This window comes from Perca flavescens, chromosome 2 (assembly GCF_004354835.1).
Source record: "Perca flavescens isolate YP-PL-M2 chromosome 2, PFLA_1.0, whole genome shotgun sequence".
In the NCBI taxonomy this organism is placed as follows: Eukaryota; Metazoa; Chordata; class Actinopteri; order Perciformes; family Percidae; genus Perca; species Perca flavescens.
The window spans coordinates 12,390,465-12,967,180 of NC_041332.1; the positions used below are offsets into that span (position 1 = coordinate 12,390,465).

General features: G+C 40.7%; 30 protein-coding genes across 60 annotated transcripts in view; 19 read left to right on the forward strand and 11 right to left on the reverse strand.

Annotated features, from left to right (window-relative positions):
* Nucleotides 1–4,090: 4,090 nt before the first annotated feature.
* On the forward strand, nt 4,091–27,984 carry LOC114569422 (noelin-2). Its single transcript, XM_028599234.1, has 8 exons — nt 4,091–4,629; nt 9,705–9,854; nt 12,360–12,515; nt 17,331–17,550; nt 18,281–18,387; nt 23,526–23,702; nt 23,797–23,970; nt 27,129–27,984. The coding sequence occupies exons 1-8, from the start codon at nt 4,486–4,488 to the stop codon at nt 27,447–27,449; spliced, it is 1,449 nt and encodes a 482-aa protein (XP_028455035.1). The 5' UTR covers nt 4,091–4,485; the 3' UTR covers nt 27,450–27,984.
* A 15,046-nt stretch (nt 27,985–43,030) lies between these two features.
* LOC114547358 (P2Y purinoceptor 14-like) lies at nt 43,031–48,047 on the reverse strand. Of its 2 annotated transcripts, none has more exons than XM_028566693.1 (3): nt 47,959–48,047; nt 47,001–47,257; nt 43,031–43,700 (listed from the first exon to the last, which is right to left on the reverse strand). In XM_028566693.1, exons 1-3 carry the CDS (start codon nt 47,971–47,973, stop codon nt 43,115–43,117), a joined length of 858 nt encoding a protein of 285 aa, XP_028422494.1. In that variant the 5' UTR covers nt 47,974–48,047; the 3' UTR covers nt 43,031–43,114. The 2 variants fall into 2 exon arrangements, with proteins under 2 accessions (XP_028422494.1, XP_028422503.1); XM_028566702.1 differs by lacking the exon at nt 47,959–48,047 and adding an exon at nt 47,375–47,577.
* A 129-nt stretch (nt 48,048–48,176) lies between these two features.
* On the forward strand, nt 48,177–51,638 carry LOC114547974 (uncharacterized). The gene is made up of 5 exons (XM_028567562.1): nt 48,177–48,193; nt 50,581–50,643; nt 50,774–50,806; nt 50,981–51,140; nt 51,239–51,638. Exons 2-5 carry the CDS (start codon nt 50,581–50,583, stop codon nt 51,583–51,585), a joined length of 603 nt encoding a protein of 200 aa, XP_028423363.1. The 5' UTR covers nt 48,177–48,193; the 3' UTR covers nt 51,586–51,638.
* Nucleotides 51,639–57,346: 5,708 nt separating this feature from the next.
* LOC114547496 (microfibril-associated glycoprotein 4) lies at nt 57,347–64,541 on the forward strand. The gene is made up of 5 exons (XM_028566852.1): nt 57,347–57,357; nt 59,928–60,125; nt 61,339–61,435; nt 61,663–61,830; nt 64,093–64,541. The coding sequence occupies exons 1-5, from the start codon at nt 57,349–57,351 to the stop codon at nt 64,362–64,364; spliced, it is 744 nt and encodes a 247-aa protein (XP_028422653.1). The 5' UTR covers nt 57,347–57,348; the 3' UTR covers nt 64,365–64,541.
* Nucleotides 64,542–67,039: 2,498 nt separating this feature from the next.
* On the forward strand, nt 67,040–85,464 carry trip10b (thyroid hormone receptor interactor 10b). The gene is made up of 14 exons (XM_028604013.1): nt 67,040–67,347; nt 72,049–72,164; nt 72,304–72,357; nt 74,281–74,428; nt 74,557–74,619; nt 75,039–75,143; nt 75,391–75,519; nt 75,731–75,877; nt 77,528–77,689; nt 80,766–80,875; nt 81,254–81,386; nt 81,910–81,977; nt 82,991–83,097; nt 83,183–85,464. Exons 1-14 carry the CDS (start codon nt 67,324–67,326, stop codon nt 83,326–83,328), a joined length of 1,512 nt encoding a protein of 503 aa, XP_028459814.1. The 5' UTR covers nt 67,040–67,323; the 3' UTR covers nt 83,329–85,464.
* Nucleotides 85,465–85,793: 329 nt separating this feature from the next.
* On the reverse strand, nt 85,794–97,761 carry sh2d3a (SH2 domain containing 3A). The gene is made up of 15 exons (XM_028593773.1): nt 97,648–97,761; nt 95,481–95,520; nt 95,228–95,344; nt 94,324–94,467; nt 93,657–93,967; nt 93,448–93,533; nt 92,803–92,922; nt 91,707–91,864; nt 91,394–91,585; nt 90,049–90,210; nt 88,781–88,896; nt 88,102–88,273; nt 87,881–87,992; nt 87,108–87,293; nt 85,794–86,291 (listed from the first exon to the last, which is right to left on the reverse strand). The coding sequence occupies exons 3-15, from the start codon at nt 95,321–95,323 to the stop codon at nt 86,098–86,100; spliced, it is 2,049 nt and encodes a 682-aa protein (XP_028449574.1). The 5' UTR covers nt 95,324–95,344; nt 95,481–95,520; nt 97,648–97,761; the 3' UTR covers nt 85,794–86,097.
* A 130-nt stretch (nt 97,762–97,891) lies between these two features.
* vav1 (vav guanine nucleotide exchange factor 1) lies at nt 97,892–130,599 on the forward strand. 6 transcript variants are annotated; one of them, XM_028593738.1, is made up of 30 exons: nt 97,892–97,950; nt 109,140–109,339; nt 109,823–109,917; nt 110,031–110,147; nt 112,774–112,890; nt 114,809–114,867; nt 115,792–115,857; nt 116,726–116,834; nt 119,960–120,055; nt 120,215–120,283; nt 120,393–120,496; nt 120,611–120,710; nt 121,198–121,293; nt 122,413–122,481; nt 122,793–122,879; nt 122,965–123,050; nt 123,141–123,276; nt 123,378–123,487; nt 124,623–124,724; nt 124,836–124,930; nt 125,056–125,078; nt 125,280–125,313; nt 125,526–125,662; nt 127,114–127,179; nt 127,464–127,495; nt 128,600–128,710; nt 129,490–129,577; nt 129,746–129,878; nt 130,134–130,285; nt 130,372–130,599. In XM_028593738.1, the coding sequence occupies exons 3-30, from the start codon at nt 109,831–109,833 to the stop codon at nt 130,423–130,425; spliced, it is 2,535 nt and encodes an 844-aa protein (XP_028449539.1). In that variant the 5' UTR covers nt 97,892–97,950; nt 109,140–109,339; nt 109,823–109,830; the 3' UTR covers nt 130,426–130,599. The 6 variants fall into 6 exon arrangements, with proteins under 6 accessions (XP_028449539.1, XP_028449549.1, XP_028449531.1 ...); XM_028593748.1 differs by lacking the exon at nt 97,892–97,950 and adding an exon at nt 99,904–99,921; XM_028593730.1 differs by lacking the exon at nt 97,892–97,950 and adding an exon at nt 105,348–105,374.
* Nucleotides 130,600–131,861: 1,262 nt separating this feature from the next.
* Nucleotides 131,862–135,112, reverse strand: ubl5 (ubiquitin like 5). 2 transcript variants are annotated; one of them, XM_028565878.1, is made up of 5 exons: nt 135,025–135,112; nt 134,630–134,694; nt 133,013–133,096; nt 132,896–132,933; nt 131,862–132,241 (listed from the first exon to the last, which is right to left on the reverse strand). In XM_028565878.1, exons 2-5 carry the CDS (start codon nt 134,683–134,685, stop codon nt 132,198–132,200), a joined length of 222 nt encoding a protein of 73 aa, XP_028421679.1. In that variant the 5' UTR covers nt 134,686–134,694; nt 135,025–135,112; the 3' UTR covers nt 131,862–132,197. The 2 variants fall into 2 exon arrangements, with proteins under 2 accessions (XP_028421679.1, XP_028421669.1); XM_028565868.1 differs by having other exon boundaries at nt 134,990–135,099.
* An 80-nt stretch (nt 135,113–135,192) lies between these two features.
* pin1 (peptidylprolyl cis/trans isomerase, NIMA-interacting 1) lies at nt 135,193–140,302 on the forward strand. Its single transcript, XM_028565857.1, has 5 exons — nt 135,193–135,358; nt 137,558–137,640; nt 138,386–138,494; nt 138,585–138,695; nt 140,061–140,302. Exons 1-5 carry the CDS (start codon nt 135,301–135,303, stop codon nt 140,168–140,170), a joined length of 471 nt encoding a protein of 156 aa, XP_028421658.1. The 5' UTR covers nt 135,193–135,300; the 3' UTR covers nt 140,171–140,302.
* A 1,268-nt stretch (nt 140,303–141,570) lies between these two features.
* Nucleotides 141,571–149,626, forward strand: LOC114562238 (perforin-1). The gene is made up of 10 exons (XM_028588580.1): nt 141,571–141,586; nt 145,406–145,692; nt 145,780–145,859; nt 146,432–146,477; nt 146,796–146,938; nt 147,034–147,172; nt 147,298–147,378; nt 147,537–148,001; nt 148,100–148,193; nt 148,915–149,626. The coding sequence occupies exons 1-8, from the start codon at nt 141,571–141,573 to the stop codon at nt 147,996–147,998; spliced, it is 1,254 nt and encodes a 417-aa protein (XP_028444381.1). The 3' UTR covers nt 147,999–148,001; nt 148,100–148,193; nt 148,915–149,626.
* A 3,980-nt stretch (nt 149,627–153,606) lies between these two features.
* Nucleotides 153,607–206,726, forward strand: LOC114547295 (perforin-1). 7 transcript variants are annotated; one of them, XM_028566585.1, is made up of 11 exons: nt 154,146–154,421; nt 160,259–160,289; nt 160,720–161,006; nt 161,102–161,181; nt 162,396–162,441; nt 162,714–162,856; nt 162,951–163,086; nt 163,201–163,281; nt 166,104–166,597; nt 166,694–166,787; nt 206,386–206,726. In XM_028566585.1, exons 3-11 carry the CDS (start codon nt 160,737–160,739, stop codon nt 206,605–206,607), a joined length of 1,566 nt encoding a protein of 521 aa, XP_028422386.1. In that variant the 5' UTR covers nt 154,146–154,421; nt 160,259–160,289; nt 160,720–160,736; the 3' UTR covers nt 206,608–206,726. The 7 variants fall into 7 exon arrangements, 6 of the variants coding, with proteins under 6 accessions (XP_028422412.1, XP_028422420.1, XP_028422386.1 ...); XM_028566627.1 differs by lacking the exon at nt 206,386–206,726 and adding an exon at nt 168,831–169,796; XM_028566611.1 differs by lacking the exons at nt 154,146–154,421; nt 160,259–160,289 and adding an exon at nt 153,607–153,750.
* LOC114547326 (uncharacterized) lies at nt 197,639–200,426 on the reverse strand. 3 transcript variants are annotated; one of them, XM_028566644.1, is made up of 5 exons: nt 200,277–200,426; nt 199,849–199,998; nt 199,659–199,738; nt 199,040–199,489; nt 197,639–198,947 (listed from the first exon to the last, which is right to left on the reverse strand). In XM_028566644.1, exons 1-5 carry the CDS (start codon nt 200,400–200,402, stop codon nt 198,527–198,529), a joined length of 1,227 nt encoding a protein of 408 aa, XP_028422445.1. In that variant the 5' UTR covers nt 200,403–200,426; the 3' UTR covers nt 197,639–198,526. The 3 variants fall into 3 exon arrangements, with proteins under 3 accessions (XP_028422445.1, XP_028422460.1, XP_028422453.1); XM_028566659.1 differs by having other exon boundaries at nt 199,849–200,043; nt 200,259–200,426; XM_028566652.1 differs by having other exon boundaries at nt 199,849–200,043; nt 200,277–200,334.
* Nucleotides 206,727–211,399: 4,673 nt separating the features above from the next.
* On the forward strand, nt 211,400–223,340 carry si:ch211-14k19.8 (flocculation protein FLO11). The gene is made up of 11 exons (XM_028565824.1): nt 211,400–211,925; nt 212,660–213,046; nt 213,440–215,485; nt 215,567–215,655; nt 215,815–215,873; nt 216,367–216,530; nt 218,313–218,478; nt 219,018–219,209; nt 220,696–220,917; nt 222,694–222,853; nt 222,961–223,340. The coding sequence occupies exons 1-11, from the start codon at nt 211,883–211,885 to the stop codon at nt 223,033–223,035; spliced, it is 3,603 nt and encodes a 1,200-aa protein (XP_028421625.1). The 5' UTR covers nt 211,400–211,882; the 3' UTR covers nt 223,036–223,340.
* Nucleotides 223,341–226,388: 3,048 nt separating this feature from the next.
* Nucleotides 226,389–230,431, forward strand: LOC114564303 (actin, cytoplasmic 2). Its single transcript, XM_028591565.1, has 7 exons — nt 226,389–226,495; nt 227,612–227,737; nt 227,861–228,100; nt 228,645–228,891; nt 228,997–229,188; nt 229,354–229,535; nt 229,780–230,431. The coding sequence occupies exons 2-7, from the start codon at nt 227,615–227,617 to the stop codon at nt 229,921–229,923; spliced, it is 1,128 nt and encodes a 375-aa protein (XP_028447366.1). The 5' UTR covers nt 226,389–226,495; nt 227,612–227,614; the 3' UTR covers nt 229,924–230,431.
* A 1,153-nt stretch (nt 230,432–231,584) lies between these two features.
* On the reverse strand, nt 231,585–235,065 carry LOC114564075 (actin, cytoplasmic 2). 2 transcript variants are annotated; one of them, XM_028591243.1, is made up of 6 exons: nt 234,826–235,065; nt 234,035–234,281; nt 233,735–233,926; nt 233,386–233,567; nt 233,043–233,140; nt 231,585–231,615 (listed from the first exon to the last, which is right to left on the reverse strand). In XM_028591243.1, exons 1-6 carry the CDS (start codon nt 235,057–235,059, stop codon nt 231,600–231,602), a joined length of 969 nt encoding a protein of 322 aa, XP_028447044.1. In that variant the 5' UTR covers nt 235,060–235,065; the 3' UTR covers nt 231,585–231,599. The 2 variants fall into 2 exon arrangements, with proteins under 2 accessions (XP_028447044.1, XP_028447036.1); XM_028591235.1 differs by lacking the exon at nt 231,585–231,615 and having other exon boundaries at nt 232,982–233,140.
* Nucleotides 235,066–236,492: 1,427 nt separating this feature from the next.
* Nucleotides 236,493–242,947, forward strand: fbxl18 (F-box and leucine-rich repeat protein 18). The gene is made up of 7 exons (XM_028591210.1): nt 236,493–236,724; nt 238,309–238,506; nt 238,714–239,063; nt 240,239–240,374; nt 240,469–241,547; nt 242,053–242,271; nt 242,362–242,947. Exons 1-7 carry the CDS (start codon nt 236,671–236,673, stop codon nt 242,516–242,518), a joined length of 2,193 nt encoding a protein of 730 aa, XP_028447011.1. The 5' UTR covers nt 236,493–236,670; the 3' UTR covers nt 242,519–242,947.
* Nucleotides 242,948–244,135: 1,188 nt separating this feature from the next.
* ptcd1 (pentatricopeptide repeat domain 1) lies at nt 244,136–250,183 on the forward strand. The gene is made up of 8 exons (XM_028591223.1): nt 244,136–244,952; nt 245,032–245,172; nt 246,469–246,687; nt 246,781–246,882; nt 247,081–247,752; nt 248,176–248,292; nt 248,700–248,882; nt 249,715–250,183. Exons 1-8 carry the CDS (start codon nt 244,476–244,478, stop codon nt 249,958–249,960), a joined length of 2,157 nt encoding a protein of 718 aa, XP_028447024.1. The 5' UTR covers nt 244,136–244,475; the 3' UTR covers nt 249,961–250,183.
* Nucleotides 250,184–251,120: 937 nt separating this feature from the next.
* Nucleotides 251,121–264,920, forward strand: zgc:112980 (uncharacterized). 6 transcript variants are annotated; one of them, XM_028592372.1, is made up of 21 exons: nt 251,121–251,229; nt 251,740–251,932; nt 253,302–253,410; nt 253,503–253,596; nt 254,614–254,764; nt 254,888–254,996; nt 255,104–255,229; nt 255,376–255,438; nt 255,537–255,659; nt 255,755–255,910; nt 256,031–256,084; nt 257,572–257,798; nt 257,899–257,978; nt 258,933–259,010; nt 259,119–259,196; nt 259,836–259,940; nt 260,033–260,138; nt 261,933–262,005; nt 262,192–262,199; nt 262,291–262,351; nt 264,549–264,638. In XM_028592372.1, the coding sequence occupies exons 2-20, from the start codon at nt 251,749–251,751 to the stop codon at nt 262,338–262,340; spliced, it is 1,974 nt and encodes a 657-aa protein (XP_028448173.1). In that variant the 5' UTR covers nt 251,121–251,229; nt 251,740–251,748; the 3' UTR covers nt 262,341–262,351; nt 264,549–264,638. The 6 variants fall into 6 exon arrangements, with proteins under 6 accessions (XP_028448173.1, XP_028448163.1, XP_028448182.1 ...); XM_028592362.1 differs by lacking the exon at nt 262,192–262,199 and having other exon boundaries at nt 264,549–264,920; XM_028592381.1 differs by lacking the exon at nt 262,192–262,199 and having other exon boundaries at nt 262,295–262,351.
* Nucleotides 264,921–265,032: 112 nt separating this feature from the next.
* On the reverse strand, nt 265,033–276,093 carry smcr8b (Smith-Magenis syndrome chromosome region, candidate 8b). The gene is made up of 6 exons (XM_028592349.1): nt 275,374–276,093; nt 273,730–274,142; nt 271,445–272,193; nt 269,878–270,345; nt 267,820–268,324; nt 265,033–266,817 (listed from the first exon to the last, which is right to left on the reverse strand). Exons 1-6 carry the CDS (start codon nt 275,548–275,550, stop codon nt 266,370–266,372), a joined length of 2,760 nt encoding a protein of 919 aa, XP_028448150.1. The 5' UTR covers nt 275,551–276,093; the 3' UTR covers nt 265,033–266,369.
* Nucleotides 276,094–278,576: 2,483 nt separating this feature from the next.
* On the reverse strand, nt 278,577–288,033 carry mief2 (mitochondrial elongation factor 2). Its single transcript, XM_028592413.1, has 8 exons — nt 287,836–288,033; nt 285,285–285,444; nt 283,661–283,826; nt 283,057–283,148; nt 281,735–281,911; nt 281,443–281,606; nt 279,638–279,790; nt 278,577–279,156 (listed from the first exon to the last, which is right to left on the reverse strand). Exons 2-8 carry the CDS (start codon nt 285,420–285,422, stop codon nt 278,652–278,654), a joined length of 1,395 nt encoding a protein of 464 aa, XP_028448214.1. The 5' UTR covers nt 285,423–285,444; nt 287,836–288,033; the 3' UTR covers nt 278,577–278,651.
* A 2,174-nt stretch (nt 288,034–290,207) lies between these two features.
* On the reverse strand, nt 290,208–294,804 carry alkbh5 (alkB homolog 5, RNA demethylase). The gene is made up of 4 exons (XM_028596644.1): nt 293,390–294,804; nt 293,221–293,301; nt 292,998–293,123; nt 290,208–291,135 (listed from the first exon to the last, which is right to left on the reverse strand). The coding sequence occupies exons 1-4, from the start codon at nt 294,109–294,111 to the stop codon at nt 290,976–290,978; spliced, it is 1,089 nt and encodes a 362-aa protein (XP_028452445.1). The 5' UTR covers nt 294,112–294,804; the 3' UTR covers nt 290,208–290,975.
* Nucleotides 294,805–296,905: 2,101 nt separating this feature from the next.
* myo15ab (myosin XVAb) lies at nt 296,906–347,601 on the reverse strand. Of its 2 annotated transcripts, XM_028602033.1 has the most exons (74): nt 345,213–347,601; nt 341,306–343,759; nt 341,081–341,200; nt 340,652–340,969; nt 340,183–340,380; nt 339,721–339,962; nt 338,544–338,937; nt 338,159–338,241; nt 337,599–337,662; nt 337,362–337,471; nt 336,508–336,582; nt 336,195–336,285; nt 336,054–336,059; nt 335,854–335,957; nt 335,235–335,298; nt 334,801–334,914; nt 333,079–333,240; nt 332,825–332,938; nt 332,650–332,708; nt 332,224–332,347; nt 332,016–332,111; nt 331,188–331,319; nt 330,580–330,705; nt 329,733–329,810; nt 329,183–329,322; nt 328,434–328,479; nt 328,204–328,328; nt 327,002–327,119; nt 326,712–326,887; nt 325,533–325,617; nt 325,405–325,437; nt 325,199–325,280; nt 324,884–325,014; nt 324,560–324,655; nt 324,014–324,142; nt 323,785–323,891; nt 323,429–323,607; nt 322,663–322,735; nt 321,896–322,087; nt 321,160–321,233; nt 320,993–321,066; nt 316,856–316,964; nt 316,366–316,434; nt 316,203–316,264; nt 315,725–316,117; nt 314,501–314,582; nt 314,186–314,281; nt 313,587–313,647; nt 312,993–313,086; nt 312,761–312,875; nt 310,864–310,979; nt 310,695–310,754; nt 310,426–310,501; nt 310,203–310,318; nt 309,937–310,055; nt 308,501–308,642; nt 307,813–307,924; nt 307,651–307,725; nt 304,826–305,031; nt 304,626–304,744; nt 303,972–304,041; nt 303,794–303,866; nt 303,468–303,541; nt 303,206–303,288; nt 302,958–303,088; nt 302,765–302,859; nt 301,766–301,843; nt 301,386–301,482; nt 300,270–300,430; nt 300,029–300,162; nt 298,721–298,854; nt 298,105–298,238; nt 297,358–297,498; nt 296,906–297,252 (listed from the first exon to the last, which is right to left on the reverse strand). In XM_028602033.1, exons 1-74 carry the CDS (start codon nt 347,190–347,192, stop codon nt 297,151–297,153), a joined length of 12,897 nt encoding a protein of 4,298 aa, XP_028457834.1. In that variant the 5' UTR covers nt 347,193–347,601; the 3' UTR covers nt 296,906–297,150. The 2 variants fall into 2 exon arrangements, with proteins under 2 accessions (XP_028457834.1, XP_028457841.1); XM_028602040.1 differs by lacking the exons at nt 296,906–297,252; nt 297,358–297,498; nt 298,105–298,238; ... (4 more) ...; nt 301,766–301,843; nt 302,765–302,859 and having other exon boundaries at nt 303,055–303,130.
* A 22,500-nt stretch (nt 347,602–370,101) lies between these two features.
* grin2ab (glutamate receptor, ionotropic, N-methyl D-aspartate 2A, b) lies at nt 370,102–475,433 on the forward strand. The gene is made up of 20 exons (XM_028588581.1): nt 370,102–370,218; nt 371,113–371,319; nt 397,353–397,577; nt 397,762–397,920; nt 446,810–446,976; nt 447,156–447,290; nt 447,394–447,493; nt 448,742–448,947; nt 452,551–452,665; nt 452,777–452,979; nt 459,426–459,594; nt 461,159–461,312; nt 462,759–462,884; nt 464,460–464,689; nt 465,395–465,555; nt 467,602–467,789; nt 468,560–468,798; nt 471,714–471,897; nt 472,300–473,098; nt 473,216–475,433. Exons 1-20 carry the CDS (start codon nt 370,201–370,203, stop codon nt 474,216–474,218), a joined length of 4,788 nt encoding a protein of 1,595 aa, XP_028444382.1. The 5' UTR covers nt 370,102–370,200; the 3' UTR covers nt 474,219–475,433.
* A 36,284-nt stretch (nt 475,434–511,717) lies between these two features.
* On the reverse strand, nt 511,718–516,763 carry hapstr1b (HUWE1 associated protein modifying stress responses b). The gene is made up of 4 exons (XM_028596864.1): nt 516,268–516,763; nt 514,274–514,354; nt 513,621–513,896; nt 511,718–513,512 (listed from the first exon to the last, which is right to left on the reverse strand). Exons 1-4 carry the CDS (start codon nt 516,461–516,463, stop codon nt 513,274–513,276), a joined length of 792 nt encoding a protein of 263 aa, XP_028452665.1. The 5' UTR covers nt 516,464–516,763; the 3' UTR covers nt 511,718–513,273.
* A 1,685-nt stretch (nt 516,764–518,448) lies between these two features.
* abcg2b (ATP-binding cassette, sub-family G (WHITE), member 2b) lies at nt 518,449–527,584 on the forward strand. The gene is made up of 15 exons (XM_028588589.1): nt 518,449–518,600; nt 519,709–519,768; nt 519,871–519,988; nt 520,084–520,239; nt 521,356–521,513; nt 521,740–521,891; nt 522,230–522,322; nt 522,941–523,092; nt 523,407–523,558; nt 524,120–524,209; nt 525,782–525,906; nt 526,413–526,567; nt 526,696–526,785; nt 527,288–527,340; nt 527,437–527,584. Exons 1-15 carry the CDS (start codon nt 518,449–518,451, stop codon nt 527,582–527,584), a joined length of 1,854 nt encoding a protein of 617 aa, XP_028444390.1.
* Nucleotides 527,585–528,504: 920 nt separating this feature from the next.
* Nucleotides 528,505–531,745, reverse strand: LOC114572903 (cell death-inducing p53-target protein 1). Of its 2 annotated transcripts, XM_028604686.1 has the most exons (5): nt 531,508–531,745; nt 531,301–531,426; nt 530,667–530,841; nt 529,972–530,561; nt 528,505–529,883 (listed from the first exon to the last, which is right to left on the reverse strand). In XM_028604686.1, exon 5 carries the CDS (start codon nt 529,619–529,621, stop codon nt 528,650–528,652), a length of 972 nt encoding a protein of 323 aa, XP_028460487.1. In that variant the 5' UTR covers nt 529,622–529,883; nt 529,972–530,561; nt 530,667–530,841; nt 531,301–531,426; nt 531,508–531,745; the 3' UTR covers nt 528,505–528,649. The 2 variants fall into 2 exon arrangements, with proteins under 2 accessions (XP_028460487.1, XP_028460494.1); XM_028604693.1 differs by lacking the exon at nt 528,505–529,883 and having other exon boundaries at nt 530,179–530,561; nt 531,508–531,701.
* A 557-nt stretch (nt 531,746–532,302) lies between these two features.
* arpc1a (actin related protein 2/3 complex, subunit 1A) lies at nt 532,303–539,352 on the forward strand. Of its 5 annotated transcripts, none has more exons than XM_028603190.1 (11): nt 532,303–532,402; nt 533,541–533,634; nt 533,958–534,062; nt 534,259–534,481; nt 535,093–535,200; nt 535,372–535,475; nt 535,575–535,683; nt 536,584–536,659; nt 536,760–536,953; nt 538,293–538,383; nt 538,477–539,352. In XM_028603190.1, the coding sequence occupies exons 2-11, from the start codon at nt 533,571–533,573 to the stop codon at nt 538,513–538,515; spliced, it is 1,113 nt and encodes a 370-aa protein (XP_028458991.1). In that variant the 5' UTR covers nt 532,303–532,402; nt 533,541–533,570; the 3' UTR covers nt 538,516–539,352. The 5 variants fall into 5 exon arrangements, with proteins under 5 accessions (XP_028458991.1, XP_028458982.1, XP_028458958.1 ...); XM_028603181.1 differs by having other exon boundaries at nt 532,397–532,480; XM_028603157.1 differs by lacking the exon at nt 532,303–532,402 and adding an exon at nt 532,490–532,854.
* A 2,416-nt stretch (nt 539,353–541,768) lies between these two features.
* arpc1b (actin related protein 2/3 complex, subunit 1B) lies at nt 541,769–548,166 on the forward strand. Its single transcript, XM_028565604.1, has 10 exons — nt 541,769–542,176; nt 542,766–542,908; nt 543,727–543,831; nt 544,547–544,769; nt 544,883–544,990; nt 546,461–546,697; nt 546,788–546,863; nt 547,151–547,350; nt 547,496–547,586; nt 547,765–548,166. Exons 2-10 carry the CDS (start codon nt 542,845–542,847, stop codon nt 547,801–547,803), a joined length of 1,143 nt encoding a protein of 380 aa, XP_028421405.1. The 5' UTR covers nt 541,769–542,176; nt 542,766–542,844; the 3' UTR covers nt 547,804–548,166.
* Nucleotides 548,167–548,891: 725 nt separating this feature from the next.
* On the forward strand, nt 548,892–560,184 carry LOC114572928 (monocyte to macrophage differentiation factor 2). The gene is made up of 7 exons (XM_028604718.1): nt 548,892–549,292; nt 554,688–554,769; nt 554,984–555,144; nt 555,406–555,480; nt 555,565–555,666; nt 557,897–557,966; nt 558,071–560,184. Exons 1-7 carry the CDS (start codon nt 549,279–549,281, stop codon nt 558,272–558,274), a joined length of 708 nt encoding a protein of 235 aa, XP_028460519.1. The 5' UTR covers nt 548,892–549,278; the 3' UTR covers nt 558,275–560,184.
* Nucleotides 560,185–563,683: 3,499 nt separating this feature from the next.
* The window catches only part of radil (Ras association and DIL domains), a 32,118-nt gene continuing 19,085 nt past the window's right edge, over nt 563,684–576,716 (forward strand). For 2 of the 4 annotated variants that reach the window (XM_028591161.1, XM_028591187.1), the window contains exons 1-9: nt 563,684–564,080; nt 566,217–566,332; nt 566,418–566,436; nt 566,605–566,719; nt 567,854–568,358; nt 573,621–573,736; nt 573,840–574,022; nt 574,103–574,796; nt 575,529–575,659. In XM_028591161.1, the coding sequence (XP_028446962.1) occupies nt 566,426–566,436; nt 566,605–566,719; nt 567,854–568,358; nt 573,621–573,736; nt 573,840–574,022; nt 574,103–574,796; nt 575,529–575,659 (1,755 nt within the window). In that variant the 5' untranslated portion in view covers nt 563,684–564,080; nt 566,217–566,332; nt 566,418–566,425. Of the gene's footprint in view, nt 564,081–564,266; nt 564,500–566,216; nt 566,333–566,417; nt 566,437–566,604; nt 566,720–567,853; nt 568,359–573,620; nt 573,737–573,839; nt 574,023–574,102; nt 574,797–575,528; nt 575,660–576,716 lie in introns of those variants that run through there. The other 2 variants (XM_028591170.1, XM_028591178.1) reach the window with 2 other exon arrangements.

Consider the following 576,716-nt stretch of genomic DNA (forward strand, 5'->3'; position numbering starts at 1 on the left):
TAAAAGTTAACGTTTTATCTTCTTATTTGTTTCAAACCACTAAAGTTAATAGTTAAGTTAGCGGTGTGTGGCTATGATAATCCGTCCATCCCAAGATGTATCCTTTTTTTGCTTGGTCCAAAATGTTATTAGTTTTATCGCTACAGCTATTGGATTGGATCAAAGCGTGGCTCAGACATTTATGGTCCTTAAGGATAAAATAATAATTTTGACGATTCTCTGACTGATTTGAACCAGGCGCCAACAGTGCCTCAAAGTGTCATGCTAACATGTAACGTTAAAAGCTAAATGTTCCATAATGTTCAATGCTAAAAATGTGCGCGTAAACTAGCTAACTGTAAGAATGCTAGCATTAACCTAGCGGAACTATTTAGGCCTATACTCTTAATACATCCATGGGCCTATATTGACCGTAATGTTACATCATTTTCTCCCATTTTTTATTAAATGTTGTAAACTAGCTGCTCAAATTAATATTCTGTGTAATAATGTCTTATTATGCTTAAAATGACAGACAGTTCTTGATTAAAAACATAATTTTGCTAGTTTTTATTAACTTTAATGTTAGATAAAGTTTAAGTTAACATTTGAAAAATGCATCTTATGTAAAATAGGAACAAGTGTGGTTTTGTAGAAAAAGCATGCTTATAATCCCCAAGGAATTGAAAAAACGATTTTTAGATTACAATTAATTTCTGCCAGTCGACTCGTCAAACTATCAACTACTAATTGTTTCACCTTTTAATAAGACATTTTCCAATGATACCCAGCCGTATCTAATGGTACAACATTGCACAGCACACAAACAAAAGTGGTATTATTTTTCACACTAGTTCTGCAACGTAACTTCATGAGGCCAAAACCAACAGTGTTACATGCAGTCTGTCACATCCATTAACTGTATATCCACTGCCTGTGTTGACGTAACAGATAATCATCCTTTTCTTCAACTCCTCCTCCCCTACACCCCTCTTTCACCTTCTTCTTCCAGTTGGTGCCTGAGTGCCTCTCTTCAGCATGCAGCCAACACCAGGATTTAGTCTTCTTCCACAGCCAGAGGGGATTCACTCACTTCCAGTCCAGCCACAGCAGCCCATAACCCCGAGGCTAACTAAGGTGTACAGTCCCCTCTGGTACCTTAAGTAGATGCTGGAGTCTTTCCTAAGTGCTCTGCAGGGTCACAGTGTGTTTTTTGTTTTTTATGCCTGCGGTGAGCCAAACCTGGGTCAAGACTCAGGAGACCTGAAGGAGAGAAAATGAAGGGGATGGGTCCACCTGAAGCCTTTCGGGTGCTGCAGCTGCTGTTAACTGTCTGCTTGTGTAAGGTAAGAAGATGCCCCCACTCCAACTCTTAATCTCCGTGAAGGGAACATCACAATCCAAAATGATTGCATTTGTCCAACTTTACATCAGATGTCCAGGGATAAAGTCGATGGAGGCTAATGTATAATCTTGTCATATTGAAGGATAAATTGTCTTTTTTGTCATTAGATCATTTTTAACTCTGACAATTTGTCCTGCACTTCAAAATATAGAAAAAGTTCAGGGTAGTTATACACACTTTGGCAAAGCACTTTTTTGTTGCTTCTTTCAATTTCCATATTTAAAGCATGCATTTGTTTGCATGGGGAATGTATTTATATCTCAAATAGCACATTTCCCATTTGCGTTCACCCTGGGTCTTTCTGAGCCTTTTTCTATACTGTGTCCAAAGAAATGAAATGCTTTATGCATTGACAGCATAAAAAGGAGATAAACATAATATTTGCTTCCGGAGGAGTTCTTGCCAGCATCTTCAGAGTCCTCCTTCCAGTTACACCTAAAATCACATTAATGTGAATGTATTTTCCTCGGTTTTACTACTCCAAGAAATCACAATCATCTTTATCTTCTATCCATCTATCTTTTCTAGTTTGGGTTCTGTGATGTATCTTGCAGCCTTGCTTTGCGCTTTTGCTTTATGAAAAACACATTATTATATTATTATTTTATATTTGTTTCACAGTGCTCAGTTGTCATTTCGGCTCTATTGTGGCCCTTCATCTCTTGACAACTGTGTTAGCCCTAAGTGCCGCTGATTGAAATATTCATGGTAGTTCAGCGTATTCGCCAAAGGGCTTTTTATGTATAATCCATGTGTGTCCTGGGGGTTATTTACTCAGACAAGGAAGCAGGAGCATGTAACTGCTGATTAGAACAAAGGCACAATAAAACATTTAATGTTGGTTAGTTAAATTGTCGACACATAATCGCTCCAGGTGTGCACCACAGAGCAGCCGTGTTCTTTTTGTAGTTGAGTTGCAGATATAGTAGTCTTGTTATAGTACCATGAGAAGCGCTCTCACATATCAGCTATTAACACTAATGTTCTGAAGGGGGTCATGGACGCTACAAACCCTCCTCAACACATATTTAACAACTTGGAAAACATACTTAACATTGTGTCATGAGCTTGGTACTTCATGACATTTCCTTTTAAGAGCAATGCTACAGAAATAATGCATTACTTCTATTTGGTAGCTGTAACACATGGTTAAATACAATGATTTTATGCAGCACCACCTCTTTAAAAATCCCCAATAAGTCTGTTTCAATTAGGGCTGGGTGATATGGAGAAAATCTCATATATAAATAAATATCATGATATTTTTGACCAAATACTTTGATATCGATATTGTGGCGATATTGTAGGGTTGACAGTTGCTGCTTTCTCAAAATATTTACACAATGAGAAAGTAAGTAATGTGGATATAATGATTAAATGGGTAAAGGCAAATAATAGAACAGCTGGAACAGTCTGGTAGGTTCAGAAAATGACTTCTCACTCATCACTTTACTGAAATGCAGCCTTTAAAACCAGGAAAAGACAACACTCATGCCATATTAGGATATTACAGTATCCCAAATCTGGGACAATATCTAGTATACAATATCTAATATTGATTGCCCAGCCTTAATTTCAATTTCTGTTATTGCAATTTTATTAGAGTTTTTATATAAGAGAGGTCTCTGGGGTCTACTTGATACTTAACATAAGTAACATCACTATGTACTGTATATTTCTCTGTTCTTTGTGAATTATTTTTTAGCAGATAAAAGGAATATATGCATTATTTTTTTTTTATGCATAGCCCATATCAAGCATATACAGCTATTTATATTTCCTTATTTGGTGTATTAACCATTGGTATTAACCATGCTTTAAGTACATTTCCATATTTTGTGGAACTGGGCCATACTTCAGCAGATTTTCAAGCTCCTTTTGATCTGCAGTCCCTGGGGAGGTCGGTATAAACGCTACAAAATACTCACACGTTGGCTGGGTTTTATTTTGGGAGTTTGTTGCATCCATGGAAACGCTGCCAACACTGATCAAATAAAACATCCTCTGAACATCTTGTAGATCATCTTAGTACATCCAAACCTCTCAAGGTTTGATCAAATCTACAGTGAAGCATACTAGGTCTGAGCTTGGGACACATGGTGGCAGTGTTGCATCAGTTTGCAATTCAAATGAAGCACAAATGCAAACACTCAATGACACACACACACACACACACACACACACACACACACACACACACACACACACACACACACACACACACACACACACACACACACACACACACAGACCGGGACAGTTCAATTTAGAGCATTGTTCTTTCATGTTGGTGTTTGCATTGAATCAATATACCTATAAAATAAGGGGAATTGGACAGAGAAGAAAAGAAAGCATTTTTTCACTGCAGTAAATATGAAGATGAAAAAATAGAGGACAGGAAAATAAGGAGAACGTGAGTATGGGTAGAAAAGGAGACTACAAGGAGGAGGATAAATGTGTAGCCGTGTTTTTGTTACCTTACTTAATATATATTATCCGCTTGTTCGTTTAGGAGATATTGTTCAAGAAGAGAATGTGCTCATTTGATGAAGAAGTTCAGAAAATAGATGGGAGCATGAGTGAGAGCCGGGAGAGATGAAGGAGTGTGTCTGAGGGAGGGAAAGAGAGAGCGAGGGTGGAGGGAGGGAGGGAGGGAGGGAGAGGCAGAGAGTTAACGGATAAATGAGAGAGCAACGCTGGCTCAGCCACAGTGTCTTACTGCCAGGCAAAGGAAGGAGTCCAGGAAACACAGCCACAGATCAGTAGGACCTGACCAGCTGCTTCCAGGAGCATCTCTTGCAGCCTGAGCCGAGCGTTGGATGTTTGCACTTGATGCATCTTCACATCTGGAGGCATCTGGAGCGGCTTGTGATCCAGGATTTATTCCCTAACCCGTGGCAGTGTAGGAACGGAGACTTCTGCAGTGGGACAATCCCGGCAGGGTTTTTTGGTGGATTCTAGAGCGTGTAAACAACGTTTTACCTGTAGCATCATGTTGTGTACCCGCTGTTTTTAGCATGACTGCTGTTAACAGTTTGGACTGTGTGTGAGAGCCAGCCAGGTTCTGTTTGCGTGTGGTGCGTGAATGTGTGTGTGTCAGAATGAGTGTCCCCATGTTGAAGATTGGCGCGGTGCTCAGCACCATGGCTATGGTAACTAACTGGATGTCCCAGACTCTGCCGTCGCTTGTCGGACTCAATGGAACCGTCATTTCCTCTGAGGGCACACATGAGCGGATCGTCAGTGTATGTATTCTGTATACACACACACAACACAAACACACACACACACACACACACACACACACACACACACTGTATGAATAGTTATTTTTCCAAAGAGAAAAATCTATTTTTTTGGTCACCAGAAGTTCATGTTTCGCTTTCTCTAAAATATGTAGGACTCAGCCAGTCTGACAGTACAGATTTTTCAGTGGACCAGCAGCTGAAGTTATCTTTAGTTCTTTCAGTGTACACTCACATGCTTCAATCAGCTGTTATGAACACATCACCCACTCTCTGTACATATAATTGCATAAGCTCTCTAATGTGACATTCTTTGTATTTCATTAGTGAAATTGCTGCTTTTGAATTGCATCTAAACACCCAGATAATTGGAAAACGAGTCAAATTTAGGGATTAACACATTTAGGAACATTTAGCCTACGTGCAGCAAATATTTGATCTGTTCAGTGGTGCAGAGAAAAGAGGAAAAAGAACCCAAAAAAACGATGCTTAGAGAAACAGATTTAGAACAAACATTTGAAAATAAAAAGAGCACAGCGTGTTGATAATATGAAGAATAAATAGCACTAATAAATAAATAATATTTTCTGTTGGAATCATAAAGAACCCATGTTCAGTATCCACCCACTGCTACACACACACGCACACACACACACACACACACACACACACACACACACAAGGAAGGCTATTAGAATGACTCTCTCTGGGGTGATATGTCTCCTGGGAAAGGGTGGGACAGCCAGCGATTTGTTGCCCTAGCAACGTCCTGGCAAGCCTAGATACCTAGATGCTGGACCACTGCACATGCAGGACTGTGTGTGTGTGTGTGTGTGTGTGTGTGTGTGTGTGTGTGTGTGTGTGTGTGTGTGTGTGTGTTTGGGCTTTGCATGATTTAGCTTTCTGGCTGGAAAGGCCCCTCACAGCTGCCATGTGGCTTTACTTTGCAAGTTCAGCAAAGTGCATGCCGTCTCATGCAAGTAGGCACCCACACACAAAAGAACTGGCTGAGAACAGATGGTACTTACTACTCAGAAAAAATCTTAAGCTGTTGTGTTACTGTAAATCAGTTTGACGAGTGTGAATATATATATATATATATATATATATATATATATATATATATATATATATATACACACACACACACACATATGCTGTATTATATACAATAAATTGTGAGCTTGATCAGTAGTTCCGTACCTTTTTTTGTCTGATGTCACCTCACAGCTGTATCAGAGGAGCTTAAAGGTGCTCTAAGCGATGTTGGGTCACGTTACTTCTTGTTGAGGTTCAAAGTATTTTCAAACAAAACGGAGACTAGCTCGCTCCTCCTCATCCCGTCTCCTACCCCCACCCGACAATTAAACTGTCTATTAAGGTTGGTTTGGCCAAGTTTATTTATTACTTCTAGCTATTTTAACGGTTTGTCCATTACTGGTAGCTAACTACTTTAGGTAAATATTTTTTCATTTATTCATTACTTTAAGCTATTTAACGATTAATTCATACTTTAGTCGATCTATTTCGACGTTTATTTGTTTTAAGTTTACTCTCTACTTTGACCATTTATCCATTACTTTCAGTGAACTGACTTCTGTGCTTGCTAACTTTTTGCGCACTCTCATTCGCAATACGTAGTGTTCAGGTGTTGCAGATATGTAGATGCTGTATAGATAATTAAATCTGTTGAACTACTTCACAATCTTGACACGTACCCCCTGGCAGAAGTACCCCCTTGGGTTCAAGTACCCTTGGTTGATGACAACAGGTAGACATTTCGACTTTTATGTGTAAAATAAGCTGTTACACTTTGAAGTATTGTATGTTGTACTACCTCTGTCTCAATCTGTCGAATTCTTGCAGGGTTGTAGCTCTGTTAGCTCTCTACTCTTTCTCTCTGTATTTGCACTGATCACAATCAGCTGAGCTGCCTGAGTAGATTTTTATCATTTTTCCCTTGTGTGAAATGAGCCCTGAGGTGCCGTATGTCCTGCTCTATTTAATTACATCGAGCAGTAGGCACAAACAATGCTTATATTCTCATCCCATCCACGTCCTCCTCCCATCCAGCTCCATTGTAAAATGGGACTTCAAGGTTAGCTCACCAAACCCATCTGATTGATTTATCAGATGTTTCCCTCCAGGCCTCCCCCTCCCCCTCCCATACCTCCACTCGTGTCTCCATCCTCCCAGCTTCCTCCTCTGTCATTATTCTTTTTTAGGGTTTGTAGGGCAGCTTCTCAGCCAGATTACTGTGACAGGCTGGTGTATGTAAGGTTGAGCTCAGCCGTGCCTTTACATTTTTCTTAAATGTTAATACTGCTGAAAGTAGGTCAAACTGAAGACCTAGTTACATCTAACCAAAAGGATGATTTCAATGTAATGTGTTGTGAATTGGGTCCAATGTTTAGACCTCAGGGAGCAATTGCTGTCACCTCAGCACTACCTAATGAGGTCCCAAATAACCCAAAAACAATTTAAAAAAAGAAACGCGTCATTATGTAACTTTTTTGAGAACTAAAGCCTGTTGTGACCATAAAAAAATATGTGCACTATTCTTGCAACTGAATACTTAATTGTGAAATTCAAATACCACTGCATTTACAAAATTAAGTCAAATATTCACTCTCGTTATTGGTTTATATCAACTCTATCAACTTGTTAGCTTATTTACACATCCTCCAGATGCGGAACAACATTGGCATTCAATTGGAGTTGTACCTGATGAATGAGTCAAATATTCATTCTCTCTTTAAGCTCAGTTATGGTTTCTATCAACTCCTCAGGAAAATGTATGGCTCTACAACTGCTAATGCTCCACTATGTTCACCAGTTCTGGTTGCTCACTGTCTGTCTGCTGTTTGGTGCTGGGCAGGTAGTGTACAGTGGTGTTTTAAAGCTTTTTTAGAGCCATATTGCTAAAAACAGTGGGCCAAATTCTCTGGGCGGGCAAAGCAGAGAAAGGGGAGGTAACCTTGCTCCTTATGACCTCATAAGGAGAAGATTCCAGATCGGCCCATCTGAGCTTTCATTTTCTCAAAGGCAGAGCAGGATACCCAGGGCTCGGTTTACACCTATCACCATTTCTAGCCACTGGGGGACCATAGGCAGGCTGGGGGAACGCATATTAATGTTAAAATACCTCATAAAGTGACATTTTCATGCCATGGGACCTTTAAGTTGTTTTTGTGTGTGTGTGTTTTTTTAGGTTCATAAATCCAGATTAAAGTGTCAATTTTTTAAGTTGCCCAAATTCAGATCTTTCAAACAGATAAGCACAGAAGAAGTTAAGTCCAAACTAGTTTAATGAAAGCCAGACAGAGAGGATGGAGGAATGATGGGAATGAGATGGCGGCATTTGAAAAGATGTCACATAAAAGGTTTGCCAGATTGGATGTCTACACTAGAAAATGGGGAAATTACCTGAGCTTTCTGCAGGGCTCCTAGTAAGCTTTGTGCTGGGGAAAAACATGTATGATTTATGGTGTTGTCATTTATACATATGTTCATTTGGTTTATGGTTTGTCTATTTTGATTTTTGTCTGGGTGGGTGGTGATGAAGAAGAGGGGGTAGGGTGTGTGTGTGTGTGTGTGTGTGTGTGTGTGTGTGTGTGTGTGTGTGTGTGGGGGGGGTATGTTGATGTTGCAAATTGGATGTTTTGTATTAAAATTAAAATTGTTAATCTTAAAAAAGTTGCCCATATTCAGTTGTCACAAGATAACATACAATAGCCTATGTCGATGAAATGTGCATTTCATATGTGAATGAAACGGTACCAGAAAAATTAGAAGCAAAGTTGTGCATTGGACTGTGATTAGGGTAGAAATAATTTTTTTGTTGAGCTCTGGGGAGACAGTGCCTTTCTGCCAGAGAGAACAGCAGCTCCGGCTGTGGATGCAGAGGGTGGAAACTGTCCAGTTCTGCTGCTAGCTTTCCTGGACACAGGCATGTGGGAGACGTCACAGCTGATTTTAGCTGCAAACGCGAAATATCTAATTTAGACACTGCTGTCTGTGATGCACCCAGTACAATGAAGTGCAAAGAGCATGCACTCTTCTTTTTAACATTAGTGGATACTTGAATCACAGTATATTTCCATTCAAGAGCTCCTGAAATCCTGCTGAGATTTACCAGCAAGATAGAATTAGACAGAAACATTTTTAAAGGAAAATATTTGTCCACACTTCTAAAAACAGCCTGACCTGAATAACGTGGAGATGCTGAACAAATGTGTGTTAGAAAATGCACAAAAGAAACTGCTTCAGTAGTATGACTCATTGGGTCCCTTTGAAAAACACTTTTGCACAGAAACAATTGTACATAGTCGCCTTCATATTAAAATAAAGACATTTATAAAATGATTCCTGCACGTCTCCTATATACTGTACTCCTATACTGAGACTGTATGTGCTTTTTGAAAACATACTAATTTATATGTGAGTTGTCATAACACCCTTTGCCAGTGCTCATGGAGCTTGTAGTATTTGCACATGGTAAATTCACATTGGATGAATGTATATATAATATCTGGGTGCATTGTCTTATTTTGGGGGGAAATTAGATTACGGAAAGTGTTCACCAGTGGAAATTACAACCTTGGCAATCATATTACACAAGGTATATTTTAAACAAGTAATGGAGCCAGTGGCATATTTCTATTTTTGCTTGACGAATGACTTAAATGATGATTTGCTCATCAACATTGTTAACTATTTTCCCAGATCTATTCATTGACTTATTGTTTTAGCACTATAACAGAAAATCTTACAAGAAAATGCGTAAGTGGTTACTGACGGAATTGTAGATGAGTTTCAAGAAGGTTGCCTTATAATTTAAAACTTAAATCAAGGTAGAATGTAAAACTCTGACCGAAATGCATTTACAACAGTTTATTTTTTTTTTATTCAATAGAAAATAACTCTGATGTCTATTTAACACCGACTGACAATAAAACAAAACAATTAAATCCCGTAATTTAAATTGAGTTTCTTGACCTTCTCCTCTGTTGAATGTATGGCTGCCGTGGTGTTCCTGCAGTGACCCTATTAATGTGGAGCTTGTTTGTGTGCAGGGTTTGTACCCGGGCTCAGAGGAGGGCTGGCAGGTGTACAGCACGGCTTCAGATCCTGACGGCAGGTGTGTTTGCACAGTGGTCGCTCCGGCCAGAAACCTCTGCAAACGAGACCCTCGGAGTCGACAACTGCGCCTGCTGACTGAACAGGTGTGTATGTGTCTATGTGTGTGTGTGTGTGTGTGTGTGTGTGTGTGTGTGTGTGTGTGTGTGCGTGTTTTTGTTTGTGTTTGTCTGTTGACTTTGAGTGCCTCCCTGCCATGGTTCAGTGGTCAGCATTGCGATGCAGAACAGGGCAAAGGCAGCGTACTGGAATGAAATATTCACTGGACTGTCTCTTTGTTTTGACACTTGCAGAAACACACATGAACAGACACACACTCAGGTTTCACTGACAGATGTATCCCTGATACATCAGTAGCTGTATCCTCTACAGACTCCCAGTCATTCATGATGCCGAAAGAGATTAAACTCAGAGGCAAACACTGACAGATTGGTGTAAAAGAAACGCTGTTCTATATTGCAGGGTGTAGCTCTTGAGTATTTGTAGGCATGAATGTGTATGTTCATAGATATGTGTGTTTTTATGTGAGGATATGCATCTGGCTGCGTAAGCGTATTTCTCTCAATGTATATGTGCTTCCTGAGAGAGAAATAAAAGTGATTTGTGATATAAGTTGATGAATTATTGAACACCTCAGGCCAGAAAACATTTCCCAAAGCATGCACTACTGCAAGGCTCACACATCAGGATATATATATGTCCCGCGTTCTCGGCAGAGTAAAAGTGAACCACAGCACGCTAAGGATAGGAGGATTATTTTCATTCACTGCTGGTGTTGCATCCTGTACTCCCCTCACACACAAAAAAAAGGAAGAAAGACTATCTGAAATAACTTTGCCTCCTGACTCCATTCCTGTTAGGAGGCTTCTGTATTTATGAATCTTAATTAGCCCAGTGTGTGTCTGGAAGTCACACCTAGATCCTGCTGGGAGTGTGAATATGTGTGTGTGTATGCATGTGTGTGTTTACGCATGTTTTGCTGAAATGTTTCCGCTTGTCTCCAGCCTTCTTAGCTAGATGTGTGGGTGGGTTTTTGTAAGTGTTTGTTTGTTTGTTTGTTTGCATATCACTTCTGGATATGTGGGTCATTTTTTTTTTTAAATGGATTTCCTTTTTTATGCTTGTTGTGCCATTCAATATAAAAAGACATTTGAACTATCTGATATCATTTCAGGATGGTTAATGAGAAGAAGTGTGGTGTGTTTGTTTCTTTAGAGCTGAACGGACTCTATGTGAGAATAGCCTGTATTAAATGGATCTAACGAGAAGCTTCTTCAAAGAGATATGTGATCTGTGTGACTTTGCATCATGTTGATGAGCCAAGGTGGTTGGAATATTAAAGTGTCGGTTCAACCCAAACAGACTGCACGAAAATACATTTTCTCACTCTTTTTTTTGGTTTTATTTTTCATTTATGAGTCATCTGTCCCTGATATTTCCTCCCCTATCGCCTCCCCTTTGAAATTAAGATGGGAGGAATTTTGCATGTGGCGCTCACAGCTTTACAAAATGTCATCATAATTTAGGACACTGTGTCTTTCCGCGATCAGATTACCCTGACATTTTGAAGAGACATTTGTGTTCCCCAGAGGATGAACCCTAATGATTTTGGTAATACCTTAACTTTTCTTCTTTCCTCAATAGGTTGCCATAGATACATATTTTGACAACTGGTGGATGGATTGCTGTGAAATTTGCAACAAAGATTCATGGTCTCTTCAATTTTCACCCAGCCAAAAAAAGTAATTTGTAGAATACTTTGGTTTATGACCAAATAGCTGCAAAACTGATGACATTCCCATCAGCCTCAGCTGTACTTTGTGTTTAGTGCTAATTAGCAAATGTTTGCATGCAACAGGCTAAACTCAGATGGTGAACATTGTTACCACTGGACCTGCTAAATATCAGCATGTTAGCAGCTCAAAGCACTGCTGTAATGAAGTACAGCCTCACAGAGCCGCTAGGTAGGCTGCAGACTCTTACTGTAATCTTGTTGATTAAATAATTAAGTCAATATTGTCACAGTAATCAAACTCACTTACAGCGTGTCAAACAGCACTTCTTAGATGCACACACACACACACACACACACACACAGAATGTTAGAAATGATCTAAAACTGAAACGAAATATCTGAAGAAAAAGTCCCGCTGTGATCTGTGGATTACAGTAACTAGAGAAACTGGGACAATGTTTCTGGGTAGACACAACGTTTCTAAATAGTTAGTAGCACTCATGAATTTCCATTTTCATCTCTATTGTAATGGGGCAGAAGCAGAAATCTCACAGATGGGTGCCTCCTGGGCAGATAATACAATCTGCACGACTTGATGCCATGAGAGATACATAAGAAAATGTCTTTTTGCAATTTGGGTGGAGCCACCCTTTAAATATTCCATTACATGAACAGACAGCCATATTGAACAACAACAGGTGTATGGAAACAAATAACAGGTGGCAGAAATCAAACAACAGCCAAAACCAATTATAAGCTTTTTTTTTTGGTGATGCAGGATACAAACAATAATCAATCATCATGTGTGTGTATGTGTGTGTGTGTGTGTGTGTGTGTGTGTGTGTGCGTGCGTCAGGTTCAGAATGTGAGTCAGTCCATGGAAGTGGTAGACCTGCGGACATCCAGAGACCTGCAGTATGTCCGAGACTCTGAGCCGCTGCTTAGAGGCGTGGATGGACGTTTACACACTTACGTCGCCAACCCCCGCACTCTGACGGCTAAGGGCCTGCAGGTAAACACACACACACACACACACACACACACACACACACACACACACACACACGGTCAGACACCCAGACACACACGGTGTAAGACGGCCGCTGTAGGGAACACATAACCTTTGGTGTGAAAACATTGATTTCACGCATGCCAAGCTGAAGTTTCCTGCCTGCACTCAGACATGCAAGCATCTTTCATGAAGGGGCCAAAATTTGTCTTGAAGCTGTCAATCCACTGGCTTCATGTCCGCTGTGTAAAAGTGTCACACAGCTTTGTACAGAAGGTGCAAGCAAAACTGCAGCCTCACTGCACACGTTAAGACTTCGAGCTGTCCAAAAAAGATGAGAAAGAATCTGTCTGGAATGAGTCTCACATTTTAATATTAATGCAAAAATTTACATAAGGGACTTCATGTACAACGTACAGTTTTTTCAGTTTGGTGTCTGTGTTTTAAATTTGCAGGAGAGAAGATAACCTGGCTGGTTCAGTATTGTCTTTTAATTAGGGAAATCTAAATGTATTGCGTCTCTAAAATTAGGAGTACTAATCTCAGGGTTTTCTGCCACAATGCCGCTGTGCCAACAACAAACCAGCAGGCAAGTCACTGGCAGCTCAGGACTCCTTATGATGCTGTACTGGCACTGCAGCTGTTAAAGCTTTAGTGCGTAACTTTTTGATATTAATGAACGTCCGTTACATTCAAGCCGTTGCCAAATGAGTTGCTACAAAGCTAATTAAGACTATCAGCTCCACACAACTCTCTCTGTATTTCATATCACTATGTTCAGAAGATTGTGGCGTCCGGTGACCTTCCCGCGCAGAAACTCGAGTGACGATAATGACCTCTTCTGAAGAGTCCATCGTGTTTTTATAATCCTCAAGAAGCAAGATAGCGAGTAAGCGTATTTCTCAAAATGTCAAACTATTCCAACAACATACCAAGCAGCAAACATAATAGATTTATTTAAAAAAACATTCTATAACATTCTATAACATTATAGAATATATCCAATATGAACTGGTGAGAGGCTCCATAGGAGGTCCACAAACACACTCAATGACACACACACACACACACACACACACACACACACACACACACACACACACACACACACCCCCTTACTTCCTTCGGAGAGAGAGCATTTTCACCTCCCCATAAATCCATTCGGCCTTTCATCTTTTGCCGAGCATCTTATTAACAACATCACAAGGCTCTGGGGTCTGTTATTAAGTTTTTATGTGTGTGTGTGTGTGTGTGTGTGTATGTGTGTGTGTGTGTATGTGTGTGCATGCGCGCTTGTTGCTCCTTAAGGGTTTTCTCAGTCATAAGCTTTTGCCTTTTTTACTCAGAGGCAGAACTGGTAAATATTTATGTGAGCAGCTACAGTAATTTAATCAATAACTAAACAGTATTTTTATCCCTTGGGGGGGAAAGGAACAAGGTAGATGGAGAAAGGGAGGTCAAACAGAGAGATTAAGACGGACTGATAGATGGAGGGCTTGAGAGAGATGAAGCAGGAAATAGAAGGAGAACGGTGGCTTATTGCATATTACCATTTTCCCCTGTGGGAGGGAGGGATGAGAGGAATGAGCAAAGTTAAGTAAGAGGGGGAGGCAAAGGTTAGGCAGAGAGAGGGGTAGAGATAAAAGAGTGAAACAGGAAGGGGAGAGATTAGAGAGAATTTAAGAAGAAGGAAGACAAATGGCAGGGGAGGAATTAGCCAGGTATATATATATATTTATCTAACAGGCCATAACATTTTCAGAATTTTTTCAAGATTGATTTTAGGGCAAATTAATGAACTTACAATTATATGCAAATAATGATGCCAATATCAATCAGTGAGGATGAAGCGGCAAAATTTAGGGTCAACCCAAGCAATCACAGAATGTTCACACTATTCTATTATGACATGGAAAAAATTGATACCAAAAAAGCTTCGGAAAATGTTATGAAGTGATGTCGGGAAAGTATTTAGGTCCTCATTTGAAGAAAGCAGCGGAGGGATTAGACACATCAAGTGTTTGACTGACTGCCAAGCCTGTTTCCTGGATGTGTTGTTGTGTTTGTGTGCGGGGGTGTGAGATGTTCTGACGTGACGATAAGGCTTTTGTCTTCACTTTTGACACTTCTCTTAATCCTTCTCTTTTTTTTCCCCCCATATCAAATCAAACTAACTCCTCTTGAAACACAGCAAACTGTTTTTTTTGGGGGCGGGTTGAGGTTGAAAAGTGTTGAGAATAAAATCAGAGAAATAAAAGGGGTGTATTAGGAAGAAAACATTTGTCCCCCTGCTGCCACTGTCAGGTTTACATGGACTTTTCTGTTGGTTTTCATGGACTTTCAAGGTTTTCATGGACTTTCAGGCCTAGTCCACACGGACACGGGTATTTTTATAACCGGAGTTTTTTCTCCTCCGTTTAAAAAAAAAAAAAACCCGTCCACACATGCTCGGTTTAAAATAAATCTCCGTCCACATGAAAACGCAAAAACACGCTGTCAAGAATCATCAACAAAGCAGTTAGCGGCGCACAATATGACGTCAAACACAGCGGATAACGGCGCACACTCTGACGTCGCAAGGCAAAAAACCCGGTTATACTGTCCACACGTCAACACTGTAACCGGCGTTCCTGAAAATGCTCACCCTGGCCGGAGTTTTCAAAAATGTTCGGTTACAGGGCCCTGAAACTGCGTTTTCGTGTGGACGGAAGGCCGAACCGCGTAAAAAAAAGTCACGGTTATAAAAATACCCGTGTCCGTGTGGACTAGGCCTCAGTTTGTGTTTCCCATTCACATTCCCCAGCACTCACTCCTCTCAGCCGTTCACTACTGATTACACGCACCTGCACTGCATTACGCCAGATCATCAGTTCACCACCTGCATCTCATCAGTGACCATCCTTCATAAGCAGCACAGACACACTCACTCTTTGTCGAGTCTTACGTTTGTTTCATGTTCATGACACTCTGACTTGCGCTTGCATTCCTACTTTATTTCAAGTACTTACTTACCTATTGTTTAGCATCCTGTTGTCTGCTGCTGCTCTGAGCATTACCTTGTCTCCTGCCGGTATCCTGCCTGTTCATACTACTCTCTGTTGGATCTTTGTGAATAAAGCTCACTGCACTTACTCCAATCTGACTCCTGCTCCTTCTGTGCGTGACAGCCACACACAGTCATGTGTCACACACAGTCTTGTACTGTATAAGGTACTGGGAAGATAATGAACTTTATTGTGGCTTCCTTATGGCAAAGCATAATATTCAGGGTTTCCACACCTTCTTAAACATCATATTCAAAGTCTGACCTCAACAAAGAGAAAAACAGAAACAGAATTCCAAGTTTTTGTTCACTCCAACGTACGAAAACATTTCTTGTAAGTAACACGTAACGTGTTGTTGAGGGGAAATGTAGTGGAGTAAAAGTATACATTTTATTTAGGAAAAGTACTGGAGTAAAAGTGAAAGTTTTCAATAATTTAAATAACGACGTAAAGTACAGATACGTGAAGATTCTACTTAAGTACGGTAGCTAAGTATTTGTACTTTGTTACGTAACAACACTGGTCATACATATAAAGCATGAGCTAAATATTGGTCTTCCCTCAAGCTGATTGCATTAAAGTCCTGTTTTTGCTAGCAACGCAGGCTCAAAGATTTGCCAGAACATTTTCTGTAATAGAAAAAGCTGTCTTCAGCTTCAGCTCAGAGTCCAAAATGCAATAAAAAGAGTCATCGCTCCATTTTCTATCTGGGTCTCCTCCAGCCAAATCTTCTATCTCCTCCTGTGGGATTGCAAAGGCGTTCCCAGGCCAGATGGGATGTGTCGTCTCTCCGGCATTTTCTTGGGGCGCTTTCCATTTGGCTAACATGGCTCCTCGCTTCCCTCCCCTTCCCTCCCCTTCCCTCCCCTTCCCTCCCCTTCCCTCCCCCATAACACCAATTAGCTTGTGAAACGTCTCTAAAAGACCACAGCTACAATAAGTCTGGTATGACAATAATTACTGTGACAGTGCGGCTGTAACAGACTGTATGACTATCTTTTTTTCCTGAATGAGCCAAAATACTCTTTAAACGGAAAAGTGGAGGAAAATAAAATGAACCGATGAAGAAAAAGGAGCTAAAGGATTAAGAAGTTGCAACATTTTTTTTTTTATGATTCATTTATCATTCAGATTATACACACTAATCTAAACTAATCTTTTTTATTGCATGAATAATGAATATCATTAGAGCTGCCGTTGGTGGCAAATGCCTCGTCATTGTAACTAACTGTGGCATTAAATCTTTTCTGATCCTGAAACCTTTTTCCGATTCAGGTGCCTTTATTCCTGTTTCCACAAGTGGTTCGTCCAATCTACTGTATTTAAAGGATGCAGTCACATCCATTTTAGAGTAATGCTGTTTCCACAACAGACCAAATGTTCCTCTTACTGTCCCCTGTCAGATAAGACCTAGGCTACTGAACAGATTCACATTGAAGGGGTGTTGCTTTCTGGTAAAAAAATAAAATGTCTGCATAAAATACACCTGTGGTTCCTGTGGAAGCCTCTTATCTCCTCACTAGATAGATTGCCGGGTCACAGGCTGCAGGATGTAGGAGCGAGAACAGGACGAGACATAATTAGCTGAATGAAAAGCACCAGGAATTTATTCTGGGGTCTTTTCATCCGCAGGGAAGAAGTCGCACTCAGAGGGCGTCCTAACCATAAGCTACCTCAGCAAAAAAGAGAGAGAAAACTAGATCCTGTGTCAGATTTACCCACAGTAGTGTGGACCCCATCTTCTCTCGAGCTTATTTCCCGTCCTGTCTTTCAGGAGTTAAAGGGCCAGATGTCTCAGCTCCGGCCCCTTCTGTCAGTGGTGGAGCAGTACAGATTGGACCTGCAGACGCTGGCCACCCTGCGACAGGAGCTCCTCAACCTATCAATCACCCTGACAGCCATTCAGGAAGAGATAGGAGCGTACGACTACGAGGAGCTTCAGCAGAGGGTTTTACTGCTGGAGACCAGGCTGCACAGCTGCATGAACAAACTCGGTACGTGTAATACAGTAATACTCAGTAATGCACACAAACTATTACTTAGGCTGCCTTCAAAATAACTCATTAGGGTTATATAGGAAAGTCAACTACGTGAAATGTCTGGCGTTGAAGTGGTTTGAAGGGGGCACGCCACAGAAAATATGAGTTTATTTTCACGAGGAGTACTCAGCCTGTAAAAATAGTTGTACGTATAATCCATTTTGTAGCTCTGGAGGGAGCTTGAGGGTTATTTTCTCAGATTGGACTTTCAGCCTCGAAATTGTTAATAGAAAACCAGGGTTATAAACGAGGGCAGTGCTGTTTGTAATGTGTGGACATTTACCAGGCAGGATGTTTTTGTCCTCTGCTATACCAATTTTGACCGTTCCTTTTTAAACGTGTTTCTTGAAAGTTGCCCTTTTACTAAAAATTTCACCTCTCTCCATTCATGTCTTTTCTACATTAGGATTTTGTGTTAAGGGAACACATTTCTTTCACAGTTCATGCGACACAAACATATTTTATTTGAATAGACTTCATAAAATGTTGGTAAACATGAATAGAGACTGGTGGCAGCCAATGGTTGATAATAAACAACAAACGCACTCCAAACTGAGAAAATACCAACACTTATTGTTACTTTGCTTCCATAATCTTTGCTTTTTGCTTATTGCAAATATAAAACTCACTATTTTTTTTATCTTAATTTCAGTTTAAACATGTTATGTAAATCTGTTGTTAACAGGTTGTGGTCGTCTGACTGCAGTTAGTAGCCCGATCACCGTGAGAGCCTCGGGGTCCCGCTTTGGCTCCTGGATGACTGATGCTATGATTCCCAGCTCCGACAGCAGGGTAGGTGTACTGTGTGTGTGTGTGTGTGTGTGTGTGTGTGTGTGTGTGTGTGTGTGTGTGTGTGTCTGTCTGTGCGCGCGTGTGTGTACATGACAAGTAAAGCAGGTGTTGTTAATGTGGTCATAGCTAATCTCTATATTTTTCTTTCTGCCTTATTTCCGACATGACTCCTGTGTGCACTTTGTCTTCACTCACAACAAGATTCACCCATTTCACACACACACACACACACACACACAGTCCAGCGAGCGCATAATAAGATAGTTGTCAAGGCTACTGCCTCTCAGTTGCCAGGTGTGATTTATATCTCCATGGTGACCCTTGCCTGTTCCCTATTAAAGCTTCTCCCTTGCGATGAGAAGGAGCTATACACAGCAGCACTATCCCAGTTATTGCCTTCCGCTTCCCAGCTACCAGTGTGACTGTAACAGTTATGTGTCGCGGCTCCTTCCTGGTCCCAGTGTCTGTTTGCATATCTGTCCCAAGAATAGGAAGCTTTTTCTGTCTCTGTCTATTAATGTTGTATGCTAGGCAAATACAGTAAACACTCTTTCTGGATTTGTATTATAAATGAGCAAGTGAAACTATAAAAAGCTGTAATCTGCTGAAATCACTTTTATCTAGCTTTTCTTCAAGCTTAAAGGAAGCCTGTGGAGTTCTATGGTAAACAAACCTGTTATGTTAACATTTATTATTTCTTACCAAAATTCAGATATCAGATTCAGATAACATTATTAGTCCCCAAGGGGCAGCCAACTGCCCTGTGCGTTTCCTTGAGGCCAATCAAATGTGTTGGATGCACTTCCTTCCTCATAAAACATTTGCAGAGTTGATTTTTTTAAATATTTTTTCATCAGAAACATCACCTACCAACTGGCAAAAAAAACGTGTTGTATTTTGTTTACAAATTGTATTTATTAAAATAAATATCATATATAATCATATAAATCCATTAGTGAATTTCCACCTGTATTTTATCAGTTAGAGCTGTGTGGAACAGGTGCCACGCACGCACGCACGCACGCACGCACGCACGCACGCACGCACGCACGCACGCACGCACGCCGCACGCACGCTGTGAGTAAAGTCATTCTCATACATCCTTTGGTATCCATGACTACAATGTCTGCACAGGGTCCCAGTTTGGCATTTATGAATTCTTCATTAGCTCATCAGTGTGACACATTGTACTTTACACATTCACTCACGCACGCATGCACGCACGCACGCACGCATGCACGCACGCACACACACACACACACACACACACACACACACACACACACACACACACACACACACACAGATACACACACACATATGCACACACCTGTCGCTGTATTTGAGAACAGCTGCTAAGGTGTTGATATCCCCTGATCTGCCAAGGAGTGTATGCTGATAGTGTGAGAGGGACAGAGAAGATGAGAGGAACACACAGCATAGAGGAAGGAGAGAGAAAGACAGAGAAAGAAGGAGAGAGAATGGGGCCTGTTGGTGAAGAGGTGTTAAGCAGGGACGGGAGAAAATAAAGTGAAAGGGGGTGGACAGAAAGAGGAAGAAACAAAGAGAGTAAGGGGGGAAGCGGGAGAAGGTTGATCAAAAGAGCAACAGTCGGAACAGACAAGCAGGATGGTATAGGTAGCATGGGAGGCGATGAAAAAGAAAAATCAACAGAGAGGAAGAGGGGAAAAGGAGGTCAAGAAGACATGTTGCAGTAGACTTTAAAGACAGGGTTGGTTTTTTTAAAGGGTCGCTGTAATCATTCCTCTTCTCCGATATATCAGAGAGTGAAAAATAAAGAGTTAAACCAGATGTGTGTTGAGCTTGTGTCCTACTTTGTGTATTTCAGCAGTTCCACATTGTAAAGTGCATAACCTCATAATATAACACTAAAGGGATGCCTCTTTGTCGACCTGATTCTACCTGTGTGTCAGTCAAGATGCAGTCTATTTTGACAGTCTACTGATAACGCTCATTATCATATTTCTTAATGAACTCCAGAGAAGATAAATTAATACATAAGGTTCATTGCTGTACTGCAGGTCCTGCTGTCAGTCATCGGAATTTGATTTCCTACGTTGGTCCATGTAGCTCTGATGATGCAGTACGACCAAAACATGTGAACACAAACTGGACCAGAACTAAAAGGCAACAATGTTTTTTTTTTTTGTCTTTGTTCTGGACCAACTTGTGTGAAAGTGACCTAATGTAAGAGAAAAACAGACAACATAGCACAGACAATTATACACACTTGATTTGTTTAACATGCTGAACTTAAGACTAAATGTTGGCACAGAATGAGAGATTTTGTTCTCTATCTTTTACAGTATGCTTTCACTACGAAAAAAACATATTGTAGTATTGTATGAACACGCAGAAAGAAAAATGGTGCAAAAATCTGTAAAACTAAAGTGTAAGTAAAGAAACAGCACGCACAATTCGTTGTGTAATCAGTGTCTGGGGCTTGTTTGTATAAAGCAAATGGTGCATTCAAATGCGAGACGATTACAGCTGCCAGAAAACAAAGAGACTCCAGTTCCTTTGAAACACAAAGGGAATTAAAACAGAGAAAGCTTCATCAGATGAGCTGGTGAAGCAGGGAGAAAAATAGGTTGGAACGAGAAGTATTTAGAGGAGAGAAGAGAGTGTTGCTGGTAGAGTGAGAGCAATCAGTCCGTTTCCTTGTCTTTGCAAGCCTCAAGTTAAAGACTGTAATTAAAGGCCCTCAGAATCACTGCAATCAGTTGCCTTTGTTGCTATACTTCAATGTAAATTTTAAATATTGCGACTACAAATGAACTGTAATTTAAAAGAAAAAATGGTGCTGTCGTAGGATATTTTTGGGGCATTTTTAGGCCTTCATTGACAGGACAGCTGAAGAAATGAAAGGGGAGAGAGAGGGGGAATGACATGCAGCAAAGGGCCGCAGGTCGGAGTCGAACCCCGGGCCCTCTGCGTCGACGAGCAAACCTCCTATATATATAGAAGGATAGATTTTCTGAAATTATCCTTTTCATCTGCTTCCTCTTTCTGCCCTCTAGTTTCCTTTGTTTGCAGAGGGAATAAATCATCTTTTTCACCAGCAATGCTCTCTCTTGCCAGTGCTCTCTGCTCTTTTCTTTCATCTAGTTCACCTCTCGTCCCTCTTTGGGTAATTAATCCTCCATGCTGTCAATGCTCAATTTTCTTTTTCTCCCCTTTGTCTTCTCTCGTTCTCTGTCCGTTTGTTTCTCTAGGGATCTCTAATGGGTTTCGACTGCAGGAAGTGTTAGCTAATTATTGTTAACTCTGTATGGGCTTGAAAACGGACTTGTTTTAACCCTCCTGTTGTCCTCGGGTTAAGTCCGACCCCTTTTCAAAGTTTTCTATATCAGAAATTTGCGTTTCTTTAAAAAAAATTGTCCAAAAATAACATGGATGGTTCAACGCAGCGCTCTTCGCAAGTACAATTAAAATGTTTACAAAAACGCCAAAGTACGTTGACTAAAATGACAAAAGAGTGACAAAAGCGGCAAAAACACTGAAAAAGGCGACTAAAGGCATTGAAAGCCTTGAAAACAGCAGAATTAAGCTTTGAAAAAAGCGTCAAACAAGGCAATAACAATGTTTTAAAAATGTGTCGAAAAAAATTGTTGATTTTCAGTTTTGACCCGGAGGAGGCATCACACTTTTTGTTATTTCTCCCCGGGAAACTCCCGTAATTTACATGGCCCAAACTCTTTTATAAATAATCGGACCAATATGTTTGTCTAATGTTGACCAGTTGCCAGATCTTGTATGGAACGCATCCTATTCACACAATCCACACACCATATACAATTTTCAACCTGTTTGTCACCTCAACCTGGCAACTTATAACCCAGTTGCGCACTTGATCTCTGCGCCAACTTCGCGGAAAGTTCAGACCCGAAAGCGAGCAGATAAAAATATAGCTGTAAATTTCAACAGTGTTTGGCGCAACAATTTACATGCATGTTACCTAGTCATATCGACAACCTCCATGCTTTTTGTAAGGTGTGTGGCATTGATTTCAATGTAGCGCACGGCAGGAAAAATGACATTACCCTGCACATTAAAACAGCGGCACCATCGCGCAGAAGAAGCACAAAAGGGCACATGGGCGATGTCATCCTTCATCATGAAAGAACAGACAGAGGCAGAAAACGTGAAGCAAGCTGAACTCAAGATGGCTATGTTGGTAGCACAGACTTACTTACTTAGTTAGCCACCTCGTTCTCAAGGGCAAAACACTGCTACGACACCATAGAACTACTTACATGTCCCTCGTCTGCAGGTATTCCACGCAAAGTTGGAAGTGTGCCCTCGTTTAGAAGAAGTCTCCCGGCTAATCCTGCCTTGTACTGACCAAAGTTGGAAAAACAGCTAGCTGATGTGGTATTAGCTAAAATTGTTTGCACACACCAAATGTTTCGGCCAATTTTGACCAGCTCACCCAGAGACTGAAGGCAGGACACATTCAGAAACCGTATCTCACTCAAAACAGCATTGGATGGTTTTTATTCCAAGTTTGTATGTGTGTGGAAGCACCAGAGACACAAAATAACACCCCATATGGGCACTTTAACAAAAATATTTTCAGCTCTGTTTTCTCAGCGTTACGCTGTTATGGTATTTCTAATCCAACATCAAATGTGGTTGTCTAACGGTGGGCTCCATGGTTTTGGAAGTAGCGTTGCAGGTTAGGTTACTTTAATGTCCGAAACATACACTTTTGTTTGTATTTTTGGTTTACAGATAAAAGCGCAACCTTCTAAACTCTTTGTATTTCGAGTAACTCTCATACCTCGCATACCTCTTTTGAATGTGGAGATTTCAGAAGCTTCACAGACCTGCTGCTCCTAGTTAGGGTTGCTAAGCTATGATTAGACAACCGCTGTTCGGTTGATGAGTTTAGCGTACGGTCAGTTAAATGTCTATGGTTTGCTGTCACTGATTTCAATGGCTTAAGGTGTGCAGATTAAGAACCAGCCAATCAAGTTACTGGTGAGCGTGGGAGGTCACTAGTATGGATCTCTCTGTAGATTTAACAGAATTTAATGCTTGGTGTTTGTTCATTCTGCATCCTGCATACAGAAGCTCAAAGGTAAACCTTCTGGTTTTCTTTCTTCCTCCATCAGGTGTGGTCGATGGATGGCTACTATAAGGGCAGGCGTGTGTTGGAGTACAGAACCATGGGGGATTTCACAAAGGGGCAGAACTTTGTGCAGCATCTGTTGCCCCACCCCTGGGCAGGAACCGGCCATGTGGTTTACAACGGCTCACTCTACTACAACAAGCACCAGAGCAACATCCTGGTAGGAGACCGGCTGGAAAAGGAGACATGGGGGAGAAGTAACAGTTTGATAATCAGATGAGCAGAGTGAGAGATTCACGTGTCTGTGTTTCCAGGTTCAGTACCATTTCCGCTCTCGCAGCGTGTTGCTCCTGCGCAGCCTGAGCGGAGCCGGCTACAACAACACCTTCCCCTACAGCTGGGGAGGATCCTCTGACATCGACCTCATGGCTGATGAGATGGGACTCTGGGCCGTCTACACCTCCATCCCAAATGCTGGAAACATTATGGTACAGGCTACGTGTGTTCCCTGCACACTTGCGATTAATTTAACAATATAACAAGCAGAAGAAACCGAAGATATGTTTTCACTCTATCTGAAAAATATACATTGAATGAATGAATGACTAAAAACTAAATCTAAACCCACTGATGTATTTGCTCCAGTCAGAAGTTACTGCTGTCAGCAGGTTCGGTGCTACTTTTCAAAAGTCGTAAACCCCCACGGTTTTTAAAATCCCATTAAAACTGCTGAGACAGATTGCCTCATTGAATAATTAAATTTACTGTAATGAAGAGCAAGTGTATTGCAGTTTTACCTAACGTGATTTTAATATTCAGTATACAGATAATTTTCTCTATTACCCTGCTTATACCTAGCGAACAAGAAAGTGTGTGTGTGGGTGGGGTCCACAAAATCATTCTCCTATTCATTGTCTCTGGAGCAGCTCCAGACTTTATTCTTGATGACATCACAAGTTTGAGACTTCTCTGGTTTCTGGCTTTGTCATGTTCACAAATCATAATTTAACTTTCCTAGGCTGTGGAAATAACATATTGGAATTGTTCATTTAGTGGTGTTCCCCTTTAAGCACATTATGTGATTAAGTACACTTAGTTCCCGTCCATCAATGGAGGCAACAAATAGCTGGACAAACAAAAAGACTCTTCTCATTCAATTCAACAAACAACAAACAAATTCATCAAAATTGTAGTCTTTTACAACAGAAGCTCACCTTTGCAATCAGTTTTTTTTTTTAACTATAGTGAACTGTAGTTTAGTTAGTTTATTAGTTTATTTGTCAATGACCATGCACAGTTCAAGCCCAGTAACAGAGTTAGCTATACAGCTAATTTACATCTGTGGTCCCTGGGCAAGGGAGATAAAAGGACAATATAGACAATATAGACAATACAGACAATACTATCAACACAGATAGAAACTTAACAACAAACAACATATAACAAGCATTACATAACATCCATCCATCCATCCATCTTCGTCCGCTTATCCGGTGTCGGGTCGCGGGGGGAGCAGCTCCAGCAGGGGACCCCAAACTTCCCTTTCCCGAGCAACATTAACCAGCTCCGACTGGGGGATCCCGAGGCGTTCCCAGGCCAGGTTGGAGATATAATCCCTCCACCTAGTCCTGGGTCTTCCCCGAGGCCTCCTCCCAGCTGGACGTGCCTGGAACACCTCCCTAGGGAGGCGCCCAGGGGGCATCCTTACCAGATGCCCGAACCACCTCAACTGGCTCCTTTCGACGCAAAGGAGCAGCGGCTCTACTCCGAGCTCCTCACGGATGACTGAGCTTCTCACCCTATCTCTAAGGGAGACGCCAGCCACCCTCCTGAGGAAACCCATTTCAGCCGCTTGTACCCTGGATCTCGTTCTTTCGGTCATGACCCAGCCTTCATGACCATAGGTGAGGGTAGGAACGAAAACTGACCGGTAGATCGAGAGCTTTGCCTTCTGGCTAAGCTCTCTTTTCGTCCTAACGGTGCGATAGATTGAATGCAATACCGCACCCGCTGCGCCCGATTCTCCGACCAATCTCCCGCTCCATTGTCACCTCACTGCAAAACAAAACCCCAAGGTACTTGAACTCCTTCACTTGGGGTAAGGACTCATTCCCTACCTGGAGAAGGCATTCCATCGGTTTCCTGCTGAGAACCATGGCCTCAGATTTAGAGGTGCTGATCCTCATCCCAACCGCTTCACACTCGGTTGCGAACCGATCCAGTGAGTGCTGAAGGTCGCAGGCTGATTATTCCATCAGGACCACATCATCTGCAAAGAGCAGCGATGAGATCCCCAGCCCACCAAACTGCAACCCCTCCCCACCCCGACTACGCCTCGATATCCTGTCCATAAATATTACAAACAGGATTGGTGACAAAGCGCAGCCCTGGCGGAGGCCAACCCTCACCTGAAACGAGTCCGACTTACTACCGAGAACCCGGACACAGCTCTCACTTTGGTCATACAGAGATTGGATGGCCCTGAGTAGAGACCCCCTCACCCCATACTCCCGCAGCACCTCCCACAGTATCTCCCGGGGGACCCGGTCATACGCCTTCTCCAAATCCACAAAACACATGTAGACCGGTTGGGCATACTCCCAGGCTCCCTCCAGGATCCTTGCGAGAGTGAAGAGCTGGTCCGTTGATCCACGACCAGGACGGAATCCGCATTGTTCCTCCTCAACCCGAGGTTCGACTATCGGCCGAACCCTCCTTTCCAGCACCTTGGAGTAGACTTTACCAGGGAGGCTGAGAAGTGTGATACCCCTGTAATTGGCACACACCCTCTGGTCCCCCTTTTTAAAAAGGGGAACCACCACCCCAGTCTGCCACTCCTTTGGCACCGTCCCAGACTTCCACGCAATGTTGAAGAGGCGTGTCAACCAGGACAGCCCCTCCACACCCAGAGCCTTGAGCATTTCTGGACGGATCTCATCAATCCCCGGGGCTTTGCCACTGTGTAGTTGTTTGACTACATCAGTGACTTCTGCCTGGGAAATCGACGACAATCCCCCATTATCCTCCAGCTCTGCCTCTAACATAGAGGGCGTATTAGTCGGATTCAGGAGTTCCTCAAAGTGCTCCTTCCACCGCCCTATTACCTCCTCAGTTGAGGTCAACAGTGTCCCATCCTTACTGTACACAGCTTGGATGGTTCCCCGCTTCCCCCTCCTGAGGTGGCGAACAGTTTTCCAGAAGCACTTTGGTGCCGACCGAAAGTCCTTCTCCATGTCTTCTCCAAACTTCTCCCACACCCGCTGCTTTGCCTCTTTCACGGCAGAGGCTGCAGCCCATCGGGCCCTTCGGGCCCTTCGGTACCCTGCAACTGCCTCCGGAGTCCTCCGGGATAACATATCCCGGAAAGACTCCTTCTTCAGTCGGACGGCTTCCCTGACCATATACATAACATATAAACCAGAATACAAAAATGTATAAATTCCATGTTATAGAAAGATCAATGATCACATAGTTGATTCGCCTTCAGCCAAGTCTTTAAGGACATTTTAAAACTGCTGAGACTTGCACAATCTCTAATGTGAAGCGGCATCAAGTTCCACTTTTCGACTGCTTTAAATGAAAAAGCTGACTGACCAAACGTAGTCTTCCTAAATTGAGTGTAACAGTCTTACCTCCCTGTACGCAGGTGAGTCGTCTGGACTCTCGCTCGCTGGAAGTCCTCCGGAGCTGGGACACAGGGTTTCCCAAGCGCAGCGCAGGGGAGGCCTTCATGATCTGCGGCACCCTGTATGTCACCAACTCCCACCTGGCCGGGGCCAAGGTACACTTTGCCTACCACACCAACTCCTCCACGTACGAGTACACCGACATCCCCTTCCACAACCAGTACTCCCACATCAGCATGATGGACTACAACCCCAGGGAGAGAGCGCTGTACACTTGGAACAATGGACACCAGGTGCTCTACAACGTCACACTGTTTCACGTCATCAGGAGTGACGGATAGATCGACATGTAGGAAATGGTGAAGAAAAAAAAAAAGAGAGGGAAATGTAGAGTTGGAGGTGATGGGTCTTTTAGGACACACACATACACATGCACTCACAAACATAATGGCCATTTACAGTCAGTTGGAAAACGAGTACTGCCTGTGTCTCTGAATCTGAATGACTTTTAGAGTGCGAGAGCTCACTGAGCTAATAACTAGACACAAAACACAGCTGTCGAACACATGCATAAAGGTCACAGACGAGTCATTCATCACGGCGAAGAAGAAAATTAACTGCTCCTGCTACAGGGACGCTGATAGAAAGACGTCAGACACTTTGAGCTCATCTATATTCTGTTGCGTTTCATTACTCTTGTGTCTCAAAGAAGTTATTTTGGATGTTGAGGTTGAATTGTCGGCAAAAATAAAATATGGCTTTAAACCTCGAGCTCTGGCGACCGGACCTTATGGAGACATTCTGGGTTTGTGATGTGATCGTGGACGTGTTCAGTCAGCATGGTTGTTCATTCAATAAACATTACTGTCAAACTTTGCCAAGACTTTTGTCGTATCTGTTTTGGAGCAGAGAGAGTATAGGGGCAAAATCTGTTTTTACCTCATTTTTAATTCAAACCTGATTGTCTGAACAAAATGTCGGTTTGATTCTCTTTTTTTTACGACCAAACAGAAAGACCATAACATGTAAGAGACAGTAACTTTAAATCACACAAAGGGAATCACATTAAATCACTTTTTTTTCCTCATTTATTTTTACAATATCTCTTACTAAAAGGCAGGTAAAGTGTATTCAATATAGGCTCTATCTACCTACACAAATATACTATGAACGGTGCTTATCTTTGACCTCAACCTCAAAATAGGAAGGTGAAATCCACCAGGCCAACTACACAGAAGGCCTTCCAAAACAATATAAAGCTTTCCTAACTGAAACAAAACCCCAAAACAGGACTACAGGTGACCTCCAACCCAAATAAGTAAAATAACCCGAACATAACAAAATTGTGCTGGCGGGGATATGCTCTCTCTCTCTCTCTCTCTCTCTCTCTCTCTCTCTCTCTCTCTCTCTCTCTCTCTCTCTCTCTTTCTCTCTCTATCCACTCTGCCATCTGTACTTAATAAGCTCAGGTGCTCCTCTTTGCCTCTCAGGGTCTCAATAACATTGTGCAGGTGCTGCATTGCTCATTCCAAAAGCTCAACTTGACAATTATATTGTGCACACCTCGTGCCCAGACACGGCAGGCAGAACTGTGATAACCAAATGCTGAAAAGTAGCAGCTGTGTTTCGCATGCCAAACGGCTGCAAAAAAAGCATCAATAACCCTTCAGTAAATTTAGTTTTGTCACATGTAGCATTGCTGACACCCAGTCACGTTACATGAAAGCTAGCTTTGCTGTGGCTGGAGCTCTCTTTCTACATACTGTAGATAAGATCAGTGTTAATTATGAGTTCTCTTTGTCAAATGATGTTTTTCATTGGTTCTCAAGGATACAATCAGTGTTATGGAGGATCAGATTTAGGGGAGAACATTGTTTTGATTTTGGAGCAGCTGCAACGGTTAACCTACTCTAAGTGGCATTATTATCTAAGTGGCTATTATGAAATGAAAATGGATGTTAACATCCCCAGAGATTAGTCAATACTGTTGGTTGAGACCAGCAAACTCACACACAAAAAAACACAAACCCACACTGACACACATGCACATACACACACACACACACACACACACACACACACACACACACACACACACACACACGTAATAGATACACACAGCACATATTGTACATACACAAAAGACATATAGACACAAAGAAGAAGAGGCGGGTGTGGCAGTCTCTGATGATGATGATGATATGAAATGCTGGATCGATACAAAGCGATGGAGGATGATAAAGGAGCTGGCTATATGTGGATTTAATTGTGGAAACATCACAGTTGCCATGGTGACTGTAATGATGTTATGCCTAACTGCCTCCAGTTAAGGTCACTGCTTCAAAACCACATATGACTCCACATCCTCCACTGGGTTTTCTCTGTACCTCTGTTTTTTTTTTTTTTTAAATTAAAGATATTTAATGAAACAAATGATGAAAGTATTCCTTCTAATTTTACCCAAAAATTAATTAATGAGAACTTCTTCATACAGACACATTAGTAATCCATCCATATACCTTGGGGGGGAATCCAATCTCATTTGTCAATAAACTGTTTGACAATTCTTTTCTCCTCAGCCTGCTTCGGTGACTTCTTCTTCAGAGTGTGTTTTCCTGAACAGCCCTGAGAGAGAACAGATGTGAACCTGCTGCACCTGCTCATTTCCTTTCCATCAACAATAATTAGCTGATTATAACCACAACGAAGCAACACTCATATAATTACAGCGCTTATATAAATGCCTTAGCTTTTGTCTTTCTTGCGTTAAGGTCATACTGTAAGGAGCTGGGTTGCTTAACAATCGTGTGCACCAAGTGGCCCTCAAATTAGACTTCTGCTTTACTAAATTGCCCCTCTCTCAGCCCTGAAAAAAAGATGTAAAGGTTTCAATCTTAATAAATAAATATATAATAATAGCAGTAATGCAGGTTGTAGTCTGGTTTACTGTATATTGTATGGTTTTGTATTGTTATATTGTGCAAAAATAGATGATTCACCACTAGAATATTGATTTCTACATTTCCAAACACATTACACTATAGGCCTACATACTACACATTTGAGTTGATGCAGCAAAAGTGTTAGCAAACCGTTTCCTACACATCCAGCTGACACGGAGCAACATTAGCATTCATTTAGAATCGTGTTTCTGTCCACCTGATACCTTATAGTCCAACAACAACAAAATTGGCCCAAAATGCAGCGCACATCTGATTTTTTTTTTTTTTACACAAAATTAACGATTCTTATTTCAGCTGTCTTCTTTCTCATTGCAGCCTATTGCACACAGTAAATCATGCCCATGTGTAGTATTGCAGTTTGTGACAGACGTGTTGCCTAACAAGTTTGCACACATTTTAACTCTGCTTTCTGACTCAAGTGAGCATACTGCTGGATTCACTTTGCACTGACAGACTGTATGGACTCCCTCGAGAATTTAGTTTGATTTTCCTCCATCCCTTTGCACTTCTCCACCTTTATTTCTCTCTCCCTCTCTCTCTTTCTCTCTCTCTTCTTGATTTGCCCACCTCCCTGCTGTCTTTGGCGAGGCCCCAGTCGCGTTGGCACTGTCCCTGCTGCAAGGTTCCCTTCTCTCCATCTATCACCATCATTGGCTCCGATTTTCTGCATCGTGGAAGTGATTCTCCGTAAGACCCACCAGAATTCCACACAGGGATAAGCAGTCACACACACACACACACACACACACACACACACACGGTGCATGTACAAACACACACATCCTTTGACAAAACGCTGCCTGATGTATCATTTTTACCTTTTTATTTATTCATCTCTATCTGTCCATCATCCATCCATTGGCTTTAGTCTCCTGGGCGGATATCAGCCTGATGAATAATTTACTGCTGTTAAAGGAGACTACCTGAGGGGGATAGAGAGAAGGAAATGGAATGAGGAAAGGTGAAGTGAAGGAAAAAATGAGAGTAGAACCTTTAGTTGAGAAATACAATCCTTATATAGGGAACAGAGCGCAGCTGAAACGCAGAGCCGAGTGCAGGGAAAGACACATGGCCTGTGATCATGTTTAAATAATGATGGAGGGATCAGCCTATTGAACAAGGACACAGGCTGAAAGACTAGCCTAGGAGGGAAACACAAACGGCTGGGAGGAGGTCAGAGAGGTTGCAGATAGTAGGCTCTCCTTCGTTGAATGTAAAAAAAACTAAAAAAACAGGGGTTGTAGACGAGCAGAGAGGATGTGGGGGTCTGAGAGAGAAAAGAGGTTCATCAGGTTCCACCCATGCTGCCGTTCTATTAATAGAAGATTGAGCACATTGGGGAAGGGAAAACAGCCAATTAGAATCAAGCTGCACTACCAATGGTAAACCCTTACTCGGTCACACATGCACTCACAAGCCTGTTAGACTTGCTGTTGTCACTTATTGTCACCCGGATCATCTCTTCAGGGACCTCTGTGAGAAGCTGTGGGTGTCGTTATCCGACCCACACCGCTAATAACGACTCCTGCCGATGTTTAGTCGGTCGGCCGTGTTGTGTGCAGGAACGGTGCAGCAAGAGTTGAAATATCCTCACCTGGCCCTGAGGGGCTGTGATGCACTTGGGAATTATCTGTGGTAGCGATGATGTAAATCAGCAATGTAGCAGCAGTTAAGTAACAAATTGGTAGGCAAGGTTTAAATCTGGTTTAAATGCTTCTTGTTTAACCGCGGTTATGCAGAGACAACATATTTTGATCTGTCATCTTTGAGTAAAAACATGCAGATTACGCTTGTTTTTTGGACCAATGAGTCCAGGCCCACTTCATACACCATATATACAGTTCAATAAGGAGACACTTACAGTAGTGAAAGACTACGACATCTACATCTACCACAGGTGCCATTAGTTTCTAGTATGATGTTTATTTTGCCTGGCCTGGCTCTTTGTCATCGTCCCCAAGTCGCTATTCTCTGGACTCGTGACTCGACTTGGATTCACGCACTGATGAGTTGGGCTTGGACTCGAGGATTCATGAAATAGGACACGGAAGTTGGATGAAGTTTCTGATGACTTTTATGTGTAATAGGCACTGATGGAATACTCGAGTCCTGGACTCGGACTCGAGTCCGACTTGAGTCGCTATTCTCTGGACTCGTGAATCAACTCGGACTTGAACTCAGGTAATGGTGACGAAGGTGGAAGCTGCCTGGGTTAAATAAAATATTTCAATAAACACAAACCCTCAAACCATTATTGGATTTTGTCAAGGTTTTCTCAGGATCAGATTTTGTTGTGCCATTCTGTTACAATGAAATTAACCTAATCAATCAGTCAGTCAAAAAAAATGTCACCTTCAACAGTCTATATGATGCCTTATTGGGGCGTTTTAGCTGGGATGAAAGTTAAAGGGGCGCTATGCAGTTTTGGCAATTTCTTCGCTGTTTGCTCGCAGGTTTCTCTATGGAGTTCCCCCTACAGCTTCAGAACATATATTTGGCAACACTGTCGTAAAAACTTGTTGGCGACTCTTCCCCCCCTTCCATCTTCTCCCTCTTGTCATGTGCATTTGTTTTCATAGAACGCACAGAGCCATTTCCACTGAGGTAGACAGCTAGTAAGCTAGCTAGTAAGCTAGCTAGTAAGCCAGCTAGTAAGCCCGTAACAGACAGCGATCATAATAAAAACCTTTACAGACAATAGCAAACATCCTGAGGTCACAATAACAAGAAATACAAAGATTAAACAGAGTTTATCCCAAAGATACTTACAAGTGCAACAGCAAGAACGCCAAGTCAGCATCTGATTTGCAGGCTTCTGTTTGTCTCAGTTTTCACCATTCTGAAAACGCAGGTCCGATGTTTACTCGTGTCTGTCTCCTCGCTCGGTCAGTCTGCTGTTTCCTCTTTCTCTGTTCCTCCGACAATGCTTTCCTAGCTTTCTGCTTCTTTTTTTCCGACTCAGCCATGATGATAGAGTGAAATACTCCATCGCTACCTTGTTCTTATAGCTAGCCGGTACCTGGATGGGGGCGTGTATGTGTGCAGTGCCGTGAAGCAATTTGTTACATCGCGAGACCTGATATCGCGCAATACTTCCTGACGCTGAGGCCAGCCCAAAGTTGCAAGGGTGGTTTTTCCGCTCACAGGCGCTAGGGGGAAGCGAGACGACCACCATTCAACCCGAAAAAAAGTCATATAACCATTCCAGTGACTCCGAAGCTGTTCAGTTAAAGTAAATTAAGCTAAAAAAAACCAAACTGCATAGTTCCCCTTTAACTGCTGTATCAGCAAACTTTAAAAGCATTAAAACCTCAACGACGATGTAAATGTCTGCATACATAAAACACACACAGACTGCACTGCAGAATCACTTGGGAAACATAAACTTAATGTAGACAGCAGCATTCTCCGCTCAGATGACTGATGATGATGAAGGTTTTATTATTGTGTCTCGCATACAAATATGTTCAGCCTGCAGATACCACAAATTAATATAAAGCAGCTCCAGACTGCAGTGCATATATTTTTTCATGACGTTATTAAAAAAAATTCCGGATTTTGTCATTTCATGAAATATTGACACTCAGTAGTTTGTGCAACACAGAACAAGAGGGGACTCCACTTCTATTTGTTTAATCTATTTTCCATGTGAATATCTTGTAATCTAACCTGACTCCGCCAGATGGATTGCTTCGCATTTGCTCGGCATATCCATCTGGGAACTTTCCGTTGGAGAACTTTTGGGAAGGGGCGGAAATACTGGTTAGCTGATTGGATGAACCATCTGTCTATCACCTATGTTGGTGATAGACGGGCCAAATCAACCAATCAGATCCACGAAGTGTATGAAAATACAACCACAAGCCCGCCCCTGCTGCTGCAGGCAAAGCATAGCTCGTTAGCTCAGTATGCAAGTAACATGTCGGTAAAGGAGATTTGCCGTTTGTGTAACGAGAATTTAGGAATAAAAGGCACCATTTCAGGTTCCCGGACCATATTCCAAAAGAAGGATCCAAGAGAAAAAAAGCATTAGCGAGCGGCTAACAGAATTAGGGCTACCGCTGTCTGAAAATACTGGTTAGCTGATTGGATAAGCCATCTGTCTATCACCACCTAACCCACCTCAAAACCAACGCTGATTGGCCCGGTCGTTTGGCTCAGGGCTCCAAATTTTCTCTGCCTCAAGATGCCAGACTGATCTGCAAGTGGAAAACTGGAGCTCGCGAGATCAGGACGGTCTCATGAGGCTACTTCTAATCTGCCAGCATTAATAACTACATGAGGAATACAAGATCTCAGTTTTGCAACTAAAGATATTTGGAAGTGATTTTGTTTTTAAAGGACGAGTTTTGAGAAATACGCTTATTCGCTTCCTTGACGAGAGTTTGATTAAAAGTTAGATGAAATTGATACTACTCTTATATTTGTCCACTAACCATGACACTACAGCCTGCAGCAGGTTAGCTTAGCTTATGATAAAGGCTTGGAACAGGGACACAACTAGCCTGGCTCTGTCCAAAGATTTCAAAAGAAATCAACCAACCAGCATGCCCAAAGCGCACTAATTAACATGTAATATCATCATGTAATATAACTCTTATTTAATACACACAAAAGTGGTCAGACAGAAAGCATTAACACAAATTTGACCGTTGCACCATTTGTGCTGTCCATGTAAAATATTCGCCCCAAACAGCCAATGGATCAACTGTACAGACATTAGCTTTAAGCAACCACGCAACAGACACATTGTCCATCTGTGGTAGTGCATGTGTGTCTGTGTTCAGCTCAGCCTCCTCCTGAACTCAACAGAAACACTTCTTTCTGTTATTTAAAAGCTCTGTTATTTTCCTCCTGTCTGCCCCCCCCTTCTCTCTGTATGTTTATGAAGCAGATTCGCTTACATATTTCACACAAGTTGACATGTTTTCAAGGCCAACAGAACTGTTGTCCTGTTAACATGCGCTGTCCTAGGCGCTAATCCTGTAGGCCATTTCTATTGACTTTGAAAAAAAATTGCTTCACATTTTGTCTGACCACAGAGTAAAAACGACATTTTGTATGTTTATCCGGGGGTTATGTGTAAGACTATTTCTTGGCCGGGGGCAGTTTCCAGTCTTAAACTAAGCTGCTGGCTGTGACTTCATGTTTAGTTGACAAATATTAGAGTGATTTTTCTCTGCAAGGAAAAAACAAACAAATATTAATTAATAAATAGTTTTTTTTTTCTCAAACAAACTATTCCCTTTATTCTTGGCTTTGTAATGTTGCTTTTCAAAACATCACTCTGGTCCCTCTGAATTGACTCCTTTTATATTTTTTTCACACAGCCTACATTTTGGGTAATTCTTCAACTATGGTACTCTTTGAGCTAGACGGTGTCAGAAAATAAAAACATTTCTACAAACAGTTTTTTAGTCTCAGGTGGTTTCTCAATATGTCTAGAAACCTTCCCTGAAGTTGGCTGTGATGATTTGTATTGAATAATATATATTTATTACCATTTTTATCTGACAGTCCAAGAAAACGGTCATTTCCATCACATACCAAAACATGTGTTTTTAAGAGTAAATAATTAAATATCTTCTGTTATAAATATATTTGATTAAATAGCACACACATCTCTATTCAAATTTGTAATTTATTTATTTTTTCGAAATTTAACTGTAAGGATTTTACAATGTTTACACTAAAAAACACCTAATACTAGGTCACTGGAACATTTCATTTACTTATCATAGCTCAAAATCATGTATTTCTCAAAGTGTATACACATATGTTACCCCTAACTGCACAATTGTCAACACCACTGAATATAGTTGGTTTGATTGTATGTTTTTTATATGTTTTACTTTAAAATATGTGCTGTGGTGGAAATGACATGGCGTGGCGGAAGAGACAGTGTGTGGCGGAAATGACATAGATAGGCAACTTCCAATTAAAAACTATTTTTCTACTACTCTATGTGGTGAACCAAAGCAAATCAATAAGTAACAGCATTAGTGAACAAAAACATATCACCAATATTTTTAAATTAAAAGCAATCAAAAAAATAAAAAAACATGAATTTGTGTTAAAAATCAGCAAATAATTTCTTCACTATTTTCTACATGCTGAACTCAGAAAACTAAGTACGAGCTAGTGCACACTAGAGCAAACCCTTTGTCATCATTACCTTAATATAAGTTTAATATAAACAGTTGAATATAATGTTGAATAACAGATAAAATAGGCAATATATTTTGAAATTGCAAACTTATATGCTATATGCCTACGCTGACCCAGAGCAAACACACTGTACTTAAAGGGGTGATAGAATGCAAACCCGATTTTACCTTGTCATAGTTAAAAAACGACAGTTTGGTGGGTAAAATAGGACATACATAGAACCGCAAAATCCCATTGACACCTCGTTCCTCTGCAAATCTCACAATTTGAAACTGCTGCTGAAAACGGGTGAATCTCAACAAAGCTCATAGTTGACATCAACTGCTATTTAATTACTAAATTCACTTCTGAGACTTTTTTATGCTAGAAATCAACTATGTAGAGGTCCAATATTTGCCGTTTCACGAAAATTGATGGCTAATTGCAAATGTTATCTGACTGTGTTGGAGTTGAGCAGGAGTTCAGCAGGAGCTCAGCAGGAGCTCAGCTGGCTAACGTGACAGCGGCCAGTGCTGCCCTGCCGCCCGGCGTGTCCTCCTTCACAGCTCCATACCGTTTCTGGGTTACTGGACTACCAAATGCCGAGGCCCTGACGGAGCTCCAGGGTCTGCAGCTAGTCACGATCTTTACCCATAGGATTGTAGGGACACTTGCAGCTAACAAAACCCCTCAAATTCACAAAAAAAAGCATTAAATTGAAATGGGACACAAGCGTTAGCTTTGTAAGTCCTTAGGGTATCTGTGATATACATGCCGTGACCAAATTCAAAATGTAAATATACAATAGTTATTCCGGCAGCCAGCCAGCTCCGCAGAGCTCTGCGGAGCCCCGAGCCCCGTTAGTCCAGTAACCCACAAACGGTGACTTCCCCTGGGTATGAAGACTGTGTGGAGCTCCTGAAGTCAGACACGTCTTACCAAATTTGCAATTATCCATACACTTTTGTAAAACGGCCCATGTTTGTGCTTTATATAGTTGATTTCTCGCATAAAAAAACTCTGAAGTGAATTTAATATCGAAATAGCAGACAATGTATAAAGTTGCAGTGTCTGACATGCTGTCTCATCTCGAATGTATGTGTATGTGGTTCCTCAACCAATCAGCGAGCAACTTATCTAAATATTCAGGAGCATACCATATAACTGTCTTTTCGAATAGAGACATTCCACAGGGATGCATAAGGGCCCAAAGAATAGCACCTGGGACATTTTCAGTCCAACCAATGTTACATACCCTATTAAGAGACCTGAAAGGAATACACCACATTTGTTGAAATAGGGCTTATCACGGTCTACCCTGGCTGTAGATAGGTAGGCCAACACATTTTTTGTCTCAGTGCAAGTAATTAGGTTGTTTTTTTGTCTTTTGTTGGCTCACTTTTACTCACACCATGCTAACCGGCAACATAGGATTCCATTCACTACGCTAAGCTAACTAGCAGCGGCGCTGCCGGTGTTGCACCGGACTAAAACAATGCATACACAAAAAATGTGTTGGCCCACCTATCTACAGCTAGGGGAGACCGTGATAAGCCCTATTTCAACAAATGGTGGCGTATCCCTTTAAGGAACAGTGTAAAATAGGCCTACTCTATATAATCACTCTATCACCTCTTTAAACGTTACTTTCATGTGTGTTATGTCATAAATCCATGTATTGTCAAACGTAATGATGTGGAATAACAAGTTGAATCTGACTAAATAGACATTGTATTTGCTAAATACTGTATATGTCAAACTTGCATATGGGCCAGAAGTTCAGTTATGTTTTATTTAACTGTTTTTGAATTTAAATGTTTTTTTACATTAAAGTTTTAGTATTATAGCCCAAATAATTTGCTGTTTAGCACAAACAATGTCATTTCCACCACAACCTGTCTTTACCACCACAATGAACACCGTGGTGGAAATGACTGTGGTGGAAATGACTTTTCCCCACTTTCCCTCTAAAATCTCATGCTATGTTAGCCTGCTAGTAGTAGTTTTAGAGTTAGCATTAAATATACACAAATTACACATTATTAAATTCAATTTATCTGTTTTTTACGTCCATGTGAAATAGGAGCTGTTTGGAAATGACGACCAATAAACATACTCTCAGTTTTACTCATATTTACCTTGATTTTTCTTCTTTTCATTAACCCCTGTACACAACACGATTTCATCCAGCCATGTGTTCCACTGTGGAGTTTCTGTTGCTATGGTTACTAAGTACACAAACCTTAAACAATGATCCTAGGATTCTATTTTGTACAGCGTGGTGGAAATGACAGTGACCCCAAGGGACAAGGGTTCTACTTATGAAAAATATAAGAAAATATGAATAAATATCACAATATATATTATGTATAATGGAAATAGACACTATTTTATCATTTGTACTTGAAATCTACATTATTTAAGTATTTAATTTAAAATTAAGCGAGGTTGAAGATGCAAAGTCTGGCTTAAGGACAGAGGGAAAACAGTAAAAACCATGCATAAAAGGCCTCATATTATATAATAAAAAGAATAATTGAGCCATGATACATTTTTTATAAGTTACCCTTAGGGTGAGGTAAGTGTGACAAAAACAAAAAAGAAGAAATGTTTTTTAGTTTTTATTATTTTACCCAGGGACATGAAAAGTACCATAGTTAAAGAATCACCCGGTTATTGATCTGCTGGAGTAAACCCTAACAGAAGAGATCACCTGCTTCTCACTGTTAAGTACTTGGGACAGACATGAGAATGAATAATTGATTGTGATTATGCATTTGAGTGAAGTTTAAGTGAGCAGAAACATGTCTGCAGCTGAGTCGAGATGATCTACTTATCTGGGAACGTTTACCCCAGGATGCCGAGGTTTCCTTTTCAACCCACATTATTGATTCTGTGTTACCTCATCCTCGCTACCTTCCCTTCTCGTTCTCTTTCATCCTCTAATTTAATCTCTCTCCCTCCCTCAGAGCCCCTCTTCATTGAGATGCCATCCCCCTCCCTACATCCATCAGAGCATCGCCTCCCTCTCCCACTCCTCTTATCTCATTACTCTCTCTAATTAGCCCCAAACGAGCCCGTAGGAACCAATAACACGCCTTCACTCATGCATATCAATGAGATTTTTACACACACACACACACACACACACACACACACACACACACACACACACACACACACACACACACACACACACACACACACACATCTGTAAAGTCATGTTTAATTTGTGTGTATGTGTTGGCATGTGTGTGTATGTTCCCATTAGTCTTTTTGATATTTGCATTTGTTGATACTGCCATGAGTTTTGGCAGACTTAACTTCGGTTGATTATGCAATAGAGAAATGAAGAAGGGACGTGTGTGTGTGTGTGTGTGTGTGTGTGTGTGTGTGTGTGTGTGTGTGTGTGTGTGTGTGTGTGTGTGTGTGTGTGTGTGTGTGTGTGTGTGTGTGTGTGTGTTTGCTTGTATGGCCAGCTTGGATCTCAGTTGGACATAGGAAATGGGTGTTTGGTCAGGGAACAGATGATTGTGAGGCACACTGTCCCAGGCAGAACTCTGTTCCAGGAGGTGGCCAGTAAACACCCACACACAAATTTATCTCTCTCTCTCTCTCTCTCTCTCTCTCTCTCTCTCTCTCTCTCTCTCTCTCTCTCTCTCTGTTCACTGGCAAAAAAAACCTGCACAAACAAACAAGTGCAAGTCCATTTATGCGAATAACAGTGCCACACCAAACAAAAAAGTTTATATTTTTATACATTTACCAAATGTCATGTTTCTGAATGGATTGTTTGGACATAATATATGGTAAATATAGCGACATTTAGACAGTTCTAATTGGAGTTGGAGTCCAGTGGTGTGTTCAAAGTGGTGAGAGGGTTTATTAGTCAGCTGTGTGTGACTGAGATGGGAAGTAACCCAGGCACACAGCTGCAAGTGCAGCTAAACAAACACTCATACATAAAAGATGAGTTCCTCTCCACCTCCTTCACTCACACACACACACACACACACACACACACACACACACACACACACACACACACACACACACACAGGCATACACACCACTATATCTATAAGTGTTTACCTGAGTTTATTGACTAATCTTCTTTTTGTAGGATTTCATTTACCACCCTGGAACTGGACAAACAAGTGACCTCAGTTCCACTTATTTTATACCTGTATGGATCTGTGTACCTGTGTTTATTTCCACCTCTCCTCTCCTCTCTCCAGACACAAAAATACCTCTCAGTGTTTTTATCATCGCCACTCAGCTACAAATCTGTGTCCGTGTGTGAAATGGGTTGCTGTTTCTCCCTGAGCCTCAGCTTAGCCGGTTTGGCGTTGTGTAATGAAAACAGCTTTACATATTATAACTGTGTGCAAGCAGGTCATGGTAAATCAATAGTATCTGTGGTATGAAATAAAACTAAATCTCTCATCTTTGTCTCACAGCTGTGTCTTTCTTTTTCTTTCCAATATTTCGGTATGCCTGTCTTATCTGTCCACCCTCCACCCCTTCTTTCTCTCTCATTTTCCCTTATATGCCCAGAAGCAATGAGTGACTTGAAGGGCAGAGGGTGAAAACACAAATTAACCACAGGGAGCGAGTGAGTGACAGAGGCAGAGAGGAGAGGGAAATGGAGGAATAGACCATGTAAAAGAGATGGGAGAAAGAGATTGTCTCCGATATCGATCTGGTAATCCTCCTTGTGCTCTCTGGCGATATTAATCTTCCTCCGACACAAGATGCGGAGACGAAGGGAAAGGGCGAGAGAGAAATAGAGGGAGGGAGGGAGTAGTGGAGTGAGAAACGAGAGAGGGGGAGCAGTGCCATCAAGTGGTGCAGGAAAATGCTGCAGCCCTGAGGGGTTTCTCTTATTGTTTCATTGATAAACATCTGTTAATGTGTGCTCATCTGTGTTGGTATGTGTGTTTACAAAGATAGCTGCTGATCCATAACTACACGAGCCAAAGGCACAGCATGTTGGCTCCTTTCAGCCCTCGTTTTTGGCACAGAAGAAGCAGAGTTAAAACCAGGGAACATATGGTTTCTGTGACACGCTCTGACCTTGAGCCTGCTATTTTGGGACTGCAACACACACAAATACACATTTAGACACATTGTGACACAAACTTGCACAAAACAGAACTCCCTTAATAAATAACGTGCACATATGATTATTCTTTATTTTGATAAGAAAAAAAAGAAATATAAAAAACAACAACCAATAATACATTAATAATATAATACACTATAAAGTATGGCCAAAATTGGATATACATTTGGTCTGGGGCTGTTTTTTTCCTCGGCCAGAGAAATTTAAATCTGCTATAATCAATATTTTTACATTAACAACATGACTTTGTATGTAAAAGGTATTGCTCATAGTGATGAACCCACAGTTACTCTCAGCTCTACGGAGCTCTCACTTTTAGCTCATTGTTTAAGGTTTATGGCCCCCAAATTCCCTGTAATTTGGTTCAATCTCATGGCTCACATCGTTCCTGTTTTCAGTGAAAAAGCTCTGATATTCTCCTAAAAATATATATATTTATTAATATTTTGTAAGTGCTAGATTAATTTACCTGTAACAAAAAAATAATGTATGTTAAATTACATATTTGTTCCAAAAACATGTGGAAAGCCATCCTAAAAGAGTAGAGTTTTAGCAGCATAATAGTGCTTGTGGTTTTGGACAGAGATCACATATGATTAAGTGTCCACATACTTTTGCCCACATAGCATATCAGCATACACCCTGTTCAAAGCTCTCTGTGTCAATGTGTGTGCAGGCATTGTACTTCACACACACACACACACACACACACACACACACACACACACACACACACAGACCTGTTTTATGCCTGCCGATATATCACTCCTGTTTTCCCTATGGCTACATTGTGATAGCCTCAAAAGCCATTTATTAACATGGATTATTTGTCGACAGGAACAAAAGCTGGCAGAAAATCAACACAAATCTACAAAAGCTACATCTCTCTCTCTCTCTCTCTCTCTCTCTCTCTCTCTCTCTCTCTCTCTCTCCCCAATGCACCCTCTCTCTCAACCAATGCACTATCTGCAGAGATTGAGAGAAATAAGAAAGATGGAGAGAGAGAAAAGACAGAGACATATGAGAACAGAAGAAAGATTGACCATAATTGGCCTTTTCTTGGTTCATCATCCAGAAGGCCCTGGTTTTGAGTTCCCTCTCTGTGTTCGAGATGAGCCATCAATAACGGTGCTGTTAAAGTCAAGCAGTTTATCTGGTAGGGAGATCTGAGGAGATGGAAAAGGAGAGGACAGGTAACTCTGTACCTGTCTAGGCTGGTTTATAATAGTACGTAGCAGAGCCTACGCCGTAGCCTATAGTGGCCTACGCTGTTGTGAGGATTTATACTTGTGCGCTCGTGTGTCTGCGTCGTTCATAGCTGAATACATGGTTAAAAGTAATTTGCTCTTACCAGCGTATTGCTATTTGTACTTTGTGCACAGCAATCCTGTCAATCAGTCCTAAAATGTCCCAGTTAGATAAACATATTCTTTCTTCTAGAAATGTTCTTCAAAACTTGCCATTTTCAGCGTGTGGCTTGCTATTTTGAAGATTGTTGGAGTTTCACGTATCGAAGGAATTTTGAGAACAGCAACATACAGAGGGCGGAAGGTGCAGCGGGATGTCCCACACCACGTTTTGTATATTACATTATGAACAGTTAATTTGTTTAACATTATTTGTTTTTATTAAAATCTTTCATCTTTTCATTCAGTTATTCAGGTCTTATTACATTGTCTGTTACTTTTACATTTTGTTTATAACTTTATTTGCAGTTATTACATTTAGTTTATTACATTATTGGCAGTTAAAATGTTATGAGCGGGTATTATCAGTTTCCACGCACCACTCCCAGCCTAAGCTGGGTTCTGAACCCCTTGCAGAGGATGAAGTAGATGACTGGGTCCAAGCAGACGTTGAGAACAGACATTACGACGGTAAGCTCCATCCCATAGTAGAAAACCTTGCTCCATGAACAATGCCTCCACAGGAAAGCTTTGGGAAGGCGAATCAGATGGTAGGGGACGAAGCAAAAGCAGAAGACACTGACCAGCACTAACATATTCCTGCGCGACTTTGCAAGCTTCATGGAGTTGGAGGACGCCGGCTGCCTCTGCTGCGCCAGCGACACCCTGCGAGAGGTGCTGTAGTAAAAGAAGACCAGAGAGACCAGGACACACAGGAACAAGGCGGTGGAGGAGACATGTATGATCCTAAAGAGCAAGGTGTGCTGGCCACTGTGAAAGCCTTGACAGCTCACTGGGACAGAGGAAAAAGGTTCCTGGGTGTGGAACGACAGGATGATGTAGCTGCATGTCACAGTCAGGAAGAAAACCCAGGTTACCGTGGAGATGATGTGAGCGACCCGCGCTGACTGAAGGATGTGAGTTCCTAAAGGTTGGACTACCTTCAGATACCTGGAGAGGAGAGGCAGGCGTCAATAAATAACTTCATTGGAAAGCCGGAGTCTGTGCATAAGTTTGGGTTACTTTGTGGCTGAGCATTTTAATAAAGTAGGCCTACATAACAGCAATCCAGACAGCCTTACGGTTGAAGGCCTAGAAACCATCAAAAAGAACATTTAGGGTTATGATCGACAAAATTATTATTGCAGAGAGAAACTTTTTATATACACCAAATGCAGACCACAGCTTACCCAGGAGTAAATGAAGAAATTGATTACAGTCATTTATTCTGATATACACTACCGGTCAAAAGTTTGGGGTCACTTAGAAATTTCCATTCCAGACAGAATACCAGCAGAGATCAGTTGCATTGTTTTTTTTAATCAGGTCAGCAGTTTTCAGATTACATTATGTGCTTACATAATTGCAAAATGGTTCTCGACTGTTGTAGACAGAAGTGGCTGAAGAAACGCTTGAAATTCCATGCTTTTTGGTCTAAACGTCATACCCAAATTAAAAGTGGTACAGCTCCCATATACTTTGACACTTAGGGGTGTGCCTGATATCATTGGAAAGGAAACACTCAAGTTGTGTCAGGGTGATTCTAGGCCTTACTGACACAGAGTTACAGAGGCTAGAATGGAGATTTTTTATTTCTGTCCAAGTTATAAATCTGTAAAATTATTAAAATACACTGCTGTAAACACATCTGACAGGTGACAGACAACACAGCATTAGCCATGTCTCAGCTTACTACAGAAAAAAATTCAGAAGCTAAAAGACTCAAAAATGGATTTTATATGAATTCTTTTCTACAAATATGTCTGTGCGTTTTTTTTATTTCTATTTGAAAAGTGCAAATAAAAAAAAAAAAACTACAAAATACAACACTTCTCAAATACACAAACAAACCCACATCAATCACCTTTCCAATGATATCAGGCACACCCCTGAGTGTCAAAGTATATGGGAGCTGTACCACTTTTAACTTAGGTATGACGTTTAGACCAAAAAGCATGAATTTCAAGTGTTTCTTCAGCCACTTCTTTCTACAACAGTCGAGAACCCTTTTGCAATTATGTAAGCAAATAATGTAATCTGAAAATTGCTGCCCTGGTTAAAAAAAACAATACAACTGATCTCAGCAGGTATTGTGTCTGGAATGGAGTGGAATGGAAATTTCTAAGTGACCCCAAACTTTTGACCGGTAGTTTAGGCTATGTGATATGGTGTGGTTGCCAAAAATGCTTCAAAATGGTTATGTATTGATATTCAATTTTCTTTTCTGTTTGCACATCCATGTTTCTCTTATCTTGTTTTTCACTATATTTTTTTCTTATTATTCTTTTCTTTCTTCTATATATCTTGTAGAGCTTTCGAGTGTTCAAACTTTGCATTTATAACCTGTGAGTTCACAGGCTTGTTGCTCAGGTGTTGGCAAATGTTTGCAATCCTCTTGTATCTTGTTTAAAGGTTAAACTGTGTGCAGAGGGTTACACTCTTATTCAGATGTATGTATTAGTAATTTCAATTTCACCTAATGCTGCAAATGTTTGCGGGAATCTGAGTACATGATATGCATTAATTAATTAAACTACAAAAAGAACACTACTTTGTATGCAGTAGTTTTGTGTTTTTTGTATGTTGACATAACGGAAGTGGTGTATTTTTCTTTGTATTGATTCAATTCAATTAAATGTTATTTATCATAACAAGAGTTATCCCAAAACACTCGTACAGCTAGAGTAGGTCTAGACCACACTATAATTTACAAAGACCCAACAATTCCCCCAAGAGCAAGCATTTAGTGCAACAGTAGCCAGGAAAAACTTCCTTTTAGACAGAAACCTTGAGTGGTTAGGAAAAACTTGTAGGGTGTAGCTATACACCCACCCCCACTGGTCTAGGTAACCGCTTTAACTCATTACTCACTAATTAATTAGCTTTATCAAAAAGGAGAGTTTTAAGTTTACTTTAAATGTGGAGACGGTGTCTGCTTCCCAAACCCAGACTGGGAGCTGGTTCCACAGGAGAGGATCCTGATAGCTGGCTCCCATTCTACTTTTAGAGACTCTAGGAACTAGTAACTCTGCATTCTCGGAGCACAGTGCTCTAGTGGGACAATAAGGTACTAGGAGCTCTTTAAGATATGATGGTGCCTGACCATTAAGAGCTTTGTAGGTCAGGAGAAGGAATCTTAAATTCAATCCTGGATTTTACAGGAAGCCAATGCAGATAAGTTCTCTTTTCTTAGATCTTGTCAGTACACGCGCTGCAACATTCTGGATCAGCTGGAGAGTCTTAAGGGACGTGTTTGAGCAGCCTGATAATAAGGAATTACAATAGTCCAGCCTTGAAAAAACAAATGCATGGACTAGTTTTTCTGCATTGTTTTGAGACAGGATGTGTCTAATTTTGGCAATGTTAGCTATATGGTAGCTATATCTTTAAATAATAAGCTTCAGAGGTGTTTAAGGCCTAGCACAATAACCTCAGTTTTGTCTGAGTTTCACATCAGGAAATTGTAGAACATCCAAGATTTTATGTCCTTAATGCATGCTTGAAGTTTAACTAACTGACTGGTTTCATCTGGCTTGATTGATAGGTATAATTGGGTATCATCTGCATTACAGTGAAAGTTAAAGGTCCCATGGCATGAATATTTCACTTTACGAGTTTTTTTTAACATTAATATGAGTTTCCCTAGCCTGCCTATGGTTTCCCAGTGGCTAGAAATGGCGATAGGTGTAAACCGAACCCTAGCTGTCCTGCTCCACCTTTGATAAAAAGTAATCTGGAATCTTCCCTATATGTTGTCATAAGGGGAAAGGTTACCTCCCCTTTCTCTGCTTTAACCATGGCAAGCTGGTCAAGGCCACACCCCCACCCTCCACCTTGCCTCGCTTCTCTCCTCCTCATTAGCATTTAAAGCTACAGACACAAAAATGGCACATACTAAGGAAAGCTCATTGTGGGACTGTCTCGTAGTGGCTGTAATTCTGCACCAAGACTGAATTTCCGGAAAGAGACTTCAGATAGAGTATTAGGGGAACACTAAGGCCTATATAAAAGCATCCAAAAAGCAGCATTTCATAGGACCTTTAATAAGGTGGTTCCTAATAATATTGGCTAGAGTAAGCATAAAGATGAATAGAATTGGTCCAAGCACTGAGCCTTGTGGAACCCCATGGCTAACTTTAGCGTGCCTGAAGGATTCATCGTTAACATTAACAAACTGAGATTGATCTGATTAAATTGTGAATACTGTTTTAGGCAACATGAGATTCAAAATGGCTTACTGGCTTGGTCTACCTGTTAGTGGCTATGTAGCCCATGAAGATGATGCTGGCGTACATGTTGAGCAAGAGGACTGAGGCGCCCAAGTTGCAGTTGACTTGGTGGATGGTGGCAGAGCTGGTGGCGTAGTTGGCGATGCGGATTGGGAGACTGAGACAGAGCAGGAAGTCAGCGACCGTCAAGTTCTTCAGGTAGATCATCATGCTGCTGGACGGCTTCTGCTGAGCTCGGCAGAAGTAAAACATCGTGAAGCCATTAAGGAGGAGACCCACCTATAAAGAGAAGTGAACAGAGTGAGGATGAAGCTTTACAAATACCAGTCAGTCAAAATAATTTTGAGCTGACCAAAGGATTTGACCTGATAGACAGAAGATAATAATTTACTATACCTAATAGCATAGCTTTTTAACAAAAGTCAGTTAGAAAAAGGTGAAGATACATTTAGCTGTCACCACACTTGTATGTGCCCAACCAAAAAACAACAATGATACTATCTTTGTCTGGGCTGCCTCAGAGTCTTTAAAGGTTGTGCCATCTTGGGTTATCGTTGAGATTTTCTGCAGAGGTCTGGTTACATGCAAAGGGCCACTGACATCAGTCAGGGTATGAGATCGAGCAGAGGTGTCAAGTAACGAAGTACAAATACTTCGTTACCTTACTTATGTAGAATTTTTTGGTACTTTACTGGAGTAATTATTTTACAGCAGACTTTTTACTTCTACTCCTCACATTTTCACGCAATTATCAGTATTTTCTACTCCTTACATTTTAAAAATATTAAATATTAATATCCTATTTCAGTTCGGCTTGTTTTCATTCCGGCTTGTCATCGTTCAAAAAAACACCAATAGTTCAGTGTCTGTTGCTAGCTAACCAATTAGCATTAGCAGGTTTGTTTATCAGTACCATAGCAACGCTAACTTCCGGTGGAATTGTCGGATAGGAACCGTCCGTAGCCTTACGCAAGAGTTACATTTTTTGAATGCATCCGGATGACCAACTGGCACGATTTCTTTCCGCACCGCACTCTTTCGGAACCGGTTTGGACCCATTTGCATGCGCTCTGCGAATCTCCATAGGAAATGAATGACTTCCGGTTGTTTTGAAGCCGTATCGGAGCTGATTTCAACTGCCAGTGTGAAGGCGGCGTTAGAGGGAACTGAAACATCACCGCAGGGGACACTAGTTAACACTACAGTTGGCAGCAGGTAACGATAGCCTACTGTTAGCTAGTGTTGAGTTAAATAAAGTTGTAACAAGGCTGATTTTAATAACCATGTATGTTTTATGTTTTAAGTAATAAATTGTATGCAGCAACCGGGTTATGAAAATAGGAATTGAATCTAATGACTGCTAAGGTGAAGACAGACCTTGTTATCATAATCCTCACCTTTGTCTCTGTAAAGAATAGGTCAAGACAGACCCTTTCTCTCCCCCTCTCTTCCTGTCTTTTGCAGGTAGATTAGGTTAAAACCAAACTTTTAACATATAGAGAGAAACCTTCAGAGTTTAGGGCATGTCTTTCCTAATTGGAAAGCGAAGAAATCAACAAGATGCGTCCAAACCTGTCACCATGCCAACGAAGAGCCTTAGATGAGGAGGGCTTTTACTCACGAAGGAGAAAAGTAACCGCCCCTGGGATTGGACGAATAAAGGCCGGGACACATTTGGGGGGCTGTCGGTGTTCATTTTGGCCGACCTGACATGTTTGGTCGGCGGCAGGGCCGTCGGGACTCACCCGGAAATGACTAGCAGGATGAGGTGACTACAGTCTCTCAAAATCTGATGAAAATCTTTTAAACTGACCTTTGTTGAGCTGAAATGAAGACAGATTCAGCAACTGCATGGCCTATTTCTCGCTTAAAAATGTTTTCAGAAACATGTTTCAGTGAACTATTTTAATACAATATGAGATCGTATTCTGAACAAGCCGCCATGACAGTCTGGCTTTGAATTTCTGGAGAAAACAAACCCATGTGACACGTTCGTCCAATCAGCTGCTGGTATTCATTTCTTGGGCGACATTGCAAATTAGCACCGCCTGCTGTTATAGAGATGTATTACGTCTCGTCTCCTTTTGTCTTTTTGGTCTGTTCTGTGGCAGTTTTTTGGACCTTGGGGACGCGACTGATCATATCGACGCTGTTTTCTGTCAACGGTTGCCCGTCGGCTATATGTGTCTACACCATAAAGCAGGGAGGGAGCCCCCCCGTGCTGACCAAGTAAAAAGATTATTGATTTATTATGGTTTTACACACGAGCGCCAAAAGCGGAACTAATGTGCGACACAATGTTCTATACAGGTAAATTAGAGCGCCGCACCCAAACATTGTAGCCTAGGGGGTAAGCTTCGCTTCAGAACTCAAACTTCCGATGGCGCCATTTTGTTGCTACAAAGGTATCACCTCCTGTTAGCATTCCACTAACCGCCATTTTTTTTACATTACTTGACTGTGAATAACTTTACATCTGAAGGGTTTAAAGACTCTATTTGTCCGTTGTTTATTTCTAAAGAAACACGACAATGTATAAAAGGCTCCATTACCTTGTACCTCACGTTATGGCTCCGTAGCAGACGCTTTTGTAAAAATAGGATAACGATTGTGTCATAACCAAGTGACTTACTGTCGTACAGTAGAGGAATTACCGTATAGTACAGGAGAAGCTCGCAGGCAGTTTCGACTTACATTAGCTGTTTAGGTTTAATTACTAATGTTAACTAGCATTTTAGTTAGCAATAATTAGCCTGTGCCCATGTTATCTCCTTACATACAGTACAGGCCAAAAGTTTGGACACACTTTCTCATTCAATGCGTTTCCTTTTTTATTTTCATGACTGTTTACATTGTAGATTCTCACTGAAGGCATCAAAACTATGAATGAACACATATGGAATTATGTACTTAACAAAAAGTGTGAAATAACTGAAAACATGTCTTATATTTTAGATTCCTCAAAGTAGCCACCCTTTGCTTTTTTTGATAACTCTGCAAACCCTTGGTGTTCTCTCAATGAGCTTCATGAGGTAGTCACCTGAAATGGTTTTCACTTCACAGGTGTGCTTTGTCAGGGTTAATTACTGGAATTTCTTCCCTTATTAATAAAAAAGCAAAGGGTGGCTACTTTGAAGAATCTAAAATATAAGACATGTTTTCAGTTATTTCACACTTTTTTGTTAAGTACATAATTACATATGTGTTCATTCATAGTTTTGATGCCTTCAGTGAGAATCTACAATGTAAATAGTCATGAAAATAAAGAAATACATTGAATGAGAAGGTGTGTCCAAACTTTTGGCCTGTACTGTATACCTACGCTGTCCGTCTCTGTAAGATTGTAAATGATTGAGATTTCTCTTGTCACAGCTACCAGAAGACTTACAACTTTCAGACACGTTGCTCACGTCACATTTACGTTGTCTCTGTCAGTTGGAGGCTGCGCAGTAAAGCAAGAGATCACCGGAAAAGTGCTTCTAATAGCCTTCACTGGTCTCCGTCCAGAGCAACAGTCTCTTAAGTACAGATGAGCTACATTATTTACACAATTCAAATATTCTTTTTGCAATCAGTACAAATTGTATGGTATTTTATTTCAGATGAATCCGTTCCACAAGAAAAAAAGCATTCCAGGACGGAGCGTGTGTCTGAAAGCCCTGTCCGTAAGTTAACATTTATCCATGCATTTAAGAAATCAGAGTCATATTTCCTATCATGGAACTACTTAAATTCAACCTGGGGCATGTCACGTGACTGTTCTGATGCATTTGTCTATTTCCTGCCCTTTTTCAGGTCAGCAGATGTCACTGCCTCCACCACCTGCATGTAAGATTTTTTATTTTTAGCGATTGTCTAATGTAACAGCATAGGTTCATCTTTTGCAATAGCACGTGCAAGAAACCTACCATAAATGAACTGACCAATATTCATATCCACTTTCTTTTTTTCTCTTACAAAATGAATTGTAATGTGTAATTTGTATTACTATATGTTTTACAGCAACTTTTCCTGACAACCTTTGGAGGTTCGACCGGAGGTACTGCAGTCCGTCGCATGCTACGGCGAGTGACAACCAATGACGTTGTAAAACCGTATAGCCTGCGGGGCAGAAAGACAAAGAAGGCCTTCCAGGACCTGACAATCTGCAGGGTTATAACAGGCAGGTGTTATTTTATTGTTCACATCATTATTATGCTTAGCTTGGCTGATAAGAGGTTTTAATTTTACTTGTAACTTTGCTTCTACTTGCTACTCTAGCGGCCTCCCAGAAAAACTTCCCAGCGCTGACTGCAGCAGACGTGGAGGACCCATCAGTGCCCCCCCTCACAATATCCAACAGCCTAATGTCAAAGGTGGACTCATTCAAGTTTCTGGGCTCCAGCATTTCCCAGGACCTAAAGTGGGAGTCCAACCTCCTTAAAAAGGTTGCAACATTAGGCGAACGTTCTGAGAACGTTCGATGTAACCAAAAAATAACATTCCCTAAACACCAGGAAAACTTTCCTTGGGAACCAAAAACTAACCTTCAGGGAACGTTCCCAGAACATTCTGGGAACCAAAATTTTTTACCTGGGGCACTATTTGGCCCCTGTTGGGCGGTCTAAGCTTTTGTCCTTAATGGCATTTTTTCCCCCTTACATTACTTTTACTTTTATACTTTAAGCCAGTACTTTTACACTTTTACTTGAGTAAAAAGCTTGAGTTTATACTTCAACTTCAACAGAAGTCTTTTCAAACCCTAGTATCTATACTTTTACTTGAGTAATAAATGTGAATACTTTTGACACCTCTGAGTGAGATCACGACTGTGATTGTCATTTCCTCAGGAAATAATTCAGTCGCCCATGAACATACCACACTGTTAAAATAATCTGTTACAAGTAGAATATAATATCATCAGAAACTGGAAACGATCAAAACAATTTTGTCAATAAGTAGACGTGCTGTCAAACTATTAAAATATTTAATTGCAATTAATCGCATTAATGTCATAGTTTACTCAGTAATTAATCGCACATTTTCATCTATTCTAAATGTCCCTTGATTTCTTTTTGTCCCATTATTTTTTCTTATTTTAATGCTCTTATCAACATGGAAAAGTGGATCGGCTTGCTTTGTGCTTTTGTCGCCCGGCTTTGACGAGGGGGCGGAGAATTTGCATCAGCTGTGTGCTTGGCCATCAAGTGGTATTTCAGACTGGACGTGCTGCGATGATAGCTCCATTCACAACGACAAAACACACAGATCAATTTGGTCTTGTCAATGGAACCATTTGGCAACTTTTTAAAAGTAAACTTTCCATTTAGAATTTTTCGGCGTCTTGCGCTCGCCATCCACTCAAAGCGTAACATTAGCCTACTACTCTTTGGCTGGCTCGCGAGCCCAAACAAGTGTGTGCAGCGTGCCTGTTGTTTTGTTTCCGGTCTGGCTAGCGCCGGTGTGGTGTTGTAGTTTTTCTAACGTTAATAGTTGTTGCAACAGCATGTGAAAAAAACTACAACGTTTGCTAGGCCAAAAAGAACGTTAATCTCGCGATAAAAAAAATTACGCCGTTAAAATGGGTTTGCGTTAACGCAGTTAATAACGCGTTTAACTGATAGCACTATCAATAAGTCTTTAATACGCTAACTGGGGTGGCAGTAGCCCAGGCCATAGGGAGTTGGGTTGGGAATCAGAAGGTCACAGGTTGAAGTCCCCGTACGGACCGAAGTACAGAGTGTGGTCTGGTAGCTGGAGAAATGCTAGTTCACCTCCTGGGCCTTTGGACTTTTAGTTTAGTTTATTTTATTTGACCATGTGACAGTTTTTGAGTTGCTTTTCCTGTGATTATCTCATGTGTTATTATTATTATTGCACGTTTGCATGTAAACAGAGACAAACGGAGGTTTAGGCAGCAGATGAGGAAAAGGAAAGAGGAAGTGATTTGTTGCTGTTGTTGCTATTTTTGGGATTCTGATTTGCTAACGTGGGCTTGAGTTTCTCGTTACACTGCCACCTACAGGTTATGCATGCTCTTGACGGCATATATACACACTCTTGTGCTTACAACTGGTGTTTCCTCAGACCTGACAGTTGGGTAGTTTATTTTATAATAAAACATAATATTTTATAAATTACATGTGTTTTGTGTGCAAAAATCTTAATTTGTAAAGTAACTAGTAACTAAAGCTGTCAGATTAATGTAGTGGAGTAAAAACTACAATATTTCTCTGAAATGTAGTGGAGTAGAAGTAGAAAGTGGCATGAAAAGAACCAATTTAAGTAAAAGTACCTTACATTTGTACTTAAGTACAGTAGGCTACTTGAGTAAATGTAGTTACATTCCACCACTGGAATTGTTGAAACTCACCAGGAACACCAGACTGTAGACCACCAGGAAGAAGGGGTGGGCTGAGGTGTCGTTCCATACACAGTTAGTCGAACCGTTGGCTTTGTTCTGGTTTGTGACTGATGACCAGTTGAAGGATGAAGTCACTTCGTTTTCTCCTCCTCGATCGCTCATTTCTTTTCTGGTTGATCTAACGAAGGTGAACAAAAATTACAGATCGCAAAAAACACTAACAAAACTGCTGCCAGAGTCAGCCCAAGAAGACAATAATGTGACCAAAAGATCAATATATATATATATATATATATCACACACAAAGGAACCAGTGGAAAGTTTCATGTATTGACCTGTGTACTGCTTCCTTCTACGCAGCTTTTACAGCGGAAGAAGGGCTGTGGCAAACCACTGATGTGGTTATGACGGTATCACAGTAAGACAGCATTACTTCAAATAACACACATTGTCCCACGGTATGGCATTTTATCTTCTTGTCTAGTTGCTAAGAACAGGCCTGTTGTACATAACATACAATGCCTCATAAAGACATATTAGCCATCCTAGCAGCTCAAGGGATTGCAATCAAGTCTGTAAGATATATTCTCATAACTTTTGTGATCCCACATTTGTGATGGTGCCTGCACTTTTTTCTATTAATCCATTTTCTAGCCAGGTCCTCTCTGAGCCATCAGGCATGGTGGCATATACAAAATAATCCCTCCAGTGTTCTGGGTCTGCAGCAGTGGGTCTTAAAATGTACTCATTTGGCTTTGTGAGTTTGTTTGCTTCATTAATGTATACAGATAAAAAAAAAGAGACTGGAGTGAAAAAACAGAATCAGAGTTTCCGGTGAGTTCAGGCTGAGTTGAACCCAAACTTGGTGTGGTTGAATTTGGTGTGTCTGTTGCTAGCTAGCTTACACCTAACGTGTACAGTAAGTAGATTTGCTTTTTGGGTCAAATAAAAGGCCAAACAGTTAAAGACTTTCAAAATGAGGCTTTCTGGGGAGCTCCTGGGCCTTTGGACTTTTAGTTTAGTTTATTTTATTTGACCATGTGACAGTTTTTGAGTTCCTTTTTCTGTGATTATCTCATGTGTCTCTGTTGTCCGGCCCAGCATGTCTACCCTTGTCAGCCTGTCTTTGTGTTATGCTGTCTATACAGTTTCCCTGTTATTTGTTCATGGTTGTGCGTTACCTGTGTTTCTGTTTTACTTTCTGCCTTGTGTTTTCCCACCTCTGTGATTGTCTGCCCTGCCCTGATCTGTTCCACCTACTCATCAGCCCTCAAGTCACCTGTCTCTCGTTACTACCCTCGTTACCTTTAGTCTCTGTGCTTTCTTTGTCTCTTGTCGGTTCATCGGCGTTCCTTGATCTAACGAAGGTGAACCAAAATTACAGATCGCAATATACACAAAAACACTAACAAGACTGCTGCCACAGTCAGCCCAAGAAGACAATACTGTGACCAAAAGATGAAGATATATATCACATAAAGGAACCAGTGGAAGGTTTCATGTATTAACCTGTGTACTGCTTCCTTCTACGCAGCTTTTACAGCGGAAGAAGATGACATTTTATCTTCCTGTCTAGTTGCTAGGAACAGGCTACAATGACTCATAAGGACACCTATCAGCCATCCTAGCAGCTCAAGGGATTGCAATCAAGTCTGTAAGATATATTCTCATGACTTTTGTGATCCCACATTTGTGATGGTGCCCGCACTTTTTTTCTATTCATCCATTTTCTAGCCAGGTCCTCTCTGAGCCATCAGGCATGGTGGCATATACAAAATAATCCCTCCAGTGTTCTGGGTCTGCAGCGGTGGGGCCCTCTCCAGTTTGACTTGCCTAAGATGTCCAGGAGGTGTCCTTTGTCAGATCCCTGAACCACCTCGGCTGCCCCAAACTGTTGCAAAAAGAGCAGCAGTTCAAGCTTTTCCAGATGTCTGAGTGCTGTCATTCTGCAAAGTAAACGAAATTCATCTATGATTTAATGATTTTGCTCACTATCCAAAGCCAAATTATTTGATTCACCTTTGCAAACCAAATGGTACAATATATTTGAGTTTATATTTAAACAATTGTGTGCCTTTGTGGTCTCATTACTGGGGTTTCCACACAGGACAGGATCTGCTGCGTGGGGCTTTAAATTAAATTTGAAGTTTCCCCAATCTTGCACTGGTGAGAGCCTATTCCTGTTTGTAACTGATTGTTTAAAGACTCTGAAATACAGCATATTGCTTTGCTTTTAAACTTTGCTATAAAATGAGTAACTAGCTTTAATCAGTAACTACATAAAGAAATACTCTCTGGACGTCAAATACTAAGGTCACGAGTAGAGATGGTCCGATACCGATACTGGTGTCGGTATCGGCTACGATACTGCCTAAAACGCTGGTATCGGTATCGGGAAGTACTGGAGTTTATGCACCGATCCGATACCACGTAATAAAGCCCTAAAGAAAATCTACATTAAAGTAGTTTATTTATGTTCTTTTTCCGTTATAACTGACTGTCAAACTGGAGAATAAAAGAAAGTTCTACGACATTCATTGTTTGTGTTTGTTCATGTTTTACAAAGAGTTTAACCTGAGCCAGACAGCAAAGATAGAAATCACATCCATACAGGGATAGTAGTATACAGTTGTTATAACATAATAAAATATATGACACACTGGTATTGGATCGGTACTCGGTATCGGCCGATACGCAACTTCAGGTATCGGAATCGGTATCGGGAAGCAAAAAATGGTATCGGGCCATCTCTAGTCACAAGTGTCAATTCCACCAGTGCAACTACCTGTTTTAACGTTTTTAGAATTTTCTTTTTATATTACTTATATTACTTTCATTGTCATTAAAAGGTGTTATCACCTTATTTTTGGTGCTGACAAATGTATTACATTTAAAGGCATTAAATATATTAAAAACACAATGGCTTTGGGGATTTGTGTGTAATTGCAGAATAACTGGTTTGTAAACCCACCACATTCCCAGAAACAAAGCAACCTCAGCTTCTATGAATCCTTGCATAATATTGATAAACTGTATGACACTGTAAATAAATCTTGTCAGTGTCACATGCTTCCACAGACACTCCCTCCGCAGGCGGTTTAACCCTTGTATGGTGTTCGGGTCTGTGGGACCTGTTTTCAATGTTTGCTAAAAGAAAAATAATACTATTTATTTTAGTTTCTTCTAACTCAAACTCATTGGCCTTGGCTCATTTTTCTGTGAAGAACACAAAAAATAACTTATTTTCAACAACTGCACACGGTACACCCCCTCCACACACATAACTATTACATATGAGGTGTTCAGGTCTACTGGGCCCGAGTGTAGGCCTAATAATTGTGTAATAACTGTAGGTGATATGAAACTTAACTGTGTCCTTATCCTAACTGGGCCTTGTGTGTGTGTGTGTGTGTGTGTGTGTGTGTGTGTGTGTGTGTGTGTGTGTGTGTGTGTGTGTGTGTGTGTGTGTGTGTGTGTATGTGCGTGTGTGTGTGTATCTGTATGTGTTCGTGTCGGAGCGTAGGTGTCTGTGTGTGGGAATGTTGTCTTTCTGCACCTGCTATTCCCACATAAAGTTACAAAATTGTTACATTTCAAAAACGTTCACCTCTTCTGATTAAGTTCTAAGAAATAAGCACCAATAATGATCAAAAATCTTGTTTCTATTTTTTTTTACCTTTTTTATAATTGAATTTCCTTGTTTTGTCACAAAAAAGAAAATTATCATATGATCATAAATGTGATCTCACAGGGGGTAAATGGCAAATATGAACCATAAATGATGTATATATCATTGGTAATTGAGCTAAAGTGAACATCTGTTTAGTATTGTACATGAATTGTTATGGTTGTATTGATTTAAAAGCCTATTAATGTGGTGGGTCCACCAGACCCGGGAACACTGGCTGTGCAACAAAAATATGAACACCACACAAGGGTTAAATGTTTCCCACCAAGTTTTATTTCCACATGACCCTGACAGAGTCCAACCCAGCTCTAAACCTTCCTCTCCATGATGACGACGATGATGATGCAGGTAAGCGCTGCGGAATTCACAGAAAACACTTCCAAACTTGAAACCAAATTATCTTATTCATATTTTATTCATTTGACGAACAAATGCTGCTCCCATTTTCTTTGATGCCTACAAATGTTTTCATGAAGTTTAACATTTTTAGTTCTGTGTGGTGGAAAAAAAATAAAGAATCTAAAGACTTGTTCTTGATTAGCGTGTTAGTAAGGTTATTAGTAGTAATAGTAGTACTAGAGGCAAAACTTGTCTACTGTCAGAGTTAGTTTTTTTAATAGCTGACCTAAACATTTAACCATTTAATTGTGCTATTGTATCTTAAACTAATCAATAAAATTCATAATTATTTAGCCTAATTAATAAAATATGGCATTAATAATCAATTTAGCTTTGTTATTATAATGCATATTTGTTGGTGTTGTTGATTAATGTTGAGGATTTTATTGTTGACTTTATAGTCTTAGTTAGTTATTATTAGTTACATATTAACAGGCACTCAGCCCCAGTGAACATTATCTGTTTCCATACTTCAGACCGAAACAAACAGCAAGAGTGAATTTATGTAAAATATTTACATATATCATCAAACCTGATAACCTTGCTCCAGAGAGGCTTAGACTAATAATAAACACAGCACTGCTGTAATGCAAACATTGTGGGACGTGTTCAGACTCACTCAGCAGGAAAATCCCAAATGTTGTAGCTGTTGAATGCTCCCAGTGATGTAACTGGGTAGTTTTCTATACACAGTGAACCAAAATATGCAAACAATACAAATCATGTGACTTATAAAGCAGCAGAAAGTAAAGGAGGTGGATGGGCTTAATAATATCTTAGTATCATTACATTACATTGCATTACATTACATTACATGTCATTTAGCTGACGCTTCTATGCAAAGCGACTTCCAATTAAGTGCTTTCAACCATGAATGTACAAACTCTGGACAGCAAGAAGTAAGTGCAAGTACATTAGCTTTAAATAAGCCAAACTACAAAGAGCCATATGAAAGTGCAAATGTAAGTTTTTAGTTTTTTTTCAGTCTCACACACAAATATATTTGTATGGATACAAGCGTCAAAGGATCAATACTAAAAACAATGGAACTGCCTCACATTTGACTCCCCTCTGAACACATGGACACTCTTCTTCTTCTCTGCTGCTGTTGTGTGCATGCCTCTCAGTTAAGAGAATATATCCCACACAATGAACACATTGAATAACATTAAATGCTGTCCTGTGTGTTAACATGCGACAAAGCTATTGAATACATCAGATGTTTGGAGAACTCAGATGTAATGAAAATGTATTCAGAGGTTGCCCATCGATGAATTATCCTCATTAGGCATGGCAAAATGAGGCAAATAATGATTCCCAGATTACATTTTCTTTCAATATAATGAGGAAACGTTAATCTGCAGAGTCGCAAAATGGTTAACAAAACCTCAAAGGGTCAGAACACTCAAACTACCTGTACTATGAACTAGAAGCAGATAGGGATTTCCGGCACAACTTTCTTCCAAGTTGCATGGAGAAAGGAAAAAGTCTGAAGAGGTAAACTCCAGCAACACTTGTCATATGGATGACCCCCGATGAGGCCACAAGCCAAATCACATTGGTCCAACAATAAAGTTGTTCTGCAAGTGTTGCTGGAGTTTTAACTCTTCACGTATTTGGGAATTAAATATTTGCATGTAAATACAAAATAACTCATTTTGACAGCGAGGTCAGTGGATTTTCTTTTGTTTGTACATATTAAATGAAGCATCCATAATTAAATGATCTGGGCCCAGTTTTCCAAAAACTTTATCTGGATCAAATTGATCCGGATTTGGAAATCCCATGCTTTGCTATCCAGGATCACTTGATGTGATCATTCACTTAAAAAAAAAAACAATCTCTGATTTTATTTGGTTCGAAAAATCACAACTGAATCTACCCTTCTGATGGGATCAGAATAATCCCGTTTTTTGGATCAAATAGATCTCAAACCGAGTTCAAAGTTTTGAAAAACCTAAAGGGCAGGTTTGATCCAGTTCAAATGTAAAATCGGATTACATCGTCTGATTTTAGTTTGGAATCCCTCTTTTGCTGTTGAAAAACCCATTTCCAAGAGTTAATCCAATCCGTGATCCGAAATCCCACTGGATTACTTTTGAAAAACTAGGCCCTGGATATCACGAGAGGTGTGTAAGGAAATATGCTTTTAAGGTATTGTATTTAGGAGGAACTGGAACTTAAACTCAGCTTTTGGCTGCAGAAAGAAACAAATACACATTATTTTAATACTTGCTTTTGTATGTGTGAAACAGAATTTGCAAATTAGGATGACTGATCGTAACACGAGCTGTTGATTTAATTATTGTGCCACAAATTATAAATTAATTCTTTTTTTGTCTTTTAAAAATTGCAGTAATTGTTGTATGTGCCATTTTTTGACTATAAATGTCACAAAAGACCTTTTTCTTTTCACCTAACATTTGTTATTTAATTTGTGTTGGTATGATATCTGTCAATGAGTGAATCATTGTGAAAGGTGCTGTAGATATTATAAATCTCTTTTCTTTTGTATCCAGGGGACATTATCTGTAGCTCTGCTGGTTCTTGCGACCTCAGTTCACTCCGACTCCCAGTTTTATCTGCCCATTGACTGTGAAGACATCCATCGCCATGACGACACCAGCTCCAGCGGGGTGTACACCATCTACCCAGGAGGTCCCACCACGCCTCTGCATGTCTACTGTGACATGGACACTGACGGGGGCAGATGGACTGTCAGTACACCTCAGATTTTATCATCATAAACAAATAAGACCGTGTGCCTCATTTAAACATTTTTAAACCTGTTTGTAGAACATAAAAGCACAAGCAGAGCTGTTGACTTAAGAGGCTTGAGAGTTGGATTTAAGTCAGACTTGAGTTATAACAAAAGATATAGGCTATATATATATATGTGTGTCTTATCTTTGGACAAAGCCAGTCTAGCTCTTTCCCCATTCAATATGCTACGCTAAGCTAACTGCTGCCTGTAGCTTCATATTTAGCACACAAACTTGAGAGTGGTGTGAAGCCTAAAATATCATAGTATTCCTTTCACACTGGGTCAAATGTGTAACTCTGAGTGATAAATTATCACCTCAGTAGTAACTTTTAATCATAGCTCCAAGAAACCTTTTAGTCCCTTTTAGCTTATTGTTTTATCTGATGTTTAAAATCTCACCCACCTCATTTCCAGATTATTAAGACTCTGATAAACCCACCAAATACTATATACAGCACAAAACGACAGACAAAGAGCCAAATAGTTCCTTCAGGAGTTGGTGGAGACCAAAAACAGAAGTAATAGTAGAGTAAATATTTTACTCTCATCGGGTGGCCAGAAACCCCAGATTGATGCTAAAGATGCTCCTGGTTTGCTGGATGTGTAAAAATGCAGCACACCATAACAATTTTGTAAGGTGATAAAATCCCAGATGCTGTGCTTTCAGCTCGTTCTGCTGCCACCAAGTGGCTAAAAATGAATGCAGCTTGAAATGTATATGTCTCCATGTTTGGTGGGTGTAACATGTGCCATACATATCACATTACCTGTGGGTTTAACCTGGTCTTCATTCTTCTTTTTCTTCTGTGTAAATACGTTACTGCAGAAGTAAGGTCAAAAGTTTAGTGTGTGCTACGCCCGTTGGCCAAATAGGATTACCTGTGTTTGCTTCATGTTTTTTTAGTTTGTTTTAGTAATGTATTTATTAATTTTTCAAATACAAGTTATACTATTTACACATTAAGAAAAATATTTTTTATAAATAAACCAAAGCAATTGGGGGTGCTAAGAGGGTGCTATGGGAATAGCTACAGCACCCCCAAGCTCCTCCCTGGTGCCGCCAATGAACCTGGTAACAGTTGGTCTTGGTAATTGAATGCATAATATTTCATGTAAGTAACTTTTTTTTTTCTCTCTCTCTCTCTTCCTCCCGTTCTCCCTTTCAGGTATTTCAGAGAAGGATCGATGGGACTGAAAACTTCTACAGGCCCTGGAGGCACTATAAGACTGGATTTGGGAATGTGGCAGGAGAATATTGGCTTGGTGAGTTATTGAGGGAGAAATACATTAAACACAGAGGGGCCTGTGCTGCTTTCCATCTTAATTTGGTGTTTGAGACGAAGTATGATTTTAAACTAGATGAGGGGTTGAGAGACGTCTGAGTGGGAAAGAAATAGCTAAAGAAATGGTTAAGAAATGCAGAGTAATGATAGCATATAGGGCCTTGGTGCAGGAGGTGAAATGAAACAGATCTTTGTGCACCTTCTCAGGCCTGGAAAACATCTTCCTGCTAACTAGGAGGAAGAAGAATGAGCTGCGGGTCGACATGGAGGGCTGGGAAGGAGAGAAGGCATCAGCTCAATACTCCTCCTTCTCAATCGATTCTGAGAACGCCGGTTATCAGCTTCACATAGGCAACTTCACTGACGGAGCGGCAGGTGAGGATTACAGTGTGCATATTACTTTGGGGAGTCTAGGTTTAAATGTCAAGATATGGATTAATGTAATTACTGTGAACTGTGATATAGGATGTTTTTTAATGAAAAATGTTCCTTTCTCCTTTGTTTTTGTTTTTTTAATCAAGACTCGTATAAAAATGGGTGCTTAAATCATTAATTTTCCAGGTTAAGTTTTGTAGTGTCCTTACAAAGCTAGATGTAATACTGTGGACTAACAGGCTAATGACAGCTTACATTGATTTTTGTGATGCCAGTGAAATGTGGCTCTCCAGAGTCTGTTTTCAGATTCGTGAAAAATGAAACATAAATGCCCTTTCAATCTGAAAAAGGGTTCCAAGATAATAGGTTCATTTTTTTTAAATAGTACGCCTGCGTGGCCCATTTACTTGGAGTCTGTGAAGGTGAGAGAGTGTTCAGCTGCCAAGAAACTGTGCAGAAAATCTGAATTATGAATCTTATATTCCATTTTGTAAAAAACTAAGACATTAACCCTAAAACCAGTGGCAGCTGGTGATTATTTACCTGGGCGGGGCTACTGCTTACACACTAATAATGTCTAGCTCTACTTCAAGTATAGCCTACTTAACAGACTGAATCCATTATTATATTATTATTTAAGGCCAGGAGCAAAGAAGAATGACAACATTTTACTTAAGTAGAACAGACAGTACAGAAGTATTATTCACTAATGTACTTCACAAATTTTCATTCTTCTTTTGGACTTTTCTCAAATCTGTGTTTTTTTGTGAAATATTGGATAATTTTACCTTTTCGAGCCTCAAACAGTTATTTTAATGAAACCACGTTAGCGGTTTAGAGGGGATATGTGGCAACAGCTTACAGTATTTTATAAGCTTATCACATGTTTTTTAATGTAAAATTTAAGCTGAAAAGTAATGTTAAATAAATGTATTTGAGTAAAAGTATAAATAAGCATAAAAAAGAAAACTCAAATGTACAAGTACCTCAAAATGTGTACCTAAATTGTACATGAGTAAAGGTACTTTGTTACATTCCACAACTATATTTAAGGCACATTCATGAACCGTAATTAAAGGTGCCCTGCCATGCGTATTTCATTACTTTGTGGTAACGTCTGAAGTTCTACCATGGACTCTGTAACATCAAGCCATTCTAGCGTGGTATAGAAAGCCTACAGGAAGCCTCAGCTTGATTTCTGCCAGTTCTCATTAATATTCAACAAGCTAAGCTGTTTGAATCTGATTGGCTAACAGCTAGCCAATGAGAGCCTGGCTGTCAGAATCCTTTACCCAGCCCAACTGGGTGAGCTCATGAATAGTAATGAGCTCAGGCAAAATGATGTCAGACTGACTAGCTTTTGTAATTGGCCTGATTTCTCCGCTTATTTTTTTTCAGTGGCTAGAGCTGACAAAGGAGGTAACAGTTCATTTTCACATTCACCACATAACACAAACACATATGGACCTAACATATTTCAAAAAATACAAGTAAAAACGGTTTTGTATGGCAGGGCACCTTTAACTTAGCCTCATGAGACCGTCCTGATCTCGCGAGCTCCAGTTTTCCACTCGCAGATCAGTCTGGCATCTTGAGAGTCTGGCAAATTTGGAGCCGTTCGCCAAACGACCGGGCCAATCAGCGTTGGTTTTGAGGTGGGTTAGGTGGTGATAGACAGATGGTTTATCCAATCAGCTAACCAGTATTTTCAGACAGCGGTAGCCCTAATTCTGTTAGCCACTCGCTAATGCTTTTTTCTCTTGGATCCTTCTTTTGGAATATGGTCCAGGAACCTAAAATGGTGCCTTTCATTCCTAAATTCTCGTTACACAAACGGCAAATATCCTTTACTGACATGTTGCTTGCTTGCAGGAGCTAACGAGCTATGCTTTGCCTGCAGCAGCAGGGGTTTGTGGTTTTATTTTCATATGCTTCGTGGATCTGATTGGTTGATTTGGCCCTTCTAGCACCAACATAGGTGATAGACAGATGGTTCATCCAATCAGCTAACCAGTATTTTCGCCCCTTCCCAAAAGTTCTCCAACGGAAAGTTCCCAGATGGATATGCCGAGCAAATGCGAAGCAATCCATCTGGCGGAGTCAGGTTACCTTTAACTGTACATTCAAAACTTTTCAAAGCAAAAAAAGGTCACTAAAATCATTCACTGGCAAAATAACAACACAGTAGCAGTAGACGAAGTGCCTCTGAGTTTTAAACATCAGATATATTTCAGCTAACATTGTTTTTGTCTTTATGTCTAGGGGACAGTTTGAAAGGCCAGAACAACATGAAGTTCACAACATTTGACAAAGATCAGGACCAGTCGGATAAAAACTGTGCTCAGCATTTTCTAGGTGGATTCTGGTACAACGCCTGCCATACAGCTAATCCCACCGGCATGTACGCACCTCATGGTGCCATCGGATTTGAAAACACCCATGTCATTTGGCAAACGTGGAAGGGCTGGAACTACTCCCTGAAGACTGTTGCCATGAAGATCAGATCAGTCACTACATGTGAATGCACACATTAATTAGCATATTACCTGTGAATTATTAGGACAGATTATGGTGATATATCACCCTCAATCCGGTGAGGAGAGTTTTGATATGGGGAAGCATCATCAACTGTGTCGTTCCTACTTAATTCAATACCAACAATATGTATAAAACAATCAATACGAAATGTCAGTGTTCTTTATTCATTTATTTATCAGTCACAATATTTTAGGGGTAAACAGTCTGAATGCATCTGCTACATATGTTCTTATCTGATGTTAATTTTTACAGTTTCTTCAATCTTAGTCTTTTTAATGTTGCATTGTATAAGTGATGATGGGTGGTGAAGGCACAGTGGATATGACGCATGCCTATGGTGTGGGAGAGCTGGGTTCAATTCCCACTGCGATACATCAACCAATGTGTCCCTGAGCAAGACACTTAACCCCTAGTTGCTCCAGAGGTGTGTGGCCTCTGACATCTGTAGCAACTGTAGGTTGCTTTGGATAAAAACGTCAGCTAAATGACATGTAATGTAATAAGACTTATATAAATACATGTTATTGTTGTGCTGTATATTGCTGTTGTTGTTTAGTGGTGGACGAAGTACTCAGATCCTTTACTTAAATAAACGTAATACCCCACTGTAAAAATACTGTTAAAAGCCCTGCATAAAAATGTACTTAAATAAAAGTATGTAGCCTAATTAAAATCAGGTAAATGACTTAAGGTATTAAAAGGACTTAATGCAAAAAAAATCCTGACTGTTATACTATTATACATTATGTCATTAGATTATTATTATTATTAGAGTCCAAAGTTACACATTCACAATGTTGTGTGACACAACAATCCAAACCATAAAATTGTTAAATTATATATTTTAAAATACATAAATTAAAAATTAAAAAGCAAAGCTGGAACCATGCAATGTTAAGCATCTTAAAACAATATAAATGTTCTGTCAACCGGCCATTGATGAATCGACTAATCATGTCAGCTGTACTTGTATAGGCCTGTACTGTTTGGTAATGAAATTCAGAACAAAGCATCATATTATATGTTTTGTATGCAAACATCTTCATTTGTAAAGTAACTAAAGATGTCAAATATATGAAGTGAAGTGACAATTACAATATTTCTACCTAAAATGTAGTGGAGAAGAAGTAAAAAGTGACAATTAAAAAATATAACTGAAAAAATAGGCTTTTTTTGTTCATATTTTACCATTTGGAGGTTAATGGAAAAGTAGTTTATTGCCTATCCACGACGTTCCACTTCTGGGATTGCTCTGGTGCCACCGGAAATTCCACCGGATAACGCTCTTTTTGCCTGGATATCCGTTACCTTCTGCTTTCTTTGTGTTGGAATTTTAAGCTCCGGGGGATTTATGAGGACTATGGTTAACTGCTCCTCAGATCTCTGCAGGGTAAATCCAGACAGCTAGCTAGAATATCTGTCCAATCAGAGTTTTCTGTTGCATGACTAAAACAACTTTTGAACGTACAAATGTTCCACCAAAACAAGTTCCTTCCCGAGGCTATTTTGCAGCGGCCGTGGTTCTGTCGATTGTGATTGGTTTAAAGAAATGGCAATAAACCAGAGCACATTTTTCTCCCATCCAGGAATGCTGTGTGGACTAGCCAGACCCTCCTTCTTTGAGCTGTGGATTAAGGTCTGGCAATGCCAGACTAATGGAAAAGTAGAAAAGGCTTTTGTTTATTTTTTTCATGTGTTCTGTTATGTCTTGACTTTGACTGATAAATAGGCCTACATGTTGTCCTCTTCCACACGCACCATGCACTTTAAACATTAAAACTTAAAAAAAGCCTGTTTGAACCAAGAACCATTTCTCAGGTTTTCAGTTATCAACAGACAGGACGTATGATAACTAAACACGCGGTGTCGCCATTGTGTTGCCCACTGCCTTTAATGGGAGAGAAAGGTGTGGTCTCACAGGTAGGCTACGTCATCTCACATGCACAAATAATTCCAAACATGGAGTGATGAACTGATGAACTGACTAAGATATTACCATATCTATATATATATATGCTATATATACCAGTAGCGTCGCAGCAGAAACGTGACCAGAAAAACAGAATAAAAAGTTGTCATATCAGACCTGAATTATTTAATCCCAATTAGCCTACTCCATGCTGAAATAATTAAGTTTGTGGTTCGACATCATTGTAAATCCCCCCTTGCCCTCGCTGAAATTGTAGGCTATACATTTACACCAAAATTAAACATTTTAATAGACTAATACAATCTTGACCTGCTGGTGGCGATTGATGAAAAATAAGATTTATCCTTAATGTCGAAATGCATGGCTATCAATCCGATATAGTTATTGAAACATATCAGCAGTAAAATGATTTAACAAGGCGTTGATTTATTCAGTCCAATATAATATTTTTAGGTCCAACTGGACCTAAACAAATAAAGGCTATATGGCCTATTTATTAAAACTGAAGTGTATTCGTGTCTTACTGCCGGACAAAGTGTGTTTATTTAAAGGTTCCGGCTTTCAGACGCATTTATGATGAAAATAATATCAAGCTGCTTCTTTAAGATAAAACAGAGACGCCGCTGGTAGCTAGGTTTTCCCACCGCTCCCCTCTCTCTCTCTCTCTCTCTCTCTCTCTCTCTCTCTCTCTCTCTCTCTCTCTCTCTCTCTCTCTCTCTCTCTCTCTCTCAGGGACCCAAACTTGTTTCAGGAAAAGCGCCTGAACATATTTTCTCTCTCGCTAGCTGAACGAGACAGGACGGCCGCGTCAGTGCCAAGGAGAAGGCGTAGACTTCCTCCAAACATTTCCTCCGCCATCTCCGCTCTCGAGACTCAACGTTTGGTGGAATCTTTGTCACGAGAGGAAAGAGGGTTTTATTATTTTTTTTTTACCTGCTATTTCTTTCACCAAAAACCACCTGGTTGTGCCTTTCCTTGAGAGGGATTCCAGCTTTTCCTCAAACATCTGAACTTGTTTTGCAGACATGGACTGGGGAACAGATCTTTGGGTAAGTTGACAGCTGACGCAAGAAGAGTCCTCTGGGATAAATCATTACAAAAGAAAATACCTTCAACGTCCCTTAAGAATGGGCTGTCCCGCTGTTGTTTTCGTCGACACAAAATATGTAGCCTACACGGGACTGTTGTTTTTCCACGGCAGACCCGGGTTAAGTAATCTTGAAACAGGAGTCTTGAAACAGGAGTCTACATATAAATCTGTAAATCCTGCAGCCAGAGGATTTCGCAACTCCTGCTGCCTGCATACCGTTTAATAAACAGAGGGGAAAGACGAGAGGTTTATTACTCTCTCTCTCTCTCTCTCTCCACCTTATCTACACACTGTAGGCTTAAGGTGTACACCACCACCTTTTCTCTCCTGCTGCATGCATGCCCGAACTTGAGCTTTGCTTTGTGACATCACCTCTCAGGAAGTGTTGAAGGCTCATTTTTGGGACTTGTGTCACTGCATCTGGTCAGTGTCTCTCTCAGCTGTGAATCAGCAGTGACAGTCATCAGGTCAGACAGCCTCCTCATCATCACTCACACCATCCGTGGCCTCGGGATCACAGTAAAGGGAAGGGAAGGGACTGGAGTGGCCGCTGATCTAGGGATGCAAGTTACAAAGTTATTTGGATTAGTTTAGATTTAGATAGACTTTATTGATCCCAAATTCCAGTGCTACAGCAGCAAATATAAGACACACAGCACGCATACAGACTATACAAGAAATAACTAGGATAGAATTTGCCTTCTTGATTAGTTTCCTGATTCAATTCAATCAATCATTTGGTCTATAAAACAGTCAGACATGAGAAACACATTACAAAATTAGACAAGATAGTGTCTTCAAATCGCTTGTTGTGTCCGACCAGCAGTCCAGGACCCAAAGACGTCCTGTTTATACGATACACAGAAAGGCAGGAAATCCTCACATTACATAAGAAGCTGTAACTAGAGAATGTTTGGTATTTTTGCTTCATAACCGGTTGATCAATTGTTCCTGAATCCGAATCATCTCCGCTCTACACTGATCACAGACAGACAGATGTGGAAGAGGACCTCAAGAAAATGCATGTTATGTACAGAACGGGTTTTGGCTCAAACATCCTGACTGTTTGTGATGGTTGGTTCAATGGCTGGCGGTTAAGAGCAACCACGACTAATTTAATTCAAACTGTGATTGTGTTCAGAGTCTCATTACATGCCTCTGAGATTATTCCACAGTTAAACACAGACTGGGTGAGGCTCTGTTTGTTGAGTTGAAGTTCAAAATAGTCCAGCTGCTGCTGCTTGTGTTTTGTTTGCTGGGTTTTGATAAACTTCATGTGGGTAAACCAAAACATATCATAACTGGAGCTGAAACTATTGGCCAACTAATCAATTAAGTCAGTTGCCAGAAGATTCTATGTTTATTTACTATATATATTATATATTGGAATTCTAAAGTTTTGACCAATTTGTTGCTGCGTTTAAAAGGTTTACCCTTGAAAATCACTTACACACAGTGAGGCATACAGTTTATTAATTAAACACTAGTATCGGATTAGTATACTAATGGATATCGGCACCATCAGGACTGAAAAAGTCTAATCAGCTGTGGCCGGGTAAGCTCAGTTGGTAGAGCAGGCGCACATATATAGAGGTTTACTCCTCGACGCAGCGGCCGCGGGTTCGACTCCGACCTGCAGCCCTTTGCTGCATGTCATTCCCCCTCTCTCTAGATGGCATGTACACACATATAGAGTACAAGTATATATAAAGTACAAATAAAACTCATTTTTGGAAGGTATGATGTAGAATGTGATGCTGCAGTCACTTCCTGTTTGCATAGTACAAGTATATATAAAGTACATATAAAACTCACTTTTGGAAGTTATGGTATAGGATGTGATGCTGCAGTCACTTCCTGTTTGCATAGTTTATTGCTTTCGATAGGACAGGGCTACAAGTGTCTCCTAGCAACTGACTTACACATTACTGAAGTCTTTACTTGTTAACACAATTGAGTTTTGATGGTGCAACCTAATTCAGTAAATTACTAGTTTGAAAGAGTAGTAAATAAGAGCTTTGCATAAACTTTGGTGCAACCAGTTAGGTAGCTTAGATTATAATTGAGGTGAGCTTGATTCTGACCTCAGATCAGTCTGGATCAGGAAACAACTTAATGCTGTGTGTCGTCACAATGAGGGGTGGGACTAGTCCGACTGGTTCCAGGGTTTGTAGAGACCCCTGGGACTGTCATTCACAGGGCGGCGGTTCCAACTGAGCTAATGATTATCTCATGCCTAAAGCCTCTCTGCCTCACTATCAGTATTTCCTCCTCTCACACAAACATGCAGATGTTTTACAATAGAGTAATGGGGCGTAGTAACAGAAGTGGTAATTACATGCAGGAATACATCTCAAAGATTCTTCACAAGCTCTTCAATCTCTTCATCCCAGTTTGTCGTCTATCTGAGTCCCTAGGTTGCCCAAAACGTGTATTTCACTTCATCGTCCTCCTTATCTTTTCTAATCCTGTTCCTTCCTCCTTTCCTGCCCTTTCATATCCAGGACATTGCTAATTGCTCCATTTAGCATCCCTCTCCGCTGAGGACTCAATATCTGTGTTTCTGGCTCCATAAGACCCTGCAGCCTCTACACACACACACACACACACACACACATACACATTCAGTGAGCCCTTTACTATATGTCATGACACTGTGTAGATATAAGCCACTGGAGACAGAGAGAACAAATGTTACCTGTCTGACAGGTTTGTGTGTGTGTTTGTGTGTCTGTGTGTGTGATTGTGTTTTGAAGGCATGAGTGTGTGTGTAAAGAGAGAGAGGAATGTTGAAAGGAGGGTTTGCTCTTAATACCTACTACACTGTTGTATTTTTTTGTGTAAGAGAAAATTGAAAGAAGGGAGGATACTGTGTGTGTGTGTGCGTGTGTGTTTGCGTGTGTGTGTGTGTGTGTGTGTGTGTGTGTGTGTGTGTGTTTTGTGTGTCTGTGTGTCTGGTTATTCTTAGAATTCCTGTTTCCATTTGTGTGAGATCCACAGCCTGATGAAATGATGTTGTGGTTGAAATGCTTAGTCGATCGACCATTAAAATAGATTCACTGTTTTAATAATATTATAATATAATAATTAATTGTTTACTAATGGCAAAAACCCACCGGCTCCACCAATGTGTATATTATCTAGTTTTCTTACTCGTCTGTGACAGTTAACTGAAAATCTTTGAGTTTTGGATTGTTGGTCGGACAAATAAAAGACATTTCACACATCACCTTGGGCTCAGGGGACTTAAAAAATCGTTATTTGCAGCCATAAATCCAATTCAGGACTGTTCTCAGTATCTGAAGATGTCAGACAGTGCATTAATAATGCAATTATACATTAATCGTTTACGTCACTGCATTTCAAGCAAAAATGTCAAATAGTAGCTAATTTTAGCTTCTCAGGATTTGCTACTGATGTCCGCTGAACTTTGTAGAGTTTTTGACTGATTGTCAAGTAAAACAAGCAATTTAATGACATCAGCTTGGGCTTTAGAATAGAGGGATAAGTGATACGTAACTTTTCTGACATTTTATATAATAATGTAAATAATCAGCAGATTAATTGATAATTAAAATAATTATGAGTTTCAACCCTATAGCATGTCTCAGTGCCACGGGTTTATTTGGCCAAAGTTGCCATCTTTATCTCAACAGTTTGCTACTTTACTTCCTCTTATTCTCTGTCTCTCACTAAGTAGTAAACATCATAGAGTGGAATAAATCTGGAATGGTGGAAGCAGCTATGCATCTATATTGACAGTTAACAATTGAAAGTAGTGTGACTGATTGACCTGACACAAAACCAGAAATTTCAAGAAAATAATGAATAGTAAAACAATGAAGGAATTGTGGCCCTTTTTGTATACTGTAGTCCTCCAGTTTAAGGAACCAAAATTTATTGGACGAATTAAAAATAAACTTTCCTGGCAGTGCCTGTCTGAAGTAAGGCTGCAGCTAAAGAAAATTTAATAGTTATTAATCTGCAGATTGTTGTTTTGGTTAATCATTTGGTCAATAAAATATCAGAAATTATAGTAAAGAAATTCCCCATCAAAATATCCTGCAAACCCAAGGTGATGTCTTCCAACAGTCCAAAAGGACAAAGGAAAGCAACACTCACATTTGAGAAGCTACAGAACTAGACAATGTTTGAACAATAAGTTACTCAAAACATTTTCTATCAATCAGCTAATTGATTATTCAACAAAGTTGTAGTCTCACTGACATTAACAGACGCTTATTATGTTCCCAGTCAGAACTCTATTGCAACCAGCTTCACTTCTTGTTTCGGGGATTTTTGCTTTCAGTCTAGCTAAGACTAAGGCCATGTGACTGACTTGGCCAGACCAGAACGTTTCACTGTTTGACCTTTTTAAAAGAAAAAAAACTCCTCCTATGCATTGTGCACACGTTTTGGGGTAAATACCTGTTGTATTGTCTAACATTTTGTATATGCATGAAAATGGCTGCAAGTCCTACACTGATGTAACCACCCTCAGCTTTAACTTTATTCAGAGCCAAAACAATAAAAAATGTGTCACTTTCCAAAAACCTTTTAGACTGCACTGTGTCAGCTTTGTTTCTCAACAGATGCCTCCAGTGTTTGTGTGCATACATGTATGATGAAAATGTGTTACTCTGTGCTCTTCCTTTCTTAGGACCAGTACGATCACATCGAAAAGCATACGCAGTGTGGTCACGACCTCGTGGATCGTTACATTAAGTTTGTGAGGGAACGGACAGAAATAGAGCAGAACTATGCCAAACAACTCAGGTGTGCCTTTTGGTTTTGATGATCATATTTCTGAATGTGTATTCATATTTACATATTTGTTAACTTAAATGTATTTGTGCATTTATGCATGTGTGTGTGTAATAGAGGTTCACGCTGCTTCTTTTACACTGTCTAACAGGAGTCTATCAAGGAAATATGCCAAACGAGGGAGCAAGGAAGAGCAAGACTGCAAGTGAGGAAACGATAAAATGTCCAGTTTCCTGTCCTTATTTTGCATGTATAAAAATTACAATTAATTGTTCGCTAAACAACCTTAGTTATTCTTGTACCACACAGTAGAAATTGTAACTTTGGCGGATTTACCACTCAAAATACGGCACGCAGTACATTTAAAAACTATAGATCTTTGATTTCACACAGAAGTAAAAAAAAAAAACAAGCTTCTCATTTCTAGTTGACAACTGTGGATTTGTCGGCTGAAATGATAAGTGTAGCTAGCTAGCGTAAGGGAATGGTAACCATAGACTGAATACCGTCTATGATGGTAACGCTACCATTACTCATTGTATGTGAATTGTTTGAAAACTCCAGATGACTTTTGGACGTTTTGTGCTGACTCGTTTAAAATGAAAATCCTGTAAAGTGTCTTGGATATGCACATGATGGCTACATGATATAATACCAAAAGACCGATGCTAAAGCTACATGTCTCAGGCTGATAGAAAACATATGGAAATACTAGTTTATTCTAATATTAAAGTGCAGTATTGTAAGTAAAAATGTAATTTATTTGTTCCAACATGGTTTGGATGCTTAGACCGAAAACACACCAAACAGCTGCAATAATTTCCTTTTTTTTCTTTGGCTGAGTGTTTCAGGCGGGAAGAAATTCTTTGTAATATGGGTCAACATGTCACAGGAATCACAGGACACTGTTTACTGATTGTCTGCGGGTGTTATCTGACGGCACTTCAGCGCAAAAAGTTAAACTATCCCTAACTTTCAGTTTCACTTTGCTGCAGAATCAAATGGCCGCAGCTCTAAGAGGCCGATGCAGTCTTCTAGACATTGCATGGCAGCTCGCCGCAGGCCGCACTTCACCACTGCTTGGTGTGTTTTTGGCGGTACTGTGGGAAAACAATCTTAGACAAGCAACACAGTGGTTCAATTTATGCTTTAACGTAGAGCTGGGCAATACATCGATATCATATTGATATCGAGATATGAGAGTAGTCATCGTCTTAGATTTTGGATATGGTAATATCGTGACATGGCATAAGTGGTGTCTTTTCCTGGTTTTAAAGGCTGCATTATAGTAAAGTTATGTTATTTTCTGAACTTACCAGACTGTTCTAGCTGTTCTATTATTTGCCTTTAGGCCTACCCACTTAGTCATTAGATCCACATTACTGATGAGTATTTATCTAAAATCTCTTTGTGTAAATATTTTGTGAAAGCACCGATAGTCAACACTACAATATCGTTGCGGTATCGATATCAAAATATTTGGTCAAAAATATCGTGATATTTGATTTTCTCCATATCGCCCAGCCCTACTTTAACGTTCTTATTTTCAAAGAGTATGTGTTAGGCTAATTATAAAAGAGAAAAAATATGAGAAGAGGAATAACCGATGAGTTTAGAAAATTAAAAGTTTCTACGGTTTAAATTTCCCCAAACCAAAGAAAGGGCAGGACAGAGCCGCCACGGTTAAACTGAACCCTGATATAGTAGCCTCTTGGCTCCCACAGGATGCATGTTCCACCCCTGGAAATAATGTTTCTGAAAGAAAACCTGTTGCCCAACTGAATAAAGTAGTTATCTTGAAAAAAATGCCAGGTTTCTACTGTAGTTAGTAAATTAGTTAGCAGAACATGCTAATGTTTGTAACTACCGCAGATGAACAGTTTAATCCATCCCATTCACTTTTGCTCATGTGTTTTAAACCTACCATCATACTTATTAAAGCACCATGCTCAATGCTTCGGCCTGTGGAGAAATCCAAAGCTTGACAGGATGGTCGTGCAGGCCTTAGTTACAGTCGCTAAGCCATTAGTGGACAATTTCTGTTCAGGGGAGGGTTTAGCGATTGCTCAGTTAAATGTTGGTCTCTCCAGCTGTTATGATTTTCCAAATTGTCTCCCTGCTGCTGCAGATTCAGCAATCACGCATCACTTCAGGAGATCCTGAACGAGCTGAACGATTACGCCGGCCAACGGGAGCTCATAGCTGAAAACATGATGACCGGCATCTGTGTGGAACTCACCAAGTACCTTCAAGATCTAAAACTGGAACGCAAAACAGTAAGAGAGAGAGGGGGAAGTCACATGGGGGAGGAAGGGAGCGAACAGGGAAGTTTGGCAAATTGCAGATTGACGTGGTACACTGTCTTAACCTGCAACACAGTAACTGAAACCTCTTTCTACTGCAGCACCTGTCTGATGCCAAGAAGGCCCAGCAGAATTTAGAGCTCAGCTTAAAAAACCTAGAAAGTGTAAGTCACGTATTGTTGTTCCATCACATTATTGTTATTTAAAGGATTTGTTCACCTAAATTAGGAAAGAAAATTCTCACTTGCCTCTTGTGGTGTCTCGACATGCAGATTGTTTTTGTGGCTTTATTTTACAGGTCCGACTTTTCCTATAACTTCCCAACAATATCTTGAAAGTTTCCTAGATAGAACTGTTTAATTAGGTACTTATTATTATTATTATTATTATTATTATTATTATTATTATTATTATTATTATTATTATTAATATAGGGGAAATTCAACCAAAGTTCTAAGACCTTTATTTTTAGTTAGCTTAGCTAATTATGTTGAGTTTATATCAGTTTATTCAATGAAAGGTGCCTCTGAGTACCTTTTTTGTTGTGCTTTACTTATACAATGTATTATCATTATGTCTGCAGAGTAAGAAGCGCTTTGCCAAGGAGTGGGCGGAGGCTGAAAAAGCCACACAACAAGCAGATAAAATAGAGAACGACCTTAATGCCACCAGGCTTGATGTAGATAAAGTATGACCCACACACACACACTTGCATCAATAACTGAGTGCAGATTTTTTTTCACCTTTGGTTTTTGTGATATTTTTAGTCAAAGAAAAATCTCTCCTTGTGTCTCCTCCCTCCACTTCCTCCCTGCATCTGTTCCCACATTTCTCCCACTTTGCATTTTGTTTTGCATAATTTCTTCCTTTTCCTGCATGCTTTCATGTTCCCCTCCCTTTCACTTCTGTGGTTCCACTTATCTTTTACTCTGAAGGCCAAGCAACATGCCCATGCCCGGACACACGCAGCGGAGGAGTGCAGGAACGACTATGCCGCACAGCTCCAGAAATACAACAAGGAACAAAACTTCTTCTACTACTCAGAGATACCGCAGATCTTCAACGTGAGACTAAGACACACATTCACAATGCAGTACAACTGAGCAGAGCTTACACACCTGCTTAAGTGATGTTATAGATCCCAAACACACCCTTTCAAAATGTAATCCTTCTCCAGTGTTTTCATATTCATTTGAATATACAATTCATAAACACAGACAATGTGAATATGATATGAAATTTAAGGAGGCAGGTGTATGTCTATGTGTTGAACAGAAAATGCAGGACATGGATGAGCGGAGGATTCGGCGGCTGGCGGAGGGATACTGCCAGTTTGCAGACATCGAGAAAAAGGTGCTGCCCATCATCACCAAGTGTTTAGACGGAATTTCTACGGCAGGGAAGAAAATTAATGAGAAACAGGTAAACGTTTGATGTTTGTTAGACTACAGTCTATATGCTTGACGTTCCACTTCCGGGATTGCTCCGGTGCCGCAGGAAATTCCGCCAGATGCATGTATCTTCCATTTCATTACGCTTTCTTTGTGTTGGAATCTAAAATTCGGTGGATTCATGAGGACTATTGTTGACTGCTCCTCAGATCTCTGCAGGGTAAATTGAGACAGCTAGCCAGGCTATCTGTCCAATCTGAGTTTTCTCTCGCACAACTTTTTTGCACAGGGACCGTGCAGAGCTTAGCTGAAGAAGATTGTGATTGGTTTAAAGAAATGCCAACAAACCAGAGCACGTTTTTCTCCCATCCCGCAATGCTATGTGGAGTAGCCAGACCCTCCTCCACTTCGCAGCATGTGGATGGACTGGCAAAGCGAGACTAGTTAGACTATACATGTGTCTGTGTATGTTGTGTTCGTACGGCCATTTTTATGTATTGTCTATCGCCCACATGAAAAATAAGGGGAATGTTAATTGGCTGTGTCTGTCTATCCAGTGTCCTATCAAAGACACCTCTGATCTCATTGTCGTGAAACTTGGAGGGATGTTGTTCCGTGTTCTGGTGTTTAAATTTCCTTATTTGCATTCCATGCTGAGAGTTGGATGAGAAGATTGATATCACTGTCACATCTGCTGGTTAAATATGAAGCTACAAGCAGCAGCCAGTTAGCTTAGCACAATGACTGGAAGCAGAGGGAAAACCACTAGCCTGACTCTGTCCAAAGGTAACAACCACGCCTCTAAAGGCCCTGACACACCAACCCGATAATCGTCCATCAGACAGTCAGGCGAGGTCGGTGACTCGAGTCTGTTTGGTGTGTTCCGGGCCGTCGTCCGTCGGAGGGGCCGCCGGCCTTCATTTTGGCCGACCTGACTTGCTGCCGTCGGGTTGGTGTGTCAGGGCCTTTAAGCTCCCTAATTAATGGTAAAAGCTGTGGTACTGTAGGCAGTATATTGTTGGCGTCGTTGGGCAAAAACTCCATAATAATCTTTCATCATATCGTAATTCAACTGGCCTGGAAAATCTCCTTTTGGCTGTGTTTTCAGGCTCTAAAATATCTAACCTCTGATGGGAGACTTTAGCCCATTACAGGTCATTTCAGAGAAAGAGAGAATTCTTATTGGCTGTTGTGCGCATGCCAGACAGACAGAGGAGAGGAGAGGGAAAGCTGCGGAAATTCAGGCTTTTTTTTGTTTTGCTCGCTACCTACTGCAGCTTTAATAAGTGTTGTCGTCACTCTGAGGCAACCAGCGGAGACTCCAGGAAGTCACTGCGAAAAAAAGTCCCACACATAACCCCTGATATTGTATCTTTGGTCAGAGCCAGGCTAGCTGTTTTCACCTGTTTCTAGTCTTTATGCTAAGCTAATCATCTGCTGGTTGCAGCTTAATGTTTTTTTGCCATACATCTTTATTAGTATTAATCTTCTAATCTAACTGTTGACAAGATAAGCTTGTAATGGATTTGTTTCCCTGCTATTCCATATATATAATTTAAGTTTGTGTTTGAGCTATAAAATGTCTTGCTCAGTAAACTTTGTTAGTGATTGTGTGTTATATCAGCTAATATGGTTACCAACCTCAAAAATCCAGTATCCGTGTCTATTTGTCTGCCTGCAGGACTCGATACTGTTCATAGAGCAGCACAAGTCTGGTTTTGAGCGACCTGCAGATGTTGAGTTTGAAGACTACATCCAAGGAATCAAACCAGCAACCTCTGACTCCAGTCTCAACCCACCTAAAGCTCGTGCCAAGCTCTGGCCTTTCAGCAAGAAGACCAAGGTGAATTTGCTCTCTGTTCACATGAGATTTGCCTGCTTTGAGTTTGCATAAAAAGTGCAGCATCTCAAGGAGAAGATACTGACTGCCTTTGCCCTCTCTGCTCAGCCTGCTTCTGCATTTGGCAACCTAAAAACACCTTTTAGTTGATCTCTTTGCTCATAATATCCAAAACAAATTCTTTTTTATATGCATGTTATGTTGCTTTATATTTTCTCATCTAAAGGTAATAGGTAAGTGTTGAAATTAAATGACTCCAGCAGGTTGTGATGGTTTTTAAAAGGATAAGGCTAGTGTTTATGTTTCTTAATGTCAAAAAATCCCACGAAAAGACCAAAATCAACAAAGTGTTAGTCCAGCTCTAAATACCTTCAGACATTTAACCTTTAGCATAAAGTTAATCTTTAAAAAAACGGCTTCCAAATACATAGTTAAATCTAAAAAAAGGCTCAGTCATTATAACAAAACAACTGGGCACTGTAGTTTTTAGCAAACATTACTCCAAAAGGTGTTACACTAATAATGCTTCTGTTGGGGACTATGTTCAGCCATTGTATATACACATTTGGGATGCAAGTTTTTTTTTGCAGTGACCATGTTATGCAAGAAAGAAATATGTCACCCAGTGCAAAGGTGTGTCTCACTGATGTGTTTGTAATAGTTTTCAGACAACAGTGGAGCTCTATGGCAGAGAAGAACACTACTGTAGATCAGGCTTTTTTAGTAGGATCAATTAATTGTTGGTTTTGACTTTTAATGGGATCTGTTGACATAATAAAAAATATAGATCACCAGACTTCTCCTTTTAATAACCAACATGTTTTCATTTAAATAATTATTACATCAACATTTCTCAATACACCAAGAAAAGGTGTCGTGTTACTAACTGTGAATAAACCTGTAGTTTTGGTTTGACGACTTGTTGCAGACACATTTTAAGACAGCTTTGAACTTAATAATCAACCAAATCCATACAATCTTATCCTGCTCTTGTTGACCATTGTTGAAGTGCAAATTGACACTCCCATGTTCTCATAACAATGCATTAACACACACACACACACCCCCACACACCCCCATAAGAAGGAAACTCAACACACATTCCACTCATGTCTTACCGCACCACCCTGTTGCCTTCAGGAGCCAATTCTAATTCCAGTCTGCCGCACAGACTTGCCCCAAAAACACAGCTCTTTGTCCATTTTATTACTAAAACCTCTGCATCTGTTTTACTCTCCTTTCTTCTTCTCTTCTTTTCCCGTCTTTACCAGTGTAATTTTCTTCCTCCTTTGCTCCTCTTCCTCTGCTCCGTTGTCCACCCCCCCACCTCCCCCTCCTCAGTTTACCCCTCCATCTTTCTCTCCCCCATCCCCTTTCCCACCGGGCAGCGTCCCCCTCTCCCTCCCCCTCTCCAAGCTGCGGCACTCCCCTCTCTCTCTCTGCCTTAGAGAGTTTAATCGCTCTATCAAACCCGGGATTTCCACCATAAAGATATTACACAAACCGCACTTGGTGAGTGACGACATCTGCTCGGGTCCTCTCTGTAAATATCTCCCCCCCCCCCTCATGTACTTTGATGCTACTCATCTAAATAAGCTGTTATACCTGGACACTCGTACAGGTACCATGCTTGTTAGTAAAAGTGTTTTTCCCATGTGGTGTGTTTGTTGTACACCTATCTCATTCGGTGTCCTTGTCTCTCTGCCTAGATATCGCACACTGAAAAAGGCATGTTAACGCTTATTATCATTACATAGAGAGTAGACTTAAAAGGTGTTAAAATGACAGTATTCTGGTGCTGAATTCTTTTCGAGGGGAACTAATATTTAAGAAGTAACTTCACACTGGATCATGCTGCACTGAACTCTGTGTGGAAAAAGCTATAAAGGCATGGTCAAAACAGAAAATGGCGCACTTAAATGAATCCACTCGTTTTTGAGAAAGTTGAAATTCATCCACGCGTCTTTGAGTAGATAGAGGCTACCTACTCGCATTGCAGGGCTAGTCGGAAAAGGCAAAGGTTACCAACACATGTTGAACTTCTTCAACAAATCTTTGTAGCATATACCAGTTCCCTCAAATTAAAAAAAACACTTTTCTTACCTGCCTCCAGTAGTATCTAGCCATGCAAATCGTTTTGGTTTTTAGATATACTGTATGTCTCTGAAATTGCATTTAAAAAATTCAACAGCAACATTTCCTTTCAGAAATAGTGTCACTGCTACTTAGGATAATCCAAACTAACACGCTGTGAACTGTTTTATTAGTCCGTCTCGATAAGAAATAGTCCCAATTTATTGCCGATTTGTTATTCTGGGGATGTCATCTGTAATCTCATATCATTATTTAACTTGTCTCTGTGGAGAGGAAAAAAACTAGGCCTTATCTTTAGACTCAAGACTTTGAGAAAATGAAGTGATTTTATCACATAACAACTTGTTTACCTGCCTCAGTCATTACTCTCATTGTACTCATTATCGTTTTTCCTTGATAACACTTGCAAATTTTCATTATCTTTGATACATTAAATATAAATATTGCAGTTACCTAAATGCACATTGGTATGGCATCACAATAGAAAGAAGCTTGCTAGTTGTGCATACATTGCACAGCTGAAACTCAGTGGTATTCTCAGGGGATACTGAACAGTTCTCCTCACTCTGTCTGTCTGTAATTATGTGTTTTCTCTGTTTTCCCATCATTACTTTCATACCTTGAACAGGGTTGGTTTTCTTTACACAGAATAATTAAGTGGCTCTCTCTCGTTAGGTTTCTCTCTGTGTGTAGATGTGTTAATATCAGCGGCAAAGAGAGATTAAAACAGGAAGGAGTGACATCTGGTGGTGATCATTGATAAGGTTGTCACATGATACAGAATTGTGTGTGTGTGTGTGTGTGTGTGTGTGTGTGTGTGTGTGTGTGTGTGTGTGTGTGTGTGTGTGTGTGTGTGTGTGTGTGTGTGTGTGTGTGTGTGTGTGTGTGTGTGTGTGTGTGTGTGTGTGTGTGTGTGTGTGTGTGTGTGTGTGTGTGTGTGTGTGTGTGTGTGTGTGTGTGTGTGTGTGTGTGTGTGTGCGCGCAGGCACATGCTGCAGAAGATTTCTCTCACCTTCCTCCAGAGCAGAGGAAGAAGAAGCTACAGGCGAAGATTGACGACATCACCAAAGAGCTGCAGAAGACACAGGACCAAAGGTGGTATTCCTCATTTGACCTCATTTTGCCTTAATTTGTCAACAAAAAACACAATCCTGGATATTTTTGGTCTGTTAGGAACCATTTTAACCATTTGTTTCATTGGTGGACACCCAATTAGTTAGTGGAAGAACTTGGATGGTCCACACAGAGCCCTGACCTCCAACACCTTTGGGATGAATTGTAACTGCAAGCCAGGCATCAGTGGCCGGCCTCACTAATGTCATATTAAATAATAGGACAGTTTTCCAACTTCCCAAAAACTTCTGCCCGTCCCTCCTGTTCTTATCAGCAGTGCTGCACAGGAGACCAGCTTCCTTTTAATGTGTGCTCGCATTTCCAAAATGATAACACTTTTCTTCCTCCGTCTGACCTCAGTGACGCACTGGAGAAGATGAAGGGTGTGTACGAGAAGAATCCACAGATGGGAGACCCCTCCAGCCTGGAGCCTCAGATCTCAGAAACTGCCCAGAACATTGGCCGCCTGAGGGGGGAGCTCGCCAAATATGAGGTTATTACTAGATGGTCCGATACCATTTTTTTCTTCCTGATACCGATTCTGATACCTGAACTTGTACCGATCAGATACCAGTGTATCATATATTTGATCATATTTTAACTGCTGTATACTACTATCCCTGTATGGATGTGATATGATTTCTATCATTGTTGTATGGCCTGGCTAAGGTTGAACTCTTTGTAAAACATGAACAAACACAAACAATGAATGACGTTTAACTATCTTTTATTTTCCAGTTTACGGAAAAAGAACATGAAATAAACTACTTTTAAAGTAGATTTTCTACAGGGCATGTGTTATCTGATCGGTGCATAAACTCCAGCACTTGCCGATATCAATACCAGCATTTTAGGCAGGATCGGAGGCTTTTCCGGTACTGGTATCGGAACATCTATAGTTATTACTTCTTTTTACAGTTACATACATACATACACATGTTGCTGATTAATTGTGCGTGGCAGATCAGATTACAGTATTTGTGCAAGCTTTAACATCTATTGCTGGTTCCTTGCAGACATGGCTGGCAGAAGCAGTGGGAAGAGAGGAGACTTCCAATGCCATCAACAACAATTCTCAATATTGGTAAGACCTGTATTTATAGGAGAAGTTTGACATTTTGGGAAATACACTCATTGACTTACCAACTTCTGAGAGGTAAATGAGGAGACTGACACCACTCTCATGTTTGTTCAGTAAATATGAAGTTACGGCCAGCAGCTGATTAGCTTAGTTTAGCATAAAGAGTGGAAGAAGGAATAATCTCTACGGATTGCTAGGCGAGGGTGACCGAGGGTAGTAGAGCTAGGAGAATTAGCATGTTTACTGCTGGCTGTTCAAGCTATTACATTGTCATTAATGGACCACACTGACTGTGGGTTAGACCAGTGGTTCTCAAACTTTTTTTCAATAATGTACCCCCTTTGAAATATTTCTTTTTAGCCAAGTACCTACTGACTAGCGCAAAACATTCTTTTTAAATGGAATCCATTACTAAATGCATTTATTATAATAGTATCATTATTTTAGAATTTTTTTTTATTAACATACACATATTTTTTCTCATACATACCTCTACGGGTACACGTACCCCCATATGAGAAACACCGGGTTAGACAATGTGTTTATTTGAAAAATATGACAATGGACACATTTCAGTAGGAACTGAAGATTTCTTGTCTTTTTACTACAATGGCATTGAGCCGTCTCCTATTTCTTTAGGCCTTGTGAATTCATATTGAATTGATGCTTATATATGGTTTTCAAAATATTAACTAGAAGTTGTTTCCATGATTGTTTATAATGGATAAAATGCAATAATTGGAGGTCATTCAGGTTGTTTGTTTTTTTTTTTTTACATTTTTTCTATTTTGACAAAACTAGAGGTGAAAGATTAAAGAAATGCAGCGTGTTGATTATTAAGCTTGAGATTGTTTCCACAATTTGCTGTATAAAGTTTTACAATTTAAGAAAGCGAATATAAGAATTGTCAAAAAACGTAGAACAATTTCTTTAAATGTGAATGTGTTTAGCATAATACAGTGAGTAAATGGCACGTCTTGATTTGTTTTTTAAATCTTGGATATGTATATTTCCAGTGTTGTAGCAGCTGAACAGCATCCGAACATCTACACAGAGTTCGAGGACGAGTTTGACGACGTAGAAACTCCTGTCGGCCAGTGCACGGCTCTGTACACCTTCGAAGGTACGTTGTAATATTCACGTTGTTCATGCGTATGTCTTATTCAAACCTTTTTATATGGGTCTTAATTGTGTGTGTTTGTGTGCAGGCAACAGTGAGGGCACCGTTTCCATTACGGAGGGAGAGATGTTGACTATAATGGAGGAGGATAAAGGAGATGGATGGATGAGAGTCCTTAGAGCCAGTGGAGAAGAGGGCTATATACCTTCATCCTATGTCAAACTTGCCCCATAACACACACACACACACACACACACACAGAGCTTGTGATGGGAAATAAGTAAAGAGCCAAAGGTTAAAACAAAGTCATCCACGATAACTGGAGCTGTTCTCTACATCTTTTATCTCAGCCAGTGACGTTTATAGTGAGATGAAAGCGAGTGATTAGAAAGCTCCTTATCAATGATTGCAATATCATACAGTCCCTGTCTCTGTGGCAGGAGAGGCTTTCTCTAAACGCAGACTATCTGATCTTTATAGATTTAAGCTTTTAAAAAACTTTTGAATGTATATCTGAACTTTTTTGTCACAGCGTTAAGTGACGACTTGTGTAACATATTCAGCATAATAGTAGCCTAAAAGCTGCATGTCTTTATATCCACTCACTTGACTTTCCCACTGTCATCTCTGATAACCTGCTGAACTTCTTCTTTTTGTAACACCAGCCCTCATCTAAAACTTCTTGCCTGATAGGATAATGTGATTTTTTTTTTCTTCTTGTCATAGTGATGTTATGTTTTTTTGACTTATAACTGGATGAAAACCACTGCTCTATAGGGAGTGCACACATTCCAATATCTCTCAATGGACTGTCATGGTAAAGGGTTCACATTTTTAAATCTTTGAGTAGATCTTACAACAATAGTGAGGTGCCCATATGAATATTGAAATAGGTTTTGCTTGCTGTGACCATTCCTCTTGTTCATACAGGCCCTGAAGAGATCCCTTCCTAATGTGCTTCTAATGTAAGTGATTGGGGGGGGGCACAGTCTGAGTTAGACTAATCAAGTGGGTATCTTCCAAATACAATTTTATACTAAAAAGAGTAACAATGGAAGACTGCCTCATATTGGCTTCAAATAAACATTGGAATTAACAACAAATACACACAAAAACAAGGGCTGTGGATTATCGTCCCTTATCACTTAAATTGGAGGCACTTTAGGAAAGCATGTTTTAACGCCCAGTATGAAGGAAGGAAGAATAGTTACAGCAAGCAAAAACTGCTTCAGTGTATATACTGTATGGGCATGTTTTGTTTCAAGAAGAAAAGAAGAAAAAAAAAGTGAAACTAATCTTTTACCTCCATGTGATATGTTACAGTGTGTCTACTAAAGGGAGACTTGCAAGGATACTTGCTTTGCAATGTTTTTGTAAATGTAAGACATGGTGGGTGAAAAAGCACAGTGGCAATAACGTTCAAAGTTAAAGACAGGATTAATTCCCGGCTTAAATACCAGGTAAACTGCCTGCGTTTATAGGTTGCTGCTTCCGAGATCATCACATAGCACTGACAACAACAAATTAACAATATGTGCAACTCAAAAGTGGATAACGAGCAATAATTAAGTCCTTGTCTTCATTTTTCAACTTTAACTTTGCACAGAAAGTTTTTTCTTTGACGGTTTATTATGTATACTTATATACTGGTTTTACATGGTTTAACCACCTGTTTTCATATTTTGAGCCTCCAGATTATCACTCTTATTGGCCTTCTCAAATTCTCTGAAACAATGGACATGTTAGAAAACGTGTCATTGTTCTGAATTGAAATCCAGATGACCAGTTCAACCAAATTTCAAATGAATTAATGACACCAGGGTCGATTTCTAAGGAAGAAAATAGGCACCTTTAAAATCTGATAGGAGTGTTTAAAGACGCACTCCAGACGTGTTTTATGACATGAAAATACTTTTGCTTTAAGCAATTTGTCTGATATGGTCAATTAACTCTAAAAATATTTAAATTACTTTTACTCCTATCTCTAATCTGTGAATATGAATATTTTTTCATTACAAACGTTGGACACAAGTTTCTTCCTACTTCACTGAAAAGTTCACTTTTTTAGTGACTGTGCATTTGAGGTTTCAAGTTTCCACATCACACTAATTGAACGTTCGTTTGAACACGCTTGGAACTTGCATTGAAGGCGAGTGCAGAGAAACTTTCCTCCTTCAGCAGAAAATCAAACTTCTAGTTTCAAACTGCACAATCATAACTCTTTAAAAATCTAATTCTCATTGAGCCACATACTGTTAACCTATCCTTTTTCTCTACCACTTTAAGGGGTATAATTGTATGATACGTTTTTAAAAAGAAAATGTATGTATTTACGTGTATTGTTTGAGTCATAAAGTGAAATCGTGAAAAGGGAAAACAAATGTCTTTTGTTTCTTTACAGTATCATTTATGAGAAATATTACATGCAAAAATAAACAAATACATCTCCAGTGTGGTCTCTTGCAGCAGCAAGTGATGTACAAAAGGAACTGACTCAGTTTTAATGTTTATGTTGATCCTTAGGAATCTTAGGTATCAAACAAGTGGTGTGGATTGATAAAAAAGTAGTCTTGCATTACCAGACCTTCCTTCACAGTGCTGCGGAGGAGGGTCTGGCTAGTCCACATAGCATCCCAGGATGGGAGAAAATCGTGCTCTGGTTTATTGGCATTTTTTTAAACCAATCACAATCATCTTGGGCAGTGCTAAGCGCCAGACGCAGTGGCCCAGGCTCTCTCTCCCCTTTCCTGTCTTCAGCTGTCCTATCTAATAACGGTCCTTTCCACAGTAAAGGACTACCCATGGTTTTACACATTCAAGATATGATTTATTTCATAAGTTAAGTTGTCGCTTGACAAGCTTGAAAGTGATCTTTTCCTTTTTCAGCCTTAGTTAACGCAATACGCCGAGGCTCGACTAAAAACATTTCACTTTCATTTTTTATTCCTCTTGTGAAGAAAGCTGCTGATTGCACCTCTCACTTAGTGAAACAGACCCTGGGGCTCAGGTTAGAGGGTCAGCTTGTTGTGGGGTGATCTCCGCGGGTTCCAGTTTATCTGAGAGGACACAAAGAATCTTGTCAAACTTCTCATAGCGCTCCTTTCTGTCAGCCACTGCCCCCGACTGACCCCAGAACAGCCGCAGGGCAAACTCAGTCCGGAAAGCCTCCAGCAGCTCAGGGACTGGCTCCCAGTTTCCTGTTGAAGCAATGTGACGGACATCAGATCAGATACCACGCATGATGTCATTTCACATCAATTTCACAATGTACACGTCTTTTTTTTTTTTTTTTAAGTATAATATACGTTTTACTTTTGCTCTTCCTGCCAGTGCACATGTTTACTCTACGTTACAACAGGCCTCATGCAAGACCCACTCATATGAACAGATTTGTTGTATGTTTTCTCATACTTTGAATGTTTTTCTTCGGTACAAACAAAACTCATCAGTTGTACAGAGAGAATGTCTGCCTCTCTCCACTCGTTTGACATAATTACAGTATAATGGCTTAATCTGAATGAATTTCTTACAGAAATCAACTCAAATACAAATAACTATATATACACTGCAGATAGCGACTCAACTAAAATAAATTTGTGTAAATGTAAGACTGCCTTTACCATATCATTGTCTTTGGATTGTCAAATGGAGGTTTGACAAAAACAAATTTTATAATTGGCAATTTCTACAAATCAGTAATTGTTAGGAAAGTCATCTTTTTACTGTTTGAAAAAAAACTTTTTTGTGAATGAAACTTGCCCAAACTGATTATGCAGCATTATGCAGGGCCATGTTTGTGTTAATTATCTAAACTCCCAAACTCACACCTCATGAACAGCCGACATTCAAGATATTTACGACAAGTTTTTCGCAGTTAAGAGAGTTTGGTGAATGTGACTTGGAGCAGACAAAGTAAAAGATTTAGGATAAGAATACAGTAATGTCCTTGCATGATACCCATTGTGTATATTAAAAGAAAAGGACACTAATGTACTGTACGTGCGTGTGCATACCTGTGAGCAGAGTGTGTGCGTGCTGCTGATAATCATGTGCATGCAGCGCGGCACTGCGAGCTGATTGGAGGACATTGTAGAGGAGCTGACAGCCTCGCTCGCTGTTCTCCACCGGGTCGTCCCCCTCCATCACCATCAGCAGAGGAACCAGGTGTGGCACAGCTATGGGACCTTGGACTACAGAGTCTACAGAAAGTCATATGAACACATAAGACTCAATGCAATACATTCACTACTTAAAAAATGGTTCACAGTGCTAATTATAAAGCACTTGTTTAAACCTGTCTAGTGCAACAGTTGGTTTCTTCCCTGGAGCTTCACTCAATTAAAAGTGGATTTTACCCATCAAAGTTTTTTTTATAGGTATTGTGGAGTACTACTGCACACAGTATGTTAAAATGTTGTATAAAGATTTTTGTGGCTCCGGAGGAAGCCTCATGAAGTCTGATAAATTGTCGCAAGTGATGAGAGAAGATCAATTTCACCCGTGACTTTTCTCTCTCTCTGTTTGATTTTATATTGGAGACAAAAAAACTGACTGCAGCTTCCATCGGTTGTTCTGTAATTCAATTTCTTTTACACCTCAACAGCCGATACTAGCACTGAATTTCATCTAATTTCTTCCTTTTTTCTAAAGAAGAAGAAGCCCTAAGCACTTGCACAGTAGCACACCTTTAGCTGTTTATTTGAAAGAATGACATCTGAGTTTAGACAAAAGCATCTGCCAAATGAATGTAATGTAATGCGTCTCTGTCTTAAACACCACCACTCACCGTCTCCCTCGTTTAGCAATTTCATGAAGGGTTTGAGTTTCTTCTCAAATAAAACAGCAGACTCTGTGTTGTTTCTCCTCAGCGCTCGCCACGTCATCTCCAGTCGCGTTATCTGCACATGTGCACGCACAAACAGACCAAGAGTGTTGGAAAACTTCAACCACTTTCCATTTGGCCTTAGTTTGCATATAGCAAGCATACATTTGTCACAATTACACCACCTGAGGCATCTCCAGAGCCTTCATCACGGCTGAGAAGGAGTAGAGGTTGTGGGCGCGTTCTTTAAGGGCCTGAGCCACTAAGATTAATTTATGTAAAACAGTTGCCCTCTGGCTCAGAGTCCCTGTGCAACCCAGGATGTCCACTGCGACCCCCAAAGCTATTAGATGATGCCTACAAAAAAAAGAGAGAGATTAATGGATTAGAGGTTTGAGTTAGCAGAAGACTGAATAAAACAGTAGGTGGGGGACAATTTTCTCACTTCCCATTGGTGTGGTGAGTCCACCCCGAAACAACAAAATGTGAATGGAATTGTGTGGTACTCATAGAATTGAAAAATGACATGTACAAAAAAAGCAGCAACATTTCTGTACACAGCATCACAGTTACTCTGGATAATCCACAATACTACCGTTTACCAAAGAAATAGTCCCCCTTAAAACTGTTAAAAGCATTTTCTGTGTATTATCCATATTGATGGGGGACTGTGAGTAGAAAAATATGTGGCTGTCAAAATAGTTTTCCAATACTTTTGGCACCACAAACAAAATTCCATTCACATTCATTGTTCGTAGTGAAGTCAGCGATCAAAGATACCTGCTGGCTAGATACCACTAGGTATAAGTGTTATATGGGTGAACCAACTATTTAATTTATACTGTATGTGTGAACTGCATGTACCTTTCTAACAAATCCTGTCGTAACTGGCGTCCGTGTGGCAAAGTGACAAGCTCCAGCCCTGATCCAACTCCCATAATCGTCTTCTGCTCATCAGTCACGCCAACGATGCGTGCTACCTGCAGCACAACAATGACAGATCAATGGCCAGGGCCTACATTTATTAAACAACTAAAAGGCAAATTTGGGACTTAAGCTAAAGATACAGTAGAAGTAAAAAATCCTCACTTTTACTCACAAAGCTGTTAATCAAATTTCTAACTAAAAGAAAATACTTAAATACTTAAATGAATGAATATAATAATAATTTATACTTAATTAATCTCGCAAGGGAAATTACAATGTTTTCACTCTGTTGTTAGAACACACATTACACACAGGCCTGAAATACAAAAACACATACCTCAGTACCTGCACAAATGGTGAGATGTCAGAGTGACAGCTTGGCTTGGCAGTGTCCAGGAGGTAAACCAGTTACCAGTCCACCACTGTACTTTGGTCCATATGGGGACTTGAACCAGCAACCCTCCAGTTCCCAAACCAACTCCCTACAGACTGAGCTACTGCTACTCTAAAAGACGGATCCAGATGTCTCTTAAAGGAACACGCCGACTTATTGGGACTTTAGCTTATTCGCCGTAACCCCCAGAGTTAGACAAGTCCATACATAGCCTTCTCATCTCCGTGCGTGCAGTAATGCTCCAGTAATGTTCCTATTTACATGTTGTGATTTGTAGAGTCACAGCGTGTACACAAAACAGCGTAACATGAGACACAGCCATCTTCTAACCGTAAACAAGCCAGGAACTATATTCTCAGCTTGCTGTGAGCATATCACTCCGCCAAAGTACTATATTCTTCCACCTAAGAATATAGTTCCTGGTTTGTTTACAGTTAGAAGACGGCTGTGTCTCATGTTACGTTGTTTTTTCTACACGCTGTGACTCTATAAATCACAACATGTAAATAGGAACATGTTGGCGTTATTTTGTCACTTTTTCGGAGCAGTAGGATTGCTGGAACCATTCACCTGCATGTTCTGTGCTGGCCTGATGCCGCTGGAGCCGTCAGACAGCATTACAGCACGCACGGAGATGAGAAGGGTATGTATCGACTTGTCTAACTCTGGGGGTTACGGTGAATAAGCTAAATTCCCAATAAGTCGGCGTGTTCCTTTAAATTGGCCATATGTGACTGGTGTACGAAACAAAGTTAAGAACACACCCTCTAAGACATATTCTGGATTGAACATAGAGAACATTGAGAGTTACCTGGCAGTCAACACTGAGCATGTGCAGAGCGGTGGTGTCGGGGTTTGAGCGGTTGAAGAGCTCTTTGAGTGCCAGCAGGACGGTGGGCTCAAGAGGTCGGTTGTTCTTCGGCAGGAGCAGCGACTCAAACTGATCCAACTGGAAACACGAAACAGACTCCACCTGGGTTGGAGTAGGAAGGATATTACAACGTTAGTGCACATATTTATTCTGAGGCTGTTATTTCTAAATAATAATAAAGGTTATAAAGCACTTTTCAAACAGACATGGCACAGGTTAAAAACAAGGATAGGATGAGGAATCGGATAGATGCTTAGATTCTCTCAAGAATGTGTCAGCTTTAAAAATGGGGTACATATACATATATATATATATATATATATATATATATATATATATATATATATATATATATATATAACATGACTTTAGGAAAATGCAAAGTTTACTTTGAGGCTGCTGTAGTTCCAGATATAGTGTAGGTCAGATCGCTAGATACACTAATTTGCAAGATTATAATCCTGATCAGATACTCCTAATCACCATCTTTAAAATTGAGGAATATTTTAGGATAAAAACTACATCCCTTTAGTTTACACCTTTTGAGGATCACACAAGTAGCTTTGCATGTTAGAATATTTTACTACAAATCATTTACACTTTATTTTCTGTTTGATAGGAACATTTGCAGACTCTTGAAACTTGCTTGAGTTGTGTAATCAATTAGAATGAATATTAAGTCTGCATTTATCTTTGTCAATGCTAAATTACTGTGAAAAACAAAAAACTATTATATTAAATTATTTGGTCAATAAAATGTTAAAACATGCTGTTTTTGTCTGACCACAAAAGCATTAAAATGTACCATTACAGAAGATGATGACAAACACCAAACCGAAGTTGGAAACACTGGACTTTTGGAATTTTAGGAAAAGATGACTAGTAGCTCAATATCTTTTTGTTGACGACTAAACATTTCAGCTCACGGTAAATCTTTTTAAATTGCAGATTGATCTGAAAATTTGGAACTGCTTTGCACTACAACAATACGCAACTTTTACAAAATTGAATGCAGACCTGTCAGCTGCCATTGATTACACAACTCCAACAAATTTCAAGAGTCTGCTTTTCATATTATGAGGAAATGAATGGAAACCAATTGACAATGGAATTTGAAAAATTAAAACAGTACAGCATGTATTATGTAAAGTATACTGTACATGGTTGGAAATCAAAAGGCTAACGCTATTGTAATCCTTTAAAATGTTGTATTACCTTCATATTTACTTAAAAGTGAAATGCAAATGTGAAAACTTTACACAAAAAATATATAATTTAGACAGACATGTGGCTTTTCAAAATGCCAGTCTTCCACTTCCACTGTCTTCCTCTCCTGCGTCAGCGACAGCTGTGATAATGCTTCTCTCTTCTCTGCCTCCAGAAAGCCAAAGGAAGTCTCAGTGAGGCGGGCGCGGCTCTGCCACTTCTCCTCTGCACGCAGTCGGTCCACATGACCTTTCCGTTGGGACTCTGGCACCTGGACAAAACATGCAGACATAAACTCTCCATAGAGGATTTGCAGACTAATTTCCACAAATAAGAGAGAGATAATAGAAAGAAAAAAAAACATGAAAGCTGAGACGTGATGGGGTCTTTACCCGGATGACCAGCTCATCGTAGAAAGAGGAGGGGTCACCGTCCTGGTCTGTGGGTGGGAGGGGGATGGCATTGCCGAAAAATGCAGAGACCCTGAGAGGTTTAGGAGGAGCTCTCGGGTGCAGCTGTCCATCTGAACCTCGCAAAGTTACACCACCACCTGCCGGGACGGAGGAGGGAGTTATGTGTCTGTGTCATTGTCTGTCTCGATATTCAGAGAAGGGGCTTTTATGGTACTTGAATCCTTTACTTGGCCCTGACCTGTCACTAGCCCACTCTGTGTCAAACATAAAGCCCATAACCAGGATCTTAGAAATGCAAATATATATATATATTTTTTTTTTTTTAATGTACCGACTTTTCAGTATTTCTTATAGTTGAATGCTTAATGATATTTTCTGCTAATTACATTCAAATGGTATAGTTCAGAAAATTGATATTTGCTTATAAACTCAACTCACTAAACTTAAATAACTGTGTCTCTTTTACCTGTAATTAGTACTTAGTAGATTAAAACTTCCATAGAAAAAAGTATATTGAATATACAGACCCTTAAAGAAAGCGTTACCGTTTAATTTCCCAACATGAAGTTCTTAATCCCTCGCCACACTGCCAGGAATAAAATTATGGTGGTTTTATTGTGAAATTAAAAAACTTCCTTCAGGTTGTTTAAACCCACAATTTCCCAGAAAGATAGTGAGGACATGAACTGAGCTACAGCCCTGTCATACATGCTTTATATTGGCAATGCTTCGCTAATATGTCACTCTCAATTCTACAAGTTTTTTGTAAATAACCCCATTTAAATATGCAACAGATGCAGTTTTGCCCACTCTCTTTCTTTTGTGTTTCTCCAAACCCACGTTGTCTTCTACAGTCATCTTCCATTATGTATACTTTTCCGGCATCTAGGTCGCAATTATTGCTCTGCGCACAGGCTATGGTTTCTGACAAATGATTTTTAAATGGGCACATTGCCTTAGTTGCAGCTTTGTATTATGACAGAGCAGAGGGTCAGGACAGAAATGTGTGCTGTTCAATATTTATGTGCCGTTTCTTTTTCAAATCGGACCACAAATAAATGAAAACGTGCGTCACCTGGATAGGAGGGGCGTGTGTGTCGTGGTCGGGGGCTCAGCAGGGGTTCGCTGCCTGTGCGAAACACTGGGGAGATGGGGGCGGGGCCAGAGTCCTCCGACTGAGAGTTTTGTGGAACACCTGGATGAGGAAGAGTGACAGAAGGAATTTAAAAGATAAACAACACAGTGCCGTAGGATTCTGTGTTTTTCTGTGTGTTCTGATGATGGTTTTGCTCCACACTTTAACACCTCCTCAAATCAATTCTGGAGAAACAATATAGGCTGACCACAAATGTCCACTGGATGCGTTTTGCAACAATTCTTCAGAAGCCAAATATCTAAAGATGGTTTGCTGATATTTTTTTACGGCAAAGGAAATCATGAAATATTCATTTCATGTCAACTGCCAGTAAATACTAGCATTTATATACATTTACAAGTGAATTTCATGTTTCAGAGATACGAGCAGCTCTGAATAAAATAGATCTGGTGGGTAAATGAAGAGGATTGGAAAGAAGAGCCCGACATGAAGCGCCAGCAAGTCGTTCTGCTGCATGACAGCACAGTGGCTGGAATGGCTGCGGATTGTCTCCGGCAGCTGTGACAGAGCTGCATCCAGTGGACATTAGCGGGGACAGACACATGTACTGTATGTATAATGTACCAGGTCGTAGGTTGCTGTCAGATTGTGCAGACTGAAGCGAAGGCCTGCATCCAACGTTCTCCATGTTAGCAGGTTGACTTCCACTCCTGTCATGCATAAAATGTAGTTAATGAGAATAGTTTATTTGTATTTGTGTATGCAGTTTGTTTCACCATTATACATGTGTATGTGGACTGCACTCAAACAACTTTCAACAGACTTCCTCCCACCTTAGCAGTTGATTGACCTGCAGTGTGTCGGTGTGTCCTGAGCTGAAACTGCGCCTTATGTTGGCTTCAGTGTGTTTTTCTCTCCCTGCACCTCTACTACTACTGCTGCTGCTGCTGCTCCTGCTGCTGCTTGTGGGCTCTGCCTGACGCTCGCTTATGATACGCAGAGGAAGGGTCCGTGTGATTGGATGAAAGATCACAGCACCTGAGGCCTGGGAGATGGGCCGACGCCCGCCCACATAGAATCGGATAAGAGCGGGAACATTGTCAAAGCGATCCTCCTCAAACTGGAACAGCTTCTTTGAGTAGCCCTGTCACACAGATGGAGGCACACACACACACAATATATCAAGCAGAGCCTTTTAAAGGAATAGTCCAACAAAAATCCATCCAAAACAAGGCACTGAATTACAAATATAAATTTATTTAAAAGATTAAATCATTTTGTTTGTTATTTTTCCGATTGACAAATTGTTCAGTCTAAAATGGTCAGAAAAGAGTCCCCAAAAAATTGTCTGTTCCCAGTGACAGTGATAAAAAACAAAGCACAACATTTTTAAGAAGTTGAGATCGATGAATGTTTGGCATTGTTGCTTAATTCATTATTTTAACAATTAATCAATTATCCCCCACTTTTCGCACACTGACACACATGACATAGACACACCTTTTTGGGTCGAAGCATGACTTGTATGATCTTAAAATGCATGGGCGCATCCTTCCAAAAGCAGCTCAAAACGTAGTCGCCAGGGGCAGAGCTTGAGTCTCGGACCAGAAAGTCTCCATCCCTCTCAAACAGAGACTCTGCAGCCTGGAGACAAGTCGGCAGATTAAGTTGGTCAACATTATAATCTTCATGACCGTAGGATTTATTGCAGGAGTGCGGTATTAGACTGCATTAGTTCCCAGACAGTTAGCTTAGCTTGGAATAAATACTGGATACAAGAGGGAAACAGCTAGCCTGGCTCTGTCCAAAGATAACTAAATCTAAACTAAGTCTAGCCCTGCTGAAGCTCACTAATTAACATGAAAAAACAGCTCAAGGAGAAGGAGGTAATGAGCCGGAATATTTCAGGGTGACAACAAGACTCCAGGAAGTCTTTTTTTTATGCTTTAGTGAACTTTAGAGGTGCTGGTTTCCCCCTGTTTACAGTGCTTATGCTAAGTTAAGCTAAGCTAACCGGCTGCTGGTGTAATAATCAATTGTACAGATGTGAGAGTGGTATTGATCCTCTACTATTTCCAAAGCCAATAAGTGCATTTCCTAACTACTAATCAATCTAATTTGATTAATTAGTGTGTATAGAAATATACTTTGCACATCTACGTGAGACAGGTGCGTGGTCAAAAGTTGCGAAGAAAACTCCTGCACACTGTCTAACTTGCAAAAATGTATATTGTTTAAAAGATTATAAAGATGGTCTAGTACCGAAACATTGCTTACTATCTAACTTTATATATTTTTGCAAGTTAGATAACATGCAGGTGTTTTCTTTGCAGCATAATGTATGCGTATAAAAATGTTTAATTTAAATGTAAATGCAGTGAGAATAGTATGGTCCATTGAGCACCTCTCGGCTCAGCGGCCCGTGGTACCATGCATGGCTTGTCGGGTCGTCAGTACTGAGCTTCAGCTCCTCCTCCAGCTCCTTTTTTATTAAGTCCATGTCTCTCCGACCGCCAAACACCTACAACCAGACCATAGTTACTCTATAGCATGTTTTCTGTGCTCACATTTTGTATATGCAAAGGTATGAGGGAAAAAATGTATAGAAAAAGAGGCGACTAGTGAGAGACAGAGAGGCTGTGTGCTTAACCTCTTACCTTCAGCTGGCTGAAGTATGCGCTGACACTCCTCCTCTTGCTGAAAAACAAGAGAAGAGGTGATATGAAGCTATTAAACTCAACCCCAGGGAGCCACAGATGACGGTGCCATGTTTTCCCTTTGCACATAAACAGTACGAGGATGGAAGGCCGCTGCCAAGGTCTGGATCTGTCATTAACACCACAAAAAATTGAGGGACTTTCAATAGCCTGCCTCTTTTTCCTCCTTCCTTCCTCCTCAAGCTTCCACCTTCCTGCCTCTGTAAACACAAGGCTAACAGATGAACAGGTCAGAAATCTCAAAGCAGGGCTCCCAGCCATCTTATGAACTAATTCCCATTCTAGTAATTCTACATCTATGCCTGCCTCTGTGTGAACATGGCTCAACAATGTGGAACAAATTGTGTGTTCAGGGATTGCTGGAGGGATGAACACAAACAGTGAAGTGATGTTTTCTTGTTTACCCTGCTTTCACACTCAATACAACTATTAACATCTACCGAAGAACATCAGACACTCTCTCTCTCTCTCTCTCTCTCTCTTTGATATTATGATAGTTCAGTCATATATAACACTCCTGCAATACGTCCTACTTTCATGAATGCTATAATGCTTAGCTTGAAATGGTTTCAGAAGGTGTTGATTCAATGATATTTACACCACTTTGATTGGATGTGCCTATGACTCCCATGTGACTCCCTACGACTCCCATGGGACTCAATGACTCTTGTGTGACTATCGACCCCTCAGGTGTCAACACCCACCACAGGTTAAATATCTGGAACCCCCCACTCAGAAGGCTTCTTCAAAACTGAAGAAGCCTTTTGGATGAGAGGCGAAACATCTTCAAGAATTTTTAGCGAATCCATTTGCATTTGCTTATGAGAGAGAGTTTTAAACTGTAGAATGTCCCCCAATGTTGTTAAAAACTACTGTAGCTATTAGCTAATTTCCCTTAGGGCAATAAAGTATTCTCATTCTGCTACAACCCAAGGTTGTGTCTTGAAATACCACTGCACTGTAACTTTTATTATCGTATTTTATCTTCTATTTTTTTATATTTTCAACTGTTTTAACTGCTCTTTAATGTTTATTTCCCGAAAAAAAGGATGTTATCAAATTAGTTGCAAATAAACTAATTTGATAACATTCAAATATGTTCCAAAAAATTCCAAAGAATTACTTTATCGACTAATTGATTAATCGACTTATGTTTCAACTCTACTATTCTGCACTTGTATTGTGTTGCGTTTATTTATTTTTTCAGGTTTTTTTACTGACCTAACTCATCATGTAAAGTGTCTTAAAGTATCTAGAAAGGAACTCTGTAAATTAAATGTACAATTCAACAACGACACAAACTACAGTACCCACAATTACCATAATGTTAAACTAACACGTCTTTAAAACAGTTTCAACAAAAACTCTACATTATAACCTTCATAATGCAGCTTTTAGTGAAGGTATGTTGTTTCAAACTGTATTATGTTTAGCTGGGTAGGCTACTTAATAAAATGACAACTACTCTAGCTGCATATATTCACAATTAAATAATTCATAACACATAAAAACAGAGACATCTAAATAAATGACAGCTTTAAGATTTGTTGGGTATGAGCTAAGAAGGTGCAACATCCTGTTTGTGGGGCGTTGGCCCAGGCAGCACAACAGAAACACCTGTGCAAAGTGCTGCAGAGCCACTATTGAGACATGCAACCTGGTAGCACACTAAGCTATGTTTCATATTGTTTTAATAAGCCTTACCAGCCAAGTGGTATTCCTCTGTGTTACATACCTCAAAGCTAATAGCTAACGTGTAGTCGTAGGCCTATTCTTTTAATTGGTCTCGTTTGCTTTAACTTGGAACATAGAGTCTTCTGAGTGAAGATTGTGCAATAGGTAGCCAGTTGACGTTAACGGCTACAGGTAAGCAAACAAGAAATAACCTAAGTAGCACTGTCGACTTTTTTTTGTCATACGAAACACTAAAAAGACATAAAATTTAATTTGTCAGAACTAGAAATACCTTTTCAGAGGGCACTGCACACCAAAAGTTAAATCAACAAATAACAACTTTGACTAAAACGAAAGTCTTGCGTAAATTATCGTTAACGTAAAGTTCCGTTGTTTAAAACGTTCTCTTGCCAGCGGCCAACAACTGTCCTACCTGTCTGTCCGCTTCACAGCTCGCTCGTCCCAGACATGTTCTGCGGGTTGTGGTCCAAACTAACGCCGCCAAACAACAGCTGTGGAGTTGCAGTCGTTCAAGCCGTCTCCGGTCCCTCCCAGCTCCCCCCCTTCCTTCTCCCCCTCCGTGCGTAGTTTCGGACGAGTTCCCACAAGTTCTTCCGAGCTCTCCTTCTCCCCCCGCCCCAGGCCCCGGTGCTGAAACACCGCTATCTGCCTGGCATTCCTCGGATACCGAAACCAGCCGGGCTAACACATCACCTGGCTGCAGTCAGCACATATGGTAGGTGGCTGTACAGAGTCGTAGTTATATGACCATAAATCCCACATATGGTAGGCTACTGAATTATTCTTTTCAAACGGTGACATGTCGATCTGACTAACTTGTTATAATGATCGCCCCAGCCAATCAGGGCGGAGGACCGAAACTATCTACTTCACTGAGCCTGAGCCAGATGTGCCTGAACTTGACAGCCAGCCTCCATTTACACACTCAAAATAGGCTACTTGTCAGTTGTAAAACTCAATTATGTATGAAAGGAAACAACTTTTACAACAAAAGGGTTGGTTCACCCAAATAACAAAAAAACATTCAGTATTGTTTCACTACCTCTTATGCTAGTAATTAAATCATTCGGGGTTTATTTGCAGTGAAAAATAATACAATTCGACAGCAACATCTGGCACAGGTCTGGAGCCCTACCCCAAGCCTCTGAACATTTCTTGTTGGCAAGTCAAACTGTTCAGTCCAACGTAGGGATCTCTGATCATGTTTTCTGCTGTTGATCACAATAAAATTACTTAGTAGTAATACAGCTGCACAGTGCAGGCTTCAGTAAAAATGTAAATATGTTTGACAGCTGAGTTGCTCTGCTTTAAGAACATATAACTTGTACTGCAGTGTTGTTATATAATTCCTTATATCGTACAGCTGAAAAACTATTTTATTAAATAATCAACAGAAAAATAATTGCCAACTGTTTTGATAATCTATTAATTGTGTACATATTTTTTCAAGCAGAAGTGACAAATATTCCCTTGTTCTATATTTCAATTCTGAGAATTTGCTAATTTTCTTTATCCTACTCCATTATAGTAAACTATAATCTTTAGGTTATGTCGTGTTGCGGACAAAAGAAGCCACTGGAACTGGAACATTGTTTCTGGAAAGACAAGTTGCTGTTGAGGTTTTCAAAAGTGATTTTGTTCAGTGCTTTCAGCACAACAAACCAGATCACATGAAACCAGAAATATATGCATGCTTTAATTGCACGAGGGATAGAGTGAAAATTAACATGTCTTTTTGTAATTTAGGTGAACTGGCCCTGTAATGCTAAAAGTCCGCCCAAATTAAAGTTCTTTTTAAAGGCCGACCTCAACATTAACAACTTCCAAACACACACACTGGCCTTTGTCACTCAGTCCATGACCACTCACTGGAGGGAAGTATGACATACAGTATCAAAGTCCCAAGGTGTGATGTTTATTATGTTAGTCATCAAAAGGCAGCTGTTGGTCAATGGAAGTAAATAAAGTAAAGATTATAATGCTATTTCATATCCTTAAAGGATTCATTCATATTGTCTAGTGCAGTGTTTCTCAAATGTTTTCATGTCAAGGACACCTTAACTGACGCAAAAGAGATCACGGACCCCCATTTGATGCTAAATTGTCCCGGGGTCCCCCACCTGTTAGGACTTTAATCTTTTAGCTGTTTTATTACAGATAGTGTATGAAACCCATGATCCAAATAGTCATACATTCTGTCATTGTGTTACTTATGGATGGAACTGTGGTGAAAATCAATTATTCCTTTTTGTTGGGGACCCCCTGGAACTCCCTCAAGGACTTCTTGCGGTCCTCTGGCCCCTCTTTGAGAACCACTGGTTTAGTGAGTACAACTACTTCACCTTATAAATGCTCACATTTTAAGAGACAGTAGTTAATTATTAGTCATGAACCTGGAGAAAGTGTGTGTCTCACACACACACACACACACACACACACACACACACACACACACACACACATCCATTATGGGCCAGCTTACCTGCGTTTGCTGTCCTGACCGCGCTCCGCCTCACTGATAGTGTTGTCCTCGTTCAGGGGGCGGAGCTGCGAGCAGGAGGCGGAGAGGCGGTTTTTTTTATCAGCTCGCTGCAGGCGGGGCAGGACACTCTGACGAAACAGATCCTTCCTCGGCTTTACCTGAAGGAAATGGAAGAGACCCAAACAGTTTGCGTCCTTGTCACAGGTGATGTCTACTGTTTTTTGATGCTATGTAAGGCCTAGTGCTAACCAACCAACTAAGCCCCCAAACCCGCTATACCACCCATAGTGTCCTATTTATTTATTTACAAATGTACATAGGCCTACTGTAACTTTGCTGTAACTGCTTTCCTAAGGATTATTTATTTTCAGGAGTGGTCCAGATCCCTGCACGGACCTCGGACACACAAATTCAGCCACTTCCACCACTACGTGGGGCTATAGCAGAAAAAAACGCGTTTGGCCCTATAACTCCCAAACCGTGCATCGCACATTAAAAATACTTGTATCCACGCGTTCCCTGAATTCAGCTGAATCTCCTGATATAGGCCACATTTCCGTCTATACTTTTATGCGCGAAAAATCACGATTTATCATAAACCTACTTTTTTGAACTCCTCCTACACAATGTAACCAATCTGCACGAAACTTGGTACGTAGCATCTCCAGACCGACCTGACAAAAAGTTATCAAAAGAATTTTTATAGGATGAAAATTGCGCAATTTACGCACAAACTAGCTAGCTACAAAAACACAAACTTTGCCATATCTCAGCCAAAAGAAATGCTATCAAAGCCAAACTTTAGATTATTGTCTGCCATGACCCTCTGGGGCTCCAAAACAAATTTTACTAGCGGGCGCTACAAGTAAAATAAGTTTATATCTCATGAACGGCTCATCCGATTTTTACAAACTTTTGAGGGTACCATCAAGGGCCACTCACGCGTTTTGGCAAATAACTCAATGCATTTAAATGGGAAATTTACAATGGCAATATCTCTGCAGCAGTAAATGCTATCATCACAAAACTTGGGATTATTGTTCGACATGCCACTCTGTGGCTCTATACCAGATGATCGGCCTTTAGGGGGCGCTATAATTGAAGTAGAAGCATTTTGGCCTTTTACTCAATAAATGGGAAATTTGCTATTGCATTTCACTACAGACTGGCGCTCGCACTTGGTCAAATTTCCTGACTTTTGTCATAACCGCTTGCAGTTCTAGTTTATTCTGTTTTTCTTATAATAATACACTGCATTAATCTATATTGTTTTTTTACTACTATTATAATGTTACTGCTGCTACATTGCACATATCTGTACATGTTGTTCATACATTGTTCATATTACATAGCCATATTTATTCCGCTCTTATAAGGTAACTGCTAATACACTGCACACATTTATATTTAATTTATATTACTCTAAACCACCTTCTGTAAATCAGCTGTACACTACTGTCTACACTGCACTATGTTTCTTGTCCTGTCTAAACTTGAATATCACATTGCACTTTTCTGCTCTTTTTGCACTTCTGGTTGGACGCAAACTGCATTTCGTTGTCTTTGTACTTGAATCTAATCTAATCTAATCTAATCTGACCTAACCTAGTGGTCTCACCAGATCCATAGACGATCCCAGGGAGTACTTTCGGCTCACCCTGCGTTCCACTTGCACACCTGAGAGGACAAAAGGACATTTTAAAGGAATAGTTTGACATTTTGTAAAATATGCATATTTGCTTTCTTGCAGAGTTAAAGAAGAGAAGATCCATACCACTTTTAGGTCTCTCTGTTAAATATGATACTGAAAAAAACAAGATATAACATCTTCATTAGTGAATTTTAGAGATTCTTGTAGTTTTTGTCACCTTTAGCTAGAGGTTTCCACCTGTATCCAGACACAAAGCTAATAAGCAAATTTTCCAAAATGTTGAACTATTCCTTTCAGTGGTGTGCATGGATATTTATATATATACGAAATAACCCTATATGCAAGACATTGTTTAATATGTGACATAATCATTTATATTCTCTAGATTTTCAAATTTAAATTCTTTAAATTACACTAAGGAGGAACAAGCCAGTAAACACCCTAAATAAATAATGCTTTGACTTAATAAACAGGCGTGTACAAAGTGCCAACGCTAAGCATGAATGCTTTCAACAGTTACAGCTCTCCACAAGCTGATTAAAAGATAAGAGTTTATTTGAGGCTTGTTTCATAACACAGAAACACTTGAACATATCAACTATTTGAATAAACTAATATCCAAGATGAGCATGTAAACAGAAGAGCAAATAAAACATACAGTCTGCACTTAAACCTTAAGCATGAGCTATATGCATTATTTGTTTTGCTTTAGTCACAACTTTAAAGGGCTTGGATGCAATACTTTAGAATATGTTTCCCATGATAAACTTTAAATTAGAATATTTAGAATATTGAATTATTGTCCAGCCCTTGTGTGCATGTGGCAAGTGAGTGCAGTGAGTGTCACCAGAGTGTGGATCCAGTCTCTGTCTGTGTCTTGAAAGTTGATTGAGGATGGTTTCTCTGTGTGTTGCATCCTCTATCCCTGAATCCTTCAGCTCTCCATCTGTTACACATAGCAAACCCTGGAGAGGAAAGAAAAAAAACAGGGAGAGTGAGAAAGGAATAAAGAGAAATTAAGAGTTATGAAGATTGAAGCACATAATAAAAGCAAGAAGAGATACTGTATCAACAAGCACATACAGATGCATTTTGCATATTCACATACCTCCAGACCGTAATATTCCCTTTCTAGTGTCTTGGTGTACTGGGGCAGGCCGATCTGTCTCAGCCACCAGGCAATGGAGCGATTATTCATGTCTGAACAGCAGAAGCAGAGGAGATACTTATTACATACCAACACACATGCACACACACATGCTTGTACATGTTTCTTTCTGCACAAGTTTCTCAGTAAACTACTAATAAAATAGTAGTCCGACATCAGCTTACTTTAAGAAACTAGCCAACCAGACACACAACAGAGAGCTCCTGCGTTGTTTGCCTTGCAGCAGCTACAGTATGTAACACCTACCTGTTTGTATGGGTCCACCAAAGCACTCTGGGATATTACTTCTCTCTTTCTCCTTGTAATATTTCTATCTCATAATGCCTCTTTCTTTTCTTACTTTCCCTCTGTTTTCCTTCCTTCTTTGCAGCTGCTCTCATCTGTGTTGTAACCTCTGTCATTAAATCTGTCTCCCACTTTCTCTATGTGCTAACAGTGGAAGCCCACTCCCCCTCAAACCTGCAGGGTCTCTCAAAAAGCCAATCAGATTGTGCAGTGGGCACACGGTATGCAGACACAGACAACAGCAAATCACAGTGCAGGAATTAGCTTGAACTCTTGGGAGGCGGAGAGTGCAGGTTGAGGCATGGCATGAGAAAGAGATAGAGTTCAGTAAAACAAGAAGAGAGAGTGTGAAAAATGTCAGATGTCAACATGTCGAGTCAGAGATAGGCATGCATGCACATTGACGTGTCTGGCAACCTGTCTGTCCAGACAGTACGTTAGGAAATACAGTATCTGCAGGAAAAAAAGGTGATGTGTACAAGGCTGACACCTAGTGTTGAAGTAGAAAGTGACATATGCCTTTTCTCTCAGGATGATTTAAAGGGCCACCTCACCAATTGTATACATAAAGGTCAATTTACTCATTATGAGGACTACCACTCAGCCTCTGTTAAGTTGTAACATGTCTTCTGTGACTGATGACAAACTGTTGGCATTGAATTTGAAAGACGTGGATGTATTACTAAGCAGGAAGTGTCACAAAGAGTAACAAAAGATGCCGTGGAGCATTATGGGTAATGTAGGATAAAGCATTTCTGAAGCTTGATGCATACTATGGACTAAAAGTTAGGATAGCTCATTCTCTGTCGCCATTTTTCCTTTTTTTCTTGTTATGGACGAGCAATACTAAATCAGTTGAGTGCCCCTTTTAAGAGGTTTGTCCTTAATCTGGAATACTACTTTTAAAGCTTCAGAAACCGAACTGTAGCTGTAAAGGTGATGGGTGGAAGCAGAAACACAATTTCTCATATACCAAAGTTTAATGTATTATTATTTTTGCACTGTCACTTATTCTTACGATGATAATGTCAACATGACGGATTTTGGGAAGATGCTGGGAAGGGAAAAAGTTTGTCTTTTGAATCAGGGGCCTCAAAAATAACAAAAGACAGAACTGAACTTGGTGACACAATAATAAAAATCTTGAATATCCACTGTGCAAAAAGTAACTATACAGCATTTAAAACAGTGTACAATATTTCCCTCTTAATTATAGTGTAGTAGAAGTACAATGTTATAAGTAAAGTAAAAGCTTTACTGATCAGTGCCTTCTTTGAAGCTATTTCAGATGCCGCAGCTGAAGTGTCAGGCTGGGGTGCTCGCTTTACCATGTACTGCTTGTTCTGTAGCTTTTTTCTCTATATTTTTGTATGCATTTGATTGGAATTTCTGCAAGCTGTATCTGTTGCTTCACTGCGCTACTTCTGCAGAATATGCAATAACTGCCGAACAAAACTGAAGAATCCATATGCTCACGTGTCTGTCTAAGGGAGACATTTTCTGTTTGACACTTGCTTAAAGCACGGCTTTAAGTTTTCATGATACCCACAATCAGAAGACAATTCATCAGGAATTGATTCTAAAACATATTGCATGCCACCACAATCAAATGTTTGTGTTTGAAGTTTCTTTTTCATATCATGGATAGCAGTAAATGCACTCAGTGGATCAGCCTTAGAAGACAAAGGTATTGTCATTTACTGTCCCCTGGTAACCATGCAGGATGCAGTTTTCCAGAGATGGCTGAGGTGGAGGCTTCTGCTTTGAACAACTCTGGCCAGCTGTCCAGTCTTAATCATTTCGTCGTATTTTTGGCATGTTGACTGGTTTAGATATATTGTCGCATTACACCCATCTGAAAATTAGTTTATTCATTACAACAATGAAATCATGTGTATCTCAATGTATATTTGCACATATACATTGAGATCACATATTTCATTGTTTAGCCTCAAACACAGACAATCTGATGACAACCATCAGAAAATCAGTATATTTATAACAGTGACATATTACACACACACACACACACACACACACACACACACACACACACACACACCATTTCTCTCCCACTCCTGCTCTCACTATCTAGCTACATTTGTCCATAGACAGTATATAATGGACCAAGAGACCCCGTTGCTCTGGACGGAGACCAGTGAAGGCTATTAGAAGCACTTTTCCGGTGATGGCCAGCTTTACTGCGCAGCCTCCAACTGAGAGAATGTGACGTGAGCAACGTGTCTGAAAGTTGTAAGTCTTCTGGTAGCTGTGCCAAGAGAAATCTCAATCATTCCCAATCTTACAGATACGGAGAATGTAGGTGTATGTAAGGAGATAACATGGGCACAGGCTAATTATTGATCACTAACATGCTAGTTAACATTAGTAATTAAACCTAAACATCTCATGTAAGTCAAAACTGCCTGCGAGCTTCTCCTGTACTATACGGTAATTCCTCTACTATGCGACAGTAAGTCACTTGGTTATGACACAATCGTTAGCTTATTTTTATAAAAACGTCTGCTACGGAGCCATAACGTGAGGTACAAGGTAATGGAGCCTTTTATACATTGTCGTGTTTCTTTGGAACTAAACAACGGACAAATAGAGTCTTTAAACGCTTCAGATGTAAAGTTATTTGCAGTCAAGTGACGTAAAAAAAAAATGGCGGTCAGCGGAATGCTAACAGGAGGTGATGGCCAGTTAGCAACAAAATGGCGCCATGATGGCTCGAGTTCTGAAGCGAAGCTTACCCCCTTGGTGAGAACGGGTAAAATTAATGTCCTTGTTTATGTTATGAAGACGAGACTTGAGTGTGAGACTCGAACATCTCACATTTACCAACAAAACGTACAGCGAAAGACCGTACAAAACATTTCAGACCGTCCTGCCAACATGTAGGCCTATAGCCTACATTTTAACATCAATGTATGCTCTAACAATTTTTCACTCTAAAATTGCTGCTGTTTCAATCTTGTCAGCTGTCTGCAGCGGGCGGGGCTGTTACTCCGTTTCCCCCTCGACTGACGCGCACACACACACAAACACACACAATAGGCTCGTTCGAGATGAGCCAGATCTGCGCAGAATCGATCACCGGCGATCGCCGCCCAATGCATGCCGGTTAGATTCTTGTCCGACTTGATCCCGACTTGCTCTGACGTCATGCACACGTGGCCAACGATAACCTCACGAGACCAAGGCGGCCGCAGTTTTGAGACGCAGGTAGCGCAGTTGCTTTTCAACAACTGCAAGAGCCAGGCGGACGCAGGTGGACCCACTGCATGCTGGGAAACGCCGGCCTCTCAGCTGATCGAACAGCTGATTGGTTCAGAATCGACTCAACATGATGACGTTTTATGTAAACTTTTTATTGATTTTGAATCGGAGGGATTTTAACGGCTATTTGTCTGATTTAAAGGCTTATTATGTACAGAACACATGTAGTGAGGCTGATAGTGATGTTTAGAAGTCAGAGAGACTAAATCTGTTCAGATTAGGGATCATCTACAGTGTGTTGTTAATTAAAATCAGCAACAGATCACATGTAGAGCATTTTGACAGCTACTCTGTCATAATAAAAACAACTGGAGACTGTGTAGGAGCTGATATATGGGTCTGATAACATTTTATTAAATTGGAATCGAACCACAGTGTTTGTGTCACTTCCTGTTCATCCTGAAGGCTGCTGGAATCAGCTGGAAAACTGTCCGACTTGAGAGCGGACTTTTGTCACCGCCCCCGGCTGCTGCCGCCTGCTCTCGTCCGCTTTACAGGCGAGGCGCGGTTCATCTCGAACGAGCCTAATCACACACGGTGGATGCAAGTGGATGCAGGAAAAAATGCAGATGAGACGTATAGAATGACCTAAATTGAGGACAGCTACGCTCGTTATTGTAAGTGCAATGATAAGTTAAAGACCAATAAGTACTTTATTAAACCGTATGAATGTGAGTCCTAGACCAAGTTAGGAAATTAACTTACAATGTAAAGATCAACGAGCCACTGACAGATATGTTCATATTTGATTCATTCAATAAATTATTATTTCGTGTCTTAAATCCACCAGCCGTTTTCATATTATACCAACATCATCATCCTGAGCCTTTTTGGTAAGGTTCCTAGGAAATCTCAGCCCAGAGTAATTATTTAATAGTAGGCCTACTAATTATTATTCTCCCCAAAACAAGTTTCCTTTTTATTTTTTTATTTTTAAGAACTATACAAAAAAAGTTGCAACTTTTTTGCAACAACTCATGTGTTATGGTTTGACATTCACCAGTATTTTGTTGTTGTTGTGGTGCGCGTAGGCTACTCCTGATTTTGTCAGTCCTCTCATCTCTTATATGCAGTGGTGTAACGAGCCAACACCGGACCCCTATGCAGTATTATCAAGGCTGGCCCCCCTACTACAGCACGTGCGCAATGTCCATGAGTAGGCTACCATGAATAGGACAGGATAGGATCATAGAGACAAATTCCTGTTTTTCACCTTTATGAGGCAAACAAAAATTTGGCTGCTAAAAAGTCACTTTTTAAAAATCCATCTGCCAAAGTGGCTGGTGGTCAAAAAAGTTAACTTCATGCCTTGACTTCAGGATATGACAGGAAGTGTTAGGGTGTCGGTTGGTTAGTGTATTGGTTGGTTAGTGAGTTTATGTGTGTAACCTTGTTACCATTGTTTTATCTTACACCCTGACCCCAGTCCACCTGGGGGCTTAATATTATTCACTTGTAAGGTAATTCACTTCATATAGTAGGCTATAGCAATAGGCTACATAAGTCAAGTATCAACTCTTTAAAAAAAATATTGTTCATATGCAAAAAATATGCTTAATCCCATATGGAATGGTAATGCTTGAAAGTTCTGTTTTCTCCAATTTGAGGTACAGTGGAGAACTTTGGTTATACCAGCTGTAATCCTCTAGCTAGAAAGTTCATCTTGGACTTATATTGAAGCTTATAAATTTGGGAAGTTTTTCATGTACATTTGAGGCAGTGATATGTATAATAAAATGCTTGAAAACTATCACTTTTGATGACAATTTGTCAGGCGGACAGACATGTTTTTGTCTTTTGGGGTATGTTGAGGGTGATATTTGACAGCAAAAAGGCAGCAATCACTAGAATCTTTTTCTGCTAGTTCCCCCTATGTTTCAGGATACACCATGCAAAATGTTAGGGTTATATGACCATTTATGTAGCTGCAATACCTTAATATTCACAATTACATCATTCCACCAAAAGCTTTTCCCAAAAAGGGTGTTTTTTGGCCCCAGAGACCAAACGGGGCCGTGTTGGGGGTGGTCGTTATCAACTCGTGATGGCCCAAGGTATAAGATAATAGGAAATAATAGTGAAAAAAAGGTAGCAAAAAACATCCTGAGGAGTGGACCTGGCTCCCAGCCGAATGGAAGTTCTCAAAAAAGTATCTCAGTATTGTATTAGGCCTAAATGTACATAGTTTCACAACTGCTATCTTCCTGTGTTGTACATCTGAACTTGATGACTGGAATTGCTGATATCACTAGTTACACTTTTTGTTGATCCAGTGAAACTAAATAAGTGACTCATAGAGTTTTTGTTTGAGATGTTACATGTGAAGGAGTTTTGATTAGAGAGAAACCACCACTGGGTGCTGTCAGTGTCAGAGCAGCTGCTTCATTATTTATAAAGCAGCTCCAGGAGTTTTCTTTTATATTATATCATGACAGCAGTCTGTCTCTCTGCTGCACAGCTCTAGGGCAGGCTTCACAAATTAAATATGAGCTGTTCAATACTGTATACATATATGACTTTACTTAAGTATCCCCCCCCCCCCATACTGTAATACAGTAAACGGGTTAATCTTTTGTTATTGTGATTCTTACAGCATTTTAGAAACTTAAAATTGGATCTTTGTCAAGAAACTTAACTCGATGCCTTTAAATTGTGCATATGGCCTCTGCAAACTTGAATAACATGTATGCATCGGCTGTATACTCAAATAAGGTCATTCTACCACATTAGAGGTTTGTCTGGGGGGCTGTCTAAATGATGTTATGGTTGACCTTGTAACACGTTTACCATTTGATAAAGTGTTCTGTACTGCACACACACACACACACACATGCACACTCACTCCTATCTGATCTCTTTTAAACACATCATACACACCATTTCACACAGAGATCACACTTTGCTTTTATTAACTTGTACTACTCATAGCAGCAGCAGCAGCAGCAGCAGCAGCAGCAGCAGCAGCAGCAGGTTTGTGTGTATGCATAATGTGAGTGTGTGTGTGTGTGTGTGTGTGTTTGTGTGTGCATCTGTAAGTGTGAATGCGACTGTGAGGGTGCGTCAGAGGAAAAAGGAAGTTGCGGGATGAAGTTAAAAGTCTTTGACACAGTGCAGCGCTGCAGAACACCCACTACGGAAGAAAGGCAGAACATGAGCGCTGAAGTCTGACAACGAGATAATGAAAGGAGGAGAAAATTGAGAAAGAAGACAAGAAGAACTGCCAGGAGAAACTGAAGGTGAGAGCTAATTGTAATACTTATTCTACACTGAAAATGAAATGAAGCAGTGGCTTTTTGTTTTGTTTTACTGGCTTTCAAGAAGGCCGCTTCAGTATTTCATTCTGAAAGGACGGAGTGAGAGTGACTGCTCATATTCGCCGTAGGCTGACTTATTTGCTTCTGATTTAGTCTCAGACTGAGTGGATACATCTTCAATAATGTCCATATCCAGGTTTTAGTTGAAGAGAAGTTAAACTGTGACAAAGTGAGATTCAGAGGTACTTTATTTGTGTAATGCAAATATATTCACAATTTGTAAGTGTAAGTGTAAACTTACAAATTATCTTGAAAATTTGGTTCCTGGCTTCTTTTGAGGCCAACTCATCTGTGACTGTCAGAACAGCGTTAATTTGATCTGACTGACTGACCTACTGCTACTGGGTGTTGTAGAGCGATAGTGATCACTGGATACTGAATATTATATATCAATCAATCCATCAGAAATCAAGATGGAGTTGTGGCGGCAGTGTGCGATGTGGTTGATCGACTGTCGAGTTCTTCCTGAGAACCACCGGGTCACATGGGATGGCGCACAGGTAAATCAGCTGGCACATTCAATACACACACCTGCTCATGGACGCTCATCCTGCTAGGTCCCTTAGTCTGATTTGATGTGCATGTGTGTATGTTTGTGTGTGTGCTGTGCCAGGTGTGTGACCTGGCTCAGGCTCTGAGAGATGGCGTGCTGCTCTGTCAGTTGCTCAACAACCTGCTACCTCAGGCTGTCAACCTGAGAGAGATCAACCTGCGGCCACAGATGTCCCAGGTAACACACACACACACACACACACACACAAATCTTTTCCTGATAGATTTCCATAGGTCATTTCCATAGCTACCAGGAGGCAGCATTGAAGCCCCAAGGCTGTCCGATAGGAAAATACTGTCATCTATATCCGTTCATTGGAGCATTAAGGTGTAGAGAGTGACAAAGGACAGACAAAGAGAAACAACTGGAAGGTACTCAGAGAAACTCTATTAGTGAACCTTAAAATTCTTGTTTTCAAAAAAAAAAAAAAAAAAAATAATCTGCTTGTGCAATGAGATTTTGTCAACATGTTTTAACTAGTTTTGCATAAAGACTGGGAATAGGGGACAACAGTTGGCCTGGCTCTGTCAAAATGTGACAACATCTGCCTACCAGCACCCCTGTTATATATCCGGTTATATCTGAACAATTGTTGGCCGTCAGCAGTAGCTGTTCTGTAGCCTGGCAACTGCTCTCAGCCATGAAACAACCAGATACATACATTTAGTTTTTTTATACAGATAAAACAAACAAATTTGAGTGAGATTTTGGAGGTGCTGGTAGGCAGATTATGTTACCTTTGGACAGAATCAAGTTAGCAGTTTCCCCGTTCCCAGTCTTTATGCTAAACGAAGATTACCGGCTGCTGGCTCCAGCATGTTTACTGTACAAATGTAAATGCGGCATCGATCTTCTGGTCCAAGAAATCTTTTCTGAAAATTCCTGGGTTCAACTTGATCAGCATCCACGCTAAAAACTTGGATCCTGGACTGTCTTTCATCAAAAGCTTTTCAGATACCATGCATCTGTAACTAATAAACAAGCACTCAAGCAAAAATGGATAGAAAACATAATCTAGCGAAGTAGAAGTAAGAAGATGTGTCTAAAGAGACGGATAGAATTAGAAGTCGGGGTGTAAGCAAAAAAATGAGATGAATACATGAGAAAGACAGAAAACAAAAGATGACAAAAGAAGAGCTATTTTGTCACGTGGTTGGCCTAAATGTCTCAAGGGAAGTCTGATAGAACTCACCGTGATGTCTTAAAAGTGTGTGTGTGTGTGTGTGTGTGTGTGTGTGTGTGTGTGTGTGTGTGTGTGTGTGTGTGTGTGTGTGTGTGTGTGTGTGTGCGAGAAGGTGTAAATGTGCTTCGACACGTGCATGTGAAACTCTGGGAAATCCTATGAGGTCAGTAGTGGTTGGGAAACATCCGGTGAATAACAGAGGACGGGAGTCCACTCTGACGTGTACAGACATGCACACATATACACACACACACACACACACACACACACACACATATGATGATATTAAACAAGTAGAGGATCTTCCCTGTGCCCTTGCAACACTACACTATGCTGCAGCGATGTATGTATAAATGCCTGTGTGCACTCCTGACAGAGCGATGTGATATGTGTAGCAGTATCAGTAAGAAGTCAACGTTTCCCCTTTTCTCAAATTTGAGTTCCGCATTTCCCACTGCTGAAAGACAGAGACCGAACGACCGAGAGAGAGCAGCTGGTACAGGAAGTTATGTAAAACAACATATGGCTGACCACCATGTCAGTCGTACTGTGCACTGCGCTCTCTGTGGTTTCTTTTGTAGTTATTTTTTAGTAAAAAAGTCCGCTGCTTCTTTTAGTATCAGACATTTCTTTTTGTCGATTCATTGCTCTTTGTGTTACTGTGGCCATGTGGCTGATGTAAAGTGCAACTGTTTATTTGGTATCTATGTCACTTAATGTGGGAAAGTAAAATAATCTGCTCATTAGACAAACAGCAGTGTCAACGTGATATCGAACAATACTTCTTACAGTGTTCAACAATATATTCCAAGTCTGTTTGAAATCTGCATGTTTTATGTAATGTGTAACACTTTGTGTCTGCTTTATATTAATCTTCTATTTGTTTGTAAAGCCACATTATTTTGTCTTTTACATTTTTTTTGTCTAATTTGTAGTTGTCATGGTTGTTATGCTTGTTTATGCTGAATGTTGCATGTTGTACGTTGTTGCCTGCTTTTGGTTTTTTGACTTTTTGTTTTTTTGGCCATGCTAGACAAACATGTCAGCCGGTCTGTTCGTTGATCGGTGGCCACCAATTTTTGTCCAGACTGAAATATCTTTACAACTCTTTGATGGATCACCATGTCACTTTTCCTGTGAAATATCTCAACATCTACTGGACGGATTGGCACAACATTTAGTACAGACATGTATTATTTTCAGTTTTTGAATCCTACTGACTTTGGTGGTGCTTCTGACTTTTTGTCAGCACCATCATCAGATCAAACAAGTAATTTATCCAATCCTTTAGTTTATGACTAGACCTGCAGAATTAATTTTCTGCAAAGAAATGTTTATGCTGATTAGCAATGTTGGAATGCTAACATGCTACGGCATAAGGGTGAACATAACAAATATTATACCTGCTAAACATCCTTGTCATTGTGCTTATGTTATAGCTTAGTAGCAAAGTGCAGCTTCACATAACCTCGAGCGTGGCTGTATAGTCTTGTTCTTTTACAAATGACTTAAACTCGTAATAGATTATCCAAAATTGTAGTTGATAAATGTTCTGTTGATCAACTTATCAACTAATCATTTTAGTAAAAGTAAAGTAAAAACATTTGTGTTTGTTTTTAGTTCCTGTGCCTAAAGAATATCCGGATGTTTCTGGCAGTTTGTCAGGAGAAGTTTCATCTCAGAAAGAGTGAACTGTTTGAGGCCTTTGACCTGTTTGATGTCCGAGACTTCGCAAAGGTACCACCCCACCAAATCTTTATCTATCCATCTATCCATCTATACATCTATCCATCTATCTATCTATCGTAATTATGCCTCCTGCACGAGGGAAACACATTGTGCTCTCATACTCCAGTCATAATGTTAAAAGTCAGAAGTGTGAACAAACTCCTGACTCCTCGCTGCAGCTTGCAGACACCCACACAGCACTAACAGGAAGTAGTTTGGTGATTTTATAATCGAAGCGGCTGTGTGAACGAATGAATTCCGTATTTTTACAGTTGTCTTTCACTTTCGGTGCAGTGCAGCCACAGCACTTTAGCTCGACCGATGGGGGGGGTTATCTGGACAGCATGATTTGCAGTGGTAGTATTTATATAAGCAGAACCACAAATTCTCATAGACCAAAGTTTAATGTATTATTATTTTTGCACTGTCACTTATTCTTACGATGATAATGTCAACATGACAGGTTTTGTGAAGATGCTGGGAAGGGAAAAGGTTTGTCTTTTGAATCTGGGGCATCAAAAATAACAAAAGACAGAACTGAACTTGGTGGTACAATAATACAAATCTTGAATAGCCACTGTGCAAAAAGTAACTATACAGCATTTAAAACAATATTTCCCTCTTAATTATAGCATAGTAGAAGTACAACGTTAGCATGGAATGGAAGTTCACAAAAAAGTATCTCAGTATTTTATTAGGCCTAAATATAGGTAGTTTCCCAACTCCTGGCTTCCTGTGTTGTACATCTGAACTTGATGACTGGAATTGCTGATATCACTAGTTACACTTCTTGTTGATCCAGTGAAACTAAATAAGTTACTCATATAATTTGTGTTTGAGATGTTACATGTGAAAGAGTTTTGATTAGAGAGATTCTCAGCTGTAAATCCGATTGTGTGCCCACATCCCAGCAAGCCTAACAAGTCCATTTTTACAATTCCATTTATGTACAGAATAAAGAAACATATTCTCAGGCTCCTTCCAACAGTGCTCATACAAATATGCATATAAATAAAAATAAGAATTAAATTAAATTTAAAAAATCACAAAAAGTCTAAAATCGAATAAAAGCTCAGACATAAAGACATTAAATAGTGTGGCAGTAGAACAGAACCAGACTAGCTGGTTTCCTCTGTTTACAGTCTTCATATTTAACGGACAAACATGAGAGTGATAATGAACTTCTCATCCAACTCTCCATCAGAAAGCGAATGCATAGTTCCTAAAAAAAAAAAAAAGTAGTCCTAGTCCTTTATAGTCTAGTTATTAGTTGGCAAGATGACTGTAAATCAGTCAAATTGTTTTCTCTAAACTTCTCCATCAGAGTTTCACTTCTCTCTATCTTGATTGAAAGCAGAAATCCGACTATAAATATTTAGCTGTGCTGACTGAGACAAATATTCTTTATTTGGTCAGTATGTTTATTTTCCCAGAAATGTCATGGCAGGCCCACCTTCTTTTTATTTGTCTTTCTGAAAGAAAAGAAACCTATTTTAGGAGGCCGCTTTTGGATTTGCACGTGTTTCTCACTATAATGCTGGAGAAAGTTTCAACTAGGACAGAAGTCTAAGCTGATTCAGTGTATAAGAAGTTATATAGGCCTAACATTAAAACACATAACACCAAGTCCAGATAGGCAAAAAGCTCACTGACAATCAGAAAAAGCAGTCAGTTTCACTTGGGCTGCCGTGTGACTTCTAAGAGATTGTTTCTGATCACATCTCTCATGAAATTGGTTATCTGGGACCACTCATCATGATACCGCAGTTCTCACTTAAACAGTCAGACAGTGTTAGAATAAGACTGAAACCAGGTCAGAGAATTATTCAGCGTCAATGTTTAAAGTGTGAAACAGCTCTTTCTGTTTCTCTAACTGTCTATCTGTTCAGGGAATACTAACTAACTACTATGTCTCTGTTTGTGGCAGGTCATAGACACTTTGTCCATCCTCTCTCATTCATCCATTGCTATACAAGGAAGACTCCAGTAAGTAACTTCCTTCTTGTTATGTAATTGCAGAGCACTTTACGTCAACGTTTTCAGCATTTATAGGCAGTACAAACATTAAATAAATGGTTTGTATCACACTATAATGAAGTTGTACACAGATATCAACTAAATAAACATTCTAAATGTGCCCAAGTTGTTTTCCTGTTGCAGTATATATGAATGACGGCATCACATGACAGGAAGTTAACAAGGTCACAGGCCGTTGCCTAGCCGTTGCCTACCCTTTTAAGTGTTTATTATGTACATTATTTGTCAACAGTTACCTTCTCCTATGAAGACATATTTTATAGTATTACTACTGTAGTTTACTGTATTGCAGTGGTAAAAGAAGTACCAAAGTATAAGCATTAATTTAAAGTGTACTTATCAGTTTAATGTTGCAGCTGGTAAAGGTGGTGCAAATTTGACCTACTTTATATCCCGCCTGGTGGATTTATCCCTAAAAATATGTCATAATTTAATAAGTTGATTTATGTTTTGCATTTAATTTACATTAATATAAAATAGATTTTAATGGAGCAGAAACTGTAGCTTATACTTTCTGTTTTTTCCAAAGTTGGAGTAGCTGGTTGCAGCAGAGCCCTGCTGCCACAAAAGACTTCTTGCTCTCTGTTAAAACTAGACTATACTCTGTTGAAAAGTTTAGGTTTTGTAGATTAAAACCTTGATTTTCTTGGCATTTGATAAAGATTTTCAAGATATAACAGTTTTCATGGCAAAAGCCCTCAAAAAGTGAAATCCTTTACATACATTACAGTGTTAAGTGCCACAGCCATAACAGCATCTTGGCTAATCACTTGATGACGATCTCCCTTGTTATTGTTATGTTATTGTTATTCTCCCTACATTTTTCTTTCTCTACTACCCTCACCTACAAACACACACTTTCCCCACCTCTAGGCCCTTTCCTTTGGAAGGATGCACTCCTGATGATGAGATCTACAGTGGCCTGTCTGACAAGATAGAGTAAGTTCTTTTTCTAATGATTAAAATAAAATCTTGAGGATGAAGAAGGTCGTTTTACAAAGCTCCCTGTTTGCTGTGATTTTCTTTTTTGTGTTGTTTCTTATCTTTATATCTGTACATAGTTACACCAATGGTTCATCCTTCCCAATACAGACAGCGAGAGCCACTTCCAATTTTAGATCATAACTTGTGCAGGAAAGAAACACACATCTGTACATGCAGTATATATGGCATACATATAGTTCATGCCAAATGCAAAAACTACAAATAAATACAAAATAAAAATGCAAAGCAAAATTTCTTCAAATGTGCAAGAAAGCAGTTATTAAACAAAACGAATACTTCAAATTTACCCTGACGTTCCCGAACCATACGGCTATTAGATTAGCCATTGGAGCCAATGAACAATTAGTAGACTGAAGTGTTTTTATTTCGAATGATTGTCTCTTCCCAGAGAAAATTTAATGATGCAAGTTTATACCAATAAAGTATTCTTAAAAGGAAAAACTTTGCTTAAAAAAAAGGCTACAAAAATGGCAGCTGCATTTACAATTATGAAAAGCACCCATCATCCCCAAACCCATCTGTTTTGTACATAAAACCATTAATATAGACCTTGATGGTCCAAACATTGCATCATTAAGATGTATTTTTTTTTCTTTTTTCTTTTCTTTTTTCTATCCATCATGATCCAGTATCATTGAGCAACACATTTAATCTCCACCACCCACACAGATGCTGTTCTGTAGCCGAGTGTGACCTCTGACCCCTTTGTGGAGTGATAATGGGATGTTTTCTGTTGGGATTTTAATGAAGACAAGAGCAATACTGTGATCATAACATTGTGTGCATGTATCATCTGATTCAGTGACACGGTGGATGAGGATGATGACTTGTACGACTGTGTGGAGGACGAGGAGAACGAAGGAGACGAGATCTATGAAGACTTGATGAGGACGGAAGAACAACCTGAAACTGTGAGTGAACCTCAAACAACAGGTTTTTTTTCAGCAACAGCAGCTTTTTACCCCCCTGGTAAACTTCAGTAATTTGCAAGAAAAAAGCAAAGATTAGACAGTCTGCACATTTTTTTGTTGAGCAGAAATATATTCTTCTGCTATCATATCCTGTTTATCATCTCGCCATCCATCAGATTTATTTAATTCAATTCAATTTTCAATTCAATTTTATTTATAGTATCAAATCATAACAAAAGTTATCTCGAGACACTTTACAGACAGAGTAGGTCTAGACCACACTCTATAAATTCCAAAACCCCAACAATTACAGTAATTCCCTCAAGAGCAATCATTAGCAGTGGCTATTGCGACAGTGGCAAGAAAAAACTCCCTTTTAGGAAGAAACCTCGGCAGACCCAGACTCTTGGTAGGCGGTGTCTGACGGGCCGGTTGGGGGCGTGATGAACAGTGGTGATAATAGTCACATTAGAAGTCACAGTGACTTCGAAGGTTATCGTGGAAGTTCATGTCATAGCAGGGCACATCGTGTCATACTGAGTAGTGCAGTCTCCTATACCGGATCCTGACTACTCTGTGCATAGGAACATCACAGCAGGGCGTTGCGGGATGTAACGTGGTGCTGCAGAGCACGGGTGGGTGCGGCGGGTGCAGCAGGACGCAGCAGGAAGCGGCCGGGAAATGCCGAGAATCGCAGAGCTATGCTCTGCGATTCTCGGCATTCTCGGCAAGAAGAAACATAAGGACTCCGGGGAGTAAATTCCCCAGAGCTAGATTAGTAACAAGCAAGCATTTCTTGGACAGGATGCATACAAAAGTAACAAGTAAAGATGAGAGAGCAGCTCAGTATATCTTAGGGAGGAACAGCCTCCCCGGCAGTCTAGAATTGTAATAGCATAACTTAAGAGAGGCAGGTTAAAGAGAGGAGCCTGGTCGGGCTAGAACTCTCCCCAACCGGATCGGGCTGTACTGGCCTGCCTCCCTCTACTCTCGCTAGATTATTAATTATACAGTATATAAACTGATGACTACGAGGAGAAGCAGGTGGGCCGGGTTAGGTGGACGCTGCAACTCCTCACTCCTTAACTATAAGCTTTATCAAAGAGGAGGGTTTTCAGTTTACTCTTAAATGTGGTGACGGTGTCTGCTCCTCGAACCCAGACTGGGAGCTGGTTCCACAATACTGGAGCCTGATAGCTCAAGGCCCTGGCCCCCAGTCTACTTCCAGAGACTCTAGGAACCATAAGTAGCCCCGCATTCTGGGAGCGCAGTGCTCTAGTGGGACAATAAGGTACTATGAGCTCTTCTAAGTATGATGGTGCTTGACCATTTAGAGCTTTGTAAGTCAGGAGGAGGATTTTAAATTCGATCCTATATTTCACTGGAAGCCAATGCAGAGAAGCTAATACAGGAGAAATATGATCTCTTCTCTTAGTTCTCGTCAGAACACGTGCTGCAGCATTCTGGATCAGTTGGAGAGTCTTAAGGGACTTATTTGGGCAACCTGATAATAAGGAATTGCAGTAATCTAGTCTAGAAGTAACGAATGCATGGACAAGTTTTTCAGCATCGTTTTGAGACAGGATATTCCTAATTTTGGCAATGTTACGAAGATGGAAATAGGCTATTCTTGAGGTTTGTTTTAAGTGATCGTTGAAGGATATATCCTGATCAAAAATAACTCCTAGATTTCTGACAGCAGTGCTGGAGGCCAGGGTAATACCATCCAGAGTAACTATATCTTTCGAAAACGAAGTTCGGTGGTGCGTTGGTCCTATCACAATAACTTCAGTTTTGTCTGAGTTTAACATCAGGAAATTGCGGGTCATCCAGGATTTTATATCCTCAATACACGTTTGAAGTCTTGCTAACTGACCACTTTCATCTGGCTTAATTGACAGATATAATTGGGTATCGTCTGCGTAACAGTGATAGTTAATCGAGTGTTTCCTAATAATATTACCTAGAGGAAGCATATATAAGGAGAATAGAATTGGTCCAAGCACTGAGCCTTGAGGAACGCCATGGCTAACTTTAGCGTGCTTGGAGGGTTTATCATTAACATTAACAAATTGGGATCGTTCAGAGAAATAGGACTTAAACCAGCTTAGTGCGATTCCTTTAATGCCAACTAAGTGTTCCAGTCTCTGTAACAGGATTGTATGGTCAATAGTGTCAAATGCAGCACTAAGATCTAATAAAACAAGTATGGAGACAAGTCCTTTGTCTGCAGCAGTTAGAAGGTCGTTAGTAATTTTCACCAGTGCCGTCTCTGTGCTATGATTCTTTCTAAATCCTGATTGAAAATCATCAAATAAATTGTTGCTATGTAGAAAATCACATAACTGATTAGCAACTACTTTCTCAAGGATCTTGGATAGAAAGGGAAGGTTAGATATAGGTCTATAGTTTGCTAAGACCTCAGGATCTAGGGTGGGTTTTTTCAGAAGAGGTTTTATCACAGCAATTTTAAATGACTGCGGTACATAACCTGTTAGTAAGGACATATTGATCATATCTAATAATGAAGTGTTTACCACGGGTAACGCTTCTTTGAGTAGCCTCGTTGGGATGGGGTCTAAGAGACAGGTAGACGGCTTAGCTGAGGATATCTTTAACATTAATTGTTGAAGGTCTATAGGATAAAAGCAGTCCAAGTATATGTCGGGAGTCGTCGTTCTTTCTAGCGGTCCTGCATTTAAAGATGAACTGTTAGAAGTTAAGGGCAAAAGATGATGAATTTTATCTCTAATTGTTATAATTTTATCATTGAAGAAGCTCATGAAGTCATCACTACTCAGAGCTAGAGGAATAGATGGCTCAGTAGAGCTGTGGCTATCTGTCAGCCTGGCTACAGTGCTGAAAAGAAACCTTGGGTTGTTCTTGTGTGGGTGTTATGACCCACAGGTTGGGAACCACTCGTTCAAACCACCCAGATCTTTGCAATGTGTCTCTATTTGCAGATAGGAGCTACTTTAAAAGTTAACTTCAGAAAGATGCCCCAAGCAGGAAATACATTATGTGTGAATGTCACCCAGCTACATAATTTATAATTTTCTTTTTTTTAAATCCTACGGTACGGTCTCTTCATGCTTCATTTGACTTGTTTTTGTGTGTTTCTGCAGCAGCAGAAGGTCGGAGTAGACAAACGTGAGTGCTGCCTGCAGGAGATCAGACAGACGGAAGAGAAATACTCCGATACACTGGAATCTATATTACAGGTGAGCACACGTTTTCAATCTGATGAAAGACAATCCATGCATTAACACACATATAAATCACACATGGGAAAAAGTCACTCACACACAGACACACAAGCAAACAGACATTTATGTGCACATTTAAAGAGAATGACAACCATGCCTTCTTTTTCTGTGCAGCACTTTATGAAGCCTCTTCAAAAGTTTCTCAAGGCTCCAGACATGGAGAGTATCTTTATCAACATAGAGGTAATGGAGGAGATTATCCACACACCTGGTCATATGTAAAGTTCCTATTTACCTTCATGTATTGGCCTTGTTTACATGTTGTTTTTTTTTTTCGTATGCGTATTTGCAGGAATTGGCCGTCACCCATCGTAATATGTTGGAGGAGGTCCGGAGTTCCATCCTAGATTATGGAGCCAAGAACCTGTACCAGGTGTTTCTGAACTACAAGGAAAGGTACACAACACACACACACACACACACACACACACACACACATACACACATTTTCAGTTATACAACAAAACATTTATGTTATAACAATATGTTTTAACATACACTACCCCCCAGGCTCTTACTGTACGGTCATTACTGTAGTCAGGTGGAAACAGCAACAAAACACCTAGACAAGCTTTCAAGTATGAGAGAGGACATCAGAATGAAACTGGAGGTAAGGAAGACACACTCTAAAACAAAAAAGCAGAGGGGATTTGGGATTTTGCACTGATCAGTAATTTGTCGCAGAGCTTGCTAAAGGCATGAAGTTTTGGATAGTTTAAGGTGAACATTTGTGCCGATTCAGTCTGAACTGAAGGTGGAGTCGCTGTACATAATTTCTACGTCTCAATCAGGTTTAAAATTGTATGAAACAGAAACAAAGAGCAATAACTGACCTTGTGTGCCGTTTGATGTGTCCAGTCAGATTTAGCTTACATAAGGAGGGTCTACGTGGGAAATGCTTTCTGGGCCTTAAAGTGATTTTTTTGTTTCAGTATCACATATGGCCCACGAGGGAAAACTGGCGGGAAGGCTAAATCTGCCACACAACATCCTTTTTACCACTGTCTATGGTTTACTTCCTTTTCTTTCGCTCTCTCTCTCTCTCTCTCACTCTCTCTTTCTTTCTCTCGCACGCTCTCTCTCTCTCTCTCTCTCAGGAGTGTTCGAACAGAGCAAATAGTCGACGTTTTTCTCTCAGAGATTTACTCATGGTCCCTATGCAGAGAGTCCTCAAATATCACCTGCTGTTACAGGTATGTTTGTACAGGTGATCATATCTGATAGGACTCACCATGATGTCTTAAAAGTGTGTGTGTGTGTGTGTGTGTGTGTGTGTGTGTGTGTGTGTGTGTGTGTGTGTGTGTGTGTGTGTGTGTGTGCGCAAGTCATATTTCGTGCAATAACAGCTCATGGCAGTGTTTCCTTTAGGATTTCTTTTAGAGTGGGGGTAGGTCTGAACATATAATATATAAAACATATAAAACAGAACTGATACTTTGCTGCAACACAAACTAATATATTTATTCACCTCTACTCACACACACACACACACACACACAATGAGGCATATTTTCAGTTGTGATTGAACTGTATTTTTTGAGTTATGATATAGGCCAACTTTGAGCTTGACATATAGGGTTTATTGTTATTCTGTAGCAAATAACAATAAATCCACTGTTAATTACATTATCTTAATGCTGTCTAACTACTTCAGCATGTAAATAATGCACCTCAAATACAAACGCTCTGCGACATGCACTCTTAACAATGCAGCCCTGTTTCTGATACCGTGGGGGGCAGCCAGAGTCAAATCAACATAGAGGAAACACTACATGGATTTTCTACTTTTCTTTTTAATTATGTGAATTATTTTAGTTTATTTGGAATAGCTTTGACGTTTGGTCACCGTTGTACAAAACAAGCAATGTGATTTGTGACTTTGTGTCGCTTTGGGCTCTGGGTATTTGAGGCAGGCTTTTCTCACTATTTTCAGAAGTGTTACAAACCAAACAATTAATTGATTAATTGAGAGAGAAACATCTGCAAATTATTCCACAAATAAAAATGATCAGTAGTTGCAGTCCTATATAAAATAGCCAAAAATGAGCTCTACCTCAACCAACTATAAGAGTAAAATCCTTCTTCATGAGTAATAATAATCTCATGATATATTCTATAATAATTGATGCATTGAGTAATTACTTTTACGTACATTTTCCTGATTATACTTCCAAACTTTTACTCATGTAACACAAGTACACATACTTAACTAAAGGATGTGAGTATTCTCTCCACCACTGGTGTGTAGCTGCATTACGCTCATGCATGTTCATTTTTCAAGTTTGTCTTTAATTTGTGTGTTGTTCCTGCAGGAGCTGGTGAAGCACACCACTGACAATACAGAGAAAGACGACCTCCGCACAGCTCTTGATGCCATGAGAGTAAGTGTGTATGTCGTATGGTCTCTACAGTCCTGTGTGTCCTTCCTTCATGTCCTAAATTGCTTGTGGATCTTATGTTATTTTTACGTTGATTTTATGTTGACTTTAGAATGTTTTTTTCTGTTACATGTTTGTGGTATAAAGCAACAGATTGTAGCACTATGGCCAAGACACATTTCCACTCAGGGACAATAAAGTGTATTCTATTCTATTTTATGTATACTTTATGTGTGTTTGTGCCTAACATCAACTTAAATTTAGGATATTTAAACATTATTTATTCATTCATTCGTGTGTGTGTGTGTGTGCAGGACTTGGCGCAGTGTGTGAACGAGGTGAAGCGAGACAACGAGATCATCAAACAGATCACCACCTTCCAGTTGTCCATAGAAAACATGGTGAGGTCACAAGATTCACTTTTAATTTCTTTTTGGTCTTTTTTTTCCCCCTTACTGCTCATCCTCACTCTCCTCTGCCTTTTAGACTCAGTCTCTAGCTCTCTACGGTCGCCCCAAGATCGACGGAGAGCTAAAGATCTGCAGCCCGGAGAAAAAGTCCAAACAGGACAGGTGTGTGTTGTTTGTGTCTCAGTGTGTTTTTCACGTGTTAATGCTACGTATCTGACTTGTTGTATCTGTGTGTGTTTGGCTCTTCATCAGGTATGCATTCCTCTTCGATAAGGCCATGTTTATCTGTAAGAGGAAGAGCGGAGAGACGTTTGAGCTTAAGGATATCATTGAACTACAGCACTACCAGATACGAGACGAAACCTCAGGAGAAAAGGACAATAAGAAGGTATTTCTACTATAATGTATCAACAGTTATACAAGACATTGCATGACATGCAGTGCATCTATTAGGCATCCATGAAGCTAACAGTGTGTGTTTGTGAACAGTGGTCCCATTTGTTCCTTCTGCTGGACTGCTATGGGAGGTGTGGATACGATTTATTCTTCAAAACCCGAGAACTGAAGAAGAAATGGCTGGAACAGTTTGAGATGGCTCTGTGAGTTATCCCACATGCACATATACACATTGACATACACCCACTGAATTCTTGCCAAAGATAATAGTAAAGGGATTGATGTAGTAATCTCATGCAGCTACAAAATTGTTAGTAGTAATCTGGTAATTTTCCTGATAAATTATTGCCTTTTATAAAACCTCATAATGATGATAAAGCATCTGATGATGGAATTCTTAAAATGGAGCATTTACCAGCAATATATATACCTTAGGAGTTGGAATAAAACAGAGCTAAAAGAGAGTAAATGCTAGACTTATATTTGTCCTGTGACTTCTTTGTTCAAATCTTGTTTTCGCTGCCTCTGAGTGCCCAAAGATTTGTCCGTTATTTGCAGGTTTAAGTTAATCAACTTCTTTTTTTGTCATAAAATATATACATATTTTTTTAAATGATCCATAGGCAAGGCAAGGCAGCTTTATTTGTATAGCACATTTCAGCAACATGGCAATTCAAAGTGCTTTACATAAAACATTAAAGAGCAGTTAGAAGACGATTAAAAACAATTTAAAAACATTAATAAACAAATTAAAAACATTAAAAGACAAGAATAAAATTGATAGTGCAGTATAAGAATAAAAGTTACAGTGCACTATAAGAAATTAAAGTTAATAAAATAGATTATTTAAAGAAAAGCAACATCAAAAAGATAGGTCTTTAGCTTAGATTTAAAAGAACTGAGAGTTGCAGCGGACCTACAGGTTTCTGGGAGTTTGTTCCAAATATGTGGAGCATAAAAACTGAACTAAATTAAATTAAATTAAACAATGTTAAACATATTGGAAGCGAAACAAGTGAAACCGTTTAGCTTGCTGCTGACAGACACTGACCAGGAGAGGTTTAGCTGCAGCCACTTGTCATGGTTTCATGTTGCAGTTTTGCTGATTGCTCAACCCTCTAGGAAATGAACATGATTTGTTGATTATGGTATTTGCAGACTGCACTGTGTTGTTGCTGCTGTTGGTTTCTTCAGTCCCTGGAATACCAAATAGAAGTTTTCTAGGCAGGGGGCAACTTTTTTACTCTCTCCAAAGTCCAACTACCTGCTAGTAAAACCCAGCTCTGTGAATTATTGTTACCCCAGCGTTGTCAAATAATTTTTACTTCATGTTTGCAGGTCAAATATGTGCCCAGATAACTCCACAGCCAACAACCACGACTTCCAGATGCACTGCTTCGAGGAAACCACTTCCTGCAAGGCCTGCTCGATGCTGTTAAGGTACTTTGTCTCAATAGTTGTCCATTTCTTCTCTTACTGTAGCTCCAGTTCTTTTTTTTTTTTTCAAAAGATTTGTCCTTGAGGCTGAATCTCTCCACCTTTCGTCTGCAGGGGGATATTTTTCCAGGGCTATCGCTGCACTCGCTGTAAAATGGCTGCACATAAAGAGTGTTTAGGCAGAGTCCCTGCCTGCGGACGAAACTCAGGTCTGTATATGGGTGTGAAAAGTGTGAGTGTGCGTGCGTGTGTGTGCGTGTGTGCGTGTGTGTGTAAATACTTCTGAATAGTATAATTATCCCTTCTAATACAGATTGTCCTTTTCGAATTACAGATCATGCCGGTACAACGAAGAAGGTAGGACTACATTTATCTTTGACATTGTTGATATGTCTTATATTATTCAGGTCGAGGTGATGAATAAGCCCTTGTTGGACTTTTTTCGTCGCCCCGCACAATATTTTACACGTCAATTTTAATGTCCTTTTTTGTGTGTGTGCAAATAGATCAATCTTGAAGTACACTTTCACCAGTTTTATTGTCTTTTTCCCCCTCCAGAAAGCACAGAGGTCCTCCGGACATTCCAGCATTGGTAAGAAATAACATGTTACAGCACATTTTTTACTTTGAAAAAGTCTTTATTGTAAATATTACAACCTTTCAGTGTTATGGTCATTTTTATTCTCCAAAGCAACCTCCTAAATGTTTAAGAATACATTTAATGGAGTCAAAGTTCTTGCTTTGCCTGTCAGATCTCCTTCCTCATCAACGTCTCCTCTTTCTCCTCCTCGCTCTGGATCTCAGGATTTCCTAAAATGGAGGTGTGTCAAGATTATTATGGCTTGCCGCCGCCCCCTGTGGGCTTCGGCCAACCGCTTCACCTCTCCAAAGGTCACATCATTGAGCTGACCCGGGCCGGTCCTGACCTGGCATGGTGGGAGGTAGCGTTAAAAACCAAATATAAGCGTATTACATGCTACTATTCTGAAGGTGGGGGGGGGTCACATATAATTTTTTAGTGTTTTCAAGCCCTGCTTCCTGTGGTTGATGTGTAGGTGTGAGATGTTTGCGTCTCTTTCAGTCTCTTTTGTCATTTTCCTCCCTGTATCTCGTTCCACTTCCTCCCTCGTGCCTGAGCAGTACACCTCCAGTGTGTGATTCTTTTAAAAAGGTTTTGATTTGGAAAATAACTCAAACCTAATGGCTGAATTCCATTTAGCTGCGTTGATTTTAGGGTCTGGTATTGTTCATGCTGGCTCACTGCCATGGCTTTACTGGGACATTTGAATGGAATTGAGCCATTGTTCAAGTTGGTAGACAACACCCGTGCTTTACCTGCTATGACAAGTCTGCTGTGAAAAAAGACCAGATCTGATACCATTTAACTTGTTGCTGATCATTTTTCTGAAGCATACCGTAGTTTGTAGGTTGATTTGTGCATTGTTATTTATTTTATTGTTGCATGACAAAGCAGCTACGATTTTGTTTACTTGTTAGTGCATTCAAGTGTTTGTGGGAAACTTTAATAGTCAATGTTTGAGATTGGATTCCCAGAAGTGCAGTTCACAACAATAAGCAACATTTTATTTCTCTATTTCTCGCTGTGATGATTAGAAATTTGAATCAAGTTTCTCTGCAAGTTTATTTTAAATTAACACAAATCGAGGGGTAGTAAGTGAGGGGTAGTCCTATTATGCTCATCTTCAGGTTCATAATTGTATTTAGAGGTTATATCTGAATAGGTTTATATGGTTTAATTTAAAAAAAAAAAAAAAAACATCTTTTTGTTGTACTGCACATTGCTGCAGCTCCTCTTTTCACCCTGTGTGTTGAGCTCTCTGTTTTAGCTACAGAGTGAGACATCTCACTTCTGTTCCATCTTTGTTGGGAGTTGTTACCAGTAGCCAGGTAAGGACTACTAGCCGGTCAGAAGCAGAGTATGAGGGAGTGCCACGCTAGCAGCTAGGCGAGCATTATAACGTGTGTTAAAAAGTGACACATGTTCGTCACGGAAGTAAAGGCTGGATTAGAATAGAGCTGTTTGGAGCAGTTGGTGAACAGTGTTTTCTGTTGGAGAGGAAAAAGGAAAGTGAAAAAGCCAAAAACCATAATATGAGTACCTTAAGTAATAATGTTATAAGTAATCTGAAGTCCTTGTGGTAAACCTTGCAAAACACTGGCTTGTGGGTTAATCTGTCATACTGTTTCAAGCTTTGCAAGACTTGTGTGAATTGCCTCAGTTCAATATCAACTGCATATGAGTCATTTGTTTTAGTAGTGGTTTGTTTATAAGTTACTTATTCATGTTGATCTGATGATCATTTATATGTTGCAATGACTACTTGATCCACCCGGTCCGGCCATGTGATTTGTTGTTGTTTATGTCACTCAGGGAAGGAACCTGACTCTTGGTCAAATGGGATGGTTCCCCTGCCAAAAGGTTCAGCCCTATGTCTCTGTGAGTACAATCCAATAGCCAAGACACCCTCCACGAAAACTGAAAATGCCATTAAAAACCTTTAAAAGAAAGCAACGTTTTTCAAATACCTGAGCACAAGAAAAGAAACAAATGACAGATATGTTCAGATAGGTTGTATACAGTATGTCTGCTTGCATATATTGGCTACCATTTAATGTACTGAAACCAACATTAGCAGTATTAGGAAGTAAAGAATAAATACAATACCACCATGACCACCTTTGTTTAACATCTAACCACTGTGTAATCTCACGTGTTCCCAGAAGCAGACTCCTGACCTGTCAGGCTTCAACTGGTGAGTATCAATGAGAACTAGGTTAAATAACTTACTCACCAAAGGCCCCATAGCTTCATTTCTTACTGTATTGCAGTGCACTGCAACAGGGACGATTAACACCACAGAGCTGAGACAGAAAATATCACTAATAGCCACAAAAACAGAACCAGATACTGAAGTATTGAAAGCAGCTTTTGGGGCAAACTGTCTCATTGTGAACATGAGACCATGTTCAAAGTTGATTTTACACTTGAAAAATTGGATTGATTGATTGATTGATTGATTGATTGATTGATTGATTGTAACACTGATGCAATCTAGCACCTCACGTCATTGTTTTCCATTAACAAAATAACCTTTAGTTATTCGTCCCTATCCCATAATAACAATGATGTACTAACTCTATGGGACTCAAAAGCAGTCTTTAAAAAAAACACAGGTATTGTCCTTTAAGTCATCCTGGATAGGATTTGAAAATGATATACATTGGTGCCACCTGGTGGTTAACATTAAGTATGACACTGTGGAATGAAAAAAAACAACAAAGGAACCCACTGACTGAACCAATTTTCACTCACATCATTTTTCTACAAACAAAAAGAACGTACGTCATCAGAGTAATCTGAAACGGCAGTCATGTAAAATAATTTAAAAAAAAACACTTTGGTGGTACTAGTTTTCACGCCCCTATTTAGCATTTATAATCAGTACATAAACACTTAATACATTATTACACACTATAACATTGTTGTAAGCAGATATACGTGTTTTTAATGTATTTTTCAACAACTATAACTTTTCCTATGGGCACCCATAATGGAGGCTGGTATATAAACAGATAAATAACATAGTAAGATGCAGTTGTAACAATATAGTATGTATTTATAGGAGAAGTTATAACTGCTGATAAATACGCAGCTATAAGGCTATTTCAAGTGCTTATTAATGTACAAATAAGCACTTGAAATATCCTTATAGCTGTGTACAACTACATTATAGTGTGTTATAAGCCACTTATTAATGTGTTACTGCAAAACTTCGTAATTTTTTATTGAAACAGACATGTTGGCCTAGTCTTGCTTTAAGCAAATAATAAGGTTTGGATTCTCACTGTGCTTGAAGGTTCGCAGGGAACATGGACCGAACCGCTGCCAAAAACCTGTTATTGTCCCGGTCTGATGGAACTTTCCTCGTGCGTCAGAAAGATGGAGGAGAGTTTGCTATCAGCATCAAGTAAGCCTTCGCAGATTTATCAGTAAAGAGAGTTTGGTCAAGAGGAATGTTTCCTTTTCTGTTTACAGATTGAAGATGGCCTCCCAATAAACTTTTTGATTTGGTCTAGACTAGACTTGGTCTATGGCTAGATGTCTCGGTAAAACCTGGGATAAATTTGGTTAAAACAATGTTTTAGATGTCTCGGTTACATATAATATTGTTTTAAATGCTGTCGAAAAACAACGGTTGCATGTAACTATTCTCTTAAATTGAAGTCTCTTTTTCCAGCTTCTTAACTTTAAAGAGTTGCTGCATGTCTTTGTCTTAAATGAAAGTGAATTAAATAGCTTTCGATTTCAGACTGTTGGTTAGACAAAACAAGCAATTTGAAGACATTGCCTTGGGCTCTGGGAGCATTTTCCACTATTGTCTGACATTTTACGGACCAAAGGATTAATCTTAGAAAATAATGAATGTTTCAGCTATATGTTTCATGTTTAATAATGAAATATATTGTTGGTTGCAGCCCTGTATGTTACCCAGATGTCTGAAGTGAAGTTTTAACCTCACACTCACTGAGCTCAGGTATCACTTCTTCTCAAAAGCAGGAAAATACATTTTCTCAAACAAACATGATCTATAAAAGAATTCTCATATGAACGCCATTCATCTTTGCAGAAGTGGAAAAAGTCAGTTTTCCTTCCTTTGAGAGGAGCCGCGACACCGTTCGGCTATCAGACACACTGAACTCTCCCTTAAATGTTAATAATCACAGAGGACTTGCGCTGCTCTTCCAGGTTCAACATGGACATCCGACACATTAAGATCACGTCCACTGAAGGCCTGTTCCGCATCAACGAGAAGAAAGCCTTCAAGGGTTTAGTCGTAAGTCTAACAAACCTCATCCGGCTAAAATATGACACTGACCTGAAGAAAATACACTGAAACTGCCCTTTACATTGCGAGTAACCTGATTTCCTCCCCTCAAACAACATCCTACATCCATCTCACACTCTTCTTCTCCTTCTGTTACTGTTCTTCTTCCTGTGTTAGGAGATGATTCAGTTTTACCAGCAGAACTCTTTGAAGGAATACTTCAAGGATGTGGACACCACGCTGTGTACGCCTTACAAACAACCAGAACAACAGAGCAACTCGCCTAACAACACGCCAAACCCCACACCAGGTACAGTACATCTCGGCCACTTCACACACCTCATTATTAATATTATGTTAAAGGAATAGTTTGACAATTTGGGAAATACACTTGTTCGTTTTCTTGCCAAGAGTCAAATGAGAAGATTGACACCACAGTGAAGATATAAAAGAGTTATCAACGTTATCATCAAACTCTATGCAAGAAAGCGAATGGTAATTTCCCAAAATGTCCCAACTATTCTTTAAAGCTCATCCATGTTGCAACATTGGCCCTGTCTGACAGGAGGCAGCGTGAATAGTTTCGGCGTAGTGAGGGCCAGGTACGACTTCTCAGCCAGGGACCGTTCGGAGCTGTCGCTGCGGGAAGGAGACACCATCAAGATCCTCTCCAAGAAAGGTCACAGCGGTTGGTGGAAAGGAGAGGTGTACGGCCGGGTGAGGAATTTGCAGACACAAAACAAAACGACAACATTTAGAGTTTGCGGCGTCTCGTCTTACCTGCACTGCTCCTGTGTTTCCAGGTGGGTTTCTTTCCTGCCAACTACGTGGAGGAGGACTACTCTGAATACTGCTGACGTGGCTCCAGAGGAGATGTGTAGACCCATACTTCATGTATGGAGGTCGATGTGATGCCTGGTTTCCATCGATTGCATTAACTCATATACACGAGTGTGGCTGTGTGAGACAGATACTGTTACTTTTGATCCAATGACTTTCTAGTGATGTTAATAAAACTTTTGTTCAGCTGATCTGATGAATGTCTGCTTCATATATGTACAACTTACTTGGACCAAAAGCTAGCACTCAAACTTTACATGTGATTGTTGAACATCTAATTTCAAAACTATAGGCGTTAATCTGCTGCTATAACAACCTCCAGTCAGGGCTCTGAGCAGGACAGTCAAATTCTGCCACACCAATACCAAAAACCATTTCTTTATAGGCCTGGCTTGCTGCACAGTGGAATTGTAATGATTAGCATAAAGACTGGGGCATTGTGATGTTTAAAGGGTCTTCCCCAAACTGTTGCCACAAAGTTGGAATCACACTATTGTATGAAATATCATTTTGTCATTTAACTTAACTGCAACAAAGAGGTGAAAAATTTACCATAACAGACCAATTAGTGGGGGAAGAATATTCAGATAAAGTATTAATACCACAGCGTAAAAAAAAAAAAAAACTATTGCATGTAGAGATTCTGCATTTAAAATGTGACTTAAATAAAAGTAACATTTAACAGTGCTTTATTGTTTAAAACATTGTATTATTGGCACATTAACACATGCAGGATTTTAGTCAGTGGACTTTGACTAGCTACAGCTTTATATAGTGCTGGCTACTTTTAAACAATGTATGTTTTATAAACTGATCAGATCTTTTGCATGACAAAATCTCAACCTGTAAAGTAACATGTAACTCCAGCTGTCAGACAGTTGGGTAACATGTACATTATTTTCCACTCTGAAATGTAGTGTAGAAGTAAAAAATAAATAAATAAATAGCAACATGTATTTTAAATGTACACAACTTACATTAAGTTTGTACTTAAGTACAGTAATTGAGTAAATACATTGATTTACTTTCCACTAATAAGACCAAAAGGCCACAATCATTTAATACTTTTGCCAACAAAGTGTATACTCAGATGTCATTTCTGTGGTTTAAGACAGTTAAAACTATTTTTTGCACACTGGCAATCTTCTTCAAAGCTACAAAGCAAAGACTTAAATTAACACATACAGGGGTGCCTGGGTAGCTCACCTGGTAGAGCATGCACCCCATGTACAGAGGCTTGGTCCCCGCTGCAGCGGCCGCTGGTTCAATTCCTACCTGCGACCCTTTACTGCATGTCATTCCCCCTCTCTCTCCCCTTTCAAGTCTAAGTTGTCCTGTCAAATAAAGACCTAAAAATGCCCCCAAAAAATAATCTGAACATTTTAAACTTATGTGGAGAAGTGGTACACAGTTAAAGTTAAAATTACAGGACAACAATGACCAGCACTCAGCCTTGCAAGTAGGTAAATATCTGCTTTAATTCCAAAATATCAAAACAAAAACGTTAAAACAACATGTCTTTCACACAATTTGAAGGGCAAAAATCATAAGCTAATACGGAGATCAATGTCATGTCTGAGTTTTCTGCTCTGTAGATACTGCGCCATCTCGCCATCAGTTGGGTTGTCTGATCATGGTGGTTTCCTGCAACAGATTACATCTCTCTCTGTCTGTCTGTCTGTCTGTCTGTCTGTCTGTCTGTCTGTCTGTCTGTCTGTCTGTCTGTCTGTCTGTCTGTCTTAAGTAAAAGGGTCATCTGTGTGCAATCAAGTGGTGGTGCTCCTGTAGTCTACTGGTAGTAGAGTTCCAGGTTCATCCCATCATGGATTTCATCTGCAGAGGTCGTGGTTAAGTACAACAGATCAGTATAAAAGGAGTTCTGCACCACTGTATTCTGTGTATTACAAGTTTACGACCAATAATATGATAAACATCAGAAAAATACCTCCTTCTGTTCAAAAAACTGCTTTAGTTATCATTAGTATATAAAGATCATTTGTCACTGCAAACATCACCAATACCACATCAGAACATTGTAATGGATTTTGTAAAACCGTGAACAATGAAGAATGGGTCAGACATGATTAATTGACCTCTGGTAGTTAAAAATTATCCGATGCTTACTTTAAAAGTTTGAAAGAAATGTAGACTTTTGTGAAAATACAAAACAAAAAAAAAAAAAAAAAAAAAAAAAAAAACAAAAAAAAACAGTGCTACAGTATCAGAGCTAGTGGCAGAGCATAGTGATGGTCAAATGAAGCTTCGCGAACCAGTGTCTTTACTTTCTGAGCTCACTAGATGGTGCTTTCGGTTCAACGAAGTGTTTAAAAACCCACTGAATTGCCCTTCATTTCATTTTCTTTGAACAGAGAGCGCCATCTAGTGAGCTCAGAAAATAAAGACACTGGTTAGCGAAGCTTCATTTGACCATCACTAGCAGAGCAGCTAAAAAAAAAAAAAAAAAAAAAAAGATTGTTTAAAGGATACAGTCACCGAGAGACACGTGGTCCTTGAAAATGGTATACCTGTGGGAACAGAGGAGATATATTTAGCTGCCAATAGAATAAATAGAAATATTTATTATAGTAAAAGCAAGCAACTTACCATTTCTTAAGCACAATTTTGTCAAATCGAGTTCCTGTCTGGGCAGCAATGAGCTTCTTTAGATCGCCAATGGTATCCTCAGAGCTGAAACATTTCAGTTAAGGAAGGAGCAAGGTGGTGGCATAGAAGAAATTTAGAGCACATTGAAACGTGATTACATTTATTAAAATGGTCATGATGTAAAAGTTTGTCTTTATGCTTAGTTCAACAAATATTTGTTAAATCTATAATAAATGCTCAATGTTGGAAAATCTTCAGATTAACACTCAAATTAAATCACAACAAAAACTAAGTCGGCAACCTTAAAAGGGGTCTCATTTTTGTCTAAATTTAGAAGTCCGGCATTGACACCTCAGGTATCCAGGAGTTGTTTTATTCCCTCAAATTGGTATGACAAGACCACCACCCCTCACCAGAAAGCCAGGCTGTCAGTAACTATCACAAAAAAAAATGTCTGGTTGGAACTCGAGGATCTGACCACACTGACATAGCAGACCTGTCAGTAAAAACATAAATAATAAGAGTGTTGTTCTTTCACATAACTATACTATAAAAGTGTAAAATATAGGCGTCAAAGTATTACAAGGGACATACATGAGGCGGTCCCCAGTATATCTCTATATTGTAAGGGGTCCTTGGCTGAAAAAAAGATTCAGAACCTCTGGTTTAACTAACCCAGGTCAACATGATGTTAGTCTTTGTAACTTTGTTTTGGATGCAAATGGAGGATTTATTTGTTGATCTTGGAGGAAGTTGTCTTGAATAAGTGTGCTCTTATTTTGAAATAAAAGACACGAAGAATGCACTCATCATTAGTTGGTGAGTTGAAGTCAATATTAAACTATCCCTTTTCTCCACACTATGCCTTATGGAAAAGCATAGAGCGGAGAAAAGTAACTAAAAAGTGGCAACAGTGTTGGAACAGCGCAATAAAACACTCACTCCAAAAAGGAGTAGGTATGTTAAGAAGTATGGGAACTAAATGGAAAGAGCAAGTCACAATAAGCAAGCTGAGAATTGAACACAGCAACCTAAACAACATACTGGAGTATAGGGAAAGTGGACAAGGCAGAAGATGCTTAATCAGTCTCCTAATGAGAACAGTACTGATGATGAAAATCTGACATATTGGACACTGTAGGAGTTAACTTACTTCAGAAGATTGCAGTAGTGCAATATTACGGATGCAAGCAGCCCTTAAAACCCGAAGAGGAGGGTTGGTTGCCATGGTACTGTGGATACTGACATGCACTTATACAGGACTTATTGAGAAGCTGGAACATTCTCTGGTTCAACCTTTTCAAATATTAGGATTTGCTGCTTTTGTCTGTCTGATCATAGTAAACTGGGTTCAAATATTGGTCAGATAAAACAATCGATTTTAATCGATAATTAAATAAAATTAATTTAAAAAAAAAAACAGCACTTGTGGCTTTAAACCTACACTTGCACTTCATGCTTAAAATTAAAGTCTTGAGGCTCTGACAAATACCAAGAAGTGAACAATCTAACCTTAGGTTACGTTAGCCGTACGTTACAGCCCATGGCGTGGGCCCAAGTATTGCACATGTGGACGGACGCATCATCATTATTATTATCTCCAGTTTCAGAGGATACTTGCACTTGACCCGGACTTTCTTGCCCAGGCGATCGTTGCAAACCACCTCGATCATCTTCAGTTCCTGTCAGCCAAAGGAAATGTTAGCATAACATGTGGGAGTGTTGAGTCGATTTAAAGCCATTCCTCATATATACCTTATGCCAAAAATACATTACGTATCTAGTTAGAGGCGATAGCTAATGCTAACATCAGCTAGCTAGCTAGAGCTCACAACATTGCTAGCTTGCTAATGTTACATATTTTACAGACCAATGTGCGCAGTTACAAAGCACACACGTAAACCCACATTCTGTTTAAAAAATGTCGAGCATTGTGTTACATATATAATAACGGTGTGTTATCTGTGACATTCCTACCTGGAAATTCACAGCAGTATTACAAATATTCCCACCTCGACGATATTCTCTGGACCGCTCTCCGTCCTGTTTACCGTAAAGCTGATTCAGTTTGTGTGTTGCTTCTCAACCAATCAAATGGGCACAACGAAGATTGACAGCCCTCATTAACCTATGACAGGACAGAGAAACCCGTCAAAGGCGGACCTTAATCTGAAAACAACTCGTATCGTAAACACGTTGCTAACTGTCGTACTTTGCCTAACTGCAGTCCGACCACTCACACGGCAGCTACCGGAGTAACATTTGAAAACGCTGCTGCAGAAAAAACAATGGCAGACGACGAAAAGTTACCGGGTGGATGGGAGAAAAGAATGAGCCGCAATTCAGGTAACGTTAATGATACCGAAGCCACAAGAAGCTAAACATGCTAGCTAGCTAAATGGCAATATGTTAGTAAACTTAGCTAGCTAGCTTACGAGCTAGCAGCAGCAGCATCATGGTTTACTGTTTAAACGAGGCATATGGGACTTAAACTATAGTAGAGATATGCTGAAACCAGTGATGTGTAACTTGGTCTTATAGGTGTGTTTTGTTAAATGTGGTGTTGTTTCACGATCGCGCCAGATCTGATCCATTCAAGCTGGCCACTGCAGGGCCCCTGTATGACGTCATTCTGAACGAGCCTCAGCCTATACTGTACCAGCAGGGTTTACATATTTATGTTGGAAGGCCAAAAAGCTTAGTAGAGTCGTATTCCATTAAAACATAAATCTTTTATAGTTTACTTTTCTCCCATTCAGCTGGGACCTTTAGCTGAACGGCTGCAGCACAACAGTGGTGCAAGTATTAACAGCAAAACTAAAAGTATTGTGCTGTAAAAGTTTCCCTGTCTTTTACTATTATATATGATATTTTTGGATTGATATTACTGCTGCATTAATGTGTATATTGCATCTTACTGCTGTAGATGTTTAAGGTTGTGTTCATTTTAACTTCTTATATACTGTTGGGTAGTTAAATCTACAGCAGTGCATCGCAATCTATAAGATCATATGTTTGTAGTGTCGCTGTCCTGTGAGAACCACGTATCTCTAAAAAGTCAACTTTTCATGAGCTCAGAAAAACAGCCCGGTTTTCAGCTTTGTGACAATGCATTTTCCAGCTGATCCAAGGGGGCTTTTAAATTGTTTATTTAGTTTAAGAAGTAGGGGCATTTTCTCAACGCTTTAAGGAACACTTCATCTTTCAGTTTATCAGAAACATTCAACATCAAGACATCATCTGGACCAACATGGTTTTCACTGGACAGGAAGGGTATGAAAAATTGTAAATTGTAGCAAGTTGAATCAAATGGAAATATTCAATACAAGTACCTCAAATTTGTACTTGAGCACAGTTCTAGAGTAAATGTCCATACACCAGTGCAGCACAATGTGGTTTATGTCCAAATATGTTTTTCAATACCTTTTTTAAACTGCACTAATCAGTGTTTTCTTAATATTGAAATTGAATGGCATGATGGTGTGTAATGTAAAAGGGATTGCTCCTGGTGACAAACTGACTATGCAGTTCCCTTTAGCTTTATGAAATTGTTGTTTAGTCTGTTTTGGATCATTGTTTTGGTCTACAACTCTGTCCTCATCATTTGTTTTCAGCCACAGCAGGCAGCTGTCTTCAGCAACGACAAAAAGACATTGATAAACTCACTGGCAGACAGGCAAAGTTAGTGACTAGCTGGTTATAAATGTGGAACATCAATCAGTAAAGTAAATAACTACATATTTCCCTCAGGAGTTGGTGTGTACACCAATACCCAGCTAAAAGGGGGGTGAAATTTTACCTTAACTCAGGCTCAACCAAATAATAGAGCTGTCCTTTCCCCACATTTCAAATGTGTACATCTCAATGTGTAGAACTCACTGGATTCATGCTTATGTGAAGTATTATGAGGTGCTGTGTAGAACAGGGCAAATATCCAATATTTTTTTTATCAAATACATCAATGTTGATATTGCGGCGATTTTGTAGGGTTGACTATTGGTGCTTTCACAAAATATTAACACAGAGTTTTGCTAAATAATCACCAATAATGTGGATACAATGACTAACTGGGTAAAAGCAAATAATAAAACAGCTAGTAAGTTCAGAAAATTACATCTCTTTACTGTAATGGAGGCCTTTAAAAGCAGGAATAGACATACTACGCCTCCTATATTGATGTTGATTTAATATCGATATATTGCCCAGCCCTAGTGCTGTGTCACTTATATTGAGTTGGGCAACACACTGTGACAAAATGAATGCAACTGGTTGCAGAAAACATGTATTTTATGATGATGATAGGACAATATTGACAAAGAAACTGCGTGTAATGTGGATTGGTCACTTCAGAACTGATACCGTTAGATCCGCTAGATAAGGTTAGCATTGCCAATGATGCTGATCTGGGGTATTGGATTGGTGCATCCCTAAACATAATGTGTCAGTGTTGTTTTCAATTTGTTCATCTGCTTCCATTTGTTTAAAAAAATAAATAAATAAAATCAATGAGCAGCTTTTACAACTCTCTCTCTTTTTGCCCTCCAGGTAAAGTGTACTACTTTAACCACATCACCAATGCCAGCCAGTGGGAACGTCCGGTGGGAGATGGCCGTGGAGAGCCGGATAAGGTTATTATGTGTAATAATTTAAATGTATTTATTATTATAACAACAATAAACTTTTTTTATAGAGCAAAATGAAAGTTATAAAGTGTTTAGTTTACAACATGACATAAAAACAAGACTGAACTAGTTTAGTGATGTAATGATTAAAATAGGTGATAGGTGAACGAGGCCTTTTGAGACTTTGGGGGGGGGGGGACTGTAAAGCTTCGGAGAAACTGTGGCAATTGGTGGTCTGCATAAAGTATAGCAGCCCTTTAGACTGAAGCCAAAGCACTGCAACACCCCGCTCATTTCCTACAGCAGTTGCAGTCCCGTGTGTGTAGTAAAAAGGCTGCATTTCGTTTGTTAATCTGTATTGTTTTTGTTCAGAAGTGCTGCAGTATACACACACATTTGCACAATATCCTAAAATACAATAATCAAAAAAAATCATAAAATAATGAAATCATTTATAAATGTGTTGTCCAAATAGCCTACATATAAAATATTGTTGTCTTATTGGTATTTGCTTTTCCTTCATGGTCAGCATTTAGGCTCTGACAAACAAGCTTTGGTGCCTATGTATCATTCAAACATGCCAAGTCAAAATTTAAAATGAGGTCAAATGTTACTACAAGATGTTCTAACTACAGGTTTAATGTTTTTTTTTTTTTTAAGGTTTTAATATTTTCACAGTAGTAGTCATAGTTGTATTAATTCTGTTGGGATTTGACACTAATCAGTTTTTTTTTTTCTTTCACTCACTCAGGTACGCTGCTCTCACCTCCTGGTGAAGCATAATCAGTCACGTCGTCCATCTTCTTGGCGGGAACAAAATATAACCCGAACTAAAGACGAGGCTCTGGATCTCATTCAGAGTACGTAAGGCATCGGTGGAGGGGGAAGGGTGCTTCCATCAAGTCTGACTAACAGGTTTCATTTCTTCTTTATTTCTATGTTCTGCGCAGAGTACATAGAAGAGATCAAATCTGGAGAGGAGATGTTTGAGTCACTGGCTTCTCAGTTCAGCGACTGCAGCTCAGCTAAGAACGGCGGAGACCTGGGATTATTTGGCAAAGGTAAGACTCCGACACACCAACCCGACAGCCGACCGTAAGCAGAAAAGGCAGTCGGACTGGTCAGTCAGCTCCCCGAGGCCAAAAAAGCGACGCCGACTTGAGCGTACGTTCTGCGCGTGCACGAGACGTAATATGTCTCCATAACAGCAGGCTGCGCTAATCTGTATCGTCACCAAAAACATGAACACCGGAAATGACGGAACATCTCTCTAGGCCTGGTAAACGCCGAGCACGCTGTCGTCAGTCATGGTTTTCATCAGAGAGTTGTGATAGTAGTCAAGAAGGATCGTTGTTGTCATTACTCGCTGAACGGAAGAAAATACGATGGCTAGTAATAAGAAGATACTGGCGTTGTCAGCTCCAGTTTTCTCATGCACTGATTCGCTAGTCAAGGGCTAGCACTCCACCAATCAGATTGGTCATGGAGTCCGACTGCCCATTGGCCGATTCAACAAGTCAAACGGGCCAAAACGAAGGCTGACTGCTCCTCCGGCTGACGACGGCACCGAACACACCGAACAGACTCGAGTCACCGACCTCGCCAGGCTGTCCGACGGCCAATAATCGGGTCGGTGTGTCAGCGCCGTTACACACACACACACACACACACACACACACACACACACACACACACACACACACACACACACACACACACACACACACACACACACACACACACACACACACACGATACAGCAGTTACCTATTCATGAATACACAAATCCACAAGAGTTATGCATATACTGCATGTCATAGGTTTCTTTTTGTGTAGTTTATATACCAGGATGATACAGATAAATATTGTTGCATAAGGGAAATGGATGCAAAAGATGTAATGATGGATGTTAATAATTACAGTTAACCAACAATAAGATTTGACTGATACCAGTTATTGTCAAAAACATGCGTCGGGGTTGTGGTTGTCTGCCAGAATAAATAATAAATTGATTTCTTATCCAGTTCTAAGCCAATACATTTCATTGTCGTTTCTGTCATCGTTGCTGTGGTGACAAACTCAACTCATAGCTTTTTACTGGCCGTGCCAATGTGACACTCCCACAGCTAACTTAAACCTATTGAACTTTAACAAGGAGATACTTGTATGTAATTACCCTAAGTAGGTTATTGTAAAAGGTAATAAACAAATATTATTTTAAGCAAAAGCATATAAACATTACTGTTTAAATTGTTTATGTATGCACTAAGTGTTACTTTCTTGGGAATGATTCCTTTTTTTGATTCTGAATTTATGTACAGACCGGTCACGGATGATAATGTACAACATATTCTATGTGTGAATATTTATTTGGATCTGGATAATTGTATTACTTTTAATATAAAATATCCTTTTTTATGTTTTAGGTCAAATGCAGAAGCCTTTTGAAGATGCCTCCTTTGCTCTAAAAGTTGGAGACATGAGCGGTCCTGTTTTTACTGACTCTGGAGTCCACATCATCCTACGCACTGGTTGAAAGGAAGAAGCCACATACTGTACTTCCTCTTATATCTTCTCACACACACAGTCCGACCCATCCAGACCTAATTTAATTTAATGACACACACACACCACCCAATAAACAAAGTGTATGGTCTGAATCGCATTATTTCAAGCGGGATCATTTTGTTCCAAGCACTATGTTGTATGAAAAATGTAATCATACTGAACATCAAGGAGTATTGCAGATTATTCCTTTGAGACCTCAAGCTTTTATTAACCATGGCAATGCCATTATATAAAACATGAGTGCCTGTGACTCTGTTGAAGTGAGTGCATGTCTTTAAAAAGGACCATTTATCATACGTTGTCCTGTAACCTTTTCCATTCCTACTGTATGTGTGCCAAAGCAGTTCCTCGATCTTGTTTTGGAAAATGGATTCATGAGATGTTTAAAATACTTTCTAGTTATTGCAAAAACCCCTGCAGTTTGAGAAAGCATTGTTATTCTGAGTTCTCTACATTTGGCATTGCTGTAAATGTATTTTCCTTTGCAGATATCCAGGAACAGAATCATTTGTTTCCATTAAAAAGTGCATGTCTCCTCCCCCTTAGGATATGCAAAGATGGAACGGATGAAAACTTCCAGGTTTTAACAATCAGCTCCGCAGCTTTTAAAAGATCAACGTTTAGATTAATATTACACTGTTGTCATTAATTGAAGTTTTTCTTTCAATAAAAGTTTTTTTTTTGTAAGTATCTCGTTTTGGGGTTTATTTAGAACAGAATTGTGATAATGCTGCTATCGTGTCTGCAATCCTGTAGCTTTTTTTTGTGATCAACTTTTTTTTTTTTTTTTTTTTTTTTTTTGGCACCTTCAGACATACAAAACAAATTCCAGCCTAGTCACTCCCCTCTAGTTTTTGTGATAATGAGGTCATTATGTCTGATATTTGTGCTGCTGTGCTTTCCCATAGGCTGATAGTTGACTATTTGGCCTCGTTAATCCTTGCTGTAGAGAGCTCAAGCATAACTATGTGACTGACAGACAGACAGACAGACAGACAGACACACATTTTTTTTTCTTTTTAATTATGATGATTATAATTGACAACTAATGAAAATCCCAAATTCAGTATCTCCGAAAATTAGATTACTTAAGACCAATACAAAATGTTGGCCAACTAAAAAGTTGGAACATGAAAAGTATGAGCATGTACAGCACTCGATACTTAGTTGGGGCTCCTTTTGCCTGAATTACTGCAGCAATGCGGCGTGGCATGGTGTTATGAGAGACCAGGTTGCTCTGATAGTGGTCTTCAGCTCTTCTGCATTGTTGGGTCTCGCATATCGCATCTTCCTCTTCACAATACCCCATAGACTTTCTATAGGGTTAAGGTCAGGAGAGTTTGCTGGCCAATTAAGAACAGGGATACCATGGTCCTTAAACCAGGTACTGGTAGCTTTGGCACTGTGTGTGCAGGTGCCAAGTCCTGTTGGAAAATGAAATCTGCATCTCCATAAAGTTGGTCAGCAGCAGGAAGCATGAAGTGCTCTAAAACTTCCTGGTAGATGCGTTTACCTTGGACCTCAGAAAACACAGTGGACCAACACCAGCAGGTGACAGGGCACCCCAAACCATCACTGACTGTGGAAACTTTACACTGGACTTAAAGCACCGTGGATTCTGTGCCTCTCCTCTCTTCCTCCAGACACACATACATACATACATACATACATACATACATACATACATATATATAGGGGTAGGGGAAAAAATTTAATATTAATAAAATCAGAATATTTTAGCAAGAGTTTGCATTCATTCCAAACTCAATTTGTCTTTTTTTTAAACTAATGATTTATGCTGTTTTTAGCATATTTCTTTTGACACATTCTTCAAAGCATGTTTATCTTTTGTTTTGTTTTCACATCCCAGAAACTCCAAGGTTATTTCCTTCAACCTGGACGTACTGTAAAATTTAAGGGCCATTGTTTGATTTAACTATCCTTATCTCCTCTGATTTTCTACTCCTTTTATTCCCTTTATTTCCTCATACTCTCCATTGAGATAGAAGATAAAAAGCTCCATCCTCCGTTCATGTCTGATCACAAAGACTTTCTCTAGCTGGTTGAGATTTCGGTGACTGGAAGAGGAGCAGCCACATCAGCTTTTTGCACATTTGGAACAGGTATAGAAAACTTTTTAAAATGTTACAGGAAAATACCCACAACAGTCTATAATAGATCAGGTTAAGAATTCATTTTAAAATGAAATCAGTTATCAGTAACATGCATGATACAGTAGACAGATTTGAGCTCTGATCCTGAGAACTTTTTCAATGAAACAGGACCAAAAAACAAAATCTTATAGATAAGCAGGAGACTTAAACAGACTTGTTCTTCTGAGTTTGTAGTTATATTATGTTGGTAAGTGGTTGGATTCAGACCTACTTCTGCTCCCAACAGAAGCAGATGCAGTTCAAGGTTTTGAATGTTTAACTGTATCAACGCTAAGGAATGCAGTGCTAAAAACACACCTTTTACAGATCAAGAATGTATTGATTTTTTCCAATTCTTTTTTGATTCCGTGGATCAGATGTTCTGATCTGAGGCTTTTACAACCGTTTTAGCATTGAACAGGCGCACCAGAGTACAATCGCAGTTTGCATGTCATTTGAGTGAATTCTTCTAGTTGAGCCTCTCTCCTTCTTATAGAGGATCATGCAGATAACAGATCCTTATGTTAATTGAGTGTGATTTTGTTTTCAGTTGGATTTACTAACAACAAACTCATAAATAAACGTCTGTAACTTACTCTGAGGCTGTCTGGTTCAAACCAAATGAATCAAAGACGGAATGACACCGTCTTTTATGAACATTAACGCGGCAAAAAAAAAAAAGAAATGCTGATCGACTTTAGGAAGAATCCCCCCACCCTCTCTCCTACCCTTATTAACAATCAAGCTATAGTGGTGAAGCAATACAAATATCTTGGTATTATAATAGATGACAAACTCACCTTTGAGTTGACAAGTTAAAGCTGTCTGTAAAAAATCACACTAACGCATGTTTTTTCATCGTAAACTTTGCAATTTCAATGTCGATAAGACCTTTATGAGGATGTTTTATTGAAACTATTCTTTCTTTTGCCTTTGTGAGCTGGTTCGGGTCCCTCACTCTTAAAAACAAAAACAGGCTGCAATACATAACTAAAGTGTGTGGCAAAATTTCCCACAACTCTCTGACTGACTTTAAATCTCTATACGAGACAAGGACCCTGAAGAAGGCCCAGTCAGTCCTGGCTGATATAAGCCACCCTCTGAACAGCTACTTTATGTTGTTGCCGTCTGGCCGCAGATTCTGTCTGCCTAAATGCAGGACAAACAGACACAAAAACTCTTTTGTTCCTGCTGCTATAGGCTTTGTTAATAACTCAATGTGAGATGTGGACTTCTGTGTAATATGTATTTTTTTGTCCTCTATTGATGCTGTCTGTTGCTTGTATAGCCCATGTGTTGTTTATGTTGCTTTCTATTGCTGCACAACGAATTGCCCCTCGGGGATAATAAAGTCTTTGACCTTGACCTTAGCCTACAATTATCTTGGATTACATGGTTCTAAAGAAATTACCATAAGAAATAAAGAATTAAAAATGAATTGTGATATATGTTCAATCATATTAAAGTGATCATAATTTGACCACAATTGGGTAAGAATGTGTTACAGCCCATATAGGTGCTACGATTATCTCCACTGCTGCGGTAGCTTTAAAGCAAAGGATGCGATCCATATATCTAGATACTCTGTAATTCACACAGTGCCAATACTAGAAGAATTCAAAGATATAGTTGATAAGGTATAGATGATGTTGATAGATAGTAAAAGGTATGCCAGGAACAGGCATATTACATTGTGCAGAAATAGCAATAAAACTGCGACACTACAGAGGAAAATTGTGCCGTTGGCAATATATCGTTATTGCTCGCAATCCAATTCTTTATCTAGGCAAATGTTATTGTATACAATGAAACTGCTCATAAAATGAACATCAATGCAAGATAAAACTGTGAAAAAAACATTAACAAGCAGTAGGTGTTAGTCTCTGAACCACACAATAGCAAGGATGAATAGAGGATTATAAACACACTACTCATAATTAGCTCTCTGCACACAACAAAAACTGCAGTTTTAAGGGTAAAGGTGGCATTATTTTATATGTTTCTCACTGTCAGCAAAGTTCCAACAAAAGACCAAAATCAATGTGTTGTCTGTCTTAAATACTTTCCATTTTGTGCATATCTCAGGGAAACAGTTTCCCATAAATCTTCAAATTGTTATTTGTGCTGGGCTTTTTATTTCTTTTCTTTTTTTACTAGCCTGTCTTAATTGTATTGCTATCCCTCCTTTTTGCTGTAGACTCGACAGTCACACTGCATCTTGGGCTGGCCTGGCACACTCATCTCCAAAAGATATAAACATTGCAGACGTATGCGAGAAACCCTGCTGAAGAGGTAATCTGTTTTTGAAAAATAAACTAAAAAAATGAATATTTAAAGAAAAAATACAGAACATTTATTCCAATGGTATGTATTCATGCAAATAATATAGTTTTGACAAAATAATCTTGTCTTAAAGGTAAAGTGTGTAGGATTTAGTGGTATCTAGCAGTAGGCCTACCCTCACCCCTGTCTTTCCAAGCGTGTATAGAACCTACAGTGGCCTTCAGGTAATGTAATAACCATAGACTGTAGGTAAAAACGCCCTCTCAGGGTTTGGTTTTTCTGTTCAGGTCTACATAGTCCCTATGTAGATATCAAAGATTCATTCCAAGCTAACAAAAACACGATTTTTAGTTTCAGGTGATTATACACTAATGAAAACATAGTTATGAATATTATATTCCATTTCTGCCAGTATAGATCCCCCTAAATCCTACACACTGGTTATTTAACTCACTTTTTCTGAGCTTTCAATCACATCTCATCATGAAGATAGTGTGTTTATGTAAATGTTTTAATGCTTATGTATATTGATACCGACACCTGACTCAAACATCATCTAGTATCCGTCAGGCTACACTTATACTTGGGTAACAGGGAACTGACATTTTACATCCCACAACCTGGTGATGAAACAATTGGAAAGAAAAATGAAGCCTGTTTGCAAACATTTGCAGCTCTTGTTAATTTCATCGATAATCATCTACAACTAAAATGATGCTCACTTGTGTCCTTATCCACTCTCTTTCTCTTTCTCTGAATTATTTCAGTCTCTTTGACTGCAGCCATGCTCACCTTTAAAACCCCATCCCTTCTCTACCTGAGTCTCCTGCTCTTTCTGTCGCACCACTCGCCTGTTCTCTCCTGTCGGATTGGGAACTCCAGCCAGTGTCAGTCCGCTCCCTTTGTACCAGGCCACAACCTGGTGGGGGAGGGCTTTGATGTGGTCACCTTGCGCCGTAAAGCATCCTACATGGTTGACGTGAAGACTTTCCTCACCCCAGCTGGCACCTGTACTCTCTGCAGCAACCCTCTTCAAGGCAACAGCCTGCAGAAAGTAATTCATAAATGAAGTATACGATAATTCTGCAGCAACTTTAACATTTGTGCATGTTAAACATGGTGTATCCACCTTCATTTTCAGCTGCCAGTCTCTGCAGTGGACTGGCGCTCATTCAGCCGCTGCAATGCCGACCTCTACAGCAGCGCACACACCTCTGTTAGGTATTGTATTAATATCTGCTATTTATTTTTTATATTTCAATGTCACTCCAGTGCTTCAAGACAGGTCAGCTCATTCTTTGAATATGTACCAGTTTTACTGGCCACCCCCCCCCTCTCCCCCCTCCCCCTCTCCTCCTCAATAGCTACAGACACAGAAATGGCACATACTAAAGAAAGCTCATTGTGGGACTGGCTCTAGTGGCTGTAATTCTGCACCAAGGCTGAATTTCGGGAAAGAGACTTCAGATACAGTATTAGGGGACCACTGAGGTCTATATAAAAGCCTCCAAAGAGCACCATGTCATGGAAGCTAAAAGCAAGAGAACCTAGCCTTTTGTGATATCTCCTCTGATCTTTTCTAATATCTCCAAAGCTCAAGTCAGTACAGTATATTTTGGCTCCTTTAATTCAGCTCCCCATTTAATGTCTACAGATCAGATGTTATCTCAGAGTAACATCACCGGTCCAAAGGTTTTCTGCCTCAATCATATCTTAACAGACTGTAAAAAAAAGATAAACTTTGAATTTAAAGAGTTTTAATGGTTATTCTTTCCTGTAAATTGTGTCCACAGCTCACTGATTAACACTTACACATCCCAGGACAGTGACGACTGGAAGGTGGGAAACTTCTCACAGTAATTGTTGATATAAAATCATAATTTCTGATGAATATAACCGATAGATATGTAGATTATTTCACTTATTTTACTACTAGAGGGGCATCTTTTTGTTGAACAACATAATATAAAATAAAAACCTGAGATATTGGGAGCACCTTTAGGCCTGAATAAAGCATAGTACATACAAGAGTTTTAAAAGTATGTTTTTTTTTTTTAATAAATAAATGGTTGTATTTAATACACTACATTGCAGTATGTTGATTACAGGTGAACATTAAGCAGTTTGTGAGCTTTTATTTCTGATTTATTTTATCAGATTGGCCTAAATGTAGATAAGTTTGTGAGTGCCGGCCTGGAGGTCGGAGGAACACGCTCCACTGCGTATGCCTTTGCTACAGCGAGGACCAGAGAGGACCGCTACTCCTTCAGCACTCACAGGGTCACCTGCAGCCATTATAGGTAGGGTGTGAAAACCATGGATCACGGCAGAAGTTTGGATTCTTCAGTTGTTTTAAGTGTTGAGATCATTTAATATTCGGTCTCTTTGTGTCTAGTTACCGTGTGTCCCAGAGACCGCCCCTCAGCTCCGAGTTCAGTAAGGATTTGGCCAGACTGCCGAGTTTCTACAACTCCTCCACCAGGGCTCAGTACAATGAGCTCATACAAACCTATGGCACACACTACATCCGCCAGGTTAAGACAGACAGACAGAGACACACACACACACACACACACACACACACACACACACTTTTAATTTCCATTAACAATTTCCTTAATTCACAAATAAAAAATTACATTGTCTCAACAACATTCAGGTTTCCCTAGGGGGCCGACTCAGGCGAGTCACAGCTGTACGTACCTGTTTGTCCTCACTGAATGGGCTCTCCACAAACGAGGTACATGTAGCACACATACCTTTTACAGTGTACGCAGTAACCTTGTCTTCACTGCTATTGGATTATGAATATCTGTGTGAGTGTGAGGCATTTTAACACACTGTTCACCGCTCCTGGCAGTCCATTACTATAAATCTTATTTCCCTCCTGTCCTCTAGGTCCACTCCTGCCTATCACTGGGTGTTTCTGTAGGCCTGGGGAAGGTGAAATTATCCGCTAGCCATCAATCTTGCTCCAAGGTCTTACAGAACCAGGACGTCTCCACCTCGTACAGCTCTGGTCTCCACCAACACTACACAGAGGTGTCAGGAGGCACTGGTTGGTCGGGGGAGTTTTCACTCGCTCGTAATGACTCCCTTGGCTACAGGAATTGGCTGAAAACCCTTAAGGACCACCCGGATGTTCTTTTGTACTCACTTAGACCAATGTATGAGCTGATGCCAAATGAGACACAGAAGGCAGGGATGAAGGCGGCCATAGAGCAGTACTTACAAGACAACGCTGTGAAGAAGTCAACCAGAGAACCAGCTCCCAACAGCTGTCCTCAAAACGCCTGGAACACTGGTGGTGACCATCGTCCGAGCCTGGGATCTGAAAGGAGATTTAACTGGCAACACTGAAAGGCGAGTAGAGTGAGGTCAGGAATTTAGATCTGAAGTTGTTATATCATTCAACAATATGAATTCACCTGTTGCTTTTCCTTGTTTTCTCCTATTCACAGCTACGCTAAGATGTGGTACGGATCCTTCTATCGCAGGACTCATATGATCCGGTCAAACTACCCCAGGTGGAACGCTCGTTATTATCTGGGCAGGGTCAGTAAATCTTCTCTCTACAGATCAGACAAACGACAACAAGGAAAGACAACCATCACAGTTTCTGGGTCAGAGTTCTCATGAGAAAAAATATAAGTCACCATGTTCACTAGAATCAAGGGTGTAACTTTGGTTTGAGAAGTGGGGACACAAAGCAGGGGGTTAGCCACATTACAAATGTTTTCCATTTTAATTCCATTTCCTGCATTTCTACATACATTTAGGGACTATTGTGATATAAAATCCAGGATAATAATGATAAATTCTGCCAGAAATAAACGTTCTAAACTATGTATAAGAAAAAGATGTCTTACTTTCTTTATTGTTTAAAATAGGGGCCGATCGCCAAGACTTATAAAATAAAATAATATCAAATGAATTTGAAAGTGGACACAAACAGGATTTTAAGAAGTGTGGGGGGGACATGTCCCCCCTGTCCCCAGTGGAAATTACACCCTAGGCTAGAAAACAATGGCCATTTTGTTATTACAAAAAACATTGCGTGGACAAGTAGCATCAAGACTTCCTGTAGAGATTAAAAACACTGTAAGACAATTAACAATAATAACATTAAAAATAATAGAAATATTGAAGAATTAAAAAAAAGGGCCATAAGTCATAAGTAAGTAAAAACATGCTGGAAATGTAAGGAAAGGAATAGATAGGAATAGAAATTGTTTTTTAAATGTTATTTCAAAGATATTCTTTTTTTATTATTAAGGTGGACACACACTTGGGTTTGAGGATGGAGGTCTGGGACGAGGACTTGAAACACGATGACCGTCTGGGTTCATGTGTGACGTACCCGAGCCAGGGGACACACACGTTCACCTGTCCGGCCAAGAGAGGCGGCTTTGAGGTCCAGTATACTCTGACCTGCGACCCACATCTGACTGGAGACAGGTGTAATCGTTACAAACCATCTCCACAGTGAGAAATGCATTTTTTGGGTCACACAATTCACAAATTTAAGCTGGACTCAAGTGCGATATCAGATCTGTTGATTACTTGCTTTAAGTCAATGAACCAGTCATGTATTAAGTGAAATGACTGAGGACCTCATCCATTTATTTTCTTACCATTAAGACACCACAATATTAGGTTTTCTTATTGTGGTAAAGCCTTAAAAACATTTAGTTTTGATCACATAAATTACAGTTAAATTCACATACTGACTTATATTTACTTTTAAATAAAAATTTGCTATAAACTATAATTTAAAATATAGGCCTGTGAGCACAAATATTCTGATGTAAACATTAATAACATCAGCTCCTGTGTTCTCTCACCAACTTGTGAGTGGTGAATTTTGGTGGTGCAGCATTTTACATTCGGACTGCAGACTGTGTAGCTGGTGATTTTCAAATTTCATTTGTCTCTAATCTGTCAAATTCTTTTGTCATCTTATCATGTTAATAAATACTGTCAAAACATTTGCTTCATGTGCTTGAAATGGTGTGTGACATGTGATGTACTCTGCACTCAAGAACATGTAAATGCTGCAAACAATGTCAAGGCCTCCCACAACAACAAATGGATGGATATTGCAATGTTCAGTGGAATGTTGTGGATATAGACTAGGGATGCACAAACTGGGAATTGGGAAAGGGCCAAGGTAGGCTTCTCTACATTCAGCACAACAAATTGATGGGTTAGGTTGTTGTGACACTCTTGTGCACTACATGGATTAACTTAATTGAACTCAATAACCCAATGTATAAATATTTCACTGTGTGTGTGTGTGTGTGTGTGTGTGTGTGTGTGTGTGTGTGTGTGTGTGTGTGTGTGTGTGTGTGTGTGGTGTATTAGACATTAGACATCAAACATTTCTATCTGACACTCATCCTTACATTTCTAAAGGTTATTTAGCCTACAACACAAAGCAAACAAAACTAGCTGAAACGCGTTTGTTTTTGCAAACTCATTAGAACCCTATCCTGGGCTAGTTATCTAAGAGTGCCAGCGAGTTGTTTTCTTAGAATCCTAGGCTAGGCTACTTACAGAAGGCAATATTTTACAGTGGATCGAAATATTTCCTCTGCGACTGGTAACCAGGTAACTGCCTCGAGCTGTCTGTTTGGCAGCTTGTTTTGGAGTATCTAACTCTGCCCCAATGTGGCAAAAAAACAATTAATACAACTCTATTGCTTATCTGTTAGTAGGCCTGTTACGTCCCTAATCTGTCTAGGGGTGTGGGACGCAAACAATTTAAAATAATAAACCGGGGAGGTCTGAACAAAGGAAAGATAATTTATTATACAAAATAAACACAAGACAATCTTCAAAAGGAGGACAATTTCTGGCTCTCAGTAGTGGTGGGCAGATCAAGGCTTCGTGAAGAAATGAAACAGTTGAAGCAAATGTGCCATATTGTGTCGAGGCTTCGAAACAATCTGACACCCGTCTCAACGATGACACCTAGTGGTCACTTGCAGGTGTTGATCTGAAACAACCTTGGCAACGAGCCATTAAAAAAAAAAATTATGATTGTATTTTTGTAATATGTGAAGCTTGTAAGGCTTGTTAATTTGGTCATGAAAAATGAATATTAATAAAAAATCAAGCCACAATGTCTCACTTTTTTATAGATTTTTATTCCAAAATATGAATTTCTCTGCTGTGGAAGGACTTCTTTTTTTACCCATAATTTCTCCAGCCTTTGAAAATATCCTCTCACATGTTGCTGGCATGCAAAGATATTTTTTAGCAAGGACATACAAATGAGGAAAGATTACTGCTCTCTCCAGTAAGTTAGGGGATCATGAGTTCTGGGAAGAAACGCAGAGTGGAGGTATTTTTTCACTTCCATTGTGGCATCAGCTGTAGCATTGTGTATCATCTTGGTTTCACGGATACTATCATCAAAACTTTCCCATAAACTGTCCTGTGTTTCTACTGGTGTTGATATTGATTATGATGGGCCTGATGTTGACATTTGTGGCTCTGAATGAAAATGAAAACGGAGCTTCCATTTTTATCTATCTATCTATCTATCTATCTATCTATCTATCTATCTATCTATCTATCTATTAATATGTCACTGTATGTATACTCTGTCTGTCTCTAGCCTATTAGTCAATGTGTAAATTTAAATGTAAGCCTAAATATAACTAAACAAATCGCACTATAAATGTCACTATTTCACCAAAAAATACACTATCTCAAAATCAAACTGCTGTCACAAAAACCCAAGAGGTCAAGATGTATTGACTTCACTTTATACAGATGTGCGATTGTGTGGTTTGTTCCAGACCCTGTCAATCAAACGCTGATTCGGCGGACCATGCCACATGTCGAAACACTTGTGAAACACTCCGAAGCTTCATTTAGCCGTAGTCACATGACATGGGTGTTTTGAATCACGCTTTCGGATCAGTGTTTCGAAACTCTGCGCTTCTGGATCTCGACAAAGCTTCGGAACGTCAGTTTCGCGTCAGTCATCCCTAGCTCTCAGTCACTGGCTCGATTGAGCTTCTCACAGCAGCACTCCTCTGCTCACTCACAGCTGGCTGTAATTATTACATCATATTACATCAGTTCCACGTCACCATACAGACCCACCAGTCTAACCAGAATCTCACTTATGTTTCTCAAACTTATCTCACCCACGGGACAGCGCGTCAGCCACAATGTTGTTGGCTCCCTTCTTGTGTTTAATGCAGAGGTTGTAACCCTGGGCCAGGAGTGCCCAGCGCATCAAGCGCTGATTGCTGTTGTACATTTGGGCTAAAAAGACAAGTGGGTTATGGTCAGTGTATACAGTAACTGGAAATGAACTGCATCCTACATACACTTCAAAGTGCTGTACAGTACAGGCCAAAAGTTTGGACACACCTTCTCATTCAATGTGTTTCTTTATTTTCATGACCATTTACATTGTAGATTCTCACTGAAGGCATCAAAACTATGAATGAACACATATGGAATTATGTACTTAACAAAAAAGTGTGAAATAACTGAAAACATGTCTTATATTTTAGATTCTTCAAAGTAGCCACCCTTTGCTTTTTTTGATAACTCTGCAAACCCTTGGTGTTCTCTCAATGAGCTTCATGAGGTAGTCACTTGAAATGGTTTTCACTTCACAGGTGTGCTTTGTCAGGGTTAATTACTGGAATTTCTTCCCTTATTAATAAAAAAAGCAAAGTGTGGCTACTTTGAAGAATCTAAAATGTAATCTTTGACATGTTTTCAGTTATTTCACACTATTTTGTTAAGTACATAATTCCATATGTGTTCATTCATAGTTTTGATGCCTTCAGTGAGAATCTAGAATGTAAATAGTCATGAAAATAAAAAGGAAATGCATTGAATGAGAAGGTGTGTCCAAACTTTTGGCCTGTACTGTAGGTCAAGGAGCATTGCTAGGGTCTCTTCTCAATGGTGGAGTAGTTCAGCTGATGACGTTTGAACTTGGTGGAAAAGAAACAAACAGGATGACACACATCCCCATCACCGTCCTGCAACAACACCGCACCAGCTCCAGTGGCACTGGCACTGGCATCCACCTCAAACTGGAAAGGTTGAGCAATGTCAGGCGCAGCCAGCACAGGAGCACTACAGATGAGAGATTTAGCAGTGTTAAAAGCATGGTCGCACTCATCATTCCACACAAAAGGAACCACAGGACTACACAACCTGACAACACCCAGACTTGGCTGTGGGCAATGGACCCACACAGTCGACCAGAACGTGCTCAAAGGGCTCACCAGCTGCGGGGACAGGCCGCAGCGGAGCAGGGGGCACAGGCTGATTAGGCTTACCTACCATCTGGCAAGTACTGCAAGTTTTACAAAAATGCACTACATCTGCCTTCATTCCTGGCCAAAAGAACTGCTTGAGAACACAATCATAGGTTTTGCTGATGCCCAAGTGACCTGATCTTAAGTGCTCATGCGCCAGTGCCAAGACATGCTGCCGACAGCCAACAGGGATCACTACCTGCATAACTACCCCCCAATCCTCCTCTGAATCGGTCGCCACCCAAACTGACTGTGAGACCCACCTACGCATCAACACACCATTTTCCACAAAGAATGGCAGTTTTCCATTACACTTTAAAAACATTTTTGATTACATAAATTACGGTTAAATTCACATACTGACTAATATTTATGACTTAAATTTGCATTGTGTTTGGTTTTTAACCAATTATAATTTAAAATATAGGCCTGTGAGCAGAAATATTCTGATGTAAACATTAATAACATCAGCTCCTGTGTACTCTCACCAACTTGAGCGGTGAATTTTGGTGGTGCAGCATTTTACATTCGGACTGCAGACTGTGTAGCTGGTGATTTTCAAATTTAATTTGTGTCAAATCTGTCAAATTCTTTTTTCATCTTATCATGTTAATAAATACTGTCAAAACATTTGCTTCATGTCCTTCAGATGGAAGCTACTGTATACACATGTGATGTAGGCTACTCTGCACTCAAGAACAAATGTTGCAAACAGCGTCATGGCCTCTGTTAGTGGTTTCTGATTGTGCATGTGTTATGAGTATGACGGCTTTTGAATTATAGGTAGGCTACGTTTGTGTATGAGCCCACTTTGGGTAAGTTTGATAAATGGCATGAGATCGCGGAATATTATGGTATTTGTGTGTCAGTTTCCCTCCGAAAAGCTGAGCTAAAGGCTTTTGTGTTTACTGGTCTGGTTAGTCAGGGAGTTTTCTCTGCACCCGTGAGCGGCCCTGATCCAGAGGTGAGTGCACATGATGTGACAGATCAGGCCGTTAATGTTACTCCGGTATTTCGACATGAGGGAGCCGAACGACAGCACGACACAGCACAGTCACTTTGCCGCTGTTTGAACCAATGTCTGTTGATTCATCTCCGGGGTCTAAGTTGGATGCCAGGTTAAAGGTGCGGTTAATTCGCCTTTAGGTAGAGAGCGAGGAGAAAGAGAGAGATTTCCAGCTGCGCAGAGGAGAGTTGAAGAAGTTGGAGGTGGAGGAGGAGACTGCTTTAAAGATGCGTCAGATGGAAATACAGGCGGGTTTGGGAGTTAACCTTAATATTACCACTGCTGGTGCGCATTATGCCAATTCTGCTGTCACCACATTTCGCTGGTGCCTGTTTTCCGTGAGTCAGAGGTAGAAGTTTACTTTGGTCCATTTGGGCGTATTGCTGCTGCTTTACAGTGGCGTAAGGACGTGTAGGCATTGTGAAAAGCCTGTTTTACAGTTCTGCGGAGGCTCCACGCAGAGCTTTCGCCGTAGCTTACGTAAGTGGCCTGATGTTTATACTTGTGCGCTGGTGTTTGCGTCGAGCCCGTGTGTGTGTGTGTGTGTGTGTGTGTGTGTGGGGGGGGAGTGGGTGATAGAGCAAGGGAGAAGTGAGAGAGTGACGGGAGCTTTGGAGCGACCAACTCTAGAGTCATAGTCTCCTGTGTTTTCTGACCAAGGTGGGAAATCTGTAGCAGGAAAAGTTAACCCTCTCCTTGATTTCATGTTGTTTATGGAGAAGGAGAAGCAGGAAATGAGTCATGGGGAATGCAACACAGTAGGTAGGATTGTGAAGATCCAGGACTTAGCCAAAAAAAAAAAAACTTAGGTAGGTAGCTACAGACATGCATCACTGTGACTTGTAGTTACATTTTTCAAGAGGTGCACATCAGGCTAGCCGTAGGTATGCCGTCGATTTTACGCATGACTATAAAATGTCCTTAAGTTAGTGGGTAAAGCTCAAGAGGCCTGCTCCTCTTTGTCTGTGCAGTACGGACTCACTCATGATAAAGTTAAAGGTGCCATTTTGCAGGTGTATGAGTTATAGTGCCTGAAGCCTACAGACAGCGTTTCTGCGGTCTAAAGGCCCGGACACATAGAGCCGATAATCGGCCGTTGGACAGTCTGGCGAGGTCAGTGACTCGAGTCTGTTCGGTGTGTTCCGTGCCGTCGTCCGTCCGAGGGGCCGTCGGCCTTCATTTTGGCCAATTTGACATGTATAATCGGCGGGGCCGGCACTGCCGGCAGTCAGACTCAAATTACCCATCTGATTGGTAGAGTACTAATCCGGAAATGGGGAGCGGAATGAGTGTGACTAGAGTCTCTCAAAGTCTGACAAAAATCTTTTAAACTGACTTTTGTTGAGCTGAAATGAAGACAGATTCAGCAACTGCACGGCCTATTTCTCGCTTAAAATGTTTTCAGAAACACGTTTCAGTGAACTATTTTAGTACAATATGAGATCGTATTCTGAACGGCCGCCATGACAGTCTGTCTTTGAACTTCCGGAGAAAAAAGCCCCATGTGACATGTTCGTCCAATCAGCTGCAAACATTTTTGGGCAACAATACAGATTAGCGCCGCTTGCATTTATGGAGACGTATTACATCTCGTCTCTTCAGTGTGTTCTGAGGCATTTTTTTGACCAACTCGGCGAGACTGATCAGTCCAACTGCCTTTTCTGCCGACAGTTGGCTGTCTGGTTGGTGTGTAGGCTACATTCATATATTTACTTTGCGCGGGAGAAAGGGATCCTTTTTGACAGGTGGTGTGCAGCGTGTAAGGCTGCCAATCTGTCTTCTTCGCGTGACCTGATGTTGTTGGACCTGAGCGTACTGTGTATTTAAACGAGCAGTTTACACTCACACATAAGGCCGTTTTTAATAAACGTGATACTTCTCCACGGGAAGCTACCCAAAAATCAGATCTTCCGGTGCGTTACGACAGCGCTCCCTTACGTCCTAGGTCTGATAAACTATGCTTCTTCTGCCGTAAGTCCGGTCACTTGGTGGCTAACTGTGACGCTTGGAGGCGGAAGCAGCAGGGGTCGTTTCAGAAACCGCCTAAGGGTGTGGGATTGATTAAAACTTCTCCCAGAAGGACTTGCCTCCATACTTGTCTTATTAGATCTAAGTGCTGCTTTCAACACTATTGACCATACCATCCTGTTACAGAGATTAGAACATTTAGTTGGCATTAAAGGAAGCGCACTAAGCTGGTTTAAGTCCTATTTCTCTGACCGATCTCAATTTGTTAATGTTAATAATAAATCCTCCAGGTACGTTAAAGTTAGCCATGGCGTTCCACAAGGCTCAGTGCTTAGACCAATTCTATTCTCCTTATATATGCTTCCTCTAGGCAATGTTATTAGGAAACACTTAATTAACTTTCACTGTTATGCGGATGACACCCAATTATACCTGTCAATCAAGCCAGACGAAACCAGTCAGTTAGCTAAACTTCAAGCAAGCATTAAAGATATAAATCCTGGATGATCTACAATTTTCTGATGTTAAACTGAAACAAAACTGAAGTTATTGTGCTGGGCGCCAAACACATCCGGACTTCATTATCTAAAGATATAGCTACTCTGGATGGCATCTCTTTAAAGGTGCAGTAGGTAAGACTTATAAAACTAAATTTCTGTCATATTTGCTGAAACTGACCCTATGTTCCAGTAGAACTACATGAAGCAGGTAATAAAAAAAAAGAAATCTGGCTCTTCTGGCACCACCCACCACCGCACCTGTAGTGCGATTTGCTATAATCCACCGCTCCCTGTTCAGATGCACCAATCAGGGCCGGGGGGTGTCTAACTGCGTGTCAATCACTGCTCATGCACACGCATTCGTTCTCCCTTGTGGGGGGGAGGGGCTTAGGAGACCGTTTTGGGCTTTAGCAGAAAGGAGGGAGGGACTGAGAAGTTGTTGATGTTCAAATTTTTTGGCTAAGTCCTGGATCTTGACAATCCTACCTACAGCACCTTTAACCTGTCTCTCTTAGTTATGCTGTTATAGTTCTAGACTGCCGGGGGACTTCCTTCCTTCCTTTGACACACTGAGCTGCTCTCTCCTCTCTCTTTCCATTTGTTTCCATTTGTGTGCATCCTTGTCCCAGAAGTGCTTGTTACTAACTTAGCTCTGGGGAGTTTACTCCCCGGAGTCCTTATGTTTTTTTTTTCGGCCAGCATATTTCCTTGGATTAGGATGGCACCAAGATCTTGGTTGCAGCTGTCGCCGTGGTCCTGCTGTACTCCCTGCTACGCCCTGCTACGCTCTGCGGTGCCCTGCAGTGTCCCGCTGCGTCCTGCTGAACCCTGCTGAGTCCTGCTACGTCCAGCTATGCTCTGCCGTGCCACGCTACATCCTGTAACGCCCTGCAGTGCCCTGCTATGACATGAACTACTACGACTACCATTTGTAGAAACTGTTCCATTATCTTTATTGTGACTATTACGCCATTATTCATCACACCCCCAACCGGCACTGTCAGACACCGCCTACCAAGAGTCTGGGTCTGCCGAAGTTTCTTCCTAAAAGGGAGTTTTTCCTCGCCACTGTCGCACTAAATGCTTGCTCTTGGGGGAATTACTAGAATTGTTCGGGCTTTGTAAACTATAGAGTGTGGTCTAGACTGTAAAGCAGTGAACGTCAACTGGCGGCCCGCGGGCCACATGCGGCCCGCCAAAGCTTTTAGTCTGGCCCGCAGAATAATCATGAATTCACAAAATGTAAAGAGAAAAAAATGCTTCTTCTGTTATTTATCATTTCAAGCATTTAGAGCAAAACCCAGCCCCCTGTATTTGCATCTCTATTCACGTGCCGGGATTCTGTACAGCGATGCCCGAGCTCCACACACACGGCTGAGCCGGGACGTGTGTGCGTTAAAACACACACACAGCTGAGCTGGGATGTGTGTGCGTTAAAACACGTAGCACCTGACTGGGAACGATACAGAGAGAGTTACCAACGCCCCTGGGGCAGATGAACTCACGCTAGTCTCTTTTCTGTAAATAGGCTACAATTTAAACCTTTGTGAGTAAAAAGTCACTACTTATCAATGCAATCACCTGGGTAGACCAGCATAAACATGTAGAAAGCGATATATCAATCTGCTCTGTCTGCTCAGTCCACTCTTGTCCACCGCGCTGTTTTACGCAAACATAGCTATACTCTGCAAATAGCGAATTTTGACAAACAAGTTAAAACAAAAGCTGTCGGTGTTTAGTCTAACTGGTTATCTTAGTTTGCCTGGAATCTGGAAATTTGGACAAATTCTTGTGAACCTCACTGCTGGCTGAACAAACCAAACTCCGCTGGAGCGGTAAATCTATGGAGGTATTATAAGTGGCTACTTAATATGCACGTGAATGACGCAATCGTTATGTTCGAGTTCTTCATTCTTGATGATGATGATTCTGGTTGTATTATTTTGCAACAGCATCTTTCATTGCAAATGAGGCATACATGACGAGTACATAGCCTGCTTATCAGTCATTCATCATTAAAACTTTTCCCTTCAGCCTCTTTGACAGTGACATGTTTACCTGACAACAGCCGTTTCTTTCTGCAAGCATTTTCCACCAATCAGGACGCTGCATACTTTCCATAATCACAGACTTTAACCATCACTCCTCAGTGAACTGCCTCCTAGTCTGAGATAATTTTCTAGTTAAAGAGCCAGTTATTATGGAGTTTCCATGTTTTATAGGAGTTTGCTTACACTAATACATGTAAAAAATATAGCATTAATTCAGTAAGAAAGTGAACATTTCAAACAAGAATAGGCTTATTAGGTATAAATTAATTTTATTTCAAAGTCCGGCCCCCTGAGTGTCTGCTTAGAAAAATTCTGGCCCTTGAAAAAATGTAGTTGATGACCCCTGCTGTAAAGTGTCTCGAGATAACTCTTGTTATGATTTGATACTATAAATAAAATTGAATAGAATTTCAAAGCTTGATCTACTCAAAGGATACTGGCAGGTTCCTTTGACACAGCGAGCTTCTGAAATATCTTCTTTGTCACGCCTGATGCGTTTATGCAGTACACCGTGAACGCGCCTGCCACTTTTCAGTTCCTAATGCAGCGTGTATTAGGAGATGTACCTAACTGCAGTGTGTATCTTGACGATGTGGTGGTCTACTCCAGTGAGTGGGGGGAGTCACATGTCCAGTCTGGAAACTGTATTCCGGCGGCTGGCCGATGCCTCTCTTACCCTTAACTTGGCCATGTGTGAGTTTGGTAGGCGACTGTTACCTACCTTGGTAAGCAGGTTGGCCTGGGATCAATGCAATGCATCAGTGCAATCAGCGCTTGATGCGCTGGGCACTCCTGGCCCAGGGTTACAACCTCTGCATTAAACACAAGAAGGGAGCCAACAACATTGTGGCTGACGCGCTGCCCCATGGGTGAGACTAGTTTGAGGAACTACGTGAGATTCTGGTTAGACTGGTGGGTCAGTAATAATGATGTGGAACGGATGAACCTTGTTAGTGATGTAATAATTTGTGATGACGTGCGTATAGAGGAGGGGTTTCCTCTTATGGGAGGGGGTGTTACACGCTGTGTTTTGTTTTGTTTTGCTGTGTTGTCTGCCTGTGTGTGTGATTCTCTTCAGGTGTGTGTGCTGGTGATGTCAGGGAAGGTGTTAACTGGTTGTGCCAAGCCAGAGTGAAAGTGAAGCTTCAGTGGAACATAAACTTTATGTTTGAGTCAGATGAGCTTTTAATAACATAAACCAACAAAACTACAGAGCAACACCATGTTTAACCAACATGTAACCAAATGCAAAGTCTGTTTATGCAAAATCCACAAAGGGCAGACACCTTTACCAGAGTCCCAGATCACATGGTTAAAAAGTGGGCGAGACAGCAAAAGAAATGTGAGGCGAAGAGTCAATGACGCCAAACATTTCTTGTTGCAAATTAGTCAGAGTATTTTTCCGCAGCACAGCCCTCTGGACCAATTAGATGTGAATGCGAAGATGAGGAAGTTGGTTGATCCAAAGCTGGCAGGGAGACAGGCTGAAGAAAGAACGTAGCTGTGCATTACAAGATAGAGTGTCATCATTGCTGCACAACAAACTCATAAGGCTGGAACTGATTTGGGACAAGTTTAGACATTTTGCAGAATCAACTAGAAAGACAAATGATCATATTGTATCAGCCACTATAGAATAAGACTGAGGAGGTTGAGGTTAACTGGCTCTATCAATGTGACCACAGTTACACCCACAATAGTAACACGCTTTGACAAAGGTTCACAAGTTTTTACTCATTTACCTTCTGTCAAAAGAGTAGCTCCTCTGCCAACCAGCAGAACTATTTTGTTCTTTTTGATCACAACATTGGTCATTGGATTGTGCCTTGGTAAGTTTGACTATTACATTTTAGTGGCTTGCATCACAGAGTAGTACTGTTTTCCTGTACAGACCTCTATGTATGCTCTATTTTGATTTCCGAATTGGTCGGACATCGTATGAGGAGGGGTTTGATGTGATTTGACGTGTAATAATTGCTGTTGACTCTACCATCGCTAGCCCGTTGCACCTCATTTACAACATTTATCCTTTTGTGTGTGGTGGTTTGCGGCCTGATTAAACAAGGTTGTTTATTAGACTACTTCTGTCGTGCCCCTCCCTAAATGGAGCCATTGTTAGAAGTATTTTTTTCCTTTTGTCTGCAAATCAATATGACTGAAGTTAGAGATAGTTGCTATATGCCAATATATTGCTTTATAAGCTCCCAAATATGTATTTGTCCTTATCCACTCTCTTTGTTTTTCTCTGAATTATTTCAGTCTCTTTGACTGCAGCCATGCTCACCTTTTCAACCCCATCCCTTCTCTACCTGAGTCTCCTGCTCTTTCTGTCGCACCACTCGCCTGTTCTCTCCTGTTGGATTGAGAACTCCAGCCGGTGTCAGTCCGCTCCCTTTGTACCAGGCCACAGCCTGGTGGGGGAGGGCTTTGATGTGGTCACCCTGCGCCGTAAAGCATCCTACGTGGTTGACGTGAAGACTTTCCTCACCCCAGCTGGCACCTGTACTCTCTGCAGGAACCCTCTTCAAGACAATCGCCTGCAGAAAGTAATTAATTAATTAATTAATTAAGTAAACAATACATCTACAGCAACTTTAACATGTGTGCATGTTAAACATTGTGTACCCACCTTCATTTTCAGCTTCCAGTCTCTGCAGTGGATTGGCGCTCATTCAGCCGATGCAATTTTCATCTTTACGACAGTATGCACAACTCTGTTAGGTATTATACCGCATTATATTACTGAATGCATCATATACACCATGAGAGGTCAGTCAATTCCTGTGAAATATGCACCAGACTTTACTAAAGCTAAAAAGCAAAATAACTTACTTCTCTGTTCTTTCGTAATATCTTGAACGTCACAGACTTAGACACCAATTATCTCTTCCATTTGGGGTCTCTCCATAAAGTCTGACATAGATGTTAGGTTTAAGGTTGCTTTTACACCTAGGCCTACCTCGTTTGGTCCAAACCCTTGAGCGTTTGGTCGGATAGTCCGGTTAGTTTGTGGCGGTGTGAAAGCTCATCTGAACTTTGGTGCGGATCAAACAAACAATCTCTGGTCCACCTAAAAGCGGGGGTCTCGGTTCGCTTCCAAGTGAACTAGAGTTCGGTTTACTTTAGGTAAGAACGCAATCCGACCCAAATACAGGAAGTGAACCAAGAACAGTGCATTTATTAGCCTGCAATTTCAACCTTGCACACAATTTACGGACTTATATATGATTTAAGGGATGATAAGTTTTGGATCCATAAGCTGTTCTGACCACACATCGCTGGTCGTCTGTGTGACATCATCAGTCTGTTTGACATCATCTTCTCTCTTTCTCTCCTTCACCTGCTATCTGTCAGCTGCTCACATTGTTCACCTTCTTTTAAAATTTTAGAAACACTGAAGCAGAACCAGAAAACCCAAGACTTTGTTATAAATTTGGTGTCGCTCCATTATTTGTGAGACCAGGAAGCGTCGGCGAGTTTCTGAGATTCTGTCCAATAACAAAGCGAACATTTCGACAATAGATATGGTTTTGACCATGTGACGTGTGTTTGGTGCATTTGACAAAGTGCAGTGTGAAAGCAAACCGAACCAAATAAAAAAAATGCAACAATGTTGCAATTTCACCCCTGAATCGCAGTCCACCAAACTATAGGTGTGAAAGCCTCCTAAATGTTATTTTGTACCTGTTAGTCATGCAAGAACATATGATTTCAGTATGATGTGACAGCTCAAATCTGTTTTTTTGTTCACAAGTCACATCACAGGTCCAAAAGTTATCTGTCTCATTCGTAGCTTGTCTGTGAAGTGTAGGAACCCACACAATATTCTAAAACTGGGTGTCTATACCCTTAATAACATTTGAGACTTAAAAAAAAAAAAGCTACAAAATGAAAAAGCTTTAATGATTATTCTTTCCTGTAAATTGTGTCCACAGCTCACTGATTAATGCTTACACATCCCAGGACAGTAACAACTGGAAGGTGGGAAACTTCTCACAGCTAATTGTTGACATTAAATTATCATTTCTGAATAGTATTATTATAACTAATAAATGTGTACTACAGAAGAGGATTAGGGTCACATGAAAAAATCTCAGAATTCTGACTTTAAACTCAGAACTCAAATACATTTTTCACGTGGCCCTAATCCTCTTCCGTATGTGTAGACATATGATTCTTTTTTTATTTTACCTCCTTTTTGGTGATTATGGGTAAACATCAAGCAATCCATGAGCTTTTATTTTTTTTATCAGGATGGCCTAAATATGGATTTGTTTGTGAGTGCCGGCCTGGAGGTTGGAGGAACGCACTCCACTGCGCGTGCCTTTGCTAGAGCGAGGACCAGAGAGGACCGCTACTCCTTCAGCACTCACATGGTCACCTGCAGCCATTATAGGTAGGGTGTGAAAACCATGCATCCCCACTGAAGTTTGGATTCTTCAGTTGTTTTAAGTTTTAGGATAATTTATTATTTGTCTCTTTGTGTCTAGTTACCGTGTGTCCCGCAAACCGCCCCTCAGCTCCGAGTTCAGTAAGGATTTGGCCAGGCTGCCGGAGTTCTTCATCGTGTCCTTTCAACAGTACACTGAGCTCATACAAACCTATGGCACACACTACATCGACAAGGTTAAAATTCATACACACAAACCATTTTAATTTCCATTAATAATGTCCTTAATTCACGAATTTAAAAAAAAATGCCATATTTCTTTGTCTTAACAACATTGTACTTCATTTCAGGTTTACCTAGGGGGCCGACTCAGGCGAGTCACAGCTGTACGTACCTGTTTGTCCTCACTGAATGGGCTCTCCTCAGACGAGGTACATGTAGCACACATACCTTTTACAGTGTACGCAGTAAGCAAAATGGATAGTTGTACAGACACTGCACATGCACACAAACACAAAGGTTTTTACACTGCCTTGAAAGACTCTCAGAAAAAAACATATTTTTGATTTATGCAACAATTATCATACAGTAATGTCAATCAATTGTATGCTAAATTCATAAATGTCACTGGGTTGAGGCGAAAAGGGAAGGACCCAAATACAGACAGTTCAGGCAGACAGGAAGAGTTCAGGGATTAGAAAATGTGTAGATAAGTCTCATTAGCATGAATAGAGTCCAAATAGAAGTAAGTGAGAGTCCACAGGTAAACAGAAAAAAGGTGCAGCGAGACAGTCAGGCAGGCAGGAAGGTAGTGATAGATACTGGTACAGGTTCCAAGTTCTAGGTTAAAGGATTATTAGAGGGTTGAATGCATAGGTGCAAAGCAACAATGGCAATCAGGCGACTGACTGTAAAAAGGGGCTCAGAGGGAACCTAAGAGATGGTCTGGTCGGGTGGCCTGGATGATGGAGCGTGGCGGAGCAGGGAACCTCAGGCAGATGGCCAATTGATGTTCTGGCAGGGCTTTGGTAGAGATGGCCAGCTAAAAAAGCAGAGAAAGCAAATGGCCTTGTGTGCCGTAATGACCACTCCTTCTTGGGGTTCCAACACAGGGATGGAAAAAGGCAAGGTGAGTCCCAATTAATTATGGCTGCTGAACCTGATGTTCACATAGTCCATTGAAGGCTCATATGGTCCAGGAAATACAGGATTTGGGCAGGCTAGATGCCGAGTCTAGCCGACTGAGAGGCAGGCCAACACTAGTAGACAGAGGGGCTGGAGTGTTAAAAGTAAAATGATCTGCCAGTCCAGGTAGACATTTCATCAACAAAGATTTATGAGATACTGCCCAGAGGGCCAGTAACAGAGCTGCATCTTTTTGCTTAATACTGAAGGTGTTCACTGCAGTAGTTCCGAAGGCAATGAATGTGAGTGGTGTGAGTCACCCTATTAAGTTCATCCACAAAAAATGATTAATCTTCTGGGTCCATTTTTGCCCACATTGTTCTGTCACTGGGGCAAGTGCAAGGTGACAAGGGAAGCACCCATATGCAGACAATCCAGGAAGACAGCAAGAGTTCATGGATTTATTGAAGAGGTGTAGATACAAAGACTTACTGGCAGTACTGGCTGGTTGTGAGAGTCAGGTGACTGGGACAGGTGGAAAAGTCTAAGGGCACCTGGCTAAAGAATGGCAATGAAGGGCCTGGGGAGTGGAAATGTGGCTGGAGGGAGGGACAGAGAGGGAGAATGTGACAATTGTTACAAGGCTAAGCTAACCTGAGGCCTGTACTAGGAAGCAGGATTTGGCGTTAGCGAGCTAACTTCAGGTTCAACCCAGGATTTTCTGTATCACAAAGGTGGATCGCTTATCGGTTCAATCGGCGTGGTAATTTATGCTGAACGCCTAACCTGGTCGGGAGCAGGTTAAGTTGGAGATCAGAGATCAACCTGTGTTAAAGCACCGCCTACTGACAAATCAATACTCGATCGATAACGGCATCACCATTCTTAGAAGATCAGGCGGAGCTCGGTGCAGAGAGAGAGAGAGAGAGGGGGGGGGGGGGGCGCTCATAAAAGTTAAAACATTTAGAGACCGACAACCCCGTTAACATTCCCTGATGGGTATTTTTATGAAGTATATATATTTTAATGGGAGGGAATTACATATCGGCTTCTTGAGCCGTGTGTCGCCAATGCGCACATCGGTTTGAAATATGTTTTTATATTTTTTATTTGCTCTCCCACTGTCAGGGTTGCAACTGAAATAATAGGCTAAAGCAACGACGCACAAGTGTAATTATGCTCAGATCTTGGTCCTGACTGATGAGGAAGTGATAAGCGTTGTGATTTAAACATCTACAGCATCGGCTATTTTGTTTTTGCCAGCTTTCCTTCCTGTTTTAGGAAACAGCGACTGTATTGCGTTTTCCCTGTAAAACCGAGTCTGTATTCTTCATATTTATGTAGAATTATAATTTGCTCTTATAACATGCGGCTCTGGTAGATGTTTGCGATTGGTCGTGCTGTGCAAACACCGCCTCTTTTATGTGAACGTGCGTGCTGCTGGATTGGGAAACCCTGAGTTGACTGAACTGGTTGATAACCAGCATCGTGATACAGCTTATGCGGGACCGCGGTTGTTAGGTTAGGTGAAGCCAGATAACTGAAAGAGATCCAGGGCATGTTGATCTTGCTTCGTAGTACAGGCCTCTGGGCTCGTTGAACAACGAAACATACGGCTAACCTAGCTTGTAACATTAAAAATATTGTCTCTCCCTGAGTGTGTGCATTTAATGCAAGAGTCAGACCTAAGCTGGCCTGGATGAATATAAATAGTATAGTAACCAGTATTCAGTGTTGGGAAGTAATGGAATACATGTAACGGCGTTACGTATTCAGAATACAAATTATGAGTAAAACTGTATTCCGTTACAGTTACAATTTAAATAGTTGGTATTTAGAATACAGTTACATTGTTAAAATCAATGGATTACATGACGATACTTCTCTGTTTCACGAGTTTATTCACTCTGAATAAATTAAGGCAACTTAATGCATTTTCCAGAAGCCCCGATGAAATAAAAAAAAAATAGCTATTTGCGTGATCAGTCACAACGGAGTCGGAACCGGCACGATTACGGAATACGTTACAAATTACATTTGTGGTCATGTATTCTGTATTCTGTAACGAAATACGTTTTGAAAGTATCCTTCCCAACACTGCCAGTATTGTTTCCCTCCTGTCCTCTAGGTCCATTCCTGCCTATCGCAGGGTATTCGTGTAGGCCTGGGGAATGCGAAATTATCAGGTAACCAACAGTCTTGCACCAAGGTCCTACAGAACTGGGACGTCTCCACCTCGTACAGCTCTGGTCTCCACCAACACTACACAGAGGTGTCAGGAGGCACTGTTTGGTCGGGGGAGTTTTCTCTTACTCACGATGACTCCCTTGGCTACAGGAATTGGCTGAAAACCCTTAAGGACATCCCGGATGTTGTTTCGTACTCCCTCAAGCCAATGTACGAGCTGATGCCAACTGAGGAACATAAGACAGGGATGAAGTTGGCCATACAGGTGTACTTAGAAGCCAACGGCATAAGCAGCTCACATAGCAAACCAAGTTGCTGGTACACTCCTAACCTGGCGTCCAACTGCTGTCCTCTAGAAACCAGTAAAGGAACAGTGGTGGTGACCATTATCCGAGCATGGGATCTGTATGGAGATTATGCTGGTGAAACTGATAGGTGAATAAAATCAGGTCCGGAATTAAGATCTGAAGGTGGTATATCAAACAACATTAATTCAAGAGTTGCTTTTTCCTTGTTGCCTCCTATTCACAGCTATGCTACGATACAGTACGGATCCTTGTATCGCAGGACTGACATGATCCAGTCAAACAATCCCTGGTGGAACGCTCGTTACGATCTGGGCAAGGTCAGTAAATCTTCTCATTACAGATCAACTCAGTAGGTCTGATGTACTTTTAGATGAACTGTAGACTAGAGTTACTATTTCTATCATCTGTGTGAGCCTAGCATTGTAAAAAGAAAAGTGTGTTACAAGTTACACTAGAAATATACCTGTTCAGGGCAGGAACTGCATGAGTGACATTATTGGGCCTGTCCTGTTAGCTGATCAAATTAGATAGCTGCAGCCAACAAAATGCATAGTAAACTAGAAATGAGAAGTCTGCTTTTGTTTACATCTGTTTAAAATTGAAAACCCATTTTCAAAAAAATACCATTATCATTGTAAACTGCATATGTGCAATGCGACCTTGAGAGGTGTAGCAACATTAACATAAGGGGGGTGGTTTAACAAAGAGTAAGTTGCAAATCATCTGACCAAAACCCCAGGGACAGCAGTGGGCTATGAGATGATTTTTGCATAGTGGCCACACATTTCAACTTCCTTCCTCATATGATGCACACTAACCCATTTTTGGACAACAATCCGTCTATCATGTCCACCATTATTGTTTTGAACAAACAGTTGCGGCCGGTGCCAGTAGCTCCTCACCGAACACTGAGTGGCTCGGTGAGCTGGTAGTTCAGACACAAACACATCAGGCTCGTTTGAGATGAACTGCGCCTCGCCTGTAAAGTGGACGAGAGCAGGCAGCAGCAGCCGGGGGTGGTGACCAAAAGCTGCGGTCAAGTCGGACAGTTTACAGCCGTTTCCAGCAGCCTTCAGTCTGAACAGAAAGTCACAGAAACACTCACATCCTGTTAGGACCGATTCCAATTTAATAAATGTTATCAGACCCATATATCAGCTTGTACACAGTCTCCAGTTGTTGTTATTATGACAGAGCAGCTGTTAAAATGCTCTAGGCTACATGCGATCTGTTGCTGATGTTAATAAACAACAGACTGTAGAATATCCCTAATCTGAACGGATTTAGTCTCTCTGACTTCTAAACGTCACTATTAGCTACACAACATGTGTTCTGTACAGAATAAGCCTTTAAATCAGACAAAAACAATAAAAAGTTTCTGCCTCCCAAAACTGAGGTTATCGTTGCCAACGTGTTCATGACGTCAGAGCAATTCGGGATCAAGTCGGACACAAATCTAACAGACATGCATTGGGCGGTGATCACCGGTGATCGATTCTACGCAGGCCTGGCTCATCTCGAATGTTTAGATTTTCGCGTGATATGTGATCCTGCGATACTCGCGAGAATCCAGCTGCCCTGCACAGTAAAGTAACGAGAACAATGGGCCTAATTCATTAAATGTTTGTACGCACAGATATGATCTTGTTCATTTTTTTCGGATCATTAATACATTTGTATCGGTTAATGCATTGTTTCTGAAAAGCAGTGGACCAAGCAAATCAACGTTTTGTTAGGAGCTACTGGCCAGCTACGGGTGTGGTTTTGGTGTATGTAGTCTATATCCTTGACGTTCCACTTCTGAGATTGCGCCGGTGCCGCAGGAAATTCTGCCAGATACATGTATTTTCACAGATTTCCGTTTCATTCTGCTTACTTTTTTGTTTGAATTTTAAACTCCGGTGTATTTATAAGGGACTATGGTTAACTGCTACTCAGATCTCTGCAAGGTAAATTGAGACAGCAAGCTAGACTATCTTTCCAATCTGAGTTTTCTCTCGCACAACTATTTTGCAGCGGCTCTGTCCGGCGCTTAGCACCGCCCATGACAATTGTGATTTGTTTAAAGAAATGCCCATGAACCAGAGCATGTTTTTCTCCCATCCCGTAATGCTGTGTGGACTAGCCAGACAGTTCTCCACTCCGCAGAGTGTGGATGATCTGGCAAAGCGAGACTATGGTGTGTGTGGCGGTAACAGTTTGTTCAAAACAACAATGGCGGACGTGATAGACAGACGGTTCATCCAATCACCTGCCATGTATTGTTTAAAAGTGCCTGCCCTTTTCCAAACAGTTTCCAGTGACAACTTCTCAGATGGTTCTGTTTTACTAGTTAATCAGGATGAGTTTTTTTTATGAAGGTGTACACATACCATAAATTGAAGTTGGAGGTCTGGGACGAGGACTTGGATTTCGATGACCGTCTGATAGCATGTCATACGGGCCTGAAAGAGGGAACATACAGAGGAACCTGTAAAAACCAGTGGGGCGGCTTTGAGTTCAAGTATACTCTGACCTGTGACCCTCATCTGACTGGAGACTTGTGTAACCGTTACAAACCATCCCCACAGTAAAAAAGATGCCTTTACTGCTGCTCGCTTTTCTAGTTCAACTGAAATCACATGTAGGGTTGAACGAGGTACAGTTGAAAAGCCCAAAACAGCTAAAACTATATTACTGCTTTTGAAATGTATTAACCCAAAACAGCTAAAACTATATTACTGCTTTTAAAATGTATTAACCCCAAAACAGCTGAAACTATATTACTGCTTTTGAAATGTATTAACCCAAAAACAGCTGAAACTATATGATTGCTTAAAAATATAATCAAGCTAAACGTTGTGTTACTGATATTACTATAGACATAATTAGAGACATGTTAGTGTGAATTGCTTTGTGTGACTGTCTGTTTGAGCATGAAAACTGCAGCTGTAAAGAGGAAACGTTTGTGGAGGCCCTGAGTGCTTATAGGAGAGAGACAGATAGCTGCATTGACCTGGTGATGAACTGGGTTGATAGATTGTATGTTAGATAGTGAAATTCATAGAGTGGAAACATCGTCACATTCAGTGTTTCCTATACGTATGCTCTGCCTCTTATTTGCATTAAAGATTGTATTACCCTGTAAGGTCATATAAAGTGGTAAAACACACCTCGCTGTGCCGGGGGGTGTAAACCTCATGAAATGTACATACACTCACCTAAAGGATTATTAGGAACACCCTACTATGACCGTGATTGACTCCCTTTCGCTTTCAGAACTGCCTTAATTCTTCCTGGCATTGATTCAACAAGGTGCTGGAAGCATTCTTTAGAAATGTTGGCCCATATTGATAGGATAGCATCTTGCAGTTGATGGAGATTTGTGGGATGCACATCCAGGGTACGAAGCTCCCGTTCCACCACATCCCAAAGATGTTCTATTGGGTTGAGATCTGGTGACTGTGGGGGCCATTTTAGTACAGTGAACTCATTGTCATGTTCAAGAAACCAATTTGTAATGATTATAGCTTTGTGACATGGTGCATTATCCTGCTGGAAGTAGCCATCAGAGGATGGGTACATGGTGGTCATAAAGGGATGGACATGGTCAGAAACAATGCTCAGGTAGGCTGTGGCATTTAAACAATGCCCAATTGGTACTAAGGGGCCTAAAGTGTGCCAAGAAAACATTTCCCACACCATTACACCACTACCAGCAGCCTGCCCAGTGGTAACAAGGCATGACGGATCCATGTTCTTATTCTGTTTACGCCAAATTCTGACTCTACCATCTGAATGTCTCAACAGAAATCAAGACTCATCAGACCAGACAACATTTTTACAGTCTTCAACTGTCCAATTTTGGTGAGCTCGTGCAAATTGTGATTTTCCTATTTTTAGTGGAGATGAATGGTACCCAGTGGGGTCTTCTGCTGGTGTAGCCCATCCGCCTCAAGGTTGTGCGTGTTGTGGCTTCACAAATGCATTGGTGCATACCTCGGTTGTAACGAGTGGTTATTTGAGTCAAAGTTGATCTTCTATCAGCTTGAATCAGTCGGCCCATTCTCCTCTGACCTCTAGCATCAAAAAGGCATTTTCACCCCACAGGACTGCCGCATACTGGCTGTTTTTACTTTTTCAGACCATTCTTTGTAAACCCTAGAAATGGTTGTGTGTGAAAATCCCAGTAGCTGAGCAGATTGGGAAATACTCAAACCAGCCCGTCTGGCACCAACAACAATGTCACGCTCAACGTTGGTTAGATCACCTTTCTTTTCCATTCTGACATTCATTTTGGAGTTCAGGAGATTGTCTAGACCAGGACGACACGCCTAAATGCATTGAAGCAGCTGCCATGGGATTGTTTGATTAGATAATTTCATTAACGAGAAATCTCACAGGTGTTCCTAATAATCTTTAAGGAGAGTGTATATATGAGTGCTTTGCTAACAGGAAGCTCTATCTTGCTATTTAGGGCATCTTGGGCTTATGAGCATTTTGAGTGACTGACTTAGTTAAGGACTAAGTTCATTTTATTTCTATTTAGCTTATTTGCTATTTAACTTTTTGCTTCAACTAAAATAAAAATACCTGTGTTCTTGTTGAACAAGGGAACCAAAAAGCCTTGCAAATCTTTTGTGCCTTTTTTAGAAGACTTTTTTCCCCTTTTTCCTCCACTCCGGCCGTGCGAGCGGGGGACACCCCTACGGGGGCAGTTTGGCCTCCTCTTTAACAGCTTGTGGTTAGTTGCAACCCGCGGAGACTGATCTTGACAAGCAGACTTCCTTTGACCTTCCAACGGAGAGGAACCTTCTGAGACCCTGGCAGAAGTGGCCGGCAATTGTGAGTAATCGATTAACATCATTTGGTTGTAAGATCCCCAGTGTTTTTCACATACAGGGGATGTCTAGGATGTCAATCAAAGCCTCTTGTCTCGCCTCCGGGTTTCCTACCGAGGCAAGGGCCCTTTAATACGGGTGTGTGTGTCTCTCTAAAACAAACTAAAATATAGGGAAGTATCTGAAATAACTCCTTTTAATATAGGCTAAACCATCCGCTCCACTGACAGTAACTGGCGTTGCTGTACGGCAGAAGAGGGCATAACGGGCGAGGGTTATCGAGGGAAAGGCATAAGGGAGTTGGCTTTAAAAGAAAAAGTGATACGAAGCCTGATGCTAGGATCGGAATTAAAGTTACAAATAGCCGGACAAAGAATACAACAAGTAGAAAAGGCTAAACTGTTAGGTTTGGTTATTGATAGTAGTCTCTCATGGACAGAACACATAAATACGATTGTTAACAGAATAGGATGTGGCATTGCAATAACAAAAAAATGTTGTCAATATGTAAATCAAGAAACTTTAAAAATAGTAACAGAGTTATGTCATTTGTCATATTGCACCGAGGTGTGGTCCTCTGCAACTAAAAAGGACTTAACTAAAATTCAGGTCGCGCAAAATAAAGCAGCAAGACTTGTACTGGGCTGGTCAATTAAAACAAGTAGAGATCAGATGTATTCCACTCTTTCATGGCTCACTTTACACCAAAGAATAACAGTTACTTTAGGTACTATGATATATAACACATTGACAATGAAAATGCCGATTACTCAGTTTAATCAATTAGTGTATTGCAACTCTGTGCATAATCATAACACTAGAAAGGCAAATACTGGTCATATAATAATCCCTTATCCAAAAACTAATTTTATGATGAAAACTGTCCTGTACAGAGCTATTGTCATCTGGAATAACATTCCTATTGAAGTGCGTCAGCTTTGTAATAAGCAGTCATTTAAAAGAAATCTTAGATGTTTTGTGTTGATGTAGGTTTTTATGTTTTTATTAAAATACTTATATTAATATTGTATTAATATTTAGTCCTACTATGAATGGAAACTAGATTGTATATATATATAAGTGTTTGTGTATGTATGTATGTATGTATAGATATGAAATGTGTATATGCGATTTTGTTATGACTGAAATGTGTATATTGTTGTTGTAATGTAATTTTTTTTTTTTTTTTTTAGAATGGACCCCAGGGAGACTAGCTGATTGCATAGACTTTCAGCTAATGGGATCCTCAATAAAAAAAATAAAAAATAAAAAAAATAAATAAAAAATAATCACATCGGTCTTCAGTAGTCAAAATTGTCAACGTGTTTGTTGTTAACTTTCTTAAAAGGGGAACACAGGGAAAGGTATGTACAAAGCAAATATGTATGCTGTAGCAAACCAAAAAAGCATCTTGGTTTCAGTTGGACTCACTCAAGTGTGATATCAGATCTGTTAATTACTTGCTTTAAGTGCAATGAACCAGTAATGTAATAGGTGAAATGACTAAGGACCTTTTTTTTCCTATTAAGACACCACAATATTCAGTTTTCTTTGTTAAAGCTTTAAACAAAACATATTTTGACCACTTAAATTATGGTTAAATTCACATACTTACTTATATTCACTATAAAATGGAAAATAATCATTTTGTCTGGTTTCAGCTGATTATAATTAAGAATATAGGCCTGTGAGCACAGGTATTTTAGCACTTAGCCTATGTAGCTGTTTATTTTCAAATTTCACTTGCATAAAATCTGTCATATCCTTACTTTTTTGTGTCACCTTCTCATGCAAATAACGACCCAAGTCAAACATGTGCCTCATGTCCTTAAAATGACTAAGAATAGTTTTTTTCTTCAAAGTTACATAGTTACACATGGGGCCTTGCTCCCAAATTTGTATCTCCTTGACTCCTCTCTCCTCGAGTCTCTTCCTCGACTCCTCGGCTCGGATCTCCTTTGGGCGGGTGGAATCGAGGATGCACTAGTCTCGCATTGCCAGACCTTCCTTAACAGCGCTGCAAAGGAGGGTCTGGCTAGTCCACACAGCATTCTGGGATGGGAGAAAAATGTGCTCTGGTTTATTGGCATTTCTTTAAAACAATCACAATCGTCATGGGAGGCGCTAAGCTCCGCACGCAAGCAGCTGCTGCAAAAATAGCCTCGGGAAGGAACTTGTTTTGGTGGAACGTGTACGGTCAAAATTTGTTTTAGTCGTGCGAGAGAAAACTCCGGTTGGACAGATAGTCTAGCTAGCTGTCTTACCCTGCAGAGATCTGAGGAGCAGGTAACATTAGTCCTCATAAACTGACCAGAGTTTAAAATTCCAACACAAACAGTGCTTGAAATGGGAAAGAAAAGGTGCCTGTACTCTCTTGCATTATGACATTTGAGATTTCAACAGTGACAAACAAATCTTGGAGATATTGCTGATACAACAACAATTTGTTATTTATTAACAACATAAATGTATGTATTTATTTAAACAAGTCGCGTGTGTGTGTGTGTGTGTGTGTGTGTGTGTGTGTGTATTAGAGAGACATTTCTATCTGACACTCATCCTTACATTTCTAAAGGTTATTTAGCCTACAACACAAAGAAAACAAAATTAGCTGAAACGCGTTTGTTTTAGACAACTCATCAGAACCCTATCCTAGGCCTACTTATCTAATAGTGCCAGTGTTTGGTTTTCTTCGAATTCTTTCAATGCAAGACTTTTACACAGGCCTATAGCCTACTACAGAAGGCAATGTTTTACAGTGGATCGAAATATTTCCTGTGCGACTGGTACCAGACAACTGCCTCAGAGCTGTCGGTTTGGCAGCTTGTTTTGGAGTAGCGCAATTCCGCCCCAGTGTGGCCAAAAAACAATTAGCAATAGAGTTGTAGGCTAGTAATTCAATTACTAGCCTACAACTCTATTGCTTATCTGTTAGAAGCCCATGTGTGTAGGGATGGCTGACGCGAAACTGACGTTCCGAAGCTTTGTCGAGATCCCGAAGCGCAGAGTTTCGAAACACTGATCCGAAGCGTGATTCAAAACACCCATGTCATGTGACTACGGCTAAATGAAGCTTCGGAGTGTTTCACAAGTGTTTCGACAGGTGGCATGGTCCGCCGAATCAGCGTTTGATTGACAGGGTCTGGAACAAACCACACAATCGCACATCTGTATAAAAGTGAAGTCAATACATCTTGACCTCTTGGGTTTTTGTGACAGGAGTTTGATTTTGAGATAGCGGATTTTTGGTGATATAGTGACATTTATAGTGCGATTTGTTTAGTTATATTTAGGCTTACATTTAAATTTACACATTGACTGATAGGCTAGAGACAGACAGAGTATACATACAGTGACACATTAATAGATAGATAGATAGATAGATAGATAGATAGATAGATAGATAGATAGATAGATAAAAAAAAATGGAAGCTCTGTTTTCATTTTCATTCAGAGCCACAAATGTCAACATCAGGCCCATCATAATCAATATCAACACCAGTAGAAACACAGGACAGTTTATGGGAAAGTTTTGATGATAGTATCCGTGAAACAGTGAGGAGCCTACAAGCTTCACATATTACAAAAACATTTTTTTTTTAATGGCTCGTTGTCAAGGTTGTTTCAGATCAACACCTGCAAGTGACCACTAGGTGTCATCGTTGAGACGGGTGTTGGATTGTTTCGAAGCCTCGACACAATATGGCACATTTGCTTCAACTGTTTCATCGTTTCACGAAGCCTCGATCTGCCCACCACTACATGTGTGATGATGAGGGATATTGAAGCAAAACCCAAACGAGCCATTCTGTTCGGGTAGCTTACCGGATTGTGGTTTCCAACACTCTCTATCTGTCAGACAAACAGACTGAACGCCTATAAAAAGTAGGAGGTCTGACACACAGCAGGGTGTAAATGTAAAAGCGCAAATGAACTGGCCCGCCCTGTTATGTCTTCATGCCTCCTGTGGTAAAGGTTTCCTGTGTTGAGTTTAAGCATGTGTGTAAAAAGCAGCCCCTGCCGCGACCGCTGGATTCCTTCCTCTCATCTTTGGAAATGCCAAACGGAACAGCCTGGAGGCGGTGTAAGAGCCTCTCTCCCTGCTGTCCCTCTGTCCATCCCACATTACAGGACATACCGTCCGACACACGTGTATCTCATTTAGGTGACTGTGCGGCGCTGAGAGCCCCGGACAGCACAGCGGTTTCCGTTAGAAGGAAGTTTCTGACCTGACGCCTCTCCGTTTTCGTTGGGACTGTAGCTTACGCAGGAAAACTGGAGATCATTTTTCGCTTTGCGCTGTTCGGTCGTAGCCTAGGCTACTGCTCATAACGCACAGATAATTGTAAATCTGAACAATCTGTATGGATTTGGGATTAATAGGATCTCCGACACTGAAATGTCTCAGGATTGGAAATGCAGCTCCACGTCTGCCTGTTGCTTTTTATTATCACAACAGGTAAGGAAATCTGCTAGTGCCTGGAAACTGTTATATATCCTGTTGTTTACACTATTATACTATATCCTTTTGTTATCATAGGGCTTTGTAGCAACTGGACACACATTTGTCTTATTACTAAAACTGATGTTTCAGTTTAGTTTAAATTCAGTCACAATAGTGCATGCTCTGTTGTCAATATGATATAAATTGGTAGGTTTCTGTATAATAGAGCCAGATCCAATTCTAAGGGGCCAATAGATGAATGTATGGATAAGAAAAGAGGAAAAGATCTGTGATCTGTTGCTGCAAAATTAAGTTTCGTTTTCACAAATGTTCTCATATTTTTGCTTTTACTTTTTCCTTTAAAAAAAAAAAAGAGATTATCTGAGAATGAATAGCCCTTTGGTTAAACTGCCCACAATTTATACTCTGACACTGACATCTCTCCACTAGTGTCGATAGCATGTAAAGGTGTGTGTGTGTGTGTGTGTGTGTGTGTGTGTGTGTGTGTGTGTGTGTGTGTGTGTGTGTGTGTGTGTGTGTGTGTGTGTGTGTGTGTGTGTGCAACTGTACACTAACTAAATGTAATTTCCCCTCATGGGATAAATAAAGGCATGTCTTCTTCTTCTTCTTCTTCTTCTTCTTCTTCTTCTTCTTCTTCTATCCAAAATGAACTAGCTTTCACTGCAACATCACACAAAGGTTAGGAGAAATATGCCAGAGTTCACCAACATCTTTATTTCTTTCCTCAGATAAAACATTGGCCTTGTCACCCAACCACTGTGGTGGAAATGTCAGCCTGGACCAAAAGCCTGCTGGTCTCATCAATCTCACTTTACCTGGACTTTTTACTGACACCAACAACAGACCCAACCCATTGAACCACCAGTCTGACAAAACCATAAGTGTTTCAACTTGCACTTGGACGATAGGTATTCCTTTGGGTCAGACGGTACTTTTAAAGTCAGTATGGTTGGAAAGTGGTTTGAGCGTATCAGTGCGCTGTGTTTTGAACGAGGAAGATCAGGTCCTGGAGAGTGGGGGGACGGCTCTGCTCTCCGGCTGTGATGGGAACAAAGCCACCTTCAGTTGGACAGGACCAGGACGCTCCTCGAATGAAATTCAGCTGTTCTATTATGGTGAGAAACCATAACTCAATTATCTAGTTTAATTTATTGAGTCAGGACGGCCCACTTTCCTTCACCCTGATCACGAGAGTTTGATCTAATTGTTGTAATAACATTTGGATTTGTTTTTGAGCTTCCCTTTTAGCTTTTTTATTTTTTTTTATTTTGTTGTGTCAAAGAATACATGAAAAGCATTTTTTGGTTACAGTAGAAGTAAAGTATGGTTACCTCAGCTGTACGATGTGTAACTGTGGAAACATTCTGTGGAAATGTATTGTTCAAACTGTCCTGTGAGCTGTAAATCTGTCGGAAAGTTCTTATCACATGTCGTGTTGTTGTGATTTCCACTCCGTCTCTCCTCACCCTCTCCCTCTCTGTTTTTGTGTTTGTTCCTGGTTATCCAGTCCAGGAAGATGAGAGGAATTCCTCAGAGGACCACACCAGCCCACATTCAGACCAAGACCTCTTGCGATTGTAGATCATTTGGTGCAATAAGAATACTTGTTTGCACTGTATTTAATAATACAGTATAAACAAAAGTCGACCAACTCTGAATGTAAACAGTTACTAAATTACGCCATACGGACTTCAAAACATATATATTTATTGTTTTATTTGTTAATTTTCTGGCACACATGCCCCGCTATCTGCAAGGTGTTTTAGCTATTGTTTTAACATTGACAAGGACATTTAAAGGATAATGCTGGTAATATTTTATATTTGGTACAGTCAACAAACCCCTTGGGGGGGGAAAAAGTATCCTACTAACAAGTATTGTCTGTGTAGCCAATGCCTGATATATCTTATTCCTTTGTGCCATAGAGCGACATTGTTATCCAGAAACTATTTATTTTTTTAAACCATAAATAAGTGTCACTGTTGCACTGGCCGGCATGTACTGTCAATATGATGAACATGGCCACTGCTGTTTAGTTTAAGTCAATTCCAAACACATCATCCTTCTGCTGTGAATACTCAGCACTGCACCAAATGTGTATTAATCCGCAGTGTAAAATAGTTCCCAACAAATGCACTATTTACTATAATCCTCCTCAATAGCTACAGACGCAGAAATGGCACATACTAAGGAAAGCTCATTATGGGACTGGCTCTAGTGGCTGTAATTCTGCACCAAGGCTGAATTTCAGGTAAGAGACTTCAGATACAGTATTAGGGGACCACTGAGGCCTATATAAAAGCATCCAAAGAGCATGGAATATATATGAAACATATTTGTGACCCATTTTTAAAGATTGAGCTGGTTTGGGATGAACTGGACAGAAAAGTGAAAGCAAAGCAAGCTACAAGTGCCACACATTTATGGGAACTTCTGCAACAGAGTTTGAAGAACTTTCTGAAGAATATTTGATTTCCATTGTAGAAAGAATGCCACAAGTGTGTTCAGCTGTTATATCTGCCAAAGGGGGCTACTTTGATGAGTCAAAAATGTTGAATACATTTTAGTTTTTAAATTGATTCCATGATTTCTTTTTTAACTTAGATTGTTCATTTGTTCTATTCTTTCATTTCAGAGTAAAATAAGACATTAAACTGCATGAATTTCAATAAAAACCTGGAAAAATTGGGGTATTCTAAAACTTTTGACTGGTAGTGTATATATACATAAATAAAAAGGGGTTGGGGGGAATATTAGTCAATAGCTGTTTTTAGCATATTTCTTTTGACACATTCTTCAAGGCATGTTTATACCAGGATGATACAGATAAATATTGCTGCATAAGGGAATTAAATGCAAAAGATGTAATGATGGATGTTAATAATTACAGTTAACCAAGAATAAGATTTTTGACTGATTATCAGTTATTGTCAAAAACATGCATCGGGGTTGTGGTTGTCTGCGAGAAAAACATATAAATTGACTTCTTATCCAGTTCTAAGCCAATACATTTCATTGTCATTTCTGTCATTGTTGCTGTGGGGACAAACAATCAACTCATAACTATTACTGGCCGTGCCAATGTGACACTCCCACAGTTAACTTAAACTTATTAAACTTTAACAAGTTTTTTTTTGTAAGTATCTCGTTTTGGGGTTTATTTAGAACAGAATTGTGATAATAGTGCTGCAGTCGTGTCAGCAATCCTGTAGCTTAAAGTGCTTCACAGAGAAACACTTTATACCCCTTTAACACCTAATAGAATAAGAAGAAAACAGTCTATAGTTAATTCAGCTGGACATACAATACATACACACACATATACAGTATATATATGGGGTTGGGGGAAAAAATAGTCACTCATAATAATATTTTAGCAAGAGTTTGCATTCATTCCATTAAACTATTAACTTATGCCGTTTTTAGCATATTTCTTTTGACACATTCTTCAAGGCATGTTTATCTTTTGTGTTGTTTTCATACCCCAGAAACTTACTCCAAGGTTATTTCCTTCAACCTGGACGTACTGTAAAATTTAAGGGCCATTGTTTGATTTAACTATCCTTATCTCCTCTGATTTGCTACTCCTTTTATTCCCTTTATTTCCTCATACTCTCCATTGAGATAGAAGATAAAAAGCTCCATCCTCCGTTCATGTCTGATCACAAAGACTTTCTTTAGCTGGTTGAGATTTCGGTGACTGGAAGAGGAGCAGCCACATCAGCTTTTTGCACATTTGGAACAGGTATAGAAAACTTTTAAAAATGTTACAGGAAAATACCCAGTCTATAATAGATCAGGTTGAGAATTAATTTTAAAATGAAATCAGTTATCAGTAACACCTGCATGATACAGTAGACAGATTTGAGCTCTGCTCCTGAGAACTTTTTCAATGAAACAGGACCAAAAAACAAAATCTTATAGATTAGCAGGAGACTTAAACAGACTGCTTCTTCTGAGTTTGTAGTTATATTATGTTGGTAAGGGGTTGGATTCTGACCTACTTCTGCTCCCAACAGCAGCATATGCAGTTCAAGCTTTTAATGCTCCAAGGTTTTGAATGTTTAACTGTATCAGCGCTAAGCAATGCAGTGCTAAAAACACACCTTTTACAGATCCAAAATGTATCGATCGGTATCAATTCTTTTTTGATTCCATGGATCAGACGTTCTGATCTAAGGCTTTTACAACCGTTTTAGTATTGAACAGGTGCACCAGAGTAATTTGAGTGAATTCTTCAAGTTGAGCCTCTCTCCTTCTTATAGAGGATCATGCAGATAACAGATTTGTATGTTAATTGAGTATGATTTTGTTTTCAGGTGGATTTACTAACAACAAACTCATTAACGTCTGTAACTTGCTGCTGCCTCGCGGCGAAAGCTTCTGAGGGAAGCGGTAGTCAGACGGTCTGGGGGCCGACGCTGCCTGGACCGGCCAAATGACAACGTTCCTCAAAAACAATCTCCCCAACCGAATGGTAAGCAATATTCCTCTTCTTTTCCTTGTCCATCTGAAACCAATACTGTTTTGTTCCCGTCACCGGCCATCCACCCCCCCCCCAGTCCTCGTCCGCTCTTCCCTGTAACCACAATAATTATTGGTGACCCCATCACCAGGGATTTAAGGTTTCTTAATGCTGTCACACACTGCTTTCCTGGAGCCAAAGTTGCAGACATCCTGGCTAAAGTTGTGGACCTGATACCCTCACTCCTGACCTCTATTGAACGCATCATGGTCCATTGTGTAAATAATGACATGTCCTATCAGGGACGGACTGGGGCTAAAAAACAGCCCTGGACTTTCTCCCAAATAGGCCCATCATCCAGCCCTTCGCCCCTAGCCATGCGCAACAGACACTAGCCAGGATGTCCTGATACTATGCCACAATACTGTAGCCTATCAGACAAGGTATTCACAGCAAGTAACATCTCAAAACCATTGATGATAATTGGGGTTGTGTTTATTAGCCATTTGCGGTTGGTACCATCTTTACAACTAAACACTCTCTGTAGAGACAGGTGTTTAGGCTTTTGCTGAGGGTGGTAAGCAAATAATTGTTCCAGGCTGTGACTATCTGACTTGGGCTGTGTGAAATATTGTGATGTAGAGCATCCTGGGACATCCTGGCACTTCCCTGCACTCTCCCTGTCATCTTTTATGCTGCAACTATCTTCAACCTGAATAAACAAATGATTTTAAGGACAGGTTATTAGCTATTATTGATATAATATGTGTTGCTTTGTGTTAAAGAATTAGCATTGAATAACCTATTTAATATTTTGTTAATTAGATATTATACTTTTGATTCATATTAAGGCTGTGAAATTATGAAAATGACTAGCCCTATCAATTTGGTCTGTTTCTCTTTCACAAACAACCACCAGGTCTTTGCCAGTTCCACAATAGTAAACGCAAATATGACAGACAAGGAAAAACTGCACTCTGATGGAAGACAGACAGAAAGTGCAAGCTAGGATTTTTTTGGTTAAACTTTTGGTTACATTTGGTGAATTATTTCGCCCCCTTTCCTGTTTGTTAGCACGTTTAGAGTGGTACCAATGCATGCCTGATGTTTTCCCGTTTAATTCAATACCATAGTCTTCATCCTAGCAGCAAAAGTGAGCTCACTACAACCTCTCATATGCAAACAAGTGAAATCGCGGTCAACCCGCGTTATGTTTCAAATTAACCTAACAGAAATTATTAAACATGTTAAGTTCGACAGCACTAAATGGCACAACAATTTTCATAATCATGATGCACACCCATGTTGATAGCTGACAATGCAATTCGCTAAGATAGGGATAAAGGCAGCCTATTATAAAGTGCCCTGCTCCTGGCACTTACCAGTACCTCTTGCTGATGTGAATAACTCATGACATGACCAGGCTGTGGATTGGTGATAGCAGAGAATTTCTAATAAGGGAAGAAGTTCCACTCCCTCGCTACTTCCGGCTTCTGAACTGGTTGCAGTTCCACCAGAGTTCCATATAGGGGGCGCTCACAGGCCAGTGCAGAATGAATGGGACTCTATGCTATACCCTTCAAAATCCACTTTTCTCAGGATATAATTTTTTGTCTAGTAATTTGAATGTTGCATTCGAAAGGGGAGGCAAAGAAAATAGACACTGCTGGGTGTTAGATTTTTTTAAAGTCGCTTTTTTGTTCTAAAAAGCCATTTAAAATGTCAATGACGTCATACACATATACTGCCAGAGATACTGCTTTACAGCAAGCTCTGAGTCACTTCCTTTGTTCTCTTGATGCATTGACACCACAGCTGACAGGCTAGTCTCTCCCTGTCAACACACGTGCAAGAAAGAGGTTTGCTAATGTTTTAAAGACCATGCCGAAATATTCACTCTGACATTCTGGTTCTGCTTCGGATGCCGTCAAGCGGGATCTCTGGTCGTAATCAGTCCTTCACTGACCTATCAGCATTCATTAGCAGAATGCTAGCGTGTTATGGGCAACAACGACTCAACCTGTAAGAAATCGAAAGGACATAAGTACTCGGTCATTCAACTTTCCAGCTATAATCCATGTTGAACTTGCAAAAACTACAATCAAATATGAGGTTTCTCAATGACGATCGGGCGAAAGAGCCAAATTTAGCCGTCTAGCTCCATAGAGTCCGATTAATTTTGCACTGGACCACGATCACCCCCAGTGGAACTCTGGTGGAACTTCAAACAAATTCGGTACAACGGGGCTGAATAGGGAGTGGAACGGCTTTCTATAGACCGGCTTTGGTGATAGCCAGACTAGTTGGCCTTGTCTTCTTCCTCAGTTTCTTTTATATACAGTAAGTGATCGTATTAGCCCCCTGCTGTTGGCTGTTAATATCGCTTTATTAGATTGTTTTTGTGCTGACGGCCGTCATCAGTTGGATGAGAAGGGTCCAGGTGCGGCTTGCAGCCGCTCACGCCACGTCAGACTTATCGTGCGTTCTTTTTGTCCACCGAAGTTGATCTATGAGTCAAACTGTGAAATATATTTGTGTAATATGTCAATAACTGGGTGAATATAATCCTAAATGTTACTAAAAATGTTACAAAAATCCATCTTTTCTCCGACTCGTAGTATTGTGTGACAAAAAGAATAACCCGCGGTTATTCGTTTTTCGACATGGATGTGACGTCACACTCGAGCTACTAGTCGCGATTACAAGACAAAAAGAACGCACCATTACAGCTTCATCTTGCCAGTGAGTACCAGGTAAGCTACTGATAGTTATTTAGCCCATTACGGTTTGTGTAAAATTAATATTAGGCTACTATCTACAGCTATTGATTTCAGGTTGATGAAAGCTTATAGTTAACAGGGAGTAAGTAAAAGTTAAAAGTATGCTAACGCTAGCTTAAGTTAGCTGTGTGTCAGCAAATGTATTCTAATGTTAGTTTAGCCTGTCAGAGTTTTTAAGCTAACTCTGACAGTTTGTGTGTGTGTGTGTGTGTGTGTGTGTGTGTGTGTGTGTGTGTGTGTGTGTGTGTGTGTGTGTGTGTGTGTGTGTGTGTGTTGGAGTGAGGTACTTTGGATGATGATAATTTTTCATTAAATGAAATGAGTTTCAGAAACACTACAAAGTGACATAAGCCCTATTCACACGGGATAAGTATTATCTAGGGACCTCGTGTGAATTATAAATTACCCACCCACGTCTGATTTTCATCTGGCGCATTCGAACGGGATAAGCGAAGCCTGTGATTTTACTCTAATTTACTGACCTTAAGCAACAGTAGAAACATGGGTGTGGGTAGCTCTGCTACGTGTGTTTGTGTGTGGTCAGATCTCGAGGACACACACGCACACAATCTCAACCGGGTAGTCAGTCATCGTCCGAACTGCGACCTCTCCTTTTTCTTTCTCTCACTTTTTTCTCCGGGTGGTGTCAAGCAGGGTCTGGTTAGATGGATAAAACAAACATTTTACCAGGTTAAAATCTATTAGGTCAAGCTTTACGCTTGATTTATTTGTAACATTAACCTCTAATTATGAAGTGAGCCCCCTCGCTTGATTGTGCATTATTTTTGATAAGCTATTGCTTCTTTTCGTTATCTCTAGATGTATGATACAAACATAATAAATATACTTACAGCATGCTGCTATACATGTCATCCATCGCCATCTAATCATTCTTTTTGTCTTCGCACTTGTGATGGTTTTCATCTTTCTCTTTCTGCAAATTGTATATGATGTATAGCGACATGACCCAGCACCCAAAACACTGTCAAAACACTCCAACGCACCCTCCATTCTTCACGAAAGATGGATAAAAAGGTGCAAAAGAAGGAAATAGGTACCTTGAAAAAACAAAAAAGCCCCGCCAAATCCTGGACAAATCAGAGATGCCGATTTGCACGGAACTAATATTATCACAGGACCTCCGTTTTGGCAAAATATGGTAGGTCATTTGCGGGGGAATTATTACTTTACAAATTACAGACATGACCGATTCGCACGGGATTAAGATCACAGATAACCTCCGCAATTATTACAAATGACTGGAGGTCACCAGGTAATACTTATCCCGTGCGAATAGGGCTATAGTCACTTTAATGTAAGCCTAATTTGAGTTATTGGCTACATTTGTAAGTTAAAGCTTCTTTTACTAACATTGTGTTGCATATATCATTTCTTCCTCTTCTTTACAGGGCCACAAGCAGAACACAGTTCAACATGCAGGTATTTTTTTTGGAAAACACAAAATGTGATATTAAATATCTCATGTTTTATTGAAATAACTGACTATAAACATGTGTTGGTATCGCCTCATGACTGTGGTGAACAATGAATTAAATTTAAGATCTTCACAATAAAGTACAGCAAAATGCAGTGTCACAATATTAGTTGTAAAGTTAATAAATGTATTCAAATTGAATAAAAGCAACACAGAATAATAATAATGCGGTCTGGCATATCTGGCTTCATTATTATTGCTACATGACATTTCACAACATCATTATTGCATTGATGTATTTTAAACACCAGAAGAAACAGAACTGATTACTTTGTATGTATACCCTGACACATGGTCCCCAGGACATTTACTTTGTCATTGAACTTTTGACAAATACCTCTGAGCATCTGAAAAAGGAAAATTTGTTTTATGTAACAAATAAATAATACAATTGCTATTCTTTTTATGTAACAAAGGGGCGTGAAAAAATAATTGAATATGTACTTGCTGCATTTATTTTCTCTTTTAGTGCTTCGACCTAGAGAGTGCCTTCTACTCAAATGTGCTCTATTGTGACCAGCCCAGGAAAAGGAGAACACACACAGACAGTAGTGGCATTACCAATACTCACCCACCCACAAACACAGCTGCTGTCACCCACCTTTTTGTGTCCTCCAATAAGCTGGGACCAGTGTTGCCAAGTCCGTTTATTATAAGCGACTTTGGGCTTGTTTTTCTGTAAAGTCGCTTACAAATATTGTCGCGGGTCGCTTTTTTTTTGGGCTTGTTTCTAAAGTGTAGTTGCTTATTTGGGCTTGTTCCCAGCCCCATAATAAGTTGTCAAGCAGATATTTTCTATATGTTATTTAAACGTAGGAGTTTGTCTTGCCTGTTCCTTCTGTCCCTCCCCTTTCCCCATACACACAGGAGACAGCAGAGTTTTTTCCCACCCACATCCTGCTTCTAATTGGTTCTGATCCAGATGACAACGAGTACTAGCCAATCAGAGGCAGAGCAGGGGCAATCGTTTTTTTTCTGTTTAGGAAAACGTCAGTGAGTGATGAGAAAGATAATGGTGGTGTTATTCTTCATATATATGAGGCTAAAGTGTTTTACACCAAGCCTCATCCTCAACTGTTCAAATGGTTTTGACTGGAATGGTTTTTAAACCAGTTTAATTTATTTAAGTCTTTTCTAACTCACTCATTTGTTTATCAGAGCAGGAGCCACTTTATTGCTGCACACTAAGATTATCAATAATTTCTCCTGTTTTTGGGTTATAGTTATTTAAAAATGAGATCTTCTGCAGTTCCTGCAATAATAAATAACAAATTTGTGAATTCAGGATGATATGTATTTGTGTGCAAATGTTAATTATCAGAGGTTTACTGTGTATATAATGTACTTGGTACATCAGTCTATATTTGATATCCATCAGTTTTCTAATGTTAAATAATGTTAAAAGGTGGTTTAACTAACTCTTGTGATCATTTTCCTGAAGCTCAGGGGGGAGAAAAATAAATAAACTACCGTGTGTACAGTTTTGCAAAACTGCGCACAGTTTACCAATCTGTCCACATAGAAAACCTTGCACACAGTTTATTTATTTTTCTCTTCCCGGAACCTAGGGGGCTCCGTAGAAAAAGTTGCTTGTTTTGGGCTTGTTTTCACAGGCCTGGTTGCTTAGTTGTTTCGCAAGATCTGGCAACACTTGTGCATAAACACCAGAAGAAACAGAACTGATTACTTTGTATGTATACCCTGACACATGGTCCCCAGGACATTTACTTTGTCATTGAACTTTTGACAAATACCTCTGAGCATCTGAAAAAGGAAAATTTAGGGGGCTCCATAGAAAAAGTTGCTTGTTTTGGGCTTGTTTTCACAGGCCTGGTTCCTTAGTTGTTTCGCAAGATCTGGCAACACTGGCTGTGACTTTGCTGTGACCCTAGAGACACCCTGAGCTACGTGTGCATCAAACGTTGTGTCAATCCATTCAGTAGATTTTGAAATATTTGGATAAGTGAAAACTTTGATCTGTTGACAGGGCTAAATAAAAAGTCAGGGGATCACCAAAGTCATTAGAATACATCTTCTGGGAACCATACCACATTACATTTAGTAGCTGTTGAGCTATGTCAGTTTGGACAATTTACAGAACTAACTAAATGTCACTGCCATCCACAGCAACACAGTCTCACTCCCTACTTGTCAAATGTATGACGCCACTCTGCATTCAGTTTTTTGAATATGGTGAAATAATTCCCTAACTCTCCAAGTGTAACACTTGGTTAAAACAAGTTAGGGTGGGACGAGCCAAACACTACAATATTTCTACCTTCCAGACAAAAGCCCAAGAAATAAAAGTGGACACACTACCTGGCCTACGTATGTTTATATCATTTATATGTCAACCCAACCAATGGGGTTAAGTCATTAAAGAGAGTGTCATATAGTTAAATCACAAAATTGTTTATTAAAAATGGAACAGACGGAGGTGGGTTTTTTTTATTTAGTTTTTCGTCTGCTGCCATTGAATAAGGTACATTTTTACACACAAGAAAACGCGCTTCTTGGTTTAGACTTGCCAGAGGCGAGCTCTTAGTCTTTGTAAATACAGCGGAATATATAGGCCTAATTAGGCGCACTTTACGTGTATCCTCCCACTTTTTGGGTGGAACTCACACTTTCCCCATGACCCTCCCACGAACGTATATTGATAGCGCAACTTGTCTCTTCTCGCTCATGTGGCAGGCAATCTGCGATTTTACCCAAGCGGCCCTGATCCAGAGGTGAGTGCACATGATGTGACAGATCAGGCCGTTAATGTTACTCCGGTTGTTCGACATGAGGGAGCCGAACGACAGCCGGTCACTTTGCCGCAGTTTGAACCAATGTCTGTTGATTCATCTCCGGGGTCTAAGCTGGATGCCAGGTTAAAGGTGCGGTTAATTCGCCTTTAGGTAGAGAGCGAGGAGAAAGAGAGAGATTTCCAGCTGCGCAGTTAGAGTTGAAGAAGTTGGAGGTGGAGGAGGAGACTGCTTTAAAGATGCGTCAGATGGAAATGCAGGCGGGTTTGGGAGTTAACCTTAATATTACCACTGCTGGTGCGCATTATGCCAATTCTGCTGTCACCACATTTTGCCATTTGAGCGTATTGCTGCTGCTTTACAGTGGCCTAAGGACGTGTGGGCATTGTGAAAAGCCTGTTTTACAGTTCTGCGGAGGCTCCACGCAGAGCTTTCGCCGTAGCGCCGCTGGTGTGTGCATTAAGCCCATATGCGTGTGTGTGTGTGTGTGTGTGTGTGTGTGTGTGTGTGTTTAATGTAAGCCTAATTTGAATTATTGGCTAAATATCTCATGTTTTATTAAAATAACTGACCAACAAATATGTGTTGGTATTGCCTCATGACTGAACAATAAATGTAATGTATCTGGCTTCATTATTATTGCTACATGACATTTCACAACATCATTACTGCATTGATGTATTTTAAACACCAGAAGAAACAGAACTGATTACTTTGTATGTATACCCTGACACATGGTCCCCAGGACATTTACTTTGTCATTGAACTTTTGACAAATACCTCTGAGCATCTGAAAAAGGAAAATTAGTTTTATGTACCAACTAAATAATACAATTGCTATTCTTTTTATGTAACAAAGGGGCGTGAAAAAATAATTGAATATGTACTTGCTGCATTTATTTTCTCTTTTAGTGCTTCTACCTAGAGAGTGCCTTCTACTCAAATGTGCTCTATTGTGACCAGCCCAGGAAAAGGAGAACACACACAGACAGTAGTGGCATTACCAATACTCACCCACGCACAAACACAGCTGCTGTCACCCACCTTTTTGTGTCCTCCAATAAGCTGGGACTTTGCTGTGACCCTACAGCAGGGGTCGGCAACTTTAGGCACGCGTGCCACCATGGGCACGCGGGACCTTAACCAATGGCACGCTGGCAATATGTGTGCAAGAGAGTTATTGATGTGTTGAAATCATGGTTGAAATGCTGAAGCACTCTCTCATCCGCATGCCAAATTACAACGTTCACAGTTGCCGACCTCATAGATGCCGATACCGTGGGTGCTCCGGAGCTTGAGCACCCACGAAAAATACTGAGCACCCACGTGTGCCAGACTGCCAGTTCATTTTTATATTAATTTCATATTAAACATTGCAGGTGGTGCTAAGTGGAGCGTCTGTCATAGTGTGATTGGTCATGTCGGTGGCATTGATTTATAATTTCCCCCGAAGCTGATTAAACTTCTCATCCCCAATCCTATCTGTGAGAAGTGGCGCTGTCCTGAGTTGAAAGAGAGCTTACTTTACGGCGTGTGTGTTCGTGTCGGCCGCTGTCCATTTCCTAAGGTTCTGAAATGCAAACATTGTTGACTACTTTTTTTTTTAAACTGTGTGCGCGTGTGAACACCCACGGAGGAAAACATAAATCGGCGCCTGTGCGCGACCTGTTATTTACGGTAGTTTGATTGACTCATATCTCTGACTGGGAACAACACAAAGAGGATTACCAACGGCCGCTGGGGCAGATGAACTAACGCTAGTCTCGTTACTGTAAGGCGGCTACAATTAAACCTTCGTTAGTTAAAAGTCAATACTTATCAGTGCACTCACCTGTGTAGACCGGCATCAACATGTAGAAAGCGATATTTCAATCTGCTCTGTCTGCTCAGTCCACTCTTGTCCACTGCACTGTTTTACGCAAACACAGCTCTACACTGCAAATAGCGAATTTTTACAAAACAAGCTAAAAGAAAAGCTGTCGGTTTGTAGTCTATTTTCTTAGTTTGCGGGGAATCTTGAAATTTGGACAAATTCTTATAAACTTAAGCTGTCTGAAGAAACCATCCTCTCCGCTGGAGCGGTAAATATGGATGCATTATTAGACCAAAACAAATACATGTGGCTACTTAATATGCACGTGAATGACGCAATCGTTATGGTCGTGTTCTTCATTCTTGATAATGATGCTGGTTGTGTTATTATTATTTTGCCACAGCATCGTTTCATTGAAAATGAGGCATACAGGACCTGCTTATCAGTCCATTCGTCATTAAAGCTGGGCTTTTCCACAACTTTTCGCTTCAGGCTCTTTGACAGTGATATTTTTGTCAGCCCATTTTCCACCAATCAGGACTGCATACTAAAACCATGTTTCCATAATAATAATATACAATAATAATAATAATTACAAGGTCCTGATTATTACAGATTCCCTGGATATTACATTCTGATGTGATGTCATAAAAAAAATTAATGTTAACATGGCACACTAATAAACAAGAAATTTTGAAAAGGGCACTTCATATCAAAAAGGTTGCCGACCCCTGCCCGAGAGACTACGTGCGCTACGTGTGCACCACAACTTTGTGTCAATCCATCCAGTAGATTTTGAAATATTTGGATAAGTGAAAACTTTGACCTGTTGACAGGGCTAAATAAAAAGTCAGGGGATCACCAAAGTCATTAGAATTCATCTTCTGGGAACCATACCACATTACATTTAGTAGCTGTTGAGCTCTGTCAGTTTGGACAGTTTACAGAACTAACTAAATGTCACTGCCATCCACAGCAACACAGTTTCACTCCCTACTCGTCAAATGTATGACGCCACTCTGCATTCAGTTTTTTGAATATGGTGAAATATGGTGTGTGGCGGTTTTGGATCTAGACCTGGTCTAATTTGGTCTATATGTTTCACAAATATAATAAAGCTTTCACAAATCTGAAACTGTGTTTTTAAGACTCCTTAGACTCTCTGGGATAATTTAGTCTAGATTTGACAAGTCTAGGTATTGTGGTTTTGGATCTAGACCCGGTCCAATGTGGTCTACATATTGTGTTCTCATAAAGACAATAAAGCTTTCACAAATCTAAACGTGTGTGTTTAGACATAATTAATAATTTACCTTAATGACTAACACTCTTTCAATACAGTAAGAGGTTAAAAAAACGGAGAATGATCTGAATCGGACAGTTTTAAGTTCCCCTTACATTTCCCCTTAACTGCTGAATCAGAAGCTGCGAATCGGATGCCAACTTCAGCGTTGTGAGAGAAACAAAGTGTTTCCCCTGTGTTTTTAAGGTGGGAAATAATGTCAAACCAGTCAGTTAGCTAAACTTCATCCATCCATCCATCCATCTTCATCCGCTTATCCGGTGTCGGGTCGCGGGGGGAGCAGCTCCAGCAGGGGACCCCAAACTTCCCTTTCCCGAGCAACATTAACCAGCTCCGACTGGGGGATCCCGAGGCGTTCCCAGGCCAGGTTGGAGATATAATCCCTCCACCTAGTCCTGGGTCTTCCCCTAGGCCTCCTCCCAGCTGGATGTGCCTGGAACACCTCCCTAGGGAGGCGCCCAGGGGGCATCCTTACCAGATGCCCGAACCACCTCAACTGGCTCCTTTCGACGCTGAAGGAGCAGCGGCTCTCTCGAGCTCCTCACGGATGACTGAGCTTCTCACCCTATCTCTAAGGGAGACGCCAGCCACCCTCCTGAGGAAACCCATTTCGCCGCTTGTACCCTGGATCTCGTTCTTTCGGTCATGACCCAGCCTTCATGACCATAGGTGAGGGTAGGAACGAAAACTGACCGGTAGATCAAGAGCTTTGCCTTCTGGCTCAGCTCTCTTTTAAATCTACAACGTGCGATAGATTGAATGTAATACCGCACCTGCTGCGCCCGATTCTCCGACCAATCTCCCGCTCCATTGTCCCTCACTCATGAACAAAACCCCAAGGTTCTTGAACTCCTTCACTTGGGGTAAGGACTCATTCCCTACCTGGAGTAGGCACTCCATCGGTTTCCTGCTGAGAACCATGGCCTCCGATTTAGAGGTGCTGATCCTCATCCCAACCGCTTCACACTCGGTTGCGAACCGATCCAGTGAGTGCTGAAGGTCACAGGCCGATGATGCCATCAGGACCATATCATCTGCAAAGAGCAGCGATGAGATCCCCAGCCCACCAAACTGCAACCCCTCCCCACCCCGACCACACCTCGATATCCTGTCCATAAATATTACAAACAGGATTGGTGACAAAGCGCAGCCCTGGCGGAGGCCAACCCTCACCTGAAACGAGTCCGACTTACTGCCGAGAACCCGGACACAGCTCTCACTTTGGTCGTACAGGATGGCCCTGAGTAGAGACCCCCTCACCCCATACTCCCGCAGCACCTCCCACAGTATCTCCCGGGGGACCCGGTCATACACCTTCTCCAAATCCACAAAACACATGTAGACCGGTTGGGCATACTCCCAGGCTCCCTCCAGGATCCTTGCGAGAGTGAAGAGCTGGTCCGTTGTTCCACGACCAGGACGGAATCCGCATTGTTCCTCCTCAACCCGAGGTTCGACTATTGGCCGAACCCTCCTTTCCAGCACCTTGGAGTAGACTTTACCAGGGAGGCTGAGAAGTGTGATACCCCTGTAATTGGCACACACCCTCTGGTCCCCCTTTTTAAAAAGGGGAACCACCACCCCAGTCTGCCACTCCTTTGGCACCGTCCCGGACTTCCACGCAATGCTGAAGAGGCGTGTCAACCAGGACAGCCCCTCCACACCCAGAGCCTTGAGCATTTCTGGACTTCAAGCATGCATTAAACATATAAAATCCTGAATGACTTACAATTTTCTGGTGAAGTTATTGTGCTGGGCCCCAAACACATCCGAACTTTATTATCTAAAGATATAGCTACCCTGGATGGCATTGCCCTGTCCTTCAGCACTACTGTCAGAAATCTAGGAGTTATTTTTGATCAGGATATATCCTTTAACTCCCATCTAAAAAAAATTAATCTTCGTAACATTGCCAAAATTAGGAACATCCTGTCTCAAAAAGATGCTGAAAAACCAGTTCATGCATTCGTTACTTCCAGGCTGGACTACTGTAATTCCTTACTATCAGGTTGCCCAAATAAGTCCCTTAAGACTCTCCAGCTGATCCAGAAAGCTGCAGCACATGTTCTGACAAGAACTAAGAAAAGAGATCACATTAGGATTGTGCCGATGGACGATATCATCGTGAAGCGTGATTGCTCTACCTGATAGTAACGTTGGACACAGCGGTCTTGAGTGAGAGAGAAAAAAGCGTTAAAAGTGGAACGCTATCACACTTTCCTTTCTCCCCTCATTGGACTAAGTTTGTCGACACTACTTTGTGCGTGCATCAATAAGTAAGTCTGATGTCCTGTAGGTATGGGACGATGTTATGCAGGATTTATGAATGTACATTAGCAACAGTAGGCTAATTCACAAGGGTGCTATTTTATGTGTGATCTAATATTGCGCATCTGTTCATGTGTGCTCCAAGAGTTATGTTTCTGTTTATTGAATGCGTTATTCAGTGCAAACATATGCAAACAATGTAGTTTAAACTCAGTAATGATGGTATGTTAGGTTATTACTGTCGCTCTGTTGAAGGCAGACGTCCCACTGTACTGTCGTTACGCAGATCACGGACATCTGATTGATTTTACTGCACCGTACTTAAGTGAAAGTAGGTCAAGTTGTAAAACCTACCAGCAGGGCACCATTTACAGAGGGCATCTAAATGTATGTCTAATCGTTTCTATGTTAACTGTTGGCCCATAGTAGAAAAAAATATTTATGTAAAGAGATATGAGCTACCCTACTGCTGAGGTTTCTTCCTAAAAGGGAGTTTTTCCTCGCCACTGTCGCACTAAATGCTTGCTCTTGGGGGAACTAATAGAATTGTTGGGGCTTTGTAAACTATAGAGTGTGGTCTTGACCTACTCTATCTGTGAAGTGTCTCAAGATAACTCTTGTTATGATTCGATACTATAAATAAAATGTAATGTAATTGTATTTCAAAGCTTGATCTACTCAAAGGATACTGGCAGGTTCCTTTCACACAGCGAGCTTCTGAAATATCAGCCTTTGTCACGCCTGATGCGTTTATGCAGTACACCGTGATGGCTTTCGGTATGAAGAACGCACCTGCCACTTTTCAGTTCCTAATGCAGCGTGTATTAGGAGATGTACCTAACTGCAGTGTGTATCTTGACGATGTGGTGGTCTACTCCAGTGAGTGGGGGAGTCACATGTCCAGTCTGGAAACTGTTCCGGCGGCTGGCCGACGCCTCTCTTACCCTTAACTTGGCCATGTGTGAGTTTGGTAGGCTACTGTTACCTACCTTGGTAAGCAGGTTGGCCAGGGGCAGATCTGGCCAGTGGACGCTAAGGTGGCTGCTGTTGTGTCGAGGTGGATGCCAGTGCCACTGGAGCTGGTGCGGTGTTGTTACAGGACGACGATAGGGATGTGTGTCATCCTGTTTAAGTTCAAACGTCATCAGCTGAACTACTCCACTATTGAGAAGAGACCCTAGCAATGCTCCTTGACCTACAGCACTTTGAAGTGTATGTAGGATGCAGTTCATTTCCAGTTACTGTATACACTGACCATAACCCGCTTGTCTTTTTAGCCCAAATGTACATCAGCAATCAGCGCTTGATGCGCTGGGCACTCCTGGCCCAGGGTTACAACCTCTGCATTAAACACAAGAAGGGAGCCTGAACCTTGTTAGTGATGTAATAATTGTGGCTGATGCGCTGTCCCACGGGTGAGACTAGTTTGAGGAACTACGTGAGATTCTGGTTAGACTGGTGGGTCAGTAATAATGATGTGGAACTGATGAACCTTGTAAGTGATGTAATAATTTTTGATGACGTGCGTATAGAGGAGGGGTTTCCTCTTATGGGAGGGGGTGTTACGTGCCGTGTTTTGTTTTGCTGTGTTGTCTGCCTGTGTGTGTGATTCTCTTCAGGTGTGTGTGCTGGTGATGTCAGGGAAGGTGTTAACTGGTTGTTCCAAGCCAGAGTGAAAGTGAAGCTTCAGTGGAACATAAACTTTATGTTTGAGTCAGATGAGCTTTTAATAACATAAACCAATAAAACTACAGAGCAACACCATGTTCAACCAACATGTAACTAAATGCAAAGTTTGTTTATGCAAAATCCACAAAGGGCAGACACCTTTACCAGAGTCCCAGATCACATGGTTAAAAAGTGGGCGAGACAGCAAAAGAAATGTGAGGCGAAGAGTCATTCTTTGCCGCAGCACACCCCTCTGGACCAAGTAGATGTGAATGGGTGAAGATGAGGAAATTGGTTGATCCAAAGCAGGCAGGGAAGAAAGAACGTAGCTGTGCATTACAAGATAAAGTGTCATTGTAGCGGCAATCCTTCTCAATGCAGTTTACCACCACTATTAAGCAGTCCTCTTGGCTTTTAAGTTTGACACACAAGAATCTTCGGAGGCAGTAACTTCTGTTCTCGAAAAAACTTTACTAAAAAAGTAAAAACAAAGTTACAAGATTCTTCTCTATTGTATGGTCAAAAAACTGTGTAGCTCCGTGGGCTGCTTAACCTAGTCTGCCTAGGGGACGGTGATGTCATCACCTGTATCCTTAAAGGAGCATCACAAAATGTTTTAAAAGGAAAACTACTAAAACTTATAAGTATCAATATGGCTCTTACAGTCATCATTGCTGCACAACAAACGTATAAGGCTGGAACTGATTTGGGCCAAGTTTAGACATTTTGCAGAATCAACTAGAAAGACAAATGATCATATTGTATCAGCCACTATAGAATAAGACTGAGGAGGTTGAGAAACTGGCTCTATCAATGGGACCACAATAGTAACACGCTTTGACCAAGGTTCACAAGTTTTTACTTGTTTACCTTCTGTCGAAAGAGTAACTTCTCTGCCAACCAGCAGAACTATTTTCAGATTTTTGCAGATCACAACATTGGTCATTGGATCGTGCCTTGGTGAGTTTGACAATTACATTTTAGTGGCTTGAATCACAGAGTAGTACTGTTTTCCTGTACAGTACAATAGGCTTTATGCACGGAAGGCTCTTTAGAACTTCCGCATTAATGTAAGCCAGCTCATTCACTTCCGGTGGATTGTCAGCACAGCAACAGCCACCAACCACAGCATCTTTATAGGACATTTATGAGGTAGAAAACAACCAGGACAGGACAGTAAATATATATTATAGTAGCGAAGTATAGTAGCAAAGTATAGTTATATAGTTATTTCTTAGCAGTAGGCCTAATACATAAGTGATGGAGAGATGAGAAAGTCGTATAAATTTCAGCGTCGTGAGGGAACGACAGCTGAGCACTGCTGTGTCCCTCTGTGTTCATCGTCAGCAAAATTTAATTCGTTTTTGAGCTTCCATACTTTCCCCTCCGACCATCAACAACGTCAAAAATGGATTGTGAAGATCAGAAGAGAAAAGTTTGTTATATCTCACCACACTCGAGTGTGCAGTAGACATTTTGTATCAGAGGACGTCGTCGAGCCGGTGGCTGAAGGGGGTAGAAGGAGGCTAAAGCCAGGCGCCGTTCCTGTCTTGTTTCCCTGGAATAACTTCTCTCTCGGAAAAGTAAGACTTGGGGTACAGGAGAGGATCAGAGCCAGACCAGAGAGGATGGAGACCGACAAAGTTGCTGGCACTCTTTGTGCCAACGATCATGATTATTGTTCAAGGCCGGACCCTGCGTTTGTGGACTTGGTGGTCTCTGAGAATGAGAGTCTTCGGGATGAAGTTGCCCAGCTGAGGCAGCAGCTGGAGCAGCTGTCACTCACCAACGTTTCGGGTTACAGCGATTTGGTGGCTCGGACACAAACATTCGTTTTTACACAAGGTATGTAAAGCTTTTTTCGTAATTTAATAGGCTATACTATTATAATACCTGCTAAACTATTCAGGGCTCGACATAGGCGGGATTCTGAACAGCGATACCCGCGCTACACACACACACACACACACACACACACACACACACACACACACACACACACACACACACAGCAGAGCAGAGGTGTGTGCGTTACTTAACGCAGCACATGTAACTGACTGGAAACCGTACCGATGATTATTTACAGCTACTGGCGCAGATGAACAAACGCTACACTCGTTACTGTAATTAGCCTATAATAAACCCTCCATAATTAAAAATTAACCTACATACTTACTTACTTGGTACAATAATAATAACTAGTAGATTTAATAAAAGTTTCCTATTTTCACTAGACCTACTTTTGTTTTTTACAGATTTTCATCTTATGACCACCTGATGCGGTTTTGGCAGGTCATCGAACCATCGCTGCAGTACATGGTTCGGGGGACCAGAACAAGAACTGCAGATGGTGACTCAGCAAGGCAAAGTACAGCCATGGTAAAGGCACAGTCTATACAGCCAGTAGATGAACTGTTCCTCTTCCTGAACTACCTTGCCCTTGGACTGAAGCAGAAGGACCTGGCTGACCGATATGGGGTACACCAGTCTACGGTTAGCAGGATCATTCACCTGGAGTAATTTTTTGTTTTGTGTTCTCGGCTCACAGCGAATTTGGATACCCCAAAACAAAATCAGTGAGCACTTGCCAGCAGAGTTCAAAGATTACCCAGACACTACAGTTATCCTGGACTGCACAGAGCTCAGATGCCAAACACCTTCCTCTCCTTTACTCCAGAGTGAAGTTTATTCCAGTTACAAGTCCCATTGTACACTAAAGGGGATGATTGGCATGGCCCCTCATGGTGCTGTAACCTTTGTTTCTCCCCTCTTTGCTGGCTCAGTCAGTGACAAGCAGATCCTTGTGGAGTCAGGACTATGTAAACTGCTCAGGCCGGATATGGCAATCATGGTGGACAGAGGCTTCCTGGTGGATGACTGTGTGCCTTGTAAAGTGTACAGGCCTGCATTCCTAGCCGGAAGACCTCAAATGCCAGCAAACGAGGTCAGGGAGACCCAGTCTATTGCACGCCTTAGGGTGCATGTTGAGCGGCTAATTCGTCGGTTGAAGGAGCACGAATTCTTTGACACAGTTATCCCCCTAAACATGTTTGGAAATATTAACCAGCTGTATGTAGTCGCATGCCTCCTATTAAATTACCAGAATGGTCCACTTGTAAAAGCCTGGTCTAAGTAGAGGTGTCAATATTTTTGTGGCGTGGTACTGTGGAGGGCAGAACATTCAAAGAATATAGTTATTGTTGTTGTTATAGTTGTTGATGTTATTGTTTGTTAAAACCGTTACTGTATATGAAACACAGTTGATGGCCGTTCCACATATAATTTTGCTTCAGTAAAATTAAAAATAAAATGATACCACAGCCTTTTAGGGATCTCACAAAACGTGTATTTTACTGTGGTCATTACAAGCAGCACTTACACAATACTGTGTTTAGATACAAATAAATAATCTCAGAACAAATGAACATAAGAAAATATGTAATTGAAGGTGACATGTTCTACAGTCAACAATTTAAATACATTTCAGTCAGTGGAAAAAAATATGTCCATCATTTCAGACAGCATGTACAAACATCAGATACTGTACAACATCATACAACAGAGTGTACAATGGTCCTAATGGTGTATAAAACCAAACATTGTGTCATGCAATGCATCAGTTAAACATTACTTAAAATAAATAAATTAAAAAAGAGAGTTCACAAGTACAACAATTACAAATCTCCATCGTCATGGACTACTCTGGACTGGAGTGATACTGATACTCTCTTGCACTACGTTACCATTGCACCTTTCTGCTTTTTTTGCACACCGCTCATTTAAACATTCTACAATCTAATTTTACTGAGAGGGCACAGTATAGATATCTTCCTTTGTATTTCTGTAATATGTATGTGTACGTGGATGTCATATGTCTGTGTGCCTATGTGTATGTATGTGTATTTGTATAAGATATTAGACACCTTAATTTCCTTCGGGATTAATAAAGCATCTCTATCTATGCAGGCCTGATCTTCATTTTACTTATGGCTATTTAGGAGTTTAATAGACACTGGGATAAATGAGTTTTTGAAATGGATGATCAAATTAACACTAAAACCTAATATAAATACTAACTGATTAAAACTGATTGAAACAAGTACTGTCAATGGCATGATTTTTTTCAAGCCAAAAGCATAGGTAGATAAAAGTAAAAATAGAAGAAATCAACCTTTTCTTTCATTGTTTTCATGATTCTGCCATCCCTATATATTCTTTGAATGAACATGTCATCTTCTGCATAGACAACAAAATCTCACCATTCCAGACCAGTAATGAGCAGTTGTCCCTGTACCTGCCAGTAGTACGTGTAAGATGGTTTTTAGCTGTAGCACTCCATCAGAGACCCTAAGGTACGTACAGTCTACATAGCTTCTCACATTAGGACACTTCACCTTCAGCAGTCCAAACGCAGGCTCAGCATTCGGGTTGTATACCAACCCATCTGGTGATGACCCGAGCCATGGTGCATCTGGGTGGATGATGAAACCGCAAGGATAGTGGTTTACATCCTTAACAAGGCAGTACTCTTCTACAGCCTTGGGCTCCATCTGAAGACCCCTCTTCAGTTCTGCGGTCTGATAACCTGGGCGTAAAATCCTGAGTGCCAGGTTCTCCGCTGAGGACTGTCCTCTCACATGGCAAACCTCTCTAGAAATGCATGAACACACACAACTTGGTCTAAGTATTTAAACAACATCTTAAACAATGTAATGACTATCAATAAAAAAGATTATACATACCTGAATCTAGAGGAAGTCACTCGTGGCTTTCTTAGAAGGTGCCATTCCTTCAGTGTGCTCTGTTGTCTTGTGCTTTCCTCAAGTTGGTGCGCCATGATCTCTGATGTTTCAAGAGATTTCATGTGCAGCTGCTGATGGTAGTTAAGCACAAAACAACACTCCGAGGGCCCCAAAGAGTAACCATCAAGAGGTAAGGATGGTCGTGGTGGTGCAGTCACATGTAGATGTGTCATTGATGGAGTCCATGCTGGAAGATGGTAGGAGAGAACGCTACCTTCTTGGACTTTTCCAAAGGCACTGTCTACTAATGGTACACCCCCTGCTATTCCCATGGTTGTTATTAGTGGAGCAGTTTCCCTTGGCATGCCTTGGGAGATGTCATTCAACCGAAGGACTGACATGTCTGGAAGGTCACAGCTCAGGTTACAGGCTCCTTTGTATAAGTTACTCCTGAAAACATACAACATAACTGATCAGTTAAACAGGTAGTAATGTTATTATTATCAGAAATGAAGGAACACATCTGTGTTCTGTAGCTTTACGCTAAGTGCGTGTGTGTGTGTGGACAGACACAGCAGACACAGAATGTAGCAGAAATATTCAGTTTAACTAATGTTACCGGATTCCTTCAGCCACTCTTCTCTCCTTGGGCCGAGCTGACAACACTACCATCTCATTTGTTGGACCAGGCTTGAAACCCTGTAAGCAAATGTACAATAACTTATTTAAGGATGATGTAGCCTATGTGCGAACCTGTTGAGAGTTGATTGAAATATTTTAATTGTGGAAGTGTTGTAAACAAAAAATACCTGGGTCCTGGGTTTGTGCCATTGTTGCTCAGACCCTGTACAGCTGTGAGTAGGGGGGACAGCTATTGCTCCCTGTTGGCTGTAATTTGAGGTTTGGTACAGCAATGCTGCAATGTGATTGCATAGCACAAGCCCTGCCACACATGAGCACTGGCATGCCAGCAGTTCAACAGGCTTAGAATCTTTGAGAACAAACTGTAAAATAAATGTATACAAGTTGGTAAAGTAACCTATGTGTTTTTGATGTTCAGGTATGTTAGTGTATAATATAACTAAATACTGTACATGTATTAACCTACTGGAATTTAGTCACTGGTGTGTTTAAGCCCACTTGGTGTGTGCGGGTGAACTAATATCTTGATACTGCAAATACCATTCATTCCTAAAATGCATTTTTTACAACACTGAACCTGCTCTCATTTCCCTACACTTAAGTTGTGTGGTCTCTCGCTTTTCCTCATTGACCTGAAGCAGCTTGCCCTCACAGACACCTCTCCTGATTCGTTCTTGTCAGAAACCGAGAAACAGAAACATATCAGCGAGCGTAACGGCATAAAGTTGGCTTACGCCAGCATAACAACATAGCTTTAATACACAATTTTTATGACTGCCAACCTGTTTATCTCAAAGAGCAGGAGCTCACATACATTTCACTGCTAATATGTGATTCAGCATGATTACATTATATTGTTCGATGTTACATTATAAACGTTAACGTCATTGCCATGTAACGCTACTCTCGCAGAACTTCAGTTAACGTTAGGTTAACGGTAACATTGTACACTTACCTTCATAGTCATGAATATAGCTGGTTATGTACAGCTTAAATCCTTTTTCTTTTTTGCTTGATGCCGTGGTTGAGTAGGCCTTAATAAGACGGTGTACATCATTGATAGTGACACGGGGTAAGTCTTGAAGGCAACGAGTGTAGAAAGTCATTGTTTTGGTTTTGCCGGCTCTGACAGAATGCTCACCTGACGACAGACGACCGGAAGTGATTGGGCTGGCTTGTCCGTAACCAGGAAGTAACTGTGCATATAGCCTATTGCTGTTGACTCTACAATCACTAGCCCATTGCCCCGTTGCACCTCATTTACAACATTTATCCTTTTGTCTCCGTGTGCGGTGGTTTGCGGCCTGATTAAACAAGGTTGTTTATTAGACTGCTTTTGTCGTGCCCCTCCCTAAATGGAGGCATTGTTAGAAAGTTAGAAGTTGTTGACTGAAGTTAGAGATAGTTGCTATATGCCAATATATTGCTTTATAAGCTCCCAAATATGTATTTGTCCTTATCCACTCTCTTTGTCTTTCTCTGAATTATTTCAGTCTCTTTGACTGCAGCCATGCTCACCTTTTCAACCCCATCCCTTCTCTACCTGAGTCTCCTGCTCTTTCTGTCGCACCACTCGCCTGTTCTCTCCTGTTGGATTGGGAACTCCAGCCGGTGTCAGTCCGCTCCCTTTGTACCAGGCCACGACCTGGTGGGGGAGGGCTTTGATGTGGTCACCCTGCGCCGTAAAGGATCCTACATAGTTGACGTGAAGACTTTCCTCACCCCAGCTGGCTGTACTCTCTGCAGGAACCCTCTTCAATGCAACAGGCTGCAGAAAGTAATTAATTAATTGATTAATTAATTAATTAATTAAGTAAACAATACATCTACAGCAACTTTAACATTTATGCATGTTAAACATTGTGTACCCACCTTAATTTTCAGCTTCCAGTCTCTGCATTGGATTGGCACTCATTCAGCCGCTGCAGTTTTCATCTCAACAACAGTGTGCACAACTCTGTTAGGTATTATACCGCATTATATTACTGAATGCATCATATACACCATGAAAGGTCAGTCAATTCCTGTGAAATATGCACCAGACTTTACTAAAGCTAAAAGCAAAATAACTTACTTCTCTGTTCTTTCGTAATATCTTGAACGTCACAGACTTGGACACCAATTATCTCTTCCATTTGGGGTCTCTCCATAAAGTCTGACATAGATGTTAGGTTTAAGGTTGCTTTTACACCTAGGCCTACCTCGTTTGGTCCAAACCCTTGAGCGTTTGGTCGGATAGTCCGGTTAGTTTGTGGCGGTGTGAAAGCTTATCTGAACTCTGGTGCGGATCAAACAAACAATCTCTGGTCCACCTAAAAGCGGGGGTCTCGGTTCGCTTCCAAGTAAACTAGAGTTCGGTTTACTTTAGGTAAGAACGCAATCCGACCCAAGTACAGGAAGTTAACCAAGAACAGCGCATATACTAGCCTGCAATTTCAACTTGCACACAATTTACGGACTTATATATGATTTAAGGGATGATAAGTTTCGGATCCATAAGCTGTTCTGACCACACATCGCTGGTCGTCTGTGTGACATCATCAGTCTGTGTGACATCATCTTCTCTCTCTCTCTCCTTCACCTGCTATCTGTCAGCTGCTCACATTGTTCACCTTCTTTTAAAATTTTAGAAACACTGAAGCAGAACCAGAAAACCCAAGACTTTGTTATAAATTTGGTGTTGCTCCATTATTTGTGAGACCAGGAAGAGTCGGCGAGTTTCAGAGATTCTGTCCGATAAAAAAGTGACCGTTTCGACCATAGATATGATTTGGAATGTGTGACGTGTGTTTACAGTGTTTGGTGCATTTGACAAAGTGCAGTGTGAAAGCAAACCAAACCAAATAAAAAAAATGCAACAGTGGTGCAACTTCACCCCCGAATTGCAGTCCACCAAACTATAGGTGTGAAAGCCTCCTAAAGGTTGTTTTGTACCCGTTAGTCATGCAAGAACATATGATTTCAGTATGATGTGACAGCTCAAATCTGTTTTTTTGTTCACGAGTCACATCACAGGTCCAAAAGTCTCATTCGTAGCTTGTCTGTGAAGTAGGAACACACACAATATTCTAAAACTGGGTGTCTATACCCTTAATAACATTTGAAAAATGCTACAAAATGAAAAAGCTTTAATGGTTATTCTTTCCTGTAAATTGTGTCCACAGCTCACTGATTAACACTTTGACATCCCAGGACAGTCACAACTGGAAGGTGGGAAACTTCTCACAGCTATTGACATTAAATTATAATAATGTTATATGAATAGTATTATTATAACTGATAGATGTGTATTACGGAAGAGGATTAGGGCCACATGTGAAAAAATCTCAGAATTCTGACTTTAAACTCAGAACTCAAAAACATTTTCCACGGATGGCCCTATTCCTCTTCCGTATGTGTAGACATATGATTCTCTTATTATTTTACCAATGGATTGCCTCCTTTTTGGTGATTATGGGTAAACATCAATCAGTTCATGAGCTTTTATTTTTTTTATCAGGATGGCCTAAATATAGATAAGTTTGTGAGTGACGGCCTGGAGGTCGGAGGAACACGCTCCACTGCGCGTGCCTTTGCTACAGCGAGGACCAGAGAGGACCGCTACTCCTTCAGCACTCACATGGTCACCTGCAGCCATTATAGGTAGGGTGTGAAAACCATGCATCCCCACTGAAGTTTGGATTCTTCAGTTGTTTTAAGTTTTAGGATAATTTATTATTTGTCTCTTTGTGTCTAGTTACCGTGTGTCCCTCAAACCGCCCCTCAGCTCCGAGTTCAGTAAGGATTTGGCCAGGCTGCCGAGTTTCTACGTCTTCTCCACCAGGGCTCAGTACAATGAGCTCATACAAACCTATGGCACACACTACATCCACCAGGTGAAAATTCATACACACAGACCATTTTAATTTCCATTAATAATGTCCTTAATTCACCAATTAAAAAAACCCGCCATATTTCTTTTTCTTAACAACATTGTACTTAATTTCAGGTTTCCCTAGGGGGCCGACTCAGGCGAGTCACAGCTGTACGTACCTGTTTGTCCTCACTGAATGGGCTCTCCACAAACGAGGTACATGTAGCACACGTACCTTTTACAGTGTACGCAGTAAGCAAAGTGGATATTTGTACACACACTGCACATGCACACAGGCACAAAGGTTTTTACACTGCCTTGAAAGACTGTCAGAAAAAACATATTTTTGATTTATGCAAAAATTATTATACAGTAATGTAAATCAATTGTATGCTAAATTCATAAATGTCGAATGGCAAAAGGGAAGGACCCAAATACAGACAGTTCAGGCAGACAGGAAGAGTTCAGGGATTATAAAATGTGTAGATAAGTCTCATTGGCATGAATAGATACCAAATAGAAGTAAGTGAGAGTCCACAGGTAAACAGAAAAAAGGTGCAGCGAGACATTCAGGCAGGTAGGTACAGGTTCCAAGTTCTAGGTTAAAGGGTTATTAGAGAGTCGGCCTCTAGCTCACTAAGTAGATTTTGACCTTGTGTTCGCCCCATGTTGGCTGAGTCCTGCAGCGGCGCGGGTTCGAATCCAACCTGCTGCCCTATGCTGCGTGTCATCCCCCATCTCTTTCCTGTCTATCCACTGTCACTAATAAAGGGAAACAGTCCCAAAAAAAAGAAATCTTGAAAAAAAAGGATTATTAGAAGCAATCAGGCAACTGACAACTAACTGCCGTAGCAAGTAGAATGTGACAATTGTTACAAGGCTAAGCTAACCTGGGCTCGTTGAACAACAAAACATAAGGTTAACCTAGCTTGTAACATTAAAAATATTGTCTCTCCCTGAGTGTGTGCATTTAATGCGAGAATAAGACCTGTGCTGGCCTGGATGAATATAAATAGTATAGTAAACGGTATTGTTTCCCTCCTATCCTCTAGGTCCACTCCTGCCTATCACAGGGTATTTCTCTAGGCCTGGGGAAAGAGAAATTACCCGGTAACCAACCGTCTTGCACCAAGGTCTTACAGAACCAAGATGTCTCCACCTCGTACAGCTCTGGTCTCCACCAACACAACACAGAGTTGTCAGGAGGCACTGGTTGGTCGGGGGAGTTTTCACTTGCTCGTAATGACTCCCTTGGCTACGGGAATTGGCTGAAAACCCTTAAGGACAACCCGGATGTTGTTTTGTACTCCCTCAGGCCAATGTATGAGCTGATGCCAACTGAGACACAGAAGGCAGGGATGAAGGCAGCCATAGAGCAGTACTTAGAAGACAATGCCATGAGCAGCTTGCATAGCAAACCAAAATGCTCTCCTGACCTTGCTCACAACTGCTGTCCTCGAGAAACCCGGAGAGGAACAGTGGAGGTGACCATCATCCGAGCATGGGATCTGTATGGAGATACTAATAGCCAGACTGACAGGTGAATAAAATGAGGTCAGGAATTAAGATCTGAAGGTGGTATACCAAACAACATTAATTCAAGAGTTGCTTTTTCCTTGTTTCCTCCTATTCACAGCTATGCTGAGATGCGGTACGGATCCTTGTCGCAGGACTGACATGATCCAGTCAAACAATCCCTGGTGGAATGCTCGTTACGATCTGGGCAAGGTCAGTAAATCTTCTCATTACAGATCAGCTCAGTAGATCTGAAGTACTTTTAGATGAACTGTAGACTAGAGTTACTATTTCTATCATCTGTCTGAGCCTAGCATTGTAAAAAGATAAGTGTGTTACAAGTTACACTAGAAATATACCTGTTCAGGGCTGGAATTGCATGAGTGGCAATATTGGTCCTGTCCTGTTAGCTGATCAAATTAGCCAGCTGCAGCCAACAAAATGCATAGTCAACTAGAAATGAGAAGTCTGCTTTTGTTTACATCTGTTTAAAATTGAAGACCCATTTAAAAAAAATATCGTACACTGCATATGCATATGAGAGGTGTAGCAACATTAACATAAGGGGGGTGGTGTTTAACAAAGAGTCACTTGCAAACCATCTGACCAACACCCCAGGGACAGCAGTGGGCTATGAGATGATTTTTGCATAGTGGCCACACATTTCAACTTACTGGATACTCACATGATACACACTAACCCATTTTTGGATGAACAATCCATCTATCATGTCCACCATTATTGTTTTGAACAAACAGTTGCGGCCGGTGCCAGTAGCTCCTCACCGAACGCTGATTGGCTCGGTGAGCTGGTAGTTCAGACACAAACACACTAGGCTCGTTCGAGATGAACTGCGCCTCGCCTGTAAAATGCTACTCCGATCTCTGCAAAGTAAATTGAGATTTTGCAGCTGCTCCATCTGGCGCTTACCACCGCCCAAGACGATTGTGATTGGTTTAAAGAAATGCCCATGAACCAGAACACGTTTTTCTCCCATGCCGTAATGCTGTGTGGAATAGTAGTAATAATAATAATAATAATAATACATTTAATTTACTTTACATTACTTTACTTTTCATCAGAGATCTCAAAGTGCCAGTAGCCAGATCCTCCTCCGCTCCGCAGCGTGTGGATGGTTTGGCAAAGCGAGACTATGGTGTTTGTGACAGTAACAGTTTGTTCAAAACAACAATGGCGGACATGATAGACAGACGGTTCATCCAATCACCTGCCATGTATTGTTTAAAAGTGCCTGCCCTTTTCCAAACAGTTTCCAATGACAACTTCTTAGATGGTTCTGTGTTACTAGTTAATCAGGATGAGTTTTTTTATGAAGGTGTCCACAAACCATCAATTGAAGATGGAGGTCTGGGACGAGGACTGGCAATTCCATGACCTTCTGGGATCATGTGAGACGTTCCTGAAAGAGGGAACACACAGAGTCACCTGTCTGGCTGAGCCTGGCGGCTTTGAGTTCCAGTATACTCTGACCTGCGACCCTCATCTGACTGGAGACAGGTGTGACCGTTACAAACCATCCCACAGTACAATGCTGTAACAAACCAAAGAAGCAGCTTTTTCGCTTTGACAATGATTAAAAAAAAAAAAGATTTGACAACTTAAATTATGGTTAAATTCACATAGTGACTTATATTTACTATAAAATGGAAAATAATCATTTTGTCTGGTTTCAGCTGATTATAATTAAGAATATAGTATTAGTATATTAGTATAGTATTTTGATGTAATCATTAGTAACAATTAGCTGTTGAATTTTGGTGGGGGAGCGGTTTACATTAGCACTTATGTACCCGTTTATTTTCAAATTTCACTTAAAAAATCTGTCATATCCTTACTTTTTTTTGTGTCACCTTCTCTTACAAATAAAGACTGTGGTGGCAAATTTTATTTTAACCATTATTGATTAATGATTTTAACCATTTGCTTAAAGATTGTTTAAAACCTCCATAGAATGCTGTTCCTTCCTCTTAGACTCTTAAAGACTAGAGAGGGACAGCTGAAGCCATGAACTCTTAGCCTATAGAAGCTTTATTTTGAAGAGAGACTAGCCTCTCATTTGTTTAACTTTTTAGCAGACAAAGTCGAGAAGGCCACAAAACCATGTTTCCTTCTGCCTCCTGAGATAAACTGTTGTCTGGGCTAATGAAAAGAACAGGAGCAGAGGGGAAGGTGAGGATGGTTTGACTTTTCATGATGTCCTCTTTTCAACTCTGGCCAGGCCATAAAATAAAGTGAGAGGGGTGGCTTAAGAGAGGTTTTGACTATATGATGATGTGATGTTTAGATTTTAGTTTAGAAATGCTCATTCAGTTGTACCTGTGAATCTGTATTCTCATATTTTGCAAAATATAATAAATGCTCAAAGACCAGATTTTGGTTTATTTCTCAAACAGTCTTTATTCGTATTCATTTTTATCATTGATATTTATTAAATTCTGCTGCTGCAAGAAATTTCCATCACAAGACCCAAGTCAAACATGTGCTTCATGTCCTTAAAATGACAGGAAATATGACTGAGAATAGTTTTTTGTTTTTTCCTTGGCTCGGATCTCCTTTGGGCGGGTGGAATCAAGGATGCACTAATCTCGCATTGCCAGACCTTCCTTATCAGCGCTGCAAAGGAGGGTCTGGCTAGTCCACACAGCATTCTGGGATGGGAGAAAAATGTGCTCTAGTTTATTGGCATTTCTTTAAACCAATCACAATCGTCATGGACGACGCTAAGCTCCACACGGAGCCATTGCAAAATAGCCTCGGGAAGGAACTTGTTTAGGTAAAACGTGTACGGTCAAAAGGTGTTTTAGTCATCTGAGAGAAAACTCAGATTGGACAGGTAGTCTAGCTAGCTGTCTCGATTTACCCTGCAGACACAATGAAAGCGGAAGGAAACGGACATCGGCGAAAAGACATGCATTCGGCGGAATTTCCTGCGGCAACAGAGCAATTCCAGAAGTGGAATGTCGTGGATATAGACTAAGGATGCACAAACTGGGAATTGGGAAAGGGCCATGGGGGTCTTCTCCACATTCAGCACTGCAAATTGATGGGTTAGGTTGTTGTGGCACTCTTGTGCACTACATGGATTAACTTTATTGAACACAATAACCCAAATTAATATTTCACTGTGTGTTAGGGATGGGCGTTTCGATCCTGTGGTATCGATATATCAATATACTCACGCTACTCATTTGGCATTGATTTCCTTAAAAAAGTATCGATATAAACTAAAAAATAATAATTGGAGGTGTATGCATCACTTTCAGCTGTATTACTTACTTAAATGACTATGTGCCGTGACACCCCTGTACCTGGCGGCGTATTGAGCTGGCCCATGTCACGTGACAGGAGACGAGCGAATGAGCGTCAACGTGCGACCCAATGCGTGCGACACAGCCAAGTTCATTTTCTCAGGGAACAACTGTCATTCTTATGCAGGTTTATAGGATAAGGAAATCCTAGTTTATTCTGATCTTTATGACCTCTTGTTTTTGCTTCAGTGAAGTGTTACATGTTTACTTCTACAAAGAGGTTAGAAACATAACTGTTATGATGTATTACTTTTTTTTTCCTTTTAGCTTTTTCTACCAAGATTGGTATTTTTTCTTTTTTTGAGAAATAAGAAAAGTGAAAATGTGTATGTTTTTGTTCATATTTAATTTATTTCATTCATATTTATGTTATTTATTTTAATTTTAATTTTATTATGTATTGACCATAATACATTTTGTATAAATGGTCCGTATTTGTCTTGTGATTTGTCTTAAATGTAATAATATTTTTACTGACAAAAATTGCCAATAAGAAATTAATGGTATCGGTATTAGTATCGATGAAAATGCAAGAAAAAGTATCGGTATTGTATCGAATCCTAAAAGTGTGGTATCGCCCATCCCTACTGTGTGTGTGTGTGTGTGTGTGTGTGTGTGTGTGTGTGTGTGTGTGTGTGTGTGTGTGTGTGTGTGTGTGTGGTGTATTAGAGAGACATTTCTATCTGACACTCATCCTTACATTTCTAAAGGTTATTTAGCCTACAACACAAAGAAAACAAAACTAGCTGAAACGCGTTTGTTTTAGACAGCTCATTAGAAGCCTACTTATCTAAGAGTGCCAGTGTTTGGTTTTCTTCGAATCCTTTCAATGCAAGACTTTTACACAGGCCTATAGCCTACTACAGAAGGCAATGTTTTACAGTGGATCGAAATATTTCCTGTGCGACTGGTACCAGGCAACTGCCTCAGAGCTGTCTGTTTGGCAGCTTGTTTTGGAGTAGCGCAATTCCGCCCCAGTGTGGCCAAAAAACAATTAGCAATAGAGTTGTAGGCATAGGGTTGTAGGCAGACATGGGGGACTCGAGTCACATGACTTGACTCGAGTTAGACTCGAGTCGCAAATTTTACGACTTGAGACTTGCTTGATTAACATTCATAAAAGACTCGACTTGACTTTGACTTGATATTCATGACTTGAGACTTAGACTTGAGTCAAATGACTTGAAATGATTGATTTTCTGTTTAATAAATATATTTTTCCCCTCTGATATTGAGGAGGAGTTCATTTTACGATTTTAGTGCTATTGCATGCGCAGGAACCGTTCATATGATGACGCGGCGCGCGGCGGCAGACCGTCAGTAAACAACACTGGCTATGGCTAGTAACTTAACGTCATGGATCCCTCTCATGGGCGCCGATACCGTGGGTGCTCAAGCTCCGGAGCACCCACGGAAAATACTGACCGCCCACGAGTGCCAGACTGCCAGTTCATTTTTACGTGAATCTAAAATTAAACACTGCAGTTGTGGAGCGTCTGTCATAGTGTGATTGGTTATGTCGGTGGCATTGATTCTTAATTTCCCACGAAGCTGATCGCGGTTACGTGCCAGTTAAACTTTTCATCTCCAATCCTGTCTGTATTTGTGAGAAGTGGCGCTGTCCTGGTTTTATTATGGCGTGTGTGTTCGTGTCGGCCGCTGTCCGTTTCCTAAGGTTCTGAAATGCAAACACTTTTTTTGTAAAGGGTGTGCGCGTGTGAGCACCCACGGAGGAAAACATAAATCTGCGCCTATGTCCCTCTGCATAGAAAATAATAAAGTTTGGCTATAATGATTACACATCCGACCAGGCAAAGAGAAAACATATGGCAGTTTGCAAGGTCTGCAGTACTTATTTCCGACGTCGAATTTCATCAGACACTTCAAATCGGGAGAGATTCGGGTTCCAGTCCCCATATTCAGCTGAACCACTATTTGGACATTTGTGATGGACAGAAGTACCTTCAGTTTTGGGCCATGAATAAGCACAAAACCCTCCCTTCTTTGTTGAGCGAATAAAACTAGGCACACATACACAACACAAACTTCTCTCTCTCTCTCTCTCTCTCTCTCTCTCTCTCTCTCTCTCTCTCTCTCTCTCTCTCTCTCACACACACATGCAGACGTATGTGAATAAAGCTAGGCAGACATACAACACACTGCACTCTTACACACACGCACATTCACTCACCAATATTAATAACTTTTCACTCTCTCTTTCTCAAACACGCACACATTCACTCACAAATACACTGTCAAATATCAACATATACTTTCCATTCCATGTGATAAGCAAAGGTGGTGGGATTCAGCTACTCCTAAAGAATATGTTTTGTTCTTTAAGAGAAGGAAAGGTTAAAGGATGTGTTTCTGTCTCATAAAAGTGAGGCATGTTTGAAGAATATTATTTGACTTAGGAACCATTATACTTTAATTGTTTGAAGGAATTTCATGATTTAATGTCATGTTTGAGGCATATTGAACAATGTTGATTTATTGTTGGCCTAATATCAGTTTTAGGCTGTGATTTTTTTTATCTGTGTTAATTTAAACTCTTCAATGTATGTGGACGCAATGTCTTTTGAGTAAAAAATGCAAATAAAACTCCAGCAGTTCATAATCACTGTCTTTAGCTTGTTTAAAAATGGAAACTTTTGTATGACTTGACTTGTGATTTGCTTGACCAAAGTTATGACTTGACTTGACTTGCTTGATTGTCACAAAAAATGACTTGACACTTGAAGGTTAAGACTTGAGACTTGCTTGCGACTTGCCCATGTGTGACTTACTCCCATCTCTGGTTGTAGGCTAGTAATTCAATTACTAGCCTACAACTCTATTGCTTATCTGTTAGAAGCCCATGTGTGATGATGAGGGATATTGAAGCAAAACCCAAACGAGCCATTCTGTTCGGGTAGCTTACCGGATTTTGGTTTCCAACACTCTCTATCTGTCAGACAAACAGACTGTATAAAAAGTAGGAGGTCTGACACACAAATGTAAATGTAAAAGCGCTAATGAACTGGCCCGCCCTGTTATGTCTTCATGCCTCCTGTGGTAAAGGTTTCCTGTGTTGAGTTTAAGCATGTGTGTAAAAAGCAGCCCCTGCCGCGACCGCTGGATTCCTTCCTCTCATCTTTGGAAATGCCAAACGGAACAGCCTGGAGGCGGTGTAAGAGCCTCTCTCCCTGCTGTCCCTCTGTCCATCCCACATTACAGGACATACCGTCCGACACACGTGTATCTCATTTAGGTGACTGTGCGGCGCTGAGAGCCCCGGACAGCACAGCGGTTTCCGTTAGAAGGAAGTTTCTGACCTGACGCCTCTCCGTTTTCGTTGGGACTGTAGCTTACGCAGGAAAACTGGAGATCATTTTTCGCTTTGCGCTGTTCGGTCGTAGCCTAGGCTACTCCTCATAACGCACAGATAATTGTAAATCTGAACAATCTGTATGGATTTGGGATTAATAGGATCTCCGACACTGAAATGTCTCAGGATTGGAAATGCAGCTCCACGTCTGCCTGTTGCTTTTTATTATCACAACAGGTAAGGAAATCTGCTAGTGCCTGGAAACTGTTATATATCCTGTTGTTTACACTATTATACTATATCCTTTTGTTATCATAGGGCTTTGTAGCAACTGGACACACATTTGTCTTATTACTAAAACTGATGTTTCAGTTTAGTTTAAATTCAGTCACAATAGTGCATGCTCTGTTGTCAATATGATATAGGTTGGTAGGTTTCTGTATAATAGAGCCAGATCCAATTCTAAGGGGCCAATAGATGAATATATGGATAAGAAAAGAGGAAAAGATCTGTGATCTGTTGCTGCAAAATTAAGTTTCGTTTTCACAAATGTTCTCTTAGTTTTGCTTTTACTTTTTCCTTTAAAAAAAAAAAAGAAGAGATTATCTGAGAATGAATAGCCCTTTGGTTAAACTGCCCACAATATATACTCTGACACTGACATCTCTCCACTAGTGTCGATAGCGTGTGTGTGTGTGTGTGTGTGTGTGTGTGTGTGTGTGTGTGTGTGTGTGTGTGTGTGTGTGTGTGTGTGTGTGTGTGTGTGTGTGTGTGTGTGTGTGCAACTGTACTAACAGAGTGAAAATGTAATTTCCCCTCATGGGATAAATAAAGGCATGTCTTCTTCTTCTTCTTCTTCTTCTTCTTCTTCTTCTTCTTCTATCCATAATGAACTAGCTTTCACTGCAACATCACACAAAGGTTAGGAGAAATATGCCAGAGTTTACCAACATCTTTATTTCTTTCCTCAGATAAAACATTGGCCTTGTCGCCCAACCACTGTGGTGGAAATGTCAGCCTGGACCAAAAGCCTGCTGGTCTCATCAATCTCACTTTACCTGGACTTTTTACTGACACCAACAACAGACCCAACCCATTGAACCACCAGTCTGACAAAACCATAAGTGTTTCAACTTGCACTTGGACGATAGGTATTCCTTTGGGTCAGACGGTACTTTTAAAGTCAGTATGGTTGGAAAGTGGTTTGAGCGTATCAGTGCGCTGTGTTTTGAACGAGGAAGATCAGGTCCTGGAGAGTGGGGGGACGGCTCTGCTCTCCGGCTGTGATGGGAACAAAGCCACCTTCAGTTGGACAGGACCAGGACGCTCCTCGAATGAAATTCAGCTGTTCTATTATGGTGAGAAACCATAACTCAATTATCTAGTTTAATTTATTGAGTCAGGACGGCCCACTTTCCTTCACCCTGATCACGAGAGTTTGATCTAATTGTTGTAATAACATTTGGATTTGTTTTTGAGCTTCACTTTTAGCTTTTTTATTTTTTTTACATTTTGTTGTGTCAAAGAATACATGAAAAGCATTTTTTGGTTACAGTAGAAGTAAAGTATGGTTACCTCAGCTGTACGATGTGTAACTGTGGAAACATTCTGTGGAAATGTATTGTTCAAACTGTCCTGTGAGCTGTAAATCTGTCGGAAAGTTCTTATCACATGTCGTGTTGTTGTGATTTCCACTCCGTCTCTCCTCACCCTCTCCCTCTCTGTTTTTGTGTTTGTTCCTGGTTATCCAGTCCAGGAAGATGAGAGGAATTCCTCAGAGGACCACACCAGCCCACATTCAGACCAAGACCTCTTGCGTTGGTCTCCGACAGGAACCAGCTTTACAAGCACTGCTCCTGTTGGTCAAGAGGTGGTGAGAGGAACACGAGGGGGCAGAGGTCGCCTTTACGAAGGTCTGGAGTGGAGTTCTGGGCCTCAGTCTGTGTCTAGTCCCTCCTCTCAGGGACAGAGGCTGCTGCCCTCCACCTCCCCCCTGCAGGGACTCACTGTGGCTGGGAGAGCCGATAGGGAAACTCTCCCTCTTCCTGAGGAAGAACCAAACAATGGAGCGGATACATCTGGAGCTGCTCACCTCACTGATGGCAAAATGTCTGCCAGGCAGAGAACACGCCCCTATTTTCTGCAAACACTCAGTACAGATACGCTGTTTCACACATCAGACACCGCATACACAGAGAAACAATCAGGCAACGAGCTCCCTCAAACCCAGATGGCACTGACACATGCAACAGCCAGTAGCTCCAACGCCTTGCGTGGCACAGATATACACAAATATACAGACACTCAGACATCTAAACCATCTATAACTGTACAAGCTCAACCCATCGTGTCCAGCTCCAGCGCCCCACCTCTCACCTCTTCTCCCCATTTGCTACCTTCCAGGACAACCTGGGAGAGTGGTACCATCCTAATCCCACATGGTGGAGCTGTTAGTGGGGCACCTGGAGAAAAACGACTCCATTCCTGGAGGAGCCAGCGAAGCACCGCCAGACTTAACTCTGATCTGACCTCCGCCATCACCTCTGATCCTTTAAAATCACCCACCGAACTTCAGCAGGATGACTCAAGAGGCGCGCACACTGATACTGAACCCACTGCATCATCATCGTCATCCTCACACGGCTCCAGCTGGACTCCTTCGTCCGCCACCCACATCACAGGGCATGACACAACCTTTGATGCTGTCGAGGCTGCTTCATTTCATCCGAACATTAGTCAAACTGACTCATCTCTATCAGCCGCATCAGATGTTAACCGTCAAACTGCTGCGCTTGAGTCTTCTGATAAATTTGATAACACGGAGATGCTTCACACTTTCGCTTCTTCCACGCAGAGTCAAACAAACTCTCCACGAAGCACGGAGAGCCTCACACGCTCGCCACTCCCTGACACGTCCTCCCCATTCACACAGACAAGTAACAAAGAGACACAAACAGCAACACAAAGTACACACAGAAATGTTGTTAATGCATACATGACTACTAACACTATCTCCTACTCGCCTGACATTACCAAAGTTGATGACCGGAGTTCGAGTTTCCCCAGTCCTTCTTCTTCTACACCAAGAGCAGCTCTGACGCTGGGAGATGTAGTCCAGAACTCCGCCCCCACAGGAGCCACTACTGACACTGAAACATACACACTGCATCCCACTTACACAATCTTACGTGACAGCTCGTCTACAGATTCATCGACTCCTGTTCCTCTTTTGTCATCCAGTTCATCCCTACACTCATACACCCCTTCATACACGCTTCAAACACACACTACTTTTCCTGGTAGTTCACATTTAACGCACACACCCCCGCCGTTCCTCTCCACTACCACTGAATCCGCTGGGCACACAGCCCTGAACAGCCATAAAAACACACCTAAACCATCACAAACTTCAACAATCAAATCTGTATCTTTACACACACCTCATACACAGAACCACCTGCCTTTGGCATCTTCTACTGATGTCCCAGTTATGCATGAACAGACCCGCAACTATATTACTACTACACATACTTCTCTGCTCTCACTCATAACTGCAAAATCAGATAATGGAGATAGAGAGGTAGAAGTAGTTAAAGAGGATGAGTCTTGGCAATGGTTTCCCAGCAGCACAACCACACAAACTCCCACCGCTGGATCTCCATTTGGGACAACCCCAGACCCCAGCCAAGAGAACCATTTGGCACTCACATCTTCTGTTTTAACCTCCACTTGGAGCTCCACAACTAGTCAGACACCAAAGTTCTACATTGTGCCAAACCAGCCTACAGCCATCAGAGGTATTTGTTTTATTTGTGTGTAATTAAACCATAGGTTGGGGTGTCCAGGCCTGTTGTAATGGAAGTATTTGTTCTGTCCAGTGGAGTCCATTGAGCTGCTGCTGCAGATCATTGTTGGAGAATCCAGGTCGTCTTTAACTTCAGGTTTGGAGAAAGACACCACTGCCTGGGTAAGAGATTATGTGTACACACACACACACACACACACACACACACACACACACACATACTGGCATGCAAAAAAGCACATATAAGTAATGTTATTGTACAATAGCTTTAGAGTTTGATTTAGTAACTGCTACAAAGTTCTAACTCCCTGTTTCTTTTAGGTGGAGCCGTACCTACAGAAAGCTCCGGGGTTCAGCAGACTGCTGGGAGTCTGGAGCAGGTGAGGTCTTCCAGAGTACAGATATGTTCTGTAGCTACAGTAAGCTCCAGTCAGCTCAAGTTAGTGTCTCTCATATATTACCATTAAATTCAAGTTACAAGTTTTAAACACAACATTGACAATTTAACACACTATAAAGTTGTTTATGCATCCAGCAGACCTATCTATTCATTTGAAGTTGTGTTTTTCCAATTGACAAATGTAAATAAAATGTTCAGTCTCCTTTTTAGCTCTCTTGTGGTCTCCTCTTAACTCCCGAGGAGGGAAATATTTGGCTGTTTAGCTGAATGCTGCACTATGTCCATCAGCTACAGTACTTGCTAACTATCTTCCATTTGAATATACCTTCAGAGAGGCAAATAATTGTTGTTGAATAACCTTATGAGTTTTTCATAAAATCGGATGCCAAGCTCTGTGACTTGAATATAATGGTAATACATGACAGGCACAGACTGGGGTTACGTTTCATAAGTTGAATGTGCTGTTGTCTTAGTGGCAATGCAGTGCAGAGTCTGGTGGAGTTTAAAACCAGTGGGGCTCTGCAGTGGCTCAGCATGACTGGACCCACATCACTGATGGAACGAACAGGACTAGCTCAGGCGGTTTGTGACGGGAGGAGCTTCAGATCATCCAAGATCACCAACATCACACTGGGAGGTAAGGCTAGGTTGAGATGGCCACCTATAAGCTGACCCAAGATTCCTAACTTTTGGGCCACCCTTGTGGCCTAGTGATTTAAGGCGAGTCCGGCCGAGGACCTTTTGTTGCATGTCGTTCTCTTTCTCTCTCCCCTGGTTTCCTGTCATCTCTACTTAGGCACAAAAAATACTTTTAACAGCCAGTGTAGCAGTCAGCCACAGTGGCTACATTTACCTAGGAGGGAACTCCATTCTTAACCTGCTTACTCAATTAATCTGGTTACAGACAGACCCATGTAAACATTATAACTCAGTTAGATTGATTTAATTAAGCTCATAATCCAGTTAATGAGAAATCTCATTAATGCGTCTGGTTTACTCAATGTGTTATTGTGGCATGTAATCATCTTACTGTACTCCTTTTACTTTCGATTGTTGTGCTGTGGCTGCATGTTTGTGAGGGGACAAATTAGGTTAGTGCATTCTGATTGTAGATCATTTGGTGCAATAAGGATACTTGTTTGCACTGTATTAAATAATACAGTATAAACAAAAGTCGACCAACTCTGCATGTAAACAGTCACTAAATTACGCCATACGGACTTCAAAACATATATATTTATTGTTTTATTTGTTAATTTTCTGGCACACATGCCCCGCTATCTGCAAGGTATTTTAGCTATTGTTTTAACATTGACAAGGACATTTAAAGGATAATGCTGGTAATATTCTATATTTGGTACAGTCAACAAACCCCTTGGGGAGTATCCTACTAACAAGTATTCTTTGTGTAGCCAATGCCTGATATATCTTATTCCTTTGTGCCATAGAGCGCCATTGTTATCCAGAAACTTTTTTTTTTTTTAAACCATAAATAAGTCGCACTGTTGCACTGGGCGGCATGTACTGTCAATATGATGAACATGGCCACTGCTGTTTAGTTTAAGTCAATTCCAATGTGCTGCTGTGAATACTCAGCACTGCACCAAATGTGTATTAATCCGCAGCATAAAATAGTTCCCAACAAATGCACTATTTACTCCTGATTGAGTAACGTTTGTTAAAAACTACGGTTCTCAGATGATTTTAGGTCCCATGACATGAAAATTTCACTTTATGAGGTGTTTTAACATTAATATGCGTTCCCCCAGCCTGCCTATGGTCCCCCAGTGGCTCGAAATGGTGATAGGTGTAAACTGATCCCTGAGTATCCTGCTCTGCCTTTGAGAAAATGAAAGCTCAGATGGGCCAATCTGGAATCTTCTCCTTATGAGGTCATAAGGAGCAAGGTTACCTCCACTTTCTCTGCTTTGCCCGCCCAGAGAAGAGAGAGAGACATAATGTCTTTCAAACGAGCAAAGTGGCCGATGGTCAAGGCCACACCACCACCCTCCTCCTTGCCCCCCCCCCCCCTCCTCAATAGCTACAGACACAGAAATGTCACATCCTAAGGAAAGCTCATTGTGGGACTGGCTCTACTGGCAGTAATTCTGCACCAAGGCTGAATTTTGGGAAAGAGACTTCAGATACAGTATTAGGGGACCACTGAGGCCTATATAAAAGCATCCTAAGAGCACCATGTCATGGGACCTTTTAAATAAATGACCCAAACATATTTGTGACCCATTTTTAAAGATTTACCTCTTCAGGAGGGAATGAGCTTGGGAGTGCCAGAGACAGGGTAGGGAAGTACTGAGACTGACTAACACAATGTATTTGTTGTTGTTTTATGGCATTTCTTGATAGTAATAAAACTGTAGAAATAACATCAGCCTCATCCTTCAACACATCTTCCCTCCAGGTCTGCAGGGTGATGTGTGTGACTGGTTACTGCAGTGTCCAGCAGGCTACAAGTGTGTGTTCCAGCCTGGCTCTTCAAACTCCAGCTGTTCTTCTGTCTGCCACTTTGACTACTGCCACCACCATGGCATCTGTACTCACCACCCGGGCCAACGTCCAGTTTGCCAGTAAGAGCACAGAGGCACTAATACACACATTTAGGGCTGGCAAATAATTCAGTATGATAATTTATCATCTTTCAACAGAATCATATTGTGATTAAATCATATTGATTGTCTAAATTGATAATTACAAGCACATACTAACGAAATTTTTTCCAGAAAATCTGTTGTGAAACATGTTGAGGTAATATCCTTTTGAAGAATTGCAGATATGTTTTAACATCACACTATTTTTGTGCATGCATGTAAACATAGTCAGTATATAGCTAGAATTTTATTTTACATTTTTTCTCTATAATTTCACTTAAAACTGTTTACCAAATTATTGATGATTATTTATCTAAAATCTCATTGTAAAAACTATTTTGTGAAAGCACTGATTGTCAACCCTACAATATTGTCGCAATATCAATGTATTTGGTCAAGAATATTGTGATATCTGTTGTTCTCCATATCGCCCATCCCTACATACGCAAATTTTGTATCGCTCTTGTCCATCCAAGGACGTTTTGTGCATCAAAGCATCTTTTTTGTTTGTTTCTCAGCTGCCTTGTTGGAGAGGACTTCTGGTACATGGGTCAGAGGTGTGACATGAGGATGACTCGAGTGCGGCTCGTGGGCGCATGTCTTGCCATCTTACTCCTCATGGTGACAGTGATTGGCGTTTTGGCCTTTGTGGCAGTGCGACGTTACCGAGCCATTCTGATCCAGGCCAAAGTAGATCAGACTCGGAGCAGGTATGCACTGACTCACTGTCACTGATGTACACGTAAAATTACAGCTCACAACATACAACCTGCAACACAAAGATTAATACACACAATTCACAGATATCACACAGATACCCTGTGCATGACATGTTGTGTAAACAATTAGATGTTTCGACGATGATCTAGTTAAAAGAAATATGTTGAAAATAAATGAAATAACAGTGGGTGTTGAACAGTCCTGTGGGCTTCTGGGTGGACCTTAAAATAACAGAGGAAACACACATTAACACACACACACCTTTGGTAAACATAAAAATACAGTTGACTTAACGTGACTCCAAATGACTCAGATTAATGTGACATACGTGGAACACAATGGACACCTTTTGGGGAGATCATGTGTTGTGATCAGGGAAGGGAAAACTCAACACTGAGATGGGCATAACTACACACAAACAGTAATTGTAATTAAAGTAATGTCCACTAGGTGTCACAGTCTGGCTGCCAAACCACAAACTGAAGATGAATGCTGCACTGTAGACTCTTGGAAAATGTTGAGATGGTCAGACTGAATCCAAATGTCCACGGTTTGGACTTGCAGACAATGACATGTTCACTGTCATCACGTTAAGTCTGTTAGGGTGCTGGGCCTCGAGGGGATAAAATGTGTTATAAGACAGGACTTCAGACCTCACTTTCATGTTGATGAATCAAAATTTCTGTTACCCTCATAGGCCTACTGACATTTACAATGTATGCAAGATAAACCTCACATACACCAAATAAGAATATTATGGCTTATAAATGATGTGTAGTTTACAGTATTGGACTGCTTTATTATTACCATCATCATCTTTAATTTCTTGTCACATCCATATTGCTATGAACTATGGGTAATCTTCCAAGCAAAGTCTGGAGAAATCTGTACCCCAAGCAGACTGTCTGGAAGTCTCCTTGAGGGCCTTGTGTGGACATGTTGAATAGTAGTTATATAGGTAAATATAGACTGCCTTCTGTTTTTGAACATTGGGATTCAGCCTCTTAAAGCTGCACTGACCAACATTTTTATGTTAAAACAGTTGTCGTCTGAACCTAAGTCACAGAATGGGAGGGAAGAGTTTTATCCTCTGTAGTTTCATCCTATTGCTGAGACTAACTTCTAATATTGGGTATTGATACAGACAAGTTCAGACAGGAGTCGGAAGTTAAGCCATAAATCACCAGTAGGAAGAGAAGTTCTGTCCAGAGAAAGTTGGGCTCTTAGATCAGAGTTTTACTTTCTCCAGCAGGACCACCCAACAAGCGAGCACAGTTTACTGTACTGAAGTCATTTTTACCTTTCCCCCCCATTGTTTGCTTTTTGCATTTTTATTTTCAGCGAGACTCAAAACTGCCATAAAATGACAAAAAAAAAAAAGATTCTTACTCAAACCCATATCAAATTTGACCACATACAATACATATTGTAACCTGTGAATATTAATTCAAACATTAGGATTTGTTGTGTGTGCAGCTATCGCAGGTTCAACCATTTTGATGAGCTGTCAGGACGGTTCTGGTTGCGTTCGTGGGCAGGATCAGCAGACTCACTAGATAATCCCGCCTTTACACGCTCCGATGAGTTACTGCACCTGCGGGCGCTCGACCGCCCCTGCTGTTACCACGACGACACGCTGTCACTGGCCTCCACCTGCGCCAGCCACGGAACACGCATCAATACAATCTACCCCCACAGGTACACACACACACACACACACACACACACACACACACACCACGTGTCAGTCCAATATTACACATGAATGGTTCATATGCTTAACAGTATGAAAATGTTATTGATCAGGGAGCAAATGTCTGTCCTCAATCTGTCTGTCTAAAATATGAAAAAATGCTACAGTATGCATAAGATATAACCTACATGTGCCTGTACTCTACTATCAAGTTTACACCATGTAAAGCAACATCAGATTTAAGTGGTAACTAAAAACTAAACAAAAAAATGCAGCCATCACTCTAAGGTGGATGAGAATTAGCCTACCCATGGTAACAGAAAAAAGATTTCTTATCTAAACAGGCTGGTTTTAAAAAAAGATCTGTCCAGGAACTGTCTACTTTTGCTTCCAATGAAATGTTAATTTGGGGGTCCAAACAGAAATTAGATCAGATCTACAAACCTGACTTAGACACACACAATCTGCAATAATACATCACAAAGACAAACTGATTATGCTTTTAAAATTGCATGCATTGAAGGTGGCGTCAGCAATTCTGGAGAAAGATTGTTAATTAAGAGCTCTCGCTCCCACTTCATTTCTCTTTATAACCCATAGCCTTTCCTCTTTCTGAGAATTAACAGAATAGTGTTGTGTTCCTCCCTTTACAGAGCCAGGGCTGTGTGTGAACACAAGATTTTCTTTCAGCGCGCAAACAGAATGGACAGCTAGCGAATTGTAAGGAGATATTCGCTGAATTTGACAAAAAGTGTATTGGATTAAAATCACCTTTTAAACCTTTTTCTTTAATAGAGCTCAACAGTCCTGCCCACAGCGGGTTCCGGAAGTAAAAATACAACCCATAAAATCGTAACAGTCGATGGTAGACTTAAAACCAGCTACGACATGACTAAGTGATTGTATATTCTCATATACAGTACAGGCCAAAAGTTTGGACACACCTTCTCATTCAATGCATTTCTTTATTTTCATGACTATTACATTGTAGATTCTCACTGAAGGCATCAAAACTATGAATGAACACATTATGTAATTATATGGAATTATGTACTTAACAAAAAAGTGTGAAATAACTGAAAACATGTCTTATATTTTAGATTCCTCAAAGTAGCCACCCTTAGCTTTTTTGATAGCGCTGCAAACCCTTGGTGTTCCCTCAATGAGCTTCATGAGGTAGTCACCTGAAATGGTTTTCACTTCACAGGTGTGCCTTGTCAGGGTTAATTAGTGGAAGTTCCTTTATTAATGGGGTTGGGACCATCAGTTGTGTTGAAGTCAGGTGCAGAAGTCAGGTTGATACACAGCCGACAGCCCTATTGGACAACGGTTAGAATTCATATTATGGCAAGAATCAATCAGCTGAGTAAAGAGAAACGAGTGGCCATCATTACTTTAACAAATGAATGTCAATCAGTCCGGAAAATTGCGAAAACTTTGAATGTGTCCTCAAGTGCAGTCGCAAAAACCATCAAGCGCAAACTGGCTCACATGAGGACCGCCCCAGGAAAGGAAGACCAAGAGTCACCTCTGCTGCTGAGGATAAATTCATCCGAGTCACCAGCCTCAGAAATCGCAAGTAACAGCAGCTCAGATTAGAGACCAGATGAAGGCCACACAGAGTTCTAGCAGCAGACACATCTCTAGAACAACTGTTAAGAGGAGACTGCGTGAATATATATATATATATATATATATATATATATATATATATATATATATATATAACATATAGACAGTGTCTGTGTAAATAATCCCTAGGCTCTCTGTGTTCCCTGTAGCTCTCAGTATGGTTGGAGGGGAAGCGAGATGAGCATGGGGGATGGTGTGTTGGACTCAGGTAAGGCCAGTGATCTTTCTGTTTGTAGCTGGCCTGTGGAACCCATTCAGTGGACTCCCTTCCCACTTCTGCAGCAACTGGCTTCCCACAGGACACCCGCAGTGAGTATTTGACTGTGTGATTGTGTGTGAGAGACAGAAAACGAGAGAGACCGAGAGAGAGACTTGTATATCTGGTTTCATTATGTGTTGTTTCCCTGTGAAACCAGGTGAGGGTGTCGAGGCCACGGTCCTACTGTGAAGGCATGGAGCTGGTAGACCTGGGGAAGAGCTGGACTGCTTGACACACATAAAGAAGAATCAATCCAATGTTGACACTGGTATTTGCAGCTCATTTGTTCATTGTAGACCTCAAATGTTCTTGTTTTGTTGATAAAAACTTTATTTGTGTATATAAGTGTATATTTTGTTATGTTGTTGCTACGTCATCCAGTTTGAATCTCCAATCTCTTTCTTATATGCTCACTCAGATAAGATGTAGGATATACTGTAAAGTAAGAAAAACAAAGATGCAATCTAAATGTCTGTGGCACCGAATCTTATATAATGCTTTAATAAATAAATCTTACTCAGGGCAAGAATAAATGTATTCTGTTTTTTGCTTTTGGCAGTTAATACATGTTTGTCCTTGTGCATTTAAATATTATTATACATTATGTCATCATTTAGCAAGGAAAGTTTATTTGTAGCATATTACATACAACCGGAAGTTGAATTGTTTTACAAAATGCATTGTAACATTTTACAGAAAGCACATCAACCATTAAAACACAAGTAAGTCATAAAATAAATTAAAAATAAATGGGATTAATTACTTATCCTTTCAAACTACCTTCTGGTTTGTTCCCGGCATGACTGGTTTGCCAGCTGTGCAAGGTAGGTAACTGCTCTGCAGCCCCAAAAGCCCCAAGTTTTTGTTTGTATGTAATGTGATTAATCACAAATTTCTTTTAAGAATTTGCACAGTACAAGTACGCTATCAACTAAGGTGTGTCCCGTACTAGTACTGTGCCTATTCTTGTGGTCCTGTCTGATAGAGGGACCCTGTGTCACTTTATTAGGAATCCTAAAAAAAAGTTTTCTGCCTCTCGGCCCCCTAATCTGGTTCAAGGTCTTTGGTAACTAAATGTTGTTCTCCGTGTTTAGTTTGGACTATGAAAATTGTTAACTGCTTCACAGCAGATTACATAAGAGGAAGAGAGAGGGCTCATATGGGTAAAGACAGTGAGAGGTGTATTTTGGCCTAAAGTAATGTAAAATAGTAGTAAATTTACCTCTATTCAATGACACATTAAACTCCAGTGCAAAGACCTCAGAATTGGTGTGATGTGTTCACTAGACTGGAGTTTTTAGGGGAATTTCTCTTTAAATTAGTATCTTCTAATATTACATTTCAAAGAGTATTTCACATACCTTCTTCCTCTCTCTGTCTTACTTGAGCACACACAAGCCACACCTCTCAATGCTGTGTATGAACCTTAGCTGGAATGTGATGCCATAAATGACTGGGAAAGACTGTTACAGAGTGCAATAGGCTAATATTTACACTGCATTGCACTCCTATAATTGTCCCTGTCCTGGGAAAAGGAATAAGGGAGTGATTGATTCAGAGAGAGGGGAAATGTGGCGAATAAAGGAAGAGCGTGAATGTGTGTTCAAGGGAGAGAGAGAGAGCGCTAGACTCTAGAGATAAGGATGAGTGAAAAGTGGACAAAAGCTACCTGCTAGCTTCTTCCATATACGGTCTTAGAGCCAAGAGCCAGGCCTGTGAACTTCTCTGACTGTGTGAGTGAGCAATGCAGGGAGTGTGTACATATCCGTGCATGTTGTAATGCATGCATCAGTCACGCACGGCACCTAGTAATGAAGTGAGTGTCAAGAAACGTTGAAAAATGTCTATCAGTGAGGAGTTTGTGTACAAAATTTGGTGATACCTCCCTTTCTACATATAATTCTGTGGGTACTAGTGAAGGATACAACATCCACACGCACACATACACACAGAGCACGCACAGCCTTAAAAAGGGAGATTCATTCATTTCCTCAGACTGGTCACATGACATGAGCAATGCATTCTTCCCCCACATGTGACTAGCTCCAACATCTCCTTATATGGACGTCATCCAAAGGAACTCTTAAAGGGATGGTTGTCCTGCCTTGTGTCTGTTTGGTGTGTGTGTGTGTGTGTGTGTGTGTGTGTGTTTTAGTGTCTGTCTAGAGCAGGATAATCCCACTCTGAAAAGCTAATTCCCTGATCAGCTCATTCACCCCCCCTTCTATCCTTAGTGTCTCTGTGTGGTCACTTCCCGTGTGCATCTGCAGAAGTGAAGCACTGTGAAACCTACTTCCTGTCAAGTTTGGTGAGCCAGCTCCCATATATCCTTATTAGGAACACATAGAGCCAGTGAGAATTCCTACTGCAAGTTTATGAGTCTTTGTCTGGTGCCCTTACTGAGTTAAAACAGCACCTCCAACTAAAGTTTATAAAATGAGCTTTGCATAAAGACTTCGAAGTGTGTTATCGGGAAAATAAATAGATTGTCTAAAACAGTATTTCAGGTTGGACCTTAAGCCTTGCGTTACATATTTGTGTGTGTCAATGAGTGTGTGTCAATGAGCAGGTGTGTCTATCATTATCAAAGTGAGTCAGATTACTCAATACTAATTTCACAGTATGCCTCACAGTTCAATTTGACACCAAATATAGGTATGTTCTGGAAATGAGACACCTGTCAAGCAAGGTTAATCTGCCCCCTCCACTCACATAAACATTACAAGTGATGAGAGATAAGAGATTCACTGTCACTCTGCCCTGCGTGTGTGTGTGTGTGTGTGTGTGTGTGTGTGTGTGTGTGTGTGTGTGTGTGTGTGTGTGAGTGAGAGAAACTGGTATGCCAGGGCCGACGTGTTAATCAGGGTTTTCACAGTGCTGTCAGTGACCCTGAGATTGTAACCACCCCATGTCCTGGCACAACTAACCACGAGTATCTGCCTTGACTTTGCAAATGCATTAGCACAGTGCAATTCAGTTCTGTTGTTTTTGTGCTTCACTTTAAATTCATCATGGACCTGTTGTTTTCCTCCTATGCACAAATAAAGAACATAAGACAATTGCATGGGTATGTTAATCAAATGTGATTAAAAGTTTGCGTCATCACTGAGAAAATGGGGGCCCCTTGCCAATGTGGATGATGTCAGGGATTAAAACAATAGGCTGGACTGACTTGCATCAAAATGTGCGCATTAGCTCAATGTAGCAATATTAAAATTAAATAAAAGCCCATAGCCTATTTCAACTTGTTTCGTACTCAATAAGACTGTGATGTGAAGCCAGAGTTCTGAGATTTATTGTGTAGCCCATCACACTTGTGTATCACCCCCATTGCAATCATCATACAGATGATACAGATGATGAATGATCTACAAATGTGTTTAATTGAACACTGAACAACCCCATGTTGATAGTATTGATAGTAGCCTATATAGGTTATTTGTTGTGTTGCCTGTCCCCTCCGACTTGTCAGAGCGCAGGACGGTATCTGCATGCGCCACACCCAGTGGATGCGACTGGACCAATCAGAGGACGCCGTGCAGAAAGTTTTCCTTTTATGGAGAGGGGATGCAGCGCGAGCTGTGATAAAACCCTGCAATTTATTGGCCTCCATTGCAGTCAAGCTCAGACATCCTACCGGAGTGTAGCGTTCAGTCACAGCCCTTCTAAGCCGATAACCCTCCCTCAAACAGGTAAGACAACTGCTGAAAAAAGATGAAAGTTTTTGGGGTTTTTTTTGTCACAGTTTAAATGCATTTCTTTAACAAAATGTGAACGTAATGTTTAGCAACCAAACTGAATGTAGTCGGCATGTTAACGTTAAGTTATGATGTGAGGTTTTCTGTGTGACTTCCATCAGGTTGAAGCAACCTTTTGGAGCTGCTAATTTAAATTCCCTCGATCACGTAACGTTAGCCTGCCATTCATTCCGTTTCTGACTAGCACCGTTACAGTTTAAAGGGCTGCTTCCAGTAACAATAACGTAATAGATGTGTCTCCATGCTGTCATTTATGTTTAACACATGGTGTGAAATAACCACCGTGATCCGTGCTGTCATCACTTCATCACTTTAACAAATCAGACTGCGTTCAAAAAGCTTGACCTTCTCGTTTACATGTAAGCATCTGCTTTGGCTCGGTCCCCGGGTTCGGTGTCTCCGATTTCACAGGCAGATGATTGCAGATTAGACGGATTGAATTTAAAACACTTGGTGTTAACTCAAATTGCAGGTAGGTGGCTGTGACATTAGGCTACAGCTAAGAAGTAATTTGACAACCGTTAACGTTACATCTAACAAATGTCAGGTAACGTTAGAAGTTGGTTTTCACATAGCCTAACCTTGTAACTATGGCTGGTCACGACTCACGACAACGGTACACCTGATGACTGACATGACAGCGGATGGAAGTTCATCCATCTCAACTGTTAAACTGCTGTATTAAAGCTGGTGTTGGAGATGTGTGGATGCTTAATTCAGTTATGACTCCGGTGAAGGGAGTGGCCGGTATCGGTGTCGTTTGAGGTTTAACGACACATTGGGCGGCTTCACGGGCCGGGCTGCCGCCGTCTCCTAAGCTGCTCTCACTTTTGCCTTATATGGCCATGGCCAGACAGTGGGAGAAACCGCCTTTGTTTCTCAGCTCTGGAATTGGACTGGGACCTGCGCCACTGCGACATCCAGCGTCCATTTGTCATAATGACAAGGCTTTAACCTAGTGGATGTTTGCCAGATGTAACGCACAACTGTCACGGAGCATCAGTTTTAAACTGTTCTCCCCCTTTTTCATCCCTCCTCTTCTCTGTCCAGAAAATGGATGACGAAATCGCCGCCCTCGTTGTTGACAACGGATCCGGTATGTGCAAAGCTGGCTTTGCAGGAGATGATGCTCCGCGTGCTGTGTTCCCCTCCATTGTTGGACGTCCAAGACATCAGGTACAGTTTCTTCATAAATTATATAAATTGATAAACTATGAATAACAAAGCTTGTAAAAACTGTCCCACATTTCTGTTCACTTTTGTCTTGATTTTAACTTGTTTTCCTGTTTTCTTTCAAAGGGTGTGATGGTTGGTATGGGCCAGAAAGATAGCTATGTTGGTGATGAGGCACAGAGCAAAAGGGGTATCCTGACCCTGAAGTACCCCATTGAGCATGGTATCGTCACCAACTGGGACGACATGGAGAAGATCTGGCATCACACCTTCTACAACGAGCTGAGAGTTGCGCCCGAGGAGCACCCCGTCCTACTCACAGAGGCTCCCCTGAACCCCAAGGCCAACAGGGAAAAGATGACCCAGGTAACGAGGGCTTGACACACTGACATTTCCTCTCAATCGGGAAACCCACTCCGCTCACCTGTAGGGCTCCGCAACGGGAAAATGTGTTGCCGCTCAGGCATCTCTTCTTCTGCTCAATCTGTCCATTTCCTCCTGCTCCTTCAATCTCCAGGTTTCTTCTATCCTGTGCTGATCTTTTCATCTCTGCGGATGCTTCAGGTGTCTATCTCGCTTCACTGTGATGCATCAGGAATGACTTGTTGCAGCATGGTTACCGCTGAGTTCAAATTAGGCTTGTTTTAGACCGACAAGCATCTAACTTCACTGGTGTTTCTGCATGATGCAACCAATGACGGTAGAGCAGGTAGCTGCACTCATACTGTACAGTCAACGTGACCAAACTATAAAGTATAGGTTATTGTATTGATTGGTTTTTGTATGGTATTAATACTTAAAACAGGACTGTGTGCTGTGCTTTTCTCGATTCTGACTGTACTAACCCGCACTAGCTTACTTCAAGTTACTTTGACTCACTGACTCATCTCTCGTCTTCTCTGTCCTCCAGATCATGTTCGAGACCTTCAACACCCCTGCCATGTATGTGGCCATCCAGGCTGTGCTGTCCCTGTACGCCTCTGGTCGTACCACTGGTATTGTCATGGACTCTGGTGATGGTGTGACCCACACAGTGCCCATCTATGAAGGCTACGCCCTGCCCCATGCCATCCTCAGGTTGGACCTGGCTGGCAGAGACCTCACAGACTACCTCATGAAGATCCTGACTGAGAGGGGTTACAGCTTCACCACCACAGGTTGGCACACAAAAAAAAAACATGCTGATAATTGAAGCAAGGGAAAACTTACAAGGAAAAAAAGAAAAAACTGGATCTGACTATAAAATGTCTTTTGTTTTACAGCTGAGCGTGAGATTGTGCGTGACATTAAGGAGAAGCTGTGTTATGTTGCACTGGACTTTGAGCAAGAAATGGGCACTGCTGCCTCCTCTTCATCCCTGGAGAAGAGCTACGAGCTGCCTGACGGACAGGTCATCACCATTGGAAATGAGAGGTTCCGTTGCCCCGAGGCCCTCTTCCAGCCTTCTTTCCTTGGTAATAAATATATTTCAATCAGTGCACTAGTTGAAATATACTTATGTACTGAGTTTGATAACACACATAGAGGGAGTTAACTGTTAGGAAGCATAGGGTAAGACGGGAGTAGTTTTTAAAGCATGTGGAACACAAACTTACAGTCTACTTTACACCCTCTCACAGGTATGGAGTCTTGCGGTATTCATGAAACTACCTTCAACAGCATCATGAAGTGTGACGTGGACATCCGTAAGGATCTGTACGCCAACACTGTGCTCTCTGGAGGTACCACCATGTACCCTGGCATCGCTGACCGTATGCAGAAGGAAATTACTGCCCTGGCACCCACCACCATGAAGATCAAGGTATATCTCATTCTCATTACTGTGACTCTCATCCTCCCTGGGGCAATGATTCAAAAATGTTTCCAGAAAGCTCTTTACCTCTACTGCCACTCAGTGGCCAAACATGCAATATAGAGGCTCTCTGCTCATCTTTTAGCTTCTCCTACATTTAACTGTAGACTTGAAATATCTGCAGGATTTCAGTGCATTTGCCAATAGATGTTGATTTGACATATTTTAACTCTTATTTGATGTTTTTTTGCAGATCATTGCTCCCCCAGAGAGGAAGTACTCCGTATGGATCGGTGGCTCCATCCTGGCTTCCCTGTCCACCTTCCAGCAGATGTGGATCAGCAAGCAGGAGTACGATGAATCCGGCCCCAGCATTGTCCACAGGAAGTGCTTCTAAAAGACTTGTCAGTCCGCTTCCCCAAAACACACACTGCTACAAACCCAAACGACTGGCTCTGCATACATGCTTACACCAACACACTGGTGTATGTTGAGCCCACAACACTTCCCATTTTCCCTCATCACTATGGCTATAGCACCATGCCCCCTGATGGGGAGAAACTCTGCAGGAAGTACAGAGCGGCCCAGGCGGTGTGAATGTGTGAGGAACATGTCCATTGTCGTGTTTGTGTAGGTCATTTCAGATGTGTTTGTTCACCACCTTATTTGCCTCTATGAAGGTTTATTCTCTGGTTGGGCCCACTGCCCAACAGACGTGTAGTATTGCTTATGTAAATTATGTAATCTTTTGTTTTTGTACTTTCAGCCTTAAATGATACTTGGTCCAGTTTGTTTTTGTCATTATGCAAAAGACAAAGCTTCTACCTTGTATGAAGGTTTGTGCATGGGGCTTCAAGCCTCTGGTGTACACAACAACTTAATAAAGCGCACATGTCTAAAATTCCGGTCTGTCTACTTGGTGTTTATTCAGCTTGGCTCACAAATATTAAAAGAAATTCATATTGATCATCCCAGGATTTGTATTGTATCACACACTTTAATCTTTGGGTTAAAAAGATATTATATTTTTTTTAGGCCTTTATAGACAGCTGAAGAGATTTAATTTGTATGTATGGGTACCTGTTCTACCAGGTGAGCTACCCAGGCACCCTACATAGTGCTCTTTTTCTTTACAGCACTTATGACACTTTACAAAAAAATGCACATACAATAAAGAAGTTGGACACATGTCGCACACAAGATTCAATGTCATACAAATAAATAAAATGAAGGATGGCTGAATTGGCTGCTTCAGTTTCAGGGCCCTGGTATTGTCACACGTCATGGCTCACTAGGACACTTGAGCAGAACAAAGGCATCATTATTAGTGTTAATAAAACCTGTGCTTTTACTACAATAGCAAGTCAAGTCTTCCACACATCAATATGTCTCTTCAGTTAACTGTTGGATGAAAGTCACGCAGGAGTTGATTGAGAAGTTTCTACGGAAATTGAAATACTTTTGGTCCATTGAGAGAACATGAGGAAACAATTATCCCTGTCCACCATCATCCTAGTCCCCCAAAAAACCCTCCATCATAGGATTAAATGACTGCAGGTCTGTCATCATGAAATCCTTTGAAAGACTGGTGTTGAGCCACCTGAAGGACATAACCGGACCCCAGCTGGACTCCCTGCAGTTTGCCTACAGGGCAAACAGGTCGGCAGATGATGCTGTCAATATGGGACTGCAATACATCCTGCACCACCTCAACTCCCCAGGGATGTATGCCAGGATCTTGTTAGTGGACTTCAGCTCAGGGTTCAACACCATCATCCCTGAACTCCTAAAAGTTCACCCAGTTCTCAGCGCCTGCCACCACCTGTCAGTGGATCATCAGTTTCCTCCAGCAGCATGTCCATCAGCACTGGCGCACCACAGGGGTGTGTCCTCTCCCTGCTGCTCTTCTCCCTCTTCACTAATGACTGCACCTCAAAGAACCCGTCTGTAAAACTCCTGAAGTTTGCAGATGATGACACCACCATCATTGGTTTGATCCAGAATGGTGATGAGTCTGCTTACAGACAGGAGTTGGAACAGCTGGTCCAATGGTGCAATCAGAACCACCTGGAGTTAAATCCCAAGAAGACTGTGGAGACGACAGTGGACTTTAGGAGAAGTATATTATATTATAGTATAGTATATTGTATATTTTTGTAAATTTGTAGATTCTATTGTTATACTGTATACTTAACAATATTTTTGTTTAATATTTCTTACTGATTAAGTGACCTGTGAGTGTAAAGATAAGAGTTTAGGTAGAGCATCACTTCATTGTGAAACTTTTTGCCATAGTACCATCCTGTGGACAACTAAATAGGATAAGTAATCATAAATCAGATCTTATCAATGACTTTGTAGAATAGACTACTAAGAAGTCATAACTGCTGCAGGATAATATTTTCACTGTCATTTCCCAGTAATAAATATTCATCACAGGTTTTGTGAAAATTTGACAAGAGCGGGACTTGTTTTGTCACCATCCTTACACACCGTTCTTTGTTTCAAAAGCAGACAACCTTGCTTAACATATGTCCCCACATACTGGCTCCATATTTACTTCCTTTTTTAACAGCGGAATTAACATTTTAATTAAAGGGGCCAATTCACTTTGGATAGTAATCTTGTATAACAGTATTGCAAAACTACAGAACTAGTTTATAGTTTGGTCATGTGTTATATTGAAAAATGAACAAACGAGCATTTAGAAATAAATAAAGCTCTTTGTGTCTGTAAATGCTTGTTGGTTTATTTTTCCGTGAAATTTAAGAACCCAAACAGTAAATATATATCTACAAAATATAACAAAAATATTTGCTAAATTTGATTTTTGCCAAGTTTGGCCAAAAGTATGTATATCTGTTTTTCATAAAGAATCTGAAAAGTATATTAAAACCAGTAGTGAAAGTAGCCAAGTACATTTAATCAAGTACTGTACTTAAGTATAATACAGACACCTGTACTTTACTTTTACTCCACTACATTTCAGAGGCAAATACTGTCATTTGTACTTCACTACATTTATCTGACAGCGACAGTTAGTAGTTAAGTAGTAGGTTCAAGATTCATGTTATACAAAAACAAAATATATGCTGTTTATTAAGTATGATGCATTATAGATTGTTATAGTTTAAACTATCAGTTGGATAAAAAACTGTTAATTAGCTAAATGTATGACCAGATACTACAACATAAAATACTGTTTACACAGTAATGCATACATAATAATAATAATAATAATAATAATAATAATAATAATAATAATCATCCAATAATGTAATATCATTCTGCTGCCTAATGAGTACTTTTACTTTTGAAGCTTTTCACAAATGTAGCTGCTGTAGCAGAAATACTTCTGTATTTCTACATATATACATATTTCTACATTCTAATACTTTTAAGTAAGTAAGTTTCCTTGAGGTCTATCTATAGAGATATATTTATTTTACGCAAGTAAACTTGCAAGTGGTTTAAAAGCACTTTCTACAAACAATGCTGGGGCCGGATTCATCGTACTCCTGCTTGCAGACCCACATCTGCTGGAAGGTGGACAGGGAAGCCAGGATGGAGCCACCGATCCATACAGAGTACTTCCTCTCTGGGGGAGCAATGATCTGCAGAAAAACATAAAATAAACAGTTAAAATATGTCAAATCAACATCTATTGGCAAATGCACTGAAATCCTGCAGATATTTCAAGTCTACAGTTAAATGTAGGAGAAGCTAAAAGATGAGCAGAGAGCCTCTATATTGCATGTTTGGCCACTGAGTGGCAGTAGAGGTAAAGAGCTTTCTGGAAACATTTTTGAATCATTGCCCCAGGGAGGATGGGAGTCACAGTAATGAGAATGAGATATACCTTGATCTTCATGGTGGTGGGTGCCAGGGCAGTAATTTCCTTCTGCATACGGTCAGCGATGCCAGGGTACATGGTGGTACCTCCAGAGAGCACAGTGTTGGCGTACAGATCCTTACGGATGTCCACGTCACACTTCATGATGCTGTTGAAGGTAGTTTCATGAATACCGCAAGACTCCATACCTGTGAGAGGGTGTAAAGTAGACTGTAAGTTTGTGTTCCACATGCTTTAAAAACTACTCCCGTCTTACCCTATGCTTCCTAACAGTTAACTCCCTCTATGTGTTTGTTATCAAACTCAGTACATAAGTATATTTCAACTAGTGCACTGATTGAAATATATTTCTTACCAAGGAAAGAAGGCTGGAAGAGGGCCTCGGGGCAACGGAACCTCTCATTTCCAATGGTGATGACCTGTCCGTCAGGCAGCTCGTAGCTCTTCTCCAGGGATGAAGAGGAGGCAGCAGTGCCCATTTCTTGCTCAAAGTCCAGTGCAACATAACACAGCTTCTCCTTAATGTCACGCACAATCTCACGCTCAGCTGTAAAACAAAAGACATTTTATAGTCAGATCCAGTTTTTTCTTTTTTTCCTTGTAAGTTTTCCCTTGCTTCAATTATCAGCATGTTTTTTTTTTTTTGTGTGCCAACCTGTGGTGGTGAAGCTGTAACCCCTCTCAGTCAGGATCTTCATGAGGTAGTCTGTGAGGACTCTGCCAGCCAGGTCCAACCTGAGGATGGCATGGGGCAGGGCGTAGCCTTCATAGATGGGCACTGTGTGGGTCACACCATCACCAGAGTCCATGACAATACCAGTGGTACGACCAGAGGCGTACAGGGACAGCACAGCCTGGATGGCCACATACATGGCAGGGGTGTTGAAGGTCTCGAACATGATCTGGAGGACAGAGAAGACGAGAGATGAGTCAGTGAGTCAAAGTAACTTGAAGTAAGCTAGTACGGGTTAGTACAGTCAGAAGCGAGAAAAGCACAGCACACAGTCCTGTTTTAAGTATTAATACCATACGAAAACCAATCAATACAATAACCTATACTTTATAGTTTGGTCACGTTGACTGTACAGTATGAGTGCAGCTACCTGCTCTACTGTCATTGGTTGCATCATGCAGAAACACCAGTGAAGTTAGATGCTTGTCGGTCTAAAACAAGCCTAATTTGAACTCAGCGGTAACCATGCTGCAACAAGTCATTCCTGATGCATCACAGTGAAGCGAGATAGACACCTGAAGCATCCGCAGAGATGAAAAGATCAGCACAGGATAGAAGAAACCTGGAGATTGAAGGAGCAGGAGGAAATGGACAGATTGAGCAGAAGAAGAGATGCCTGAGCGGCAACACATTTTCCCGTTGCGGAGCCCTACAGGTGAGCTGAGTGGGTTTCCTGATTGAGAGGAAATGTCAGTGTGTCAAGCCCTCGTTACCTGGGTCATCTTTTCCCTGTTGGCCTTGGGGTTCAGGGGAGCCTCTGTGAGTAGGACGGGGTGCTCCTCGGGCGCAACTCTCAGCTCGTTGTAGAAGGTGTGATGCCAGATCTTCTCCATGTCGTCCCAGTTGGTGACGATACCATGCTCAATGGGGTACTTCAGGGTCAGGATACCCCTTTTGCTCTGTGCCTCATCACCAACATAGCTATCTTTCTGGCCCATACCAACCATCACACCCTTTGAAAGAAAAACAGGAAAACAAGTTAAAATCAAGACAAAAGTGAACAGAAATGTAGGACAGTTTTTATAAGCTTTGTTATTCAACGTTTATCAATTTATATAATTTATGAAGAAACTGTAGCAATCTGTTTTAATAGGTTCCCAGGATACATTATCACATACAGAGCAGATGGGGAAGGTCACTGGCTAACGGTCGTTTTAAAAGTTGAAAGCCACTTTCTCATATTAACAAATGTGTATGGTTACAGAACTATTGCGCAAAACAAACAAATGCTTAATAAGATTACGAATACTATCAAAGCTTAAAGCCCTCCACCCCACAGATTTAACTTCAAACGAACGCTCTTTTTGGTTCACCATACCGGATGCAATTTTCAAGAAGTTGGGAGGTATTAATTTTTTATTGCGATGTGATTATGATTTATGTAAACTGCCAACGAAATTATCAGATTTTCACCAGCAAGTTCTCCTCTATTGGAATTTGATTTTTAAACATAATTTTACTCCCCAGAATACACCCCTATGGAATAACAGATACATTTTATCCAATAGGAAGTCATTGTTTTTAGGTACTTTTATTGCGTGCAAATGTTATATCAGAGATGAGGCCTCTGTGTTGAAGGTGTCAGTTTGAACAGCAAGCAGTTCTCTAACAAATTTGTCAAGAGTGTATTATGTATTAAATATTATCCTTTCCAACTGAAAAGAAAATATGTTCTCCGAGATTACAGTGACAAGGAGGCTAGAAAGATTAGGAAACGATCTCTATCGTATCCTGTCCCACCAAAAGCTAAAGAAGTGACATTTAAAATATTGAATGATATTTATCCTTTAAACCACTTCCTACATGTAAAATTTAATTGGGAGAGTAACTCCTGTGTTTTCTGTGAGAGTGATATTGAGACGGTCGAACATATTTTTTTTCCGTGTGAACCGATTAATGAATTGTGTCTTTTCAATACTGCTTCAATCTAAAGATATACTGCTACACCCATTAAACGAAATGTCAATTAAAGCTGGAATATTTTTAAAGGATAAAAATATATAATTCTTGTTTAATATCTTGATTGAGCACTGTAAACATTTTATCCATAGGTGCAAATATTTAAAAGTCAAACCTCACATTAATGGTTGGAAGAATGATGTTAAGCTTTTTGTTACATCTTTAAAATACATGACAGAGAAAAACGCTGAAAGACTTATATTTGTTGGACTTACATTCCCTTATGGACTAAAAAGACCCCTAGCATCTTATTTTATTTTTATTTTTATTTTCTTTAGTATTATTTGCAATATTTATTTCTCTACCTCAAAGCTGTTGACACGTTTTGGACAAATGTACTATCACTTTGTGCCTTGATTGTTTGTACGATTGTTATATAATAGAGTGAATTAAAAAAAAAAAGAAAAGAAGAATCAAGTGTTGCCCATTGGACCGACAGGAAGTATGTCCGTCACTGACAGACTTCCGACATTGTGCAGCAGCAAACGTGATCCGTCCTGTCAACGGTTTTTACACCGCCTGTGGTTCAATGTAAGCGGGTTGGTCGGAACATGAAGGCTGGATGAACATCTGAAATACAATTTAAAATCCTGCTAATCATGAGTGGGACCATGAGAGGGATTTCAGAGGACATGGACCGACAAATTGTACAGGTGGGTAAACCGAGAAACCTCGACAACGCATTCATAGTTAACGGTAACGCCGTGCAGAGCAACCGAACCAGCTAACGTTAACGTTAACGCTAACTAGGTGAGACCAGGCTTCACCCAAATTTCTGCTAAGTTTTTCTAACAAGTTTGGGTTAATACGCGTGGTAGAAATGCATGTGGTTTGGTGTCTCCTTTTTATTAACCTGCTAAACAACAATAATAATATTTTGTATGTGAGTGGACAGGCAGGCAGAAAGAATTAATAATGTGTTTAAACACGTAGCTATGCACTTTGCTGCAAAGTGTCTTGTATCTTGAAAAAGCTACATCTTTGAAACATTCATATTTTTTACTTCCTAATCGGCCAATGTTACGTAGTAATTGCATTACCTCCTAATAGGAAATATTGCATTGTTAATGCTTAAACTATAGCGTTAGTTAATAATTAAACTGTATCCAGAATAAGACAATACGCAATATGAATGAATGTCATTTTATATTGTAATATTGATATCATTATGTTAAATCTTCTCAAAAATCACTTGAGAAAAAGTGTATGGATACAATAACCAGAAATTAATGTCTGACTTTGGCATATCCAGCAAATTAAATACTGACAGAATACCTGACATTGATGCAAAATTATATAAAAATCCAGTGATGCCATAAAGCAGTCAAGCTGATTGATTTGCAGCATTGCCTTCAGTGGTTTAATAACGTAAGCAGAGACATTAAAGGTCCCATGGCATGAAAATTTCACTTTATGAGGTTTTTTAACATTAATATCTGTTATTGTTAGCTATGGTCCCCCAGTGGCTAGAAATGGTGATAGGTGTAAACCGAGCCCTGGGTATCCTGCTCTGCCAATGAAAGCTCAGATGGGCTGATCTGGAATCTTCTCCTTATGAGGTCATAACAAGCAAGGTTACCTCCCCTTTCTCTGCTTTGCCCGCCCAGAGAATTTGGCCCACCCATGAGAGAGAGACATCATTGCTTTCAAACGAGCAAAGTGGCAGTTGGTCAAGTCAACACCCCCACCCTCCACCTTGCCCCCCCCCTCCCCCCCCCCTCTTTACAGCTACATAGACAGCCCAATTACCCATTTTTCAGAGTTTGAATCTGTCGGCGCTATGTCCCGAGATCAGCCCTCCCTGTATCTAGCAGCAGGAGCAGCGCCGCATCAGACTCGCTTCTGGTGTGTAGGACACAGAAAAATCCACGCAGCTGAGACACAACAGAAATGCCACGCTCGCAAGACGCGTGCAGTGTGTAACCGGCCTTAGGGGACTACTAAGGCCTATATAAAAGCATCTAAAGAGCACAATGTCATGGGACCTTTTAAAAAGAGAGCTACCCCAGTATGAATGATAGATCGTCCATCACCCAGCCATAATCTAGTGTCTTGATGACAGCTTTTCTGTGTTGGTCCTCAATAACAAAATGCCAAGAATAAGTCATTGCTACCAGACATTAAGACAAGATTTGTAGCATCTTGTTATCTTGGTAATTCTTTCCAAAGGTTGACTAAACACACAAAGAGTCTAAACGCACTTGACTGTCTTTGACACTGTTTGTTGTCTGTCTTAGGCTGTATTTGACGAGGACACAATATCATCTACCTCGGTGGGAATGTCGGATTTGTCCGATGAGATCCTGCTGTGCATCCTCCGTCATGTTCCGGTGTGTGACCTGGTGCGGAACGTGGCAAACGTCTGCCACAAGTTACACACACTGTGCCACGATAAGACCCTGCTCACAAACGTCAGCCTGTCTGAGGAGTATCTGGTAAAGCTCTTTTAACGGAAGAGGCATCATGTTTCAAGATTGTTTCAGTGAAGATCTCTATCACAGTTTTCTATTAATCTTTAAGTTCATGCACATGTGTGGAACTTTCTGTAAATTTAAAATACATTTATTTGACACAGTGGAATCCTTGTTGCATTTTAACAGATGGAAACATTTAATACAAATGTATTCTTTTGTTTCCTCCAGGCTGACGATCTACTTGTTCGCCACGTATTAAAGCAGCTAGCCAATCACGTGCAGTCTCTCAGCCTGAATGGTTGCTACTGGCTGTGTGGCTCTACAGTGGAGCTTCTTGCTCGCTGCAGAGGAGTGACGCACCTCGATGTCACCGGCTGTCGCCTCACTTCCCTGCGTCTGTCCCGTCTCCTCTCCTCCCTCTCTCTGCTCAGATCACTTGCTTTTGATGTGACGCCAGGCTTCAACTCTGCTCAGCTCAGTTCAGAGGCGGTGGATTCACTGAGCCGCCTGTCAGAGCTCAGACAGACCCTATTGACACCGAGTTATGGTGTGGTGCCATGCTGTGCCCAACTCCGCAAGTACGATTACTGAGATTTCACATGAGGCTGGAGTCCAGAATCACTCCTTATTTGGCACACAGTACACTATATATTTAATTGTATCCATTTTTATGTGATTAAGCAGATACCAGCATGCACCATGTAGTGTCCATAGGAATGTAAAATTCCCAGAATGGAGCAGAACACTTAAGGCCGGCTACACACTGCCTGGTGGCGTGAGCGTGTCAGCTGCATGGCGTGTCCGTTTTTATTTCGGCTCCCATGTTAACAGGTTAGAGCTTACACACCGCCTGCGTGACACGCAAGTCTCAGGCGCGACTCGAGCCGCGTAAGAGGCGTGCATGCTAGAAATAGAACCGACGCCTATTTTTCACGCAACACGCAAGCGTGTTGGAGGCGTTTCCATTCAAAATAGAATAGGAAAAGATGTTTATATGTCATTTTGACACAAATACATTTCATAAATGACATGTTGATGTTTGAAAGTCTCTGGGTTTTGACATAAATGCAGATATAAATGTAATTTAAAAAAATAATACTAAATCTTGATTTTCCAATATTGCACCTGTCAATACAGAACAAAATATTCTGTAGCCTATTTTGCCGTCAATACTGCCGATGTTGTCTTTGCTGTAATCAAATCAGTATATATTTATGTTTAACATGAAGTATACTACTGCTTGAGTGCAGTTAATCAATGGGAAACATACATGTGTACAGACAAGGCAGCAGCGCTACGTCAGACACGTTTCTGGTGTGCAAAGACCGAAAACGCCACGCAACAGAAACGCCACGCTCACGCCACGCAGGCAGTGTGTGGCTAGCGTAAGACTAACAAGACTAAGAGTCTACAGCCATGCTAAAGGCTCTGTTAGGTTTTACTAGGTAAATACTAACACATCTTAGTTTAGAATGCTAACATTAGCACAAAGTGCAGGTGAGGCAGATGAGAATGTCATTAGTTGGCAGGTATTTGCTCATAAACCAAAGTATTGGACAATGAGTGCTAGAGGAAAAGTAAAGGGCTCATCGACCAACATGTTTACAATCAATCTAATAGCTTTGGAGACATTTCATTAAAAACTACAAAAGGTAGTTTGGTTGAGTTTAGTGATGGAACTTCATGCATTCACATTGTTGTCACTGTTTTACTGCTACAATGTTGAATGTGTGTTTCTGTCTGTGCACTGCAGGCTGATGCTGCAGTTTGACATCTCAGACGTGACCAGAGAGGGTATCGGTGTTTGCTGTCAGTTAATGATGGGTCAGAGCAGTGTGCCACATTACCAACAGCTGGAGGAGTTCACTGCCAGGCTGGCTCCTGGAGAGGTGAGTTTGCTAGTCTGCATGTACATGTAATATACTGTATTCCAATGTATCTGCAGTATACACTGTGCAGTTTGTAATTTGTCTATGTCTCCAGGTAAATCAGACCTTGCTCCTGCTCTACCTGGCAGTGTTCAGCGTTCATGTTCCAAAGGGTCTCAAAGTTTTCCTTGTGTCGATTCCTGGCCCAAACCCTGCCCACTGGGCTGCTGCTCCCTCGCTGGCCCAGAGCTTGGGTCAACGAGGTGACCTGGAGGCCCTCCAGCTTCCTCGGTCCTGGCTAGATTCCTTGTCCCTAAAGCGAGCCCTGGAGGGAAACAGTCCGAAGCACCTGAGCTTCAGCCGCTGCCCAGCGTTGTGGCCACAGGTGTTCCAGTCATTGTTGGAAGGAGGAGTCAAAGACGCCACGCAGCTGACCAGCCTGAACCTCAGTGGGATCAACAAGGTCCTTTACTCAGAGTGCAGGAGTGTGGAAGATCAGCTGGTTCCTGACACAATGAGCCGGTTGGCAGTTGGCTGTTCCAACATTAAACACCTGAACCTGATGCACACACACTATCATCATGAAAACTCACCTGGGCTAGGTGCAGAAACACACCTGTGTGCCAGCTTGGCCAAACTCACACACCTGTGCTCTCTCACTCTGCCTGCCTGCGCTCTGTCAGACGGCTTGAACACACATCAGATCTCCACAAACAACACGTCTCCCTCTCCGTTGTTCCTGGGGCTAAAGAAGACTCCACGTGTGGGGCTCCAGAATTACAAGCCAGATTCAGAGTCTTCTCTGTCAGGGGACAGCACTTCAGGGCTCACTCTGCTCTTAGCTGGCTGCCCTTTTTTGGAGACCTTAGAGCTCATTGGTCCAGGTTTTGTCTCTGCACTGCCTCGGCTTGAGCCCTGCACTCGTGCCAGTGTGGAGCCTCGTGGTATGTGTGCGTGGGCACGAGGAGTTGGCGATGCACACTTGGCGGCACTTGAGGCTTTGCCTCGATTACGCCGCCTGACTCTGGCTGGGCTTCCTGGGGTCCTTAAGGGGACAGGGCTGATACAGCTGACCAGGCAGTGCAAAGATCTTCAGGTATTATCCCTTGCCAACATGGGATCACTAAAAACCATGAACTACACCCCGGCCTTGCTGGACACACTAAAACAGTGCACACAGCTTCAGGAACTCAGGTTAGAAGATGTCTTTGTGTACCCTTCATTTACCTTTAATACTAAACACTAACCATCAGACAGTACAGTCATATTTATTATTGTAGGTCCCTTTTAGTTAACAGATTGTCCCCCTTTCCAATAAAAGCATGTGTTATAAGTTAATTATAATATTTAATGTATTAGTTGAATTAATCAATTGATCCTAGTGTTGTTTTTTGTTGTGGCTTTTTTTTATTTATTTTTTATACAAAGAATTATAAAACCTGTGAAGATTTGGAATTAGCACGTTGTATTTTTTTTCTGATAACTATGGGAACCCCCAAACAGGCAAACCATAGTCAGATTTACAGTGTAGTGTTATGTTGAGTTTTGTTTTTGTTTTTCATGAAACGGGGTGCCTTATATTCACTACAAAAATATAGGGCAATACACCAGGTAGTCTAATTAAATTAAATGGAAGGAGTTTGTTTGCTCATCTTTTTAATTTTTAATTTATCGGACATTGTGTGTCTGTGTGTTTTAGGTTAGAGCAGCCCTATCTGAATGCCAACACATCATTCTTTGAGGCTTTGTCCTGCTGCTCTCGTCTGCAGCGTCTCTGCCTTATCTCACGCAGCGGTACCTTTGACCCATCGGCCGCAGAAACCTTCATGGAGCGATGCAGCCATGTCATCATGTGCCACATGTTCATGGGTGGCACCTTAGTGGCTTGTCGCACACTGCAGAAAGCTCTGCTGGACAGGTCTGTGCTTGTGTGTGTGTGTGAGGACAAACTCATGAAATACTAAATAGCCAAATCAATTCACCTTTTCTTGTGTTTTCTCTCTGTTAGATTTTCAGTCGAGCGCTCTGCCCTGAGTGTGGTCATCTATCCATTACAGCATGAAGACCTGCCTTCAGTCATCAGAGACATCCCACTAACACTGCTGGATAGGATTACTTTGTTCCAGAGCCACGTGGCCCAACCACCACATTCATCACCGTTGTGACATCACAAAAAAAGCTTCAGTGTGATTGGTTCTCAACAGCTGAGGTGCTCGGACCATTTTTATTCTGCAGGAAATAAAATTGACCAATTGAAAGACTAATTTCATCTGCACAATGATTTCTGATTGCGTGATTTGTTACATCAACAACTGTTTCCGGCTGCTCTACAACAACACATCAACTATGATTGTTTTATTTACACTACAGAGTAACGATGGTCTTCAAAGGGAAATTTGCTGGTATGGAGTTTTTCACACTTTTGTGCCATTGGGGCATCTCATAAGCAAAATTAATGTCTGTTACTACACCACTCTGCTACTTTGAAAATAAGTGCCAAAAATATAAATTAAGGGATGTATTTGTTCAGATACTTTGTACTGAAGATCTTAATCAAATTATGTTGTAATAAACTCCATGTAAATTATTTTTAATTCCTGTGTTCTGTGTACCGTTTGTCTGTTCATGTCATTTTTTAAATGCTCTCAACAGATACACACCAATGATCTACTGTTGGTGGTGATACCAATTCCCCACAGTTTTGCCATGTTGAGGAATAGTTCGAACTTTTGGAAATACACATTTGTTTTTTTACATGGGTACGGAAGAGGATTAGGGCCATATGTGAAAATGTTATTTGAGAAGTCAGAATTCTGAGATTAAAATCAGAACTCTGACTTCTCATATAACATTTTAAACTCAGAAGTCAAATAAATTTTATTCACATATGGCCCAAATCCTCCGTACATACAGTAAGTGATTTAAATCACTCATGTATGTATGTATATATATATATATATATATATATATATATATATATATATATATATATATATTGACCAATTGAAAAGAATATAGGTACATCGCCAGTATGTACATATACAAATAGTCAATACCAGAGGTGCATATACAGAGAAAAATATAGGTAGAAAAGTGTAGTACATATTAAGTCAAATGTGTCACCGGTACACGAGAAATTTTTCAAACGCACTTCCAATCTTAATTGCCTTCTTATTTTAAATGTCTCTTATAGTGTTGCCATATTGGTGCAGTTCTTGAAAGAAGTGCTCAAAGCTTGGTTTGGAGTCCGCCCATTTCTTATGGTGAATGTGGAATTTACCCAATAACAAGATTAATTGAACAAAATAAACAATATCATTGTCCATCTCATTGCCTTCAAAACAAATAAAAATATCTTTATCTTTAAATTGAATTGGTTGCCCAGTGTTCTGTCTTATAAGATGTTGAACATCTACCCACATGTTTTAGTATACATACAGTGAGAGAATAAATGACATTGTTTCTTCTTCTAGTTCACAGAAAGTACAAGAATATTCAATATCAAGTTTGAATCTCTTTAATGTCCTTTTTACTGGATATATTTTATGTAAGATTTTAAAAGAAACCTCTTTTACTTTGTTATTAAGACAGAATTTGTCACCAATTAACCAGATTTTTTTGCCAGTTCATTTCTCCAAAGATTGAAGCCCAAAGGAATCTTCCTGAGGGCAGAGTTACCTCTTGTATATATATTCTTATATACTGTCTATGCTTGTATACCTGATGTGTTTGGTTTAAGAACGGGGGAGTGGCGTAGAGATGTGAAGTCAACGGCACAGGCATATGGAAGTACAGGCAGGCATACTAATCTATCACCGATGTAGTCGATCGGAACGGGCCATCCTATCCAGAGAGATTAAGCGTTTCAACAATTAAACCGTTAAACCGTGATATGTTCAAACTTCATTAATGCCCTTGTTAAGTCATTTTAGGGACCACATCACCAGAAATGGTGCTTTGTAACTTTTGTTCGATATCTATTATTCAGGTCTTGTCTAGTTTTTGTGATTGAAACATCGTGGTGCGCACACAACATGACAGAACAGAAGCTACGCAGATGACCTCTTTCACTAGCAAAATAACGAAAAAGTAACGTTAATTAACTATCTTAAATTGCTAAATATGTTGACGTCCGTTGCTCGTTCGTGCGTGCGAAACGGGAGGAAAGTCTCGGTGTCTGTAGCTAACTTGTCCTGGTTTTCAACGGTTAAGAACTCGACAAGAACCCTGAATCTGACAGGGGGACAAGATTTGTCACGACACCGGTCACCAGGGCTCCTCGCACCGACCCCCTGGCAGCTGCTATCCGCCAGATCTGTGTCCCTATCCGCCGCTTCCCATGGGGGTACAGACCCTCTGGCCTCCCCTTCAGCCCCAGCCGAGAGCGACCCACCAGACCGGGAGAGCTTCGGCTCCCTTTCCACCGACATGTCGTCTAGGAGGTCTTTTAGAAAAACAAGCCCGTACATCCAGGATCTGCGGCACCGTGAGGAGGTGGACGAGGATGAAGACCCGGTGAAACCTCGCAGGAGGCCCGGGAGAACAAACACACCGTATTGGTACTTCTTACAGTGCAAAAAGCTGATCAAAGACAACAAGGTGAGTTCATTTGAGCTAATATGTCTGTCTTCTCACCTCCTTCTGTATATAATCCTAAACTTTATGTGTCCTCTTCCAGCTGCAGGAGGCTTTGGATGTGTTCAGCAGAGACATGCTGCAGGGAGAGAGGCTGCAGCCGGTGGAGTACAACTACACTATCCTGATAGGAGGCTGTGGTCGAGCTGGACAACTAAAAAAGGCCTTCAGGCTCTACAATGATGTAGGGATATTTTATTTATTCATTTTTATCGTGTTTGTATGTTCTGTAGCATTTTCATCAACATGTCAAATGTTCCAGATCTTAAAGTGAGTTTTATAGAATTTTTCAAGCCATAACCATATGTGTTATTTTTTTATTATTATTGATTTACTAGCTGAACTAATACAATAATTTGTTAAACCAGTTTAAAGATCCCGTGGCATGAAAATGTCACTTTATGAGGTATTTTAACATTAATATGAGTTTCCCCAGCCTGTCTATGGTCCAGTGGCTAGAAATGGTGATAGGTGTAAACCGAGCCCTGGGTATCCTGCTCTGCCTTTGAGAAAATGAAAGCTCAGATGGGCCGATCTGGAATCTTGCTCCTTATGAGGTCATAAGGAGCAAGGTTACCTCCCCTTTCTCTGCTTTGCCCGCCCAGAGAATTTGGCCCACCCATGAGAGAGAGACATCATGGCTTTCAAACGAGCTAAGTGGCAGATGGTCAAGGCCACACCCCCACCCTCCACCTTGCCCCCCCCTCCCCCCTCAATCTTCCTCAATAGCTACAGACACAGAAATGGCACATCCTAAGGAAAGCTCATTGTTGGACTGGCTCTAGTGGCTGTAATTCTGCACCAAGGCTGAATTTTGGGAAAGAGACTTCAGATACAGTATTAGGGGACCACTAAGGCCTATATAAAAGAGCTTCAGATACAGTATTAGGGGACCACTAAGGCCTATGTATAAGAGACTTCAGATACAGTATTAGGGGACCACTAAGGTCTATATAGAAGAGACTTCAGATACAGTATTAGGGGACCACTAAGGCCTATATATAAGAGACTTCAGATACAGTATTAGGGGACCACTAAGGTCTTTATAAAAGCATCCAAAGAGCACCATGTCATGGGACCTTTAAGAGAAGGAAGCTGTAGTTTGTGGTGATGTTATTATGTTGAATTGTAAAAACATCTTCATATCCCATAGGTTAGTACTTTTAGTTACAATTATATCAGAGTTTTCCTGAAATTGTATTATATTTATTTCAATTCCCAGTCCTAGTTTTAGTTTACATTTCCAAGTTGTACTTTTAGCGTACATTAATTATCTTCACATTTTCATATACACCTTTTTCAGATGTACATTTTTTGACACAAACACACATCTCAAGGTAAGCAATAATGTGTGTGTGTGTGTGTGTGTGTGTGTGTGTGTGTGTGTGTGTGTGTGTGTGTGTGTGTGTGTGTGTGTGTGTGTGTGTGTGTGTGTGTGTGTGTGTGTGTGTGTGTGTGTGTGTGTGTGTGTGTGTTGCAGATGAAAAAGCGAGGTCTAGAGCCTGCAGATGCCACCTACACCGCTCTGTTCAATGCCTGTGCGGAGTCGCCATCCAAACAAGCCGGCCTCCAGCAAGCGTTGAAGTTGGAGCAAGAACTCCGTCGTAAAAACTACCCCCTCAGCACCATCACGTACCACGCCCTTCTCAAGACACACGCCATGACCAACCACCTTCAAGCCTGTATTCACACGCTCAGGGTACAGCATGGGCCGGAATTTGTATATACGTGTTTGGAAGGTTGGTTTACTGAATTGTGTTAGATTTCTAAATGAGTTTGTGTATGTTTGCAGGAGATGCTGCAGAACGGCCATGCTGTAACTCAGGAGACGTTTCACTATCTGCTGATGGGCTGTTTGAAGGACAAACAAACTGGATTCAGACTGGCTCTACAGGTAGATGCATGATTTAAACCCACCTAACCACATTAGTATTGAATATTTTTGATAGTTAAGGCCCCTTTACACTGACCCAGATTGCAGCTGAGACCCCACTCACACAATACAATGAAGTGGTAATATATATAATATAATATATATTGTTATTGCACGGCACAGTCAATAGGTGCCTTACCTCTTTTGTTTCTGTTTCAGGTTTGGCGCCAAATGCTGAGGTCAGGGATTCATCCAGACTCAAAGAACTATAACCTTCTCTTGCGAACCGCTAGGGATTGTGGGATTGGTGATCCTGCCCTGGCCACTGACGTGCTGCTCAGGCCTGACCCGAAGTACGAGAAGGAACGTGTGTCACACGAAAAATCTGGGTCTGGACACAGGGATCTAATAGACATTGACGTCCTGGAGAGGCAGCTGTTTATCCAACCTGATCCACACAGTGACAGTCAGCAGGACGGCAGAGAGGAAGAGACCTACAGCAGACAAGACTCAACCCATTTGGTAGCAGTCAGACAAAGAGAAACTGTTTTGTTGCCTTCAGCTTTAGCTGGTGATTCTACAGCCCCTAACTTACTGGACCTTTTTGAGTGTAAGAGTGGTAGTGTGGTCTCCCTTGGCACCATGGATGGAGCATCAGATAGGCTAGCCCTCATCGGAGGAGCTCAAGGTTTCCTGGAGAAGATGGCAGCTAACCGACTTAGTCCAGACCTCAGAACTCTGACTCTGATGGCCGACACGATGGAGCCGGGTTACAAGTCTCTGCAGATGCTGCTGAAGGTTGCAAAGCAGCATAAAGTGAAGCTTGACGTTGCGTTCTTTAACTCTGTGATGCGCAGAGCAGCCAAAGCTGGTGACCTGGAGGAGGCAAAGGTACAGACACTTACCTTTAGCACTGTCTAGTCATGCGGGTAGTGTTGGTTCCATGTGGCCAGGTTTCTGCCTCCACCCAAATACAAGAAACAGTGACCCCATTAATAATCTGCTGTGAACCGTTTTCATAACAAAGACTTTCTTTTGGAAAAAAATTGTCCTTTTGAAAACTGTTGACAGTGTGTGTCCACCCAGAGCAACAAAAGACACAGTTTCTGGAAATATATTTTTCTGTTGATTGTTTTTATTTTATTTTATTTTTCAATGCTGTGAGCACCAGACACCAAATACAAAACCTGGGCAAATTAAACCTAACCTATACTATCTGCATCACTATAGTGAAAATATGGGTGTTTTTTTTTTCGGGTGAAGCGACCCTTAAAGAGTCTGTGCATATTTGTGATACTTTTCTTCTCTTTCTAGGCTGTGTTGAGTGTGATGCGACAGCGCAACGTAAACGTGGATGTACAGACATTCGGAAGCCTCGCATTAGGCTGTGAGCGACAGCAGGACGGGCTGCAGCTGCTGAAGGACATGGAGGTGATGAAACCCTAAACATATAAAAGTCAGAAGATGTGAAATCTCACGTCTTATTTGTATAATGAAAGACAGAAAAGTCTTCCATGTTGTGTCACCGCTGCTTTGTCTTATGTTGATGTGAACACCGAGAACATGGAAAGTGCTGAGTTTTAGCTGCACTAAGAGATGAAGATGAATTGTAGCATTGTCATAGGAAATACAACTGACTTGACTACTTAATAATAATAATAATAATAATAATAATAAACTTTATTGATTGCATACAGAGAGTGTAGCTCAAAGTGCTTTAACAACAAATTGGAGAGACCACAAAAAAATCCTTTTTATTATAAAACTAAACAATTAAATGAGCATCCAACAACAGACTTGAGAGATCTTTCCTTCATCTTTACACGTGTTTTTCACAGGAGGCGGGACTAAGGCCTAACGTCCACGTGTTTTCTGCTCTAATTGGCCGAGCAACTCAAAGACTGGATTTCGTCTACCTTAAAACAATGCTCAAAAGCATGAGCAGCATGGGGGTGTGGCCTAATGAGGTCATCATCAGGCAGCTGGAGTTTGCCTCACAATATCCTCCCAACTATAACCAGGTAAGAATACGTACAGTATCTACCACCAACTAAACAGTTCATACCTGAGCAAAAAATACCTGTGTGGATAGGTAGGTGCAGATTCCGATCACAACCATAGAACCCCAAAGACTGCTGTAATCTTCATGGCACAACAACTTTAGTGGAAATAAAGGAAATCGGTTTCAATTAAGTAAAAAAAAAAAAAGAACTGCAGAGGTTTCTCATTTCCAAAACTGTATTCTTGCTGTGGCAGTCAAAATGTCTAGATGTGTGTGTGAGCCATGCTTTAACTGAGCTGTTCAGATGCTTTTATTTTGTCCTGGGAATGGTTTGACGCACCGTAGGCTTTATTTGTGTAAATGTCAGTGACAACACCTCTAAACTACAGTCCAAACTGCACTCTCATCAGCTCTGTTTTTAGCCCCAGCAGGCAGTTGTTTTCAGCGGAAAAGCTCTGATAAACCCACTGTACGCCACCAGCACCTAGCACCAAAAATCAGACAAACACTGTTGGCGACAAGCTAGTGAATGTAATGGAGCATTTAGCTGCTTAAGAGACCAAATAAATTCATATCAGACTTGCCAGGTGGCCAGAACTCTAAATGAATGCTCCAAATCCTACTGTGTAAAGAGACAACTCTAATGCATAGACATAATGAATTAAAGGTCATAATTTCTCTGAGGTTTTGATCTTATTCCTTTGCCCCCAAGAGAAAAATCAGCTTTAAAAAACCAACACTACGATTAAAGTCATTCTTTAGATAAATGGTTTCTTGACTTATTCATATTTTTTTATGTTGCCCATCTCCTCCTGCTCCCCCTTGTCTTTCCTCCCTTCCATCAATCCCAGTACAAGTCCAGAAACAACTACCTGGTCCAAATCGATGGTTTCCGTGGTTACTACCAGCAGTGGCTGAGAGACATGCCTGCTCAGAGCACTGACGACGAGCAGGCAGAGCTGCAGTCTAAGACGGACACTGAAGTGCTGAAAACAGAAGCAGCAGATGGACTGACAGAGACCCAAAGAAACCAGAGAGCAGCAGCAAGGAGATATAATTCTCGTAACAAGGACAAGGCGAGCACCGCTGCTCTGTAACAGCACTCCAGAAAATAGCTTTCATTTCTCTCCTTGATCCTTCGTTGGTCTGTTTGCGTTCAGCTGTGTAACCCCGGATGGACTCTGGGTCAAAGGAGCCCATGGACCTTCAGTCAGTTAACTTAATTGCAGATGCATTTTTCTACAAAAATCAATGTTATTGTAAAATATATTGCAATTAAAGTAAAATTCAAGTACATGATGCTTGATGAATTAAACCTCACCTTGGTTGCCTCCTACATTCTATGTGATTTTGAAACCACAATTTAAGGGTCATTTTTCAAAAAGTGTCAGATCAGGTGTATCATTTTTTTTAATCCTTTTTTTCTCAAAACTGACTTTCTTTAAACAAAAATGAATTTAAAGAACGACTATTCATTACTTTACTGTCTATTGTGAAAAGTGTGAATTTGCAGAGTCAACCAGAATCTGATGGTGGTATATAATGACATCTAAAAGTACTGCTTGAAACTGAAATCACAGTGTTGCTTCCTTACAGTTTCATAGACTAAAATGTAACCGGACAAAACTGAAACGTATATGTCAGTAGTGGATTATCTGTGTAACATTTTCCTCAAAAGAAGAGTTAAACGTGATCTTGTTGTGCTTCAACAGAACAGTGGAAAGGATCTCTTCAGAAATAAAATATGGACGTATTATTTGATATTTTAAGAAGAGGCATGAAAATAAGTGTTACGTAATGTGGATGAATAAGATAAGGAAAATGATAACTTTGCCTTTTTAAATAGGAAAGCATCCATCTCTGGGTGATTCATTATTGTAAAATAGATGATGATCCAGTAGAACATGTTATAATCTTAGGATCAAAAATACGTTTTGAAGAAATTAGTCGAAAAATAATTAAATATTAGGGCAGGGTGTTATGTATATTTATACCTGTTCATGCAGTTACTTGAGAGAAACTTAGCTGACATGAAGGTGTTTTTTAATAAAGTTTTTATTATTATTATTACTCCAGCATAGTACTTAGCATTAAAGTGAAACAGTAAGAAGGAGAAAATAAGAAATAACCAGTTAAACAACTACTGAAAGAAACCGGCTTATCAAAAAATATTTATTTTTTGTATTAATTTTCTGAATGTATTCTTCTTCTACTAAGTGGCGGTAATGCACCTATAAACTGGTTTTGCCAACCGCCATTAAACCCGACAAAGAAGAAGTGAAAAGCGTCGTATCCGGTGACGTTGAGACTAGAGAACACCGGCGCCAAAAACAACTTATTTACTTTTATTTGATCGGCCAACAAAGGTGAGATAACTCGCTCATAAAAGATAACAAGTATTTAGACGTGTTTTAATTGGTTTACGCCACTATCCTTTGTAGTTATAAGTAACTGTTGACACAGTTTGACTAACTGTTTTAACACGTATTCGTCCATGTTCTGTTTCTGCCTTGAGTAAAGCTAGCTAACGTTCGCTTCTTAGTAGGAATAAAAACTTATGTGGTCTGTTTATGAAAGTTAATAACAGAATAACACAGCCAAGACACACTTCTAAATTCAATCCAGATGATATGTCGTGTACATTTGATTGATATGAGCCCGGTCTTTTCCCAAAATCCTAACAAACCAGCCTGTAAACTTTCAGTCAGGAACAACCATAGACTGTTAATATTTGCAGTCTATGGGAATAACACATGAAGGGTTTGATGTGTGAGTGATCGCTCACTCAAAGACCATACCAACATTTTACACCTAGTAGTAGCCTATACATATGGGAGTTGATGATTGCCTTTTCTTTCCCGGTTTTTATGTGCTAGACATTTCTGATGTGTACATCGGTGGACGCTGGAGAAGTCATCATCATCCTCAGTGATGATGAAGATGAAATATGCAGTGATCCCTCGCTTCTCATTGTGGAGGTGGAGGACGTGAAGAAGAGTGGTGATGAAGATGAAATATGCAGTGATCCCTCGGTTCTCATTGTGGAGGTGGAGGACGTGAAGAAGAGTGGTAACAACTGTTTACATTACTCACCAGCATCCTGTATGTCAGGGTTGTTTATGTCAGTGGTTCTCAATGTGAGGTCCAGGGACCCCCAAGGGTCCTTGAGGAGGTTCCAGGGGGGTCCCAAGCAAAAAGGGGAAAGAAAGGACTCCACCTTGGCCCTCAAGTGAGTAGATGGCATCTAGGGGCTGAGTCTGGACGCCAGGTTTCGCAGCTGAACACTCGTTCGGTGGCGTTGTGGGCCAATCAGTGAAACATCAGTGAAAGAGGCATGGCCACTTGATAACCCAGAGGATGCCATCTCTTACTTGACCATCCAACAGAGTCTTTTAGCAGTATGTCTCAAGTTTGCAAATAAGAGACATTTACATCTAGTCCTACAAAACAGTAGTCTGGCTATCACCAGACCAAGCTCAATCTTTTAAGATTGAACATTAGTCTGGGGAGTCTGCTCTGTACTTTCTACTGCACAAGAGGCGTGATCAACGGGCATAGTTCAAATGACTCTGTACGCAATTGGATAGTCCTTCAACTAGGGCTGCCCTCTCTTAGTCGACTAATCGGTTGTTTTGGTCTTAGTCAACTTACATGTCTTTAGTCGATTAGTCATGTTTGATGCTTTTTTCATGCTGAATGACTTATTTCCAAGAAACATACGAGCACATCGCTGGTAAACACAAGAATTAAAGTGGTGCTTTTGCATGACTCTTTGCGGAGAAACTCAAATTTACAGATCTGTCGATTAAATCAACTAATCGATTAGTCAATACAATTGAATGAGTGTTAGTCAACTAAGAATTTCTTCAATCGAGCACAGCCCTACCTTCAACTAATCAGACCAGCGATCCGGGTGACGTCGTAAGAGACAGCGGCATCAACGGGTTGCTGCGCTTCAGTGCCCGCCATGTTGAATGTAAACAAAAAGCTGCCTGGTCGCTTCTCTATTGTCATCGTGTTAAACCCGCCAATAGTGCGCCAGGTGGATAAACCAGTTTGTGATTGGTTCCCACAAATTTGTAACGGAAGCAGGATAGATAAACGTACAGGTTTCCAGCCTGAGCTGCAGGGCAAAATCAAATCCCTGGCAGATCGGGCTGGGTTTACCCAGTCTAACAAAACTGATCACTATAATTCCATCCATAAGTAACACAATGACACAATGTATGACTATTTTGATCATGGATTTCATACGCTTTCTGTAATAAAACCTCTAAAAGCAAAAATTCTATCAGATGGTGGACCCTGGGAAAAAAATCTTATCAATTTGGGGGTCGGTGGTCTGATTTGTGTCAGTTTGGGGGTCCTTGGCATGAGAAGTTTAGGAACCTCTGGTTTATGTTATAAGTAGTCACCAGCTGCTCTTCTTCTGTTTCAGACTGTGTTTTATCTCCCACTGCTCTGGATGAAGACCTGGTGGTCACCTTCTCCCGCCGCGCTGAGGTGCTGCCTCATGCGCGCTACGACTGTCCCATACATACTTTTACGTGAGTAAATTGCCGCGCATACTTAGTAAAATATTACTCAGTGCTTGTTGCCCCTCCATCAAAAGTAATCCCTTCTCCTCTGTCCTGCTCAGGGCTACAGATTGTATTATCAACACTCCTGTGGCCGGTAACCAGCTGATGTGCGATCAGTGTTTCTGCTACATCTGCGACAAGCTGGCGTCATCGGTATGTGTTGCCGTGGTCTATAAACTGTATATACGGCCTGATTAGCTTACCAAGGAGAATTATCCACAGTGTAAACACACAAAGGGATTTTACAAGATTGATTGCTTTTGTCAATTGTCGTCTTTAAAGTTAAAGAGGTGAAATGTTATAACTATAACAGTAAAACAAATACAACACAGTGGCTTTTGTACAACTTCTTTTGTTGATGTTGACACTCATGGAGGTTTATACTAACCTTTCAGTCGAGTGATCTCTAAAGGAACATCCTAGTTTATAAGTCAGGTGTTTCCTTCCTTTACTGCAAACATTGTTTGGCTTTAGAACAGCCACTTAGCCAGCTGTCTAAGGCTGGCCACACGCTGCCTGCGTGGCGTGAGCGTGGTGTTTCTGTTGTGTGTCAGCTGCGTGGATTTTTTTCTTTATACACCAAAAACTTGTCTGATGTGGCACTGCTGCTGTTAGCCTTGTCTGGACACATGTATGTTTCCCATTGATTTACTGCACTCAAGCAGTAGTATACTTCATGTTAAACATAAATATATACTGATTTGATTACAGCAAAGATAACGTTGGCAGTATTGACGGCAAAATAGGCTACAGAATATTTCGTTCTGTATTGACAAGTGCAGTATTTGAAAATCAATAATATTTTTTTTAATTACATTTATATCTGCATTTATGTCAAAACCTAGAGACTTTCAAACAACATGTCATTTATTGATACGTATTTGTGTCAAAATGCCACAAACATCTTTTCTTATTCTATTTTGAATGGAAACGCCTCCAACACGCTTGCGTGTCGCGTGAAAAATAGGCGTCGGCATGCTAGCATGCACGTGTTTTCGGCGCGGCTCGAGGATAAAAAATTGATGGAATTGAAAAGAGCATTGTTAGCAGCTGTGCTCTGGACAAAATGAACACATTTATTTATAGATAAAGATAATTTCAAGTTTTGTATTTAAGAGAGGAAAAAAAACTCACAGCTGCATTAATGTTGTCCTGTGTGTGTGTTTTCAGTGTTTAATGTGGAGTCAGACAGGTGTGTGTCACTGCAACAGCCACAAGAAGAGCAACTTCTGGAACCACCTGCGAGACTGCGTGCTGCTGGGAGGACTGAAGACTTTCAATCTCACTCTGTCTGAAATAGATGCCCCCCTTCGACACGCAGGTGCTCGCTCTCTCACGAATAAGTGGACATCGCATTCACGTTTGGAAAACCTCAGACGGAACCACTTGTTTGACTAATTAGATGTTATTTCTCTGCCCTTGGATTTGTCTTTCTCTTGTCCAGAGACGATGCTGCAGTGGTTCAGACAAGGGCTCTCTGACCGGTTCTCTTCCTTCCTGAAGGGAAAGATTGTAGAGTTGGAAAATTCCAGACAGAAAGTCCTCTTATACGAGTGAGCGATGGAGCAGAGTGTCCAGAATGTTAAAACAATACCGTTATCCTTAAAGTCCCTAGTGTTAACATGTGAAAACAATTTAGATTTTCTTTACTTTTTTGCAGTTACCTACCTGTGTACGATTATGTCTCATCGTTCCTGAACGCAGCAGATGAACAGGAGCACAGAGCTGCTGCCATCATGAGACTTGGAGCTGCTGAGGACTTTATTGGACATTTTCAAGTCTCAGGGTACACACACACACACACACACACACACACACACACACAAAACATAGCGTTTTCTCTTCTAGTTGAATGGTTATCTTCACAATTTTTACTATTTTCTTTTTTTTTTTTTTTTTTTTTTTTTTTTTGGCTACCATGATTCTCTACAGGACTGTCCCCCTACAGTCTCCAATGAGTAATGCTGTTAAAGCCAAACTGGTGTTACTACAGAGGTACACACACACACACACACTCACAACCCTGTTGCCTGTCTGTTACAGATTTAATTTGTGTGTTGACCTTCTTCCGTGTGTGTGATGGGGTTTTTCAGGGTAATAGCATCCGTGCAGAGACAGATGGTGATGGCTGATTTTACCCAAGAGTTCATCCACAAGCTGCAGGATTTTTACAAGAGATTGTGTTTCCCTGCTGAGCTGAAGAACATGAAGAACAGGTGTGTGTGTGTGTGTGTGTGTGTGTGTGTGTGTGTGTGTGTGTGTGTGTGTGTGTGTGTGTGTGTGTATATATATAACTTTGTGTGTGCTTCAGCCTGTGTGTTCGTCCTTGGGATGATGTCCTGCTGGTGTCTGTGCTGAAGGGTCAGAACGTGTCGGGCGTTCGCAAAGACAAAGGCAAGAAGGACGTCCTTTCTGAACAGATTTCTGTAGTTCTACTGAGAACAGAACTACTACAGCGACAGCAAAGGTACCAAACGGATACACAAACACACACTTTCACACTTCTATAACCTATAGACGCACGCTCTTTCCTTTTTACAACTGTTAATGAAGCCAAACCTGGCTGTGTTCTAATGTCTTCCTGCAGGTACCGAGAACTGTGTCGCTATATACGAGTCGTCAAGACTGATGATATTGAACTGTGAGTGCTGTGTGTTTTTAAGTTTAATTTCATCCCGTATTTAACAAGGATGGTCTCTTTTGATGGAATTCCTCCAACACGGAATATGAAAATGTTAGCGTGGAGAGAAAAGTGAGGTTTTAAAATGTCAAATTTAATCAATTACTCAACCACTCAGTTAATTGTATGTGGTATAGACCAAATTGCAGTAACTGTGTGGAGATGTTAGTTATGATAATAAGTTACACAAAAGAATGTGTTATCGTTACAAAAAAAACATGCCTGAGCTGGCGCATCATCAAGTTTACCGGCCTTCAGCTCTACTGTTGATATCTAGTAAGGTATCTATTAAATAAATTAGATTGTTTGGCCGGGTTTGCTCAGTTGGTAGAGCAGGTGCACATATGTAGAGGTTTACTCCTCGATGCAGCGGCTGCAGGTTTGACTCCGACCTGCGGCCCCTTGCTGCATGTCATTCCCCCTCTATCTCCCCTTTCATGTCTTCATCTGTCCTGTGAAAATAAAGGCCTAAAAAGGCCCAAAAATAATCTACAAAAAAGAAAAAAACAATTTGATTGCATTTAAAAGCTTGGAGACTATTGGGTCTAAAGCCAGTGATAGACTTAAGCAGAACTTTTATATCGTGAGCGCGATGACAAATAAAGTCACTCAGCATAGAATGTGTTATTTTGTGCAGGTTAAAAAACAATATTATAAATCCGACTGAAAATGGAAAATGTACTGTGAAGCTTCGTAAATATTTGTTTAGAAAGTCTACTGTAGCAGCTCCACTGCTGTAGACCTCTGTTCACAGATAACCACAAACACACAGGGAGGAATATTTGCCAAAGCTCTTTATTTGATGATCGCATCAGCAATAAATTGTCCCACAATCCGTCTGGAGCTCCCTCGCTCCCACTTGGCCTGAGGCTCTCGGTCGCTATGGCAAAACTTGCGCTGTCCAGCCCACCACACGGTGTCCACGTCTCCTCTCTCACAGTCAGCCATCAAGAGCTTGCTCCGGCTCACTACTGCTTTAAAGGGAGAGCATGATTAGACAACTCGCTGCAGCTGTAACAATCAGTCCCTCCCTGCCTGCTCACCTGAGCCACCACCTCCTCCCCACACTCCCTCCACACCTCCACATCTACATTTTTAATAATTTTAAAATGGCTTTCCATAACCAGCCAAGTTTTTATAGAGGGGAGCCTTTTTAACAATATTATGTTACAGTTTTGGTTGACTAATTGGGTTTTCTTTGTTTCAGTGAACTGGTTGACAAAAAATTTAAAAATATAGTTCTTCATACTTCAAAATTACATTTTTTTTATTCCATGTATATTTAAGAACCAAAGCAAAGCACATGAAGGTTCAGAATAAAAGTAGTAGTTATTACAACTTTGACCTTTCAAAATAAAATCTCAGGCATAGATTAACATATTATTTAGATTAAGACATGACTTGTGACAAGTTGTTAACTTGCTGTATGTGTTTTGTTTCTCCGGTAGCCTCCAGCCAGTACAAGACCTCCTCCCTTACTTCATGTGCATGGAGGGGGACTTTACGTCCAGCGTGCACAGTTTGTCCCCCTCAGTGAACGCCCCCGCCTCCCGTTTTACTCCAGATCTCTTCCTCTTTTATCTTCGCATCTTTAAAACAGCAACAGCACCAAAGCTAGCCGTCATGAGGCCAGAAGAGCTCTGCTGTTCTGATGCAGCGTGGGAGCCAATTAAAGGTCCGACCTAGATAAATTATACATTTGTAATTATAACACTTATTTTATTTTATTTTTTATTGAGTTTCTCATAAGAAGTCCAACTTGCTCCTCTCTCTAGATGCTGTGCCACTGACGTCTGCTGCGCTGGTGAAGTTTGCTCTCAGGGTTCAGAGATGCAGCTCTGCCGTCTTCACTGACGTAAGTCTACTTTGTCACTGTTCGGTAACAAATCAACACATGAGAACATCAGCTTTTTATCACTTAGAAAAAAATCTAAATCCGACTTGTGCAGGGTTTTGTAGCCTTAAACAGACTACAGTAATGGCTTTCTCTCTGGTCTTCCCTCTTTAGAAGGCTGTGGAGTTTTAATAAAGAGACTGTTACACCTGACTTAATATCACTGCAAATGTGACTTTTTTTCCACTTGACATTTTCATTTGAAGCAATGTGTGCTTTCATTTAAATTTTATATATTTTTCAATAAATAGCCATAATAGTTCCCCGCTTTGTGTGTTTCCTTCAATTATTTTAAAATAAGCACTTGAATTATAAAAAAATATCTCACCATCAATATTTGAGCCTATTTACAGTACAAACCTTGCCAATGAACTATGAGGACAAAAAAAAATTAATCACACATTTTTTTATTTATCGTTATTGAGGTAAAATGTGCATTGGGATTTTGATTTTAGGTCATATCATGAGACTTGACTCAGACTTTTGAGCATCTCTGCTCCCAGTAAACAGAATTGATGTTAAAGGTTTCTTGTATCTTTTAAGATTTGCTCTATATTTTTTAAAGCACTCAATGTGAATAGTCTTTTACGTACACAGAAGGCGTAGGACATGCTAGGAGCTACGCAGACCTCTCAGGTCATCTGTTCAAAGCCATCTTTATTCACTGGCATGGCATATTGAGGACTTTTTAATAAAACCATTTTCCTTTTCTGTTTTTAATGAGTGTAGTCTTTCCATGCTATTCCTGCCATTGAATAGTGAAGCATTTCCCTGTGTGCTTGTTGTGACAGAGTGATTTGTGAATGCCTTTTTCTTTTCATTCAAACCCATTGAGTCTCTCCCATGTGCATGAATGTGCTATATAAATAAAGGGTTTTGATGTGTGATTGTACGTCTGCTACCTTTCTGATCCAGTCTCACTGCTGGACCGGTTTACTCACAGTCGTCAACACACACACCGCTCTCCCAGAACCGAGCTCAGAGTTTCTACAGGTATGTATTTCTTGTTTATTAACAGCTCGTTAATGTTTTGGTAATTTTTCCATTTATTTTTGGCTGTAGTTGTTTTCGTATTTTCTGACTTTCATGTCTGGACTTCAGGAAGCCAAGCATGTTGTGAATTCGATTCTGCACGATCAGTTCTGCACGAACTTACTGATCCCGGGATTCTTTCAGAAGGTAGGTCTGTTATGATCTCCATATTTACACTCAAATCCATGGATTTTTTGAATGTACATTTCCATACGTGATTTAAAAAAATATACATTTAAATCTTAGTTTGCTAATCCCTTCCTAGACAAAGCAGCTAGACAAAGCTTAGATTTTGACATATATTCGTCACACACACGTTTTAATGAAATGTTTTGTCTACTGAGCTTTTTGTTTGTAGTCATTAAGCCTTAAACACGCTTGTGAAAGTCACCTTCTCTCCCAGTAATCTTCAATGTCAGAGGCCCAGTCATGTTTAAAGGTGGATAATTGGCTTCTTAGAACATGAAACATCAGGGGGTCAGATGTAATGTGATAAAGTAGATGAACAGCCTATATGTGTTTTGCCTAATTTTTTTTTGCACTCTTGCCTAAACTCTAAGTTGTTGTCCATTATCCCATCCTCTTTCAGTCACTCCGTTTTACCGATTTGTACATAAGTAACTTTTAAATAAAAATCAACACATTTCTTTTTTTTTTCTTAGATTATTAACTTCGAATCGTTCTAGAGAGAATCGCAATGCATCTAAGAATTGATTATTTTTCCCACCCCTAGCGCGTGGGTAACGTTATAAACTGTTAATACAGTGTATGTGTTTGTGTTTACAGGTGTACCCAGATCAGGCCTTGTTGCTGTTGGTAACAGGGGCTTTAGGTTTGAGAATTTGTAAAGCTCCTCTGAGTCCGGCCCTCCCCGTGCTCGAGACTTTTAAGGTAGTCTCCTGATGTCACATCCTGTTTGCAGACATTTAGTAGCAAGAGCTGACTGTCACGCAGTTTTATCCAATGACATTTCTGTCTCTCAGGAGAACACTTGGGCGCTCGCGTGGCTGTGGCTCAATTTATCCTCCAACCCAGAACGCCTCAGCTCCTTTTTACAGGAGATCTCTCAGGAGACGGAAAACACAACAGGTGTGTGGGCATCTTGTCTTGATCATGAATCAATGCACTAAACCCTCAACATCAATATTTTGGGGTTGAATTGTACAAAAATAGACAGAATCTATTAGTGATTTATTATTTATTTAAAGTGCTCATATTATGCTCATTTTCAGGTTCATAATTGTATTTAGAGGTTATATCAGAATAGGTTTACATGTTTTAATTTTCAAAAAACACCATATTTTTGTTGTACTGCACATTGCTGCAGCTTCTCCTTTCACCCTGTGTGTTGAGCTCTCTGTTTTAGCTACAGAGTGAGACATCTCACTTCTGTTCCATCTTTGTTGGGAGTCGCACATGTGCAGTAGCTAGGGAAGGACTACTAGCCAGTCAGAAGCAGAGTATGAGGGCGTGCCACGCTAGCAGCTAGGCGAGCATTATAACGTGTGTTACAAAGTGACGCACGTTTGTCTCTGAAGTAAAAGCTGGACTACAATAGAGCTGTTTGGAGCAGTTTGTGAACAGTGTTTTCTGTTGGAGATGGGAAGTCCCTTTGGGGTGGACTTTGGGCTTTTTCACTTTGTAAACCTATAACATGCACAAAAAAGATATATAACACAATAAAGGAAAGGGAAAAAGCCTAAAAGCATAATATGAGCACTTTAATGCAAAAATGTCTTTGGTTCTCCTCAACTGAAATAACTTACAAGTTATTTGCACCATTTAGTCACATCTAGTGGCAACATGTAGGAACTGCAGCGACTTGCAGCCCCTCACGTCTGTGGCACAGCCAGCATCACTGCCCTAAAAGCTTCAGTACTCAATCAAAAGTCTTAGTCAGGTCGTGCAAAAGTGTCCGAGACCGCCAGTACGACGGCAGAATCTGGGACTGAGTCCAATAATTTATAATTTTGACACAATAACAATTCAACTTGTCAGGTTAAAGTTCTCTGTGTAGCCGGAGTCTGTACTCAATTGTCAAATTCATAGTGAGGGAAGTCCCTTCACTGTATAATTGTGAGTGGACTGAGTATTTGTACAACAAATCCAGCAGAATGATGCAGCTGAAAAAAACACAATCCCTACTCAAGCTATTTTTTTTTTTTTATAATTTTCATCTTATATTGAAATAGAGCTAACAATTATTTTCATTATCATTTATTTTCTCAATCGTAATTTTCTCAATGTCCGAGAATAGTGATAACATGGGTCCGAGGTAATGTCTTCAAATGTTTTATCTGGTCAAAAGTCCAAAACCCAAAGATCATTATTATAAGATAATTATAGAAGACTTAAAGTATTCAAATTAGAATCAGAACCAAAGCTGTAGCCATTGAACTTTTGGCATTTGTCTTAATTAAAGAATTTAGTGATTATCAATGATCAAAGGAGTTGATCGGATAATTGTTGGGTCTTTGTGAAATTATTTGAATCTGTAAAGTGTCCTGAGATAACTCCCTTTATGATATGACACGACACTATAGTTAGTTTATTTAGAATGAAATAAAAAGACATATAAAAACAACAAATCATCATCTACAAATCATCTCAGTAAAAGCCTTTTTTTCTCTTCTCCCTGGCTTTCTCAAGATAACTGCTAATTTATGTTTCACAAGTTTCAAACAAAATTGAATTGAATGTGCGTCCTCATGCACGTGCCCATGAAACACAAGATACAAACACAAGGACGCGCTCATCAGTACATTTCTCTCCAGTGCCCATAGTGGTCAGTAACTCATTACTGTATTTGTGAATGAAGATGAAACGGCTCGCCTTGTGGCAGGAACCAAACATGGCTTGTCTTTGTTTCTCTGTCTCCGTCAGATGGGGAACATTGGTTAAGCTTTCTTCGCGCCATTGTTCCCACTCAGTCATCTTCAACAGAGTACTGGGACCAGTGAGTCATATTTAATTAATAACTTGCTACAACAGAATCAAGACAACCCTTTTGAGGCAGTGAAGTTCAGATTAGGTTTTCTCTTGTATACTACTTAAACTGGATGATAACAGTTGGCTAACGGCTGTGGATCTGATCTGTCTGATCTGCCTTGTTTTGCATGTCCTCTCCTGATGTGGTGATCAGCACCTACTGTAAGTTTCTCTGTCTCACGTGGCGATCCTTCATGATGGGTGCTGAATGTTGTGCTGCTGATTTAACTTTCTGTATCTCCTCCTCCTGTAGGCAGGCCAGTGGATGTTCTCCTCAACTCTTCACAAGTGAAGGCCCTGTAACAGTGTCAGCTGTAAGTTGCACAACTCTCATCAGCTGTTCCTCCTGTTTTTGTTTTTTTTGTTTATATCAGAATCCACTTTTACAGGAAAAGTCTGCAGTGTCTTTTTCTTATTAGCGGTGGGTCATATCTATTTTCCTTTTTAAAGGCACCCCACGGAGCTTTCACTTTCGTCCACTTAAACACATCATGTGAATGTGTGTCAAGTGCATTTTTTATTTATTCAACGTGTGCCGTTTACGACAGATAATAGTCGTCTTACTCCCTGCCTTGTATTGCTCAATTTTATGGCCCGTTAGTGCCACCAGCTGTCTATCAGGGGCACAGTGTTAAACCAAGGGGATGCCTGTTTGCTTGCATGCGCTTCACATCTGCTTCACATTGCTCCATAGAAAAACTCCACCGGCTACCTTTAACACCATTGTGCATGAGCCATTTACTGAGCACTGATTACTCCTTTTTATTCTACAGATACCAATTTATTAAACCCGTATTGATGTTATTGGGGGATATGGAGCAGTGAAATAGCTTGTTCATACTCCCAAGATTGTTTGGAATATTTATTTAAATATGGTTCTTGAAGGTTTATGAAACTAGCCTGACCAGCCAGACCCACATCAAGATGTTGGGTCTGGGAACTCACCATTGGCAGGGCTCAATCCGAGGGGCGGGATAAACGGTTGTCTTTCGAATTCCCCCTGCACTCATAGCCAACCAGAGCAACGCTAGTTGATAGATTAAACTTTTGCCGTATCCGGTCGGCAAAACTCCGAACACATTTTCCTTTTTTTAAGAATGACTTCAGTGCCGTTCTTTGTTCTTTTCTCAAAGAAAAGCTGAACTCCAAGTCTTCCAGAGTCGCGGCCAAAGCCGATTTGAAAGGCCGCTGTTCGCCAGCAGCGGCAGCCATCGTCTTTGTTTTCAAGTAGCGGGGAATTCACACGGAACCGTCGCAACTCTGCCGTCATTATGTTAAGTTTGGTTTTTCCAGCTCACAAGCCAACAGAGAGTTGCTAGACTGAACCGGGCTGCAAATTACATTTGCTGCCGCTAGGGTGCGTCTAGATTTCTAGGCTATTATGAAACCACACTGTTGACAAAACAAGACAAGAACAAGAAATAACTAATAAATGTTATTTAATGTGGATCAGTCACATCTGGCCTATAAATTATGTGTTTAATAACTACAGTCTCGGTGCTGATCCTATTGATCGTATTCGATCAGTGCATCGCAAATGTGAGAAGTTAGAACAAATTTGGCTATTTAAAGTGCTCATATTATGCTCATTTTCAGGTTCATAATTGTATTTAGAGGTTATAGCAGAATAGGTTTACATGATTTAATTTTCAAAAAACACCATCTTTTTGTTGTACTGCACATTGCTGCAGATCCTCTTTTCACCCTGTGTGTTGAGCTCTCTGTTTTAGCTACAGAGTGAGACATCTCACTTCTGTTCCATCTTTGTTGGGAGGCGCACATGGGCAGTAGCTAGGTAAGGATCACATCAGCTAGCTGTTTGTTTCTCCAACTTCAGTTAGTACAAGGCAGGATTAGCCGAGAGACTTCTTCGAAACGAGGGCACACTTCCAACTTTGCGTGGAATACCTGCAGAACAGGCACATGGAAGTAGATTATGGTGAAGCATTGTTGTAGTAGTGTTTTGCCATTGAAAACGAGCTAGCATGCTAGCGTTAGCCACCTCGTCTCGGCTACTGAAGTAGAAAGCGGTGCAGATTTTGACCGGCTCACCCGGAGACTGATGGCAGGATACATTCAGAAACTGTATCTCACTCAAAACAGCATGGATGTATTTTTTTTTTTTTTTTTGAGTTTGTATGTGTGTGGAAGCACCAGAGACACAATAATAATAACACCCAAAATCCCAAATTTTTCCATAATATGGGCACTTTAATTTAAATTAATCAATGAATCCTAATTGCTTTCTATTTATATTCCGTGTCAACTAATTGATTGACTAATCCTTTCAGCACTAGTACTAATAGAGTTTAAAATAGTCAGAGGAGATGAGTCATATTTTTGTCTCCCCTCAGGCCTGATCAGTGGTTACAAATACCATTTACACATTTGGTAACATCCAAACTGAACCCAACTGTAGGTTTTACTTCTCAGGTGTACATTAAATCAAACACCTCCTATCAAACAACAGCTGACGTGTTTTTTTTAAATTAATATTTCTTTGTCCTTCAGGTGGTTGCAGCTGGGTCTGGTTCCCCGCTGATGTGCCTGTCAAACACCGAGTTCGCAGCCCCCTCTCCTCCAGACTGAGCCGAGTCGAGAGCAGAGCAGCAGATGAATGTGTGTCTGAATTTTTATTCAGACATCAGAATGAAAGACAAGGGACTTCAAACATATCCTCGTTCTTCAGCATTTACCGTTCTAGAGACACTTTATGTCGCTTAATTTTCTTTAACGACTTCATCAGTTCAGTATGCTGAACTGCATACAAGTTTACTTCTGCACTGTGAGATCTTTCTTTTTTGAGATGAATTCCTGGATTACAAATGTTTATAAGAGGCAATCATGTTATGTTGGTAAATAAATGGAATTTTTGTTATGTAATATTGGTAAACATGGAATTTAATTTTTATGAACCACTTGGCTAAATTATAGAAAAGGAAAATGAAGTGTTGGTTGCTGAATTATTGTTTATATTTAATTTGGAAGCTCAGGGTAAAATATATGGTTTTATTTCCAGAGTTAATATACACACGCTAAACTCGGCTCATATTTGCATCAATAAAATAACAAATGTAAAAGTACAGTGTTAAACACACGGAGGCTGTTGTTCTGGCATCAGCTGCAATTTAGAGTGAACAAATCACTACGTCTAATTAATAGGTTCTATAATGTTCATTAATTACATTACAACAATCCATTTTCTTTTAGGTTGTTTTCAATAAACTACTTCTACCTTCTTGAAAACTCTGCTGCCAGACTTAACAAGCCTTTAGCTGCAATGACTCCAGTTTAGTTTGATTACACTGGCTCCTGCCAGGTCATTTAAGAATCCATTTAAAAATTTGACAAAACTAATCTCAACTCAAGGTACACTCTTTTTCCAGAGCTTTCAACTGCATGTCATGTCTTTAGCAGTGGAGTTAACTCACTTGGCATGAAGTTGTCACAACAGCTGAGCCGTCTCCATGACAAGTGAATAAACTCCATACCCTGATGAAAACGTGTTATGCAGTTGAAAGTTCTGGAATAAGTGTACTTTAAACCTGCAGTACACTTTGTCTGTGTGGTACAACTGCAATTTCTGCAGCTTAGATTGTGAATGTTACAAAACCATCAAATATGGCAAGTATAATATGAGCCGAACATAATGTAACGTGTAGCTCATTTAAAGTCTAGGTTGATTTTTAAAATGATATAGAAGATACTCTTTTCAGACAACTTCAAGGAGAAGTTTGACATTTTAGGGCATTGGCTCCCCCTCCTTTCTATACTGCAGCTAAACTGACAGAGCAACAGACATAGTTACATTCAATGAAGTTTATAAAAGTAAATAATTACCATTCTGTGTAGTTCTGGATCAGTGAGAAACAAAAACTACAAGCAACAATAGCATGCTGGTTTAACATCTCAGTCATCTCAGATCAGTAGCCTGTTTGGATTAAACAGTGTTCATATGTGGCTCAATTCTCTTAAATGACATGTGATTCGGTAATACCTATAACAGTAACATACTCCAATAAAAAAAAAAAAAAAAAAAAAGTACTTCATCTGCTGAGGCTGCCAGCCTGTAAAAGTCTTTGGTGCCAGTGAGGCACTAGTGCATGTGTCCAGTAATCCAGAGATACATCATGGAGTAAAAATCATGCAAACACACATTTAACACTGCAAATAAAAACATAAGTGTGATTCTTCAGTGGCAGATGACGCCAGTCTGCATCAGTCAAAAACGATGACAAACCAGAAACCCTAATGAGAAACCAGTGTTGTTGGTTGGAGGTAATATTACACACTATCTTCATGACTAGTCAACTGTTTTTGTCCATCCAGTGTTTAGGCTGCATATGTATTTCTGTGCAGGTGCATTGAGTTGTAAGAGAATCTTAAAACCGGTGGTCCACGCCCTGTGTGGCGCTGTTTGATGAGGTCGCACAGGAAATGCATCACTCTCAAATCGCACTCACTGCTACAGATCCCTCGCGTGACCAGGAAGTCCGCTCCCTCTGTGCCATTGTTGCCTCCAGCAGCGGTTGGATGTTGTAACGCAGGACTAAACGTGTACAGCAGAGCCTGGTTGGCCAGTGCAGTCAGGCAGCTCTCCAGGTGCAGCAGGTAGGTGATGCCTCTGCTAATGCGGGCGTAAGGGACAGCCAGTCTGCCGATGAGCGAGCCGGAGTATGACGGACAGCGCAGCGTCCTCTGGTCCAGATCCAACAGGGCCAAATAACGACTGTAGCGAGTCAGAGAGTGAAGAATGCTGGCTGAGGAGCTGGAGGACGATCTGGTCAAAAAGGAAAAGGAGAGAATGTAACGGAGCAGAGTTCATTCGTTCTTAACTTTGTCTCAAAACAGATATTTTTCTGCATTATGCATTAGAAGACGCCAAGAGTATCGGACAAGGGGACATTTTTTTTGTGTAGGAAACTTTGTGCTCCATTTGGGCTATGCACAATTAGGTAGAATAATACATTTAGAGCAGCAATAACTGATTTTTTAACCAACACGATGTAAACACTACACTGACATACATCACCTTATAAAGCTGAAATGGTGAACATGTTGGCAAACAGTGTCTTGATATTATGTCTTATTTGTATTTTTGTATATTATGTTGATATGTTCCTAATGTGTATATTGTTGTCTCTATTGTACAGTATGTGTCTATATTACTATTTGTCCACTGAATGTTTACTACTACTTGTTGATCTGTTGAATGTATAGAGAGTTAACAGACTGGGTAAACCCAGCCCGATCTGCCGGCGATTTGATTTCGCCCTGCAGCTTAGCCTGGAAACCTGTACGTTTATCTATCCTGCTTCCGTTACAATTTTGCGGGGACCAATCACAAACGGCGACATTGGCGGGTTTAACACGATGACGATGGAGAAGCGACCAAGCAGCTTCTCGTTTACATTCAACATAGCGGCCACCCGAGCGGAGCAACCCGTTGATGCCGCTGTCGCTGCTACATCACCCGCATCGTTGGTCTGATTGGTTGAAGGACTATCCAATAGCGCCTCTTGTGCAGTAGAAAATACAGAGCAGACTCCCCAGACTAATGGTCAATATTTAAAGATTGAGCTTGGTCTGGTGATAGCCAGACTAGAGTTAACACCTACCAAAGTCAAATTCCTCATGTATGTAAGTATACTTGGCCAATAACACTGATTCTGAAGATGACAGGGCATCTCAACATAAAAACAGTAATGAGGGGATGAAAGGGAGAACACATTAAACAATATAAAATAACTAAATGTTTTCTAACGGTTGCCTGTGACTGTACCGGTGTATTCCTATCAGTCTCCAGGTGAGCAGGTCGGTCAGCTGGAGCGGCGTGGTCAAACACGGCATCACGGCGTTTCCATCAGGACCAGGGGACGGCAGGAAGAGACTCAGAGCGTCCAGCAGCTTTGTGACCAAACTCTCGTCTCCTCCGATGACGACCAGCGGCCGGCCGCTCAGGAGACAAAACACGGCATGCTGGGAGAAGGAGTTCTGCTTGAGGAACCTGAGGGCTCTGAGTCCAGCCTTCCGTCTCCTCCTCGGTTTCGAGCGGCTGTTGCTGTGGACGTTTTGGGTGGGAGAGGGCGGGTCCGAGGAGCCGGTGAAGCTGGTGCAGTCGGACGCCTCGTCGACGCTCGGCAGCCGGAGAGGACCGCAGGGCGGAGACCAGCAGTCAGCCTCCGCCACGGCAACAGGAGGGGCCAAGTGGACATGAAGCTCGGGCACCGGCTGGACTTTCTGACGGACTTCAGACCACTGAGGCGTCGACTCCACTGCTTCTTCAACTAACACAACACAGTCGTATTACATGTTAAAGGATATTTCTAGTAGTTATTTTAGTCGTTGTGTCCCTCATTCCAATCAGTAATAATATTAACTTTGTACCACCGACTAAAGAGAAGTCCAAGGGGGAAAGAAACATGAGCAGTCAGAGGCTCAGACAGGTTTTAAACCACGAGAAAACCAAGGCAAGCAGTAAACTGTTGGTTGTAAACATCCATCAGAGGTTGCAGACCGACTGACAAGACTTCTCTCGATCAACATTATAAATATTTCGGTTTCACCTCCAAATGAAGTGTTTAGATCATTTGACTAGTTCATAACCTGCACCACCAGACTTTGCCGTGTTCCCAGATGTTAGCTATTAATTTGCAGAGTATCTTAACTGCTATAACTGCAAGGTACAGGTTACCAAAACTGCAAGCTTAACAGGTATACATTCTCATTTGCGCCGCTTTCAATCAAATGAATGAATAATATGAGATAAGGTGTGTGTGTGCAATTGGGCATTGTGCAATACAGAAGTTATTGACCACAGCGTGAGTTAACAGGAAATGTGCAATTATTATCAAAATTAAGTGCAATACGAGGTGGAGGATGTGTTGTGGGTTCTCTTCTGTTCTTCTGTGTGGTTTATTAGATGTTCATTGGATGAGATAATGTATGATTAGGTTTCTATGTAGGTTCACTATATGTTTTATTGTGTGTTTATGCTGCGATGTGTCGCCATTTCGTTTCTCTCGAATGCCCAAGACAAATTTCTCCTATAGGAGACAATAAAGGCTTATCTTATCTTAAGTAAAAATAACAAAAACTCAAGTTGTAATAAATTGAGTTAACCTTTGATAAAATATAACTGCAGACATATTACGTATCTGTAATAAAAGAAAAGTAATGAGTAACTTACTGCATGGAATAAATGACGTGTATATTGTTATTGAGCTTCAACCGCCAAGCACTTCTGAAAAAGCATACCGACACCTTAAGATGATAACATTACATTTCAATCTTTCTTCTCCTCCGCTTGTTTAAAACTGAACACTTCAAAACAGAATTTCACTGAAAATGGTCTAACCAGGAGCAGAGTGGACCGGTGGAAACGGCCTTATATTTTCTTAAAACACTGTAAATGAAAGTGTGGACGTAAGGTGTTTTCACATGTAAACAGATTTTCTAAATTAGCTGAATAAGTGTGCACGTAGCCTTAACCCTCCTGTTTTCCTCGGGTCAAATTTGACCCATTTTCAAAAAGCTTCTATAGTAAAATAAATGATCAGTTCACTACTTTCATTGAATTTTTTTTTTTTTTTTTCAATTTTATAGCATTTGAAACAAAAAACTATAAAAGAATGCTGAAAAAAGTGACAAAAAAGTCAAGAAAAGATTCAAAAATGTGAAAAAAAAACGTCAAAAAGTGCAGAATTTTGTTTTTTTTACAAAAAAATTTAAATTTTGACCCAGAAAAACTGAAAGTTTCCTGGTCGACGGGAAGACAACACAAAGGTTATATCTTGTTTAAATGGGGCTTAAGACATGAACATTGTAGCAGATGTTTTACCTTGCAGTAGTTTGGACGTCTTCTCAGGACTGTTGTCATCATGGACTTTACTGCTCTTCAAACATTCAACGATCTGCTCCTCTTTGATTTTAATCTCACCATTAACAGCTGTTTGCTTTAAGGTTTCTTCTCTGTCAACGATACTGCCATCTTCCCCAACAGGCTCTTTGTTTTCATCCTGATTTACTAAAGTAGTTGCATTCGATGTCTTCCTCTCCTTGAGGGCATCGTCAGATTCACTCTCTGTCAGCATCGCCTTCCCATTCTCGACGCCGTTACTCAGCAGTTGGTGCTCTGCTTCTTCCTCTGTGATGGCGGTGAGGTCGTCAGGAAAGATGGACTCGGTGGTACTCAGTACCTCGATGCTGTCCTCGCTGTTGGCTCGTCTGGCGTACGCTCTCACATGCCTGGCGCCTGAATCTCCTGTGGCTCGCCTGCAAGAGGTGTCCGTCATCCCAACGGGAGTTTCTGTTGAAGAGAGTGAACTGTGTCAGCTGGTCCGGTTGTCAGAGAGAGGCACGTCTGAGGGCAATATACTGGAATATGTTTTATTATTATCAATTAGTTAATCGTTGGATCTATAAAATGTCAAAAGAGAGAAAAACTCCCATCACAACTTCCCAGAGTCCAGAGAGACATCTTCAAAGTACAAAAGCAACAGATTTACCAAATTTACACAGAAAAAAAAAGAAAATTGTAAAATTCGAGGAGCTGGAACCAGCAAATGTTCAACATTTCTGCTTGATAAATGACTTAAGTTATTAAAGGTGCCCTGCCACACGTATTTAATTACTTTGTGGTAATGTCTGAAGTTCTACCATGGACTCTGTAACATTCTTTGTGGAAAAATATGCCTTGGTTATCTTGTTTCAAGCCATTCTAGCGTGGTATAGAAAGCCTACAGGAAGACTCAGCTCGATTTCTGCCAGTTCTCATTAATATTCAACAAGCTAAGCTGTTTGAATCTGATTGGCTAACAGCTAGCCAAGGAGAGCCTGGCTGTCAGAATCCTTTACCCAGCCCAACTGGGTGAGCTAATGAATAGTAATGAGCTCAGGCAATATGATGTCAGAGTGACCAGCTTTTGTAATTGGCCTGATTTCTCTGCTTATTTCTTTTCAGTGACTAGAGCTGACAGAGGAGGGAGCAGTTCATCTTCACATTCACCACATAACACAAACACATATGGACAAAACATATTTAAAAAAATGCAAGTACAAAACGGTTTTGTATGGCAGGGCACCTTTAATTGATTACCAAAAATGTAGTTGGATGCTTTTCTGTCAATGTAATAATCAACTAATCGTGTCAGCACTGTGCTGTATTTAGCTAATAAAGACTGACATTACCAGCTCTAACGGTTGATTTCGCTATTTCTGTTTTCAGAAAATGGATGTAATTTATTATTTAAAATGTTAATTTTTTGGGGGGATTAATTGTTAGTGTGTAAAATGTGCAGAAAATGACACCATATCCCAGAGCCTAAGGTGAAAACTCTATAAATTGACACCTTCAGTCCAATAAAACAAAGATATTGAATTTTAATAATCAACTGATTGTTTCATACCTCTGCTGTCAGATCCAGCGACGCCACGCTGCGTCCGATAAGACTTCTCAGTCCCGAGCACTTCAATGCTGTCGCCGCTGCTGATGCTTCCTGTCATCTCCGGGGCAACGTTGGGGTCAGGGGTCACTGTCCCAGCTTCTCCTGCCTCCAGTTGGATGGGAATCTCCTCCACGCAGGAGAAGAAGGACTCCAGGCTCATCGGTTCTGACTGGAACATCTCCAGGCCGCTCTTACTTCCTGCCGTCCTCTGCAGCTCCGCCTCGGCGCTCTGGCTCTCCTCCTCATCTCCGTCCTCTGGGCTCCACAGCTCGAACAGGAAGTTGGTGAGCGTGAGCCTCCTGGACAACGACCGCGTGGCACAAGCTGTCCGCAACGCACTCCTGTCGCCACGCAGGCGGCGCTCTGTGTCAGCGAGCTGCTCCTTGGTCAGCGACAGGAAGTAGTCGTTGCAAAGCTCGTGCAGAGGCTTCAGACGTCGCTCAGACCTGCAGGAGGTGGAGAGGGGGGGGCAGGGCTCGGGAGGTAGTAAGGAGGTCGGATCAGCGAGGGAGTCAGTTGGGTCGTAAGGCAGAAAGTCAGGCTGTTTGAGCTTCCTGTTTGGGTAGGAAGTGACCTGGCGGAGGAGGTCTCTATGAATTAAGATTGAACGCTCTACAGCTTCAAGCTCCCCTGCTGCTTCTCCCTCCTCTGTGAAGCCATTCGTCGGCCTCTGAAGTTCGGTCTCCTGTAGCAGAGTCAAGCGCCTGTACCTGAAACAGAGTCACAGAGAGTTCATTTAGTCGGTTACTTAGAGAGGAACCTGTACCCACACCCCACAGGGGTCCTGGCGTACATCTGTACATCACTGCAGCAAGGGAGAAGTTAAACCCACTGAAGGCCAGGCAAGATTTTCAGGGGGTCTTAAACTTCTGCTCAGAGCAATGTGGGTGTGTACAGAGTAGACTAAACTTGATTTACATAACCATCGCTCACCTGTGAGCTCTGCTGCATCTGTTTGTGTGGGACAAATTACACATTCATCATTCTATTTGGTACATGCAATCAGGTGACCTCACATACTCCCAAAATAGCAAAGTGTTTTCACTTAATCTGGCTAATTAGACCTCTGCTAAAAAGGTACCGGCACATTATGTTTCCATCCTACTGTGTAGGAGAGCTGCATTTTACAGTCTGGTAGTGTGATAATGTACTAAATATTGTGATGAACCAAGCTAAAAACAAATATTTCTACATTTCCAAACAGTGCACAGTCCAGTCAGAACAAATGTGAACTCTGATCTGAGAGTCTGCAGAATAAGCCAGATGTACTGTAGATTGTAGCCTGACAAGCCAGACCCACATCAAGATGTTGGGTCTGGGAACTCACCATACACCATAAACACCTCCATAAACGGTTGTCTTTCAAATTCCTTCTGCACATAATAGGATAGCTCTACAACCAGGCAGAGCAACGAAGAAGGTAGCGAAGCTAGCTGATAGATTAAACTTTTGCCGTATCCGATCGGCAAAACTCCGAACACATCTTCCTTTTTTAAGAATGATTTCAGTGCCGTTCTTTGTTCTTTTCTCAAAGAAAAGCTCAACTCCAAGTCTTCCAGAAGACCACCGTTCCCAGCAGCAGCAGCCATAAGCCCCGCCCACCGACTCTATACACGATGTGATTGGCCTGACCAGAGTTTGGTTTTTCCAGCTCGCAAGCCAATGGAGAGTGCCTAGACCCCCCTGGCTACAAAATAAATTTGCTGCCACTAGGGGGAGTCTAGATTTCTAGGCTAGTAGATTCATATACTGTCTATGAGTAGATTGCACCAAAACAGGAAATGCACGCAAAATTGTCATTTGACTGTACCTTAAGAATGATAAAGTTTGAATTTGTCCGTCGTAAACAGGTAAACAAGTGAGTCTGTACACTACACACCAAGAGTTCTTTGAAGAGGTCTAATCTGTCTAAATAAGTGAAATCATGTGTGTGTATGTGTGTGTGTGTGTGTGTGTGTCATTGGTGTCCACTGCTGTAAATATGTAGTAGAGCCCAACCAATACCAAGGCCAATATCAGAGATGGGGCCCATATATCAATAATGATATATGGGCTAATATTAGTTTAGGCATTTCTGTACTGAAATGTCCTTGTTTCTTATTGAGAACATATAGGCCAATATTGATATATCTGTAATAAGCTAATATTGGCCAAGTAGCCAGGGTTGGCTGCTGATGTATCAGCCAGGCACTAATACATAAACACATGTATATTGGTAATTTCATCAAAGTACATCCTGATCTTACGCAAGCTCCTGTAATTTTCTCTGTAGCTCCATAGAAAATGCTTGTCTGTTTCCCGTCTTGAGGCTGTCGGAGGCCTGAGAGAAGCACGTCGACAGCTCGGAGAAGTTCTCCATCAGCTTCTTCTGGTCCGAACACACGTACGCCATGCAGAAGGGACGCACCATGCCCCGAGCCTCCAGGTCATACAGGGTCATGTGGTGAACGTAGGCAAACGCGTCCTCCGCCGAATCTCCCAGAACCACTTTGGAGTCCTCGTTGAAGTTGAGGCGGGGGCCGGGGGACGCAGGAGGAGTGTTGCTGGGGCCGGACGCCTGGTAGTCCACAGACATGATGCGAACAGAGAAGTGGTTGAGGTCAAATGATCCGATGACTCTGGGGTCGTCCGGTATTGTCAGCACAGGCTTGGGCCCCACCTGGAAATATAATATAAATGGATAGAATTGTAAATTAAAAAAAAACTTATTAAAAATCTTGGGTGCTAGGAACTTTTTCTAAAATTCAATGTAGGCTAGTCTAAAATTATTAATTGATTGATAAAAAAATATATAACATAATATACATTTTATTTTTATCGATATACAGACAGGATGTACTAGACTTGCACTAACCATGTACCAGGCAATATTGTTGTGTATTTTCAAAGTGACCGATTGGTCCTAGTTTTTAGTTTTAGCTCAGTTTCTATAATCTTTAAAGTGGTTTGTTGTGTGATTCATGTGTGACTTGGCTGTTGTAGTGCAACAATTTCACACTGGGAGTAATAAAGTATTCTATCATCTATCATCATTATTTGATTTGTTTGGTTGTCACTGACATCTAGAAGACATCACCATTACTGTACTTTCACAAGTTTAAATGTTCCTAGTACCAATTCTGAACTGGGAAAGAACTGGTTCCAGTGCTATGGCCCTAACTTTGTAGAGACACTCATTCCTCCCAGATACCTAAAGTTTTAGCTGCTAATATTATGATTAGTTTTGTTATTGTTTTAAAGAGTATATGTAGTTTGTTCTCAGGCCTCTCTTGCCTCTTATAATCTCTCACACTCGGACATCTATTCATTAGTGCATGTATAGGGTCCTGTTTGTGTATGTGTGTGGTTTCCGGGCCTGTGTGTAATGTGCAACAACAACAGAGTTATTAAAGTATGTCTTCTTCTTTCTCATAAGAGATCGTAATCTCACTGAGACTTCCTGAATACATTTTCAAGTCACTATTAGTTGCGACACCATTACCGTGACAGAAACTGAGCTGCACTATTACTTTTGTGGAGGAGAATGCAAACAAACAAACAAAAGTAAAGATATAAGTTAATATCAATATTCCGAGCTTCATTTTTTTATGAATTTCAATTATGAAACAGAGTAATTCATATGTGAATGTTGTTTGGCCAAAATAATTAATGTGTATCATCATTGAATCCTAGAAGGCTGCACTACAGAACTATGACACTGCACACCTTATTCTATTGTCCTACATATCCGAATATGAAGCTCTAAATCTTATTTCCACTGTTGTCCTTCCAAGATAACTAGCCTCCATCATAAAACTATAAAACGAGTAAGTCATTTTAATGATTCCCAACACTATAGCCGACCAGTATCACAACAGGTCCAGCTTATTATCCAAACTAAAAACACACACCTGCTCTGAAAATTCCGCCACCAGTATAAAGTCTCTGTGAAACTGGGCTGAGGTGGTCCAGGGGTTGGATGGAGGCGAAAGGGGGACAGAGAGCTCTTCAGGTAGACCCTCGTCCTCCTCTCGTTCCCCAAACCCCTCAGTGGCGGTGAAGGCCAGCAGGTCCGGTGACCCGATCATCTTCAGACCGTGAGCGGTGGACCCATGGAGGATCTACTCAGCGGGGCTGAACCTGGGGATCAAACATAGATCTGTGTCCCGGTGCGACCCGGCCTTCACTCGGTGAGTCAGCTGTTCACACGGGACGCCACAACAACAGCAGCAGCCGATAGTTAAATACTTGTTGCGCAGTTGTCTTTCAACCACAAAGCGAAAGCTGTACTAAATTACAACTTCAAGTATCCTGTGCGCTTCACGACAGTCACGAAAACAAGCGGCGTTTTCAGGAACAGACGCCAGAGAAAACTTAACGGAGAAGCGAAACTTTCCTGCGGGCGGCAGTCACAAGGTTAGGTACCTTTTTTTCCCGGGATTTGTGTTCCTCTTTCTAGTAATTAGAGAGCTAATGTTCGGGCTAAAACGACTTGCATTTCGGTGTCATGTATTTGACCGGCAAACTGAACTCTCTACACCCATATTTAGCCATGTGACAGACGCCGGGGACCGGGGACGTGCCGGTGCCGGTCTACACTGAAGCGGCGCTTCACGTAAAACCAGGCTGAGGTCAAGAGTCAAGTCAAAGACGATGACGAAGACTTCCGGTCACCAGTTTCAAAGTAAAACCTATTCTTTTTTTTTTTAAATCCGCTAAAATTAGTCCTGCATTCAAAAGATACTTCACTGAAATTACAAAAGTACTAGCTAAGCATCATAATATACTTAAAGTACCAAAAGTAGAAGTAGGCTACTCCATTATACAGAACGGCCCATTTTAGAATAATGGTTATTATGTTATTAATAATGTTTGATGCATTAATGTGTACATCACTTTAATATTGCAGCCAGTAAAAGGTGGAGCTAATTTTTTATTTCCAAATAAAAAAAAATAAAAAAAATGTATTACATAATATACTGCTGGGTAGCTTAATAATGTTTTATAATTTGATCACCAATATATTTTGTATTACTAAAGTTATCATATAAATGTAGTAGAGTAAAAAGTACAATAGTTGCCTCCAAAATGTTGTGGCGTAGAAGTATAAATATACTAAGGTAAACTACAAGTAGACCACCTCAAAAATGTAGTTCTTTAATAAATATACTTAGTTACATCCCACTACTGGTTACAAAGTGTTAGTTGAAGTGGATTTAACTGTATGATAATTTTGGAGGATGTAGTTTGTGGTGCTGTTGAACTGTATTCACATATAAACCAGTAAAAGTTAACAGTAAAAAAAAAAAACATGCACCACTAAGGCTAAATGTATGAATTAGGAATGATTTAATGAATCAAAACAGCATAATACAACTACAAAAAGTAGCCTCATATGTCTGATAAGTTTCAGCACATTTAAGGATAAGCTCACAATTTTTTCAGAATGAGGACCGAAGATTTTGTTCCTCATCACTTATTGAAATCTTTAGGAACGGATCTCTTCTCTGCCAGCATGCAGGAGGAATTATTACATTGATCAATAACTAATTTATCCATGTCACATGTTGGCAGCCATCCATTTCTGTTGTTATCAGGCTATCAGTGGATGGTAACAGTTATCAGCTGGCTCTCACATGACATGATTTTAGCATTTGGATTGACATTTGCATGAAATTAGTGCAAAACGTTTACAAAGTTGCATGACTCTCCTCATCGGGCAACACCGCACAGAGGATCATCGGCTGCACCCTCCCCTCCCTGAAGGACCATTCATCCATTCATCCCACTGCCTCAGCAGAGCGAAGGCAATCATCCCAGGCTGCTCCCATCCTACCTGTCTGACCTGCTGCCCTCTGGCAGGCGCTACAGGTCAATCAGGACCAGGACAAATAGACTCAGGAACAGCTGCTTTCCCCCAAGCCATCACCACACTGAACACACACATGCACACACACACATTCACACCTTCACATACGGACCATGTGCAATAACTAGTACTTTTAGTGTGTACATTTCTTTCTATTTTATGATTGTTGTTTTACTATTTATTTCTTGTCTTTTTAGATTCACATTTATGTTACTGGGTGAACTGCTGCTAAAAATTGTTCATTCATTCATTCATTGTTCATTTGTACAATGACAATAAATCTTCTGATTCTGATTCTTGTATAAAAAAGTTTAACATGAAACACCGGGCTGAGACATCTTTGTGACACTCGGTTTTCAAGTTTGAAAACAATCATTTCGAGGCAACTGAGCGAGAATCTAAACAAGTGTTTTAATTGTTATTAGCAGTTTCACTCTTCAATCACAGAAAATCAATTTTTAACTGAAGAAATGGCCACAACATTCATACGGTATTTAAAAGCAACTGCATAAAATGGTTAGGCAAATTTAATCATAATCTAAAGGGTTGTTACCCAAACAACAGACTGAACACTAAACAAGACAAACAAAATACTGCACACTTTAACCTCCAGTATGATAAAATATATACTCGGCTTTAAATAAGTCCAATTCAGAGACGTAATGGTTTAAGAAGTGCATTAAAACCTGTTGGTTTTCAGCAGGTCGTTTTTCTGCATAGTTAGAATATATTAAGAGATTTAAGTAATAATGCAGAGCACACACTATCAGTAGAGGCTAGAAAGAATGAATGCACTTCAGCAATAAACTTTCCTCTGATGTTAATAGATATACTGAATTGTATGTGACCATGCTGACCATCACTGACTCCCTGTGAAAAATAATAATCACGCAAACTTAAATGCACACTTATGTCAGGCACATCCTGAGGCATTGTTTCAAACATCTTGATAAACACTTCCTCAGCTCCTTTCCTTGGCACGTCTCCTTTCCTCGGAGTGATTATTATAGCTTGATTATCACTTTCACATCTGCAGTCTCTCTGTAGCTTCTCCTCCTCCAGTTCAGACATCAGTCCATGGCGCCTGCCATTTTGTCACTCCAACTGTACCCTGTTCCTTTGCATCAAAGCCGGACGGAGGGGCTCACCAAAGAGTATAGACAGTGGGAAGAAGTGTGTGTGTGTGTGTGTGTGTGTGTGTGTGTGTGTGTGTGTGTGTGTGTGTGTGTGTGTGTGTGTGTGTGTGTGTGTGTGTGTGTGTGTGTGTGTGTGTGTGTGTGTGTGTGTGTCAGAGCTTGAGAGATGTGTGTGTGCAGACAGTTATATGAGCAATATTTCAGGCTCTGACACAGCGCAGTAGAGCATGAAGCCCATCTGGTCCACCTGGTCCTCTGACAAGCCGCTCAGCAGATTGACAGCTGGCTTGAAGTAACTGTGTAACGCCTCTTGTTCGAGGTAGCCAATCAGCTCTGTGATGCACTGCTGGAATCGCACATGAAGGCTGATCTCGGACCAGTCGCTCTCACTGTCACTGAGGTGCAGGATGAGATTGGCAAGCGGGGCGGCTTGAAGCGGCCGCAGGGCAGGGTTCAGTCTGCACGCAGCCTTGAGGATTTTAAGTGTGTGTCTGCGGTATCCGTCGTCAGCGGTGTCGAGTTGAGTCAGGCGCTGAGTCTCCCACGGGTAGAGAGACAGGTGCCAGGCGTTGACCCAGGGAGAGGAGAGCTCAGGCTGGGCGGTCAGAACCACGTCCCCCTCCCTCAGCAGAGGCAGCATGGAGATGAACAGGGACTGATCACTGCTCTCGGCCCACTCATTTCCAGGCCTGAAGATTTACAACCAGAGAAAAACACACGCAAACATCACACAGGTGGATTGCATGTTTAAACCTGCATTCAATTATATTTTTTTTTTTACACAGTCTTTTGAGCTATTATTCATATAAACATAAAGTTTTAGAGAGAGAGTTTTTCTTTTAGCATCCTGTGTACCTAGGGGATTTAAAGGGGTTTGGGTAAGGCCTTTACGCATTAGGGACACGATTTAGCAACAGATAAATGGGGTGAATCAACAGCAATGTTGTTTCCAAATGAACAGCAGCTTACCACTAAAATTTAAAGAGTTTTTTAAAATGTTTTGGAAACTGAATTCACCACTTTAGACTCCATTGACTATTAATATTTGTGTCATCACTGCCCTCTAAACTTCAATGTGTAACCTCTAATGGTGCAAAAAACCTACTAAAACCAAGCGCTTCATTTGTAATTGAACCTCAATATTGAAAACAACAAAGAACAGACACACACCGAATCTCCAGTTTTAGCTCTGGTCCTCCCAGTACAGGTCTGACGAGACAGTCCAGAGTGCTGCTGATGGACGGCCAGTTTATAGTTTCCATGACAGCTTTACTAAACATGTTCACAACAGCTTCTGCGGACAGGTAACCACCCACCAGGTACCTACAAGACACGAGAAGAGACTGGTTTTAGTGGATGACTCAATTTTCCTGGAGAACGTGTCCTCACATACCTTTAGCCTATTACTGCAGCTTCAATGTTAGTAAGTTACAAAGGCTGGTGTAAAAGGTAGCATCACCCTTTACACTTACACTGCTGAATACCGCTGCTCGATGATGATTTCAAACTAAAATCAATGAGCTGATTGAGTCTAAACAGCCATGGATCTGCTGAGTTGGATGATATCCGTGGTTTCATCACTGACACCTCTTTTATTACACATTTCAATCTGATTCAATGTGAATATATATTAAAAAAAAGTATTGATTAAGGCTTTTTAAGGATCCCTTCTGTGAATATCTGTAATGTAAACGTAAAATAGTTTTAGTTGGAGCAAAAACAATTAGTCGATTGACAGAAAAACAAATCGGCAAGTATATTGATAATTAGGGCTGTCCTCGACTAAAGAAATTCTTAGTCGACTAACACTTATAGGATTTTGTCGACTAATCGATTAGTTGATTTAATTGACAGAGCTGTGCGCTTTGAGAGGTGGTTAAGACTAGAAAAGCACAATATAAATGTAGTTAATTAACCATCTGTAAAACTGAGTTTCTCCACAATTAATCCTGCAAAAGCACCACTTTAAATCTTGTGTTTACCATAAATGTGCTCAGAAGTTTCTTGGAAATGAGTAATTAAGCATGAATAAGCATAAAAAATGACTAATCGACTAAAGAAATCTTAGTCGACTAAGACCAAAACGACTGATTAGTCGACTAATCGACTAAGAGGTGGCAGCCCTATTGATAATCGATTCATTGTTTCAATAATTTTTCAAGCAGAAATAATGAAAACATTTCCTGATAACAGTCACTCAAATGAGATTTGCAAAGTGATGTGATGGGCCCTGCATAGACTAAACGGTTAATTGAAAAAAAACTAAAAGTCAGCAGATTAAACAAAAATTTAAATGATCGTTAGTTGCAGCCCTAGTGTACAGTACATGCAAGAGATGTTGGTACTTTCATTTTCCTGAGGATCACTTCTGCATTATTTGCAGTAAAAAAAAAATTGTTGCTAATTAGCAGTACAAATTATTAAAACTAGTTACAACAACTGAGCTGATTTATTTATATAGACACAAACACCTAAAAGTCCAGGTTGCCTGACGATTAAAAAATATACAGTACAGGCCAAAAGTTTGGACACATCTTCTCATTCAATGTGTTTCCTTTTTATTTTCATGACTATTTACATTGTAGATTCTCACTGAAGGCATCAAAACTATGAATGAACACATATGGAATTATGTACTTAACAAAAAAGTGTGAAATAACTGAAAACATGTCTTATATTTTAGATTCTTCAAAGTAGCCACCCTTTGCTTTTTTATTAATAAGGGGAAAAAATTAGTTATTTCACACTTTTTTGTTAAGTACATAATTCCATATGTGTCATAGTTTTGATGCCTTCAGTGAGAATTTACAATGTAAATAGTCATGAAAATAAAGAAACACATTGAGTGAGAAGGTGTGTCCAAACTTTTGGCCTGTGTGTGTGTGTGTGTATGTGTGTGTGTGTGTATATGTATATATATATATATATATATATATATATATATTTTTTTTTTTTTTTTATCTGTGTGCCATCACCTGTCCCAGTAGCTGCATCCTCTGGGAAAATATTCCAGATTGACCCGGCGGACCATCCAGTGCAGCGGGTGTGTGAGCAGCGTTTCCTCTCCCGGGATGAGACGCCACAGAGAGGCTTCCAGCTGTAGGGGCACCAGCAGACAGGCATGGTCTGCGCTAACCACCTAAACACACACAGAAATAAACCCAGGTGGTATTTATCTAATACGGTGCCATGCGACGTCACTGAAGGGGAAAACACGTTATGTACAAGTGTATTAGCGGCCAGAAAGAGAATACATTGTGTGTGTACCTGCAGGTCATCCAGTAGAGAACCTCCGAGGCTCATTTCTCCCAGGGGCATGTCAGGAAGACGGCTGTGCAGAAAGCCCTGGATCTCAGTGCAGATGTCCAGAGCTTGAGACTGAGCCCTCTGGACCTCATGTGGAGTTAGTGCTGCCCTCGTGTGATAATACTGCTGCAGGCGCTCCTAAACACATTTTACACAGTTTTCCAGTGATACAGAGCTCAGGCAGGCAGACAGCTACTGTACTATGACCACATATGTGCATCCTTCACGGAGGCACAACTACTGGGTTGCCGAGATAACTCTAAATATTGAAGTTAACAAAACAGTTCTACTGGGAATGCATACAGCTGCCTCTTGCGTAGTGTAATATTCAAAGTCATGTTGTGCCTCTAAGCAGATTTAGGAACTCTGACAGCATGATGCTTTGCCAGTTAAGTTGCTGCGAGGAGGTAAAGTAGTAAAGAGCAAAAAAAAACAGTACTGTGTGTATCCTGTTACTGCTGCTTAAGAAGCATTATCAATCAAACAATACATTTTATTTGTCACATGAAAATCGTACGAGGTATAATTTTAGAGAAATATAATTCCCATCAGCTCCTTCAAATAAAAAGGTGAATAATCTATCATAAAAACAAGTGTGGTTACTGCATTATCAAGTTAAGCCCTACCCTTGGCAAAACACGATTGGACCAAAGAAACATCTGAAACAATGGATACTGCCATAGAGAAATGCATCACCGATTCTATTGTGGTTACTTTACTTAAAAAAGTTATTTAAAATACAAGCATTGGCCAAGAAAAATCTAATTTAATGCTTTTTTTTTTCTCTCAGGTATTTCTACAGTGATGCGGAATAGAAAATGAATATGTGAGATGATAACTATTCATAACAGATACAATTTGCATAAACTTTCTTAAAAGGCAAATCCCATGGTTTCAAATCCCTTCTTATGTCCAGTCATGCATTTGCGGCTGCTCTACTCACGTTTGCTGCCCAAATTGTTTCATGTAGCTCGTCCAGAAAAATCCACAACATTTTTGCTTGTGCGGATGTCCTGCACACCAATTCAAAGCTGTTTTCATGCTTGTTTGACTTCTTCTATACAGCCAGTGCACAAGCACACAGTATTTTGATTATGCAGGGCTCCCGGGGCTCTGTGCAGCCTAACCAGTGCATAACAATGCGTGTCCCCTAAGCACTGCGCTTTACAAAACATGTTACAAACGCATAAATGAATGAGCCAACACTGAGCAAGCTCTTACAGCAGCCGCTAAGACTAAATGCATAATATATGCATTTTAGACCTCAGAGCCAAAATGTGTACCTGCAAACTGAGGACGCACAGCTGGAGCCTCTTGGACTTTGACTCTGGTTTAGACTCCAGAGAGGACATCTGAGGTTGTTGGCACAGGTCAGCTGATTGAGAAAGAGATCAGAGGGCCACAATGATGATTAGAATATACACATCTATGTATTTTAGGGGTGGGGGAAAAAAGAAATCGATACAGCATGGTATCGTAATATTTTCCGTGGCAATACTGTTTCGATACACAGACGGCAAGTATCGATCTATTATTATATATGTGTTGGTCAGTTTGTCTGTTTGACAATCCCATTGTGCAGCAATACAATTGAAGTGAGATTAACAAACAGAGACATGTAGGCTATTTTTTTAGATGAAACAGATGTTGACAACGTTTCCTTTTCGGGACATAATTTGAAATTGGGAAAAATTTGAAGTTGGAAAAAAGGTGATAAATTGCAATATGTCGCAGAATATTGCAATGTGTAAAATCGCAAGAATATGGTGTTGTGACATAAGTCTTGTGATGATATTGTATCGTGAGGTTCCACCCCTAATGTATTTGTGATATTTCTGTGTGTCTCATTTGCCTGAACACTTTTGGTCGCTGAGATGTAGCACATACCTTTCTGCTGTTTGGCTGCCTTGGCAACATGTTTCATCACCACACCCTTTATGCCCTTCTTGATCAGTGTGGGGGAAGCAGAGACCAGACTCAACTCCTCCCAGCTCTCAGCCATCTTCTGCTCCACCTTTTCATCATCGGCTGCACGGCCTGCGCGCTCTATCAGCTTAACACAAACACTCATGGTCACACACGCTGCACTGCATGACTGATAATGCGCTGCCCAAATACAGAGTACATCCACTGCCGTATCCCGCAGGGGGACCAATTTAAAATGAAGAGGCACAAAGATAGCCTCTGCCTCAAGGAAGTCTATTAACTACAGATTACATATTTTACATTACTGCTGCTGACCATATATCCAAATGCATTTTGCCAAATTTCCTGTCGTCCAGGCAACAGTAGATTTAGATTTATTCCACTACCAAACAAAAATCAACTTAAAACGTATTTAATTTATTAAACGTATTTGTCAGCTTGAGTTGATGTTAATGATGTTAATTAGATTCCAAAGTCAGCTGTCAAACAGCAATCATTTTAACAAGCAATACTCTGCCTAAACTCAGGCCATACTTGTGGATTTGACTACTGACCACATAGCTTGGGGATGCAGTAGACCTATTTGTAGTCTTAACAATGAGTAGTTTTGCTATGAAATTCAACAAAACTTGCTACAAGTAATGAAAAAGCTGGAGGATGAACTGCCAATCTATAAGTGGACAACTAAAAATACAACTCAATGCACAATAGTTTTTTTGGGTGCTAGCATAGCACTTGTGCATTAAAGGAACACGCCGACTTATTGGGAATTTAGCTTATTCACCGTAACCCCCAGAGTTAGCCAAGTCGATACATACCCTTCTCATCTCCGTGCGTGCTGTAACGCTGTCTGACGGCTCCAGCGGCATCAGGCCAGCACAGAACATGCAGGTGAATGGTTCCAGCAATCCTACTGCTCCGAATAAGTGACAAAATAACGCCAACATGTTCCTATTTACATGTTGTGATTTATAGAGTCACAGCGTGTACAAAAAACAACGTAACATGAGACACAGCCGTCTTCTAACTGTAAACAAACCAGGAACTATATTCTTAGGCGGAAGAATATAGTACTTGGGCGGAGTGATATGCTCGCAGCAAGCCTGTCTGAGAATATAGTTCCCGGTTTGTTTACTGTTAGAATATGGCTGTGTCTCATGTTACGTTGTTTTTTGTACACGCTGTGACTCTACAAATCACAACATGTAAATAGAAACATGTTGGCGTTATTTTGTCACTTTTGTCACAATTTGGAGCAGTAGGCTAGTTGGAACCAGTTACCTGCAGGATCTGTGCTGGGCTAAGCTAATGCTGGAACCGTCAGACAGCGTTACAGCACGCACGGAGATGAGAAGGGTATGTATCGACTTGTCTTACTCTGGGGGTTACGGTGAATAAGCTAAATTCCCAATAATTGGCGTAAGTCGGCGTGTTCCTTTAAAGATTCATGAAGAATCCAGGGCTTTACATCTCTTTTTTCCCCCAGGTCAGAATTTCTGCAGTAATGAATTTCTCCAAATACAGATGAATGAAGAGTGCATGAACAATGCACTGAGGTGGTACTAACAACCTGAAAAACACTCACCCGTTTCACTGCCAGTGTAGCAATTCCTAGCATGGCAGCCCCACCAACTCCCAGAATCAGCCGGGCATTAGACAGCAGGAAGTCAATCACCATGGCGATGCCATCCTCTCCTCGCCTCCGACTGCCCTGGAAGTTCATTGCTTCCTTTTTTGTGGTTAGCCTTGGGAAAAGAGAAGCAGAAAATAACACAAGACATGACTGTCAGGTAGAGGGAAAACAAACTCTAACTTTATCTCCTGAAATCATGGGATGCAGCTAAACTTCCACATGAATGTTATGAAGTCAGAATAACCAATGAGATGAGATGAGATGACAGGATATGCAGCAGAGTAATATTAAAATATGTACTGACAGCTGACAAATTAAAAGGAGACAGAAAATATGAATGAATGAATGGAGAAACTTAACAAATGCAAATGTCTTCATACCGGCCACGAGGGACACTGGATGGTTTGATGAGTGTTAAAATACTGTAAATACTTGACTGAGTGACCAGATCTCAACCCAAGTCAACATGTATGGACAGGTTGGTTTTGGACCAACGTGTAAGACTGCGTTCTCCATCACCAAAACACCAAATGAGGGAATATCTTTTTTTTTTTAGCTTTCTACCCACTGCAGCTTTAATTGTATTTTTAAAACAGTCACTGATTCACTGTATTACATTTTGCTGTTGACATGAAGAACATTTTTATTTTATTTCATTCTGTATAGATTATAAATCCCCTTGAGGCAACTGTGCGATATTGGGCTCTAGAAAAAAATAATAATCCCCTTGAGGCAACTGTGCGATATTGGGCTCTAGAAAAAAAAAATAATAATAACATCACTCATTAATTAATATAATCTTCCCATCATTTATAACTCTGTTGACAACTTCAGTTTTGTGAAACTAACCGCTCTGCTGCTTTCTCTCACTGGCCTTAAACACAGTGCATTTGGAGTCATATTTTAGACCTTTAACAACCATGACAAATCTTGATTTTAGAAACAGGAAGCTCACAGAATAATCAGACATTATTATTTATTATTACATTTATATAGCGCTTTATCATAGACACTCAAAGCGCATTTGGGGGGAGGGGGGGTGGGGACTGCTCTCTAACACCACTAATGTGTAGCACCCACCTGGGTGATGCACGGCAGCCATACAACGCCTTACGACGCCAGACGCCAGAACGCTCACCACACATCAGCTAGTTAGGGAGGGGGAGGGGAACATATTTTTAGTGGTGGGGGAGAAAACCCACGCAAGCACAGGGAGAACATGCAAACTCCTGTTTGCACGAGACATATTGGGCCTTTTTCGCAGGAGACCTTTTGACTTGTCATAGGAGGAAAATCACAGTTGTAATTAATAACATTTAGCACAGCTGAGACAGTGAGACAAAATGGAATGCATCCATCATTAATGTTATGAATTACACCTGATTTTCTTTCTGTGCAATGTCTTTTGTGACAACGCTGATAGAACAGCTGCCTTTCTAACCTGTTATGAAGGATAGTAGGAAGCTGCAGCGGTGGTGCATGCCTCTTTAAACTAAATCCAATGGTGAGGTTATTAATGCTGGGAAGCAAAATATGAATTTGATCTGAGATCTGTGAACCAATCCTTCAAGCTCGCTCATATATATGTGACCATGACATAAATATAGTCCTATGCTTAGTTTGTACAAAACTTGAACGTGTACACTGGGCTCATCATATTTAGCTCCAGGCACCTGAGATCCAGAAATAGCCACAGGACATCACTGTGAACCATTTCAACCAAGTGCGTGTCGTCTCTTTTTGCCAGAGATACGGGGTCCCAAGAATGGAGACACACTCTATTTATAGACCCAATACATGCCACGAGTCCCACCAGCTGGGTCAAATTTATAACGACCTTCCTAGTCAAGTTACAGCACAACAAATGTCTGCAGCACGATCAGTCCTGCTGGGGCACTTTCAACGTCAGACTTCACTTTTTAATGTTAGTGTACTTTCCATCAGGTCAAACAAAGGACTCATGACGTTCATTAGTAATGCATTATTATTTAGTATTCAATAATGCAATGACAGATTTGTAACATTAGCATCATACACCGAAAGGTTGTTACTGTAAGTGAGGGGACAGGTAGCGTCTCTGCATGGGACAGTAACACGTAATCATATACATAAAAATGCTTTGTTTGTACTGTTTTCTTTTGTGTTTGCTTATCTTGCAGTATTACATGCCACGCTCCTGGCTGTACTGCGGACATGTTTAGCTTAACACATTTACTTTATCATTCACCTGCTGCCATCCTCTCCAGTGTTTCCATAATCTACAGATGTAACACCAACGATTACTGACAAGGCAGTTAGTAACACAACACGATACATGTCCATTTAGCTAACCTACATGACCAATCGGCCAACTAATTATAGCCATTTTAGCAGCATGAAGAACAGCGTCAGTAGTAAAGCTAGCCCATAGATATAAATATATAACGCTATGAAGCTAGCCAGCTGTTTAGCTACATTAGCAGTCACTGACAGCTATCCCTCCACTACTGTTAAATATACTTACCACTCAGTGCGGAGAGAAATATAACAGTCCGACTCCACACCATTAGTGTTTTGATACAAAACGTATTTCGTATTTCTATCGTTAACGGGCAAAAAGTAAATATAGCTAGCTAGTTCAACCAGCTAGCTACAGCCGCTGTATTCTTCTTCGTTCTTTTAATTGCGGTTGGCATTCAACGTTAAGGTGCAGCAGCGCCCCCATGAGAAGGTCCGGAGAAAACCAACTACTACTAGAAGGTCCATTTAGCAGTGATGGAAAGTTCCTAAGTTATGGAAGACTATTTTCAGATACATACTAGTACTCTGTTCGTAAGTATTTCCATTTTATGCTAATTTGTACTTCACTACATTTCGGATATATATATATATATATATATATATATATATATATATATATATATATATATATATATATATATATATATATATATATACAAATCATAATTTGAAAAGTGAAAGGATCCATTGTTACAGCTTAAACAACCAAAAGTACATTCATTAGTAAACACTTAGCTCCACCTAGACCAACAACATTAAAGCACGTCTTAAATATTAATACATCAATTATAGTGATCCAATAATAAAACAGTATAACACTGACAGCAGCCACTAAGGGTACTTGTACTTTTGATAGTTCATTTTGTTCCTAATACTTCTGTACTTTTACTAAACTTACATTTTGAATGCAGGGCTTTTACTTTTCCTTTGAGTGAATTATATTTTAAGGTGTGGTATTGCTATTTTTACTTAAGTAAACGATTTGAATACTTCTTCCACCACTGCCATTTAGTGACTGTTTTAGTGCTTTTGATCATATCATGTAGTCCTCATAAGCAAATTTAGTTTAGTTAAACTCCATCTGCCAATTTCTGGCCAAACTCCAACAGCTTTTTCAAGGTCAAGAATAATCTTTGAACCTCTTATCTCAGAAACTCTTTTCCAAACATGCTGCAGATTGATTTGATTGCCAACCTGTCACTTCTAATCTTTCTTCTTTTGTAGTCAAAACCCATTTATCCAATTATGACAACCCCACAGTTAAAGCAACACATTTATGTATGCATTTGCTACCAAGATTTGATCAAATTAAACTTAAATAAGAAAAAACAAATTGACGTTAAGCTGTCCCCTTTCATTTGTGATCCTTTGAATTTGTTATTTGTTTTAGAATCAGTGTTGCCTTTGATTGTACAATTGGAAATATTTAAAAGCAGATACATTTTTTGTATTTTCTTTATTGAATTATAAATAACTTTCTGGAAATACAGAGGATGCATAATATACAAACTTATATAACAATCAAAGAAATATTAGGGGGGATACAGAAATTGAATGGCAAAAATGAAAATTGACACTTAATATGAAACTTAAATGAACATTAATCAATAAAACTATTCCAAAGCCAAAAAAACATTACATTTTAATGACAGCCCGACTGCTCTACCAACAGTGTACCTTCCTGTTCGGAGGCCTACACGAATGACAACTTATTCAGTAAAGGAGGTCTAAACTGAGGCAACTGGTGTGTGAAATCCCCTCAGGATGAGTTTAGTGAAGACCCTGAGTGATTTAGAGACGATATGGGCCCAAAATAGACAGAAAACCTAGAACGAGCCAGGGTTAATATACTGTATTAGTTTCACAAAGACACTTCCTAGGCACGTCACTGGTTCCCAAATTCCGAGTGAAATTATATTGTAATTGAGAAAAAAAAACAAAAACATATCTCTTGACACTGTGGCCAGTTATTTGCTTGATCGTTTAAAATAGGTCATCTTGAATATGACTCCAGATGGATCTCTAATAACATGAGTATTAAAAACAAACTCCAGTTTGTTGTTCCTTGGCCTGGTGCTTAAACAGCCAGCTTGGTTGAGGGACAACCCTACTTTATTGAATGGCAGACCAACTCTGTGGAGAAAATTTCAGCTTTATTTCAGTCAGCCAGCACCTTTTTAGCTTAAAAACCAAATACCTGTGTCCACAAAGTTAGTGTCCCGTTCTGTTTGGAGAGCTCCAGTATTTGCCTCTTGCAGACTATTACTTTTAACTTTTGCAAACATGTTCACAACTGTAGCTGTTCCGAAAACCATGAACACAACCCATTCTGTTTTTAGAAAGACATTTCTCCTCTGAACAGAGGTTATTTTTGTTCATGTGTAATTATAGACTAACCTAACGGTGAACTAATGCATACCTCTGCCAAATATGGCTGACTGGGAGCTAGAAACAAATGTATCTGTGTTTACACAGCAAATTTCAAGGACAAACACATATGGAAATTGAGTTTCTTCTCAGCCGCGTGTTTAGACACAAGTTAAACAAGACGTAGTAAGGTTGGTTTTTGTTCCGTCTGACCCAAATATCACCCAATTTAAATGAGGGAAATTTTGATTTAATACAGAACAGCAATAACGTGGCCTCTGTCACTACAACAAACAACTTCAAACTGAAACAGGAGTGTAAAACAAGGCCTGAGTTTTTCATCACTCCATAAAACATCGGTTTAGTTAATGCACCAGATTGTGACCTCCACCAAGATGAGCCATACAGCAGAATCAAATCATAACAGAGAAAACATGGCTGCACATCTGTTGTTCCAACTTAAAACTGCAACAGGGACACAGAAGTGAACAAAGATCTGGGATGGCACAGTAAAGGTGAAGGTCAGAAATGTAGGTGCAAAAAAAAAAAAAAAAAAAAATGTTTCTTTCTGCATAAAAGTTCCCCCAATCAAAGATTATACAAACATATTGTACATTATAACAAGTTAGATTACAGCTCAGCTTTTCTTTTGTACAAGTCCATACATACATCTTTCTTTTAGCTCTTGCAGTCTGTACATCATTACAAAAAATACATGCCATTTTGAAGTATTTATGGACATAGAAACAAGAAACTTTCAATTAAAGGTAATATAACAACAGAGCCCAACTGTACTAAGTAACTTGAGGTTCTGTAGTGTTTAGCAAAGACACCAGTCTGCCAGAAACAAACAATTCAGACTCAAATCAAATTGCAGACAACATGATGACTGGGCTCCTTGTGCCAGACTAAAACTGGAGCGAGAAAATGATGATCATAGAAAGTTACAATACTGAAATACATAAAAGAATGGGTATATTTAGGTGTGAGGAGTGCTCAGTGGCGTCTCATTTTGACTTTGCGTCCTGAACTCTCCCGGTGTTTGTCGGAGGCTTGACCACGTCTCCTGTAGTTCTCGGAGCTGATGCTGCGACGACGGTGACGGGAGTGTGACGGATGTCTGTTCTCCTCTTTATCCATCTCTAGTACCCTCGGCCTGGTGGACAAAGATTGAGATACCAAGTCAGATTTGGATCCTCATTTATCACATGCAGATTGATTGTACACAGTGTCATTATTGCAACTTACATGACACCTGCTCAAAAGGAACACAATAGAACATTGTTACAGCCTCAGCTATCTCCTTTGCACAAGTGTGTCTTGAGCCCTTTTCAGACATGCAATATGCAACAATACTGGCTTCATCAATCTGTTGAAGTGATGGCTTTTTGTCCTTCAGACATAGGTGACTTTAAGTTAGTTTTAAGTTAATGTTCCTCACGGCTTCATTCAGACAGCACATTTACTGGTGTGTGAGAGGGAGCAGAGAAAGCAGTCAGTTAAAAACGTTATGATAGCGAGAAAGACGAGGGTTGTCTGTTCTTTCACTGGCTGCATCACTTTTGGATTTTCAATTATATTGCCTTTGAAGTCTTAATTAAGGACCATTGTGGGCTTGAGGGACGCTTACCTCCGCCCTTCAGTGAATCCACTGATACATTCTCATTATTTAGTATTATTAGAGAGCAAATTCTGCTGCCCGTTTTATAGACTGTATTCATATTGCGCTTTTCTTGACGACTACTCAAAGCGCTTTTACATAGTACAGGAACCATTCATACATATTCATACGCTGTGGCCGAAGCACCTGCTCATCAGATTAACATTCACACACTGATGGGGCAGCATCGGGAGCAATTTGGGGTTCAGTGTCTTGTCCAAGGACACTTCGACATGGGACTGCAGGGCCAGGGATCAAACCACTGACCTTCCGATTGGTTAAAAGATGGCTGTGTCTCGTGATGATATTAATTCATTCATCCACACAAAATAAAAATTAAGGAGAAAATGTTGGTCTTATTGTTCCTGTATGTATGTATTTTTATTTATTGTTTATTACTTCTTCTGCCCAGGTCACACCACAAGGGGAAAACAGTTTTTATAGACTGATCTGAGAAGAGTGATCTTCTCAACAACTTAAAACGGGCTTTTTTTTTTTTTTTTTTTTACAGCATTTTATAATTTATTAAACTGATTTAGTGAGAAGATAAAATATGATCAAAGTAGTATGACTGGAGAAACAGATGACTTTGAATGCTTAATCAGACACCAAAACACTGCACAGTGATTATGATGTAATGGAAAGGACTGTAAAAGGATTTTACAGCTCATCTTTTGTCTCACCAATACCAAGGTAAACAGTAGAAATATGGAGTTCACATGTTGCAGTGATCAACCACGACCGCGCTTGAACATATTTGATTGGCAGCCTGGTTCAAGGTTTTTTTGCTGGAGCTCTGAGTTGGTATCTCGGTTAGGTCAACAAAATTATCTCAAATCAAATAAATGTAGGGCTAATCCTCCTCTGATGTTCGCAAAGTGACTTAATATCAGGTGTAGTCTTGCTTTGCCAGACCCTCCTCCAAAGCGTGCTGAAGGAGGGTGTGGCTACTCTACATAGCATTTGGGGATGGGAGGAAAACGTGCTCTGGTTTAATGGCATTTCTTTAAACCAATTAGACTTGTCACGGCTGGTGCAAAACTCTGCATAGAGCCGCTGCAAAATAGTTGTGTGAGAGAAAACTCAGATTTGGCAAATAGTCTAGCTAGCTGTCTTGAAAATTTCAACACAAAGAAAGCGGAAGGAAACGGAAAATACATGCATCCGGCGGAATTTCCTGCAGAACCGGAGCAATCCCTGAAAGTGGAATGCGAAGCATATAGACTATATCAGGTGTAACTATCCTCTGGCCTGTTTTTTCAGATTAACAAACTCACTAACTGCCCTAAGCCCCCTTTCAGATCAGGTGTATTTTTTAGTTTTGGACCCATGAAGACCTCTACTGTGTGGGTGTATACCTGTGAGCAGCATCAGGCTCTGCTTTGCGATGAGAGCGTTTGGCTTTCAGAGGAGGGGGTCTCTTTACAGGAGGAGAAGAGCTCAACAGGCTGTCAGAGTCCAGTCGAGGAGCATCTGGTCTGGTCCTGGCAAATAAAGGAGGGAGCACAAGTACAAAGGCATGGATCAGAGCGAGATTTCATACAAGATAATTATTTGTTAAATGACAGTATGTTGACTCACTTTCTAAGGATGATAACTGCACGCCGCTCCTTGATGTCTTGGGGCCGGATGCAATGTGTAATGTCATCAGCAGCGTAGCCACTGAGAAAGAGAGACGCTGTAAGCCCTTGGCAGACACACAAAAACAGTAACGCAATCAATGCTTGACAGCAAACACAGTCGTAGTCACCTCAGTACTGTGACACTCCCTCTCCTCACAGGCAGGACAAACACCGGCTCTGACACCCGGATCGGTTTGAACTGGAAGCGACAGCCGAAGCAGAGCGCGCTGTCACTGAAGAAGGAGACGGAGACGATGGGCCTTGCAAAGATGTGCAGAGGGTCTACATGTGACACAATGCAGCCACCCGGTTGATAATCGTTGATGACTGCACTGTTGACAAACCCTTCTGGGACCACTCCACTAGACACTAGACGCTTGATCACCAGCTCATGCACCCAGTTTGGGATCTCATCCACTTCTCCTTTGCGGTACAGCCTCTCCTGGCCCGGTCCACGCTTCTCCAGCTGGGATCCATACGTGTAACCCTCCCCAAAGAAGTACTTGTTGCGGAGGGGCGCCCGGTCTACGGTGTGCTCACGGTAAAGTCCAGCCTCTCCTTTGGCAACCACGTCGTCGATCTTCTCCTCGATGAGGGCGCACTCCTCCGGTGTGAAGATGCTCTTCTGCAGGATACTGCTCTTCACCCGGCTGGCCTCCTGCTCACGGTGCTCCGCGCTGTCATCGCTGTGCTCATATTCATCGTCGTCGGACTCTCGGAACTTGCGCTTTCGACTTTTTCCGCTGCTGCCGTTACTCGTCCCGTCCACGTATTTATTTTTAAAGTCGTCTCTGTGTGGAGTCATGGATTTCAGCTTCTCCCTCAGGTCAGAGTATCCGCTGGCTGCCATGTCAGCCAAACCAATATGACTGGTGTAGTGCGACGTGAGCTCCTAGCTAACAGTTAGCATGTATCAGCGCTGCATGTCAGCACGGCTTTAACTGACTGGTTAATATGAACCGACTTGATGTCAAAGGGAGTCTTTGATGGTAGATGTCGTTAGCTTAAAGGGACCACTTACTCACAGCGATGTCAAGCACACAGAAGTAACGTTAGCTAACAACAGCTTAGTTTCTCCGCCGTCCTGTGTGTGCATTTAAACAGCAGTCTGATGTGAAACGTGACAATTTGTAGATGGTATTACCGGATGCTAACAAACAAGCAGAGGTGTGATAAAGGCTGCGTCGACACTACAACACGCTCAGCCAGCGGAAAGGCTAACGATATCTACCCGAGCTGCTTGGCTACGAGCTAGCTAGCTTAAACTAGCCTGGCTTGGTCTGTCCGTTGCCGCCTGGAAATACTGTCAAACCACGCAGCAACATTTCACATGTCACCGTTAAATGCCAAACCTCGGTGCTCCAGAGACGTTTCCTCTTAGGTTTGAACTCCAAGAGTACATGAAAAACATTGTTATAGTCACACAGGGCTTCACCACGGTCAATTTAGACCATCGTGTCCAAGAAAAAGGCTGAAAATAAACTCGTGTAACCTGCTAGAGATGAGCGCATGCTCAGTGATGGCCTGGGAGGGACTGTCACGTGAACACTAAAATCCATTTTAGGAGCCCTGAGGGCACGCGCAAGACTAGTGCTAATTTTGTCCCACTAAACTCTTATTTACTTCAATAAAGTCCACCGTGATCAATATTGTTTACACATTTTGTAATTCGAATAAGGGTTTGTGTGGTGAAAATATATGTGAATATTTGTGCACAACTAACTGCTGGACATTACAACATGTATTTGTATGCAGATCTACTATACCTTACCTACATACCAATTTTAGAAATCTTTGGTCAATTCGGTCTGTTTTATATAATTAACATATCAAATACTTTTAGGTTGTAGACTGTTGGTCAAACAAATAAGCAATTTAAAGACGTTGTGGACTTGTGTTGGCCATGTTTTAGGCCTGTTAAAAAACTAATTTCTGACGTTTAACATACCACACAATTAACCGATTAGCAAGAATATAACACACATTAATCAATAATTTAAACCCCAAATATTCAGTTAAATATTAAATTAAATAAATTAAATATTAAATATTAGACTAATAAAACCAGCCAATATACAGATTAGACAAGCTGGATGAAGATATTTTTTTGGAATTTTTGCTTAAAACAACTTCATTAATTAATACCTAATCGGATTGACATGTGCAGATTAATTTCCTTTTGACTAACTAATGGTTAAATCCATCGTTTAAACTCTAACGTTTTTCACAAATTTCTGTTTTTTTTTTCCAATAAAGAAAACAAAATTACTTGCAGCCCTGCCTGAGACTGTTCATTAATTTAACTATTTTAGGGGCTTTGTTAATTCTTATTATAGTGTAGACTGTTTATACCTATCAAAACCTTCAGTTGATCTATTTTATACTGATACCTCTTTATATCAAAATAATTTTAATCACACGCAGAGGTGTTCATATCTATCTTTAAAATCGCTTATTTTATTTTGATAAAATATTCTTTACAAAACAAGAAAGTTGATGCATTAATATTGGTTGAATACAACAATTGTTTCACTATCAAGTTTCACAGTAAACAGTATCAATAAAAAAATAAAAAAAAACTTGTTACATATCAGTTATAAAACTTTGTAATGACAAGGCACAGGCCTGTGACGTTCCTCATTTTCTGCACATTTTAAAACTTCTTTTGTGTTTGATCAATTAAAACTAAGGTAGTCAGTGCAATTATAAAGGCGTCAACCTGAAAGAAACATTAACTTACAGTGGCACTCATAAGTTTATGAACCCATGCTAAAGTTGACTAAAAAGAGGAATAAAAGAATCATCTTTTGGAAATTGATCTTAATGCCTTAATTTAAAAAATAAGGAAAAATACAACCTTTAAGGACACCAATTTTCTTTGTGAATGAATGATGTATCGTAAATAAATAAATGTTCTTTCTTAAAATACAGGGGGCATAAGTATACAAACCCCTATGTTAAATTCCCATAGAGGCAGGCAGATTACTATGCAGATTAGATACTATGCATCCTGATAAAGTTCCCTTGGCCTTTGGAATCAAAATAGCCCCACATCATCACATACCCTTCACCATACCAAGAGATTGGCATGGGGTACTTTCCATAAAATCATCTCTCAATGCAAATCAAACCAGCTATTAGGCTAACTGAAAAAAAAACCATGCCAATCTCTAGATATGGTGAAGGGTATGTGATGATGTGGGGCTATTTTAATTCCAAAGGCCAAGGGAACTTTATCAGGATGCATAGTATCCTGGATACAATGAATCCTGATAAAGAGATGATAGGGAGATGATTTTATGGAAAGTACCCCATGTCAATCTCTATATGGTGAAGGGCATGTGATGATGTGGGGCTATTTTTAATTCCAAAGGAATTCTTTATCAGGATGCATAGTATCCTGGATCCATGAAATAACTGGATAAATGGAAATCTGCCTGCCTCTATGGGAATTTAACATAGGGGTGTACTTACTTATGCCCCCTGTATTTTAAGGAAGAACATTTATTTATTGACGATACATTATTCATTCACAAAGAAAATTGGTGTCCTTAAAGGTAGGAGTTTTCCTGATTTTTTTAATTAAGGCATTAAGATCAATTTCCAAAAGATTTTTATTCCTCTTTTTAGTCAACTTTAGCATGGGTTCATAAACTTATGAGTGCCACTGTATATTTGACATTTCACTGCCTTCAGGATGCACTTTGTTTCAGGTAATGTAGTATAATCAACAAGTTAAAGGAGACTGACTTCAGGGTATACTTACGTATTCACATCACATATTAAAACACCTGAAGGCAAAAAGAGGTAGGCTATTTATAAGGGTTTCGTCTGCATGTATGTGTGTGTTCATACAAGTGTGTGCGTTACAATGAGGCATGAGCATAAGTTATAACATGGTGATTTCACTGGGTGGCAGGGTGAGTCTCCTCTCCCGCACAGACATCATGTTTTCCACCTGCATGGCGATGACTCGACACAACTCCAGGCCCTGTGGACAAACACCGCCAGCATGAGCACAGTAACACAGCAACTCTGAACTCTGAACATGACCATGTGTGGCCTCTGAATGTCCTCGTCTATGTTTGAGTAATACCTGCTCCAGCTGCAGCTGAATGACCCGCTGCGTGTTCAAGTCCCCCAGGGTGACGTCTACATACGGGTAACTCGTTCCAGCAGTGGGCCTCTGGGTGCGGCTGGACTGCACCTCCACCAGGGGGACCACTGCCATAAGCTCCTGCGCCACAGAGACCAAATATTATAACACACAACTGTGTCTGTCACACAACACACAAGCGTCCACAGGGTTTTTCCTGCATAGAGGAATGTTTGGTGCGCGAAGAGGTTTTAGGCAACCCTAAAGGAAAATCCCCAGCACCAAAATGACAAGAATTCAGAACAAAAATAGCAATTCAAATCCTCTCTTAATGTGCTTGAGAGCAATTTACCAAACAACTGCTGAACAAGCAGAACATAAACCTGAATATGAGTGCTAATCTCAGTTTTATCTCCATAGTCAGGCTGTACCTCTACTGGTGATTTATTTAAGTATTAATATTATTATTTTTTAACCAGTTTTGTAAATTGTAGTTATATTTACTCAAGCATAATACACATTATTGTTAATCAAATTGTCAGAAATAAAAGGAAAATGCTTAGATTTCTGTCAGATAAGGTAACACATCATGCCCCCCCAAAAAAAAGGCCCACTCTGAGCCAGGAAGAACCCTGGTCTACTGAAACTGTGTAGTCATGTCTGACTCTACTTCTGGGGTCATGTGTCAGTCACGACGAGATGAGTCATATGAGTGCTTGGCGATCGTGAATGTGTGCGGTTCCTTACGTGTGTATTTTTGTGCAGGAAGTGGAGGCCATGTTGATTGACAGCAACAATACAGGGGGCGTAGAAGGTGGTGGAGCTGCTGCTGTGGATGTAGAAGAACGAGGAGCCGAAAATGGGGAATGCACTGATCAGCCCTGCACGCACAAAGACACAGAATATATCAAGAGTGAGTGCAGATCGCTTAAATTCATCAAGTTAGAAAGTTTGTTTAATATGTATCTTAACATTATGTTTGAGCAAAACTACATCCCTGGAGTACCTTTTTAAGACACAAATACTTCCTGTATTATGACAGTATCCCTAAAAAAGTGCAAACCTACACGTTACAGCATTTCTTCTTCACTAGTCTAAATGCAGATTACTTTTGCTGTCAATGAGCGGATTCATTTATTAATCGATTGCGCTCAACAGTTCATTCTTGACTTTGGAAACAACACTCAACTAAGATTGACATAGTCGCTTGTTCTGGAGCTTTTGACAGTATCGCATTCACAAAATGACACATACAGTGAGAGGAATCCAGTCATAGAAAGTATTGTAAAAAAAAAACTGACTGGTTCAGCCAAAATCACAGTTTTTACCTGTGTTGCCTTTTAATGTGAACAGGGGATCTTACCCAGAAACTGTGCTCTGGCCTGGTGTGGGTTCAGGGTCTGCACTTGCTGCATGTGCTGCGTCACCATGGTAACCCACTGCTGCGGTGGTTGCTTTTTGAACAGAGGTGGGGCGATGTACTCTGATAATTCATGTCTGGAAGAGAGAAGAAGATAAACAGGAGTCTGCTTCACTCCGTGATTTCTCAACATTTCTCAGGATGATTTTACTCAGTGAGCTGTTTCTGTTCCGCTGTCAGCTCCGTGTGAGGGCGGAGAGAGACAGCGATAACAACAGGTAGAAGACGAAAAGGACAAGTTTTTACAGTCACGCACTTTAAACACAAAAACTACTGACTGCACTGCATTCTCTCTTTAACGAGGAATTTCTTCCTGTACGGTTGTTGAACATCAGTGCTAAATGGAAAATGTAGAAAAACATCCATTGCAGCTTCAGTGCTGCTGTAATGCAACAATCTATGTGATGTCATGATGTCGGCATTACACATAAATAATAAAATATACAACATTTATATACAACACACACCGATAAATCTAATGTGCATCTCCAGTAAATGTGCTGAAACAGAGGCTCTGTTTAAGGGGGATTTTCTAAAATAATTAACCTGCAGGTAAAATTGATTTTTGTGGAGAAATGTATGCTAATTTCCCTTTTATTTTTTGCTCATGGGTTAAATGTTAAAATCCAATTGGATTGGCGTTAAAAGGGAAACAGAGAAGGCCAAATAAATCCTAAAATAATGGATAAAAAGTATGGATATTTACTTACAAAATGTTTAAAAGGAACTACTGAACTACTGGAGCAAATTAAAAGCACAGCGGTAGTGTTGACTGTATTAAAGCAAGATGGGCTAAATGGCTGTGCTGTGGAAATTTAAACCTTTAATGGAATGGGTGAAATGGGTGAATGTTTGGATATGTGTGTATATTTACAAGTATGCATTTTTCCATTTACTGCACTGTATGTATGCATGAAACTTTTCTTTTTCTTTTGTATTTATGTATATTCTCACTGTGCTTTTCTGTATTGAGGACAGACATTTTTCTTTCTCTATTATTTTTCCACTACTCTTGTTACAACAACAATTATTCTCTTTTATGATTAGTGTTTGTTCTGCTACACCCTTATCTGTAAAAAAATTGTTTATGAATTTGGGGTCATGAACCCAGCAATGATATATGATTGATAAATTCCGTAAAATGGATGACAATAAAGTATAACAGATATTTTTAGATTATCTGAAAGACTATTTTATCCCTTGATCATTGAAACTAGAGGCTGTATTGTCAAACATAGTTTGTTCTCTCACATGCTGGGGATGAAGACGATGTCTTTGGCTCTGTGCTGCAAAGCTGCCAGTTTGGAGATCTGGTGGAACTGTTGATCGCTCACTTTTCCATGTGGAAGAACATTTAGCAGGCCTTTACGGTAGTCTGGCAGGATCTGAACACACACACACACACACACACACACACACACACAGAGTTACATACACATGCACACAAGTAGGTAACATATACTGTATGTGTGTGAAACTCCACCTGTCGTACCTGGTTATAGTGCATGGCAACACAGAGCTCATTATCAAACTTGAGCGGTTGAGTCCAGACGACTCGTCTGAACCAGAAGCTGTAGTTGGTATCGATTAACTCAGCCTCGGTTGCAACATCCAGGATATACTCGTGTTTGTTCAGAGGACGCACATTCTGACCTGGACACACACACATACATATAAACATGTCATTTATTTCACAGAGATATGCATTGTCATCTAAAGGTTAACTTAAATTACGCAGTTAAGGGATTAGTTCTTATGAAGGATTTGTTAATCAAATCAGTATCTGGCAAATCCAATATAAACTACTGACATAAATACCCTGAAAAAAGTCATGTTAATGTTTGTGTAGCCACATGTTGTGTGAGCGGCAGTGCTTTTGAATAGCACACGAGCGACAGCAGCTGCCAGTTGTTTTCATGTGGAGATATTTAATGCTAAAGGAGGAAAAAAACAAAAACAACAGAATGCAAAGAGTCCCGTGTGAGTGATTCTAGGGACACAATCAGCAAATTGGAGTTTTCAGCACTAAAACCTGACTAGACTGAAGCAGCAGGAGCATTGTACAAAGGAAGATGACAAAGTTGTACAAAAAAGAAGTACCATAACAAACGCTTCTTCTTCATTTTATCAGAAAAATTTAAAAAGCCTGTGAAAGTTCCTTTTGAAATTGTTAGAAAGAGTTATATCATGTCATGTTATGAACTACGGATTTCTTCACTAATGGGATTAAGTGTATGACAATTTGTGCATCATATTTTTAAGTACATTTCTATAGATACACAGCATGCAAATGAATGGCACATTAACATCTTAGTAGATAATAAGGAGGAAAAATGCGTACTGGATAGCTATTGGCAGAGACTCTGTGCTGGGATATCAGTATCGGAAATGAAAAGGTGATATCGAGCCGTCATGTTATTTTGCCATGACGGCCCTTTCAGGAGTTGTTAGCGACTTTCTCCCACAGCTAGAAACCAGAGAACAGTCTGATATGTGATCTGTTAGTGGATCTGCTTCACTGACAGTGACGAGAAGATTGACTTTGTGCGCTAATAATAACGTTTCATGTGTTTGTGTGTGAGAGAGAAGCAGACGTCTGAGTGTGCACCTCTGTTGGTGACTAAAAATATGGCATATTCTTCCATGGCCTCCAGTTTGTGTAAACCCATCTCATAACACAGCTCCTCAATCACCTCCAGGGCAACCTGAAAAACACGACAATATCAACACACACACAAGTAAATCCCAGCCGTCTCCTCATAGACACCAGTGACATTGACATTACTCGATTTCATTGTTTTTATTGTATGGCTGTTATTATTATTTCTTATGTTCTTTGTATTTTATGCCTCCTGTGAGTTGTGTATTTTATGTCTTTTATTTATTCGTCTTAACAGCACTTTGGTCCACTGTAGTGGTTTTAAAGTTCTCTACAAATAAAGTTTGATGATGATGACCAGTGGTGCTTAACAGTGGCTGCACACTTACAGAGCACGTTTTGATTTTCACGTGACGTTCAATGCCTCCAGGAAAGAGAAACAGCTGACGTTTTGAACTACGTCCCGCCTGAGGAAGTACAAACACACACTTATATAGTATATAATAAACATACACTGGACATACTTAACACACATAAACCTACATATGAAGCAGTGGAGGGTAACTATATTTAAATATAGCTCTTATGTACTGTGCAACTTTGAGATATTTGTGCTTTACCTTAAGATTTTATATGCAAAATCTAGCATCCGTTTATAGAATATGATTTAATGTTATGGATTAAACTACACAAAAATATGTTAAAGAGTTAAAAGATAAGGATTTTGATATGTTATAGTTTTCTTATTGTTAACAAATCCTGTGCAAAGAATAAAACCAACAATGTGTTTGTCTTTTATCACATTTTGACTTCCCAACCCTGTCAGTGATACTCAGCCTAAAGCTGATTGGTTCCTAAATAAATCTTTAAAAACAACTTAAAATGTGCATTTATTGGGGGTAATTTTTAGGCTACAATGTCCATGTTCATTAAATGAAGGAAAATGTCACCCAGTGCAAAAAGTGTTGCTCTTTAATGTGTTTTTAATAGTGTTTGGACAACAATGGAGCTCTATGACACAAAGGAAGAAGCTTTGGATACACTGACAGTACTTGTTGGTTTTGGTATTTTCATGAGATTGGTTGACAATAAGAAAAAAATAAAATATCATCACACTTGTCCTTCAAAATTAGTTCCAATTCGAATGGCTACCACATAAATTTTCTGCTTATATCATACTATAACATAACAGATGTGAATGTGGCTATTCTGCCTAATGAGTGCCTTTACTTTTAGCTGCTTATACTGCTGCTACTGTTTTACTTAACTCAAGACATGACTTTTATGTGTTACAGAGATTCTTTACACTGTGGGTATCACTAGTTTTATTAATGAGAGGATCTGAATACATCTTCCACCACTGCAGATAAATAAACGGAGGCACTGACCATCACAGCCTTCAGCTCCATGCTGTTGGGTGAAACAATGCGGCCGCCGTACTGGAACGTCTTCTTCAGGTTCTGCTCGCATGCTTTAGCGATGCCTAACACATTAAAAGAAAACATTACGTGCTGCTGGCGTTGCTAATGTGTACAGCAGATTTACACTTAATGAAGGTGTGTGTTTGTGTGTGTTCTTTACCCTGATACTGTGCCCCAGCGCTGCGAGAAGCCTGCAGCAGGCTCTTCAGCAGGAAGGGCTTGAGGACTTCAGAGCAGCGATGGAAAGCAGTAAGGATGTACAGCAGCCTCCAGCCTCGTTGGCAGCTATCACTGTACCACACAAGAGTGCACAGATACTCTCAGGATTACAGGCTTGGGGAAGAAAGAGGAGCATAGTGTGGGTTGGTTTGTGGTGTGTACATGGTTTATGTGGGAAAGCAGACTTACGGTTTGGAGCTGGTGTTAGTCGTAAGCTGTTTAAGGAGTTGGCAGTAGGCCTCATCCCTCATCAATGTGAACTCTCCTATGAGCTGAGGGGAGGACACACGCACGCAGGCGTGCACACACACACACACACACACACACACACACACACACACACACACACACACACACACACACACACACACACACACACACACACACACACATATTAGCGAACTGTCAAAGACAAAATAGTAGCCTAAGAAAAAAAAACTTGTGTATTTACCTTGAGGAAAGTGCTGACCAGTTCCTGCTCTGTGGATCCCTTTGACGGTGAGTCACCCATGAAACGCATCACAGCTACACAAATTACACATCCAGAACACACGCACGCACACACACACACACACACACACACACACACACACACACACACACACACACACAGGTCAACAATATTTAAATGTTGAATAGCGGATTTTGTAGAGCAATCAAGCACTTGATTACTGAAAATCTGATACAATAACGTCTCAGTTGGATGAATCGGTGTAATAGGAGTAATGAAATAAGATAATGTAATTAGAGGAGAGATGAGAGAAGGTGAGAACTTACACAGGAAGAGATCAGCTGCCACTCTGTTCATGACTGGGTCCGTAAACTCTATCAGAGACTCAGTCAGAGGAGTCTGCAATGGAGAAAAGTAATATAAACGACTCAATACACTCAAAAACCACCAAGAGAAGATAGGCATTTTATACCATGCTTTAAGTTATAGCAAGAGTAACGCCACCTTGGAGAACTTGATCATTTCAGTGGGCTCTCTGGAGTCTCTGTTCTTGCTTTTGCTCCTCAGGGAATCTCTATGAACACAAAGCAGTCACAAAGTGCAGCCGTTAGATTTAAATACAATTTGGAAGAAGTATTCAGAACATTTACTTCAGAAAAAGTAGCAATGGTACACTAAAAACTACAAGTAAAAAAAAAAACTACAAGTAAAAGTCCGGTTTAGAAATTTAATTTGATAAAAGTATTAGCGACAAAATGTATTTAAATATACTCATTATACAGATTAGTTTCAGTCAATGTTTTAGTTTTTATTTACTTTTTATCCTGTTCTATAACAATCCATCATATTTCATGTAATTCATGTAATATTTCAACTAATGATGTGTTTTGTATGTACATGTTAATAAGTAACTAGTAACTGCATCTCTAAATTGAATGTAGTGGAACTATAAGTACTATATGTCATTAAAAAATTTAGTGAGGTAGAAGTATAAAGGAACATAAAATGTTAATACTTGAGAAGAAAAAGTAAATCAAGATTGTACTTAAGAACAGTACCTGAGTAAATGTACTAAGTTACTTTTCATTACTGGATTCGTTTGTTTTTCCGTGTGTTTAAGAGGATTTCAGGGTGTGTGCACTTCTTTCTTTGTCTCACCCCTTCATGTTGTTTCCCTGTCTGAAGTACTTCTTGGCAAACTCCAACATGTCATATTTACTGTCTTGCAGGGCCCTCTCATCCAGATCTCCATCAGCAAAGCCATCAAGGGAAACCCTCTGAAAAGATTGACAGTGAAAAACAATCTGACACTCAGATCAGTTGAGAGACAGAAAAACAGTATGAGTGTGCCTGTTTACCTCAATTGTTTGATCTATTTCATGTGCAGCCATGGTGGACGCCACAGCAACAGCGATGGCTGATGACACAGCGAACTGTCCCGCTCCTCCTCGAGGCTCGGCCTTGCGGTCCAGTGGCAGCGACAGGAAGTCAGGAGGAGCCACGGGATGGACGCACTCAGCCGGGAATGCGCCGGAGCGGCCAAACAAAGCACCAAACTTCCAACCTGACACACACACACACACACACACACACACAGAGCAGAGCGATTACAATACCCAATCATTTAAAAGCACACACAGCTGAGTGCTTTGGGCACCTAAACAACCCGCCTCTCTGCTGTAAGTCCTGATCGCTATCTGCCTTTCCTCCAACAGCAGGTCAGCTTTTCATTTACACAAGTCAGATCCGTATCTGCATCTTTTCTCTCTCATTTTCAACACTTAAAGGAACACGGCGACATATTGGGAATTTAGCTTATTCACCGTAACCCCCAGAGTTAGACAAGTCGATACATACCCTTCTCATCTCCGTGCGTGCTGTAATGCTGTCTGACGCCGCCAGCGGCATCAGGCCAGCACAGAACATGCAGGTGAATGGTTCCAGCAATCCTACTGCTCCGAATTGTGACAAAATAACGCCAACATGTTCCTATTTACATGTTGTGATTTGTAGAGTCACAGCGTGTACAAAAAAAAATGTAACATGAGACACAGCCATCTTCTAACAGTAAACAAACCGGGAACTATATTCTCAGACAGGTTGCTGCAAAGCAAATCCTTCCGCCCAAGTACTACAACATGTAAATAGGAACATGTTGGCGTTATTTTGTCACTTTTGTCACAATTCGGAGCAGTAGGATTACTGGAACCATTCACCTGCATGTTCTGTGCTGGCCTGATGCCGCTGGCGGCATCGGACAGCGTTACAGCACGCACTGAGATGAGAAGGGTATGTATCGACTTGTCTAACTCTGGGGGTTACGGTGAATAAGCTAAATTCCCAATAAGTCGGCGTGTTCCTTTAAGTCTCCCCCGCGGCTACGCTGATAACCTGGCACAAAATTCAGCCTTTGTAGTAGTAATTATAGATACTATACACATGGGTAGTGCTAACATTGTGTTGACGTAGAGTAATTCCCTGCAGGGTTACTCTAACCTTAGCTATAACTACTACATGACTAGTCTATATCCACGACGTTCCACATCCGGGATTGCTCCATTACTGCCGTAAATTCCACCTGATTTCACTCTTTTCGGCCGGATGTCCGTTACCTTCCGCTTCCTTTGTGTTGGAATTTTAAACTCTGTTGGATTTATGAGGACTACGGTTAACTGCTCCTCAGATCTCTGCAGGGTAAATTCAGACAGCTAGCTAGACAAAGGCTAGGCTATCTGTCCAATCTGAGTTTTCTGTTGCACGACTTAAACAACCTTAGAAAGTACACGTGTTCCACCAAGACAAGTTCCTTCCCGAGGCTATTTTGCAGCGGCACCGTGGCTCCACTCAGCGCTTAGTACCGCCCAAGACAATTGTAATTGGTTTAAAGCAATTAGCTTATTAGCGACCCGACACCGGATAAGCGGACGAAGATGGATGGATGGAATGTCAACAAACGAACACATTTTTCTCCCATCCCAGAATGCTGAGTGGATTAGCCACACCCTCCTCCGCAGTGCCGTAGAGGAAGGTCTGGCAATGCGAGACTACTACATGCCTAACCCCAAACCTTGTCCTAACCTTCACCTAATTGTTTATCTCTGAAGACTAAATTATTACTACTGTAAAAGCTGCAATAATCAATAATCTTATATTAACAATGCATGAAATGACTATGTGTAATGTGAAAGGAGTCTCTCGTAGCGATGAACCCATAGAGAATTAGCACCTGACGCTTCAGTTCCACTCAGCTCTACGAAACTTTCAGCTCACTGTTTTGGTTTTCCCAGTTTTCACCGCTCTCATCAACTTCAATACAAACAGCAGCAACTGTTTACGTTGATAAAGCTCTGATAAACTCACTGGACTCTACCTGCTCAGCACCAACAGCAGTCAGATGAAGTTAGCAACTAGCTAGTGAACATAGTGGCAGTTAGCAGATATTTTTAGGAGTTGGTGGAGACCAAAACAGAGCTAAAAGGAGAGTTAACATTTTCCCCCTACATTCTTCAGGTTGCCAGAAACACGACTCAAAATGAATGAAAATGTTGCCCCATATCTGCTGGATGTTAAATATGCAACTGTTTGCTAACACGTTAGCCACATTAACTTTATAAGGTCATACTATGTCAGCGCTGTATTTAAAACTTGTTCTGCCGCACCAAAGTGGGGACCAGTTTTTTGTCACCACAATGTGACGTAAGTAGTCAGGGGATTGTATCGTATAGGATGGATTAAAATTCAGGAAACCTGACCATGATGTGGTATGTGAGCCGTTCTTTTTAAGGTACATTAAAAAACAAATGCTTTACAGTAAATTAAAAAGCTGTGTGTGAAAGCACACACTGAGTTTGTCCCATCCAGTATTTGTTAAGCAATGGAATGATGTGACTTCTCCTCAGCTATGATTTTATTTAATCTTTTGTGTCCTCAAGAAATGAATCAATGAATCAATATTTTTCAAATTGCATCGCCATCTTCTATCTGAAAACTAATTTTCTGATACAATGTTGCATTTAAAGAGTCTGCACTGTCATCATCACTGCACCTTTTTGTCCTTGGTTTAAGATGACATCACACCTCCAGAGGACACAGACACAGTCCAGCTTAGTAAATCTCTCAAAGCTGTCAGCTGTCAGGAAAGTTTATAGATCTGATTTTGTTTTAGAATTTAATGAACACTCACCAAAGTCTTGAGTGTCTCTTTTCAGCTCCTCCAAAAACACCACCTTCTTCCTCACCACACAGCCGTAACTGTAACCTGGAAGAAACCCACACACACATGGTTGGATCATAGATTCACTCGTTAGATAACAGGATTTCTACTACATGTACCACAGTGTCTCACCCTTCTCCAGTCCGTCCATAACCTGCAGCCTGATGATGTCACCTTTGTGAAAACTGAGCATCGAGCGGTCGTCTGTCACAAAGTTTCGCTCTGCAATCACATAATCAGAGTCCTGCAAGGAAGAAAGAAAAAACATACACAAATGGATTCTTCCAAACGGTTACTGTAATGTTATTTGCATTTACAGTATTTGGACTGACGTTTACCCTCAACTTGACTCATCTACTTTTGCTTTAGTCGCTGATTTTCAACATTTCTCATAAAACTCTTTTTGTTCTCTGAGTTTGTTACATTCAGTAAGTGCAGATGAGTAGGAGAAATAGATGAGGTAAAGTCATTACTTCAACAGCATCAGAGACTACTACTGTCCTTTTTCTGTTCATGTGTTAGCTGAAACTGTTTTCAGGTTAATGTATCGGCTGAGCTGGAAACAAAAATGCCAAAGGAAAAAAGAAAATAATATTAATAAAAAAAAAAAAATAATATATATATATATATATATATATATATATATATATATATATATATATATATATATATATATATATCACAAATGTTTTGATTGATTCATGTTCTGATTCGTTTCTGCAGAGCCACCAACCAAAACAAGTGTGTGTGTGTGTGTGTGTGTGTGTGTGTGTGTGTGTGTGTGTGTGTGTGTGTGTGTGTGTGTGTGTGTGTGCTGTACCTTTTTGATCTCATTGATGAAGGTGTCTATGAGATGTTTGACCTGTGGTGCCTTGGCTGAGAACAGGATCAGTTTCTCGTTGGTCAGATTGAACTCCAGCATGTTCTCAGAGGGGATGGTTACAAACAGAATGTCTGCATAGCTGCAAAAATACAGGGCAAAAGGTAATAAAGAACAAACGCTCCCAACTATTATATAAAACAAAGCTACAGAAATAGTAGAAATTAATAGTTATCAAATATTAACAACGATGAAATACTAAAACAAATAAATACAGTATTTGAGAACACAATATAATCTATCTAATAGATCGGGAAGCCTCTGTATGTGTGTGTGTATGTGGTCTGTCTTTGAAATATCTCATTAACTGTTCATCCAATCTACTTCACACTTGGTTTTCTGGGTACCCAATTAACTTGGGGTTTGGAATTTGGAGCAGTATGCAGCATTGGATATTAAACTGTGAATAAAATGTGTGAATATTTGCTGATTGCTCTCATTACGGGCTGGATTGGGTGGTGCATTGGCACTCCGCCATCAGTCCATAAGGCAAATGTCTGCGATTACTCCACATTTTAATTGTGATATTTTGATTCAGTAAATTCTGAATCTGCCATGTCTGTCAGGTAAATGTGGTAGTACAATGTTTTTTCTCTGAAATAGGAGTATACAGTAAGGCAGTAATAGGCTATAGGGCCTACAGTGTGGTTGCTAAGTGCTTTGGGGTCCTTCTGTAAATAATATTTTTTGGGTACAATAGTTCTGGAGAAAGCTTCAAGCAGCAATACCACACGCCAAGCAATTGGCCTGTTTCAAAAAGGCATATTTCGAACGGGCACTGTACTAGTACTACCTAATGCTAAATGTACAAAATTTCTAATATGATAAATTGTCATGAAAGGAAAAAATCCATTATGTATGTTGATAATCGGTTTGTAAAGATGTCACTCTAATGAGCAATTTTACTGTAAAAGCAAAATTGTTGTCCATATTGTGATCCTGTAAGAATAGTGATTTGATTTTTTGATTTATGAGGATGTAGTTATTTTATGTTTATGTTTTGATCCACAGGCCTGAACAAAAACTCCTTGACCAATAAATTGGCTGATATTAACTTCTCGCACATATAGCGGTATGTGTATATGTCCGCTCAAGTCCGCTGATAAGCAACAAGATATTGCAAACTCTCAAATATGAGTATTACATAGACTCAAAAATCCAGTATTGGCCAGGCTAGACACACAAATCAATCTTCTCTTGAAAAGCTAACAAAATAAGCGGAGGAAAGTTGGTAGACAGTTTGGTATATTTGTCTGTGAACTTACCTGATACTGATTCTCAATTGTTAAACCCAAATACAGTATCTGGAACTCCAAACAAGATAAAAGAAATGCTATTAAGAATTTGCAAACAAACACATAAAAAACAGCACATACGTGTAGGGTCGGAGGACTCTGAAGTAGTCTGGAGCTGCAGCGCTGCTTTTTACCGTCTTCAACAGCTTTATACCGCTGTGGGACACTGACAACACCTGCACACCTGTTCCTACACTACCCTGCACACACACACACACACACACACACACACACACACACACACACACAAACACAGACACAAACACAGACTCACACAGAGGTTCAATACAAATCTCACACTCAGTAATGCTAAATAATAAAACCTCTAAACATTTAACCACCCTCACCGATGCAGGGAACAGACGGGAGAAGTATATTTCCCAGGTTTCCCTGGCAGCCGTCACAATGGTTTTCTTCACATGCTCCTCCACCGGATCCATATTCTGTTCAACCCCGTGTTTAGCTGTCATTGACACAAAAAGACACATGAACTGGTGAACGTCAACGAAATGTCTTTGAAATAGAATATACGGCCTAAAGAAATATCTGCTGGAAGAACAGACAGACTACCGAAAAGAGCCTTCATTTTCTGCCTTTCATCCCGGGTGATGCGAACGCAAGCCTCCAACAGAGTGTCGTTCACTATCTGCAGGAGGAAAGGAGAGGTGATGTTAGAAATAATTTTGTTAGATCTTTCTCTGTTTTTTTCTGTTGTCAGGTAAAAATATGGAGCACAATTGGTGACAGGTTAAAACAAAAAAAGGAGAATGGATTAACAAAAGCATCTGCTGATGCTACATCCATTCATCCTGCATTCACTCAACTATCTCTTCAGTCACCTGTTTGAAAATGAGGTCTAGCACCAGAGGATTGTTGAAGCTGTCTTTGGGATAAAAAACCTGTAAAAGCAACAAACAAATATTTAGAACAGATATTCAGAACAGAACAGAATACAAACATTTGGACAGCGGATCATGACGTTTGTGTTGTATTTGTGTATGTACACACCTCCTTCCTGAGGTACAGTCTCCAGGGAACATTGGTGTAGGTGTAGTGCTCTTCATTGGTTCTCTGATGAAGCTGTGTCTGGATGGTCTCAGTCTCTACTGGAAGCTCTCGAGAAACTGCACCAAATAGTTAGCGTTTTACATTTTAGTTTCCCCTTTTATTCAATGTCCTTAATTTGACAAAACTGTATTAAGTGAGCATGATAATGATCTGTTGCTGTCTTTGCTCTGGGGTTTGGGACTGCCTTTGCTCCACTGTTACTCCAGAGAATGGAAGAGCATTTTATTGTCCTAATATTGTCGTTAGCTTGTTACAGAAATCTAAATTCTTTTAGGTCAAGTTCCAACAAGACAGACAGATGTGATTTTAGAATCTGCATATCAGCAGGGTAATATGGCGCCTCGCCACCTGCTTGCTGTGAGTGTCAGTGTGTCTCTGTTTAACTGCATTTCTGTACTGACCTTGTCTGGAACATGCAAATTGTTAGCACCAGTGGTGATTTAGTGTAGGTAAGCAAATGACACTCAATAGTCAATATAAAGGCAGAATTTACACTGAATAATGTGAGATGTCCTCTGACAAAATGAAGTCTAGTGGGCTCATGTAAGAAGAAATGGCACATTTCAGAAGACCCTCTCAGAGAAATGGGGTTATAAGTCTCTATGTTTTTGTTTGTTTGGGGTTTTGTTCTCTCCTACATCTTGCACAGGAGTAGCTAATCATCAAAGTTATAATAGTTTTGAATCTTTATTTATTGTTTATTTTCTATAATTAACCTGCTAATCATGCGCAGGTGATTTCACAGGTAAGTTCTTCCCCTCTACATGATGTCAGCTACTCTACTACTCAATGAGCAGAGTTTTTTTTTTTTCAGAGTGTTGGCTCTCCTTGGTTAATGGTAGACAACCCCTAAACTAGCGGGTGCTTAGGATTAGCTGCATTGGATCAGCATAAATTAAGCATATATAGATGTACACAAATTTGGTTGTCGATATTTTTCATAATGATGATTTTGTAAAATAATGATGATTTTGTAAAAGCTTAGAGTTTTATGGTATAGATAAGTACATAGTTAAAATTAGCAGGGTACCAGGTGGATTTTATGAACACTAGGGGCACTGTAGTGCAATAAACAGAATATAAAACATAAATCCTAGACAAAACTACAAGCAGCCGATTTAAAGGTCCCATGGCATGAACATTTCACTTTATGATATTTTAACATTAATATGCGTTCCCCCAGCCTGCCTTTGGTCCCCCAGTGGCTAGAAATGGCGATAGGTGTAAACCGAGCCCTGGGTATCCTGAAAAGGAAAGCTCAGATGGGCCCGGGGCTTGGATGGAATCTTGCCCCTTATGAGGTCATAAGGATCAAGGTTACCTCCCCTTTCTCTGCTTTGCCCGCGCAGAGAATTTGGCCCACCCATGAGAGAGAGACATCATGGCTTTCAAACGAGCAAAGTGGCAGTTGGTCAAGGCCACACCCCCACCCTCCACCTTGCCCCCCCCCCTCCTCCTCAATAGCTACAGACACAGAAATGGCACATCCTAAGGAAAGCTCATTGTGGGACTGGCTCTAGTGGCTGTAATTCTGCACCAAGGCTGATTTTCAGGAAAGAGACTTCCGATACAGTATTAGGGGACCACTAAGGTCTATATAAAAGCATCCAAAGAGCACCATGTCATGGGACCTTTAAACAATTTAGGCTGGTTTTCTTACTTTCAAAAATGGCTTTGAAAATGTACCATGAGGTAGGAAATGCAATTAACATATGTGTTATATGTTATTATGTTATTGTAAAAATCTAAACAAAATTAGAAAGCACCACAATATACCTTTAACTCTGCAAAGTGATGTTACTTTGTCTGAGTATGTACTTTGAGTGATTGTATGTACCTGGAGGAGGTATGGGGAGAGGACGATCAGGTGCTCTTGTCTTTATGCTCCTGGTGGGTTTGAATCCCGCCTCCTTCATTGGAGCAGATGGTGAGAGGGCAACAGGACCTTTGGGCTGGACAGACACAAAAACCTTCCCATGCATGACTGATTTCCAGCACTGTGTGTGTTCTGTGTATTCTTGCTTTGTGTGTGTGTGTGTGTGTGTGTGTGTGTGTGTGTGTGTGTGCACCTGTGGAGCAGGAGGGTGGTCCATCTGCGGCTTTAGGATCTGTAAAGCTTCATCACGAGGGTTTTGCTTCTTCTTAAACTTCCCCTCTAGTCTCCTAAATACATCCACACAGTGTCAACATCACACATTACCTTTTTACAGGATGTTACAACTATAAATGTAATACTGTATCATCTGTGTTTGTGCTTATTGTGTACAAATACAATCATTCTGGTGCTGTGTGCTCACTGAGCAATAACATAGCAGTCAGTAGTAGTTGGTGGTTTCTTGTGGTCTTCACGGTATGCACACTTAATTCTGTGACGGAAGATAGCATCAACTGCTTGCTCAATTGTTATATTGACCTTTGCACATCCCCTAGAAAATACTGTTGCACATTCCTGCCTAGCTCCTTCATTTGTAACAGTTACATTGTACAAAACTTTATCCTATTCTATATTTATGTATTTGTCTATGCAGCAAAACACCAAAGCTTCCACCAAAGCTACATATTCCTTGTATGTGTAAACCAACTTGGCAATAAACCAGATTCTGATTCTGATTGTGTTCACTCAACCCTTATCAGTCTCTGTGTGCGTGTTTGTTAGAACTCACCTCTTGTCAGGTGGCAGCAGGTCTGCCGGTGGAGGTGGGGAGTTGTACCTTTTGATGATTTCTTTCAAAATAATATAAACCATGTTAGAATTATGTCGATTAAAGGTGCTGTAGGTAGGATTGTGAATATCCAGGACTTAGCCAAAAAATTTGAACATCAACAACTTCTCAGTCCCTCCCCCCTTTCCGCTAAAGCCCAAAACGGTCTCCTAAGCCCCTCACCCCACAAGGGAGAATGAATGTGTGTGCATGAGCAGTGATTGACACGCAGTTAGACACCCCCCCTGTCTCTGATTGGATCATCTGAACAGGGAGCGGTGGATTTTTGCAAATCGCATTATAGCCAGAGGAGCCAGATTTTTTTTTTAATGACCTGCTTCATGTAGTTCTACTCGAACATAGGATCAGTTTCAGCAAATATGACAGAAAGTTAGTTTTATAAATCTTACCTACTGCATCTTTAATGTTTATAATTTCGTTCAATAAATGGGTCCATTTGAAATCAAGGAATAAACTACTTCATCGACTACATGATCATCATTCATTCATGTTTTATAAACATGTGACATCAACATTTTGCAGCTTTTAAATTCAGATACCTTTAATATCTTGACTGGGGGCGACGAAATCTGTAGTCCGAGCCGAGTACTTCACCACCTCTCCAGCAGGGGGTGGAGGAGTCGTCACAACTGGGGCTAAAACACACACACAAACACAAACACACACACACACACACACACACACACACACACACACACACACAAAACACAAATAAAAACTTCAGCCAATAAGGTGTTATACTCTTCTGTGTAAAGCTCTCCTAAATAAGTGTTTAAGTTAAAGGGACTGAAAGGACTTTCTCTCTGTTTCTTGCTTGCTCACTCTCTCATGTTTTCTCTCTCACCCTCTCTTACCAAACTTCCTGACTGGTGTGTCCTTGTTTATGGGGATGCCTGGAGCCTTCCTCCGAGAGACGCTGTCCTTACCTGACTGAACCTGAAAAAGCCACACAGAGAGGACAGAGAGTTTGCACTCAAGGCTTTGCAGGACATTACATTTGGTCTCTTGAGATGTTGTTGCAGCCAGGTCAATGTCAAAGCAAAAAAAGGGAAGAAAGAGGACATATATACATATACTGGACTGTATGAATGCAGCACATTTCCTTTGTTATTGATATTAGAAATGTGTAATCTGCAATTCTACATGGTTATTTTTATTTTGTCATGTGCAAGGATTGTTGTGGTGTTTTCTTCTTCTTTCTTCTTCTTCTTCTGTGAAGTTTGGTGGACAAATTAATTTCATGCTGCACTGAACTGCACCCTAATGTTCAGTTTTGTCACAACTACAATCATTGAATCAATCAAATGTTTAAACTAAAAATAAAATGTACCTGCGTAACTGTATCTGAGAAAATCTGGATTGTGCATCACAACATCATATTATGATTCATGTGACTGAAAAACATTAAATTATTGCCCTGTATAAAAGCAATAATATCACCAGAACTATATTACTGCAGGCTGCTGCAGACACTGACCAACCTACTCAACTCAAACATAACAGAAAATTTGCACCAGACTCAGAAGTAGCTGCAAAAGCCACATCCGCATCACCCCTCAATACTGTTTGACTTCTGTCCGGAGATTTTTTTTTCTCATCCAAATTTTAAACTTTAACTTCTATTTAGTGATTGTCACTGATGCTGTTATGTGCTTTTGTTTGTATGCGTGTGTATGTTGTTTGTATTTGTCATTTTGTTTTGTCTGGCAGTTTTTCTTTTTCTTTACTCAAGTTTCTTTGTCAAAAGAGATCTTTATCCCAATGAGACTACATGATTACAAAAAGGTTATACATATTTTCGTTTCACCTTTTAGTGCACTTGCTTCCCTTTTTTCAACCAGCTTTTACTCACCATCCTGACTACACAGTTCTTATTTTTATTGCAAACACACCAAATTACTCTTTCCATAAAAGGAAAATGCATCTCGTTTTGTTCACTTCATTTTTCCTGAGTAAGCGTTGTTTTTTGTTCTTGGAGTTAACACCAAATAAAACATCTTTCATGAATTAATAAGTACTGGAACATTATGTAACATGTCAGCTTGGACTGTTACCTCACATGTTTCAGAGTTACTGACCCGTGAAGCAGCGTTGGCTTTAGGCTGTGCTGGCTCTGTTTTGTTAGATTTAGTGGAGCTCGGCTGAGGGTTGTGGTGGGGGGCCTGAGGCTCTGCAGGAGGCTGAGCTTGAAGGTACGATGGAGTTTGTTCCAGTCGAGTAGGTGGAGGATAGGGATGCCTCTGCGGGGTGTCTGCTGCAGCGTAGGGAGTGGGAGTGAAGTTAGCGTAGGGGCTTGGCGGGATGTTAGCGTATGGACTTGGGGGTATGACAGCGTAGGGGCTGGCGAAGGCGTACGGGCTGGGAGGGTGGTGTGGCAGGGGACTCATGGGAGGACTTGTGATCGGGGAGGTGGGGGGGCTTGTCACTGGGCTGCCGACCATGGCCATGGCCTGCATGGTCATCTGCTGGGCCTAAGAAACAAGACGATGGCGCATTAAATCCAAAACAAGAATGCTGGAGCTGATTAACAGATGCAGATCCAGAAGGAGGGTTTACCATGATGATGGCCTGCTGGTTCACGATTGCCTGCTGCTGGGCCAAAACAGCCTGCTGGGCATCTGGAGGAGAGAGGGTGAGAGACACAGTCAACAGGAAGGAGGGATACATATTATGTTTGATGTCTTTTTTTCTCATATTTCTCTTCACACTTGATACAAACCAGGTGTTACAGGTGCCACTGCCGCGACACGAGGCAACATCACGCCTCCCACGGGAAGGACTCTCACAGCTGTGGCGCACACACACACACACACACACACACTTTACAATTCAGATTTTAAGTGTGTGTGTGTTTTATTACACTTGATAACGATTTATGGAGATATTGGGGTTCGTCAGTGTTTATGTGTGAGTCTCCGTCCAAATTTTATTGAATGCCAGAATGTATGTAGAAAGCCCTCAACAACTCATACAATGGACCGGAGAAAGTAGTTCACAGCATGCACACTACATTCTGCTGACAGTCCCACAATACAATGTGTTGGATTTCACAGATGGAAAAACTAAAGTTGTGCGACGCTACAACTCTCAGTGTTGGCGTGATTTACTACATCAGCTAAAGAGTTAACTACTGAGTGTTAATTAAACATGAAATAATGAATGAGTGAACAAGGGAGTGATCTTGGACCGAGCCTGTGTTTTTGACTGACCCCCAGGTGGAGGTGGGGGGCCGGTTGACTGCCCTTCCTGTTGCCAACCCCCTCCAACTCCCCCAGCCCCCTTCATCCTGCTGGATAGTCCTGCAGCTGATTCTACTTCCTGTGAGGACAGACAGACAGACAGACAGACATACATTAGAACTTGACATCAGATTACAAGATGAATGAAACAAAAAAACAAGGGCAGTTAAAGAAATACCCAACCAAAAACCTGTCTTTTGAGTATCAAATACTCAGGGCTGGTATCAAACCGATATTAGCTGATATATGAATATCGGCGTAAGTGATGGCTAATAATCAACAAGAAATACAGGACAAAAATGCCAAAGACCAGTGAAACTGTGATGCCTTTACATACTTCTTACCTATAACCAATCCTACTCAGTATATATCTCGCACTAGTTTAAAATATTGGCCGATTCATTAGCAGAAACTTTAAACTAAACTGTCAAATATAAATCAATATCACTGTCAACCTCAGTTGGGCTACAGTCCGTAACACAGACTATCAAAAGCAGGCAAATGTCAGGTCATATTTGTAATCTTGTTTGCTTTGTCTTTGATCAGATAGTTCCTGATTTAAATCAAGATTCTGATTCTATTGTTTGGGAATCTGGCATTGTTTCTAAGTATTTCTCTGAGCCCTACCTCTGACAGTATAGTTTACTTCTTCGGAGGGGAGAGCAGCTGTATTCAGCTGCAGTTATAATACAGTTAAATGGAAACCCAGAAGCTTGACAAAAAAGTGTCAAAACCAAACCACTCCAGCAGCAGAATTTACTCCTCCACAGCAGATCTATGTGTTCAGTATGCTTCAAAGAACTGTCACTTCACTACCAAATCACAAAAAAATACTATATTCAGTGGAGGTTCAGGGCTACGAGGAGGCAATAACATATAATGGAAGTAGTGTGTTTAGAAACATTGAAATGTTTTTTTTTTTAAAGTGACTCTGTTTTACCATTGGACTCCATTGTAACTGGTGGAAATCTAAGCTGACTCAAGCTGCTGTTCTCCGTTAAGGATCAAATAGTCTATATCAACGACGTTTCATTTCTGGGATTGTTCAGAAGCCCACCGCCAGATGCTAGCTAGATTATCTGTCCAATCTGAGTTTTCTGTTGCACGACCAAAACAACCTTTGAACGGACACATGTTCCACCAAGACAAGTTCCTTCCAGAGGCTATTTTGCAGCAGCACTGTTGCTCCGTCCGGCGCTTAGCACCGCCCAAGACAATTTTGATTGGTTTAAAGAAATGTCAATAAACCAGAGCAGGTTTTTCTCCCATCCTGGAATGCTGTGTGGACTAGCCAGACCCTCCTCAGCAGCACCGTGAAGGAAGGTCTGGCAATGCGAGACTATGGAGCAAACTACACACCTTTCAGAGCTACATTTCAACCCAACAGTATTCCTTAAACTCGCTGATTTTGTGAGTGTGGATATCAACAGGAGTGCTCGAGAGACAGACAGAGAGATATAAAACTACTTGTGCCATCAGGGCAACTTTAGACTATCAGATTAGAGGAATCCCCCTTTTATTTGTGCAGCCGTTCCATCAGAAATCAGCCACTGACCCATAAATCCACAGGAGTGTGTGTGTGTTTGTAGGCTATGTCTCATTAAATAGTAAGCCCTTCATTTGCCAGAGTGTCAGTTCCTCGTAAGCAGATCCTTGCGTTGCCTGGGTGGGAAATCACCGTGGCGATCTAGTCGCTGTGACAGTTACGGTAACTGGGTAACGTAATAGGTTGCTGGGCGGGAGAGGTCTGTAGAACACATCTGATACATGCTAATTCCTGTCAGCCACATCCGATAGCACGGCTAACATTCACCACGTCGCCGTCCCAGCTGAAGGCTGATAGATCCAACATGGCCAGCATTCACTGCACCATTGCCCTCACTAAATACGTTTATTTATTTAACTCAATCAACAATCAGCAGATATTAGTGTAGTTTTCATAAAAGGGGTGAAATATAACATTTGTGGCGGAGGTAAAGCAAAGTAAATGACCTGACTTAGCTGTTTAATTGCTGCTCAAACTGCCTATCTGCTATGGGGTGGTGATGGCGCAGTGGATATGACACATGCCTTTGGTGTGGGAGACGTGGGCTCGATTCCCACTGCGATACATCAACCAATGTGTCTCTAAGCAAGACACTTAACCCGTAGTTGCTCCAGAGGTGTGTGACCTCTGAGATATATAGCAATTGCTTTGGATAAAAGCGTCAGCTAAATGACATGTAACGTAATATACAATGAGGAACCTACAGTATTAAAGAGAAACTTTCACATAGTTTATACTGCTTGTGTTTACGTGTGCAACTATGAAACCAGGCTGACCAGGGCTGACCAGGCTCAATTTCACTGCATATTCTATTGCTCTCTGCCTGAAATATATATATTTGAAATAACAGCTGCATACTATAACAAGTAGGGGTGTGACGAGACACCTAGCTCCCCGAGACGAGACAAGACACGAGATTGGGTTCACGAGATCAAGACGAGACGAGATTTTAACACTATTTTACAGCTTAGAGAAAGTCCCGCACACTGACGATTACGCAAGCAATAATCTATTTAGAAAAATACAACGTTTCAGTCTTAGACCTGCATCTGGTAAATTCACCTGATGAAGGTCTTAGACCGAAACGTATTGCTTGCGTAATGGTCAGTGTGCGGGACTTTCTCTAAGCTTCTGATCTGCTACTTTTGATCATATCCTCTGCACCTGCCCGACAAAAGAGGTGTGCAAAAAAGCCTTCCTACGTAACACTATTTTACAGAAAACTTCAATGAAGAAAAAGACTAGAAAAATTGTCCTTTCTTCAATCCAAAGTCACAAAATGAAAACCGAGCACTGAAAGGTTTTGCCACAAACTCAAATGAGTTCTCTCCTGTATAACTAATAGTTACACTGTTATTTATTCCATATGTATGGGGGAGAGATAGTTTCTTCACTCAGAGAACCAAGGTTACAACATCACTAAGCGTTTTGTGCCAGTAAATGAGACTGTTGAGACCAAATGTTTTGTAATTGAATTTGTCATTGTACAGTAGACAGAGAGAAATAAAGCTTATTTTAATATTGTTTCACATTGATTATGTTCTAAAGCACAAATAAATTACCATCAAACACTCAACAGATGATTTTTGTGAAGATTTTGTCTCCTCCTCTGCATTTTATCAATTGCAGCACTAAACAAGGAAGTAGGCTACTCTAGTATTGATTTATGACCGAAGAGAGGACAAAGGGAGAACATTTCTCTTTGTTTAAGATCATTAAAAGTAAAGTTAGGTTTTGGTCTCCACTTCCCGACTAATTTTAACAGAGAAAGAGAGTGGTCTGCGCGAGACACAGTGAACTGCATGCTGCGGACGCATGTGTGTCTCGGACAAGAGAGGGGGGGGAGAGAGGGAGAGAGAGAGCTCAGCGGTACTCTCTAATGTTCTAATGCTCGGTTTTACAGGCAGCTTTTTTTCTTCCGCTATTGCTCTGCAAAAGTAAACTCAGAGTCAACTTTGGAGAAAGAGTGGGGGATTTTCTATGCTAATTTCAAGGCTTCTGCTCTGTACTTGTGTACCGATATCGCGAGACACTTTGTACCTCAACGAGAAATCTCGTCACACCGCTAATAACAAGATTTTTATTTTCCAGGCTAAAGGGGATTAGCGTGAAAAAAAGGACTCAGATCTGTAGAAACCAGTTCACCTGTACCGTTCATATGTTATACACATATGAGACAAACTTTATTATGTAATTGTGACTGTTGTTTAGTATATGAATGGCAAGAAGCTTGTTTTAATTTATTGTACTACTGTATTATTAGTATTTTGCTTGTTTTTAGTTTATAAATGCATTTGTTTTTCTTCTTTTGAATTTATAATTGTATCTATTTATTGATTTCTCCCCCACCTCTGTTAATGCCAAAACAGTTTTACAAAAATATAAATGTATATGAAAAAATAAACGGGAATCCTCATTATGATGTGAGTTCACTCTATGCTAAAAAACAACAACAGAGCTGTACAGAACTTTCCACTTTCCATACAGTAACCAAATGGTTGACTGAGGAATCCCCTCTCAGAGGGTCAAGAGTTAGTTAGAGAGTGAGTTATGTAACTTACTCCAGTTCCCTCAGACAGTACAGGGTCAAACAGGCTGTCGAGATAACGATCCATCCCTCTCTGAGGCTCCAAGTCTGTGAGAGGAGAAGAGAGCACTTCATCGTCCACTGTAATCAAAATCAACCCAATGTGTGTCAGTGTTCATATGTGTATGCTTAAATGTGTACCATGCCCAACAGAGCCAGGTATGACTGAAGATATGCCATCATCCTTCATGTCAAACCCACCACCCAACAGGCTTCTGTGAAACAATAAGAAAAAATAACATTACACCATCTTCATCGGTCCTTGAGCCTCTCAGTGGTGGAAGAAATACTATAAGCAAAATGTACTTAAAGTATCAAAAGTAAAAGCACATGGCCCCTGTGACTGATACATAATCATATATAACTTTATTAGATTGTTAATATTAATGCATCAATGCATAATTTACATTTAACTCTGGGCTGGTTGAGATGGAGCTAATTGTAACTACTTTATCAACGGTTAGGTAGTTTAGTGCAACTTAATGGGGTGAAATATTGGATACTTTGACCTCTTTGGGCTTTAAACAGTTTAGAAAAGTTAAGATGCTGCTAACAACTCTTAGACATCTGAAACCTGCAACTAGGGGCTCCAAGTAGACACTGCATTTTTATAAAGGGGTTTTGTTTTGTATTTTATAAGATTATCATGTTTCTGAATGTAAAATCTTCACCTGAAAAGTAACTAGTAACTACAGCTGTCAGATAAATGCAGTGGAGTAAAAAGTACACTTTTTCCCCTCTGAGGTAGTGGAGTAGAATTATAAAGTATAAAATGGAAATACTAAAGTAAAGTTGCTTGCTTGCTTGCTGAAGTACAAGTACCTCAAAATTAACTATAGCACAATAATTTTATGTACTGAGTAAATGTGTGTCTCACATGCTGGCATTGGGCCGCACTCTGGTTGGTTCCTGTGCAGAGATGATGAAGTAGCTGCTGTGTTTGGGGAAGTCAGCAGGAAGCTCCAGGTCCGACATCAAGTCCAGAACGTAGTCTGAGCCCTCCAGCTCCACCCACTGAGCCGGCTCCTTCAGCAGCACCGACCAGCCTCGACGGCCCTCCACCACACCCCTACATACAAACACACACACAAAAATAAGATAATGCACACAAATATGCTCATATCTACAAATATGATGAAATAGATGATAGATATTTAGCCAAGATACTATTGATCAAAAGCAAAAATGCAATTACAAGACACTGGCACAAGACTGAACGCCCTACTATAAAACAATGGTTAGAAATTATAGAAGAAATTTACACTATGGAAAAATTACTTACCAGCTAAGAGTGAGAGAAAATGTTTTCATTCATAAATGGAAGAGTTGGATTATTTATGGCAGAAGAAATAGTTTATGACCTAACTGATTCAAGATACTGGATTTGTAAGTATTTGATGGTGGACACCTGTAGCCATGACCGTTTTGTTATTGTTTCCTGTTTCCGCTTCCTTTTATATCTATGACTTTAAGAGTCACAACTGAACAAAATATGTTTGGTTACATGCACAAAAACCAAATAAAGTAAAAAATAAACATGATATAACAGTTCCACTAAAACATCTCCTTTAATTCCCGATTTTCACCTTTTCTCCGTAATCCAATCCATATGCGTAGTTCTTATGTTTTACAATAAGATGATACCTGTGTTGTAAGATGTCTTTGGCCATTTCTTCTCCTATTGTCCAGGAGTGCAGAGGACACAGGAGCGACACACCTGCAGGAGCAAAGACAACACTTTAGATAGACAAATAGCCTCTGACATACAACAGTTATTCAACAAAAAGAATAACTTTGAAATGTTGTGGGGGTGTTTTCTTTTTCATCTTATAATGCACTAAGATACATTTCATTCGGACTATGAAAACAAAGTTGGTAGCACTGTCTCCAGTCTGCCTATGATGATTTACACAGACATCAGCATCCATAAACAGACAACAAAGCCGGGGAACTAGAGCGACTATCAGGTGTTGTCTAATCCTCAGTAGACTTGCCAAAAGGCCAGAGGACAGATTAGCTGGATGAGAGGAGGAAATGAGAGACAGATAACTCCTCCGTGCTGGATAGTGCACACACTGACTTAGCTCAGATAAAACAGGGAGTCAACATAAATGGGCTTCAAATTCACAATGTACATTATTTTAATATTGACACATATTGCTGATGTATGCTTTTAATGTTCTCTGCATATATAAGCATTGTGCAGTGTTGCCTGTGATGAGGATTTAGACCATTCATAACACAAATTTATTGGAGGAAAAGGCACTAAAAAAAGATTGATGTAGATGTTGAGTAAACCGATCACATTGTGCTCTCATTTCTGTCCATCCAAATTTTTGCAACTTGATCTGAAAATAAAATCAGTTTAATTCCCCTCTTGGCTACATGTGTAGTGTGTGTGTGTTGTTACCATCGAAACAGTGTATGTGCAGAACAGTGTGAGCTCTCTTGCGATTGGCAGTCCACTCTAGTAGACAGGGTGGGTACGTCCGGATATACTCAGGCCCAACATTTAACCGCTGCAGAGCTTGAAGTAGACGGTGCTGACACACACAGTCGTAGCCCTCCGGCCCGTAGTCAGACACAAACCTACAACAACAAGAAGCACAAAGAAATGCAAACTGAAGTAAAAAAGTACTGAAATCATGTACAAGAATCACAGGCATGCACAGAAAAGCAAGTAATAAATATAATGTATATTTTTTGCGTAGCCATTTCCATGTATTATAAAGTAAACATTTATAACTGTTTGACTGTGTTTCTTACTTCAGCAAGTACTTGGCCAGCCTTTGGGAGGGCAGGAAGGCAGAGAGACAGGAGGACAAGAGGAGCCAACCACGCTCTGAATTCAAAATGTTAGGATTCCTCCAAATCTAATGGAGGAGAGGAGAAAGTAAGGAGATAATGTGTAACAACAGATAAATATTATAATAACTCATTTGGGCTTGTACTGTAATTTCTATCCCGCCGGCTAAGAAAACAAACTGGGCCTCACCTGATTCGCTACCTGAGCCAGGATCTCATCTCGCAGGCTGGGATTGGCAAGTCCTCTCTGGATAATGTAGTTCCCAAATAGATTCTCCTGAGCCCCATTCAAGTTTGGATCACCCATGAATCTTAGTATCTAGCAAAAGCAAAGGCATTTACAACACATTCTGTAACCTTACAAGTCAAATTACACTAATAAAGGTTGTAAAACTTTCCTATAAATCCTTGGTCTTAGCTTTTCACATTATGCTTTGGCCTGCTTGAAATATATGGATATATCTTACAGTTAGAATAGTCTGAATCCTTGATTTTGTATGTACAGTAAGCACACAAAAAATAAGCTTCACGTTGTACATTTCACATTAAGGCTCTCCAAATTTATACTACTAGTTTTTAAGTGGTTTTAACTGATGAAAGCAATCAAGGTGGTAAAGCTAAGCTTAAGCTACAGGTCATTTTCCTGGGTTTGATTTTATAATGTAACGCTGCTTAGCAGCGACTTGAAGGTCCTGCATACTGGAGTTTCCCAGCAGCATGTGAATGCCACATGTACCAGAATGAAAATGTTCAGAGCTCCTTGTGTTAGCTCCTCATCCATTCGAATCAGTGAACTCTCCAGTGGGGCTGTCAGCATCCCAAACAACGGTTCCTACAATACATGCACACGCACACGCACACGCACACACACACACACACACAGTGCTTACAATAGATTATACACAGTGACTGTTTTTTAATGTAGTTACATGGATGAAGCACTGCAACAACATTGTCCTGGGTCCAATCAAGTTCACCAAGGTCAATTTATGTTTTATTCATGTGTCCACACAGTTTCATGTGTAGATTTTCTGTCTGTGTCTTCATTTTGTGAGTTTACCCTAAATATGGCCCGGATGTAGTGTGTCATGAGGTAGTTGTTGATATCCAGGGGCAGAGTCAGCTGGGGGTCAACCTGAACCTTTGGAGCCTGGACCACTGCCAAGCAGTCACAGTGCAGCTCTTCACCACCTGCACACACACACACACACACACACACACACACACACACACACACACACACACACACACACACACACACACACACACACACACACACACACACGGCCATGTGTCACCACAGAAATACGACAATAAATATTGTTGTACCCACCTATACGTATGTGTGTGTGTGTGTGCGTGTGTGTGTGCGCACCTGAGGCTGCCTGTAGCAGAACTGCCAGCTCAGCAGGGATCGGCAGCGTTGTTACATTTACCACTTCTCTGTTGATGCGATCCTACACACGTTGCAAATAAACACGTGCACAAAGACTTGATATTACACACTGATGCAACATCTTCATCTTTTTGTGACTCTCCTCCCTCTCAGACACGTTCACTTTCTTTCACATGCTCACTCACCTCCTCTGCCTTCCTTGCAGGCTCCACCACTGTCTGACAGAAAGACAACAGTACCACACTTCACACATTTGTTAATTATTTATTTCAATTTTCAAACACAAATACTGCAAATGACACAGTGTGCATACCCTCATGTAACGCTGGCGGTTGACGATGAGCAGCACAGCAGAGCGGAGCCTGATGAGGTACTTCCTCCTCAGGGCAAACCTTTTTCTGTTCAGGAAAAGCATTGACCATGGAAGATGGATTATTCATACAGATAGAGGGTAGAGAAAAAGAAATAAGAGAAAGACGTTGAAGGACTCAGCACGACATTTTATTATAACATCTATCACTGCAATTAGAGCAGACCGCACAATTGGTGAGGCAAGATTTGTGTTAATCACACTTATAGTCAGTTATAGTCTCTGTGCATGATGTGTAATTTCCCTAAATTCATCAAAACGTGACCAGCCATCTCTGAAGCATCATTACAGATTCAAAAGGTTTGACCTTGCGTTTATTGCCATTTTATCGTCCTCATTAAGCAAGTAATTTTTATACATTCCAATAAAATGCAAATTTGCATCATGTCTCCAGGTTTTGGCAGATTAACAGTGAGTGAGAAATGTATCACCTTTGATGGATGAGCATGTCCTGATTCTACTGACCCTGTCTCCTCACATGAAGGACAAAAGAAGCAGGTTGTCTGTGACAAGCTTTGACCTATTTGGCTCTCTGAAACCAAATACTAAACCCTAAATTGCCAAGCTCAAGACTGAAACTCCAGACTCAAGCAGGACAGAGTGTTACCATTAAAGAAAACTAAACCTGCTCAATCACCATCTGGTACGCTGCTGCCACTGCTACGGACAAGGGCAGAGTGCAGCGTATCATCCGCTCTGCTGAGAAGGTGATTGGCTGCAATCTGCTGTCTCTCCAGGACTTGTACGCCTTCAGGAAGCTGAGGCGGGCAGGAAAGATTGTAGCCGATCCCTCTCACTCAAACCTCTCCCCTCACCAACTGACAATGACTCTTAAACCCACCTATAATAAAACCTTTTCTGATTCTAAAGCTCCGAAGAGTCAACTCCCAGGAATAAGGTGATGATACGATTGGTTTCTAAATGAATTCATGTCTATTTTTAAATGTTTCTTTCTCTATTTTCTACATGTATTTTTCACTATTTTTACATATGAATGTAAAAACAAAACAATTCCCAGTTTGTAAGTGTGCAATGATAATCAAATAAAACATGGTAAGCCAAATTCTTCTTTAGCTAAGATGTTTGCCGCTTTAGCTAAAGCTGACCTCAGGTGAACATTACCTGGCCAGGTAGCCTTTGCAGCGAGCTTTCAACAGGGTCGCATTCTGTCGCAACTTGGCAAAGTTCTTTCGGACAAGACATGCACGGGTGTATCTCTGCAGTGTCTCAGCAGCGATGTTCAGCACACGGTCACGCTTCCCCTCCAACAGCTGATACAGCTCCTCTTTCAGGAAAATCTAACACACACACACACACACACACACACACATATCAGTATCACAGTATTTATTTCTTATGTTTGAGTCATTCAACCTTATTTTGTACATGTGAATGTTACTGAGGGAGCTCACCTTACTGACTCCCAGCTGATACGAGCCGCTCTTGACCGGAGCGAGCTTGTGGAGCATGTTGACACAGTTTTCTCCGTCTGCAGGTGGAGGATCCTTCAGGCAGAGCAGGGCTTTATACCTGTGCATGCCCACACACACACATTTAAAATGACACTCCAATAAAAAAATTCTGGAGTAAATGCGAACAAGGATCGGTGAAATCCAGAGCTGCAACATGTGTCTAAATCTGTGTGAATGTAAAACTTGTTGGCTGTGAATCTGAGAGACCTAGTGTGAGGCTAATTGGGAATGTGGGTATTATGAGTTATAGTAATTAGGTATTTGTTTGCATTTAGTAGTTTTAGTGTGAATCTAATTGACTGTGAATGTTGGACTCTCAAACAGTTTTTCCTGTAATGCTGTAAGTCAGAATACTTTGGCAGCCAGTGGTCAGAGGGGCTGTGACATTAATTGGTTTTGGTTGCTTTCCTACTGCAGGGGCTGGCAAGTGCCAGATGGCTATTTCAGAAATTGGTGTGTGAATTGTAAAAAGAATTACTGACAAGCTGAAGGTTTGTGAGTTGTAAGAGGAGAATAAACAATTATTTTTAGGAAAGAAAGTTGAACAGGAGGCTGAGATAGTCTGTATTATATTTTAGCTTACATGGTTCAGTTAGAGTTTACATTTCTCCTCAAATGGAGCTCAGCGTAAGTTCTTTCAGGAAGACTTAAAATTCCTTTTTTTCATCACTCCTAATTGATCAGCTGTTGTTGGCCATGGCATTCACTTGTCAGTAGTCAGTCAGATTCAGCTGTTTCATTGTTAGTTAAACCAATCAGATTCAGCCATTTATCACAACCCAATCACAGCATGACATCCTGTTTTAAAGCTGCTCTCTCCTCTGCGGTTGTCAGTTGTCGTTTCAGGAATAGAGTGCATCCCGCCTCCTCCCCTTCAACCACCAGTCGTCTCACCCACGTACTCTGGGTATCGTCAGCTAATTGGCACTCTCGATTGGTTCCTGTGCACCTTCGTCACCACCACCAGTGTCTGGACTCCATCGGGGGATATGTTTGGGCTTCGCTACCCCTTCACAACATATGGATTCGATGGAGTCTAATCTCCAGAGACTTTGCACATTTCATATTTTGTCTGTACAATAAATATGTTCATATTTGCAAGGAAGTCTCTCCTGATTACACAAGATTGGTAAGTAACCAACCTTTTTAGGAAGCTGTGAAAGTGCATTCTGATTGGATAACCCTCCTTCCTGATATGGATGGTCTCCATGATGCCAGAGTAATGGAGCTGAGTGTTGACCAGGTCCATGTCAAACACTCCTGGCTCCTACAAATACATACAAATACACATGAGCTGTATGTTACAGCTCAATCAAAATGCAAAACAAACCCACTGCAAACCTGCACACATTATTCCATCTTGCAAATATACCTTATGATGGTTTGGCTTGATGCATCGCACAAAATAAGGGTTACACCTGTCACAGATAGATGAGAATGAACGGATGGATAAATGAATGTATGATTTGATAAAGGCTTCGTACATTAGTCCAGCGCAAGGAAGTCAACTTCCCAAATGAGAGGAAACCAATTAAAGTAAGAAATCAGTAGAGCATGGCATTTTTTTTTTTTTTTTTTAGTTGTTAAAGATCTCCAGAAGCCTATGTTTTTTATATATAAGAGACATGAGCTCAAATTAAGGAAATAAAATGTATCTTTCAAACACTGATATTGGAGGCTTATAAGACCACCAGAACTGATCTCTAATTATTTTAGTCTCCTGGTGCAGCAAGGCACAACACATTGTTACAGTAAGTACTCATTGTCTATTTAGGCCATAATCCTCATAACACTCCTTCTTTCACTCATTCCTTACTCCCTTAATTATACACACTCTCTACATCTTGCAGAACCTCGCAGTACATTCTGAACACTTACATGCCTACTTTTTCAGGAGCAAAAAGTACATTAACTAATATTAATGTGAGAATGTATAAGGGCACTACAGAGTGCAGACATTTTACACTAAGAATTTGGACACTCAAATGAGTTGGAGGAAGGCAATTACTCAGTGGCAAATAGGGAGCGGTTTGGAACACAACTTTACCATTTTCCACTGATGTTATAAAAATGTGTTAGAGGTTTCCACATTGTCCTAAAGGTAAAATGTTTTACTCAAACCTTTCCATCTTCTCCAGCAGCTCCTGCAGGCTGCTCTGAAACTTTGCGCTGACCGTGTTGGCCTGATAACGACGAGCCGCGCTGCTGCGCCGCTGCTGAGACCCAGACTCTGAGTGTCTTAAGAAGAAGCTGGATACCATCTGTACACACACACATACACACAGACACACACACACACACACACAGACACACACAAACACAGACAGACAAACGTAAGCGTGAACAGTTAATCCTGAATATCCTGTTATATAATATGTGGTACATGATGAGTTCCAAACAGCAGAATGAGTAAAGTATTTAGTTCAAGTTAATGTCAACTAAAAATGTATTCCTAACTCAAAACAATGATTACTAAATAGGTTGTTGGATATTTCTTAAGAGAAAAGTAAAAAGCACAAGTCAAAACACGTAATTGTATTGTTCCACACCACCACAAAACAAGATATTGAATGTAAATCATGATATTTTAAATGTAATTGAAGATCTTGAGGAATAAAGTATGAGGACTATTGTAAATGTTGAAAGAAAAAAGTGTATTTGAAGATCTCACTCTGTTCTTGCTCTGGATGAAGAGGTCTAAAACATCCTGGCGGACAGTGTCGAAGTTCTTATCCAAGAATTTGTGCACCTGCACCACAAATCATTAGAAAAGTGTTAGAGCAAACCAGGAATTTAACAGTGGACAAACAAACGTGTAACAGCCCTGAGCTCATTAATCCAAGGTGGAGAATTTAAAGTAATAATCTCAAATTAGTTAATTGCCATAACTCCTTTGTGGATTTGCCTGCCCAGGGACTGCTGATGAAATTGAGCTATTGAGCTAGTTCTGGGACAGTCAATGACTGTCCATTGTCCCTGTTAAATAATCATCAAATAATTAAATAATGATGAAAGCCCTTGCATTTGCAGTATTAACAAAGAGTAAGAACTTTGTGTCTGTGCCGACATTCCTGGGAAAAATCACAAGTGGCGCACAGTTAGTGACCGTTTTCCATCACCCAGCAGTGGTTGGTCTGCCAAGGCATCTGTAACTCACACAACTCACTGTGTGCAGTGCGTACTGGTTTTTTTTTCCGGGCTCTGCTAGAGTTGCGAGTAAATGGTTACTATGTCCTAATGAGGGCATGTAATGTAAAGAAACTAAAACAAGGTCTATCCAATGAGAATCAATCAATTAAAAGTAAGCAAATGTAGAAATATCAGAAGTGGATTGGCTTTCGGGGATTGGAATCTATGTGCGTAACACGTTTACAAATTCAAGTAAATGGAAGCAATTTGGTGGACATTAGGACAGGAGAAATGTATAGCCTACTTTAGTTATCATGCTATGTTGTTTGCTTTTCCTTTTCTTTTGTGAAACATCTTAAATAGTTAATAAAAACGTAAGAAAAATGTACCTGGTACGTGACTTTCCCAGCATAGTGTTTCAGGGTGAACTCTGGCAGTGGCATCTTTGGCCTGGCATATAGCGGGTTGTTTCCATGGTGATAGTGGCACTTCTGAAGGAAGGTGTGGTCTGTTGCCTAGTGATGAATGGAGACGGTTAAAGGTTGGTGAGCCATAAAAACTAAATCTCTACAGCACAAACACATGTCGCCTGTGTGTGTTTGCCTCAGTCAATTTCTCATGTAACGTTGTGTTCATATTTCACTCTCTGTATTGATCAGAACTGGATTGCAATACACCTTAGTCTGCTATTCAATAAGTGAGATGTTTGACTCAATTTCTTTTCAAAACTGAGGTATAAATATTTGAAACATGAGTTATTGTCAGCTGTTGTCTTTTTTCAAAATAGACCTTAATAATGATTTCATAAATTTCTTGCAATCTAACCTAACTTCATTTTAAGTACACATGCTCGCCACAGGAGTCTGAGGTTTAATTAAGTACTGTTTGTATTAATCAATCATATTTCCAATTCACTTCCAATATCAGCTGTAATTATTATTATAACGTTTTATTGGTTGAGGAGATGAAGAGTTTAGTTCAACAAGTGTGGATGTACCTGAGGGAAGCTACACTGGTCGTCCAGTATGCGCAGTATCCCATGAGGCTTAGCAGCGATGAGGTCCAGACAGGCCTGGTTGTGGCTGAAGGGCTGCTGCTGCCACATGATCTGTTCCCGCATGTACTCCTCCTACTCACATAGTATAAGAGGCCATCAGGTTGGTGCATGTAAAACTCTTCTAACTCCACTGTTGGTTGTTTCCAGGTTTGACTTCAGCTGAAGTATTGCTGTGTCCACTATAGTGTGTGAGATTTAATGAGCTTGTGGGTTTATGAGAGCTTTTCTGAAAGCTTTTCTTTACATCTTAAATGTGTCTAGTTTTCACTGATAGTCCACTTGTAGAGGCAAATATTAGTCAGTTTCAGTTTTAGTCAGACTTTGAATAAACTTCGTTTTGAATGCGAGGATGCATCGCTACGTGTGACGATCATTCCTTTCATGCCGTTTCAGAAACATTATTACGCATATATGTGGCCAAGAAACCGGCTTCCCACAGGAGAAATCTATCTGGGGAAATAAGGTTTCTCTAATCCCCTACCTCTTACATTCTTGTATACGTAGAAAAACACAGAGAAATCACAGAGGAAACTGGAAACTGTAGAGAGCTGACTGTAACCCAATTACTTAACTGAATGACTGAATATATTGCAATGTGCAGCAAGGACCTGTCCCATGATTATACCTTGTTGTCCTATATGCTTTTCTTTCATACTTTGATTTTTCAACCATATTTAGACTGGTTTTAACCTAGATGTCTTTTGACACGCAAATCACTGGGAAAACACAATTATGTGAATAAAAATGTTAACTTGTAGTTTCCCTGACCTGCTCCTCCTGGAAGATGACCCTGTTAAAGAAGAACTGCAACGTTTCATTGGCGTAGTTGATGCACAGCTGCTCAAAACTGTTCACCTGTAGCTCCTGGTGGGTAAAGAGAGGAGACATTAGGAAGTGGGGGAGTTACACTGACACAGGTCAGATCAGACGCAACAGCGCTGTAACATTATTGAGCGAGAGCATTCTTTAGCTTGACCTCAAATCCATATATGTCCAATATGGAGATGGAGAGGGCTTCGTTGCGAGGGTAGACCCGTCCGTTGATGCGCTCTGTCAGCCAACTAAACAGCAGCGAGTACAGGATCTTGGCAACGGCATCTCTATGAAACACACACAATAAGGTTTCTATGGAAACAGAAAACCCGGTTCCTATGGAAACAGAGGACATCTGAAAAATCTCTCCCCCAGCCCTGACGTCCTTTGTCCTCACATGCCTCTACCAAGAATGGAAAGAGAATATCAAAGACTCTTCACTCACTCCCGGTATGATTTCTTTTTTTAAATGAGGACATTAAAAAAGTCTCAAACAAGCCTGTCAGATAAGCTTTTATTTCAGGTTATTCCATGCAGAGGTAGGCGCATAGTATTTAATTTAACATATTCTATATTCAGACTCACTCACCTGGCATCCACAGCACTCTCCACTGTGAGTGGAGTAAAGATCTTCTCCCTTACTGTATCCTAGAGGGATCAAATGCATCCGTTATCTGCCAACATCTCTTTAATTGTTATAATATATTTAACCACATCTATGTGTGTGAGGGTGTGCTTGTTTACGCAAAGTGTGTTCCACTTACTGTCTGTTTGAAGGTGACAGACTTCTGCAGGCCGTCAGGTGAGACCTGCAGCAGCTCAGCTACAACCCTGATCTCCTGCGCGCTCACCACTGACGCAACCTCCTGACCTTCAGCCTGCAGGGACCCACGCCCACACAGGCCCACACGTTCATTATTACCGTCATCTATCAACATCATCCATATCATTCAACCGTGAAACTTAATGCATTTTGATGACCTATTTGTGTGTGTGTGTGTGTGTGAGACAGAGAGACCTGGTGTGGCTGGAAGTAGACGTTCCCCAGATGAAGGACGGAGGACAGCAGTCTGTAGATGCTGTTTTGCTCCTCTGGGGTGAAACACAGAATGTCCATGGCACTCAGCAGACGTCTGAAGTCCTCCCCGTCATCTTTTCCCTCTATCGTACAATCCCCTCCCTGCACTCATGTACACACACATCACACACACACCGTTACACACATCTTACCCTGAGCCCATTTAATCAAAGCTCTAATTAAGGAGCAACTTATCAGCAGCTGAAAGTCTTCTTTTTGCAGACCTCCGGGGGTTCAACTTCTCACCTCGATGCAATAATGTAGAAGTCAGGGTGTGTCAGTACACTGTGACATCACCGCTGGGTGTGGTTACTGGTGCTATAGTGCACGCGTCTGACCAAACTGTCAACCACAGAGGGCAGTGAAACATTACTTTTCAGCCTGGTGTTACATTACTATTTGAAAGAATAAGCCACATGTGCCTGTAGTAGTCACCACCACCAATAACAATGTAATTAGTCAAGGATCGTTAAACAGCATTGGCATGAGCAAAGTGTTGCTTTGTGTTTCATCACATCTCATGAAGTGGTACAAAGAAATCCAAGAGGACAAACCCGGCTCAATGATGGCAGCAAAGTGTGGGCAGGCATACTCTATCAGATAAATAACTTAAACCTGAATATTGGTTAAACTGAATATTGGTCTGTGAGCAAAATGGCATCAGCATACTAACATGCTCATGACAATGCTAATGTGCAGGTGTTTAGCATGATCACCTTCATTATTTAGCGTGTTAACACATTTCCTAACTGGCACTAAACACAAAGTACAGCTGAGGCTGATGGGAATGTCACAATACAGTATTGCAGGTCAACAACCAAAGTATTGGACAAATTAAAATGTTGCTGCAGGAGATCACCAAAGTTATTACAATTCACCGTGAGGGGAACATGAATATCTGTATCAAATATGGTGGCAATCCATCCAATAGTTGAAGAGATATTTCAGTAAAAAACAACTAACCAAAACAAAAAAACATTTGTCAACCTCCTGGTGGCATGAGAGGAAAAGTCAGGGGATCACCAAAATAAGTACAATTTGTCCGTAAACATTAATGTATGTACACAACTTCACGGTAAACTATTTACTGTAATAGTTGTTGAAGTATTTCAGTCTGGACCAACCAACTGACCAACAAACATTACCATTCTTAGAGCTATGCACAGATATAACTATATCTATTTTTCCCCTTAATCTCAGAGAATTACTCAAATGGTTACTCCCAACTCAAACACATGTAACTTATGACAAGGGGTCACAAGTAGACATTTGTTTGTATGAGGGGTCATAACCACTGCTAAAGAGCAATACAAAAATCATAAGATTATAAAGCCTTACTACCCGATACACACACTGACGAGCTATATATCCATTTTGCTAATAAATCCGCAAATTACATTCATCGATCAACACTGTATATCTCGGATACAAAGAATCCAAACTGCAAATGTTCCTTACTCCGTATTTGGGAACTGCAATGAGTCTTATGTTTGTGCCATTAATCACTTTGTAGAATTAATGTGACATTTTCAGAAATTTGACATCTCATTTGCTATTGTGACTATGAAATTGATTACAGTGACCACTCCTTATCTGTGCTGTGTGTGTGTGTGTGTGTGTGTGTGTGTATGGACAGGGTGTATTTCAAATTTCTCTGAGCACCTGATTGAGATAGTAGTAAGTCTCAGCTTCCTGCAGATACAGTGAGCGCTTCTCATGAGGAGGAAGACCTGCCAACATCTCATAGAAGATGTGATAGTTCCTCTCCGATTTGGCCTGTAAATGAACACACAAACACACACACACAGTCACATGAAACACATAAATCAATCATGTAGACACATATTTGCATACACATTAAGAAAAGCTCTACAATTTAGATCTGTGGTAGATTTACTGAAATGGAAATAATGCTGTAGGAAAAGACAAATGGTTGGTTGGTTGGATGGATGAATGACAAACTGGGCTGTGTAATGATAGAGTGCAACATGTTTGACACCTCATGCTGTCTTCCTGTACAATCTCCTCTTTCTCACAATGACTCACTGGTAAGAAGACTCCACCTGACCTGCTGTGTTCGTGTGTGTGTGTTTCACCTGAAAGACAATGCGGGACTTCTCCAGCAGGTACTGAGACGTTATGGCACCGCTGATTACACCCCTTTAAATGACACACATGCCGCGTACACGTACACACACACGCGTACACACGTACACACACACACACACACACACACACACACACACACACACACACACACACACACACACACACACAAAGTAAGTCTGATGTCATGCATGTGTAATGTGCTCAGATCTTCTTTGTCACAGTCCTAGCAGAAGGTCAACTACTTATCTGACTGGGTTTCTGAGACATGTTAGCATATTCTCCACTAAGCCCATGTGTGTGTGTGTGTGTGTGTGTGTGTGTGTGTGTGTGAAGCCTATTCAAAGTTAAGCTAACATACAGGCTGCTTGTTGTTGTTATAGGAGAAAATCCAAAACCACATCACAGATAAAATAATTTTTCCTCGGGAAATCAATTTACTAATACAACGTAGCAATGTTTGCCTTCAACTACCTTCTTCAGACAGCAAGATGAAGGTCAGTGGGACTAACCTTTTCTGGAATTAGAACCCCTGAAAACTCAAACTTGTTGCTGATGTTTATTACAGTAAGTTGAGTTTGGTTATTGGTAGAAGTTGTTACTACTCACTCCTCCATGTAGATCTGTGTGTATTTGCCAAACCGTGAAGAGTTGTCATTGCGCACTGTTTTGGCATTCCCAAAAGACTCCAACAGGGGCGTGGCCTCCAGGATCTGACCAATCACCACAAATTAAAATGTTACCATGGCTACTTTCAACAGGGATGGTGGTTGTCATAAGAGTAAAAACCGAGGGCAGGAGTACTTTACCTCTATCTGAAGGGGGGTGGTAGAGAAAAAGAGAGAAAATTCGAAAGGAAACAGTAACAGTGTTAGCTGAAATTACCACACAATGGACTGTGTTTTTTAGCATGCATGTACCGATAGCTACATAAAATATCGTATATATACCTGTTGTGTGACGTTGCACTTGTGATGTATGGCTGTCAGGTAACGCAGGATCAGTTTAGTAGCTTCAGTCTTTCCTGACCCGCTTTCTCCGCTGTAATAACAAAAACAGTTAACAGGTATTTTACAGCACTTCTTTTTTTTCTTTGTTCATTAAGAGGATGTAACATATTGTGGACACAGTAATAAAAAAAATAATAAAAAAAACTCAAATAGAATTTTCACCAAACCGTTTTAGTTTACGTTTTTTTGAAGCGCTGCTAGTTGAAATAAAGAGCAAGTTCAAAATGCTTGTAACAGTAACAGCTTTTCATACCTGATCACAATGCATTGGTCCTTTTTGGCATCCATCATGGTGGTATATGAGCGATTAGCAATGGCAAAAAGATGACTGCAACACAACAAAACATATTGTAATGAAAATGAAAAAAAACATTTGTATGCTCATTGGTTGTGTGTGTGTGTGTGTGTGTGTGTGTGTAATGTGAAGTGGTAGTGAAATCTATAACCAAACTCTCCCTTGGCAACCAACCAACAGCAGTGTAATAGGAGGCTCTTACTAACTAACACCTGAGAGTGCTGGCATTTACACCTCTATTGACCATCATATTGTATCTCAGAACACAGCTTAAGACACATGTAGACAGATGTAGTACAACAGTACAGGAACACACAGACTCAAAGGTTACAGTTAAAGGTTAAAGAGTTTTGTTGGTAATTGTTGTTACATTTGTGGTATTTTATTAAGAGAATATTTGCAGAAAATTTTGATCTGCATTTGGACCTGGATTTGTCTTGAATTACACATAGTGATATACAAGTAGGCAATCATCGATAGATATGCCATATTTTCATTTAACTGAAAAAAAATTTGAAAATATAAAAAAGAAAAAGCTGTATATTGCGATGTTGAAATCTTTCTCTGAATCAAAAACAAATCACTTGTTCTTTGGCCAGTGGCCTAGCTTTCCATCAGATTTTTTAGAGATGTGCGATCACATTTTACACATAGACAGACAAACCAGACATCCTTGCTTGAGGTAACAAGTTCAAAGGCTATATGCCCAGGTCTAACACACACACACACACACACACACACACACACACACACACACACACACACACACACACACACACACACACACACACACGCACACTCCCATGTCTTACGGAGGGTTGTCACTCAGGCCGCGGCCCCCATACTGAAGCACCATGTCTGTGCCATAAATGTTGAGCAACTTGTAGGGATTCACAGACACGAGGATGCTGCCTATGTAGGTCTGTGTGGAAGAAATAGAGAGAGGAAAAGGACAATAAAGAGAGCGGATAAGTAGATGTCCATGACATTTGATGATAGACATTTGATGATATTAGTTGTCTAATTTGCATATTAGAAATGAAGCTTACATAAACAAGTTCCTGGTCGTAGCGCTTCTTCAGGTTCATCAGAACTGTGGTCTCATTCAGTTCACTGAAATGAAACACAGAGGAAATGAAACACACACGTACAGAGCACATATTGTCACACTGCAGCAGGATCCTCACACTCACTTCAACATCCAATATTGATTACTTTTCACGGACATTCAAGGTGTCAGACATCAGAGAGAGTTTTAACTTTGTAGCATGTCAGGAAATGATTTTGTAATAATATCTTCAAACTGCTGTTGGAAAGACACAACTATCTAATGCAGAGGATTCCTCACAATGTGAAGAGATATATTTGGGTGTTGCATTTTAATAAAATACTTAATGCTAGGGATTTCTTTCTGAACTCCACAAATGTTCAAGGATTTGCAAAGCCTACAGGCACACTGGAACACACTCAAATACACACACACATACACTGTAAATAGTTGATTCAAGAAACTGAAAGGATATGCATTGAAATGAGCTGTGCTGCTCTACGTTGAAGTGTGTGACATGAATGACTGTGAGGCTGTTTGTTAATACTAGATTCTGCTTACGGCAGCTGTGTCATGTCCTCCATTCCTTCCGCCCAGCGTTTAACCCTGTGGCCTGTTGTGGGCATGCTTAGGATAGAGTAGATCTGGACACACACACACACACACACACACACACACACACACACACACACACACACACAATGGTTTGTAATTAAAACACTGTCATTCAACATTGTCAAAGCTTGATGGATAGTTGTTGCAGTGTTGATATAAAATATGCTTTTTCTATATATTTCCAATATTCTTTTTTGTAATGATTCTGTGGGCCATCCAGCTTCTGTCTTACGCTTCACAGTCCATCAACTGTTGTTAAAAATCTATTTAAAAAAATAGTTAAATGCTGCCTTTACGGACATATAATACATAAATTCGTAAATTTAGATACCTTGTCATACCAGCTTTGACCAGGTACTCTATCTCTGTCAGGAGTCCAGTTTGTGTCCTGAGGCTGTCCGTCCACAAGTCGAGCTGTGGGTGAATATGCTTCTAACACCCCATCTTCTCTGTACATGGCCCACTTTGACAGATTCTGGACCGTCCCATGTGGTAAAACCCTCTCAGCTGCCCAAACGTCTTCCCCTCCTTCCCCTCCTCCTCGGGCATTCCTGGCCCAGTGTCCTGAGCGTGGCCCATAGGGAGGAATCACAGCATAGCGATTATCCTCACCCTGCAGGCCTGTTGGCACCGTGTATGAGGCATAACGAAGCTGCTGGTTTTGGACGGCTTCAGACAGTCTTGGGTTGTGGAACTGACGTGTGAGAACAGAGCCATCCGGCAGCCTGTAGAACAAGGAATGGTTCTCTTCAATTAAAAAAATGTAACAAAGTTTTGTACAGCATGGACAAAAATATGACATTGAAGTAGCTTTTGTTGAATTCTGTCATTGTGATATAAATAGCAATTCATGTGGCTTTTTTACATATAGGGTTTCTACCACAGAAACTTTCTCAGGAGACCCTTTTGAGAAACTTTTGAGGATATCTATGTTTCGACTGGAGAAATCAAGGACTAAATTTTGTTCTTGTACAATGGTTCAATGTGTAAAAGAAGTCCCTGCTCTGGACTTAGTACTTTATGATGACAGAGAAACTTTCTGGGTGGGGTTTGCAAGGCAGAATGTTGCTCAAAAAGAAACTCCATGGAACCTTGTGTACCACTTGTGTACTGCTTCTTTCATAAAACAAGGACTGTTAAAACTCTAGCATTGATATTAGGATGAGGGGTGCACATTTCTTGATGTTAACTAAATGTTAAAAACATTAGACCTTGTTGTTCCAACCAGTTAAAAAAGAGCAAAGTAAGTTAACACAAAAAAGATTCTTAGTTTTATTGGCCTAATCTTCCCAGTTCTTCAGATGCAGTTGAAATGCCAATAGGAGCATTCTTTGGACTTTTAGTTTAGTTTGTGGGTTCAGTTCCTCTTGTTCCTGGACATTTTTGATCTAAAAGGGCTAGCATTTCATTCTCCACTGGTAAAAAGTGAATGTCTAGCTTGAAGATTTTTGGACAAGCATGTCAGTTCATTCTCTGTCCTAGTTTCCATTTATAGTGTAGTTCCCTACCTGAAACTGACACCACGGAGTTCCTCATTCCGCAGCGCAGAGGCAAGGTTGGGAGTGGTGGGTCTTGGTGCACCTGATAGTACAGAGTTTTCTCCTAGATTATAGAGAGCTGAAGACCGAAGGGCCTGGTTTTGCCTCAGAGCAGCTGAGAGGTTAGGAGTGGTGGGCTTCTGGCCAGGGAGAACCAGGGTACCATCAGGGAGCCGGTATGATGCACTACGAAGGTTCTCATTCCTTAGAGCCTACAGAGCAAGACACCGGGTAGTTATTCAAGGTTAAAATCACAATTCACTTCATTGTGCAAATTATTGTGATCAAATTGTTGAATTCAAAGGTCTGTGATGGCTATAATGATATATTTGATTTTCAAAGCAACACAGGGACTGCAGGTTAGTGAATAAAGAGCCAATAAAACAAGCAGGTGCTAAAGCAAAGTTAAATTAATGTTTAACAGGTACATACTTTAGACAGGTCAGGGCCAATTGGTTTCCGTGGGTCAATGATGATGGTTCCATCAGGCAGGGTGTAGGACGCACCCTTTAAATAGGGATTCTGCAGGGCGGCTGTCAGGTTGGGGCTCTTTGGTTTCCTTGGGTCAACTATAATTGTTCCATCTGGGAGGGTGTATGCAGCTCCTTTCAAGGCTGGGTTACTGAGGGCCTAAGTATTACAATGGCTGGTTTCAGTTAAGGTTAGCCCGAGAGGTTAAACACGTGCAATTCAGTCAGTAAATGTCAGTAGAATTATAGCAGCGGCAGCTTAGTATATTTCATTACCAATTATTATTTAATTTGTGGAAACAATTTCTATTCTCTATCCCAAGTCCTACTATTTAGATGAAAAGAGAGGAACAACTAATAGATCCACAGACACAAAGTAACAGGTACGGTGAAAGAAGGGGGAAACCATACAGTCTGAAACCATAGCTAACCTTAGCCAAGTTTGGTGACATTGGTGTATTTGGGTCCTGAACCCCTTTCGGTAGTGTGAAGGAGGCGTCCCGCAGAGCAGAGTTTTGAAGTGCGCTGGAGAGGTTTGGAGAGGCAGGTTTCCGTGGATCAATGATGATAGTACCATCCGGCAGGGTGTAAGATGCACTTTTCAGGTAAGGGTTCTGAAGTGCCGCTGTAAGGTTCGGGGACTTCGGTTTCTTAGGGTCAATCACAATGGTACCATCAGGGAGGGAATAGGAGGCTGCGCGCAGAGCTGGGTTGCTTAGGGCCTTAGCCAGGTTTGGGGAAATGGCTTGCTGAATGAGCAGAGACAGCAGAGCGAGAAAAATATCCTTAGCTTTAACTAATTCTTGGTTAACAATATTAGGGAGAGAGAAGAAAGGAATACAACAATAGGCATGGGTTACCTGCTGCCTCGGGTCTATAATGGTGCCATCAGGAAGAACATATGAAGCAGTCCTGACATTCTGGTTTTGAAGAGCTCTGGAAAGGTTAGGAGACATGGGCTTCTGGGAGATACGTGGGTCCTGTGGGGTAATACAGGAGATTACAACTGTAATAAAACAATTGTTGTTCCATTTGTAGACAAAAATTCATGTCAGGTTGTATAGTTATGTTAACCTTTTACCTACCATGATAACTGATCCATCAGGTAAAGTGTACGAGGCTCCACGAACTTGTCGGTTTTGCAAGGCATTGCCGAGCAATGGAGAGGAAGGTGTATGTGCATATGGTGACACCAAGGTTCCATCTGGCAACCGGTAGGATGCTTGCGTCAACTGTGAGTTTAGCAGGGCACTTCCTAACATTGGTGAGGAGGGTGGTGGGGGTCCATATGGGGATTGTCTGAGTTGCATAGGTGTCTGATAAGATGCTTGGCGGAGATTTGGGTTCTGTTGAAGAGCATTATGGAGCTGAGGCCCAGCTGGTGCATAAGGGTTACGGCGTTGCATCATAGGGGATCTTAAAGATGACACATTCTGCAAATTAGACCTGTTCTGTAGGGCATCATGAAGCAGTGGTGATGGACCAGGCTCAGAGATATAATCATATGGAGTAACAATAGTTGGTCCGTATGGTGAACGGAGCTGTGGAGTCTGATAAGAAGCAACACCTCTTAGTGCCTGACCATGTCTCATGGCTCCAGAGAGCATTGGAGATGAAGGTACAGATTGGGCATATGGGGACTGAGGCCTTTGAAGAGGAGATGCATAGGAAGCTTCTCTCACTGCCTGGTTTTGCAGAGCTCCAGATAGCATTGGGGAAGAAGGGTGCATAGGCTGTTCATAAGGGGACATTGGCCTTTGTAAAGGAGAGGCGTAAGATGCATCCTGTATAGCTTGATTCTGCAGAGCCCGCGAGAGCATAGGAGATGAAGGGGCCATAGGCTGTTCATAAGGGGACATTGGCCTTTGTAAAGGAGAAGCATAAGATGCATCCTGTATAGCTTGATTCTGCAGAGCCCGCGAGAGCATAGGAGATGAAGGGGCCATAGGCTGTTCATAAGGGGACATTGGCCTTTGTAAAGGAGAAGCATAAGATGCATCCTGTATAGCTTGATTCTGCAGAGCCCGCGAGAGCATAGGAGATGAAGGGGCCATAGGCTGTTCATAAGGGGACATTGGCCTTTGTAAAGGAGAAGCATAAGATGCATCCTGTATAGCTTGATTCTGCAGAGCCCGCGAGAGCATAGGAGATGAAGGGGCCATAGGCTGTTCATAAGGGGACATTGGCCTTTGTAAAGGAGAGGCATAAGATGCATCCTGTATAGCTTGATTCTGCAGAGCCCGAGACAACATGGGAGATGAAGGGGCCATAGGCTGCTCATAAGGTGACATTGGTCTCTGCAGTGAGGGAACATAGGACGCATCCCGAATTACCTGGTTTCGCATTGCACCAGAAAACATAGGGGATGAGGGAGCATAAGGTTCATATTCCGTAACCATCTCACCCATGTCTACTACTTGGGCTGGCTCTCGCCCAAAGCGTGGGGATGCGGGATATGACATGTGTTTAAGGGAGGGCTGTGGAGAGGAGGAAGGCATCCTTCTTATAGACTGGTGAGCTATAGGACGTCCTCGAGCCACAGGGCGAGGACGAAATCGACCAGATTCTCTCCTCCCCAGAGGAGCACGGTGGACCATGTGAGGGGAGTGAAAAGGGGAGGAAAGGAGGGAGGAGTCCACTGTGAGAACAGAAGACCTATTGCTTTGTATGGAGGAGGGACGGAATGGACGCACATTCTGGGTAGGTGGGGGCACGGGGCGCCCTCTGAGGCCCATAGGTGAGGGCCTGACAGTACCTAAGGGAACATTTCCCCTCATCCTAGGCCGGGCCAACGGTGTGGGGTCCCTGAGCAGCCGAGTTGAGCGACGAGAGAGGGTAGGAGATGACTGGGACGGCCGAGGCCCTGCAGGAGACAAACTGCGACGAGATGGGGAGGGAGAGGGAGAGGGTCTTCTACTGAGCTGTGGAGAGTGAGGGGGAGATGCATGACGAGGGGAGGTTGGACCATGCATCGTCCTCCCTCCAAATGGGCTGCGGGCTGGAGTGGGTGAGGCTGGGGGACTACGCCTCCTCATAGAAGCACGGGGTGAGGAAAGTGGAGAACGTCGTCTCATTGATGCTCTTGGTGAGGGTGGAGGACTTCGCCGAATCATGGAGGCATGGGGAGAGTGAGGGGTTGGGGGTCCTCGAGCCAGGGGAGAAGGTGATCTCTGAGGTTGCATTCTACGACGGGCGAGGGGGGAGGCCATGGGGGAGGAAGGCGGTGAGATTTGTCTCGACATAACAGAGGGGGGTCTTTGGGAATTGATGAACCCGCTCCTCATGGATGGTTGCGGGGAGGGGCTGAATCTCTGTGGAAGCATAGAAGAAGGTGATGGAGAAGCCATGGCAGAGGGATGGCGCCGCATCGGTGGGGAGGGCATGATGACAGAGCGGCGGGATGGAGTTGGAGAGGGTTGCAGGCGCCGCCCAGGAAGGGGGGACAAATTTGCTTGCTTAATAATCATGGCAGTTGGAGTAGGGATCACTGGGCCATAACCCTGTGGCTGTGACATCATCATCGGGTCTGCCATCATCTGCTGCCGAAAAAACACAACAACAGATATGTAGAATAAATTGAGAATAAAAAAAACCTAAGGGACTAATACATTTGGTGAAAATCAATGGTATTCCAAATAGAATACAACCATCCACCTTGTGGAACGTTAGTTCTGAAAAGTGGCCCATCTGCTCTACAAATAAATGACTTCCTGTACCACATATTAAGAATGCATTTCACTACTATTATTATTATTTTTTTCTATTAACAGATGGCTCGAGTTTGTGGGTGGGTAGTTGGGAGGTGGGCAAGAAGCGTATGTTTTTGATGTATTTGAATACATATGTTGAAAGACTGTTGTAATTGTAAAGTTTGGAAGAAGCACCTAATATTAGCAGAGAAATGGCATTGTCAGTTACTATAAAACCAGTATTATGGAAAAATTGCAACAAGCTACCACACTCCCAACCTCTCTACTCCACCCAAACATGATGCCTTGCAGCTACAAACCATAACGAGCACAAAAAGCACAGGGTCTATGTGGCTAATCTTTTACGATGCTAACATTTGTGGGGGAGTTCTGAAAACTGGAAAAGGTGTTTATACCTGCCTAGTATATTGTATAGCAACAACAATCACAAAATAACTTGAATCCTTGGCAAAGGCCACTTATACAATGTAAAAACAGCACAAAGTTACAGAAAAACATATTTAGTAGTTGACTACCCTAGTTAAGTATTGGTTGTTTCAAGCAACCGACTAAACGTTTCAAGCCCTCTATTGGCAGGCCCTGGCATTATGATCGCAAGCCAGCTGTCACACAAGCAATCCCCTCCACCTGGCTGGCAGTTGGTCTTGCAGTGTTAGATGTCAAAGCAGTTGTTAAAAACAAAAAAATCAAAAGAAAGTGCTAACAGAAATTAGACTACTACTGTGTTTCTTCAACCATTTTGTTTATGACAAGGATATGTAATAATATGTCACTTATTTTAAATTAGTGCTTGGGAAAGAGCAAGTTTAATAAAAGCTGCTGATGGCAAGAATGTAATCTAGTTAACAGGGAGATGTTCATTGTTTCAACACTACTTATCTGTAAGAGTAGCCATTGATTGGCTGTTGAAATACCTACTTAGTTATATCATAGAAGTGTGTTTTTTATTCACTCTAGTATTAATATCACTCATTGTCTTGTGGTAAATATTTAGATTTCACTATCAGAAAGCTTTAAATGTGGCGGAACACTTTCTAGTTAGAGATGCTTTTGCTCTCCCTCTAGAGTGGGGTTACTTAAAATAAGGTGCAAGTGCAAGCTTGGAGGGGCAGTGGAGGTGTGCTCTCTAGAATACAGTGGGAATATTGTCACCTTTTTTGCATGTTCACCCCACATTATATTAAGGAATCAGGTTGAAAGTTGGCAAAGTTGCCTTTCTGTACCCTCTAACATTTAAGGGTATGGCTGTACAACATCAATGACATAACAGAGCTCAAATTACCTGCGGGGAAATCATTTGTGGAGACATCATTCGTTGCTGCGGCAACATCATCTGCTCTTGTGGTAAAATCATTTGTTGTGACATCATCTGCTCTTGTGGTGACATCATTTGCTGGGGCATCATCTGTTGCTGTGGTGACATCTGCTCTCGTGGTGACATCATTTGTTGTGACATCATCTGCTGCTGTGGTGACATCATTTGCTGGGGCATCATCTGTTGCTGTGGTGACATCTGCTCTCGTGGTGACATCATTTGTTGTGACATCATCTGCTGCTGTGGTGACATCATTTGTTGGGGCATCATCTGTTGCTGTGGCAACATCATTTGTTGCTTTGGTGACATCATCTGTGACGGCATCATTTGGGCAGACATACTCTGTTCTTGTTGTAACATCATCTCTTGCTGTTGTGACATCATCATAACTTGTTCTTGAGGGGAAAACATAGTTTGTTGTTGAGAAAACATTTGCTCTTGAGGAGACATCATCATTTGTTGTTGTGGTGACATTTGCATTTGCTGCTGTATTGACATCATGTCACCAAGTTGACCTGGTGCAAGAGGATACTGGTCTTCATACTGGATTTCTGACATGTCTTCAAATTCTGGATCAGGTGGCAAAGTAGGTGGAGGGGGCAGAGGCACATCTAGACGCTCTTTACCAAATAGGCGCACTTGAGGTCTCGGAACTCTAAATGTCATCTCCCCTCCCTGAACTCCACCGGTATCATCCCCATATTGATCATACTGGTCTGGATACTGGTCCCCATACAGGCCCTGTAGCTGATCCATCCCTTGCCCTCCAAAGCCAAAGGCCTGCTGGTCTCCTGGTAGAAATCCAATGGCCTGCTGGGAGCTGTAGTCTTGATAGGGCATGCCAGTATCGCTATAACTAACTTGATAGTCTGGTGGAAATCCCCCTTGCATTCCCATAGTTGCTGCATAAGGGTCCTCGTAATAACTTGCCTGTCCGTTGTCATAGAACCCCCCTTGTCCATTAGCGTAGTAAACTCCTTGACCATTTTCATCAAAATAACCCTGAGCTCGAGGGTCAAGGAATCCATCCTCACCCATTTGTGCATAGTAGCCCTGACCCTCGTCACCATACATTGCCATTGCCTGTTGTTGTTGGTCATCATAGTAATCAGCTTCCTGGTTGTTATAGTAGACTTGGGCAGAATATGGGTTATAGTAGTCCCCCATGCCATCATCATAAAGACCTACTTGATAATATTCTGCATTTGGATCATAGAGTCCTTCTTCCTCATAGTAACCCAAGTCTTGATAGTCTGCAACCCCTGTTCCATTGTCATAGTAACCATACTGACCCCGGCTTTCATATGCCGCAGTTGCCTCATCTCCATAACCACCATAGCCATCATCATAGCCTCCATAATCTTTCTGGATGCCCGGATGTCGCTCGTCGTATCCATAAGCCTCCTCCCCATTCTCATAACCATTGTTATGGTAACCATTTAGACGACCTCTGGAGCTGGCTTGTCGGTTATGTCTTTGTCCGCCCCAGCCATGGTGTCCTGCGTTTTCTCGCATTTTAGTTGACAGGAAGCGGTTGGTCAACCAGTTAGTTGCCGCTGCAACCTTACCCAGCAACGCACTTGTGTTCTTGAAGTTGTCAGGAGGCTCGTCTCTGTTCTTTTTTCCAAACATGTTTTTGAAGAAGCCCCCTTTCTTTTGATTTGATTCGTTTCCTCCTCCCAGACGAAGCAGCATGTAGGTTGGCTTCTTTCCACCATTTTTCTCTGCCTTCGCTTTGGCCTCCTTGTCTTTTTTATTATTTTTGCTGCGCTTGAACCTCATCATGAATCGAGAGGTGTTCTTCAGCATGGACTTGCGGCGTTTCTTCTTAGCAATGCGGGTTTTTCTCCTCCCCAATCCCAGGAACAAACGTGATGTACTTTTCAGCTTCTTCCTGCTGTTCCTGCGCCTCTTGAAGCCAGAAAACTTCATGAACATCCTAGACATGTTCTTCAGACCTTTCTTTGGGATTTCCTTTATCGGGAGCTGCGGAGCTTCCTCATTTTTTTTACCTTTCTTTTTCTTTGCATCAGCATCAGATTTCCCTCCTTTATGGTGGTGGCCATCTTTAGATTTATGTTTGGATTTGCCGCCATCCTCTTCATAGTCTTCATCCTCCTCTTCTTCATCCTCCTCATCCTCATCTGAGTCCCCACGTCTAGACTTCCCCCCTTTCTTTCCCTTAGTCACCTTGCCTCCTCGCCCCTTCCCTCTCCTGTCATCCTCTGAGTCTTCCTCCTCTGACTCTTCTTCACTAAACTCGTCGTCCTCTTCCTCATCACTCAGGAGCTCCTCCTCATCCTCCTCGGACTCCACTTTCTTACCTTTCCCTTTGTCTTTTCCTTTCTTTCCATCATCCTTTCCCTTGGGTGGCTCCTCCTTTCCCTTCTTTCCCCCTTTCTTATCATCTTTCCCTCCTTTCTTATCATCCTTTCCACCTTTCTTATCATCCTTGCTGGGTTTCTTTTCCTCTTTTCCTCCTTTTTTGTCATCCTTCCCTTTCTTTTCCTCCTCTTTCTTTTTCTCTGGTTCAGGTTTTCCGCCCTTCTTTGCGTCCTTCTTGGGGTCTTTCTTAGGCATTTTCAAAAGTGGCTAAAAAAACATCATGCCCTTTCTTCAGGATGCAATGCTGTAAACCTTTAAACACACAAACACAAATATTACATGCACACTGTATGGAATGTAATACTGTATTTCAAGTTTAAAATGAAAAAAATTGAATATAGTAAGAAAATATGATCAGTATTCTGACCTTTAAAAAAATTCTTGGTTTAGATATACCTAGTTGACTTTGCACCAGCACTATGTGCAGGTTCTGTTTGAGGACAGGTCCACCTGGCCAAAGCCGTTCTACAATGCACAAATCTGGTCCCCATGAAGGCTCCTGTCCAAACATAAATAGCTAAACGTCAGCAATCTTTAACTCACACACACATAGACATTATCCATACACAAATACTAGCAATAACACAATGAAACCAAGTGGTTACGTAAACTTTGATCTTCATATCACCACCCCATTCAGGAACGGTGTTAAAATCTATTTTATGTGTTTTTTAGGTCAAAAGGGATCAGAAATCCAAACCTTCTATAAATCTAATTCTGCTTATGTATACAAAGCATTACTGTAACTGTATTGTGACACTCAACCTTACTATGAACTCTTACAAAAACAATTGTATACTGTGTTGGTTTTACTAATTTCCAAACAGTATGATCCCTGCAGCATTTGCTTTCTGCAAAAATGGATACAAACATTAAAAACACACAAACAAAACATGCAGCTGTTACTCCAGCTCAAGCTCTGTTCAGTCTATGGTTAAGTCTTTCTCTTGTAGAGTTGTAGTAAAAGACAAACTATTGTGGCAGTGTCACCAAACTCATTCAACGAGACAGCTTTCCATAATAGTCACCTCTGCATTCAATTGCAAACACTGCAGAAGAGCAAGTGTGTTGGTCGCCAGAATCTCTGCAGTCTTCAAATTTGTTGCATCCTTGCAATAGATCTCTTCTTCAGCAGTTAAAAAAAACTGAAGCAAAAAAACTCCGGGACAAAGTCTTTAGGTCACACTGAGCTTCTTTCTTTGACCTACTCTGTCCTCTGTTGCTCACTACAACACATTCCCTCACTCAACACAGCACTCTGTTCACGCTTGCCCTCCTCAGAGTGTGTGACAACTAGTGTGTCTGTGCTGTGTGTGTGTGTGTGTGTGTGTGTGTGTGTATAAGAAAGAGAGAAGGGCAGATGGGTTGCCTGTTTGTGTGTACTTGTGTTCTTTGGGATATGTGTATGTGTTTGAGTGCAATTGAGGAGTTCCTTGTGGCGGGTTGTAGAAGGAGTCTTAATTTGTCATCTGGCTGAACAGGTGAAACTCGAGAGCTCTGGGCAACTGAGGGGGCGGGGCATAAATAATACAAAAGGTAGAGAGCAAGAGAAAGAGAGAGAGAGAAAGAGAGACAGACATAGGATGCAGAGGATAAGACTGAATGGCAGTAAGATGTCATCAACTCCACAAAAATCCAATAATTAACAACCTCTAATTTCTGTACCGTTATTGTGTTGCATGTACACTTATACATGAGAGAAGTATACACACATTCACACTATCTGACATTAAATCTTCTCCTCCTATTTTTTTCAGAGTAACACACTGTCAGGTGTGTGTGTATGAGCGAGGGTAAGAGATGCAACATTCTCATCAATATTATATTCAAACAGCATCAATATGAGAACTGCAGGCAGCCACCAACCTACAGTATCTCACATACGTAACAGCAGGAGAAGGAGCAGAGGCAGAAGAAACACCCACTTGTATTGTAGATGTGACGTCTTCGCTCTGGGTATCAATAACAGAGAAATGACTCTCTCGAACACGCACATACACAGCCAGTGAAGGATCAGTAACAGGGCTTTGATTATTAGTGCCATCAACCAAATTATTCCCCTTCTAGAAGGAAGGGGTTGGATTGCCAGATCTGTCCTGTCACAGGGTATAGGTGTTGGGTTGCCAGATCCTGATCTTTTGGTCTTGGTGTGCAAGTCAATCTGTTCAATACCAACCAGCAAAGAGCACATGTAGTGTATGTGTGTGCATGTGTGCACAGTGTGTTTATGCAGAGTTAGTGCACATGTGCATTAAAAAGACGGAGAGCGTGATAAAAGAGCATTTTTTCCTGGATTTTCCACGGTTTGTCTCTAACCGTACATCTGCCTTTGAAGCAGAATGAAAAGACTCTATCAAACATGAAAAGCTCTGAGTAGCAGCCAGCCTCCATCTTCCCAAAGCAATCGCTGCTCAGGCGGTCCTCCATCTTTTGATAGCATTTGGAGAGCAGAGACAACACAGAGGAACTGGGATACATACATTATGACAGAAGTGGACTTGATGAGGCTCATCAAAAGCATTCAGGTCCTGAGGGGGAGCAATAGACCATCTTTGTCACTTTACACACACACACACACACACGCACGCACGCACGCGCACACACACACACACACACACACACACACACACACACACACACACACACACACACACACACACACACACACAGCAATCTACTGCTATCTAGTGGACCAGCATTCCACCTGCAGCATTAAAATAGTTTGAATTTGGTTGGATCAGGTAGTTTACAGGCCTGCAGCAAGTGTGCACACAACACAAGTATTTTTGCAATATTGTTCATGGTTTTATGTACAGGCCTAGTCTTGTGAGTGGAAAGGAGAACATAGGTAGTCTCACTTCTTACTAACTTACAGGAGAGAAGTGCAGGCAAACGGATACTGAACAGTTTGCGTGTGTGGACCGAAAGGGGAGGGAGGAGGAGTGTGAGAGTGCACCCTAAAACCTACCTTTCCTCCAGCACACCCGCACTCTAGCTTCGTAGTCACGTTTCCCCATCCTGTATGTAGGTGAAAAAGGAAAAAAATAAAAATCACCAACAACTAAAACAAATCCCGTTTACATCGTATCTTAACCACTTACACAGTTTCTCACCTCCGTTGCTCCTCTGGCGGGGCAGAGAGCACCAGGGGTCAGTCAGTAGAAAGGAAAAGTGTGCCACCGGGAACGGAGGATGAATATTTAACGACAGGCTATTCTTCAGTGACCGGCCGGGGGCTTGAGTTCCACACACTCCGGTGAGAACTGATGAGCACCGCGGGTGGGCATTGTCGTTCATACACACTGAGTGGTAAATAAACAAGGTGTGTTAAGTTAATGCAAATGAAATGAATTATCATGTCTGTATTTATGCTGTTATATAAGTGAACAGGCTAGCTATATGTTTTAACCTTAAAAACGTCCCTCTCTGCCCACTTTCGAATAGCTAACGTTAACGTTAAGTGAAAAAAAAAAGTTTTCCCTCCACTAGCTGACCGGAAGTTTAGTAGCCTAGCTATAGTTTGGGTTTTGGATATTTAATATTTCCTCTCATCCGGACTGAACACGACGGTGAAAAAATGTGTCATGGTCGAGACGGCTCAAGAGATTCATGGCATATAACGGATGAAAGTGAGAGCTACAACGAGAAAATGTACAGTTAACGTCTCTCCACATGAGCAATCCTTCTATTGCCCGCCAGATGGACCCGCCTGACAACAAACAGCAGAGCCACAACCTGCTGCATCTCCGCTGGGTTCGCTCCAAAACCCAGACGACCTTGCCGTCTTCCCCGCACGACCGGCTGGCTGCCCGGTATCAAAACACGTTTAGGCTTTGATATTGAACCAACTGTGGAGAGCCACGATGCAAGACCTCGCTGCTTCTTTTTTTTTTTGTCTTGTTTTTAGAAAAACAAGCCATTGGCTACGTTTGAGCTATATTTAGCGCAGTTCATGAAACACTGATTTACATATACTTCAGCCAACAAGCACATTTTCTGTGTTTTAGGGGTAACACACTTCATGTACTGTTGCCATTCTGCAGCTGGCAGCCACAGTCTTGGTCAGTGCAGGCAGCTTTCCAACCTGCCAACTTGTTTTATAACCCAAACCAGGTCACTGCCTTTATTTTTTTTTACCCACTGACAGCAACATAATCAATACTAGGCTACTTAAACAGCTGCTTGAAATACAACTACTGATGTGCAATTAAGTAATCCATAACTTTAGTCATATAGCCTACCATAAATTACAATAAATCATTGTTTCCCAATCTGGGGGACAAGACTCCCTTAAGGGGTTGTGAGAAGATTAACAAGATTGGATAGCAGAAGAAACATGTTTTGGTTCAGAAACTTTTTTTCCTGACTTTTCTCTAGACTTCGTTCTCCCCCCCCCCCCCATGTAAATTACTGGATCATTCTACTTATTCATTCTTTAATAATCTTTTAAATATTTTAGTTATAATATGTATGCTCTTTGGAAACAAGCCTAACCTGAATTATTTAGATTCTTTTTTTTTCAACCAGGAGTTGCTGCTAGAAATTGTGTCCCCCTGACAACAGCTTGCTTAGGGCACTGAAACAGTAAATATCTATAATGTCTGGCATGTTACAGCGCCCCTGTCCAGCTCCTTGCTCTGTGAATCATTTTTGGAAAGTAATGCCTTTATCCTGCAGGCACAAGCTACTTCTGTTTCGAATAACATATACAGCGAAGCCGTGTTTCAGGAAGATGGTGATGTTTCTGCAGGAAAAATGGTGGAACAGGTGTCAAGCTAGACCGGCATTATTATTTGAGAAAGAAATATCAGAGAAGAGAAATGTGAAAGATAACTGTAACAAAGACTAAAAATGTAAGTAGCCCAAACTTGCATATTGCCAATACTGGTGAGGTGACAACAAAAAAGGTAGCCCTGGCTTGCTGCTTCTGAGTTTTACATGGGTGCAGTCGTGAGCTTTCCCACTAACAGATTGGTGAGCGGATCGCCAACATTAGTTGTTCTCCTGAAGGAGCTGAAACAGCTGCTCCGAGACACCCAGTCTCTGCAGCAGGTCAGAGGGTGACTTAGAAAGCACCCAGTGGGACAGAGAGACCTGTGCATTGTGTGTTGTCTGTGTTTTTAACAGAGCAAGAGAGAGAAAATGCAAATGCATAGATAGATAGATGAATGGATAGATAGATAGATAGATAGATAGATAGATAGATAGATAGATAGATAGATAGATAGATAGATAGATAGATAGATAGATAGATAGATGGATGGATAGATAGATGGATGGATAGAGTTTTGGAAAGACAGCAGGGTACATACATCCACATCCTCTAAACAGAGGCTCCACCTGGATATAGGCTGGATTGTGGAGGAGTGATAGCGTTGCTGCTGTGGTAGCGAGAGCCCCGCTGTGTGTCCATCAGTTTCAAATAATCCCTGCTGCTGCTGAAGTGTCCTCGAGTCACATTTCTACCCCTTCCTGTTCAGAGAGACACCTGACTGCTGTTGCAGTCAAACTAAAGTGAATTTGTTCCTGTGTCACTGACTGAAATACTTGTGCATCTCTCTTTTATTCATAAAGAGAGACCAACATTCACTCTCACACCCACTCCAAGATGGATGTGTGTGTGTGTGTGTGTGTGTGTGTGTGTGTGTGTGTGTGTGTGTGTGTTTGTGTGTGTGTGTGTGTGTGTGTGTGTGTGTGTGTGTGTGTGTGTTTGTGAGAGGGTATGGGCTAGTTGACAATGACAAATAGCCTTAAAGAGGATGAGAAACTGCATTTGTGGAATATTAGAGCGTCGGAGGAATGTATTGCAGCAGCCTTTATGGACTTGTATAATGAATTATAGGAGCCTTACAGGACATAAATGTAAAATATTTGTACCAGGGAAAGTCGCACAAAGCTTCAAAGTGCTGTAAAGAGAAAAAAAAGGACATAATAATCTAAAATGAACAAGAGAGTGAAACCTACTTTTATCATATGCATGACTAAATGAAAAAAAGAAGCCATGTGTGGACCCATGGAAAATATCTTAAATGCTAGCCTATCCATACACCTGCACTATAAATTTAATTTAATAAATAAATAACTTAATATGATTCCATCATACATTTATTTTCATTTCCATTCCATTTTATCATACATTCCATGGTAAGCTTAAAATGTATATAACTGCTCGCCATTGTCCATTGTTATTTTTGATCACACAAAAAGATAAATAAAACATAAGTAGAAACTGTTTAAAACAACAAGATACAATGTACAACCATGACCACCATCTGCTGATATAAAATAGATTCATAAAAAATCTATGCAAACTTTATAGGGCTTTTATTTCACACCAGTAGCTTATTAAAGTGTTGCAGGCTCTGGGGGATAAATGAAATTATGAGTCATTTTGTCTTGACATTGAGCATCAGCAACCTACATTATATCCGGAGGGGATGAGAGTATGCTGAGAGTACAGTAGATGTAGGGGATTTCTCTCCAGCTTTCAGAAATGGACTTTCATTTATAAAATATCCGTTGTATTTCTCCACATTCAAAACTTTCATTAGATCAAATAACCAGGATGTTAGAAAAGTTTAAATGGCTGTTAAACATAATGATACAGCTTAAAGAATTTAACACTTCTGTTCCTCCTGGGTGTTTTGAAAACACAGCAGTCTGAGGATTTCGCTTAGTGCTGCTTTAGATCTAATCCACTCTTGTGTATATGAGAGCAAAGGGGCAACAGAGATGAAATTATCATGTTGTTTTCCGCACAGCAGGTAAGTATTTGATCATCAGGAACCACTTGGTTCTGAGATCATGCTTTCATGTTGGGATGGTGCTGTGGAACAGAGATAACACCTGCCTTGGCACTCATAAACACGGAAATGGAATTTATATACAAGCTGATGCATCTCAAAAGCCTATTAGTTGAAGCCAAATTACAATTTAAGATCTTTTTAAATAGATGAAAGTGGGCAGTCCACTCATAGTTTTTGTGATTAACAATTTTATTTTTTAAGCAACATACAAAACATACAATTTGCAACATAAACATACCCCCCTCCATCTTCACCACCCACCCAGATAAAGAAGAAAAGATGACACAGTAACTACAATATTCAAGACCATACAACAAAATAATAACAAAATAGACAATAAACTATAAACCAAATAAACATATGTATAAATGACAACACCATAAGCCCATCATACACGTTTCTCCTCAGCACAAAGCTTACTAGGAGCCCTCCAGAAAGCTCAGGTAATTTCCCCATTTTCTAGTATAGACATCCAATCTGGCAAACCTTTTATGAGACATTTTTTTCAAACGCCGTCACCCGAGCCTAATCCTAGATTGACAGCACCCCTTCATTCTCCATCCTCTTAAAATAATCTGTCTGGCTGTCATTAAACTAGTCTGAACCCAGCTTCTTATGCGCTTATCCATCCCACCTAGGATTGACCCATCTCCCAAAACAAATAATCTTGGGTTGAGTGGAACCTGGGTCCCTGCAATCCGACATTGGTTATCATGTATCCTGGTCCAAAATTCCTGGACCTTATCACAGGACCATAGGACATGAAGTAATTGGCCACCCTCTGTCTTACATTTCCAACAATTTGGTATATCTTTCAGACCAATTCTAAACAATCTGGAGGGAGTCCAATAGAAGCAATGCATAATCTTGAACTGAATGGGGTGCACCCTCACATCGTGTGACATTGTTTTAATATTCCTACAAATTATGTCCCACTCCTCCTCATCCAGTGTAATACTCAAATCCTTTTCCCATGTTTTTTGGAGGGCTGTCCAGGCTCCATCCCCCAGGTTACGCATAAGCATAGAATAATACCCAGAAGCCTCATGACCTTTTCCATATTTCAACAACACCTAATCTAAACATTCTGGTGACTTCGGGGCTGAAGAACTGGATCAAAATCCCCACTAATAGATGAAAGAATGCAAATATTAAAAAAAATTAAGACCTATTGATTCCAAATTGCTCTACCACATCCTCAAAGGATTTCAATATGCCACCGAGAGATACAGATCCCCCAGTGTGACAATTCCCTTTTCCAAGCAATCCCTCCAAAAAAGGAGAGATCTACCAATACATAACTTTGGATTTGGCCAAACACTTGATAAAGTATTTAGATATGCCACTTTGGTCCAAACAACATTTAAGTGACAGATTATCGGCTTTGTTTGCCTCACCATACAGTTTAACAGATTAAGGCTTAGTAAGGACAATGATGGGGCAAGAACAGATTGCTCAACACAATACCAGGGTGGGGCTCTCTCAGGAGGACAGTCCACCCATAGTTGATATTTTCCTATTTAGACACAAAGCTAAAACACACGGCATGGGGCACACCTGTGGCCTCAGACTTGCCAGACTTGCTTTTTTTACTAATTGTGCTGCAATTTGAGACATGTGTTCACATTATACATGACGTGGAAGATGTACAGCTGCAATTTTTCAAATTGCTGTCTTTTGCTCTATGAATACTGATGCTTTGTGAACAGGCAAGTTCTACAAATTTATATTCAGAAGAGTTGACTTCAACTGACCTGCAGTAACCCCCACACTCTGCCACTCACACGGTAGAAACATTGAAACATTGAATTTGAATGTGAAATTTAACATTTGGGTGAGTTTGGCTTATTTTGTATTTAACCTTAACAACCTGCAGTAAAATGATATAATACTATCCCCCAGTGCTCTTTATGAGCTCCTACTTCACAGAAGAAGATGCAAATCACACATAGCCTAAACAATTGTGGTACGTCAAACTAAAGTGATCCCTTTGCCCAAACTGGTTTTATAGTATCATGCTTGTTGCTTAAATAATTGATTAGCCAAAATATATTGTAATGCATAGGCAATCAACTAAAGGTTAAGTAAAGATTGAAAATCAATCCCCAGGAGGAACTGGAGGACATGGCTGGGCAGACCTTGCTACCTTGCTTAGCCTGCTGTCACCACGACCTGGACCCAGATAAGAAGTGAATGGATAGATGGATGGATGAAAATCAGTGTAACAGTATTTGTAGACTCAACTGGACTACATTACTCTTGCTGTTGTTGGCATGGTTTCCATGTTCTCTGCCCCTACATTTTGCAGCCTCAAAATTTAGGCTATCATTGTAAGAGCTCTGGATTGAGACCCTGAAGCAAAATCAGCATGTAGGAGCAGAAGTACAAAAGCAGGCTTTAGTAGTTAGATAGATAGAGAGATAGAGATATAGATAGAGAGATAGAGAGATAGAGAGATATAGGCCAGCAACTGGTAGGCAGTTGAGGTAAACAAGACCAGAATGGATTAGGCAGGCAGCCAAAAGTCCAAAACTTAGCAGTCACTAATACAGGCAGGTAAAAAAAGAACTAGAATAACTTGGCAGGTATATAAAGTGTAGGCTGATGGGGTAACAAGGTTCAGGTTAACTGACCGGTTGAGTTCAGGTGACTGGAAACGGTGGGCAGTGTCTAAAATCACAGCAGTACATTATAATACTAAACTACATTACTCTTGTTGGCATGGCTTCCATGCTCTGTCCCCTAAAAATCTTCATTTTGTAGCCTTGACATTTAGATTATCACTGTAACCGATCTGGATTGAGACCCAGAGGCAATATCAGCAGATAGGAGTAGTAGTAGTAGTACTAAAGCAGGCTTTAGTAGTCGAAATGCAAAATATATAGGTCAACAACAGGTAGGCAGTCAGCGGAGGTATACAAGACCAGAAGGCACCAGGCAGACAGCCAATAGTCCAAACACTAGCTGGGTTGAATATAAACACTATAAACAGGCAGGTAGATAAAATTCCGCAATAGACAATAGACAACAGGAAAATGACTAGAATTATTGGGCAGGTAAAGTTTACGTAGTGTGGGGCTGATACGGTAATGAGGTACAAGTATGCAGACAGGTGGAGGATCAGTTGACTGGAAAAAGCTGGAACACATTGAGGGTAATTGGTGGACAGGGTGAAGGAGGAATGTCAGTGTCTAAAATCACAGCAGAGAATGGATGAAAAGCAATACACTTTAAATTCTTAGACTAAACCACATTACTCTTGTTACTTTGGGCAAATTCTGCAGCCTTAAAATTAATCAGGTATCAGTGTGTAACAATTCTGGAGTGAGACCCAGAAGCAGAGTCAGTAGGTAGGAGTAGGAAAAAAAAAGAATATTTAGCAGTCAAAAGGCAGGATACAGGTCGGAAACAGTTTGGCAGTCAGCAGAGGCAAACAGAACCAAGGGACCAGGCAGGCTGCCAATAGTCCAAAATCCAGTTGGGGTCAAAGTCTCTATAAAGTCTGAAGGTCCACACAAACTTGGGTTACGTTTGGTAGAAACTTAAGACATCTGGCTTTGTGAATGTAAAAAGACAGTAAGACAGTAGTTGTATTGAATTATGAATTCGATGACAGCAGTAATTAGTGCATTTTTTTCATAGAAGATATTTTGATAAGTCACAGCAGGAAAAGCACAGGTGTAAATAATGAAATGATTGATGGCTGAATTCCATTCAGCTGCTTCAGTTTCAGGGTCCTGGTATTGTGCATGTTGGCTAACTGTCACACTGTCATGACTTACTGGGACACTTGAATTGAACTGACCCATTGTAAATGTTATCAGTAACACCTGTATTTCTTCTACTACTTTCCTACATCTATATGTCTGTTGTAAAAAAGGCTTATTGATAAACTGAATTATCTAATTATTATGATCTGATTATATAATCAGATGAAGATAATTACCTGTTGCACTGTTATTACTGTAAATCCATTGGCTAGTGGCAGTTGTTCTTCTATCTGTTTCAAATGGCCTTTTTCCTCTGATTTTTACAGAGCAACTTTGACTTCTCAGTTGACTGTTGTATCATATTCATTAGTCATACATACTTTTCTATTTACAGCAACTAAACAATAATTTGAAGGGGAGAACCACGGACCAGTGATGAACTCAATACCCCCCACTTCCCACACTCTCTCTCTCTCTCTCTCTCTCTCTCTCTATCACGCACTCTGTCTCTCTCTCTCTCTCTCTCTCTCTCACTCTCTCTATGGGGGAAGGCATAGGTCTCTCATGGCTCACTGCTGGCCTTCAGGTCCCAGTTGGCCACTCATGATGGTCAGTCCACCTACGCCTCTGAGTGGTGTTGCCAGAGGCAGAAATGTACAGGCAACAACAATCAGGATACAGAGAAAAGGGAGCTACCACATGTATTTCTTCAGCACATTTTACATGCACCGCACTTGCACTGAATTCGAAACATAATTGATAAGCATTAACATTTTGGGAAAGCTGTTTACACTTTCACTACTTTCTCTGTCATTCTTGCTTGCTCTACCGCCCGCTTCTGTGTGAAGAGTAAATGATTAGGTGTGGTGAGGAGCAGCTGGAGAATGTCAGAGATAAAGTCAAGACACAGCTGGAGTGAGTTCACCTCATTTAGGCATGATACATTCACTTGTTCACGCACTCACAAACACACATTTCTGCATATGTTGCTATTTTGCATGTGAATTTAACCAGACCAATGACTTAACTGTTGTGTATATTCTGTGTGTGTATATCAGCATGTTTAACAGGAGAGTTTACCAGCAGTGAGAGCAGAGGACTCCAATGTGGCTGTTAAGAGATTTAACATCTGCTCTGCCTTTAAATACTTACACTCCAAACAACTTGTCAGATAGGGGTTGTGTTTGGTTGGTTTGGCAAAAGGTTTTAGGAATAACATTACAGCTGTCCCAGTTCTCTCCAATTTGGGGCAATTCCCACTTCAAACCTGGCACTTTCAAGTCTGTGCTGTAAGGGCACTTACTTATTGATCTGTACAACAATGACAGGCTCTGTTAATTATAAAATTTCCAATACCAGACTTTTAAATATCTACAAATATAACGCTGTAAGAGATTTCACAAAGCACAGTGTCAGGCAAAAATTGTCCCTCAGCTTCCGCTCTCTGTGTGTTGCCGTTCTCAAAAACAACAACAAACTTCAAGCTAGCAAGCGACATGCTGAAAATGGCACATTTTGAAGAAAATTTGGACCGTGCAATAAAGCAGGCCTGCTTGATTCTTTCGGGGAATGATTGTAAAGATTTACAAAGAATATGTTTACAGCGCCACAGCGCTGTGGAGATAGGTCTGGCAATGCAAGACTAATTATGTAGTGCCCTCAAACTTTCAACAATGGAACTAAAATACTAGTGTCCATACAATGTACACTACTTTCTGGTACCAAAATAACAGTTGTGACTGAGATTTGTCAGTGATGACATAAAACGATAATGATAAATAAATGTCTGAAGTGTCAATAAATGCTCACTATTGACTAAACTATTGAGTGTCCACTATATAGGGAGTAGTGAATGAGTGAACAAAGGAGTGATTTTATACACAGCCCTAGTTTACTACTCCACACAAGCAATTGTCTATCCACTGTTATCAATCATAACTAGTAAAATCACACTTTTTTTTATTATCGTCTAAGATATAGGAGCCCTAATGACACTAACAATGTGTCAGCCTGTAACAACCTGTTTGTGCCATTCTCACGGGTGATAATGAAATGAGGATAATATCCTCCAGTGGCCATCGTAGTACAAAGTTTCACAGAAGATTACACAGCAGGTGGCAAACGTGCTGCGCTCCATAAGAGACAAATAGTCCCACTGCAACCATGTTTATGTGGCCTTCACTGATCACATTGACCATACCATATGTGCCAAGAAAATGTTACAGCCTGTGTGTGTACGGGTTTCTGTCCATGTGTAAGACTGCATGATGGTCCTTTAGGAGATGCAGCAGATGTGTATATATTTTTTTATAAACTAATTATTTTATATTACACTAAACTATTGAAAAAAAATAACATTAACTATAACATTACTAATAATTCATAAACATTATAAATCAACATTTCATTGTTAACAAATAACTTAAATAAAGTGTAATTAACTATCAATTTACCATGTATTAATGATTGTTGTTACCCTTGTATACATTTACTGTCCCCAGAAACTAAAAGGAACCCCAGTTATATTTAACAGTTTATTTTTTAATTGACAAATCATTGATTCATTATTAGTCTATTTATTAACTGATTAATGAAAACGAAACTTTTTTTTTTAAAATGCTTGTTGATTTGTCAATTTATCACTTAGTAAACTTATCTGTCAGCTGATTATTTAATTGAAATTGAGTGGCACATCTACTCCACAGTGCATGTACTGTAGGCGTGTGTGAGGGACCGAAACCCTACTTTCAAGGACATCTTTGAACCTGATTTCCACTGGTCCTAATTTATGTAATCCTACAAACATGACTCCTCTTTCTTGATTGTATTTCCTGCATGAAAAGCACATGGCCTTACATAGCCTGCCACTGACAATGTCCTTAACCCTACCACAATGTAGGAAAATATGCAATGTACTTGACCTCAAAACTAAACAAACCACAACAAATACAGTACAGGCCAAAAGTTTGGACACACCTTCTCATTCAATGCGTTTCCTTTATTTTCATGACTATTTACATTGTAGATTCTCACTGAATGCATCAAAACTATGAATGAACACATGTGGAATTATGTACTTAACAAAGAATTGTGAAATAACTGTTGTGAAAAACATGTCTTATATTTTAGATTCCTCAAAGTAGCCACCCTTTGCCCTGATTACTGCTTTGCACACTCTTGGCATTCTCTTGATGAGCTTCAAGAGGTAGTCACCTGAAATGGTTTTCCAACAGTCTTGAAGGAGTTCCCAGAGATGCTTAGCACTTGTTGGCCCTTTTGCCTTCACTCTGCGGTCCAGCTCACCCCAAACCATCTCAATTGGGTTCAGGTCCGGTGACTGTGGAGGCTAGGTCATCTGGCGCAGCACTCCATCACTCTCCTTCTTGGTCAAATAGCCCTTACACAGCCTGAAGGTGTGTTTGAGGTCATTGTCCTGTTGAAAAATAAATGATGGTCCAACTAAACGCAAACCGGATGGGATGGCATGTCGCTGCAGGATGCTGTGGTAGCCATGCTGGTTCAGTATGCCTTCAATTTTGAATAAATCCCCAACAGTGTCACCAGCAAAGCACCCCCACACCGTCACACCTCCTCCTCCATGCTTCACGGTGGGAACCAGGCATGTAGAATCCATCCGTTCACCTTTTCTGCATCGCACAAAGACACGGCGGTTGGAACCAAAGATCTCAAATTTGGACTCCTCAGACCAAAGCACAGATTTCCACTGGTCTAATGTCCATTCCTTGTGTTTCTTGGTCCAAACAAATCTCTTCTGCTTGTTGCCTCTCCTTAGCAGTGGTTTCCTAGCAGCTACTTGACCATGAAGGCCTGATTCGCGCAGTCTCCTCTCAACAGTTGTTCTAGAGATGTGTCTGCTGCTAGAACTCTGTGTGGCATTCATCTGGTCTCTAATCTGAGCTGCTGTTAACTTGCGATTTCTGAGGCTGGTGACTCGGATGAATTTATCCTCAGCAGCAGAGGTGACTCTTGGTCTTCCTTTCCTGGGGCGGTCCTCATGTGAGCCAGTTTCGTTGTAGCACTTGATGGTTTTTGCGACTGCACTTGGGGACACATTCAAAGTTTTCGCAATTTTCCGGACTGACTAACCTTCATTTGTTAAAATAATGATGGCCACTCATTTCTCTTTACTTAGCTGATTGGTTCTTGCCATAATATGAATTCTAACAGTTGTCCAATAGGGCTGTCGGCTCTGTATCAACCTGACTTCTGTACAACACAACTGATGGTCCCAACCCCATTAATAAAGGAACAAATTCCACTAATTAACCCTGACAAGACACACCTGTGAAGTGAAAACCATTTCAGGTGACTACCTCTTGAAGCTCATTGAGGGAACACCAAGGGTTTGCAGCGCTATCAAAAAAGCAAAGGGTGGCTACTTTGAGGAATCTAAAATATAAGACATGTTTTCAGTTATTTCACACTTTTTTGTTAAGTACATAATTCCATATGTGTTCATTCATAGTTTTGATGCCTTCAGTGAGAATCTACAATGTAAATAGTCATGAAAATAAAGAAAACGCATTGAATGAGAAGGTGTGTCCAAACTTTTGGCCTGTACTGTACATTTTTTACTCCCCTAATTTAAATAATCTGCATGATCCAAATGAATGTTACCCATTACAGATACAATCATAGAAAGCCTGAACAGTGGATCAAAGCACACCAATACCCCTTCACTAATTAATACATGGTATGACCCGGAACCTTTAAAATAGTGCTCGATAACCTGGGGACTCTTTAAGCCCGAACACCCTGGAGAGGAGACATAACAGAGGTAAGTAACTTGAACACAAACATTTCACATTATACTATTGCACAATCAACAGTTAAACTACATTCAATTTATCAGGCTAAGATTATACCACAACGACCACATTTAGAGGTAACCGAACTAGCTAAACTAAGTGTATGTGTTTGTCTTCCCAGGGCCGGCCTCCAATCAAAGATGGGCACCTGCAAATCTACAAGACGCACATTAATACAACTCAATAAAACATTCAAACCTTTGAGTTTGTGCCTTATTTCCTTTACCAACAGTGTATAAAAATGGGCTACAAAATACTAGTATTGCAAAATATTAGTATTGAAGACCTTTATTACAAGCGGCACCCTCAGTACTGGTAACGCAAAGAAATTGAAATTGACTCAAGGCAAACTAAAGACAATCAGTGTGACTGGACAAATGTAAAAACTAAGGTGTTAGTGTGTGTGTGCAGGAGAGTTACCAAAATTTAAATCGGCTGTGTGGCAGCAGGTTCGGTCTTCAGTGTAACACAAGATCTTTTTAAATGAAATATGACATTATTTCAGAGTTAACTGAAAGTACAATCATCACTATTTGCCTCAAGTTAATAACACAACTTAATTCTCCATTCTTCCTTCTTTACTTTTTCAATAATTGCTCCCTCTAAGACTTTCAAAATACAATGGGCTCGTTTCACTTACCCACAGAGGAGCCAAAAATTGATAATTGTGGTCTTGATTAACCTTAATGTGCTGATGCCAGCATCCAACCACAGCATTCCCCACCAACAGGATAAAGACTCGATCAGCATTTGGCTGATGGCCAAACTGGGAGTTTATGCTATTGTCTGATTATTGGATTCATCCCCATAATCAGGCATTATCCCCAGATAAAGGCTAACCCAATGTAATCTATGAACACTAAACATTTAAGCAAATCTGCTGATTGAAATCATTAAATCATGGATCTTTTTTTTTTTTCAGTTTGAGTTAATGGAAAACAAGGGAAACGAGTGTGCTTGTGGCTTTTAGGAGTTCAAGGGGGACCTAAAAATGCATCACTGGAGTGGCACAGTATGTTCAATCCCACTTTCATTGAGCATCGCACTGGTGTTGATGCTGTGTGCTAACACACACAGCCTTACTTATACTTAACCATCGCCGAAAAACAAACCTAGCCAAGTTTCCAGTTTTTCCACCTGAACAGCTACCTGTAATGTTTTTTTACAAACCTTTAAACATTTCAGGATATCTTGTATTTAGAGGTCATACTTTGAAATCCCATCTGATGATGAACAATGCTTCAATCTCTGTGGTTTATTATTGCCAGTAAGATATTTAATGCACCCTCTGGCTATGCTTATAATAGGCCATAAAAAGTTACAGCCTCGAGATGAGCTATTTTAAATTGTTCTGTGGACTGGGTCAATTAGTTTGATTTGGCTACAGCTTCCAACATTGAAATGCTCCATTGCACCAACTCCTTAGCCAAAATGCTCAATGTACACTCTGAGCACCCTAAGAATTTAACACCCTGAATATACTGTACAAATGGGATTTCTTGTAGATTTCCAAGCTGTCAAATTGAGCACCAGATTGTGCCCTGGTGCATAAAGTGCAAATGAACCAACAGTCTAAATGTGTACTTTCCCAGATGAACTAGATGACGTTATCTCTGCATATTTGTGTGTTGTAGGTTGTTACTCGAGGTGGGTCATATTAAGAAGTCGGTGTACTCTCTGTGCGCAATCCCAAAGTCATGCTGCAGCAGCAGTTGACCTCTCACCTCCATATGACTGTTGTAATTGTCAACTTTTTGGACGCTGTTGGATGCCCAAGCTCGACTAAAGACTTTATGAAACCTGCAGGTTAGTTCTTAAATGCCAATGGAGTAGTTTGACCATTTAGAAACTATGCTTATTTGCTTTTGTCCTGAGCGTTAGATGAGAAGACCACTTCCATGTCTGTACGGTAATTTGAAGCTACAGCCAGCTGCCATATCTTAGCTTAGTATATAGACTGGAAACTGCTGGCCTGGCTCTGTCTATATGTAGCAAAACCTGCCTAGCAGCTCACATATGTTATATATCTTGTTTGTGTAATCCGTGCAAAAATTGTGTAAAAACATCAATTTGTGGTTTTTATTGCGGGTAATGTGCGAGACTATCTCTTTAACCTTTTCTTCCTTTCTTTCACCTTTCTGGACAAGTGTGGTAACATTCCTTTGAGTCTCCGCTGGTTGGTTGCCTGGCAACATCACAGACACCCCAAGACAGGAAGAAATAGTCCGGCACATAATTCCCTGCAATATTTTTCAATTTTACACTTTTACACTGATTTTTGTATGGCTTTAGAAGTGCCAGTAGATGGCTTTAATGGCCATTGCACAGTGCCAGCATAGCTGTTTCCCCCTGTTTCCAGTCTCTTTGCTAAGCTAACACACTGCCGGCTATATCTTCAAAAAGCGGAAAAAAAGCATATTTCCCAAAATTTCAAATTACTGTTGCCTTTTTTGACTTTTCATGCATGTTTTTTTTCATTTATTTCCCAAGATTAATGGATTCATAAATTTGGAAAGTCAACTTAACTAAGTCCAATTCTTATAATATATATTATTAAATTTGGCCCTAAAGTTATTCAAAATATGAATTATTCAAATCCCTAAACTTCCCTGTGCTGATTCACTTAAAGTACACTCACTTTATTAAAATGTTCCTTATTAATGAAGAGATTTTCATATTTATGCACATTTAGTTCACCTATTTCAGCCAAAAATGGTTCTGGTTTTTGTTAAAAATAGGACCAACAATTTCTATTTTCATGAACAGAGGTCTCACTAAAGCTTCAAAACTCTCTAAATCCTTTCTTTAAATAAATTATTAATTTATCGACTGACCTTTTCAAGCTAAGGATAATTACTGGTGTGGCCAAGTGAAAAAGACACAGCAGTGCATCACTCCCAACTAATTGATTTGGCGGCTACACTCATGAACTTTTCACTGTGATCAGCACTGTGACAGGAAGTAATCACCTATCAATTTTTGAGATGGGTGGTTTTCAAAGGTGCCTATACATTTAAATGGGGTAATGATATTGCTAAGGTAGACCCTTTAGAGTCAGCCCAAAAGCTGGCCTGAGATCCAAGCACTACATACTGCCCCTGTCTGGCTGTAGGAAGCACTGCTGTCTGTAGGAGTGCTTATTCCAGGTCACCCACTCTCTGTGGGCGAGAGAGGCTGGAGAGTGCAAGAGAGGAAGGGAGACTAAGTAAGACAGACAAGAGAGAGAGAATATCTATAGCTTGGAAAATGCCAGCTATCACACCGTTCTGTTCCACATAGAGATCCTTGAATACATTTCTGTTTATTTTGCTGCCATTTATTGACCGAGTGATTCATTTCCTGAGGCTATTTAAAGCCACGTACTGTAGCTACAATGCAATGTCTTTGCTATGGCAGTGCCTCAGTCGAAAAAAAAAAAGAAGTCAAGATCATTTTATAAAAGACAGAAATGTATCTTGTAGGCTTATCATACAGTCATCAGAACGAACGCAGCCCACCTAGTTTCTTTACCAACCAGCTTACTTCCAGTTGCATACAGTGAATCATATTTTTGTGGATTTCTATTGTTTGCCTGTAAAATCAAATTCCTGATGATCAGATAAGCCATAGTGTGTGCTGGTATGAATATGCTAATCCATTTAAAAAAACAGGCAAGTCTGAGTTTCTACTGGAACTACTGTACGGTAGTTGCTTAAAAACACATACAAATTGATAATAAAAATACAATCCAATGTATGCTATCAGGTCTTGTTGTCATGGAAACAATGTGCTTCTTGCTAAAGATTTTTAAGCAAAGTTGACAGTTATAGGCTTTTATGGACTGGACTTCAGTTAGCTATGCAGCTAATTAGCAGCGTGTGCTAAGATTTCCATAGTTGCATCAGCTGCGAGCTGCCTGCAGCAGGGCTGCGGGTGCTGGGTAGGTGTGATCAGCACATCAGTCTGAATGAGTGGCTAGCATCCTGTAGCAGTTAGCGTGGCCAGTTGTTTATGAATGGGGACTTGTGTAGCCCAGCACAGTTTTGCAAAACATAAACCATATGTATCAGGGATGCACGGCTTGCACTTCTACCCAAACAAAAGTGGTGACACTCTGAAAAAGTCAGTTACCATGGATACAAAAATTGCCCACATCATTTTTGTCAGAGGCCTTGTGTAATCGTTTTCTCTTCCCTGTAATTTATTTATTTATTTATCAGTTTGTTTGTGAGCCTGCCTGCTGGTTTCATAGTTGGAGCTGCTTTAATTGGACTCTTTTTCCTTTCCTCTGATTCATTCCAGTACTGGGCTTTGACTATTAGCCAAACAACATTAGTGGAATGAGCTTTTGTCTTCAATAATTATACAGAGTAATAACAAAATAGTTAACACATTGTTGACGCACTTCAATGATAATGGGTCTCCCTTGTTTTTCAAATATGTTATAATCACACATTGGTATGAGCTATTAGCAACAGCCTTGTGAAATTTAATCGGACAGCAGGAATGAAGAGGTAGAGGCAGCTGGCTCAGTGGGGTGTTTGGAAGCTGGGAGCCAGATTTGAACCTGAGCTGGGTGTCTGCATGTGCGAGAGTGTCTGGCATCGTCTCTGCACCACGACATACTTGGGTAATTTCTGTTCAATGTGCTGTTGGCCCGTGAAAGATGTATGACGACTGAGCCCATCGGTTATGAATGAGTTATAATAACAGGGGCGCATGTTCAGAGAATTCCAACACTATGGACCAACAACTGTCTACAAACAGGGCAGAGTTGACTCACTATACTGTCCAAGTGCTGTGCTGGTGGGCACCGGATGAATGCATACTAAATGAGAGAGATAGAGAGATCCTCAAGACTGTGCTCCGCCAGAATCCTGAAAAAGGTCATGTACCAGAAATTACTATAGGGAGATCTGCAGGCATGCTTACCCTTGAATGAGTTTATATTTAAAGAAAAGGACAAATTTTAAAAGCTTCTTTACCGTAGCATGGAAGAATGTAGATTTTATTTCCTTGGAAACAGCTTTAATGTTTAAATATAGAATAAGACAAGCTTAGCCATACTCTATTGGAACCAATTGTTGGTTAGACTAAAAAAAGAAAGCCACTATTAATGGCATTGCACAACATTCTCTACAGTTCCCAAAGGGGTGTCCTGGGTCCGGCCTGTCCCAGTAGGACGCCTCTAATGGGTAAATAGCAGGAGGAGATGGTGATGGGTATGATGGTATGAAAGAGAGGCAGAGCTATTATATTTAGAACCCCAGGATTCTTTTCCTTAAAAGAAAAGTAGACCACCATCCAGTCCTCATGTTTTCTATCTCCCTTTTTGTTACATCCACATTATGCAATTGTCTGTTTCTTTCATTCTAAGCCTGGGAGGCTCGGGCTCTGACGGAGGAGGATAGAGGACCTCAACAGGTTGAGATTTTTTATTCTAGGGATAGAGGAGGAGGAGGTGGAGGAGGAAGAGGATGGAAGTGAAGTCTTCCTTAATAATAAGCCCTCTGGTCTGCTTATGCTGTACTGTTTTTTTTTGCTTCAAAGTGTAACTCAGCTTATGACAGCCAGTCCTAGTAGATCCCCGTCCTGCTAACATGGCCCCATGCACCATCTGTCTGCAATGGGACTCCAAGGGAACACTCAGAGGGAGATGCAGATAGAGGCATGGAGAGAGGGGAGAGTTGTGTCAGGCTCCCCGAGGACCCCCTGTGCTGCAGTTTTGATCTGCTAATTATGTTTAATTTAGGCTGTGTAATTCACTAGCGTTGGCTCTATTCTCTCTTATCTTACCCGCAGCTTTTAACAAACCCTGGCGCTGATGAGGGAACATGAACTTCATTAGCAATAAACGTTTCGGTGCAGTAATTTTGAAGCAATCGGTATTTTAATTTTTGGGAAAGGGGGGCAACATGATTGCTACAACAGTTCAGCGGATATTGAAATGTTTTATCTGTGCGCAGTGGATGCTCTGAGGAGCGGAGGCGCGACGCGGTGACTTGTTTGACGTCGACACACACACACACACACACACACACACACACACACACACACACAAACGGGGAGAAAGAGATAGAGAGATAGGCCTACTCGCACACACACGCGCGCACGCTGTTTGTTTTGGCGAGGTGGCACCAGGTGATGCCATAAACGACAAATGATGGTGTGCGCCATTACCTCTCTTGCGTCTTCATCTTTTGGAGAAGACACGCCAGAAAAAGCGTCTCGCGGAGAGACAGAAAATCCCGAGAGAGGCAGAGGAGAAGAAGAGACATATCAGTTTTAACGAACTGTGAAGTTGAAGTCGCAAATGTCCCTAGCGCGCGCCCTCTTAACTCGCCACATATCTTTTTGATATTTTATAATGGGAAGATGAAGTCACTACCCCCCTCTCCCCTTCACCACCATTCTCTCATTCAGGCCCGTTGCCCATATGTTTAATTAACTAGGCTGATGTGTAAGTACCTTCAGCCAGCGAAGCGTGGGCGGCGGGCTGCGGGGTAAAGAGACCGCCGGACAATATTTCCTTATTTCTCTTCGCGCGGGCGCTCGGTCGGCTGCCGGAGCATCACCTCTGTCGCGCGGCGCAGAAAAAAAGCTACAAAAATAACTCGAGCCGTTTAAACTTGTTCCGAATTGTTTAAGCTTGTTTTTTGGAGTGCCGTGCTCGTTCGAAGCGCGCGCGACGGAGAGGGTGAGCGAGAAGAAGAGAGGGAGAAAGTGTGCGCGTGTGTGCGCGTGTGTGTGCGTTTTGATGTTATTTGTGACGGAATCCCCCCTTCAGTCTTCAAGAATCCGCGAGCGGCGCGAGGAGGAGAGGAGGAGGCGCGCGGACCTGTCCACGAGCCACTGCGGAACGCGCGGGGCTGCCGCTGGAGATTCCAAACCAACGGTTATTTTGGATTGTAGAGTCTTAACTGATCCCCGCGCACTTCAACGGCTTTTTTATTCCCCCTTTTCCCCAGTCCGTCTCCACCGTTGAATGAACGGTGTTTGACACCTTAACCGAGAGGAATACTACCTATCTACCGGGGGGGTGAGGTGCTGGTGGAGGTCTTCAGAGGCAGACAGGTGGATTTATCCGTGCGGTGGTGTGTGTTTTTTTTTTTGGGGGGACTGGATGGAGGAGAAATTGATGGATTAATTTGACGGAGAAGAGTCTGTATGTGATTCACACTCCTGCCGAGGGCACCCGAATGGAGTAACAGGCTGCAATGTCATCTCCACCTGGCCGCCTGGAGAGATGTGTCACGGGAATGGGGTGAGTTAGCCTAATTGGTATGTTGTTGTTTTTTTGGGCTTAGCTTAGAACTAACTCTCTCCTCTCGTAGGTGACGCGGATATCGAGCAGCAATTGTCAGGGTTCAGTGGTTTAATATCTGCCGCACACTCACTCTCCTCTGAAAGTGGAGCAGAGGCGGGGTGGCTGGTGTGTGTTCCTCTCTCCGCTCCTTCGTTCGTCCGAGTCCCCGACACACAACCTGCTGCATGCCCTACATAGACGAGCCCGGCACCGGAGAGAGGCGCGTGAGGGGAATATTCGCTAAGCAGCCACAGGCTGTTTTTAACGCTACCCCAATCTCTCTCTCTCTCTCTCTCTCTCTCTCTCTCTCTCGCTCTCTCTCTCTCTCTCTCTCTCTCTCTCTCTCTCTCTCTCTCTTTATCTATCTATCTCTCTGAGAGACACACACACACACACACACACACACACACAGAGAGAGAGTACTATTTTGTCTTTTTCACCATCCTACCTTTGAATTTAACTTGTGTTTTCGTAACGAGCTTTCCATAATCCATCCAATAAGCCCGCGTCTCGCTGTCCCCAATGAAAGGCACACACGAGCACGCAATTGTGCTCCCCGTACACAAACATATAAGATAACACACGCACACACACACACACACACACACACACACACACACAGAACTGAGCTAGTAGGCCTATTATTTGATCTAATTTAAACTTGTTGAGTTTGAATGCTGCTGAGTGCTTATGAATCACTAGGAATATAATGACATTGGGATTGGGTAATAATGTTTATAGTTCAGCAGCAGCCTGTGGGCGCGCGTCCTTTTAGAACAGAACCAAATTCAACAAGTCTGCGCAAGGGGTGCAATGCAATATAACATTTTCAATGTTTTTTTTTTTTTTCAGATCAAGTTTGAACACTTTTCCTCTGGTTTCACCGACGCTGTGAGAAGGAACCAAAATGCCAGTAAACGGACAGGTCACGGTGGCTGCCTGCACGGGCCCTCAGACCACGGCAGTAAAACTCAGCATTCATCGCACGGACTCCGAAGAAGAAGGCGCAAAACCTCCGCGACCGCAAACCTGCAGCAGCCACGCTTTGTGACAACGAAGGTAAGGACCGCGGCCAGTAACGGTGATCTAGTGAGCTGTGGGACGCTAAGCGGCGCTGTTGCATCACATTAACCCCAGCTACTGATGAGAGGCCGTGTAATGAATTCATATCTCAAATTACAGTTTTCAGGCTTTGAATGCAGTCACGTTGTAGAAACACATTTTCTTCCGTTTTCCTCCTGCTTCCCGTGCCAAGTCTGACACAGAAGTGTCTTTGCCTCCTCTAAGGGACATGAAAGCCATCACACACACACACACACACACACACACACACACACACACACACACACACACACACACACACACACACACACACACACACACACACACACACACACACACATATGTTATATGGGGCTTAACTGTAAGAGTTTGACATATAGCCTATATGAGTGATCTGACAGAATATGAATATAAGGCCCTAATTCCTATAATTTCCATAACACTAATCATTCCTGGTGGCATAAAACCACTCTTATTTTTAATGCTAAATATTGTGTGTCTAAATGTATCATAATCATTTAGGGCAAATTATCATTCATGCCATACCAGACTCATTGTGCTTTTGTAGAGAACTGGGGAAAGAGACTGTGGATATGCTCAGCAGTAGGCCCAGCCTATTTTCTTGAATAGTGGGATGACACAAAAGGAGATCAACTCTGTAGGGCATAAATGCAGTAGAGTGGGAGCAGTGAATGTCGAGAGCTGTTGCTGTCTTCATTAATATAAATACCTTGTGCAAAGCTGCAATAAATTCTGGGTGTGATGTCATAACACCTTAAAAACTTTACAGTGTTTTATAGTAGCCCTCTTCTATTCACTTTCTTTTTTTTTGTCATCACTCCAGAGAGTTTCCTGCTCAGTTGGGCTTTGCATTTTCATCTCTCACAGCCTGCTATTAACCAACTGAAACAAAGCCAAACAGGAAAAGCATAGAATTGAAAAATTTTCAGTAATCGGATGCATACCATATTCTGAGTTCCATTTTGGCTCCAGCATGACATAATGTTGAAATTATGTTGAGATGCATCTCACTGAGCTGTTCACTGAACCATCCCCATTGTTGGCAAAGCAGGTACTGTAGTTCAGAATTCATTGTCTCGAAGCAGCTTGTCGGTGTAGTCAGAAATAAGACTGTGTTGTTCGGTTTCCCTGCAGTTAAAGCTATTTAATCCCTCACATTAATTGTGCTGTTCTCAACATGTTACTGTGCTGCCTTTAACACATTGGCCCTCTTGAGATTATTTTGATAGCACCTAAGTGGAACTGGTGATATTCACACAGACGTTCAGTTCTTATATGCTGGTAAGAAATATCCAAAAGTTGTTAAAAATCTTTTTTTAGAAGAGCATATTCAAAGAGGATTCTTGCAGATTAAAGGCTGCAAAAGGTGAGCAATCAGACTGCACTGTGTCATCCTTGGTTTTTAATTGTGTGCAAGACATTTATAGAGCGAGAGCCCAAAATTAGCCCAAAATCTACAAATGCCTGCAAGTGGGGAAAGGTTCAGAGAGCATTTCATTTTCATTAAAAATACATAGTTTTGACCTTGGTGGTTCAAAAGTATTGCAATTATTATTGTGCATTTACTGACGTATAGTCAAAGAATAGCTTATCAACTAATTGATTTACCTTAAGAATGGCTGTTTGATGATAACACATCATTACTGAATATTGCTCTGGTATCTTTCAGGTTATTTTAAATGCATTTAAGTCACAAATACTAGAATAAAACCATCTACGAATCCTCATATCCTTTCCTTTTTTTCTCCTACCTTTTCCATGAACATAGAGGATTTTAGGTAGGAGTAAACACACAAGATTGCAACCTAGAGCGTATGAAGAATAATTATAAAGACGCTTAAAAAAGAGAAAAGCCATAGCACCTGTGGGTGGAATATGCACCCTTCTGCCCTGCGTTGTAGCTGTATTTGTCCTGAAGGAGGTATTGACATATCCTGAGATAAGAGCTACAGCAAATAAACCCCTTTTCTGCACAGTATTTTTGGTTGGAGCTCACTATCCACTGAAGTTGACAAACTGCATGTTAGAAAATATCTGCCTAGAATATTAACAGCCAAATCGTGTGCAGCCACCAAGCCTCTGGCATGGCCTTTAGCTTCTGCTGTCATCTGCTGAGTGAGCACTTTCTTTAAAGTCAATTAAACCTGCTACCGTGCCTGTACTGTGTTGCGCCAGATAATCTTGCACTGACCACATCCACCACCAAGATTTGGCTACATTTAACTTTTAGTGGCAAACAAATTGAGCACATTTTTGATGCCCTGCCTTCACAGTTGCTGTCTTTGTACATACAATCACAGGTCAAATGGCGCTCACATGAGGCTTGAGAGGATGAAAATGAGCGTTTTCATTTTTGTGTTCCTAGCAATTACCAATGAAAAGGACTGAGTGACATATGATAAGGAGTCGTTTGACCCCCGCTGGTCTTCTGTACATTGATGTGTGATAGTGCCGTCTCAGACACAAGTTAATAACCCCAAAGCCTCTTAAGAACGTGCTCTGTTTAATCATTTAATCAAAATGCAGTTGGTGGTCTCATTTAATGAGTTAGTGAGCCATAGCGATATTAAGTATGGTTTGACTAATACAGGTTTTTGAACTGATATTTTTAGATTGAAGTAGGGCAGTCGTTGTTTTGTGATGATGCTCTACTTTTGTATATTTGACCATTTCATGCCTTAAAACAAGTATTCAGTGTTTTACATAATTTGAAAATTCATCTGTTTCTATGTTACAATTAATAAATAGTCTTTCTTTAATCATCAGTGAACCACTCACCTGTTTAATATTAGAAACAAATCAGAAGAAGATTTAAAATTCATACCTTAGATTTAAAAAATAAAAATCTGAAGAACTGGAACTGCACCACATTTACAGTTACATTGAGCAGTGGTTGCAGCCTTCAAGTCCTGTAGCTTGCACACTAACACTGCCTCGGTTAGCAGTTTTACATTCAAGGGGCCCATGACTAAATATTTATATCTAGTACACACCTGCATCAGTGTATCTTTAATGGTTTTAAAGTGTCTCCTTCAGCTCAAGATTCCAGATAAGTCTTATCCAGTTACAACCCAACTTTTTGATAAGATTTAAGTAATCGGATTGGAATAAATCTGAAAATTGGGGGTTTTCATACCTGAAAAATAATAATCGTTTCTCATGCTAGGATTTTAGAAATCCAATCCTAGTTTTAATCAATCTTAAAACTCATATCTGTTTTTTCAGACTCAAAGGCAGATAGTTTTGATGCTGAAAATCAGGATAATCTTTATCCTACTTAAGAGGTGGTTTCAGGGTGGATTTAACGGAATGACAAGCATAATAGGAACCAACCAAGAAATTGCCACCTTTAGAAGCAGCATTTCATGTTTCTATTTTAATCAACAAATCTGTCAAAATAGTCACATATCCCAAATGCCTCTGTTGCAGACGGATGGACCAGCTGGATGGTTGATGAAAATGGCTTTTTGAACTTTTATTCTTTATAAGGGTGTTTGAATTAATGTTGTTATGTTATCCGATGTTTTTTTTCACTTTACAGAATAGCAGTTTTGTTTTGTATTATGTTAGCCATTCAGTGACACTTTGAATGTTGAATCTTTTATACCATTTATATTTTGTTTAGATCATTTTTGGCTAAGCAGAATTCTATTATTGATGGCATTATTCATATAACAGATGAGGAGAGATAAAGGTTAAAGGGATTTTAAGTCATGTATGGCTTTTATTGAGCTGTATTGGCAGTTAGTCACACCTCCGACACAGTCTATATGTCTCTGGCTTAGCTCCCTATGATGAATGTAACAGTTATATTTTGACATGAAAGCTAATTGATTTGGGGAAAGATCCATCTGTGAAGAGGTAAAATAATGTTCTTATGTTACTGCTTAGTCATTTCCATTAACTCAATAACCAAATCGTTTTTTAGGCTTATTTGTTGGTAATACACAGACCTACTGTAAAACACCTGATGTTCTCTTCACTGATAACAACTAAAATTGATTGTATAAACAATCAAGTATTCTTATGGCTGCATTCATTGAATTTGTTAGCCATCGGCGACAACAAGCTAAATAAGTGCCTTTAACTGTCTGCTAGCTGGTCTTCAACAACTTCTGAGGAAAATGTCTCATTAGTTGCTGAGTGCTCGACTGTGTTTATTAGCTAGTCTCCAACAAGGGCCAATCACCCGGGCTGAAAATAATTAAATAAAAATGACCAATTTTAAAGCAGGAATAAACATGTTTACTGTTGTCCAACAGCTATAGCTAAGTTTCCTCTTCATAACAACTGTGTGGTGAATTTTTATGTTACTCACCAGTTCAAATTATATTAAGGTTTAAAGTTCTGCATAATTTAGGGCAGATATATTCAACAGGGGGTCTGTGACCCCTAGGGGGTCGTCAGAATTGGTGCAGTTTAAAATGATTTTTTTTGAAAGTTTCTTTTCTCAATAATTTCAATGTCTGAACATTTTAATAGCAAAGATAAATTGGCCTATTTGTGATAAAAACCCCATCATTTAATTTACACATTGAAGATAAGCTTACTATAAGGTAGCCACAGTGGCAGCCATCCAGTTGAATTTAAAGGGTTACTAAAATCTTTCAACCTATTTTCCTATGTTTTTGTGTCTAAGTGACTGATGGGAACAACAATCTTTGACATTGGTCCAGTATTAAGCAAGATCGCTGCAGTCGGCAGCCTCGAAACAAGCTACAATGTAAGTTAATAGGGCAATTGTCCAGCTCATATTTACCTTTACAAAAGTGCTCGTTTTGCCACTGACACGCTCAGATTAACATTCTAAGTGTCTGACAACATTATGGAAAGCATCTCTTCAGAGATAGATCTTGAAAACCTCTTTGAGATCTTTCTGTTTAACCAGAAACAGCTCTGAAGTCGCTAGCGCTAAACCCACCAGACTCCATTTAAAAAAGTAATACTTTTAGCGTGTATAGAGCCAACATATTTTCACATGTAAATCGGCAAACTATGTGTTTATTTCAACCAAAACTAGAGTTGTGATGGTTAGAAAAGTGGAAAGATGACCCAAAACGGCTTTTCAGTTTTATTTTGTTTCTGTTGACTTTGAGTAAAGTGTATTTTACGATGCTAAAATTACTGTTTATCTACATGGAGTCTGGTGGGTTTAGCGAACGCAATTTCTAAAAAAGGATTCTACTCTTTAACAGAAAGGTCGACCTACTTAGCAATCCTTTCCATAATGTTGTCAGACACGTAGACTATTAATCTGAGCCTGTCAGTGGCAGAACGAGCACTTTTGTGAAGGTAAATACAAGCTGGACAATTGCCCTATTAACTTAGATTGTAGCTTGTTTTGCCGCTGCCGACTGCAGTGATCTCGCTTAATACTAGACCAATTTCAAAGATTGTTGTTCCCATCAGTCACTTAGACACAAAAAACATAGGGTCCAGGTTGAAAAAAAAATGGTAGTTATCCTTTAAGCATTGTGGAAGTGAATCCATCTGGCCCAGTTTAATGCAACTTCATTTTATATAGTATATGTAGTAGGGGGTCCCTACTCTGTCTCTCTTTCAGCTAAGGGTCCTTGGCCTAAAAAAACCCTGATTTCATCACAGCCGTTTTGAATGACAGGTGGCTGCAGTCACAGGGGGCAAACATATTCTGTAGGCCGGAGCCACCCACACTGAGCCGCCCACACTGAGCTTCACAATGGCAAACCTTTAGGTGACATCACGGAGATTACATCCATGTTTTTTTTATGGTCTATGGTCACCCAACTCCAGTGTATAGGCGAGCACGTAGCACACACTGGGTTTATCAGAGCCTTCTCACTTAAAACCGCTTCCCATTGTGGCTGGAAACGAGGTTGATGAGAGTGGTGAGACTGAACCTAAACAGAAAACCAAAACAATGAGAGACACTACAACACTCCATAGAGCGGAGAGATACTGCAGAGTTGGGTGATAATTCCCTGTGGTTTCATCAACTACAAGTAATGATTAATAATTATATATATATATATATATATATATATATATATATATATATATATATATATATATATATATATATATATATATATATATATATATATATATATATATACATATATATATATATATAAATGATTAGTGCTGCTTTAAAACCTCTGTTCCTTTTTAAAAGTAAATACCATCATTATTGATAATCAATGGTCATCATTAAAAAAAGAAATGCACACACATGCTCTCCTTTGATGCAAGTATTCATCTTTCAGTAGAAAGCTTAATGCTTTTCAAGATGGTGGCTTTTCATTTTGGATTGTAACCCCCCACTGTGTCTATTTAAATAGTGTACTTTTGAATTAGCTTGATTAGTATTAAACACAACATGTGGCTTTAAAGTGAAAACATTTCCAGCTTCCTTGGAGGCTTAGTTGTTACCTTAAATTATGGCTTATACATTTTGTCTGTCTAAGGGTTTTTCCAAGCTCAAAAAGAGGCTTAGGAGGGGCCTAAGTGCGGCCAGTCTGGCCCTGTCATTTTGGCCAACTTAACACCCAAAACCCATATTCCAATTTTATGCTTTTACAGACACCAGATTTTGGCTCAGACTGATATAACACTGTCCTAGTTAAGACGTTCTTCAGCTTTTTAAATCCAATTTGATTCAGTTTTTCACAGCTACGAGAAACAGATCAGTCACATAAATGTATCAGTAATATTTCACCACTTTATTGATCTGTCTCCAACAGGGATCATTGTGAGTGGTCTCGCTGATTACAGGAAAGATGGTTACCGCTCCATTTAATGTTTTACATATTTTATTAGGGCACAATTAACTCTCTGTGTTACTGAGATGATAAATACATTTTTACAATGAATACAATTATTATACCAGAGGAGATAACACATGTAGTGTAGGGCTGTATTTTAACAATGGTACTATGGAGTTGCACAGTAATATACTACTGTGGCACCATCATTCTGTTTCCAAAAGAGGGTGTAAAATGAATAGTTATTGTAATTCTCTGATAAGCCGGCAGCCACATTAAGAAAAGGAAAGGATGGCAATGTGTGCTCAGCACCAACTGTGCCAATGATGTTAAATCCATAAGACATTTCATCATTCAGCTTCAGAACAATTAAAATGGCTCTATTATCTAACTCATATTGTGTTTTTCGTGAAAATGGAAGTTTCTCAATTACACATTGACTTGAATTAAATTCAAAAAATCATCTTGTATTATTGATATAAACAGTGACTAAAACAACTGAAGATTTTCTTTTTAAACTGTTGTGTGTTATGGGGAAACGCTTGTAGCGTGTGTTGTTGTGAGTTTCAGGCCAAAAACACTTATTTTATTAGTTGGCTAGCAGTGATTTCAGTGAAGTAACTTTAGTTGAAATGAAGCCCCTACTCTGTTTTCAGTTAGTTTGTTGTGAAGCATTGAGCTTAATTTCACACCATACAACTTTGTTTGCTGCCGTCAAACAAAAGTGATAGTGATTTTCAAATTACTTAAACAAAAATATTTATTTGGTTCTGTTTCAAGGAATGTGCCTTTACTCAGACTGATCTCAATAAGTGGCGTATGTATGACACATCAATTTGTATGCCATTTTGGCGCATAATCACTTTTTAGCGATTAAACGGCAGTGATGCTGTTTGGCCTCCATTGACTTACATTACCTTGCGATGGCGTGTCAGTTTACGCCATAGCGAGTAGTATGAAAGCCCGAAAATCCGCATAGGGAGGTTGGTTGGGGTGGTGGATGGGTCAAACAAAACAGGACTTTCTCCCAGGAGACCGGGGGTTTGTGTTCCGCGTGTCACGTTTCCTAAACCCAACCGTCGCTTTCTTCTTTTCCTAAATCCAACCCCATTATTGTTTTCCTAAACCCAACTGTCCGAAAAGCGATTATGCGTCTTGATAACACACCAAAATGCCATACGAATTAGTCTGATGTATACAGCGTAGACATACACACGGATAGCTCAAAATGTGTACAGATAACACGCCACTTGGCTTTAGAAAGTGGCGTGTATGTTTAAGCAAAGTCATGATGTCACGTTGCTTTACTCTTCAAGCCTCAGGGGTGGGCTAATATTTGCTGCAAGACAAGGACACTCCACGAGCCTAAAACTTTGGCCAAAGTCCCCCTGGTCCTGTTTTTTTTTTTGCTTGAAGAAATGTATTAAAAATAAATGTTTTACTGGTGCTTGTTTCCTAATGGTTGTAATAATTGGAAAGCCAGTGTGCATCTTTTTAAGTGTCTTTAAGTGTCATGTTGTGTCAATTCTGAGTATGCAAATTGAGTATTACATCTGTGGCCCCGTTATATCAGTGACATAGCCACTGATAGGAGACTGATGTTACTTAGTAATGTCATTGTAGTTTAAAATAAGATGTTTTGATGTTCCCCACCTACCTAGGAGAATACCTACAGAGAGAGAAATTGTAAGAAATATATGAATTCCCCATTTTGGGAAGAGTTGTTTCAGAGTTGTTTGAGATTGTTTTCAAAATTAAACTGTGATATCCATTATTGATTTGGTAAAAGTCATCCATGCTTTTATCTCTGCTGTAACTCAGTGGGTTCGCCTCAGTCAAAGTCCTCTCTTCTGTCTCCAATTTGTACAAACACAGCACCTAGGAGACCTCCTGGAGCACTGACTCTGCTTTTATTGATTCTGCTGTTGATCTTTTTTGTATGTTATTTATACGATTTTGAAGCACAGGGTACCATGTGGGATTTTCAATCATATAATTGTAGATCAAGGTAGATAGTAGTAATTGCAGTAATTACTTTTTGATAAAGTACAGACCTTGATTTAAGTGGTGCACAGTAGTGTTTAAGTAGATTTTATACTCGCACTCTAGTGCACCAATCTTTCAACAATATGCTGCTTACCTTGGAGAAACCCACTGATTTTTTTTAAACAAATATGTAAACGAAAAGCAAAAAATGTGTACATACATTTGCATACCCATAAATGCCCATAAAGTATACAATAATCAATTATTGACAAATGTGAAAACAACTGAATTACGCTCTGTAGAAGATGATGTGCTTTTGATTACTTTGTACATTAAAAACAAATTAACACAAAGCAACTGAGGTGTATCTTACCATAAATGTAGTCAAAGTGAAGTGGCATCTTCAACGGCTGTCTGCCGGGAAACCTTCAACATGTAATTTTTAACAGTTCACTATATGATTTAGTGTATCTAGTCAGTTTAAATCCTTTTTTTCTACCAGTTGTTAAGAACTCTGACAGGCAGCAAGATTCAGAGGCCAAAAAATATCCCCAAAGCATCCGCAAATCATCAAAAATATATTACTCCAGGTATAATGCTCCATGCAACGCTGACGACAGGTGCTGTCTCAGCCAGACGCGGCATCTGGTGATGTGGGAACATTTGAAGCCTCTGTCTCCTCCTGCCAAGTGCAGTTTTTAACAGCAATAAGCAACACATCAAAAAACATATGTTGACCGTGGTGCCCAGAGATGTACACTCAAAGATAGATCACGTGTTAGAGGCTTTTGGAAAGCCATCAAATGTATGCCTTGACCACGAACATAAACTCATTTATAGTATAATATATTTCAGACATTGAATCTGTAAAATTGCTCACTTCATATGTTTTTTAAAGTAATAGCTTTTATGGCATTCAAATGTACTGTAGGTCTCCTTTACCCTCTATCTTTACACAACAGGGCCATTATGGAAAGAGCCACAGTGAGGTGTCACTGCTAGAGAACAGTAATGAGATAGAAATACTGATTGATTTTTCTCAGGTCTCTCACAGGCTTCATCAGCGATGGACTTTAAAACCTATTTTGCTGTTAAAGTCTTAATTAATGGCCATTGTGAGCACGAGGGACGCTCGCCCCCACTTCTCAGTTGTAAATCCACTAATACGTTTTCACATCAGTTTCACAATTTATTAGATACAGAATTCTGCTGCGAGGAAGACAGGTCTGATGTTTATTTTGATTGCAGGATTTTTTTTTTTCTCCTCTTTTTACCCTTCAACGTGAAGTAGGACTGGGTGATACAGTATGTATTCCTCAAGATAATATTAATATGTCTACTGTCTACTGAGATGTTACCATAATGTTTATCCCGTGGCATCCATCCCTTTTATATCTCTAGTTGTATCAGGCTATTGTGGGCAGTAATGAAAATCAATGAGCAGCACTGCTTTATGGCAATATTGGATTTTTACATGATTTTTAAATCAATGTTTTAAAGCATTTGTCAGCTATTAAATTCACTAGATTATTAAAGCAATCAATCTTCCAGAAATGTAACTATATTCTGAAATATTAATATCATGATGTAAAATGATACCATGATAAAGAATGTTATACATTAGCAAAAAAAAATGTATACTGATCTAACATTACAACAACTTAAGATTGTCTCATTTAAAATATTCTTTTTAAATGACTATTTCTACAATAATTCTTTCTCTGCTGTAGCCTTTGTTACAAGGTCCAACTCAGTAAGATCGCTGTTGTGACTTTTACAGAAAAGAGATTCTGGTGCATTTTCAAACATGAAACCGAGAATGTAAAACTGGCAGCACATTTACGAGATAATGTGCATGTCTGAAAGGAGCTTGAGTAGAAAAACATGAAAGTCAAAATAACATGCTACATGGACAATGTTTCCTTGTGGAAAGGTAATAAAAAATAATTGTGTACAAGCCAAGTTAGTCCCAAATCTTCCTCCTATGACATCAGATAAGAACAGGACCAGCTCAAATGTCCTTTATTTAATTCATGATTAGCGGTTTGCCATTTTGTCTAGCTGGAAAAATGTTATTTCAATACTTTTATTTCCTTAACTTATTACAGCAATATGTAGTCTTTAGAAGACATTTGGTGGATTAATACATGTCTTCACTTTCATCAATAATAGATTGTTCAAGAGAGTGGTGCACTTGTCATGCATTAAAATCAGTACAAATTCAGTTTTTGGTTAAAAATTAAGAGGTGAATTTATTCCATCATTACATGAGATTGTCTAACAAGGCTTACCACTGATTGTCTACAACCGTCGTGTGTCATTTTAATGTTTCAGGTCCTTTTAATAATGGAAAGCTAGACAAATCACATTTTATATTTATAAGGATGGCCCAGTCTTACCTCATAATACTGTGCTGTGTTCTTGGTGTTCTCTACCCTGGAAATCCAGAGTTCTCGCGAGAGCACAATTCGAATTTGCTCAGCGAGACACTGTGGCATTCAGTAATGATGCTCATTAACTATGCCCGAGCTGCACCAATCACATCGGTGTATCTGATATAGGCGGGCCAGAGCTAAACAGATGATGACAGTGCTGCGACGAATTTTCATTACTCATTGCCAGACCCTTAATCTTTCGGATTTGAGTCTGAGTTTTCAAATAATACAAGTTTACTGCAAAAGTTTGTCATGTAAACAAACAGATCCCTAAAATGTGCTATCTGGTTAATTATATCTATATTTACCTTGTTTCATGTACCCAACATTGCAAGCTCTTTGACTAAAACAGTTACACTTAGGGTATATCATTATTAACATGCAAACATTCACCCCCTATTCCTAAGTGCACTTTTAATGTAAAATGTAATGGAGCTTATCAAACTATCTCACAATATGGCCCCTTTCTATCTCTCCAAGATCGGAAAAATCTTAGTCTTGCTTTGCCTCCTCCAAAGCACGCTGGAGGAGAGTCTGGAGGAAAACATGCTCTGGTTTAATGGCATTTCTTTAAACCAATCACAATCGTCTTGGGCGGCGCTAAGCACCGGAGAAAAGCCGCGGTGTTGCTGCAGAATAGGCTCGGAAGGAACTTGTTTTGGTGGAATATGTGTACGTTGTAAGTTGTGTAAGTTGTTTTAGTCGTGCAACAGAAAACTCAGATTGGACACATAGTCTAGCTAGCTGTCTTTACCCTGCAGAGATCTGAGAAAAGGTTAACCATAGTCCTTAAATTAAATTGACAGGAGTTTAAAAGGCCAACACAAAGGAAGTCCAAGGCAACGGATATCCGGCCTAAATGAGTGAATGGAGCAATCCCGGAAGTGGAACGTCAAGGATATAGACTAGAGAAATCTTAAATGAATGACTATACGCTTCCCCCACCATGGTACGGCTTCATAATAACTTTTTTTTAATGACCTTCCTTCCCCCACCCTCAACTTTTGACTTTTAGTTTCTTCTGCAGTAGTTGTGTTTTTTGTCTTGCTTCCTATACTCACAAACACAAATACTCTCAAAGTCAAACACATATACACAGATACATACATGCAGGTAACACTTTCTATGAAGCCTGTCTCTGTAATGCATTATAAACACAGTTATAATGTGTTATAATCTGCTTATAAAGCTCTATACTATAAGTATAGTTATAAGCGCTCATAAATTAATCATAATGCTTTATAATTATAATAATAACACATTAAAAAACATTTTTATAACTTATAAGGTCAAGTATCATAATATTCTATAATTTCTGGTCACTTTGTGTCCATAATGCATTATAAACACATGTATGAGTTTATAATCTGTTTATAGCAATGTATAAGTATAAGCACTCATAAATAGTCATAATGCTTTATAACATTAATCATAGCACATGAACCATTTTATAATTACTTATAAAGTCAAGTATCACAATACTTAATATTTCCTCATCACTCCTTGACTACCATTTTCTTTCCAGGATCATAGTGTATTCTAATTCTCATAATTTTAATACATCATAATCAGTTTATAATTCACTAAAGGAGGGGGGGGAGAACTGACCCCAACTTCAAAGATTTGCACAAATTTGTAAAGTAGTCACCCCACATGATCTAACACTGTAATGTAATCGGTAGTTTGTAGTTTGTAATATTCACAGCCATTTCAAATATCTGAGAAATGATCCAAATGGCATCTTTGGGGGAAAAAAATCCACAGAATTTATGTAATCTGTTACAGATAGCTGATTTCAAGCACTTTGTTATCGTCCAAGGAATTTTCCGGTTGTGACCTGCTGTCTTTGCTTTTGCTGGCCGTGGAGGCTACTACCTCAGCAGGATCAAAGCCTGGGCCTTTCTCAGCCAATTCTCCATGTTTGGAACTCTGTCTTGGCTCCGGCTCCGGTTTACCTTTCTGCACGACCTGTGTCTTTGAGACATCTGTTACTTCACTTTGGTTTCCATTTTGTGATTTTTTGCATATTTCACTCATCTGTATGTTCCCTCCTCCTGTTCCATTGATTTCCTCATCTTCTTTTTCAACACAATCCTTCCTATGTACATTTATGACTCCTTCACATTTTTGTTGCGCTTGGAGCACGATGCCGCCCCACTCCTCTGTTGGCCGCTGTACCTCAGTGCCGGCCCTGTCGTTGTTCGTCACCCTGCGCGATGTGCCGCACAGGGCCTTTCTGAAGCCTCTCTTGAAGTTGTCGGACAGAAATCCGTACAGTATGGGATTGGCACAGCTGTTCGCATAGGACAGCACAACAACAAAAAAGTAGAGCCCCCGGAAGTCCCCAGGCAGGACCATCAGGAGGTTGACGATATTCAGAACGTAGAATGGTAGCCAGCAAAGGACAAACACTGCCACCACGACAACCACCATCCTGGTGACTTTACGTTCCGACTTCCTGCGCCTAGAGGACGTGGCCTGCGCCCGCTTTCCAACGCTGCGCACCTTTGAAAGAAAAGACAAAGAACCCATCCTACTTAGACACTCATGTTCACTGGTAAAGTCTCAGAAAGGCTAAGAAAAAACAGATTTTCACAATTTTGCCATTTCATCTGCTGAGTTATCCCCACCTTAGATTTGCAATACAAAAGTGAATGTAACTTTGAACCACTATGTACCTAAGAAATAGTTTGTAAGGAAACTGTTGACTGTCATGTCTGTTTGTTATCTAAAGCAGATATGACATTGTTCCTACACTTTTATACACTTTGCTGTTTTTTAGTCCATTAGAGGAATTTGAACATCATCTCCTTTCACTATAACAAGGTCACTGTTTGCTTTGAGTAAAGAGAAAAAAAATTATTTAAATCTATGCAAGAAGAACACAGAAAACATTGTAAAACAGGTCATAACAGAGATGAGTACTCCAATTTGAAACAACATTTTGGTAAAGAACAACTATGATGGACATTTCACTAATGAAATGTAAAAACTCAATTCACTCAAATTATAGATAATACCTGAAGTCATTTTTACTTCACCTGTTTCTGAAAATAGCATCATAACGTACTCTACTGATAGTACAGGTAAGGTACTACAATTTAATACAACTGAACGATGGACATGTGTTTTTCACTAATGTGATGTTTCCCTCACATTTTACCCACTAAACACTAATGTAACCCCTATTTTGCTAAATTCACCTTTACTCTAAGTTTTTAAGGAGCTAAGGAACATAGACTGTTATAACCATAAAAGAAAGTGCACGGACAACAAGGTAAATTGCAAAATTAAATATTTAGTAGCTTAAATTTGCAGACTTTTGAATTTAGAATCTCAAAATTGTGTACCCCAAACACATGTGCGCACATTTCTCCGCATTGCTGAAATTTTGATGTGGAAAAAGGCTGTTGGGTTTTAAGACTGTGTCTAACAGTAAGGCGTTTTTATCGAGGACAAACAGGAAGACACTTGGACCTTACATTAATGTTAAACAAATAAAAATGATATTTCAAACAAGACCTTTCCACCATATCCCGCTTGCGAATAAAGACAACATTCATATTTTGCAATTCAGTGTCTGGGTGGGTGGATAATGATGCACACTGCGCTTTAGTAAATGCAGAGCAATCTCTGAAAAATGTAAACCCTAGTGCTCCCAGGTCAGAAAAAGCATATTTGAGTATGATGTGAAAGTGCACCTGTATTAAAATTATTTAGAGAGAATACACTGACTGATTTCTTTGAATTAAAACCATTATCAACATTTCTTATTTCATTTAGTAGTTGTAGTAAAGGTAAAAGGGCAGTAGTGTTATGTTTGTGAATAATTATGAAATATGGTGTTTGTTTCTCACTTGCTAAAATTTCCATATCTAAGACTAAACTGCAGACTAAACTGCCTTCAAATTAAACATAAAACATGTACCTTGTTCCAGTCTGAAATTGCAAAATATGTTTGCTAAAGTGCAGGGAGTCAATTGATTCAATATCAAATATTTTTGGTATTCGGTTTGACAACCTTTATTATACATTTATAAAATACGAAACCACAATGTAGTCCTAGACTTATTTCTATTATTGTTCCTGTACTGGTGCTTACATGGTTCAACAACCTTTATTAAGATTACAACAATCATTTAATGTCTGACATCCAGATAAGGGAATAAACAATTGAAAATGTATTTCAGAAAGCAGACATGATAAAAAGTTCTATTGACACCCATAAAAAGAGTTATTTCTGTAAATTGACTAACAACAACTTGTAGGCCTGAATAAATCTCAACCAAAAAAAGTTTGTAGCTATGTAATGAAAGAAGATGACATCCCCATTAATCCTGCCTACAATTTCCTTGGTCAATTGTGCCTCCAATTGGCCGAAACAGAAAGTAGGGGGCCCAGGACACTGCCTTGTGGCACTCTACAGGTTATGGGCACAGGGTCAGGGTGTTACAGCTGGTATTTCCTGACAGATAAGAAGCCACCCACCTCACAGTTGTATCATCATGTCCATTGCCTTTAGCTTGGCAAGAATATATAAGAATATGTTAAAAAAAACTACAGCTGTAGTCTTAGGTTTATGTTCGTATCATAAACCCTACACAAACAAGCATGTTCAGTGCAAAAATCGTGTTCTGCACAGCAATACAATTGTCTTTCAAAGATCTTCAGAATTTTCTCGTAGGAGAAAATTGATGAAGGGAGATGTTATGATTTACCTGCTTACTTACTTACCCCACCTGACATGCTTAACACGGAGCGGCCACTATTGCATTCCCAACACATTACTGACTCTGTGTAGCTCTACTCCTATCAGTGACATCTATGACACTGCACTATTTGTTTCTTTTAGTAGATGAGGTGTTAGTGAACTTTAATGAAATTATTTAAGATATCTGCTGCCAATCAAACTGACTAAGGAAAACTACTGCCAATTAAAAAACAATAAAAAATACACAAAGCAACCAATAAGACAATTCTTAAAGGTGGACTGAACAAGCTTCATGTTTATTATTATTATTATTATTATTATTATTATTATTATTATTATTCCTTATTGCTGTTTTACAACTATTTTAATCTCTGTTGTTGTTCACTAAGATAAAAGATTGCATATGTTCACTCTTTACTCATGTACAAACTATTTTTGTTTGTAGAGCATTTGGAGAAACCTTCTACAATATTGAAATATGGGGGGGTGGGTTCTAATTCAAGTATTTAGCTTAATGTAGCATGTATTGTACTTTCTTGGTGTCATTGTGCATGTTTGCTGTCTTTAAGAAAATGAAAATAAAGGGTTAAAAATAAATAAAAAATAAATACACAAAGCAAACAAAAATGTTTTTTTTTTTCAAGGATTCCACACCTTTTAAACATTTTTCCAATATGTGCTTGAAGACGTCATACCACCATCTGCAAAGTGTTTTAATTTTTTTACCCAACTGAGACACAACTTAGCACAGACTGCCCAGTAATGTGACAAGCTTGGCTAGCTTATTACAGTAATATTGCAGCCAAATAAAACTAAGAAACAATAATGGTGGGTGGTACACTCTTCTTTTACCTTCTTCTAACTATGTATCTTTCCCAACAAATATAACAATGAACTGCCCTACTCTAAAAAGAGAGAGAGAGAGAGATTGTTGGGGAAAGCTTACCTTTCTTCCTCAACCCCCCTTTATCCCTTTTTTTAACTCTCTCTCGGCCCTAAACTCTGTCTCTGTTATCTCAGAATGTATTTCATCAACATTTCATCAACAGAAAAAATTCTATTTACCATATACACACAAAAGTTTTAGAACCCCCCCGATTTTTTTTGTTTTTTATTGAAATATTAGCAGTTCAAGTCCAATGAATAGCTTGAAATGGTACAAAGGTAAGTGGTGAACTGCCTGAGGTTAAAAAAAAAAGTAAGGTTACCCAAAACTGAGGCCTTTTTCAGGGAACAAGAAATGTGTGAACAACGTAAAGCTGTTCTGCAGCAATGGAGGTTGATCAAGCCATGAAAGTTGGTGCTACCAATTCCCACAGGTGTTCCAACTTGTCTGGATTACTTACAACCCCCTCTGTTTGTATAAAAGTATTGTTGGAACACACTGTGGTGTCGTACCCTCGTGAGCATTATTTGAACAGTATTGTACTGCAGAAAGTAGTGTGTTGCCATAAAAATGGCGGGGAAAAGGCAATTAATGGAAGAGAGACAGACCATCATAACACTTAAGAATGTTGGTCTTTCCTACAGAGAAATTGCGAAGAAAGTCAAGGTGTCAGTGAGTACAGTATTCTTCACCATCAAAAGGCACTTAGAAACTGGGGGAAACTCTGACAGGAAGAGGTCTGGCAGACCCAAAGCCACAACAGAATCAGAAGACAAGTTTCTGAGAATCAACAGCTTACGTGATAGGCAGCTCACAGGACAACAGCTTCAAGCACAGCTTAATAGTGGTCGTAATAAACAAGTCTCAGTTTCAACTGTAAAGAGAAAACTTCGAGCTGCAGGTTTGATAGGTCGAGTTGCAGCAAGAAAGCCATTGCTAAGACGTCAGAATAAAAAAAAGAGGCTTGCCTGGGCCAAGAAACACTGCCAATGGACTACTGAAGACTGGAAGAAGGTGCTATGGACTGATGAATCAAAATTTGAAATCTTCGGTTCATCACGCAGGATTTTTGTACGCCATCGAGTAGGCGAAAGGATGGTTCCTTAGTGTGTGACATCAACTGTCAAACATGGAGGAGGAAGCGTGATGGTCTGGGGCTGTTTTGCTGAATCCAGGGTCCAACATGGCATCATGACTTTGCGTAAATATACACGTACGCATTTTCAGCTATCCACATGTATGCCTACGCTGTATACAGCTGATGTAAACATACCCACCACGTGGCCTCGCCACGTTGCGTGTTATCGCGAGAACGCGACGTACTATCGCAAGAACGTCACACGCCTGTTAAAAAAAAAAAAAAAAAAAAAAATGGTTGGGTTTAGGAAAAGAACACAGGGAAAGGCTTTAGTAACAAAACACAAAACAGTGACAAAACACGGAAAATAACGACAAAAACACGCTTAGGACAACAATAAATGGTTGGGTTTAGGAAAGAAACATTGGGTAAGGCTTATTAAAAAAAAAAAAAAAAAAAAAAAAAAAAATGACTCGCAATTTAGGTCAATGGCGGCCGATTTGCATTGATATACACGCAAAAATGCGATTATGCGTCTTGATAACACGCAAAAACGGAATACAAATTGGCGTGTCATACATATGCCAATTCATGAGATTAGTCTGCAGGGTCGGTGATTTGTAGAGAGTGAAAGGCACCCTGAACCAAAATGGCTACCACAGCATTTTGCAGCGCCATGCAGTACCCTCTGGTATACGCCTAGTTGGTCAGGGGTTCATCCTACAGCAAGATAATGACCCAAAACATAAGTCCAAGCTATGCCAGAACTACCTTAGGAAAAAAGAACAAGATGGTAAGCTTAAAAACATGGAGTGGCCAGCACAGTCACCAGACTTAAACCCCATTGAGCTGGTTTGGGATGAACTGGACAGAAAAGTGAAAGCAAAGCAACCTACAAGTGCCACACATTTATGGGAACTTCTGCAACAGAGTTGGGAAGAACTTTCTGAAGAATATTTGATTTCCATTGTAGAAAGAATGCAACGAGTGTGTTCAGCTGTTAGGGTTAGGGTTAGGGGCTGTATTATGCATTTGCTGTTAGCTACAGTACTTAGGACAACACTAACTTTGCCAATGTTGTCAAGTTACATTGTTTAGCAAATCCAAAACCGACAGCATTAGACAACATAAAATTCACTTGATGTGCATGTTATTTGTTATGTTATGTGCAGCGGCCTGGAAGCGCAGTTTGCCTTTCATCTGAGACATAACTTGCGTGCGATCAGTGAAGTGTGCCTCTCTTCTTCATGCAAATGCATTTAAAGGAGGATTGCACACATAACACATTTCATAAAAGTGGTTGACTGCACATTCTGGTAAAGATTTTTTAAGGCTCACCTGATATTCAAGGGTCAGAATTACAAGAAAAAATGATTTGCCTCTACAATGTAGGTGCAGATTTGAAATGGTATAATAAAGGAAGGTTGTGTTGGGGGAGATGAAAATTAATAATCCTGCATTCTGTGGAAATCACCATGACAGCAGAAAAATGTGTAGGAGAGCTACAGTGAATTATTTAGAAATGAGAGTGACAGCTTCTTAGAAAGAAAAGTAGTGCAGTATAAAGAAGATAAAGAGGGTGGAGAGTTGTGGCTTTGTGATCATTTAATATGAGCTAATGCACTTCGGTGATTGCACACTTGACATCTAGTTGCAGTGGCATGTATTTTTTTTAAAGGCAATTTATATGCTTAATGACTATTGCATTGGTTTTACAAACCTTAAGATCATTTTATAGCATACATAACTACATTTTAATTTTTCTGGGCTTGATTTCTTTCAAGATTTATTACCCTATTGTATCCCCATTTTACAACTGAACTGCATCTTTGGAGATCTCGTTTATATGCAGAATGCACCTAAAAGACAGTCCCAGTTACTGTTAACCTACTGCTTTAGTAAATCATACGCTATTTAATGTAGATTGCAAGCTCAAATATGTACATAGGTCTGGCCCTGACACTTAGTTTGGAACTGGGTATTATGGGGATTAACAAACCAAATTGAAAAAAATGCTTTTGGATGGGGTGGCAAGACATTATTTTAGGGGAGGCAGCTGCTATCTTATTCTACCTTAGTGTCTGTGCAACAGCACACAAAAGAAATGATATAATGTAATATATTATTCAACCTTGACTGTAGAGAGATCACAGCCAACTGTTATCTCATATAATGCAATAGGCATTTGTTTGTTGTTTAAATGTTGAGGTGATGTTGGACTTTTTCTCTTGAAAGTTGCAGATAAGCAAACGTTAATTATAAAATAACTAGATTTAGAAATGACGATTTCTATGCGCTTTCTAAACAAAACGTTTTCAGTTTCAACAACACACTTCTCAGGTAGAACCATAACATTGTTGAAGCAAGGACACCACAACATCATCAAAGGATGATAAAAGGGAAAGCATGAGATTGGCATTCAAAGATGTACATGACTTTGTTACTAACTTGTTATTAAATATTTGGTATAAAAATACATTCACTTTAGTTGCTCGTTGTCCAGAAGCTCACCACTCCAATGGCATTTATTGCTGGCAAACCGTGTTGTTTTATTGTTTTAAAATGGCTACAATAGCATCCAAAGATCTAATTGTATGTTCTGCTTTCACATTAAGAAAAAGAAATAGCAGATAATTAGTTGGAAAAATAAAATAAAATAGGGAAACAAATGAGATAAGATATACTGTATATGAAACACTAGACACAGCAGTATCGGATTGGTCACACATGGTCTTCAAAAATCAAATATTTTTGGGAAAACCACATACATGAGAGGCTTTGCTTTGTATGATGGATGTAACAATTGTAGCATTGAAGCAATGCTCCATGCAAATAGATCTTCGCAAAAATAAAAAAATGATTGAGAGGAACGTGTTTAACATATACTGTAAATGGACAGTGGAAAAGTAGGTTGTGCTGCAGAAGTTTCAGAGTTTCTGCGGATGTTTTTTATACGTTTTTTGTCCACAGTGAAAACTGCTTAGCATTAAAATCCATTGAAACTGACTGAATGTTGTTGTTCATAAGGAAACTACAAACTTGTACAGCCTCATTTCAAGTCTACAAAGGTTGAGTGGTTGCTATTCAAAAGACAGATTGTGGGTGGAGTATCACTTTAAGATATTTTGGGGAAACATGGCCCACATACCGCGAGCCTAATTTGTGTTGTCATCTAGAGATACCATGTTGAGTTGCATGAATGGCGATGAATGAAAAAATGAAATTGTGGACCGATAGATTTAAGCAATTACACCCACATGAGCTTTATTTAATAGGAGTTAGGGCTAACATTGTTGAACCAAAAAATGTGCTTATATCCGAGGAAAATCCCTCTGGGTTGTGTTACACTGTGAAAAACCCGTCCTCTGATTCATTGTCACTGAGGCAGCTTGAGGGCCTCTTAATGCCAGCTACCATTTGAGCACAGGGTGTGCTTTGACAGAGGCATCATTTTAGCAAATTTAACTTAAAAATAAATAAATAAAGGAAATAATATTAGACTAATTTGCTGCTTGGAGGCAAATTTGTACAATTTAGTAAACATGTTTAGATGAGCACCAACAAAAGCTCCCTACGTTTTATTGCTGTGATCAGCTATTGAATACTAAAAGACATTTTAGAAGAGGTAACACCCTTGGCAAGATACTAGAGAATTATGCCGCTGAATATTATTAAATTATTAACATCTTGATTTTTTTTTAGTTTTATGGAAATATTGGCATAAATGCTAACACAGGGGGAAACAGTTCCCACAGGAGTCAGCGGATATGATTTTACGCACAAATGCAAATCCTGCAAGACAGCGGGAACACTCAGTGACCCAAAGTTTTCCAGCTATGTTAGACTTAGACTTAGACTTAGACTTCTCTTTATTGATCCCTTTGGGATGACTCCCGCAAGGAAATTAGATTTCCAGCAGCAGATTTTAGCATCTTACAAAACACTCTTTAAATAGAAAAAATATAGAAAAAATACAGTATAAGAATAACAATAAAACTTTTAGCTAAATATTTTTACAAAAATAAACAAACAGTAAAACAACAATAAACTACAGATAAATAAAGATAGATATATAGGTATATAGGACTGTGTATGGTATTGTGTTATTATACAGTTAATAAATAAATTACATTTAGCATAAATTAGCAGTTGACCATTTTGGAAGCTGTGACACAGTACACTTCGACTTCTTATAATGTTAGCCCTGATGCTAACTCCAGGGAAAGTTAGTGTAATCTGGTCCCATTGGTTGAAGCTGACACTAATTTCCTGGGACAGGAGTGTAGCGGTGTGTGATTTAGCGGCGTATGCTAAGTGCTGCTGGAGCTGCAGGCTAGTCTGTGGGCACCAGGGCAGAGAGAGCAAGCTGGGAAAGTACTGACTTGACTAACTGGCCTGATTAGACCGGGTGTGAGATGACATGGATCAGATACACACACTAACCCACCCAGAAAGACAGATTGGCAGAATTAGAGGGAAAGAGTTTAAAAAAAGAAATGCATAAGAGAAAATGATTAGCATACATGAATGCAAAGTAAGAAAATGAAAAGAGGGCAGGATGAAGAGATACAGAGACAGTGGGTTAATTTTGTGGACGTGATGTTTCCTCCTGGGGTGTTTTTCAGCTCTGCTGGACTGTGGTGGTGTAAGAAATTGGCTGAGATGCAACGTAGCATTCACATCATGGTTTCATTAGCTCTCATTCAGCCCAAGGCATTTCACACTGCATTTCCTCTACTCATCTGCTTCTCTTAGATCTGTACACATTACAGGAAAAGGTAACACAGAGTAAGCTAAAGTGGGAACAGGAGCTTAAACTCCTCTGTATTAGACCGGAATCCGGTTAGGATATAAAGTTGAAAGAAATGTTATTTTTCATCTCGGTGAATGTTATTGATTGATGCAGACACTTGTGTGCCTTTAGCGATTTGGAATGTTTCCCCTCATAGCCCCATGACTTGGGTAAATCAGATTACATTTATTCCTGGGTTATTTTATTCATTAATAGCTGGCACTTTACTTTGAACATTGCCTACAGGCATAGATTATGTTCAAATAAAGGCAGACAGGGGAAAAGAGATTTAGGGTGTCTCATGAAGCCCGATTAGCACTTTAGCAAAAATAAAGTTAGGTTTAACCCTGCTCTCCTAATGGTTGCCCACTTTTGAAAAGTGGAGGACAGAAAGAGGACAACTCCCAGTTTATGCCTATCATGTAATCTTTGGTTTTGCACTTGAGACTTGCACTAATAATTTGATTCAGGTCACATATCTGAGTCACACTGTTTTTTATCAAAGATAAATACAAGACACTCTTTGAGAAACCCGGCGGGTCGTTTTACAGCACTTACTGCGTTTTTCAAGACATGCTCAGAATACTCATGACTCTTGTATTCTGATGATCCAAAATATATTCTGTCCACAACACGGTGAAGTCGATTTTTAACTCGTTTCACAAGGTGTGACTCAACTTCTTTCAAGCAAACAAACATAGCAAAAAGTGGGAGTTCTTGCTTGTTCTCATAGGACACAAGGAAAATATGAACGTGTTATCATATACACAAAAATATGAAATAGTAGAAAATAAGATGATTTTAGATGATAGATGATTTTTTTTTTAGATAAAAATGATAAGGAGTTTCAGTTTTTGCAACAAATTAAGTTTCATCTTGTTACTTTTCTTTTAGCTTCATACCGTGCTCTCTTCCTATCATTATGCATGTACTGGTAGGCGATATGTTGTCAATCCCTCTGTGTAAACACACTTTGTGGGATTAGAAATCCTGAGAAAAGACTTTTTTACAGAGTTACTGTATAAACACCTTGAAGGCTGGTTATCTAGGATTACTTTTTATTTTTTGATAAGATTTAAGCAGCTCATGAAATAAGGACATATCAGTATTTTCTACCATGTCAGTTTGCGAACATATAAACACCTGACAACACAGTATTTACCCACTGACACACACACTGATGGCAGCGATTTGGGATTCAGTGTCTTGCTCAAGGACACTTTGACATGGGGACAGGATGAACCCGGGGACCGAACCACCAACCCTGTGATTGGTCTCCCTCGTGAGACACAACCACCCAACCTACACATGTTTTCCCTAGCTTTGTGGACGACTTAGGTGAATGCAAGGCTCCAGACTAACTTTTTGCCTTGGTTGCACTGGTGCGCCTAACTTTTTTTATTTAGGTGCACCAGCACAAAATGTAGGTGCACCCAATTTTTCTCGCGTCGTCGTTAACGCTGAATGGCGATACACGATATATAACTCTGTATTTTTTTACAAAGTCGGCTAAATGTTCAATTTTAAGTCAAAGCCACTTTTTACAAGCTCTTTTATTAAAACAGATTGTGATTAAAATAAAATGCAAAGACAGGGTTTCCTTTACCAGTTTAAAAATATAGGCTACAGCTGCAACACATGTAAATGAAAGTTATCTGAAATAAATAGCCTAGGATATATTAAAATATATATATATATATATATATATATATATATATATATATATATATATATATATATATATATATATATATATGAGAAAGCTCCTTCACTTGTTTTTAACAACAATAACAGACTGATTAAAAGAGAAAGATGACACCCGGATTGCTCAGTTGGTATATATAGAGGTTCGACTCCGACCTGCTGCCCTTTCCTGCATGTCATTCCCCCCTCTCTCTCCTGCTGCCCTTTCCTGCATGTCATTCCCCCCTCTCTCTCCCCTTTCATGTCTTCAGCTTTCCTATCAAAATAAAGGCCGAAATCTTAAAAAAAATAAAAATAAAAACAGACAGAAAGAGGGAGAGAGGGGGAGTGTGATGGACTGAAGCATATTCTACTCACAGAGTGATGGCTGACTCATTATGAATGGGTCCAGCACGGGTCAAATGCGCTTTGGCGGGTCAGCGGCGTTACACACGTCTTGTGTAGGCTATGAAATGTCTGCATCGTCACTGTGCTGCATTTTTATGAACTATGATAATGTGGCCATGGGTCACATCTCTCGCCCAGATCCAGCATGCTCCGTCTTAAATGCTATTACTCAACGAACTGAAGTTAGTTGCATTCAATAACTTCTAATGTGTTTTTTGCCGTGGCGGCCGCAATAACAGAGAGTTACCAGCGGAAACACTGGTACCAATACAGGTTTACCTCTATAGAGCAATATAACAATATAGAGCTGTGTTAACAATTAAAACTGTAGACAAATGTCAGCAGCTTGGACCGGCGGCGCTGTGTCTCTCCATGTTGCAAGGGAGCCGTGTGTGAGTGAATTGGGGCGGGGCTGCGCGGAGGAGAGATCCAAACACAGGCACGGCTTTCCAGAAGGAATGGGTCATGTAACGCAACATTAAACCATATCAATATAAACGACATCGCTTAGTTCGTGGAGAGGCAGCGGATGCGAGGACGTTAGGTGCACCGGTGCGACTTAGGAAACATCTTAGTCGCACCCTTACAAATTTTGGTCGCATGTGCGACCAAATTGGTTGCACTCTAGAGCCCTGGAATGTGTTTTGCGGGGGGTTTAGGCTTCATTCCTCAAGAAAATGTTACGTTTTTCATTAAAAAGAAATCAATTTCCTCATACATTTTGTGTCTCTTTGTGGGTTTTTGCGTCTCTTTTAAGTCGTCTCTTTTTGGTCATTTTTGTTTTCTTTGGGGTTGTTTTGGGTCTTGGTTTGTGGTCATTTGGCGTCTATTTGTAGTTGGTTTGTGTCCCTTTTGTGGTAGTTTTGCATCTCTTATTCCCATCATTTTTAACCATTATTATCACCATATCTGTGTCTAAAACATTGGAAAAGCTCAAGCAGATAATAATTAAATAACACTCAAAAAGCTTAAAGACATAACTTGCTAAAGAAATCCAACTACAATCATTAGATCTGAGAAAAGTCTTTTAGTTACATTCATTCGGCTTAGGTGCTGACCAAAACGGCTCAGGTGCTGCACCTAATCCACAACACTGGCAGGGAAAATCCTGATACAGAATGTCTTACCTGCACCTGTGACAGGCTGCTCATAGCAGGCAGAAAACTTTCAAGGTAAAGAAATATTGTTACAGCCTTAGTATATGAGCTTTGTAACATAAATTCAGGATTGACAAAGTGTCACAGTTTCTTTGGGTTAATTTTTTGGTGTTTGTGTGTGTGTTTTCAGGGTATGATGGGTGTAGTAGGCTGGCTGTTGCTCCTACTCTCCCAGATGATGGTGCCTGTGGCGTCCCAGAAGCCTCCAGGTCTCAGTGTGGGTGTGATCATGGGCCAGACGCGATACATTTCCGATCAGGATCTCCGCCCATCTCGGCGCCCTGATGATGCCCTTGACGTTTCCGTGGTGATACTGAGGATCAACCAGACAGACCCAAAGTCTGTGATTACACAGGTGAGAAATACTGCGTAGGTTCACCAATATTAAACACATACACATGCTGTTTATAACACACGCACACACACACACACACACACACACACACACACACACACACACACACACACACACACACACACACACACACACACACAAAAAATCTTGTTTGACACCTGAGTTTGTTTCACTGTGTCCCAAGGTGTGTGAGCTTCTGTCACGCACTCGTCTCCATGGCCTTGTGTTTGCCGATGGCACGGATCAGGAGGCCATTGCCCAGATCCTTGACTTCCTCTCCGTTCAGACGCAACTTCCAGTCCTGGGAGTCCACGGAGGCTCCTCTATGATTATGGCTGACAAGGTGAGTGACCGTGACATACAAAACCTACTCCTGCTTTCTTTGGATACACAGTGTTTGTGTTTTTGGAGATTAGGGAGTTGTAACCCCTCCTGGATTACCTACAGGTGGAGCTGTCTCCACCTGTAGGTGGTTTAGGTCTTACCTATCAGGGAGGGAACAATTGGTGGTATTAGGGGGAGTACTGTCTGCCCCTATTGTAGTTGAATGTGGCGTTCCACAAGGAAGTACTGTATACTCGGGCCATCCTTATTTTTAACATACATTAATGATATGGTAGACTCCTGTTCATGTGAACTATTTTTGTACGCTGATGACTCGGCACTTTTAATGTCTCATAAACAACAATCCACACTAGAGACTACCCTGAGCTCAGAGCTATCTTCTGTAAACAACTGGCTGATTGACAATATGCTGTCACTACATTTTTGTAAGACAGAGGCCATCTTGTTCGGTTCAAAATACAGATTGAACAGATGCTCGGAATTTAGGGTCATTTTGAATAATGTTGTGGTCAGTGCAAAAACGTCAGTAAAATACCTGGGTTGCATCCTAGAAAACAACTTGGATGGCAGGAATATGGCCAATAAGGTTTTGAGTAAAGTCACTGGGCTCACAAAGTTTTTAGTTAGAAATTCTAAATTTTTAGAACGGTCAACAATGATCATCTTAGCTAATTAAGCCTTAATTTTAAATCACTTTGAATATGCATGTACCTCCTGGTTTGAAGGCCTAACAAATATACTCAAAGGGAGGCTGCAAACAGCACAGAATAAATTAATAAGAGTAATTCTGAATTTGGGCCATAGGTCTTACATAGGTAGGTCACAATTTGTTGAGCTTAACTGGCTCCCTGTGGAGTCTCGTGTTACTATGTTAAGACTGACCATGATTCAGAAAATATTTGGTAGTGTCCCAATTTTTTTGTCGTGTCTTATAACTAAGGTAAAGGAAACACACAATATTAATACTTGTGGCAGCATATCTGACCTGTGTCCTTTTTAATTTAAGACAGTGTTAGGGAAAGGAACATTTGCCTATATAGGGGCAGTTCAGTGGAACAAGTTAGATCTTCATATTAAAGTCATTTCCAGCCTGAACTCTTTTAAAAAGAGCATCAAGGTCTGGTTACTAGAAAGGGTTGCGGAATATATTAAAGGGCAAGTTACTATTTTTATTTCTTTAAGAAAAATGTTTTTATGTTATGTCATTGAGTATCTTGTCTTGTCCTGATGTGTGTTGAGGACCACAATGGAAATAAGTCTTGGACTTTATTGTGTTTTTATCCACGATTGTATTTGATTTCCTTTTATCATGTGTAAGGCACTCTCTTACAATTAAATAAATCAAATCAAATCAAATCAAAATCCTCTCAGACACCTTTGAACCTACACTTTTTTCAGATGTCCTGGCACATGAGCAATTAGGTTCGTCACTGCTTTCCATTTACAGACTTGGTATTTAGAAAGCTACTCCACCTAAAAAAATGCAGCTCACAATTCATAATCCGTTAGGCAACGGCATGAAAAATTACATATATATATATATACAGTGAGGAAAATAAGTATTTGAACACCCTGCTATTTTGCAAGTTCTCCCACTTGGAAATCATGGAGGGCTCTGAAATTGTCATCGTAGGCGCATGTCCACTGTGAGACACATAATCTAAAAAAAAAAATTCAAGATCTCACCTCGTGGGGTCTCAATGATCCTAAGAAAGGTGAGAAATCAGCCCAGAACTACACGGGAGGAGCTGGTCAATGACCTGAAAAGAGCTGGGACCACCGTTTCCAAGGTTACTGTTGGTAATACACTGTATTAACGAGAGGATGACCGGGGCCATGTATTGCGAGATTTTGGGGAACAACCTCCTTCCCTCAGTTATGTCTTCCAACATGACAATGACCCGAAGCACACAGCCAGGATAACCAAGGAGTGGCTCTGTAAGAAGCATATCAAGGTTCTGGCGTGGCCTAGCCAGTCTCCAGACCTAAACCCAATAGAGAATCTTTGGAGTAGATTTTTTCCCCATAGCAGACCATTCCACATTCAGAATCAAATAATCCAAATGACATAAAATTTCCAGCTCAAACTCCGTGTTTCTCAGCGACAGCCCAGAAACCTGACTGATCTAGAGAAGATCTGTGTGAAGGAGTGGGCCAAAATCCCTCCTGCAGTGTGTGCAAACTTGGTGAAAAACTACAGGAAACGTTTGACCTCTGTACTTGCAAACAAATGCTACTGTACCAAATATTAACATTGATTTTCTCAGGTGTTCAAATACTTATTTGCAGCTGTATCATACAAATAAATAGTTAAAAAATCATGCATTGTGGTTTCTGGTTTCTGGTTTTTTGATTATGTCTCTCACAGTGGACATGCACCTACGATGACAATTGCAGACCCCTCCATGATTTCTAAGTAGGAGAACTTGCAAAATAGCAGGGTGTTCAAATACCTATTTTCCTCACTGTAAACTGTCCGATGATGTTGTAGTCAGCATGTTGTAGATTAGAAAATGACATGCTGGGAGGTTTTGGAAGCTTGTTTGTGCTATCACTGTTGCTCTGTTGGATTAATTTTTAAGTATAGATTAGAAACACTGCCAACGCACTGAATTGATGGCTGGTATCACCCTCAGCATCTTTGTTAATTAGCCTTTTGAAAGGTTACATAGTTCACATTTAAAAGTACAGTATTCATAAGGTCAGAAGTATTTGCATAAAGCATGCAGCATCTTCTGGAACATCATTTATATTTCAAGAGATAATCAAACATTGCTTAAAATATGTAACAATGCATTTTCTGCTTGGTCTAAAAGTGGCCATGCAAAGCCAAAAAGAAAAGAAAAAAAGAACGCATATCACGTCAGCTGCTCAGTGGGATGCCAGATAAATAGATTCCCAGTTTTAAAAAGGCAAAAGAGAAGATATCTTTTAAAATTGGATTTTTATTTTTTATTTTGGTGTGATGCTTCGAAAAGTTAGGGATGAACATCTCTTTCTTAGTTGAATTCTCTCTCTGGTACTACACTCTGTAGACCTTGCTAACCGACAAACAGACTGAAAAAGCTTTGATAAAAACACAACTGGTTCTTTAGCTTTTAAATCTCTCAGGGCACAGCAACCAAAACACAGGAACCAATAACTGCAGTAATACGGCAGCTTTTTGAAGTAGTTGTTGATGGGGGATGCTGTGTGTGTGTGTGTGTGTGTGTGTGTGTGTGTGTGTGTGTGTGTGTGTGTGTGTGTGTGTGTGTGAGAGATAAGACAAAAAAAGAGAGAGGAAGGTAAGAGAGTTGATAGTTGGCTCATAGGTTAGGGGGAGTGGAGTTGCAACATGAAGGTCACTGGCTTGAACCTCCCACTGACATAATGATAGGGAAAATAAATGTAATGTGCTTTTCCCACCTTCAATCGTTGCCATTAAACGAGGTACTTAACCCCCAACTGCTCTAATTGAACTGCCGAGTGGCCAAAAGTACAAAAGTGTGGTCATTCTCGGCAGTTCCCATGTGTGAGCGTGAGTGTGTGTACCCTGTAACTAACCAGCCCCCTGCAACTTTTCCTGCAGGCCTGTCCTGTAAATAGAAAAGTATTCCTGCGTGGTTTAAATTAGGTGCAAGAGCAGCCCACTGGCAGGCAAGTACGGAGGCTCAGTGAGTCAACAAATCATTGCAAAGTAGTGTTGGTAGATGGGGATTTTTTCTTAAGTTCTGATGTTTGTGGTCGTTGTAGTTCTCATTTATCTGCACCTGCCAGAAGGACAGTTTAAATATGTGGGGAAAATGTGTAAGAGGATATTGATGATTTTACTCCCCTGCTTACCATGGGTCTACGGATTGTTTTTATTAGGTGTTGATTATTTTTGGATTAATACATGGATTGTTTAGTCTATACAATGCTACAAAATGGTAAAAACTGCTCATGGATGATGATATATGGGAATCAACTGCAGGAAACACATTTACTTTTAATTAAAAAATGCTAGACAGGCTTTATTGATAGACAAGGTGGGATTAAACTCTCCATAATCTATTAAATGTAATAAAGGAATTGGTACATGTCCACACAATTTCCCAGTTCCAAAAGTGACATCTTAAAAATGTTTTTTATTTTTTGTCTGACCAACACTCCAAAACCCAAAGATATTAAATTCATAATGATATAAAACAGATGAAACCAGCAAAGTGTCACATGTGACAGCAGATGTCTGGCATTTATTTCTTTATAAATGACTTAAAGGACTGATCAAAATAGTGGCAATTATTTTTCATTTGATTGACTAATTGATTGATGAATGACTCGTTTCAGCACCAGTCATGATGCTGTGCTATAGCATGTTTCTATCTCGCCTGGTGACAAAGCGAAACAAGGCCATTATGGAGGTGATGAGAGCTCTAAGTGAGGTTGACAGTGAGCTTGACACTCACACTGTGAGGGTGATTTCATCACACTGACCCTCTAGCACTGCTGTCAGCTATATTTGGTCTCAATGATTTCAGAATATGATACACATGTAAACCGCAATGGTGTGAATAGTTGGAATAAAAAGGAAAAAAACAAAACACATTTTGCTATGAAAAAAAAAACTGACTTCATGTAATACTTATTGGCTGTTACCCTCATAGCTGCTGTCAGTGGTTTGATGGTAATCTGGAGGATTGAATAAAATCCCAGTGGGCTGGTAACAATTCAGCCTGATTACTGTAGGCTAACAAACAATATTGTGCTTTTTGCAGCGTGAGCAGCAGTAGCGTTTTTTGGCACGGGCGACGCAGGCAGCCGCCTAGGGCGGCATTTTTTCATGACGCATGGGGCACGAGCACTTAAAAAAAAAAATATATATATATATATATATATATATATATATATATATATATATCCTCTGCGCTGCGAAGCCTGAAGTCTATGGTAGAAGTGAAAAATGAGTATCTTATCTCCTGTTACCTTGGTTATCTTGGCTTGGTGCAGTAGCAGTCTACACATGATGTTTTAGATGGAGAACAAAAACAGAAAGAAAAAGATTGTGCCAAGAAAATACAGAAAAAGCACTTGAGCAGGCAGGCAAGTGCTCCAAATAAATGAATATACGTGGAGGTGGGCAGTGCGAGTGTGAAATACTTGGTGTTAAAGCAGCACTAAGCTGCAAAGATGCAAACTTAACTGTCATGATTATGTCACATTTCATGTAAAGGCTTTCTCCAGTCATTTTTATCAGCAGCTGGCCACATAGACATCATCTATCTAGCTATCACATAAACAGGAGCAGTCATTGCAGGCCTCCTAAAAACTGTGATAAACAAGATTGTGGAGACCAGTAACTTACTGCAATGATGCTCCTCAGGTTTTTAGAAAGGACGTCAAGATTTTGAATTTACACACAGTGTGATTTCTGAGCTCAGTTTTTTCAAAGTTGTTTATCCCAGAAGCAAGACTAATTCAAACTGCTTTTCAGTTGAGGATAGATGTCTTTATTCCACCCCAATTTGACTAGCCCGAACAAGTCAAAGAATCATCCATTTGTGTTGTGCCAAACCCATTTTCTTTCCTATATGAAAACAAAAGGATCGATGTCACAACGGGTCCAACCTCTCTCCCTGTCCCTCTCTCTTTCAATCTTCCTTGGGCTCTACCTCCTCCTCATCCCCTATAATGCATGTCAGTGTGGAGCAGTCAGGAATAATCTGCGGAAAGTTGGATGATGTGCTGTGAGATGAGAGACACAGGACTGATGTGAAGAGAGAGCATGTGTAAGCCCAGGAGAGGAACAGGATTAGTTTGGAATGTTGTACTTCCATTACAGAGGGACCGCTTTGGGAAATAAGAAATGTTGTTGGCTTTACCTCATCCCCCATATGCGCTCACTCATTCCCCGCCAACCTTGTTCAGCTTGTCTTTTGACTTCCTACTTCTTGGTGTGTGGGGGTTGGATGGTCATAGTGCGTAGCGTATGAACACGAACATGCTGAAATGGAAGGTTGTGAATTAAACATGCATGTTCTTTCTGCTTTGCTCTGCCACTGTGGTGGGATGCTACCCTTGGTGTCTGTGTGTGTGTGTGTGCATGTGTGTGTGTGTGTGTGTGTGTGTGTGTGTGTGTGCGGCGTGCGCATGTGTGACTGTGTGTCCCAGGCAGGGATGTCCCATATCAGTAGGGGCCATTTGGCCAGGTTCTCTGCTGAGTCGCTTTAATATTTAACACCTGCTCCCCTCACCTGCTGTCACTTGCAGAAGATACAGTACACTGCTGTGTCACTCTCACTCACAAAGTCCTTTCCCACTTTCACCTCCCATTTTTTTCTCCTGCTCTGTAGCTTTTACTTCATTTGTGTCTCCCGGTCTCCTCCAGCCCTATGTCTCTGTCCTGTTTCTATATTTCTCCTTATCCCCGACATCTCTATTCCCACTGCCACCCCATCCTTCTTTCCTGTCTTTTCCTTTTGCCATGTCTCTCAGTCTTCTCATTTTCTCTCCCGCGCTCTTGCATCCACTGTTGTTATTCTCTGGTGGCTCAGGTTCTGAGAGGAACAGTAAGCTATGTTAGAAGGCTTTTTCGGAAATCTTGCTAGCCTTGAACCCCTGTGACACAAGATGATGGGTTTGTGTGTCTGTGTGAGAGAGAAAGAAGCTGAGTTAATATGGTTACTATGGTGACTAAACCAGACTACAGCATTTAGTTCTGTTCTGCCTGCTGCTAAGGTTCTCTGGCTGCGTTTACGCCACAGGAATCCATGCCCAGTTCCTTCTAGCTTAGCTGGGCACCACACTCAACACAACTGGCGGTTGATGAGAAAGGCAGTGAGAGATCATGTCCTTGTCACTGATCAAGTATTCTCGCTTTGCCAGACCTTCCTCCACGGCGCTACGAAGGAGGGTCTGGCTAGTCCACACAGCATTCCGGGATGGGAGAAAAATGGATACGGATACGGATGTACAAGAAGGTGAACGTTAGCACGCTCCAAAATGTAGCAAACTGCCGCCATAACAACACAAAGCAAATTGTCAATGCACTGCAACAATGATGATGAAAACATTAATGTAATTTATTTGACGACAAAGTCCTAACAATATCAACTTACCCGGAGGAACGTCGTAGTAGTTTCTGCCAACCGTCTCAATTTGAAAAGTCTTCTTCACCATCTTCATGTAGTTTAACAGCGGTTGGCATTCATAAGTGTTGCATTACCGCCATCTATTGGAGAGCACTGGGATTGTCACTTGAGACACAAATTGTTTTGTGACAACAGCGGTGCGGAAAAACAGTCTCAAAAGTACCCACACAAAAGAAGATTTACAAATATATTTATTGTACGGACAGAGATACACATTTGCGGATACAAATCGCTCTGCATGCATTTTTGCATTGTTTTTCACAAGTCACAAATTAGAGGCACAGATACAACACAGATTTGCGGATACAAATCACTCTGCATTCATTTGTGCATTGTGTTTTACAAGTCGCAAATACTTAGGAGACTGTTTCAGCACCATACAAGTCCACACTACGTTTCTACGTACGTACTTTTTTTTGTACAATTGAGATGTACCTTGTTAATTTAGAGATGCTATCTCTTGCCAAGAAATCCAAAAAGCATATTTCCAAAAACGTTGAACTATTTCTTTAATGCCAACACCTATATTGAGTGATCGGCGATATTGGCGTTTATTGATCTAAGTGACGTAATAGGCAACATAAAGTTAACAGAAGCAATAACTTTACTGCCACACATCCCCATGACCATGGACAACATGTTTTCCAAAAACTTTATTTTCTCTGCACTGAAACAAAAAGCAGGAGTTTTCAGATGTATCCACACATCTGTTTAGTGAAATCAAAGATGCTGGCTTAGTGCAGAGGGACAAAATGTAAAGAAAAAGATGTTTCTTTAAATATAGTCAGCTAAGTGGGTACTCTCTGGTTGGTTGAAGCACCTATTTAGGGAGGTAAAGAAATACAGAATATACAGTTTAAACAAACCCATATTGTGGGTCATATGGTGGTTACCCTTGAAACAGCCGGCATTATACTGTATGCATGAATATCACATAGACTTGGTAAACAGACATTGACTTAACCTAAATGCACAAGGAAATCTCCATCTGTAGTGGAAGCAAACATCTGCCAAGTTAGCTCTCAGATAACTGGTACAGTACATCAAAGAGCATAATTTATGTAAAATTATACATCGTTCCATACAAAAAATAGATTAAAATGTAATAAAAAAATAAAAATAAATAAATATGTAAACACTGCTAATTAATCCCTGTATACTATTTTACTGTTTCAAACGTCAGCATTACTGAATTAATGGATGTTATCGAAGTTTCGAAGAAGTTTATTTCATGAAAAAGTAGTAAAAAAGTATTTGTATTTATCGTGTGTGGCTGAAAGAAGATAAACTTGCACGCAAATGCAATTCTGATGAAAAGATCTTAAGCTGAAAATATCTCATGTGCGCATTAAGATGACACAAATGTATTTAATATTTGATTGCATGTGTTTTTTCCTACATTTTTATGTTCATAATATACAGTATATCCAATCTGTTTCACCCAGTGTGGAGGTTACAATTTGAAAGAAAAACAGATCTGTAGCATCACTCCTCATAACGTTGTCTTATATTGGAGTTGTTTTCATCTTTGGAGGGCAATTTAAATATTTGCTGTAGTTTTGGCTATGAGACAGTGACTCCTCATCATCCCTTTTTTACTTTGAGTGCTTTTCATCTTTGGACAGTGATGCTCACTCTATTTCTGGCTTGGAGACAGTCACTTCACTTTTCACAACAATTTCCTCCTTTGTTTTTTCTTCAATTTTCTGTTGATGACGTCTTTTTTTGTCAACCATGGTTACTAACACGGCCCATTGCAGCCTACATACCTGTTTTATACACTCCTGACCTTTCTGATGCTGAATTAGATTTAAAAGATTTAGGGACATTGTCAAGCAGTTAGATAAACCCTTAACCACCTGATAGATGATTGACAAGATCTAACAGATTTATAAACTTCAATTATGAGATCTTTGATTCTCAAAATGTTTAAACACATTAAGGTAGAACACGTTTGTGTCCCTCCTTTGATAATTACTGCTTGAAAAAAAAGGCAAATATCCCGTATTTAAAGTATGATTGGCCGATTCAATCATATTTCACTGGACCAAACCTTCTGTGAGCTACTAAATGCCAAGAAAAATTCTAAATCAAGCAGAAGGCAACCGAGGAACAGCAGTAAGATAACAAAAACTGAAGAATAATACAATGACATTTCTCGTCTCTGGGTTTGCATTGTGGTTTCATGGCTCTAAATGCAGAGCCCTGCCAAAGTGCACTTTACTTTTAATTTGCTGCAATCATCTTTGCTGCTGTCTCTGAAGTGGTTTTCATTGTCATAGTGCATCAGCTATTACTGAAATGTTGATGATAACAAAGGAAAAAGTCTTCAGAAAAGACGTGTCTGCATACCCTGCTCAGGCCTACAGTGGGAGATCCAGTTTCTCTTTTCTGGGAAAGTCGTTGATGTGGACAAAACACAAAATGTCAAATTGCTTTGCATTACTGTATATCTGAAAGCTGCTGAATGGATCACTGTCTTGGAGGATGAGAGAACAGCAATGCTTTGACTCAAGAAAAAAATAGCTCTTTTAGGCTCCAGGCAAAATCACACTACTCTGCTCCCACTCTGCACATACCCTAAAACAATTTGCATCTAATAATGTTGAATTCCAGTCTGACGGTTCAGCACCATCCATTAAAGTGGTTACCACTGTGGTGCCTTTTATAACACCAGATAAATCAAAGAGCCTGTCCATCAGTGCCTATGTAGCAGTATTTATTGTAAGATTATCAAGACCAGGCCAATTTGGAGAATGAGTGTATTTACCTGGCAGTGTAAGATGGTAATCAAGTCCACCTATAGAGAGCCTGCATCTCTGTCTGCCTCACAAATATGCACACACAAATGGCAATGCATGCTTTGCAACCATACTGTATGCAGCAAACAAACAATAGCCACTATTTGTGCTTTAGGGAAGGATCAATTGAACCAACTAACACCCCCATTGTGTGTTAGCTATTTCTTAGCAAACAACATAATCAAATTATCAATTATGGCCATACACAACCAAAGTCCAAAATGGCAGAAGATATTAAAGATTATTAGCTGTGTTGCACCATCCACTTTTATTTAACTGTCTCTGTCAGAATATAAACTGCTCCACTGAAGTGGAATGTTTTGCTAACATCTATGAGACAGGAGTCAATGGTATAAATACTGTACGTCTTTTAAAGGTCCCATGGCATGACAATTTCACTTTATGAGGTTTTTTAACATTAATATGCGTTCCCCCAGCCTGCCTATGGTCCCCCAGTGGCTAGAAATGGTGATAGGTGTAAACCAAGCCCTGGGTATCCTGCTCTGCCTTTGAGAAAATGAAAGCTCAGATGGGCCAATCTGGAATCTTCTCCTTATGAGGTCATAAGGAGAAAGGTTACCTCCCCTTTCTCTGCTTTGCCCGCCCAGAGAATTTGGCCCACCCATGAGAGAGAGAGAGACATCATGGCTTTCAAACGAGCAAAGCGGCAGTTGGTCAAAGCCACACCCCCACCTCCACCTTGCCCCCCCTCTCTCCTCCTCAATAGCTACAGACACAGAAATGGCACATACTAAGGAAAGCTCATTATGGGACTGGCTCTAGTGGCTGTAATTCTGCACCAAGGCTGAATTTTGGGAAAGAGGATACAGAAACAGTATTAGGGGACCACTAAGGTCTATATAAAAGCATCCAAAGAGCACCATGTCATGGGACCTTTAAGTACTTTAAACAACAACTTTGTCGACTTATTGTCCTGTTAGCAACCAAGCTAACGAGCTTGCTAAAGCTCGCTAGCTTGGAGAGATTTTATTCCATTTCAGTAACTTGATTGAGTTAACTATTTTACAACCCTAACAACAAAATGCCAGGGGAAGGTAAACGGCCCAGAACAGAGAAAGTAGAAAGAAGCTCAAAGAGCTATTGTGACTGACTAGCACTAGTATATTCCTAGCTTTCTGTGTGTTAGCAGTTAGCTCACCAGCTACAGAAGTTAACCAGTGGACTTGAGTTCCATCAAGTGTCCCAGTAAGCTATATCAGTGAGTCAGCATGCACAATACCAGGGCCTCTCCTAAGTGGAATGCAGCCATCATTAATGGTTTTGAATACACCTGTGCTTTTCCTGCTATGACATGTCAACATGTCTGCCGTGAAAAAGGTCTATTAGTCCTGCGAGTGGTCACTACGTCACTAGTCTATATCCACAATTTTCCTCTTCCAGAATTCGTTCGTTGCCGCCAGAAATTCTGCTGGATGCACATTTTACCTTACGCTTTCTTTGTGTTGGAATTTTAAACTCTGCTGGATTGATGAGGACTATGGTTAACTGCTCCTCAGATCTCTGCATGGTAAATCCAGATAGCTAGCTAGACTATCTGTCCAATCTGAGTTTTCTGTTGCACGACTAAAACAACCTTTAAACGTACATACATTTCGCTGTGGCATTTTCTGGTGTGACCCTGCTGTTATGGTTCTTGCTTGAATTGTTAGTTTTAAGCCACCCGTTGTAACACAAAAACACTCTCCCTATGCACTGGTGTTGGATTCACAATTCACAAAAACAGTCTATGGTAAAAACCCCCAGCATCATCATGAGTTGGTTTCTGTTGACATTGGCCAGGCAACTGGAGCAAAAATACTATCTGTCACAGCTGATATCCCACAGCTCAGTCTTCATGGTGCTGGCTAGCACACCAGCACAATCACAACAGCCTAAGCCTCTGCTTTATTCCTTCAGTGGTAATGCTGGCTCACACTAGCTTGCTTTGACGGTGACAACCACTGGCGTTCATAGGGGCAGGAATGGGTTGCCCTTTTTCCTCTTGGGTGCAAAGTGCCCTTTTCAACTGGCAATCAAAGTTTTTCAGGCCCTGCCTGGATCTTTCATAGGGCATGACCTTCTCTGGCTCATCTGAGTTAGTGGGTTTTTTTTTTTTGCTCCCCTGAAAACTGCCTTTGCAAAACACTGCTGACAACTTGTTATCAAATGTGAAATAACCCACAGCGTCATCTGTGTGCCTATAATGGCAAGCTATTTTGGCTGTCCAAATGCCGATGTCAACTCGAGTGCCCTTAGTTCATCAGAGTTCAAGGGAGGGAAACTAATTTTATCTATAAAAAAAACTCCCCCCGCAGTCCTTTTACATTCCGATGATGGCAAAATATGTCACTGGATTTGAACTACTCTGCTGCATCTGGCCACAGTGATAACAGGCAAAAGATGTGTCACCTCTTTAACTTATATTAAGTTGAAAATATAAGTGAAAATCAGCAAAATGTTAGAGTGCAACTAACCTGTTGCTGTTATATTTACTGTCACCAAAGCCAAAAACAACTTAATTACAGGTATGCTAAGTTTTGTGACCTTTCTATTTCATTTACACCTGCGTTGTTAAATTATTCTGATGTTAACATAAATCAGAAATAGATCAAAGTCAAAGAACAGAGCAGAAAGGTTAATACTGAACACTGCTTTTGGATTATCAATGCAATGACACTAATGGGAGGAACCAGAGGATCAGAGATGGGAAGTAACAAAGTACAAATACTTCGTTACTGTACTCAAGTAGATTTTTCAGATATTTTACTTTTACTCCTTACATTTTTAACACAAATATGGGTACTTTCTACTCCTTACATTTTACAAAATTGTTTCAGTAACTTTAAGTTTACATTAATGGTCAGTTACATTTGTTCTCCTGCTAGCAATGATGATGCCTTGGTTCGCTAGCCTTTAGTTAAGTAACCCGAGTAACGTTAAGGTTAGCGAGCGTTCAGTTTATTTGAAAATAATATAATACTAGCCGATTAAAGTATACTATATAAATACTTTGTTACTGTACTCAAGTAGATTTTTCAGATATTTTACTTTACTATTTATTTTTGTGCCGTCTTTTTACTTTTACTCCTTACATTGTAACAAGAATATCGGTACTTTCTACTCCTTACATTTTACAAAATTGGCTCGGTACGTTAGTTTAAAATAATTTCAGTGGAGTTACCGTTACTATTTTTCGCATCATCAACATTCAATTGGATTGGAATATACGTTGCACTTGACGTGCCACTACAAGACAACTCCACACTCGGCATTCATTCGCGGCAAATCATTCTGACTTGATGGTGGTAACGTTAGCACATACTAGTATGGACGCCGACACAATTGAAAATGAAGAAAACAGAAATCCCAGAGATTCGGCAGACAAGCAGCAAGACATTCCCAATCATCCTTGGCCTTATCTGAGAGAGATGTTTGAGATAGTAGGCATCAAGAATGACTCCTGGCGAATGTGCTGCGTAACTCTAAAAGTATGTGGAACTTGTTAATTAATGTCTGTTTAGTAATCACATTTTATCCTTAGCACACACACATACAGGTAAATTCCTTTAAATGTTAAGGGGAAGATTAAAAAGGAGAAACTGGATCTGTGAATTCTTACAGAATCACAATTGAATTTATATCTTGCTACTCAGTCAGAATCTTATTAACCTGGAGTTCCAGTCTCATATATGTGATGTTTTAGGCCTATTGGCAGATATCCATTTAAAATTTAGGCAATGGCATATATAAAGAGCCTTTTTTCCATGTCCACTGAAGTTTCTCAGCTTGCACTCTAGTAACATTTGTGTGGTCCAGGTAGCTTTGCATAAAAAATGGTTGTCATTCGCAAGGCTACATTTATACTTTAAGTAAATTTCCAAGCCTGTACTTTGTTACTTTTACTTGAGTAAAGAAGATAAATCAGTACTTCTACTTTTACCAGAGTATTTTTTAACACAAGTATCTGTACTTCTGCTTGAGTACAGGAAGAGAGTACTTCTGCCATCTATGTAGCTGATATAATATCTGCATGTATATATTAAAAACAAATTCAGTAACTTGATTTAGTGTAACAGTGCTGTAGTAACGTTAACGTTACTCAAGGCCGTTCTTGTTTTCGAGACCACTTAAGTTAATGATAACGTTACTTGGTTACTTACTTTATTTTGGGCTAATGTTAACGTTAGTGTCTCAAACCTCTCAGACGCAAGTTAGAGGACTCATGTTTGAATTCTCACAGAATCACAGTTGAATTCATATCTTGCTACTCAGTCAGAATCTTATTTACCTGGAGTTCCAGTCTCTGTCACAATAATCATATATGTGATGTTTTAGGCCTATTGGCAGACATCCATTTAACATGTAGGCAATAGCATATAAAGATCCTTTTTTCCATCTCCACTGAAGTTTCTCAGCTTGCACTCTAGTAACATCTGTGTGGTCCAGGTAGCTTTGCATAAAAAAAATGGTTGTCATTCGCAAGGCTACTTTTACTTATATACTTTAAGTGCATTTCCAAGCCTGTACTTTGTTACTTTTATTTGAGTAAAGAAGTTAAATCAGTACTTCTACTTTTACCAGAGTATTTTTTAATACAAGTATCTGTACTTCTACTTGAGTACGGGAAGTGAGTAATTTTGCCATCTCTGCAGAGGATTATTGATTTTGTTGATATATGCCCATCATGACAGTTAGAAGCCTTGACAGGGAAGCAAAATTATCTTATACTGTAAGAGATGTCCAGACTCAATATGAGATCGAGGAGATAATCAGATTAATTATGAGATGTCGTGATTAGCTTGCAGATTGATCTTTGTCGCCTTGATGTATCAAACACCACATTAAATAAAACTTATTTAAAAAGTTAAATTCAGTTCACACATCAAGACAGTTCATTTCACTGGAAACCATGTCAAAGTTTATTTCATGACTTGTTTTTCGAGCTTGTTTTGTCCAGACATTATTCATAGGTAAGGAAACACATTTCTGGCTTGTACAGTGTAACGACACTTGTGCAACTGTCTTTTTATGTGTCTCTCCGTTCAGTTTATCTGTCTGTGTTGGCAGCGAGCCTCACTTATTGTTGTTTGCTTGTTGGTAACGGCTGCTGGAGATGCCAATCTCTCCTCAGCAGAGCTGCTGCAGCTGTTTAGCACACATCACGGCAGTGTTGATGCGTCGTGTTGTCTGTCTGTGCTGTGTGATGGAACAGAAGGATGTCGCTATCAGCCAACAGGTCCCTGTGTCTTACACGCAATGAGAAAATTGCCTTAGCTGGACCTGCTCTCTTTGTGTGTGTGTGTGTGTGTGTGTGTTCTATCCCTTCACTGTCATCTGTCACACAATCTCCTTCACACACAGCTTAACCCCCTGCATCACTCTCTTATATCCTTTTTATTATATTTTATATTTTCATCCTTGTCCTTTTTTTAGTCATCCTCCATGTCGTTTACTTGCTCCCTTTATTCTCGTCACCTCTTGCCAACCTATTCCCTTTCCTTTTCTCTTGTCATCCCCCCCTGCTCTCCTCCTTCTCTCACGCCCCAGTTGGGGAGTACAATGAGATGGCAATGGCAGGACTGTTTGTGTGTGTACATGTGTGTGTGTGTGTGTTTTGTCTGTGTGATGTCACACTACAGCAGCTCTATAGTAGCTCTCTATTTTTTTAATCCCTGCGCTCACAGACCACACTGCTATTTTAAGATTCTATAAACCTTTTCAAAGAAGCTTCACCATGTATAGTGTACTGAGAGAGAGAGAGAGAGAGAGAGAGAGAGAGAGAGAGAGAGAGAGAGAGAGTGAGAGTGTGTGTGTGTGTGTGTGTTTGGGAAGAAAGAGTGAGTGTGTAGGCATGTTTGCATGTGTGTGTCAGACCAGCTGATAACACAACTCTGAGCAGTTATATGGTTCATGTTTAGAATGATTCCTGCTCACAAAGACATGAATTTAAAGCCTATTTTGATTTAGAAGATTTGTGTAGCTGGTAAACAAAAGTCCCATCTGACTTCATTGGTTTGTATTTAAATCTATTTGGGGATTTACTCTGTATAATATTTTTTTCAGAGGCTGTTCCCAGCTTTCACCTGCACATTTGCCTTTCTGCCGGATAACATACATCTTAGAATCTCAAGGAAAAAGTCAAGTTTAATATTTAGAATCACAGCTAATGTCATGTTAATAAAACAGGCAGGATCTCCAGCCAATAAACAGACAATAAACCTGGCAGTAAACCTGGCTCAAAGTATATTGCATGCTCATTATTGCCATTGCAATATAATATCTTCAGTCCTGAACTGTGTGATCTCTCTTCTGTCATCATATATAAACCTGTTACTGGCACAAAGGAGCTATTCTGTCAATGCTGTAGCAGTTGGTCTGCCATTACTGAGACGATTGGCCCTTTTAAACTATTAACCCATGATCAGAGAAGCCAGCCCTGGCTCAGCACCTGCACCTGGACTCCTAGGAGGGAAAGGTATGAAAAAATAAACATTTTCACTTATTTACTGTAATGGACAGCAAAAAAACATCAGGAGACGGTCAGGGTCATGAAAGAAATATATATATATATATATATATATATATATATATAAATAATATACTTTTCTGACCTCACTTCCAAGTTAAAACCCAAGTCTTCAAGCCTCAAAATACATTATTGTTTGATACTTGTGTTGTCCTCCTGGGTCAAAACTGAAAATCAACACTTTTTCCAGTTTTTTGACACATTTTTCCATGCCTTTTTCAAGATTTTCACGTTTTTGATGCTGTTTCAAACATTGTTATCACCTTGTTTGATGCTTTTTTCTGTTTTTTTCTGTTTTTTTCTGCTTTCAATGGCTTTTGACGCTTTTTTCAATGTATTTGCCATTTTTTTGTCAACATTTTTTGACGTTTTTTAAACATTTGAATTATACTTGCAAAGAGCGTTGCATGGATTATTTTTGGGCAATTTTATTGAAAGAAACCTAAATTTCTCATATAGAAATCTTTGAAAAGGGGTCAGACTTGACCCGAGGACAACAGGAGGGTTGATCTCCTACCAACAGCCGAGGGAAAATGGATCTGTAGCTTGCTAGATCTTTTACTAGTAGGTGCTTTGTCTCTCTGAGGTTTGGTGTTGGGCAGGTAGTGTCCAGTGGATTTATCATTACTTTGCCTGCTGCAGTGAGGTAGATGAGAGCAGTGAGAGTGAACCAAAACAGTAAAGTTGCAGGCTGTAAAAGGCTGTAAAAGCAAAACATTGAGCTAAAAAATGTAAAAACATTCTCTATGAGGGAGACTGCAGAGTCGGGGAATGGTTCTCTGTGGCTTTATAAAGTATTGGTCATGTGTAGCGTTAAGGTATGATTTAAGTTAGGTAAATCATTTGGTTAAGAAGATTGTCGTAATGCTTAAAGGAAATCAATGTTGTTTTTAAGTTGCTCGTCCTGCTTTACAGAAGAAGTATTCAGATCCTTTAAGTAAAAGAAACAATACCACAGTGATAAGATAGCAAAAGTCCTGTATTCAGAATGATACTTAAAAATACAGAAATGTTATCAGCTAAATGTACTTACATTATCAAAAGTGAAAGCACTCATTATGCAGATTGGCTCCTGTCAGTATTATACAGTATATATTATAATATTGGATTATTATAACTGATGCATTAACGTGTACGGAGCATTTTTAGTCATTTATCTCTTTATATTTTGTAATCATCATACAGTTTAGGTATATAAGGAATCCATGTGGATTTAAGGAAGGAATATTAAATACTTAATTTGCTAAGTACATTTTTACGAGGAATGTATCCTCTGCATTTAACCCATCCTAACTATTTAGGAGCAGTGGGCACCCATAGTCCGGCGCCCGGGGGACTAATTCCTTTAGCATTGTAATGCCAGGGCAATGGCCCATCAAGGGCAATGGCAAGAGTTACCTAGCATGCATGTCTTTTACTGTGTGGGGGACACTGGAGCACCTAGAGGAAACCCATGCAAACACGAGAACATGCAAACTCCACACATAAACCCTCCCACCAGGGTTCAAACCCAGGACCGTCTTGCTGTGAGGCTGCGGTGCTTACCACTGTGCCAACATGTATTAGGACACATTCATTTACCAGACACCACACTGTCAAAATACACTCCCCCAAACCTACCCTACGACTGGTTGCTCTACCCCCTTAGGTACAGCTTAGTAACTTCTAATTCCAATCATCAAACATTTGTAATCAGTGAGATATTTGCCTCTGAAGTGGAGTGTTGTAGTATTATAAAGTAGCAGACAATGGTAAAACTTCAGCTAAGTAAAAGTATCTCCAAATTGTACAGTTCTGGAGTAACCTTGGTTGCATTCCACCACTGCTGATTTAGTACATAACATAAACTCAAGCTGTTTTAAGCTGTTAAAATAAATGACCAGTGCTGTTGTTTTCTGGACTGGACGGTCTTGTGGGTCTTGTTCCACACTGATAAATGTGTTGTGCCCTCCTTCCTCATACTGACACCAGTGTGTGCCCTACAAATGTCCCGTATATTTTTATTTCACTTGAAGATTCTGCTAGCCCAAGCTGCTTTGAGCGCTTTCTTCCTTAATAGAGACTGTCTCCTACATCAAATCTACAACCTGCCTCTTGACATTATCCCCACAAGCCTCCTTAAGGGGTTACTTGATAGTGTCGGCACAAGTGTTATCTCTGCTGTAAATAGCTCTACGGCCACTGGGGCTGTTTCACCCTTTTTCATGCATGCAATGGGCCTGTCTCTTGTAAGATTGATAGAATTTACAGCAGTTTCAGACCCATTTTCATTCCTTCTGTTTGAAAGTTAACAGCATAGATGGAAATCTGTCTTTCAGGAGTTGGCTCATTTGAGGCCATATCTGCTTGACTATTAGTTCTGGCTGTACTGTGAATTCAAGGCTGTCTTCAAAATGGTAAATAATGCCATTATAATTGACTGTCTTGAGCACAGGGCTGGTGTAAACAGCACTGTCCTGGCTTAGTTCAAGTCATAGCTGAGGAAAAGAATCGTTGAGGCAATTTTTCATCTGCCTTGTCTTGGATCTCTCATGGGGTCCCTCAGGGTCCAATTCCAAATGAATTTCTCTTCTGCATTAGTTTGCTGCACCACTGAGTCATATTATTGAGACTTACATTTCCTTTCACTGTTATGTAGCCAACACCCAGCGGTATGTCCTGCTAAAGCCCACTTATCTGTACAATTATTAAACTGTTATGACAATATGTAAATGTTAACTGACCCAAAACGTATTCCCAGGAGCTTAAGAATCCCCTATTTCCACCTTAACTCTTAATCTAAAATAACTTTGACCATGTAGCTAGCTGTGCTAAAACTTAAAAATGTTAATCCAGGCCTTAAAGCTAAAATCTGTGACCTTACACATGCTGTTGGAATTTAAATGATGTTTGAACTACAACAAAGACGGTTGAATTTTTAAGTATGATTCTGTGGAAGGCTTTTGTTTTATCAGCCATTGTAGAACCTGGAAAATACGTCAGCTCTTCATACCCAATTAGAGTTGGGACATAACGTCCGACTAAGTTAATTAAAGTCAAACTTTAATAATCCCAGTGGGGAGATTTGTCCTCTGCATTTGACCTGACTATTCAGGATGAGTGGGCAGCCACTCTCTAGTGCCCAAATATAAACAAAGACAAAAAAGATCTTCCTGTGAAGAGACTAACAACTGATCCACTGTGCTGGCTGTGGTAAAAACATACAGACTACATGTTATAACAATAAATTCATTTAGAAAAATTAAGGATAACATCTTTATGTTTCAAAAGCTTGATTGAGTAATGGAAGTTGTTTAAGATTAGATCTGATTCTCTGAGCTATACAAACACATTGATATCTTTAAAGATCCCCTCCAGGCATGCATGAATAACAAATAAATATTCCCATTTGAATAATAATTTGAGTCCAATATGAGTTTTCCACAAAAAAGTTAAGAAGTCTTAGTAGATGTCTACTCCTTCTCATCCCTCATTGAAAAATCCAGAATCTATGAACATGCAAATACATTTTTATTTTCCATTCTAGTTTCCACATCACACTTCTGTATGTTGCATATTAGACCATGATTGGTTTCCAAGTGGTGATGTCACAAAAGTCCTGCTCGTATGAACACAACTTAAACTCAGATTTAAGGTGATCACAGAGAAACCTTCAGCAGATGAATCTGAAAACAGCCTTCTAGTGTCAATCTTTGCACATACGTCATTCTGCATGGTGAAGGTCAAATATCCGAATGAGGTAAAAGCAAAACACGTTTTTGAGCAGAGGGGGTCTTAAATTTTATTGAACCTCTTGAGGAAATGCGTCCTCATTTGACCCTTCAAACCTTTTTAGGAGGAGTAAGCAGCTACAGCACAACATCTGCAGCCAGTCTCCAGTTCTTAGGCCAGTGCATTTTAAATATCCCCAACAGATAACTGTAACTCCTTGCACATATGGAGCGGCCTGTCCTCCGTGTCCTCCATGCTGCTAGAATAGTACATTGCTGCCAGGCTTGCAAATGTGTCCAGAAAGGTAGACCACATTTTCCATGTTGGCTTTCTTCATCTTTCTCCTGCACTGCAATAGCACAAATGTGGTGTGTAAGTTCTGGCATTGCAAGACTAATGTTTTGTTGTTTGTTATGTTGTGTATGTGTTGTTGTTGAGTTTCTGAATGTTTTTTCCCCCTCCTTTAGACTTTGGTTCCTCTACATCTAGAGCCCTTGATTCATGTCACATGGAGGCCTTGGTTTTCCTAATTTATTGTCAGCATCTTTTTTGTTGCTGAAATATTCTGTTATACTGGGATTGTCCTTTTTATCTGCTCATATAAAAAAAATCTGCTCTGTTAATTTATGTGTGCTCGTTTGGGAATTTAGTGAGAACTTCCTCCCAGCAGAAAACCAGCATTGCTGATTACCTTCCACTGACACATCAGAACAAAGAACTTAATAGCCTTTTATGTCACAGTAGACTGAGTCTTCGACATGGATTATCTCTTATTTCTAAGCCTCAGTTGTTAATTGTGATAATAATGAGAGTGATGTTAAAGATGATGACAGTGATGACGATAATGATGACAACAATGTGTATGATGATGAGCGAAGTTCCTGTGAAGACCAGAGAATCTTTTTCTTATTATCATCTATCATCTATCACATCACTGATGTACTATCACATCAGTGATGTGATAGTCATCACAGCAGCATGGAGGTAGTTTTCTGTAATTAGACTTTTTATATGTCTCTATTCAATATTCATATTTTATGGAAACATACTAATGAACAATAAACATAGGTACAGAAAAATATCATCTACATTAATAATGTAAACATCTGCTGTATAATTAAAGTGTCCCTTCCCTGATAAACAAGGTTGTTGTTCATGGCAGTGTTTGTCTGCATTGTCTGATTTACATTCAAAATGTTACTAATAATGTAGGATTTCAATTTCAGCGTTATTGTTTGAATATATTCTCTGTGATTAGGTTGAGGAACATTTGTTTTTGTGCAGACATGTGCTCAGTATTGCAGATAAAAATCAGCATTCCCCAAAGCGTCAGTGTGGGTATTGCTATTCATCCCAAGTTGTTAGACAGTGATGTTGGGAAAACGAGTCAAGACGAACCATTACAACCAAATATATAATAAATGGTGATAATTTAATATACCTTTTGCCATTTATTCATTCATTGTAACAGCTTAGAGTTAACTCACACACTGACAGTCATATAAAACAGTCTAGACTGCAATCCACATGACTTTCATATCTTTGGCATGTGGGAAAAAAACAAAAAGGTAAATCTACATGAACATGAAGAAAATGTAGAAACCAACACAAAATGGACCAGGACCGTGAATGGAACCAAGGTTCTTATAACTATAAGGCTAAAATATACTGAGCCACCATGACACCCCAACAAGATTCCCTTAACCCTGAAGGATGCAATGATTCTGTTGCAGACTCATAAGTTAGTTGGTTATGCTATATTAAGTAATCAATTGCTTGCTGATTTTGTCAATATGGTGGTAGTCTATATGTTCCACTTCCGGGATTGCTCCGTTGTGCCGGGAATTCCACCTGATTTCACTCTTTTCGGCTGGATGTCCGTCTCCTTCTGCTTTCTTTTACCCTTAGAATTTTAAACTCTGTTTGATTTATGAGGACTATTGTTAACTGCTCCTCAGATCTCTGCAGGGTAAATCCAGACAGCTATCTAGACTATCTGTCCAATCTGAGTTTTCTGTTGCACGACTAAAACAACTTTTGAACGTACACGTTCCACCAAAACAAGTTCCTTCCCGAGGCTATTTTGCAGCAGCACCATGGCTCTGTTGGGCGCTTAGCACCACCCAAGAAGATTGCGATTTGTTTAAAGGTCCCATGGCATGAAAATTTCACTTTATGAGGTTTTTTAACATTAATATGCATTCCTAGCCTGGTTGACACCAGACCCTTCTCAGTTGTAACTGAGAGTGGGTCTGGGAAAGGTTCACTGACAGTTCATTTCCAAAGGGGCGTCACCAACAGACGCCAACAATGCCTCTGTGCGCATTGGATAGTCCTTCAACCAATCAGACCAAAGATCCGGGTGATGCTTTTCACATCCAATATCCAACTAAAAAAATTTTGTTTTTGGTGTCGTCTCTCCACGCCCTACTTTTTCCTTGCAGGCGTTGCATATTGCAAACTTGTTATCTTCTGCACACACGCTGAAGAATTTCCAAACAGCTGACATGTTGCAGGTTAATTCACGAGGTTCCCTACATGTGCGTGAATAGCGCGGACACGCGCTTCACACCGCGAGCGGGTACGCGCCACACGGCGGAAAAGTTGAGAGAAAGGAAAAAGAGACTGTGCTGTCGCGTCCGTGTGTGCGTGCGTCCTTGAGAACTGTAACTCGTAGAACTTATGTTGTCAGTTAATTGTAGCATTGACCTGCATGAAATCTGCATATGTCAGACTGATCTGCCGGTCGCCGGTCATGGCCAAACACGTGAAGCATGGCTTCGGTAGCTGTGATTGGTGCCTTGATTTTGGGGACATTGGAAATGGGTTTGAATGGGCTCTTCACCAGACTGACTTGCAGCGCAAATCTCAAATTTGCCGGAAGTTCGTCAGGGTTTACCCAGGCTAATGCGTTCCCCCAGCCTGCCTGTGGTCCCCCAGTGGCTAGAAATGGTGATAGGTGTAAACCGAGCCCTGGGTATCCTGCTCTGCCTTTGAGAAAATGAAAGCTCAGATGGGTCGATCTGAAATCTTCTCCTTATGAGGTCATAAGGAGCAAGGTTACCTCCCCTTTCTCTGCTTTGCCCGCCCAGAGAATTTGGCCCAACCATGAGAGAGAGAGAGACATCATGGCTTTCAAGGCCACACCTCCACCCTCCACCTTGCCCCCCCTCTCTCCTCCTCAATAGCTACAGACACAGAAATGGCACATCCTAAGGAAAGCTCATTGTGGGACTGGCTCTAGTGACTGTAATTCTGCACCAAGGCTGAATTTTGGGAAAGAGACATCAGATACAGTATTAGGGGACCACTAAGGCCTATATAAAAGCATCCAAAGAGCACCATGTCATGGGACCTTTAAAGAAATGCCAATAAACCAGAGTACGTTTTTCTCCTATCCCGGAATGCTGTGTGGACTAGCCAGACCCTCCTCTGCAGCGCTGTGAAAGAAGGTCTGGCAAAGTGAGACTATAGTATGATGGGTGATAGGATGTGTTATGTTGTTGAGGTTTAAAGATTATGGGCCCTATCTTACACTCAGCGCAATTGCCTTTGTACACCGACGCATGTATTCCTATTTTGTTCCCTCCACAGACGCACGTCGGTAAAATAGGGAATGTATTTGCGCTCCCGGGGGCGGTTCAGCAAAAAGAGGAGGCGTGTTCAGGCGCTAACGTTCCCTGGTGCTATTTTGCAGTTTCAGAAAACAATTACGCCACAGACCAGGAAAAACCTGGTCTAAAGTCAGTGGCGCTAGTCTAAAGTCAGTGGCGTGTTATTCAGATGCTATTTTAGTGGCGCATGCTTGGCCATAATGTAGCGTGTGCACAACGCGCATACACCTTACTTCTCTCATCTGCAGCAAGTTCCCATTTTTGCAAACCATACATAATTACAAAGAAAAATATTACTGACAATGTGCTTCAGGTGTTTGGATAGATCAGAAGGCACTTTACAGTACAGTCCTTAAAAGGTCGCAGCATTTTTTGTGGCTTGTTGTGTTTTACACAACATTCCCATGAATCAATTGATGTGTTGATGACATAAATAAGGAAATATTAGAGGACTTAAGGAGACTTGATGTTGAACTACGGCGGGATCTGGTCCGGGAGTGGCTATGCGCTCCTGATGGAGCGGGTGGACGGAGATGGAGTGGGGGGAGGAGGAAGGGGCACAACGCCTCCTCAACGCCTCCAAACGCACCACCTGCTCCTGCCGGTGGTGCGTTTGGAGGCCCACGCTCCATGGCTGCAGCAATCCTCTCCAGACTTGAGGGGATGCGCCCGAGAGGCCGCAGCAACATCGCCACCCGGCCAAGACGGGCATTTATTACTTTGCCGCATCCCGGACAGCACCCGCTGGTGTGCGCCAGGCAAATCCGCCGTTATAATAGCAATCTGCCATGGAACAAGCGCGCCTGCTCTTAAAGGGAATGAGAGATGACGCTCTGATTGGTTTATTGCACGTTACGCCCAAACCACACCTAGCTACTTCAGACCAACCCATTTTAGATTTGCGTCGGGCGCAAGACTCATTTATCTCGCCGGTATAATAGCAACAGCGCTCGAGATCCGCCCACAAAGCTACTTGCGTTTCACTTTTGATATTTGCGTTTCAGATCGTTAAAATAGGGCCCAAGATCTGTGTGGGTGAGATAGTCGGCTAACTTGCTTAGTGAGAAGCACATTAAGGTACCACTATTTGTCTTAACTAATATTCACGTTCACACAGTCAGATTACTGGTTACCCATGTCTTCATGATGGATAGGCTGATGAATTGAAGGTACCAGGTGGAGTTTTTGACCCTCATTTATGCTCTGGAGCAGTGTTTTTAGTGTTTTGTTTATATCTTGTACGCACACAAGGATGATTGGGCACGCATGCAAGCACGCAGGCGATGTTTCACACTATGCCACTTAGCAGCAGTTGGTGTCGGAAACGCGCAAAGAAAAATTGCAATGTGCTAAAGGCAATGTAGAAAAAGACTGCTGGCAAGAAAACGTCATTTGTCAATTTAAAATTGGCTTTAAAATTGGCTTTGTGAATGTTTTATGAGGTTGGAAATATACTCACTAAGTTTGTTAGGCCTCAAGGATAGAAAGGTTGTGTTTTGGAGAGGAACACTAAATGAAAACATAACTTTTGTTTACAAGAAAACGTTAGCAGCAACTTGTAAACTGTTTATCGCTGTGTTGAAGTACTTTTACCCCAATGAAAATGAATGATTTTGCAGACAGGCAACTTATTCTTTCCTCCGTAAGAAAGCATGACAGGCAGCTAATCAAGCATTAGGATTGTACTCGATGGATTTAAAACCACAGGAAGTAATAAACCTGTGCTTTTATCGCTCATTTCAGCAGACACTGTCTGCAGGGGGCTCTAAGTATTGACTACCTGACTATCTCGTAACTACCTGAAACAAAGATAGGTAGCAGGCTAAAAGTTCTGTAATTCTTGATACTTCAGCAGAGCTACTGCTGATACACTAACTCACTGTAATTGGTATGTGAACAAAGGGCGGAATTCTCCAGAGCAAATACTCCCTATAGGTACACTACTACCTCCTAACTTTTCAATTGTCTAATAAGCCAATTACTATAACAGGCATACAACCCAATCAATCATAGTTGGGAACGTGTTTGACAAAGTTGCAGGACCTGAGGGATCAGTAGCTATCGCCACTTCAGTGACTCACATCAATCATCTCTCAAGTGCAAACAAGTGCAAAATGCTGAGGAAGAGTGGGATTTTTTAGATGGTTTTTTTCTAAACTGTAGTCGCAGATTAAATAATAAGATTTTATCAATTTTCCTGACAGTTGTCAATAATCATTCTTTGTGTGCTTGTATCTGCTTTTATTGAGGATTCCTTCCTCCCTATTATTATGTTTTTTCTTTCAGTCATTCCTTGTTACTAGTTGTTTTCCCAGTGAAAATGTTAATGTGTGCATGTATGCTCATCTGACCCTGTATAAACAAAGGCTAAATAAAAAAAAAAAAATCTAAACTAAAATCATTTTAAAAACGCATTTTAACCACATATTGTACAGAACACCTGAACAAACACATTAGGATGTTACAACCCAGCAAGTTGCAAATGAAGAATCAGTTCACTGTTAAATCAGCTGGATGACATGTGTAGTTACACAAGCATACATAATATTGACAGAAGTAGTTACACAGATAAGCGTTATGCCCCTCTACATAAAAGACAGATAAAATAATTTGTTACACTTGCATACATGCATAGTAGTGTTTCTCACCCCCATCTATAGACAGGCAGCCATATGTGAAGATAGGAACATGCTTCAAGGCTTTCACTATCCATGTGCCTCACGTGTTCTTCTGGGAGCGAGGTATGGATGGGAAGAGAGGGAAAGAAGGTCGGAGAGGGAAATAGACAAAGAAAAGGTGGAGAGTAAGGAGATTTGAGTGAAGCTTGTGTCAGAGGCATACCATGTTGGTGTCAGTTCCACTCCTTTTCCTCCATGTTAAGAAGTTTCTCTCTCCCTCAGAGGGACCAGCTGGTCCAAAGAGAGAGAGAGAGAGAGAGAGAGAGGGAGAGAGAGAGAGAGAGAGAGAGAGAGAGAGAGAGAGAAAGGAAGAGATAAGAGTAATAAAAATAATAGAGAGACAAGTGCGGGTATACACTGAGATAGAAAAATGGAAGCAGAGTGATAGATTTGTTAACGTAGCATTTCATGCAGCAGTGATGTCCAATTACATGCCATGGAGAGCCGAGTTCTTTATGTGCAGCGTTTCCACTCAACCAAACAACGGAGCTCTTTCCCAATATCTGGTTTTTGTGTCCCCTGTGACATTTAATCAAGTCTGCAGCTTACAGTGCAGAGAGAGTTGAAATGGCAAGTCATGGATCATGCACAATATCATGCTTAGAGCCTATCTCGAAATGCAAGGAAGTATCACAATACTTCAGAAGAAGAACATTCTCTCCAGAATAATTTATAGATATCTCTTCCCATTAAAGTCAATAGTTTGACGTTGTGAGGTTTCATAGTCACCCCACAGCAGCTGATATCACCTTAGCTGCCTTCGAGCTGCGAGTGTGCTAATTAGTTATTCATCTGATGTATTCAATTGAATCTCTATAACCTATCCATAGCAATAAGCAAATCTTTTTATTGCAAATAATTGGACATCAATAATTATTACATGACACACACACACACACACACACACACACACACACAGATGTGTGAGTGGGGCTCAGTTTTAGTTTTATATATTAGTCTTTTCCAAATCATGTTGGTGGAATTTTATATTCAGTAATTATGACAGTTAGTGCATATTAATGGGGAGACTAGTGCCCACTCTTGGAGCCAGGTTGGGGAGTGGAGCTTGTAGCCAAGCTGTACTCCTGGCGCCTGCTGTTCAAATAACCCCCATAGCCTGTCTGAGCACAGCCTGAAGAAGCAACAGGACGCCGCTGTCTTGTGGCCTCACCACCTGGGATATTGGACGGAGGTGCAATGGGCAACACCAGATATCTTCTGGGTGGTGATACGGTACAGGAGTATTGGCTACCGTAAGCGTAACCTATAATCAAAGTCTGTGGTCTTGCTCTCAAGACCACTTTTTGAAGGTCTCTGTCTCGTTTCTCTGAAAGAACCACATTTTTACTCGGTCTTGAGTCGGTCTTGGATGAAGAGGACTCAGGATTTTATTTTAAGACTGGTCAAGACCACAACTGCAGGGTTATTACTAAATTTCCTGTGTATTGTCTGATTAATGTGCATCATTACTGTAATTGGATGTAAATCTTCCTGCTTCAAATGAAACCAATAACTTGACTCATTTCTAGTTGGAAATGCGTTACTGTTAAACCCCGTTCCCTGCCCTGCTTACAGTTTTTCTCAGTTGCTTTGGTACATTTCTCGAATCATCTTCGACATTTGCAAAACAGTAAGTGCATTTCCCTAAACAGTTCGTACAAATAGCAAAACACCATGGATTACCTGCAAAAGCCAGTCTCTTGCTCAAAATTCTTAGTTCATCTCTCAAAAGTAAATATCTGTGTCAATGAGCATGTCAGTGTCATTGTGTACGGCTAAGATATTGCTTAGTCATGTTGTCAATATAACAGTGTACTCTGGAGGGATGTTCTGATGTAAACTATGGCTAAAGTTCTGATGACAATTATAGTAAATTGTAGGTTACACCTTAGTAGTGTATGAGAGTTTGATTGCAAGAGACTGGACAAGATTCACATTTACGCTTTTACTGTTTGTACTGTAATTTAACAGACCATGTCATTGTGATACAGAAAGGAAAAGACAGCACTGCATAGCACAAAGAAAAAAAATGAGAGAAATGTGAACATAGGACAATCTCCTTAGGGAAAACTGTACATGCAATGCTGTAGGAATTACAGTGCAATCTTCCTACACCTCCTAACGTTCCTGTCTGTTGGGCCACAAATTCTCATCCACATCACAACAAATATCTTCTCTTGCGATGCAGCGTGAAAAGTAGAAAAAAAGTCTAATGGAACTGTATAGAAATATGCTTGACATATTATGACAACTTGTTCAACCATTTTGCATGTGAAGACTTATGGTATGAACTAATGCCTAAATGTTGTGGGGGGTTAGACTATTTAACAGAGACCCATTATAATACATTTTGATCAACATGACATACAGTAATGGTTTGGTTGTGTCTCAGTCAAGCACAAAAATCGCCTAAACCAAATTGTAAAATGGGCAAGTAAGCTGATTGGGGAGTCCCAGCTGCACCCCACAACCCTGTATGCTAAACAACTACAGCGGCTAGCTATGGCTATCAAAGAAGATAGCCTACACCCTCTGAATAGGGAATTCCAGTATCTTCCCTCTGGACGGAGGCTAAAAGTTCTTGGTTGCAGAACTACAAGATTTAAAAACAGCTTTGTACCAGCAGCAATCACTCTGTTAAACAAACGGGAAAATTATTTTTACAAAACGCACAAGCACTTTGGTCATGTCATGTACTGTTTTCTATTCTTCTTTTTTCTTCTTTTACGTTTCATTACCTGTTTTATATGTTTTGATGTTTTCTGTGTTGTATGTTATGTTGTGGTCTACAAAGTTTTAAGGATGTCCTGCCTCGTAGACTGTAAAACTAGTTTACCTATGGGTACCAATAAAGTAACCTAACCTAACCTAAGTAAGCAATTGATAATGTAGGAAGCAGCAGAGAATTGTACATAATCATTTGCATGGATGTACCAAAGCATTTGTAACTTGTTCAAAGAAATGAGAAACTGCTTTTTTGATGTGCACAAGTGACACAATGATGTGAAGATTGAACAAGTAGTTTTGAGAAGTTCAATTCTGATCTGAGAAATGTACTAAAGCGACTGAGAAAATCTGTAACACACACTCCCAAAGTGAATGTTGGTGACAGGAGAAGAAGCTCTGGCTTTCTGGAGATGTCACTTCACATACTGTGCTATTTACAGTTTTTCTCAATTGCTAAAACACAATTTCTGAAACCTTGCTCCATTTTCTGAAAACATTTAACACAAAACCTCATCTTCAAGCACTATTTACAAAACCTCTGACTCCTCTCGCAAAATGAAACTTTCGACTCAAAACAGTTTTACCTGTATTGAAAATCAAACACTATCAAATCATAAATAATGTGATCAAAATGATATACACTATCAAGCCGTCAGTAAACAATACACCAAAAAATAAAAAACACATCGTTCAAAACATATAGTTCTCATTTTTAATCTCAAAACAAATTTCATATTTTTCCGTCATTGTCTTTTGATGAACGAAAACATATTCTATCATAGTAGCTCAAAATTGATTAGAAATTACTACTCTGCTTTGCTCTTTGCAGTTTTTTTTTATCTTCCTCCTCCTTGTACCCCTATTTTTACAGTACTGTACCCTGCATCTCACAAACTTGTTCTTGGTCTCTGTGATACTGTAATTCTGGTTCTTTGTTGATATGAACCTGCAACAAGTCAAAATCAATGGGAAGCACAATGTTCAGGGCCATACAATTTGTTCATTGTACAGTATACAGCCTACAATGCACTATACTACAGTATACAATAATAAAAGGGACAACAATCCTCTTCGTCCTCCTCTTCCTCTTTCTTGCCCTCCTCCTCCTCTCCCTCCTTGTCGCCCACATCGCATATGCACTCGTCCTCGTCCTCTCACATGGTTTCTTCTATCCATTCTCAGACTTTCTCCTTCCCACCTTTAACAACCTGTTTGCTCTCTGAACTGGCTTATATTGGTTGTCACATCATTTGAAAGTGAAATCTATTTTGAGTGGTTGTGTTCAATCAATGACGTGTTCTCTATTTGTATTTGATTGTTGCCACTTGTGTTTACCACTATGGATGACATGTGCATTAGAGTGCGGAATATGTTTTGAGAATGTGTTGAGAGTTTTGCTGAAAAGTCTAAGTGAGATCTGCAAATTGTGTTTTACCATGTGAAATGGTTTAAGGTATTGACAACAGACTGCACAATTAGCTAAATGAGTTCAGGCAACTGAGAACTTTGTTCAGCCAATGGATTTTAGTGTTTTAGCAATTGAGAAAAACTGTAATATCCAAATCAGGAAAATGTGCTACAGAAAATGGCAAAATCTACAGAAGCATTTTTTTTTTAAATAACATGACAGATGCTTTCAATAGCAACCTTTCTGTTAATCCCCTTATGATAATAAGAATAATATTGTTAAAAATAACATTTTATGAGACTATACATTCCAGTTCCTTTCAAATTAAATTATTAGTACAGGATGTTTAACATTCCGTGTTGAATGTAGTTTGTTTAATATTTCCATTTTTTATCCCCTATGCCGTGGATGGATTTGCAACGGATGTTTGATGAACTATTAAATATTTTGTGCACAGCCTTAGTTAAGAAAGTATGAACAGCGAAGTTGTGATGAGGTGAAGAAACAGAGTGGTGTAAGGATAGATGGAGTAAAGGAGAGAAGAGTTTGTGTTTGTGAGGTGATGCCCACTTTGGCAAGTCAAACTCCCTTCACTGCTCTGTTCTGCTCTGCTCTACTCTGCGTGGGTTGTTGCTGTATAAATAACACTCTCAGAGCAGATCAGAGAGAGAGAGAGAGAGAGAGAGAGAGAGAGAGAGAGAGAGAGAGAGAGAGAGAGAGAGAGAAAGAGGTAGGACGAGGGATGCAATAAAAGCGGAGAAAGAGATGCTAAGGGAGACAGGGGGAGGAGTGGGGGATGCATGGGGAAGACAGAGAGAGAAAGGGAAGGATGGAGAAACACAGTTGATCAGAGTTATAGTAGATGTTCAAGCGGAAGAGAGAGTGAAGAGAAAAGAACTGTGGGGAGAGAGAGAGGCGATTGAGAGGGCTTGTAGAATAATTGAACCATATATGGTAACAGTTAAGTATTAGGGGATTCGAGAGGATGAGAGAGAGAAAGCACAAGTGCGAGAGAAAAATGGATGTGAAGATGTACAGTATGAACCCTTCTTTATCTCTCTCTCTCTCTCTCTCTCTCTCTCTCTCTCTCTGTGTGTGTGTGTGTGTGTGTGTGTGTGTGTGTGTGTGTGGTGGGGGTCATGAGATGGCCTGTCTTAGGCGGTACTTGTATGACACCATCAGCATTAGTCATAGGGAAGATGATTAATAGTGGAAATATACTGCAGCAGCTCATCACTGCCAACCAGCAGATCTCAGATCATTTTGCTTAGATGCACAACAGCTAATTCTAACAGACTTTCATTTTATTTGAATTCAACCTCAACATATTGAACATACATTTACAGTGAGACACAGACTTCACCGTCACCTTGCCTCATATACTGGAAGGCAGACATACAGGTTGTTGTGCGTAGACTTCAATAACAACTCTCAACTTTAATCTGCTGGTTTCTTAGATCAGCATGAAAGATGTTAAGGGCTAGTTTATGCTCAAATAGATCTAGTTTAAACAATGTGTTTTCCGGCCTCATTGGAAATCAAAAGTGGCGAGGCTAATCATTTAAATACGGAGATGAGAGCACATTTTCAGAGAGTCTGATCAAACAAACATTGACAGAAATAATTGTGTCAAAAAGAGAGCTTGAGAGAAAAGTTCAAATAAAAACCAATTGTAATATTCTCATAGATGTAAAGCACTAATATGCTACATATTGAAATTTAAAAAAGCAATTCAGTTCAGATTACCAGGCTATTATGAAGTTCTTGTCTTTTCCTTTGACAATACTGTACTGTATAGCAGGTATGTTCTTCCAGAACAGTACCATCATCCTCCCAAGAACAATAATGGCTGTAAAGTAACAACATAGTCATCTGGGTAGATTACAGGTACACAGTTTGGTTTGAAGAAGAACTTCTTTACCAATTACATGGCTTATGCTATATGTGACTAAGCCTAAATTCACAACAGATGTGTACAAAATGGTGTAACAATAATACTTTGACTTCTCTTCGAGAAATTTCTCCTACATTTAAATTAAACGGCCATCTTCCAAAATCACTGTAGCTATAGACATTGTAATTAACAATATATTTATGTGCATTTTTTTCTACATACATTTAACACAAGCATTTGGAATATCAAGCACCTGACAGGAGATAACGGCTTGTAATAACCTAAATGGTCTGTGTCTGGGTCTAACCCTATTCATGAAAATTCCCAATCAGCTTCATGTATATCCTCCATCATATATACAGTATATTATCTATGCATCTAATTTCTTGAAGGATGGGTCTGTTAAATGTGAAGTTAAAAAATAAAGATAGCTGACCTTTCTCAGTTCATACTGGGTGAATGGTACTTATTTGGTTTTGGACAAAGGAGGTTTAGGTATAATAATTACTTGTGTGTGGGTAATCTTATTCATTTAAATTCTACCTGACTTAATTGCTACATTTGTACAACTCCATTTATCTATATAAACTTTTGCAGGACAGGATTTATCATAACTATTTGAACATGTGATGTCGTAAACAGAAATTAAACCATTATTAATTGCACCCATGTGTGTGTGTGTGTGTGTGCGTGTGTGTGTGTGTGTGTGTGTGTTCGCGCGGAGCAAATTAGCAATATGGAACTAAATGGCCTACCTCGCTGTAGTAGTTTAATGATGGCCAGAGGTGTTGCTGGGCTCACTGATGGTGATGCATCCTAGAACATTGTTCTCCAGACCAGTATTAATCAGCTGTTATTGGTATGAGGCTAGCTAGTAGAAGATTTGGATTAGAGTAATCTGAGAGAGGCCTACGTCACTGCAGCCGGTTAATGATGGCCCGCGGTGCTACAAGCTTGACACATCCTAAAAGATTGCATTACAGATCAGCACACTGCAGATGCTTACATCACATGTCTAACTAGCTTCAATAGATTATCTTCACATTTGATTAGTTTTACTGCAATATATTCTGACATTGTAGTTATTAGAATATGGTTTTTAACATGGATTTTATCCTGTACAGATGTGTCTTGTCTGTTTTGTTGAAGTTCATTCTTGACCTTTGGGAACAGTATGTGTAACAAAATAATCAGAGCTAATAGTGTATTTACTGGTATTGGTGGAGCAAGTGTTTTTATTAGTATGAAAAGAAGAAAAAAATCTGTGGAACAACCAACTCAGATGTGACACCACTATAATCTCGATAATGGGTTTCCTCTGTGGCAGCCAGCAGATTGTCATTACACATGTACTGGAGGCGGTACGATTCTTGACCTCAACAACAAGCACCAACTCTGTTAGGTTTAAGTGTCTCATTCTCGGGTGCAGTGTTGCATTTTCTGTGTTTTTCTTTTCTTTTTTTTAAGTTGTGCTTTTGTGACAGACCAGCGATAATCAGGACATTTCACATTGGGGCTATAAGCAGATATTCTTTATCCTGTATAAATCATCCGTGAAATCACGCACCGAGTAAAACTAATCCAGTTTAAATAGTGTTATTGTTTGAAAAGCATGGCTCTGTTCTTCTGCATGGGCCAATTCAGTGCTAGTGCAAGTAAATACTTGCCTAGCACCAATACTGGCAGATTGGCGCTAAGCAGGGCCAATGCAGGTGCCAAGTGGAGTGTTAAGTGCTAGCCATGTGATGCAGGCCTATGGCTCCTGTTGCTGTAATGAGAGCGGCTCGTTCTCAGTCTCGCCCGGCTGCTGCTAATTGCCTTAATTGAGAGAGTGACCTACATCTGAGAGAGACTTTGGTGGATCAGCGGAACAGCTGGCAAACCTGGAGAAAGAAAGGGAAGGAGAGAGGACTGAAAAAAGGGATGAGATGGAATGAATGACGGAGAAATTGGGAGAGACAGAAGTGGATACAGTAGAAAGAAAAGAAACGTGGCCAGTCTGACTCTGAGTGGATTGTTGAAATACACTTTAAAATGCATGGCAACACCTAATACTGTTTAAACTTTAAACACTTTTTCATTTTAATTTCTGTGCACACATGCTTGGTTGGATACACACATCATGATTTTTGGACTCAATTAAGCATCAAATGTTCCATTAAAGCCAAATTGAACCAGTAAATGACAGTGAGGGCGAGATGGTGGTAAATGCAACGGATAAAAGAGTCAGGAAGGGGACAGGAGGAGAAGGCTGGCAGTGACATCATGCTTTTAAAGCAGAGGCCGGCCCTCAGGCCAGCGCTGAATACACTCCTAACAGTCTTGTGTACTTCCCTTAGACTGAATTATTCAACACACTCCTGATGGAGAGACTGACTGTGTGTATGTGTGTGTGTGTGTGTGTGTGTGTATGTCTGCATGTCTAGGTGCTGCGGTGCATGTGCGCTTGTACGTGCATGCATGAATGCATTTGTCTAGAGAGCGAGAGAGAAGGATATAAGTTCTGCATGCATTTGTGTGAATGCAACTTTTCCTTTACTTGTGTGCTAGAAAGAGTGTAGGAGAGAAAGGCTGATCGGAGTCATTGAATGGGCTTGTGATCTGTGGGCGGCTGTTCAGTTTATGTGCATGTGGCGAAATGTGTGCACACACGTCTGTCAAGTCTGTTGAAGTAAATGTGTATTTTCTGCGATTCAGATTAGGTTGTTCAGTTGGTTTTTGTCCTTCTTCAAAAGAGAACTAGTGCTCAGTCAATCCTCTCTCTTCCCCAAATCTCACCAGACTGCTCGGCGACGTTCCTCCCCCATCCACACACACACACACACACACACACACACACACACACACACACACACACACACACACACACATACGTGAATACACACATGCACGAACACACATAGCAACACACTGTCTCCCTAACTCTGTGTTGTGGATTTTAAGCTGCAGTGCTCTTCTGTGTGCCCCCATTTCTTGGTTGTGTGTGGGTGTGTGTGGGTGTGGTCTGTGTATTCATCTCTACTGTAAGTGTGTGTGTGTGTGTGTGTGTGTTTTTTTTGCCAGCGAGTGTGTGTGTTTCCGTGTGTGTGGACAGTGAGTGTAGGGGTTTGATCCTGTGCTAATGATCTCCCAGTGGCTCAAACTTCTGTAAAGTGTGTTGAGCAGGAAGGGAGTGGAGAGGGAGGCAGATAGCGGAGGGAGGGAGGGAGGAGAGGAGGAAATGTTAAAGTGAACAGAGAACAGTGCCTGATCATCATTATCATCATCTTCGTCATCACTAAACCCTCCCCCCCAATGTACACTCTCCCTGCGCTGCTCTTTTAGAGTAACCCCCCAGTCACCAGCCCCAGAGCCTCCACCTATCGTGATCTGCACAGCTCTCCACTCGAGCAGGAGCAGCCACGTTGGCAAAGTCTGCATTGAGAGCTGCAGCATCAAACCGGCTGGTGACAGAAGGATGGAAGGAGGGATGGATGGATAGACAGATGGATATAGAGAGCCAGCATGTGATGTGTGTCATACTCGCACTCTCCTCAGCACACGCATGCACACAAGGAAATGTCATCCGCAGACAGTCAGATATTGGAACTAAGGTTTTTCTCGTTTCTTTTTATTGAATGTCACACATAGGGGTTTTCTCGCATATCTCTCTCTCTCTCTCTCTCCCTCCCCTTTCTGTCACTCTCTCTCTCTGTCACTCTCTCCTGCCTCCCCGCCTCCCCTCCGCTCTCCCTGTCAACTCTCAGCTCATCTTCTTGCTTACATGGACTGTAATGCACTTTTGTTTTCTGAATGTGTTAGCACTTCCTCCAGTTCGCCGAGTCTTGTCTTACCTCTCCTACCCTCCCTCCCCATCTGGAAAAGATCTGTCTCACTAATAGGAGGCCTGGTAAATTAGCCCCTCTATTCTTCCTCTCTATCGCTCCTGTCTCCTCCCTTCTTTTCTCATCTATCTCTCCAAGCGTGTGCTGCCCAATAGAGCGCGTTCATGCACACACCCACAGATTCAGACATAAAAATACATATGCGCACGTACAGATTTGCCCTGTTTGTGTGTCTGTCTGTTTGTCTCCAGGTTGGGTACTGGCTAATAGGGCGTAGTAGGTAATGGCAGCCGTAGCCTATTATCTCTGCTCTGCTGTCTTATAGCCACTGGCTTTAAGCATCTGCCATGTAGCTGCTCGAACTCCCCCAATGGACACTTAGCAACTTTGCACATACACTGATAAACACACACACACACACACACACACACACACACACACACACACACACACACACACACACACACAATACAACCCACCCCCACATATGCACAACAGAGATAATATACACACCACCAAAAGTAATTTGTGCATTTGCGAGTGTGTCTGTGTGCACATGCAGAAGTATTGTGTGTGTGTGTGTGTGTGTTTGTGTGTGTGGTTATCACTTCTAACACACCGTGCCCTGACATTCGGTATGCTCTCTTTTCCTTGGGGAGTACTGCCTTCCTTTAATTAGTAAAGGAAATAGATTTACTTATCTGATCTTTGACACATTGGCCACACACACACATTCACGCATACACACATCTGCCCGTGTGCACTCAACCATGCAGCACATTAACACCTATCCATTACCAGTGTGGTGGAATGCCAGAGGGAGAGGCGTGTGTGCATGTGTGCTTGTGTGCCTGTGTGCGTGTGCGCTAGGGGGAAATGAATCTGCTCCCATCTGTAGACTGACCATTGATTTGTCATGGTAACAGTGGATGGTGACTGTCGTGTGAACAAAAGTGATGAGAACAAGTGGCTGGATTGGAGAGGGAAGGAGAAGGGGGAGTTGGGGAACAGGGGAGACCAGTGGTGGTATTAAACTGGGAAAACGTGGGAGCAAACTCAGCAGAGGCTGGAAGAGAGAGGATTAACGTGCGTTTGCCTGTTGCTGGTTTAACTAAATGTAGCAACAAGATTTTCATATGTGTTTCAGAAAGCAAGAGCGTGTACACAATAGTGTTGTGGGAGTGTTTTTGGTATAAAAAGGCTTACACAGACCTGAGTAAGGCTTATATATAATGAATGAATCCCCCTTCAGCTACCATTTTTTCTTTCCTCTGCAGAATTAGGGATTTGTCTAACCCCACTCCTTTCCCCGCAAACAATCTCTGCAAAAACCATTCACCATTTTCCAGCATTCCTCCCAGAATATACCCTGCACCCAACCAACATGCCCTCTGGATACCTGCATCATTGTATAAACTTATTCTGTGGTATTTAGTAAACATTATGCATCTGCTGTCAACAACTCACTTAAGAAAAATGTAATTTTAACCAAAACGGGGATAAACCAATGTTTTATTATTCAGCAGGGCCTGCAGCTCTTTTCTAAAAGCTAAAAGTCCAACATACTGTGAATTGACTAATTAATCTTATGGCTTGTGGTATTCCTACACCAGCCAGATCTTTTTGTTTTGCAGTGGCACTGGACAAGTGCCCTGACCCCAACCCCGACTGGCTGTCCTGTTCTCATACCTGCGGCACTTGGCCTGCTTAGCATGGTCCAGCAATCAACAAAGCTGAGGTAGTCAACTGGGATGGGCTGACTCACCGCTTGGTGCCATTTTTACACCAGGCCTAAGGTTTCCAAAGTCCAACAGAGTCACCATCAGTGGGTTGAGAGAGACCGAGAGAGAGTAAGAGAGAGAGAGAGAGAGAGAGAGAGAGAGAGAGAGAGATAGAGAGTGGGAAGGCACGTCAGCTATAAATATCAAGCTTGCAATACTTTCATTTGCCAATGAAGGCTGACAGAGGAGGGAGAAAGATGCAGGGTCTTGCTTAGTTCTTGAGCTAAATTCATTCACCGATGGGGGAAGAGAGAAACTGAGGGAGGAATAGGGTTGGCTGTGTCATTAATTTTCCATGTAGGGGGATGAAATAACATTAACATCTCTTTCTCTCTGAAGCTCTATAAGTCAATCAGTTATTATGACTCAAACTGCAGCGGCAACACACACACACACACACACACACACACACACACACACACACACACACACACACACACACACACACCATATATAGACACACATCCTACTCTTTTTTTGTCACACAGATGTATGTGTGTGTGCTTATGTCACAGCCTGGACAGAAACTTCAGTTTTAATAAAGCAGAGGCCTTTCAGCACTCTGGCGGATCCTGCTGTAATCTCTTCTAAACAGGTGTTGTGATTAGCCTCTGCCGTGAGCAGCATTCTGACACTTGGATAGGCAGGGCCAACCATGCACACAACCATCGTCTACCACTCAGGAGACACATTCAACTGCCGGTACTTGGCAAGCACACTTCTGCCATCCTTTACAATGTGCTTTGTCGAAATACTGCTAGTAGTTGATTTTTTTCTCTTTCCTCAGCCAAATAATTATCGTCTTTTCTTTACAATATTCTAGTTGAGTCTTTGCACGCTGATGCAGCACCATATGTGAAAGAGTCGGCACTAAAAAGTATGGCTGTTGATTCACAGGGCGTAGTTGATGGATAGATTTTAGGAACACACACAGAATGTTTTTTCAACGCAGCTGAAAAAGCATGTCTCCTTGTGTATGTGGTTATTTATCAATACATTATAATATCAAATATTTTATCCTGAGCTGTTATTTGATTAGCATTAGGGTTTACATTTTGATTAATCTGCAGAATATAAAAACAACTAGTCAGCCTGCTTTGCAGTCCCAATTAGGAACAATCCTCTTCCTAAGAACATCTGCATTAGAAAGTTAATGCTAATGAAATCAAAATGTTGTAAGAGCCTGTTTGCGCTTCACAGTCTCAACCTAAAAATTATGCTGTTTCACTTGCATATTTTTACTCCTTCTTTGTCATTGTCTGACACATTTGTACTCTACAGTAATAATTGTATATTTATACTTTTCCCCTTTTCATTAAACTAGTGCAGTATCCGTTCAAAACATGTTGTGACTGGTTACATTGCAGATTCAGTTACTCACAAAATATTACAATTAAAATAACATGCATTATTATGCATTAAACATTACAGCATAATAGCGTGCTGTCTCGTCTCATTATTATCGTTTACGAATTTAACACTTCAGCAGAGGTATTGATTTCCAAACAGGCTTAGTGGCTTGATGGTTATAAAGTAACATTAAAGCATGGATTTAATTAGCAGAGGTCTTTTTGCCGGCAATAACGTTATTAGTGTTATACTGAACATTGTGAATGATCAAAACTTGGCACAGAAAATACATGAATATATGTTTTGTATCCACGTTTTACTACAATAGACCAATTCGATGAAACAGCAAGAATTTAGAGGGAAATTAGCTGACCATCTGGGTTCCTGTTACTTAACTATATATATAATACTCACTAATCATTAGATAATGAATAATTCACTATTTCTTAAAAAGAAACTGCTTTGATCCAACTGAAGCTTAATGTCTCAGGTGTTAGATGAAAACCTAAAATATGAGCAGCCGCAGTATTACATATAACAAACTCCCAGATAAGATCAAATAAAAAGGCTATGTGATGATGTTTTTCTGGGGAAGAGATATTTTACCTGCTTCTATCTTGTCATGTATTAGTAACTGATAAATGTTTTTTGCAACACTAAAAATACAGACGAAACTGTAAAGAATCTGGACTGACACGCTGCCAGGAAAGAAATATATTACATGGGCATGATGGATGGCTGTACATTCTTCAAGGCAGCAATATGTCTGCGAGCAGTTTTTAATGGATTTTTGAAAACAAATGTGAGTTTATGACTTCCCTGAGATAATTAAGGCAAACCTGTGGTAGAACGGAGTGCATTTGTTTCTGACTGTGGCAAATGCAGTGGTGGGTTCAGAGTTTTTATGGCCATTACAATGACAATGGGAAAAGAGTAAATGTACACTGGTACTGTATTGCACTTCATTGTTTTGCAAAAACAAATGCTCAATAAGGCAGCACATTCCAGACACAAATTAAGTGTCTAGATGAGAGGTGAACTATTCTTTTCTCTATGGAGGCAAAAACAAGGATTCATAAGCAACTGAACAATTTTATTTTAACCAATTTAACCACTTATTAAAAAGTTAATGCTGACATTTTAATAGCAATGAATTTATAGCATTAAAATATTTCACCTTGAGAACCATCTATTTAAATGTATTTAAATTTATTCTCTTTGGTATTATTCTCTTTCAATTGGTTATTTTGAGTCGTGCCATTTCAAGAACTTGAACATTTGGGCTACCAAGAACATGTAAGCCTAAATAAAATGTATCTGACCTCTGTCCTACAGTATACATTGTGTTCTGTCAGTCATATCAGTCCCTCCAGAAAAACGTGATTATGTGATCGCATAATTCAATGCATAATCAGCCAAAGTTCACATATTTATGCGGGGGCCGCATTTTTTCAAATACGCCGCACTTTCGCCGCATAAATTGCCGATTTCCACGCAAAATATGCGGGGCTTGCATGATTTCATAATCCCCGCATTTTCGTTGCAAAAAAGTCACATATATCTTAGCAGAAAGTTGAAAAATGTTGCGTTTACTTCACACAAGAGCAGCCATTTTCCCCTGTTGCCATGGGAACGTTATGAAGTGACGTAATTACACGATGTGAACATCATCGAAAAGCAGGGTGTTGGGGGAATCACTTTTTTTTCTCTATTTCATCAAACTGCTTTTGCATGTTCCTGCAATTTCATTGCATAAAATTGCATAAATATCCCGCATATTCCATCGCATTTTTTAAGAAAATGTGCCGCATAATCAAGGATTTTTGCCCACAACAATCACAAAAAATACTATATAATAATAAAAATAGTTCAGTTGCTTTTAAGATTCAAATTCTTACGGCATATATTTATTTCACCCATAACCCCTCATCCAGACACTTAATTTGTCTGGGATATTCTGCCTTGAGAATATTTTGTACAAAACATTTTAGTGTAGAGGAAGACTTTTTTTCTCACTACCATTATGGCCATAAAAACTCTGAACCACCACTGAATTTGCCACAGTCAGAAACTAATAGTCTGTTTGGGGTCAGCCCTATGTTCCCACAAACCAATGGCCCCACAGCCCTATGTTCCCACATTTCTAAGAATTTTTTTCCCACTGAAAATTAGGCCCTATGTTCCCACAGCCCTATGTTCCCATATTTCTAAGATTTAAAAAAAAATATTAGGCCCTATGTTCCCACAGCCCTATGTTCCCACATTTCTAGGACATTTTAAAAATTAGGTCTTGTGTTTCTACATTTCCCTTCAATTTAAGCCCTATCCTCCCACAACATTTTTTAGGGTTAGGGTTAGGGGGATAAAATCTGATACAAATTTTATGAAAATTTATGAAATGTGGGAACATAGGGCCTAATTTTGAAAAAATCTTTAAAATGTGGGAACATAGGGCTGTGGGAACATAGGGCCTAATTTTCAGTGAAAAAAATTCTTAGAAATGTGGGAAGATAGGGCTGTGGGAAGATAGGGCTGTGGGAAGATAGGGCTGTGGGAACATAGGGCTGTGGGAACATAGGCACGCTCCCATCTGTTTTACTGCCTTTCTTTGCTTCCATACTTCTCTATCACACTTTTACAATGCTACCAAAATGCCGGCCTCTACAGCAGGTCCACTACGACTGGGAGCGCTGGACAACTCAGTAGCAAAATAACATAAGAGTCTTTAAACTTTTGTATGGGGAAAAAGTAAGTGGAAAATATTTTTTCAAGTGTCAGGAGACATGCCAGTCACATATTACATTCTGAGGTTGTGTCGTAATGCTGTGCGCTTCGTCAGTCCATGTCCGCTCTGCTGTCCATTACATGCTTGTCTGAATTAGTGGTGAGACCAAATGCTTCACTAGTCTGAGCTAGGCTATGCTAGCTTGGGTGCACTGCGCCGTGTTAAATGCTATTCTGTGTTTGCCTGGGTAGTGTGCGGCTGTTAAATACTACAGTAGACTTAAGCATAACCTCTTGTTAAATACTTAAGTAGTCTTTGTTAGCATGGGAGCCAACGTCTGAAAGCTAAATGCTATAGTTCTCTGTCAATCCTGGCAATGCTGATAGTCTATGTTCGGTTAGTGGATGTGGGCTTTGGGACCTCTCTCTGTGTTCTAAAACTGAAGAGCTTTTAGTGCTTAAGGGGCCGCTGCTTGTTAGCTATTGAGGGACCTGCCTTTGCATTTTGTTAGTGTCAAGAGAATTATTTATGCTATGTTTCTGCTATAAAGGTTGTCGACTTTGCTGTCCCTGTTCACAGCTTTCAGCAATGTTTAAAGAATGATGTTTGATGTTACATGTTCTATGCTCATAAAACTGTTATTTGTTTCTAAAGTCATATAGTTCAAACACCAAGAAATCAATATGTAGTTTTTTTTGTACCATTTTACTGTCAATACCTCAAAAGCTTTTCTAACACAAACAACTCTCTCTCTCTCTCTCTCTCTCTCTCTCTCTCTCTCTCTCTCTCTCTCTCTCTCTCGGGATATTCTTTGGCTGTGTTACTTCTGACGCTGGTCAAGTGACAACGGCTTCCTCTCCTAGGCTACCCCAGGTGTTTGTTTGTAAGTGGCTTTCCTGAGCTAATTCTTTGTTAGTGGATGGATTTAGAGCAGTGTTTGTTAGCACTGGGGTTTGCAGAACATCTGCTGAGCATTTACACAGAATTAGGCAGCAACAGAAAATGTTTCCTGTCTACCAGTGTAGCTTTTTACTACAGTTTTACAGGCCCTTGTTTAGTGTGCCTACCTTTCATCCCTCTAACATATTAACCTGCAGTGTTTAATTAATCCTAATTACACTGCTAAGGTCCAACACTGCCAGCTGGAGTTTAGCTTACAAAAATCTCTTCTGTAAAACCTGAGGTGACCTTCCTTTGCATGGATTGTATGAATTTTTTAAACAGTAGAAACGTAGGCAGTCTATTGCCCCATATGAACTAACCTTTTTTTTCCAGGGCATCAAATGCTTGACTACTATAACTTATAGTCAGATACTCTGGTATGTTGTGCTACAGTGGTTTGAATTAACATCCTTTTTGCACACCATACCGACATGTGGCTTGTCATAGCAGGAGGAGTTCATTAATAATGTTAAGGATGGCCCTGTTGCATTTAAATGTCCCAGGAGGCAATATGGAACTTTATACCTAAACTGAATGCAATTATCAGTGTTATTAAAGACAACTGTGCTTTTCCTGCAAGACATGTCAGAATGTCTTAACAGGAAAACCACAAGACACCTTTGATTACAAGACCACTCATCTGCTTGCTACACTTGGTTTTGGACTTTTTTAGATAAGAAATGGCATATATACAATATTTAACATCCTGTACATCAATGTACAGTTATTCACTCTGTATCTCAGACGTATCTTAATAGAACAATGTAAACCACCCTAAAAGTCTTTTCTTTTTTTTTCTTGAGAAATTCTCTGCCTAATTATTCTCCCAAAATGCCCCATGAAAATATTCACTTGGATTCCTGCATGGTGAATGAGACAGCCATGACCTAAAGTTCAAGTAGGGCTTTATTATTTCATGTTCATCTTGGTGGAAGCACATTCACATTACTTTCATTTGGACGGGACATTAATTACTGTGGTGGTGACCTTGTTCTCAAAGGTGCCTTCTAGATCCCAACTCATCCATTGGAAATACCTACAAATATAATTTGTATACCAAGTTAGTTTTAGGTGTTACCTGTGCCTGAAGCCTCAGTTACTTGGAGAAGACCTTTTCTACACTGTGTAGCCAGTGCATTTTAATGTTCAATTCACCCGACTAATGTGGGGATTTAATTTAATCTCTCTACAACTCAACTGAGGGCAAAATATCCTGCATTTGTAGTACTGCTGCTTTAACTCTTTCTTTTTTTTTGGTGATTGACTTATTCTGCATTTTGCATGTGACCATTGCATACTTCACTTTGTTGACACAGGACCTATTTTACCATGCTAGTTTGTTTGCACTTTTGTGCAGACTTAAGTGGGATGGTACTTAGCAGCATCTGGGGGCCGTACTTTGTCATGCCAACTTAATGTAGCTGCACCATCCTAACTGACCCACTGCATTAAATATTAATATAGTACATTGCTGGTCTCATCATCATCGTCCTCCTTACCCCTATCTAGTTCTCATTGTCCTGCATACTAGCTCAATCCTTTTCTTTTGTGCTGCCCCATGTCATGCACTCTTCTACTAGCCTTTCAATTACTTTTCCTTAGCTTTTGGCTTTTAATTTCTCTCTTCATCCACCTTCACTACTCCTCCTGTATATACATAACTCCTTCTCCCAACGATTTCTAGAAATGTGTCAGTTTGTCTCTCATTAGCCGGGATCTATGCAACTCTCTCCACCCTTTCATACTTTTTTAATCTAATTGTTGTAAACAGAAATAATGAAATTTGACATAAAGTAGCATGTGTCTGTGTGTGTTCTATTTAATGGTATGCTGGCTCATGAGTATAGCTATATTTTGGCGTCTGTGTGTGTGTGTGTGTGTGTGTGTGTGTGTGTGTGTGTACATGGGTAAATGTGAAACTGTACATGAAGTTCACTGTATTTGTATAATTGATGCACAATGTCATCAGTAAATCTCTAGGTAGAGTATGCGGGTTTGTAATGTGTGTGTGTGTGTGTGTGTGTTTTATGTGTGTGTGTGTGTGTGTAAATGTGAAACTGTACATGAAGTTCACTGTATTTGTATAATTGATGCACAATGTCATCACTAAATCTCTAGGTAGAGTATGCGGGTTTGTAATGTGTGTGTGGTATGTGTGTGTGTGTGTGTGTGTGTGTTATATTTCTGCATTATTCATATGTGAGCTTCTTGGTGGACTTGTGTGATTTGGGGGGAGATGCAGGTCTGTGTCAATGTCTCTTTTTATCTTTTATAATTCAGCAACCACCAGAAACTATCATCTTCTACTTTCACCTCTCAGTCTTCTAAAAAGACTTTTTCTCCCTTTACTCCTCTCCTCTCCTCTCCTCTCCTCTACTCTCCTCTCCTCTCCTCTCCTCTCCTCTCCTCTCCTCTCCTCTCCTCTCCTCTCCTCTCCTCTCCTCTCCTCTCTCCTCTTCAGATTGTAAAGGTATTTTAAAAGAAGTGTGTGTTAGACCACGATGACAGGTGTAAATATTAAACATGTTAAAAGCAAGTTATGAACATGTATTGCACATCGGCAATATCTTCTGTCGGTCAGCACAAAAGGGCGTGTGTGTGTCTGTGTGTGTGTGTGTGTGTGCGTGTGCATATATGATTCCTCACAATTTTACATTTTGCCATCGTAAGTGTTTTGTAGAATAGCACGGTGGGTTATTAGTAGCTGTTTATGATGTATTTTGAAATGTGACATTCTGACACACCTCTCCTGAGTCCTCAGTATACTCATGTGTGTATTTAGAGCTGTAACTATAAAAAAATTAATTATTATTTTCACTTTTGATTCATAAATCAATTTTGTTATTCATTAAATTCATAAAATCCCCACAGTTCAAGGTGGCATTTTCAAAAAACTTGTTATGTCTAACGAACAATCCCAAACCCAAGGCTATGGCAGCTAAAAAGAGCAACAAATCATCTCATTTGAGAACCAAATGTTTGACATGTTTGCTTGATAAATTACCCAAAGGATGCAAAAAAAAGCAGCATAATCAGACAGATTTTAAACAAACCTTCAGGTTAGCTAAATTTACTTGTTTGGAAGAGTAAACAAAGGTGAATGGCAAAATTATTACCTCTAACTGTTGTAAGTTGTAAAACAGTTTACAGACTGACTTTCTGGTTCACCAACTGTACTTGACATAGTTGTGTGCACACAATTTTCCTGTGCAATGAGGAAAGATTACTGACATTTGTCAGTTATCAATACACAAAGACACTTCCCAAATGTTGGGCGAGCATTCGTATGGAAACCCAAGCATTCCTGTTAAATGATGCTTAGACCTATCATTAGGCCTTGCAGTGGGTATCAGTCTATGCCATCATTAATCTACTTGGCTTGGCTTTATATCTCCATTGTATGTATTTGCAAGGCTAACCGACATTGGCTGGGCCTTCTTGCTTGATAGACACAGTTTTATCTGAACGTCATAGCCCATTTGGTTTTCTCAGCCGTCATCCCTGCTTATCTAGCTCCAATATTTTTACAAATAGTTCTTAGTTATATCAGAAGTCTTTTCCACACCATACTATGACCTAACACACATTTAAACTGTCCTTGAACCGTACCCTCACCCAAGGAAAGAGCAGATACTATGTGACTTGGCCTTATATCTATATTGTATTTGCTTAGGCTAATTGGCTGACCACCACTGGCTTGATAGGCAGCTTCATCTGAATGCCATGGCCCGCTCAGTAGTCCAGCAACCATCACTGTATACACTCTTATTAAGTTTTATCTCAGAACAAAGTGGTTTAGATAATCCGGCTAAACTCTTGTCTTGTTTTACAACTGATCTGATCATCTAACCGCTCCGATGATCTTGTGGATCTTGGTTTAAAAAGTAGAATGTAATAATAACCAGTAATTTGCAAAATCACATAAATATGACGCATATTATTGTTATAAACTGAAATTATCCTTGAAAACAATAAACAGGTTGTTTTGTTGACTGATTAATTGTTTAAATGAATATTTCAGCAGTGATTTGTATGCTACTGTCGGTTGTACTCTTGTATGTGCGAGGGAGTGGGTTATTGTGGGTGCATGTTAGTATCTGTGCTTGTGTGTCAGTGTTATCTGGGTAAAACTGAAGATGTGTCTGTTTCCACACAGAGGAGAGATTCTGTCTTTTTTTTCTTTTTACGAATTCTGAGGAAAGTATAAAGCTACAGTCAGATATACACACACACACACACACACACACACACACACACACACACATGCACACACACAGAGATGGAAACAGTGAGATGGATCTTTTTGAAGTACAATTTCATCCTCTCTCTTTCCCACTTTTCTCTCTTTTTTGTAGCGGTGGAGGGAGGTGAGTTAAATCTCGGCGGGGCATGCTTTATGTGTGTGATGGCCTGAGCTGTGAGCTTTCTGTTAGACTGGGGGACAACACTAGAGGCACAATATAGGTTTATACACACACAAACACACACACGCATGCACGCACACTCACTCACACACACACACACACACACACACACACACACACACACACACACACACACACACACACACACACACACGAAGGTGGTGGGGACATGAGCTGACAGCTGATTCTCCATGTGTGTTTATGAGGGCTTTGATGTTTAATGTGTCACGTTCTTTGATGCCCTCTGTGGAGGGGGTGTCAGTGCATGTATGTGTGCATATGGTGGCGTGTGTATGTGTGTGTGAGTGAAAAAGAGGGACCTTGTAAGGAGGTTTGATGTTTGTGTCTTTTTTAGTTTTTCTCCCAAGAGTCTTACTTCTTTTCTACCTCTTTCTGCAGCAGGTATCTCAATCTTACTCACAAGACTGGAACATTTTTCTCCCTCTTATTCTCCCCTTCTGCCTTTTCTTTTTCTCCCTGTCTACTCCTCCTCTCTCCTCTCTGGTGGATGGGCTATGTCGCTGTCTATTTGTTGTGACCCAAGGGGGAAACTCGGCTTACACTTTATGCAAACATACATTCTGCAATCATTAGCAACTTATTTCACACTCACTTTGGGTTTCATTCAGTTTAATAGCTGCTTTGATTTTGGTAATGCTTACTGCTGCCTCTTACTCTCACGTTGACCCCCAGATTCCCTCCAACACTGCGACTAAATGATTTAACTGTACATGGCATTGAAAATTAATGCTGGAACATTTGAAGCCACAGTTTATAGAGGATATCCTCTTGACTTCAAATCAGACTGCTTTTTTTGCAGTTAATTTACAGTACCACAGAGAGATTAGGTTCAGCATTAATTACTTTAATTTCTTTTTTCTATGTTATATTTGAAAAACATTGAGCCAGTTCTACAAAACAGAACCAGACAAGATGAGCAAGCAGTTTGAGTATCGGTATTTGGCTCAGTTAGGTTTTCAGACAATGCAGGGCTGTTGTTATATTGGCTACGGAGGGTCAAAGTGTATTAAACCTGTGAGTTATGAGGCAGTTATCTCCAACAATTAGGGCCCTCCTGTTGCCAGCAGTCAATCTCTTGCAGTGTAGTCTGACTTGTTGACTGAATCTCTCAGTATCTCTTCCTCTCTTACCCATTTTCCCTCGTTCATTTCTCTAACGCTCATACTCTTATCTCCGCCTCTCTCCGGGTCTGACTCACTGATTGAAAATGGTTTTAATTCTACTGGGTTTTTTAGTCTGATTTGCATTCACTCACTCACTCCAGCTCTTATTTTCTTTCTTTTCTGCAATTAATTCAGTTCCTCAGAAAAATCAGCTGACTGTCACTGCTGCTGGCCTGTGTGTCGTTGCAGGATGAGAAGTCCACTTTCTTCCAGTTCGGCGCGGCTTTGCAGCAGGAGGCTTTGCTCATGCTTTCCATCATGGAGGAATATGACTGGCATATTTTTTCTATCGTCACTTCCAAGTTCCCCGGGTACCAGGATTTCATCAGCACACTGAAGATAACCGTGGATCACAGGTAATGAATACTCTCCTCCACATGTGCACACACACACACACACACACACACACACACACACACACACACACACACACACACACACACACACACACACACACTTTGTTTTCATCCTTAACCTTTATTAACGGCAGCTGACAAGATTAGGTCTTGTATTATTTTATGGTGTATTGTTACAGCTTTGTGCGCTGGGACCTGCAGAGTGTGGTGACTCTAGATGCCGTAGATGGCGACCCAAACTCTAAATCACACATTGCCCTCAAGAGGATCCAGAGTCCCGTTATACTCCTGTACTGCTCCAAGGATGAGGCTGTGTACGTGTCTTTAATTTTCTTTTGCTGTTTCTGTCTCACTGTCATACACTGCCAAATTTCTGTAATTAATCTTTATTAACTCTCTGACTCTATTCCTCGTCAGGTATATACTCGAGGAAGCTCGGTCCTTGGGCCTGATAGGAGCTGGTTACATTTGGATTGTTTCCAGTCTCACCACTGGCAACCCAGACTTTACCCCTGAGGTAGAGAGGCCCCATATGTAGTAACAGGTGGCCACTTTTGAGTGGTATGACAAGACAAGCGCTGTTTTTGATTCCAAGCTGTTGCAGGTCATCTCCTACCTCTCCTGTATATAACTCATCTCATTTATTCTCTACAGCTAATAAGAAATACAGCATTAAAGAAATACTGAAATTCTGAAGGAAAACAAATCCGCTTACTAGCATCTCTAAAGCTTAGTAATCAGCATGTTATATCTGGTTCGCGTAATACATACGTACAAAAAACGAAGTGTAAAAAAGACAATTTGTCATTTTATATGGGGTGCCGGACTATTTTGCAGTTTCCAGTTACTGCTCCCTGCCAAGGAATAGTTTGACACATCACACCACCTGTTTTTACACTTTTTTCTTTGTTCTGATTAAACTGACAAGATTGTGTTTCCTTATGTTTACAGTCTTTGTGCTAAAATAATCGTACTTAATCTTAATCTGTCCATCATATTTAGGGGACACATATGAGAATGGTATCAATCTTTTCATCCAACCAAGTAAATAAGAATGTTTACTGCTTTGTTTACATTCTTCTCTCTCTATCTAAAAACATTTGCTCAGCCCCTAAATAGGATGTTAGACAGCAATACACTTTTACTCTCAAAATGTGAGGCAGCAAGGTAACTATTATCCAAATAGGATATAGATATGTGTATAAATAATTCAAAGTTTAATCAGCTCAGATGTTCCCTCAAATTAACACTGGAAACATACCCAATGTTTGCTTACCTTTTCTCAAAAGCCTTTCATATGTTTATTTTCCTCCTTTCCTTATCCATCATTCTCAATCCCTATTTGTGTTGGGTTTTTATGCCTTTGTTTACTTTTCTAGACAAAGATCCGATTCAACATTTAGTGCCAAATTAAAATGTAAAAACAAAGTATTGTCGGTAGATTGATAGACTGGTGTCCTGGCATCTTTTTATGTTTGCTCAGTCTGGTTTAGAGAGATAAACTTCGTGAGCTATTTAGTTTGTCAATTCTTTCATTTTGACAGTTTCAAGATGTAGGCAATACTTGACCAAGCAGTTCAAGTTTGTGGGCATACAGTCTGCTCACACTTATTTAAAAGCCAGATATATTTGTGGACGGCCCACGACACCTATAAATCATCTGCTTGACGCCTTTGAGCGATACATATGGATGTTCAAAATTGGGGTAGAAAAATGTCCAATTGAATATTATACACTTCTCAGATCTCCTTTTCTTTCCTCTCAGGTGTTTCCCCTGGGTATGATCTCCGTGTCTTATGACGACTGGGAGTACCCGCTGGATACGCGGGTACGGGATGGGGTGGGCATCATTTCATCCGCAGCCACCTCCATGCTGCGGGAGAAGGGGGAGCTGCCAGAGGCCCAGAGCAGCTGCTACAGCACACCATCAGACAGGAGCCCGGGGAAGCTCCCACCTAGTGCCCTGCGCAGGTCTGTATGTGTGTGCATGTGTGTGAGTGTGAGGAGATCGAGGTCTAGGGACTTGCATAACTGTTTGTCTTTGTAGCTGAGTGTTAAGCAGTGTTACCTACAGTAAGTCTTTTTAAAGTACTAATGAGAGGGACAGAAAGGAGAAAGAAAACAGAGACGACAGCAGTCTAAAACATTGTAATGTCTAATGACATTTAACACTATGTTTTAGCTGGTGTGTACATAGCTGCTCGGTGTATGAGCTCACTCTGCTGCCGAGAGAACTTGAACTTCAGGTGGAACTCTGTGTTGTTGCTGCTCTGTGTTAACTAGAGCCTAGTATGTGTCTGGTGTGTGTGTATTCATGTGTATTACTGTGTGTGCACCTTACTTCACATGACTGGATTCACTGCCATTAAGTCAGGATTAAAGCAGCTTTTACTAGCTTTGTTCTCTCTCTCTGTTTTTTGTTGTTACGTGGCTCTGTGGGTGGCACGTATGTGTTGGTAGTGTGTGTGTGTGTGTGTGTGTGTGTGTGTGTGTGTGTGTGTGTGTGTGTGTGTGTGCGAGTGCGCGTGCATGTACACCCACATATGCATACCAGTATGTGTGTATGTACTTTTCTCTGAAGTCTCTTTGATGAGGAAAGGGGGAACAAATGGGCACATGTAGCACACATGCAGACATATTTATACTGAACATCCACGACTGCAAAAGCACAGATAAAGAACCTGTTAGTGTTTCTTGTCAAGGTTTTTTGGTGTGAGATTTTGACTACATCTTGAATATGAGGCATTCAGTGGCTAACATATGAGTATTTATTCAGAAATGATATATATATTATATATAAAACTGACTTATGAGTTGCCTCATTAGAATGAGAGCCACAGTGTGATTTTTACCATTATGGCTTTATTATCCCATTTCTCTCTCTTATTAGCCCATTGCAGTATACATCAAAGCATATACAATACCGCCGTTGTTGACAGGTTGATCCAATAGAAGTCAGACCTCAGTAGGAGCTCAAACCTTTTTTTCGGAACAATCTTTTTTCTTTCTGTCAGAGGTACCTCATTTGTCTCACTAACTTTTTAGATATAATTTGCATATTTGTCAAAACAACTGCAGCCAATTTTGGGGTTATTAAACTGACAGTTTAGATTTCCCTACCCTGATTTGGAAGTGGTGAGTCTGTGATCAGAATTCTGCATACATTAGTCTAGATACAATCTTGCCGCAGTGTGCATATAAACAACATGAGGTGGAGAGGAATAGGACAACATAATCTGGCACTTAAAAGACACTATCAACCCTGTTTGATTCCTTGTCATTCTTGCTTGACATGCATTAATATCCCAGACTCCAGTTCATCTTATTTTGTCTCCACAATGGTACAGGTCTTTATTTAGGTTTGCCCTGGTACTAAATTTCAAAAGGTTATTCTGCTTGATGGAACCACTGTACCATGCAAACCCCTAAGCTGTCACTTTTTTTTTCTGAAAAGATGCTCCCTGCCATAATACCGAATGAGGAAAGAGCCTCCCTTCTTTCTTTATTCATACTTTTAGAAAGTGCTCACACAATGACTACCCAGGTTTTCCAATAATAGTAAAATGTTCTGCACATAGTAGTAAAGGGAGCCACATTTTTTAAATGGCAATTACAAAAGCAGTTTTTTTTTATTTTCCTGCAATGTGGCTGCTGCTATTAAAACCGGCATTGAAGTTTTAGTTAATGCAAATAATTTTGCATACAGTAATTTAGAAATCATTGAACCCCTTTTTAATGTAGCTGTACATTTTGTTTTGTCAACATCACAAGGGATCACACAATTACATGATTATACATGGGAATATAAATCTGAATATATGTACAGTATATAGTATAATCTTCCTGATTTACATGCCTCAAAAACACACCAGCCTCATACATTTAGATCAAAATATTTTTCCAACAATGGTTACAAACCTGAAATAGGAGGAGACAGCAGTTTCCCAGAATAGACTGCAACAGTGTTTCCACTATATGTATTCAGCTGTGGCAATGCACAGTGACAAGGGCATCACCTGCTGCATCATGAAGATTTTTCAAACACAAAAATACGTAATTGTTTTGACATGTCACTAATAGTCAAAACATTGTAACCTATAAAGACAAAGGCAGGTTCAGTTATTTAGCACAGAAGTGTCTCTTATGTGTAACTTTGTAGGTTTATGTTAAATTATTTGTGTTTGCTGAGAGGGTAAATCCACAGCAGAGTTGTTTGGTATTTTTGCAGTGCATGCATGCAAGGGGAGACAAGGACCTTTTATTTACTCTTTACTCTGTGTGAGTGGAGCCTGCTTCGAAAGAGCACAGGCCTGTTTCTTTGTAATAACAGATGATTAATGTACCTCTCTCTAATCCACTGTCCAACAACAATATTTATGTCAACACTAATACCTCTCCTGTAGATGAGACAACATAAAATCCCACCTGTTTGAGTTAGAGTGTAATTATCATAGTTTTCACCCGCAGGGTGCACGCTCAACAGCAATCAAACAATTATCTGTATGCATCTTGACTTCCTGTTTAATATTTGAGTATATGTATGAACCCCTCATGGCCCTGTGCCCTGCTCACATTAAAAACAGAAGTGTATTTTAGTGTCTGTTTTTAAATTATTGTTTTAGAATAATGACGCTGTTAATCTGTGAATACTTAAAGCATCTTTTGAATGCTTCTGTTAAATGTGTGTTGACATTAACGATAGTAAGAATTATTAGTTAGCTCTTTATATATACTGTATAAAAGTGGACTATTGTGCAAAATTCCAAAAGTTTTCTAAAACAGATGTAAAACTGCAAACCTTTGACTTTTGAAATATTCTATTTTAGTCAGATGAAATTTCAGTCGTATAGCATCACACAACAAACCGTGTTTGACAGTGTCAAAATGAATCAAACCATTTGTAATAAGACGGAACACATGGCATCTAAGACAAAGTATTGTCTGTTTTGAGCTGCTGTGCCTCTTGTGATTTGGTCTTTTTAGTAAACTTCCTTAGACAGGCTTCTTTTCCCCCAGTGGGAATTCATGCTATTATCCCAGTCTTAACACTCAGAACATACTGCCTTCTGAAAGTTGTTTAACTGGAGTGAGTGTATTCTTAATCCCATATCACTCTGTGTGTGTGATACTGGTTCATTTACTCTTCTCTACAGCTTCACTTTAAGTGTGTAAATGTTTCAGCAAAAGATCTGTTTGCATATGCAAGATAACTATAGTGAGTAACAGAGTGAGGGCAGCCGTGTTGCACCAGTGACTTGTCTTTCAGGCGTTTATCTGTGGAGAAATCAATGCAGAATGTTGATGGGAGAGATATGTGGCCTCTGACTCTTTCCCCTCCTACACACAAAGGGATGCTCACACACACGTACACACTCAGGCATGCATGCACACACAGTGGGTGAAGACAGCATTGATTTGAAGAGGATACTCTTGCAGTGATTATAGAGTGCTTAACTTGTTATTTCAAATGTATCTGCTCTTGTGCACACATACTCACAAACACTCAAACAGATGCAAAACAAAAGCAAATAACAGCTTCCTACTCTCTCTCTCTTTTTGTCCCTTTTGTTTCAGACACATGATGCATGTATGGAATGAAGGGCGTGACTTATCCTTTACTCCAGATGGTTACCAGGCCAACCCCAAATTGGTTGTCATCGTCCTGAATAGTGAAAGGAAGTGGGAGAAGGTAACAAATGAACACAGTGGTTTTGCAAAAGAGCACGGAAATTAAAAAAGTCAAAACACTTTAATGAAGGTGGCTATCCCTGATTTTGTTTGTGTGTTTGCGTACACACAGATGGGCCGTTGGGAGAATGGGACCCTGGCATTGATGTTCCCAGTGTGGCCAAGGTATAACTCCTTCGGGGATGAGGATGCGGATGAAAACCATCTCTCAATCGTCACCCTGGAGGAGAAACCTTTTGTCATTGTCGACAACGTGGACATCCTCACCGGCACCTGCATGAGAAACTCTGTGCCCTGCCGCAAGCATGTCAAAAAGTAAGTAGACATACACTCAATATGAGCAAATATACAGCACCTACCCACTGCTCAAGAGCTTTGTAAGAGACACACATGCTCAACGTTACTGAGAAAAGGCTGACAGTCCCTGAACTTGAGTTGGTTCAGGAGGTGAGTGGCACTTGTTTGTTCTTCTCACTTGAATAATAAAGGTGGTGTTAGCAAAGTGGTTTCTTGATCTCAGGAAGGCATTTCACACTCAATTAGTTCCACTGTAATATATCTACTTTTACTTTTTCAGTAGAAAGAAATGAATAGAATCGCACCTCTCAAACCGTTCTCAATTTGTCTAAGAAAATAAACGTCAATCAGCGGCCCCTTGCTTGTCCACTTTTGTTCTACAAGGATCTATACTGGGCCCACTCATTTTTACTTTATATAATAATGACTCACCATCTCTTTGTCCTCGAGACTGAAATTCAAATGTATGTGGCTGACGATGTAATGTATTCACATGGTGGTGCTGAAACACAAGTTGCAAGATACATCTCTCCGATGCAACAAACCTCGGGCATGCCCTCTTTATCCGAAGCCACCAGGTGGCTTTCTCTGTGGTTTTATTAATGGAACGTATGGTCCCCCCCCCTCTTTGCTGCTAGTTAATACTAAACTCAGTGGTCCATATTACAACTTGGTTGTCACTCTATACATTTTCTTTACTAAGACAAATAGGTTGTGTGTAGCCCCAGATGTTTTTTATCAGGAGAAAGGATGCTTGTATTTGAATCAAATTCATTGCAGCTAATTTCAGATTCATATATAACCACTCCACATGTCAGCTAAGGCAGCCAAGATGTACATCAGTGAAGATTTTTCCATACATTACTGACTACTTTGTATTGTTTGTTGTTGTAGAGGAGTAAAACTCTATTACACCTTCTGTCAGAGACTTTAACGCATCACCAGCAAAGTAGTTCTCATTTGGTTCATGGATAATCACTTCTGTCAGCATTAATAATGAATTGCTCTCTGTTGCTGTCAGCTCGCTAATACCAATCTGTCGTTCTACTTGATTTTTCTTTCTGCTACCACTGTAATTGCATGTGTTGCCCATTGTAATCTTTGTTTCATTGTTCCATTAATTCAGTGTGATTTGTGTGTCATTTTAGATGTCCTGAACATGTTGCTTGTTTTAAATATTACAATTACTAATTAATAATAAGTAATTATGCTTATAGTTTCCCTATGGGGTATGTATTGACTACAAACATTAACATTCATCTTAGTAATGGTCTGCATGCTTGTACGATATTTCAATAATGTTTATATTTTCACTCTTTATTTTATCCTACATTATTTAAGATGCGATCAGGTATTGCAACAAAGAAATACCTGAACACTTAATTGTGAAATGTAACCACTACTGAATATTTAATGTTGACATTAAAATACAACTGAACTTGAAGTAGAATTGAAGTAATTTACATTTATCTGAATTTCTGTGGTTTCACTTGTTGACATGTTTAGATGGCAATTTCATGTTGTTTAAAAAAATTGCCTTGAGGACAGGGTTTCCGGTCTCTACTCTGAACTTCTCTTACTTGGATTACAGAACTGACAGTTAGTTAGTAAAAGCAGAATACCTTTGGGTTTTACACAGTAGGGTGGACAAAACAAGAAGTCTTTCCCTTTGGCTTTAGGAAATTGTCACAGGTTAATAAGCAATAATGAAGAATTAGATTCAGCCCTAAATTGCACAACTCAAAAGTACCTCTTGGAAATTTCAAAAGGGGAATTGATCATTGTTCAAGCATTCAGTAGTGATTAAAGTTCACAATTAGGTGTTTAGTTGCTTATAAGGTTCAAATCTTTATAGGCTTTTTTGGCTTCCATACCAAGGATGAAAATCAGCCTTTTGGCTCACTCTGGCATATTTACAGTTATGTCAATGAATGTGCAGTGTTTTCTATTAAAAACAAACAACCTATAAATAAATTAATAAATAAATAAATCCCCGCCTGAGCTGTACCTTGAGACAGAAAATGAAAGAATGTTTCATGTGGGACACAGCCCAACCTTTTGTCATCTCCCAGCTGGACAACTGCAACTCTCACCAAGCCGTACAATATTCTGTTCAGCAGCTACAAACCATCCAAAATGCTGCATCCTGCCCTGTCTGCAACTTCCCTAAGTTCTCCTTTGTCGCATCCCCCATGTGTATTGTACCCCCCCGTCTTGCTGGCCACTGGTGGCTGTTAACATCAAATTCTAAATTCTGGTCCTGGCATTCAAGGCTCCTCAGGGATTTGCATGTGCATATCTGCAGGCTATGGTCTATGCGTATACTCGCCAGCCTGTACTCTGTGCTCTGCTACAACCAGTCGATTTTGCTATCCAATCCCCGCGGTAGCTACGTCATTGTTTCATCTGGCCTTGACTCTTCTTTCTACGGCTCCCCAATAGTGACATGTCCTTCCCACTCCAGGTGGAACAGCACAATTTCTCTATAAACCTTCTATTGTAAAAAAAAAAATGCTTCTCACCCCTCAATATTGTCATTTCCCATATCCTCAGTCACATATACTATTTGAAAAACATCCCTTGTATCTGTATACTTAGACTTTTCTAGTCTTATTTTTAGCATATCTTTATCAGACATGATCACATCAGGATCGCAAGAATTGTAATTGTTATCGTTATGTTAAAGTTGCTTATGATAACAATATCCACTAATAGAATGGAACTGTTTCACAAATTCATATTGACTTCGTTGTGATACTTCATTAATGTGAGTGTTTTATGCATATATGTGTATATATATATATATATATATATATATATATATATATATATATATATATATTAGGGCTGTCAAAATTAACGCGTTCATTTTTGCGTTAATTTTTTTTAAATATTTAACTCGTTAAAAAAAATTAACGAAATTAACGCAGCTGTGTTTGTTTACTTCATGTGGCAGCTGAGAAACGTAATACGTCTACATAACAGCAGGCGGCGCTACTCTTTATTGTTGCCCAAGTAATGTAAACCGGTAGCTGATTGGACGAACGCGTCACATGGATTTGTTTTCTCCGGATATTGAGAGCCAGACTGTCATGGCGGCCGTTCAGAATACGATCTCATATTGTACTAAGATAGTTCACTGAAACATGTTTCTGAAAACATTTTAAGGGAGAAATAGGCCGTGCAGTTGCTGAATCTGTCTTCATTTCAGCTCAACAAAGGTCAGTTTAGAAGATTTTCGTCAGATTTTGAGACTAGTAACCTCATTCCGCTTGCCATTTCCGGGTGAGTCCCGACTGCCCTGCCGCCGACTGAACATAGGCTCTTTGGGGATGAACTGCGCCTCGCCTGTAAAGTAGACGAGAGCAGGCGACAGCAACCGGGGACGGTGACAAAAATCTGCTCTCAAGTCAGACAGTTTCTAGCCGTTTCCAGCAGCCTTCAGCAGGACTAAATAAGCCAAATTGTTGCTGCTGTTCTTCTGAAAGATATTAAACATTCTGAACTTAGCAGAACCTTTCCTTGTTTGTTTTTTTCTTCATATTTGCAAAGTTAAGTGATTTAGCATTTAAATATCCATTATTACAAGCTTCAGTCTCAATTTAAAAAAGCGATTAATCGCGATTAATTACAGCAAATTGTGCAATTAATTAGTTAATATTTTTTAATCGATTGGCAGCCCTAATATATATATATATATATATATATATATATATACATACATACATATAAAAACAGTATTTTACCACCTCACCACTTACCACCTCCCTGCATATATATCACTTTCTCCACTGCAACAATATCAGTGGGCTGAATGGCTTCAATCATCCTTTGTTACAAATAATATTAATTCAAACTGATTTGATTTCATATCACAGTAAAACTACATTTAATATATAGACAATTCACCAGTGTTTCCTTTAGGATTTTTTTAGCAGTGGGGGCAGGTCCGAACGAGTAACGCGCGTGCCTGCTTGCGGTGTGAAGCGCAGAAATGTTGACGTGAGGGGCCGCCACGGTCAAATCAACATAGAGGAAACACCATATAGAAGATTCATTTAGGCATTTTTATTTATGATTTCACATTTTGATTGTGATTTTTGTGACATCATTTATACTTTAAGATTTCAGATCAGTTCAGTGTGTTTCTACATGTATGACGTATGCTTTTGAAAATCAGCCCAGCAAATAACTTTAGAGCCTTCTTCAACAGCAACTCGTCAAACATTACAATGGACTTTACTCTTTGAAAAAAACTTAAAAAGGCATTTTTATAGTGTTTGAAATGTGGTGCAGCCATTCACGAGTGTGTAAACAGTACAGTATTTTTCAACTAGTCAGTGAAAGTAAAACTTACTCAAAGAAACTTCCCTTGAATTCTTTGACATCTTAGGTTTTGCTCCAATTATCTGCTATGAATGGACACCGCAATGACAAGCATGACAATATCTTTATTTCTCTCTGCTAATTTCTACAATTTAGCACACATCTGAGCTAATTTGTAAACAGCCAGTTCAGAGTACATACAAATTAATCATAATTGCTGCAGGTTTATTTGCCACTGGCTCAGTATCTGGCTGTATCAGCATTGTGCTTCTGGTTGATCACTTGGCCACAACAAAGTCCAAATGCACAACTAAAATCCACCTTTTCTCAAGTATTCTTCTTTTTCTTCGTAGGATAGCAATTAGGATATAGGATAAGATAAAATAGGATGAGATAATCATAAATAGCCACATGGAAAGTGCAAAAAAACTCAACTGTAATTACTCTCTTTGAAGATTGATTTACCTTTTTTTGACCTTTGAATCCAACATATTAAAAGCTTTTGTGTGAGATGGACTTGAGACGACAGACAGGAGATGCGACAGTCACTGAGTTTATGACCCATGTAGTCACGACATCGCAACACTGTGGGCATGGACAATTAGACAACTGAATCACAGCGCATGGGAAGTTTAACTTGTGACCCGATTTCTTAACCTTTCTCTGCAGCGAGCAAGTCTGAGCGGGTCACAGGCCAAGATGACTAGTCTCTTCTGGGCCTTCGTTTTCTGTGTCAAACCATCCATGTGTCCATACATGCTCACATACATCCAACCATCCATAAGTGCTGAATTTTCTTTTTTTTTTTAACAATGTCTTCATTTTTCATTGCACTCTTAAGTAGTACATTACAAATAAGTGCTACATTTACTTAGTCACTACTTGGCTACTTATTTGTGTGCATTTGTTTTTATAAAAGCATGACATGAATCAAACACTACTTTATGTGTATCTCAGGTAGTCTGTTGTCGCTGTGTGTGTGTGTGTGTGTGTGTGTGTGTGTGCGTGTGCGTGTGCGTGTGCGTGTGCGTGTGCGCGTGCGTGTGTGCGTGTGTTTACATAATGACATAAGGACACAGAGAGTGCTCAGCTGGGAAGAGCTAATGTGTACATTATGTGTGCATTAGAACACCTGGGGCACATATAGTACATACACAGAGTCACACACATGCACGTATGAATAAAATGCTCTCTTTCTCTCCCTCTTTCTCTCAGACACACATTCTCACACGCACATCGTGCTGTGCTGCAGATACAGTTGACTGCTGCTAAAAAGATATTTTAATCCTTTGATGATTCAGTTCTTTGACAGTTGTTCTCTGTGTGTGAATCCCTCAGTTCTTTAAGAACTTTCTCTTGAATCGGAGTCGGCTAAAATGGCAAGTGAAAAGGTCACAGAGTTACTGTTCCAATCCATACATGCTTCAGTACATCAGAGATGGATGACATGGGAGCAGAATAAAGTTTTCATGGTAATACTTTTATAAATGCTGGTAGAGTTTAATAGATTCTGAGTATCAGTTGATCCAGCAATGCAGTTTAGTTCACAGCTCCAAGGTCCACGGGGAGGGCTGTCAGAAAGGTTTATTTAAACATCTGTTTCCATTCTTCGCATCCTGTCTGTATGGCTGCGGTGTGTATGTACAGTAGGTGGCTGTGAGTTTTAGAGAAGTACCATAGACTGTTACAGTCTATGAGAAGTACCTCCTTACGGACATAATCGGTAAAACCCACAGGAGGATGGGAAAAAGACAACGTAAAGGAATGAGGAGACAGACAAGGGGAAGGACAGCTGATATTTTAATCATGTGAGTTGGTTGTTCTGCAGAGCCCAGCGCTATTTAAAGCCCAGCAGCATCTGCTCAATACCCCTGTGTTTTCAGGCACCTGAGGGAAACACATACACACACTCACAAACTCCATACAAGCTCTCTCTGCCCTTCAGCAGTATTTATGGTTACTCTGCACTGTCATAATTCTAGTTTTACAGTTTGATGGAACCACCAGATGTGGAGCGAGCAGGCGGGAAAAGTACAGTTACACTCACGCTCCACACAATCGTCTATGTAACACTGAAATGTATTTTTAATATAAAATATATGACCTAATTGTTGATTGTGTGTGTCTGTGTGTTGCAGTAACAGCACATCAGGAGGTTCCTACATTAAGCAGTGCTGCAAAGGTTTCTGCATCGACATTCTAAAGAAGATAGCTAGGAACGTCAAGTTCACTTATGACCTGTACCTGGTCACAAATGGAAAACACGGCAAGAAGATCAACAATGTGTGGAACGGCATGGTTGGAGAGGTACTTCCTACTTGTCTGTCCCTTACTACAATACCATATAAGTCTGTCTCTCTGACTTTCTATGTAATTATTGGGAAATATGCTAACTTAGTTAGATGAGAAGATTGATACCACTTACAATGTTGTGCAGTAAACACAAAGCTACAGCCTGCAGCCAATTAGCTTAGCTTAGCATAAAGCCTGGAAACGGGGAAACCGCTAACCTGGTTCTGTCCAGCTTTACATAAATCCACCCACCAGCACCTCTGTGGCTTCTTGTCAATATGCTAAGCTAAGCTAACCCGCTGTTGGCAGTAACGTCACATCTACAGTAAAGGACATACATGTGAGTGGTATTCATCCTCTTGTCTACGTCACGGCAAGAAAGCAAATAAGTGTGCAATATTTGTCATTAGTAATTATTTAAAATGGCACATTAGATATATCATTATCACAGATGCTTGTTCCTTCCTTTACTTAGACTCTACATGGACCTATTATTACATGTAATGATTAAAGGCTGGTGATAAAGCTTGTTTTAACAATTCCCTTCCCTTTCTTTGGCACTGAGCCGTAAGCCCATTTGTTCCTACTAGAGAAAGGATGTGTTTTTAGACAACAATGGAGGCCTGTGGCACGGAGGAATAAGCTACAGTATATCAGGCTTAAGATACAGAGACAATACTTCTTAGAAGAATCAATTCATTGTTGGTTTTGCTCTTTTCATGGGATTTGTTGCCTTTTTGGAAAAATATGGAATATCGCCAGACTTATGTTTGTTGTAAACACCACCACCAAACCTGAACGCACAGGACTGGAAGCTGCTATCACTCCTAAATTGACTCACACATCTTTTATTACACATTGGGACTTATCATATATCATTGTTTGATTCTACAGTAGGAGTAATAAAGGTTTATGTTTCAAATATGATCACTTATGAGGCACTACACTCTTTATTAATTTATATGGTCAGTAATATTTCTTATTGGGGCTTTAAATTCCATACAAATAACTATTTACGAGTGCAGATTACAAGCTCTTCACGGAGCAGGATACCTTGATGCTCACTTGATCACTATCATTTATCTTTTCTGGAAATGACTTATTCAAGATCCGATGAAATTAAAACTAAGTCCCTAAAGTTTGAAAGTGATACATAAAATGTCTGATAATGAAAGCTGACAATATGATCCATAGATTGTGGTAATGTTTATGAGAGCAGACCGTTAGGAGACAATTAAACCTGAAAAAGAAAATTTTTACTGCGTACCAAAAACTACATCTTTATCTGCAGAATCTCCGTCTGTCAGAATACATTCAAACACCCAGAAATGGTGGCACAATGAAAATAACAGCTGTATTTTTACTTTTCATCTGATATGGCTGAAAATGCCCTGCAACTATAGCTGACATTCTGAGTTTATACCCTCAGTCACTGTGATATTTCACATCCCAAAAAAAAGGACATATTAAAGACGGATTCTATGATGTTGTCTAAATATTCACAGAGCTCGCTATATTTCTGTCATTGTAGGTAGTGAGTTATGCACCCATTGTAACTATTCTATTCTCTGTCTACCAGGTGGTGTATAAGAAGGCGGTGATGGCAGTCGGTTCATTGACCATCAATGAGGAGAGGTCAGAGGCCATTGACTTCTCTGTGCCCTTTGTGGAGACTGGCATCAGCGTCATGGTGTCACGCAGCAATGGGACCGTCTCTCCTTCTGCCTTCCTCGGTAAATCTATCTTTCTCTTTGTATTCCTTGACCATACTTTTTTCTTCTTTGTCTCTGTCTGTCCCACAGTGAGACAACAAAAAAAGAGCAAAAAAAAAAAGGGGAGGTGCTGGCAAAATCCTGCACATAAAATGGAATATTTTATTCAGACAATGTATGCTGGCCAAAATCCACTTGTACTCTGACTTTATCTGGGCCTCAACACCATAAGCACATTAATATTTCTAGCAGAGTGGAGGAAGTGGAGTGTGCCAACTGTTTTTTAAAAAGTCAGCTCAGACAAGACATTCTTGATAATATTCTCTCCTCATCTCTCCTCCTCCGCCTCCTATTCCTCTTCTCCAGTTGTTCAGATGACTAGAAACTGAAGCGCTCCTCTGTGCTCGCCTAATGTCTTGTATTGTCATTGGAGCGAGACGGGGAGCGAGGGGATGTATTGGACCATGTGTGTTGGTCCCTGTGTATCAAGCCATGTGTCAGTATGCAAGTATGTGTAAGGGGGGGGGGGATGTGTGTGATACTGCACAAATATATTAGGAAGTTTGCGTATTGAATAGTGTGAAAGAATGAATGTGCTTTGGCCTTATGTATGTTAAGGGGTGAATGCCTTGTGTGTATGTATTTACTGTATATGAAAGCACATTAAATGCATGTGTGTGAGTGTGTGTTAAGCCTGCACCAGGGTATCAGTGATGGTTCAGTATCTCTCGCATTCATATTAAAGGCACCTCAGTGCACAATCTCTCAGGGATGGCTAACCCTGGCAGTCACATACTTAGACATACAGTGAGACACACACACACACACACACACACACACACACACACACAATTTGTCTGGGTCCAGCGTCTCTGGCACTCATCCCGCTCTCTGAACTCCTGCCCTGCTACACACCAAAAACACACACACACACACACACACACACAAACACACACAACACACAACACACACACACACACACAAGCACAGATCACACACACACAAGATAGATCACACACAAATAGATCACATACACATGCCCACAGCAGGGCACATCAGATCACTCGGATTTTGATTCTTCTCTCTCCCCCTGTCTTTCTCTCTCTCTCTCTCTCTCTCCCTCTACCATCTCCCCCGCCCCAGGCTTCTCCCTCTCTCAGCTCTCATCCAAGGGAATAATGAGAAATATGGAAATGTGCTCCGTCAAACTCTCTGTGACTAACTCTCCCTCTCCTCCCCTCCTTTCTCACTCCGTCTGTCTCCCTTCCTCCCCTCTCTGTGTCTTCACTATCGTCTGGTCCTCACTTTATCTCTTGTTCTCTTGTCTCCTCCTTTATTTTTCCGACTCTCTGTCTCCTCTTTCTCTCCATCCCTCACTTTTTACGCATCTCCTGCTCCTACACTGTGTCTCATGTACTCAATTTCTCTTTAACTCTGTGTCCCCCCCCTCTCTCTCTCCCCTCTCAGAGCCCTTCAGTGCATCAGTTTGGGTGATGATGTTTGTGATGCTGCTCATTGTCACAGCCATCGCCGTCTTCCTCTTTGAGTTTGTCAGTCCGCTGGGCTTCAACCGCAACTTGGCCCAAGGCAAAGGTAGGCTTACACACACACAATCAGAAATATGACACCAATCGTTTCACCCAGGAGCAAGAAGCAAAGATCCTAGCTTCCCCTGGAGCAAAAGAAGTGACCTATTATTACCCTGACTTTAGACGGTTCACTTAGTGTTACACAGCATTAACAATTCTCTCCTAAAGCTAGTCACATCATCAAAAAAAAAAAAACAGCACCTGGAGCTGCCCTGCTTGTTGTAAATTGGAGAATAATGATGTGATCACACATAATTATATTTTAGATTAATTTAACATTTTAATAACCTAAAGGCCGATCCAGGTGTGCGAGGGAATATTTCTTTAAGCACACCTGAACATAGTTCCGTAGAGCTAAATAATATGTGTAGTTTGCTAAGTTTCACACACTGATTGAACAACAAATGTAAAATGTTTTATAACTACATTTTCTTTTACAAATGTGTTTCACCTCCAGGAGAACAGTGTATATTTAAGAGAATATTCCAACATTGTCGGGAAATACACTTATTGGCTTTCTTGATGAGAGTTAGATGAGAAGATTGATACCACTATAGTGTCTGTACGATAAGCGATATGAAGCTGGAGCCAGCAGCCGGTTTGCTTAGCGCTCAGCACAAAGACTGGAAACAGGTGGAAACAGCTGGCGCGGTTCCGTCCAAAGATAACATAATCAGTCTAGCAGCACCTCTAAAGCATACTAATTAACATCTTATATCTGATTTGTTTAATCTGTGCAAAACTGAAGAGTAAAAACATGTTGGATTATGTGGCGGACTATTTCTTAGCAGGGAGCAGTAACTTCCTGGAGTCCGCTGTCACTATGAGATTGCAGGCAACCTTTCTCAATTACCTTTTCAATATTTACTGTACAGAATTGAGAGTGGCATGAGATCAGTTTGTGTTCTCTTTCCTTTTTTTCTTTGTTGTGTTGCAGTGGTGCAACTTACCAATTACGGCCCTGTTTCAAATAAACCGTCCTGTTTTCAAATTCAAGTGAAAGTGAATGACAGTTGAACCTCTTGACTTGCGTTTTGTGGTGTGTTTTAGGTGCAAATGACTGCATGCAGCATCACAGTAGCAGGTCTAAATCTCACAAGCAGTTTTTTCTTCTTCTTCTCTCCGTAATATATAAGTCTGAAAGGCATGAACAAAAAGCCAATAATACTGTCACATATTTACAATGTCACCCCTCTGGAGGAAGCATGACGCCCTCAAACTGGATCATAAAACTCTTTGTTTCAACTTCACTTTTGGAAGTTTGTTTGTAGTTAAAAAGATGGTGACATGTATGATACTTTGCAAAAATTAGAGCCTCTGTTTTCAGCTGCTGGTAGGCAACAGTAAGGCAGGAATTTCAGGGAAAGAGAATGATTTATATTTTAAAGTACACTATTACATTATTACACGGTTGGCTGTTTTAATCCCAAAATCAGCCTCATACTATCAGCTGAAATATGACTTTAAATTGTTATACTCCTTTAACCTGCCTTGGCCTTTCTTGGTTCTTTAGCAAATAGTCTGTTTTACAATTTCTCTTTTTCATTTCTTCCTCTGCTCCTCTGCCTCTCTCCCTCAGACCCACATGGTCCATCATTCACCATCGGTAAGGCCATTTGGCTGCTGTGGGGTCTGGTGTTTAACAACTCTGTACCCGTGCAGAACCCAAAGGGCACCACCAGTAAGTTCATCGTATCAGTGTGGGCCTTCTTTGCCGTCATCTTCCTGGCCTCCTACACTGCCAACCTGGCTGCCTTCATGATCCAGGAAGAGTTCGTGGACCAAGTCACGGGACTGTCTGACAAGAAGGTGCGATCACACGTAGAAACGCACACACACACGCACGCACGCACGCGCACGCACGCACGCACGCACGCACACACAAAAAACTAAACACATTCACAGTCAGGGTTGCTCTTGTAATGGATGCCAGCCCTGCGGCCAGACAGGACTCACCAGGGAGCGCCCTTGGGCTTCAACAGCCCAAACCCTCTGGCCGTAGCTGTCACCACACTAACACTGCCAGCACAGCAGACCCAGGGACGCACAAACACACACACACACACACACACACACACACACACATACAGAGGCTGCAAAGATCAAAGACGTGTGTGTGTGTGTGTATGTGTGTGTTTGGATATGTGTGTAGTTTGCAGTGGCTGGCAGTGTCAGCAGAACCCTTACGCTAGACTGGACACACAATGATGATGACTGATGAGTCCACTCCACTGTCTCTCCTTCCTCCTTTCTCCTCCGTCTCTTCTTGTCACTCACTCTGTCTCCTCTCCCTGTACGTCTCTCCTTCACTTAAACACTTTTGCTCCATCTCTTTCTTTCTTGCACTCCCTTCCTTCCCTTCCTTTTTCTCTTCTTGCTGTCTCTCCCTCCTGCTCTTTGTCTTTCAGCTTCTTTGTTTTTATGTTTTCTTCTTTTGTGCTCCTGTCTTCTCCTGTCAGTTCCCTATTTAAACAATCTGTCTCTCTTTTGCTCTCCTTATTTCTCTCCCTGCAGTTCCAGAGTCCATACTCTTATTCCCCTCCATTTCGCTTCGGGACTGTTCCTAACGGCAGCACTGAGCGCAACATCAGGAAGAACTATCCAGATATGCATCAGTACATGACCAAATACCATCAGACTGGTGTCCATGATGCACTGGCCACCCTCAAGTCTGGGTACTGTAAACTTGTCAAGTCAAATCATGTCAAGTTGAGATTTATTATACCTGAGAGGCTAATTCTGTTTGCAGACAGCTTGTATGAATAAGAACATGTGAAAACAAACAAAAAAAGGCATTGCATCACACAGAAACTCGGCCCCATGGGAGCCCAGCACTATGCTAAAATGCTGCAGAAACTGTGCTCAGTGTTTCTGTCACTGACAGTAAAAAACAAGTGCTCATTATTAAGTCTGGTTGCTGCTGGAAAGAGGGAGCTGCCAAAACAGGGAGAGTGTAATTTGTTCTGGAGATGCTACCTTTATTCTCCCTCCTAAACACACACTAATGGAAGGATGGCTGCACTGCTTTTATTTGTTCATTAGTTTTGTGTGTGCTTTGATCTTTTGGGTTTTTTCTCCAAATATAATTTTACTTTTTGCTTTTCCCTCTCTGTAATTACTTTATTGATACTGTATATCAGATAGATAATGTTTGTTTCTCATACATCATATAATAGGCTTTGTTTATACAACACAACAACTGTATAATTAATGTGTTCAGCAGAATCCTGGGTCTTTAATTCAATTCTTCAGCAAAATTGCTTGTCTAAGCTGAAGGAAATGTTCTTGTCAAAGGCATGCAATAGGCTGTGACACATTTTAAATGCTCTATACTTGAATGAATCTTAAATGGAAAAACGGAATTCTCTTTTTTTCAACAACAGATACTCAATGACTGCCTTTAACACATGCCCTATGGTGAACAGTTTAATTCAAAGTGTTTAATATGTATGTATACATACATTTCTAACATAGGGGGCCCCAGGGGGATTGATTAGCACCCAGGTTTATTCATTGGATAATATAAAACATTGTTTTGCTGATAAAGAAGTTAAAAAAGGTTTCTGCTGCTATATAGAGTGGTGATATCGGCTCCTTGTCACATTGTGTTTGGTTAACAGTCATACATCACACTTCTGTTTTTGCTGAGCTCAGATGCGTCAGGCACACATGGGGGATTGTTGCGTCTGATACAAATTGTCGCCCCTTAGTTAGAATTCAGCTTGTCATGTCAGAATAATGACAAAACCTGCGAGTAAAAGATTATAGCTCAGTGCGAACAAATACATCCTCATGTGTGTAAATAGTCACTGTACCAGTGTGAACGCCGGACAGTACTCTCTGATCTGTGTGAGAATTTCAGCTCCAAGAAAACAGAGCGTTGTGAATAATCCAACTGGTTTGTTAATGGATCTAAGGAACATTATTACTGACACAACACTGTACAGTATGTACATGAGTCTCTTTAGTGAAGACTCGACAGTGTTGTGGTCTTTAATAGTGAAGCCTGATGTATCAAATTTCTCATCTTCTTTTACCATCACATGAATACAAACCCCAAATACATTATCATTGTTGTTGATGTTACATGGAATTAAAAAGCTTTTTCATTTTAAATAGATTTGAGATAACATATTTTTATGTTAAAAACTCCACCATATGCCTTTTAGCGTTGCTACCACCTCTTTGGCTTGTGAGCAATCTCCACTTGTTTCAGGCCATGGTCTCAAAATACAGTATACAGAGTGTGTAAGCTTCAGAGTGTTTTTTTTTCTCCTCAGATTATTTAATTCAAAGGGTTTTTAGAAGTATGTAATAGTAGTTTTTGTCATCAGATTTATCTTTGGATCCTTTGGGGTGGTGGGAGCCACTGCTTTAAAGAAATATTGCAGGATATAAAAACAGTATTACATATGAAACAGTGTAGCTACTGTACCACAGTAACAAAATCCCACCTCTTAAGATCGACTAACTAACTAATTAACTAATCACTAATTAACATCTTCTTTGTTTAATCAGTTTAAAATCAAAGTGTAAAAAGGACACATTGTGGTTTGTATGCTAAGCTAACTTTATCCTGGCTTTAGCTTAACATATCAATCCTCTCACCTAACTCTTAACAAGAAACCAAATAAGTGTAATCCTCAAAACTATTTTAATATAAGACAGTCCGAAAGTTGTGTGGTCTAGATAGTAAATCTAGAATATGTGTTCCCTTACAGAAAGCTGGATGCTTTCATTTACGACGCTGCAGTGCTGAACTACATGGCTGGCAGAGACGATGGCTGTAAGCTGGTCACCATCGGCAGTGGGTACATCTTTGCCACCACAGGTTATGGTATCGCCCTGCAGAAAGGATCCTACTGGAAACGCCATGTTGATCTGGCCATACTGGGCATCATAGGAGATGGTGAGGCGCTTGCACGCATCCCCATTCTGCACAATCTGTCACACTGCATTGAGGTTTACGTCTTTTATGTTCCAGGCATTAAGTGTTCTTACAGTTGTGCCATTGCTCAGTTTTCCAAACAGCCCCTCTCCTCCCTCCCTCTGTCCGAAAGCTATCAGGGGCTAGTCTTAACAGCCCATTTCATCATCATTACTCTGTGTGTGAGTGTGTGAGTGTGTGTGTGTGTGTGTGTGTGTGTGTGTGTGTGTGTGTGTGTGTGTGTGTGTGTGTGTGCCCATTGTGTCCTGTTATGTTTGCTCCTCCAGATTGTTCTGTATAATAAGCTGTGAGATGGTGCAAGTGGAAAAAAGGAAAGGGCACGACAGAAATCAAACTGCTGAAACCACTAAAGTGCTTCCCTTCACACCCGACCCTTTTATTCAGGGCAAACACCCGTGTGTGCATGCAACACACAAACACACTCAGTCTGATAGTAATTCATCCCATCTTTCCTTATCACTCCATCACTATCAATTCTTCTCCCTCCTCCTACAACCTTTTTTCACTCCAAATCCTGTCTCCTTTCCATTATGATCTATTTACCACTTCACTTTGCTCCCCTCCTCCCTTCTCCATCGTAATGAAATGCCCTTTTTCCCACCTCCCCACTACTGACCATCCTTTCCCTCTCCTTTCTCTCAACCTCCTTTTATTTCTCTTATTCCATCCCTCGCCCCTACTTGCTGCCATCTTAAACCTTCACTTTGCCTTTTTCTCTACCTTTCCAACAGGGGAGATGGAGGAGCTGGAGGCCCAGTGGCTGACAGGGATCTGCCACAATGAGAAGAACGAGGTGATGTCCAGCCAGCTGGACATAGACAACATGGCAGGTGTCTTCTACATGCTGGCCACAGCCATGGGCCTCGCCATCCTCACCTTCATCTCTGAACACCTTTTCTACTGGAGGCTAAGATACTGCTTCACTGGTGTCTGCACTGGGAGGCCGGGTCTGCTATTCACTATCAGCAGGGTGAGGAGAAGGAAATTAAATATTTTTCACTGCAGGAACATGGTCCAGTGTTTCCCCCTTCTGCTTCTGACGTAGTACCTTCAGATGTTGCCAGTAGAATTTGCAGTGCTGAACCCCACTTACTTATCAAACACCATCCTCAAGAGTGCAAGAACTGATGTACAGCATTGATTGGGACTGTAAGTTGTTGCAATATCAATATCAGGACTCCGGATGGGAATTTCTTATAATGTTATTGGTGTTTAAAGAGCCACTTTTATACTCCTTTTCAGCCTCATATTTGTACTGTTGGGGTCTGCTAGAATAGGTTTAAATTCTTTGATGTTCAAAAAACATGTTATGTTACCCATTCTGCCCATTGCTGCAGTGGCTTCGCCTGAAAAACTCTGTCTGAGCTTTTGGCCCGCCCACTCTGCTCTGATTGGTCAGCTCTCCCACTCTGTTGTGAATGGTCAACCAAATTCAAACAAGTGGGTGGGCTGTGCTTGCTCAGTCAACACATATGGGCAGCACATATGAAAAACTGGGCTGGCTTTCTCAGGCCCTGTTTACACGACAACGCTTGCAGGTGAAAACGACAAAATATTTTATCAGATGTGCCTTTTGTTTAGACGGCAACAACGTTTTTGGGGTTTAAATACGCAAAAAAGTGAAATCACCCTCCAGAATCTTAAAAACGCTCCACCGCTGCATTTCCGTCCAAAGGGTAAAAACGCAAAAGTCTGCTCCGATCTGCTCACGGTGGCATAGAGTGATTACTCGCCCATGGCCACTCCGCCGTTGGGTATCCACAGCCTGCCTATACGTGGTCTGGATGGCTTTCAGCTTTGATGATATCTGACTTTTACAGATAGCGTCTTTCTCGTGTGGATATGACGTCCCAGTCCACACCCTGTTGTGCCTTTGTGGCTTTGTAATTTAAGGATGTTTGGAGCAATTACTCCACCTCCTCGTCTGTCCAGACAAAATTGTCAGCTTTTGTTGTTCGCTTCGCCATGTTTTGGTTTTGCACTACTAGGGAGAAGAGAGGGAGAGAGGAGGAGGAGAGGGAGAGAAGTAGAAGGAAGGTTCTACGCAGGCGCGCGGGCTTGGTGGTGTTGTGTGGCAGTGCTTCACACTACCACCTAGCCGCCTGGTGTGCATACTACATCGTATTTCACACACTTTTGCATCACCATAAGAACGCAGATTTCCCCCCCAAACGCTCATCTAAACGCGGAATAAAAAGTGAGAACGCAATGCCACTTTTGGATTTTCTCTTCAGATCATTTCCGTCTAAACATAGCCTCAATCAATGACATCAGTAAGTGAGGAATTTCAAACAGAAATGTGGGCTAGCCATTTTCAGGCAGTTGAAAAACTGTATAACTATATAACGCACTAAATGACGGGAAAAATCCCCCTAAAAAGGGGGCTCTTTGATGCTAGTCTTACATTGGCAGACCTATCACTATGTATGGTCTGGCTACTCCACCTATATAGTCAGATATTGGTGGAAAAACACGCGGCTTGTTTGTATTTTTTAAACCAATCATAGCGAGAAGGGAGGGACATGCGACATGTCAGGCTTTAACCCAGTAGTGAAGCCGACTTGCAGACTACTCTTAAAGAGTATAAAATAAAAAGAGAGCTGGCTAAACACACAGAGAAACAGCAAGATAAACAACACTTAACTGTATTTGCAAATTGTCTCAATGTGGTTCCATACTGAAACAGAAAAAAAAAATTATGTCCATTATTGCGACTTTGAAGACAGCCGTCAAGCCTTTGTGGTTTTTAACAACATCAATTCAAACATCACACAGTAAATTATTAAAATGATTACTCTGTTGTCTGTCTTGTTGTGTGCAGAAATTGCATCTCAAACAAAGCAGTCTAATTTGCATAATCTCCATGATTTTTCAGATGCTGTGAAAATGCAAACAGTAACAGTTGTGTGAATGGATGAAATGTGTCTGTTACATGATTGTTTCAGTTAAGACAAAATACACATCTGTGTGAGAATCATATGTATGAGCAACACACTGCAGTTACAATTAATAGTTAGAAAGTATGGGTGTGTATGTGTGTGATAAAAGAGAGGGGATAGTGTGATTGTAGAGCCCAGCTGAGGTAGAGATGAATTCACTGCTGCGCATATGAACGGCTGGATAGAGGAATCAAACTGCTAAAAGGATGATGTGAACACATGCTCATATGGACAACGCACACACAGCTCTCTCTCTCTCTTTCTCTCTCACCCACAGTCACATACATAAGACTGGTCTAACAAAGTTTAAAATTATATGAGCTGCAGCAAGGTGAGAGACGGACTTGACCACACGGGCAGACAGATGCACGCACGCGCGTACACACAAACACACACACACACAAAATGGGCACTTCCAGACAGACCATTTTTTCATTATTCATATGTCATGTCTCTGTGTTAGGCAGTGCTTTTATTCCAGATGAGCAGCATTTCACACATTAAATGTTTTACAAAAAGAGTGTGGCGTCTGTGTGTGTGTGTGTGTGTGTGTGTGTGTGTCTCGATGTACGATGGGCGATGCTGGAGGTTAAGTGGCTCCAAGAAGAACATCTCCTTGCACTCAAAGGCCCCCTCCAGTGACATCATCACCTAAATTTAATTTTCCAGGCGCCTCTATAAGCAGTTAATCTAAAAAGTGGCGATTATCTCTTCTTGCCACATTACAAGACAAAATGAGGTTAAGGTTTGCAGTAAAGGCACTGCAGAAAAGGATGCAGAGGTCTCTTTTAATATACTACACAAGGAAATTAGTCTTTTGCATGTTTGAACTTTATTCTTGTGAAGCCATTGGATTGGGAAATAACTCTTCTATTATCTCCCTTATCTCTCTCCTCTCTGCCTCTCCTTTTCATTCTTTTTGTTTCACCTCCGCTCCTCATCTTAGGGTATATGGAGCTGTATCCATGGTGTTCATATAGATATGAAGAAAAAGAATCCTGAGCTGGACTTTAGTCCTCAAGCCAACATGCTGCATCTGCTCAAGTCTGCCAAGTCCATGGCTTTGTCTTCTCCCAAACGCAACACTGTAGTCTTGCAGCCTAACATACTAGATGTGATGACGGGGAAAGGTAATATAACTCTTTTACACCCAGTACACCTTACAGTGTATATTCTAAATAACATTTGTACATAACAACAATGAACAACACATACAATAACAATTCATAGATAGTACCCTCACAAACATGGCACCTGTCATAACATTGCTCACACGTTCAGAAGTCACCCTGCCTTTTCTTTACAGTCTACGTTTGCATATCTAAAGGTGACTCCTTTCACTTTGTTGTGGACTCCAGACTGTAATCGGATTGACTGTCATGTATAAGCTTGCTTCATTATTAGAAACACATTAGATGGCACACACAGCATGCCAGGGCAGTAGATAATGAATCAGCTAACTGGCTGAGCATCCATCCAAACATCTATCCATTGTATTTGTTGTCTGAGGTGCATCTCTTCTTGTCTCCTAGGTAACTCACTCCATAGTCTGCCCCAGAAGGGTCCTGGTCTCTATAGCAACGCCGCTGGCCCGCACAGTTTCTTGTCATTGTCCGGGAGACACAAAAACCTCCTTAACAATGCTGCGCCATTTCCGGCGCAACAAAAAGCCCCCCCTCTTCAAACCAGCCCCAACAAGCCCCAGCTGTCAATCACCAACGACAACGGCAAGACCCGCCTCGCCGGGCCGGCCGTCTCTGCTGGTCCACAGGCCTCTAAACCTCGAGCCCTATGGAAGAAAAGTGTGGAGACATTGAAGACCCAGCCTACTGTCGTATCTCCCGGCCCAAGCCCTGTCCCAGCATCTGGACCTGGACCTCCACCAATGAAGAGCCAGCGTTACCTGCCTGAAGAGCCGCCGCACTCTGACATCTCAGAGTGCTCCAGCCGGCCGCCATCACACAAAGATTCAGATTCCATGGCGGCGAGGGGTGGATTCAAGCCTATCAATCAGCTGAGGAAGAGGGTTGGGGGAGGAGGAGGAGGAGGTGGGGGTGGAGGATCCAAGATCTACTCCATTGACTCGGACCAGGCCAGTCTCCATTCCGCTCCGCCCTACCAGCGAGACAGCCAGGGGGGAGGTGACGACCACAGTTACCCCCCTGACCTGTTTCCACCTGACAGCACATACTCCCACAGTCACACGCTCTCCCACCAGGCGGACGCACCCATTTTGCAGCTGAGTGCCAGCCTGCTGCACCATAGTCACAGCGCAGAGGCTGACCTGCACTCCCTGAAGGACAAGAAATATAGCACCTACACACACAGCAGGTATCATGCTCAGCAGAAAATGAACACCATGGCCATGTTTCAAGTGCTTTTTTTTTTTTTTTTTTTTTTTTTTTTTGTATAGTTTTGTATAATCAGTGTCATCCTCTCTCCCTGCAGCGCGAAGGACAAAGCTGGAGGTTCATTCGAAGCTCCAGGTGCAGGACAGGGGACACAGAGCGCCAGGCCCGGCCACTGTCGCTCCTGCCTGACCAAGCTGAGCGGTTACTCCGGCCTTTACACTGTCCGCTCACCACAGGCTCGCTGTGATGCCTGCGCCCACCTGGGAAACCTGTACGACATCAGCGAAGACCACCTGCACTCCCACTACTCCCACACACACGCTCACCCACACAGCGGGGACATGTTTACACACTACCTTCCCCAGAGCGAGCTGGGCCTGGTGGGCGAAGGGGACGGGCTAGTCAACCCCTTCGAGCCCTCCCCTTCCTCTCCGTCTCCTCTCCCCACCTCCTCGTCGGCCCAACACCTTCAGCTGAGTCGTCAGCACTCCTACGAGAACGTGCTTCCGGACGGCGTTCCCGAGCGCCAGTCGCAGCTGCACGCCCACCTGCGGGGGCTGAGCCTGCCTGACAGAGATAGGGAGAGGGAGCTGACCCTGGACGAGGGGGCCTATGCTAATGTTCTCACAATGCGCTCGGATCGTCCGTTCAGCAGCCGCAGCCCCCCCTCTCCGTCACCCTCCCACCACCACAGTCTGGACGCCCCTATGCCCCTCCCCCGGCGCTCAAAGAGTCTCTTCCCTGATCGCCCCTCTCACAACCCTTTCCTCCAGTCAGCTCCTGGCACGACACAACGAGATCCCTCCCCCCAGGCTGTTACACGCATGCCACAGAGAAGTTCCGCCCACGAGCTCTATAAGCAGCGAATGCCGCTGTCGCTTACGCTAGGTAACCATGGCAGCCATCACAACAACCAGCATGGCGGCCTTGTCGACCAACAGGTGTTCTACCCTCAACAGGAGCCCCCTGTGGTGGCCTACATGGTCCCACCTGCCGCCGCTCAGCCAATGAACTATGTGACAGCGCCGCGAGCCTCGAGCGCAGGTGGCAACAGACCCCGGCTCTACCGCCGCATGCCCAGCATCGAGTCTGACGTCTGAGAGTCACACGCAACACACTTACTCTCACTGAAACACACTAGCACACACGCATGCAAGACAGAGGTGTGTGTGACCGGACCAGGCAGCTCTGATTCTAAGCACATACACAGAAACACACAGACACAGACACATATAGACATACTGACACACACACACACACACACACGCACACACGCGCACACACACACACACACACACACATACGTACAAACACACACATGGGTGAAAGACGGGAAGGTCTGCTCTGGACTAAAAGGTTAACGGGACGCTAAGTAAAGAGTAAATAAATCATTCTTTAACACACCCTCTATGGGGCAGGGTTGGGGCCACAGGGACACCTGGAGGCACAATACAAGATGAAGAGTGTGAGTGTGTGTACTAGCCTCAAGCTAAGGCCAACGACTGACAATATGGCTTACAAGACCGATCGAATCCCTGGTGGAATAAGAGGGACACTGTGCACGGAGTTTAACGCCAACAGTGGGATGTGATGGAAGATACAACAGTGTGTTTGGAACACGAGCCGACTTGTCCTGCCCTCTCACCAACCTCTTGGAGATGAAGGGGACACACAGAAAACCCCTTTCTTTCTGAGATCACACACACATACAAAAAAACACATACACATACACACACACAGACACATATATATCAGCTAAACACACCCGCCCCACTCCAGGACTCTCCTGTTGCACTATGATTTCTTCGGTCAACCCATATGTTGTCTGAGCCTCCAAACTGCACTGCCAGCATGGCTTAAAGAGTAGTAAACTACGCTAGAGTAGTCGCTGACTAAATGGAAATTACTATATTTGTAATAGACTAGAATTGAACTGGGAGGCGGGCAGCTGGTCAGGACACAGGTCTAAGAAGCATATCAGCTCCTGCCCGCAGATGTACAAACACTCGAACACACACACACACGCGGGGTGGAGGGGAGTAAAACTACAGACTGTTTGTTATTGTTGATGTCAGTTAATTGAACATTCCAAAAAGTGGACCAAACATGGCCGCCAGTCGAAGCCTATCAGGACGAGAGTGTGTGTTCTAGTGTTTCTAGATCTAGAGACATACAGTACAGTATTAGCACCCTTGCTTCCTCTCTTAGCTAGCCTTCAGGTCATACTGCATGCTTCCTACTGCCCTGTGTTACAGTTAAACTCCTATACAGGGTCAAATATGCACACACCCGCACACACATAATATGCACATATACACACACACATGCACATACGCAGTAGTCTAGGATAGTAGTTTTGGGTGGGTGTGTGTGTGTCGAAGCTATGAGATAGCTTCTCTTTGTGCACTTTGTAGATTTTATACCCTGCCACCTAACACAGACGTTTGACCAAAAACACTTTTATACTGAAAAATATGAATATTCTCAATCATTCGCTGGATAGATGTTTTCTTTTCTCTTATTTCTCTTTGACATTGGGTTTTAGGGCACCATTAAGTTTCCATTGTGAGGTCAGACATGTTACAGTGTTAGATAATGGGTACAGCATTATACAGTATACACAACAACAACTCTTAATCTCTCTCTTCTTTTTTTTCACTTTTACTGTGCTCATCCCTCCTTCTAGCCTTACCTTCTTCCTTTATCAGCTTTTGTTAATTCTCTTAATTACTCCTTACTTACTTTTTGCTCCTTCCCAATGTCCATCTATTATAGAGTAGATTGAGTATTAGAAGAATAAAGTTCAGTCGTGGTGTTTAAAACTCAACATATTGTTGGAAATCACTTTATATCACTAGTAAGAATTCCTCAAATCCAACACCGGCTCTCGTAGGATACAGATTTTTTTCTAATAATTTTTTATGTTAAACAAAAGAACTTGAGGCCCGTTTTAATGTTTCCGTAGTGAATTCAGAGGCTGAGTGCATCACTGTTGCAGATTTACTCATCAAATTGGTACTCCTGGACGAGAGTAGCTGATACTTGTGTGGCTCTCTGTTGGCGAGAACATAGCGCTGTGTTTCAGCAGAGAGTCACGTGGCAAAGCAGAGAGTTTGCAAAGTGACTCGTTACAGAGGCAACATTCACACACACACACACACACACACACACATGCACAAAATCGACGAGCTGGCAATGCGTGTATGAGTGTTCTAGAAATCCATAATCTACTAAGGGCATTGATTTTTTTGAGCACAAGGATTTTGATGGAAAGATTTGATAGCCCATTAGCTCAGCGTCTGTCTCTATTTTCTTTCTATTCTCTCTTTCTCACTCACACACACACACACACACACACACACACACATGCACACACACACATACATATATCTATATATATTGGCTGCAAAGAATGCAAGACAGTTTGAACAAAAAAATGCACCTTTTGAATGGTGAACGCTGCCCCTTTTTGGTAATCTTAACAGGTTTGGTGTGTGAGTTATATGCACAATATCAGGTTGCAATATTATACTTCTGTACAGAGAAATTTTTGTTTTTAAATGTTAGAAACTGATTTCATTTGTTTGATTTGAATGGTATTAAGTGTTGAATTCATTTCAATAACAATGTGGCTTTTTATTCTGCTTCTTTAAAGAAAAAAAAGACTGCATGTTTTTAGATTCTTGTGTGATTTATTTTTCCTCTGGTGTGTTGTTGGTTGGGACCTTACTGTACAGTCCTCACTGCTGGGTTAACAGACTAGTTAACTATCCCGGTCAGCTAACCAGTTAACTAGCAACACATAGCTGGGTCTCTCATCTGAATCACACTCAATGAATAATGATAGTCCAGCCTGTGTGGTTAATACGAACCCCCTCCCACCCACATATTTCTCTTCCACTACCAGTCTGTGCTGTTTCACTTAAGAGTGTGAGTGTTTGTGCGTGTGTGTGTGTGTGTGTGTGCGTGTGTGCAAGTGTGCGTGTGTGCATGTGTGTGTGTGTGTATGTGCACTTGCGTGTGTGTGTGTGTGTGTGTGTGTGTGTGTGTGTGTGTGTGTGTGTGTGTGTGTGCATGTGCGTTTTACACCGTGCAGGCATTTATATAAGACAGAGGATGATATGTGTAACAAGAGGTTGTTTGTGGTGTGTGTGTGTGTGTGTGTGTGTGTGTGTGTGTATACTTTTCTGTACTCTCTTCCCTTCGTCCCACACATAACATTTGACCCGGCTCTTACTCATACAACACAAATACAGTTTCGCACACACGCAAACACACACACACATGTTGCGTCTGTGCTGTTGTGGTTAAGAGAGCATGTAGAATGAGTTTTGTACGTCCACCATCACACAGATTTTTACACCAACCTTTTGTTTGATTTTTTTTAATGCATGACGTGCTTGTGTTTTCGGTGGTACCTATTTTGCTGCAACACCAGAGTTGTCCCTGAGTTGACCTACTGAGGCTACATGTACCAACGTTCCCCTCCACCCTGGTTTGTGCACCATATCTGACTGGAGCCCCAGATGCTTAAACACTCCCGACTCTCGGCCTGCAATGTCACCAATATGGCGCCCAGCTGGCTCCTGCACAACGCCAGCCGCCGTCGAGGAACATGTGGAAGTTTGGTCCAGGTGTCCACATATTATATACAGTACTGGGTGAAAGGAGTGCGTTGGTGTGTAGTCCTCCGGGTCTCCCTGCCGTGTATCTCACTTGTGTATAAGTTCAGGGGTTTCTAAGCTACTAGTTGTGTTGTAAATACTACCTTGTCACTCAGTACCTCTGTACAATCTGTAAATAAGTAAAGGTTACATTTTTCTACTTGTCTTGGTCTTGTTAATTCATCTTTTTATCTATTGTGTAACTAAACTAATAATGGTTAATAAAACAATTATTAATGCTTTATAGAACAGTAATAAGCTTTTGGCGGATGGAATATGAAGCTTAAACCAGGAACACTTCGCTAACTTTAACACAGACTTAACGTGATAATTTGTGAGCTTTAGAGGTGTTGGTAGGTTGATTTTCTTTTACCTTTGGACAAAGTCAGGCTTTCCGTTTCCTCCCATTTCCAGTCTAAATGCTAAGCTAAACAGCTGTTAGCATTAGCTACATATTTACTGTACAGACAGTGGTATCAATCCTCTCAGCTAACTCTGCACGAAGACAAGTGAGTGTATTTACTAAAATGTTGAACTATTCCTTTAACGACTAACATCTGTAACTGGAGACCTGAAGGCTCATTAGAAAGTGGGTACACTGTGGGTTGCTCACTTTCTGATAAGTTGTCAAGGATGCTCTGCAGCTCTTTTATAAAAGGGGTTAATCTGTCAAACCTGTAGTTAAAGATGACTCATTTTTAATAATAATAAAAAAAAGATTAAGCAAGTTATGTAGGAGGATACACAACAGAACGTGACTCAACATTATTTGGTCAGACGACTATTTCTAAGGTTCAAGAAAATTAACTTTCAACTTTTGGGTTGCCTTAATTATTGATAACATAACTGTAAAATTAATGGCTCATTAGAAAGTCTGTAAGTCAGAGGTTCCTCACTTTCTAATAAGCTATCATGTCTGCTGTTAATAAGTTGAGTTAATAAGTTGTTAATGAATGAATTCTGGTCTGGATGCTCTACTAGCAGCATGGCTCAAGGGATGGCAGTGTGGGTCTGTTGATTGGCCCACTGCCTTGGTCCACACTAAAATATCTCAACAACTTTTTGATGGAATACCATGGCATTTTCTACAGACATTAATGATCCTCAGAGGATGAATCCTAATGACTCTCCTGACTTTTCCTCCACCATGAGGTTTACATTTGTGATTTTGAGTAAAACCTCTCAACAATAATTGGATTGATTACCATGAAGTTTAAACATTTATGTTCCCCCCAGGATGAATTTTAATAACTTTTATGAGTCCTTAACTTCCCATCTAGCGCCATCATCAGGTCAAAATTTTCATTTGGCCAATCCTTTGGTTTATGACCAAATACCTGCAAAGCTGACGACACACATTCCCATCTAGTTCTCTCTCTCTGCAGTCGGCTGACTACTAAAAGGGCTTTTTGGGATTCTGCTGCAAAGGGCTCTCTCTGCCCCACTCTCCAAAGGCTTTCATGATGCGCCCTTAGCATGAGTTTGTGTGTGTGTGTGTGTGTGTGTGTGTGTGTGTGTGTGTGTGTGTGTGTGTGTGTGTGTGTGTGTGTGTGCGCGTGCGTGTGTGTGTGTTTAGATCAGTGTTCTGGTAAAAAGCTTTATTTTTATATTTTTGTCTCCCTCAGGAGACGGACGCTCTAATCTGGGCTGATGTGGGACAGGAGAGGGAAGAAGAGAGGAGCACATAGACAAACACACACACACACACACACACACACACACACTTATGCATTGTGAAAATCAGCACACATGGAGAACTGTCACAAGCTATAGACCAGCTGCAGCTAGAGGAGAAGGAGGAGAAATGACAAAAAGAAGGGAGCAGTCCCGCTGCAGCCATCCAGACTTTTTTTTTTAAATGATTCGCATGGAAAACATCACACTACACTACAGAGCGTTACACAGACCTATACGTCCTTGCGCGTTTAAGAGTGTATGATGTGCATATGTATGTGTGCTCGTCTGTGTGTTGCTTCCTCTGAGACAAGGTGTGAGGCCCACAGCGGCCTAATTCTTCCTGACGTGATCCATATGCTTGTATCTAATGGACAGAGTAACAGCACACACTCAGACATAAGTCTCTCTGCCTCTTATTTAATTCATGGAATTGAGCTGGCCCACATGTCAGGCTGGTACATGTAATAACTGTAACACACAGGAGCAGAATAGATGTTCCTTGTACCATTGACATACATGTGGATGTAATCCCAATTATACACACATATAGACACACTGTAGGGATGTAAGATTAGGCAGATAAATGAAGATTTTTAATTTCCTGGATTAAGAACCTCTGTATCTGAGCAACCTCACGGCTGGAGAGTCAGAAGAAAAACACGATGCATAACTCCGGGAGAAGAGACAGAGCAGAGGATGATGGAGGACGATGAGGGTGATAGCGCTGGCTTTGACAGGCCTGCTGTAGGCTGTTGGCTCTTCCCAAGATTTCAAACATCCTCATTAACCAGCAGCCAGCCCACACACTTAACACGTGTGTGTTTGCATGAACAGTTGTGTTCTTAAACTGTTGTGATTGTATGTGTGAGAGAGCTAGATAGATAGAAGAAGAGGGGGAGATGGAGAGAAAGGGAGAGAGCAGCGTGTCAGCCTACACACTAAACAAACCCATGAAAATTCATAAGGACCTGGTGACGCCTACTCACAAATACTAAAAATACTGGAGTGAGTTGAGCCTAGTCAGAGGAGAGGAAAGGGGAGGAAGAAGAGCGACTGAGAGAGGAGATGAATAGAGAGAAATGAGAGAGCAGCAGCAGAGGAGGAGGAGGGAGAAGAAGACGAGATAGGTGTAACATGAACCAGGGGAGAGCAGAGCAGAAAGAGAGGAAAGATAATAGTTACATCAACTGCATCCAACTTGGAACATCTATTCTCAGCCTCCAGCGGTCAGCACTCACTTTGTGTAAGAGAGAGAAAGAGTGTGTGTGTGTGTGTGTGTGTGTGTGTGTGTGTGTGTGTGTGTGTGTGTGTGTGTGTGTGTGTGTGTGTGTGTGTGTGTGTGTGTGTATGTGTTTGTGTGTGAACGCGTGTGTGTGTGCGTGTGTGTGTGCGTGTGTGTGTGTGTGTGTGTGTTTGTTTTGACGTGAAAAAGTTTTCACATTTTCCCTGGATATCTTGAGCTTGAGAAAAAGAAGGAAATAAAAACAATTTTTCCTAAAATAAATTTTCACCATGTTGACATTCAAGCCTCTGTGTGTTTTGGAGGTCCGTGTTCTGATTTGATGGTGATTGACAGCATTTTACCATCAAATTCATTCATCCAGCAGGGGAAGGAGGGTGGAAGGGATGGGCAGTTTTAAATCTGAATTTGCCTTCAGTGTTGATATATAGTCAAAGAGAACGTTTTGTTCTGGGCTCTGATGGTGGCGTTTCTGCAGGCTTTAGTAAATGTTGACAGATGATGTTTGATTGACAGCACAGCCTTTTTACACAGTGTATCAAGGCAGGGTTTTTTAAGCCACTTGTTGCTTATCTATCAATCTATCTATCTATCTATCTATCTATCTATCTATCTATCTATCTATCTATCTATCTATCTATCTATCTATCTATTTATCTATGTTTTGTGGTTCAGTAACAATTGCCTGGTTGAAGGATCAGTGTAGGATGTAGGGGGATCCATTGGCGGAAATGGAACATATTATTGAAACCTATGTTTTTTATTAGTGTATAGTTGGGTCCTTTCCACGGATCCCGCTCATGGATGTATGATGAGAGCTGCATACAGCATTTGAGGCAGAGCTCTGTTCATTCCTATGAGAGTTTGTTCAGTGGCGCACAAAGCCTTCTTGGAGCCAAAAACTACACGGACGGATCTGCACTACTTCAGCACTGTGCGGCCCATAGAGCATGTGCACGCGAGCCCTCCGCCAGCCCAGCCGGCTACATCCAGCTTGGCAAAACGCTGACTTGAATGGGGATTACATTATTTAATCGTGCGACTCTTATAGACTTTCGGAATGTTATCAGACCGAATGGATCGAGGGGTGTGGCGATGACATCATTCGAGAGACAGGCAGAAATGCAACTTGTTGGGGACCAAGAAGCTGGTTAAACAGTGATTTGGCTCAGATTGAGCTGAAGGCAAGACAAAGGATCTTGGCTTACATGTGAATCCCAAAGCCAGTTTCACCAAACTCCTACAAGCCGCCACTTCGCAAAATGGAGAATGTGCATTCAACACGAGGACGGCAAGGCAGACTGGTGGTGAGACAAAGAACTGCTTCACACCTGTGATAAGGTTGCACTTTTCCCATTGGCTGTCGGGTCTTTGAATGCACCACCTCGCCACTAGGAGCGGGAGGAAGAATAAAAGCTGTCGGTGCGTGTGTTTCTTCGCTTTCATGGTAACCCCCGGTTGCTGACAGGAAGCACTAGTCCGGACTAGCTAGCCAGCATCACCTCGCTGGTCAAGTTTTGAGCTGGGACAATTTTATATGGGCCTGATATACAAAGGGGATCCGAGGAAATACTGGCCGCGTATTCCTTCATCTGCAGCGGGTTTAATCAGCCTGGATTCAAGAAAAGGACGGAGTTCTGTTTCTTGTTTTGTCGACCTGGATCACGTATCGTCTCCTGCTCAGGACGAAACGGATCGTTAAACTCTGGCAAGAGATTAACTGACAAACAACGCACACCATAAGGCTGTACACAGTTCTGGGCAGATGTTAGACCTAGTGCGTTTTGGTTTGTTATTAATGAGCAAAGGGTTCGCTACCGCTTGTGCCGTTAATGTGATCTGATTGTAATCATGTATTGGCCATATCTGGTTACTAATCTGTTTCTGTGAATGTATCAATAGATCACGACACAATACCGTTGATTATGTTCAGAGGTGTCAAAAGTATTCACATTCATTACTCAAGTAGAAGTATAGATACTAGGGTTTGAAAGGACTTTTGTAGAAGTTGAAGTATCAACTCAAGCTTTTTACTTAAGTAAAAGTGTAAAAGTACTGGTTTCAAAACTACTTAAAGTATAAAAGTAAAAGTAATGTAAGGCAGAGATCTTCAACCAGGGGTCCTCAAAGTCATTGCAGGGGGGCCTCCAAATTATTGTAAATTTTTGAGTCTTTTTATTATCTTTGAGTCTTTTATAATTAAAATGCCTTAACATAATTCCAACATATTATTAGCAAATATAAATTCCCACTGATGATAGTCTTACAGCCCACAGATACAGTTAATCCTAGATTTACTGTGCCACATATAGTATGTAACATTAAAATATTATAAAATCATGCCAACAATTAATATTTTAATAGCTTATGAAAAAAGGGTATGTAAGAACGCTTTAGGTTGCCCTAACTGTTATTGTAGGCCCAGTTTAATAGGCAACTTAATTTCATACAATATGTAGTAGGGGGTCCCTGCTACATCTCACTTTAAGTTAAGGGGTCCTTGGTTTAAAAAACGTTGAAGACCCCTTATGTAAGGGGGAAACAATGCCATTAAGGACAACAGCTTAACCCCAAAACGTTAGGACAAAATCATATGACTATAATAATGTTATATTAAAATCATACCTGCAAACTCAGAAGGGCTGAAAAAGGGGACACATCTCTGTGTCTGTGTTTTTCAGACAACGGCAGCTACAGTCTGGTGTTACAATCCTCTCCAGTGAAATACAGACACACTTTACACCGTTTAGCTGTCAGAATTTTAACCGTGTTTACTCCAGCTGCTAGCTAACCGTAGGCTAACGTTAGCTTCTGCCAACTGTAGTGTTAACTAGCGTCCCGTGCGGCGGCGACAGCCGTTCCCTCTAACGTCCGTTTTCGGAGCATCAGAGAGAAGCGCAGGCATCTAAGTGGCACCTAAATAAGGCACCGAAATCCGCGTTGCTATTCGGTCCAGTAAATAACGGTCGTTAAAGCACCGGTGGCGTATTAGCACCGGGTCTGTGCAGGTTTGATGGATCGCGTACAAACCAATAGGGTGTCGGAATGACTATGTTTATACTTCTCATCCAACCACAATCACATTCACTCTCTCCGGATAGAGCGATTTGGATAGGTTTTTTTGTGTGTTTTTTTGAACGATGACGAGCCGGAATGAAAACAAGCCGAACTGAAATAGGAGTAACGAGGCTATTTTTAAAATGTAGGGAGTAGAAAGTACAGATAATTCCGTGAAAATGTAAGGAGTAGAAGTAAAAAGTATGCTGTAAAATAATTACTCCAGTAAAGTATAGATACCCAAAATTTCTACTTAAGTAAGGTAACAAAGTATTTGTACTTCGTTACTTGACACCTCTGATTATGTTGTGTTAAGTAGCTTGGTATAACTGTAATCGCTACCTGCTAAATCACTCCTTTCAGGAGTTTAGTTACTGTCTGCGAGAAAATTGCGAAAATCAGCTGTTAGCCACTGGAGTGGTTATAGTGACGTTTTCCTCAGCAAAACAAAAGTCTCAGAGTCTGTCCTAACTACAAGTTAGCCCAGACCTGAGTGGCTGAGGGGGACTGGGTCATTATCGATAACTGGGATCAGAGTGCCTCTTTTCTTTACTCTTCTTCTCTTTCTTCTTTTACTAACACACACACACACACACAAGACACAGGCTAGCCGCGTAGCTCCCGAGCTAACGCTGTAGTTTAGCCACGTGGAATCGGCTTACGTTCGTACAGAGCTAACACAGGAACTAGCTACCATACCGGCTAAGCATGCGCATTGCCTAGCAACCCCCCCTCCCCGGATTCTTCAGCCCCTTCTCCGTGCACCCAGTGCCACTACCGCCCTCTTGAGGCTAAATAGTGTGTGCAGCTCACAGGAGTAGCCATTTTTGGAGTTGTTTTTGTGTTAGAACTAGACTTCGACACCGCCCCATCCCTTTTCACTCACACTCTCTCACACACACACACACACACACACACACACGGACACAGACGTGTCCGTCCATGCTGTTTTGTTTTTGTTTTGTTTTTGGTTGTGATATTGTAAAAAGGTATATAAGTTTATTATCGAAGTATTATTGATTAGCTACTGATAATTGTGACGTTAATAAATCTTATTATACGTAATTAGCAGTTGCTTGTGATCATTTGTGTACTTGTTGTAATAATTGCTGGTCGATCAAGTCCGTGCTTGGATTCACCCCTTCCTTTATTTCCTTTTTTAAGGATTACCACAGAAATGAGACTTTGATTATTGGTCCCTGACTTACAGGGTGGTGCCCCGTTTTGATTGTTTGTCGATTTGATAAAGTTATTAATAACCATATTCATAACTTTATTAATATTGATAAAACATATTTGATAATTTGCTTTTGAGAATCCTACAAACAGTAGCTAGCCAGTACGGCTCATCAAAAATGGATGCTACAATGAATACTGCTACCACTGCTGCTGATACCGCAAACACTCTTTCCACGACGGCCTGTGATAGCTGCGTCGGTTTTAACGAGGGCAGTGCACTTTTAATCAAGGCAAATAAACAAATAGCAAACCTCAAAGAAGATATCCTAAGGCTGTTGGAAGAACTTCGGAGGAAGGACTCCTTATTGTCCAGTTATGTAGATCTGGCCTGTGGACAGTCTTGGAAGTTGGCTTCTCTTGACTCAATCCTGCAGGACACTGTGACATGGGACCCAGCCGCATGTCAGAGGCCCTCTTCGTGCTCTACTCCACTCCACGGGTCAACTTGGGTTGACGTGGTGGTCCACAGACGCAAGAGGTGCTCCGACGGTACCGGCTCTCCACCTCTCCTGTCACTCTCCAACCGATATGCTGCTTTAGCTGTGGAAAACCCGGTCCTCACAGTTGGTGCCTCTGCAGTTCCATTACGACCACGGAAAGTCAGCTTGGAGGCCTCCCTCCACCCGGACCTCGAGCGCCTCTGCTCGGCACAGGATCCTCAAAGAGGCTCGTGCTTCGTCACTCTGGTGGGCTTCCTCGACCGGACCTGGCAGGTAATCCTCCACTCAATACCCATTCAGCGGTCTCACAAAATTCTCCTGTCCCGTCATGCAGTGTAGTCCTTACTCCTTGCTGCCATGAGCAGCCAAGCCTTCAGATTGACAGTGGGTGACAGTGTTACCAGAAACATACGCTTTTTTAACGCCATAACTCGCTGTTTTCCGGGAGCAACGGTCCCAGGCCTTCTGGAGAAACTGCCAGGTCTACTGCAGTCTCTCTCACCCTCCATAACTCGGGTGATTATCCATGTGGGCCATAATGATATGGCACGTCGGGAATCGGTCAAGACAAGGAAGGATTTTAACGACATTTTTAGCCTTTTAGAGCTCTGTGGCAAATCAGGGCGGAACGACAGTGGAAATCCTCCAAGCTTCATGTTCACCAACTATATTACAAGGACCTTTTAACTGAATACAACAACATGGTTAAAGAGGCAAGAACAACTTATTTTGCTAATCTTATTTCATCAAGTAAACAAAACCCTAAAATCCTTTTTGAAACCATTAATAATATTGTCAGTCCTGCACCTCCGGAAGTGCCAATTTTTTCAAACAAGGATTGCAGTGACTTTCTCAAGTTCTTTGTAAAGAAAATCAGTGATGCCAGAAATGGAATTATCCCTTCGACTACTCCATTTTCGGCTCACTCAATCAGGCCACCAATCATGAACCATTTTGCTCCAATCTCGCTACAAGAACTCACTGATCTGGTTAGCAGTATGAAATCTTCCTCGAGCCCAGGAGATATTATACCAACTTCATTATTTAAAAATGTTCTTGGGTCTGTGAGTACTTGGGTTCTCACTACACTCAACAGCTCTCTGCAATCTGGTTGTGTCCCTTTTATATTTTAAACATGCAAGTGTGCAGCCACTTTTAAAGAAAACCAACCTGGATACATCACTGCCGGAAAATTATAGGCCCATTTTGAAAATGCCTTTTATCTCCAAAATTATAGAAAAAGTTGTTGCTAAACAGCTCATTGCTGTTTTGAATGCACACAACATTTTAGACAAATTTCAATCTGGTTTCCGTCAGAAACACTCAACTGAAACCGCTCTTCTTAGAGTGTCCAACGATTTATTAATGTCCTCTGACAAGGGTCAATGCTCTGTTTTGGTGCTGCTGGATCTTAATGCCGCTTTCGATACTGTGGATCATAACCTCATGCTTGAAAGACTTAAGCATTGGGTTGGTATCTCAGGAAGCGCCCTGGATTGGTTCACCTCCTATCTATCAGACAGAAGTTTCTCGGTGTATCTTGGCCCCTATTCCTCAGAAACCGCGGCCCCTTTCCTGCGGGGTGCCGCAGGGTTCTGTGTTAGGTCCGCTTTTGTTTGCATTGTACATGCTCCCCCGGGACATATAATTAGCCAAGTTGGAGATATTTCTTATCACTTATATGCAGATGACATCCAGCTGTATGTCTCTTTTGAGCCAGAAGACACTGACAAAGTGTTGAAATTACTTAGATGTTTCAATTTGATTAAAGATTGGCTCGCAAACAACTTTCTACAGCTAAATGAAAATAAGACCGAAGTCCTTATTGTTGCTCCGGACCCAATAGTTTCGAAGATTAGTCAGCTGCTGGGCTCCTTGTCCTCAGCTGTTCAGTCCAAACTAAAAAATCTTGGTGTAATATTTGATAATAACATGTACTTGGATCAACATATTAAATCTCTGACCCGCACGTGTTTCTTTCAATTAAGAAACATTGCCAAAATTAGAGGAACTGTTTCACATTCTGAGCTTGAGATGATTATTCATGCTTTTATTTCATCTCGGCTTGATTACTGCAACTTTATTTTCACCTGTCTCAGCAAATCGTCCCAGGACCGTTTACAACTAGTCCAGAATTCTGCTGCAAGGCTGCTAACCAGGTCTAGCAAGATGTCGCACATCACTCCAGTTGTATACACATTACATTAACAACAGGATAAAATTTAAAGTTTTGGTTCTGACTTATAAAGCTTTGAACGGTCAGGCTCCAGCGTATATCTCGGACCTGCTCCATTCATACACTACAAATAGGCCCCTCAGGTCTTCTAACCAGGGATTACTGGTTGTCCCACACACCCGTTTAAAGACTAGAGGTGACCGTTCCTTTGAAGCGGTGGCTACAAACCTGTGGAATGCGCTTCCTATTGCCTTACGTTCTGCAGTCCCTGTTGAAGCTTTTAAAAAGCAGCTGAAGACGCACTTGTTTAAATTTGCTTTTGATTCATTTATGTAAAATGTTGTCTTTTAATGACTGTTTTAGTCTTTTATCTTTATTGTTGAATAATTTACTATGTTTTGTACAATTTTTATCATGTGAAGCACTTTGTGATTCTGTCTGTGAAAGGTGCTATATCAAATAAACTTATTATTATTATCAAATTCTGATAGTAATACGATTTTGTGGAGGTTGTGATCAAAAAATAAATAATCTAATGCCCACACATTGAGCACCTATTGTAATTCCTTCATTGTTAGCTACTTGTTACCAGCTCGACACTGCTGAGGCACCGTGTCTGCAGTTGTAAATCTTTATAAGCTGTTAAAGTGACCTGTTACACATGAAAGTCTGTTTTCTTGTCATGAGAAGTTCTACTCGTCGTCTTTTTTTAAGTCTGAGGTTAAATGTCCCTTGTGATGTCACCAGGGTTATTTGTCTTGAGCTTGAGACACAAAGCCTTTGTTAATACAGCGTGGCGTGGCGTTTGAAAGATGTTTTCCAGGCAGGGAGGGTCCATTGAGTGCCATTATGGAAACCGTGTGTGTGGACCGTGACTCTTGTTAAGTAATAAAAGTCAGAATAGCTCTGTCAAACTTTATGGAAGTGCTAGATCACTGGAGATAAACGTGTCCTTTCACAGCTTTGACGGTGGACTTTCTGCTGGCTGACAGATGATGTTTGATTGACACCTCAGTCTCTGTCAGTCAGCTCAGTTTGAGCAACAAAAGCAACATGGCTTCCCTGGTAGAAAGCTATAAATCTGCAATAAGCACACAGTGGAGAGATGTCATACACGACTGATAACAACTAGCCCCTGCCTCACCTTCTCTGTTTCTCTCTCTCTCTCACAGAAATAGTTCTGCCAGGCTATGCTTATGCTAATTGCTGAATGCTAATCAGGGTACTTCCAGGTGCAGAAATAGACGCAGAACATTTAGAGTAAACTTAGCTTTAATAACCTGGCTAATCACACCATTACTGTTACATCCGGCCTGACTCACACATGCACAGTGTGTTGCATTGTTGTTATTCTGATAGAGGGTTTCCACCTGACTGCTGCTTGCTGAGGGATGCTAAGAGGCAGGAACAAGGAGTTGGACAAACTCTGCTCCATGTGCATCTCCAGCTACCATCTCTGTGTGTGAGAGCTTGTAAATGTGAGAGCCACAGCTCTTAGACTTCACGCCGTTTTGTTGTGTTTGTTTTATTTTGTCTCTTCTATAAATGATGACGCTCCAGGCGGGAGAGAGAGAGGCACTCAACACTCCCCGGGGGGAGAGTGCTTGCCGCATCATCCCCTCAGCATCACCCACTTCTCCCCAACCGCAACGCCCCATGACAGACGGACGAGGACAGCTTGTGCATGTGTGTGACTAAAATGGTCACGTACGAAACCATGCTCCAATATGAAGAGGCTTCATTGTATTATTTGTTTTGGTGTCTTGATTTTTGAGAGTATTGAATTTGGCATTTGGTAATATTTTGGTCGTTGCTCACTGTAAAAGATGGAATTAATGTTTAATCTTGTTGCTTTACTCATTACTTCCTTGAAACAGTAATCTGTCAGTGCTGTGCCTATAATTTACCAGCAGTTTCATCTCTTTACAACATCACTGACCTTGTGAGTGAACGTGAGCATCCACAACAATGTTTAGTGTTTTTGTCATCTGCTATAGGAATAAATTGCAGCTCAGAGAAGGTAAATCTTTCTGTCAATTCCAATCTAAGTTTGTAACACTAAGTTTCTAAGGACAAAAATGTCAGTGTAGTTCAGTTGACATTAAATCACAGACAAGTGACAAGGATGTAAAGTAAAAGACATATTTTCTTTGTGGTCCATTATATAAATAAAGGATGCAGGAGTCCAGATGACCGGGTGATGTCATACTGCCAACAAACCAACACTATAATATTTATTATTGTATGATGTATTTGTATTGAGCTTGTGTAGTTGTCACTGCTGTGAAGCCAATTGCAACAAATAAAGTTCTACTTGACTTTACCAGCTTCAATAAAATTACTCCAGTCAAACAATTCAAAACTCAATAATAGTACAAAAAATTAAATAATACAACAACAAAAAAATAACTTGGATAATAAACATGTACTTCAAAGTTTCAGATACGTATGATTTGACAGTTGTGGTTGTTACTCATTATTTAAATTAGCAAGGGTGACTTCTGGTACCACAGCCCCTAAAAGAAGAAATACTCATGTTGGCTTTAAAAGAATATTTTGACATTTTGGGAAATATGCTTATTTTCTTTTTTTTCCAAGAGTAAGATGAAAAGATTGATGCCACAATCATGTCTGTACATTAGAACAGTACTCCATCGATTTAGCATTGAACTTCTATAACACAACTTCTCTCTCGGCTGCTCCTGTTAGGTATCGCCACAGCGAATAAACGGCTTCCATCTATTTGGTATATGAAAAATCTGATTTGCATATTTGATTTTGCATAGGTTTTTACGCCGGATGCCCTGACTGGTGCAACCCTCCCCATTCACAGCGCCTGTGTTTTGGTCGTGGGAGGAAACCGGAGCGCCCAGAGGACACCCACGGGAACACAGGGAGAAGATGAAAACTCCACACAGAAAGGCCCTGCATGGACTAGGCGTGAGTCTATAACACAACTTAAGAGTAAATATTGTATTCTGTAACTAGTTTTCAAAAGATTGTAATGTTGAAAGTGAATTCTTGACCTCGATTACAGCAGCTGACAAAACAATTTCAACACAAGGTCCATTAGCAGCTGTTCTGGAGCTTTCAATCCTATGTCCTACATCTGCTGACATGTGATATGATCAAAAGTGCCAGAATTAGCTACTCATGGACATTATGGCAAAATTGTTTTGTCAGATACCACCCTGCTGAAAGGAAAATTCATTCTTCCTTAATGTTGACGGTTGTAGTGAAACTCACAGTGCATTTCACTCTGTGTGTTTTCTGAAAATTATAAAATTAAATTGAGTTTGCAATTTGTTAAAGGTCCCATGACATGGTGCTCTTTGGATGCTTTTATATAGGCCTTCGTGGTCCCCTAATACTGTATCTGAAGTCTCTTTTATATAGACCTTAGTGGTCCCCTAATACTGTATCTGAAGTCTCTTTTATATAGACCTTAGTGGTCCCCTAATACTGAAGTCTCTTTCCCGAAATTCAGCCTTGGTGCAGAATTACAGCCACTAGAGCCAGTCCCACAATGAGCTTTCCTTAGGATGTGCCATTTATGTGTCTGAAGCTATTGAGGAGGAGAGGGGGGGGGGGGCAAGGTGGAGGGTGGGGGTGTGGCCTTGACCAACTGCCACTTTGCTCGTTTGAAATCCATGATGTCTCTCTCTCATGAGTGGGCCAAATTCTCTGGGCGGGCAAAGCAGAGAACGGGGAGGTAACCTTCCTCCTTATGACCTCATAAGGAGCAAGATTCCTGATTGGCCCATCTGAGCTTTCATTTTCTCAAAGGCAGAGCAGGATACCCAGGGCTTGGTTTACACCTATTGCCATTTCTAGCCACTGGGGGACCATAGGCAGGCTGGGGAAACTCATATTAATGTTAAAATACCTCATAAAGTGAAAATGTTCATGCCATGGGACCTTTAAAGTACTTGTCAGCGTCAAACATGTCTTTCAGTTGAGTAAACCGAACTTTCAGCACTGTCGACTGAGGCCATAAATTATGTACTTGTAACCACATATATGTTTAAAAATTGAGTCGTCAATGCAGTTGAGGTGAACCCTGCTGCTCTTAAACACCATTCACTTACTTCAGCACATGGACAGGAGAAAAGCCCGTAAGTCCACAATTCAAGAAGAAATCTTGTACGAGCTCGTATTGAATTATGTTCACACCAGGAGAAAAAGCCAAACTGGAGACTCAACAGGAGGCACGAAGCACAACGTATTTCTTCTTTCTTCAAAGGAAACGTACCACTGGGCCTGATATGGGCTCCAAAATATGGGTTTACGCTTTAATTGATCCAACTATGGCAACTACAACAATACACATAATTTCCTTTTTTTGTACATTATGTCTTTTCTGCTGTAAACACATCCAAGTGATTAATGTTGCTGAACAGATTTTTGACTTTCACTCTGCAGAGGACAGCACAGGGGTTGTGTTGCTGTGTCTCTGTCCGAGGTGCTGATTTGCGGTGCCTCTCAGCAGTCCAGGAGCTGTCCAAGGTGTTTGAAGAGTTTCATGCGGACTGTAATGTCTGCTGCCGGTGGGAGGCACTCATCCTGTGTCGGATCTTACTTACTTAACCACTGAGACATTATTTGTGCCTGTCTGCTGGGACATACAAACTGTGGGAGCTTCGTTCCTTGCTGAGACTTTGATCATGTTTCCCTGACAGCTTACTTTTAGCAATAGTATAGTTTTAGTTTAATTTGCTGCCAGGTTTTTGTTTTGTGCCACTGCTTTAGTGGTTCCCTGGTCTAGTTTATTGTTTTCTTGGCAACAAATGTAAAGGTTTGTAAAACTCTCCTGACTGTTATCAATCCTCTCCCTGTCCTTCAGTCGTTGACTGGGTGGATGAACATCAGGTGCAGGAGCAGGCTGGCCGCTAGTCAGAGGGCCGGTGTTTCAATCCCAAGATCCTGTCCACTGGAACTCAAACTGCACTAAACACAAAGTACAGCTGAGTCTGATGGGGATGCCCTTAGTTTTGCAGGTATTTAGTCGTAACCAAAAGTATATAGAGATTTTGACCTGATAATGGCACTAGTGGGAAAGTCAGAGGATCACCAAAGTCAGTTGGATACATCGTCTGACCGACCAACATTACCATCTAAAATGTAAGTCACCTTTGACAAAAGTTGTTGGAGGAAAGGAAATCCGAGCTGCTCACCAGATTCAATCCCAGTTTGACGAGCAAGTCAGTTTCATCCTACTGCTTTTCCTTTCAGCTGCAGCTACTCGCAAGTCAGTTGGCTCAAAAGCTATGGGCCACTCTCCTAATCCCCACAGGATACAAAAGAGTGTAAATGTCCGTGGTACGAGTACAATGTGACCTAGCATTCAGGGTTCAGCCATCCAAATCCTTCCCAAGACATGCTGTATGCTATCTCCGTGTTGTCAGCTCTAGTGTGAGCCACAGCTGTCGAGGAACCCAAATCCACTGACTGGATGCAAGAATGGTGCATGATTTCATGCTGTATGCCAACAAAACGGGACTGTAGTCATTTAAATAGACTCCTGGCAGTAGAGACTGTGCAGATATATAGGGGCGGGGGCAGCTAAAAGCATACAGAAGCTGATGACATGTGAGTTATAAGACCACCTGCAGGAGTTGATTATGTTTGCCATTTGGGTTGACACCTGGCTCAGTGGGACACCTGTAGCTGCAAGAAAAATTAGGAACCCAGGCCAGCAGAGAGGCCAATGCAAATCAGGGACCTCTCAGCAAGCAGGAGAGGCTAAGAAATGGCACTTCATTGCATGTGATTGTGTTATCAAAATCCTATATTTTCAATTTAATTGGAAGGAATTCACTGACAGTGAAGATATTCATGAAGGAGCATATTAACAGGTTGTTTTTTTTGTAATAATGTTCACGAGACTACTGGAAAACAGTATTTTTGTGAAAACAAAAATCAGCCTTTCCATGTTTTAGAGCTTCCCTACATTGGCTTAAATATACATATTAACAAAAGAGTATTTTAAGTGAAAAAAAAACCCGATGGTTTAGGGTCACTTCTCCAATCAACTCCCAAAACCTTTTATATCTGTATCTGGTTGGTGGAAAATATCTAAATATCTTAATTCCTATCAGGAGTGGTGCGCACTGTTTTACATTTTCCACATTATACTGTCATGTCACCCTGAGTCCAGAAATGTGATCATGACTGAGCATTTCGTTTGCTTGACACCTTGGACAGTCTGCTAAACTGGAACTTTGCCTGTTTATCCTGCCTTTAAAACTATACTATCTCGCCTGTTTGTGCATTGATTGTGAAGACAGTTGTCTCTGTTGGCGACACATCCAGGCACTTCTGAAATCCCACCCAACAGCAGCTCTGGTGCTCCACCTTGCTCAGTAATGACATGTCTTCCCGGTCCTCTCCACCTTCTGATGATGTCTGATCATCCCTGGTCTAATCTGTCCTTGGACCTTACAGCTACTTTACCCACTCTGAAAGCACCTAATACCTATGATTACTCATTGTTTTCTAAAAAGGGTACGTTTATCAAGACAATTAGCTGATATAGCCTAACTAAGACAAATGTGTGCCGGCCAGCTGAGTTTAACCTGTTAGACACTGCTTTAACTCTTCTTGTGTCCCTAATCCAGTTTCTCACGTTACCATTTCCTCTGTTCCTTCACTTGAAATGTTTCCATTTTTAGTAATAACGTATATACGAGGCCAAGTGAATGTCATTCTCTAACAATAATTATCTGTTCCTTTTCATCTGTCCTGAAACTTGATTTCAAGGACACTCACTGGATTTATCAAGATTTACTGATAAGCAGGTCATTTGTCACCGTCCTGTTGTTGCACTCAGCAGTCCTCCAGTGTGAGCGCTCAAACAAGCAAAACTGTCACTCAGGCCTAAATTCAGCAGCCAGTCAGTGCCGTGCTTAACAGACACCTCAAAGCCAAGTCATTTCTGTGGCCATGGTGGTAAATCGTTTGAAGCACAAGTATTCCTTCCCTGAATAGAACATACAATAAAAAATAAACTGTAATGCCACATTCATTTTCTTTTGGTTTACAGTCAGTACATCTCTTCTGTCGTTTTACATCTGTGCTGTCAGTTACTCTCGCGTAATTCTTGCCTGTTATCTTCTCACTCTATCTTCCATGCTCATAATGGCCTTGGTGTCTTAACAATACCCACAATGCACTACCCCACAAAGGCCCCCTGCCCACGGCAATGGGCAGAGCCAGCTGAACTCTGAAGGCCTCATCTGTTTGTGTGTGTCAGGGAGAGTGAGAGGTTGCACTGCTATCCTCTGCAATTGTATTGCTTTTATCGAGAGTTGTTCAACTGCACACACACACACACACACACACACACACACACACACACACAGAGACAAACAGGACACACAGACAGCCATGCATGAAACATAGTATGCATTAAATACTTGATGAGGTGTGTGAGGCTGCCAGGCGTCGTTCTGCAGCTCAGTGAGAATAGTTGTCACATCCAATGAACAATTTTGTCTTGTGTAACGTCTCTTGAGCCTCAATGTGGGGATTCAGCCCTGAGAAACAAATTCCCAACAACCTGCTTATATACTGTACTGTGCATACACACATCACAGCCCACCACAGACTACACAAACAGCATTCAGATGATTACAAAATGTTTCCTACTGTTTAAAATATGAACACATAGCGTACAAATGTTTAACACTCAGTTTTTCCATTTTGTTTCTTTCTTGGTAACTTTAAATTGACTTAGTCCACTCTGCCTGACAGTATCACGCAATATTCTGAGCTAACTGAGCTAACCCAGCCACTCTCCGTTAGTTTTTAAAATAAAATTGCATGTGTTTTGAACAATGTTATAAGAGAGAACACTTTTGAACATGTTTGACAAGGGTTTTAGTCAGTATTAAGATCCAACATGTTCTTAAAATTAAATGACAAAATACAGTACATAGTTTGTCCATGCCCTTGAGAACGAAACAAAAAGGTGCTTTTTTACAGGCTGAAATTGGTGTGAATGCCGGATTATTGGTTTCAGAAACCTTCACAAATGGTTGGACACAGACCCCCCCCATGTCCCCACCCCCACCCCCACCCCACATTCTGACATAGGAAGTGTGGGGGAAGGTTTCTGAAACTATTCAATCATCCAACAAGCAGTTCTGACAGAGTATACTGGCACCTTTAGACTCTCAGTACTTACCCTACTTACCTGACTACTCCATCTTCCTTACCCTGTCAGGAGTCTCGCTCTGCCAGACCCTCCTCCAAGGCATGCCGAAGGAGAGTCTTGCTACTGCACACAGCATTCGGAGATGGAAGGAAAACATGCTCTGGTTTAATGGCATTTCTTTAAACCAATCCGAATCATCATGGGCGGTGCTAAACTCCACACAGAACCGCTGCAAAATAGTCTTGCGAGAGAAAACTCAGCTTGGACAGATAGTCTAGCTAGCTGTCTCTATTTACCCTGCAGAGATCTGAGAAACAGTCGTCAATAGTCCTCATAAATTCACCGAATTTAAAATTCCAACACAAAGAAAGCAGAAGGAAACGGAAAATACACGCATGCGGTGGAATTACTTGTAGCACCGTAGTAATCCCGGAAGTGGAACGCGAAGGATATAGACTACCCGGTCCCGGCCGCGCAGCCGGGCAGCGCTGCCCACTGGTCAAACTGTGTAGCCTCTGCTCAACTCTTACGGCAGGCCGCAGCAGCCATGGCTGTCATTCTCCGCTGCAACCATGTCTAGGATTTTCAGAAATATAGGGGGATCAGTGAATGGCATAGCCTTGGTTGGCCTATGACGTAAAGCCATCGAACATCTCTATTTTTCTTTGTCATGTTTGGAAGTCTACGTTAACAGACAGTGTGTGAGTCTGATGATGGAAAGCCAAAAAAGAAAAGGGAAAGGTGGCGCTGAGATGGTCAGACTCAAAAGGAAAAAAAGGGATTGGCTGTGTCTCAAACCGCACACTTCTGTCAGTATACTGCAAATGTGCACTGACCACTTACTGCCGTAGTGCCCACTTTGGATGCTTAGTGTCGTCCCAAACAGAACACTTAAGTTAAAACACTTTAAAACACAGTTAAAATCTATTAAACTGACCTTTGTTGATCTGAAATGAAGACTGCATGGCCTATTTCTCGCTTAAAATGTTTTGAGAAACACGTTTCGGTGAACTATTTTCGTAAAATACGAGATCGTATTCTGAACGAGCCGCCATTATGCTCGGTTGTGAAATCCGGGAGAAGCAAGACCCATGTGACGCGTTCGTCCAATCAGCTGCCGGTCGACGTCCCTGGTCCCTCCCCTTTCCGCTGCGTAGTCAAGATGGCACCCATTTAGTGCGCGTAGTGTCCATCGTTCCACACTGAACTTTTTGACCGTTTTTAGGGGGTCATCCGGGTACTTTCAGTGCACTGACTTTTTGCGTTATCTACACTATATACTTAACACTAAGTGCTTGAAGTGTGCAAGTAGGCGGTTTGAGACACAGCCATTGTGTTGCTGTGCTGTGTGTTGTTCATTCATTTGCATAATGCTCGCCTAGCTGCTAGCATGGCACTCCCTCATACTTTGCAACTGACAAGCTTACTGCACATGTGCGACTCCCAACAAAGATGGTACAGAAGTGAGATGTCTCACTCTGTAGCTAAAACAGAGAGCTCAACACACAGGGTGAAAAGAGGAGCTGCAGCAATGTGCAGTACAACAAAAAGATGGTGTTTTATGAAAATTAAACTACGTAAACCTATTCTGGTACAACCTCTAAATACAATTATGAACCTGAAAATGAGCATAATATGAGCCCTTTAAAAATGATTTACAAATATATAGTTTCATTTTCTAAAACAGCTGGGCACTGTAGTTTTTAGCAAATATCACAAACAGGAGTAAATAGTGTGTTTGTTGGGGACTACTTTCCCCAGTGGATTAATACTTAATTTATTTGTTGCACTTGTGAGTTCTAGTCAGCATTTACTGCAGCAGGATGGTATATGATTCAAAATAAACTGCATGCTAAACTGCTTGTGTTCACAAATAACATGTCATCCAGTACAACATTTTGGCTCATTTCAATCGTTTTGATGTAGTTTTTTGGACAGAAACTGAGGTGTATGGCACAGAGGAATAGGATATACACAGGATTGCATTAAGGAACCAAGTCTTTGTTAGCTTTGATCTTTTAATGGGATTTGTTGACACTAAGGCCGGTTACACACTGCCTGCGTGGCGTGAGCGTGGCGTTTCTGTTGCGTGTCAGCTGTGTGGATTTTTCTATGTCTTTACATACCAGAAACGTGTCTGACGCGGTGCTGCTGCTGCTGGCCTTGTCTGGACACATGGATGTTTCCCATTGATAAAATGAAATACCATGTTAAACATAAATATATACTGATTTGATTACAGCTAAAGACAATGTCGGCAGTATTGACGGCAAAATAGGCTACAGAATATTTCACAGATTGACAGGTGCATTATTAGAAAATCGATTATTTTTTTATAATTACATTTATATCTGCATTTATATCAAAACCTCGAGACTTTCAAACATCAACATGTCATCAATATGTATTTGTGTCTAAATGACATATAAACATCTTTTCCTATTCTATTTTGCCTGGAAACGCTTCCAACACGCTTGCGTGTTGCATGAAAAATAGGCATCGGTCCTATTTCTAGCATGCACGCTTTTTCGGTGTGGCTCGAGCTGCGCCTGAGACGTGCGTGTCACGCAGGCAGTGTGTAAGCTTTAACATGGGAGCCAAAATATAAAGAAGAATAACGAATATGCCAGCTGTACCCTTGAAATAAGAAGCTACTTCCAATTATGTGAGTAACAATTTCCTGTTTTATTTGTTTCATTGAATATTATGAAATAATGGGATAATAATAACTACATATTTACTTTTAGATAACTCTGTACATGAACACACACATACACACTTTTAAAGTTTACACACACTCACACACACACACACACACACACACACACACACACACACACACACACACACACACACACACACACACACACACACACACACACACATCTCAAGTCTCTGGAGCTGCACCTTCAGGCCAGATTAGTTTGAGTGACTCAGAGGCAACTCTCCTGCTGTGTAATTGAACATTACTACTGTACTCTTCTGTTCACACACTTAAAGACACACACACATACATATACAGAGACACATATACATGCATGGTGGTTAGGCCTACTGTATTAAATAACACATTGTGAAGAAAAAGATAAGAAAGTTGGTGAAAATGAAGTGAAGACGGAATATTAAAGTGAGAATAAAATAGGGGAAAGGAACAAACGACAGCACAGAGAGATGTAAGACAGAAGGGTAAGAAAGAGAGAATAAAGCAGAGGAGCCTTGTCTTTTCTTAAATACTCCTGCTGAGATGCTGCTCTGCTGATCAAACGAAGAGAGAAAAGAGGTGAGGGGGCGCGCGTAGGAGGAGGAAAGAGAAAGAAAGAGTTTTAGAGAGCAGAATAAAGTGATAGAGAAGCTGCTGAACAGAGAGAGAGAAAAAGCAGGTAGGAATTAAAAGGGATAGTGAAATGTGGCAGACGTCAAATTAGAATTGTAAGAGGTGCGACAGCACGGACAAAGATTTGACTTCTACTAGATATTAATGCCCCCTCAGCAATCTAGCTGTCCACCTTCTTTTTAATCTGTCAGGTTTCATTTCATCAGATAAAAGTCAGTCACATACCTGTAACCGCAGCAGAAACACTGTCACCAGCCCGCTGGCACTCTGCTGACGTCAGTGTCGGCCATCTTAGGGATCTACAGCAGGGAGACACTGTTTAATAGTGTTCTGTACCTGCAGAAAGTGCACTCACACTGTGTGTATCTGTGTGTCGTTTGTGTGCATATGACAGCTCTTAAAAAAGCCTAATAGAGTTTGTAGCCCAGTGGACTCAGCATTCTAGTGCCTCCATGCACATACACACACATTCATACACAGAATGGCCTGAAGTTCTGGCTTTAACTTAAGCTGACAGTCAAAACACACTTGTCACACTCTGAAAGTAACATTAGGTGATATCACTGTGAAAACGCACACATTTTTTAGCATCTTGTCATGAAAGCAGATTTTTGTCGAGAAGGAACACGGCGAAGGAGAGAAAACTTAGGTGACTACATGAAACACTGTAGCACAGTTGCAACTCAAGCAGACATTTTTGGGAGCAGTTTTAACTTATCATCAGTGATAAATGATTAATAAATGCATGACTAAGCACAAATTACAGCCAATTACAGTTCACTTTTCCTCTTTACGCATTTAGCACCACAGTCTTTGTGGTTTAAACTGTGAATCATTTTTGCTTTGACACAAAAAGTTTTTAGGTGACCAATTCTTTTAAAATTCACGGACTCTTTTCTTATCAAAAAAATCAACAAATGTAGCTGCAGTTTTCTACACATTTTTTTCAAGCCTTCTAAATTGTAAGATTGCATTGTTTTTTGTGAGCTTGACACATAAAAACTAAGGCTGGGCAACGATTAAAAGTTTTAATCGCAATTAATCGCATGATTTCCCTGATTAATCGTGATTAATCACATTGTTATACGCAAAATCCAATTATGAATTCAAAAGTAGTGTATAGCGCAATTTTATTTTAAATGTTCTGCCATATGAAAATATTGAAAGAGCCATAACATTTGTTCTGCAAACACTTAACATCCCCAGTGAGAGCAACAGCGGGTGCATGTTGTAAAGTTGTCGCTTTTGCGGTCCTCTCCTTTTCATCAACTTGTGTATTCTTCTTGTGACAGTGCGTCTTGTAAAATCTCATACCTGCCGTCATTTGTTGTGATTCTCAGAATGTTTCTCAGACCGACGTCTTCCACAACACTAATGGGCCTGCAGTCTGTAGCTATCCACTTCGCTATGGTATTTGTTAGCTTCTCTTGCCTTTGTTTATCTATACTTCTCCCACACGCTGCATCTAATGTAGTCTGCCGAAGCCTCGCGTCACTGTTTGTTTCGTTGAATGATTTGTTGGTATCAACTGTGTGTATTTCATTTAGGTGATATTTCAGACTGGAAGTACTCCGGTGATAAGAAAATTCAACTTTGCAGTGGTTACAAATAACTTTGGTTCTGTCGACTGCACCGTCTGGAAGAACTTTAAAATGAAAATGGCCAAGTAAAAGTTCCGTAACCTTCTCCATGTTTGTTGGTTTGTTTATCCGCCAATTCTTTTCTTTTCCGGTTCCTGTAAGCGCGGCAGCAGTCAGCACAGACTTTTACAGAATAAAAGCCTGTGAGCAACAGACTTTTACAATAATAAAAGAAATAATAAAAACGGCGTTAATGCGCAATAAAATAATTGTCGGCATTAATTAATTAATGAGTTAACGCAATAATAACGCGTTAACTTGCCCAGCCCTAATAAAAACGTAATACAACTTAGTCTTATATTTCTTTATGCAGTTGGGTCATTTTGATGCGTTTTGTTGGTTCATTTTTTTCATTTGTTTATCAAACTTTCAGAACATGTGTGAGTCTCTCCATAACAATCTCCCCAATATTAAGCCACTGCCTACTTAAGGGAGGTACACTTCATTCAATTCATTCACACATACATTACCACAGTGATTCAAAAAAAGTCACATTACATGTTTTGTGTCCATTATTGTTATTATTTAAAGCTAAAACAATTATAAATCATATTTTACTTGTCAAGTAAAAATGCCAAATAATCTTTTGTATCAGCCTCTTAAATGTAAAGGCTTTGTTGGTTTTCTCTGTTTTATAATATTGCAAATTGAATATTTTTGGGGTTTCGTGTCTGTTGGTCGGAAATGACACACAATCTGAAAACTCCTGGGAACATTAGGCTCATGGAATGTTTAAAATAGTTACAGAGCCTAATGTATGTCTGGGTAAAAGGGACAGCCGGCATGGCGTGACTACTCGGACACACACACTAGATACCAACACTATTGTGTTATTGTCATGCTGGCATTCTATCTTACAGTAATTCACAATTGTGGCAGCATCATGCCGGCTTTGTTTGGTTCAGTGTAAAAAAGCAAAGCCAGTATAATGAGGGCTCTTCTTAACAGCAATATTGTGGGATCTCTGTAGAAAAGGGGCTTAAGACTCGAGTCAAACTCTACAAAATAAGTGATTTATTCCTTACTTGGGCTTGAGCTCATTTGACCCAACAGGCTAATGTAGGTTATCAATTACATATATTAATGATCTTATGTTTAGATTTTTTTGTGCCAAGTATGAAGTCAACTCATTATACACCATAATTAGCATGGACCCTCATGAGTTCACATGTCATGCATTTATTCATACATTAATTCATGCTGAGTCTTGCACTTATTAATGCATGAATTACAGATAAGTCATGTACACTTATATTAAAGTCTTACATTACTTTATGGATTGGTTTCAACAGAGCATGAAAGTCAAGGAGTCCTTTTTCAGTGAGGCCTGACTTTGAAGTCAGCTATAAATAAGGAGGTCATCCCTTTAATACCACATTGGGATATTCACTTATGTATTCTGAATTCATAATTCAAGCAGCAGTGCAGCACAAAAGTCTTTGTTTAACTATTAGAAACGGACCCCGCTGAGTAATTAAAGGTGGACTCACACTAAGCACGAGTTCAGATATTGTCTTAACGCTGATCCGAAGGCTTTCCATGCAAGCATTTGTCACGTCACAAGTCTGACTTAGCTGAGGAGATGGCTGATAGATAATTGCGAAAACATCATTATGTGGCTGTAAAATAAATTTCCATGCATCCACTTTATTCTGGTCAAAGCTGGCTACATGATTTCCTCCCAGCAAATTCCCCTGGAAACTTCCTTCAACTTCTTCCAGATGCCCCGGTGGGATTCCTGGGTTTAAGGTTGACTTAACGACAGGAGAGTGAACACAGTTTTCTCTCTCTCTGAGGGTAAAAGGACTGGAGGCTCATATCAGTGACCATGGCACCTCACACTTTCTGACAGGAAACCTCAGGGAAAACAGGGATAAGCCGTTTCTAAATCCACAAAACACATTTACACAGGATTATCAAATTCCCTGGACTTCTCTGTTATCTGTGTGAGAAAAAAAACTGTTTTCCCACTGCACTGTGGTCAGAACAGATTTAATGTAGTTTCTCCTGAGTCTGAAGATCAAGTTTTCTTTGCAGACTTTCCCAGGGAGGCTGAAGGCTCAAATGTACTGCAGAAAAGTGCTCGGGCACTCTGAAAGAGGTGCAAAGCTCTTTTCAGATGTACGGAAAGGAGGGTCTGCATCACCCAATTATTGTAACTTTCCAAAACTAACACCACAATCTCACAGTCATGGCTGCTTTTTGCTGTGATTATCCAGGTGAGCACACAGGTGTAAAGATAGGCAGAGCTCTAAAGTGTTTCACAAACTCACACTTCCTGTCCATGTTCACTGTGCCAATTTCCTCCAAAAAATTACTTCTTTAGTAGTGATGGAGAGGTGGGATAGGCCTACTTCCAGAAAAAGATGATGTGTCATGGAATCTGCTCCGTTTTACAGATGGACAGACTTTTCCTACACATTCATTCACATTCAGTTCCCACGCTTCATGCAGGAACTGCCTTTTCAATCAGTTGGTGGTTCTCATATTGGCCTGAGAAAGATTTATCAAGGATGGTTGCTGATCTGCAAAAAATAAAAGAAGTCGTGTACAACTTAGCTTTTCCCATGTGGTGGATGATTTGACTTGTTGTATGTCCTTGTTATTTTTGCCAATATACTGTATCAGCATTCAGCAGTGTGAAACCTCAATAGTTGGACTCCACTACCCTTTTTGAAAATTAGGACCACCATCCTTGTCTGCCAGACCAAAGGAAATGTTCCCAAAATCCACTCAATATTGAGGAAACATTGTGAAACAAAGATTTTAAACACATGACTATATATATTGAAATAGTTATTGGTCACTGTTGTCATCCCTCCAGTCCATACTCGTCATTGCAACCATGTGTGACTCTAACATTAGAAATGGGGGACAAAATCCCCAATTCTAATTCTTTGTAAAAATGCATTGTAAACTTTAGCTATCTTGGATATCATCTAAATTATTTTTAGTCCAAAATGACCACCCCTCCATAACAGCTCAGCAAGAAAGCAATGTCTTAGAAAATGCAAAGATTGAATGTTGAACAAAAAGACTGTAACTTTAATAAATCCCCATCAACTCAAACTGCCAAAGCCTTGTTTCAAAATAATTTTTTTTACATGTAGATCTCTTCTCTTACATTGGAGTCACGGTCTCTTCACAGCCTCTCTTCACAACAGATTACAGCAACCAATAACTATAAGTATACATAAAGGCATATTGTATTAAGATAGGCTTGAACAATTCAGATCTCATCCTTTAAGCACAACAGGATGTCAGGATAAATCTCATCCTCCCCCGCACCTTACACTTACCACAGGTGTAATTTCATGAGGTGACTTGTCATCACTAATATTTCATATAAATCATTTATCGGCCTCAATTAACTCTATAGAGTGTCCATGGCAATCTCAACTCTCCTCAAACATATGAGAGAAAGAGAAACAGACAGAGACTCTGCAGCCGGTGGTTCATACATCATGGTTGTTGAAACAGCAGAGCAGTAAGATCATTAGAGAGAAGGTTTCACTTTGACATTTACTTATCACAGTTAAGTAGTAGATATAACTGCATACCTATCACAGTTGATACAATGTTCTAGCAGCAGCTACTTGCAGCTGATATCTATGATGGCGTATTAGGGCCGTGGTAGGCTAAAAAAGAAATAAATTACAGGAGAGTTGACAGGGAGGAAGGGGAGGTAATATTCAGAGAAAAAAACTCTGAATTTCCAAAATTAAAGGCATAAATTAACAAGTTTTCTTTTTTCATAGGCATATTTATTTATGTATTTAGTTATCTATTTAATATGAAATCAAATGACATTCCATAATTGCAAAAATGGAATTTCCTCTCTGGAAATCACTCCAATAAAGGCTTATCTTTATCTTAAATGTGAATACAGTGCCCTCTATCGGTGACTTTATCTCCAGGACGTTTTTCCTTACTATCTCTCTGAACTCTTTCGGAGAGATAGTAAGGAATTGGCCTCTTTCTCCTGAAGCAGTCCGAAGCTCACCACTCATCAGGTAGATAGATTTATACTTTTTTTTTTTTTTCTTTTTGCTTCCGTAACTGCTCCGACTGTCATTTGGTGTGTCTATCGTAAGTGAGTTGTTGTACTCGCTGCCTGGCTAACCATTAGCTTTGGTGTGTATTTCTCTGTGTGTAGCTTACATAAAAGTATTAGCATCAATACATTTAAAGTAACAACAGTAAAAGTATTCATTATGCAGAATGGTCAATTTGGATTATAATCCAAAGAAACTAATAACTAATGTTGGCAAATACATATAGAAGAGTAAAAAGTACAATTTTGGATTCCAAAATTTAATGGAGGAGAAGTATACAGTAGCATTAAAGTAATTTAAATCCTCAAGTAAACTACAAGTGCCTCATATTTTCATTGTACTTAAGTACTACGCCATTGGGATAATCGTAATCGAATTGTGAGACCAGTGAAAATTCACACCCTTATAATGTATGAGTGTGAAATGGGCCATTCTGAATCATGAGTAGAATGCAGGAATTTTACTTGTAACAGTATGTTACATTTTAGTAAGCTATTGCTACGTTTACTTAACTTAAAGATCTGAATAGTGATTACCTACAGTGGGTAACTATAAGTAAATCCAGCATAGAAGCTACACCTTGGTCTCAATTAAAATGATCTTCCCTTGCTCAGTTCACTATTCAGGTCAGTATATCATATTAAGTGCCACACATAGATTGTGCAGTATTACGCGCATGAATAGTATTCCATTAAGAGCATCGTGGTCTCGTTGTTGAAGAATATAATTTCAGTGGCTTGAGCAGTTCCCAGTAGATGTTTCTCTTAGAGCTGAAATGGAAAATTATGCCCGTTCGACTAACAAGCTCTCTAACTGACCTCCACTGAGGAAATGGACTCAGACCTGTTTGAATCTTCAAGCATTACCTCCCAACTTAAATGTCTAGCAGATTTAGGAGTTCCTGGAAATGATCGTCCCACCTTCAGGCAGTAATCTCACTCAAGGCAGGTCAATGATCTGCCTCCTCATCCTGAGTCACTTCCTGATGCACGTTTATAAACTCCTCCTGCATTGGACCTTTTCAGCTATCACCTTGCTATTGAATTCTCTTCATCAACAGGCTTAAAGGTGTGAAGATCCAGGACTTAGCCAAAGAATTTGAACATCGACAACTTCTCAGTCCCTCCCCCCCTTTCTGCTAAAGCCCAAACGGTCTCCTAAGCCCCTCCCCCCACAAGGGAGAATGAATGTGTGTGCATGAGCAGTGATTGACTGCTAAATGCTCCACTGTGTTCACCAGCTAGTCCCTAATTCTGTCTGTCTGCAGGTTGGTGCTGAGCACATTGGGTTTTTAGAGCTTTTTGCTGAAAAAAATAGCTGCATGTTTCTGCTGCTGTAAAGGAGGTTGATGAGAGCAGTGCAACTGGATAAAAACACTAAAGTTGTAAGCTGTGAAACCAGGTTTCTAAAAAGCTCCATAGAGCTTAGGGGAACTGCAGAGTTGGGTGAGCATTCTTTGTAGTTTTGCCACTACGAGTGACCCCTTTTACATTGCACATAGCATTAAAGATGTATTTAATGATTTTATCTATAAAATGGAAAACAGAAAAATGGCCATCACTAGTTTTCAGAGCCCAAAGCGATGTCTTCAAACAGCATGTCCTGTTAAACCAACAGTCAAAACCCCAAAGATAATAAAATGACAATAATTTAAACCGACACGTCCTGGCGGTCTAGAGGCTGGGGCGCTGACCATTAGCCACAACACATACAGCTACTATCATCTCTCGACTGTTGGCTATCCAATATAGGCCCCTGCCAACATAATTAAAAGAAGACAATGGTATAAAACTGAAAGAAGCAGCAAATCCCCATATTTGACAAGACAAAAAAGGCAAATTCACAACACCACAGACTAAACAATAAAAACAAGGCTCAGTGGTTGTTAAATTACATTATTAAAAACCAAGCACTTACCAACAACTGGCCTCATCTACACATCCTTGACCTCCAAGAGAAGAGCACAACAATGTGATGGTTAAAACTATTGGGCCCTTTTTCAAGTTAATGGTGAAGGCCTGAATTTGAGCGATCGACCCACAGAGGTACAGTACAGGTTGGGCACTGTGGAAGGCTAATGGCACACAAAGTCGCAACAGGTAAAGCCTAAAAAATTTGAAATATACCAAAATGAAATACCACTTTGAACACAGAATATTGGAAAAACTGAGCAGTGCTGAAGAGAGGGCAAGTGAGACTGTGAGTGTGTGTGTGTGAGGGCAAATGTGTAGGTGTGTATGAGTGATGGAACACGTAGCAGAGCTGATCCTATCACACTCTTGTCAGGTCCTGTTGGGTTTTTCTATATAAACCTCTGAGCAAGGAGACTTGTGTTGCACTTACACTTTTTTGAAGCCCCTTTCCGGTCTATATGTCTTTAACTCATATACACACACACTGTCAGTTTCTTCCTGTTTTCCTGTCTTTCTACATTTCCCCTTTTCTCACATCATTAGTCTCTCCATGTCTGTACTTGCTCTCTCCCTCGAGCTCAGTGAGGATTTAGGCCTCCTCTCCTCCTAGACTCACCTACATCCTTTCATCCTGTTCCCTCCTCTCACCCTCCTCCTTTTCTTCTCTCCCCCCACTTGCTTAACCTGCTTCCTGAGCCCAAAAAATAAACCTACACACACACATACACAAAATGACACATTACACACTGTGCGCACTCGCATACAGAATCAAGCCCAAACCCATCTGCAGCCAGCAGCACAACATCTAATCCTTATGCTTGGGGAGGAGGGGGACCTTGCAATCATCCCTGCTCTCTTTCTAGACCACCATTCATTTTCTTTTCTCTTCTCTTCTTCAATCATTTTCTCCATCCTTTAATGCGTGCCCAGCATCCCACTGGTGTTGCTTTTGAGGACGGCAATGGAACTGCTACCTACCTACTTTTTGGATCTGTCTTGTCTAGTCCAGTGGTTGTCACTCATGTACCGCGAAGATGCACGCAGACTGACATTGAAACCACAAAAGACAATTTCACTAATGGGCACACCTTCTAATGAAAAAGGGAAATAAGCCCGGTGTACTATCTGGTTGGGATGAAAACCTGAAGCCTGTCAACTGTGTGTGACACATGACTGAATGCCACTGGTCTTAAAGTGATGAATGCTGGCGATGCTGCTGTCCTGCTGCGCTGGACGCTGCTGCCGCCCTGTGGCCACCCGCCTGAACCGCAACCCCTCTTCTATAATGAACATTAGATATGTTTTTGTTTGTTGAGGAGTTGCATCACGACCCTCCCTCACACACCATCACCACCTCTACCTCCCCTTTCCATCCACCCCCCACCCCCACCACCACCACCACCACCACCACCACCACCACAACCCCTCCTCTCTGGGTTGGATAAATATTGCTGGAAGATATATAACGTGTTGCTATGGTGATCAGCTCGTGGGATTTTTTCATGGCATTTGTGGAAGACAGGGACATGCTGGTGCGCAGGGAGCTCTGAAGATCTCCTGTGTGTGTGTGTGTGTGTGTGTGTGTGTGTGTGTGTGTGTGTGTGTGTGTGCGAGAAAGCATGTATATGTTTGAGAGAAAAGGATAGAGGGTGAGAGAGAGGGGAGGGGGGTCTCCATTTGAAGAGGAGGAACATTCACAAAAACATAGCAGACCCAAAAATAGGAGACAATGTCTCAGACCTTGTGTTTTCATGCACACCACGCACCGCTCACCTACCGTAGCCTATGTGCACAAAACTAAGAGCCCTGACTAGCAGCCGTCTCTGGGGAGGGTTTAACCTCTCTTCCTCCTCCTCTCCCCCTTCCCTGTCTCCTCCACCACCTCTCCATCTCCCACCCCTGCTCTCCGGCTGCTCTATCTCTCTGGGGACACATTCTCAGTCTGCCTGATTGGCTTCTGTTTATGTGCATGTGCTAATGTGTTTGTGTGTATGTGAGTGTATAAGCATGCTGTCCTCTATCAATTAGCGCAAGCTGGTGCAGCAATTAACATTCCCCATTGTGTTTATGCTGTGTACGGCCTCACACACCCGCACGTGCACACAAGGGATAACTAGTGCATCATTGATCGCCAGCTGTCTGCCATTGAAGACTCCCTAATGGTCAAGCCCACACACACAATTGCTATGATGGAACGGACGTTTATGTATGTGTGTGTTGGTAATGGTTCACAAGACACACCACCAACTCTCTTTCAGACCAGACGGCATCCTAGGAGACACCTATATGTGTGTGTTTATGAGTACATGTGTGAGCTGATACCAGCGCAGCCCAGATGGCCATCTTCGAGGGGTTTTCTGGAACATTCAGACACTTGTTGCCTCTCGTCATGTCTCTTTCTCTCTCCCTCTCTCTCTCTCTCTCTCCCTCACACACACAAACACACATGCACAGTGCTTCTTTTGAAGTGTGAAACAGCTTGCGGTCAGCTCTGCTCCTCTTCCATGGTTCCATCAAATAGCAGCCTTTAGAGCCTTCAAACACATGATGAAACAAAAACAACCGTGCAGTGTTAGCTGAGAAAAGTAAGAACAGATATTCTCTCTGGATGTTGGGCATAGACAGCGCAGGTCTTTATCCTCCTCTGCGGTTAATGAGTGGTAGAGTCAGGAGATCAAATAGTGGCGTATACTTACCTTTAAATTCCCATTGGAATATAGGCCATCGACGAAGCTCTTCCATCCTCTTCGGTCTTGGGCCCTCTGCTCCAGATGTTGCCACGTCAGCCCTGTGGGTTCCACGTCAGCGCCTGTTTAGTAATTGATTTCTTTCTTCCTTGACGTATATTTGGGCGAGCCTAAAAAGTTGACCCAAAAGTGCTGTTGATCTGGTAGCTTTCCTCCAGCAAATCAAATGCTGTGTCACATCATTTGTTACTGTCTTTAGGTGTGGTGGTTCTTTGGCAGTGATTTAATGGAGATAGACAGCTGTGCTTAGTTTCCTAGAGCTGTTGTGTGTGGGCTGGGACTGAGGTCAAACTGGCTGTCAGATCCAAGATAGACATGGAACAAATACCTGCAAAGACTTCTGCTATGAAAGGGAAAACACCATTTTTGGCTTATTTAAGCAGTCCCTCCAGGATTTTGCTTCCTTTTTTTAGATTGTTGAGGGCCAAAATGCCTGATTTTGGGGCGGCGTTTGTAAAAACATTGCGTTAAAAGTTGCGATGTCTCTTTTATTTTTGTTGCAATGAAGTTGCGAGAGACAATAACAATTGCAAAAAAGAGAAATTTGTTTTTCGGGGACAATAAAAGTACTCTGGGCTGAGTTTTCCTAGTAACCTTACCAAAAAGGCTCAGGATGCTGCAGATGTTGGTATAATATGAAAAAGGCTGTTGGATTTAAGACAAAAAATTATAATTTATTGAATGATCAAATTTGAATATATCTGTCAGTGGCTCGTTGATCTTTACATTGTAAGTTAATTTCCAATCCTGGCCTGGGTTGGGAGACATACATACGGTTTGACAAAGGACTTATTGGACTTTAACTTATCATTGAAATTACAATTACGAGCATAGCTGTCCTCAATTTAGGTCATCCTGTACGTCTCATCTCCGTCGCGGGGGGAACTGAGCAGTAGCTCCGCCCGCTGCAGATAGCCTACTTGATTGAAACAGCAGCAGCTTTCAGTGACTTTAGAATGAAAAATCATTACAGCATACATTGGTGTTAAAATGTATGCAGGTTGGCCTGAAACATTTTGCACGGTCTTTCGCTGTACGTTTTGTTGGTCAATGTTATGGATCCCACGTAATTTCTAGGCAAGTCCCGCCCTAATAAGCAGCCAGGTTGGTTGGGGTTAGGCATTGACCTTGAGTGGTTAAGCTTAGAATGGCCAATTGGTTAGGGGATAGGACCTGAACAAATCGGGTTATGTTACCTTGCGTAAGCATGGATGCCTGGCCAGTAGTAGTGTGTGAATGCTATTGAAGGGCGGGTCTAGCCTAGAAGTTGCGTAGGTTCCATAATAACGCTCGTCTTCATATCAGAAACAAGAAAATGAATTTGGCGGCGTACTTGTGTTACACCAACCTGTTCTCATCCCGCTTGGTAAGTGACTCTCAGCGTCACATACTGACACAAAGTCTGGCACGTGGTACTGCTGTGATTGGTTGAAGTCGCGGGAAAGTCCGGCTTTTGGTCAAATTTGCGGATGGTTTTGTTGCTAACCTTATCCAAAAGTCCTACCTGGGCTGTGTTAGGAACTTTTTCACAGTCTATGGTTCTATTTCATCCTCTGATATTTTATGTCATTGCTTCCAAATTTGATATAAAAGGTTTACAGACAATTGTTATATTTGGAACAGTACTGATCAAAATCTTGTTTGCATGTTCAATATTTTATTATCTATTTATTAACGCATAATTGTAGGGCCCCTGTCAATGTGTTTAGCAGAACAAGCTTCTTTTGAGAAGGAAAAGTGAAAGCAAACAAAGTAGTCTGCGTCGCCCCCATGTGTTTGCAAGGTTGAACTGCACACTAGTCTCAAAATTTGTTAATGAGAGACTAGGCGTTTGTTGACAACCTGTTTACACAAAACTGTGCTATACAGCAGTTAGGATAACTACGATATATAACCACTATGTTTGCCTTTCAGTGGATGTTTTATTCTTCTCCTCTTCTTCTCTCAGCAACTGATTAATTAATAACTGATGAGGAATAACTGAATATCAAGTTCTTTCAAGAAAAGAAAGGGAAGATTAAGGAACTGAGAATGAACCATGCATTTGTTATCTGAGCAGGCACAGGAATAGATAATAGCTAAAACTCAGGTTTTTCCACTTAATTGCACCTTTTTATCCTTTCATTTTTTTAGACAGGCCTCAGGTAATTCATAGAAATGTGAGACGAAAGATTATCCTGCACTGAAATAAGACCTTGCCAAGCAGATGGTGTAAAGTAAAACACCAAATCCAACTTGTAGTAAACTCTGACAACTTAGACAAACGCTTGAATTTTCTTTAATGTCAGAATTGTTATTGTACATGGACATCCCAATGGATTTGCACTTCTTTTTACAATATGTACCACATATAACAGCACCTACATGGTATTTACATACATTACACAAGATTGTATCACAAAGCAGTGTGCAAAATAAGCAAAACAAGTGCCCAAAGCCTTGCTGAACCATCACACCCAACAGTCCATAAGTTGGCTAAGCAAAGTAGAATACCACAGGCAACTGCCCCCTGTAATTTTCTAGGTTTAAAGCTGAAATCACAAGTGTTGTAACTCTTAAATACAAGAGCCAAAATGACAATGCACCAGTTTGTCATCAAAGGGCCAAATGTAAACAAAGTAGGTACAACACAGGCTTTGACAGCTTTGTCAAATATATTTTGATGCAGACAGGAAAATGGTGTATATTTGGATTATTTGTAAACATGACAATACCTATGACAACAACAGTGTGATTTGAAACTTGCAAATAAGAATGCAGGATATGGGTACTTAAGCAACTCTTTTTTTGGAAAGCATCTTGCTTATCTTGTTACCTCACTACTCAATTTGTCAGCTACATCTGACAGTAATGATAGTCACCATTATCGTGTTGTAGTAGTATAGTAAAGTGGACTGACCTGCTTTGTGATAAAACCCTGGTTTGGGCTGCAAAGAGCAACTAAAGAAAAAAAAAAAAAAAATAGGATGAAAGTAAAAACGGGAAATAATTCGGTCAAGTGGGTGCTGGATTTGCCATAATCCTGCACACATACAAGCACACATACAAGCACACATACAAGCACACACACACACACACACACACACACATACAAGCACACACACACACACACACACACACACACACACACACACACACACACACAGTTGCGCAACAACCAGAGATACTGTAGCAGCTTTCTCAAAGGCAAAGACAAGTACAACACAGTAAGTGGCAGTTCTGCTGTCAGATACGCAAACACACAGAGCAGCAACAGAATGAAATACACACGCTTACAAGCATTTTGAGTCGGGCCACACAGCGAGGTGGTGGTTCAGCCTCCCGGGGAGCCGGGTTTTCAGTCCAGTCTGGTTCGGCCAGCACTCCAAAGATGAGAAGAAAGTTTGCACGAGGAATGAAGGGAACAGAACTGCAAACAGTAGGCAACAGCCCGGTTCATCTGATTATCGGATATGAAGAACAAAAAGGAGCCTGGCCAAATAAACATGTCTAACTCAACAATCTGCAATTCAAGGATTTCAAGTGTGATGTGTGCTTGCTTCTCTGTCCAATCTACTGGGGGCAATCAAACAAACAGGAAAGAACATTTTCTGAAAAAACAACACTGCTATAGAAAGGATGTGTGAGACAACACGGGGTTGAAAGAAAAATAAAGGGAATAAATGTGTGGATTGGTAATAGTTAAGTTTATTTGTAGCATTGCAACTAAGATGAAAAGGAGGAAGATTTCAATGGTTGGCCAAGGCATCAGTCCTCATCAGCTGTCCAGTCGGCCACCAAGGAGAGGACAACGGAGGGATTAGTGGTGTAGGAAAAGTTCAGAGCATCCTGTTACGTTTATGAGTAGGTGAGTCTGTGATGACATCACTACAGGGGGCAGGGCCTCGTTTACGATTGGCTGTTGAATCCAAATGGAGCGCCATCTCCTCAGCAATGAAGGTGTTGAGGTCCACATCATGAAGACCATTCCTGCGACGACTGAGGGACTGGGCAGGGTGAGTTGGTGAACCAGGAGGACCCGAACGCACAGAAATGCTTGCCATGGCACCGCTAAGGCCTGGAATGAAAAGAACAAAAAAATGAAACCACAGCAAAAAGCATTAAACTCTTACATCTCATCCTTATATTGCAAAAGCTTTCTCCTGAACATGGCATTTTGACCTACCATGCAGTGCTATGGCCTCTCTGAAAGGCTGCAGGTCGGTCTCCACAGAGCTACCCGTCTCTGGGGGTGATGGTCGGCTTGCAGACACCATGGCAACCCTTGGAGGGGCGCGAGCTGTCCGTGGAGGTGGAACTTTTCCACACAGGAAGCTGATAAGGTCCTCGCGCCTAATAGTTCTCCTGCGTTTCGTAACCCATGCAATCACATCCTTATTCCTGCGCTGGTGACCTAAGTGGATGCCCAGATCATAGGTCCGCTGGCGGGCCTCCATACTCTCTGATGACACACGAGGACAAAAGTTTTTTAGTAAACCTGGACACCATCAACAAATACCATCTACACAGCTCATTTACACGTTCTTATGAATCCCATCACTTGTCTTGGTAAGATATGCCCTGCATAGCAGCTGAGGGGTTAGGCATTGACCTCAAGTGCTTAGGATAGCCCATTGGTCAGGGGAGAGGAACTGAACGTGTAAGCATGGACGCCTGCACAATACTAGCGCTTGAATGCTACAAGGGCGTGTCTTGCCAAGAGAAGTAGTTGGATTCATAATAATGCCTCCTTTACATACAGTACTTCCTGGACGTCATACAAAATGCAACTAAAACCGACAGTAAACCACAAGATGGGTAATAGTCAAAGTTACTTGCCTTTATACAGGTTAGTGACAGCTGTGGCTGCATTCTGGAAGGGCACCCAGAGAGAGAGGCCTTGCTGCTGACACACTCTATCTGTTAATTACATTCAAAAAGTTAGTCAGACTGTCATGATAACTTTCCAATGATGTTGTCATTGTTATAACATAAACCCCACCCTCCAAGCTTAAATTTCTTCTTTATAGAAGTTCAAGCCTAAATTCATAAAAAAAGTCATAAATTGGCTCTTAAAATACAACTGCACTTGTGTAGACCCAAAGAGGAAACTGACAGGGGATGGTGTTTTTAGAGGCGAGCATTTTCAAACTCAGATTTAATCTTATGACTCCCTTAAAGGAATACGCCACCATTTGTTGAAATAGGGCTTATCATAGTCTTCCCTGGCTGTAGATGGGAGGGCCAACGCATTTTTTGTCTCCGTGCACGTAATTAGGTTGTTTTTTTGTCTTATGTTGGCTCACTTTTACTCACAACATGCTAACCGGCAACATAGGATTCCATTCACTTCGCTAAACTAACTAGCAGCGACGCAGCCGGTGTTGCACCGGACTAAAACGATGCATGCACAAAAAAAGCGCTATTTCAACAAACGGTGGCGTGTCCCTTTAACACATCCAAGGTCTCATTATACCTACCTATAACTAAAAATGAATTTCAATGTTCGTATTGGTACAGAACAGAGGTGTTAACAAAAAAACAGCTATAACTTATATATGCTAACTCCAGTTAAGGATTGGGTTTACCACAAACATACACATCCCAAAGCTCAGTGCCTATGCAGTTCTCCACTAATCATCCTTTCATAATATTGACTGCATATCCTTTAATCTAATCTGCAGGAGCTGTGCATGAGGTTTCCTCTACAAATGACTCACTGCTGTTACATTTTATGAAGATACAGCCATGTTACAGTCTGAACATAGGCTTACATTAAGGGGACCATGGAAGCAGAAGCATTTTGCCAAGTAGGATTTCTATGAGAGCATGTTTGGCAATTGGGGAACAAAGCCATTGAACAGTAATTTTACTCCCAGAAAAAATAACTTAATGGTCACATCTAACCAACCATGATGTCACCATTTTAACTATACACGATTTAAATGCAGGCCCACGTTTATTTCCCGTTTCAGTATGAGCTAATAGCAGAAGCTGACAGGAAACGAAGTTATTTCCAAACAACACAATGTCAGCGTTATGTTAAAAACACTCAGCAGGGCAGAACGAGCCTTGAACAAGAAAACGTTTACTTATACCCTATCGCCATTTTGTTCTGGATTGTAACAACAATGCAGTCCTCTGCAAAAGTCCACAGGATTGTGTTGGAATAAAATGTCTTTGTGTCGTTACTTATCAAAATCCACCACACCACTGCGACAATTAACTATCGCTGCGTTTTAGATCGTCAACAAACGAGTTGTTTTCAGTCAGCAAACTCCTCCCTGTGTATCGCCATTTTGACGAGATAGGTAACTATTAACGGGTGGACAAAAAAACATTTTAGTGTGCCATGTCAGGTCCAAACACGATGAATGTATGTGCAGTGATAACGCACACCGGTTAATCCACCGGTAGTTTGAGATCAATGTATTAATGCGTCTAGCTCTGGGGGACCTGACAGCTCAGGCCACGGTGAGCCAGATTCAGCCCCGTTGTCCCACACTCTGACACGGTGACCGGCTGCTCGAGTTAGCAGCCGGCTAACGTTAGCTTCCATCGGCAAGCAACGAAACATGGTCACGATATTGACAAGTGAACCGCAGAACCATCTATTGTATACACAATTTAAGAGAATACACATTATGGTATCACCTAACAACCATGGAAACAAACACCGCTAGTTATGCTGTGGAGAAACAGCTGTGAGTAGCTAACACTGTTAGCCTCGCCAGTGCCCTTTGTGTCTCTCTCCGCTAGCATGATTAGCTTTCAATAGCTCTGACAGCTCTGTTAGCTGGCTTGACATGAACTTCTGTATCTTTGGTACGGACCTTTGTAGAGCTGTGCTACCGCAGTGGCCGAGTTCTGAAAGAGGTGCCACAGCTTCTGTTGGCTTTGTTCCGTCTCCTCTTCGTTTGGATCATCCCGTTCGGCCTCTGCTAAGCACTGCCGTTCCCATTTGGAGAACCAGTGTTCGGGGCCGTGCTCTTGGATCTCCGCTTCTCTCTCCTCCTTCTTCTCCTCCATAGCTAACGTTAGGCGTTAGCTAGTAGCTTATAAGCTAAAGTTAGCCTTCGTGTGAAATGTAGGATTGTTGCTTTCCTGGAGATACCTAACGGTCTTTCTTCTGTATACTATAGGATAAATACGTTACACAACTCTAACAATCTATAGAAAAGAAAAAAAACTATTGCTATTAAAGTAGCATTGTAACGTCTTAAACTGCGCCCGCACGCCCAGTGTAAAACACACCAAACTAAAGGAACACGATGACAACACCTAAGAATTTCTGGTGCTAGCCACGCCCATTTCCATTCTCGCTGTGCTGGAAAGCGATTGGCTGCAGGGAGTTTCTAGGCCGTACTTGGTGCTAAACACGAAGCCTGATTGGACAACGCCAATAAAAGAGAAAAGGTCAGAGAAAAACAAAGTTGATCCCACCCACGACGTTCTCTCTAGCCTGCCATACAGCATTCTGTACAGCAGGGGCCAGCCTGTTCATGAACATGTAGGCCATGGTCAAAACAAAGTATATAAGGACACCAAGGCAACAACAACATTACTGTTGATAGGTTTACCATCTTCAACAAAAAAACACATTCACATCAAAAAACTAAGTTATTCTAACACCAATAATGCATATTAAATATAAATGGACAGACATGACATGGAACGCTGTATTCTCCCATACAAATCTGTGTTGTCCAACAAAATCTGAGAATTGTTATTTAAAAGCATACACAGATATTACCCAATACATTCCATTATTTGAAAATAAGCATGTATTTTTAAACACTATCAAATCATTTATTTTTTTAATAACAAATCAAATAAAACTATTAGGCTACTTCAATATTATACCTGATTAAGTAACACCCCTGTCTACACTAGCCATGTCAATCTGAGGTTGGTTTTCATTGTTAAGGAAATCCTTAGTTTCAAGACTATAGAACTTGCCACTGGGACCAAGTGGCAAATATGGGATCATGCTGAATGCCCACTGTAAGCCCAGAAATCTGAAAAATCTGAAACATTTTTATTGCACATACAGGAAATGTGTCTCCTGTTTTGGTGCATAACATTAAATTCAGTGCACAAGTCAAGAGTCATAAAATAGAGACATTTACAATAGTAAAATATGAAAAGATATACGAAAAACTTAAACATATACAGTATCTGTTTTTAAGGAAGAGCTGTACAGTACAGAGCTACTACAGTATCTCAAGTGGCAAAGAGTCATCAAGTTAGAAATCTGATTCAGTAATGTCCATAATGCTGCAATATTTACCAAAAGTTACTCAAAATTAGCCATCATAAGTACAAGCCATTGCTTATTAATTCAACGTTTAATTTGTAAGAGTAGTGTTAACTTCTTTTCAAAAGGTACATTGCTTTATGCATTCTTAATGATACAAGACATGCTTTCAACTTTGTTGCAACAGTTAATTAAAGGCCCTTTCCTGTTTCAACGTGACAAAACCAGGCCCATAAATAACTTGACTGGCCTGCAGAAAGCCTTGACCTTAACCCCACCTTCCCCCAACCCCATCATCTCACCTTTGGAATGAATTGTTATGTGACCCAGTCCTTATCGCCAAACAATAATGCCCCTCATGCTCCCTCATGACCCTGAATACAGATTAAAAAGGTATTGACAATGGATGGAAGGATAAAACTTGCACTGCGTAAGCAGCACTGCACACCGTATAAACATGGTCATCTTTTATCATCAACTATTATCACATAGCTTGGGGTGCTTCTTGGGTGCAGTTTTTGAGGGGAAAGTTCAATGCCAGAGTATCTTTTTGTGAACAGTCACAAGTCTATGGGTTAAGGATTCAGGGAGTCCAAAGACCAGATGAGTTTATAACAGAAACTTACTGATTACATGCTCTCTCACCTGTCTCTCTGTCCGACTACACAGGACTTTGTGTAAGACTACCTCTCTCTCTCTTCGAACCCAAATTTCGGACTCATTTTCCTCTCTGCTGGTAACACTGCTGTTTTTGAAGATGTCTAAGGGGGAGCAGATTGTTCCCGGTGTTGATGAGTATTTCCAGGAACGAGGGCCAACTGTCACGTTCAGCAACTTGCACTACTGTGTTCATGAGACGAGGTTCTGCCGCAAGAGAGGTCCTGAAAAAAACATCCTCAACGATGTATGGTAGGACATGATACTTTTTTTATGAACTACACTGACATTCACTTAAGCACATTTCTGGATTACCCAATGGTAATGCTGAAGTAGAAATAATAACAAAATATTAAAAACAATAATCTCGCCATGGTTTCATGAATTAAATACTCTTAGACAGTTTTATATAATAATTTTTAATGATATTATTTTACTATTACTACTATTACATTGCATCTTATACCTCATACCATACACTGTACTATATCATACTATACTATGTTAATATGTTATACTGTCTAACCACATCATATACTATGTTATATTTCTATTTTGCTATATTACTACAGACAACACAAAGTTTCATTACTTAATCACAGTATATATTATGTTGGTGTACACTGTTTACATTAGAGATCTTCAACAGGGGATCCTTAGAATTACTCCAAGGGGGGGGGGGGGGGTGTTATTTTTTTCAAAAATTAAAATATGTCTGAAAATAAACATTAACATAAATCTAACATATATTAGCAAAGATAAATCAGCCTATTTGGGAAAAAAAAACATTTCATTTACACAACATTGATAATAGGCTTAGTGGCCTACAAGTATAGGGGCAGCAGCAGCCATTAAGGTAGCCATCCACAGATACAGTTCAGTTTAAGTATTCACTGTGCCTACCACATGTTTAACATTAAACATGATGTATAAATATATGAATATGTCAATAATTATTATTTTAATAGCTTAGTATTGTATGCACCTTAAAAAGGCATGTGTATACTAGGCTTTAGGCCGCCCTACACGTAAAGGGTCCCTGCTCCATCTCTTTTTCAGCTAAGGGGTCATTGACCTGAAAAAGTTAAAGACCCCTGGTTTACATATATACTAGACTTGCTGCTATTAACTGTTAACCTTTTACAATAAAGGCTTATCTTATCTTATCTTATATGTAACCAGTGATTTCTTGACTTGTGAATGTAAATCTTTAAAGCATAAACATGAGAATGTTGCCATTTAAAGGTTTATATTTGGCTTTTAACGCTGCTGTATATCATGGTAATTGGACAGAATTTATTCTAGATTTTAAAGTATTCTCTTTAAATAAATGACTTGATTTTATGTTTGGTTGTTGTAGTGGCATCATGAGACCTGGGATGAATGCCATCATGGGCGCCACCGGAAGTGGGAAAACATCGTAAGAAACATGTTCATGTACATGCAAACACACAGGCACTGTTTCACACGCATAAACAACCCCAACCACATGAATATTAGTTTCTTTTTATTTTTTTGTCAGACTCCTGGATGTAATTGCAGGAAGAAAAGACCCAGCTGGACTGAAGCAAGGAAAAGTGTTGGTGGATGGCAAAGCCGTCACGTCTGAACTCAGGCTCAGCTCTGCCTATGTGGTCCAGGTACACAAATACAAACATACACACACATTCTTTGACATTATTATGCTTTGGATTCCTCCGAATACTTTGTGCTTAAACAATTCATGTGCTTCCAGGATGATATCCTGATGGGCACTCTGTCTGTGAGGGAGAATCTTCTGTTCAGTGCCAATCTGCGTCTCAACCCTCGGCATCACTCGTCCTCAGATAAAAAAAGCAGAGTAGATGCCATTATACAAGACCTGGGCCTGACAGACTGTGCAGACACTAAGGTACAGTGATACACACACAAGCTAATAGCTGTACTTCAGTCACTGTACAGCAGTGTTGGAAAGAGTGCTGCGATGTCTTACTCAATCTTAAAGACTATTACTTAACTAACTTATCTTACTTACTCAGGAATAAGCAGAAGCACCTATTTAAAAGTCTACATGAGCAAATGTATACAGTAGTTCATTTAAAAGTATTTTATAAAATAAAATTCATCTTCATTACTTCACTAACCTACTCATATGAGACAACCTATAAAGTAAAGTGCAGAAATGGTAAAAAAAAAAACGAAAACATTTTATTCCTTCCTCTATATTAGGGGTCTTCAACGTTTTTTAAGCCAATGACCCCTTAACTGAAAGAGAGACGGAGCAGGGACCCGCTATTACATATTGTATAAAATTAAGTTGCATATTAAATTTATACATACGTTTTTTTGCATAGAATACTAAGCTATTAAAATAATTGTTGATTTTATAAAGCATGTTTTAATGTTAAACATGCATGTGGCACAGTGAATCCTTAGGATTAACTGTATCTGTGGATAGTAAGACTATCATCAGTGAGCTTTTTTCACAAATAGTTTCACAAAAAGTAGTTGATTCATATTTGCTAATAATATGTTGGATTCATGTGAAGACATTTACATTTTTTGAATAAAAAACAATTATCAATAATTTGGTGGCCCCCATGCAGTAACTCTGAGGACCCCCTAGGGTCCCGGACCCCCTGTTAAAGACGTCTGCTCTATATTGACAAACTGTGAAGGGCTCTTTGGCTGTCCAATGTCCCACATTTATGGGTGGCAGGCATTTATTTGTACTCTGTAATGATGTACTGTATTTCAACTGTAGCAAAGTCCAACATACTGACATTAAAATAGCCTAAAAACTACATGCTCAAAAACAAGTTACTCAGTTACATTAATGGGAGTATTTAGTACTTTCACCCTTGCTGTTCAGCTTAGCACCCAAGTGTTTGCAACTTGCACCAATACCACAAGCCATACAATGCATCAGATTGTGTGTGTGTGTGTGTGTGTGTGTGTGTGTGTGTGTGTGTGTGTGTGTGTGTGTGTGTGTGTGTGTGTGTGTGTGTGTGTGTGTGTGTGTGTACAGATAGGGACAGAGTTTCTGCGTGGCGTATCTGGAGGTGAAAGGAAGAGGTGCAGCATCGGGATGGAGCTCATCACCTCTCCCTCTCTGCTGTTTCTGGATGAACCGACCACCGGGTTGGATTCTAACACTGCAAATTGTATCATCAATCTACTGCACAGGTACAACACAATTACTAATTTCATCTCACATTAGGCAACACATACTACATATATACACAAGAAACAAATGACAACTGAAGCATACAATGCTGTTGAAGATGGCGGGGTCAAACAACTTTGAGCTTTTTTGCTGATGCCTCGCATATCAGTAACATCTTTACCCTCTATTGCTGTCTTTGTGTTTTCTGTAACTATGGATGTAAACACATCTGTTATGTGTGTCCAGGCTGTCCAGAAAAGGTAAGACTGTGATCTTCTCCATCCACCAGCCACGCTACTCCATCTTTAGACAGTTTGACCATCTGACTCTGATGCATAAAGGGGAGGTGGTGTACGCAGGAGCAGCAGCCCATGCACTGGAATACTTTACAAACCTTGGTATGTGTGTGTGTGTGTGTGTGTGTGTGTGGTGTAATATATTGTGATTATATTGTATTACCATATGAAGTCCTGATGCTTGACATTTAACTCATTTCTTTTATAATATTCTGCTAATTTTATATAAAATGAAAAATAAACTGATTGTCTACATGGTGAGCTACTGTTCTATTCAAATTCTTTATTTACACTGTCAGGATATTCTTTGCTTTATAGAGGCACTTATTACAGTGTTGCATGTATATTGGATGTGTGTGTGTGTGTGTGTGTGTGTGTGTGTGTGTGTGTGTGTGTGTGTGTGTGTGTGTGTGTGTGTGTGTGTGTGTGGTTTTGTACAGGCTACCAAATTCAGTCCTTCGACAACCCTGCTGATTTCTTCATGGACATCACAAATGGAGAGGCAAAATCAACATCAGAATCACTTACTGCAGGTACACCTGCACAAAACACACACAGTTTAGGTATGTGGAACCATCAGAGGCTTGATGCATGGTTTTTGGTAATTTGTGGGTAAGAATACATCTAGGTGTCCAAGTTGAATTGGGCTAAAAGTGGTTGTAATGTTAAAAGTTTCAAATATAGAATGAAATACTAGGTGACTAAAATAAATTGAGTTGTTTTCTCTCTGACTAAATCTCATGTCTGTGGAGTTAGTAGGAAGTTAGAGTTGGAAGGCATTTAGTTTAACTTAGCATAACACCTAGAAGGACGGTTGTAACAATTCCTTGAGGAATATCAGCTGGCCGTATTGACTTTCTGGAGTCTGCTTGTTGCCTGGCTCCTCACGGTAATGACAATACTGACAGGAAGTCACTGTTCTCCAAGAAATAGTTACAGCATTTAAAATCTTTCTCAAAATGTCAAACTACTCCTTTAACCAGATTTAGATTTAAGCCTAGACGCCCAGGTTTTTTACTTGCAAATCACCAAACCCTGAGAAGAGTAAAAAAAGGCAGTGTTTATTATTAAAAAAAATAAAAAAATAAAAAAATTATGCTGTCCTTTTCTACAACATGGCGATGTATAATGGACTCTCTGTCTTTCCACAGTAGAGTATAAAAACTCACTGGCAAACAAGTACAGACAGTCCCAACTGTGCCAGAATGTGCTTGAGGAGTTAGGCCATGTGGACCAGCGCATTGCTGAAGGGGCCAAAGGTCATGACAAGGCAGCAGAATATGCTACCTCTTTCTTCTATCAGGTCAGCCAACTCCACAATTCAGAAACACATTAAAACATTAGAGAAAACATGTTTCTTACATTAAAAAACAATATGAAATAATCCATTTGAGAAAATCAAAACCTCAGTTGTAATTCATTTTGTGAGTAACCAAAATTGAAGTGAGTTTATGATGTTACGTCGCAGAATTTAATGACTGTGCCAGCCAGCTGTGCTGGGCTGCCCGCTATTTGAACCCTGTTTATAACTGTCATCATGCTCATAAATTCTTTCTGTGTGTGTGTGTGTGTGTGTGTGTGTGTGTGTGTGTGTGTGTGTGCGCGCGCGAGAGACAGATGCGTGTGGTGTGTGGCAGGACAGTGCAGAACTCTCTGAGGAACCCTCAGACCTCTTATGCCCAGTTGGCTCTCAACATCTTCTTTGCAATTCTGGTGGGACTCATTTATTACCAAATGCCCTTAACATTGCCCGAGGCTTTACAGAACAGGTACTGTATGCATAACCTGCAACATAACAGCCAGCCAAATTTAAAATAAGTGTATTTGCTCTAAATTCCCCTCTGCACATTCTTCCTGCTGTAAATGTGTCCTTAGTCACCTTACAACAGAACAACTTAATTAGAAGATAATATTAAAGGTTTTTTCTTTATTGTTTTGAAGATTTTCATTGTACATTATTGCATGTCGTAGACAGGAAAATGTGGTGATGTGGTATCTCCATTTCAGAAAAGGTTGCATAAATAATTGCTTGGGCTGTCATTGCAAGAATGACAGAAATGTCGAAAAAGAATATGTAAGCGCTAGAGTGTGTTGGCTGAATTCAATTTGAAATATAATAAATTATATAAGAAGCCATGATGTCAAGATGAGGAAATAACTTTTTGATGCCGTTATGCTTGCAAGTTTATGGCGATAAAACCCAGGTCTGGGTGACCTTTGCTGCCTATGAATTGATAATCAGATCTCTCCCTCCCTCTCTCTCTCTCTCTCTCTCTCTCTCTCTCTCTCTCTCTCTCTCTCTCTCTCCTTTCTCTCTCTCCGGACTACAGGAGTGGAGCGTTCTTCTTCCTTATCATCAACATGGTGTTTGGGAATCTCTCTGCTGTTGAACTCTTTATCAATGAAAGGGCAATCTTCATGTGAGTGAAAGATAAAACTTTTGTGTGCTGAAGTACACAAGGTGCATGGCTACGAATATGTTTTATGCCTAGATACATTTATGTAAATCACATTTCTCTTTTTAATGCTATTTGAAGGATAAGATATTCTATATTTTTCTTATTATAAACAAATCCAATGAAAAGACCAAAACTAACAATGTTTGTCTGTCTCAGTTTTACTTTAAAGGGTAACTACCGTTTTTTTCAACCTGGACCCTATTTTCCTATGTTTTTGTGTCTAAGTGACTGATGGGAACAACAATCTTTGACATTAGTCCAGTATTAAGCGAGGTTGCTGCAGTCAGCAGCGGCGAAACAAGCTACAATGTGAGTTAATAGGGCAATTGTCCAGCTTGTATTTACCTTTACAAAAGTGCTCGTTTTGCCACTGACAGGCTCAGATTAATATTTTAAGTGTCTGACAACATTATGGAAAGCATCCCTTCAGAGATAGACCTTTAAAACCTCTTTGAGACCTTTCTGTTTAACCAGAAACAGCTTTGAAGTCGCTAGCGCTAAACCCACCAGACTCCATTTAAAAAAATCAATACTTTTAGCGTGTATAGAGCCAACATATTTTCACATGTAAATCGATAAACTGTGTTTATTTCAACCAAAACTAGAGTTGTGATGGTTGGAAAAGTGGAACGACCCAAAATGGCTTTTCATAATTTATTTTGTTCCTGTCGACCTTGAATTAAGTATATTTTACGATCATAATCTTGTCTTTACATGGAGTACGGTGGGTTTAGCGAACGCAATATTGCGGATGTTTTTATGTTTAAAAAAAAGATCTTACTCTTTAACAGAAAGGTCGACCTACTTAGAAACAATTTCCATAATGTTGTCAGACACTTAGAATATTAATCTGAGCCTGTCAGTCGGTAGCTTGTTTCAGCGCTGCCGACTGCAGCGATCTTGCTTAATACTGGACTAATTTCAAAGATTGTTGTTCCCATCAGTCACTTAGACACAAAAACATAGGAAAATAGGGTCCAGGTTGAAAAAAATGGTAGTTACCCTTTAAGTACTTTTCTGCTTCCCTTTTCTGTCTGTGGCACTCAGCCTGAGCCCATTCGTTCCTACAGATTATATGTATCTTTGAAAACAGGCCATATAGTTTTTGATTTTAAGTAAAAGTGACTTAGCTGGGATCTTTTGTCAGCTCCGGATTAATACACATTCAGACGGTGTATGTGGGATTGAGTCAAAATAAACTACAGTGTGTGTGTTCATTGTACTGAAGGAACATGTCAGCCCATGCGACCCGTGTGACTGATTGTGTGTGTTTTCAACAGTTTATGGAAAACAATAATGCTCTACCTCTCCACAGAGGTACAAGATATACCACATCTTGGCTACACAGCCAACACTTTTTAGAATGATCACTTCATTGTTGACAAGTTGAAAATATTGAATATCACAAACCTTTTACTTTAACATAGAGTGTTGTATATATCTGTTTGTCAGTACTGTAAATCCTTTACAATCCCATGTTTTTAACTCTGTCACTATGTGTTAGTTGAGATTCTTTGTTAATATTTGTTGCAGTCACGAGAACTCCAGTGGCTATTACCGTACTTCGGTCTACTTCTTGTCCAAGATCTTCGCTGATCTCATCCCCAACCGTATCATCCCCATCTTTGTGTTTTCAGCCATAGCCTACTATATGATGGGTAATTCTCACACATATAAGCACATACATACTAATAATACACACCATATTGTATCATGCAGATGAGGAGACTGCCCTGATGCAGGGAAGAACAGGTGCTGTTTCATTTGAGTCCTTGAGGTGACTATAGTACCTGATCAGCTGACTTTAGAACTGCATAGATCTCCAAATTCAAGAAGTGCCTTTTTCATTTTCCCCAGTTGACTTAGAGTGTGAAATCAGCAAATTATATAGTGAATAAGGAGGAAACAGTCCATAATTCTTTCAGCACAGGCTTGGCTTTACCCCAAGGGGCTTCAAGTTTGGAGAAAGAAAATCTAGATGACAGAGAGCTGCCTGATTCCAGTTTTGTATGTCTTCCTGAATTTATGCTCCTACTGTTGATCTCTTTTTGTCAGGAACCTCTCATTTGACCTTACTGCCATCATCGGAACCCACCACAAAGCAAATGTCCATTCTCATACTCATTGCTGTCTTCCTGTTCAAATGTATTTATCACTCCTTCAGGATTGAAGCCTGCCTTCGAGGCCTTCATGTGTTTCGCCCTGACCATGTCTCTGGTCAGTCTGGCAGGAGTCAGTTTGGCCTTCCTCGTCTCAGCGAGTGTATCTTCCTTTGCCATGGCTAACATCCTCATTGCTCTACCCTTTGTCTTCATGATGGTGAGATGTCGACACTCACACAAAATATGCATGATTGAGATCATAATGTGTACTATTGAAGATATATTGTTCAATGTTCAATACATGTGTATTATTCCCTCTTTTACTTCTTCATCCTCCCATTTTAGGTCTTTGGTGGTTTTCTTGTCAATCTCAATGCTATGCTGAGCTGGCTCTCCTGGCTGAAATGGATCAGTATCTTCAGATATGGACTGAATGTAAGATATGGAAAATAGGCAGAGCATGAGCAGAAGGGTGTGGTTGTGAGAAAGAGGTCTGTGGGGTTGAATTTAATCTTGTCTTTATTTGTAGCGAGTAGGGCTGGGTACCGAATTCAATACTTTTTAGGCACCGACCGAATGGCCTCTAAAATGCCTCATCATTCAGTAGCCAATTTCAATACCAAAGGAGTAAATCATCAGCATCAGTGAGCCAATAAGCACGCAGCATGCTTCTACCAAGATCTAATAATGCTTTTGATTGGCTGTCTAACGTTACACATCGCAGAGGCAGGCAAGAAAAACTCTGTTAAGCACAGAGACCGGGCTCGCGTAGTAGTACAAAATTGGTATCAAAAAAGTATTGTTTAGGAACCGGTATCGTTTCACGGTATTTGTTTCGGTACCAGTATTGAAGATTTTTGAACGATACCCAGCCCTAGAAGCCAGGAAGTTGTGAAGTTGTGAAGTTGTTCCGCCTAAATCTCTTTATCTCTCTCAGGCTGCATTCATCAACGAGATGTCAGGACAGTTGTTCTACAGCAACACGACCATGTAAGTGCTGAGCAATAACATATCCACTCCTTAAAACACAATAACCTGCACACACACACACACACAAACACTGAGCCTTTATCATCTGTGCTGCAGTATCCCAGGGGAGCTGTTCCTTAAAAGCCAGGGCATCGACTACTCTGTGTGGGGCTTCTGGCAGAACCAGGTGGCTCTGCTGGGAATCATATTGATCTGCATGTTCCTGGCCTACATTCAGCTGCGACGAATCAACCGCTGGAAATGATGTCCATCTCTTTATGTATCCATCAACAATGCACTGTGTCTTTATCTTGTTTATTTAACAGGCTTCAAATGAAACACATATAGAAATATTTTTTGGGGAAAAGATCATAATACTGGAAAGTTATTGTTTTATATGTGATGAAATAAGATTTCTAATGTGATTAATTACATTATTTCAAATTATTTGTTAAACATTACACATGGAATCTGTCTCTCTCTCTCTCTCTCTCACATAAACAAACACACGTGTTGTAACACTTGAATCCCAGGTGGATAAGCTGCCACTAAGCACACTCGTGAGCATGAGGGATTGTACAGCAACCACCAAGCTAAGTCCTTACAAAGCTTCTTACAGCGAGTGAGACATTAGCCACCTAAAGGAAAGATGTACAGAATTTATATATTAAGGGGAATCTTTTAGTTTAAAAAAGAAAAAAACTCAGATGTCTCATTTCTCCAGGTAAAATAAAATAGTCAATGCATAAAGCTATTCCTTTTGTATTAATGCCTGGCAGAAACAAGTGTAATATAAATTATTAACATAAAAGTATGGATGTAAACTCATCAGATGCATGCTGTAAAACTTAATTGCAGGGCATAGACAAAGATTATTTTTAAAATAAATCCTCAACTTCCCTAGCTTTAAGGTTGAAAAATAATCTTATTCCACTCTACTAAGTAAAATATTCAGTCCAAAAACTGCATGATTTTTATGGCTGCACTATTGCATTAAAAATAAATAGTCGTCTTGTGCATCATTTCTGTTCAAATTTGAATGTCTTAAGTTTTACTTCCCCTCCGACTCTAAGAAAGGGGATGAATGAAACAAAGCAGCAGGAATAGAACATCTCATGAACTTGCCAAAATCCATTTAATAAAAACTGTTGCAATGGATGAATATCTTAGCACGACTAGGCCCAGTAAAAGAGAAACATGGAGCAGGGATCAGGGGATACAGAACACAAGCACATCTTCAAATAGCAACTAGCCAACACAAACCAAAACTGCAATTCATTCTCAGGTTGGAAAATGACACCTCATTTAAGCAACACTTCTCATTTTATCTTTAGAAACTTTTCACACCAATTGCACTCTTAGTCAGGCTGCGTCCCACTGTTACCGGTGTGTTTTCCAACCCACGGAGCCACTCTGTACATTTCAGCACTACGCACTCATCCACACCATGGTCCTCTTCCTCATACTCCACATCATCATACTTATGTTGCTCATTCAGAAGTGAGATTTTCACAATTGAGCTTATGTCTCCCAGTTCAGCATCACTGTTTTTTTTAGCAGTGACTCTGCTGTTTGGAGTGCTGTGTCTCTGTGTTGCTGGTTGATGCCTTTTAGAGACGTTTTCCCTCCTGCTTCTGGAATCTGAGGCGCTTCCAGAAAGGCCTCCTCCACTTCCGGCATTTCTGGACGCTGAATGTTGATTTCTCTCATTGTTCCTCCGCTGCAGCAGCAGGACAGCTTCAGGTGTGAGAGTCAGTGTGAAACGGCCCTCCTTGTGATGCCTGGCCCTCGTCTTCATCTCTGGCTCAGTCTTCACAGAGCTCTGGCTCACATGTTTGTTCTGCTGCGTCTTAGACAGGGACACGCCCGTGTTGGATGCTAAGAAGCTGACTGTTTGTGATGAAGGCAGCAATCTCTCCCTTCTCTTTGCAAGCAGCTCTGTCCCTGACACTCCTTTGGCGGTTGGCAGATGACTCCTGGGTTGGCTCTTCTTCCCCAGCTGCTTGAGGTTCGAAGCCAGTCGCTCCTTCACGGAGCTGCTGGCTTTATCTTCTTTTGGGACCTTGGTCAAAGTAGTTGTAGATGAAGTGTTGTGGATAGGTCTCTCCTTCCCGGTCAGTCCTGACACAGAGCGTGAAATGGACACAGCAGATGGAATGAATGGCATTTTGGCAACACACAGGATCAAATAGGTGAGGAGTTCAGTTTTGCTGTTAAAGTGCTGAAAGAAAAAAGAAGAGGCCACTAATGAGGAAACTGATTGACTGGGGGAGGCGAGATCCTCTGATGCATCCTCGGCCATGCAGGAATCAGCAGTCAGCGTGTTGCTGCTGGGATCCACCAGTGCTCATCTACCCTAGGGTTTGCTGCATCTCAAATGCTCATTACTCTGAGGCTCAAAGGTTTAAAAATAAACCCACACTTCTAATCCTCTGGTGTCAAGTCAGTGAGGTTACGTTTACTACACTCCGTGCAAGTACACATGCAGGCTTAATCAACACAGGATGCATTGAGAGTAGAAGTGGGAATCTGTGTACTGAGCACTGCAGTGGCGACTGTAAAATCTGTGAAAACAAAGTCCAACTTAAGCATGAAAGTTCATTTTTGAATATAGTATTTTGACGAATGAAAAATAATTCCAGGTCCACTTACTAGCGTTTCCCACAACCCACAGCATTGACCTGCATCTCCTGGTCTTTATCAGCATATGGAAAAAGCTAAGAAGTGAATCTTAAAGTTTTCTTTCTTTTCTTCTTCTTCTTTTTTTGTAGTATTTTTTATTTGGAGCAAAAGTTTAGCATTTTCATCTGTTGTGTGCTTTCTGTTATACAATAGAAAACATGAAAAAAAAAAAAAAACTTCCAGAGAAAACATTTATTTGATAGAATTTTGTTACAAAACAAGATTAAAATAGTTACAAATCTCTAGAGTCATAACATAACAGGAACCAACATGTCTTATCCTTGTATTTTAAACATTTAAACTTATAAATCTATATATTTTAAGTTATCCTGAATGCCTTTCAGACAGGTATACATACATTTTACTGCAATTGAACTCCTGTTAAGATGAAAAAACTTATTAGCCATCACATTAGCCTGCTGGTAGTTAATCTTGTTCGTGTTCATTCACAGCATGTCCTCCTTTGTATATGGAGGACCCGTCGACAGCGGGGACATGTGTGATAGGCATCCTTAAAATAGTTCACAAAAAATGGAATCAGGCAGCATCCAAGCACCAACCTGTGAGACAGAAATTAAACATCGGTCTATGTCTTTTCAATGTGTGTGATTGATGTTGGGTAAAAAGATAACCAAATGTAGGTATTTTAATGAGTCCCTCCTCACCCGCATAACACAAACACAAGACAAATGAGCCACGCCTGCCTCCCAACTTTGTAGGTGACCTGCGTGGTGACCCGAGTCTGACAAGAGGGGCATGTTGTCCAAGCTGGACAGCGATACAGCTCCGTTTCATAGCTCACAAAATTCAGCTTTGGAGTAGCTTGAGGGAGAGCAGACACTAAAGAGAAGACAGGGGGGGGGACAAAAAGGAATGCTTGTTTTCTAAATGTATAATTACATGTTTTGTCACAACTGAACTTAAAGACACACTATAAGTCCTTAACATTATCTGATCAGTGCTGTTTGAGAGGTTGGATCATCCCAAAACAAAAATGTGTAAATTACACTTGGGCCTTAAATTGTAAAAGAAAAAGTGGGCCTTAAAATGTTCCTGAGTAATTGTTGCATGTCATCCTATTCCATGTAAAAAAACAAAACTACCAGTGGAATTAAATAAGTGAATTTACCCTCATGATTCACACCCTTGTCATAGTTTTGGACAATACAATTATTTATTTATCAATTAATAGACGGACAACTCTACAATCAACACTTTCCAACTTAACTGAGTCTAAAAGGGAACAACATCACTACTCTATATATTCAAAATGGAGGCAGATGTTAGGCGAGCATGTACCTGTTAGAGGCAAGTGTGTTTGGGTGGAGCCAACTCCAGGAGAAAAGGAGAATTGAAGGGGTGGTGGAGGGCTGAAAGGTGGGTAAATATGGTAGATCCTCCCATCTTGCCCAGTTTGACTTTCATCTGAACAAACAAATACACACAAGTTGTTTTTCAACTGTAAACTGATCATTTCAGGTCCTGTAAATTGAGAGGGTATTTTACCTTGTAAGAAGTACGGTGGAGGTGAAGGTAACTGCACATGTACTTTTAATGATTCCATTTAACAATTTGATGATGTGCCACAGAAAAAGAAAGCGAGAATCTGAATCTGCATGTGTTTTGGTGTTTGCAGCCAGCAGCAGTTAATCTGGAGGTCTACCAGGTGCGATGGAGAGGTACTAATTGATATCTCCTCTGATTGGTTCAAGAACCTTTTACCCACAAGGCAATGGCAGGATGACTTTAAAATTAATCTGAAGTGATTTGGAGGTTGTTGTTTTTTGCACAATACAGCCACCATGCTTCTGTCTAGTCTAGTTTGCTTGCCTGTAATTTTGAGGCCTCTGAATTTTTTTCACTTCCTTGGATTTTAAAAGGTTTAGATGTCTGCTGTTTTCAAGTAAATGCTATAAAATGATAGAATAAAGTTAACACTACTCGTAAAATGTTAATTCTGTAAAAAAATCCTTACCACTTCCAGTATGAATATTAATGGCTGACTACACTACATGGCACCTACAAAAAACTGGCTACACTTAATGTAGTAAATAATGAGCTGATTTCTGTGGGAGATGATATAACACAATTACTCTATTTCTCTTTGGACCACCTTGCCATCAACTTACTTTGTGAAAAACTGATCATGATAAACTCTCAAGCAGAAATAAGTTACATTATTGTCAGAATAATGCAGAGATCATACTCTTATTTGCAGTTTATTAAAAATGACACACTAATGTGGACTTCAAATGTGCTGTGGAAAGAGCAGGCCTGAGCACCGGATGTGGGCCTACAGGTTAAGAACATAGGCCCCAGTACATATGGGGCTTTCAGGGGTCCTGGGAATCTGGGATTTTTTCATTTAACTTAAATCATACAAGACTGAAACTGACACACTGTGAGTCAGCCACTGCCCGGCTGAATTGTATGGGAGATTTGTCCACATGATGCACTAGATGGTGGTGTTTTGTAACCGGTTAGGCCACTTTTGATGTTTCTATGTGAACCACTAGAGGAGCTCTTTCGCAATCGTCTCAGTTTGTGTGTGAGACGTCGATGTGAACGAGTTTTTTTCAGTTGAATGTAACACAGCTAACGTGATGAGGCTAAGCTAGCTGTCAGCCAGGCATCCACGGGTTTTGCTGCAGAGTTAGCTAGCTACCGGATGCTCCCGGTGTCGTATCCTACTGGCCGTCTTGACATTCCCTCAACATTCCTGGACGAATTCGTGTCGACTGACCAGAGTCCGCGAATTCAGGTCCATTCCCAATCTAACCTTTCCCCGCTGGCGTAATTTAGCTAGCTTGCCGGCTAACTGAGAGTGCACACCCGGAGAACCGGATTTACGAGGTAATTAAGTTAGCAGGCGGACTAACCTACGGCTAATAGCGTAGCTATCATCGGGAGGAAAGGCATCTACTCCAAGGAAAAACCGGGGTCTGACATAGAAGAGGGAGGCCGTCTGTTAAACGTGTAGATACACGTTTATATATTTCTCAAAATCACCAATCTGGCTGCTAACATTAGGCCGATTTAACACCGGTGAACAGTAAGCTAACAGTTAGCAATTGTATTAACTTGCTAGTAATGTTTTGCTGTTAACGATTTATCGTGTGAGGCAACTAACGTTAACGATAGCTAGTCATGGCAATTTTAAAGTACCTAGCTAAGCAACTTCAGTTCGTTAAAGTGTTAAACTTGGCATGCCATGGTCAATAAAATTGAGACTATGATGAAAGTTAGCTGGCTACCTTTAGCTTGGTAGTATTATTATTTTAGCTAATATTGGCCAGTTGAAGCAGCCTTTCAATGTTTTGACTGATTGGGCTTAACATTAGCTAGCTAGCTAACGAATGGAAAGTAACGTTGTAATAAAGTTAAGTTGTTCCATTTGAGAAGTCATCAAACAGACTTTTTATACACGCTGTCGTATGTGAGCTTTAAAGCCGGTAGAAGTGTAGTTTAGCTGTTTGCTCAGGATTTGTTTAATGGCTAACGTTAGTTGCTAAACTAAGTTTTGCTGTGTGACTTCGCAGAGTTCCACTTAAGGACCACACCCAGACAAGATGTCACTTCATCAGTTTCTGTTGGAACCCATCACATGCCACGCGTGGAACCGCGACAGGACACGTAAGGCTCAAATGTTTCCTCCTTTATTTCAAGAAAACCATTTCCCTTGCTTAATTTGAGTGTATCACTCACATTACCAACTTGTACACTGCATACCTGTTATAAGTAATGCCTTTGAAAACAAATGACAATAGCATATTTTATTTGAACAGGAGTGCAACTCCAGGCAAACAAAATATTATTGTTCCACAGTTTGTTTTCAGGATTTGTTAACTTTTTACATTGAGTAGTTCAGTGTGGTATTTGGCACATACCAGAAACTGGCTTAGCTTGTTTATCTGTACTTCCATTATGTTAACCTGCTGTTTTTTTTCCCCCTGCAGAAATAGCCATCAGTCCAAATAACCATGAAGTCCATATCTACAAGAAGAGTGGCAACCAGTGGGTTAAAACCCATGAGCTGAAGGAGCACAATGGACACATAACAGGTATTTAATCAGACTGCATTAGACTTGTATTCCTGTGAGTAACCCACAAACAAGTCTTTCTAGAACTATCATTAACACGAGGTGACACACGTCTGATTCTGAATAATATATGTATAAGAGTGTGCTGTCATAATTCACTTCACTATTTGTGGCAAAAATCAGTCTGTAATTACGTAATCTCTTTGTTGCGTTGTAGGTATTGACTGGGCTCCCAAAAGTGACCGTATAGTGACATGTGGAGCAGACCGTAATGCATATGTGTGGTCCCAGAAGGAAGGGGTATGGAAGCCAACACTGGTCATCCTCAGGATCAACCGAGCTGCCACCTTCGTCAAGTGGTCTCCACTGGAGAACAAGTTTGCAGTTGGAAGTGGTGCTCGACTCATATCTGTCTGCTACTTTGAGTCTGAGAATGACTGGTGAGACTATTTGTACAATCGTGACATTTTGCTGAAATTAAATACAACCATAGACACAAGATTATGGCCAAATTGATATTTCAGATTATTTTGCTTAATGTTGTGATTGGGAATATTAACCAGTTATTTTTACACTTTAATATATAGTGTGTTGTCACTTCCAGCCACATGAACTACAAATGTATTACTTTGGGACACAGCAACAACCCTAAGGCAGATGTGGCACTGAATCTATACCTCACCTGGTTTGAAACTAAAGTACTGTATTTCCAAATGACTGATTAAGATCCACTCCAAGGCTTGAAAGGTTCTCCTTTCCAGCACTGCGTCAGTCAGTTCTGATTCAGTTTTTCCAAGTGTAATAAGTCTCACCGTCAGTCTAACCAAGGCTGCCTGTTTCTTCATCTTCATTTTTAGTTTTTGTCACAAGGATGTTCGTATTAATTTGACAGTAGACAATAAAACTAACAGTTTTGCTTAACTAGATTCACAATTTGTTGTGGTATAACAGTTCAATTGCTCATTGAATTTAGACAATAAATATAGGGTAGAAGAAGTGCTGAAGTTTTTTCACGTTCCATATTAAAGATGTCTGCTTTCAAATTCTTCAGGTGGGTGAGCAAGCACATCAAGAAGCCAGTACGCTCCACCATCCTCAGTCTGGACTGGCATCCCAACAACATCCTGCTGGCTGCTGGATCCTGTGACTTCAAATGCAGGTGAATGTCGTAAATAGTGAAAAATCTAATGGGACAAGAGATAAAGATGAAATTATTGAAAACCTGCTATCGTCCTCACTCGCTCTTCTGCATTTTGTGTTTTTTTTTTTTTTTTGCATTATGCTCTATTCTCTCCCCCCCCCCCCCCCCCCATCCCTCTCTGGCCTCTAGGGTGTTCTCAGCCTACATTAAGGAGGTGGAAGAGAAACCAGGCCCCACACCCTGGGGCAGCAAGATGCCATTTGGCGCTGTGCTAGCAGAATTTGGAGGAGCGGGTCTGTATCTGTTTTTATGTGATCATAAAAGTCCTCTTATGACTTGCAGTAACCCTTTGAACTAAACCAGAGCTTCTTTTTTTTTACCTACATTGTCAGGTGGAGGGGGTTGGGTCCACTCTGTCTCTTTCTCAGCCTCTGGTAATCGCCTGGCCTGGGTCAGCCATGATAGCACTGTCACTGTGGTGGACAGCTCCAAGACTGCCAGGTATATTAATTTCTACCCATAGAGAGATCTTGTTTATGTTTGTAACCAGCAGGTTTCTCAGATTAACATGCCCTGTGGAGTTTTTTAGTAAACAAACAAATGTTATGTTTACATTCAGTGATACTCAACAAAACGCATTGTGTGTATCCTTGAGGCCTAGCAAATGTGTTGAGTGCATTTCCTTCCTCATAAAACATTTGCAAAGTCGATTTTAAATCATGCATTGTTTACATCAGTGTTTTCTAGCTTGCAGTCTTCCTTCACACTGCCTGTGATGGTGCATTGCTGCATTCCCCTTTTGTGCATTACTGCCACCTCTTGATCAGTGCAACAGTGTAAAACCATCTGCAGCACTGTGCTTTGTCAAGTCTACAATTAAGTAGAATTTGCCCTGTTTTTGTTAAATATTTCAGTTGGTGAAAATGCCCCTACGCTCACTGTAACTGGAGTTGCAGTGAAGGAAATAATTCTGGAAATTCAGACAGTATAGTCCAAAATTATTGACATGAGTGAGGACTGAGTGAGAAGTTTCAGCTACTAATGCAAAAGCAAGTACATGATTTAGAACTGGACCTGTTACCTTTGTTTTGTTTTTACAACTACTAAAAACTGAAAAGCAGATCAAGTGTTCATCCTCTAAACCAAAAAGTGAGATGGGATGGAGAGATTTCTCTTTCCAAGCAACAGATGTGTATAGATGGGGAGATGTATGCAGCTAAGCGGTTTCGTGATCCCCAAAAAAAAAGACTAAACCCTTTCATGAAACTAAAATCTCCCACACATTAATCATGTTGAAAAAGCAATCAATCACATAAACATTTACGGGTTTTTACAAATTGTTTGTATAAGTACAATAAACCCATTCGACTCTCAAGGTGATAATTATTTGGGTGTGTTTAGTCCCTCACAGCTGAAGACGGAGTTCCTTCCTCTCCTCAGTGTCATTTTTGTTTCAGAAAACAGTCTAGTAGCTGCGGTAAGAATAAATATACACACAACATACTGTATTTCCATGCTATGTTCCAGTATACACTAAGTAAGCAATGCCATTTTAAATCTGTTGTCTGCGTCTTCAGGGCCACGACTGTTGCCCCATGCTGTTCCGATGCGACGATGGTGGAGCGCTGACATTTGTGTCAAAGCTTGACCTCCCCAAGCAGAGTATCCAGAGGAACATCTCTGCCATGGAGCGCTTCAGGAACATGGACAAAAGAGCCACCACCGAGGACCGCAACACTGCCCTGGACACACTGCACCAGAACAGCATCACGTAAGTCAAGCTCACTGGGATCAATGACGGGCAGGCCATAGAATTTATCTTAAGACACTTTCACAATGACAGTTATCATTTTTAGGTTTAGATACTCTCAGATGTTAAAAATGTTCAGTAAAAGTAATTCAGAGATGGAGGAGTTTTAGTCTTCTGAGTTTTCACAATTTTATGTGTGTGTGTGCGTGTGATTCCAATTTTCAGTTGTTGGCATAAAAACAGTTTGCCCATGTGCGTTACACTTTGTGTATATACAGTACAGGCCAAAAGTTTGGACACACTTTCTCATTCAATGTGTTTCCTTTTTATTTTCATGACTATTTACATTGTAGATTCTCACTGAAGGCATCAAAACTATGAATGAACACATATGGAATTATGTACTTAACAAAAAAGTGAAATAACTGAAAACATGTCTTATATTTTAGATTCTTCAAAGTAGCCACCCTTTGCTTTTTTTATTAATAAGGGGAAAAACTTCCACTAATTAACCCTGACAAAGCACACCTGTGAAGTGAAAATCATTTCAGGTGACTACCTCATGAAGCTCATTGAGAGAACACCAAGGGTTTGCAGAGTTATCAAAAAAAGCAAAGGGTGGCTACTTTGAAGAATCTAAAATATAAGACATGTTTTCAGTTATTTCACACTTTTTTGTTAAGTACATAATTCAATATGTGTTCATTCATAGTTTTGATGCTTTCATTGAGAATCTACAATGTAAATTATCATGAAAATAAAGGAAAAACACTGAATGAGAAGGTGTGTCCAAACTTTTGGCCTGTACTATACAGTAGGTGTAAATAGAAGGGATTTTAAGTGTTGATAATTTTCAGTAACAAAGAAGAAAAACTTTGAGGTCCCTTTTTGGAGGCTGCACTGAGAGGTGTTTTTAGTAGTTTGTTCTCAATGAGTGGCTACTACATATTAGAAACCCCTCGGTCGACACCTAAGAAAGTTTTAGCAAAAACTGAACAATTTAACTTTCACGATGGTAGGATTTATTGCAGAACTGCTATATTGGACTGCACAACTTTTAGCTTGGTGCGTCTAATAAACTGGCAACTGATGGTATTTTAACCCCTTAAATAGACGTTGCAATTTGTAACAAACGTAATGGCTGGAAAAATCGGTCTAAAAACAACAACGTTTCATGTTGGTTTATGTCGTTTTGTTCCGCTAATATGCATATTTCCTTTTTGATCAAGGATCAGAACTTTGTCCACACATCACACTCTGTCTTGGCAATACAGTGAAATCCATCATTATGCTTTGCTATGTTATAACTTCTTTACCCCTTTTAAAAATGTCTTTATGTATCTACACGTCTGGTCCTCAGCCAAGTGTCGATCTATGAAGGAGATAAAAGGGATTGTCGCAAGTTCTGCACCACAGGCATCGATGGAGCAATGACCATTTGGGACTTCAAGGTACAACACACACACACGCACATCCTTCAGAGATTCATTTCTCAAATCTCCCAGCTCTAACTCCCTCATGTGTGTCTGTGTTTACCTCCTCAGAGTCTAGAAGCTTCTATCCAGGGTCTCCGCATCATGTGAAGAAATCTTATAAATGAATGAAGAAACGCAGCAGGCCTCACTTCTCCCCATTGCCCCCCCCTTCCCCTCCTCTTTCCACCTCACCCTCTCTGCTCCTGCGACGCAGCCAGTAACACATAACTGACCGCCTCATCGAGTGTCTGCTGAAGCACTGATCAGACATAACACACTCTTGTGGGTGTGTGCAAACACTCTCTCACACACACACACACACACACACACACTAAAGTACACTCATACACTACACGCACACACACTAAAGTACACTCATACACTACACGCACACACTGAGCTGACGTGTGACATCACTGTTGATTTTTTTTGTTTGTTTTTAAATGAAGGTTAACCAGGTGTCAAAGTGGGAAGCTCCTCTGACACGTATTAAAACGTGGCGTGAAATGTGTGTTTTTATGTTCTCTAACCTCCTGTACCAAAAGTTGAACACAAAAAAAGGTGCGTTTTATCCAAAAGTCAGACTGTATGTCACCTCAGATCAACCTTAACATGATCTCTGAATATCAATGTTTAGTAGAACGGAGGACGTGATGCTTTACTTCCTTGAGTCTAGTAAATATTCTCCCGCAGGTGAAGTCATGGTTCAGATTAGGACCCGGGTTATTGATATTCTGAGGTCATGTTGCTGGTTGGCTGTAGAGAGCTGTATAGGATCTGATGGTGGAGAGAGAAAGCAGTTGTCTGAACTCTGTGTGGAGTCACGGCTGGCCAGCACTAGGCTCTGTAGCTACTACACTAAAACCACACAAGATGGAGGATTTCTATGTAACTGATCATGAGGTAGGCATGAAATAAAGATGTACATTTACAGTACACAACTCACTCGACTGTTCTCTTCCTTTGTCTTTGTATCTCACAGACCAGATACCTGTAGTGGATCTGCAGTATTAGTTTTGTTTACATTTTTTTAAAATCTGCATTCCATATTTGTGCTTGTGGGCTTAAAAACTTTCTTAGGCAGAGAGTATTTGGAGTATCAGTTTGATTGGTTAATTCTTAGATTAAAAGTCAAATAATCAGGTAAGATGAAAAGGACCATATTTACCGTGCTCTACGCAGTTAAAGTCACAATTGTGTTTCTTCATTGACCTAATTGTGCATTCATTACAGAATGGCTTAAATGACACAAGTAGGAACCTTGAGAAGAAACTCCTGAATCTATAGTAGTGCATCAGGTGCTTAGCATTACTCTTCTAAGCAGCCATGGATTGTTTTTGTTACTGTATTTGTAATGCATTTTGAACAAGTCTAACCGGCAATTTCCACTGGATGCGGAACGTTGACGGAGTCATTAGGTTTCCATTAAAGTCAATCTGTGTATTTCCACAGACTGCGGAACCCCCGACTCCGTCCCAGTTCCGTCAGTCCGGAGCAGATACGCAGAGCTTCTATTTTTGACGGACGACGGAGAGCTCCGCAGCAATTCAGCACACGGCAGATAGTGCGGGACAGGAAGTCGAGCACATGAACAAAATAAATATCCGGTTAATTTTCAAAATAAAATACACCGTGCTCACGACGGATCATATTTCCCTGCACTACACCTTGAAAACACATCACAGAGTCGTTTCCCCTCTACTCCTCTGGATGGAAACAAACTGTTGTTGGTTTTGTGGTTATATTCTACCTGAATTCGCGAGAACTTGTGGGTCCTCGTGACTACAGCTGTCAGTCACGGCCGCAGCCGTTCCGCAAACAAATCCGGACCCGGTGGGTATTGACGGAGAGCGGAGCACGCAGCCGGCACGCAGCGGAGCCGGTCCGCAGCTGTTACGCATCCAGTGGAAATCCCCGGTTAAGTGTTTACAGACATGCTGGTGGGAGGCTCTGTGAGGCTGTGCCTCAAACTAAATGCTAATGTCAGCATGCTAACATTTTGCAGGTAATTTGGTCCATAAACCAAAGAATTGGAGATATTTCAATTTTAACCTCATGGTAGTGCTAGATGGATTTGTGTGTCATGAATGTGACAAAAGTTCATGGTAATCCATCTGATCTTGGTTGAGATATTTCAGTTTGGACCAAATTGGTTGATCAACATTGCCATTCCCAATAAAGCCATGTCACTAGCATGGCTAGGAACACAAAAATAATTGGAGTAACAAAGCAGACTGCACCGGTACCATACAAACAAAATCCAAAAATGTACATTAATTAATACACATTGCCAGAGTCACACGTGGGCAACGTAGGGGGCACGGTGGAGCATCGCTTACTGTCGCCTCACAGCAGAAGGGTTCTGGGTCTGGCTCCGTCCCTTCTGTGTGGAATTTGCATGTTGGGTTTCTCTGGGTCATCCAGCTTCCTCAAACAGTCTAAAGACTTGCAGGTGTTAGGTGAATTAGTGATTATAAATTGCCCTGTAATGTATCTGTGAATGGTTTTTGGTCTCTGTGTCAGCCCTGTGATTGGCTGGTGTCCTGTGCAGGGTGTACCCCGCCTTTCACCCAGTGTCCACTGGGATCGAAGGATAATCGGTTACAGATGGTGGATGAAAATTTAAATAGAATTGAGTTGATTATTAAGGGGTGTTGAATTAAGGCCCAATTGTAGGTCCTTGTATACATAATATAATTCCACTGTGGCAAAGAATATAGAATTTTGTTTTAAACGATTGTAGGTTTTTAACCCCCAAATGGAAATTATGTAATAAGTAAGGGAAATTCTACACCAGCACAGACAGGAAAAGTCAGTAACACTTTACTTGAAGTATCTACATAAAAGTGACATGACACTGTCACAAACACAGTCATGACACATGAACCCTAACCCTAACCATAACTTGTCAAAAACCGAATGACACTTACCAAAAGAAGAGTTCTGTCATAAACGTTTATGACACGTTCATGACATTGTCATGTCACTCTTATTTAGATACCTTCAAGTAAAGTGTAACCTAAAAGTCTGATCTATAAGAACATCCATGGCTGATCTTAAATTTCCAGAGTAAAAGTGAGGGGATCTTTCAGGTAAAGCTTGAAAAGTCAAACTACATGAAACAACAGGAGCAAATACTGTATATTCTATATTCTAAGTCAACAACTGTTCTTCTCCTGACGCCACCCTTTCCTCCACCCTTTTGCAGTTTACTTTTCGTCCCTCCCCTTCTCCTTGTTCCTCTTTCTTTATGCAGAATTGACCATACGTCCCTCCCCCTTCCTTTCTGTTTTGCTTGCTTCTTTTCGCTTCCCCCTCAGTCTCTACTACTTCCTCCTTTTTGTAGAACATTGCATTGTGTTCCTGCTCCTCCCTCTCTTCCTAGTTTTACTGAAGCAAAAACGTCTGTTGTTTTCCCTTCTGATTCTGCTAAAAAATGAAGTTTATTTTTCACATTGTTGAACTGTGAAACCTGTGATCTTTTCTGCCTCAAGCATAAGCCTGCATACACTTCCTGTATGTCTCCCCTTCTGAGTTTCCTTGTACCCTCCTCCACTTCCTCCTCTGACCTCTCCTCCCTCTCTTCAGCTCAGTTTTTCTCTCCCTGAGCTCACTCTCTCGTTGGCGTTCGCGTTGACTGGCCAGAGTCCGCGAGCTTGAACACCCTCATCTTTATTTGATCCACCACCTTCCTCTGCATCTCTCTTCTTTTCTCTCTCTCTCTCTCTCCAGCTCTGCAGCTATTCACCCATTCAGTCCGGCCCTCAGGGTAAGTAACCTAGAAAATATTTAACAGTTGACTGAGTATGTTTAGACATGTCAGTAACGCAACACACACATCCACCCACACACACACACGCACTCTTTGTAAGTGTAATGTATTTCAGGAAAAAGCTAAAAGTATGCAACAGTCTCTCCAACCTACACACACACTCACTTGATGTAGTTATGTTAAATTAGTTTTCTGAAGTTGGTGCTTGTAAAATAACAGTGTGATGGAAAGGTTTGTCTTGATTTCCTGGGTGTGTGCTCTCGCTGTGAAGTGTAATGTGTGTTTGGGGATGTGTTACCCTTGACCTGCATCATTCCTCTCATGCCTCTGAGAGTCTGGATTTCATTAACACAACCTGAGTGAGATAAGTTCAGTGTGTTTTTCTGTGCACACAGGGTTAAATCAGCTGATAGTGTAAATTTTTACTCCTCAAAGTACCTGAAATAGTCTGGACCAACTCTTCTCAGTGTGTCTTGATAAATAGTTCTGTAAATTGAGTTATAGTTTATTGGTTAACTTTGTTGTATGTTTTTATTTCCCTTTCAGCTTCTTCCTCGTAACAATTTTTCAACTTCTGTTTTTCTAGACTTGACTGTTATCTCCCAGCTAACCAGCCGCTGGTTCCACACACCCCTTCCTGTTTTGTTTCTGACATCTGATTGGTCATGGCGTACCATAGTTTCCTGCTGGAACCAATTAGCTGCCATGCCTGGAACAAAGATCGTACCCGTAAGTCTGCTTGCGTCCTCTGATTGGTCACTTGGGGTTAGTATTTCAGAGGCTCTGAGTTGCCTCCTCTCTGAACTGCACACAGTTTTAATCAGACATCATGGAACATCTTGCTTCAACTAGAGTCTGCGCCAAAGAACAAATAGCGTAAAAGTCGGTGGTTTGTGATTGGCTCCCAGGTGGGAGAAGGTATTTCCTGTTTCCTGTAACAGTAAGGGCGGCGTCTGGAGGCCTTTCTGAGAGGCTCTTGTGCTCTGTTAGCTGCAGGAAACTAATGCCATATTTGGCTGTTTCGATCATAGCTTTGGTTTCTGGGCAAAGCAGATGTAACAGCAACTGTGGTCGAGTCGTTGAGTCATACATTTGTAGTTTCACTCAACTTGTAAGCTTAACACTTCAGTTTGCTCAACTTGCAGGCTGAACACTCAAAAAACAAAAATGCACACTAAAGCACGGATTCTGCTGCTCTCAGACAAACACTGCTTCTTACTCATCTGCTGACTTAAACATGTGCAGAGTTTGCTACAATATTATGGGAAGGAAGGTTGCAGTTCTCGCACTTTGTCTATTTAAAGATACCATGTGTCTGTGTGCTGCCTGCAGGCAGATACATACTGTATTTTTCTAGTTTTCACTGTTCTCATGCACCCAGTCAGCTGTTCGGTGTTCCGCTTCACTGATCAGCCCCACAAACTTCTCCCGTCAGTCACTCTGTACTTTGTCCTCACACTGGTGAATTTCCTATTTATATGTTTCAATGATTTGCAGTGCTTTCTCTGTGGATGCACAGTGCACTTAAATGTGTTTTTATGCTTCAGAGATTGCCCTGTGCCCCAACAACCACGAGGTCCACATCTTCAAGAAGGATGGGACCAAGTGGACCAAGATCCACGAGCTGAAGGAGCACAATGGGCAGGTGACAGGTGAGACACAGTCTCACACACACAGACACAGTTATTTACTTTAACAACTTTTGTATGTTTCCCACAAAATTTAGAGACATTCAGGTGAATATACAAAATTAAGTAAAGTTCCTGGGGGGCTGTGTGATATCATAATTAACTTTGTCAAGTAGTAAATAGTTTAATAGCTCAATACACTATTTCATTTTCAGTGACTGGTAATACATTGCTTTGCTGCAAATTTAGCTAAAAAACGGTGGAGAAAAGTGGCGAATTTTAAGTAACAGTTCAACATTTTGGAAAATACACTCATTTGTCTTCTAATTGAGAGTTAGACGAGAAGATCTATATCACTTTGCAAAGTGCAATAAATACAACAGCACTTTTTGCACTTGGCACTTTAATTATTACAGTTAGTGTTTAAGATGTCGTATTGTCTGTACAGTCATATGTGTCCTTTTATGTCCTAAGATGTTTCGTTGATTCTCTGTTCATGTTTTTATGTTGATTTTAAAATGATGTTTGTGTTGTGAAGCAACAGATTGTAGCACTATGCCTAAGACAGATTCCCCCTCTGGGACAATAAAGTGTGTTCTATTTTATTATATTCCTGTCTGTAAAGTGTTGTCAATCTTCTCAAGTAACTTGTGGTAAAAAAAGCAAATTTTCAAACTTTTCCTTCAAATAAATATGATGAATGGACAGAGATAACAGTCAGAGTTTCTTTCTCCCACAGGTATCGACTGGGCTACAGACAGTAACCGTATAGTTACTTGCGGAGCGGACCGTAACGCTTACGTGTGGACCCTAAAAGAGGGCACATGGAAGCCCACCCTGGTCATCCTCAGGATCAACCGTGCTGCTCGCTGTGTGAAGTGGTCGCCACGAGAGAACAAGTTTGCTGTAGGCAGCGGCTCACGCCTCATCTCCATCTGCTACTTTGAGCAGGAAAACGACTGGTAAGGTTTTACAGGACTGCTTCCTGATAGCTTCCGGCCCCTAATTTACATGAAAGGCTGAATTTGATTATTATAAACCATACGCTTCTAGCATGCTGTGCTGTTACCTACAGGTGGGTGTGTAAGCACATCAAGAAGCCGATCCGCTCCACCATCCTCAGTCTGGACTGGCATCCCAACAACGTCCTGCTGGCTGCTGGATCCTGTGACTTCAAATGCAGGTATCAGTGAATCAAAAGAGGAACACACTTGTGAGGAGATTTTGATGACTACATTTAAAGGTCCCATGGCATGAACATTTCACTGTATGAGTTTTTTTAACAATAATATGAGTTCCCCCAGCCTGCCTATGGTCCCCCAGTGGCTAGAAATGGTGAGCTCTGGGTATCCTGCTCTGCCTTTGAGAAAATGAAAGCTCAGATGGGCCGATCTGGAATCTTCTCCTTATGAGGTCATAAGGAGCAAGGTTACCTCCCCTTTGTCTGCTTTGCCCGCTCAGAGAATTTGGCCCACCCATGAGAGAGAGAGAGACATCATGGCTTTCAAATGAGCAAAGTGGCAGTTGGTCAAGACCACATCCCCCCCTCCACCTTGCCCCCCCCCTCTCTCTTCCTCAATAGCTACAGACACAGAAATGGCACATCCTAAGGAAAGCTCATTGTGGGACTGGCTCTGGTGGCTGTAATTCTGCACCAAGGCTGAATTTCGGGAAAGAGACTTCAGATACAGTATTAGGGGACCACTAAGGCCTATATAAAAGAGACTTCAGATACAGTATTAGGGGACCACTAAGGTCTATATAAAAGAGACTTCAGATACAGTATTAGGGGACCACTAAGGTCTATATAAAAGAGACTTCAGATACAGTATTAGGGGACCACTAAGGTCTATATAAAAGAGACTTCAGATACAGTATTAGGGGACCACTAAGGTCTATATAAAAGAGACTTCAGATACAGTATTAGGGGACGGCTAAGCAATATATACCCTATAACCTTTAATACTTCTGTCTACTCTGTCCATCATGAAAGAGGGATCCCTCATTTTTCATTCTTTGTCCCATTTTTTGTGGAGATTTTCCTTATTCAAATCGAGGCTCTTAAGTATAAATTGTATCATGTGCCGCACAGTTTGTAAAAACCCCTGAGAAAAAGGTTGAGTTTTTGGCTGAAAACATAAATGAAATTGACTTAGACCCCTATTGTAACTTTAGAAATCAAAGTCTTAAAGCAACACCAGAGCACTTTTCCTCTTTGGTCCCCCTACAGGTTGGAAGCGGAATTGTCCATTACAGTTTCTTATGTCTCATTCGAACTACAGATCTGCTACCTGATCTGGCAGACTTGCATAGTGCGGTTATAGCCGATAGAGGGCCGCAAAGCGAATGCAGGAGTGCCGTTCACTCTGTTACGAGCTGATGAACCACTGAAACGATATTGGAAACATTATTTTAAAGGTACAAAAGAAATCTTTGGTGTTGCTTTAAATATAAACTAGGCTTAACGCCTAGCCTAATCTGAAGTCCAATCCTGTTCTTGATCATTCCACCAAAAAAAACAGAACAGAATAAATAATAAATCAAATTGTCTGGACCTCCCAGTATTAATCAGCCCTTGTTTTCATCCTCTTTGCCTCTTTCTCTCTTCCTTGTATCTTGTTAACATCCTGAACCATCTCGCCCTCACCCACAGGGTGTTTTCAGCCTACATTAAGGAAGTGGAGGAGAAGCCCGGCCCCACTCCCTGGGGCAGCAAGATGCCGTTCGGAGAGATGTTGTTTGAGTCTGGCGGGTGTGAAGCAGCGGGTCAGACCCTAGCTGGAGGCGGTGGTTGGGTGCACAGCGTTTGCTTCTCACATTCCGGCAACCGCCTGGCCTGGACCTCCCATGACTCCACTGTGTCTGTCGCAGAGGGAGGCAAGACCGGCACGTAAGAGAGGGCGGGGCAGCATGCCAGAGTGTCTGTGTGTTTGAGTGTGTGTTGTGGGTGTGCACTCTGACCTTTGTTATGACTCCACAGGGTGAACAGTCTGAGCTCTGAGACACTTCCACTGCTGTGTGTCACCTTCATCACTGAGAACAGCTTAGTAGCAGCTGTGAGTGTTCAATACATAATCCAACATTTATTCTGTTAATTAATCAGTTTATTCTATCCACATTTACTGGTTTTGTGTGCTTCTGGGGAGCTTGAGAATATTTACGAATGTATTCTGCAAGAGAACCAAATGTGAAACACAAATGCAATACTAACTGACTTATTACAACCAGTTACAACCAAAATCACAAGGGCTATCTGGTATTTTATTACCATACTGATGTTATATCCTGATGTTATCTTCCAGCTTTACCTGCATTGCATCCTCATGTTATTCTGTTGCTCCAGGGCCACGACTGTTACCCTGTGCTGTTTGTGTACGACAGTGCCAAAGCCAGCTTGACATTTGGTGGCAAGCTGGACGTTCCTAAGCAGACGGCCCAGAAGGGCATCAGTGCCAGGGAACGTTTCCAGAACCTGGACCGTCGGGCCTCAGAGACCCAGAGCACTGACAATGACCTGAACACCCTGCACAAGAACAGCATCAAGTGAGGAGAGAAAATAGACATAACTTCTCTTTTGAAGGCGTGCATCATCATCATTATCTCTGTTAAACAAGCGTCCTTTTTTGTTGTTGTTGCAACATTTCTATGTTTGTGCACAGAGTTTAAATTGTCTCAATCTATATTTCAGTCAAATCTCAGTGCTGGAAGGAGGACGAAACCAGTGCACCAAGTTTTGCACCACCGGCATGGATGGTGGGATGAGCATCTGGGATGTCAAGGTAACAAACATACACACACACACACACACACACACACACACACACACACACACACACACATTGCACAGTTTACACAAGAATACATTTATGTGGTCAAATCTTAATTTGTGTGATAGCCTGTTGACATGTTTTCCCAGATATGATATGAACATTGTTTTTAAATATTTCTTTTTTTCAGACTCTGGAGTCTGCAATGAAGAACTTAAAGATAGTATGAACTGAAGTTTACATCACTCCGCCTAAAGTATATTAGCTTCTGGAGATATGATGAAAATCTGCTGCCTTACACAAAGCTTCTTGGCCTTATTTTAATCAGTTTTTTTTATATGCAAGTTAAACGATCAGACTCGGGTCTAACAGTGTTCGTAATCCCTCTGAAGCTCACTGCTGAGCTTGTTAAACTCAACACTGTATACAGAGGGACTGACCACAGGTCTGCAAACGGTACTTAATGAGTTAGATTAGAAAAATCAGAGAGAGCTCAGTCCGAGCTAAATGCTTAAAGCAGGCATTTTATATGAATCACTATGAAAGCTTATGCTGGTCATAATATGCATTTAATAAATGATTGCTCTTACAACAATGTTTGGTTCATTACAGGTGTGTCACATACGTAGCTTATTGTTTTTGGAAGTCTGGAGGTTTCAACAGCATGAGAATGTTGAGCTCGACAGTTCTTGATCTTAGAACCTCTGCTCCTTGAAGGGATTTAGTGAAACACTTCCATACATTTGGGATATATTCTTACCTTCAATCTCTAGTATGGATTCTACATTTTCCATAATGCAACTTGCCAGTATCTTGCAATAGAGTCTAACTGACTAGTATAAAATCTTTCAAACTCCACTGCACATCTCAAAATGTGTAGCCTCTCCATCAAACCATCTATAACCCATCTTTAATCGATAACCCAGATGACATCACTATGACATCATAAGGGGTTATTTCTTTCCAGACTTGACAAAGCTCCTCCCCGGCCACAGAATATAGGCCTAGCAGCTGTTTTAGTAAACTGACTAGAAACTGTTTCTTGCTAGCTGAACACAATAAAACACTTAACATTCATCATCACATTATATCATCATCCAGCCTCAAACTCCGTGCCTGCATCGCCACCTAGAGGTAGAACCAGGAAACGTAGCTACTTACAATAACAAATCGGCACAATTTCCCCAGCCAGGAATCAGTCGCTCAGAAAATGATGTGGCAGCCTTCAGTGATGAAAAACAGCCTTCCTCACCGAGTCGTGATGAGGTGAACCGGCGGAGCTCCAGCAGAGACAGAGAGAGAGAGACACAGAGAGAGAGAGAGAGAGAGAGAGAGAGAAAGGGAGACCACCAACATCAACATCACCACCACCGTGCAGGAAAAACGGCTGTCCCCTCAGAGACCATCCCCGACGCCCACACTTCCGGACTGGAGCCTCAGGAGGCAGCTGGGTCGGGATCAGTGACTGTAAAAAGAAGGTTGGGATGCATCCATCCATCTCCCGGTGCTGCTTGAGATGAAGATAAGACGACGACGTCTTCTCCGGTGAAACGGCGATGCTCGTTACGTTCCATTTAGACCGGCCCGTTACAATCTGAGCACAACTGATCCAAATCGCGGCGGCTATTCGCCCACACTCAGAGGGGATTCGGGCTTTAGCCATACTGTCTGTCTGCTGTCAACTGTTGCTTATTTCCACTGTAAATGAATCTTATAAGGTAGGTGAAATCATTGTATGAACCGCTGATGAATTAGGAATCCTTATCATAATGCTGCCTGATAGATTTTAATGATGATGAGGAGGATGCTAAGGATGATGGAAGAGTTTGGAAACGAGCTGAGACGTTTACATTTCAACATATCTTATAACTGATGATGTAATAATATAGCTCAGGTTTTATTTGCCTGACAAGCATCATTATTAACACACACACAGACAGACCTATAGCCACTTCCCTCCTCCTTATTGTTGTCTTGCTGTCTCGTGTGTCTTTTTCCCTTTCTGTGTGCACACAGTATTTCTTGAAACACACAGTAGGCCACACAAACACACATCCTATCTTATATTTTGTCCTACACAATTTAGGGCTGCATGATATGAGGAAAATGTGCGATATGCGATAATGTTGTTGAATATCGCGATAACGATATTACTCGCGATACAGAAACAGATATCAAATGTGTTCAGTTCTGCATTTCTGCTGCTTTCAGTATTCTTCAACAATACAACAAATTGCTTGTTGAATTTGAAACAAATAAAAGTAAAATAATTTTCAACATTGTTTTATAGACAAATTGAACATTACATTGAATATAAAAGCACCACTAAAGAAAGTGACAGTTACATTTTAAAGTGCAGTTTTCTTCTGATATTTTTATTTCAACTAACACAAAAAAATCTGTTTTGTGTCGCAATATGTCGCAGCCTTTCGCGATGTGTATATTGTGCCGGTTGATTGTTTTTTGGATGGATTTCACAGAAGGAAAAGATCAAACAAAGCGGACCAGGGCTGCAACTGACAATTTATTTTCATTACCAGTTAATGTGCCAATGCTGATTGCTTTTTGGATTAGTCAATTGTTTTGTGTGTAAAAAAATCAGAAATAGTGCAAGTTCCCGGAGCTCAGGGTGACTTCAAATGTCTTGGTTTTTCTGACCAACAGTCCAAACCCCAAAGATATTCAGTTTGCACTGATATTAAAAGAGAGAAAAGCAGCAAATCCTCATATCAGAAAGGCTGGAATAAGCAGGTATTTTTGCTTGATTGACGACTGAAACATTAATTGATTAACAAAATTGTTTCATCTCTAGAGCAGACCACACTGATAAGACATTTAAAACTCAAATGTTTTCTGCTTCTCCTTTGTTTCATGTCTGAGTTCAATGTGTTGTCATGCTATAGACTGAGGCTTTATGGCAAAATTGATAAATATAATATAAGTTGTCATGCATGAGTGCGCAGTTGCCATATTTTAATACTTTAAGAACACAAGATATGGTAAATTGTGATTATTATTTATTTTTCTTCATTCAGACCTTTACACGACAACTTAAACAATTAATGTATTAGTAAATGGTCAGAAAATCAATCAACTATTTTGATAATTGATTAATTGTTAAAGTTGTTAATTCAAGAACAAATGGCAAATATTCTCTGGTTTGAGTTTTTCAAATGTGAATATTTGCTGCTTTTCTGTGTTTTATGGGATTTTAAACTGAATATTTTGGTCACACCAAACAGGCCATTTGAAAACTTGTGAGGGGCGTTTTTCATTAGCCTTTTTATTTTGACATTTTTCGAAACAATCGAAAGAATAATTCACATATGAATCAATAATGAAAGAATTGTGTTACATACTTCCTCTAAACTTCAGTATCATATCACAATCAAACTAGCAATGATGTTCACTAAAATATACGGCTACTAATGGATCATTTCACTATTGATCAATTCATTGTCTTTAAAACATCACTCAATGATAATTCCCTTTCACAATCTCACGGAGCACAAGGTGACATCTTCAGATTGCTTGTTTTGGTATATATATATATATATATATATATTCATAGTGATGTAAGAAAGAGAAAACAGCAAATCAGGAAGCTGGAACCAGATAGTATTTGACATTTTTGCTTGTCCCTTTTAATAATAATCGTTTAGATTATTATTAAAATTGTTACAGACTAATTTTCTGTTTGTCGACTTATTTAACTAATTGTTTCAGCTCTACTAGAAGGTTTTTTTCTCCACCATTTTTGTATTGTATGTCCTGTATGTAGTCTACTTGATATACACTGATACACAAAGAGCAGTACTAGCTTGACCATAAAACTGTAAGATTAATTCACGTTCACCATTAACTGGACTGAGGTTTTGGTCTTCACGGTTCAATAAGACAATAAAAGTGTTCCTTCTGTCTGTCCTGCTGTCGTATTACAAGAGTGATGATGTTTCCGCAACTCTGCGCCTCTGTCCACTTAGTGTGTCTCTCTGTCTGGCCTCTGGCCTCTGGCTGGGTAATTATCAGCCAGCTTGATGAAGTCATTAATGACCCGGCCAAGCCTGCTGGGCTTGGCACGCACGCACGCACACACACACACACACACACACACACACACACACACACACACACACACACACACACACACACACACACACACACACACACACACAGACCACGCCTATTTATTTGGGACAGGACAGTGTTTGTTTGGCCTGGGTCAGTTAGTATTACAGTTTTTTTCGATTGCTAAACGACAGTGGGCACAACTGGAGTCACATGTGCAAAACGCTAACTACAGTCTGTACAGCAGCAGTTCACGTGGACCAAACTCTAGTTCGTTTTTCATTGCTTGAACACAGTTTTCAAAACTTTACACACTTATCCCATGACTTTAACCACAACGTGCACAACACTGTAGATTTACAGCACTTTGTTCAAATGCTAACACACTGCTGTCAAAACTGTTAACCACACATTCAAAACAGAATAGATTTCAGTCTGGTGCCTATCAAACACTGCTGATTGCAATTTTAGCTGAAAGCATAAGTAGGTGTCTTGTTTTAGACTAGTTAGTGAACATATATGGTATTTATACAGAGAAAGCTCAGAAAGCCTTTTTTTGTATACAAACACCAAATAAGAATGAAACAATTATACCCTGTACCGTTTGAGAGAAACAGGTAAAAGAGCAAAGATACCAATATGTCCAGGTAAGATGTTTGAGGTTATGTACACAGCTATAAAAAAAGTGAAAAACACTATCTTTACAATAGTAAAACTGTGTTCTTACTGTTTTTCAGAAAGTAATGGCGGTGAAAGCAATAGAAACACCACATTCATTTGTATTTAGAGATGATGCAGACATCCACTGTGATGAAGAAAACTTGCCACATGATGCTGGAGAGAGGCAGGATTAGTCACACTATTCTTTGTTACTGTTACGTATGTACCTTTAGGTTTTTTCCCCCAGTAATTCCATAAATTACTAGAGACAAAATACTTTATTGAAGAAAACTGCTGATTTTCATTGCTTCTTTTTTACCTTATGTAAAAATTGGTATGCTATACAATCTATATTTTTTCCTTAAATAAACTATTGAGTAGTGTCAAGTCACTCAAATTGTTCAAACTGTACAGATGAAAAAGTTTGTAATTTATGTATTGGTGTTTGATGCTAGTGTTTTTACCCTCAGTGTATTCTGAGTGCCAGTGTGTGTTATTTCAGTGAGGACTGTTCATAGTGTTTGGCTGCACTGAGCCTGTTTTGAGACATGTGTTAAGAGTTGTGTTGCTTTGAATGAGTTTTGCAGGTGATTTGAACTGTTTAGCTCAGGTGACTCTTGGTAGTGCAGACTGTAGTTTGAGTTTTGCACACGTGACTCCAGTTGTGCCCACTGTCGTTTAGCAATCGGAAAATACTGTAATAACTCTGAATTGGTGTCACTCTAAAAACAGATGCTTAAGAAACAGGAGTACAATATAGGAAAAAGGGAAAATTAGGCATGTTTGCTAAGATATGTTTCCATCACTGTCATTATATGTGAGTTGGATTTTTTTATCCTTCTATCGCCACTCCTTCAGTTTTACCTCCTGTTCATCTACAGAAGGATCAGGAGTTGACGAGCTGACGTGTAGGAGGAGAACATCATGTTCTACCATTTCACACTGTTGCACAACAACACAGAAATATAAAGTGGACAGATTTAAGGCTATTATCACTCTACTTGGACTGAAACGTGAAATTCTGTAGGCAGAGTTTTATCTTTTTCCCTGAGGAGATGGCATATATATATCATCCATTAAGCTTTGCATTTTGTGCCATATACTGTATGTATATATGGACAATGATGCTGTTTGATCTTCTATGTTTGGCTATGCTCAAAAATTCATATATACATATGATTTTTTAATTTGAGTGGTATTCCCTTTGATGGCTGCCTGTTTTTCCTTTTGAGTCCCACCAATCTTAGAACAGTGTGTGTGTGTGTGTGTGTGTTGTGTGTGTTTTTGTGTGTGTGTTTGTTAGAAAGAGACGCTAAATCTAGGTCTCTTATGAAATCTGGCCCTGCAAGATGCAGCATAAAAATAGGATGTGTGTGTGTGTGTGTGTGTGTGTGTGTGTGTGTGTGTGTGTGTGTGTGTGTGTGTGTGTGTGTGTGTGTGTGTGTGTACGTTTTTGCATGGACGTCTTTGTCCATTTGCCTTCCTGCATGTTAATTTAATCATCGGGAAGCAGAGAGAAGACATGGTCGGGGAGAGGGAGATAGGAGACATGAGCAAAGAAAGATGAAAGAAACAAGGAGTTTTCTAGAGTGGAGGGAGGAACAGAAAGACAATCCCTGCTCGGTGGTTTCCTTGACAACAATGACATCACTGATGGAGTGCTATCTATGCTACCTCCTCATACCTCCTGAGCAGTTGTGTTAGTTTTCTGTTCAAAGCGATACATTTGAGTTCATATATATATGTGTGTATATATATATACATATACATATATATATATATATATATATATATATATATATATATATATATATATATATATATATATATATATGCATGTTTGTGTGCGTGTGTGTATGTGTGTGTGTGTGTGTGTGTGTGAATATGCAGGCATATCTGTAGATGTGAATTGTTTATGAAAGAGATCATCAGGACTAACAGTTTATCGGTTCAGTCGGTCCATGGTTACCCACTGTTGCCAGGCAACAGCAGTCATGGCAACAAGTTGAAGCATGATCTACCGTTGCTAAGCAAAAGGACAGGATGGGGTAAAATTTTATCAGCACCATTGAGATACAAATGGACACAAATATTAAAGATGTTCCACGTGGTTTAGGACATCAAGAAGAAAAACATTATAGCTCATATGCAGCCCTTTAATAAGCTTTTAAGGTTAGAAATAAGTAATATATATATATATATATTGTATTTTATTTTTTGTTTAAAAAAAAAATATATATATATATTATTTTGAGCTCTGCGAGTGTGTAGAGAAAGATTCATTGTTGCATGTTGCCAAAACTAATGTCTCATTGCAGAATTTAGTTCAGATATTAGATTTTTTTCAAAATATATCAACTTAAATCTGTTTTCTGACGATTCCAGGTTTATGAACAACCGTGTTCCTCCTAACAAGAGATACCAGCCCACAGAATATGAGCATGCTGCCAACTGTGCCACGCATGCGGTGAATACACACACACACACACACACACACACACACACACACACACACAGAAAAATCCAGCACGATTACATAACAGACAAATGAGAAACGCCTCCTTTTTTTTTTAAACTAATCTACACCTATATCATGCGCTGGATTTCAGTTTATTGGATTTCATGTTTGTTTGCTTGTCTATCTGTATCTCATGTTTCATTTATGTTATGAATTAATTTAGCTATGGATAATTCCCAGCTTGCTGGGCAGCTCAGTATTGCACTTCCAGTCGGAGGACCAATGGGAGCGGCTGTCGGCCTGGGTGTACGGGGCGGGGCTCAGCTCGCTCTTCATCATCTCCACCCTGTTCCACACTGTGGCCTGGAAGAAGAGCCACCTACGGTACAAGCACACAAAAACACACACATTTCAACACTTGAACTGGATTGTAATATTACAGGATGATGAATATGGTTAACGGATAGAAGAGGACACTGAAATAAAGCAACCTGCATGGCCCCTTCTTTTACTGCAGAGACACACTAGAACAAATATGTATATCCCCACAACCCAGATTTGTTTCTGAGAGCTGAAACACACTGATGCTACATGTATAAACAGTGTCACTCAGTTGTCATGAGGCTGTTTGGTCTCTCTCTTCAGGTCTGTGGAGCACTGTTTCCACATGTGTGACAGGATGGTGATCTATTTCTTCATTGCAGCCTCCTACGCCCCTTGGTAAACAAACTAGCCTGCTAAACGTACATATGTAATTGTATATACAGTACTTGTAGTTATGTATTCCTGTTCATGCCTCAACAGGCTGAACCTGCGGGAGCTGGGTCCCTGGGGGTGTCACATGCGCTGGCTGGTGTGGGTCATGGCCTCTTTTGGAACCACCTACGTCTTCTTCTTCCATGAGAGGTCAGTTCATGCAATCATTCATATACTTTAATCAATGTTGGACTGTCTATTTATTAAAGTGCTCATATTATGCTTTTTGGCTTTTTCCCTTTCCTTTATTGTGTTACGTATCTTTTTTGTGCATGTAATAAGTTTACAAAATGAAAAAGCCCAAAGTCCACACCAAAGGGACTTACCATCTCCAACAGAAAACACTGTTCACCAACTGCTCCAAACAGCTCTATTGTAGTCATGCAGCCTTTACTTCAGAGACAAACGTGCGTCACTTTGTAACACATGTCATAATGCTCGCCTAGCTGCTAGCGTGGCACGCCCTCATACTCTGCTTCTGACTGGCTAGTAGTCCTTACCTAGCTACTGCTCATGTGTGAATCCCAACAAAGATGGAACAGAAGTGAGATGCCTCACTCTGTAGCTAAAACAGAGAGCTCAACACACAGGGTGAAAAGAGGAGCTGCAGCAATGTGCAGTACAACAAAAATATGATTTTTTAAAATTAACCCATGTAAACCTATATTCTGGTGCAACCTCTAAATCCAATTATGAACCTGAAAATGAGCTTAATATGAACACTTTAAAGTAATCAATGTTCCTCCCGTCTGACAACACAATCTCAACTCAAAGTACCACTTACTAGCTTTTTCTGGGCTTATACAGCTGCATTCTGTGATCCTCATCAGCAAAGCTCAGCTCAGACATTATCATTTTTCCCCCCAAAATTTTAAATCTTTAAGCACCTATATGTGGAAATGGTTGAGATGTGTGTAAGGTAACTTAAGGCTGTATCTACGCATCACTTTTAAACTGTAAGTGAACATGTTCATACATCAACTTGCTTTTTAGATTCAAGACTTTAGTTGTTAATGAGATGTAACATCAGTCCTTGTTTCCTGAGCTACTCTGATCAAGCTTCATGTAATCAAATGCATTTCATTTATAACAAATTGAAAATCACCCCAGGATAAAAAGTACAGAAAATGTTTAAATCTATTGTTTGAAAACTCCAATATAAAGAGTACATTTTTGGTAACGTTAAAGGAGAACTCCAGTCGATTTCAACACGTAGCTCTGTTGTTTAATTTGGAGTGCTGTCAGTAGTGAGAAAAACAAAAACAATCGGTGCTGCCTACACCGTGTTATCCTCCTGCTAATAAGCATATGTCTATTTCTAAAAATATTTTTGTATCTCTTTTCGGTGTTGTAGTTTGTAGACGGTCCCGAAGCACTCGTCTTGCAGTATCAACACCAGAACTAAACTTTTATGCATTTCTTTCACATCTACTGCAGTCAGATTCACTGTGTTCACTCGTAAGGAATCACTTCACATGGGTAGGCACTTTTAATGACATTTCTTTAAGAGGCTGAAAGCACGTTTAAAACTTGCCGTGTTTCATTCTCCTGGGTGCTAGCAGGAGGATAACACGGTGTAGGCAGCACCAATTGTTTTTGTTTTTCTCACTACTGACAGCACTCCAAATTTAAAAACAACAGCGCTACGTGTTGAAATCGACCGGATTTCTCCTTTAACTGACTGTTAAAGTCATTGTTAACACTTCTGGTTTCACATCACAGGTTGAGTAGGTAACATTTATAAAAATAACTTTCATACGTCGTATTTGCTCATCAGTAAATCCTGACAGTGGTACATGAGACAGATCATCTGTGAAAAGTCTACATTTCTCTGTCTCCTCCTAGTGCTACTAATGGCATTTGCAAGATTCCACCACGCCTAAAGGAAAACAACCAATCAGAGCCAAGAAGTCTCTAACGCATTGTCAATCACTGCTTGTGAACTGGGGTCAAACTGTGAAATGAGGCAGGGTTGAATAGCAAACAAACAATTTTAGAAACTTACAACATAAGTGTAATGTTTAGCTGTAAAATGAAAAAAAGGTTTGCTCCAGCCAGTCAGCCGGTGGGCGGTGCTTGGTTTTGGCTTGACTGTTTTCAACATGGTTGCCAGGTCACAAACATTCTCATTTTACAGCTAAACAGTACGCTAAAATTAGTTTCTGAGATCATTTGAGGCAAGAAATAGGCAATGCAGTAACACCATCTTGATTCATATTTGATCAGCGCAGCCTAGTTTGACAGTTTGATCAGAGGAGGCTGATTGACCTGGAGTGTGACAGTTGAAAACTCAGATAAATCTATTAGGTGGACCATTGAGTTGACATTAATGTGTCGCAAGGTTTAGTCTTCCATGCTGAAATATTCCTCTCTGTGTCAGGTATAAGATCACGGAGTTGATCTGCTATATGGTGATGGGAGTTTTTCCTGCCCTGGTCATCCTCTCAATGGTGAGCACACTTATTGAGTTGTCTGTAGTCGTTGATGTTTTGTAATTTCCTCATTGAAATGTCTTTAAAAACTTAAACGTAATAAAATGTCTGCTTCTTCGCAGCCGGAGCAGTCGGGGTTATATGAGCTGCTGGTGGGCGGAGCCTGCTACTGTTTGGGGATGGTCTTTTTTAAAAGTGATGGCATCGTCCCATTCGCTCATGCCATTTGGCACCTGTTTGTAGCTATGGGAGCAGCCATACACTACTACGCCATCTGGAAGTACCTTTATGCCCAGCCATCCAGTCAGGTCCAGACCTCCAGATGACATCAGCGCTGACCTCACAAGTAGCTCTAGTGTTTGAGCAACTTCAAGGGGTTAATGTGAGCTGTGTCCCAATTCAGGAGTTGCTTCCTTTGGAAAGCAAGTGAACCTCCTCCACAAATAAGATGGTGTAGTCTCACAGTAACAAAAACTAATGGTGCATTTAGGTGATACTCGTCAACTTGTGAAGCAAAAAAAAATCCACGTTCATCACATGGTTCATCACCAGAAAGTTGCACTCAATTGGCCAGTACAGATGTAACAAGTCTACTGCAACGCTAGCTGCTCTGTGAGGCTGTACAGCGGTGCTTTGAGCTAAATGCTAACGTCAGCATGCTAACATGCACACAATGTAACATGTTGATATTTAGAAGGTATAATGTTTCTTAATAATTATATAATCGTCAAAGATGCATTTTATCCTGAGAGGGGAATCAGTGTATGAACTGCACCTACTTTTATGGAGATCTAGCCAGTGAAAACAGTTCATTTGAAGCCACAAATACAAACATCATGATGATGCTAGAGGCTTGTGGATCACCAAAGTCATTAAGATACAACTTCTAGGGACCATGAATTTTGTGAAAAAACTTTGGTGGCACAAGAGGAAAAGTCAAAAGCGGTGAACCGTCTGACCGACCGACATTGCCATCTCTAGGCTGGCCAGCATGGTTAAAGAACCAGTAGTCAAACACAGGCAGGTTTAACAATAACTGAGTTTACAGTACCAGTTGTGATGTTTCACTTTAACACATGATGGACAACTGCAAACAGTGTACTATAGTAATGGTAAATGCATCAATATTACTTTAATATACCTTAATATACCTTAGTTTTACGCCTGGCTGCTATTACTTACCTAATTTATGAGTTCATGACGACACCTGAACGCATCATTAACCAATTGCCCTGCATGCAATGGATTGTAGGATACTGTGGTGGATACTGGAAATAATTCACCGGTTGTTCTGGAGGACACTGCATTGAGGCGGCCTTTTAGCTTGTTGTTAAAACTCTGGACATCAAAGGAGGCAACCCGTCAATCAGGACACAGCTTCTTTTTTTTCTTTTTTTTTTTTTACCGATCCAGTTTAGTTCAATCTTAAAATATTTTTGCAGGTACTTTGGTTTCATTCCAATGATCAGGGGTTTAATTACTATTCTTGGAGATTTCTCTCTATGTGGTGCATGTCCTGATTCAGTGTTCAGAAGCTGAATTGAAGGCATTGTCTTATTGTCAAGTGGAGGACAATGTTTACAATTAGCTAACTTGACTATCATAATTAGTTTCAGGACATTATTTAAAGTATTATTATCATCAATAACAGAAGGTTATGGTTTGATTATATTTAAGAGGTTGCAACATCAGTAATTTACTATTCCAATTCAGAGCTCTAGATAGTATTATTACTGTTTGTTAGTTGTGCTATCTACACTGTAGTATACTATATGGTTTAACAGCAGTTGCTTCAGTCAGTGATTAACTGTGATTTCTAAATCAAGCATGACTGTAGAATAATATTTTCTTTAATGTTGAACATACAGATGTTTATGGTTTTGGTCTCGGAGACTTTACTTGTGAGCTTCCACCTTTACCCGGCTCTACACAGTAGATTGCCAAGCATAATTCCTGAATTCTAATAGTTTACTGTTGTTGATTAGGCTTAGTAAGTGGAGATGTCATCAGTACAATTTATACAGTATATATTTATTAATGACGTACAGTATATGTTGACTTTATCTATATTTTCTTCTAATGTACTTAAAGTATCAGCTGATTATCTTTGTCATCTTCAACTTAATGAATGGGACCCATTTGATAGAGTCTTTCAAAGTTACATGGTTGAACCTCAGAAGGGAAAACCACTGTCTGATTCAGCACTGCCAGAAGACTGACATACTGCCGTACCTGATAGCACACTACTACCATAAACGTTTCACACTTGAAAGGAAACTGAAGCTATAGTATTGTTGAACAATCTGGCCCAATATCAAGGCATCTCAGGTGTGTGTGTGTGTGTGTGTGTGTGTGTGTGTGTGTGTGTGTGTGTGTGTGTGTGTGTGTGTGTGTGTGTCCTATACTGTCTGACTCCCATGAATCCAAAGCCCATAATCGGCTGAGTCTATGTTTACATGTGAACGCATGTACCTTGAACACATAAAAAGTATATTTGAAATATGTATGTACTCTCAGTGTTAAGCTGTATGTGGTAGCATAATGTAGATTGGACGAGCTTGATAAATGTGGCTAGAGGACCAAAAGGTCATACCGTCTAGTATTCATAGGAGTAAAAGAAATGTATCTTGTTTAACATAATTTCGCTGCTGTCTGTCTCTCAGGATTTGGATCATTTGGGCTTTAAAGCCTGTGAAGCCACATTCAAGGACCACTGAAGCTGCTCCTGTTGTTTGGGCACTGTCTGGAGCAACGGAAATGATCAAAAGCTGTAAAGCTGTTTTCTTTAATGCTGGCACCATTCCATACAGCTTGTCTTGCTTACTCACATCCCCAAGTAGGGCAGAAGCCCCAAAGGTTTTCTGCAAGTTTTACATATGGGTAATATTTATAAAGTAACCAAACAGGAGAAAACTTTAAGGCAGATAGAAATTGAAATAGAACCACTACAGATATTAGAGCAGATGTGTTTTTAGATTATAATAAAGAACTAGAAAACATACATTCACCAAAGCTGTGCAACCCCCTAAATGTGCTGTAAAATCCACAAAATATGCATTAAGAGTTGCATCAAACTACACTGTGATGAACACTTATGAGATGCATTTTCATCCAAATAAGTGCAGTAGTTCTATAGAAAGTGAGGAAGGTAAAAAAAAAAAAAAAAAAAAAAGGTCTTATCTGCAATGTTAATGGGTCATTAAAAAAAATTACTGGACACCAATAAATCATTTGTTTCTTATATGGCCAAACTTTACACGTTTTAACATATCCTGCTAATTAGATACAAACAATATGAGAAACAAGCAAAGAGATGGGAATGCCAGCATAATCTTTTTGGCAGAAGTAACAAATAATATTATCTAAGTATTATAGAATAAATCTGCACATTTCTAACAAAGGAGCAGCTGTGTAGGAACTGTCTCATTTGCTGCATAACTGCCCCTAATCAGGTCCTGGGGTATAATTTTAAAATGTAATAATGTTCATTCTTCAATATAACTATAACTTTTTGCAGATCTAATTTACCAACCAGCATATGAATGCATCATTAAACTCAAATCAAAGAGAGAAAATCATCTAGTGAAAAAAAGAAAAAAAAAAAAAAACAAAAAATCAATCAAATGTATCCATTACTTTTTGAGACATCTGACCAACAAACACACCCAGGTTGATAATAATCTGAAAGTAACACAAATATTTATTGTTGTCATTATACCATTTAGGTCATTAGGGAGTGGTAATTTATTTTCACAGTGGACTGGGAATTACATTTGTCACACTGTGGATATCTCAGTTTGGAATTAAACTCTTTAGATATATTCTCAAATTTAAGAGTACCTTTTAGTATTTGTACTCCAAGTGTTTACTTGAGCCTCAGAGAAACACCAAATAATTGAGCGTTTACTCTTTTGGAGTACTTGGGAGTATTAGAGCCTATTTTGACTAGCTCTACAGGCAAGTTTAGTGACTTGATATGAAGTATTTGAGGATTTAACATGTGTGTGTGTGTGTGTGTGTGTGTGTGTGTGTGTGTGTGTGTGTGTCTGTCTTGTCTTGGTTATAATATCTGTCTCATTCAGGCATGCAGTGCCCACCTTACTCTGTATAGAGTTTTTTTAAACTCTCCATGAAGCCTTCATGGACCCTCTGTACATGGTTTATACACACTCTGTGATTGTGGAGCTGCTGTTCTCAGTGCTGCTGGTGTTTTCTTTCTGGTCGTACAAGACTGATTATATTATCTCACATTATTTCTCTCTAGTTTTCATATTGTTTTTTCTTGTGTCTGTGGTGCTTCTGTGCTGTGATGAGCCTATATGACGCCAACAATGCTTTTATCTTTTCTATTTCTCTTGTAATAAAAAGCTTTTTCATGGAGTATATTCCTGGACTCAACATTTTATAATGTTTCACCTCTTTGGAAAACAACTTTTTGTCTAGAAGTGTTGAAGGTACGATAGCAGCAATTTATTACATGTTATCATACAATGAAATGTAAAGATGTGGAAAAAAATGAAATTTGGATATATGCACTGTGGAAAGTATAATCTTTGGATCATTTTATGATAATTTCTTAACCCTATTTCAGTGCTTAGAATTAACCAAGTGTTCATGTTAAGGATACTAAAATATATCTGGCAGAAAGATTTGATAAGATTAAGGATCACAAACCTCACTTTTCAGAAGATGTTAGTGGTTGTTAAAACATAATACTGTTATTAATATAAAACCATAAGATTGTGAAGAGAATGAAATCTATAATTTAAGGTAGTTATTCTTCTATATTATCATATATATTTTATTATTTATTCAATTGCAATTAGTTTAAAAATGACTGTTGAAACAAATACATTGTGGTCCAGACAAATTAGGGCTCCTTTCTTTCTTTTTTTTCTCCTCTTAAAATAAAAATGATTAAGAGTACCAAAGCTTAACAAAAAGGAGAATACAAGTAATTGAACGTCATTCCTTCTGACACACCCTCTCAGCAACTGGATATGGTTTATACTTACAATCTAATACCCCAAAGTCTTCTCGGAAATCCAAAGTGTTTAACATTAAATGTATAAATGAGATATTATATAAATAATTATGAATAAATACAGACAAAACATAGGCATACAACCATGAAATTGTGAAATCATGCAATACGTTTTTAAAAAAGCTCAATCAGATGAGGTGGCAGTAGGTCAGGCCATAGGGAGTTGGGTTGGGTACCGAAGGGTCGGCAGTTTAAGTCCCCGTACGGACCAAAGTACGGAATGTGGACTAGTAGGAGTGGTGCCAGTTCACCTCCTGGGCACTGCTAGTGTGCTCTTGAGCAAGGCACCAAACCCCCCTAACCGCTCAGGGCGCCTGTTCACCTGTCGCAGTCGTAGTGTGTTCTAACAAAACAGAGTGTAAATTGTAATTCAATAAAAAATAGCAATTATTTTTACAAAATGTTTTAGATTTTGTAAGAACTGCTTAAAATAATTGAAATTAAGCTGTAATAAATTCTGTTATTAAAATAAGTAAATTATAAATATAATAAATGAATCACCTTTAATAAAGAAATGTATAATTAAATACATTTTCCCATTGAGGGATTAATTGCATGCTTCTTTTTCTTCAAGAAAATTTTATAATAATGAACTCATTGAATTACCACACAATTTCATGGTTATACTTCATATTTTGTCTATTTATTTCATTATTATTAAACGATTTGGATCCCCATTTTGCCACAGCCTCCGTGCTTGTGCCGCCGGTGTCCGCCAGGCGGCGGTGTCTCCGTACACTCGGATGCCAGAGCAGGTGCGCCGAGGTGAGGCATCGAGGAGAGCTCGGGTTTTTCCGTCGCGGCTCGGCAGAGAACCGCTGTGGATGTGGGAATGCGGTTGCCGGAGACAGCGGGCATTGCTGGACACTCGGCGGAGATGTGCGTACAGAAACAGGAGTCCTCAGCGGGTGGCTGTCGTCCAAGTTAACGGGCTGTTTTGGGGGATGTGTGTGGCAGCCACGGACGGCTGGGTGTTGCTCGCCACGGTTCCCCCCCCCCTATTTTTGCCGGGTATCTTCAGGGAGACGGAATGAGAGAGAAGCCAAGGAGGATTCCCCAGCACTATGGAGCCACGCATTGCAGGCAGCGTGAGTACCAACGCAACAGACACCCAGGAGAGCCCTCATGGGACTGGGCTTGTCACTGCTGGAATCACACAACTTTTCCAGGATCTATTTTATTTACGGGCAGACGCGCCACAGCTTTTACCATCCTCATAGTTTAAAAACAGCAATTTTATTGTCATTGTTGTTGAGGGCTGTTCACGTGTCGAAACAATGTTCACGCTAATTGATTATTCATTGTGTGTGATAAGCTCGCCTACAATCATTAGACACACCTGCTGACCGCGAGGTGCCGGGGCTGTATAGCTTTTAGTGCCGCGCCTGGCGACTCATCAACGGATTAATTTCTGAGGATTTTCTCCTGCCTCTTGTTGCTACGGCGGTTGCTACTGACGACCGCTGAGGCCAAAGTCGTAAACAGACGGACGGACATCAAAGAAAGGGTAGACCCATTAGTAGTTACAAGTTCTGTACTATATTATGTAGCCGTTTCAAAGGTGTTAAATTGTTCTCAACGCAGTCTTTATTTCTGACCTTCTAGCTGTCTACACAAGGACAGACAGCAAGTAAAAAAAAAAAAAGAAATGTGGCGGAGAAGTTGTAGTCTGTGTGTGACATGATTACCAAATGTAACACTACCTCCTGGGTCACAAAACACAACCGACCAATGCAAAATTTAGGCCTCTCTCTCCGTTTCTTGTGTGGACGCAGGAGGGGCTTGTTGGTCCCAGGATTGAGTTAACTGCGGCCAAGTAGCCAGATTACTGTGGATTAGCAGGCATTTAAAATAGTCACGTTATCCCACCAGTGCCTGCAGAGTCAACTACAACAACACATTTTAGGCAGCCTCCCAAATATTTGCTGAAAAAAAGAAATGATATAGCCTACATAGTATAGGTGGATAACTCAACTGCACAAGTTGCAATCAAAACAGACGTACATGAGATGCTTTCATCTGCTGACAAATCTGCTGCTGTCAAATGTTCAGTTGCTTCCTAGTGTAACCTGCATGAAAGGTCTTCATTGGTCAAAAGAGTTCATGCAAAGCCTGGACTGAAGCTTGACTTACCTTCTGCAGGGACATGGACTGGAAACACACCTGTTTATTAAGATGAAATGCATGACCTAGATACAGGCAGACAGTGTTATTTTCTTTCACATTATTTATTCAGTTAGTTGCAATGATTATATTTTCACAAGACAGCTAATGGATAAACAGTCAGTGCACTTGTAAGGGAAACAATGCAACACAGTCAGAAACTGGAAAATGCAAAAATATAAAATCTTAGAGCTTGAACACGGGTAGATGGACAGAAAATAATTGGCAAAATGGCAATTTGTTGGTTGATAATTTCTGGATTTTCTCTCTCTCTGTGTCTAGCTATCTATCTTTATAAATATAATATAAAATATATATAAATAAAAGAAATTGGTTGTTTTGGATTGTTGGTCAGACAAGACAAGCAATCTGAAGTCGCCATGGGCTCTGGTACTTTGATGAGCATTTTCTACTACTTTCTGTCATTTTATAATACATGGTTAAAAATAATAGGTAGAAGATTGGTAAAGAAATAAGTCATTGGTTTTTCGAAAAAAAAACAACTAATTTGTGCATTTTAGAAGTGCAAAGTAGCTTTCCATTTTCTAAAGAATTTAATGAACCAATCCTGTTATGTAGAATATTAAATGCTGGATTTGAGTGTCATATTTTCCATTGTTGGTAAAGATCAATGCCAATGTTTTAAATTAAAGTTTAGTGGTGAGTCCTAAAAGATAAGATGAGACGCTGTGGTTAAATGCATCCTCTGAAGGCGAAGGTCAGTATGTGAATGTATAATGTGTTAGTAATCTACTGCAGTACAGACAAACTGGAAAAAAAACAACTTTTTATCTGCAGGTGATCAAAGCTGTACTCTGCCCTGAACTCAGTAAAAAAATGTCTTTGGCAAGCAATACGTAATATGATGTTGATTTGCAATTTTGACTCTGGTGTTAAAACTGCTGAGTTCTGTCAAGAAATCATTAAAAAGCAAAAAGCCACAGCAATATTATCTGAATCCCTGTGGGAAAAAAAGTTAACCTCAATGATCAGGAAGTCAGCAGGAACTCTTCAGTTTTGCTGTAAACTGACATTATATCGTTCTTTGTTTTCTTCTCCAGTGTGAAAGGTGACAGTGAAATGAAAAGCATCTGACCCTCAACTATAAACCTTTACCTGGTGCTGCTGCACATCGGAGTGACAATACGTAACAGTATCAAGATACTGTACTCACCAGGTGCACACAGTTTGGGTTATTTATCATTTTCTGTTTATGGGGATTTTACATAATAGATTTAGGGGAGATTTTCTTTACCTTACAGATCTACAAATGTTCCACAAGTAAGTGTAAAGATGTAGCCGTGAGTCCATCATTACCTTTTTTATGCATGGACTTTCTGCATTTGAGTGGGTGTCAATATTTGAATCATTTAAGATGGATTCAAATCCTTTTAAAATGGATTCAAATAAAGCATTTAAAATGTTAATAAATATTTCCTTGCTCACCAGTTGTGGAGTTTGTGAAGCCAACAGCAGCATCATGTTCTACGGTTCTTCCTCTGGGGCCAGTATGTCCCTACCGTCCAAGAGCCGCCTGAAACGCCAGAGCAGGACCTTCACACAGGTACACACGCGCGCACACACACACACACACACACACACACACACACACACACACACACACACACACACACACACACACACACACACACACACACACACACACACACACACACACACACACACACACAGACCATTTTGGTGTTAATCTCAAGAGACCAAGGTCAAAATAAAGGTCAAATTAAATGATGAAAACAAACACTCTAGCGAATATTAATACAGTTTTTGCTGAAATGCTTGGCGCTGCACTATATCTAATAATACCTATTCCGTTAAAGACCAGTTCATCCATATTACAAAAACAACAAACATTTTCTCACTTGTCTCTGGTGGTATACAGCCAATATAGAAAGTTTGACTTTATTTGCTTTTGCGATATCTAAAATTGATTATTCAGTATGTGATGCTGTGTTTGGAAAGACATGTTGTCGTTTAATTTTCAGCCCCTAGCTAGGATCATGACTCTAGGGATAGCGGTGTTGGTCAGTCAGTCGGTCGGTCCACCACTTTGGTCCTGACTGAAATATCTCATTCGTGGTCTCCAGAAATTGAAGCATACTGACTTTTGTGATCCTCTTATTTTTATCATCTAGCGCCACCATAAGGTTCACATTTGTGGTTTTGGGGCCATTAAATCTGGTACACATACATGTTCCCCTTCAGGATGAACTGTAACAACTTTGGTGATCCCCACTAGCACCATCATCATGTCACTTTTGTTTTTATGACCAAATACCTGCAGGTCTGACATTTCCACCAGCCTTAGCTTTACTTTGTGTTAAGTGCTGATTAGCAAACGTTAACACGCCAAACTAAGATGGCGAACATGGTAAACACTGTTCCTGCAAAACATCAGCATGTTAACATTGTCACTGTGAGCATGCTGATGTTAGCATTTGTCACATTTAGTTCAAAGTTTCTCTGTGATTGACTACAGCCTCACATTGCTGCTAGCATGGCTGAAGACACTTCGTCTTATTTAAATGTAATTTTCCAATGGCGTGAGCACAGCAAACAAAATTCAGCTCATTTTGGTGAACTGACCCTTCAACAAACAATGCAAGAAACATATACTGTAAATAATATCTGTGATAAAGTGGTCCTACAGTGCATTTAGTATTGTTTGTCTGTTCACCAGGTCCTGTACCGTACTCTAAGTTACAGAGATCGTGTCCCAGTAGAAACTGGGACAAACACTCGTGTGGATCGACGCTCGACGACTGAACCCCCAGAGCGACCGGCGGACGACCCTGCTGAACTCTCCACGCAGAGCTCAGCCCCCGGGGTGCTAAAGATTTTTGGAGATGAAATTTGTGCCGGTGCCAACTACAAGAGCATCCTGGCCACGCCGCGCTCCAGTGCGCAGGAGCTGGTGAAAGAGGCACTCGAGCGTTACTCTCTCAACAAGAACGCTGCCCACTCTTACGTCCTGTGTGACGTGATTGGGCGTTTGGAGGGGGGAGGCGGGATAGGAGGAGGGGGTTGGCGAACTGAATGTTTGCGTGCGATGGGGGACAATGAAAAGCCACTGTTGCTCCAAGAGCTTTGGAAACCCAGAGAAGGGCACGCTCGCAGATTTGAGCTGCGCAGGAGAGCAGAGGTGGAGGAATTCAACGCCAAGGAGAAGGACACCATCACTGCTGGTAAGGAGACACACACACACACACACACACACACACACACACACACACACACACACACACACACACACACACACACACACACACACACACACACACTCCAGCTGGTCTAATTCCCTTCCTTTCTTGACATGTCAAACTCAGCAGAAAAGCACAGTTCGTTACCTCCTCTGCAGTGTGTGTGTGTGTGTGTGTGTGTGTGTGTGTGTGTGTGTGTGTGTGTGTGTGTGTGTGTGTGTGTGTGTGTGTGTGTGTGTGTGTGTGTGTGTGTGTGTGTGTGTGTGTGTGTGTGTGTGTGTGTGTGTGTGTGTGTGTGTGTGTGTGTGTGTAGAATAAGAGCTTTTGTCACAGTTATTATCCTGTAGAGAAGATATTGTTCCTGGCAGATAACAAGTGTTTCTTCATGTGGAAGTGCTGTTGTGGAAAGGCAGAATTTTATTAGAAACACACACACTTGCAAGTTCCAATGAGCACTTAAAGAAAAAGGCACACACATGCACACACACACAAAACCGTGCACTGGAAATGCATGGACAGCTGGTCGATTGATTGAAAGCTGAATCCTTTGCGACCGGAGGTGTGGATGGGTGTGGGCATTCTAGTGTCTTTATGAATGACACATTTCTACTACAGATACAATATCAAGTACCTGCACAAAACTATACTGAGTCAGACTTGAACTGTTTACACTGAAGTGATATTACTGTTTCTGGGAGAGATTCACTCTATTCTCTTGATAGATGTCAAAGGATAACGTGTAAAATAATTGCACAGACTCATTAAAATTACTGTTATGACTTTACATCTGCAATGCAGTAATATGAATCTATGTCTGTGTGAATGTGTGTGTCTGTTGGAACCATGAAGTGACCTTTTACACAGATTGGTTTACTGATGGATGAAAGGTTTGCCAGACACACACACACACACACACACACACAGACACACACACTCTCACCCCTGTGCATCATGTTGAAGCCTTTAATAACCACACAGTTAGTGTACAACAGTGTTCAGAGAGATAGAACAAGTATTTCCAGCCTCACAGTCACACATTGCACTTTGCAGCCACACTAACATTTCTCATGAAGCATGCCACGGTTTGCTGGTTGCTATGGCAACTTGTATGGTAGCTAGAGAGTCAGTCAAAAATCTTTCTTTCTTATATATAAACTTAGCACAAAAAGTAAGGAAATTTGTGTTTGGTAGATTATTTCTCTGTGGTAACGTTGCTTTTTGGCAATAAACTTATACCGTTGTAAAGCCTGTTTAGTTCCCTTTCAAATGGTGCCCCATTTGTAAGGAACATGCGTTTGTGGGATGAGCAGCAGCGCTGAGTATGTGGGTTGTGCCCATGAAAAGTTTCCCAAATCTTCTCTGCCATTGCCAAACATATGCAATACTGGAACCTGAACATGTGGAGGAACGTTACATTCAGTGATGAGTCCAGATTCTGCCTATGGGAGTTGGATCGTCGGGTCAAACTGTGGAGTAGACGCAGAGAACACTATGTTGATTGCTGCACCGATAGAGTAACACCTTTTGGGGGAGGCAGTGTGATGGTGTGGGGCGGCATCTCCCTCACCGGAAAAACAAGGCTTGTCATCATTGGAGGCAATCTCAATTACGGTTGTGCAATTAATCGAAATTTAATCGTGATTATGATTTTGGCTCCCAATGATCACAAAAACAGAATAATCGAGTTTTGCAAGTAAACTCTTATTTTCTCTTGTGTTCTGAATGAAAAAATAAAGGCAAATTAAGGCAAATTTCACAGTTTTTTTTTTTTTTTTTTTACTGTTGATTTATTTAACTTTTTCCACTGTTTTTTTAAGTTCAATAATTGCAACATCTTTCCAGAACTCAGCAAGTAATCGTGTTAAATTATTGTCATTTCAATATTTACCAAAATAATCGTGATTATATTTTTTTCCATAATCGAGCAGCCCTAATCTCAATGCAGAGAGATATAGAGTGAGATTCTGCAACCAGTGGCAATCCCATATCTCCACAGTCTGGGACCGAACTCTATCCTCCAAGATGACAACGCTTGCCCCCACAGGGCGGGGTTTATCAGAGACTACCTCCAGAATGTGGTAGTGGAGAGGATGGAATGGCCTGCCAGCAGTCCTGACCTCAACCCCATTGAACACTTGTGGGATCAGCTTGGGCGTGCTGTTCGTGCCAGAGTGACCAACACAACCACGTTGGCTGACTTGCGACAAATGCTGGTTGAAGAATGGGATGCCATCTCACAGCAGTGTGTGACCAGGCTGGTGACCAGCATGAGGAGGAGGTGCCAGGCTGTTGTGGCTGTGTATGGTTCTTCCACACGCTACTGAGGCTCCTGTTTGTGAAATGAATAAATTGTTAAATTGCCAATATGTTTTGTTTCTACAATCATCCAATCCACAGAAACACCAAACGAGTTAATGGCAGAGAAGATTTGGCAAATTTTTCATGGGCGCAACCCACAAACTCAGTGCTGCTGCTCATCCCACAAATGCATGTTCCTTACAAATGGGGCACCCATTGCATTGCATTTGCATTTGTAAGGGAACTAAACAGGCTTTCCAACGGTATAAGATGTATTGCCAAAAAGCACAGAGAAATAATCTACCAAACTTTTTTCCTTACTTTTTGTGCTAAGTTTATATATTTTTATTATTGTTGCACAATACAGTTATTGCACATGTTTCTGACAAGACACAGGACAATATTAACCAACCATGTAAAAGCCATGGAAAAAGGAAAAGGTTGTTATTCAATTTTTTTCTTATGGTCAACTATTCCCATGAAAAGACCAAAAGAAGAAAAAAGAAGAAAAGTGGCGTGTATGTTTATGCAAAGTCATGATGTCATGTTGTTGTGCACATAATTATTAAAGGCAGGGTTGGTTAGGTTTGAGAAGTTTGCCAGATTTGAAAGTAGCATCTCCTCTAGGCATCGTCTAACCCCTCTCCCTGGCTCCCCAAAGAAACGTGCACGAGCACCACTTCAAAGCGAGGCGCCGCTCTACGTCTGCTTCAGAGCAGAGGAAGGACTGGGATTCAACTCCTATAAACTACTATATTTTACATACAACTACACAATTTACATAGTTTCCCTTTTTATTTATTATCAACCCGACCATTTTTGATTGTTCAGAGTTTTTACAGGATTACAGCAGCTACAGATGATGGATCGTTTTTGCTCCTTTTTCAGAGCCCATAAGTTATTTATAGCTCTTGGGGTGTAAAGACCATTTGAAAAATATATTAAAAAGTGTATATTGGAAAATGTTACCAACCCTTCCTTTTAATTGGTGGGGACCACTATACATTTTATGTGCTAGTGAGTATTTATAGCAGGACTATGTATGTGGGATTGACTCAAAATAAACTGAAGTAGTCATTGTAATGAAGGAACATGTTACTCAGTGCAACAATGTGTTTTTAACACTTTATGGACAGCTCTATGGCACAGAGGTATAACATACAGTATATTAGGCTTTGGCAACAGAGACAATACTTGATAACAGAATCAGTTTATAGTTGGTTTTTGTCTTTTCACCGGATTTGTTTACAATAAAAAATAAATAAAAGCTTATCACCAGCTTTCTCCTTTAAAGGCCCAGTGCGTAACATGTTTAGTTGTTCATTATCAAAATCTGTGTTTACCACCACCATCAATTCCAAGTATTCCTTTTGGCTTGAAATTCCTACTCATTGGACCTTTTTAAAAGCATTTCTCAGTGCTTAGAGACATGCCAGTTACAGTTACACAATGTGTCTAAAAATATAAACAAAAATATAAATAATGCTTCCTGAAAATAAACTGGTTTATTAACTAATACATATTAGTACACATATTTTCATTTCACACTAACCTTTTCTCTTTTGTGTTATCATGTTTAGAAAACTCACACACCCTGGAGTCACTTTCTCTTTACTTCTCTCTCTCTCTCACTTGTTGTCTTTTTTTTCTCCCCTGGTGTATGTGTGAGTGTGCATGCACATGTGTGAATTGTGTGTGTTGTTACACACACTTTTTTTTACAATGAGATAGCACTTTAAAGGTACGGTAGGATTCTCATTAAATACATGAACACATTACAGACAAATTAATTGTATTATCAACCTCCTATGATACAATGTACATTCCCAATTTTGCTGGTTCCAATTCTGATCAAATCAAAAACACCCGAATTGACCCAAATGTAAGCACTAAGCGGAGTATAGGCTATAGTTTGTAATTTAAAAAAGGCAGTTTTGGTCTGACTGTGAATACTATATCTTACTAATTTGACAGTGATATGTTCAAGGTGAAAATCCTGTACTTCATACCTTTAACTGTATCTCTCCTTACTAACTGCTGATGTGACTCACTAGAAGCACCACAGACTCTATTTTGCTCCACAGTGCATGCGTCTCTTGTGGTGTGCGGATCATGGTTGTGTTTATGGGGGTTATTCTGTGCGTGGTGTTTTGGTGAGGGGGTGTCTTCTCAGCCTCTCCCCCCCCACCCTTGCTTCCCTAACCCCTCCCACCCTGCTGTAGGGCCCAAAACCTCCCAATTCCTGGCGGCTCTAATGGGTCGGTCTGGGCTGGGCAAACACAGGAGCTCTCCGCTGCGGTCTGATCGAGCGGTACATTCCAGCTCTAAAGGTGGGGACTGGCCTCAGGTAGGGTGGCTGTCAGTCATTGCCATGGAGACCACTTCTACCTGCGTTGTCACCAGCGCCACCCCCATTGCCAGTGATTCAACCTGTGTGTGTGTGTGTGTGTGTGTGTGTGTGTGTGTGTGTGTGTGTGTGTGTGTGTGTGTGTGTGTGTGTGTGGAGCCATCGCATGGCCTCAAATTCCTCTAAAAGTCATGAGGAGTGCTCGACTCACCTTTCATCAGGTTTAATGTTGTCCGCCACATGTGCTGCTCCATCCAGCACCATTTACTTCATCTGACTGTTTTGTTTTACTTAGTTTCCAGTTACTTCACACATGACTGTTATGCACTTATGTACTGTACTTTACCCAGACTTCACTCATGAGTCAAACATACATGCTAACAGTGCACATGTCATGTTTCAGTACACTTTCTTCTTATTTTCCACTTTCCTTCTGTGTCCTCAACCTCTCTCTCTCTCTCTCTCTCTCTCTCTCTCTCTCTCTCTCTCTCTACTCGGCCTCTTCCTTTTGCTCCTTTTTATTATTCTCCTACTACTCCCTCTTGCCCTTCTCTTTCCCTCCACGTTTCACTCTCTTACTCCTCCTCTCTGCCGTCCTGTAGATATTAATGCTCAGGCTCGTAAGCTCCAGAGGAACAGGGCGAAGGGGACGCTGACCCTGCCCCGGTCTAGCAACTCATCCTTCTGCCGCAGCCTCAGCGAGACCAGCCTCAACCAGGTGTGGCCTCACAATCAAGCCTAGTCAGGACAACTGATTATTATTCACGGAACTGTTGCCAACCTGCCTGAAATCCTGTGTGTTTCTGTGCGTGTGCCTGCAGCTGGGAGTCGGAGATGAGCCCAAGCGTCATTACTCCACCCTGCCAGGGCCCTTAAGGGGTCGAGAACGTGAGGCGGCTTCCAGCGGCCGGAGGAAAGAGGAGGGGAGTCAGGGAGGAGGAGGGGTGAGGCACTCGCTTTACCAGTCCCCACACCTCCTGCTGCTACAGGGATACAATCGGCAGGTGAGGGTAGGCAAGAAGCGTTGTGTTGGAGGTGTCCAATACGTCTGATGGTGTGATATTTATCGTGCTGTGTGTTGCAGGACTGTTTGGTGTACCTGCTGAACAGAGAGCAGCACACAGTCGGCCAGGAGACTCCATCAGCTCGCCCCAACATCTGCCTCTTCTCTCCTGACATCCTGCCCCTCCACTGCCGCCTGCGCCGAGTCCCTGCGCCCCGTCGTAATGCCAACAGCAACAACAAGGGAGAGGAGCTGGGGGAGAGCCAGCGGTCCTGTGTTGCAGTTGAGCCGGTGCTCCACGCCACAGTTCTGGTGAACTTTTCCCGCTGCGAGCGCTCCACCACGCTGCGACACGGTGACCTCCTCTCCTTCGGAGCACATTACATCTTCCTGTACAAGGACCCCACAGGCGCTAAGCCTTTGCCTGCTCAGACCCTGGCACGCCTTCGCTCCCTGGGGCAGCTTTACGATGTAGGGGTGGAGGAGGGAGAGGGCAGCGCTCAGACTTGTAAGATGTGTGGTTCTGTGCTGAAGGACAGAGCAGCGGTGTCGAGTGTTCCTGCAGTCAGACGCAGCTTCAAACCTCACCTGGTAAAACCCCGCAGCGGGGGGCCGGCAGCGGTAGGGCCCCTTAGTTTGTCAGGAGGGGAAGGAGGAGGAAGAGGAGGAGGATTAGGAGGAGGAGGAGGTCAGAAAAGAAGGCTACAGTTGGACTTTGACCAGGCTCATGAAGACCAGCTGTTGAACAGGATTGTGTCTCTCATAGAACCTGGAGGTCTGTGCGCTGATATACAATATGAGAATATAAGATGGCCGTTTCACTTATACAAAGCAATGTTTTTATCTCAGTTACCTCTAGTGGTATCTAGCCATGCAGATAGTTTTGGTTTTGAGAAATCCATCTCTGACAACATTCTGCCGTCCCCCCAATACAGTGGAGGTGAATGGAATTGAATCTGTGGTGCCCAAAGCATTCAAAAATTATAACTTTTTTATAGTTTTATATCTGGTAACATTTTAATGTATCAGGGGAAATGAGATGCAGAACAACAACAGGAAGACTAGAATGAAGTTCTAGTCTTGTCACTAAACAGACAAATACACAGGTACAGTACAGTTTATTACACAGGGATTTGGGCACAGTTGCCGCTTTTGAAACATGGTTAAACACAGCAAAACAGTCCCATTTCATTCATTTTTTACTATTGTTTTTTTTTGTAGTCAAAGGGTATTTTAGGAAGAAGTGTCCATGAAAAGCAACATCTCCCAAAATCCGTGTCCTTGTTACTGCAAGTGTCCTTGTTACTGCAAATAATCCACAGACCTCAATGTTTTCATAGGGACTTTTTCCTTGAGCGAAAATAGTTAAAGTGATTTTTTTTTCTTCTTCTGTGAGCTGCATGATTAGATAGATGCCACTAGAGGTAAATGTTCTCAATTATATCACTTTATAAAAAAACAACATTTTAATAACTTGGGTGAACTGACCCTTTAAACTCTCTCTCAGGAGACGACCATAAGCTGACACCTGCCTACCTGCTGTGTCTGTGCATACAACACTCTGCTTCGACCTTTCCACCTGGGAGTTTTGGAAAACTGCTGCTCAAGATAGTCCGGCGAATCCAGACCATTGCATGGGTCAGTGTCTGCCTGACCCTGTCTGTCTCTCTGTGTCTGTCTGTCTCTCTGTGTCAGTGGTACTTTGGTCTCTGCTTAAGATGACCTCGTGGAGATAAACGGGTCAGCCATGTCGGGTCAGGTGAATAGTTAAAAAGGGTTGCATATCACGTTTTGTACTGATTACACACACACACACACACACACACACACACACACACACACACACACACACACACACACACACACACACACACACACACACTGTATTCTTATTTGAATATTAAAGTGCTCATATTATGCTCATTTTCAGGTTCATAGTTGTATTTAGAGGTTGTACCAGAATAGGTTTATATGGTTTAATTTTCAAAAAACACCATATTTTTGTTGTACTGCACATTGCTGCAGCTCCTCTTTTCACCTTGTTGAGCTCTCTGTTTCCATCTTTGTTGGGAATCGCCCATGCGCAGTAAGTACTGCTAGCTTGTCACTTGCAGAGTATGAGGGAGTGCCACGCTAGCAGCTAGGCGAGCATTCTGACATGTGTTACAAAGTGACGCACGTTTGTCTCTGAAGTAAAGGCTGGACTACAATAGAGCTGTTTGGAGCAGTTGGTGAACAGTGTTTTCTGTTGGAGATGGTAAATCCCTTTGGGGTGGACTTTCGGCTTTTTCACTTTGTAAACCTATAATGTGCACAAAAAGATATATATAACACAATAAAGGAAAGGGGAAAAGCCAAAAAGCATTATGTGAGCACTTTAAAATAAATGCATTTAGAAGATTGTAAATATAAAGGGTCTCCCCCAGGAAACCCAGATCCTGATACATCAATTTAGTCAGGAGATGAAACAGGAGCCACACTCTTTAGATATATAGAATTTGCTGTGTGCAATAGCATCTCTTCTTGTTTGTGTTGTATTGTTTTATAAAAGTATACGTTTTCTATATAAGCAATGGTGGTTTCAGATTAGGTGGTCTGCCTCTGCTATAAAACACTGCGGGAGACCCAGAATATTGTATGGCCTGCTGGGTTTTATTCAAAGGGTTTATATCTTTTATCCAAAAAGGGTGTTGCA

Coding starts and splice junctions, on each gene's coding strand:
- alkbh5 (XM_028596644.1), bottom strand. CDS start 294,111: ATGGCAGCCAGCGGATACTCTGACCTGAGGGAGAAGCTGAAATCCATG. Junction 293,302..293,389: donor GGGAGTGTCACAGTACTGAG/GTGACTACGACT, acceptor TCTCTTTCTCAG/TGGCTACGCTGCTGATGACA. Junction 293,124..293,220: donor GCAGTTATCATCCTTAGAAA/GTGAGTCAACAT, acceptor TTTATTTGCCAG/GACCAGACCAGATGCTCCTC.
- zgc:112980 (XM_028592362.1), top strand. CDS start 251,749: ATGTGTACATCGGTGGACGCTGGAGAAGTCATCATCATCCTCAGTGAT. Junction 253,597..254,613: donor GCGACAAGCTGGCGTCATCG/GTATGTGTTGCC, acceptor GTGTGTTTTCAG/TGTTTAATGTGGAGTCAGAC. Junction 254,765..254,887: donor TGCCCCCCTTCGACACGCAG/GTGCTCGCTCTC, acceptor TCTCTTGTCCAG/AGACGATGCTGCAGTGGTTC.
- LOC114572903 (XM_028604686.1), bottom strand. CDS start 529,621: ATGGCCGAGGATGCATCAGAGGATCTCGCCTCCCCCAGTCAATCAGTT.
- LOC114569422 (XM_028599234.1), top strand. CDS start 4,486: ATGAGTGTCCCCATGTTGAAGATTGGCGCGGTGCTCAGCACCATGGCT. Junction 18,388..23,525: donor TTCCCAGCTCCGACAGCAGG/GTAGGTGTACTG, acceptor TTCCTCCATCAG/GTGTGGTCGATGGATGGCTA. Junction 23,703..23,796: donor AGCACCAGAGCAACATCCTG/GTAGGAGACCGG, acceptor CTGTGTTTCCAG/GTTCAGTACCATTTCCGCTC.
- mief2 (XM_028592413.1), bottom strand. CDS start 285,422: ATGAACTTCCAGGGCAGTCGGAGGCGAGGAGAGGATGGCATCGCCATG. Junction 283,827..285,284: donor CTACACTGGCAGTGAAACGG/GTGAGTGTTTTT, acceptor GTTTGTGTTAAG/CTGATAGAGCGCGCAGGCCG. Junction 279,791..281,442: donor GGATGCAGCTACTGGGACAG/GTGATGGCACAC, acceptor CGTGTCTTGTAG/GTACCTGGTGGGTGGTTACC.
- ptcd1 (XM_028591223.1), top strand. CDS start 244,476: ATGTTGACGTCCGTTGCTCGTTCGTGCGTGCGAAACGGGAGGAAAGTC. Junction 244,953..245,031: donor AGCTGATCAAAGACAACAAG/GTGAGTTCATTT, acceptor GTCCTCTTCCAG/CTGCAGGAGGCTTTGGATGT. Junction 248,293..248,699: donor AGCTGCTGAAGGACATGGAG/GTGATGAAACCC, acceptor TGTTTTTCACAG/GAGGCGGGACTAAGGCCTAA.
- ubl5 (XM_028565878.1), bottom strand. CDS start 134,685: ATGATCGAGGTGGTTTGCAACGATCGCCTGGGCAAGAAAGTCCGGGTC. Junction 132,934..133,012: donor AAAATTGTGCTTAAGAAATG/GTAAGTTGCTTG, acceptor CTGTTCCCACAG/GTATACCATTTTCAAGGACC. Junction 132,242..132,895: donor CCACGTGTCTCTCGGTGACT/GTATCCTTTAAA, acceptor CGACCTCTGCAG/ATGAAATCCATGATGGGATG.
- LOC114572928 (XM_028604718.1), top strand. Junction 555,145..555,405: donor TGGAAGAAGAGCCACCTACG/GTACAAGCACAC, acceptor CTCTCTCTTCAG/GTCTGTGGAGCACTGTTTCC. Junction 557,967..558,070: donor CCCTGGTCATCCTCTCAATG/GTGAGCACACTT, acceptor GCTTCTTCGCAG/CCGGAGCAGTCGGGGTTATA.
- sh2d3a (XM_028593773.1), bottom strand. CDS start 95,323: ATGGACTTAATAAAAAAGGAGCTGGAGGAGGAGCTGAAGCTCAGTACT. Junction 91,586..91,706: donor ACGATGAGCTGGTCATCCGG/GTAAAGACCCCA, acceptor TGTTTTGTCCAG/GTGCCAGAGTCCCAACGGAA. Junction 88,897..90,048: donor TGCTCAGTGTTGACTGCCAG/GTAACTCTCAAT, acceptor GTTGTGCTGCAG/GTAGCACGCATCGTTGGCGT.
- LOC114547326 (XM_028566644.1), bottom strand. CDS start 200,402: ATGCCGTTACGCTCGCTGATATGTTTCTGTTTCTCGGTTTCTGACAAG. Junction 199,999..200,276: donor AGAGACCACACAACTTAAGT/GTAGGGAAATGA, acceptor CTGGCATGCCAG/TGCTCATGTGTGGCAGGGCT. Junction 199,490..199,658: donor AGAGTGGCTGAAGGAATCCG/GTAACATTAGTT, acceptor GTATGTTTTCAG/GAGTAACTTATACAAAGGAG.
- arpc1b (XM_028565604.1), top strand. CDS start 542,845: ATGGCGTACCATAGTTTCCTGCTGGAACCAATTAGCTGCCATGCCTGG. Junction 542,909..543,726: donor CTGGAACAAAGATCGTACCC/GTAAGTCTGCTT, acceptor TTTATGCTTCAG/AGATTGCCCTGTGCCCCAAC. Junction 546,698..546,787: donor GAGGGAGGCAAGACCGGCAC/GTAAGAGAGGGC, acceptor ATGACTCCACAG/GGTGAACAGTCTGAGCTCTG.
- si:ch211-14k19.8 (XM_028565824.1), top strand. CDS start 211,883: ATGCAGCTCCACGTCTGCCTGTTGCTTTTTATTATCACAACAG. Junction 216,531..218,312: donor CACCAACATCACACTGGGAG/GTAAGGCTAGGT, acceptor TCTTCCCTCCAG/GTCTGCAGGGTGATGTGTGT. Junction 219,210..220,695: donor GTAGATCAGACTCGGAGCAG/GTATGCACTGAC, acceptor TTGTGTGTGCAG/CTATCGCAGGTTCAACCATT.
- grin2ab (XM_028588581.1), top strand. Junction 446,977..447,155: donor AAGATAACCGTGGATCACAG/GTAATGAATACT, acceptor GTATTGTTACAG/CTTTGTGCGCTGGGACCTGC. Junction 468,799..471,713: donor TGCTATTCACTATCAGCAGG/GTGAGGAGAAGG, acceptor TCCTCATCTTAG/GGTATATGGAGCTGTATCCA.
- hapstr1b (XM_028596864.1), bottom strand. CDS start 516,463: ATGGAGGAGAAGAAGGAGGAGAGAGAAGCGGAGATCCAAGAGCACGGC. Junction 514,355..516,267: donor GGTAGCACAGCTCTACAAAG/GTCCGTACCAAA, acceptor TGTAATTAACAG/ATAGAGTGTGTCAGCAGCAA. Junction 513,513..513,620: donor AGAGGCCATAGCACTGCATG/GTAGGTCAAAAT, acceptor TTTTCATTCCAG/GCCTTAGCGGTGCCATGGCA.
- trip10b (XM_028604013.1), top strand. CDS start 67,324: ATGGACTGGGGAACAGATCTTTGG. Junction 75,144..75,390: donor CCAGGCTTGATGTAGATAAA/GTATGACCCACA, acceptor TTTACTCTGAAG/GCCAAGCAACATGCCCATGC. Junction 75,878..77,527: donor AGAAAATTAATGAGAAACAG/GTAAACGTTTGA, acceptor GTCTGCCTGCAG/GACTCGATACTGTTCATAGA.
- LOC114562238 (XM_028588580.1), top strand. Junction 146,478..146,795: donor AGGACAGTGACGACTGGAAG/GTGGGAAACTTC, acceptor TTATTTTATCAG/ATTGGCCTAAATGTAGATAA. Junction 147,173..147,297: donor GCACACACTACATCCGCCAG/GTTAAGACAGAC, acceptor AACAACATTCAG/GTTTCCCTAGGGGGCCGACT.
- myo15ab (XM_028602033.1), bottom strand. CDS start 347,192: ATGTCTAGGATGTTCATGAAGTTTTCTGGCTTCAAGAGGCGCAGGAAC. Junction 336,286..336,507: donor GACCAATGCATTGTGATCAG/GTATGAAAAGCT, acceptor TTGTTATTACAG/CGGAGAAAGCGGGTCAGGAA. Junction 313,087..313,586: donor CTGCTGCCACCTGACAAGAG/GTGAGTTCTAAC, acceptor GGATGTATTTAG/GAGACTAGAGGGGAAGTTTA.
- LOC114564303 (XM_028591565.1), top strand. CDS start 227,615: ATGGATGACGAAATCGCCGCCCTCGTTGTTGACAACGGATCCGGTATG. Junction 229,189..229,353: donor CTTCCAGCCTTCTTTCCTTG/GTAATAAATATA, acceptor ACCCTCTCACAG/GTATGGAGTCTTGCGGTATT. Junction 229,536..229,779: donor CCACCACCATGAAGATCAAG/GTATATCTCATT, acceptor GTTTTTTTGCAG/ATCATTGCTCCCCCAGAGAG.
- smcr8b (XM_028592349.1), bottom strand. CDS start 275,550: ATGATCGGGTCACCGGACCTGCTGGCCTTCACCGCCACTGAGGGGTTT. Junction 268,325..269,877: donor GACGTCCAAACTACTGCAAG/GTAAAACATCTG, acceptor GTGTTGTGTTAG/TTGAAGAAGCAGTGGAGTCG. Junction 266,818..267,819: donor AGACTGATAGGAATACACCG/GTACAGTCACAG, acceptor CTTTTTGACCAG/ATCGTCCTCCAGCTCCTCAG.
- abcg2b (XM_028588589.1), top strand. CDS start 518,449: ATGTCTAAGGGGGAGCAGATTGTTCCCGGTGTTGATGAGTATTTCCAG. Junction 519,989..520,083: donor GCTCTGCCTATGTGGTCCAG/GTACACAAATAC, acceptor ATGTGCTTCCAG/GATGATATCCTGATGGGCAC. Junction 523,093..523,406: donor CTACCTCTTTCTTCTATCAG/GTCAGCCAACTC, acceptor CGCGAGAGACAG/ATGCGTGTGGTGTGTGGCAG.
- LOC114564075 (XM_028591235.1), bottom strand. CDS start 235,059: ATGGTTGGTATGGGCCAGAAAGATAGCTATGTTGGTGATGAGGCACAG. Junction 233,927..234,034: donor TTACAGCTTCACCACCACAG/GTTGGCACACAA, acceptor TTTGTTTTACAG/CTGAGCGTGAGATTGTGCGT. Junction 233,141..233,385: donor CCACCACCATGAAGATCAAG/GTATATCTCATT, acceptor GTTTTTCTGCAG/ATCATTGCTCCCCCAGAGAG.
- LOC114547295 (XM_028566611.1), top strand. CDS start 160,737: ATGCTCACCTTTTCAACCCCATCCCTTCTCTACCTGAGTCTCCTGCTC. Junction 163,282..166,103: donor ATGGGCTCTCCTCAGACGAG/GTACATGTAGCA, acceptor CCTGTCCTCTAG/GTCCATTCCTGCCTATCGCA. Junction 166,788..206,385: donor CTCGTTACGATCTGGGCAAG/GTCAGTAAATCT, acceptor TTTTTTATGAAG/GTGTCCACAAACCATCAATT.
- LOC114547974 (XM_028567562.1), top strand. CDS start 50,581: ATGAATCCGTTCCACAAGAAAAAAAGCATTCCAGGACGGAGCGTGTGT. Junction 50,644..50,773: donor TGTGTCTGAAAGCCCTGTCC/GTAAGTTAACAT, acceptor GCCCTTTTTCAG/GTCAGCAGATGTCACTGCCT. Junction 50,807..50,980: donor ACTGCCTCCACCACCTGCAT/GTAAGATTTTTT, acceptor TATGTTTTACAG/CAACTTTTCCTGACAACCTT.
- LOC114547358 (XM_028566693.1), bottom strand. Junction 43,701..47,000: donor GGCTACATAGCCACTAACAG/GTAGACCAAGCC, acceptor TCTCCTCTCCAG/GTATCTGAAGGTAGTCCAAC.
- vav1 (XM_028593738.1), top strand. CDS start 109,831: ATGGAGTTGTGGCGGCAGTGTGCGATGTGGTTGATCGACTGTCGAGTT. Junction 109,918..110,030: donor TCACATGGGATGGCGCACAG/GTAAATCAGCTG, acceptor GTGCTGTGCCAG/GTGTGTGACCTGGCTCAGGC. Junction 116,835..119,959: donor CGGAAGAACAACCTGAAACT/GTGAGTGAACCT, acceptor GTGTTTCTGCAG/CAGCAGAAGGTCGGAGTAGA.
- fbxl18 (XM_028591210.1), top strand. CDS start 236,671: ATGAGTGGGACCATGAGAGGGATTTCAGAGGACATGGACCGACAAATT. Junction 236,725..238,308: donor TGGACCGACAAATTGTACAG/GTGGGTAAACCG, acceptor TGTCTGTCTTAG/GCTGTATTTGACGAGGACAC. Junction 238,507..238,713: donor GCCTGTCTGAGGAGTATCTG/GTAAAGCTCTTT, acceptor TGTTTCCTCCAG/GCTGACGATCTACTTGTTCG.
- LOC114547496 (XM_028566852.1), top strand. Junction 61,436..61,662: donor GGCAGGAGAATATTGGCTTG/GTGAGTTATTGA, acceptor GCACCTTCTCAG/GCCTGGAAAACATCTTCCTG. Junction 61,831..64,092: donor CTTCACTGACGGAGCGGCAG/GTGAGGATTACA, acceptor CTTTATGTCTAG/GGGACAGTTTGAAAGGCCAG.
- arpc1a (XM_028603190.1), top strand. CDS start 533,571: ATGTCACTTCATCAGTTTCTGTTGGAACCCATCACATGCCACGCGTGG. Junction 535,684..536,583: donor GACAGCTCCAAGACTGCCAG/GTATATTAATTT, acceptor GGGTGTGTTTAG/TCCCTCACAGCTGAAGACGG. Junction 536,660..536,759: donor AAAACAGTCTAGTAGCTGCG/GTAAGAATAAAT, acceptor CTGCGTCTTCAG/GGCCACGACTGTTGCCCCAT.
- pin1 (XM_028565857.1), top strand. CDS start 135,301: ATGGCAGACGACGAAAAGTTACCGGGTGGATGGGAGAAAAGAATGAGC. Junction 135,359..137,557: donor AAGAATGAGCCGCAATTCAG/GTAACGTTAATG, acceptor TTTGCCCTCCAG/GTAAAGTGTACTACTTTAAC. Junction 138,495..138,584: donor GGCTCTGGATCTCATTCAGA/GTACGTAAGGCA, acceptor TGTTCTGCGCAG/AGTACATAGAAGAGATCAAA.